Source organism: Acipenser ruthenus, chromosome 8 (genome assembly GCF_902713425.1).
Source record: "Acipenser ruthenus chromosome 8, fAciRut3.2 maternal haplotype, whole genome shotgun sequence".
In the NCBI taxonomy this organism is placed as follows: Eukaryota; Metazoa; Chordata; class Actinopteri; order Acipenseriformes; family Acipenseridae; genus Acipenser; species Acipenser ruthenus.
Window position 1 is genome coordinate 59,661,108 of NC_081196.1, and position 514,299 is coordinate 60,175,406.

At 39.2% G+C, this 514,299-nt stretch overlaps 18 protein-coding genes, 1 long non-coding RNA gene and 1 other non-coding gene across 35 annotated transcripts; 11 read left to right on the top strand and 9 right to left on the bottom strand.

Annotated features, from left to right (window-relative positions):
* Positions 1-11,483: 11,483 nt before the first annotated feature.
* Positions 11,484-16,031, bottom strand: LOC117406842 (olfactomedin-4-like). The gene is made up of 5 exons (XM_034011183.3): positions 15,922-16,031; positions 14,931-15,086; positions 13,796-14,008; positions 13,482-13,638; positions 11,484-12,616 (listed from the first exon to the last, which is right to left on the bottom strand). The coding sequence occupies exons 1-5, from the start codon at positions 15,985-15,987 to the stop codon at positions 11,802-11,804; spliced, it is 1,407 nt and encodes a 468-aa protein (XP_033867074.2). The 5' UTR covers positions 15,988-16,031; the 3' UTR covers positions 11,484-11,801.
* Positions 16,032-42,389: 26,358 nt separating this feature from the next.
* On the top strand, positions 42,390-46,587 carry LOC117407522 (protocadherin-8-like). Its single transcript, XM_034012647.3, has 3 exons — positions 42,390-44,987; positions 45,103-45,310; positions 45,585-46,587. Exons 1-3 carry the CDS (start codon positions 42,534-42,536, stop codon positions 45,932-45,934), a joined length of 3,012 nt encoding a protein of 1,003 aa, XP_033868538.3. The 5' UTR covers positions 42,390-42,533; the 3' UTR covers positions 45,935-46,587.
* Positions 46,588-49,448: 2,861 nt separating this feature from the next.
* LOC117406586 (leukocyte cell-derived chemotaxin 1-like) lies at positions 49,449-55,104 on the top strand. The gene is made up of 7 exons (XM_034010711.3): positions 49,449-49,604; positions 49,932-50,072; positions 51,346-51,486; positions 51,814-51,927; positions 53,050-53,203; positions 53,591-53,769; positions 54,456-55,104. Exons 1-7 carry the CDS (start codon positions 49,533-49,535, stop codon positions 54,678-54,680), a joined length of 1,026 nt encoding a protein of 341 aa, XP_033866602.3. The 5' UTR covers positions 49,449-49,532; the 3' UTR covers positions 54,681-55,104.
* Positions 55,105-55,394: 290 nt separating this feature from the next.
* Positions 55,395-66,622, bottom strand: LOC117406587 (protein SGT1 homolog). Its single transcript, XM_059029379.1, has 13 exons — positions 66,500-66,622; positions 66,321-66,369; positions 65,450-65,537; positions 64,998-65,067; positions 64,514-64,584; positions 64,348-64,401; positions 62,683-62,711; positions 61,697-61,728; positions 61,072-61,168; positions 59,829-59,936; positions 57,207-57,294; positions 56,799-56,971; positions 55,395-55,853 (listed from the first exon to the last, which is right to left on the bottom strand). The coding sequence occupies exons 1-13, from the start codon at positions 66,511-66,513 to the stop codon at positions 55,752-55,754; spliced, it is 975 nt and encodes a 324-aa protein (XP_058885362.1). The 5' UTR covers positions 66,514-66,622; the 3' UTR covers positions 55,395-55,751.
* Positions 66,623-68,191: 1,569 nt separating this feature from the next.
* LOC117972970 (ETS-related transcription factor Elf-1-like) lies at positions 68,192-87,750 on the bottom strand. Of its 7 annotated transcripts, none has more exons than XM_059029377.1 (9): positions 87,617-87,750; positions 80,293-80,664; positions 78,789-78,963; positions 74,649-74,756; positions 73,510-73,674; positions 72,505-72,585; positions 72,005-72,197; positions 70,494-71,009; positions 68,192-70,048 (listed from the first exon to the last, which is right to left on the bottom strand). In XM_059029377.1, the coding sequence occupies exons 2-9, from the start codon at positions 80,362-80,364 to the stop codon at positions 69,532-69,534; spliced, it is 1,827 nt and encodes a 608-aa protein (XP_058885360.1). In that variant the 5' UTR covers positions 80,365-80,664; positions 87,617-87,750; the 3' UTR covers positions 68,192-69,531. The 7 variants fall into 7 exon arrangements, with proteins under 7 accessions (XP_058885360.1, XP_058885359.1, XP_058885357.1 ...); XM_059029376.1 differs by having other exon boundaries at positions 68,192-70,051; XM_059029374.1 differs by having other exon boundaries at positions 70,440-71,009.
* A 5,746-nt stretch (positions 87,751-93,496) lies between these two features.
* Positions 93,497-93,568, bottom strand: trnae-uuc (transfer RNA glutamic acid (anticodon UUC)). Its single transcript has one exon. It is a non-coding gene; the product is annotated as a tRNA-Glu (tRNA).
* A 209-nt stretch (positions 93,569-93,777) lies between these two features.
* LOC117406794 (WW domain-binding protein 4-like) lies at positions 93,778-111,723 on the top strand. Of its 2 annotated transcripts, none has more exons than XM_059029380.1 (11): positions 93,778-93,799; positions 97,895-97,993; positions 98,824-98,896; positions 99,119-99,181; positions 105,182-105,305; positions 106,197-106,340; positions 106,734-106,792; positions 108,823-108,898; positions 109,415-109,731; positions 110,608-110,792; positions 110,971-111,723. In XM_059029380.1, coding segments are annotated over exons 2-11 (1,242 nt in total). In that variant the 5' UTR covers positions 93,778-93,799; positions 97,895-97,991; the 3' UTR covers positions 111,170-111,723. The 2 variants fall into 2 exon arrangements, with proteins under 2 accessions (XP_058885363.1, XP_033867003.1); XM_034011112.3 differs by having other exon boundaries at positions 93,778-93,795; positions 97,889-97,993.
* Positions 111,724-112,499: 776 nt separating this feature from the next.
* On the bottom strand, positions 112,500-113,925 carry LOC131737876 (uncharacterized). Its single transcript, XR_009329454.1, has 3 exons — positions 113,833-113,925; positions 113,281-113,396; positions 112,500-112,598 (listed from the first exon to the last, which is right to left on the bottom strand). It is a non-coding gene; the product is annotated as an uncharacterized LOC131737876 (long non-coding RNA).
* Positions 113,926-115,543: 1,618 nt separating this feature from the next.
* Positions 115,544-118,519, top strand: LOC117972692 (uncharacterized). Its single transcript, XM_059029382.1, has 4 exons — positions 115,544-115,642; positions 116,500-116,560; positions 116,860-117,023; positions 117,744-118,519. The coding sequence occupies exons 2-4, from the start codon at positions 116,540-116,542 to the stop codon at positions 117,976-117,978; spliced, it is 420 nt and encodes a 139-aa protein (XP_058885365.1). The 5' UTR covers positions 115,544-115,642; positions 116,500-116,539; the 3' UTR covers positions 117,979-118,519.
* A 2,197-nt stretch (positions 118,520-120,716) lies between these two features.
* Positions 120,717-123,891, bottom strand: LOC117406815 (kelch repeat and BTB domain-containing protein 7). Its single transcript, XM_034011138.3, has one exon. It carries the CDS (start codon positions 123,399-123,401, stop codon positions 121,515-121,517), a length of 1,887 nt encoding a protein of 628 aa, XP_033867029.3. The 5' UTR covers positions 123,402-123,891; the 3' UTR covers positions 120,717-121,514.
* A 4,150-nt stretch (positions 123,892-128,041) lies between these two features.
* LOC131737804 (peptide chain release factor 1, mitochondrial-like) lies at positions 128,042-130,505 on the bottom strand. The gene is made up of 4 exons (XM_059029383.1): positions 130,082-130,505; positions 129,509-129,600; positions 128,824-128,905; positions 128,042-128,389 (listed from the first exon to the last, which is right to left on the bottom strand). The coding sequence occupies exons 2-4, from the start codon at positions 129,572-129,574 to the stop codon at positions 128,262-128,264; spliced, it is 276 nt and encodes a 91-aa protein (XP_058885366.1). The 5' UTR covers positions 129,575-129,600; positions 130,082-130,505; the 3' UTR covers positions 128,042-128,261.
* A 1,679-nt stretch (positions 130,506-132,184) lies between these two features.
* Positions 132,185-142,416, top strand: LOC117407534 (N-alpha-acetyltransferase 16, NatA auxiliary subunit-like). Its single transcript, XM_034922350.2, has 11 exons — positions 132,185-132,237; positions 133,276-133,368; positions 133,837-133,940; positions 135,001-135,158; positions 137,271-137,405; positions 137,575-137,728; positions 138,870-138,989; positions 139,098-139,193; positions 140,261-140,404; positions 140,716-140,813; positions 141,643-142,416. Exons 1-11 carry the CDS (start codon positions 132,185-132,187, stop codon positions 141,841-141,843), a joined length of 1,356 nt encoding a protein of 451 aa, XP_034778241.2. The 3' UTR covers positions 141,844-142,416.
* Positions 142,417-143,174: 758 nt separating this feature from the next.
* Positions 143,175-146,238, top strand: LOC117406942 (ras-related protein Rab-33B-like). Its single transcript, XM_059029671.1, has 3 exons — positions 143,175-143,282; positions 144,250-144,603; positions 145,402-146,238. The coding sequence occupies exons 1-3, from the start codon at positions 143,175-143,177 to the stop codon at positions 145,846-145,848; spliced, it is 909 nt and encodes a 302-aa protein (XP_058885654.1). The 3' UTR covers positions 145,849-146,238.
* A 4,645-nt stretch (positions 146,239-150,883) lies between these two features.
* LOC117406725 (regulator of cell cycle RGCC-like) lies at positions 150,884-156,669 on the top strand. The gene is made up of 5 exons (XM_034011002.3): positions 150,884-151,082; positions 151,763-151,939; positions 154,432-154,545; positions 155,095-155,157; positions 156,229-156,669. The coding sequence occupies exons 1-5, from the start codon at positions 151,049-151,051 to the stop codon at positions 156,234-156,236; spliced, it is 396 nt and encodes a 131-aa protein (XP_033866893.1). The 5' UTR covers positions 150,884-151,048; the 3' UTR covers positions 156,237-156,669.
* Positions 156,670-181,463: 24,794 nt separating this feature from the next.
* LOC117407220 (von Willebrand factor A domain-containing protein 8-like) lies at positions 181,464-291,056 on the bottom strand. The gene is made up of 45 exons (XM_059029384.1): positions 290,763-291,056; positions 289,480-289,557; positions 286,899-287,029; positions 280,358-280,468; positions 272,416-272,583; positions 271,613-271,777; positions 271,201-271,250; positions 270,871-270,979; positions 270,192-270,296; positions 269,156-269,287; positions 268,257-268,391; positions 266,879-266,956; positions 261,713-261,873; positions 261,510-261,623; positions 255,781-255,949; positions 254,782-254,859; positions 254,447-254,562; positions 252,338-252,441; positions 250,732-250,838; positions 248,404-248,475; positions 247,602-247,678; positions 245,056-245,131; positions 234,593-234,728; positions 234,003-234,122; positions 233,436-233,641; positions 229,649-229,800; positions 225,361-225,469; positions 225,010-225,148; positions 224,379-224,566; positions 222,028-222,147; positions 221,664-221,728; positions 221,435-221,560; positions 220,704-220,813; positions 218,091-218,245; positions 216,233-216,425; positions 213,446-213,527; positions 212,443-212,647; positions 203,135-203,243; positions 200,652-200,808; positions 197,605-197,713; positions 190,786-190,911; positions 187,987-188,145; positions 183,895-183,993; positions 183,016-183,254; positions 181,464-182,056 (listed from the first exon to the last, which is right to left on the bottom strand). Exons 1-45 carry the CDS (start codon positions 290,899-290,901, stop codon positions 181,948-181,950), a joined length of 5,688 nt encoding a protein of 1,895 aa, XP_058885367.1. The 5' UTR covers positions 290,902-291,056; the 3' UTR covers positions 181,464-181,947.
* Positions 291,057-297,422: 6,366 nt separating this feature from the next.
* LOC117407216 (diacylglycerol kinase eta-like) lies at positions 297,423-381,604 on the top strand. Of its 8 annotated transcripts, none has more exons than XM_059029387.1 (31): positions 297,423-297,578; positions 302,549-302,728; positions 332,173-332,283; positions 334,852-334,932; positions 345,642-345,746; positions 346,866-346,998; positions 353,992-354,098; positions 354,518-354,643; positions 355,352-355,454; positions 358,339-358,501; positions 358,679-358,787; positions 359,283-359,422; positions 359,911-359,995; positions 360,177-360,268; positions 360,505-360,604; positions 360,874-361,192; positions 362,837-362,968; positions 363,334-363,474; positions 364,087-364,204; positions 364,646-364,756; positions 364,908-365,004; positions 365,307-365,414; positions 365,886-365,999; positions 366,640-366,774; positions 367,063-367,223; positions 367,407-367,512; positions 367,967-368,059; positions 368,659-368,778; positions 369,916-370,024; positions 372,355-372,485; positions 374,216-381,604. In XM_059029387.1, exons 1-31 carry the CDS (start codon positions 297,531-297,533, stop codon positions 374,300-374,302), a joined length of 3,765 nt encoding a protein of 1,254 aa, XP_058885370.1. In that variant the 5' UTR covers positions 297,423-297,530; the 3' UTR covers positions 374,303-381,604. The 8 variants fall into 8 exon arrangements, with proteins under 8 accessions (XP_058885370.1, XP_058885371.1, XP_058885372.1 ...); XM_059029388.1 differs by lacking the exon at positions 297,423-297,578 and adding an exon at positions 302,246-302,319; XM_059029385.1 differs by lacking the exon at positions 297,423-297,578 and having other exon boundaries at positions 302,396-302,728.
* An 8,109-nt stretch (positions 381,605-389,713) lies between these two features.
* On the top strand, positions 389,714-425,872 carry LOC117406625 (A-kinase anchor protein 11). 2 transcript variants are annotated; one of them, XM_034010788.3, is made up of 12 exons: positions 389,714-389,814; positions 395,737-395,836; positions 395,930-396,040; positions 398,693-398,746; positions 403,067-403,198; positions 403,733-403,997; positions 405,297-409,836; positions 410,497-410,652; positions 412,192-412,275; positions 413,151-413,197; positions 420,777-420,937; positions 422,510-425,872. In XM_034010788.3, the coding sequence occupies exons 2-12, from the start codon at positions 395,774-395,776 to the stop codon at positions 422,663-422,665; spliced, it is 5,769 nt and encodes a 1,922-aa protein (XP_033866679.3). In that variant the 5' UTR covers positions 389,714-389,814; positions 395,737-395,773; the 3' UTR covers positions 422,666-425,872. The 2 variants fall into 2 exon arrangements, with proteins under 2 accessions (XP_033866679.3, XP_033866681.3); XM_034010790.3 differs by lacking the exon at positions 412,192-412,275.
* Positions 425,873-436,251: 10,379 nt separating this feature from the next.
* LOC117406972 (tumor necrosis factor ligand superfamily member 11-like) lies at positions 436,252-445,576 on the top strand. The gene is made up of 4 exons (XM_034011465.3): positions 436,252-436,597; positions 437,963-438,058; positions 443,708-443,870; positions 444,056-445,576. Exons 1-4 carry the CDS (start codon positions 436,430-436,432, stop codon positions 444,487-444,489), a joined length of 861 nt encoding a protein of 286 aa, XP_033867356.3. The 5' UTR covers positions 436,252-436,429; the 3' UTR covers positions 444,490-445,576.
* Positions 445,577-478,011: 32,435 nt separating this feature from the next.
* On the bottom strand, positions 478,012-485,855 carry LOC117407482 (epithelial-stromal interaction protein 1-like). The gene is made up of 10 exons (XM_059029394.1): positions 485,398-485,855; positions 483,743-483,801; positions 482,672-482,755; positions 482,298-482,441; positions 481,342-481,415; positions 480,709-480,805; positions 480,412-480,495; positions 480,070-480,143; positions 479,262-479,422; positions 478,012-478,196 (listed from the first exon to the last, which is right to left on the bottom strand). The coding sequence occupies exons 4-10, from the start codon at positions 482,319-482,321 to the stop codon at positions 478,069-478,071; spliced, it is 642 nt and encodes a 213-aa protein (XP_058885377.1). The 5' UTR covers positions 482,322-482,441; positions 482,672-482,755; positions 483,743-483,801; positions 485,398-485,855; the 3' UTR covers positions 478,012-478,068.
* A 5,009-nt stretch (positions 485,856-490,864) lies between these two features.
* Positions 490,865-506,016, top strand: LOC131737805 (dnaJ homolog subfamily C member 15-like). The gene is made up of 6 exons (XM_059029396.1): positions 490,865-491,018; positions 492,503-492,554; positions 494,060-494,133; positions 497,145-497,221; positions 498,369-498,439; positions 501,651-506,016. Exons 1-6 carry the CDS (start codon positions 490,908-490,910, stop codon positions 501,719-501,721), a joined length of 456 nt encoding a protein of 151 aa, XP_058885379.1. The 5' UTR covers positions 490,865-490,907; the 3' UTR covers positions 501,722-506,016.
* The last annotated feature ends 8,283 nt before the right edge of the window (positions 506,017-514,299 follow it).

The following is a 514,299-nucleotide window of genomic DNA, read 5'->3' on the forward strand; positions in this document are numbered from 1 at the left end:
TGTGTATATATTGCAATAGAAAAACTACACCGGCACACACTAAAGAATCAAAGTTTACGCTCCATTCATATACACATTTTACAATTCGTATTCTTTACCCTGTAGGCCCTCATATTTATTCTATACTCTATACTCTGTTGCGTTGGGTTTGTGTTTATTTGCGTATGTGTTATGCTGTTATATAGACGGCTCTGTACAGTATTTTACATGGGGAGACCTGTGTTTTGCCTTAATCCGAGTGAAATAAGGTGAGAAGGTATTAGTAGTTAGACGCTCACAACTGTAATTACCAACCTAAATACATTAAAACCCTATGAAATACTTAACAGATACACAGGTTGTTAGTAGTTTAAGAACAACGGTTTGGCTCTAATTTCAATCCGATGGAAAGATTTTGAAGCTTGGTGTAGACTCACAGTAGATTAACACAGTCATTAAAAGATTTATAAATACAAACTGTGAAGCATCTCCTTCCCAACGTGGTTAATTAATGATCCAAAATATAGCAGTTTATAAATTAGTTTATAAAAAAAAAAACTATCCCTTGCTTGGTAAAAGAGGCGCATTATTAACTCAATTGGCTAGCTGTTAGTTATAGCTCTAGTCCATAGTAGCACCATTTTCTTCCCTAAAAATAATTCACATAAAGAATAGTGTACACACGCGATCCACTAAAAGTGCATTATTAGTTTGTGTTGTATTTAGTGTGTAGTCAATTGAGAAACATTTACAAATGCTGTACAGGTGTACAAGTGGGAATGTTACTGCACTTAACCAGGGTCCTATGTAATTGCGCCAGTACTGTGTTGCAGCAGTACGGAACTGTGCAGGTTTGGAATTGGAATGACTATTCTTTTAAATGAACACCATGGCAGCAGCAGGCATGTATGGATTACAGAGCCTGGGAGTTCTGTATAAGTATGGGGGCTGGAGGATTTAACCATCTGCCACAAGAGCAGCGTGATAGACCAAATCGCATGGTTTTAAAAGCCCTTAATGTGTTAAACAATTAGCTTAAATACTTAGATTAAATACTTAGTCACCAAGAAAGTGATATAGCAGTGGCTGAAAAATGTTCAATAGCCCGAGCGTTATATGACATAATGTAATGCACTTTATAAACCCTCATTCTCAAGACTTGACACAAGCACTGAGATTCTAGACAGTAAATACAGCCACCTATACAGTGTTTAATTCTGTTTGGTTTTACAGTGTAAATTTACTAGGCTGCAATTTATATTTCGGTCCAAAATCCCACAATATGTCGATTGCAAAATCATTCAGCACTACAGAGCCATTTTCAACGTTTAGAAAAATACTTTTATATAACCGTTGGTTTAAGGACCGCTTATTTGACATTTTCATGGGCGCTTTTTTGGAAAACAAATTTGATAAAAAAAAAAATAAAAAACAGTTTCGCTTCAGACACACATTCATAGTGTGGTATTAAAAATAAATAGTGTTTCAAATACTTTTTTTTTCCTTATATCGATTTATAGTTTTCAAAATCTAGTGTTTTCCACAAATATATTATTTAATTCTGGTTAATTCTGACATTGCGCGATATTGTCTCAACAGCATTAACCTCTACTCCAGCCATTTCTACCGTCACGTTCACATATGGAGCAGTGGGTGATCGCAGTAACATTTGGATCGTCCCCTAGGGGAGTTAGGTGTTACCTTTTTAGCAAGTTTGTGCTGACTCTAAATTAACCGCAGCTGAGGCACGCGAAGGAAGGGAGTGCACTTTGTTCTTGCTGGGCGATCTAATTTGTTTTTAAAAGGGGCTTAGGCAGTCTGGAAGAACAGTAATCTTGCAGACAACAACTGGAGACTCGTGAATAAAATAGATAATTCCTCTGTTCGCACTCTTACAAAGCGAATACATTCCAGAGTAGCTCGGAAAATGTCATGGGTAGTGAGAGAGGGAGGAAGAATAGCCACTTCTGTGGAGATAATTGAATGATAATTCCATTGTGATTTAAGAGGCCCTCGTTATTTCTGCCTATTCTTAAAAGTGGTATACAGTTTTTTCAAACCTAGGGTTCCTCTGCTTGAGAAATAAGATAGTTGATAGTGTTCGCATAAAAAAAGTGTCACAACATTCAACTACAGAAAGTTCACCAAAATTCACTAAAAGGCAATAAGATACAGCCTTCATCAAAATGTGAAAGAAAGAAAATACTTCTAATGTAAATGACAGCACCTGTAGAACTCCTCTTTTCCCGCTGGACACTTTATCACTCTTCCTTAATGCGCTTCCTTATCTGCTCCCTATTTTACAGAGTACTGTACTGCAATCTGCCAAAAGTGTTATTCAATCTGTAGTATTTTGCATTTAATCGTATCCTGATGTAACTGTCACTGACACTGTTATCTGCTCCGATATTGATTCGTATTTTGTAATATACTTATACTTACTAGAGCTGAAGTCATTGTATTTTATCTTGCTCTTAATTGTATTAATACTTGTACTGTGATTCTTGAAATGTATTTTTTGTTTAGCACTGTAAGTCGCCTTGGATAAGGGCGTCTGCTAAGAAATAATAATAATAATAATAATAATAATAATAATAATAATAATAATAATAATAATAATAATAATAATAAATGTATATCCAAGTTTATATAAACTAACACAAATATTAGACATTGCCTTTGATTAATTAAATCTACTGATTGTGTCTAACGTAATTTATAGATATTGCACAATAGTAATTCAAAGGCAAATCATTTTAAGAGGGATGCTTTAAATCATGATTGCAAAGTAATGAGAAATCGATCCTGAACAGACCACCACATTTCGTGACACAATAGGTTTGGTTACTCCTGTGTTGTGCACTGATGTGGAATGAATCCGGGTAACTTTGCCTGCAGCCATTGAACGTTCAAGCATGTGTAGAATTTTAAGTGATGTTGGTTTAAATGTTCGATCTACTTTTCTTAAATATTGAATTGTGCCTGGAGAAGGAGTTCTGTTTAGACTGGGTGTACACGTCTATAAAAAGAGCAGAGAAACTAATGGGACCTCATGTGGATTCCGTTCAATAAACATAATACAAACGAGAAAAACTGGTGCAAGTATAAAATGACTGGCCCCTCAAAGTTTTAATTAAGTCTTTACAACAATACATACCCCCAAAATGACTTTTCTAAATATAGGATTACCTTATGTTGGTTCTTGTGTGGATTTTAAACTTAAAATCCTGTTTATAAATGCTATCCAATTATAGGTTTGTTTGTTAGTTTCATGTTTGCGTTGAGCTATGTTTCAAATTGATATTTACTTCAATCATCAAAGTCAGTCATATGAGCAGTAATCAGTCCCGTCCTCCACATGATCTGCTACTAGTGCTTATAGGTTTATTTATAACAGACCTCTATCCCCTACTGAAGTCACCTACAGCTACAGACACAAGTTTTGTATTACCTAGAATTTTAGGATTAAGACATAATTTTTTTTAAAAAAACTATATGAACGTAATTTAGATATTTTATTTAAGATCATGTAATCAAAGAAACTACAAAATGATATCACAAAAGTCTACCGGAAGCCGTAATAGTAGTATAATTTTACATGTTATTTTTGAAATGTGCCATTTTTCAATTTTTGTCAGCAGGTTTCATTCAACTTTATGAGCAAAATTACTTAATTCTAAAGGGTGATGCAAAATGTTTGGCCATATATTGTTAACCTGCTGTCCCACACTGATGGTCTTACCAGTTTTCATTGACCACCAACCCTTTGCTAAACAGACTGTCCCATTTGCACATTTGCAATGATGCAATGATGTCATGCTCCCTTTACATTTGTCTGCATTTCGCCCCATTTGTCATCTACGTGTCCATTTGTATTGTTCTTGTTTTTGCTTTTGTTTGCTTTGTTTTATTGCTCTATTTCCATCTGGAAACTTTCAACATGACATCAGTAAATTAAAACAGTTGCTAAGCATAGTAATAACAAGGTGATTGTCTGTGTATGGAGAAGACTACAGGCTACTGTATAAAGCTGATAAAGAGACTTTATTCATATTACATGTTACTTCGCAATAGTAAACACTTTCCTGTATACACAAACTGAGCAATTTGTGTATAAATGCAGGTTGTGTTTAACTGGATCTGTCCCATTCCTTTTACATTGTACTATCTTCTGTCTGTTTGTAACATGTTTAATAATGCATTTAGAATGCATGGATACACTTTAAAAGACACTACAGTACTTTGCCATAGCAATACAACCCTGCAACAAGACAATTGCCTCTATGGCGAAGTATCCAAGTCTGCACTGGTAATCTGCATTTAATTACCTCGGCAGGCCTTCCAGACAGATAACGTTCTATTAAAGGCTTATACTTGGAAAAGGGTCTGATGATGTTAATGAGGCCGCTGACTGATTCCTGGCAGGTTTTTAACTGTATGTTATCTCTCATCAGTCCGGTATATACCATTTAAATAGCAAGGAATCTTCATTCCTATCATATAAAGTAAAGTGCCTGTCTATTTGAATTATTTCTGGGAATGTTTTGTGTGCTGGCAAGAACATTTGTGTCAGGTTCCTATTCATTAGACCATATTATATTACAATTACAGTTCACTAACAATATTACCCAGTTCGATGCTGCAATGTTTTATATAAGCTGTATTCAACTAAAACTATCATTTGCATTTCAGAAGTAAATTGATGGGACCAGTGCGTTTAATCTATACTGATGTCAGCACATTCTAGCTAGCAACTGAAACTATTTGTCCTCTTATGAAATCGTTGATGTTCATTCCTTAAAACACCCAACAGGGTTCTATTATCGGATCATTGATTTGGAATTCTAGAATCTTGTTCAATGAATCGTTTGAGTGTTCCTGGCTGCAACCTGTTACCTCTCTTAACATATGGTATTCAGCTGAAACCTACCAAATCCATCTCATGGATGCTGTTTCACGCCACGGATCGTCGGGCACAAAGAAATGCCACAGTCTCGTGAATATAGAGAAAGCATTCGCTGATCCGTAATGTGTGTGTTCCCAGGGTTTATTGTTAGACATTTGCCTGGTTTTCATAGAGAAGAGAACCGAATAAAATAGAATTACAAGGTAATAGAATTGGATAACAATGCATAAAAACAGGATCATTTCCATGACCTGAGCGAAAACGAAACATTGCTAAAGGTTAAATCATATCATATATTAAGATATTCCTACTGTTTCTAACACAGACCCTACTGTAGCTCTACGGTATATCCACAGCTAAATCCGAGTATTGCATCTCGGAACATGGGCGGCTTCTATAACTATACAATAGGCCTAATCTTCTAGAACTATTCATGTTTATAGAGCTCATTGTGGTGGTTATGGGAGCCATTAACCCTGGTTCCCAATAAAATTGTCATTTTAATTCACCCCTCGACTTTAATGCAGACTTAGAAGAAGGGTTCCTTGGTTCTTTAACACTTTTTTTTTTTTTTTTTCTGATGCATGTGTATTTTTTAAACCACAAGACAAATTCATTGTTGATGGTGCTTCCTGGTACCTACACTTCCTGTTTTGCAGGTCAGATTAGCTGCAATCAGATAATCTTAGGTACATTCTAGGAAATGATTACGTATTTGATAACTATACGCATCCTGACTAGATCAAATGAAGAAGTAGAATATTATAACGCTAATAAACGTTAAGAACATTTCTTTTAAAGCCTTCGTTATCACTCTATAAGTAATCAATAATGTACTGTATTACAGGGAATTAACATAATGGAACATGGTTCTTTATGGAGCCTAAACAATAAAACAAGACCTTATTTCAGAACAATGTGGGTCTGTAAGCACAGTAGATCAAATGGTCCCATGGGCTATATCTATAATATGGTGTATTATGTTGATGGTTGATTCTTACATTTTTTGTTTGCAGTGATTTTTTTTTTAATCATGTATCTGTGATTGTTGACTGTTTTGGCGTGAACTGGACAGAGAATATCCGGAAGTCCATCGTTCCTCCAGCCAAGAAAGTGTAAACCCACGTGTAAACACGGACTCAATGAAGGATTCGGTTTTATTATCTGTTGGCGGGATTGTTGATATAATTTGTGTATGTAATGCATTGTTTTTTAGTTATTTAGTGCATCCCATGGTGGAGACTAATGGCTGTAGTTACATTGCAGTTCGAGATTAGGCTACTAATAGGGGTTTATGAAACCATCCGGTATACACTGTGAATCAAGTGTTTAAGAATTTAACATGAATCTTGTGCTACAGGTTATAAGCACGTTGTAATATGCATAGGCTATACTTTACTCTGCAATGTTTATTTTGGTAACACGTGCGTTTTGTGTGTGCGGTTTTAACAATAATAACCTCTAAAGTATATATTTTAATATGTTTATAAAATCTGTTTATTTTTTAACATTTGGTTTTACAGGATAGTTATCATTTTTAAAAAATGTTGCTGATATTTCAGATCGACTTATTTAAGGCACACTTTGAAGCATGCAAACATGCGAACTAACTGCACACAACAACATCCCGAATATAAACATGAACTGATGTGATCACCTTATTTATATAAAATATTCCAATGATAATTCAATTAAAATACACACATTTTCGTGATAACAGTATTTTACTTTGATTTACGAAAAAAGTATTTATCTGTGTAAAAAAAAAAAAAAAAACGGGGGGAGGGGATAATTAACCAAAGCCTCGTATTGAATTGCAGTAGTGTGAATTTGTAGTCTTCATATCAGATACAGTGTACAACTAAGCACTCAATACAAGTTTTCAGCAATCGTGTATTCTGGGAGTATTTTTCAAATGAATTATGTTGACAGCCTACTTGTTTGGCACCTTAACAAGGTAATTAAGGGAGCTCTCGACATTGATAAGGCTTTGTGCAATGGCGATAAAAAATATTTAAGTCAGATTAAAGGATTGCCCATCTGTTCTGGTGTTACAGTAAAAACTGCAGGGGTCATATCAAGTCTTTGAACTTCTGTAAACATATTTTATAAGTCAGTGAGTTGAATACGTGTACTATAAAATAACATGCGTAGTTGTTCAGCAAATAAATATTATGCAATTCGGCAGCTCATTTGATACTGTATCTGCCGCATTCTGATGAGGCTTAAATGTGCTGTTGAATGGTTTGCATTGCGTATGAATTGAACAGGCTGAACAATTTACACGAAGACTATCTTTAATTTAAAAACATACCTGCTGTTTGCTGTTTTTGTGTTTTATTAGCTGAAATTAGAACTAAATTATGCCTTTTGAATGATATTGCATGCATCAACAATGCTGTCAACATTTGCTTACTGGAGATTTTAAAATAGCGACGTGGAGGACTGTAATGCATTGTCTTTTGCATTGAGTCGTCAATAAAATGTTCAAGCAACTACCGGGATGTTTCCTAAAATAGATATATAGGCTATAGATATTTATGGTTTGGATTTACACAAATGATGTAGTCGGCTATGCTGCACGCGGGCTACTACTCCCTTTAGGCGATGTAAACTGATTTAGAAATCATGGATATGTTTCAGTCACGACGCTATTCAAGGATAGTTGCTACATGTAGCGGTGACGTTTAATTCACACCATTTGTGGTGTCTGAAGGCGAGATTATCCTTAACTATCGCCTGAGTGTTTACTCCCAAACAAACGGATTAGTGTTTGGAACACATGCGAAGGTGGCAGAAGGGCAGACGCGTAACCCTATTGACACCTTGACTGTGCACAAATCTCTCTGCCTTATCTACAGTACCTCCGGCTGAGTTCAATTTGAAACGCTCACATTATTTCTGGTATATAGCTGATTGAGGAAAGATTGTGTTTAAAACTTCAACAGGTCAACAGGAGTCAACAATCCAGTGCAGTTCTTAATCCAAAAAAAAAAACAATGGTCCTAGCCTTCAAGAAATAAAATGATTATTATTCAAAGCTATTTAAAAAAAAAATTACATTCAACTGTGTATAGCTACTGAATCAGAACACAAACTCGATTACCCTTTTAAGAGGTGTTCTGTTTGTTAAGCCTGTACATATGCAGTCTTTGTGCACGAATATGTAACACAACCTAAACTTGTGGCCCTTTAGGTAAGGCATGCCTGGGAACCTTGTATTTGGAAAGCAGTAGAAGAAGGTCATGTCAAAAAAATGTAAAATATGTTTGTTTTTGTTTTTTTTAACAAATAATGAATGGAAAATACAAATGTGTCAAAATGCAAATGTAGTAAGAGAGCAGTTGATAGTTACCAAGGCCTGAATTAAGTTTATATCAGCTGCCATTTTACTTGATTGGACATCACGCTTTTTATGTGATGTCCAATCAAGTGAAATGGCAGCTGATATAAAAAGAGAATGCAGCACAGGCTTTAGCACTTGTTGGTACACATTCAAACCTGACACATCGCGTCTGATCTTATTCTTGTTGTAGTTTGTAATGTTAATGAGTTAAAAATCACTGGCTAGAATGGTTCCATCCATCATATAATGCCCAACAACATGGATTTCAAAGAAGGAAAATTAATATTAATTAGATACTATCTTTTTTTAACCTGGTTTATAAAGAAATTACAGAGAAAGGATTTGAGTTATGAGACTGTGATATGAGGACCCTAACATGGACCAGAATAATTCCTTTTGAAATAAAGTTTAAAGAAGATCAAAGGATATCATTAGCATACTAATAGAAGCTACAGTATGGGCCAGTGCACAATGCCCCCTCCCATCTTCACATGTGTTAACATGAACACCCTCTGGGGATCCTTCCTTTGAAAGGGCTTTTGGCTGAACTCTTTCAACACTGCAGACCCATTTAGTCCTTGCTAATTTATGATTTTTATAAAAGAAATGGCATCCAAACAAACAAAGAGTGATGGGAGGTCGAACTCCAGGCTGCAGCAGGAATGGGACTGGGAGAACCTGCTGTGAACCCCAGGCTGCAGCAGGAATGGGACTGGGAGAACCCGGAATGAACCCCAGGCTGCAGCAGGAAAGGGACTGGGAGAACCCGCTGTGAACTCCAGGCTGCAGGAGGAATGGGACTGGGAGACCCCGCTGTGAACCCCAGGCTGCAGCAGGAATGGGACTGGGAGACCCCGCTGTGAACCTCATGCTGCAGCAGGAATGGGACTGGGAGAACCCGCTGTGAACCCCAGGCTGCAGCAGGAATGGGACTGGGAGAACCCGCTGTGAACTCCAGGCTGCAGCAGGAATGGGACTGGGAGACCCCGCTGTGAATCCCAGGCTGCAGCAGGAATGGGACTGGGAGACCCCGGAATGAAACCCAGGCTGCAGCAGGAATGGGACTGGGAGAACCCGGAATGAACCCCAGGCTGCAGCAGGAAAGGGACTGGGAGAACCCACTGTGAACCCCAGGCTGCAGCAGGAATGGGACTGGGAGACCCCGCTGTGAACCTCATGCTGCAGCAGGAATGGGACTGGGAGAACCCAGAATGAACCCCAGGCTGCAGCAGGAAAGGGACTGGGAGAACCCGCTGTGAACCCCAGGCTGCAGCAGGAATGGGACTGGGAGAACCCGCTGTGAACTCCAGGCTGCAGCAGGAATGGGACTGGGAGACTCGGTGGCTCACTCGGTGCACCTCAAAGACCTTGTTGGACGCCTTGAAGTATGATGAGTACTGATGCCACCACTGCACATCAAATTGGGCCTTATGAAACAATTTGTCAGAGCTCTGGATAAGGAGTCGGCAGCCTTCAAGTACCTTCAAGACTTCTTCCCTAAGCTGGCTGAGGCAAAGGTCAAAGCCGGTGTCTTCGTCGGACCACAGATAAAGAAGATCCTGGAGTGCAATGAATTCCCCAAGAAGCTCACTAGTAAGGAGAAAGCGGCTTGGAACAGCTTTGTCGCAGTGGTTTGGGGCTTCCTGGGCAATCACAAGGCCGAAAACTATGTGGAGCTGGTTGAGACTCTGGTGAAGAACTACAGCACAATGGGCTGTAGGATGTCCCTCAAAGTCCATATCCTTGATGCTCATCTTGATAAATTCAAGGAGAACATGGGAGCGTACTCGGAGGAGCAAGGTGAGCGCTTCCACCAGGATATACTGGACTTTGAACGCCGCTACCAAGGACAGTATAACGAGAACATGATGGGAGACTACATTTGGGGGCTGATTCGTGAAAGTGATTTACAGTATAATCGTAAATCTCGAAAAACTACTCACTTCTAAATCTTTTGTAGTCATTTTTGTATTACTTTAGTATAAATACAAGTTAATTTGGATTCATATGTTGTTTTTTTCTGACTTTATGTGAACGAAAAGACACAAATTCGCCCGTTTTCTCATTGGAAATAGGTAAATTTCAAAATATCACTGTCCTGGTCACAAAAGCAAAGTTTGTGGGGAATAATAGCCATTTTCTATACTTTTGAGGCATAAGCAATTAGGAAATAACACTTACTACCCAGGAACCAAAAAAAAAAAAAAATTGTTACACGGTGTAATCAAATGCCACTAAACGCAGTGCTTAAGATTGTCAAATACATCCCACATATTCCTTATTACTGCTGAATAACATCACGTTCTGTTTTACTTTTCATCCCATTTGTGGTCTTGTTTATTACTTTTGTAGCTGGACTAACACTTTTTATCCATGTCCTCGGCAAATACCATTACGTTTTAATCACAAGGTGTTTAGAGACGTGACAACTAAAGAGTACTATTTACAGAAACAAAATCAATTCCAGCACTAAAAACTGGAGAATAAAGACGTGTCATAATTAACACCAGGAGGGATTGGTAGGAACCACCAGAGTATTAGGGAACACAAAAACACTAATATATGCATGGCTGCTTAGTTGTGTAGGATTGGTTTCTGGAGTTTATGGACTAATATCACCCAGGCCTTTGATTCCTTTTCTTTTTTTTTTTTTTGGTGTCAAAAGGAGATGATCCCAAGACTACATATTAATTGTGGGTAATTAAGGTCAAGGTAAGGGATAGGCTTAGGCTATTTTAATTATCCTCTTTGAACCCCAAGCTATAACTATATATTTTACTTGGGATCCTAACACAATATAATATGCATAATGGGTTATGGGTCCCACCACTGAATTTGTTTTGGGTTGATTCGTTTTGTAGCACACAGCAAAACTATAGCTTTGTTTTCACAGTTGTGTTTGCAGTTTTGTTTGTATTATTGTATACTATTTTTATGTAAGCCTGCTGAAGGAGCAACACCTACTGAGTGATATCATGCTGTGGTGTTACATGATATTGCACCTGCACTGTTGTGCTGTGAATTAATAAAACCTGGATGCCTGTCTATGTATTTGTAACCAAAATCCATGTCTCTCTCTCTCACTCTGTCACAGCAGACTCACACACCCCCAGTATCAGATCTGCATCTCCTATTGTATCATTTTATTTACACTACGAAACATACATTAGATGCACATGTTTTTTTCATTTTCCATATACTAGGTTGTGTTTCACGATTCAGAACTGTAAATGAAACATACTATTGACAATATCATTCAGGCATGCTTTATTTTATTACAACAGAACAGAAATGATTACATTTTGCATATATGTGTTTTTTCAAATCGGCAGCCGCTTTCAATTTTTAATGCAAGTGATTTAAAAAATGCAACCAATTAACATAAGAAAACAAATTATAATTGTCAACCATTACACCTGTTGATTTACCTAGGATTTGTAGCATGTGAAAAACGGAAAAGGGTTTTCATAAAGTATTGGTGATTCCTTTTTTAAAATTTTATTTAAGGATGCTAAGCATTTTTCTGCTGAGGGGATTGATTCAAAGTGATTATTTTAAACAGCTGCTCATTTATGAGTTGGTATTTTTTGGATAAAAGCTGAGATCATAAGTGATCAGATAGCCATCGTTATAAACATATAACTTATGGTCTGGTGGGTTGTAATTGATACCATGCAAGTATTCCATCACCTTTTTAAACGGAATGCTAATTTTGGTGTCTTGGTTTGTCTTGGTGTCATACATGTAAAATATCTCTTCCTGTCTAGTTGTTATAGTCTTGGTTGCATAGAGAACTCCACAAACAATGAAAGCGTTGCTGGCAGCAGGTTTATACTGTCCTGTCACCCAGGTTTTCTCAACACTAAGTGTTGTTTCATTAAGCTTACTGATCACAATGTTCCCTGTGCTTTCTTCAGTTGCATATATTGCCCACAGACCACTTTCATCCACAGCCAGATCAATATCCTGCCAGGGTGTTCCTGAATAGGAAAACCTGTTATTGAAGGCTGCACCTGGGAGCTCCTTTGTTAACACAATACCATTTGTGTCGATGTCAACTTTACGAATATTTCTTGAATCCCTTAAGTTGTAGTACAAATTATTTTTATACATCACCATGCCACTACCTTGAGCCAAATGACCACTGCCAAGTTGGTAGTCTTTTGGGTTTTTGTACAGCAGTAAATCATCAAAGGACCCATACTGTCTATAATAGTCCATGAATCTCCCATCCCCCAGAGGTGCTTGCCAGTAGAGGTCCTTCTTTGGGGGGACAGGGGCAGGATCTCTTCCCCAGGCACCAGCTTTGTATGGAAATCCTCTCCAGTTCAGCTGAACAACAAATGGCTCGCTAATGTTTGAAACAAGCCCATGGTTGCAGCTTCCTGTGTTGGACAAACATTCATCAAGTTTCTTAAAACTGACAATATATGTCTTTCTAAAAGGTTCACTACTGGCTGTAACTACACATTGAATCACTAATCAAGCTACAGTACACTTACACGTGCATTTTTAAATCAAATTTGGTACATTTTAATTGTATATTAAATATTAAGGCTGGACCTAAGTCTGGGCAGCACTAAAAAGATTTCTAAATTACAAGCATATAAAGTGAAGTGCATTATCCACCATCTCTGACACAGACCTTGAACAAGTTACTGAAATTCGAGACGTTGTTGAATTTATTTTTATTCCTCATGTCTGTTCTGCTCAAAAAATAACTCAGTGCCATCTCAACTCCACCCCCCTGGTGTATTTTTTCAATGGCAAGGTGTACAATATCAAAATTAAAGATGTACTTTCTGTTTCATGTTTTAATTAAATTAATTTAATTTAGGATATTTAATTAAAAAAAATAATAATAATAATAATTTTTGCCCTAAACATGATGTATGCTTTTTTTTTTTTCAAATCCACTGTTTTACCTGGATTATAAATGCCCTGAGGTGTTGCATACATATTATATGAATACTTATTCAATTAAAGTACACCCCCTGCCCTCCACCCCCATTTAGTCTTGTGTGAATGGGACACAGTGGGTGGGGGGGGGGGGGGCATCACCTGGAGATTCTCCATAACAACCTGCACCAGTAGGGCTAACTTCCCCCACCCCCTCTGTACTGCAACAATAGTTTGACATTTTAGTCCTAAAATCATTTTTCTTATGATCTTGAGCAACCTTAAAAGCAAATTCCGAAGCAGTTTTGTGAGTAATTATAATTTGTTGTAATTGAAGAATAAAGTACTAACCATAAACAATCGGGGGTTGAGTAGGATTGGTTTGATTTCTGATCTCCTGGCATCTCTCAAGTCGCTTCTTCAATGCAACAACTTCACGACGAATAGCAAGGACATTGTTTTTGTCAAACTTCTCCAGTTTAGTGATTGCAAGTGTCATATTCTTTAACTGTAAAAACATATTAATTCAATTTATTTTGATTAAAGAAAAATTATAATGGTAATGTATTTAAAATAACATACTTTTGGAAGATTCAATGGCAGAAGCCTGTAACATGACATTATGAGTAAATGCAGACATTAGATATTAACTTGTCAAAATATACCTCAGTAGACAGTTGTTCAATAATGCCATTGCTGTCAGCAACAGTAGCCTTCATCTTATTGGTGAGGGACTCCATCTGTCTAATTTCAAGTTTGAGCAATTCGAAATCTAACTCGGAGTAGGAAACAACATCATTTTCCATGGTCTCCACTCTAAAAGTGAGGTTTTGCATGCGATTTTCATGAATTGATAATTTACTTGCAAATTCCTGTATCTGTGGGGGAAAAAAAAAAACATTTCAGATATTATTAGATTATTATAAAGCATTGAAAATGCTTGATCATTATAGGAGTGAATTTATCCAAACACATATTCCTTATTATTGCTGAATAACATCACATTCTGTTTTACTTTTTATTTGTTTTTGTCAAACACTGCATTAAATGGATGCTTTATATCATTTCCATTTTCCCAAATTGAATGTCTGGCCAGTTTAATATCCTGTTCTGTGTGAGTCTCTGTTGTTGTCTAACTATTCCAGCAGAGCAGTCCTTTCACAGCACATTTACAGCTTGGTTCATGGCACCATCCTTACTTAAATATATATCATCAATAGAATTATTTTATTATGTACCTTTTTTATCTGCATATGTTGGGCAGATTAAAATCTAGTGTTGGGGAACTTACTTTTAAAAATAATTTGAACAAAATTGTAACTAGTTACAGTAATTTATTACTCTGAAAAAAAGTAATAGTTACCGTTACAGTTACAAATAGTTACTTCTCAGGGACAGTTTATATTTTACAGAGATATCATATGTTTTTTATGGGCTGATCAGGCTGCACTTCAAAATATTCTTTGAAGATTCCCTTCTCTGATGTCATTTTCTAGCAAAATTATTTGAAAACTGAAGCGATTTCTAATTTCCACATTATGTGTCAGCTGTAGTCCTTTTTATTTTTATTGTTTTTCACATAATATGTAATCGGTCACCAGCCACACTGTAAAGGATGTGTGTGTCTCAGGTACCCATTAGTTTCCTTTTTTGTAGCACATTTTGTTTCCTGTGTGAAAAAGGAACCATTACAGTTACAAGTTACTGAAAAATGTAATCAGATTACAGTAATGCATTACATGTAATGTGGTACTCCCCAACACTGTTAAAATCTGATACAGAAAGAATAGTTGGTATGACCTTTATGAGTTCCCTCTCCACAGTAGTCGACAGAGAGACTGACAACATTTCAAGTTGTTCAACCCTGTCTACAGGAAATGTAAGGTCCGGATAACTGACTGTGCAGTAGCAGAATCCATTGGGATCCACACTCCCACTGACGTTGCCAGCTACCATCTGAAAGAAAACCAAAAAACAGAGCATTTAGTGTTTTCCTCAAGGTAAATTACATATACATTGTTTATTTATGTTTCCTAAATATCCATGAATGGTAGCAAGCACTTTTATGTAAATGTCCCTCACAAAACTGATTACATTTTTGGTTCTGCAAGCGGCATCCCTGACTTTATAAAGAAAATGGATATGCTTAACAATCCAAAACTGCAAAAAAAAAAAAAAAAACTATAGAAGGAACTAGATAGTGTAATTATCGAGGACTGGTCTCATAAAACTGATGGTTGTCAGATCAAATCAGTGCCCATAGTGGTCTTACACCCTAATTACAGTATTATGGCAAATGTTTTCCATTTTAGGTCAAACCCCTGTATATACTGCATTTTATGTGGTAAAATTATGATTTGTAATGTAAAATATATTTGAGAGAATTGTATGGAACTGAACCAAATCAACCCATAAACAGCACTAAATGTGGAAGGGAGTCCATCCAGTTTTCTTTTCCTGGTCTTCCACACTGTTAATCTGGCAATCCACTGCCTCTCCAGGAGGCTCTTTAATCCCAGCACCCTAACCCAGCCAGTGCTGCCCCTTTTTCTGTTTGGATGTTCAGCCCGTCCAGTGGTCTACTAAACATGCTACAATGCATACTGTTGGAGGAATAGTGTGCTCATCTTCTACAGTAAAAGCTTTATCAGCATAAATGATTAGTGCATGTATAAGATGTCTTGAGTAGATCATAGGTCTCTTGATAGACTACAAAAGTGTGGTATTCTATTAACACAGAAACATATAATGAATAATACATCCTGGAAACAATCTACAAAAGCATACTTACAGCTGCAGTCTCTTGGGTTGTGAGGATGCTGCTCAGCAGCAGGATGTGTAAGCTTGCTGTGAACATCTTCTGTGTGTGTCATTGTGCCAGAGAAAGGAGTGGGCTTATATATCATCTTTCTGGAAACCACACATTCATCATCTTGACAGTGCTGGCAATGATTGATTAAGAAGCTAACCCTGAACTGTGAGGCATTGTTTTCTTACTGCCTAAATGCAGTTAAAAACAATGAAAACATTGTTGCGTAATATTCCCATACTCTTGGCAGATTTTCCCTTTGACTACAATCAGGTCTTAAAAGCAGAAGAGGGTATCATGTGACGCATACTTTGAAGGGAAGGGATCTACAATGCTTGACCTACATAACTTTTTATGGTAAAGGTGTTAAGTTCCCTACAGTTTTAGGTTCCCTCATTTAAAAAAAAAATAAAAAAAAAAAAAAAAAAAAAAAACTGCCATTTACTACAGTATTACACAATAAATACTACAATTTCCATTATTTTATTTTATTTTTTTTGTAAAATGTAGTTAATTGCAGTATACTAGTAAATACTGCAGTAAACCTCTGTAAAACAGAGCTCAACAGCTCATACCTTCTGTTCTGGGATTCCAATGTTATTGTAATATTCAGCAGGATTAGCTATAGTTAATATATGTTATACTGTAGGAAAAAAAGTGATAAAACAGAAAATGGATATGATGTACTTTCAAACAGTATAAAAACATTGCAGCAAACACTGCAGTATACCTCTGTCTACTGTGATATAGTGTTATAATACTGTGATATAGTGTTATAATACTGTAATTGAAGTAAGTCATATTAAGCATTCTAAAACTTTAGAATATCATAACATGCTTGTATTTACTAGATATGTTGTTTACAGTATGTAGAGTAGAATACTGCAGTAAATTATATTATTTACTTATGCAGAAAACAAGTAATTGTATTGGAGAGCACAAGTGATACAGATGATCACAATAATGAGTAATATACGTAACAATAATTACAGTACAGTACTTTACTTTTGTTTTTTTTAGAAAAAGTCACCCATTAACACTCTAATGAAAAGGAATCTCCTGGTAAAACACAGCAAATAAACCTTATAGAGTGAAGCCTCTGGGTATGAGGGGCCGTTCAATTAAAAAATGGCAAACTAAATATGTCATGTAGCAAAAAAGATATAACATATAGCAAAAAGGATATATCATGTAGCAAAATGGATATATCATATAGCTAGAAAAGATATAGCATATGGCATATGGCTATTAAGAATTGTGTAAAGACAAGAGCACAATTTTCTTCATTGAAAATAATTTCTTGTGATATTTGTATTAATCATGGACTTAATACACGTCTTATTTGTATTTGGTTTTTTAATTGTTTTCACCATCTATGAAGAGTCCATTGAAGACATTGAAGATTATTTATTTCCTTTGAAGTCCTGTTTGAGGAGCTTTACACAAATCGAATCTTCAGGAGACCCAAGTCTTATGGAAATATTGCTTCAGAAACTAGAAAGCTATCGTGAAATCGCTGCAGCATTTTTAAGTGCCTGTTTCTTTTCCTTTAATGAAAACAATGGACTGGTTTCCATTTTGGAAGAAATCCTAACCAGCCTCTCTACTGCAGTGGAATTATTAAGAAATAAGATAAACTCCATGTCTGTTAACTCTGATGGCAATGCCTACAGAACCCCAACAATAAGATCTGGATCCTCTGGAAGACCAATGTCAAAAGCATACTAGTGATAATATGAATAATACATCAAACTAAGACCACAGTTAGCAATAATTATAATAATAATTATTCTTATTATTTGAGAGTTATTTTATATTGTATTTGCTCTTAACTGTACTGTGATTCTTGAAACGTGTATATTTTGTAACATCTGTAAGTCGCCCTGGGTAAGGGTGTCTGCTAAGAAATAAATCATAATAATATTGATTATAGTGAGGATCAGGATTTATGAGCATGGTGTCATATAAAGTACTGAATTTTTATAAATTATGCATTATAACAGACATTTTCCTATTATTAGTACTGAATAATATTCACAGTGAAATTACTCGGATCACCTGAACTATTTTTCTCTGTTTAGATTCAAGGTTGCTAGACATCAGATACACCATCTTCGAACTGTTGGCATTTCTTGGACGGCAATTGGAAGATGCCTTGGGATCAGTGTTTCTACGCTGCATCGGAGAAGAAATGAATTTGAAATATGCACTTCACACAAAAGCAGATTTTCTGACATCAGTGACAACAGACTTGACCATGAGCTAACCAACATCTTGCAGCTCACACCAAATGCTGGAGGATGTTATATCCGAGGTAGTCTTGTACAAAGGGGATTAAGGGTTCTGAATGACTTTCTGGTTTGGATCCAGTTGGTCGAGCGATAAGAAGGCAAAGAGCAATCAGAAGAAAAGTCTACCATTGTTATTTTTTTCTGTGATTTTCTTTATTGTTTTTATTCACGCTTGCAATTCAACCGCTGAAATAATCACTCAAAATCCAGTGTCCAATCAACTGTCTCAGTAATTAGGTGATTAAGTGCATATGCTTCAGTCATAGTCACTCAAGCGTGTCATGGTCAAGGGTGAATGATCGAGTGATTAAAAAGAAACCAAAAAAAGTTTATTTTGATGCTCGGTATATATATGAAGTAATTTAAAAAGTCAGTAGGTGGATTTAAGAACATGTCACAAGTCATTTTCTTCAATCAGTGTTAAGTTTATTTTACATTATGCAGGAAGTCAGATTCCAGACACAGAACATGCAGATTCCAAGTTTGTACAGTTTACAGGACATTCAATATCCTGTTGTACAGAGTGTTTCCACTCCCCTGTTCCTGGCACTGAACCAATAGTACAGGGACAATGTTCTGTGGTTGCACCTCTGTCTTAGTACTGTGTGTGTAATGTTTTTGTGTTGTGTACAAAAGATGTGACTAGTGTCATGTGCTGAGGTAGCCTTGAAAATTGCTTGTCAGCATAACATTTTCTCTTCAGATGTTAGCTAGCTATTGTCATGTAATCTTGGATGTTTCTATTTCCTCAGCCACCATCTGTCGTTTGTAAGGGAAGTTGCTGTTAGCTTCCTGTTTTTCTCAAGAATATGCAGCTTGCAGTCAATTATTGCCTGCTTGCAATAAATGACAGGCAAGTAAGCTGCAGGCCCAGAGTCTGTGACTCTAGCCCTTACCAATTGTCAGCCGTGTGTGCAATTTTGGAACTAGCAGTAAGCAATCTCCAATGTTAGTCGCTTTCAGAAAATAACACGATTGTAGCTCTGCCAGTCTGCACGCTTAGCAATCTGCTATGCAATACTTATTTAATGGTTAATTCATGTTCTCCAATGATTATATATATATATATATATATATATATATATATATATATATATATATATATATATGTGTAATTTCCTTTATCGAAATAGAAATTTTAGTTTTATAGCTAAATATTGCATTGTTGCAAAACCGAACGACTGATGGTAGCTAACATTCCAAGCTTTTCACAACCGTAACAAAGCATCATATTGTACTGTATAGAGTAAGTAAATAAATAATAAATACTGGGTCAGTCAGTGATAGAAGGTGAACGAGTATTTAAAACCTACACGTACACTTAGGCTGAGAGACTGTGTGCCAGAGCAGCTATAAATAATCTGATGTGACAGATAGGCATAACAGGGGCGAGGTTGCGTGCTTTAACATCCCAATTCCCGACTTTTGTGATTTTGAATTGCAACCTAACAAAGTTTCTGTTACTGAATATTATATTTATATAACATCACACTTGCATTCTGAGGATTGATTCAATTCAAAGTCTGACACAGTAGAGTTGAGAACATTTTGGAAGTTTAAGAATGTTGCAGCATGTGTTTGCTTCTGGAAACTTTGATACATATCCCTCAATTTTGACCTCAATGTTGAAAACAATGCTTGGTGGTGGCTGAAAACCTAGTGGTGGTTTCTTGTCAGCTCCAGTAATGAAAGACAAAATTTGCTTGAATGACACAGTAGTTAGGTGACTCTTCTAAAATAGAAGAAAACAAGGTTAAAGTACCTGTAGCTGAGAATAGAAAAACTCCACCAATCCATCAGAATCTATCTAGGTTTAAAAATCCTACTAACTATGTGAACTCTAAGTGATTTTATTTTTAAATAAAACAATGCACTAATACACACAGTTTTTAGTAGCAGTTTTACTTCTTATAATGAAAAAAATTAAGTTGAACACCACTCAATTTCTGCGGGTATGCATTTGAGAATCATTCGTTAATTTTGTGAATCCCTCACTATATCATTATCAAATTGAAACTAGGATTTCAGTTAGCTAATGATATAGCCAGGGATTCACAAGTTTTCTTGGTTAGTATTTTCATAAGAAAAAATACAATTAAATTCCACATCCAGGAGGTAATCTCTCCAATAACCAACAGTTCTTTCTTCATCTTTTCTTGTATTGCTGCCTGATATACTCAATGACATCACAAACAGTTGTGATAAGGGTTCAGAAGTCAGGAGTTCTTCCTTCTAGCAGAAAGAATCTTCAAACAGTACAGTATGAGCAATAATGGCATTGATCACTCCAAGGGATTTTAGGCTTTCCTTAAATCTGAATTAACAGTTTGTTAAAAACTTATAACAAGAAAATCAAATAAACATCAGTACGATTAGAATTATTAATTCCATAATGATAATAATTTTGTTGTTGGTTTAGATACATCACTGCATTGTGAAGAGCTCTAATTTTAATTCCGAATAAATATTCAAAATTAAAATTAGTTCTCAATCAGCTATTTTTTTCTAAACCAAATCAGGAGATTCATTGAAGAGTTACATACCTTGCTAGTGAATTCCATGTACGTCCAAACACATACCAATCATAAAATCTTTGGCAATCATGTGTTTTGTCCTCTAAACTTTTAACAGGGTGCAAGTAGCCTGCAGATGTAGGATAGTGTTGCTGCATTCTCCATCTGATAATTCAAAAAAAAAAAAATGCTCATAAATATTTCCAGAACAAGACCTTTATTATATGTCCAACCATAGTACTTTGGAATATTTTTTTTTTTACACATACACAAGTCAAAAACAAACCTCTTATATCAGCAGTATTATTTTGGGATCACTGATGTCTTTAATAGATGGCTTGGTGTGAGGAAGACCATAGGCAAGACAGTCATACAAAGTCTTAGAAATGAAGTTAGGAGCTGGCCCACCATGGACAAAAGAAACAGCAATCACTCTTCCAGCAAGGAAGTATTCATCATTCCTCATTGCTAGCGAGAGCCACAATATCCCAACTGTTTTCCCAGAGATTCGGTTTTGCGCAAAAGAGCCAACTTCCTTTTTTTTTCTTTAAAAGTTGGTATGTTTCACATGTCTTTTGTCAAGGGAAAGTCTGTTTGAAAACAGTGGAGGTACTTATAAGCTTTTGATGCCATGGTAACTATACTCACTTACTGTGTTTGTGATGTCATTTACTACATAGTTGATGATGTAACGATCTGCTATTCCTTTCTATTGAACAATTTTTCTATTGTACAATTTTTGGATAAAGGTGTCTGCCAAATAAACTAATAATAATAAAAATAACAACAATACATTTTTTTGAAAATCCATTTTAAATCCAGTCTATGTTGTTTTAAGTAGCTACAGGATTGATTTGCTTCAAAATAAGACTCCAGTTAAAAGAATAATAGACTGATTCACATTACAACAAGGTAAGCCAATGTTGCAGTTTTCAGACTTGATGGCTCGCTTGAGGATGTGTACCAGTAATCTGAACTACAGGACAATGCCTTTCCAGTAAGTGTACATCTTAGAACAAAGAACAACTGAAAAACTAGGCCATCAGATATCAGGACCATTGTGAATAAGATCTGGCATATAATTTAAGCTATCCATGATTCTAGAGTCAATCTCAAATGAATAGATAACTACAATATACAGTATGCCACATTATCCTTTTAAAGGAATAGTTGTCTCTTGTCAAATTTGTTGAATTGTCGTATTTCAAAAGTGTTTCGTAAATATAGCCCATAGCTTTGTATGACATGCAATGCTAATAAAGACCATTGGATTTTGAGTTGAATTGAATTGAAAGATAATTGTGTTCTCTCCATTCCTTCCTTCCCATCATAAGCGTATTTCATCAAACAGCTGCTGGATAGTTTTATGTGTCCGGACACACCTTAAAAAATATTACTTCTTTCAAGAGTACAAAGTTGACTGAAATAGTAAGGTTTGTTAGTCTGTGTGAACAGCACTCTGTCCTGTAAGGGATATGTGTTATAGCATATGAAAGCTGAGAAATGTTAAGATTACTTGACTGCTTTTTGGAAATTATGAAAGAAAGGAATTGTATTGGCAGATACAGTACAATGCTTTTGTTGATAAAGAGGATTTCTTTGTTTTTTTTTGAGGGGGGGGGGTGGGGGTATATTTTTAAAGAGTGAAAATCTCAGCGATAAAAGCCCCACGTTAGGCTGTATATCTGTCCGTTCAACTGTAATTCAGGAAGTAATTGTAGAGTATATATCTAATGAACCACTTGTCCAATTGTGATACAATCTTGCTAAGGACCATCTTTGGCTCACATTATTGAGTGTATCACAATCTGGGGTATATGGAGTCCCCTTTTTGTCTGCTTGAGTGTCAAACTTGCATTTTTACCTGTAAGGCAGCGGATATTGAGCAAAGTGATCAAGTGATCAAAGTGAATTTGAATTTACGGCATGGAGGTGGACGAATGTCACATTTGTTACATTACCTATAACCCCTTGACAAGCAATGCATGAAATACAGAAATATATTCAAACTTTGTATACATGAAGACCAGTCCCCTATTCAGACACCAGCAATGGAAATCCCTAGCTGTGATAGAAGATCAAGGATACAAAGCATTTTACAGCACCCTCTTGTGTACATTCAGGCTGAATAGATCACTAGGGCCTCTCCTCTCCTCAAAGACAGTTTAATAACATAAGGTAGATACAGAGTCTCGCTGAAGAATGACCTGAGCACACTTCAAATGCATTAGTATTTTAATTCAACCCTGAGCAGGAATATTCATTCTAAGCAGCACAGATCAGGACTCAGGAGAACACCTCACAGTATCAGGTATAAAAGCAAATGCAACTTCTTTAATTGTATAAAACTAGAAATAAATGTAGTTGTTGGAAGGGACAGTTTAATTTTTGTACAGAGTAGTTTCTTTCATGTTTTATACCTTTTTTTATAAATGATTTTATTCCTTATTAACAAGGTGTCTTTTTAAAAAATGTGTCTTTTTGCACTTGCTTAAAAAAGGGCCCACTTTGTTAAAAACGTTGCTGTGTTAATGTGTTGTATACCTTTCCATTCATGTGCAATATTTAATTGTGTGTGCTTTTCTGGGCTATGAACTACACCACGATTGGAAAATAAAAGGAATAATGTTACCTACTGCAGCATGTGAAGATGCAGTATTCCAGAGTGAGTTTCCAGCCTGGAAGTGCAGAAATGAAATTAATAATAATGATACTTACCCAGTGGGCTTACAACCATGATCTTCATCCTCTTTTAGGACTTTCTGGTGCATGCTTTTAAATGTTTATAATTATGTAACAGGGCGGGGGCTGGGCGTGAACCAGCGACCCTGTGCACCTCAAGTGACGTCTCAATCACAATGCAAAAGAGCCAGGACAGGACAGAACCTGCCATGGCAGTGCATCACACAACTTCCAGGTACACTTACACATACTAGAGAAGTAAAAAAAAATGTACAGGAGACAAATGTGTTGGCTGGTGTGTTTCTGTAGTTATTGGAAAGACAAAAACATCGTATCACAAGAGGGCGCTGTGGAAGTGGCCAATGCTTCCATTCAGTTCAGTTATATTGTCAAACTGTCTCCATGTTAGATTAGAATAGATCAACCTGCTACTATCATACATGAAATGTTGATGTGTTATAATTATCCAGTGTATTTAACCCTTAAAGAGATATTGTGCACCACAGGAAACACCCTCCTTAGTACACACTTCCAACGCTTCACACACCTTTGTCAAGGGAAAGTATGTTTACAAACAAACAGTGGAGGTACTTAAATGATTTTGATGCCATGGTAACTGCATTTACTTATTTCTATTTAAATCTATTAATAAATGTGTGATGTCATTTACAACATTGTTAATGATGTAACAATCTACTATTCCTTTCTATTTAAACCTTCAGGCATCATGGTATTAAGTCTATTTATCCATTTATTTTCCTTTATTCTATTGTATTGTACATTATCTAATGTTATTCTTCTAAAACTACAAATTGTTGGTCATTCATGTTATGTTCATTTTTTGTAGTGTTGAAGTATTGGTTCATTTACTTTTCTATTTCTTACGCATTTGATAGGTGATTCTGTATTAATATATGCAATGTTGTATATACAGTATATACTGTATGTATACAGACCACATATATATTTTACTTGCCTGTTAGAACCCAATAGCTGAGTTTATGTTTCTTAGTTTTGAAAGACATCACAAGTCTGCAGTTTGAAACCAGTCAAGCATCATAGAATCCGACCAAAGAGAATCATGCAGGGAAAAGAATGGTTGAAGTGCACTGAGTAAAAGAGTGCCCTATTGTGACAGCAAGACTCTCGGGACACTTGTGATTATGTGAGGGGAGACGAGGTTAATCACGCCCAAATACACCATACAGAGGACTTATTTGTAAAGGTTCTTTGAAGGGAATAAGCCCCTAACTAGAAACAAATCACATCTCGATTCTTTAAGGAAATGTGGAAGGATAACGGGGTCTTTGTGTGAATGGCAGAGGTTCTTAAACCCCACACAAACTGGCTTATTACAAAACTCAGGAATTAATTGTCACATTTGGCAAATCCCCTGTAAAACGTTTCCTCTGTGTTGGTGTGAAAAGGAACTAGATTTTGTATTTCTTCTCAAATTCAAAACAGTCTCAAATTGTGGAGCAAATGATCATCAAGAAGACTTGAGACATCTTTGGGTTAGTCACTTTGAGGGCTACAGGAGCTGAGAAAGCATGGATTTACAGAGCAGACTTGCTTGGTTCCCATCACAAAGTAGGTGGAACAGTTCACCTGAGACTGATGAGCATACATTTGCCCACAGCAGTAGCCACAACACACAAAGTACACTAAACCATACTGAATATGCCTATCGGAGTACAATTGACAGGCTCGTCAAAAGTCACCCCCCTGGTTTTACCAGCGGAGAAGAAAAAATGTACTTGCAGTTTCACATAATGCTGACACTTGTTTTTCAGATCATCAAGTCAGAAAGCATAGAACAATTTTACATCTGAGATAGAGCATACCATCTGTATTTAGCATGGCTATCTGCAGGGAACAAGAATGCAACTTGTAATCATATCATGCATGATGGATCCACTAGGATTATGATCCCTATAAAAGTTTACTACAGTATTCCTTGGCAAAAACATTTCAATACAAATGTGATGTTAATTCAAAGGATATTAATAGGAGCAGGTTTAGTGGTTTCGAGCAGTTCTTGAGCACTAGAGCAATGTGCAGTGTCTGTAACTTTACTTTTCAGGACATAAAGCAAGATAGCTTAGTGTAGTGTTTCCTATTCCCAGTTTAACAGGGCTCTTCTCATTGGAGGAAATCCATTCTTTGCTACTGGAGGGCAGTATAACAGAGTGCAAATAAACCAGAGTGGACTGTACGTAGTTGCAGATAGTTATCCCTCATTAAGCATCATGAGCTTGGTATTCAAACTGAATTTTAAATGAAAACCCATATGGGGCACTACATTTTTAAGCATGTTTGTTTTGTCCAAACTGTAGGGAATGTTTTTTTTTTTGTTTTTTTTTTTATCAGCCTAGGGAGTTGTGTGCAGCCACCAGCTGGCGCACAAAATCACGAGGTACTCATCTGTCTGTACAGCTGATAACATCCTGGATCCCTTCCAGGCTCCCTTTGCTAGAGTCGTGACCTTGCTGACCTGTTCTTTAAAGTGCTGACACTACATTCCGTATACAAAGATCAAGTCAATGCTAGATTGTGGATCATCATAGCGCATTGGGACTGTGAATATCTATCCCTTAAGCCAGCTGGCTTCCTCTATCCACTAGGGTGTTTTTTTCCAGCAGGACTCCTACTTCAGTGAGAGCTATGGCTGTACCCTGTAAATGCACAAACTAAAATACAAGCTCAAGGCACAATGAAGATATTAGGAGGGGGACATCTGGACAGCAGCTTGTTGGTCAATGACATCAATGGGTTCCTCTCCATTCACCTCCAGGCATGCCAGCAAGCATTGGCCTGTGTTTGTATATAGATCTGCTATCAGTATAGCCTTGGTCATTGTTAATATATAGTAGATACAGATATTTAAAAATACTATCATACTATCATTCATTGCATTGTGGAGAGACAGTAAAAGGGAATAAAAGAAACTGCAAAGGTTCATGGCTGTAGCTTTGTTCTCTGGATCCATCTACAGTGGTAATCATTTTGTTCCAGTATGAAGCAAAGAGATGGAAGTTAATTTCACTACAACAAGGCTTGATGTTGATGCTGGTGTGACATTTTGTTTTTGAACTGGTAGCACAGATACTCTTATGTGTTCAAATGTATTGTAGAAGGTAAATATTACAGCTATTGTGGAAGTGTGATCGCAAGAGTACTTCGTTGCTGACTGACAACAACAACAACAACAATCTACAGGTCTTTTGGTTTTGTGAGAATGCTCGAACATGATTGATTGAACATGATTAAAATCAAAGGCGTGCTAATTAGATTCTATCCAGGTTTCTTTCAAAGATGGTGGATCCATACCATTTCCAGAGAGATTTCTGTATTGTTTCCACTGACTTCAATTGTATTGGCAGTCCCATGGAAACTGAGCAGTGTAAACTGAGGCACAGTATGTATTGTACTGGAGGTATAGGTTATTAAGGGTCTACAGCAAAGATAAGCAACCTGGAATCGTGCCGCTTTCTTCTCCATTGCTGGACTTTATTCCAACCAGTTCCTTAAATATGTAGTTGAAGATCCAAGGTTACCGGCCCATGTTCTGCTGAGAAAATAATATGATCCGATCATGGAGGTCTGGGACAGAGCATCAGAGAAGCCCTTCATTTTCCTGATACAGCACTGCTTCTTTACAACTAATGAAAGAACCCTTAAATAACAAAGGAGTTCTTTAAAGAGCACAAAGGAGCCCTTATTCCTCTGAAGCCCCCTATCTTTAAAATGTTAAGAATGTATTTACCCAAGGTAGCTCAGCAGAGATGCCATCCATTCAAACCACTCAACTCTCCAAGAGTTGGGGCAAAAGGGCACGTTTACTAACCTATCGCGCCACCTCTTTTTGGACAAAGGAAAATAAAGCTGTTGTAGCAAACAAATGAATGACTCAGAATGTTAATTACTGTGTGCACCAAAGCAATTCATTTTTCGTTGTGTAACACTCAAAGTCTGTTTCCCTATACAATGGAACATAAGGTTGCCTGACCCACTGACACAGTTAAAACAAAATAACCCAAATCAGGATATTTTTTATTTCACAATATTTTACTGTTGTTCCTGTTCCAATGCTTGAAATAGATTCCTTACCTCTTACTAGTATTAGCAATGTTTATTTCTTTTGGCTCTTTGTTGTGTTTTATTTCAAACACAAGGCTTTTTAAGCTGCTGCTGCTTTGGTACCAAAATACTTCCTTCAATCAGGCCATGTGACCTACTACACAGGAAGTGTTTGGACACCATACCAGGAAGAACCTGTACATTCAAAATGAAAGTAAAAATACATGTAAAGAATGTGTCTTCAACGCAAAAAGTAGAGCCTGTGATCCTGATGCCAATGTTAATAAGTAAGAACATAGATTTTATTGTTTGGATTCGATGGATAGATTAATATTGCCTAGCTTTGTATAGTAACTCTCATACAAATCTTTAAATAGCCAAAAAAGTTCAAGTTCGGTTGCTCAGTGGATAGCACCATGATCCAGTTTAGCAATACCCCATGTCTCCATTCATTCTAACTATGTCTGTTGATTTCTGTATATTCAATTTTTGTGATAATCAACCATTTAGACCATTTTGACCCCAGCTGTAGAGAATCAGTCATGGTATAACTCTAATAGAGATGTTCTTTGTCAGTCCATCAGCCCATATACAGCAATCTCTCTAAGAATATACTTTCAGTAAACTACTTGACACCACCTTGACAAAGTTCCATCTGTCTTTCTTAACCCTTTCTGTTTTCAACACCACCAGCCGAGATTAATACCCTTGGTCTGTTAGATGGCTTACATCAAGAGTTGCAGTATCAACAGCACAATTATTAGCACAGAAATGTAATTTCAAACGCGCTCCTTGCTTGAGAAAATATGCAGGAATCAGTATGAAATGGTTTAACTTGTATACGGTGAGGTTAGTGCCCTTGTATTTAATGCAAATGCCACATACTGTATACTAGTTCGACTACAGTAAACCGTTAATACGTTTTATTTAGTTGCAGTCAAGGGATGTGAAGGGGCGGGGTTACAAACATTGAGACAGGACAATTTATATATACCGAAATACGCACAGAAATGTGTGTCACACTGCTGGTAGGTGACATAGTGGATAAATGGTTCTGAAAAGCTCACCTCCTCCTCAGTCCTTTGCTTTGCTGTCTTAAAGCCTAAACCAAGGATACCAAAAGTCCTGCAAATGTTTCCTGGCGAACCGTTAAAGTTCAGTTTGAAACAATTTATCATAATAGTTAACATTTAAGGAATAAGATACTGTGTGGAAATCCACCCTTTGTCAGTCAAATATGTTTTGCAATTCTAGACAAACAGAATCACCAATAATTGAGTTATTGCATAATCAAGTACCAGAAGACAATACCTTCCTACAAGAGAAGTGGCAATATATGGACACTACAGGAATAATCTGGGGTACCCATTGCAAGATGATAGCTGTTGAGCAGCAGGAACATGCATTCTAGAAACATTAAGAACTGGAATATTGGGGCAGCATTAAACAATGACTGATGCTAACCTCATAGCAGGGAGTAACACAGAATCCATACATAGCAGTGTTCAGTGCAATGCGTGCAGATGTCTCCGTGCCACTATAGGAAAGCACTTGATGTGTCGACCTCCAGCATATGGCAGGGGATAGGGTCAGACAGATAAAATGTTTCAAAGCCCAAACAATGGTTAACAACACGTGAATACAATTCTAACACATTGTAACAGAGTTAGAAATAATGTTGGAAACAGCTTTCAGCTATGAAGAGGAAATCTGTTTTTCAGCTCCACCCCATCCCTTCCAGTTCATTACTGTCATTGTGCACAGAAAGTACTGTTTTTGTACTATCTCTTGGCAATCTGTGCTCCTCTCCTTGCCAGATTTCTAATGACTTTTCAATGATGAATTAGGAGAGTTTGTTGTCTGCTGTCTCTTAAGGATTTTTTTGGCATTTTATCTCTGTCTTCCTCTCAACTCTTCTCTTCTCTGAACACCTTTGTCCCATTCTCGCCTCATCGCTCCCATTGCTCTGGGACTGTGCTTCACCATTCTAACGAGGTCAAAAGATCAACCTGGCGTAAGAAGCGCTCGCAAAACTTAACCAGTTTACATCCCAATAAGATTCATGACAATTTGTAACTGCGATGGTGGTGGACCACCCCAAAGGCACCCTGGATAAATAATTATCTTCATGTTTCATACAAAAGCCTAAACTATAAAGACTGACGCTCTTACCTAGACATTGTATGATACATGCTTTTAAACAATGCATACTTTACAGCATACCCCTCTTCTGTTAACTTGACTTGTTGAGGTGCTATTTTGTAACCACTGTGTGTTGGGCTGTGGAAGGTCAATAAATAATGAATATGTAAAGTGTTGCCTATTGTAAAGTTGTCTGAAAAGTCACATTACAGGCTTCAAGCTGCTTTAAAATAATTATCAATAAAAAATTAAGATTTTTCTTTGGATAACAGGTTGCTACAGCACCTGAACAATCACAAATGTCTCTCAAAAGAAAAATAAAATAATCATCACATTGTCAAGACATATTTGCTTAGTAAGTGCTGCACTAACATTGAACAAGGTGCTTTAAAAATCTTAATGCTGGACCCCCTGTTAAACAGATACATTGAAGTAGTAGAATATGTCGTTCTTTCTACACATTGCTGTTTAAAACAAGCAATTGCAAACCCTAACCCTAACCCTAACCCTAACCCTAACCCTTGAACTGTATATCATTTGCAGTGTTTGCTTATCTCATTGGTCACTCTGCATCTTCTCATTTTCTAATAATATTAAAGAGAGAGGGATTTTTATTTGATTGTATTTATTTTCTTACTGTTAAACAGTCAATTTATTTGGTAAAACTAGATTTAATGTATTGTAAATTTATCATTACTGTGGTCGTTTGTATAATTTATTTAGTCAGATTAACTGCTCGTGTTTAAAACTTTGTTACGAAACTAAGAAACAAATTGAGAGTGCTTAAGAGAGCTTGAGTAGTATCACTTGCTGTTTGGTTCTAGTGTAGTAGGGTTTGTTTACCTTTCAAAAATGCATTCAATTCATTAAATCAAAACACGCTCCTACTGTATGTGTTTAATAGCGCAATCATTTTTTAGTTTTACTCAGTCAAAATTGTTTTTCCTGATCTTGAATCAAAATAGTGACTGATGCTTGACTTCCATAGTATTTTACTTTGTTTAAATAAAGTGCTGCATTTGTTCCAGTAAAGCTTACTAAAACCTAGATAACATACACTTTGACAAAATTGTCTAATTTGTTCTACTGTACCTGTGGAGATGCTAAGAGGCTTACATCATCTAGCCCTTATGGATGATTCCATTTGGAAGCACTAAAAATGACAAATGGGTAGTGATTTCCATAAGGGCTAACAGCATGTAGAAAGTGGTTGTCAGTCATAGGGTTAGGAAAACAAGGATAAGGGAGTTTGGTTTTAATTAGAGGATGTTATGTTAGAGCATATTCATTCACAGCATGCAAAGCATGGTCTATCAAGCAACACCAATACCATACCCAGCTTTCCATATCTGCAAGGCTAAGCAACTGCTAACAAAAATTATATTCACATCCAATTGTTTTTTTTTTTCAATGGGGTTTACAAATTATAGCAGGGAACATATTATGTTCAAACTGGTTCTAAATTCTGGTTCTCACAGCTGCCCTTTTGTGTTCATGGCATACGTAAGACATAAATAAAGAAAAATATCAGTATACAGCATATACCTGCTAATAATCAGCACCCACTGGACTCCACGTGGCAAATCATTGTCCCAGGATGTCAATCTCGCATGTCTGCCTCATAACATGAATGTGTCTGTCAGTGAAGGTAGAACACTGTGTGAAATCCCTGGCATGTCTGGATCTCCAACCCATTCAATACCCCCATGGGATGAGCTTCAGTGGTGGAAATGCCAGACTAAATATTGAAAAAGAAAGCATCTGCTTTTAATGTCTTACAATGAAACCGTATGAAAGACAGCTGAGGAACTGTCTGTGAGAAAAAATAAAGAATACTAAGCATACAGCGTGTTAATCCTCGTTCACTGTCCTAGTGTCACGTTTCGTGGAGAATGCCACATAAAATGGAACAGCTAAACAAAAAAGGTCCATCATCATTAATGCTTTGTGTGTCCTAGGAACCTAAATCTGTATTGTGGTGGTTACACAGATTATTTGTTGAAGGCTATACAATACCATTATTATTATTATTATTATTATTATTATTATTATTATTATTATAAAAGGAAAATGTTTTTGAAAATTATTATCACATCCACCTATGAGCGCCATGTGGAAACGCAATATGTCAGATTCTACATTTAGTGGCTTTTGAAGTTCAAAGGATAAAAAATAATGTATATTGATGTTTGCGCGCCAAAACGTGCTCTTGTTTGCAACACTCTAGCCCGCGACTCCCGGGCCTTGGGCTTTTCTCTTCCTATTCACTGCTGATGGATGGGCAGCGCATTGTATTTGATTCTATGCTTTCTTTTCACTGGAGACAGCCCATTCATTTCGGTCGAATGCGGTGGAAAAAAAGTGTTCTTTTTAAGCGTTTTAGGTACTGACGTGTCACTCAAGTGTTCTGCAGCGCTCTTCTGTCTTATCCATTAAATTGTCCTGTCTCAATGTTTGTAACCCCGCCCCTTCACGTGCCTTGACTGCAACTAAATAAAACGCATTAACGGTTTACTGTAGTCGAACTAGCATGCAGTATGTGGCATCTGCATTAAATATTAAACCGTTTCATACTGATTCCTGCATATTTTCTCAAGCAAGGAGCGCGTTTGAAATTACATTTCTGTGCGTATTTTGGTAGACAGTTTAGGTTAAGTAAAAGGCATGTACAGTGCCTGTTTATGCAATTCCTTTACTGTGAATACTTTAGTGTGGCTCTGGAGCAAAGGGGCATTAAAAAGATAAGAAAACAAAAAAGTAATCATATTATCAAAGTATGGTTACCCTCTGAACATGTTTTGAAAAGAGCAGAGCGGCAGGACAACACAGAAAACCGCAGCTCAATTATCATGACTTAGTTTTTATTATATATATATATATATATATATATATGATTTCTGCGATTTAACTGCATATTAACAGCAGCCTGCATACGCACAAATAAAGAAATACATTGTATCTAACAAATAAAGAAATACATTGTATCTAACAAATTAAGAAGTATATTGTATCTAACAAATAAATACAAACTCCCATTTGCAGAAGAGATTGCACGTTTGCAGTTCTGAACACGTAGGTGGTAAATGTACTCGACAGGAGGCTGCACAGGGATACCATTCATAGAGCATTTACATAATCTGTCTCTTTGTAAAAAAACAGACCATCCTTTAACAACCTACCATTCCTGCATTCGCGCGCTTTGGATGGCATGATTGCTTTTAGCAGAAAGATACAGAGTAATTAGAACATCTCTAACCCCTATAGCGAAGAACCGAAAACAACGAAAGAGTTTACTGGGCCCATCTGCTACATTTTAGCGAGGTTATGATAATTTACATTGTATTACATTGTGTTAGTGTCAATTGAAACGAATGCAGAATTTATAGTAGTCCATTACGTTAACAGGGCCAATGCTTTTCAGGTTCGCAATTGCCACTGCAGGTATATTAAGTAATTTCAATAAGACATTAGCCATGTACTGCAGACAAGCGAATAGGCTACGTATTACAGAATTAACGGCAGGCTGTACTTTGAGCAAAAACAACTCTCTCTACAATAAATAAATAAATAAATAAACACTGAAGTGGAAAACAATGACATAAACTATAAAACAGGCAGCTGCTGGCATTTTGAGTTATTTTCTTTAAATCTGTATATTTTGAAAGGTGATAGCGGAAGTTCAGATGTCAGAACCCACAACACAACACGAGCCTCCTTATACCTTATAACACACACACACACACACACACACACACACACACACACACACAAACACACACACACACACACACACACACACACACACAAACACACACACACACACACACACACACACACACACACACTTTAAATCAAGTGTTTAAGAATGAAGCATATATCTGCGTAACAGATTAGGAACATGTTAACACAAACACATATAAAAAAATAAACTATGTTTTCAATCTCTTATGTTTCAATGTTAAACATTTGGTTTTCAGTGTGTTATTAGATTATGTATAAATGTGTGGGCTAAACAAATGTAACACGCAATACTTATTTGGGGTCTATGTAATTATACAATCAACTTTTTGACAATGCATTACAATTCTTAAAATCATAACACCTAATGGAAATGTGTTTGTGTTTCTATTTGCTTTAAAGTTGTTACAGATTCAGTTCATTGAGTAGTAACATCTCATTAAACAAGATAAAGCAAGTATATGTTGCTGAGCTATTAAAACGTTGAGATCGGTGTGGGAAATAGAATAGATGTGTTTCAACACAGAGCCAAGGAAAGAAGGTAAAATAAGAGTTTGCTGAAGCTAGAGACAGAAGAATATTCTAGAACTGCAGCCTGTTCTGTATTACCACGCTTCTATTTAATTCACAATAGGTAATAATGTTCAGTACTTAAGAGACAATAACACTCTGATTAGAAGGAAAGGCAATCAATAACACCTCAAGGGGGTTCAGTTTGTTATATCTGACTGACTGTCAATCAAGCACAATGATGCGTTGGAAGAATGTTTATTTCTTAAAGTTGGAATTTTTTAAAGGCTTAAGAATAGCGAACGCATTAAGTAGAACTTAATCAAGAAATACAGTATTAGGTCTTGTTGTTATCTGACAATCATTTCTAAAACAGAAAAAAATGCATCATAGCAAATTACACCAGTGATAAATAAGAAATGCTGAAAAGAAATTGTATTTCGGCCCACCAGTCTGACTTGGAGTTTGACTTCAGAATGTGTTTTGCATGGTAATCCTCACATTTGTATGCCTGTCTGTACATATACTGTGAGACTGATTCTGTCAAATGGATCCAAAATATTAGGCAACACTCTGAGCGATTTTCACATATTCAACAACAGCCTGTATAGTTTTCATTTAAAAGAATAGGCCTTCGTCGCGTACTTTTAAAATTATATTTTCTTATTTGGGGCAGATGGTTTAAGATCGACAGGTTACTTTCTTTCTTGACCTCCTGCAGATGTTTATATCGAACGAAAGAGATTTGAACACAAGGGAGAAATTATGTAATACACCGTAACCAAATAATCCATGGGGGGGACCACTAACTGCTTTTTTATTGCCCCTGCTAACGCGTCCCGTCTTTCTTTAAGGCTAAAGAGTTATGTGAGTAATTGAGAGAAAGATGAAAGGCTCAGTGAATTCATGTGGTGGTTTGCTATTGTTATGAATACGGGAATGGAGAATGCGTGGAAGAACGGGGTTCCATTTAATATTGTAACACTGCAACAAACTGGACGTTGATCAATTGTCTCCTTTCAGATGTCCCATCAAGCTATTTTCTTTTCCCTAATGAGGTTGTCATGCACTTGTCTTTATTTAGCTATTAAAAGCCTGTCTGCATCTGCTGATGCGCCCCGGTTCGGGGAGTTTTGCACATCGCCTCTGTTAAGCAATCTGTCTCCTTTTCCTGGCCAAATGTTCATCTGATTTTATAATGTGAAAAATACATTATGAAATGTATAGACGCGTAATTCAGTACCTCCAGCATTGTTTCACACAAGAGGAATGCAAGTTCAGTTGGAACCCGCATGTATGCTTTATTATTTTTTTATTATTATTTTAAGAAAATGGTTACATAGGCCAACAACTGCACGATGAACTGAAGTGTCCATTTTTACGTGCCGATGTTGCATTATAAAAGCAATTCATTAATGCTGTTATTAATGCATGGATAATTGTATATGTGTGCTGCTAACTGCTGTAATAAACCCATTATCCTTGCTAACAATACACTTGAATGTGATCCTCGTACAATGTAGGCCTACTTTGATACATCTGTATCATGCAAAAAAAATGGAAATGTATAATGAGAAAGCAAAATGCATTTATATACAGCATTTATATACAGCTACGGATTTATCCATGGGGAAAGGGGACTTGGAAATGGAATGTGTAAATTGGTCGACTCCACAAGAGGTACGTATAAACTCCATTAGCTAATGAGCCAAAACGAGAGGGATAAAGACTTTGTTATATACGATGCGTCTACTTTGTTTCAGTAAAAGTGACCTCGCTTTTGTTCTCGCTAAATGCAATACAATAGGCGAGCACCACATGGATCTATTACGTGCTAAAGACTACTAAGAGCCTGGGGCTGGGGCTGTTTAACCACTAAATGACAAGAATTATACTCTTCTGCTATACTGAAAGAATACGGGTTATTCATTCATAGTTGAGGACGGGGGGCTGTTGTCTTTGATGTGCAGGCTTAAATGTTTCCAAAAGGGAACATTTGTGTGAAATAAAAATGTCTGGAGCCAGTCAGGATTTAAAGCGCCTTTCACTGCCGCCCAGAGTGAAGGATGGGTATACACCGTTTGTTTCTTCTTCTTTTAAAAGTAATGTATTAACTTTAGGCATTGGGCAATGTTTACAAAGCATTTTACTTCGTGCCAAGTTTGCACCATTTTTGTAAAAGTAAAAACAAACGTCTTATTTTACAGAACTAGCAAGAAATAGGTGCATATATTGTAAGAGCTGTATACCCCCTGAGGTAGATATCTACATCTTCTTAACATCGTTTTATTTTATTAAAACAAATAAAAAGAGGTGTAAGCTGCAATGGGTAGATGTTTGGTAAATGTTACCCATTAACGCATCCGATTTTCTAGAGGCAAAATCACAGTCATACTTTTAGCGGAAAAAAGTCACCAGATAATTACTCTAAGGAGCCGGGACTGTATACCACACGTAAGTTAAGAAATGTGGGTTTATTCTTAGCCCACGAGAGTCAGGCTGTGGTCAAATTATAAATATCACTATTCACTAAAAACACAAACGTTCTCTGACCAATACTTTCATTTGCACAGACCGGTAAATGTTACAAATGCAGGTGGGGTACACGTGCATAGTCGGTTTCATTAATATGAAATCTAGGGTTTCAAACTGAAGAACTTAATAAATACTTAATACTCGTCGTATTTCTAAACGGTTATATCTTTTTTTTTTCTAAAATACACAACTGAATACCTTTACCTAGTGGCCCCGTGTGCTATAATCGATTCCACGCACCATCAGTGCGGTTCAATATTATGTAGGTCCCAGCTTGCAGAGCGTTGGTGTTAAATAATACAGTTCAGTCGTTCAGAGCTTCGGTATTTAACTTCATGAATAATAATGTTTTTTCTTTACCTGCTTTAATCTCGTCTAACTTGCTTTATTAAGAATATGGATAAATGTGTGTTGGTATAATGAAACAGGGGTAGCAAGGTAATTAAATGATGGAGGGGCCCTTTAGCGTTGTGCAAACGTTTAAACATTAGGATGATCCCAGCAGGGGCAGGGGGAGATTTGCTGCACAGACGATGCGCTCAATGTGGTTTACGGAAGCGGGGACACGCGAAGACCTTGCAGATGTACAAGTCACTACCTGAATCCCTGGCGAGGGCACTTTTGTTAGCATTGTTTATTCAGTGTGTAAACCTTTTGTATCACAACAAACCTGTGGTCCGATACAAAGCAACCCAGCCTCGCATTTGCTTTGCAGTTTGCTGCAAGATTTATGTATAAGCAAGATTTGTGTATAATGTACAGCCAAAAGTTTTGTATCACCCTATAAAATTGGCAAATGTTGCTTCATAAAGTGGAATGAAACCTGCTGAATAATGTTACATTAACATACTGAATTACATACCGCTTTGTAGTTTTCCATATCCTACGTAAAATAACTGACAAAGAAAAGTGACATTACAAAATCTAACATGAAATACTGTACTATTTTTGTTTTGTTTACATTATGTTAAATAAAATATTGAAATTATGTTAGCATTTTTAAAACCAGTCAGACCTGTAGGGGCTTATAATGGAAAGAACATTGCAATCTTAACTATATATATATATATATATATATATATATATATATATATATATATATATATATATATATATATATATATATATATATATATATAGTTAGTCTTAATTATATTTAGTCTTAAATTCATTAGCTGGCAGTCTTGTTATTTATATTTTGTTATTTAAGTTCATTTAGGCCTAAGCATATGCACTTCATTTTAAAACAAGCTTAACCCATTCATCACACGAGACCCTTTAGGTTAATTTAAGTATGATATTCTGTAAAGGCGATTAACGTACCGGAGTGCTTTTAAACATTTCAGTAAACTAGTAAATGCAATATCTGCATTATGACCTATGGTATTTGTAAAAACGTTGGTTTTATTCCATTCATATTCTATATTGCACTCGGCTCCATGCGTTTGGGTTGCTTTGGAATGAAATTGATGGTGATACTTTTCACACACGTATTGTAATTCTGAAATGCTTTACTTTTAAAATGCAGTGTTTGATCTCCTGACCCCGCTCGAAGTTTGACTTAAAGGAGGCCAGCAATGAGATCGCTGAGGCGAGCATTAGACAAAAGTTGAAGATATTCAAAAGGGGCGCGGAGGAGTGAAAGAATCAGGCGGTACAAAGCCTCTTAAATCATCATTTGAAAATCATTAGAAATCTGGCGGGGTGGGCAGCACAGATTGCAGGAAAATAACACAAAACCCCCGTCTCTTTGAATAATGCTGGAAATGAACTGAAAGAAAGGGGGGTGCGGTTTGGGACAGATTTCTTGGGTTAAACCAAGCTCGTAAACTTTTTTACCCTTCAACATTGTTTAAAAGTTTTATTCATGATTTGTTAACCGTTTTGTTTTGTAATTAGCTGTATCCTAGTCACCTCGCCCTGCTTAATTTCAGGGTGCCAGATGGCCGTAGCAAGGCTTATTTAGATCCCAAAAGCAGTAGCCTACTTTCTTGGCTGACAACGAGTACACTGCGGAGATTTTATTTTAGAAAAGCATCCATGTGCTTTTATTTAATAATCTATAGTCTATGTTTCCATGACTGTAACGACTAACAATATGATCGATATGTCTGGGGATTGATATTATATGGGAGTAGCCTATATTCTGAGCATACCTAAGCGTGTTCATTTCTATCAGCTGAGAACGCTAAATACATAACTTTAGAATAAAGGCCTAAAAATGTGCAACCTATTTAAAAGTTCATTAAGTACCACGCCTACATTTGGACATTGTCTGTAGGCATTTCTATAACGTTTGATTAAACGTGTGTTATTACTTAAAGTGTTAAAAAAAAAAAACGAACAAAAAAAGGACTGAGGGGACCTACATGGTTTCTACTCGCATTCTTACAAGTCGGGTATTTTTGACGTTCAGTTCCTATTGCTTTTGGGTTAATTGGTTGTAATGGGTCATTCCACAGTAGCCGATATAATTGGCATACTATAGGCCTACTATTCTATACTTCCCATTCCCCAAAGCTGTTTGAAGTTATGAATCATTAACGTTACACTCCAACAACCATAGATTTGGTGAATAAATATACAGTACTGTGAATTTAGGGGAACGTTTTAAGGTCACAACAGATGGCGCTGTTTTCATTTACAATTGACGATACGCAAATGTTACACGGTGGGCCATTTGTTGTTGAGTTGAGTCTGTCTTTGTTCAGGATTCTGACACCTCCTCCTGGTTAGGCTGCATCACACCTTGGCCTGGGAAGTCTACTTTAACACTTAAATGGTCTCGATTTTCTGGTTGGTTAGAGTATAGGGTCGGGGTTCTTCAGGCAGGGTAATAAAAGAGTTATTTAGCTTACAACACTCATCTAAAACCGCACAATTAGTTCATTAGTGTCATAAAACCTTTACCAAATACTCACTTCACACCTGCGGCGTAATTAGCAGATGTATAGACGTGCAATTCAATACAGTAAGAAACTGTATTATAAAGTAGCCTATAACATAAATAAGTTGCTATATTTTTTATATACATAAGTACATCTGTCCGTTAGTGTTAATAAGGTCGTCCGTGTTTCATTTTAATGTTTGTTTTCCATTCTGTTTTAGACTACTGATCAAAGTTAGTGTTGTGGTGAAACTCAATATTGTGTTACCTTTTTCTTTATTGAGTAGGTAATAGGTCAAGATGCACACTTAGGAAACTTTGATTACCTACATATATTGTCCCCGGAATGCACCACCCTATTAAGAACATTCTGAATTATTGTAATTGTTTTCGATTATTTCCCAACATGCTATGTAGTCCTACTGAAACATCCAAAAGTAAACACCGTCAAACAGATTTAGTGAATAACATGTGAAGCTGGCGTTTGAAGCGGTCCAATAGCCCTGCATATAATAACAAACAGCTTCTAAACCGGTCAATTACTTCACCTTTTAAACACCGACATTGCAACGCCCCTTTCTTAGGATCGCATTCCTATTAGAAACACATTACACAATGTAGAATGTCTACTGGACAGATAATCCTGCTATTTGTGAGGTATATCTCGTGCGTTAAGATCTTTTTAAAATGCTAGACAGACTTTGCAACTGAGCTGCCTATTGTAGTGTCTTAAAAACTTCAACATCCACCCATTCTATCACGTGATTTGTGTGTCAATCTTGCCGTCTGCACGCGAGTTCTACAATGCTAGAATTAGACCCAGCCAGGAAAATCCATCTTTTATCCGTGCTGAGTATTTGCATATTGTTTAAATACAAAAAAGACTGCCATTGTGGTCACATTTGTTCTCAGGATAGCCAGGCGGTAGTCAACTAAATTGCTGGTGAGGCGCTCTTTTGAGTGAGCTAATCCCTTTTTTGGTATGATAACGAGGTGCTTTAGGCTTTTGTTAGGGAGATAAGCGATGGCAAAGATGAAAAACACATCGATTCGAGAACCGGTGTGCATTTTAAATCCCGTTTCCATAATCCCGCATGCAGGCTTGAGAACCTGGGACAGCCCCAGCAACTTTAGCGCGCTTAACTCGCGTGCCATCACACCATTCTAGTAATTACTTATTAACACAACATACAGCTAATTAGGAGCACTTCCCTATTTTCGGCACGCTTCTCTTAATCAGTCTAATATCTTACCCCTGGGTAAAATGCTTGAGTAAATATTTGAACTGAGATGCGCGCTTTGGAGCCAGTGACCTTAAGCAAAAAAATCAGGAGCTGCTTAGAGCCTCTATTCTACAAAATCCACAGCTCAAGATGGTTGGAATCATTTTAGGAAATTAAGATCTTTATGTTTACTAACATCGTAAGACAGACAGACAGTCAGACAGACAGACAGACAGACAGACAGACAGACAGACAGACAGTTCCAATACTGGAACATGAATAAGTATTAAGTAAAATGCTCATCCTATAAATACATAAAAAGGACAATGCGTTTATAAATCCTCACAGTTCAGTTGGGTATGGTATGCATTTATATTGTATGATGTAATCTATGGGAGCAGGTGTGCAGTACTATATCTGTTATAAAACAAACACATTGTCCACTAATCTTATTGCTCTACTAGGGTTATCTTTAAAGATCAATGTAATTTATATATATATATATATATATATATATATATATATATATATATATATATATATATATATATATATATAGAACATATGTTGTTCTCTCTCAGTCGCAGGTATTTAAACACCTCTCCAGCATCTCTACAGTTTTGAGGGCAGATGGTTTCATTCCCCGCTGGTTTCTGTCAGGCCTGAGCTTCATAGTGTTGCTTTGTCCTTCTGTTAAGAGGCAAGTGTTGCTTCCCAGAGAGGTCCCGAGGAAACAAAAAGAGAAAGTCCTCTAAATACCCGTGACGGTGCCATCAAGAGGGATCAGTGTGTAAATGTATTTTAATACGAGCTTGCTGTTCTGTACAATTCAGCACCCATCATCGTTTAGTCAAAGAGTTATGGCAATGACTGGGACTGAATGAAAACACACAATGGATACATGTGGCGCTCGCTCATTCCATTCAACTTAGCCACAGTCCTGTGGAAAGTGTTCAAGTCCCTTTCCTTTAGACTGCCACACTGGAATAATACAGACATTGATGCCTCCAGAGATACCCTACCATGCCATTATATCTCTACTGCCATCGAGGGTTTCATAAGCCTTTGCTGTAATGTGACTATTGAAATCCGTCTAAATCTCCTCACGTTTCAGACAAATCTGATTTGAAACGGGCTTTCTTCACCTGCTAGCGGGCAAGGTTAAAGAAAAGCCGTCTTAGCTGCGACATGCATGTTAAAGCTCTCGAACAACACTATCATTTCAATAGCAAATTGGAGCTCTGGTCACACGAGATCACGCGAGTAAAACACATTCGTGCGCACTTATTTAAATAAAAATCCATTTTAAAAATTGATCTAAAATGTTTCATTAAGTGAAACTACATGTATAACCGCTGTTGGATTACAAGACACACAGGGTAATGGGGGTGGTGTAGTGAATCTTAAGTAGGCCCTATAGGAATACCCCATCTAAGATAATAAAACAATGCTTAAAACACTGCAGGTCCTGTTTATTATTTATCCTCTTATGATTATTAACTGGGTACAAGCACAAATAAAACGATACTCTAATATAACTACAGATTTAAGAGCTTCGGAACTGTTAGGCCTATACTTTTGTTCCCTTATCCAAGGTATTTTTTTTTACATATAATACATGTAAAAAAGAAGATAAAAAAGAAGGAATGCTTTGTTTTACATTTTGGTGCCAAGTTCTTTACACATTTAAGGAAGTTCCTAATAGGCTCAGGGTCTCCACAGAAGCCGCACAAGCTCTATTCGAGAGTTTCAAAGAGATTGATTGGTCAGACTCAGTCTCATTTGCATGCGGCTCCCTGGTATAAACCTCGCCGTGCAGCAGCACAGTTGTCTAAAAGGTTTTCAAGAAGTGTACACATTGTAGTTGCGACTTTCATCCCGGCTTTGGAGATCTGGTCACTCCAGAGATACACTCAACTTGACAAGAGCTGTGCTTTAACTGAACAGATAAGAATAGAACAAGTGATTTTAAATAATTTGTTAACCAACCAAAATGGGTTCAAAGAAGCTTCGAGACTTGTTCCCTGTCTCGCGTAAATGGGCGCTCGGGTGCTATTTTTTTAACCTGTTGTTTTTCTTACCAACTATTTCCGAAGCCAAGACCGTGAAATACCAGACCTATGAAGAAGAGAAGCCTGAAACAGTTATCGGACACCTAGCTGAAGACCTGCAGTTAAGTGCAACACAGGGCGGCCTGACCAGTTTTCGAATGATGAAACAATTCAATACATCTTTCATTAAACTGAGAGAAAGTGATGGAGAGCTGACGATTGGAGAGCGGATTGACAGAGAACGCATCTGCAGGCAGTCTCTCAAGTGTCTCATTGCTTTCGACGTTGTAAGCTTTTCCAAGGAGCAGTTCAAACTAATCCATGTTGAGGTGGAAGTAAAAGACATCAACGACAACTCTCCTGAGTTCCCCCATCTGGAAACCTCGCTTGACATTTCGGAGAGTGCAGCGATAGGTACCCGAATTCCATTAGAGGTTGCTGTCGATGAAGACGTAGGCTCAAACTATATTCAGAGCTACCAGATTTTGGTAAACAGTCATTTCACTATCGAGGTCCTGAGCAGAGCAGATGGAGTTAAATATGCCGAGCTGGTTCTATTGAAAGAACTTGACCGGGAAACCCAGTCATCACATGTGCTGGAACTTGTAGCCACAGACGGAGGGAGCCCATCACGATCAGGTACCACCAACATAAATATTAAAGTAAAGGACTTCAATGACAATAGCCCTGTCTTTGATCAGAGCTCATTCTCTGTGGAGCTCAATGAAGACGCTCCAGTTGGGTTTCTCTTACTAGACTTAAACGCAGTGGATGCAGACGAAGGGTTAAATGGTGAAGTTGTTTATGGATTCGGCAATCAAGTAACATCAGAAATCTGCCAGCTGTTTAAAGTGGACCGCAAGTCCGGTCGTTTAACACTCGAACACCCAGTCGACTTCGAGACTAAGAAAACGTATGAACTTGACGTGCAAGCTTACGACTTGGGCCCCAACCCCACCCCTGCAATCTGTAAAATCATTATCCACATCCAAGACGTGAACGACAATGCTCCTGAAATTAGTATTACTCCCATGACATCGATAAGTGCGGGCATAGCCTACATCACAGAAGCTGCGGCGAAGGACAGCTTTGTGGCTCTGATCAGCACCTCGGACAGGGATTCTGGAGTTAACGGCAAGGTGCACTGTACTCTGTATGGACACGATCATTTTAAATTGCAGCAAGCCTATGAAGACAGCTACATGATCGTAACCACCACATCGCTGGACAGAGAAAAGATATCTGAATACAACCTAACTGTAGTTGCTGAAGATTTGGGTTCAGCCCCATTTAGAACCATCAAGCAATACACGATCAGAGTGAGTGACGAAAATGACAACGCGCCTCTTTTTAGTAAAACCGTTTATGAGGTTTCTGTTGTAGAAAACAATTCTCCAGGTGCCTATATCACCACCGTCATAGCAAGGGACCCTGATCTGGGACACAATGGCAAAGTAATGTACAGACTCGTAGACGCTGAGATTATGGGGTCCCCCGTTTCTACCTTTGTATCTGTTGACCCAGCAACAGGTTCTATTTACGCACTAAGAAATCTGAACTATGAAGTCGTGAAACAACTTCAGTTTCGAATCCAGGCAAGTGATGGGGGCTCCCCGCAGCTCCACAGCACTGCCGTCATCAACGTGAAAATCGTAGATCAGAATGATAACGCTCCTTCCATCATACACCCAGTTTTAATAAATGGATCGGCCGAGGTACTGGTACCGAGAGATGCACCGTCAGGTTACCTAATAACTAAGATTAAAGCTAGTGATGCAGACCAAGGTGTCAACTCCGAGCTTACCTACAGAATCGGGACAGAAGAACAGCATGTGGCATTTTCTATCAACAAAGTAACTGGTGAAATCTATTTAAACCGCGAAATAAGCCATGAATATCGGGAAGTAATAAAAATTACCATCACTGTGAGTGACAACGGCAGACCATCGCTCTCCTCGACTGCAACTCTTCACTTCATTATTACAACAACAGCTCCCCATAGTGGTCATGTTGTGGTGGCACAGAGCCCCGAAGACAACAAGCTCTTTCACATGGACATGTCAGTAATCGTCATTATAGTTTTGGCTGGTAGTTGTACTCTGCTTTTACTTGCCATCATCTTAATTGCAACAACATGCAATAGACGCAAGAACGAAAAGGAAACAACCGGCTTCCAATGTGATGTGGACGTGCAGATGGGAAATGGGAGAAACAACTGCGACACGCTCATCTCCAGCCACAGTGGAAGTGCATTCGACAGTCGCCCTTATTGTAGCAAATCATCGTTCTCAAATTCACACACTACTGAGAGTGACATGTGCTCCAGTTGTGAAGATGGGAGAGACACCGCCTGCATGTATGAAGCAGAGAACAGGCTGCCTGTTTCCAATACTGAGGTAAGACACTGCAGAACGGTATGGACAGACTCATCTGATGAAGCGTTAATGCCGGGTTGACAATGTAAACACTTATTTAAGTAGTTCATGTTTTAATATGTGGTTTTCTTAACAGTGTTACTCTGCTCTTCCTGGGTTCGACGAGGAGGTTGTCCGGCCGATTGCGATCTGGAAAGGCAATTCTTTCAGCACCATCTCAGCTCGGGACCCCGAGTTCAGCGGCAAGGACAGCGGGAAGGGAGACAGCGACTTCAATGATAGCGACTCGGACGTGAGCGGAGACGGGCAAAAGAAGGCTGTTGTGCCAGGAAACGTGCACAACGGTAAGGGATTTTTCACAAACCACTAGACACTACCACAAAGTACCTTACATTAAAGTTAAACCAGATGCTAACTGAACCCACTATACAACACATCACCGCAGTACTGCAATGCACTGCTACAGTATACAGCTATGGCCAAAAGATTTGCATCACCGATAGAATGTACTATTGTTGTATAGTTCAGCGCGATGTGTGATGAGCAATGTCATCGACAACATCTGAGAGATGCATTCTCTTTGTTGTATCTTAACATTTTCATTTTTCTCTTGTGAAGGTCTGTGGGTGTGTACAAGCGAATGCAAGATCCTTGGGCACTCAGATAGGTGCTGGAGCCCCTCCGCAATGAGAGCCAGTGCGAACAACTCCTCACATACGTCACAAAGTCTTTCTTCATTGGCCAAGACAGCTTCGCTTCCCCGGGAGACTCTGCAAAGAGAAAATTACTACCAAGCACACTTACCCAAAACAGTGGGATTGCAAAGCGTATACGAGAAAGTCCTACATATAGACTATGACTACGTACTGGTGTCTCCACCACGACCCGTGAGAATCCAAGAAATCAACGAAACCGCTGTGTCTGTATACGCACCAACCATGACAACAAGCCACACTAATAATGTTTAATAATGTTTTTTTGTTTAAAAAAAAAAAAGTTTAATTAATTTATTAATTATTAAAACGTGGAAGTTGCGATATATGCTTAGAGAAAATGCTAAGCACTTTATTTAATTATTAGTTCTGTTTAATGCCAGCGTAAGTCTGTATTGATTGTATTCAGTCACCTGTATGACTTTTGTTAAAACATACTGTGTATATTATACAATATATTGTACATATAGAGAATATATTTTTGTAAGAAAAGATTGAAACCATCAGCTGTCATATCTTCGGTTTTACTATTATGAGAACGTCAAGATATTTCGGGTGCTGATGGGCGGCAGGCTGTTGTAATAGTTGAAAGACTATGGAATCTCACAGGGGCGAACAAACACTGGGACCAGTACAGACGCGCTCAGCCTGACGCATACCGGCCGTGACGCTGATCCCCGAAGCACAGCGCATAACTTCAGCCTTCTTGGACCTCGAAATTGCTTTATCAAGTTGATAACAATGTACTGCTGTGAAAAGAATCCATTCGGTTATGTCATTGTGTGTCTAAATAAATGTTTCAAAGCTGTTTATTTTATGAAAAACTATGATCTGTCTGTTTGTTTACTTTGTGCATTTCTATCCTCTTCGGGTATCTATAGAATGTTTCAGTTTATGTTATTGCTCTCATATCAGTTGTAAAGTTGTGGGTATATTTGACACATTTTAAAATTTGTACACTACCTACCGGTTAACTTTTTTTTTCTTCTTTTTTTTACACGTGTTTTTGGTGAACAGTTCACGTACCTGAAAATCATGACAATAAATATGTGTAAATCTTATCAGATTTGCTGCAGGAAAATGGGCACTTGGGGGGGGGGGTAAAAAAAACTTCACAAGATGTCGCTGTTGATCTGACGTTGAAAATAACTCCGCATTAAGCAGCACCAAAAAGCCTTCTGTTGTTGCCCAGGATAAAAAAAAAACAATACTTGCAATACAGTTTCAATTATATTATAGTATACAGTAGCCTATGTTATGATTATCACAAAGGTTTGTTTATCATACACCTAGTGTAAATTGACCACACGTGTTAATGCAAAACTAAACTAAGTCAGTAAATAACAAACTCCATAAATAGTAAGCAGCTCATCTAACATACATCAGATATCTCAGTGCTGGTCTTTTGTGTATGTTTCATTTAAGACAAAGTAAGACTGAAATGTGCCTTGCTATTGGAATGGTACCACATGCTTTCGTCACAAGCTCTCCTCTCAAAACAGCACATTTAGGCCACATGCACACTCTGTAAGATGCTCTTTCGTCCCGAAAAGAACAGTGGGGACCATGTTTTATTACTGTTTTTAAATATTGTATACCCGCACTGTTCACCAATTGAATAAACCCCATGTGCCTTGTAATGTACTCTACACTTTTGGTTCACCATCCAAGTAGGTTGGATCAGTTCAAATGGGCTACACAGTGTACCACTGCACCACCGCGGCAAATCTAATACATGACAGAAAGCGTCTAAAAGGAAGGCCCCCTCAGAAATCAGGGAGGTTCTTCTGATGAAGGCATTTATTTAACCACTTTTTGTTGTCATTTAGTAAACTGTGAAGTACAAAGATAAGACCAAAGATAAGTGAAGTGGCCGTGGCTAGAACTCATAAAATAAATGAGATCATTATTTTTGTGTTCTGAAGGCCTTCACATTTCTGAATAATTGCATCACAACCATTACCAATGGGGCATACAGAGTCAAGCAGTAAAGGCAAAGTAGTTTTTTAACTACCATGTAAAACCACATGTTTAAGAATTAATCATAAACTTAATGCAGCGTTTATTTTAGTTGTTTGAGAATAATGGGATTCACATATGATGTTTCATTCATATTGATGAACAAAAGTTGTATTATCTAATGCCTGGTCTATCATTCTAACACCACACAGGCAGCTGGGGTACAAGTCCTTGAGACAAACCCACTGTGACGAGGCATTCTCACCCCAAATTCAGAAGCTGGGTTGCCAGAATGACAAAAGCCTTGCTCTGTGTATAAGAATTTCTTAAGTAAAAGGTGAATCCCGCAGTGTCTGACCCAGGGAGGATCTCTAAACAGTGTCTGTGTACTCAGCTGGAGTGAATGAATCGAGCCACATCTTGAGTTGAGTCTGCACTTATGTGTCACAAATCATGCAGTATCCCATGGTCAAATGAGGCGAAAGTGTTTATGTATTTATTTAGGTATTTATTTTTTAATAAAACAAACCTAAATAAATACATAAACACTTTTTTTTAAATAATAATAAAAAAATAAACATAAATTTAATTATAGGGGAAATTAATTGAATAACACATAGGACAACATTCTGATTCAGTATTATTAGTATTATTATTATTATTATTATTATTATTATTATTATTATTATTATTATTAATAATAATAATAATAATAATAATAATAATAATAATAATAATAATAATAATAATAATAATAATAATAATGTATGCAATGCATCCAATTAAGTAGTTATTAGCACAATTATCCAAATATTGTCAGAAATCCAATGTGATAATTTACAAAAATAAACAAATAAAGAAATACACCTCCAGTTAAATAACACGAGGAAGCGGCATCTATTAAATAATGGATTCCCTGCAATGGTATAAGCCACAGGGTTTATAGATTTGTCAGATGTACTTAAGTTAAGACCCAAATAGTTGGTCTACAAATAAATATATTTTGGACCTCTGTGCTTATGACTGCATTGTCCTTTTCAAGCCAGTTGTTTTAAGAGGTTACGAGGTCATTTAAAGCGCGCGTGTTATGTGTATACATTTTCTCTTAATGATTAGCATACGCATGAAATTCGTGCTGCTAGAATCCATAGGCCTGTGTGTTTTTGATAAGTAGGACAGGCTTTCGTTTGCAAAGCTAGTTTTCGCTTTGAACATGGGCAAACAAAGACAGTTTCAGCTTTTAAATATGATCATTCTTCCTCGGGAAAATCATAGCTCAATTGAAGTATGCAAATAGTTCATTGTTATTAAGCTAATATAGCAATGAATCTTCAGAGCAAATCTCATAAACCTAAACGGAGTCCGTTGTTTACCTAGAGCTTTCATACTCACTCTATAAATATCCATTCGTTACAAAAAAGATTAATTAAAAAAAATAGCACGGTTTTCTGTGAATCTTGCCCACTCCCTTAAGCTCACATCGAGTTAGTTTTCTATGATTATGACTGTACAGTACAAACTATGCTGATATAGTTGTAACACAAATACAATACAGAAAGCAAACAACATTGTCAATTGGAAAGTAGTTTTCAGTTGCTAATATAACCTAAGCATAATTTATCCTATTGGGTGAGGCGTCTTTTTTTTTTTTTTTTTGCATAGACATAAGCACTGTTGTCTGCTAATCCTCTTCCAATAAAATACACCAAAAATAAGGTATTTGTCAGGAAATGACGTTGTGGGTAAAATAATGTAAAATGTTTTTCTTTGGTGGGCTGCTACCGTTGACCAGAACACAGGGGTAATATAACACTCGCGTTGGAATTCTGGTCACGTTGCAGCAGCCTGTAGAGTGGAAGGTGCAGCAATCCCACTCACAAGAGCAAAGACAAGCATGGCAGAGAGCTCGGAGAAAGTGCCCATCGCTTTGGCGGGGCCAGAAGATGTGGAACAATGTTTTCCACCAGTAAGTATGGTCAAGATTGTCTTTTATCACACAGACCAGGACATTTAATACCTGGGAGGCAAACTATTGTGTTAAAGATAGTTTTGGAATACCAAAAAATATTGTATTGTACGTAGCTCACCTGTAGGTAAGTCTTGTGTAACGAAAAAGGTAAAGGCGTTATTTTCGTGAGACGTTCACTTAATATCAGTACTGGTTGTTTGATATTTTATAAGCTGTTACATACATCTCAACGTGAACCTTAAATTAAATATACCGGTACACTGGCTTATAAGAATGTATACTGTATGACGATCCACATTGTTATTATTCCCTGTCTTGATTTAGGCATACACTGCAGTGACGGTAAAACCTTCCAGCAACGGTCGGATGCTGAAAATTGGAGCTGTTGTGCTTATTGCTGGGGCGGCTCTGCTTGTGTTCGGAGCGATCGGGGCGTTTTACTTCTGGAAAGTCACCGACAAGCATGTACGAATTTTCACTTTCTATTCGCTCTGGGTTGTTGATAACGAATGACAAACGTTTGCCATTGGATTTTCTTTTAACATTCCTTCATCCAGCGCGATTGAGCGTTTAATAGTTATGGGTGGGTGTTGATAATGAAGTTTGGTGTCAGTGAAAACGTACTTGGCTTGAGAGGGTCTGTTGGCTACCCTGGGACCGAGAGGTGGATTCAGCTCTTTTCAGCTTTCCCAGGCAATTATGACGTTCAGGACTTCTTAAATATAGGAATGCATTAAAAAAAAACACACACACACAAAAACAAAAACTCAAATTAAAATGTTCATCTAGACTATAAAAAATGTATTTGCAAATGATGTGAATACGAGTGAGCCTTTCATAGTTTTATCTTACAAAACTCGAGCCTACCTCCCTTTTATTTAAAACGTAATTCAGTGGATTGAAAGCTGCTGCACTATTTTAAGTCTCTCGTCCAGGTGAGTTTAAAACACAATGAGAATGTGTTTTAAACTCACTTTTTTGTGTGTTCTCAACTCTTTTTTTTTGCAGTTGTTAAATAAAGGCTCGATTTTATTTATTTAACTTAACTGGTATGTACTGGTGTTTTTTTTTTCAAATAGCCTAACTATTATTTCAATTAGCAGTCGTAACTTTTACTTTGAGCTCTGCATTTGGCATTTTGCGATAAAAGGTTAACCACAAAAATAAATAAAAAATAAAAAGTTTGACCTGTACAATAAGCTTTATTGCATTGTACAATGTGTTACCCCTGCCACTACCCGGTGACATTTTTCAGGTTTCTAAAACTTTTTTTCTAATGGCAGCTGTTGATAGTTTTATTTATTTATTTATTTATTTATTTATTTATTTTAAATAAATGACATATCAAAAAGAAATTGAAAGCAAATTGTATTTCACGTGCCCTCCAATACGGTTTTTTAGTAATATGCAACAATTGTGTCAATCATCATTATTTGTATCATGGTGTATTGGAATTGGAGTCTTTACATACACTGCTTGTCAGAAACACATCTTGGATATCACAACTTGTAGTCCAGTGACTACTTGATTGTTATGCCCAACATAGCGCTTCCAAAACATAAACACATGTTGATACCTGTACTGTGTTATTCTTAATCAAGAGTTCTCTTTGATCAAACACACTCCAGTGAATTTAAACCTTTTTGGGGGGAGTGTACCCAACTCCTTAGGTACTTTACAAAACAGAAAGCAGGCTGCTTTGTGTTTGAAAGGAATTAAAGTGCGCCATTCTCCACAGGTGTACAATGTGCATTACAGCATGAGCATCAATGGAAAAGTGGAGGAGGGGTCCTTGGAAATTGATGCCGGAAATAACTTGGAAACGTTCAAAACTGGAAGTGGGAGTGAAGAGGCCGTTGAAGTCCACGACTTCCATATTGTAAGTGGGCACCGCCAGTAATGGCAACCAAAATACACTCAGGAACTTCCGATAAACCGTTTCAAAATCAACCAATTCAATAAAAAAAATAAAAATAAAAAAAATAGATGTGTTTCTTCTGTCACTTGATGAATTCAAATAGCATACACATAGTTGTTATTTTATGATTGTCCACTGGAATTCGTAACACGTTATATGTTATTATTTTAAGGTTGTCAGCATATTGTTAATTACATTTTTGAGCTGATAGTTTAATTGTAGCAGGAAGTGTAAATGCACATCATATTCATCAAACTGATGCTTTAACGTGGTGTGTATTTATTCCAGGGAATCACAGGGATTCGTTTTGCTGGAGGAGAGAAATGCTACATTAAAGCACAAGCTAAAGCTCACATTCCAGATGTTGAGAGTCTTAATAAGGAGTCCGTGTCTTTCGGTCTGGTATGTACTTTATATATCAGGGGTCTCCAGCCCTGCTCCTGGAGAGCCCCTATCCAGCAGGTTTTATGGATGTCATTACATCATCAGTGGCTAAAGATCCGGAACTCCTGTTAATCTTGACTAATTAAGCCAATAATTGGTTCAATTAAGTAACTGAGAGATTGGTTGAAATGAAAACCATAAGTCACAGTAGCTCTCCAGGACCACGGTTAAATTAATGAAAGTCTTCAAAAATACAATGTCTTGCAGGATTGTTGATAATTCATTTACACCATTAAAACACCCAATTGATAGATTCCAATATAAAAGTTAGATGGGACAAACTCAAGCAGGCGTTGTAACCAGTGCATCACCAGACTAAGGTACTTTTTCCTGTAACACTAAAGCTAAGAATACTGTACAGCCTATGTATTATAACAGATGCATTCACAGCAATGTTACTGTATAGTTCCATCATTTTTCAACCAATTTGTGTGGAGTACATCTTTGTTTTAGTAATTCAGTTTTATATCACCATGTTGTGAATCCCTCGTGTACAGCCTGCTACCAGGGGAGTTGATGAGGTGCAGCTGCAGGCTTCTGAGTCACAAAGCCTGCTCTTGTGCCTGGGGCTGTTCATACAGGCCAACCACTTCCCACACCACCCAGATGAAGGAATCTACTCCTATTGGGATAACTGCTAAACATGTGCCAAATATGTGAAGCAGTGCCATGCCCAGCCACCAGCTATTTCCTTTACAGAGGCTGTTAATGGACAAGTTACTAAATAAATGAAGACCAATTCATGCACTTCAGTAATAGTCCTTAAACAAGAGGCACTTTAGGCTTCTTCATTTACGTATTTAAATGATTATTTCATTTACATTACTTTTTACCACTGTGTATTTTTTTATATAAATGGAGTATACACTAAGGTGCTGCCACATTATATTGGTCTTTTGCAGCATGTTTAAATGGAAAAATAAATCCAAGTTTAATTTTCAGTTCTTTGTTTGAAATTGAAACCATCTCAACAATTTAATTAAATATGAGCAATTCTGTTCAGACTCTTTTAAGCAATAGAAAGTCTGATGCATAGAAATATTTTGTTAATCAAATTAATATATATTTTTTTTTTGGTAGGAGGATGAGATTATGCCAGTTAAGTTTGATGAGGAGTCCCTCATTTGGGTGGCTGCAGACCAACCAGTGAAAGACAGCAGCTTTTTGAGCACCAAAATCATGGATCTCTGCAGCGATCTTCCCATTTTCTGGCTCAGGCCAACATATCCCAAAGGTATGGAATAAACACCATGTTTTTTTTGTGGATTTTCAGATCCTACTATTATTCAATGAGTGTGCTGAATCCTATTCCAAAGGAAATTGTGTTTCTGTTGGGTCAGCCTTTTCTTGTGTGCCATCAACTTCCAGAAAATAATTAAAGCATATGTCTAAGGCAGCTGTCTACTCACATGGAAAGGGTTAATACATAACAAGTCCTGGTACTGTATTTATTATAATTAACCTGGGACTTTAGGGGTTGTACTTAACATAGAAAGAGTAGACAATGTCAATGGCCCTTTTCTCATACAAAATCCAGTTCTGAAAATGTGATGGTATGAAGCATATTAGTAAGATCCCAATCATATGTTGGAAACTCTGAAGCACCACTCTTCTCTTCTAGATGGTCAGAGAAAGAAACGAGAAGTACCACGCGCAAGACGGCAGTCAGACGATTATGATGAGAAGGAATTTGAAACCGATGCAGAAGAGGGCAAAGCTGAGAGTGAAACTGAAGGTGACAATGTTACTTCAAAACCAGCCGAGGAAAAACCCGACTTCAATCCAGAAAACCCCTACCATGTAAGTGCAGCCTACTGAACATTTGACAAAGCTACAGGGTTTTAGCTGTCCACTGCTGACCTCCCTTACTAGGCATATATATTTGCAAGGTTTACTTCAAGCACATGGAATATTGGAGATGACTTTTGTATTTGAAGGTAAAACTAATTAAGAAATAAAGTAGTCAAGCATTTCAGCATCATCAGCATACCCAATTTCTTAATGTCAATAGTTGTTTATGTAATATAGTTTAGTATAAGCAAATATCTGAGAAATTACATCTGGCCTCTCACACAAATGCCAAAGGACTGAATAAATGATAGCATTTCGGTCACGCTTACCTCATTTACTCCGTTTATCCCCAAACCCATAACAAGCCTCTTTCAAAGCCTGTCAAATAAGGACAGCAACTGACACGTCAGACTGGAGCAGCTGCAAGTTCATCCACAGCTGCTGAGGTCACTTGGTAAACAGAGGCCTTCCCTTTCTTCATGGAAACAAAACCCTCTAGCCAATGCCATCATGACATGGAAACCCACCAGGTTCTCATCATAACTATAGCCGTGACCACAAGCTCACGTCAGTATAGTGTAACTGAGCCAAGTCACTCAATCTTAGCAATGTAATGTTCTGAGCCACAGCTCCTTCATCCTGATATTATAGACTGACAATGTTGCCGTCTGAATTACTCTCAATTTATTTCATAGCAAATGCTGGAAGGAGAGGGGGGTACCATGACCTTCGATCCTATGCTGGACCACCAAGGAATCTGTTGTGCCGAGTGCAGACGCAGCTACACACACTGCCAGAGGATATGTGAACCCTTGGGTGGCTACTGGCCCTGGCCTTATGATCATCGGGGATGCCGTGTTGCCTGCAGAGTAATTATGCCATGCAGCTGGTGGGTCGGACGCATATTAGGTGTTCTGTAAACTAGAGGTCGACAGTTTTAAAATAAAGAAATTCAGCTAACACAAACCTAAGCAGCCTTTAAAATACTCTGCCAGGCCTGAATTGTATTTTAAACGCATTTTTGGATGTAAATAAATGTAATAAGATTGTAACTATGTATGTGTTAAGCTCATTGCAGATTGCATCACTTTTGCAGACCGTAGCAAGCATGTCTTTTAGTAAATTTGTATTATTTAATGCCCATACGCTAGAATATTAACTCACCTCACATTACTTTATGTTGCGATACATTGCACTGGTCTGATACTGGTTGAAATGTCACACTTAATGTTGCTTTATTTTTTAACAAGCTTTAGTTTGCGGATAAGCTCTCACAGTTGCTACGCTATTCCCTCCTCTCATCCTTTGTAATGTACTTGTTAATAAAACAATACTTTGCTCCTGGTTCTCATTTATATTTTTTTAGTAGTAGGGAAATATAATCTTTCTCTTATGAGCAACCCAGAATTTCTATTGCAGATTTATTCGAGACCCTAATGGGGGTCAGTTTTATTTTGATATAGGAGTCTGTTATATAACTAAACCAAGAGGAAAAACATTCTCCACTATACTGTGGATTACTATACACTAATGAATGTTAAACATGACCAACTGAAACAAAAACCCCACAGACAGCTGTGTCATGATACAACAAAAAAAAGTGGCTCAACTTTAACCAAATCAGACAGCAAAAATATATTTAAAATTAGTTTTATTTATGTCCGCAAAAGGTGATGAAATGAACCTGAATGGTTAAAATCAGAATATGCCAGAATCATACAAATGACAGAGGGGGGGGGGAAGCACTTCTGGAAAACAAAAAAATAATAAAGTTTAGAAATTGGTGTTAAAAACAAAAAACCATGCTCCTTTGCACATCTTTTTTTTTTTTTTTTTAGGAAAGTTGTAAACTACAGAACTTGTATCACATGCCAAAATGAGCAGCCGTGCATTGACAGTGCTTGAACCAAAGATTACATTCTATGAACAATATGAACAAAGAGGTACAGAGCTAAAGATTTGTGTCTGATTAGCAGACTGCTAGAATGGCACTAGAACTTTTTATACTCGGCATCATCTGGAGGGCACACATCTACTTTTCTTTTGCCAACGTCGGTCCAATTGGTGCTCAGAACGGTTCCTCCAGACTCCATCTGAAACAAACCAAACCTATTAAAGAGGGCAATGCTGTATATACGAAACAATATGGCACTGCAATATTACAAATTCTTACAAGAAAATAATTTATATACAAGTTAGCCCATGAAAACAGTGTTGAATGCTAAAATGGTGTACAAAAATACACAGTATACATGCTACAGATGAATCCTGCTCCATTGAAGTGCTTTCTCATTAGAGCTCATCAGAATTCAGTCCCTGCCTGCTTCCCGTTGCATGTTCACAGGGAAGCACGACAATGGTCCTTGATTTCTCCTGCTCCGACTTGTAGGGCACTTATGATGGTCCTTTCAAATGTACATAAATGTTTGCTTCTACCTAACTTAAGACTAACCAACTAGAAACTGAAATAGGACATATTCTACATAGTCACATGTGTGGGCCTTTGGACAACACTGCCAAGTTTGCTTCACAGCTTCAAATAGTCCACGTCTGTGCGTAACACACAACCCAATGTTACTCAGCTCATAAAAAGAATGAACTGAACCATCACTGGTAACATCCAAGATGCTGGTGAATTACATGCAAGAGACCACCCAACCGTTTTGAAACAAACAGAATAATTCAGCTCAGAGAATCCGCAATGATGGATGATTGCAATTACAGATGATTTAATGAACTGTTATGGGCGCTCAGGGCCCATGAAAGATAAATTTGGCAGGAGGCCTCGTCCCTGGGTGCGAGGCTGGCTGGAAAATCATGAACAGTTACATGCTTTCCAGTGCAGCAGATAGGAAGAGGCTATGGGCCACCCCTCAAAAAGACGAGGCCGCCAAAACATGAATGAAAAATAATAATAAATGATTAACGCACCACACATTGGCCACAGTTGCGGAAAAGCAACCAAGTTTACAATTTCAAACAACTTCCACCTCTTTTTTTGTATAATCGCTTTAATAAGTTCAATGCACTTTACTTACAAATGACTTGTTCATGGCACGTTTGACTTCATCAGTGCCGTCCGAGTATATCTGCTGAAACAGTTTGTTAAGAGCTGCATCTCCTTCTGGCTTCTCATTCTTCTCCTCCTCTTTAATATCTTCAACTAGTTTGTCCCAGTTTCTTGTGTGGAGTGAAGAGGAAGGATACTTGTCTATACAAAGAAACAGTAATAGTACACCATCCAAGGTGATCAATATTTAACTCTAGATTAAATCTAGTATTCCAAGTTATTAAGGCCGATACCATACCAATTTTCCAACATTTGAGTTTCTGGCCATATTGCATGAAGTCTGTTTTCATGAATAAGGTTTGATATTCATGCATCTGTTCTAGACTGCTGTGTTGTCTTTCAATGACTGATAATCTATATATAACACGGCACTGACCTGGAGTGAAGTGTTTCACATCTGCCACAGCTTCTCCCACAAGCTTCTCCCATCTGATAGCTTCAGCCTTCTTCATTTTAATCTCAATCTATTAACAAGGGCATTGAAACAGGGTTAGTTGACTTAAATATCCCAGGTTTAATTGAGCATTTTGGTAACATTAAATCTCCCATTAAGGACTATGTACATAAATGAATGATGAATATAAAAATCATATTTTGGGGCTTGTGTTAGTAAAACCCTTTCATCTGGTAACGAGTCTCCAGTCAACCGGCTATATGAACATCAGCATAATCGGGCTTTGAAGAGGAACCAAAAACAGCGGTTCAAGGATGTAGATAAAACTGGACAGCAAGCCAGGGTACTGAAGTGGTTAAACTCTTGCATATTAACACAGAAAAGGCTTAGGAGGTGCAAAATATTTCAGACTGTAACTCAGTCTTCTGGGATCAGAGACTCTAGCTTGGACTATAGCCAAAACACACATGCAAGTGGCTGGGGGGAGGGAGGTTCTAGAAATACGTATGTGCAATCTGCAAATGTTACTTTTAATGTAATAGAAAGGGTCTAGTTTGTGATGAAATAAAGTTAATACAATATATTGTAAGGGGGGAGGGGAGTGAGTGTTCATCTGCAACTTAAACATAACTTCAAAATCAAATAGAGAAATGCTCCAGATATGGTCTTCATCACTGTGCTCAGCCACAGATCCACAACACTTACTGTCAGCTCTATAACTCAAAACAGTCTATGCTTTTTATGCTTCAATACACCTTGTGATGATGTTTGTATTAAAATCATGAGGAGAACGTTCCGTTTGGAATTCCTAGCTTGAATAGTGAAATGTTTTAGTCTTGAAGCCAGTCTAACCTGGAGAACCCTTTGGCCCTCGGAACAAGCAGAGCTTTGTAAAGGCTGACCCTGTGCTCCCGACAGCCAACTGCTGAAGCGCGCTACTGTGCTGAGACGACACAGCTTACATACACTGCAATCTGCCTGGGCAGCTGCAGGGAAACCAAATCATGCATAAGAAATCAACCAATTACAGTTATGGATTTGTCAAAACTCCTCTACATCTCATCCTGCAAGTAGAACATACAGTACAATTCAGTAAGGAATAAGATCTTTGTCTTGTCATTTATCAAGTTAGATTGTTTGCTGCACACAGTCCTGAGTTTCAGAAGTCCCTTTGTTTTAAAATATGTTTTTAAATAACCAAGTTCCATGGTTATGAGCAATCAGGACCCTTGTACAGGAGAGCGATTTACTTAACAGGGACAACATTGTTCACACACTGAGCTCCTGACCATTTTAAGAATATACTTCATTGAGGGTTTTTTCTGGGTAGAATGATTTCAGGAATAATGTACTCTTTGCATCGAGTTGCTGTTCTTGTGCCCAACAAAGTTTGGGGGTCAGATGAGAGATAATGGTTTCAGAGTTGCCACATAGCAGCAGTGTTTTGGGGTTCAATTTAAAGTTCTACAGTGAACCACACTGATTCTGTTTCTGCTTACGAACTAAAACTAAATGCAACTGATGACATATAAAAGCACTGAGCATGTGCTTTCATGCTCAGTGCTTTTATAAAAGTAGGTAACAGACTTAACCTTTGGCTAATGCAGATTGCATGTAAATTTCATTAAAAAAAAGACTTGGAAAGTAGTTTTTGTATTCAGAAGTTTAACACCAAGCATTAACTTAACCCTTTGAGGTCCATTGTCGGACTGGGTCCGACATTGCAATTATTCCTCACAGGTCCTTTGTCGGACTGGATCCGACATCATTATAGCAACGCAATAAACGGGTGTTTAGTCGTTTTTTCTCCGGAAAAAGCCGAGAAAACCATTCAATTGCCGAGTGGGAGCGACAGGAGCCGAGACAAGTCGGGAAAAAAAAAAAAAAGGCATATCTCATGATTAGTCATACATGGTATCAGGTATCAGATAACGGGGCGTTCATAGTAAACAAGCTGGCTGAGTGCGTCAGAGCACAGAGACTATCATGGACATTTGCAGAGCTTTTTTCAGATGTTATAGTAATAAAATAATGACTTGGATCGCATTATTGAGGAGTTTGGTGATAAAACGAGTGATCCGGAGATGATCGATCGGTATGTACGACTATTATTATTATTATTATTTATTTCTTACATAGGTGAACGCTATAGCAAACGAAAGGGTGGGGCGGGGCTGGAGATGCCTAGTGAGTGCTTTGTTGATATGCAAGGCCATTTAAACCCGTTTGACTGTGAAAAAAAATACTTTTAAACAGCGCGTATAAAATTAACTGCGCGTGTGAAAATTAATTAGACCTGGCGTGCCTGACGCGCAGTTAATAAATGGACTGCAAAGGGTTAATGTGATGTGTATTGTATAGGCCAAGTTTTCTGCTTTTGTTTTGATAATAAAACGCATAGCTATGACAATTAGCAGCTTAGCAGAGCAGCCCCATACTTCATGCTGAGTTTCCACCAAAGACACAAATGAAAGGAATTACCTCTATACTGTGTCAAATTCAGCCAGGTCCCACTTATGTGCCACTCAAACTATAAATTGCTCCACAACAATGAGAAGAAAACAGTGTATGCATGTGCATACCGGTACATAAAATCCATCTTACCTTTGATGCAACAATTTTAAATGTGCACTGTGAGGGAACAATGGGGTGCAGAAGATTGATGTTCAGATTAAAGTCATCTTCAGATGCTAGTTTCACAGCTGCATTCAACTAAAGAAAAAAATTAACTGCTGTTATTTATTTACTGTAGTTTCCTTCAAGATCTCAACATTTCAATATTCTTTACCAGAACATGGTTGGATGTTCAGCAATATCAGACCTTTACATTTTTGATTTTCAGTTCATTTCGTGTCACTTTTAAAACAGCGCTTTCCTTCACTGCTGTGAATAAAATTCGGCCTATATGTTAATTTGCAACCAAACAGAAACATGTACGCTGGTGTTAAAACAAGTCATATGCACCAGTAGTAAGTTGTTTTAACCAAAAGTGTATCATCTAAATACAAAAATGTTTGAAATAAATCAAGTACAAACTCCAACTATAAAAAAAAAAAAAATAGATCAGGGGGTAGTAACAGCAACAGGACAGCCTCTGCTGTAGTTTCCATTGTCACACTGCAAGCTTTTTAGTAGGAAACTTTAAACAATCAAGAAAAATTCTGCCACACAATAACACTGGCAATATTTGTATGCTAGTGGCAGCTTGTAAAGTACCTTGATCCTTGTACAAGTCTAATGAGGCAGCTTTCAGCCAAGGATTAAGGCAGCCGCAGGGGTGTGCACTATCCTCACAAAAGCCTCATTATCTGCCTCAGCAAAGATCACACATCAGCTGTCACAGGGAGTCGGAACTAACCCAAAAGGAACCAAGCCAAAACATTCATATAAAGTCTATCACAGCCATATGGGCTACGTTTGAAGCCAGCCCGGACTGGGAAGCCCCAAAGACTTCCCAGTCTTGTTAATAAAATGAATATTTGATCTCATTACCACCTGATGTGCACCACTGGTTTTACTGACTGGAGTTTTAATTAGTTTATAGAACAGATCAAACGCTGGTTTAGCTTTGATTTTTGGGTATGAGCATCACCATAATCTGCTTGATATGTTTCTTTGACTAATCTGACTTCTGTCACAAACACTACTTAGCCGAGCTAAGATCTACGAAAAAAAAACTGGTTCAAATACATTTGCGAGGAAACACCTAACCAGCTGAGGAGTATTTTGTATTGCGCTTGATAAATTGTCTGTTTATCGAGATGCAAGACACTATTGGATATCAGCATTTAGACCACTTGATATGTGTCAGTATTGGAAACAAGTTTTTAAAAAACTAAAACCTTACCTTTTTATCTTCAAATTGTACTTTTACAGCATCCTTCTGTGCATTCCTGATCATAATTGTGACAATAACTTGAGACTCTGTCTGGTACCAATCGTATCTGATAATGAAAAACACAGGACTGTTTCTCAATAAAGATGAAGCATCTCTCCCTGCTGGTCCGTTTCAAGATGTGTTTCCTCCGTCAAGGTGCTCTGGTCTATTTCAGGTACAAGTAGCACTTTTTCAGCCTCAGGTTTGTCAGATGTTTGTCGGGACTGCTCCATACAGGTACACTAGTGGCAATGTAAATTCCTGTGCTCTTATGCAATATTAAGCTGTGTTAAGTACATAGGGTGCAATTATTATTATTTTTATATAATGTGGTATATTTACCCATTTATTTCATATCTCATTTATATATGCATTTTGAACATTCATTTTTATGTTCCAACACAATATTCTTTTTCCCATAATATTTCATCAACTATCTAGTCTAAACAGACAAAACACCTATTCAGCTCTTGGGAACGGATGCAGCTTGGCAAAACACATTGTGCTTTACTTGTGTTGATCAACAAGAACTGCTAGGTCTACATGTGTCAGCAAGCATGCTACAAAATGTACGCATTTATAAATCTAAACTTACTTTATTTTTTGCGATGCTGTCTTCTGTGTTGTCTAAATCCAATGTCCATTTGAGTTGGGTAATAATACAGAAAAATAGAAATGTGAATGTTAACATTGTCACATTGTATTTGCAAGGTACAGGTTACATTTTAGCATCTAATATAATTATGAATCCATTCATCTCCACTGAAGCACGTCAAGAATTTTCATACTTATGGTACAACAGCACCACCTTATGGAAGTAAGTGTGTGTGTCTGGCATGTTTGTATGTCCAGAGGAGATACTGTCAAAACATACTCCAAATGTAGAAATACAGCCAAATAAACATAAAGGTCAGTCATATAAAGATGTCATACCTACAAAAGGGGCCAAGTTATATACAAAAAAGGGTCACCCTGTCGAGACGTAATGTTAAACATGACAACGGGGGGGGGCGCTCCTATAGCCTGGAGTTTGCTGGTTCGATTCCAGGCTATTCCACTGCCGACCGTGAATGGGAGCTCCCAGGGGGCAGTGCACAATTGGCCGAGTGCCGGGGGGTGGGGGCTTAGGTCGACTAGGGTGTCCTCGGCTCACCGCGCACCAGCGACCCCTGTAGACTGGCCGAGCACCTGCAGGCTCGCCTGTTAGCTGCCCAGAGCTGCGTTGTCCTCAGACGCTGTAGCTCTGGGTTGGCTGCATGGCGGGCCTGCAGAGTGAAAAGAAGCGGTCAGCTGATGGCACATGCTTCGGGGGACAGCGTGTGTTCATCTTTGCCGCTCCCGAGTCAGCGCAGGGGTGGTAGCGGTGAGCTGAGCCTAAGAATATACTTCGTTGAGGGTTTTTTCTGGGTAGAATGATTTCAGGAATAATGTACTCTTTGCCTGAGCATTTCAAATTGGGAGAAAAAAATGGGGTAAAATCAATTGGCGATTACTAAATAAAAAAACATGACAATTGGGGCAAACTACTTTGACTCCTAGTGTATGTATAATCAGTCATCTCTGTATTTGCATTGTACTTACCATCTCAGATGTCACCTCATGCTTTCCCACTGTTGACAAATAAATAAATAAATAAATCAAACTCCTTTATAAAAATCAAGGGTAGACCAGCAGGTCAGGTTTACCTCCATGTTCTACAATTTCAGTCTGGCTTTAAAACCTTGTAAAATAATAAAGCCAGCAAGACACGAAGTACTGTGTATTCAAAGTAAAAATTATACCGTGTATTACAAGTAAAAATTAGTTTTGAAAAGGATATTCTTTAAACATATCATTAAAGGAGAAGCTAAGAGGATGAAGGCAAAGCAGTATTTACATAGGGGCGTTATGGAACGCCAGTACAACCACCAACACCAATGTCAGACAAGTAGTTTTTCTGGGCTTGCTGATAATTGTATGTCGAATATAGAAGCTATCAGTGTAGTAAGTAACAATATATATTGTTTGTTTGTTTTTAGCTCAAAGAGCCAACTTCCCAACATTTCGGTACGTTTAACACACCTTTGTCAAGGGAAAGTGTGTTCGAAAAAAACATTGGGGGTATTTATAGGCATATATATATATATATATATATATATATAATGTATTTATAGGCATATATATATATATATATATATATATATATATATATACACACACACATACAGCTCTGGAAAAAATTAAGAGACCACTGCAAAATTATCAGTTTCTCTGGCTTTACTATTTATAGGTATGTGTTTGGGTAAAATGAACATTTTTGTTTTATTCTATAAACTACTGACAACATTTCTCCCAAATTCCAAATAAAAATATTGTCATTTAGAGCATTTATTTGCAGAAAATGACAACTGGTCAAAATAACAAAAAAGATGCAGTGTTGTCAGACCTCGAATAATGCAAAGAAAATAAGTTCATATTCATTTTTCAACAACACAATACTAATGTTTTAACTTAGTAAGAGTTCAGAAATCAATATTTGGTGGAATAACCCTGATTTTCAAGCACAGCTTTCATGCGTCTTGGCATGCTCTCCACCAGTCTTTCACATTGATGTTGGGTGACTTTATGCCACTCCTGGCGCAAAAATTCAAGCAGCTCGGCTTTGTTTGATGGCTTGTGACCAACCATCTTCCTCTTGATCACATTCCAGAGGTTTTCAATGGGGTTCAGGTCTGGAGATTGGGCTGGCCATGACCAGGATCTGGTGGTCCTCCATCCACACCTTGATTGACCTGGCTGTGTGGCATGGAGCATTGTCCTGCTGGAAAAACCAATCCTCAGAGTTGGGGAACATTGTCAGAGCAGAAGGAAGCAAGTTTTCTTCCAGGACAACCTTGTACTTGTGTTTCTGGGAGTCCCATCTGTGCGAGTTATATATCAGTCATTCCATGACGAATCATCCAACACCAGGGCAGCAGTGTGGAGTAGTGGTTAGGGCTCTGGACTTTTGACCGGAGGGTCGTGGGTTCAATCCCCAGTGGGGGACACAGCTGCTGTACCCTTAAGCAAGGTTCTTTACCTAGATTGCTCCAGTAAAAACCCAACTGTATAAATGGGTAATTGTATGTAAAAATAATGTGATATCTTGTAACAATTGTAAGTCGCCCTGGATAAGGGCGTCTGCTAAGAAATAAATAAATAATAACATATATTGGATTTATAAACCTATCAATGTCTGAAAGAAACCACTGTTATGGAAACACTTACAATCCATGTTTTCTTCACATCTTTTGATCCAAACATTGAAGCTGCCCTCTGAACCTAGGAACAATAAACACAGGACAAGGTTAGCGTGGTGAAACCCATCTTACACTTCCCATAAGAGCTAAAGGGCATTCTCTCTGTTCCAATCTCGAATGTACCAGACACTTACCGTCCATCTTCTGTCCTTCCTCAAAGGCTTCTCGAGAAGACTGGTAATTTTTCAAATGGTACTCAGCAATTCTAAAACAAAAAGGTTACAGGTTTAACCACTGTCAACCTATCGAACCACACTTGACAAAAGAATAGCAGTCACCCAAGAATACCCGTCATCTTGGATTGAGTCCAGTACATTCACAGATTAAATACTAGCGATCTTTTACTCTGTGAAGAAATTGCTTACAATACAGCAGCAGCTAGAACACACAATACCAGAGTGACCATCATCATATTTTAAAATCCTGCTTCTAACCATTTGGGTCTTTGTTTTCTTTACTTAAGACAACATTCTTGTAGCACTAGCAGATATACAAGTCTGGTATATTTGGTGGTAGCAGTATTGTGTGAATAGATATCAAGAGCGATACCAGTTGACAAGCACTTCAACACAATGGTAAAGCAAAGGCACTTGAGTGCCAGCGCTGGGACATACATACCCTAATCTCAGAAACGCTGTGGCACAGTTTGGTTTAAACTCCAGGGCTTTCTTTGCATCTGTAACAGCATCTATAGAACAATGACGTGAGTCTGGGTGTAAGCACTTTGAAACAGAAGAGCTTATTCTGTTGGTCTGCTTCTACAAAGTTGTCATGGTTACGACGGGGGCATTTTTTTGTTTCTCCCCAAACTAAAAACTAGAAATGTTTTGGTTCGTCTTGTGAACAAAATCAAAGCATCGGAGGGACATTTCTTTAAGGGCAATGGCATCTTTAAGGGCAATAGTTTTCACACTAGAACTGAACTCAAAAGCCACAGAATGACTACAAACACCACACATACAGTATAATGGAAGGTAAAAACAAAATGCATCTGAAGCTATTTACTATTTACTAAGTATGCTCACACTGGTGTGTTCTGGGTGTATAATAAACATGCGGGCTATACTTACTGCTGTAGTTCTTTAGTAAAATATGAGCATAAGCTCTCTGACAGTACCACTCTGCACCAATTTTCTGCTCCAATGCCCTGCTAAGATCCTGAGGAAAGATCAGTAAAAGCATTCATTTCTCAGACTTTTTATAAAATCATATTGAAGTGTATTTGAGACAACAGAAGCTCTAGTAGCAGCAACAAGATTTCTTACAATACATTAAGTTTTGTAAATAGCATTGTCCCCCCCCCCCCCCCCCCCCAATAGCTAATGTTGTGCAAAAAGCTTAATTGTCAATTCGATTTTTTTTATTGAAAAATAACAGAACACGAGCGAGAAACGCTGCTTAAAATAAAGGTTGAAATAACGTTAACCCAGCCTGTGATTTTGAGGAACACGCCTTAGTTTTCAAGCACTTCAGTACTGGCCATTGACATTTGGAAGCAGTAATTTTCCCAGCTCCCCAGCCCCCCCCCGCCCCAAAAAAGAGATGCTATTGAAAATCACTCCTCGTTCACTACGATCCATTAAAAATGACTGTAGCACAGTAATTAAAAAGAAATTAAAAATATTAAATTTCATTAACACTGTACAGTAGTACTGTACAATATTCTAAATTATGCTAAAAATAGAAGACAAGATATTTAAGTGTATTTGTTAATACTTTCTAGTAATGTACCATCATCAAGCGATCTTGTTCCAGAAATTAAAGTGCAGTACCACGCCTCCTCCAACAAGCGATTTAACGAAGCTGTCATCTTATCAGATTCTAACTATACACGTCTACTATGTATATCAAGTAACCTCTGTAAAATCATCCAGTAGCTATTCAAACACAATAGTGAGAATACAAGAATAAATCAAATAGCATGACATGTTTATTTTGTACCTCTAAAGCTTTCTTAGGATCCTCGTCTATGACGCTGTCGGGGAAGCTTCTGAAAAGAAAATAATTTAATTATAAATTATACCGTGTACTCAATTTGCATGAAACGCATGAATTTACTTTTGTTCTTTATATATATATATATATATAAAATTTTATTTTATTTGATAGCGTCCACTTACGGTTCATTTGCCATGACTGTCTGTTTTCTATGTTTTCCTCTACCGTTTAGAAAGTTCTGGATGGGGATTCTGGGATTGAAACGAGAAACTGCGACGAAGAGTTTCACCCACCAAAGACGAAAACAGCAGAACCGGAAGGACTGAGAACACAGGTTTGTACTGACCTCTAGTGGCTTGGAGTTTTATTACACCACTTGCAGAAACTCAATACAGACTGTTGTTTTCATAAGAAAACATTTAGAGTAAATTTGACATAGTTTTTTTTTTTTTTTCTATTTTGTGTTTTTATATTTGTAACCCCCCAGACAACAGGAAGCCGCAGTTTAAACCTTCTTAGCTGCCTCCCCATTGTGCACTGTTCTGGTGAGCTTCCCCGATCTGCAATAATGTCTTTCGACACCAGAGGTCTCCTCACTCACATATTGACAAAATACACAGTCTGCTAAAGAGTGAGACCTGTCTCCTGTTTAATAACTCTGGGTTTCAAGTTTAAATGTACACGAGTTTCCATTTCATTCCCAGGCAGCGGCTGCTGCAGCACAGACCGCACTGGCAGATCTACTTGACTGCAGGTTGTAGAGGCAGTGCATAATAGTCCTTTTTAAATCAGTCTGAACTAAATCAGTGTCAGCCCATAAGCTAACACAATGAATCTGACAACTGCAGACTAGATGTCTCAGCAAATCAAAGGCTGATCTAAACTTCTAAACCTCTGTGCCGCTTACCTTGAGGTTACTGTTTCAAATAAATAACCCAGGTGATTCATTACGAGCACGCATTTCCTTCTTTCTAGGGGTTTATGCTTTATGAATATTACATGCCCACAATGTACACGTACAGTATGCAAGTCTTAGGCTGAGGGAACAAGAAGCCTCTTTGTGGCATGGCACTTGGTTTCAAGAGACTAGGTTTCAGGCAACTGCATGTCACACCATGGGAGACGAAGGGTTAGATACAGCAGTGTTGTTTAAACTAGGTCTCCTGGTCTACTGGGACCAGATTTCAAGCCACTGATCCTGAAAAAGTATGCGCTGTGGGTAGAGTCTTGCAGGGTGCTTCTGTGAGACTGACCCCCTGCCGGTAAACAGCCAGCCACAGTAGGCACAATGTCATGGCAAACCAAACATTAACTAAATACGTCATATAAAGGTAACAGCTTCCAGACTAAAAGTCCCTGTTTAAAGAAAGGGCAAAGGTAACTTTTCAAGAAGTAAAGCAAGTATGGCAGTAACATACACCCCCACCACGGCTGCCAATTCAAGGACAGAGCTATCATGTCAAGCCACTCATTTTTTAGGACCTTTTATAGCCTCAAATTTAGCAGTCCCCCACTACTAAAAGGCATGGACAATGCATTTTAATGGATTATTCCTAAATCTCACTTGGATATTCAGTCCTTGCCTCCCCATAACCCCACCTGTGCCCTTACCATTACATAGTTGACCTGTGTTCATCATTTTGCTACAATGTTCTTGGATTCTTTTCCTTCTCTTCATACAGCCTTTTGTAAGTATGGACAATTGTTATTACTGTACAGTACATCAACCAATAGGAGCTTTTGCTAACTGCTCTAACACTGTCAAAATGTACTCTCACTTACAAGAGCTTCACTCCATTTCTGGTCTTCATTCATACATAATACTGAGGATTCCCCCCTCCCCACCATGGACCCAAAACACACCAAAAGCAAAATGCACATCAAAATTTAAAATTTTATTTCCATAAATACAAAACCACTCGCATATAAAATGTTTAGAAACATTGTTATACATATTCGTAGTCTTACAGCACCTGTATAAAAACGCAGCTCACAAAATTAATTAGAAATTTGTATCCATTACCAGTCAAATTTAATGTACAATATTTACATTACTGGATATGTCAAAAAGAGTAGTTTTATAGGCTGTGCTTGTACACCACTGCATCCAAAAAACGTATCTTAAAAAAGGCCACAAAGAATCACATATTATAAATAAAGCTGGAAAGGTGCAGTAAAACTCAAATTCAGCTTTTTTTTGTATTGCAGCTAAATGAACGTACAGCACTTTGCAGATTCCTTCATTTTTTTCATTGAATTTCAAATTACATCTGGAAGGTTTTGTGAGATTAGGTTCAGGTTTCATTTAATAAAGTTGAGCCCTTCCCTCTCTGGAAAGCAAGACTCAAAAAAGGAGGCTGTATTCTATTAGTGTAGCTGGATTTTGTTAAAACCTCTCATGGGTAGGGAGGGCTCAGGTCGGCAGGGTAATCCTCGGTTCACTACTGGTCTGCTGTGGAGCCATTCAGATCTGTGTTGTCCTCCGGCACTATAGGTCTGATGGCTTCGCTGTGGACCTGCAGTGCAAAAAAAGCCAACTTGACAGGGCATGTTTCGGAGGACACGCGTGTCTGCCGCCGTTTCGCAAAGTCGGCGTGGGGGTTGCAGCGGTGGACCGAAATCAATCTATACAATTGGTGATTCCAAATTGGGAAACAAATGGGGTAAAAAATCCATTGGCGACAACTAAATAAAAAAGAAAAAGAAAAGCACCCCTCTCCTTCATGCTGTACCTTCAGGCACACAAAGAGTTGGACAAAGACACACAGCACCACAGATACCTTTACCAGTTTCAGTAAAGCAGGACAGTGTGAAATGTTAACTTGAGTTCTAACTAGAAAGGAACTCTTTCCAGAAGAAAACCACTGGAGGGGAGGACTGCTCTGACTGTGTTTTCTTTAATAAAAGTACACCACAGTAAACTGTACAATGCTTATACAATCCATGTATTGTTTGTGTATGGTTTTTTTCTGTTTAAGAAATGAAAAGTTCAGTTTAACAGTGATAGATAGAGCAATGGAAATGCTACAGAAGTGAATTAAGGGAAGAGAAACTGATTTGCACCTTTGTAGTTTTTTTCCATTGCAGGTTGGTTTACTTCAAGTCTCTCCGAAGCATGAAAGGGTTAAGCGTTTCCTTTTTTTGCTACTTGTTTGACCATTTCCATCTACCATACTGTATTTACAAACACGAAACCAGTGACAAAGCAGTCCTTTCAGATGTCTTCCGCCTGATCATTTGTAGCCTCGGATTCCATCCACATGTCATTGATCACCACTACACTGAAGTGCGGCTGTGATTTGATGTCAGTGCGCTGGCTGCTCTCCATATCCTCCCACTGTTGCATCTGAGGCAGGCTGTGTTTGGTTTCGGGTGCTTTGGTTACCGAGGCGATCACCGTGCCGGGCGGATGGGACACCAGCTGCTGGCCGCCCGTTGAGAATGTCACCACAGGGGCGGCGGCACCGACTGTCGGGGAAGAAGGCACAGAAGCAGTCCTGTTACTGCTCACAAGCACTCGCTGACCAGGGACTGTGCTCAGGGTGCCTGGAGATGTGGGAGCTGCCACCTGAGGGGAGGGAATGGTTTGCAGGAAGAAGGTGGGAGGCGAAGCCCCAGACGGGTCACTGCTGGCTAGGACTGTTGTGAGCGGGAGGGTCTGCAGTGTTACAGTGCCCACTGGCTGCACTCCTGCTGACACTACCACTGGAACCGGAGGCGGGCTGCTCACGCTGCTGCCAACAAAACAGAGACGGGGATGCATTATTTGAGGCACAGAAAGACAAAAGTTTGATTGTTCTCACCGATCAATAATGCCTGCATTTAATGATAAACCTCTAACCTACACAGCTTGTATAAAATAGCATTTCACAAGTAATGGCCACGCACAATTTCAAACGTTTCTCAAGATGTAGCCTTCAACAGCTTGCGTACTGTACCTAATAAACCTTGCGCCATGTCACTGAAACATTCGGCGTGTAGTGTTTCTATAACCCTGCATAGTGAATCAGTATAATGTCAATGAAATTCTGATAATATGGCGAAGACTGTAACATTGTGAAATGACTGCAACAAAAGGGTTGCATTTTGCCAGAGGACTGAAAATAAAAGTTCAAGCTCTACCTCTCTGTAGGTGCAGTGGTTGACACGGAAGACCACTCATCCATCGACACATACCTGACTGTCTGGCCACAATCTGCTGCGGTTAAAACAGTCGGCCCCTCCTGGGCACTCTGAAAATGCTCCATGAGTTGGACTGTCCTGAAAACAGACCCATGCTGTCCTGGTTTCAATGACTGGATGCTCTGCAAAGTTCTCAACATTTCTGCAGACACTACCGGCAAATGTTGCTGCTGTATGAGCTCCACCTGCCGGACTGGCCTGATTGCCTTTGTGTCCACTGCAGACTCCAGCACACCGGGGGCAGGCAGTGCAGCTGCTCCTCGCCTTGCTCTGTGTGCAGAGGCCCTCTGCTTTGTGGCTGGACTTCTGCTGCTGAGCGATTTCTTGGTGGAGAGGGGTAATGCCCGATCATTGCATGATGACATGTCTGCCTCTGGTATGTCTACGGATTCTGTGCTGGAGGACGGATCCACGTCATCAACGTACACAATGTTTTTTGGCATCTCCTTAAACTGGTAGACCAATCTCTGTCCTTCTACCTTAGATAGTATACCTCGCTGGTAATAGTACCTGCAGAAAATCAGACATGTTGTTAACATCATTGTTAAAATCTCTGGATCTCTCTTAATCACAGGTCAAGGAGGCGCCATAGAAATTCTACTCGCTGTGGACGTACCTGCTAAATGATGCATGAGAATGTACAGTTTAGAAGTAAAAAGAATACGTATTTTGTCTGTTTAACAATATACAGAACTTCCATTTCTATTTACATATTTATATTGTTTAGTACAGCATGTTATATTTAAATGTTCTCTTTATTAGTTATATCTTATGAAAATATGAAAATGTTTTGACTGTTGGCACAATAGATGTATGCGACTAATAATAACCTGTTGTTATAACAATATGAAAACATTTGCATGTGTTACTATTATTGACTCACAAAATCCAGGTAGTCTTAAATATAAAAAAACAACCCATTCAATTTGTTTTGATATTTGTTACCAAACCATTCCACTGCCACTCTCAAGTACTGTTTTCAGAGAAAATGCACAGCAACATGATGCTCAGACCCTCAACCACATAGTTTGATTTTCTTCTGCTTCCAAATTGTCATTTTCTATAAGAAGATTGCGTCAATAGGACCTGACAAAACAGAGTGCAGGGCAATCCCCAGCGGACAGTTTAAGAGTTCTGAAGAATCATGCAGAACAGAGGCTCATTCTCTCCACGTGGGAGGGTTGTTAGTGTCGATGGGGCGAATTTACCACTCCAAGGGAAACAAGTGAAGAAACAGCTGCTTGGACTTATGTGGATTGGTGTTCTCCACAGTCTTAGAAAAGCAGCAATCATCACAAATCCAAGCAGCTGCTTCTTCAGTTTGAGCTGTAAATTAGCCCAATCCGCACCAATGACCCTCACGTGACTGTCAGTACCCTGATTTCTGTGGAAAGCAAAATCTGAATATTCAGCTCAATCCAGCACGAATGCAGAAATACAGGGGCAGCAAGAGTAAGTAGTGCGAATATTATGGGATGCACTGTTCAGGTCATCATGCCTCTTACCTGAGAGCTCTGCCCATTGTCTCATAATTCATGTCTGGCTTATTTTTGTGTCTTCCCCACAAACGTGCTACAGCCTTGGAGTCGACCAGTTTAAAGATGCCCTTGTCCCTTTGTGTCCACTTTATATATCTTGGGCACGTGGATCTGTCCTGCAGTAAGGCTATTAGGAACTCCCAAAGATATAACGTATTGCCTAAAAAAAAAAATGTATCCACTTCAGATTCAGCCAGGTGGAGCTCAATAAGACTTATCTGTGGCACTGTCAATCTACATTCGAAAAGAGAAAGTTACCCTGGCTAACTCTTCAAACAAGCCTTCAGCTGCCCTAACTCTATTGCTGTGTCACACTAGATCAATTCTGTTCAGAAATCTTCAAATATCTTCATTATTTGAATTGCTACATTTTAAAACTCCAATTTACAACCTGCCACCCCACCCCCCCCCCCCCCACAGATGCTACTCATTTAATGTGCATTGCCATGGACTCATTTAGTACGTACCTTTGCCATCTTTCTCTTTCTTTCTTATTAAGATATTGGGTGTGATAGGCGAATCAGGTCGCGGCGGTTTGGGTTTTCTGCCTATAGTACACAAAACAGCATCATTAATACTTTCATTCTATTTTTTCTCAGTGTATTAATTCATATAAATGTTTGTGCATCAATACAGCCAAGTACATAACAATGCCTATCATTACAAAGATTGACTTGTGAGCAGGTAAATGTGTACAACACTGAGAACACTATTAACATTTATTGCATTTTTATAGCACTTTTTATACAAAAGTATTGCAAAGCACAATACATTTGTATAGCATGTCACACGTACAACTGCCACAATCAGACAATTTAAATAACAGATAATACACAAAATAAAAAAGCAGCAATTTTAAAGTTGCATTAAAACCCACTAAGATAAGAAAGCCATTTTATAAAACTGTACCGGTCCCAGCCTCCCTGACAAACGAAGGCAGAGCATTGTATAGTTCCGGAGCTCTACAGGAAAAAGCCCTGCCTTCCGTGCTGTGCAGTCACTACATGTGACATCCCTTAATAAAAGCAGCTTACTCTGCAAGGACTGTCCAAACCTTGTTGTGCAGTAGCAACGCAGGACCTTAAAGTCTTAATGTTTAGAGCCAAGACGTGCTACCATCACTGGCAGTAAAACAGGGAAGAAACAGGCTCTCACTTATGGGCAAGGTGCTGCATTCAACATGGGTTCTCTTGACTACACTAATAAGTAACCCTTTTTAAAACACGGTGTGTGAAGTAGCTAAATAAACCGGATTCCAGGTCCTGGACGTATGGATTTCAAAAGGCATCCCTGCACAGTCAGTGAAAACATACACATTTCAAACTAGCTCTGTTTGCAAAACAAAGCTGAGCCACAACTGTTGCTGCCTGCTCTGGCCCTCCCTCCAGTAATGTTGACTCAAACTTGGGGTGACGCGGGGGGGACAATGGCAGAGGAAGGCACAGCACACTGCTGGTTTAATGGACTCTTACCTTTCTTCTTCTTGGGCTCTTGTGGCGTTTGCCCAGCTGCTGATTCGCTCAGGGAGTGCCGACCCTGTTGAACTTCCACTACCTCAGGAATTCCATCAGCCGTTACCGATACACTTGTAACTGGAGTCGAGATTACCTCACCCATCGACGGCACCAACACATGAGCTGAGGAAAACAAACCACACAGCAGTAAGAACTTGCTCTTCTGACCTTCCCACCGGAAAAAACAACCAAAGGCTTTACACTGTGTTGGGATCTTTGCATCGGTACTTTAAAAGAATTAAAAAATGTCAGTGTACCTCACGTGTCAAAAATGAAACCCTTGGAGGTCAGACTGATGTCTTTCTCTAACATAACATCATGGTTTCCATGTGCAGTCTGTGACACTGTTTGAAATACCTGCAGTGTAACTGGTCCTAAGCTGTACAATCCTGTTGGAAGCGTGGGCAGGCCTGGACCTTCGCACTAACCTGTGCGACCACAAAGGAGAACTTTTTGTTTTTGTTATAAAGCCCAAAAGGGATGAATTTAGTTTAAGATTGTTAAACTCTGTGCCACAAAAACGTGCTAAAAGCACAAGTCGGAACTTTATATTTGTGTTTTCTTCCAATTTTGTTGCTCCCTTGGCTGGTCTTGTTAGCGAGATTTCTGAATTTCATAAACTACTCATGCGACCTAGACTCTATTTCTATTAATTGTCTAGTTTGAAGAAAGCTGAGTCTGGCTCTATCAAACAGATCCCTCTGTTCCCATCACAACAGCTTGTGTTAAGATGTGTAAAGCATTTGGTGAGATGCTATAAAAAAAAATAAACATTTAAAAATCTTAGGGGGTGCAGTTTGGCCAACATGGCTCAGAGGCATTTTTCAGCATATCTGAATAGAGGTTTCTCTTTTAAATATTATAGAAGAAAGAAAAAAAATAGGGGCAAACTACCAGTAAAAGTATTACATCCCACAAATACATCCTACTAGTTGTCCCTAATGCTTTGATCAGGTAAAACAAGATAACATTTATAAATGACTATGAAAATCAAACACACTGACAATTACAATGCCATTCTGCGCAGCGTATGAATCAGCTTCATGCGCTGAAAAGACCAGAAGCTTTAACCACTTTGTGTAATCTGAGGCACTCACTGATGCGCTTGTCATCCAGAAAGCAGCCCGGGGAGTCCATGTTGAGCAGGGCCTCAGCCGCCTCAATAGTTTCCATTGTTTCATCTTCATTCTGACAGGAAGCTTCAACTGCAGAGTGAAAAGAACACAGAGCAGGCCTTGTAAGAAATCCCCACGCATCAGTACAGCATGAAGAGCAGCCTGAGGTCAGGAAATGAAACTGCAGTTCAGAGAATGCAGAAAAACAGCTCTTGTGAATTCATGTAACAACGTGTCAAAATGTGACTGAAATTGTTTTGCATCAACCTGTTGTCCCCTGTTCAGTTTTAGTAGATGGCTGTCAATGATACTGCAGCGATAACGGTGGCTTACAGCCACCAACAACACAGGCCTTGCAAAACAGCAACAAGCTAGAATTACACAGTTTTGCAACCACAATACGTTCTAACTCTGGGGGCCTTGATGCAAGAAGGTTCAAAGGTAGTCGTGAGGAGATGTACTCAATTAAATTCTGCTTGACACACAAGTGTAAATATAACAGAAATAATCAAGACGTGTCTAAGTTTACTGCTTTTCTTATAATATTTTTCTTCATGAATATGCACAGCTATATTTGCACAAGCATAACTATTGCATGCATCTGGCTTTCTTGGTTTGACATCAGCACCTTGTACACATTGTTTAGAATGGTTTCCTGTATAAAACAAAATGATTAATACAGATCTACTCCCAAACCAAAAGGATAAACACCAAGCTTAATACTTCCAGTTTAAAAAAAAATAAATACATACATGACTTCCTGTGAACTGATCATTATTTTTAATTAAGAACAGCTGCAACTCCATATGTGTTTTTAAGCAATCTTCTCAACCTTCAAATGACAACATGAAGCAAAATAAAACAGTAGTATACTGTGCTCTAGAAAAATATGAGAGGATGTCTTCTTGACTGCTCCTTTACAGAACCAGAAATTCACCTGCTTGAAGTTCACGCTATAGCCTGCTGGTCATGTACACATTTAACACTTAAACATGAATACTACACACAATTGCGTGTAGAGCAGCCAGCCCCCTGCCTGCGCACACACACACAGATGAGTTATTTTGAATGCTAACACTACACTGTGTGCTAACTTTGGTAACGGTTCTGTTGACACCGGTGGAGTACATACACGGAGATGAGCTGCCAGTGACGCAGAGGAGGAATGCTGAACACGATCCTTCCTCTAGACTCAAGAGAAAAGCCAGTCATTTAATTTAGATTATATTCCCTGTTCAATCCTACACCATCCACGGGGTTCTGTTTACCTTAATTAAACCTGAATGCCTTTTTCCATGCTAGCCTTTTCAAAAACGTGTATTGGTTTAATGGTAAAACACAAATACAATATATTATCAAAAACTATACCTCCTGTCCAGTACCGTATGCTAAACTAACTGTACTGCAATACCACCGTGTTAATAATTAATACCAAATAACTAGGTCTAATCCGCACAGCTACAGCAGATGTTACAATAATAAAGTTTAAACGTGCGTAATAATAATAATAATAATAATAATAATAATAATAATAATAATAATAATAATAGCAATTATTATTATTATTATTATTATTATTATAAACAGCAGCGTTAAAAACATTTTAAACAAAATAATGTACTGACATTAGAAGAACGTCAACACCATATGGATGTAAGTGACTGCCTATTTTCAATTTAATCTATTTTGCAGTACTGTACATAACATAGGCCTACTATTTTTTAGTTGTGGTTTGCATATATAGTGAATCAAGTTCCAGATTTAAATTACTGCAATTCCAAATTGCGGCTCTACATTTTTTTCAAATATGTATAATAATATTTGTCTCCCGACCGTTTAACATATTCTTATTGACACAAACACAACTGAAAAAAGAAAAAGAAAAAACTGAAATCAATACTTTTTGTAGCTCTATTCCTAACAGTATTAGAATGCCCTTGTCAAGAAGATCACTATTCGGGTGATGTTTGTTACGATACTGCCTTTATTAAATCAGAAATTACACAGCGCTTCCTATTCGTTTCACCCACTGACCGACAGGGATACGACTTGTTTTTGTTCAAGTAAACCAAACTTCGGGGAACACAAAGAATAGACCCTACTGGTGTATTTTTATGTTTCCAGAAGCACTTTACTAAGTATCTATTTCGCTGGACTGCTTCAATTGAACTTCCTGGTTGCGGTGATTTAATTCTTCCTCCTACTCCCTCTCTCAGTATGCATATATAACGGTACATCAACAGTTTGGAAATGCATCTGGCATCCATAATACATGTTATTATGACACCTAACCACAATAAAATTACCTGCTTTTATTAACAGATCCAACTGGTTTCTTCCCTGGCACAGAGCAGTCGCCATTTTTTCGAACACTTAGATTACTGAAATAGCATTCCTCCAGTTATAAAAAGAAGAAATCCGGGACTCTATTTTTGTACTCCAGCTCAGGGGTGGCGGTGCTTCCCGCACGATTTCTAAATTTTGTACAAACACATTGTGCACTTTTTTTTTTTTGTTTTCATTAAACGCAATTGTATTCTTTTTAGAAATAAAGCTCGGCGTAATTAGACCACACATGAAAACAGTTGAAATGGACGATGTCAATGTTTTGCTACACTTCCTGGATAAAGGTCGGTCCATGTGCAAAAAGCCAAAGCAAACTTGCTTCCTGAAGAGGCGGGGTACGGAATTCTGAATTCTCCACGGGGAAGCGGGAACGCCTCTTCGGTGTGTTTGACCAATGACAGCAGCTTGTGCTTCACTTCCACACACAGAACATGCTTTGGTGTTGTGGGTGTGATACCGTGTGGTTCGTGTCCATGGTGTCACGGAAGTCTTGTCACAGTGCCAGTTTTTAATTTTGACATAAGTAGGTGTGTCATAACGTCAAAACTGAGCCTTATGCAGCTGGGTTTCCCAAGGACCACACATTTTTGTGGCGGTACTATATAGTGTCATATCGTTAAGCGTCCTTAGCACCCGAAGAAGAGGGCTTTACCGTCTGGTAGGCCTACCTCGTGTCATTAACATAACGAGAAGTGCTTCACCAGAGGTAAAGTGTTCTTACGGGCTATATTGCTATTACTAAATTGATACGTTTAAAAGAAAATAGTAACATTTTAAGTTTTTGTGTTTTTAGTGATTTTATGGAGCACTTGTTTTTGTTGCCAATGAACACACACGTTTTCCTAAGTATTCCAGATGTTTCTCATTCAGCATGTAAGGGTCAAAGTGTTTCTTTGAAATGTGATATTGCGTTAATATTGAGAATATACAAAATGTTTCCTTTCCTAGTGCAATTAATCCCATGTGACTGCAACAACCTAGGGTTTCAACAGTGAGCACATTTTATACTTGGTAAATAGCAACGTTCTACAATCATGGGTAGGGTTGGAAAGGTCTGTCAGATATATTCAAGAAAACATCCAGATGACTAAACAGTAGTAGGCCACATGTACACTTCAATTCTTAATCTGGCTAAATGCCAATATTTTTTAATGGATTAACATTAAACTTTACCAACTGTAGTCATGATTTTGCACAAAGATAAATAATTAACAAATCAATTTTCATGGTTGACTGTTGATCGCTACATTCAGTTTAGCAAACTTTCGTCTTATTTTCTTCTTTTTTTACACCACATTACAGGCCATTTTATTTCTCTTTCTGTTTCCGTATCTGTACTTTCTGTTTCAGGTTAATGAAAGAAATCATGAATTGGTTTGCATGGTATTTTGCACTTTGCTTGGCTTTACCCTTGCCTTTATTTTGTACTGATCCGACTGATGATGGTAGTGTGCTACGTCCTTGTCCTTTCCGTACATTAAATATTTTTTAGTCTTTGGTTTCCTGATCTCGGATTGTATAATTCAGACAGCATTCATGATTAAAGGTAAAGTTTAGTTTTATTTCACACTGGAAAACCTGGAAAGAAAAATAGGTTAGCCATCAAGCCTTCAACCTAGTGCTCGCTGTTAAGATATTATCATTCTTTAAGAACATGTGAAACGTTGATGGCTAGCCCTATTTTTGCTTAGCGATTCTCAGCCTGCAGTAACCCTAACTTCGTTGATACAGCTATGCTGTGTTTATTGTACAGAGCGGTAGCTCTACAGTGCAGACCTGTGTGTGTGCTGCTCTCTTGTTCTATTATCTGTTCCTCTGCTACATCCAGGGAGCTGTCCTGGATCATCTGATTGGAGTCCTCCACACAGGCAATGCTGGAGTAGTCCTGCAGATGGTCTGCGTTGGGGACCTGTTCCACGATCACAGCTGGAAAAACTGAGGGATCATCAATCTGGAATGAGAAAGAGGTTTTTACAAAAGAGTGGTAAGTACTGTAAACTAGACCCCCCCCACACACACACACACACACACTATCGGAAAGATCTGAGCTCTGTAACTACTCAGATAAAAGCTCTCACCCCATCATATTCTAGTGGCAGGTTATTTTTAATTTTAGCTTTTTAAGTTTTCTTTTTTTATGTACGTTAGTCCAAGAGCAGTGATAATGGTGGCTTCTTTTTTCACTAATTACAGTATTATTTATCAGTTGAAGTAGGAATACAATCATTTTCAAAGATTCATGAGTCTGGGAGGTGTCGAGTAATAAAGATAACTAGGCGAGATTCGTTGTTGTTACAGGCAAGTTAATTTACCAATATAAAATATGCTTTACCAATATGCCTAATACACGAGTTTGTAGCATTTCATTGCAATTTTTTTGTATTCCTTTGTATAAATGGCTCTTATATACGTATCTTTGAAAGTGCAGCTTTATTTGATGTTTTATTTATTCCCCAATTTGGGCTGCGTCTTAAATTTGAAGGAATACGGTATCATGCAGGTGTTTGAAATGTTTATACAGGGCTGTATGCATATAAAGGTAGCAAAGAAATTAAACTGTGCAAAGTTCATTGTTGTAATTACAAATGTTGTTGTGGAGAAGATCAACTGTAGGCCCCTCAAAAATACTAATGTTGCTAACAAAGCGTGTAGAAAATCAAAATTTAAAAATGCAAAAAAAAAAAAAGACTGCTCCAGCCAAGGTCTTTGTTCTAGCAGTGTGGAGTAGTGGTTAGGGCTCTGGACTCTTGACCAGAGGTTGTGGGTTCAATCCCCAGTGGGGGACACTGCTGTTGTACCCTTGAGCAAGGTACTTTACCTAGATTGCTCCAGTAATAACCAAACTGTATAAATGGGTAATTGTAATTGTATGTAAAAATAATGTGATATCTGTAAAAAAATGTGAAGTAATGTATAATGTGATATGTTGTAACAATTGTAAGTCACCCTGGATAAGGGCGTCTGCTAAGAAATAAATAATAATAATAATAATATTATACAATTTAACACATGAAATATTTTTCAAGGCTCTGTATTGCTTAATGTATGAATGACGCTGAATAAACCTGTAGAGAAATGCCCCTTGAGGACAAGAGACGGTCATTTCTTGGTAAAACTATAAGAGAGTCAAGTAGACAAACGGTTTGGTAATTGCCTTCTTCCGAGTACACAGTAATAGCAGCCACACACTTTTTTTTTGTTGTTGCTCTTATGCAGACAGTGTTAAGAAGATGACATCAGATTGAGCAACCCTCTCGTGAATCTCTTCTCCACCACCTACCTCTCGCACATCTTCCATGCAGTTGCTGGCATACTCGAACACAAGCTCACTCTGATGAACCACTGCAGCCATAGTGATGCATTCCCCTGGGTTCAAAACCACATAACAAGCTGCCTTGAAACGCCCGGCTTCAGCTCAAAGCTTGGATATGTTTTCCAATCGGACAACACGCTTGCAGGCAATCCTTTTGTGCAGCTGTAGTGAGTGCTGCAAAGGCTCAGCAAAATGTAGTTAGAAAAAAACCCCTAAGCAGACAGGACAACGTGGTGTGTAATCCGAAGCAACAAAAATTCGATAAGACAAGGAAAAGCCTTTCGAAGTACAGTATCTTCAGTTCAGACAGACCAGATCAAAACACTGTCGAGCTTAGTTCTGCAAAGAAAAGAAAAAAAAAACAAGAAAAGTTTTAGTTAATTATCCTTTGGATCTCAATTAAATAACTACACAATGTCAAGTTGCACACTAGCACTGCAGCAAAAGCAGTCATACATAGCAGTTACAGTCTGGGTTCAAAGTGCAAGTGATTTCCCCTACCATGTGAGCTGCTATTCATCTCAGCCAAAGCATTTGAATTGCATGTTTATTTTGCCAGTCAAATTAGGCCCCTTTGTCTGGGGAGTGTGTTCTAACAATACCATCAACTGCCCAAAAGCTTTGTTCTGGAAAACAGCGTGTGCTGATTTCTGGCCGTGGTTCCCAAGTCTGTTGAGGATTTCGCTGTACTTTATGGTTGTTCCCTTATCTGTACTTGAGGCTGAAAAGCTGCAGGAAGGAAGCTTGAATGACCACGTCACGGCAAACAAGAACATGCAAACAAGCAGCTGCACGCCCCCTCTGCAGCAACAGTGTGTTCATTTGAAGTGGATGATAAAACCAACATTCGCTGTGTTATCATTTTTGTGCTACTTTGATACTTTGAGTTGAGTCCTTGGTATGCCTTTGTATAGCAAACCTACCTTAAACCTTTTTGAACAAAAAGTGGTGCAAACTGTTTACTGGAGTTGATAAATCCAGTATGTTTAGAATTTGAAATATAGACAGTAGTGCTATATACACCCTTGTTTAACATCTGGCACATAATTATACTGTCAGACTTGTCACCTCAGCAGTTGATGTCGGCATAATAAATAATTATTACTGGATTAGTTTCAGCCTTTTGTAATATAAGATTATTTTGCAACTTAATTGCATTTATACAAAAATATACTTAAAGTAATTTATATAAAAAGCTATGACTGCTGCATACTGTATATGTGCAGTGTGAAATCGACTTCAAACCTTAAACACAGTCTTTTGTATATTCAGTCATCCCGCAGAAAACCGTCAGGTTATACGCAGATGTTTCCTCAGACTTGAGAACAACAATCACATGTTACAGTTACATAACCCAAAGTAAAGAGCTTGATATCTGAGAAGTATGTGAAGCGGTGTGTCTGAATACACCCCTTCTGTAGAGGCAGGTACATTACAAAACCTGCCGTGCCCGCTTGTGAACGCTTAACAAACAAAATGAACTCACGTCTGCAGTAATCATGTCAGTGACAGCACGCAGTGCTGGTACAGACTCAGCTGCCCTTACTGGTGTCCTGACACTACCCAATTCTCAGAGAGAGAGAGAGAGAGAGAGAGAGAGAAGGAGGTAAGTTGCACTTACTCCTCCAGACTGGAAAATCCAGTTCAGTCACATGGTTTCCTGCTCCACCATTCTTGCCTTGGTATCGAATTACACACAGCAAGCACAATGACAGCACCTTGTCATCTAGCCACACAGATCACATACCTGTAGCAGCCGCCACTCTCCGGCTCACAATCACTTTATTAACCCAGGGGAGACCACTTACTGTGTGTTCCTGGCTGAGGCAACGTTTGGTTTTGTAAAGCACAAGGCATTAAACTGAAACAAACATACAATTACAAAATATGAAGAACGAGGAAGGGATATTCCAATTGTTGTGAATTAGGGATTGTTTTAATTTATCAGCATTTGACTATTCTGTAAATATGATATACTAGCTGAAGTACCCGCCGTTGCCCAGGGAAATTCAATATTTCATGCATGACAAATTGTGGAATGGTATCCTTATGGTTTCCTATAAGTTACCGATCTTGGGTGTCACACAATGTGCTCGGACCCCTTTTTTTAACTTTATTTTTTTATGGTTTTTGCCATTTTTTTTTTTTTTTTAATTTTTGTTCTTTCTATTTTTATTTTTTTTGGATAAGTGGTTCTCCAGATAGGTGCAGGGTGCATGTGTACGACCTGTGCAGGGTGCATGTGTACGACCTGTGCAGGGTGCATGTGTACGACCTGTGCAGGGTGGATGTGTACGACCTGTGCAGGGTGCATGTGTACGACCTGTGCAGGGTGCATTTGTATGACCTGTGCAGGGTGCGTGTGTCCTCCACTATAACCCCTTCTCAGGGGACTTCATCCTGGGTGGGGATAATAATTGAACTTTGTGTTTGTCATAACAAATGTCACCTGGGTAAATCTTGTCCCTGCCCACTACTTTCTAACTCTTCTGGTAACTGTTACCAAGGTGACCTGGAGTGGATTTGACTTCTCAACCCAGATAAAATGAAAAGTACTTAGCAATAACAGCAACCTACTGAATGCGTACAATAGCGCTGCTGATGGACTCTGGATTTATATTTTAAATGTATCTTTCTACAAACACTCCTGTCACTAAATAAAAGCATCTCCCACTGCTAAATCTGCATTAAAACACAAATCTGATACTATGAAGTCATGCAAAGAGACAATTCCTGCGGCATCCCAAAATCGTACTTCCACATCCAAACTGTGAACTGCCCTGTATGCCAAAACCCATTAGGGCTGCAAACCTTTTCAAGTTTAAGATTTAACTCTCCCAATATGTGTATTGTCTCAAATAACAGATAATACAGAAATCTAAAGGCATCAAGTCAAGGAAAGAGATGATTCCTGCGGCATCCCAACTCTTACTGTAAATATATGTGAACGTTTGTACTAGCACTATGGTTTTATAGCAGTGAAATACGGTTTCCACACTGAGGCACTTGGCATGTATTTTAAAGACCCCTCTGCTGCTGCTGCGATTCTGTGCGTTGTGTTTTATCAAACAGGAAGCATGGTGTAGTTAAATAGAGAAACACTTCCTGCCTCACATCTGCAGGCCCATCTGTGAGAAGTTATTTTTACTTGTTTCCTTCTGCTCAGTCTAAATGAACTTGTTTTTTGTACTTGAGGGGTATTCAGGCTGACAGCTTCTTAACATTTTATGTTGCAGTATGACATAATCAAGAACACATTGAGCATGCTAGTAACATGAACAAGATAGTTACATCCCATATGAAAAAATACTTCATTTTTAACTATTTTACCAGTACAAGAGAATATGGCATGTTGTTATTTAGGTAGATTAATCACATCCTTTATTACTTAGGTGCACAGTATACATTTGACATCATTCCATGTGTGTATAGCTCATACACTGCCATATTAAATTTGCACCTCATGTTGCAATGATACCCAAACATGCATTTACTTTGCTTCACTGCGGTGAGCTGAGCTGTGTTTTCTCCAGTACTTACCTGTGCTTTCACTCTTTCCCCTACGGCTGCTCGTTGAGGCCATCGGGGAAAGATAAAACTATTCGTCGTTAAGTGGAGATCACGAGATCACTTCTCTCAGGATCTTGAGAAAACGGAAGTCATTCGTTCCGTTTTCCTGAGATAGATAAGTCATGTCAGGAAAACGGAAGTAATCCCTTTCGTTTTCTCGATCCTGTGATCACAAGATAGTTGTGTTCCCCCCCCCCGGTGGTCTCAACGAGCCACCGTCTTTCCCTATGCGTGCCACTGTAAACTTTTCTAATGGTTAGTACATGCTAAGGGTATAGTATAAGTACTGTGCACCATGTGTATTGTATATACACTATGCAGACACACGTTGTACTTCCAGTTTAGTTCCTTACATGCAGTCACATGTGTAACAGCCTCACTATACCACACACATTAGGAGCTTTAACAGACTTGCAAGTTTCTTTCTCCGACATACTGATAAACAGCATTTTGTGAGCAGTGGTACTTCATAAAATATTGTTTTTTTCTTGAGCAAACAGTACACGTTCATGCACAAGGTAAGACATTTTTACAAGTCAGTGTACAAACGCTCTGTCAGATTCAGCAGTGTTGTAAGTTCAGAATAAGATGTTCTGATGGCCCTTTTGACAGGACATTGTTTGCCATGTGCAGTTCCTGTAATTACAGTTTAGAAAGCTATCAGGCAGCACTAGTCACAGTACTATAAAAAATAAAGTATAATCTGTTTGTACTATAAAAGGTATGCAGTTAATCTATGCACATCACCACAGCATACCAGTGAAACCCACAAGACAGAAAGGGCGTCTCTTCATTTGTGAAACTGTCAAATTCAGAACACAATTTTGACCATGTATCAGTCAGCGTTCTGTTCTGTGATTCTTACCAGCGAGTGCTTACATTTCTATAGCTGTAGCTCCTAGCTGGCAGGACACTCGGCAGCAGTTGCACTTATTTATCTGCTTTATAGAAACAACTGACTTATTTTCCATAGGCATGCAAGACTAACAATATTCAGATTCTTACCGGTCGAGGAGTGCACTTTGTGCAGTGACAGCTGCTGTTAATTGGTGTGTGAGTGACAGTAACTGGAAGTGCAAAGGTTACCTGTTCAGAAATATCCTTTCTCAGTTGGAGGGAGTCACTGAAATGTGGTATGCTATTATAACTCAGAGCAATGTATTTTAAGCTCTAACGATGCGTCTTTTTGTAAATGTTTGAACTGTTCTGAAGAATATATTAGTTCTCATTTTGTGTGTCTTTTCACCCAGATGTAGGCAGATCTGTCGTGGGCAGTTTTGGGTGCAGATGCTGCAACACTTTGGGCCCATTATCAACCTTTTTTTCAAAATTCTATGCGGATCCTGTAGCTAGCACACTGCTCTGGTTTATTGTATATAGTGCACAGTGGATCCTGTAGCTAGCACACTGCTCTGGTTTACTGTATATAGTGCACAGTGGATCCTGTAGCTAGCACACTGCTCTGGTTTATTGTATATAGTGCACAGTGGATCCTGTAGCTACGGTATGCTGTTCTCTGTTGACTTTGCATGTGGCAGTGTGGTTTCTATCGCCTTCATCTCAGTGCTGTTGACATCACACATAAATTGTCAGAGTAGGCATACTGCTTTCAAACATACACCATGTGTGTCGCAATACTTGTTGAAGAGTAATGTACAAGGGTCAGACAAAAACATGTAGGGCCACCCAGACGGCAATGTAACAGGAGGTTTAAATTGTTCTGAGGGATACGTGATCATTCTTCAATAAATACCCTCTCTAATGACTTCATTAAACAGTGGTATTCATAAGAATGGCCCATCACTGTTATGCAAGTAGCATCAATAATTTGGGCAATTAATATATGCAAAGCATCTTCCAAACCAGCTCCAATTCTAAACAAGATTTGCAGCAGGGAGATGCAGCTTTTATATATAATGTGTGTCCCATGTGCAGAGAGAATTAAAGCTGTGTGATGGACAGGTCACGTACATACAAGCTCATAATAAGATGCTAGGTACACCTTTAGAAGAACCTTCTAGTCAGCTGTATTTAAAAAAAAACACTATAATATGGCAATACAGCATAATTGGAGCAGTAGGTTGAATCTTCATTTAAAATGGAGAATAGTCTGCATTCTCACAAAAACCATTTTAGCAACCTGCAGTATTTGCTTTGTCGCTGGCTAGAATAATTTCATGAGCTTCCTGCAGTTTTGTTTTTAAATAAACAGGTCACATGTTTGCACAAAGAATATATACATGTTTGTAAAGTTCCCCTGGTTAAAGGAGAACATCCAGGGGGTGTTCCCATTCATGGGAATATTTAAATATGCAAATTGTAAACTGACAAAGTACAGTATTTCAAAATATTCCTGCATCTGCTGTATGAGCTGTTTTTAAATCAATTCCACCTGAATACATTCAGCAGTTTCCTTTGCTTGAATTCCTGTGTTCATAAGCTAATACAGGTATATTGTAATACAGACACTCCCAGTGTGACAGCATCTTCAAATGCCCTTTTCCTGTTACATATCTAGTACTAGCACTTGTGTTTTCAAGTGGAGTAGCCCTGGTTTCAATTACAAGTGTAAATGTGCAATGTGTAAGTAATTACAACTACAATGGAACTGGAATTGTAGTTGAACTTTGAACCTTGGCACACCTGTGTAATTTGAATTATACTATGTAATTGATCGATTTCAGTTCAGTAGCACATTTATTTGTCAGACGATGATTATTCTTGTATTATCAAACACTTTTAGTGACCCCGTTTGTTTGAAAAAGTATGCTTCTGTATTTGTACCTGTAATTATTGCTTGGTTGTTTAAAATAAATAGAGTAACCATGTTAATGTTTGTAGTTGTTCATGTTACTTTTTAGTGTAATTGTAGTTATAATTGTAATTACTGCAGCATCATTTTAATTGTAATTGAACACAAATAGCATTGTAATTGTGATTGCAATTTCAGTAATCAATTCTGCTGTCATTGTAATTGTAACTGTAATTGTAATTGAACACAAATAGCATTGTAATTGTAATTGCAATTTCAGTAATCAATTCTGCTGTCATTTTAATTGTAACTGTAATTGTAATTGACCGCATGTGTGAAATGGAGTGTATAAAACGCTTTGGGGTCTGCACCAGTGGCCCTGAATCCAGTGGTAATTATCAGACCTCTTGTGTCCTGGAGGCTGAGAACATCAATAACAGAACCTTCCCTTCTTACTTATCTGCTTCAAGCACCACGCCGTGCATTTTTCTATTGTTAACTTCCATCTCGGTCCCCTCTGGGGTTTTCTCTTAACACTGGACAACAACCTTGACAGTGATATACAATTTCCTATGTAGTTTACACTTCATTTCCCTTCTCAGGTTACTCTGAGGTTATAGCTTCAAGCCTTCAAGTAGAGACTAGCATTTTCTCGCATTGCATGTTCTCTTCTTTTCTAATTAAATACTGTTATAAAAATGAAAACATGATAAGCCTGAAACTGAATCCAGATTTGCGGCCCCGTCATTCCATTTTCAACTTGTTTTGAATTAAGTTAATATTCCCCCAAGTCTACTCGTGTTCTGTTCCAGTAATGTGACGATAAAGTGCATTTTGGCATGTGATTATGCATAGCACACATCCACAAAAACTACGTGAACTACATGCAGCACTATGCAAGTAATGTACAAAGTGGGGGAGGATCAAATATTCTTACAGTAAACCAAAAAAAATGTAGAAAGCACTTACCTTGCCTTCTGTGTCTTATCTGGGTCCCAGAGCTACAGTTGTGATACAGTGTTGTTTTGTGTGTGCTGAATAAAATGGCTACTGTAGACTGGGGAAGTGGTTGTTTTATGTTATGACTCATACGTATGTGAACCAAGGACTGAGGCACACCCATGCTGCCTTAGATTCTGCACAGATTATGCAGGTGATCAGAAAGCGAGTAACAGAGAGAGCTGAGAGAACATTAGCTTTTGGCCCCACCTTGTATGGAGAGGAAAGGGGAGGCAATTCTACACCAAACAACATGGACTACAGGCACGGTATAGCCCAGGGGACAATAATGAAGTAAACAAGGAGCTAATCCTGTGCTGCAGAGGTTAACACACATTTACACTCTCCACCCCACACGCTGCCTGAGAGTCCAGGCTGCTGTAGGAGAGAGAAAACAAAGTAAAAATGCAAGCGTTTTCAAGAGAATGTAGTACAGTACATCTAAACCTATAGAGAACAATCCATTTAGTTTATAAAGTAACAGGAATCCTTGAACAACTGTGCCTGTGGGCCTACTGATAACAGAAGTGCATGGTTTCCATTCATTTATATCCCCCTTGGGGGACATAGTGGAGCATCTAGAGAACTGCTTGTCCAATTATGACTAAGTATACCAAGAACTATATACAGACGTGCTCAAATTTGTTGGTACCCCTCCACAAAAAACGAAGAATGCACAATTTTCTCTGAAATAACTTGAAACTGACAAAAGTAATTGGCATCCACCATTGTTTATTCCATATTTAACAGAAATCAGACTTTGCTTTTGATTTTTTATTCAACATAATATTGTAAATAATAAAACAAATGAAAATGCCATGGACAAAAATGATGGGACCCCTAACCTAATATTTTGTTGCACAACCTTTAGAGGCAATCACTGCAATCAAACGTTTTCTGTAGCTCTCAATGAGACTTCTGCACCTGTTAACAGGTAGTTTGGCCCACTCTTCCTGAGCAAACTGCTCCAGCTGTCTCAGGTTTGATGGGTGCCTTCTCCAGACTGCAAGTTTCAGCTCTTTCCATAGATGTTCGATAGGATTCAGATCAGGACTCATAGAAGGCCACTTCAGAATAGTCCAATGTTTTGTTCTTATCCATTCTTGGGTGCTTTTAGCTGTGTGTTTTGGCTCATTATTCTGTTGGAGGACCCATGACCTGCGACTGAGACAGAGCTTTCTGACACTGGGTAGTACGTTTCGCTCCAGAATGCCTTGATAGTCTTGAGATTTCATTGTGCCCTGCACAGATTCAAGGCACCCTGTGCCAGGCGCAGCAAAGCAGCCCCAAAACATAACCAAGCCTCCTCCATGTTTCACTGTAGGTATGGTGTTCTTTTCTTTGAAAGCTTCATTTTTTCGTCTGTGAACATAGAGCTGATGTGACTTGCCAAAAAGCTTCAGTTTTGACTCATCTGTCCAAAGGACATTCTCCCAGAAGGATTGTGGCTTGTCAATATGCATTTTAGCAAATTCAGGTCTGGCTTTTTTTATGTTTTTCTGTCAAAAGTGGAGTCCTCCTGGGTCTTCTTCCATGGAGCCCACTTTCGCTCAAAAAGCGACGGATGGTGCGATCAGAAATTGACGTACCTTCACCTTGGAGTTCAGCTTGTATCTCTTTGGCAGTTATCCTTGGTTCTTTTTCTACCATTCGCACTATCCTTCTGTTCAATCTGGGGTCGATTTTCCTCTTGCGGCCGCGCCCAGGGAGGTTGGCTACAGTTCCATGGACCTTAAACTTCTTAATAATATTTGCAACTGTTGTCACAGGAACATCAAGCTGCTTGGAGATGGTCTTGTAGCCTTTACCTTTACCATGCTTGTCTATTATTTTCTTTCTGATCTCCTCTCTCCTTTGCTTTCTCTGGTCCATGTTCAGTGTGGTGCACACAATGATACCAAACAGCACAGCGACTACTTTTCTCCATTTAAATAGGCTGAATGACTGATTACAAGATTGGAGACATGTGTGATACTAATTAAAGAAACTAATTAGTTTGAAATATCACTATAATCCAATTATTTATTTTCTTTTCTAAGGGGTACCAACAAATGTGTCCAGGCCATTTTAGAATATCTTTGTAGAATAAGCAATAATTCATCTCTTTTCACAGCTTCTTTGCTTTATTCTATGACATACCAAAGGCATGCAAGTATACATGATAAAATAGCTTTTAATTGCATCACTTTTCAGGAGGAATTAAGCATTATTTCAATGAGCTGTAAGGGTACCAACAAATTTGAGCACGTCTGTATATATACACTACCGGTCAAAAGTTTTAGAACACCCCCATTTTTCCAGTTTTTATTGAAATTTAAGCAGTTCAAGTCCAGTGAATAACCTGAAATGGTACCAAAAAAAAGTTTAGGTTACCAAAAACTGAAAAATAATGTACATTTCAGGGAACAAGTAATGGGTTAACAACTTACAGCTGTTCTGCAGCAATGGAAGTAAATTAAGCCTTGAAAGTTTATGCTAACAATTCCTACAGGTGTCCCAACTTTTGTTGATTACTTACAAACCCTCTGTCTGTATAAAAGCAGTGTTGGAACAGACTGTGTTACTACACCCTCTTAAGCATTATTTGGACAGTATTGTACTGCAGGAAGTAGTATATTGCTCTCATAATGGCGAGAAAAAGGCAATTAACAAAGGAAGACAGACAGACCATTATAACCCTTAAAAGTGTAGATCTTTCCTTTAGAGAAATTGCAAAGAAAGCCAAGGTGTCAGTGAGTACAGTTTCCTACACCATCAAAAGGCACTTGGAAACTGGAGGAAACTCTGACAGGAAAAGGTCTGGCAGACCCAAAGCCACAACAGAATCAGAAGACAAGTTTCTGAGAGTCAAAAGCTTGCGTGATAGGTGGCTCACAGGACAACAGCTTCAAGCACAGCTTAACACTTGTCGAAGTAAGCAAGTATCAGTTTCAACTGTGAAGAGAAGACTTCGAGCTGCAGGTTTGACAGGTCGAGTGGCAGTAAGAAAGCCATTGCTAAGATGGCAAAATAAGAAAAAGAGGCTTGCCTGGGCCATGAAGCACCGCCAGTGGACTACTGAAGACTGGAAGAAGGTCTTATGGACCGATGAATCAAAATTTGAAATCTTCGGTTCATCACGCAGGGTTTTTGTACGCCGTCGAGTAGGCGAAAGGATGGTTCCTCGGTGTGTGACACCAACTGTCAAACATGGAGGAGAAAGCATGATGGTCTGGGGCTCTTTTGCTGGATCCAGAGTCGGCGACTTGCACAGAGTGAGTGGCACCCTGAACCAAAACTGCTACCACAGCATTTTGCAGCGCCATGCAATACCCTCTGGTATACGCCTAGTTGGTCAGGGGTTCATCCTACAGCAAGATAATGACCCAAAACATACCTCCAGGCTACGTCAGAACTACCTTAGAAGAAAAGAACAAGACGGTAGGCTTCAAATCATGGAATGGCCAGCACAGTCTCCAGACTTAAACCCCATCGAGCTGGTTTGGGATGAACTGGACAGAAGGGTGAAAGCAAAGCAACCTACAAGTGCAACACATTTGTGGGAACTTCTGCAACAGTGTTGGGAAGAACTTTCCGAACAATATTTGATTTCCATTGTAGAAAGAATGCCACGAGTGTGTTCGGCTGTTATATCTGCAAAAGGTGGCTACTTTGATGAGTCAAAAATTTAGATTAAATTTTGTTAAACAAAACGATTCCATGATTTCTTTTTTATCTCCAATTGTTTATTTGTTCTATGCTTTAATTTCAGAGTACATTGAGACATTAAACTGCGTAAATTTCAATAAAAACTGGAAAAATGGAGGTGTTCTAAAACTTTTGACCGGTAGTGTATATATATATATATATATATATATATATATATATATATATATATATATATATATATATATATATATAATGTATGTCATTTTAGAGTTCTGCGTGTAATGTATCTTCTCGAGAACTGCTTGTACGACTTGCTAAGGATATTCTCCAGAACAAGTTCTTGACTATCATAATCTAGGGTTATATGGAGGCTGTCTATCTGTCAGCCTAAGTCTCCATGTCTGGCTCACGTTTGTAAAACGTGTGAATGGTGGATTGATCACGTCAATCAAACGGTGAAAGATTGATGCCTAAACTGGCCTGTAAGATTTCTCTGTGTTGTTCAGTCTGGAATCCAGTAAGTCAAATAAACAAACTGAAGAGTTTTATTTCAGATCATGGTTTGGTTTGCGCAAATCCTGATGGCTACAACATTTTGCAGACCCACAGGAGATATTTTTGTCAAAATTTATTTTATTTTGAACAGTTATTTTCAGAACTAATCATTAGTTATTGATTGCTGTATACTGTCCCAGGCTATGCTCCACGATCCACAGTAATAATAATATTATAAAATATGTAGGTGCCCTAAAGGGAGTGACAGTAATCGCTTAAAACATTTTAGCACATGTGTAGGATGATATAGTCATTCAAAATTATATTTTGAATTTAGTTTTTGTCTACATTTAAAAATATATATAGTTTACATATTGACCCTACGATGTTCTGTTTTAAATATTTATTATTATTATTTATTTATACAAATGTTGACGCAGCCATGACAGAAACATACTAACACCTATATTTTCTTTCTCCATAGATAGTTAACATATTAGCAATGCAAGACACATGCAACTTGTCTAATTACCATGTTAGGAAATTTTACTTTTTTAGGGCTGTAAAGTGGCACAGAAATTGTAATTTTTCATTTTTTTCCCCATTTAATCTGCAATATCTCAATCAGTTAAGTAGATATGCACAAACAAATTATATCATTGAAAAGTTCAGATTGTGCTGAAAAAAACAATATGTATTTTCTGTTCAGTTGATCTCTGTGAAATTTCAAATGTGCTTAAATGATAATGCACTGAGGGGGCGCAATTATTTTTTTTTTTTTAAGATAACTGGATAAGATGGTTAAGATAAGATAGCATTCAGAACTGGGCAGACACATGGCAAATTACATTTAATAGAGAAAAGTGTAAGGTACTGCACGCAGACAATAAAAATGTGCATTATAAATATCATGGGAGATACTGAAATTGAAGAAGGAATCTATGAAAAAGACCTAGGAGTTTATGTTGACTCAGAAATGTCTTCATCTAGACAATGTGGGGAAGCTATAAAAAAGGCCAACAAGATGCTCGGATGTATTGTGAAAAGTGTTGAATTTAAATCAAGGGAAGTAATGTTAAAACTTTACAATGCATTAGTAAGACCTCACCTAGAATATTGTGTTCAGTTCTGGTCACCTTGTTACAAAAAGGATATTGCTGCTCTAGAAAGAGTGCAGTGCAGAGCGACCAGAATTATCCCGGGTTTAAAAGGCATGTCGTATGCAGACAGGCTAAAATAATTGAATCTATTCAGTCTTTAACAAAGAAGACTACGCAGTGATCTGATTCAAGCATTCAAAATTCTAAAAGGTATTGGCAATGACCCAGGGGACTTTTTCGACCTGAAAAAAGAAACAAGGACCAGGGGTCACAAATGGAGATTAGATAAAGGGGCATTCAGAACAGAAAATAGGAGGCACTTTTTTACACAGAGAATTGTGAGGGTCTGGAATCAACTCTCCAGTAATGTTGTTGAAGCTGACACCCTGGGATCCTTCAAGAAGCTGCTTGATGAGATTCTGGGATCAATAAGCTACTAACAATCAAATGAGCAAGATGGGCTGAATGGCCTCCTCTCGTTTGTAAACTTTCTTATGTTCTTAAATGTACATTTATTATTATTATTATTATTATTATTATTATTATTATTCATAATAATAAATACACTTTAATTATTATGATACAAAGCAAACAAAAAGAAAGTCACTTCCCATACCGGGAGTCGAACCCGGGCCGCCTGGGTGAAAACCAGGAATCCTAACCGCTAGACCATATGGGAGTCTATGATCAAAAAACGTACAAATGTACGTGTATGCATGTTAGTCTCATTTTTAAGTTAACAATTGTAATTAATTTAAAGAAACTACATTAAATAGACTCAATATATAACGATAATTAACTACAACCCGCATAACAGGTTAATTGTAATTTGCTGGAGACGGGAAAGCCGTCTACTGTACTATTTTGTCCCTTGGTATGTTCCGTACTACGGATACAGCGTGATGGAGGAGTGTGAGGTATGACACAGGCCCGGTTTTTGGGATGGAACCGCATAACAGTCTCGCGTTTTGATTGGTCCATGTCTGTCACATGAATACGTCGTCACACGAGTGGAAAAGCGTGAGGGATTTTTAACATTGTGATCCGATAGAGAGAGTGATCTGCTTTCCACAACCTTACCATTAAAATATAATGTGGTATTACACTGTACTGATATAACAAACTATGAGGAATTACTTTATATGAATTATCATGTTATGCACGAATGTAAGAATTGGCTTTCTGTGGTGGTGTACTTTTTTCTTTCAAGTAGCATATATCTATAATCGTTTTTGCGATATATTTTAATATAAAACATATACGCTATTGCAGTTTTGTTACAGGATACATTAGTTTATCTCTAATGTAATCACAGTTTTACATATAGACTGCCCCTGTTTTCATTTACGTCCCAAATTCTGGGCCGCTTTGCTTTTCAGATAATGTCCCAAATTCTGGGCCGCTTTGGTTTTTAGATAACGTCCCAAATTCTGGGCCGCGTTGGTTTTTAGATAACGTCCCAAATTCTGGGCAGCCTTGGTTTTTAGATAACATCCCAAATTCTGGGCCGCTTTGCATTTCCGAATTCAGCCCAGTTTTGGGGAATCAGTGACAGCCGAGTTTCTAAGTCATGCATGCAGTTTACCATAAACTGGATCGTGAATTCATTTGAGAGTAACCCTTGGTACATTAATCAAAGTTCATGTATTTTTTACTCTCCCCAGAAATCTTTTTTTTTTTTTTTTTTTTAATGAAAAAAACAGAAATGTAAATGTTAAAAAACGTATTTCTTATTACATGAAGAAACTACATTGCACTGAAATATATACATGAAAATTAATTTAAGCAGTCGTTTACCTTTATTAAATGCTAATATTAAAACACATTTTTGGGAAGGAACATGGTATTCCGAAAAAAGGACATCTCGTTTTCTTATGTAACGTCCATCAATATATTGTAGTGTTTCAGGTTCTTTTTGGACAGAAATGAGACTGCAACTGTGAGTAGATGAAGGCCGTTTATTTTGACAATAATTAAATAATCACAAAATAAAATCATAAAGTGAGGGAAAGGAGACTGGGAGTCGAAAGTGAAAATAAATGATTGTAGTAATTTTTCTTTTACCCTACCCTTCCCAGTCTTTTCCCCGCCCCGCTTGTGCGCAAAACCTGAACTCCAATTCCCCTCCACACACGTGTACCACCATGCAACCGTGGCACGCACACACCACCATGCAACCCCTGCACGCATACACCCACCATGCAACCCCTGCACGCACACACCACCATGCAACCCCTGCACGCACACACCACCATAGCAATTCTTTGCAAAATATATTTTCGGGTATTCAGCCCCATTCATGTCTATGGCAGTGTTATAAAACACATTTTCAGGCATATCTCTCGAACCCGAGCACGTAGAACCACCATTCAAAGTGATATAGACTCAGGGGAGCACCCCAAACCACCCCCTAAAAAGGTGTGGTGGTTCACCCAAAAACTCATGTCATGACGAAAAAATTCACTTTGCCAAGCCGTCTTGGCATTTGAACCATGAAAATGGTGACTCCTTGTGCGGGGCCCCATGGGGCCCCAACGCAAAAAAAAAATCAAGTTCCTAACCCCCACAGAACCCGAGATACACCCTGTCAAAAATGTCCAAAAACTACCCTTTTCGGGGTCATATCTCCATGACCCCGGGGCCTAGAAACCGGGTTGAACTTCCTAGGGTCATGTCTGGGGGCCCTCTTTCACAGGGAGCCACCCGTTTTCAAATGCTACATTTTCAACAAATTTTCACATTTTCAGCATGATGGCATGTCAAGGTTGCATTTCCAATAGCTTTTGAGCTCTAGGTTGGCAAAAAAAGTCTAAACTGGTGTCCTTTCTAGCTGGGGACACGTCACTTGGAGGGATCGACAGGGGCCCCGAGGTGGACCTCCATACCGATTTTCAAGTCTTGGGGACCCCCGGAACCCGAGATACAGCACCCTGAAAAATGTCTATGGGAAATCCCATTATAAAACCCCTTTGGGGCAACGCCCACCATCTGGCGGTGGGGTGGCGTTTGAACCCGTGGCTGATGTCTTTCTTTAGCTAAGACTCTTGTGCACGCAAAGAATGTCCTTCTGAGTTTGTTGGCCCAGGGGTCGTGGAGATACGGGTACGATAAGAGACCACCCCCTTCCCTATGGCAAATCCCATTATAAAAACACCATCGGGGTAAGGCTCAGCTAATGGCGGTCGTGGGTCTTACGAACTCGAAGGAACCCATTTTCTTTAGCTAAGATTGTTGTGCATCTAAAAAGAGTACAGAAGCACCAATTTAAGTCCATTCCAAGTGTTTTGTGATCACAGTATCAGCCTGAGTGTATCAGAGCACAGTTTTGCACCAAAAGAGAGGGGAGGCGAGAAAAAGCACTATATACTCTATTCTTTAAGATATCACTTTGCAGTGCAAATTTGAGGAACGCAACCACTTAGCAACTTGCAAATTGGTACTGCAATTTAAAGGCCTGTAGTATCAGACTGGTAGTGCCTAACTGATTCAAGTGTTTTTGGAATGATTCTTGCAAAGACTGATTTATAAGAATAAAGAGAGATTGACAAACAGCATTTTGCTTTATATACAGAAACGGGCTACAAGAGGGTGTCAAACAAGCTGTGAATGTCCCAGGAGGCTACAGAGTACCTCTGAGTATGAATCCAGATGCTCGCAGTACCTGTTCTTAGATGTCCGAAACCACTGTATCGCTGTATAACTGTATACCCTATAAATATCACTTTTTATTGTGTATTTGAAGAACACAACCAATTACAAACTTCATTTGAATTGCTGTGCTATCAGAATATCAGTGTATAACTTTGCTGGGTATTGCAGTGTATGCTGGGTATCAAAAGGCCTTCAAACTTTTACAAAAGGCCGTCAAATTATTCTCCATTTTATTGTAACTGAGGTACCGTTCAGTTGAGCGAAAATTGTAAAGGGGTACTCGAGCTGAAACCTCCAGATAGAAGGGGTACAGTTTCAAAAAAAGGTTGAAAACCCCTGACCTACAGTATAAATGATCAGGAATAGATAAGGGAAATGCTGACTAATACAATACAATAGGATTTATTTGAAGTTGTTGAAGGGCACTGGTCTCTTAAACCCAGAAGTTCTGATAAACCCCTATGCCTCACTATATATTGATGGACATTACATAAGCAAATGAGATGACCTTTTTTTTTTGTATACCATGTTCCTAAATGTTTTCTGAGGAGAGTAAAAAATACATTAACTTTGATTCATGTACTCTTAAATGAATTAACGGTCCAGTTTATGGTAAACTGTGCATGCATGACTTAGTAACTCGGCTGTCAGCTAAGCAGAATATCTCAAAAACTGGCCTGAATTCGAAAATGCAGAATTCGGAACGTTATCTGAAAACCAGAGCAGCCCAGAAATTGGGATGTTATCAAAGCGGCCCAGAATTTGGGACGTTATCTAAAAACCAAAGCGGCCCAGAATTTGGGACGTTATCTAAAAACCAAAGCGGCCCAGAATTTGGGATGTTATCTGCAAATCAAATCGGCCCAGAATTTGGGACATTATCTGAAAAGTAAAGCGGCCCAGAATTTGGGACGTAAATGAAAACAGGGGCAGTCTATATGTAAAACTGTGATTACATTAGAGATAAACTAATGTATCCTGTAACAAAACTGCAATAGCGTATATGTTTTATATTAAAATATATCGCAAAAACGATTATAGATATATGCTACTTGAAAGAAAAAAGTACACCACCACAGAAAGCCAATTCTTACATTCGTGCATAACATGATAATTTATATAAAGTAATTCCTCATAGTTTGTAATATCAGTACAGTGTAATACCACATTATATTTTAATGGTAAGGTTGTGGAAAGCAAATCGCTCTCTCTATCTGATCACAATGTTAAAAATGCCTGCACGCTTTTCCACTCGTGTGACGACGTATTCATGTGACAGACATGGACCAATCAAAACGCGAGACTGTTATGCGGTTCCATCCCAAAAACCGGGCCTGTGTCATACCTCAGGAGTGTGGTTGAACTGTGAAAGAAATTTTACTAGTTAGTGTTTATAAACGGCTTGAAAACTTTGGAAATCCCGTGAATCTGCATAAACCTCCCTGGTGAAAATGTAAGTACATTGGACCGTTAGGGTCGCCTAATCTCTGGTTTTTCTAGTAAGCTTGGTTCGCTTTGGGTTGGTTAACTAAGTCAGTCTTATGAGCAGTAGTCTAGTAGTAATACTGTATGTTGTTATCTTGCATTTACAAATGCACATTTGACAATGTTTACTTATATGTAGTGTCATTGTTTCAACTGAATATCACCCAAACGTGAATACGCTAAATGTAACTACAGTTGCATCGCATACATTGTGATTGATCTGTTGACCATACGCAAAATCAATGGATTGAACATTTCGGACTGCGGTTTCATAACTAGTATCAATATGACCAGCTGGAGAATGTGATTCAAGGACATGTGGAAGCCCTTTCAGATAGGATAATGACTGAATTAAGTTTTATAAACTGTTTATAGCTGGATAGTTCTATCATCATTAAACCTCATGCTGTACTTTTCTGTCGTATTGCTCCTTGCGCAAATACTTTCTGAGCTAATTTACCTGTAGCACTACCCTAGAACGAAAATCACAGGAACCGGCATTGAAGAGAGAAATAGCATGCAGTGTATTGGAGAAGCGATTACTTGCACGTTCAGTCAAAATGTGTACTTTTTATTATTATTATTATTATTATTATTATTATTATTATTATTATTATTATTATTATTTTTTGTTGTTTTTAGTGTCAAAGTTAAATATGTCTCAATATTCATGTAACGTTTTATACGTAACCTGATGCCAACTTAATGAAAACAATACATTGTTGGGTAATGCTACAGTTGTCCTGGTTGTCTGTACTTTTATGATTAAACCGACACCTCATTACTGCTGTTTTACAGGACAGACTACTGGAAATCACAGCCAAAGAAATTCTGCCAATACTGCAAGTGCTGGATAGCAGACAACAAGCCTGTAAGAATGTCCATGGTATTAACTGACCCTTGTAGACAATGCAAAGTGAAGTATGCAGTGTCAGTGAAATCAGGATGTGGATTGTCTTCGTTTTTTTTTTTTCTTCTTAAGGGTACCATTACCAGACCAGTATGCAGAACATGTTATATGTGGCTCTTCACGTTGCTTTGTTTGTACAGTTTATAAATATATTCATGTTTTATATTGTTGTTGTTTTTAAAGAGTATTGAATTTCACGAACGAGGCAAGAACCACAAGGAGAATGTTCACGCCAAGATCAGTGAGGTATGTTTAATCTTTGTTCTTTCAAGTCCTTTCTTTTATTTCTGGTGTAAACGGGGACCAGGGTGATCTGTTTGTTCTGGTATTCTGTCTACGTTATGCAGTGAATTCGACTATAGTGAGAAGATCTGCAACTTGTTTTTTTGTACTAGTCAGCACTGGTAGAATCTGGGACACTTCCAATGTGTCTGCTAACCTAAGGAGCAGGTTCAATTGTACAGATAGTTGTCATAATTCAAATACATGGGTTAGCTTATCACTGAACCTCTCTTGCCCTACAAGATATTTCAAAGCTAGGGTGTAACCATGGTATTCAAGACTGACAAGTGCCAAATCTTAATGTGTAGAACTCATAACCCTATCGTTCAGTATGCCAAAGGGAATAACTACACCCAGACAATCTCATAACCCTATCGTTCAATATGCCAAAGGGAATAACTACACACAATCTCATAACCGCATCGTTCAATATGCCAAAGGGAATAACTACACACAATCTCATAACCCTATCGTTCAATATGCCAAAGGGAATAACTACACACACACAATCTCATAACCCTATCGTTCAATATGCCAAAGGGAATAACTACACACACACAATCTCATAACCCTATCGTTCAATATGCCAAAGGGAATAACTACACCCACACAATCTCATAACCCTATCGTTCAATATGCCAAAGGGAATAACTACACACAATCTCATAACCCTATCGTTCAATATGCCAAAGGGAATAACTACACACAATCTCATAACCCTATCGTTCAATATGCCAAAGGGAATAACTACACACAATCTCATAACCCTATCGTTCAATATGCCAAAGGGAATAACTACACACAATCTCATAACCCTATCGTTCAATATGCCAAAGGGAATAACTACACCCACACAATCTCATAACCCTATCGTTCAATATGCCAAAGGGAATAACTACACACACACAATCTCATAACCCTATCGTTCAATATGCCAAAGGGAATAACTACACACACACAATCTCATAACCCTATCGTTCAATATGCCAAAGGGAATAACTACACACAATCTCATAACCCTATCGTTCAATATGCCAAAGGGAATAACTACACACAATCTCATAACCCTATCGTTCAATATGCCAAAGGGAATAACTTCACACACACAATCTCATAACCCTATCGTTCTATATGCCAAAGGGAATAACTACACCCACACAATCTCATAACCCTATCGTTCAATATGCCAAAGGGAATAACTACACACAATCTCATAACCCTATCGTTCAATATGCCAAAGGGAATAACTACACCCACACAATCTCATAACCCTATCGTTCAGTATGCCAAAGGGAATAACTACACACAATCTCATAACCCTATCGTTCAATATGCCAAAGGGAATAACTACACACAATCTCATAACCCTATCGTTCAATATGCCAAAGGGAATAACTACACACAATCTCATAACCCTATCGTTCAATATGCCAAAGGGAATAACTACACACACACAATCTCATAACCGCATCGTTCAATATGCCAAAGGGAATAACTACACCCACACAATCTCATAACCCTATCGTTCAGTATGCCAAAGGGAATAACTACACACAATCTCATAACCCTATCGTTCAATATGCCAAAGGGAATAACTACACACAATCTCATAACCCTATCGTTCAATATGCCAAAGGGAATAACTACACACAATCTCATAACCCTATCGTTCAATATGCCAAAGGGAATAACTACACACAATCTCATAACCCTATCGTTCAATATGCCAAAGGGAATAACTACACCCACACAATCTCATAACCCTATCGTTCAATATGCCAAAGGGAATAACTACACACAATCTCATAACCCTATCGTTCAGTATGCCAAAGGGAATAACTACACCCACACAATCTCATAACCCTATCGTTCAATATGCCAAAGGGAATAACTACACACAATCTCATAACCCTATCGTTCAATATGCCAAAGGGAATAACTACACACAATCTCATAACCCTATCGTTCAATATGCCAAAGGGAATAACTACACCCACACAATCTCATAACCCTATCGTTCAATATGCCAAAGGGAATAACTACACACACACAATCTCATAACCCTATCATTCAATATGCCAAAGGGAATAACTACACACAATCTCATAACCCTATCGTTCAATATGCCAAAGGGAATAACTACACCCACACAATCTCATAACCCTATCGTTCTATATGCCAAAGGGAATAACTGCACACAATCTCATAACCCTATCGTTCAATATGCCAAAGGGAATAACTACACCCACACAATCTCATAACCCTATCGTTCTATATGCCAAAGGGAATAACTGCACACAATCTCATAACCCTATCGTTCAATATGCCAAAGGGAATAACTACACACAATCTCATCTCATAACCCTATCGTTCAATATGCCAAAGGGAATAACTTCACCCACACAATCTCATAACCCTATCGTTCTATATGCCAAAGGGAATAACTGCACACAATCTCATAACCCTATCGTTCAATATGCCAAAGGGAATAACTACACACAATCTCATCTCATAACCCTATCGTTCAATATGCCAAAGGGAATAACTTCACCCACACAATCTCATAACCCTATCGTTCAATATGCCAAAGGGAATAACTACACACAATCTCATAACCCTATCATTCAATATGCCAAAGGGAATAACTACACCCACACAATCTCATAACCCTATCGTTCAATATGCCAAAGGGAATAACTACACCCACACAATCTCATAACCCTATCGTTCAATATGCCAAAGGGAATAACTTCACACAATCTCATAACCCTATCGTTCAATATGCCAAAGGGAATAACTACACACAATCTCATAACCCTATCATTCAATATGCCAAAGGGAATAACTACACCCACACAATCTCATAACCCTATCGTTCAATATGCCAAAGGGAATAACTACACACAATCTCATAACCCTATCGTTCAATATGCCAAAGGGAATAACTACACACAATCTCATAACCCTATCATTCAATATGCCAAAGGGAATAACTACACCCACACAATCTCATAACCCTATCGTTCAATATGCCAAAGGGAATAACTACACACAATCTCATAACCCTATCGTTCAATATGCCAAAGGGAATAACTACACACAATCTCATAACCCTATCGTTCAGTATGCCAAAGGGAATAACTACACACAATCTCATAACCCTATCGTTCAATATGCCAAAGGGAATAACTACACACAATCTCATAACCGCATCGTTCAATATGCCAAAGGGAATAACTACACACAATCTCATAACCCTATCGTTCAATATGCCAAAGGGAATAACTACACACACACAATCTCATAACCCTATCGTTCAATATGCCAAAGGGAATAACTACACACACACAATCTCATAACCCTATCGTTCAATATGCCAAAGGGAATAACTACACACAATCTCATCTCATAACCCTATCGTTCAATATGCCAAAGGGAATAACTACACACAATCTCATAACCCTATCGTTCAATATGCCAAAGGGAATAACTACACACACACAATCTCATAACCCTATCGTTCAATATGCCAAAGGGAATAACTACACACAATCTCATAACCCTATCGTTCAATATGCCAAAGGGAATAACTACACACACACACAATCTCATAACCGCATCGTTCAATATGCCAAAGGGAATAACTACACACAATCTCATAACCCTATCGTTCAATATGCCAAAGGGAATAACTACACACAATCTCATAACCCTATCGTTCAATATGCCAAAGGGAATAACTACACCCACACAATCTCATAACCCTATCGTTCAATATGCCAAAGGGAATAACTACACACACACAATCTCATAACCCTATCGTTCAATATGCCAAAGGGAATAACTACACCCACACAATCTCATAACCCTATCGTTCAATATGCCAAAGGGAATAACTACACACACACAATCTCATAAACCTATCGTTCAATATGCCAAAGGGAATAACTACACCCACACAATCTCATAACCCTATCGTTCAATATGCCAAAGGGAATAACTACACACAATCTCATAACCGCATCGTTCAATATGCCAAAGGGAATAACTACACACAATCTCATAACCCTATTGTTCAATATGCCAAAGGGAATAACTACACACACACAATCTCATAACCCTATCGTTCAATATGCCAAAGGGAATAACTACACACAATCTCATCTCATAACCCTATCATTCAATATGCCAAAGGGAATAACTACACACACACAATCACATAACCCTATCGTTCAATATGCCAAAGGGAATAACTACACACACACAATCTCATAACCACATCGTTCAATATGCCAAAGGGAATAACTACACCCACACAATCTCATAACCCTATCGTTCAATATGCCAAAGGGAATAACTACACACAATCTCATAACCCTATCGTTCAATATGCCAAAGGGAATAACTACACACAATCTCATAACCACATCGTTCAATATGCCAAAGGGAATAACTACACACACACAATCTCATAACCCTATCGTTCAATATGCCAAAGGGAATAACTACACACAATCTCATAACCCTATCGTTCAATATGCCAAAGGGAATAACTACACACACACAATCTCATAACCCTATCGTTCAATATGCCAAAGGGAATAACTACACCCACACAATCTCATAACCCTATCGTTCAATATGCCAAAGGGAATAACTACACCCACACAATCTCATAACCCTATCGTTCAATATGCCAAAGGGAATAACTACACACAATCTCATAACCCTATCGTTCAATATGCCAAAGGGAATAACTTCACACAATCTCATAACCCTATCGTTCAATATGCCAAAGGGAATAACTACACACACACAATCTCATAACCCTATCGTTCAATATGCCAAAGGGAATAACTACACCCACACAATCTCATAACCCTATCGTTCAATATGCCAAAGGGAATAACTACACACAATCTCATCTCATAACCGCATCGTTCAAGATTCCAGTTTTAAACATACTTTGCATTAAACGTTTTGAAACTTTGCATAGAGAATATAAAATTCCAAACACTTATTAATGCAGGCCATGTCCTATTTATTCAGGGTGCTGGTACCTGTTGTTGGCTGAGCTTTCGATGGCACTGGGAAATAGATTTGATTTTAATGAAACAATACCCAGCCATTAAGTGCTGTTCTACATGCTGTCTCATAAAAGTTTACCACAGTTTTTGCAGTTTTCCCATGATTCTGCTATGCATTTACCATGGTTTGCTATGTTTTTTTAAAATATGATTTACCATACCTCTCTGTTCTTTACAATGCTTGCCTATGCTTTACCATGCTTTCACTGTGCTTTATTACACTTTGCTACACTTTCACTGTGGGAAACTTTTCTAAGGGGTGGATTCAGGTCATTGTGATCTACGTTTCATGGAACTGAGTGACACCTGTAATATAAATTCTGTTTATATAACTAAAACTTTACCTCATCCAGAACAACAAAGCCATCATCGATTGGAATGTAACGCATCCACAATTTCAACAAACAAAAATAATTTGGTCAAACATTTATGCTACTGCATCGATATTTATGAAAAACATCCATATATATAATTTAAATAACAAAAAAGCCAAATCTAAATGATGGAAAGGAAACATTGTAATTCAAACACATTAAACATGGCTCAGTGTGTAATTAATGTACAGAAGTATTGCTGTGGCAGTCAGTTTGGCTCAGTATGCCTGGTAACTCTCAGTTTATTATTATTATTTTTTTTTTACCTTATGTAAAAACTGGCCTTACTGTAGATGGCACTGTTGTACAAAAGGACCACTTTATTTACCCTATATCCAGAATTAAAAGTTATCACACTTGATTTTTGTTATGGGGTCTTGTACTTCAGAAGAGATAAGGTGACGAGTTTGTAAATACGCCCGTTTGTATAAATAAGCAGGCACTCGCTCTCACACACACACACACACACTTCATGCACATGACATTCTCACCTGTGTGTGCAGATTAAGAAGAAGAGCATTGACAAAGCTAAGCAGGAGGAGCGCATGTCAAAAGAGTTTGCAGCGATGGAGGAGGCAGCTCTGAAAGCTTATCAGGAAGATCTTAAGAGATTAGGCGTTGATTCAGGTAAATGCACTCGGATTACAATGTCTTATTATTAAATTAAAGGACACGGGTAGTTGTGAAAAACTTTACCTTGTATTGAAATTATATTGTGATGGGTTGATTTCACTTAAAAAAAAAAAAAAAAAAACTCTGATAATACAGATGGCTCAAATTGTGTATTTACAGCATGAAGAACACTTATTTAAAACATTTAGTATCATTGATCCTTTTTGTGAAGTTTCTTGTGTTGTTTTTTTTTAACCTTTTAAAATACGTTGGATGTTACTACCCTTGTAATTGTAAGTGATTTTGCAAACGTATGCAACTACCATGATACTGAAGTCTATTCAATAGATATTAACAGCAGGATACTGTCACATTTTAAAACATTATTTAATATCCAGCCCTGTCTGGTTATTTACATCAAAATAGAATACAAAAATATACTCAAGAAACTACTTTTGGTCCTTGTGGTAAACACACTTTAATGATCTGAATGTAGATGAACCACTGTTCAGATCTGTTGAATTTACCCCGTTATCTTTTACATCTACGTATAAAAACAGTTTATTCAACCAGTAAGTAATAGTACCTAAAGGTGTTACAGAACACCCCCCCCAGTGTTAACAAGAAACACATTCCTTTACCTGGTCCTGTTTTTCAAGACTTTTTAATTTTAATTTTTTAGTTTTAAATGTATTCTAAAGGCTGGCTGGTTGGTTTGCTCTTTCTTGCAGTCGTCACAATGTAACACAAAGAACTCAATGTATAAAAAACGGTTGTATCTTCAGAAACAGGACCATTCACCCAATTTATAAATATTTCCATGGGAATTTCAGCTGTTCGTCATCCACTTTACCCTAGCACTTTCTGTTGTGGATGAATTTCTTTTCATTGTAAATTCTATTTTAGCTTCATCCACGCCAGCATCCACAGCAATTCCAAGACAAAAGGCAAGAAAGAAAGTTTCAGCAGCAGTTAGTGAGGGAGCAGGCGTCTGGGTGGAGGGAGTCACTGATGATGGCCACACGTACTACTACAACACAGCAACTGGAGGTAGGCTGCCCTGTTTAACTAGATGTGGATTCAATATTGATTATGCCCAGTGGACTTACAATTCTATGACTGGATTTGCATTTACTTGATCCTATTTTTGAGAAAAAACACTGGTATGTTTCTACAACTCTAGAACCAAACAACAACTGTCATATAATTGAAGATCTTAAGCAGAATTTTTTTGTTTGTCATTTGGTGACATTAATATGGAATGTTCTCCATTTAGAAAACAGGATTTAAAATGAAGAGTGCAGAAATCACTTTGAAAAATATGCTTTATAGTGATTGCAAAGTCTTTTTACAAAGTAGAACGCGATCAAAACGCATTGCTGCTGCTGCATTAGCCGACGTGTCAAACTGTAATATAGAACTTATTGTTTCTCTCAATTGTAGAATCACGGTGGGACAAGCCTGATGGGTTTCAGGAAAGATCTTCTAGAGAAACTGAAGAGGTGACCCAATGATTCCCTGCTGTACAGCACCTTGCATGTGTATGAAGCAGAGAGGTGACCCAATGATTCCCTGCTGTACAGCACCTTGCATGTGTATGAAGCAGAGGGGTGACCCGATGATTCCCTGCTGTACAGCACCTTGCATGTGTATGAAGCAGAGAGGTGACCCAATGATTCCCTGCTGTACAGCACCTTGCATGCGTATGAAGCAGAGAGGTGACCCAATGATTCCCTGCTGTACAGCACCTTGCATGTGTATGAAGCAGAGAGGTGACCCAATGATTCCCTGCTGTACAGCACCTTGCATGCGTATGAAGCAGAGAGGTGACCCAATGATTCCCTGCTGTACAGCACCTTGCATGTGTATGAAGCAGAGAGGTGACCCAATGATTCCCTGCTGTACAGCACCTTGCATGTGTATGAAGCAGAGAGGTGACCCAATGATTCCCTGCTGTACAGCACCTTGCATGTGTATGAAGCAGAGAGGTGACCCAATGATTCCCTGCTGTACAGCACCTTGCATGTGTATGAAGCAGAGGGGTGACCCAATGATTCCCTGCTGTACAGCACCTTGCATGTGTATGAAGCAGAGAGGTGACCCAATGATTCCCTGCTGTACAGCACCTTGCATGTGTATGAAGCAGAGAGGTGACCCAATGATTCCCTGCTGTACAGCACCTTGCATGTGTATGAAGCAGAGAGGTGACCCAATGATTCCCTGCTGTACAGCACCTTGCATGTGTATGAAGCAGAGAGGTGACCCAATGATTCCCTGCTGTACAGCACCTTGCATGTGTATGAAGCAGAGAGGTAACCCAATGATTCCCTGCTGTACAGCACCTTGCATGTGTATGAAGCAGAGAGGTGACCCAATGATTCCCTGCTGTACAGCACCTTGCATGTGTATGAAGCAGAGAGGTAACCCAATGATTCCCTGCTGTACAGCACCTTGCATGTGTATGATGAAGCAGAGGGTTTTTTGCATTTTTTTTATCCAGGGTGAATGTTCATGTTTTTGTTGTTAGTGCAGGAGAACGGGAAATAGGAAACTGTACAAGCAAAAGGTACAGTTCAGAACCTCAGACAGCGAGTCAAAGGTACAGTTCAGAACCTCAGACAGTGAGTCAAAGGTACAGTTCAGAACCTCAGACAGTGAGTCAAAGGTACAGTTCAGAACCTCAGTCAGTGAGTCAAAGGTACAGTTCAGAACCTCAGACAGTGAGTCAAAGGTACAGTTCAGAACCTCAGACAGTGAGTCAAAGGTACAGTTCAGAACCTCAGTCAGTGAGTCAAAGGTACAGTTCAGAACCTCAGTCAGTGAGTCAAAGGTACAGTTCAGAACCTCAGTCAGTGAGTCAAAGGTACAGTTCAGAACCTCAGACAGCGAGTCAAAGGTACAGTTCAGAACCTTAGACAGTGAGTCAAAGGTACAGTTCAGAACCTCAGACAGTGAGTCAAAGGTACAGTTCAGAACCTCAGACAGTGAGTCAAAGGTACAGTTCAGAACCTCAGACAGTGAGTCAAAGGTACAGTTCAGAACCTCAGACAGTGAGTCATAACGCAGATAGCACCACTGTGTGATATACAGCTGTGGCCAAAAGTTTTGCATTACATAGAATTTTATGATTGAGACATAATTAAAAACATCATATAATCAAGGAAACTACAAAATGATATCACAAAAGTCTACCGGAAGCCATAATATTACAGTATTTCATGTTAGATTTCGAAATGTTATGGAGTATATGGAAAACTACAAAGCGGTTTGTAATTCAATATGTTAATATAACATTATTCAGCAGGTTTCATTTGACTTTAATGAAGCAAAATGAGTTCATTCTATAGGTTGATGCAAAACCTGTGGCCATAGCTGTAGATACAGTAGGTATGGCGTAGAAAGAGTGATTATTTGTAAATTCTTTAAAAAATAAGCAATGTGAAAAATATATTGCCCGGTTTTATTAATGATCTAAATCACTCTTTTGGTGGTTAATAAATATCCATTAATGAAGATGATATTCTCTCTTTAGAAATCAGCAAGCAGCCCCTGGGTTGAAGCTTTCACTGCAGAGGGTTACACCTACTATTACAACACAGTAACAGGAGGTAGGTACCAGACAGCTGAACCGGGTTCAGGAAGGAAATAATAAATCACTTTGGGAATTCGATGTATGAACCCAAAGCTCTTTGGTGTAATTACAACAGCAGGTTGTTGTTTATCTGTACATGGCTGTTAATATTTCATGTAGGAACTTTGCAGTCCTGCCACATTTGAACATTCTGTATTTCAAAACATCTGGAGTTCGATCTGATCGCTGGTAACAATCAAAATCCAAGAATGTTAGTTTTATTGCCAATTCCTTAATCAATGTAACCACACCTCCATCATGAAGTGAAGTGTTCAGGTACAAATATCAACTAATAAACAAAACACTAGCCAGGTAGTAATCGGTATGGAGGCTGGGATTAAATGAGACACTCTTACATAGCCTGTTTGTGTCCTATTAGTTTAACAGACTTAATCTAAACATTCCAGAAGTATTGTGATTCACAGTTTGACAAGTTATTAGATTCTCTCGTCATTTAAATGCAGAAGTATTCTAATCCCTTTGTTTTTCACAGTCTCGAAATGGGAGAATCCTGAGGACTCTGTCACTCCGCCTGGTGTAGCCCAGGATGAAGGCAGTGGGGACAGTGCAGAGAGTGTGGAGCCTCCCTCCCTGGAGCCAGACTCTGAATCAGCAGAGCACAGCACTGATGAGGGGGGCGGGGCAGAGCCTGCAGCTCAGAAGACTGAGGAGGGGGTTGGGGCAGAGCCTGCAGCTCAGAACACTGAGGAGGGGGGCGGGGCAGAGCCTGCAGCTCAGAACACTGAGGAGGGGGGCGGGGCAGAGCCTGCAGCGCTGGGAGAAGCGCAGAAGCACAAGATCAGCTTCAGAGTAAGCAGCTTCATGGTTCAGTGTCGAAGTAGAATTTCTGTTTGGAAATGCAGACACTGAAAGGCAGTATTGACCTGACAATACAAAAGTATTACATTGCTGACCTATTTTTGATGAATATGCCAAACCTGTATGTACAGCTATGGCAAAAAAAGTTTTGCATCACCTACAATTTTAGGATTGAGACATTTAAAAAACCAAAAAAAAACTATATGAACTTAATCTTATTTAACATCATGTAATCAAAGAAACTACAAAATGATATTGCAGAAGTCTACCAAAAGCCATAATAGTAGTACAGTATTTCACATTAGATTCTGAAATATGAAATTTTCAGAATCTAATGTGAAATACTGTACTACTATTTTTTCGTTAAGTCTATGGGAAACTACAAAGCGGTGTGCAATTCAATATGTTAACATAACATTCAGAAGTCTTCGTTCGACTTCATGAAGCACAGTGTTAATTCTGTAGGGTGCGGCAAAACGTTTGCCCATTGCTGTAGTTCCTGATGAGGATGTTATAGAAGTTATTCTTTACAATGAATATTCAGTTTTATTTTTCATTTTAAGGTTTTGTGTTCCTCATGCGAGAGCAGTTCTCTTCACGTGTTGCTCGTTGTGAACGTGGTGAGGAGGATTCATGTGGGTTGCCACAGATTCATGACACATTATACAATCAGCTGGGTAGTTTTCAGGCTAAAACAAATATTATTACCAAAGATGTCACTGCTGGCTGCGCTCTTAATACAATAATGCTAGGTCCGATTGTATTGCTTCTCATATAATGAATGTATTGCTTATCACATCATTTGTGACACAGTCCTGTGAGTGATTGTGTAATACGCAATCTGTGCATACCTTCTATTCATTTTAGTGGAAAAGTCCGGCTGAAGAGAAAAGCAATCTCTCTGAGGAGAACAGCAAATCGGAGGACGAGGAGGAACCCAAGGAAGAGACCTCCTCCCCTGACGCAGAGGAGGAGAGCAAGGCCAAGAGAAAGCAGAAGAGCAATCCATACGGAGTCTGGGAACAAATCCAGGAGGAGGAGGAAGACCCATAGTGAGTTAACTGACTGCGATGGCATATCCTGCAGTGTACCGACCAGCATGCCAGTGTGAGGTCTGCTAATGTGTGTGTAGCGGGGCTTGGTGACTGGTTACAGCGCAGTGATACAGTATCCTCTTTAGGCAGTACAGCAGTCATTTCCCTTAACAGCCTTTCTCTCTGTTCCCCACAGTAAGCAAGTGGACATGCAGCTGCCTCAAGTGGAATCCTATCCAACAGGGCCCGACATTCCTCAGGAGCCCAAAGTGAAGTTTAAAGAGAGAACCATCACCTCCCTGGGAGACGAGACCGGGGAAGCAGTGGTCTTCAAAAAGAGAAAGCTCGAAAACGGCAAATCTAGAAACCTCAGGCAGCGACGAACGGATGAGTAGTCTCCTTTCATCAAACCAGAGACTTGAGCAGGAAGGTCGCCAACAGTTTTAACTGCATTGAGAGAAGCTTTCTGTTTTAAGAAAAAAAAAAGGGGTGCATGTCAGCTTGAGCAGTAAACAGCTGGTCTGCTGTATGAGTTCCTTCCATTTCCATGGGATCTGTAAATATAAATGGGTATTTGCTTAATTAGATGGTTTTATGATGCGATGCTTGAAGGCTTCAACCGAAGAATCTTATTTTTATTTAGTTTTGAAAAGAAAATATCCACAGGTTTAGTCTTTTTTTTTTTTCTTGTTGATATGCTTCACTTGCTTACTTGACACAATCAAGTGAAACTACCCACTATATAAATGTTCACTGTCTGGAAGAAAAAAATAAATCTTTCTCTACTGGACATTCTCTTCAGTATTTTTCGATCGTTTTTTTCAGATTTTAGGATTGTGTGATGTTTATGGAGTCAAAATGTAAATGTTATATGCATCTGTGAAATAATTTGATACAGGCACCAAATGTATGAATTCACAGCTGCAAAATTATTAAAAAATCTGTTCTATGTTTTTGTTTAAGTGCATTTTTATATTAAGAGGATCTGTACACTGAAGATATGTTTGAACACAGCCTTCCATTCTTCTGTTCTGTCACAATACTGCACAAGTCCTGCAGTGTCCACCTTGACCTTCTCATGAGAAGTTAGTACAAGGTCATATTTTGACAAATTAATCTATAAAAGCATATACTGTAGGTTGCAAAATATGAGAAAATAATATTTGATTTATTAGGATTTCAAAAGCCCCAGCAAAACTCAAAAAAAAAATATTTAACTACCAAAAATAACCATAAAAATTACATTGAAACAACAAAAGGAAGGAAAGCCATCCCCATTTCTTTGATTTAACCCACTTGTATCTGCTTTGCTGTGTGGCCACAAAATACTAAAAGTGCTGATGTGTTATATCCTTTCCATTCTATGATGACGCCTCAACATTGCTATAATTAGCAAGATAATAAAGGTTTGGGCATTGTTCACTTTTAAATATGTTTTTAACCCTCCCCTCAGACTGAAGGTTTTCTAGAATGAAGTCGGCTCTCGGAACACAAGAGAACGACCGTACTGCTTTTGTATAGTGTAAATAATGTAGGTGGATGGATAAATAAATAAGAAACATGTTGAAAACAAGAATGATCCAGCATATATGCAGTCTGTTAAGACAGCTTCAGATTACTGTTTAGAAATTAGAAAAATAAGTAATTTATACACAAAACATAAAAAAGAGAAACAAGATGCCATCATTTGACAGTAAACTATTTTTTTATTGGAACTTCTTGGTATGACAATTAAAACATTACACAGAGCTCAGTGGTAGGAAGTTGTAGTTTCTTAAGTGTCCACAGCAGCTAAGGTGTTAGTTCATGCATCCCTCTTCTTGTCTGGAAAGTACCACGAAAAATGCAATGTCAAGGTATTATCTGGACCTGGACATTGTTGCACAGTGATTATATGTATATGTACTGTCCACAGATAACAGCCAGCTAAAATGGTTCATATGACTAGTCTGATTCTGCCTAAAGGATAGACACAATTCATTAACCAGCAGCACAGCTTGACACTAGGTTCTCCTGAGCCAGATCATTACATCAGATAAAATCTTAAAAGAGTGCTACAGAACACCACTTTAAAATATGACATTTAAAAGGATGTACTGTCTGAATCTCTGACTCACCTTGTCCATGTTTGGTCTTGGGTCTACTCTGGATCTCTGCTACTCTATCAGTATATCTGGCATGGTCGGAGTGAAGCAAATTAGTCACCTATTAATCAATAAAGCGGGGCGGGTGAAGTGAGGATTAGGAGAGAATTACTATCTTACTGTGAAAGAAATGCAACCTTTTTCAGGGAAGGACAATTTTATCAAATGGGGTTGTGCAGGTCTATCCAGCCTGTTAAGTCTTTTGAAATGACACATTTATAAGAGTTTTAACCACTACTGACCTTTACTGCATTTGAACCAGAAAAATAAGAGGCTTTATATGTCAAAGCCATCGAAGCCCTTGGAGCAAAACTAGGGTCTGTGATACAATAGCTGAGTATTCTCAATAGTCAGTTACTTACGTAAAATATACCTCCAGCAAAGGACAAACCAACGAATGAGATATAGAATAGATTGCTCCATGCAGGGCTGCTGGAGTCAGCTTTGGAGGAGAGAGTCCGGGGGTTTAAAAGCAAAGCTGAAAGGTAAAGATAAATGTCACATAGAGCTAGTTCAACACATTGTAGTTAACAGGAGCATGCGTTCCACAATATACGTATGGTGCTTTGTCCCCAGTAGTCTCAAACTCACTAACAAAATGTATTAGCAGGGGACCTATGCGTGTTTGTTTTCAGTCAATGCACACAAATACAGTTCATAATATATATATATATATATATATATATATATATATATATATATATATTAGTTAAATGATGTAATTGATATTAAATGACAAATATGACCTACATGCATAGAATTGTTAGCCTCTAGATAGACCATATCATTACAAATATTTACCCTATACAGCTATCCACACATTTACAATGATCTACTGAATATTTCCACGTTAAAGATATTTTAAAACACATTTTAAAGAAGACTCCACTGTCTATTCTAGTCTAGTCTCTTACAGGGTTTTTTTTACTTGCATCCTTCCAGAAGTTGAGTAAAATCTCAGCAAATGTCATTTTCCTTGAAGCTATCATATGCCTATATTAATTTTCAGCCAATCCAAAAAAAAAAGCCAGGCTTTAGTAAGGTGCAGCACTATATAGCTATGATCTTGTAATAGATAAATCAAACCTGTCAGTATCAGCAATTATTTCTATTCCTGGCAACAGTTGCTATGGAAACATTTCCCAGGAACTGTTGTAGTCAGGTTTCCACTTCAGCTTTAAGGAAACCAGTAGATTTTAAATTCTAAAAAAAGATTCTAAAAAGAAGTATTACAAAAAATACACAGAACTACTGAACAGCACAGGCTCATTTTTTCATTCAATAATCTTGTGAACTGTCCAGACAGCTGCTTGTTGTAAACAGCATTGATTGGCATTTTAATGAAGTTCCCAAGCGTGATACTCCTGGTACACAAGCAATGTGAAACTGGGGTTTATGTTCGTGTCATTTAGAGCTACAGACTTCTTCTGTTATGTGTTATGTGGTCTGTGTACTGCATTTAAATGTAAATGCAGCTGTTTGGCACTTTCTGGCTGTGGTGGTTACACTCAGATTATACAACTTATATAAAAAAGGTTTTTTCCTGGCATCTGCAGTATTGTGATGCTGACAGCGTAACCTCATTTGCATACTCTTTGTCTGGTTTGTTAAATACTACCGGCGCTTGTAAGCACCAAAGCCCATTGTTGGCTTGGTAAAAGAAAGCCTTAGCTGTAATGTGAAAGAGGTTACACCTAAACTGACTCGGGCCCATAGTCATACAGATAGAGAGGTGGAGTGCTCTTACACACAGCACACCAAAGACAAGATACCAAGCCAGAATCCCATGTGTTCTGTGGATATCGAAGATCCCGCAGCAGTTGTCATTGAAGAGGAAGAGATTAACTCCAGTGTCTCAGCTAAATGCCCTGCTTAACAAGCTTCATGTCCCCACAGGGCCTTGTCAGAAACCTTGTATCATTTTCTTTTGAGAGTTGGAAAATGGATAAATACGGCCTTGCATAAAACTGGGCCAACTTCTGCTGCAGCCTGGATCTTAATGCACCCCTCTGTGTGTTATATTGAAATGTACTGGGGTTATTATAAGCACAAGCATTTAAAACAAGAGTCAGTTTGACCGAGAGTGTCATTGGGTGCTCCGTGTTATTCAACAGAACACTCTTATTTCAAATAGTTCCACAGCAACCGCGTGTTATAAAAGCTTCAAGTACCTCTGACCTCACAGCCACACACTTCAATAGGAACACACTGCTGGTGCCACCTTGTTTAACAGCATGCTAGAACAAGGTCAGTTTGTGTCACACCTGCTCAGCTTTAAAGCCCAAGAAAAAAAGAGATTGTACGCAGGATACATTATGACTTTCAGACAGAGTACGTTTCCCTGCCCCAGAACCAGAGCAATTGTACACCCTCACAGCTTTTTAATGTGTAGTCTTCATATTTCGTTTGTTATGCACATCCCACAGCAAAATGAATGTGAGGACGGCTACAACAAGATACCTGATTCACTTGGAAGAGATCGGACAAGGCACTGTTTACTACATGAATTCAGTTTCTAGGGAGCTGTATGCCTCTAAATGCTACCCATGCATGACAGGGTATGTAAAAGTAGCTTGCAACTTTAATGAATGTTCTTAATTGTTAACAGAGCGTATATTTGTTGTAGTTACAGCATGGTGACAGTGAGTTTATATAACGGCAGCTTTCCTTTCGCATTTCTTCCAGTATTCTGCACAGCTGCGCTTGCCGAGTTGCTCCTCATCTGTGAGTATGCCAACATCTCAATATGCTTTTGCTAGTTGATTATAGCTGACTGCAGCTCCTGGTTTAGGGGTTGAAATTCGACCTAGCTGTGATCATTATATACAGCCCCAGGGAATCCCTTGCAGGGATCACAATGACCAACCCCTTAGAGCAGTGGTTTTCAACCTGTGGTACGCGTGCCAGTACTGGTGCGTGAGAGGCTTTCAACTGGTACTCGCTCGTAACAGCATCGTAATGTATCAATCTGTTTGTACCACTGAATCACAGAGAAATGTGATGAGAGGTATTTGTTGTGAACTTTCAAAGTTACTGATGTGGAACCAACACAGCCACTCTGTGTTGTTGATTGTGGTGAACTCCTCGTCAAATAATTAGATGATGCCGTCACATTTTCAGTGAGAAAACCGGTTATAACAGGGTAGGTCTCTGTTTTACAGCAGCTGTTTAAGATTGCACATGGTTACTGGTACACCTGGTGGTCTCTGCTGGAAACAGGTTGAAAACCACTGCCTTAGACTACAATCAGATTTAACAAAATTATCATCCATGATAATAAATCATTATTATCAAGCCTCTCTTCAAGTGCAATATTACATGGCTAAATCTGATGCATCGAGAACTATAAGATACATTGTGGGGGGGCATTTTTGAAATAAGCATTAGTGTATTGCAAACCCAGCTCAGGACTGACACTATATAATACACTCCCTGCACCAGAGATGAGGCCTGTATGAGATCATATTCCAGCATACACAGTATCTTTATACAGATGATCTATTGTTCTAGGATTTAAATAAGTGTAAATTAGTACCAGATTTGCAGTTCTACATTAACTTTTTTTTTTTTTTTTCCAACAGCAAATCCAGAAACAGGAATAATTTGGAGAATTGATTTGAAATGCCAAACAAAGCACAAGAGGTAGGTAAGCCATTATAAACAGTAAAACTATATTCTGGATACATTTACTCCACAAAATTTAAAAAACCAACAACAGCTGGGAGTTACATTTTATATTGTGGTTAGAGCTCTGAACAGGGGCTCAGCATTGCTTGGGTTCAAGACAGGAGGGATGCTGTTGTTAAGGTACTTCAGTATAATTAAATAAATAGAGCTTACTGACTAAACTCCTCAAAATATGGTTATTGCATATAGAAACCAACATTATGTTTATAAAAAAAAGATGTATTTCAAACACGTGTGTCATTTTTGTACCATAGGATGCTGTCATTAATCTCAAATCTATACAAGACATTGCGAAGCAGCTGGGGTTTGAATGGACCATCATTGCTTATGAGCTGGGTCTCACCAGGGCAGAAGTGAGACAGTTCCATGCTGCTGCACATGAGAAGAAAGCCCAGGCTCAGAAGATGCTGGAATGCTGGTAGCGTGCTGCTGAATCACTCATTCTTTACCACTGGACACAAACACTGACAGCTCCCATTGTGTGTTTCTTTACTTAACCTTTGACATCAATCTCTTAGTTTACCTGTAAAATGTTCCTGCAAAATGTAGGACCTTCTGGAAAAAGACTGTACACATATCATAATGAATAAGTGAAAGTATCTCAGTGAACATCATGACTGAAACAAAGATACAACAGAAGGGTTTGCAGTCGTACATAAAAACAAATTCTTGTTATATATATATATATATATTTTATATATATATATATATATATATATATATATATATATATATATATATATATATATATATATATATAACCTCACGTTATCTCAGTAAAGAGAACACAAGAGTACTTGTTTTGAATACTGAAATGTACTTTAAAATTGTTAAGCTGCCAAACTGGAAAAAAAAGAAATAGTGTGGTCCATTTTAAATGCAGATTTAGAAGGCTTTTAATATTTAACATATTGTACATGCTGTACTTCATTTTGTGTTGGGTGTATATTCAGTTATTTTAAACTACAGTATTCCCTTCACTTGCACCAGTATTAGTGAATGCTGTTTTTTGTTTTTTGTTGCTGATACAACGAGAACATGTGTGTAGCCTGCTGATAGCATGTGCCACGCCTTACTCCCTGGCAACCGCCTACTGGAAATAGTTTAGTTTCATTTTACTTTTCAACTCCCCACCCAGGTATGAGAGATCGTGGAACAAACTGAACAAAACCAAACTTCTGCAGGATGCTCTGGAGCGGGCCGGCCGGAAGGACCTGGCTGATAAACTGCGATGCCTGCACTGGGGCCACCAGAAACTCAGCAACAGAGTAGAGCTCCCCTCAGCATTCCCCTTCCTCATCACTGTGCACAAAACCATCAACAACAGGGACGGGCTCAAGAAGATCAATGAGCTGAGCCGCAGGTACACTTAGACCATCAGCACACCTACCCTGGCCATTTGTAGTGTCCCAGTGTGTCAGCTGTCACAACATGCTACCGCTTTGCCTCAGATCAATGGATTAGACCCCTTTGTCTTTAATAAGAAGCGCACAGTTTCTAACAGTTATTGATGTTAACAAGTAAAAAAAAAAAAAAAAAGTCAATGATTTACCACTGGAGAAAATGTTTGAAAGTAGCAAAGCTAATAGGGGCAATTTTTTTTTTTTTTTAATCTAATAGAACCGCTCACAAAAACACCACACAATTTACCGTAATTCTACAGGTTGTATTGGAGAGAAAAAAAACTATTATTTTACTTAAACTGCTAAGGTTGTCCTTTCAGAGCAATATAAAGAAGGGTCTATTGGCAATGCGAGAAAGCACACAGTTCTGTGCTTCACTGATAAGGAATGACTTACTTAATTAGCTAATAACATAATTCATATACACAACAGATGCTTTTGAAAATTCAAGAAATGTAAATAATGTGCTAATAACACTGCATTGTTGAAATAATAAATAACGTATTTAGTGTCCCTGTCCTTTTCTATGTAGGTTTGCACTTATAACAATACTGGTGCTGGTGGTGGCTAATTAGGGGGCACTCCTCGTGCCCCACCATGGTGTTGAAAGACGCTGTGCAGTCTGAGGTGCCTCCTTTCCTTTGGGATTGCAAGTTAACCCAAAGTTCTGTTTAAACTCGGAATGTTGAAAGAGTTATTTTGGCGCCACCTGGTGGTTAAATATATTATTATTATTTTATTATTATTATTTATTTCTTAGCAGACGCCCTTATCCAGCGCGACTTGCAATTGTTACAAGATATCACATTATTTTTAAACATTAAACATATAAACATTACAATTGCACAATTAATAATTATAAGGTGTTAATACTGTACTTCTCTTAACCCTTTGTCGTTTTTTTCTGATATTGTTATACTGTAGTGTCAACTTAATTGTTGGTTAGCCAATAGCCATTAAATTCATTAAAGGGCTAAAGGGAAAGTTAGATCCAAGAGCTTATTTTTGTTGGACTTCAGTGTGACAGCTAAGCCTGTGTTTTCTGTTTAATGGCATGTGCTTTACATACATTCGCAGCCCACAAAAGCAGGGCCCGGTCGACTCTGGATCAAAGCCAAACAAGCTGATTCCCATATCTGTAGAATTCACCAGGTTACCAAAGCAACGATAAAACATGTGAGGCCAGAAACCAGCATGAAAAACAAGCAAGACTCAGTGAACAACGGGCTAGCCACCGTACACACGTCTGACTTGCACGCCTTTGCTAATTTAATTACACACAAGTGCAGAGCTGTAATCAGGAACAGTGGCTGCAGGACTACCTACAAAATGTGATTAAACGTGAGCTCTTTCTCTGTTGTTTCCCATTTAAGTAAATCAAGAACAACACCCTACTAACATATTTTAAACAAGCATTAAATAAACTGCTTCAAATCGTTCTTTCACCCATCAAGAGTTGGCAGTGATGTCATTTCAATATTCCTATTTAATACAAAGTGTGGCTGTGTTTGAGAGGTACAAAGAGGTGTACATGAGGCAGCTACATAACTTTGTAGTGCTATAACCTGGGCATGTAAAGGGCCCTACTCAAAAAAATGAAAGCAGCAAAGATGAAATATGGCATAAGTAACACCATGAACACACAGTGAAACTAACGTGTTAATCCAGGGAGAGCTTTCCATCTTTTTCAGTCCCGGTCGTCCCACCCTCCCTGTGGGCGGCACTGCCTATGGGCACTTTGATTGGGTGTCCCTGATATTATGCACATAATAAAATGAATATACTGTATCTGTTCATTTCAGGGTGTAAAGTCCTCCCTTGAAATACTCACAGTGTTAATTATGTTTTGGACAAAATGCATTTGGAATGCTGCTCCTTTACTTTCTGGGTACATTTTCATACATTCTCCATACAATTTGACTTCACTGTGGAAAATGCAGGCCTGGGTGTTTGGTGGTTAATTGCACATAATTACATCTTTGAAGCCGGTTTCATGTTTTTTTTTTTTTTGGGGGGGGGGGGGGCGGTGGGGGGTCACAGGTCAAGGAATACTGTGTGGTCCAGTGGTTAAAGAAAAGGGCTTGTAACCAGGAGGTCCCCAGTTCAAATCCCACCTCAGCCACTGACTCACTGTGTGACCCTGAGCAAGTCACTTAACCTCCTTGTGCTCCCTCTTTCAGGTGAGACGTAATTGTAAGTGACTCTGCAGCTGATGCACAGTTCACACACCCTAGTCTCTGTAAGTCTCCTTGGATAAAGGCGTCTGCTAAATAAACAAATAATAATAATAATGTCTACTGCAGGATTACAGGATTACTATAATTCCCAGCTATGATCATTATTACACAAATCAGATCGTAAGATTGGGATAAGGACTGGGGGCTTGTCAACGACAGACATTAAAATCAAGATGATGACTACCATCAACCTCGTCAAAAGTAATGAAAAACAGAATGCAAGAAAATATCTACAGTACCTGAGAAATGACTCAACCGTTTTGATGACATTCAGTAAATCACTTGAATATCGTTCTAGTGGTTAGAGCAAGAAGAATTTCTTGTGTAAATCACACACAGGAGTGAACTATTTTCATACACTGTGTAAACGTGTACCAGTCGTATTTTGTAGTCTGATGCTCTTGTATAGAAAATATTTGGATCTACCTCCCTCTGGCCCACTAAAGAAATAACTGGGAGGAATCAGACATGTGTCATGAACAGTTTATTAACTGAGAGCACAAAATGGCTTGTACTTTTTAGTCACAAAATTCTTGTAAGCCATATCAAAATATTAGGGGCTTTTATCAAACTGCTGTGAGTTGTAGCAAAGTAACAATTTCAAAGCAAGTAGGCTATTCTGAAGCATTTCCTTCCATACAAAACTATAAAAAAATCTCCCGCCCCCCTCCCCCTCCCCCTCCTCCCTGATGTAGATGTTGTTAAATATTAAAGGCTGATACACATTCCCCTTGGTTTAAGTCCATTACCATCACACCTACTCCTTCTGAGTCACACAAAGAGCTGTGTGAACAAAGCACCTGACACCTCTTTTCCATTTGGTATCTAAATCCAGTTGAACCAGGTGGCACTTGTCCATGTGCTGTTGTCTGTCAGCTAGTTTCATTCTTCTTGTTAGCAGCTAGGACCTCATGCTAAGCCGCACGAGTGTTCTGTACTGAATCAGGACATTTTTTGTCCGTCCCCCCGTGCCAAAAATAAAATAAACAAAAAGCAGTTAAGATGCCTCTCAGAGTGCATGCTACCACATTGAGGTCTGGGTGCTAATCAAGTCACATCTTTAAGCTTTCTGCACTGGTAATGGCTGGTTTCAAGGTTTTAAAATCTCAAGGGCCAAGCAATAATAAAAATGAAACCCAATAAACAAATGTAAAAGTATGAAATACAAACCCCCCACTACATTACTTGTATTTGTAACTTACTGATGCACACCTGTCAAACAAATATTATATGAATCTAAATACAGTGTATATGGGGATGCTGAGAGTGCTACCAGTTTTCATCCTCTGAAAACGAGCTGGAGCTGCCCGACTCAGAGTCGGCGTCACTCAGTCCTTCAAAGTCCCAGTCCGCACTGGACCCGCTGCGATCATCATCCTCCTCTGTGACAAAGTTCTGCCCCGACTCCAGACGCGTGGGGTAAATACGTGCTGTAAAACAGATGAACCCGTAAGAAAAGGCATAGTGCAGTAATCCAAGCATGGTCCCCATGTTAATCCACTGGTCGCTGGTGGGATCATACTCATGAATGGTGACCCTGTTTTTATTCCGGTGAGGGAGGGTGGTTGTGATGAGCATCAGCTTGTTGCCATGCCTGACGATCTGGTAGTTGCTGGTGTTGCCATCGACTGGAATGTCCCCAATCCGTCTCCATTCTCCCCGGGCTGGGCTGTACACTTTCATGACAGGGATGTCACAGATACAGAAAATCTGCTCCTGGAACACACAGGCTTCCTGAAACTCCGGCCGCTTCAGGGAGGCACAGTTGAGCCACTGGTTCCTTTCGGGCTCCAAGCAAAGCATCCTTTTGTTGCTGACAACATACAGGTGATCGTTCACTGTTACAATTTCAATTTTACCCAAGGAATGAGGCAGGGGAGCCACAAGCCTCCACTGATTCCTCTGAATATTATAACACTCCACCTCTTTTAACCTGGCACTCGTCAATGGATCGCGACCACCCAGGATGTAGATGTTCCCGTTGAGGTACCCAATGTCCATATCCGTCCTGTCCAGCAGTCTTTGTTCCAGCTCTGTCCAGTTGTTTTGCACTGCATTATAAATCCAGAGACGCCTAGAATGCTGCGAGGCCAAATACAGGTCATTTTCAGGTGAAACACAAACAGCAAAGGTGTCAATGGCCAAGTTAGTCAAAGGGGAGACCATGGTAAAGATTTCTCCCGCATAGGGGTCGTAACATAGAAAAGGTTCCTTAGGCGGTCCAAAGAATATGATCATTTCTTTGGCACTCATCCCGATCCTCTTTGCAGGGTTTTCCGAACTTGCAGTGACCTCACTGCATGTGGCTCCAGTGACTCCCTCCAGGATTTCCAGGCACTGTTTCTTTATGAAGGGTTTAGACTTCAGCCCCTCTATGTACACCTTCTCTTTCTCAGTAAAGTGGTGCCATCGTATACACTTCAGCACCTCTAATGCGTTCCCCACCTTTTCTGTCAAGTTTGCCTCTATCCACTGGATGGCTACCGAGCACACTTTCCTCTCGCTGTCCACATCCAGTGTATCCAACGCGAGGATTTCCTTCACTTGGCTCAAGCTCAGCTCACAAAGCTCCCTGCCTTTCTTACAGAAGTGCTGGAAGTTCCGGGCAATGAACGCCCGAGCCTTCTCCTTCAGATCATGATTGTCAAACGCGTCTGCAAACTTCAAGATCCCTGCACAGTTTGAAAGGTCAAGCCTCCTGGCCATGAAGTTGGAGCACGCTTGCCTTACGTATTCCAGCTGGAGCATGTTAGCTGATGCATAGAGTCTCTGGACATTTCCCTCGCTGATCGTTACCTTGCCCGTGTAACAGTAATCAATGATGAGGGACATCGACTCTGCGTCCACGTCGTGAATAGTCACTTTCTTTTGCTTGCTTTCATACAGTCCGCCGGTAAACATGCTTTTGAAATAAGGGCTGGCTGCTGCCAGGACGTTCCGGTTGCAGGAAAACAGCTTCCCCGTCCCGTTAGCGCTGACGCTGCTGCTGTTCCCCGGTAAGGCGTGCTGATACAGCTCCGAGGACTCCACTTCAATCGTCACGTCCACGAGCAGTTTACAATCATAGAAAAGCTTCAGTTCCCGGAGTAAACTGCGAGCGTGATTCGTGTCCTCTAACTCCTCCGGGCCAGTGAAATAACTGGAAACAGAGGCCATCTTTTGTATGTGTAAAAAAACGCCGGTGTCTCGGCAGTGTTATTTAATCGCAATACGTATTACTGATGTGCAGAGGGTTACAATTCAAGAATCCCTCCGGTGAACTACTGGCAAGCGTTTTTGATCACAAATAAAAAAAATGATATCTGGATCTGACGGTGATTGCGCTAGTGTTTGACCGTCAGGCGCATACTGTATTCCGACTGTAATGTGTAGCTACAATCCACTTTTGCACTTTAGACACGGTCTAATTTCTATTAGTTATTTCCCAAACGTTTATAAACATTCTCCTGTGTATCGTTAAAGTAACACATGTCAGTCTCCAAATGTAATTCCTTTTTTTTTTTTTTTTTTAACTCATAATACACTGACGTTTTCAACATAGTCACCTGCCTCTCTCTGCAGTGCCAAAGCTCCACAATCACATTTATTACTTCGCAAAGCGAGCGCGCGCACCCTAGCTTGTTGTTCTCCGCTCTGTACGGGTGCCCGATCTGGTCATACTGTCAGATTGTGATTGGCTGTGCTGTTGAGTGACGCGCCATGGAGTTTGGTTGACAGAATTTGCCCCACGTGGTTTGTTGTGTCAAATACACCGAGGAAAACCATAAAATACCAAATTACACATAACTACACACACATATATATTGCCTTTTATTTATTTTTTTTGCCAACGTGGTTTTTTTTGTTTATAGATAACATTGTACATTACTTATTTAATAATAATAATAATAATAATAATAATAATAATAATAATAATAATAATAATAATAATAATAATAATAATAATAATAAAAACAAGTTTGCAATTTCCAGAGACAATACATTTACAGTCGGTAAAATCTTTCTTTATACCCGTATTTATGTAGCTCTTATATACTTTGCGTTCATGTCTGGAGTATCAAATTGTTGTTAAAAATGACAGGTAGCCTGGTACAATACTCTCATAAAACAGAAGGATTAGTCCGCCCCCAGGGGGCGTTTATTGTTCAGTTATCAGTTTACGTAAAGCCCACTAAAACACCTATCATGCCGTACTATGAAGTTAAGATCCAAGGAAAGAATTTAAAACATCAACGTACAGTCAGTTGACAAAACAAAGTGTTTTTCTTTGTTTTTTGTGTTAACGTTACACATCAGTGCACATGGCTCTGATAAACAGACAGAGCACCACTTGACTGACAGGCTCGCAACCAATCCGTGCGCTCTGCTTTGTGATGGCGTATTATCGGAGATGTAAACTCACACGCCCATATTCAAGGGTGCGGTTATAAAACGTTTAAGAAAAACAGGGTGTTGCTTTTTTTCTAAAATAAAATTATATAATGTACTTACTGAAATGATTGCCATTTTCAAGGCATTTATAAAAATGTATTTTTTAAAAACCTCCAAGAGCGTTCTATCATGTTATTACCACTGTTTTACACCTCCTGTAAAGCTTAACTCATTTAGTAACAGATCATTTTTCAAACCCCAATGATAATTGCAGCTTTTAATTTCACTTTAAAAAAAATTGTTTCTTGATATTGTTTTATTGCGTATCTAATGTGTCTGGCTAATATCGAACCCTCTCACAGTAAACAAAACACAATCTACAATCTGAAATCACCATCTTAATAAACTACCATATGTTTACTGAGATATTGTGCAATTCAGAAAGGAGACAGCCACAAAAGATTTGAATTGAACGATTCTTTGTCTCATTTGACATATGACCATGCCCATGATGAAACGTAATATACTTTGGCCCATGGTCTTGTCCACTGGAGCTCGATAGCCGCCCCTATACGTGGGCTGGACTACGATGTAATGACTATTGATTGATGACAGCTCATGCCAGGGGGCAGGACAAGTGGCACTCTGGGCCACCTTCCGCCAGGACAAGGCACGCTGCAGGGTGAGGAGGACCAAACAAAGAAACGACATGGCGGCGTAGACGAGAGGGCTATTTAAAGCAACAATTTGATTACTGGAGATTTGAGGGTGACTTCTCCTTTCAGAAACACAACACAGTTTCCAATAAAACAAAGTGTAATTGTCAACAGTTCTCTGTGAAACAAAAACCTGCAGCTGTGCTCCGACTGTGCTGCCTAAACCTGGGCATGCGCACACCATATTTACACAGGGGTAGCGTAAAACCAAATGGAAACAACTTCAACAAGCAAGGGGCTTTCTGTTGATTTCCACCGAGATATCACACAATACCTTGCTTGATCTGTCCAGGCTTCCCACGGTGACCCCCGCACCTCATTGACACTTTTATGGCAGATCTCTTGACCGGAGGGTTGTGGGTTTAATCCCAGGTGGAGGATGTAAAAATAATGTGATACCTTGTAACAATTGTAAGTCGCCCTGGATAAGGGTGTCTGCTAAGAAATAAATAATAATAATAATAATAATACAGCTATACCCTGGAATCATAGTTACAAGACCATGCTATTTGTGTTCCTTCTTATAACGAGTATGGAAGTGCTAGTGGAATGGCATTATAGGGCAAATGGGAGTCACTGCAATGCTGCATTACAACTGATCCCACATTATAAAGGGCTGCCTTCCAAAGGGGAACGTTGTATTTGCATTGTCTGGTTGTAGATACACTGGTACAGTAGTTGCCTGGTGGTGTCAATAGGCACCGACAGTTGGATGTCACATTCCGTGGTAACTTTCTCAGTTACTGCTGTTTTCTACCAGTTCAAGAAGAGCCTCCGTTTCTGCTGACTTCAGTAGCTCACTGATCAACCCCTCCAGCAGTTCTCCACCACTCAGAAACTCCTGCCAGAAACACAGACGCTGTTATTGTTATTAATATTATTATTTCCTTGCTGATTCTTATTCCCCATTTCCCAAACCCTCCTAATGTATTTTTTGCTGGAAGTTGAGACAAGATCCCAAACTCCAAATTCTCCTTCAGCTCCTGCAAGGTGTTTCTTGTGCACTTTTACATGTCTGCAATGCTGTTGCGTATGCTGGTGAACAAGCAGTTATTGAGATCTGACTCCAGTTGAAGCACCTGAAGTTTCCGGGCACTTTGCCTCTGCTCCGTCTCTTTTTCTATGAGCTGTTGGTAAATTCTCGCTCTCAGCATCCTCATTGCAGTTTCCCTGTTTTGCAGCTGTGAGCATTCCTGCTGACACTCAACTGTTATTCCTGTTAAATGAAAAGAAATACACAGCCACAACTAATAAAACATTGTATGTGTTAGACAAGGAGACAATGGACAGCTTCATCATTATGATCACATACCCTTGCTTTGAAATCAGTATAAAAAAACTATATATATATATATATTGTGATAAATATGCAAGAGTAAGTAGTAATGCAACATAGAAAGGTGAGGTTCTATAGTTGCATTACTACAGGGCAATTTATCACAAAGCATATTTTGATACGTCTTTAAATTACCCCACAGAGTAGCTGCCGTAGGGCTCCACTTCTGGGTTGGCTAAAGGGGTTAATTAATAGCAGCTGGAAGGGGGGGGGAAGCATTATATAAGGTGGCGAATAGCGAGGTATGGGACTGAACAGCAACAGGGCAGTCTGTGCAGGAGAGAGAGCGTTATTCTTTGTGTGTAGAAACAAGTGTTTAAAAAGTATGCAATGTGACCAGGAGCGTGGGTTTCGTTTGCAATAAAGCATCAGACCAGGAATAAACGGAATACTGTGGAGGATACCAGCGAAACAAACTATGGACACGGGAAGACAACTACGGTGCAGCAAGGTAGTTGAAACAAACTTTTAATATTCTAAACGGGAGTATGGTTGGGATTTTAGAAGGAGATCTGTGTCGTATATTTTTACGCTGGGAGCTGTGAGTGAAGACAGCAGCCAAAGATTGTTTTATTCCTGCGGTAACACGAGCGTGGAGTGTGTTGACATTGTTTTTAAAAGCGTGTTCACTGAACTTGGAGTGCATGGTTCAGGAGATAACCTGCTTGTAAAATAACGCTGGCACCGGAGAGAAGTAGCGCTTTGCGCAAATCGTGCTTGTTTTAAGGACTGTGTACTATTCAAAAGGATCATCAGGACACGCGGTGATGAGAAATCCCTGCAGTATATAACTGTGTTGGAACCACAAGTAATGGACTGTTTGATAGAGAGTCAACACAGTTAATTTCAAGACTTTTATTTTCAGTTGTTGGCTGGAACAAGTACGTGGTATTTTGAGTTGGCTCTGTTGGGGAAAACGAGCCTTGTTCTTTTCTTCACTTGTACTTTATAAACGCTGGGATTACTTCATCCTCCTTGCCCGGGACTTGCCTGCTGGGGGCACCCTTGTTCGTCGGTGAAACCTGGAAGCAGAAAGAAAGTTTGTGTACAGCCCTGAGCACGGATAATACAATTGCAAAGATTAGAAAGGAAAACTTACCTGGGAGTCCTCCTGGTGGCAAGTGGTGAAATTGCAGGCCAGGAGACTTGCAAGTGACTGAACTCTTAACACCCCAGAGTGTGTGAGGCGGTGTTTTGTGTTTGGGTTGGGTGGGGGCTAGCCTTGCCCAACTGTTAAGACTAGGGACCTGAAGCAGTTAAGACTAAGGCCCGGTGAGTGGGCTAGGTTTTTATTTTCTGGCAACCCTTTTGAAAGTTTTTTTTTTTTTTTTTTTTAACTGTAAATAAACTCTCACTTAGACTTCATTTCCTGCCTCTTGTCTGGTCTTTCGTCGGGTTACCACCCCAAAACAGAGCTCCAAGCTCACATAATATATATATCTGCTATAGACCTGCACTGTGTAGGTTTTATTACTCTGGTAGAGTATACCCACTGATGATTCAGTTTAAGCACAACTTAGGTACAACTTAGGAGTGGGTGCTCCTTTACTAAAATGTGACATATCAATTCTGTCTAGTAGAGAAAATGCACTTTCAAGAGAACTTGCCTGTGGGAATATGAACCAGTCGAACAGCGCTGTCTGTTGTGTTAGCACTTTGTCCACCAGCTCCCTTCGATCTGACTGTATCAATCCTCAAATCCTTGGGCTCTATAATAACATCTACCAGAGAGAGGGATGAACAGACTGTCACCGTGGTCTGCAGACTGAAAGTGATGCAAGTATATTGATTTTCTACAGGGAAGTAATGAAACATGCAGCTTCCTTGTGTACCTTGCTAAGAATAGAGCAAGTTGCTGAAACATTTCCACCAAAAGATGTGCAAATAGCAACTGGTGAAACAAACATTTTGACCCAACAGTACTGCACTAGTGTTTCTTACTGAGACTGTATTTAAAAATGCGAGGAGAGGAAGGGACATAAATTGGAGGACATTGATAAATCCACGCTACACTGCATGAACTGCAGCTGATTGTTTAGAATACAGTTTTATTTAAAGGATACATCCACATTTTATATATATATATATATATATATATATATATATATATATGTCGCCTGAAAGAAAAAAACGGACCTGCGTGGTTCACACTAACCTCCTGTTGTTCTCCCAGCAGCCACCTCCACAATAACATCGCTAGCATCATGCTTGTCACTAGGCACCAGACTCTGAAGCAGCTAAGCAGAAAAAAGCAGATTAAAAAAGCAGATTAATAAAAGTGCAGAGTTCAGTGCTGCTGGCTGTCACTTTGTCTTTCAAAACTCTGTATTGTACACTGCATTCATTTAAGAACCACATCCAGCTACAGGGTTACATTACAACAGTGCAAACACTGACAGGAGGAGTATCCAAATCTTACTGGTACGATAATGCACCTTCAATTTCACAAGATGCAAAAAAGTGGGACTAGGTTGTACAGCAGGTTAATGGATTAGTCCTTAACCTCTGGAGACTTCGATTTGAATCTGGCTAAGGCCCTGGTCCCAGAGAGCAGACTGTGGGTCAATGGAGGGAAACTCACAGTGCCTCAGCATGTGATATCCTGGGACATGACATCAGTTTCCAGTGCTGCTAATCCTGAGTTGTTCCTGTCCTAATTCTGCCTTGTCATTACTACTGTCTGCTATAGAGTTGCACTACTAAAAAACAATACATTTTTGAAAAAAATAAACACTAGAAAAATGTATGATGCACTGTTTCTCAGTCACACTGTGAATATATAGTATAAATAAAACAAAACCTTTTTTTTTTTTTGGACAGTGTTTTTTGCTGAGCCTTACTTTTATTTGCAGTGCTTCAATGAGTTTTCTGATGCCCTTCTGTTCTTCTTTAGCAAGCTCCAACATCTGTGTGTCTTCTCCTGCCTCTGCACCTGCATTTCAATCATTTTAACACACAAAACAAAAGCTAGATTAACGATATTAATGTTGTTTTACTCCTTGTGGTCTCACAGTACATTTTCAATACAAAACACAAATTCAACAGGTTTCACATTGTTGAAATTCTGTTGTGTAATGTCCAGCTTGACATAGGGACCTAACAGTACTCCAGAAACAGCATTTATGGCTGTATCTCAGAAGATTTGGGGGTTTAAGGGGTTTTATTTCTATATTTTTATTTTAGTAAATTAATTGACTTTGTTAAAACATTGTTGAACAGTTCCAGCACTCTACATTTGTGCAAGGCTGTCAGTACTTTACTCTTGGGACTGTAGTCAGTGGCTTACTGATAAAAGGGGCTACCTTAAGTTTGAGGGTGACTTTGCATTGCTGGCAATAGGAGCCACACTGAGACTATAAAACAAAACCGACCTAATAATGAGGTAACTGAAAAAAAACAACTGCAATACTTGCTTTCAATAATAGCCTGCACATCCTTCAGTCTTTCACCGCACGCTGAGGTTGCTGAAATACTGTTGCCATGGGTGACAGTTCGATCTGCCTTCTGCTCTTGGTCCTGCGTTCACTTTCAGTGTGTGCCCTGTTATTCAGTCTCTGGGTAACCTGTCGGTATTCTTCAATCATCTTCTCTAAATATCTTTGAACAGATTCTTGTTGTAACAGTTCCTTGGAGAAATGATGGTAGTGTCTTCTTGTCAGCTGTTGTGTGTATAAACCAGCAGGTCCACGTGGAGCCAGTTCCAGTGCTGATAATAACGATGCGTTAGTGCGCGCTGTCTGGACCCGTGTGCAGCACCTGCCATTGCCAGAAGAAAGCGCTGTTTGCTGAGTTGACTTCCGATGAAACAGATGCAGTTCTTCATCTTGGCCTGTTTATTCACCCACCTGAAAAATAAAACAATACTATATTGTAATACTTAGGATTCCATACATGGATTCAATAAAATACAACCAGAGAACAATATGTTTCAAATTACATTTTTTAACAAATTAATTTCAGAATTAATTTCTCTTATTTCTCTTATTACAAGTTTGTAATAAAAGGATATGTGTCATGTTATATTTTAGGCAAGCTGCAAAAAAAAGGGGCGTATTTGTAAAACACCTTAACTGGTGAGAAAAGCCGAACTGGTGCGGTATATGCTTTTCCATGTGAAATAGGAGTATCTATTGACTATTGACTTCAATAGTCAAAACAGTTGTCAAATCAGTTTCTGTTTATAGTTCTTCTGTTGATCACAATGGAGGTGTTGCAAAAAAAAAAAAAAAAAAAAAAAAACCACACAATTCTGAAGCGTTTAAAAGACGCTTACATCGAGTCCCTCGTTACTGAGCTGTTTATTAAGTCTAATGGAATACACACCTTATCCTCCTAACAGCAACACACACTCACCCCAAATAAATACAAATAACTTTTCAAACGCACTAACAATGGTCATGATCAGAGACCTGCTTGGGCCACTAATCTTAAATCGCAAATCAATGTAATTCAGATAAAGCTAAATTAACTAACATTATACTGTTTTAAACGTTCCCATATAACTCGGTTTAGTTTACTGTGCCTCCAGTAAACATGGTAAATGTTGTTTCTTGACCCGAAATAATGCAGTCATAGCAGCCGCTCATGAAATGCGTTATGGGATTTGTAAGGGGGGGGGGGGGGGGTTATAGATCAGTGGGTGACATACATTAACGCTTAGGGTACAAAAGTGTCCCACAAATAAAAATGGTCAGCTTCCTCGTGTTAAGTCTCTCTCAAATGTATTTTAAGATGAAACCGTTTGAACAGCCGCTCAGTTCCTTGTGTACCTAAAGGGGTAATACAAAAAAAAGGGCGCTCATAAAATGAATTGCTGTACGTTTCTGTTCTAACTTTAAATATACACGGTTTTACTCTAATATTTAATATATGTGTTAATTAGCAAGCTTTGTCACCAGATATACTTGAACATTTTAATTTTAACATTATATACTTGATATATTAATTTAAAGCTTAAAGAATACACCAAAATACATTTAATACTTAAATTTAATTAATCAAGTTAACTTGACACTTATTTAACAAGCTATTTGAAGTAAATTTGTACTTTAATTTTGGCGTAATTTTATAGTGTTAGTTATAGTACTTTTGGCATCAGAAAAAAATCATACAAATATGTAAATGAACACACATGTTTTTTTTTCTATTATAGCTTCGGTTTTAGTGTGTACTGGCCCAGCATTGGCTCAGCTATGGTGGCTGTATTCTGCTGTACCCGAATTGGGCCAGTGCGGGTTTTGCATGGGCTGAACATGCCCATGGTGCCCATGTTTTGCCCAATACGTACATGCTTGCTGGGTTAGTAAGAAAGTAAACTGATCAGGCAATGATCAGCAGCCTAACTTTATGTCAAACTGTGTCAGACGAAACTGCAAGTTAAAAAATGAAACACATCTTTACATAACCTCAAAAAAAAAGGTATGGAGGCAAATTAATTATATTAGTGTTATCGATAAGGACAGAAAGTTAACAGTGTACTCGTTTTTAGCATTTGCGAGGTGGTCATTTCTTGTACCATGCCGTCTGTCCCTCTGTCGCACAAAGAAAGTAACCTCTTTAAGAGAATTCTGCTAAGTTTATACAAAAGCAGAACTCGGAATAATTATGAGTAATAATCTACAGACTGACACAATAAAACGAGCTTGTGTACATGTTTCACGCATGTCTTGATGTACCGTACGATCTGGTTCAAGAAAAATTAGATAACATGGCAAAAAAAAAGTTACTTGGTGAAATGCATCCGGATTTATTTTTTCTGTCAAAGTTTTACTGAACAAAATCTTAAATGGCATAAAATAACATTTGGGGTGGCTGTCATCAAAATATTATCAATAGCCAAAATGACTACCTATATCAGAGGTGTCACAAGTAATTAGTTTTCTACTAAATAAAATCGAGCTTGAAACTAAAATATTACATTCTTTTATGAAACTTGAACTTGAAGCAGAAAAAAAAAAACACCTACCTGACAGGACATAAAGTGGGTTTCCTTCATGTCTATTATTATTATTCTTTAAAATACCATTTTGCAGCTAACGGGTTCGTACAAAGTTTTATTTAAACAACAAGTTTGTAGACCTAGAACAGTGTCCGCGATTTTGTATGCTATTGCTGCACAAAACCCTGTATGCCTGCGTGAATATGTTGCAATACAGTCTGTTAACCTGAAATGTAACATGGAAGGTACAGTGTGTCAAAACGCCACTGAAAATTGAACTGTCGTATCTTAAGTGTCATAAAGAACGTCTGGTGTGGTTATCTAAGTATCTAAACGTTATTATACTATGTCTGTGCACTGCAATATGTTTCTGAATTGTATTTGTGAGTCAGTGTTACTCTGAAGCTCGTGCTTCACTGCCTTAGTGGCTGCTAAAAATAAGTCTTGTGCACTTAGCGCAGAGGTGACGTTACTCTAGTGTGTCACAAGTGCTTGTGCAATACGCGTTATTAAGGGTTTTTTTTTTTTTTTTGAAAGAAAGAAATACGAGGATTTTAATTCTGGCTGGCAAGTTGAAGTCCCAGATAAAGTTGGTTTCATTCAAAAGTATGTTTAACACCACCTTCCCATTTCTGCTGGCTAAATAATTGTTTCTTTTTTTTCTTCCTAGAAATGTTATGAACAAAAGCAGTACAAAAATGGCCTCAAGTTTTGCAAGACGATCCTTTCCAATGCAATGTTTGCAGAGTATGGAGGTACATTGTTAGGGTGCAGATAAAAAAGCAACGATTGACTTCATTCATCATTTATACTGTTGTTACTTAACATCTGTTCAACCTGATCTACCTTGTTCTTTGAGAAACAATTCTTTTAAATCATCAAAAAAATGATTTTACATAGTCCTACAGACAGAAATGCGCCAGAGAGATGCGCCTGCACTGTTATATGTTTGATCGTTATAACACTGCCCAATGGACCTATTTTAATGGGTTAATAATCACAGATTTAAAGAATGCATTTTCTTACCTTTCACTTGGTGGTCTGTTCAGGTGTCACCCCACTGTAGAAGGATTCCTTTCACAGCAGGTGCTGTAGCCTTCTTCAACAGAAGAATGGCAGAGGAAGAAAGTGGTTCTGATAATGACAGTATGTTAACCCTTTAATGGAAAACCCCATCCCATTATTAGAAACAATACTGTGAAGGTATTTCTCTGTGTTTTATTTGCAGAGACCTTTGCATATGAAAGGGCTGGCACTAAATTGTTTAGGAAAGAAAGAGGAAGCGTTTGAATTTGTCAGGAAAGGACTGCGCAGTGACTTGAAAAGCCATGTCTGTATCCTTTGCTATGATGCTTTTTTTTTTAAGATTCTAAACTAAAACTTGTGTTGTTTAAATTCTTATCTCAAGTTTTTGTATTTGTACAGATTGATACAGTTTAAGATTGCGAGTGTGTTTAGTCTCCTGTTCAGTAGCTGTGTCCCTGGCTTAGACGCCACCTGCTGGGAGGGTTTCATCCACTTTAGTCACTTTGCTGTTCTTGTATGAAAAATGGCTTCAACTATATTAAATTATTATTATTTATTTCTTAGCAGACGCCATTATCCAGGGCGACTTACAATCGTAAGCAAATACATTTCAAGTGTTACAGTACAAGTAATAATACAATAAGAGCAAGATAAATACAATGACTTTGGTTCAAGCAAGTACAAGTGTGACAAAATACAATTCAATAATACAGCAGATAACAGTGACAGTGATAGTTACATCAGGATATGATTAACTACAAAATACTACAGATTAAACACTTGGCAGATTGCAGTACTCTGAAGTACAGGATTAAATGCAGTAAAATAAGGGGCAGATAAGAGCAAATAAAGCACATTTAAGGAAGGGTGATAGTGTCCCAGGGGAAAAACAGAGTTCTACAGGTGCTGTCTGAAGAGGTGAGTCTTAAGGAGGTGCCGGAATGTGGTCAGGGACTAGGCGGTCCTGACATCTGTAGGAAGGTCATTCCACCACTGCGGAGCGAGTGGAATGAAAAGAAGGTTTAGTGTTACAGTTTTGCTTGTGCATCAATGAAATCTAATAAAAACTCTCCATAAGCAAAAAAAACAAAACGTTTTTGCCTTATATTTTTATACACCATGAAATAAGGTTACATTTATATGATCTTCTTGTACCGCTGCTTTCTCCCCAATGTGAATGCTTCTGCAATCCATGTATCCATGACTCCCTGAAGGGTGAAGGAGCTGTTAAGTCTCCATGCTCATCTAATCCGAAGGTGACAGTTATGTAATGGTTGAGGTCGTGACCTCAGGCGGTTTTGAACCCACACTTCCCGATGACAATGGAAGTGCGTCATCCTTTTATTCCTTAACTATTCATGTGTTTAGGTTTGCACGTTTACGGACTTCTCCTGAGATCTGATAAAAAGTACGATGAGGCCATTAAATGTTATCGCAATGCTCTTAAACTGGATAAAGACAACCTGCAGATCTTGATGGATCTGTCACTGCTGCAGATACAAATGAGAGACCTGGAGGGATACAGAGTAAGCCATGACCTAGTAAAAAAAAAAAAAAAAAAAAAAGGTAGTCTAAAAGCTTGTTCCCCATCCTTCTTTGGAATATTATTATTATTATTATTATTATTATTTATTTCTTAGCTGACGCCCTTATCCAGGGCGACTTACAGTTGTTACAAGATATCACATTATTTGTACATACAATTACCCATTATACAGTTGGGTTTTTACTGGAGCAATCTAGGTAAAGTAACTTGCTCAAGGGTACAGCAGCAGTGTCCCCACCGGGGATTGAACCCATGACCCTCCGGTCAAGAGTCCAGAGCCCTAACCACTACTCCACACTACTGTCACAACTGTCAAGTCATTACACGGTTTTGCTATTGATTATTTATTTTATTGTTTTCAAAAATATTGAAAATAAAATCTGAAAAACAAAAAAATTCAACAGCAAAATAAAAAGTTGTGGGACTTGTGAGAATGTTGAGGTTTTTATTTTTATATAAGCCTTGTTTGTGTACCCTTTAAATTCCACATTTAACTTATGTATATTTGTTCTGTATTAATATTATTTATACATTTTAATATATTAAATGCATTTTTATGTGTCTATTCAAAATAAGTAATTTAGAGCAATATTTGTGATGAGTATAACTGCTGCTGAGGCCGTAGATCCAACTCAGAGGGTGAGGCACTAGGAGGTGAGCCAGTGGCTTAGCTGGGGTCTCCTGTCCCTGGCTTCGATTATTATTATTTATTTCTTCGCAGACACCCTTATCCAGGACGACTTACAATTGTTACAACATATCACATTATACATTATTTCACATTTTTACAGATATCACATTATTTTTACATACAATTACCCATTTATACAGTTGGGTTATTACTGGAGCAATCTAGGTAAAGTACCTTGCTCAAGGGTACAACAGCAGTGTCCCCCACTGGGGATTGAACCCACAACCCTCCGGTCAAGAGTCCAGAGCCCTAACCACTACTCCACACTGCTGCCCTTTACACTGATTACACTGTCTGTGTGCAAAGCATGGTGAAAGGAACCTTCACTATTTTACAATTTCTTCTTAGCTGCCTGGTATGTGCCCTGTGTGCAGTGAGGCAGGTAATCATTGCTAATTATTTAATCAGCTCTAGTGGGATCTAGGGGAAGAGAAGGGGGTTCTGTCTCTGAAGGCTACAGTGATCACTCCTCCTGATGTGGCAGGTTGTTTAACTTAAAGGTGTAGTCATTTCAAATAGATATTACCCTTCATTATCTCCACTTTCTTCTGGACTACCCTGCCCAACGTTTCATTTCTAGTAAGTTATTATTATTATTATTTGTTTATTTAGCAGACGCCTTTATCCAAGGTGACTTACAGAGACTCGGGTGTGTGAACTATGCATCATCTGCAGAGTCACTTACAGTTACGTCTCACCCGAAAGACGGAGCACAAGGAGGTTAAGTGACTTGCTCAGGGTCACACAATGAGGCAGTGGCTGAGGTGGGATTTGAATCGGGGACCTCCCGGTTACAAGCCCTTTTCTTTAACCACTGGACCACACAGCCTCCCTTAAGTTTAACTATAAAAAAAAAAAAGGTACAAACCCTGAAGGTACAAAACTGCAAATGCTTTTAAAGGAAAGCTGGGCTAAACAGAAATCCTCCAAGTAATACACGTTGCATAGGATATAATTCGCTCCTTCTGTAGTGAAAAAAATAAAGATCGGTTTGTCAAAATTCACGAAGAAACGCCATCAAAGCTGTTGTATTTTATTTATTTTTTATGAATTTTAGTGCTTGGTAAAGGTGAAGAATTATCAGCACTGGAGATTGAAGGTTTCTATTCACCGGCCAGGTACAGCACAGCAGCCAGGCACTGTCACTCCCCCACGTCCTCGGCTCCAGCTACTGTATGTGCCTCAACCCTGATCTGGAGGGAGCACCCTCTACTGGGGTGAGAGGGTAATTCAGTCTCCATGCTTATTCACTGAGGCCTCTGATTAGGAGCGACGTCAATTCTGCTAATCTACAGCCTAATTGCAGCGTTGCAGCACTATATATTGACCATTCCACACGTAGATCTGTTAGAATTGTCTGTCACTTTAGCATTAGGCAATCCTTGATCCCAGTTGTTGAAGGAAACGAGGTACCAGCTCCTGCAGTTACGACCCACACAACGTGCTTCCTGGATTGGATATGCGATCGCCTACCACTTACTGAAGGACTGTGACACAGCCTTGAGACTACTGGAAGAATTTAGGAAAACTCAACAGGTGAGCTGAGAGTTCAAATCTTTATTTAAAATGCTTGGTATTTGTGACATTGTAGTTTTTGTTGTGACTAAAACAATTGAATGGACTGTTCTGAGTCTTAACATTCTGTATAGCCACCTCTGTATTGGCATGGAAGAGAATCTATTGCCTTATTTCATTTTACTTGTAGGTTCCTCCCAATAAAATAGACTACGAGAGCAGTGAGTTGCTGCTCTACCAGAATGAAGTCATGCGAGAAGCCAGTTTGTTTCAAGAGGCTTTAGAGCACATAGAGACGTATGAGAAACAGATGTGTGACAAACTTAAGGTAGAAGAAATCAAAGGTAAAAAACAAACAAAACCACAGCATGATTTCAATGAGTAATTGAAGGTCATCATATTATGCCCTTGTAGTGTTGTTTTGATTTGCTCTTAATGAGCAACCTCAGAGCCGAGGATACCACAGCACTGCATGCATCAGTGTCCCCTCATCCATGTGCCTCCTGCACTTGTGTTTTGACCTGTGTCGAGACTGCATACATTGCTAAGTTCTGGTCTGTTTCATTGTAGTTGCCCGTGATGTGTGTGGATAAACAGAACCCAGTTCTATTCAGGTGGAGATGCTCGCACCAAGACTGGTGAGTGGTGTAGACACACCAATGCATTCCAGTCACTTCCAAATGATTCGCTCACTTCCAGTGTAGAACCGTCTTTATTGTTTGAACAGTACCAGTGGCGGGCCGACTAATCCGATGAACAGGAATGCCGACACTGCTGTTGTTAAGAGCGCTAGCTTGTTGCCGTTTTGCCACTTGGGGTGAAAAAATCTGGGATCCGATGGGATCCGGCACACATTAACCCCCTGTTTACAGGGAATTAAGCCAAAGTGTAGCATACCAGAGTTTGAATCACTTTAATCTAAAATGAGTTAAGCACGGCCTGTGTGAAATGAGTTTCAGTAGTCATGGCACAAAATCATCACACAACATAATCCCAAGTCTGTCAGAACTACCCTGAGTATACAGTATTATATAATTAATCAGGAGCCAGGGTTTGAGCAGTCAGGTCCATGTTAACTAAAACAGCTGCATGAACAACCCCTGAAATCAAACCTCCAAAGTCCAGCACCAGGTGAGACTTATTCATGCTGTGATGAGCAGCGCTTGATTGCATACATTCCTGTCTCTTAAACAATTAAGTAATGCATGTAAACATGGGAAGTTCTGACACCCAGGCATGGGCACAGGACTATTGGGTGTTTCTGTACTGAACAAAAGTACCTTGACAGATTAGAGCCACAAGTGTAACTATAAAAAAAATCAGGATGTTTTGAAACAGTTACGCTTGCATTATTCAACTGTCAGAGAGCAAGTAAACATGCTGTAAATTGTGCAGAATGGTTTGCCCTGCGCCATTGAAGTAAACAAACAGCAAGCTGTTTACAGTGTAAATTATGTAATCTTCCTCTGTTTTACTTTGTAACAGGGGACATGTTGTTAAAGCTGGGAAGGCTGGAAGACGCTGCCAGTGTGTATCAGGGGCTGATTGATCGTAATGCAGAAAACTGCTCATACTATGAAGGCTTGGAAAAGGCTCTCCAGCCCTGTAGGTGACACACATGTTTCAGTGGTTTGTTGCTTTTTGACATGGTCCCCAGGAGAGTGTTTCAGTTTCCTGTTTCTTTCTAACCCTTTAATTGCATTGTGTTATCAGGCACTGTGGAGAAGAGGCTTCAGATTTATGAAGATGTAGGAAAGAGGCATCCCAGAGCTGTCTTTCCAAAGAGGCTACCATTGAACTTTGTATCAGGTAAAGCCACAGGCTTAAGTCGGATTGTTGGGGGTTTATGTGCAAATGCAACTGATGTAAAGGAAACAGCCCTGAAGAGTTTTAAATGTATTTGTATCATTAAAACAGATTTGATGAACAGGATGTTTTGTCTTCAACTTTGGTACACATATGCCTTCTATGGTTCTCTCGTTGATTATTGGTACTGACCAAGGGAAATGTACTTGTTTATGGCCAGATTTGCGTTACCCATACGCAGTAATGTAGAGACTGTTAATGATGCAGTCTTCATTCATTAAAGTCATTGCATTCAGGTAGTAGCGCTTGCTATGAATTGACCTGTTAGTGAATAGAATCCCATACCTGTAGTAACACACAGAGACTTGGGGTTTTGGTGAAGCTGAGCGCGTGATCGCGCTCATTATTTAATAATTAACAGACAGAACAGAAAATAAAAAGGTTGTAACACAAAACAGGACATGGCACTTCACGCCAAAATAAGAGACAAACAAAACGATAAAGCAGTAAACGAACAGACAAACAAACACGGTGAGTGAAATAATACTACTTCTTCTTCTTATTATTATCTTGGTTTCTTTTCCTTTCTCCTCTCCACACCCGTTCTCCACTCACCGAACACACAACAACCGAGTGAGTGAAAACATGCTGCTTTTATGCAGTTGTACCGAGTCTCGATTGCTAGTCAATCATTCAATTGGAATCTCGGTACAACTGCACGTGAATTAATTAAAGTGCACTCCCGTGACCACACATTACATTTTAACCAGCACGTGAAGTGATTTGTGCCATCCTCGTGCCTAAATACAAATCTACATTTTTAAATACTCGTGCTGCACACACCCATTTATATCCCGTGTACCAACTACAATACACCAACATTAACACACAACACGTAACATATAAACATAAACTACACACAAGGGCGTGGCCACATTGCCACACCTTCACACTATGACACGCGTTGTGTAGGGGTAAATGGTTCCTTTATATCTGTTCAACATCGAGTTTGTTTCAATCGTCTGTGTTGTTTCTAAAGTCTCCAATATATTGCTGTTTGCAATTTGTAGTTTCCGATCACAGCAACCTCCCTGAAACTGTGAACAAAGTGCTGTCGCAAGAAATGAAGAAAATATTTGCCAACAAGAGTTTGGAGAGCTTCAATAATGAACTGTTGAAGAGCAGATGCAACTCAATCACACATCTGCTGTCAGGTGAGATTCAATCAATAGTTAAAACAATGCAAATCCTCCAGAATTTCCATAGAGCAAGCAGAATACTGACAAGCATGTGCATGGAGGAGGTAGGAGCCCATTGGAATGGAACTAACTAGTAAAGGGTAAGAAAGCTTACATGACCATTTCTTCAAGGGCATGCACATTCCATCTGCTAATTGTAGGTTTACAGCCTTCTTAAAGGTTATGAATTGGTTAATGAATGATATTTTTACACTACCTTTTCTTGTCTGGAGTTCTGCTGTGCAACAATGAATTAGTTCCTGGTCAAGAAAACATTTACATTTTAGGTGCAAAGATGATGTATTTCCTGGACAATTCAAAACAAGAGAAAGCAATCACGATAGCCACAAGACTGGACGGTGACTTGACAGACAGAAATGTAAAGGTAAAACTGGTCATACATGTTCATTATTCAACTGCTCATAATTGCGTTAGACATTGGAAATACACATTTTCTTTGTTATGGACATTTCTCAGGCAATTCCTAATACCAAGTAAGTATGTCAGTAGCATTGTGTGATGAAAAAAATAAAGACTATGAGATCAGTATGTACAGGACAGTATAGAATAATAGATGACAGTTTAATGACAAAATAGCCAGTGGAATTTAAGACCCTAAGGTAAGCAAATTAATAACTGAGAGAGTTGTTTTATTGATTAAGTTTGATGTTGGGGGAAGTTAACCCATTATGGCATTAATTCTACACAGCTGCTTCGACAGTTTTTCAAAAACTCCTCTCACAGAGACCACTTGAGGTTTTGGCTTCAGGATAATGCAAACACTGCCGGGAACTTGATATTGAAGTTATGTTGGCGTTTCTGCTGTCGAGAGAGAGAGAAACCACTTTACCATGTTGAGTTTTAACATGAGGTTGTTTAAAGAATGTTGTTTTTTCAAAGCCTGTTATTCAGAATAAAATATCGTTTGATATTCACTTCTCTAGACAGTTGCTTGTTCCTCATTTTACTTCATAAAACCCACTGTAATGGCACTAGAGCAATTACAATAAATCAATAAAAACATGTTTACACAAGCAGACTAACTAACCGAAAGGGCTCTGTATTCAGAAGCTTCATAAGTTACTTTTGTGACTCCACAATCCAATATTTTCATGCCTTTCTTTTTAAGGCTTAAGGGTCCTCTTCACAGAACTTGAAGGTCTGTTTCAGGGAATATGTTGTTCCAATGAGCCGGTGGGTGCTTTGTTTTGCAGACTTGTACTGAAGTCCTTGAAGCACTGCTTGCTGGGAGTTTTGGAAGCTGCAATGCTCAGACTGAGGAGTACAGGACAAAGTGCCATCACCTCTTTCCTCTCGCTTCCATCTTCATGTCATCTTCTAATGAGACTGACCAAAGCACTGCAGCAATGAACAATGCATACAGTACCCATGGTGTACTATCCAATGAAATATAACATACCCAGGAATAGCAGTGGAATGGGGATGTCCTTGATCTGCATCCTGCTGAATATAGTTCAGATTTAAAAGTAAAATAATGGGCTGATGTTATTTCATTATTTTTAAAGACTTTATCATTTTTTTTAATGATGAATTACAAGTTCAAGTATTAGTACTACTGTATTGGGTTTGTTTTGTTCTCCACATGAGGTTTAAACTGTTATAAAAAGGGTTATCCGTAACTCGCTCAATCACAAAATATATAGAAGTTCTGTACTAACAGAAACTCTTAAACATGTTCAGACATTTTTATCAATGTCTTCGTGTTATATTGAAGACTGTTTTTACTAAGTTTCTTTTTAAATCCTTCAGTGTGAAGATAGTTAGCTTACAAACCTCATGTTTATATTAGTACAATTCAAATAATTACCTTCAAATCCCATGAGTACATTTAGTGCATATGTAAGGACCGTAACGTGATATAAACATTGAATGAGTCCTTAGGGTGCAAAAAAGTGGTCATTACTTGGAATTTGAAATATATAGATTTTGTTATGAAATCTAAAGCTGTGCTGTTTGTGGTTTTTTTTTTCCAGCCGCAAACTTTTTTTTTAATCCAATACTCCTCTTGAAAAATAACCATTTTGATTGTGTGCACGAGATTGCTTGATGCCTCTTTGTATAATAAATGCAAGATGTAAAAAGACTGTTTGCTGTTAGAAATACATAAAGCTGTCGTGTGTGTGTGTGTTTTTACTTTAACAATGGAGTTGTGAATATCTTACAAGTTACAAACATCAAGCAAAAAAAAGATCAAAGCTAGCCTTAAACTTGAAGAGATGCTGCAGTTTTAAACTGACAGTCAGTAGAGTTTGCAGTGCACTGTTTTGGGTGTCTTCTAACTTGCCTTTTGCACTATTATAGAATGGCATTCCCTCTCTTAAGACAGACAGACAGACAAACAAAAACAAACTACTCGAGCATGATTTTATTTGAAACCTTTCTCAATGCTGCTACACACAAAAAAAAATACATTAATGTAACTGTTCAGTGGAAGGAAACCTATGTTTACATTTTTATGAATAAGCACAGATCTCTCAGCTGTTCCAAATGTTGGAATGCCATTATTCTTGTGTCTAGACAGATCAAGACAAACGTTGCATTGCAACTATAGTCTTACAATCTGTGACATCGAGGCAGCAAAACACAGTGAACTGAAACAAGCTAGGCACACTGGGGACAAGCAGTAATCCTGGGCCTGCCTTTAGGTAAGGCAGCAAGGGCTTTCAACCCCGACATATATACGCCACCTTGGCAATCACTTCCCTCTGCTTTTCATGGAACAGCAATGTGCTTCGACGAGTTGGCTGGCTTTAGTACAGTGAGTAGTGACTGGAGCAAAACCATCAGCAGCATCACTCCCAGACATAGTGAGCTGAAGACAGGCTGCTGCTGGGTTAGTCGGGTTACATGGTGTAAAGAGTCACCCCCGGGTGCAGTCATGCCATATGAAACGTCATGCTATATGAATCGTCATGCCCTATGAATCGTCATGCCATATGAAACGTCATACTATATGAAACGTCATGCTATATGAAACGTCATGCTATATGAATCGTCATGCCATATGAAACGTCATGCTATATGAAACGTCATGCTATATGAAACGTCATGCCATATGAAACGTCATGCCATATGAAACGTCATGCCATATGAAACGTCATGCTATATGAATCGTCATGCCATATGAAACGTCATGCTATATGAAACGTCATGCTATATGAAACGTCATGCTATATGAATCGTCATGCCATATGAAACGTCATGCTATATGAAACGTCATACTATATGAAACGTCATGCCATATGAAACGTCATGCTATATGAAACGTCATGCTATATGAATCGTCATGCCATATGAAACGTCATGCCATATGAAACGTCATGCTATATGAAACGTCATACTATATGAAACGTCATGCCATATGAATCGTCATACTATATGAAACGTCATGCCATATGAAACGTCATGCTATATGAAAGCTTTTGTTCTTGCTATTATTTCTTGCAGCAGTAGGTTGAACCCACCACTCTAAATGTCATACCATCTGTATATACCATGGACCTAGAAACACAGCAAACTTAGCATGTGGATTATTGAAATCAATTTTGAGAAAAGTGTGTTTAGATCATGCACCTTTTTATGATTATGAAATTGAATGATTGCATACGGTGTAAAATGTTTATTATTATTATCAATGTTCGTTATTATTATTTGTAGCTTTTTATTGTATTTTTTTTTTTAAAACATAAGCATCATGCAAAAGCATTATGTTAGCCTTGTAGTACTTGATGAAGTCTTTTCAATGTTCATGCTTAATCGTTTTGGTCTATTGATTTTTTTATGACTATCTGTAATTGCAGCAAACACGGAGCCTGGAAAATCACACTCTGCTTTCCAGGCTGCAAAATGTTTTTCATCTTTTTCTCGCGGTGTTTTCTGGGATTTGCTCTCTCGCTACAATGGCTCATAATGACAACAGAAATGTGTACGGCTCTCCAGCAAGATACCATACACGGGTCAGCACACAACTGCATCCCGAATATGACTGCTTGCAAACGCGAATATTTAAAATAATTGTTATTGGTGACTCAAACGTGGGAAAAACCTGCTTGAGTTATCGGTTTTGTGGTGGGAAATTCCTACAAAATCCAGAAGCCACTATCGGGGTGGATTTTCGGGAACGGACTGTGGAAATAGATGGAGAGAAGATCAAGGTAAATTGAATTGTAGACTAGTCCCGTTATTGATGAAAATGAAGTGTCCGTCTAATAGAAAATGTCAGAGGCACGTATTTTGTTTTTGACACAGAAGGCAAGAGAGAACATGACGCTATTTGCATTACATCAGAAACCTACTGGCCTGGTCCTCATCATACAGCACAACATAACGATGACCTGATGCAAGGATGCTGTAGTCATTCAAAATATGTAGCATAAATACAAATTAAATAATCTACAAAGCCATTCCCAAGTCTATACTGAAGTTAGACTTGCTACCTGGAATTTAAATACAGTAGTGTTGAGTTTTCGGTTAATATCAGATGTGTAACACAGTGTTTTTGTAGAGGAGTATACATCTGTGTAAAGAGAGTCATTACAGTCATGATTGCGTATAGATTGTATTGTATCTCGGTAATATTGATTGTATTGGATGTGTACTGTACGGTTTTACGTGTGTACGTTACTACATTAATGTGCACAAAACGTACTTTTTGTTTTGTTATGCGCCACAGTTACTAACTGTTACTGAAGCCCCGTTTATGTAAAACCAAACAGTGCAGTTACATTAAATATCAGTGCTCTGTTTTCTAACAGTGCATGTGGATGACTGTACAGGACTTATCCTTATTGAATCAATATAGCACTTGATATTGTACATCTCATGCCACATAACAAATAATGATTCTGTCTTGTTGAACAACAACAGTACTACTACGACTACTAATACTAATACAAAATATAAATGAGCACAAAGCAGTAGTGCTTTCTGATCCATTTCTGTTCTTCTCTCAGATACAGATATGGGACACTGCCGGGCAGGAAAGATTCCGCAAAAGCATGGTGGAACACTACTACAGGAATGTTCACGCCATCGTCTTCGTGTATGACATCACAAAGCTCTCTACCTTTGAGAGCTTGCCAGACTGGATTGAGGAATGTGCCAGACATTCCGTCTCTCCTTCCGTGCCACGGATCATGGTTGGCAACAAGTGTGACCTAACGGACACATGTCAGATCTCTACTTCCTGTGCCCAGAGGCTGGCAGATAACTACAACCTGCCCTTGTTTGAGACTTCTGCAAAGGACCCCTCTGAAAAAGAGCACGTTGATGCCATTTTTATGACCCTGGCTTACAAGCTGAAGAACCACAAACCCTTAAGACTGAAACAGCTACCTCGGGAGAGCAGTATGGTACATCTTTCTCAGGAAGAAGATGCCCAGAACCCTTGTCTGTGCTAAGGTTTTCATTTCCTGCACACTTGTGATAGCATTGTCATGCACTGTGTTTTGACTCGAGGGTCAATCCAGTCTCAGAATCCAGTGCCGACTCATGTTCTTGCCCTGCTATACAATGACATTCAATCCAGAGATTCACATTGTTTCTATTGCAGATGTGTGTAAAGGGCATAGTCTTAGACCTGGAGATTTGAAACCTCTGGCTTTCTCTTCTATTGGCAAGAGGAGGTTTGAGTTCTGTGCTGCTACAGAAAATTCAAGATAATCAGTCAGTCAGTCTTAAGATATCAGTACCTTACATCTTATGTTGTTACAATCATTTTAAAAGCATGTTATTATTTATTTAAATGATGTAGTATATTCTGTATGCTAAGTTAGTGGTATTGTTTTGAAGGGGGGGGGGGGGGGGGGGTGATCTAAGTTTTTACTAAGGATCATTTTCACATTAGGCAAATGTCCTGCAGGATTCAGGTACATGTATGTATTTGTTTAATAAATTGAACTGTACAGTATATGGATATGTGTATTGAAGGAAAGCATACAGAGATGTGTGGCATACATCAGAATCAAAAGGATTATATTGCAATATTTGGTTTAATAATGAACTGTTTTTGGACCAGGTACAAAACCATGACCTTTCAACAGTAATTCAGTACACCTGAAATGCAAGGATTGATATGATCAGGATGTTTCCATCCTCACATCTGGGTATCGGTTATTATAGAAAGCATGGTTCTAGTAAGAATATACATATTGAAAGCATGCCAGAGACTGTAGAGACCAGACATGAGATCTTTACAACATAGTATCAGAGTTAATACCATACAGAGACTGTAGAGACCAGACATGAGACCTTTAGAACATAGTGTCAGAGTTAATACCATACAGACTGTAGAGACCAGACATGAGACCTTTAGAACATAGTGTCAGAGTTAATACCACACAGAGACTGTAGAGACCAGACATGAGACCTTTAGAACATAGTGTCAGAGTTAATACCATACAGAGACTGCCCTGGTCTGTAGAGACCAGACATGAGACCTTTAGAACATAGTGTCAGAGTTAATACCACACAGAGACTGTAGAGACCAGACATGAGACCTTTAGAACATAGTGTCAGAGTTAATACCACACAGAGACTGTAGAGACCAGACATGAGACCTTTAGAACATAGTGTCAGAGTTAATACCACACAGAGACTGTAGAGACCAGACATGAGACCTTTAGAACATAGTGTCAGAGTTAATACCACACAGAGACTGTAGAGACCAGACATGAGACCTTTAGAACATAGTGTCAGAGTTAATACCACACAGAGACTGTAGAGACCAGACATGAGATCTTTAGAACATAGTGTCAGAGTTAATACCATACAGAGACTGTAGAGACCAGAAATGAGACCTTTAGAACATAGTATTAGATAATCTTGACAGACAAAGCAAAAGCAAATGAACACATAGTTGCAACGTGCTGGAATAGAAGGATGTTCTCCCGAATATGCAAACCATGGAGTGTCCTTTCACTAGTGTCTTCAAGTACTAAACCACAGTGACAGAGACCAGCCCAATACAAGCAATACCAAGCATGTTGTCCTTTCACTGTCCTGCACTGCTTACAGCTTTACTATAGATAGATAGATAGATAAATAGATAGATAGATAGATGAATGAATTAGCACTGCACGCACAATTATCTCACTATGGTATACTCAGTATTGTGTATACTGAGTACACTACATGTAAACCAATTAAGCAAATGATTTTAGATGTTTAGTTTCAACTATGAATAAAGTTTGTAGGGGAGAAACGTTTGGGTACTGCCATGAAAATGACATTTTTTTCACTTTATTCCTATTCTTATTCTTGTTAAGTAAGCAAAACAAACACACATGATGAGTTTATGATATTGACTGCTGTAGCTGACCCATTTATATACATTTGATATGCTCTTTTTATTGTTCAAGTTCTCCACCCCCACTAAAGGGCGGTTTATGTAATGCGATTTACAGAGAATTAAAGACCGGCAGGCAGTATAGTATAACCGATTAGCTGTCTGTTTACAAGAAAAAAACAGAGAAAAACGTGTGTCTATCCGAATGCTTCCCACTAGAATATCTTGCAATGTAAACACTGGCATGGCAAGAGTAAACTATCCATAACACACATGTTCAAATACAGCGGGCATGTGAACTGAGAGCAGGACTCAGTCTCTCCATTTCAAGGTGCTGCTTTTGGCACTCGCTAGAAACCCTGCGTGTGAAAATGTAACGCGGCAGTTACAAAAATAAACAGAAACGTGCAGCTGTAAACACATTTCTTGTTCTTTCCATCTGCTATGCTGATTGGTAAACATTCAAGGTATTAAACAAGGTGTTACTTTCGCCACTGTTGCAGATACAGCGTGCTTGTGCAGGTTTGTTTTGGGAGCAGTCTAGAGGGTACCGTAACTGTCCACCCCTGCCGTGGCAGCTCAAGGACTACTAGTGGCTTTTATCTCAAACATATATACAGTATATATATATATATATATATATATATATATATATATATATATATATATATATATATATATACTGTATATCACATTCTCTATTGGTGGAAAGATTCATTTTGTCAGGTAACGTTATTACTGTATTAGGTACAGTGGCTGGTGTTAAGCGTAACAGTTACAATCCACTCTGCGACACCCTGCACTTCCTTAAAGACCCGCTAGAGGGCTTTGCACACTGTGTGCTTTATGTGTGCACATAAATTCATGTTGCTTTGCGCAGCAAGATGTTCCAACGTGCCTACATTTAAGGCATTTTAAGAATGCATTTCGATGTCTTAAAAAACATGACCTATGTTATACTTGAAGTTGAATGTGTTAAGGATGTCTTCTGTTATATACTGTGATATGCTGAAGGTTGTCATCATCTCTTGAACGCTTCACGCAGTCGGTGTTTAATAAAATACTGTCTGGGCTGTCGCCGGGAGATGTAAAGTACAGCAGACCTGCCCAACATCTGAAATTGTGAACATGCAGCCTGGATCACGAGGCAGCTGACAGGACTGCTTGTAAACAAAGCTGGGTGCATTTCATTACACTCCTCGCCCTGGAAGACTTGAAGAGCAGCTATTTCAACCATTCAAGCTCAAATAAAGTGAGCGGTGTGACATGCACACCTGCTATTGGCTGTATGGAGCACTCAGATTAAAAAAAATACCGGCCGATATATTCAGCAATGTATTTACAAACAGATTTAACACATCGTAACCCTATGCATGATACATGTATGTTTACAATATGAAAAAAAAGCCGTCTTTGCCACCGGTGTGTAAGTCATCTTCATTTGTGTAATAAATGGTCTTGTAACATACTAAATCTGTAATAGATGTATTGATTTATACTATATATATATATATATATATATATATATATATATATATATATATATATATATATATATATATATATATATATATAATGGTCAGTATAAGAAGTCGGTAAATTACAGTTAACTATAAAATAGAAGTATACCTTAAGTTCACACTCATTGCTCGTATTGGTGACGCTTTAACTATTTATAACGAATGAAGTTTACGTCATAGTTATCCCACAGAACAAATATCTATATGTAAAATATATCGATTTGGAATATTGTTTCTGAATTGAAAAAAAAATGGCCAGCTATACTATATACATTTTCAAATAAACTATCGTCCCCTGAATAGAATGTTATAGGCCTACAGGTTATATGTGCAAAGAATATTAATTTATTTCAGAAAACCTGTATGATAAAATTAATTTAAAAAAAAGACACTCACTACATATACCGAACACTGGTACTGTGTACAGTGTCATCATTTCTCTATGGGGTTAGGGTTATTTAAACTCTGTACGTCAATGTTTGATAGATTGACACTAATTCCATTATGTGAGGGCTCTACTTCTTGTTTGTACATCGCACAGCAAATCCTAAAAAGGGATAAAGAACTTCGGTGCCTCTTTACTCATAAATCAGTCGTTACTTATACGGTAGGAAAGGGAAAGGGGATCAGTGAACAGCTTCACTCTGTATTGCTCAATAATTTTCCGCTAAACTATGACACTGGGACTTTATGACCTATACATTAATAGCAACGTGTAACGTCATGCATTTCATTCGGACTACGAATAGGGCACACAGCACCAATCTGTAATGCACGCCGCTGCTCAAAGAAGTCGTGTTCGGAGCTGTTGAGGATTCCAGCCTTGAGCTGGGAAAGAGTGGCCTAATTGAGCCCGCTTGAGGAAAGCAAACCACCTTCTTTAGCCTGGAAGCAGGCACACGCAGTGTATAAAGTGTCTTTGGCGTGTTGAGAAATATGAAGAAAATGTATAAACACATTTCATTGGCAGGACGAGATGTAAGCTTTCCAAGAGTTCAGTTTGGAGTAAGCATACAACCTTTGACCAATTAAGAACCTTTTTTTTTTTTTTTGAAAAAAATCAGAACACAAGCTGTATTTATGTAATTTGATACATTACGTTTAGACTTAACTTTTGTGGTTAACAAAATTATCGTAAGGTGTCATAACAATATAGTTAAAGAGGATATTTATCTGAAAATGACCAATATTAACTAACCACTAACTGATTCAAAGTATATAACCTCCTGCTCTTGATTTAGGGGACGAAGTAAACCTGATAAAGCAGTTAGGTTGCCTGGAAAGATCTTATCTAATGTTATGCTATCTAATGTTATATTATCTAATATCTAATGTTATATTTAGAAAGCAGGGTTCAATTATTGCGCTGAGGCTCTCGCTCGTATTAACAGGACATCTAGATAAAGAAATGTGTGTCAATTGTTTTAGTTTCCCAGCTATTTAAATGACATTACCAAGATGATTCGTAACTGGCTGATCAGTTATATGTTACTTTTTGCCCGTAAGTAACCCCCTGAACCTTAATCACTTTCCAACGCAATCTTGTTGCCCCAGCCCGCGCCCCCGCCCTTGACTGAGCGACGTCAACGCCCCCTTCAGCGATACAAAGAGGTCCGTATAAGAGCCCGGCGCGCACGATCACAGCAGTGTGGATTGTTCTGGATAACAGATAAGCGCAGAGGAAAGAACCTGCAGGCAGAGACCTTTGGAACTATTGTGTTCTGCATTCGGTGGAAACGCGTGTTTATTGAGTACTTGTTGGATACTGCATAAGAAGAGCGAAACAGGGTCGAAATGAAATCTCCCAAAGTGAACGCGCAGAAGAAATGTAAGTTACATTAGTTGTATGCATCGCTTGGAATTTGGTTGTGGATAGATGCACGGATGTTGACTACTTGTCTGATTTTGTCACTGGTTGGTGCTGGTCACAGTAGGAGTATTAAATCTTTCTTTCAGAATATAATATTTGTACATGTTGGCTGTGGGAGTGTGACTGGTCTTTTGTTTTGTGCAGCTTAGTATTATTAATATTATTATTATTATTATTATTATTATTATTATTATGGTATTAAAATAAATGAATGATTCGTGCTATGAAAATTGTGAAGACTTGGTTGTGTGCCAGTTGACAACAATACGGATGATGTGTATCCAGTTTAACCACGTTGCTGTATTGCTGTACTGTTAAATAGCAAATTACTACAGAAATATTTGACTTCATCACTTTAGTTTTCTAAGGCTGAAATGAAGCGATACCATTTGCAACATTTGTCAATATTTTTTTTCTGCAGTATTACTGTAACTTTAGTTAGGACAGAAGCTGCACTGCAAAATAACCAGTAACCAATATTTTACAGCTAGGTTAAAAGTACCGCATTACTGGTTTGTTGTGGTAAATTATCAATGAAATCTGCGCGCACTTGTGCATGAAGTAGTGTACTTATTCAACGTATTCGGTGAAAAGCACTAGCGTGTAACACGAATGAAATTGTATTGTGGTTGTTCCAGCACATTTTCCGGAGGATGACGACGACTTGAGCGCCGTTCTTTGCGAGTTCGATGCAGTTATTGAAGATTTCTCATCCCCTGTACACAAGAGGCACTTCAGATACGATGAACATTTAAAAACCATGAAGAGAAGGAGTAGCGCCAGCGTCAGTGACAGCGGCATCAGCGATTCAGAGAGTAAGTCACTGTGGTTATAGCAGGAGAAACACCACTGAAGAGATTGTTTCATTGAGTTATAAACAGTATTAACTACTCCAATCCAAGCACCCCCTCGCTTATACTTTCATAATGGGTGAGGGGCTGGATGTCAAAATGAGAGACCATCATGGTTAACCATTGCCAGGCCATGCTTGGTACTCAATGGCACAAGTGCCAGACCGTGTTCAACAACACACACTGGTGACACTGAGGAGTTTCATGGTCACAGTGGTAGCAACGTTTACCAGAAGTCTGGAAAGTGGTAATCTAAGGTCTTTTAACAGGAGTTACAGGTACAGTAAACAGGGGACACACAGACAAAGCACAGACCAAAGCATAAAGATGTAGGTTCAAGCTATTGTTTGACTGTTCAGTGGAAGTCAGTCAGAGTACGATGGCATTGCCTTCAGTACAGTTCCACGGGACACTATCCAGAGAGGAAACCGTTTCTATTTTCACATGAGATTAAGAAATACTCCAGTGGTTTGAAACTTTGGTGCTGGTTAGTGTAATAGAAAGCACATCATTGGGGTTGTTTACATCCACCAGTGGCAGCTTTAGGAGCAGAAAACTTCCCACTTTGAAATCTGCTTGCCACCGCCATGCAGAGTATCTCTGAGGCAATCAGGCATGCCCCAGTGTAGGCTTTGACAGCTTCAACGTGTAAGAAAACAAAAGCATTATACTGCTAACATTTTATATGAAACGCATGCATTTTTCAGGGTAGCAACCTCTCAAAATATTTCAAACACATGAGCACTACATGCTAAATACAGGTACAGTAGCTGTCCCGCATCTGTTTTTAAAACACCACGATAGGTACTGTATAGAAAAAAACAAGCTTAACCATAATTATTGTGAAAAATTGTATTTATTAAATGTACTTTTAAAGTAATAATATTTAGTTTCTTTCCAAATGTTTCAGCGTGCAAATAATGTGGTTGCGTTTAGCTGCCTTATAAAAATGAACTCAGTCTCTAATCCCGTGCAGCTTTGTATTCACTTGTGTTGAAGGTCTCAACCATCCATGAGAGGTCGTGTTTATGATGATTTGGGCAGTTGTTTCCCACCCTGAAATAGGAGACTGCAATGCAAACCACAGATTAGACTGTGTTTACCAAACCAAGACACACCCATCTCTAGTCTAAGCCCTTTAGTTTTCAGCCATCGTACTGCCCGCAGGAACGGGATAATCTCAGGGCGGTTTTTATTGTACTGTCAGCATGCACATAATATGCATACATTTTACTGGACTGCAGTTGAAGTTGTGAAAAACAAGAGCAACATACAGAGTCGGTACAAAGGGATGGAAGAGTACAACAAACAAGATTGTGTCCCCTTGCATGTTCCAATTATTCTTAACAAATGAGTCACATTTGCAGATGACACAGAGCTTGGGGAAGTAGCTATCACAGTTTTTGAAGGAAATCCAAAGGTATTTACACTGCATACAGAACTTTCATAAGAAAAGTTTGGGAACGAGAAAAGGTCAGTCTCCCCGACTGGGGGGGATCTAATTTAAAAACACAGAATCTAGTCATTTTTAATGTTCCCAGTGTTTTAGATCCCTACGTTTCTAATGACATTTTATGTTGATAAAAGTAAAGTGTTGAATGACGGTCGCAGACATGTAGGGATCAAACAGCAAGTCGTGGGCGGTCAGGGGTGCAAATCGTTTTGAAAATCGGTGCTGAACTGATGCTGATGATCAAACCCTGCCCTAATCAACCCCCTCTCAGAACATCCCGCAGAACCCAAACCTTCTCTCCTGTGTATGTGGATGAGTGTGGGTGGGTCATGTGTGTAGTCCAGACCCAAAGAGAAACTATCATAATCTACAGTTGCTAGGAATACAAACAAAAATAAATAAGTTAAACATGTCTACTGTGCCATAACTCCAAATGTGCCCCCCCTGCTGGAACTGAAACAGAACACAGCAGCAAAGAGAAAGATTCTGGGGCGTTGTAGAAAACACACTGCCTGCTGAGTGCACCCAGGCAGTGTGGGGGGTGCCGAGTGCACCCAGGCAGTGTGGGGGGTGCCGAGTGCACCCAGGCAGTGTGGGGGGTGCCGAGTGCACCCAGGCAGTGTGGGGTTATAATGGATGCTGCCATTTTAATAACCACACAGAAATGGTTCTGTAATTTGTGATACAATGTTGACAGCAAAAGGTTGTTGTATGCCGTGGTAAGGAAAGAACATGTCATTATTAGAGTATGCACTGATTACACAGCTGCAGCACTGGCATAGATTAAAAAGTATTCTGGAAAACACAGAACTTGTTTCCAAAGTGTGTGTGTGTGTGTTTGGCTTTTGGAATTCAAAGCTGCTTCTAGAAATCTTGTCCATCTCGCGTTTGGGAATCCCAGATTAATGCACAAAGCTTCTTACTTTCTCTAATCATTGTCTCTACATTGACACCTTTTAGATGTTAAGAACATGCTAGCTTTCTGTTGTGTGCTTTCCAACAGGTGCAGACTCCCTTTATAGAAACAGCTTCAGCTTCAGTGATGAAAAGCTGAACTCCTCGACTGTGTTTCCACCCACGCTGGCCTCCTCATCCTCCTCCTCCGCATCCCCCAGAGGTACATATTAAACTAGCATGATCAGCATTTACTGTACAAATGCAATCACAGTGTCTAATCTGTTGCTTATTACCTTTTGGTGGTTTGCCATGGTTGTCCGTGCTTGGCCAGGTCTTTACTATGCTCCGCTGGTCTTATAAAGATGCCATTAATTTTAAGAAACAAACATCCTCTTATATGGCTGCTTGTTGCACATCGATGATTATTATTGACACATTAATAGAATCGCACCCTGAGCGTTCGACTTTACTAAAGGGGATTAAAGAAGCATTTTTAGAACGGTTTTCAGATGGGACAAATTTTAATAACATAAATCATTTAAAATGAATGATTTTGTTTCCATGCAGCTTATAAAGATGTACAAGTTAATGTGGGGTGACAAAATGAATGCAACCTTTCTACAACATTTGCACATGCTGCTTTAATATGCCCCTGATGATCGCATGTCATTATGTTTCAGTGTTTGAACTGTGTGTGACAGTCGGTACTTGCAATAGGAAGGTCTGTTAGGAAATGGGAAGTAATAACTGCTTTCTAATGTGCTTTCAGCAAAGCTTGGAGACACAAAAGAACTAGAAGACTTTATTGCCGATCTTGACAGAACGTTAGCAGGTAAGTGACAGGCACTGTCCACAGACTCGTTCACTGCATTCTGCCACTGAAGTCACACTGTGGGACTGTTTCGCTTGTCTCTGGTGTCCGGGGAAGTATTATACACTCATTCTTAACTCTCCTGTTGGCCTTTGTTCTCTTTTACCTCATGTGTAAGACACACACACACACCCTTACCCCTGAGTTGTCAACATTTTTCTGATCCCTTCAGCAGAAGCTTTGCAGATTGATCGTTGTTCTTGGGTCTGGACAGTCTGCTATGTCAACAGAGGGTTATTTTTTATTTTCTCCCAATTTGGAATGGCCAATTTATTTTTTAGGCCCAGCTCACCGCTACCACTCCTGCGCTGACTCGGGAGGGCGAAGACGAACACACACTGTCCTCCGAAGCGTGTGCCGTCAGCCAACTGCTTTTTTTCACAGTGCGGACTCACCATGCAGCCACCCAAGAGCTACAGCGTCGGAGGACAACGCAGCTCTCAGGCAGCTTGCAGGCAAGCCCGCAGGTGCCCGGCCAGACTACAGGGGTCGCTGGTGCGCGGTGAGCCGAGGACACCCTGCCCAACCTAAACCTCCCTCCCCCAGGCGATGCTCGGCCAGTTGTGCACCGCCCCCTGGGAGCTCCCATCCACGGTCGGCTGTGGAATAGCCTGGACTCAAACTGGCGATGTCCAAGCTATAGGGCGCATCCTGCACGCGGAGTGCTTTTACAGGATATGCCACTCAGGAGCCCAGTGATTTTTATTTATTTATTTATTTATTTATTTATTTATTTATTTATTTATTTTTAAAAACGTTACAAATACTGTTAAATGTCCCTCTCATGATGACAGCGGTTCAGCGAGCTGGCCTGGGCCTAGTTGTTTTCATTCCTCTGACCCTTCAGTGCTCACCCCTGCATGAACTAAGGAATCTTTTTGGCGGCTGCCTTGTTGGTCACATGCTGGTGTATACTGTATATGGCCGGTCAATGAGATGTTAATAAAATGTAATACCCTCTAAGTATAGCATTGACACCTTGGGAACCGAACTGCATGCTGATCGTGTTGCATTTCTCACATTTGTTCACAGATATGTGAAGGGAAGATGGTCGGCACCAGTTCACGGAATGAAAAGGGGAGTGGGGAGGAGGAGGCACAGAATCCAAGAGGGACAAGGGTGGAAATACAGGCTGTTTGGACTTGAGGATATGCATGTGTTGCACGCATGCTTATCTAATGCTTTCGTTCTGTGAATATGAAAAGTAGTGCTGTGTGTGATATTAAAGACTCTGCAACATGTATTTTACAGCTGACGCGACCTACAAGTTCTAATGGGGCTGTGCTATAGTTTTACTGAAAACTTGGAGCTTAAATATAATTTAAATAGCTTTTTATAGAAATATATTTGTAATTTTTTAGAGTCGGTAATTTTATTAATTTAGTTTTCTTTTTTTTTTTTCATTGAAATATATTTTTGTATCTTGAATAAATCTTGATTCAGATTCTAATACCATGGTATCTAAAGCTTTAATTAGTATTGTTTTCATTTATTGTTGAACAGGCTTTTAAATACTGTAAACTGGATTCGATAAGCTTACATTTGTTATGACTGAGCAATCACAATAATATTAATCCTCTGTAAAATTCACGTTTAAATTAAGAATGCTAAGTAAACATATAATATTTATATTGTATTTTATATTTATACATATACTGTATAGAAAGTTTGGCACCTATCCTATAATAGCTCCTTAGTGGAGTTTCTTCATATCCACACCTGTTGGGCAGTAGCAGCTGAGACGTCCCTGCTCCTAGCTCAGCAGGATGGCGTGCGCTGGTCTCCAGTGCAGGGTGACGGCTCAGCTGAGACGTCCCTGCTCCTAGCTCAGCAGGACGGCGTGCGCTGGTCTCCAGTGCAGGGTGACGGCTCAGCTGAGACGTCCCTGCTCCTAGCTCAGCAGGACGGCGTGCGCTGGTCTCCAGTGCAGGGTGACGGCTCAGCTGAGACATCCCTGCTCCTAGCTCAGCAGGACAGTGTGTGCTAAAATGAGTGGTGTTATTATTATTATTATTATTTATTTTTTAGCAGACGCCCTTATCCAGGGCGACTTACAATTGTCACAAGATATCACATTATTTTTTACATACAATTACCCATTTATACAGTTGGGTTTTTACTGGAGCTATCTAGGTAAAGTACCTTGCTCAAGGGTACAGCAGCAGTGTACCCTACCAGGGATTGAACCCACAACCCTCCGGTCAAGAGTCCAGAGCCTAACCACTACTCCACACTGCTGCCCCGGTGTTAGAAGTGGGAGTTCCCTTCCACCCCCTCTCTACCCTTTATCATTATACCTCTCCTCTTTGTTGCTGGGATGCAACAATTATCAAATAAAAAGTTTGCCAAAAAAAACAATCTATTTTATACATGGTTTACAGCTTCTCAGTTTCTAGTGTGACATAATGGCTGGAATAGGCTTGTTAAACCCGAAGTGGTTTTCTCTTCTTTACTTCCCTAGTAGCCTGTGTCTTACACGTTATTGCTCCTTCAGTGTACTGCAGTTGGTTACTTTGAAGAGGGAAGTACAAGCAGTGTTTTGAAATCTGATCCCCTGAAGGGTTAAACTCAGATAGTTGGCTCTGGCTCCTGATGAAACAGGTGGGTGTGAAGGAGTGTTTTATTGAGGACACATTGATGCCTGTAAAGATGCCATTACTTCAAGTCTCTCCTGCTGACCTTTATGGGTCCTGTGGAATGCTCCTGTACATAGTGCAGCATTTACAGCAGCACATTACGCATGACCTGTCAATATAGAGGCTGCCCATCACATGAGACGGCTCTGAATGCTTCAACAGGAAAGCAAATAAACACTTTCTCGATACACTGGCAAGGTTATTTCTTTCTTAACTGAAATGTTCTTTCACTGAGAGTAACCTTTTGTACAGCGAAACCTTGTTTCGGGGAGTTCAGGGAACTTTGCTGCAGTGAATGCTGGGAGATGGAGATCAGAGCTGGTGCCTGTCTACCATCTAATCCAACCTAACTTGTTGGCTTTTTAGTATAGTTATGTATTGTTCCTATTGTTAATGGTATTTAAATAAGTTATTTTACTGCCTCTTTGAAAGTGTCTGTATTACATTTCATTAGTCTCCATCAACACCTCATTAACACTTTTTAACCTGTTTACCTGATCAATCTTGTCAACGACCGCCACTTTGGTAAACATTTGGGGACATTGACAGTAATGAGCCATTGAAACACCTGAAATGATGTTGGGTCAAAATGGGTTGGAGTTAATGCCATGGATGGCATGTTTTTGACTTATTTCACTTATTTGACTTGCATTCAGAGACATTCAATAAGATTTAAGACCACAGATATATTTACAATCCCCCGCCACCTTTGAACTGTGGCAGCTTGAGATTAGAAATACAGTAAACAAAAGCCAGAAACATTTAAAGCCTGAGGGTATTTTCTAAACATGCCTGGTGGGAACTCCTTGAAGCCGTATTGCTTCTAGTTGCACAGTTAAGTTTACAACTACTGTATGTTCCTACTCTTCATTAGGCTGGTGCCATTAATAGGATCATCCATTTTGGTGTGAAATGCTTGGAGAGGACTTGAAAGCTAGTTAAAATCAGGCAAGGTCATTTTCATAGTCACAACAAACACCATAGCTGGAACCTATAACCTTTGAAATAATTTGACTGCAGGGTAAAGCTTGAGGCAGACTGAATACCATGCACTGGTTTCTTTTTAGTTTAAGAACAATCCCACTTAAAATGCAACCTCATTTTCCAAGAAAGTCCAAACTGTAGTGGCACCCAGTTGTACATGTGGCTGGGATTAACACACAAGGAAGTGAATTGCCCAAGGTTACATAAACAATGCAGCAGCGCAGCTGGGATTTAAACCAAGGATCCTTTGGCTGCTTTGCTCTATCCGTTCGACCACACTGACTCTGTCATTGATAACAAGGGGTAATCGTTGACACGACTCCCACTTACTGCTGTTTTGTTTCACTTGTCATAACATTGAGGAAGTTCCCTTTTCCATGCATCCCGAGGGAACTTTTACACTGGTCAGAACAATCCCGCGCTACACCAGGACTCCAAAGCCCAATGAAGTTTGTTATTCATTAGTACAGCCATCAAAAGTGCTGGGAGTAACGTTCCCCAGTGCAACTCTGTTCAACATCTCTGAGATGTGTTGAAGGGTCTGATAAGGAGAATAACACTTTCCCCCCAGTGCAACCCTGTTCAACGTCTCTGAGACATGTTGAAGGGTCTGATGAAGAGAATAATGTATGTATTTGATAAGATACTGTAAGTTTAACATCACTCTATATCACCCTATAGAATTGACTCATTTTACTTCATAAATTCGAATGAAACCTGTTGAATAATGTTACATAATATATTGGATTACATACTGCTTTGTAGTTTTCCATATAACAAAAAACAGCCAATTGAAAAATGTGACATTTAAAATCTAACTAAAAATTGATATTTTGAAATACTGTAATACTATTATGGATTCCGGTAGACTTTTGCAATATCATTTGATAGTTTCTTTGATTGCATGATGTTAAATAAAAATATCTAAATGACGTTCATATATATATATATATATATATATATATATATATATATATATATATATATATATATATATATATATATTTATTATGTCTCAATCGTAAAATTCTAGGTGATGCAAAACATTTGGGCATAGATGTATGTAATTAGCAATACATTCCTCCTGAAGGCAATTGTTTACAGTTTGTATATAAAACTTTTCTTAATCACTTCTCTTAAGTTTAATGCTCAAGTTAAAGCACCTATACAGTTGGTGTCAGTCACTGGACAATTTCTGCTGCATGGTGATGGCGCTAATAATGTAATCCTGCAGCCCATCATTCCTCTGTGGTTAATGCCTTTTCCATTAGTGACTTTCAAGCACCCTGGCCTGTATTTTGGCAATTTTATCAGACCCATTCTTATTGATCACTGAAGGTGCGCAGCTCAGCTGTAGCTTCTGTGCATCGCTGACTGGCAGGAATCTACCCGAGATGCCCCAGGTGAACACAGGATCATTAAAGGCACTTTGTGTTCCACCTCGTCATTACTTGCACTGTACATCTACTAGTAAAGGTTAACCCCTCCCTGTGAGATCTGGGTGTAAAAGTCGACCATACTGTGATGATCAGACCTGCCTGGCTGGGGGGTTATCGAGTTCATCCTGGTGTGAAAGGGGGAGGGGTCACCAAAGAGGAGGGCGGAGTTATTAGTGCTAATTACAGAAATAAAAGTGTTAAAGGCGAGACTGGAGTACAGTAATCGCAATGATAGTTGTGCTGTGAAAATATCTGCTTCACTTTAATTTTGAATATAACCCTCGTCAGCAGGCGCTGTCTGTCTCTGCAGCCCCAGTTCTTTCTCATACAGAAGGCTCTTGACCCCAGGTCCTGACAGCAGCTTTTGTCACTGTGTCACTCCTGGCCTCAGTGGAACCCTAATGGCTCTCTTTCCATCCCTGGATTTCCTGTGCTGCCCTTTAAAGACCACTAGGAAAGAAGAACACTTACTGCAGGGCCCAATTCACTTTGAATGAACTCCAGTGCAAGGTTTCCAGCAGTTATGTAGCAAGAAATAACAAGAAATAATGCTGTACTGTCTATTGTATAGGAGCTTTTAATTTATTATGTTTTGTAACATTAATATTTTGCTCTGGAATAAATCCTTAGTAACTGCTGAAATGTGGACCAGTTTGTGTCAGGGCTTGGCTGTGTCATTAATCATTTGTGTTGTACTGAACCTGGCAAAAATACTTCAGCTGATAACAAATACAAACAATAAATACATGCTCTTTAGGCTGTAACGGGTTTGATTTCTTTTGTCATCGAATTCTGAAAACGGAAGATTAGTAAATCAGTATACTAATACTTTATCGTGGGTGGGATGGCCTGAACTGCAATGGCACGTCTCCTACTAATATGAAAGTCAATTAAAATGGGATTTGAATTTCACCACTGTTTTCTTTGGCTATGACCTTCAATCTTCAAATCTTGACTGTAATCAAATGTAATAAGGCAAAGTTAATTTAATGCAGTCCTATAGCTCTACTGGTGCACATTCTTGATTATTAATTATTAACCTATTATTCATTTGAAATCAATTGCTACTGTTTAGTGATGTCTCCCAGGGTGCTCTTGAAATTCTCCAGGTTTTTCCGGTGACATTTTTTTATTGGATTTTTTTAAATTGCGTGACATCAACAGCACACAGTGTCTACTCTGTGCTTAACAAGTTATTGGGCTAGTGACATAAACACAGCTATTCCTGGTAAACAGCAGTTCTCAAGCACAGTCACACAAATGGGTGCTTGTTAGCTGATTAATTATAACAGAAACCTCTGGTACACTCAGGGAATAATTAACATGTTCAGAGCCACGCACAGTCAGTACAGACAAAAAAAGAGCCTGTTTTGTTATTAACTGGGTATAAGAAGAAACTTGACATGATGATTCAATAAAGTTTCCACTAAATTAAATACATTTATGACTTGGATATGCTTTCACAAATAATAAAACCCAGCATTATATACTTGCACGCAGGTTATTACAGACTGCTAACCTTCCAGCGAGCTTGTGAATTTTCCAGTCATTGACCAATTAGGTATAAATCCTTTTCACACTCACCTGCAACAATACCCTTATAGATTGATCCAGATGGGGATTCAATTGGAAGCAGAATAGACTTGCAAATCCATGAGACTAGATCAATGCCAACAGCCCAGTGCATTCATGATCAATGTCACTTCCGTCTGACAGCCTGCTTAGAGCCCATGCACACAGAGGTTTGTTGGTACAAGATTCATTCCCAGTGGTTGGGGTCCATAGGTCTTCATTTTCAAGCAACCATCACAGCTGGCAACAAGTGGATGGGCTGAGTGAGAAACAGCAGCAGCTGCCAGGGCTGAGGAGGCGCGCTGGGCTGGAAGTGTGGGAAAGAGGCTTGTGCCATAATGTGTACCTTCTCTGTGGAGAGCTAATGAATCCAAAAACGACATCTGTTACAATGGAAGTCTTTACTGTGCCCACACTGGACTTCTCACATCTCAAAATGTAAGCAGAGATAGGAAGTTCATCCAGAACTATTAGAAACTTGCTGAAATGTTTCTCATGGAACTTATTAGGGTTAGCGCTCGTTAGCTACAGTAGGTAAGGAGGTGCTATACAAGGGCTAATTCTTTACATATTTAAAGGTAGACCTTTGAAAACAAGCAGGTGTAGGCAGGTTTATTCAGCTGTTATAGTTGAATACTCATTTCCTGTCATTAACCAACCAGCTGCTTCCCCTGTTGACTGACATGCTTTCAGCCAGTAACATGCTTTGACCCAGAAGACACTGCTGAGGTGAGATGACATAGAACGTACAAGTGTAAATTAAAGTCCATGCTTGCTATAACATGCGTTTCTTTAAACAGACATCTTAGACCTATGCAGCTAATAGAAGTTCAAAACTGGTAACTTTTGTTAGCTAAAATCACTTTAAGTGTGTGTATTTAGTGGAATGACAAAGCACAGGCTCACTTACTTGAAGTGCAATTTGACTGCAGTCGACCAATTCATTGCACTCCCAGCAGAAAGAAAAGAAGTAGATTGAAGTTTTGAAATCTTCCAGGAAATCAGCCAATGCTACCACTCTCACTCTCACTCACTCTTTCTATTCAAACATACTTTAGAAGTTCAAAGAGCCCTATGCTTGCACAATACAGTATTTACCAAGATAAAACTGCCTTCTTTAAGAATGACTTCTTAACACAGTAACAACCAAGAGCTTAACAGTGCCGTGCGTGGGTGTGGCCAAATGATGTCTTTGAAGAAACCGAAGCCCTTGTAAAACTCAAGGTTATGTTGTATTATGATTCTACGTGGTTTTCACTTTGAAGTATGCTGTATAGCGTGAGGGTCTGAAACAGTAGGTGTGGGCCTGGCTGGGATAGTCCCTTAAGTTGTAGAGAAAATATGTATGTCCCATACTTTTATTAACAATAAATATTAATATTAATGCACATTTCAGACTTCAGTGTTTACAGCTGTATACCATGCTAAAAGCACAGCCAAGTGTAGTAAAGCAAAGTGAAGTACGTACAGAGATATATGGTAAAGCCTGTTGCATGCATCGTATAACATGCTGAATACAGAAGCATGTCTTTAATGTAAAGGTCTGCAATCATCTTCCCCTGTACATATTGGTGACCTGTTTTTGTTCACTATTTTGTACACTGTAGATGATACCCGTCCCTGAATCACTTTTATCATTGAAATGCATTCATGCAGGATCGCTTTGACAGTACAGTACTCTCCTAGGATCAACAAATGGGACTTGAAATGGGACTGGAAACCCACGTTTCTGCTCTGATTTAACTGCAGAACAATTTTGCTTATATAACAGTTTATGCAACTAATCCATTCTGCTCAAAAATACAATGAAGCGTTTCCTGGGTTGATTTGTGCTGGATTTTGCAGTTGCTCCAGCACGCTGTACATAAAGGCATGTTTTGTTTGGATTTGAAGCAAATGGTGACGAGGTACTAGAAGATGAAATACTGGATGTTTGTTACGATTTACAGCGGCGATGGCTCATAGACTTTATTACATCTTGTTCCATTACACTCCGCTGTTACGTCTCTGTGTATCTTTAGTACATTCTTTTATATTGGATCCATCTGTGCAGTCATAGGAAAGCCAATCTTGTTTTTGCAATTCTTCAAAAACAGTTTTAACCTCCTGGCCACTACATCCCTCTGTGAGCCAAACAGACATGTCCCAGTTCCCACTTGCAGCAGTAGAAGGTTATATGATCTGATAACTATGAAATAGCTCAGTATGCAATTAAAAGGGGGGGGGGGCTCTTTTTCAGAACATTCATTTAGATAAACAAAGGTCATTCATTTTTAAAAAGCTTCATTGCACTTTATTTTAAATACCATCGTCAATAACCTGATACAAATAACTCAGAGCGATTACAGTGCGATAGATAAAACGTAAAGCAACACTTACCAATTCACAAATAACTCACCTACTTTACATACTGCTGTCTTCAGAAGGTCGTAATCTCAACACTCTAATCTATTCGACAGTGAAAATAATATAACCTACATACCACATGCTGAGAGCGGCTAGTGCAGAAAGACTGCTCTGCGTAATTAGGATTTATTTTATCATCGGGGGTGTCTCATAGAGGTGAATGACTCTTCAACTCCCCCACGTTTACATGCTAGTCAAGTGGATTTGCTTTGACAATGTTCCCAGTCATTGGTAAAGGTGCTTGTCAACACTGTATCATTATTGCAAACCAGCCATAAACTGTAATAACAGCAGCGAACAAGACTGTACAAGTCATAGTGATTTCTCTGCCCTGATGCTGTCCACACCAGCCAGGGATTATAAAAGATTTAGGATACATCAGCCAGGCTTGTTTGAGAGTTGCTTAAGATAATCGCTGCTTTGCAGCGTGTTTAATCAAATGTTGTGCTGTTGCTTCATGAGATCTGCCAACAATCTCAGTATGTACATGTTTACAAAAAAACACTATTTCTTAAAGGGAACGTACACAGTGTACCGCACTGGGGATTGAACACACGACCGTAGGGTTGTGGGTTCAATCCCCAGTGGGGGACACTGCTGCTGCTGTACCCTTGAGCAAGGTACTTTACCTAGATTGCTCCAGTAAAAACCCAACTGTATAAATGGGTAATTGTATGTAAAAATAATGTGATATCTTGTAACAATTGTAAGTCGCCCTGGATAAAGGCGTCTGCTAAGAAATAAATAATAATACAAGCAGCCGGTACTCTGAGAGCAGAGCCCCACCTATATCCAACATGGGTTTAGGATGTGCTGTGGAACGGGAGGTGTGATGTAATTCAATAAGATGCTAGGGTTGGAACCTGTGCAATTTGGAGATATGGTCACAGTTTATGGATTGAATTCAATAATTGGTATACAGCACCACTCTCTGGGATGTGTTCACTGTATACAGCACCACTCTATGGGATGTGTTCACTGTATAAGATTCAATGAACTTGCAACAAATCGGAGGACATAGACCACCAAACACCTGCATGAGGAGTGATGAGGAGCAGCAGGTGCTGTTCCATGTCACCATATGCCTGTATATAGATACTGATAGTCCAGAACAAGCAGCAACGTTGCTCACCAAGTCACAAATCAGGGCTCAGAAGAATGTGATTAACATAAGGTGTCACAAAACACACTCACACAACACTGTCGAATGTGTTTTGTTGCCCAAAGGCACAGGATGGGCAGGCTTACAATGAAAAGTGATGTCATGATCATGTATTTGTATTGCCTATTTAAGGTTTTTATTACTGTAGCGTATGGCATAGAGTTAAAAAAAAGAACCCATTTACCCTTCAATTTAGTTTCCTGTCTTTGCTCAGTGGGGTAAAATCTAAACCCAACTGCCCTATAACAGTATATTAAATTCCAGTAGTTATTTTTAATAACTACCCCCTTTATTATGACTAAATAATGTACAAATAAAGTAAACATATGCTGATAATAAAATGGCAGCAGTAGGTAAATAAATAAATCATTAAAATAGACTCCAAAGTGTAATTCAGTTGTTGATAATCCATTCAAATTTCCAGCAGCAGTGGTTTCTAAGTAAGCCTACATTTACAGCAACAGCATTAAATGTGCTCCATTGTAATGCTCTTCAGGGGGTTATAAATCCAGAGAGGTGTCGAGGTGAGAGCATAAACAGGAATTGAGTTACAGAGGATCGTGAGGGAGGGACTCAACTGCCTTCAATTGAGTCAAATTGATCCCCACGTGGGTCTGGACAGATGACACATCAGCTCTCCATTACCTCCTCCGAGAGACTGGCAGAGAAGGGCCAGTCTTACACGAGGCTACAATAGAGCTGTTACTGTTATAAAACAAGTAACAAACGAAAGACTCAAAAGGGTTTCTACCTCTGTTTGTTACGAGTTATAAACTGTACCATTACCACTTCCATATTTCTTTCACTGGGTATAATCTGCGATCCAGCTGTGCTGTGTGGTTATTTAGCCCAACGGAAGACTCTTAAGGTCATATTTATCAAGATCTTTACACCAAGAAATAGAGCAAATTACCTTACATTGGTACAAATAACCACACAGTACAACTGGATTGCATATTATACCCACTGTAACACAGAGATCACAGTTTAGCATGCAGTTCTAATAATGGTATCTTGGGGTTACAGTCATTTAGCAGTTACAGCATAGTTATAATGCAGTTAGAAAGACGTAACTACACTAGACACTCTTGTCGAACTGATGATAGTGTTAGAAATCTATTTACTGCAGGCTATCACAAATCTCCACACTGATGGAAAACATATGAGTTATATATTTGTGTGAGTGTGTATCTGGCAGTAAAGGGTTAATGTGGTCAGTCTGAATAAGTGAATAACTGATTGCAAATTTGGTCTGACCTCGTGAGTATATACACCTTGCCAGATTCACACTGAAATGCTCAGTGCTTGGCAGAACTCTGGAGCAGAAGGGTGTATGAACAGAATCTCCCTGCAGTGTCACTGGGAAGGTACTTTGGGATTAGCATTCAGTAAATTTGTATAGGAAACAGAGTTCATGTTCCTCTTGTGGGACCCACATTAGGTGGATAGCACATTGTTTTGTGCTATTTTTGCTTTTTGTTTATATAATATGCACTTCAGAGTATGAAGCTCACTTGTTTTCTGTAATCTTGTGTTCCAGCCCACGCTTGATCTGTTACAGTTCCCAACACAGTTGATAAATAATTAAAAAGTCATGTACATCAAATCTACAAAGGAGGCTTAACAATGCAGCCATGTATAAATAGTTTCTGCAATAAAAGATTTGCCTATGCATGGCAAAAAATACTCTTTTTAAATAAGCATTGCTAAAAATAAACTAGATTTTAAAAGCCTTTTATATCGCTTAAGCGTAAAAAAATGTGTTTAGGTAAATGCTGTTTACTTTGCTATCAACATTGCTACTGCTTGCCAAGAAAAAAGTTTTTTTGAACTCTTCCTTTTCTTAGCAATTTGATCTGATAGGATGCCTTTTGTTTGACACTTCAGTATCATCTGAGGCTGTGTCTGGAGCATGTTGCTATGGTGACTGTAGTTGCTACAGTGTGTGACATTAAGCCAATCAAAGTCAGAACAGGGCAGTGAAGAAGTATTTTTTTGTCTCCCAAACAAACTTTATCAACAGTGCAGACAAGAGCATTTAAAAGATAAACATTGATGATCGTACCCTATATTTTAATCAGCACCTTTAAACTCTTTGAAAGCAGGATTTCAACAGTAATGCAAAAGGGTTTTTTTTTCTATTGAAGATAAACAATTTATAAGGGAGATCATCTTTAAAATGACTGTTGACAAATGTCTTTAGCAAATGCTCTCTCTCTTTTTTTAATCAGTCACATTTAGGTGACTCCTTTACCAAGTTTTCTCTCTGGTTAATCTAATTAAAGTCTGCTCCCCCTCCAGAAGCACTGAATGAATGAATGCTTCAGTATTGGGAGCAATTTTCCATTCTGTTAGGCCTGTACAAGAAGCATACGAAGAAGACTATTTAGTTAATCTTGTCTGGGGGAATATTAGTTCATTCAGATGCTTCAAGCAATCAATCTTTACTGTACGTAACACGGACGAATAAACCTAGAAGGTTTAAATAGAACAGGGAAAAACTATTAAAAACTAAGTAGATACATGTTTAGGCTAGTGCCTTCTCCATTGTTTTACTTCACCACTTCTAGATTAATCTTACAATTCTCATTGAGTGTTTTGAACGCTATCCTGCTGTTTTCTAGTCAGTTGAGTTTGCTTCTGAGTGAGATACACTTCAACACAAGGACATAGGAGGCCACAAACTAGGAAAACTGCATCGGTGGAAGATCTGCAACTTGTGTGAGTGTGAATCAAGCTTGCAGTGGGGACGCACATATCAAAGGTTTTGGTAATTACACCAGATCTACAAATAGACCCACAAAATGTTGACCAAAAATATTCTAGTGACTTGCTACCAAAGCCCACAATGCATTGCTCTTGCACAGGTGCTCCAGTCGAGTGCTGAAGGTTTCTGTGATCTGGGCAACTGCAGCAAGTCTGTTGCTTGTCACAATACATTGCAAAGTGTGAAGACTTGAACCCCATGACCCGCTTGCACCCGCTTGAGTGTGCTGGTTTTGTGAACGCACCAGTCCAGGAACGGCCAGGAGTCTTGGTAAAGACGCTGATCAATGGTGCTGGTTTTGTGAACGCACCAGTCCAGGAACGGCCAGGAGTCTTGGCTGAGATGCTGATCAATGGTGCTGGTTTTGTGAACGCACCAGTCCAGGAGCGGCCAGGAGTCTTGGTAGAGATGCTGATCAATGCAGCCACTGAGTTAACAGACGAGTAGGCTGGATTGCCCGCCACTCACGTCCCTAACAGTGATACTTGTGATGCTGTTGAATATTTGCAGAGATCTCTCATCACCTATATTCTCTTCGGTCACAACATTTTTGTGTGAACCCTATGGAGTTCGAGAAGTTGCCCTACCAAAACTTAAAAAAATAAAACATTATGAATAATAAAATAGATAGTTAGGAAACTCAACTTGGTACAATTTTAAAATAGACCTGGACTGGAATGGACCACGAGGGCCAGATTTCAGTACCAATGCACTACATACTTGCAAACATGCTTTTACATTCTCATTCTCAAACAAACAGAGTTGGCATAACCATAACAAAACCAGCTATTTGTCAGGATAAATAATGTATTATTTTAGCAGTGCAGTGAGCAGATAAACAGCTTTCTTCTTGTTTATAATTGGGTTGTCTCAGTTTCAAGGAGATTTTCTGAAGGAAATGACATCAGTCCTAGTCATGGGAGGGTGAGAACATTGCATCCTATTAAAAGTGTGTCTGTGGTGAGGTTTAAGGCAATTCAAGTAGAACGGAATAGCAGCTGTGGATTAACTTGCTCTCGTATTCTTCATTCCAAATGGGCCTGAGATTTGTTCTGGGGTCGGCACGAACACCCCCCTTAACATGATGCCTCCTACTTCAGGATAAGGAGCATTACATGTCGTCTGTATCGAGGATTTTACTAGAGTAATAATGAATGCACAATGTTTTATCCAAGCTGATGCAGAGCTGGAATCAATCTATAAAAATATTGGGTAACACTTTACATCAAGTGTCTCTAATTACTGTGTTTACATAGTAGTTACTTTGTAAATAAATACTTACACATCATTACAATGTTATTATGTATAGTTACAATGTACTCTTAATGTGTCAATCTTTTTTTTTTTTTTTTTTACAGATTTAAACTTTGTTTACTGAACTTTGCTGATGTTGGCAAAGAACGCCATTGTACCTCAAATAAAAAAGTCTGTACCTGGATGCTACAGATTGTTGTTTGCTAACTGGAATATACAGAGTATAATTATCCACTTGAACACAATAAAACCAGCTCCCCTTGTGTGGCTATGGTATTTGAAGACCCCAATGAGAGCGAGACCTGAGGGTTTACAATGCTCTTGTAAGGGACACAAGCTGTGTTTCTTGCCTTGTGCTGCGATATGCTTTATGTAAAGTTACACTTATCTGGTTGTTACTGAGCACTGCTTGCCTATAAAGAAGAAAATGAAAGAATTTCAATGTCAAGACATTCACAAAAAAGCCCAGAATAGATCATACACACAGGGGCATGTGTTGGACCTGCTCAATCTAGCAATATATCCAGTGTGTATAACAAACAGTACAGTGGCGCCCACAGAGTATTCAAATGATATATGGCAATCAGTGTGGGAGCAAACTAATATCCTGGTGAAATTCTGCATATTTAGGGTTCAAATTGTGAAGTTTAGTTAACAATGTTTATTAATGCTTAATTGCATATTAACACAGAAATATGCAGATATTGTTTATTTATTATTCAATGTACATTGATAATTTAATAATGATTTTATTTCTACCTTGTGATTTGACATGTTGATTAAATTAATTCAAGAAAACCATATAAGAGAAAGTTACATGTTATTCCCATCCCACTCATACTATTCAACTCATTTGACAAGTTCAGGTGGCTAAGTGGACTGGCACAGAATATGAACTTGTTTATCACTAGGCCCCAGTTCACTTCCAGACCAGGGGCTTTATTTCATATTAAAAAAGCCTGTTCTTAGTAGACAGGTGACCACACGGGGAGAAAGGTTTTAATTAAACATGAACACATTTTTATTTAGAGCGTTTAGACCTAATTCCCTTTCCCTTTTTCCCACCTGCAGCCTTGAGGCAGGAAATTAAAATTCAGTAACACTGCCCATCCAGGTACTGAACAAAACATTTGCCTCATTTTATAAGAACCCCTACTGTGATAACCCCCTTATCTTGTGTTTGAGTGTTTCAAGTTATGGATGAAGCTCTTAAAATGAGCACCCCTGGGCATGTTTACATCAATGGAGCTACTGAATCCAATACTCAGAGGAGCTGATTTTCGGGTGCCCATTGGTCCATTAATAACAGCTAAATGAGCTGCCCATGGTCTTAATCCCTGTCTAGGACATATAGGTCTATATGTCAGGCACATGTCAGATACAGTTCAGAGTTCAAAACCCTTTCTTCTGACCCCAGGGGTAGTCCTGCCTTGTGGTGGAGAACTCTAATTATGAGCTGTCTATACTGATAGATTCGGTTTGTCAAGCAGGTGGTCTATTAGTCATTCCATGGTCTGTATCTTCCACTGCTTCTAGATGCAGGTGAGGGGATAAACAATGAAAGGAAAAGAACATAAAAAAAAAACAATTCAAAGATGGTACAGTTTCCTTTTTAAAAGTTGCGTATAGTAAAAGCTTAGCAAAGTACAATGAAGCATAGTGAAAACATGGTAAAGCGTAGGAAAGCATCGTAAAGCACAGAGGGGCATGGTTTACAAAAAAAAAAAAAAAAACATGGCAAACACGGTAAACTGGTAAAGGCATATTATACCATGGGAAAAGCTTGGGAAAACTACAAATGACTTTGCAAATGTACTGTGGGAATACATAAGAGATACTGCACGGTTTATGCAGTGTAAATATTGCACCACTATACATCGTTCCAGTAAACGCTGGTGTCCATCATCCGCAGTACAAATATTTCTAGTAAATCTATACATCTCAGAAAGTAACACTGGAGTGAGAGATGGGGGAGCTCCCCATTTCCTCCAGCCTTGCCACTCAAACCCTCGAAGCCAAGTAGCTGATTGTCAGGCATGCAGCTGAGCCCAGCTGCTGAGAAGCTGAGAGTTGAACTGCAATGTGATTGGAACTATTTCACCCCCGGACTGCCAGTTCAATTACAGCCCAGGGCAGCATAGTCAATGGAAGCCAGTTCCATCTGTTCCATTTTTAGGGAGGGGAGGGGAGGGGAGGGGAGGGGAAGGGGGGGGGGGGGGTCAGCATGAAATTGTTCCTTCTAAAATCTGCTCAGTTTCAAGTAGTGAAATATGTGAGGCTGGTTTACAAAATATTGTACTGATTCATGACACTTTTCAAGTACTTTTTGATTGGTAGCACTGATGCTCTCCGAGGGAGTGAGGTGACAGTTCAGCCTCCATGCCCATCAAGTTCTTGGCCCATTAGGGCCAACATTGTCATGTCAACTTTTGTGATGAGACGCATGTCTACAAATGCTTTATTAAGCTAAGAGGTTCACTAAAACAGGAATTACATTTCTACTATAACCCTGTGCTTTGCAGTTTTATAATTGGGTAAAACTCATGAGTCCAGCCCAATCACAATACAGTTTCCAGGTGCATATGTAAGGATGCATCTTTCTCATGCTTCCATTTACTGCCAATCATAATAGTGTCTACATCACCGCAAGCAGACAGGAATCAAAGCTGGAAGTGGTGGCCATGGAACCTGCCACATGATCAATTTGAACTGCTTTTAAAATTAATAAAATAAACGCAGGTCACATCAACTTGAAGTGCTGGAATGTTGAACAGAAGGTTGAGACATACTTTACGTTTGACTGACTCTAAAACTCAGATTCCCCACTACACTGTGCCACACTTGCCCTTGCTGGATTCAATAAGCGTTATTGTCTGTAGATTCTTTACTTCAGAGCAGCAGGCTAGTCTGTTTGTAACCGGACTAAAACCCCTACAACTCGTTTGTCTTTAGGGCCCCAACGAACACCAGATAAATATGGTAAGAGTGACCTAGTAGTGGAAGATTGCCAATCCAGTGAGCCACTTCGCTCCTGACAACAGCTTCTTATTCATTCATTAGTTTATTTATTCATTCACAGATACCGTGAGGTGTGATTACTGCTATGGAATTTACTCTTCAATTTCTCATGAGAGTCTATTCTCTTCTGTGGTTACTCAGCTCTCTTATTGGCTGTGAGTTCATGAGCCTGGTAATTCAGTGGCGACCTGCATGCAGTAATGTTTTCCAAAATTATATATAGTATTTTATGATTACTGATGTGTGTAATTCAAAACTACAAAAACAGCTGAAGAAGCAAATGTTTAACTACCATTGGTGTTTGGCACCCATGTCTCTACATAGACACGAGTATGATTAGAATGACTGTTTATACAGTATCTAACCATTCCGGATCGGAAATGATGACAAACCTTATGAAAATCACAAGAATATATCACCTCCAGTCACTCCGTGTTTAATTGTACCACGTTAAGTTTTTTTTTCAAAGTTTTAACAGGGCAACTTCTCGAACTCCATAGAGTTCACAGAAACTGTTGTAAAATTCTCTGTCTGGAATGGTGGCACGTGACCTTCCTCCCTTATTTCTTTTAATCACTAATTTCTCTTCTTTTATTTCTGTTAGTTTATTAGGTTCCCCTTTTTTAAATTTAAGAAAAAGATATATTTAAAAAATAGAGAAGTTGTGTATGGTACCGTCACTGTAGTTCTACATCTTTTGTACCATCCTACTTACTGACAAAACAATAATTAGTCCTGCACTCAGAACACAGAGGAAAAGCATCAACATGACCATTGAGTGAACATTCGAAATGGCACGAATTCTTTTTTCAAGTCTGGTTTGGGTGCTATATATATTCAAATAGCATAGGCACACACTGCATTTTAGTGTGTATTTTTAACTTTAGTAGCAGGCTGGGACAGTTTTATTAGTCCATTTGGTGCCTGTGAAGTGAAATTGAATCAGCCTACTTTATAATTGGCACTGAGACATTTCCCAATAAATCCAGTGGAGATGTTAAAACAACAGTTACTAGCTGACATACTGAGTCGCCATGGAAACAGAACACTTGAAGCATCCAGCTCTGGATATGAATCCAGTTAAAAGGCTTGGTATTAAAGTGAATTATTATAATGAGGGTATTACTGGTTCTACCATTGTACCCCCGTCAATGAAGTAATGCATTCTAGGCGTGGGTGTTGTTCCTAACTATGAAACCAAACCATGAAAGTGCCATTGTTTCTTTTTATTACTTTCACATATAATCAGTTGTATTTAAGATGGATTACAGTGTTTAATACTTGACAGTGGTATTAAAGTTAATTTCCACAAAACTGCTTTTTCAATCAGCAAGGCACGCTTGTCCCCAAGACATTTCTGAGTTGTTGTTAGCGGTAACTTTTTATTAATATTCTATAGTTCAATATTTAACAATTGTTTACGGTCTCAATGCTAAAATCTAAAGTGTAGTAGAATTTGAACAGCTGTACTGAAAGGTAAAGTCCTTGTGACGCAGTGGCACGAGGTCTTATTCAAGCCAGCTAACATTTGTGTTTTTAAACACATCCAAAACTGGTAATTCATATGAAACAGTGGCTGGGATTCTAGAAAGTTTCCAATGGGAGTTTGTCTTTCTTTTTTGTAATCAAAATCATGGAACCAAGAAAGCTTTTGGATTAGGAAGAAAATATTCTAGACAGTACATTTCATTTTGAATTGTTTAATTAGAAATTAAAAGGGGCTTGACTTACAATAAATACTCAATGGATTGTCAATTGAAATATGAATACACTAGCTAGGGGTGCACTCTTATTTTTGATTCAGGAATGTGCCCATATATTTATTTCCATTTACCAGCAGTATTATGTAATCAGTGCTTGACACATGCACCTGTGTTTAAACACTGTTGTCACTTTTCCCACGGCTGATCATGAGTTAGTAACCACCCACATCACAGCTGAGACATACAGTGTGTGTAGGAGCCACAGTACTCTGTGGAACCCTCACAGCCCAGGGGGGCAGCAGGGAGTCCAGCAGAAAACAGTCAACCGTGAACAGCTGGGTGTTTGCAAAGTAGGCACAAGATGGGTCCCGAAGAATACATTCACATTCCTGTGTCACTGTGTGTGCCAAGAGCTGCCTGACTTCAACCAGACTGAAGAAGATGAGGCCCATTCATTGTGACAGAGGATGAAACCCCTGAGAACAAACTCCAACATGCAGTCACAGATAATGTGCCTGTATAGTACCTGGACAGCGCACAATGAGGGGGAAATCAGAGCTAATTAACACGTGCATCTCTGGGACAGACAGGCTGTGGGAAGATACTCTTTACAGAAATGAGAGTGCTTTATTATTAAACCCCTAGATTGAAGCGTGCAACCCAATTGGCTAATGCAGGGTCACATGACCAGCCATCGCATCACTGATTTCTCTGGGTGAATAATTTTAATAAATAAGATAATAAATTAGTACATTTTCCTCTTTAAGCCTGAATTCCATTCAATATGTATATACTGTGTTACCATTTAGAAAAAAACGGCATTTGTATGTCATACAGTTTTTGTCAGACGAATAGAAAGAAATATTATTCAAAATGATCTCTCTGTAATCCAGTCAATCCCAGTTTTTCTCTAGTGAGGAGTTTTCAGTGAAAGGGACAAGGCACAAGTTTCAACTGGCTCTAATAAAGTCGCAAAGTGAGCAAATTACTCCAGCGAATATTTTACACATGTGTAGTTTAAGTAGCTGGATATTGTCTTGGCAGCAAAATGTACTTCGCTAAAGGATTAAAGCACCCTACCATTATTAAAACCACATAATTGCTAAGCAGGGTTTTAGTGGAAATATTTGCATGGAAATGTTTTCATTACACAAGGGCTTTCCTGCAATACAAAAATCTATTATTATTCTCAGGCAAATCACCAAATGCATATACTAATCGGAGCTGTAGATTTCTTACCTAGTCAACACCTTCTTTTCTTTTTATCTGTGCTTCAATAAAGTTTGTACACAGGTACTCATCACAAGACGTTTGACCTCGGTTATCTAGTTTGTGAATGGGGTTACCCAGGCAATGTCTGTGGCCGTCCTCCATGATACCTCCCTGTGTGCAGAAACAAGCTCCTGTAACACTGCATCCTGCCCTGTGGCTGTGTGATTGAACAAAAGCCTGCAACAGTGATTTATGACTACATGCTTCAAGCTAGGAATAATGCAAACACTGTCTTGATTCTTCACAGCCTAAGTGGTGGTCCGTTTAGGGAGACATATCTGAGAGATTGTGCTGCTCACCCATACATACCACAGGTATGATGTAACCAAGAGGCACGGCTATGAGCAAGAGAGCCTGGGGCATGTCAGCGTGTGGGAATGCATGCTAGCGTCTAGCGTCCAGAGTCATTGCACTTTCTACATACTGTCTGTATTGTTGTGTTTAACACTTTAAACCGTCCAGTTTAGAAAGGACTGCTCCCAAAGGTACTCATTCACTGTGTGACCTTGGGTACGTGTAAGGAGCTGCTCAGAAGTCTCTCAGATTTCCCCTTCACCTGGGTCAGTGACAATTACACCTCTAAATTGGAATTTGAGAATTGGGAAAATCATGTGTTTTAATTTGAACCCCTCCGAGGCAATGGAAAACACACTATAATCCTTGCTCAATTATTAGCCCAAGAACTTTTCTGTCAAGAACTAAATGGGCCAATAATCACATCAGCCCAGGGGGGAAAATCAAACGTTTAAGAAGCTTTAAAACTGAGGCTGGTATCACAGAAAAGTTAAAGGATAAAACTACAGTAACTTCTCAGAAACTTCAATTCAGAACAAGGCATCGCTGTATTCTGTGTGCAATAAATTCCATTTTGATTGTAAACTCTCTTATTCTCTGTCTGACTGGCAGACCTTTCTGTGACCAACTGACCTGGTGCAATGGTAATTATCACATCTCCAAGCAGCTCAGCTGCTGGTGATGTCAGTCTCCTACTGTTACAGCCACGCAGTCCATGAGTCAGGGAATACTTGCAGCCCTAGCCTTGTAAGTTATGTCTCTCTTGAAAATGATGCACTGTATCTCTGTGAGTTGAACCTGGTTCGTAACATTTTGACTTCTAGAAGTCTACTTCCTAAGCTTTTTGGGGTTCTAGAAAAGGGGTAGCAATTCCAGATCAATTGGCTTTAAAACTGGGAGACTTGCTGTGATTCTAGAGGCGGGACTACAGTGCTTCCCAATCATCTAATTCATCAGAGTTTTTAAATTCAGTGCTTACTTTTTCCAAAATGTCTGGAGTTTCTTTCTCCTTCTTCTTCGCAGCTGTATCTCCCTGTAGGGGGTTGATGGGTCCTGTACCACCCACCCTTGGATGCCCTCTGACTGCTCAAAAGTGGACGGCTCTCGCTGGCCATCAGACGAGATCCTGGGCCACAGTGTTGTAATAATATTTATCTGAGTTGTTGCCTCGTTCATTGAATAACATACACTGCTAAACCAGCCATGTAGACTCTGTGCTCAGTCTTCATGGCAGGTTCCTGAAGATGGCCTTGTGTTCTTCATGCAGAACATGAAACAGAAAGGCTATTGGTAAGAAAACAACAACTCCCAGTTTGCTTTATTCACGTGGGTGAACGGCTCTGATGGTCTGTGCATGTCTGTGATGTTCATCATTATTCAGCGGTGTACAGCTCTGATGGTCTGTGCGTGTCTGTGATGTTCTTCATTACTCAGTGGTGTACGGCTCTGATGGTCTGTGTGTGTCTGTGATGTTCTTCATTACTCAGTGGTGTACGGCTCTGATGGTCTGTGCGTGTCTGTGATGTTCTTCATTACTCAGTGGTGTACAGCTCTGATGGTCTGTGTGTGTCTGTGATGTTCTTCATTACTCAGTGGTGTACGGCTCTGATGGTCTGTGCGTGTCTGTGATGTTCTTCATTACTCAGTGGTGTACAGCTCTGATGGTCTGTGCGTGTCTGTGATGTTCTTCATTACTCAGTGGTGTACGGCTCTGATGGTCTGTGTGTGTCTGTGATGTTCTTCATTACTCAGTGGTGTACGGCTCTGATGGTCTGTGTGTGTCCGTGATGTTCTTCATTACTCAGTGGTGTACAGCTCTGATGGTCTGTGCGTGTCTGTGATGTTCTTCATTACTCAGTGGTGTACAGCTCTGATGGTCTGTGTGTGTCTGTGATGTTCTTCATTACTCAGTGGTGTACGGCTCTGATGGTCTGTGTGTGTCTGTGATGTTCTTCATTACTCAGTGGTGTACAGCCCTGATGGTCTGTGTGTGTCCGTGATGTTCTTCATTACTCAGTGGTGTACAGCTCTGATGGTCTGTGATGTTCTTTATTACTCAGTGGTGTACAGCCCTGATGGTCTGTGTGTGTCTGTGATGTTCTTCATTACTCAGTGGTGTACAGCTCTGATGGTCTGTGATGTTCTTCATTACTCAGTGGTGTATGGCTCTGATGGTCTGTGTGTGTCTGTGATGTTCTTCATTACTCAGTGGTGTACAGCTCTGATGGTCTGTGATGTTCTTCATTACTCAGTGGTATACGGCTCTGATGGTCTGTGTGTGTCTGTGATGTTCTTCATTACTCAGTGGTGTACGGCTGTGATGGTCTGTGATGTTCTTCATTACTCAGTGGTGTACAGCTCTGATGGTCTGTGTGTGTCTGTGATGTTCTTCATTACTCAGTGGTGTACGGCTCTGATGGTCTGTGCGTGTCTGTGATGTTCTTCATTACTCAGTGGTGTACAGCTCTGATGGTCTGTGTGTGTCTGTGATGTTCTTCATTACTCAGTGGTGTACGGCTCTGATGGTCTGTGTGTGTCTGTGATGTTCTTCATTACTCAGTGGTGTATGGCTCTGATGGTCTGTGTGTGTCTGTGATGTTCTTCATTACTCAGTGGTGTACGGCTCTGATGGTCTGTGATGTTCTCCATTACTCAGTGGTGTGTCTGTGATGTTCTTCATTACTCAGTGATGCACATGCACAAACTCATTTGTCATGCAGAATCACAAAGGGCTCACACTGGCCAATGTTTGCCCCACAGGTTATAGTTGTATGATTAGTGAGACATTTCACGCTAACTCACTGTTTATGTCACTTTAGCTGCTGTTGTTAAATATTAGTTTTACTTTTTACTGTGCAGGAAGGGTTGTAACTGCTGTCACAATGCATAAATGTCTGTTTAAATGATGTATTTTATACTCCTGTTTATTCAATGCTAGGAATGGATCCAACTCACAACCTTCTAATGAAAAGGTTATTGAGCTAACCATGCACGCTGATTGGTGAACATGGTATTTTATTCTATGCCATACTCTATCATAATAAGATGTACTGGTATGTAAAGGCTATGGAGACAGCAACGAGAGGTGTTATTGAAGCAGTGAAGGATGTCACGTCAGTCCAGTCCAGAAAAAGAAGCAGTCCTTGAATGAGAGGAAAACACAAAGCTGAAGAGCCGAACAAACACACACTGAACAGCAGTTACTCCCGACCAGAAAGGTTCATTGTCAGCATGGGGCACCTCATTTTAGATCCTCATCTTACTCAAGTTCTGAAAAAAAGCTCTTTTTAGCAAGTGCTGTTTCTGCGCTCCACATCCTTTAGGCTTTAACATGATTTCCTTGGATGGGCTTCATGGCAAATCTTGTGTTGCTTCACCATACAATTCAGCATTTACAGAATGAAACAGTGAATTAAGTGGTAGGACAGTGCCTAAACTGTGTAATTCAATACATATGTGAAAATAATTACCCACAGCTGTGACCCCTACTGTAAATACATGTAAAAAAAAAACTGAGCCCTACAAAATCTCCTTTAACCAGCTGTGTATCTGTTCTGGTGTTTCTGTTCCCTATTATTGCACCCCATGTGCTGCCTGTGTATTGAGCACATCACTGAGCAGTTTCACGTAACAATCGATTCAGCATGCACTGTACAAAGTGTAATAAACTGAGTAGTATTCACGTGGCTGTGACGTATGATACACCCTCAATTACACGCTGCACATCCTGTGTATAGCACGCAGCAATGCTTCCAAATGGTATAAAAGGGTGGGTGTTATTTTTATAAAATGATGTTATTGCATGTCAAATGCTCGTTCCCCTTGAGGTGGTTAAAGTATTTTGGTAATAACCTAAACCCACATTCTGTCATGTGCTACAAACACTTATTTCATACCATTTAATGCACAAAAAAAAATTAAAACTGGGTAAAATTCTTAATACAAAAAATAAAAGATAAGCCATTCTCTGTTTCCAGTATATCAAATTCCAAAAAATGTTGTCTTACTGTACAAAAAGTCTTGTTGCAACCCCCCTTTAGGGAGTTTTGGACTCTGGCACAACAGCCATTTCAAATTAAAATGTCCATTATTTTCCTCGGCTCATATTCTGTGAATGTTACCATGCAAACTCATATGCATCAACTACATTCTGCTTGCCAGGATTCAGGGGGTATGAGCCTCAACTGGGACAAATGGTATGTCAAATAATATGAATAATAATAAAAATGAAACCTGATGCAAGCAAGATGTTCATTTAAGCCAGCTTGCCAGCAGCAAGCCTTTCCAAGTATGAGACATTCACATTTTGTCTCATACAGGTAAGACCATATTTTGCCACACTTTGTCACATTGAGAGCCATGGAATACTGCAGTAAGGTGTCAAATGTAATTTCTTTGTTGCTATAATGAGGAACTTTAAGTGTGGTCCCGGGATTTCTCTTTCCAATAGGAATGACTGGCACCTATCAATAATGATTTTAAAAAGCTACAACTTTAAATCAAAAGATTTAAAAAAGTCTTTGATTCACTGCAAACGACACCACACAAGGACACTGCTGGTTCTCCAACAGAAAACACATTTCATTATCATGAGATCACACTCTTCTTCTAAAATCATGATCTCTGTGTGCTTAATACCCCTAAATCATGATCTCTGTGCGCTTAATACCCCAAAATCATGATCTCTGTGTGCTTAATACCCCTAAATCATGATCTCTGTGTGCTTAATACCCCTAAATCATGATCTCTGTGTGCTTAATACCCCTAAATCATGATCTGTGTGCGCTTAATACCCCAAAATCATGATCTCTGTGCGCTTAATACCCCTAAATCATGATCTGTGTACGCTTAATACCCCTAAATCATGATCTGTGTGCGCTTAATACCCCTAAATCATGATCTGTGTGTGCTTAATACCCCTAAATCATGATATGTGTGCGCTTAATACTCCTAAATCATGATCTCTATGTGCTTAATACCCCTAAATCAGAGAGGCTTGTCATTGACCCAGCTGCTCTACACTGGAATTGGACTGAGATTTATTGAGGCAGATGCTGACATCTAATTATAGGTCTGCTCCATTATTTTCACGAGAAAGACTGCATTTCGGGGGCTGGTTTCATTAGGGTAATGCCAGCCCTACCGCTGTTCAAAGGAATGGGAAGTTCAATGATTTTTTAATAACGGCCAACACTTGTTTACCAAACACACTACAAACAATTTACTGTGCTATTCAAGTACTGTACCGAAATACATTACAACCACAAACCAATAACAATGCATGCATGTGCTTCGTGTTTGTTAACTAATGCAACCTGTATACAGTTTGGATTGGATTCCTCCCTTGCTTCAGGCACACCATTTGAGGCCAACTCTTTAAAGCACTTTCTGATGTGTTATCTGATGCAGGTTTCTAAACTGAGCGCCGGATTCCTAAAGGGGTCAAATGGAAACTGTCCTATTATCTGTCCGGAACCACCACCAATTTGAAAAGGAAGAGCACTGTTATGTTATTTATATAGATGGGCCATGGAAAACATCCAGAGAGTGCTGTGGTCTTTAGCAAGCATGTGCAATCCGGTAGGGAATGTCGGGATCACTGTCCCAGGATTCCTATCTACCCCCCCTCCCCCCGCCCGTGCCTACTATACAGGGTCAAAGGGTACAGCAGGAGGAAGTTCACAAAAAGAGCAGCCTATTGAGAATGAGGATTCTTGGAAGACGTTAAAAAAAACACAAAAAAACACAAACAAACAGGGATTAGTTTCAAGCAGACAATGTATTTGCGTCCGTTGCTCAGTTTTGAAACACAGACGACATTGATCATCTACTTTAGATCTAACTGAACATCTAAGCGTTGATAGTGGTTTACTGCTCACTGTCTGAATCTCTGCATTCTTCATTCAAGCATTCCCTTAGTTTACTCTAAACTAAGCTAATACGTATTTGCATTATTTATTTCCTTTTTTTTTTAACTTATTTACTTGTTTTAAATCTGGGTTTATTTAACAAGGTATCTTGCAAGCAGGAAATGAAACTAAAATACATATGTGATAACAGCGTGGATATTAATACCAGCAGCCTTAGTCCATTGAAGAAGTCCCTTATTTTAAATGAGTAGGGAAGTATTCATTTCTGGTACAATCACATGGATAAGGGCTCCCTCACAGTACTCAGGCTCTTGACTGTTCACTCCTGCCCTTGGTTGGATGGCAGCTGGGCCCCTTTGGAAAAGCAGCAGCCCTTAGGCACTTGACAACATGGTGGACGTGAAGATTTGCTGCAGGATTTGTGGGATCTGTTTGGTATCCATTGCGACAAAAGATCGCCCCGCCGGTAGTGTCCTCTGAAGCCTGGGGGTGGAAAAGGACATTAACATTGCAAATGATGTAGCCAGCGGCTGGTTGAAAAAAAAAAAAACCCCTTTAAGCTCTTTTAAGAAGGGAAGTTTTTACTTTTGAACAGCCTGTACAATGCATGTCATTCATGGGGCCGTGATTGTGTGACGGTGGCCCTTGGGAAAACAGCAGGGCCTGAAAGCAGTTTGTCACTGAGACCCTTTCAGACACACAATGGCTTTGTCTCTATAGGACTGAATTCATTATTGTCAATGGCTCCACTACGTGAAAGAACCATGGTGTCCATGACAAAGCAGGAGTGGATAGAACATCAGACTGCTCAACATACAACCTGTGAAACAACACGGATCATTTCATTTCTTTTACTTTAATCATTTTCATGCATATTTAGCAGTGTCAACAGGCACTTGTACTGATAACGGGGTTATATTCCAGATCTTTCCTGTATCCAGAATAGAAGGAGTCAATATGCAAGACAATGAAACAATTCAAATACAAATTCCACAGATAACTCTTCAAATTCCACAGATCAATCTACAAATTCAACAGATACATATTCAAATTCTGCAGATAAATATTCAAATTCCATAGATAAATCTACAAATTCCACAGATAAATATTCAAATTCCACAGATCAATATTCAAATTCCACAGATAAATTTGCACTGCGCTGAATACATTTGTAAGCGTAAAGGTAACGTTATTACCTTTACATTCATAGTGTTAAACTGATTATCTTCTCCGCAGATACTCCACGATGACCACTATAGTCCCTATGTGGGTGCTTCATCATATTTACCATCTAGTCTGAGGACTCTGTGAATGGCTTGAAAATACAACCAATGCTTTATTTGTGCAATACAACATTGTGAACATGTCCCATTGTGTTTGAGCTTGTGTAATATTTCTACAGTGAGTAGAAAGCACAACTCCAACAAAGATGAATTGCTTACCTGACAGCCTGATCTCCCAGGGAGCCGATGAATACAGCAAAGGCATTCACTTGTGGGTTGCAGGTCAGCGCCTGTGCGAAGCGGTCAGGGCTGATGCCGTACCTCTCCAGGTTGGCATCACTCAGAACTATAACAAAGTACTCATCCGCCTCCTCTCTGGCAATCTCCTTCACTGCATGCTCGGTGCTTTCCAGGGTGTAGTCCCCACTCATGCAGAACTGAGAGTGGGCATGCATCGTCTAAAGACAAACGGAAACAGACAATCAAACCATCCATCCATCTGGTATTCGGACATATTCAGTGCTCATTATAAATCAAGATATTGTTAAGCCCAGTTGACAGTGTATGTTGTTTTGGCGAATCCATCCCCAAGAGCCATGGATAACTTGTCAGACAGACCTGTCAACCATCAGTTATCTTGCTCTTGTGACCAAGACGTAACATCTTCAGTATCCCAAATGAGAATATGATCATTTCCAAACCCATCTGCAGTTTTTCCATGCTCTCCCCATGTATACTATACATTTACCACAGACATGTTTTTTTAATGCACTAAGTTGTACCATACCCCTCTGGGCTGTACAGTGCTTATCTATGCTTTACCATGCTTGCGCCATGCTTTATTACACTTTGCTACGCTTATATTATGGGAAACTTTTATAAGGGTGATTCCAAAATAAAACTATTGTAAAAGAAGAGCTGTTTAACCCAAACAAAGTGTGGATGGAACTCTGTTTGTTTGGTGGAGCATTTGTTGTGGCTGACTAAACAACCACTTGCTTACATTCCCTGTGCTGTGTGTCAGATCAGTCCAGCCTCCGCCCCAGGCTCTGAACCCCACAGCTGACTAATCCAGAGCTATTTAGCTACGGGATATACCTTGAGAACCTTTAATCTCTCTTTGTTGTTCTTCGGAATCTTGTCACATCTGACCAGCTCAATGTCGAAGCCATCGCCCGAGTGTCCCACAATATCGTACTGTAAAAAAAAAAAAGAGCCGAGAGCTGTCACAGAATGATCACGCATTTCTCTCTCACTCAGATTCAACGATTCCAGTTCCAGTGTTGCGGTACCTGCACCTGACAGAACGCTGCACCCAAGCAAGCTTGATTGAGATGCTGAATCACAGCACAGTAATATACCCTCTCCAAGGGAGCTGCAACAACAGGCTATATTCAAAGGTACAAAAACTGTTACTAAAAATCTCCTTTAATTGATTAAATAAAGCTTTGTTCCAATAAGTAAGAAACTGTTCTAGACTGTTGTCAAAGAAGCTGACAGCAGTTAAACGAATATCCAACTTTATTTAAGACTTAAAAACTTTGAATAACTCAAGAACCAAGGTTTTGTGATATGGCCCAATATACTATCATGAGACTTTGTTCACAAGCTATGTTAAAAGCTTTTAAACTTTACTAGGGTCTAGGTTTGACCTATCAAACAGGTCCAGTGTACTCAGATCTAAGTAGGAAGGGAATGTAAGAACCTGATAAAAATGTGCGCGCACTTTCGACACTCTACTAGTAACAAGTTAACTTGAGCTTGTCGGCAACAGCAAGCAGATTGGATCGACATGCTCAGATACGCATGGCTGGGGGCATATTCAAAAATCTTAAAGGAGAAAAACAAATGAAAAATAAACACTGACAAGAGAGAGAAAAAAAATTGATGAGGCCAATAATGTTTTTCAGGAATTAGCCAGGGTTATCTGTGACAGATTGCTTTATACACTGATCATACACCATGTCCAGTGATGCCTTTTACTCTTAAGTGTCATAAGCTCAGTTTTTTGCAAAGCACCACAACTAGAAAGCACTCCTTGAACTAAATTCCTGTATCGTTCTGTCATTTCAGTGTTTCTTTTACCTGCAGGCACTTTGGAGTAAACAGTTTTGTGTATTTAAACCAGTGTTTCAAACAACAACATAATTCCTGCCATGACTTATGAAAATATGTATTTCTTGTTCAGAAATCATTTGAACAGTTTCATGCACAGCAGTGGATTTGGCTGCCTGAAGCAGTGCTTGTACTCTGGCAGCTGGTTACCACAGACTCAGCATGGCAAGCTGCACAGTAGCAGTACATCCACAGGTGGAGCAATGGCATGGGGTCAGTGAGGTTTGCAAACAGATAATGTGCATTGCCATAACACAAAAAGGAGCAGGAAGACGAAAGAAACTGTTTGAGACAACGCAAGAAGAGGGTTGTACTCTTCCTGTTCACGCAGCGATCCTACAGTACCTGTGACCAATTGGGAAAGTGGCTGGAGATCACACAGTCACGTACAGTATGTCAGAAAGCCTGGTGCTAGTAAACTTGAACGCTTCATGCTGATACATTTTAATTCGATTCGTGCTGCTATTACATTTTGAACCAAAACTGTACACAAACCATAACCCTAGCATGATGTCTTTATTTAAGAAGATACCTGTTTTATTTCAATGCTCTGTACATCACCATCCAGCTCACTGCGTGGTCTACTGATCACACTGATACAGTACGGAATTGGCCTTGTTAGAGAATGTCAGTGATACTATGTGTTGAAAAACAGCATGACTCACATCTGGGTATGACTTAGTGCCACAGGTGGAACACTGTGCTCTGAATTCCTTCAGGATCTAAAGATAAACCAGAACGAACCCAGACAGTGTCTGATAAGACTCAAGAGCACTGATAGCCACTGTCTACTGCAGCCGGCTTCCAGACTGTGAGGCCTGCATTATCACTAACAGCCAGACATTTACAGCTACTGGATACATAGCTGTATTATTATTACTGATTCAGCTACATAGCAAATACCTTGTCAGTCATTAAAAACCTGCAATACGAAGTGAGCTCAAAGAAGTCATTGGCTGAGCTAGGCTCCAATCCTTGCTCACTGTGTCCTTTACTGTAACCACCATGCCAAGCTGCTGTTTACAGAAGCATTATGGGAACCTGTACAGTGACAAACTCTGTCTGGATTGGTGTGAGCTGCTACTTGAAGGTTGTTGTTTTTTTATGTAAGTTTGGCCATCATGCATGTAGCAGAGAGATCCATGTAAAGGTATGTTTTCTGAGTGTTTGGTGGCTACCTCATACGTCGGTGTTGAGGGCTTGACAGTAGCATCACTAATTTTAAATTTGTTGATGAAGCCAATATCTCATAGCATTTGCATTATAGTCTGGAAACCAGAAAGTTACATGCTAACAATATGACAGCCGTAACAGGTAAAGTGAAGGGTATTGTTAAATGTTGCTCCAGAAATTTTTATAACAGTTGCCATCTGAAATGGTTTATGATATGTGAGCAGAAGAAACAGCAGCAGATTTAATAAACATATAAGGGGATCTTGTAAGTTCTGTTAAACTAAGAAGGTCAACTGGCTTCCTAATGATCTCCCCCGTTCAATTCTTCCACCATGCTGTCAAACACACAGCTGTCTGAAAGGAGGATCATTGCTTGGATGAAAAGCCTTTGCAAGGCTCCGAGGAGTTGAAGCTCGTGTTCTGCTCCATGTAGATGAATGAATCTGACTCAGTCTCTTAGTCACCACAAGCAGTACTCATGACAACACTCCAAAACACACTGCCATCACTCCCATAGCTTCCTTAGAGAACATGACCACAGGCTTTAGTTCCTCCAAACTGTTTGGGTGGAAGCTTTAGTAGCAAAGTGTTGTTGCAGTATTTAGTTACCACAAGAAGGAAGGATTGATGTAATAAATATACTGTATAACACTGCAGCTGATATTGTCCAAAAACCCAACCATTCAGCAGAATGTCTTCAGTAATACTTAGCAGCAGGTGCTACTGTTGCATTTTCAGTTCCCTTAAAGAAGCATTTACAATTATTCATGGGAACGATTGTTAGTTCCCTGTTTTCTTTGCGGTTGAAAAGAAAATCAATCGAATAAATAAAAGAGTAAAAAGGGGTCTGCACAACGAAGTAGACGAGGTGCAAGCTGACAAGGCTGAAGCCATAAATCAATATAGAGAAAGAGAGAACCGCACACTCAACAAAATACCTTTCATTCATAAAAAACTTGTCACCAGAATTTCGACACAGAAGGGCCTGCATCATATTATTGTCAGAATGATTAAACTAATCTAATTGAATAGCAACAATTATAGCAATCTCTACCTAGTTTATTTTCCCCTAGACCAAAATAAATGTTGTGAAAACTTAGTGGTATTACTTAACTCAACATTTAAAAAGTTACTTGAATGTCTTGAAACAGTAGACAAATTGGGATAAAAATGTTTTACAAATGTAAGGAGTGGGAGTACGTTTTATTTAGCTTCTTACTGTATCAACACAGCACAACAGTGGTTGGAGACTGTGAGTAACTCCGTAGTTTACAAAAAATAATAAAATAAACAAAATGTACAAGCTCCACCAGTGTCCAATGTTCCAATGCATGAGATAAAACCTTGGCGAAACTAAGTCTAGTAGACAAACGTTTCAGCTAGTGCCTTTATCAGTGAATTATACTAATGCATGAGATAAAACCTTTGAGAAACTAAGACAAGTAGACAAGCATTTCAGCTAGTGCCTTTATCAGTGAATTATACTAATGCATGAGATAAAACCTTTGAGAAACTAAGTCAAGTAGACAAGCATTTCAGCTAGTGCCTTTATCAGTGAATTAATCTAATATATGCTAACTTGTATACTGGAAACAATCCATCAACCATTTCTGTAAATTTATATACTTAGAATTGTCACGGATTTCAAGGAAAAAACACTTAGTGCCAAGAATTAAGAAAATGTTTCCTTTGTGGCATTTCTCCTCAGACAGCTCTATTATTTACTAGTTGCTAACAACAAGGCCCAGTAAATGATACTTCCCCAGGCTGGTGAGTAACAGACCCTGCCTAAATCTTCTGAATAAATGAGACTTATTTTCCGTTGCTATAGAGGGGGGAGGGGGAGGGCTGTGGCTGGTGTAAGGCATGATTATCCAGACAGTACAGTACAGAGGTGGTCACCTTGAACTTGTGCTCATAGCTCTCCAGAGCCTCCATCACCATGCAGACTGCTTCCATGGAGCGCTCCAGTCTGCTGTCCAGCCCATTAAAGCGGTACATGCTGCCCGAGACATCTGCCAACAACCGCAAGCGCTTCGGCTTCTGCTGCGGAGTTCCCAGCTGAAAGAGCAAAAACACACCAAGAGCTTGATGCAAACACCAGCCATTCCAGCCATATTTATCACATCATTTCATATTAAGAGCTTGATGCAAACACCCGGTCATTCCAGCCATATTTATCACATCATTTCATATTAAGAGCTTGATGCAAACACCAGGTCATTCCAGCCATATTTATCACATCATTTCATATTAAGAGCTTGATGCAAACACCAGGTCATTCCAGCCATATTTATCACATCATTTCATATTAAGAGCTTGATGCAAACACCAGCCATTCCAGCCATATTTATCACATCATTTCATATTAAGAGCTTGATGCAAACACCCGGTCATTCCAGCCATATTTATCACATCATTTCATATTAAGAGCTTGATGCAAACACCAGGTCATTCCAGCCATATTTATCACATCATTTCATATTAAGAGCTTGATGTAAACACCAGGTAATTCTAGCCATATTTATCACATCATTTCATATTAAGAGCTTGATGCAAACACCAGCCATTCCAGCCACATTTATCACATCATTTCATATTAAGAGCTTGATGCAAACACCCGGTCATTCCAGCCATATTTATCACATCATTTCATATTAAGAGCTTGATGCAAACACCAGGTAATTCTAGCCATATTTATCACATCATTTCATATTAAGAGCTTGATGCAAACACCAGGTCATTCCAGCCATATTTATCACATCATTTCATATTAAGAGCTTGATGCAAACACCAGCCATTCCAGCCATATTTATCACATCATTTAATATTAAATGGTGCTTGTGTGAGGAGGCAGTGTCCTGGTATGTTTTGCACTGGAGTGTTTGACTGGTAAAGCACTCAGGGTGAGCTATAGCAGCTCTAATCACACTGCACAGTGTTTCAGGAAACCCACACTGGGCAAGGAGGACCAAGGGGGGGGGGGGGGGGTGGGGGGGGTGGGGGGGTGACGCCACACATTTTAAAAAGTAAATTACATAATCCATCAAAACCTGTTTTCTGCAAAAAAATGTGGTTGTAATAAATCAAATGCAAGCTGCATGAGGGCTTTTGTGGAAATTTGTGGAATTTCCTAGAAAAGAGATCCAGCCCGAATTTTACTTTTGTTCATCAACTTCTGTGCAGATTTGGCACCCCCAAACTATAAAACCATATCTGAAAGAACAATAACAATGCAACAACCTTTCCTGTGCCAAAGCCTTTCTTTTGAATATACGGAGGATTCCGAACACAAGGCAAACATTCCGGGCCCTCCCTTCTACTGTCTGCACTATTAATCAAAGCACAGCTAATGGAAAAAGCAGGGCATTAAGAGAATGGGTTGAGCTGCTGTGATTCAGCTAATAACACAGCAAGCTCTAAAACAGCTGGCCCCCTTTTCTGATAGAACGGGGTGAGCTTGTTCAACTCAAGGTTACAACAACAATCCCTCCTTAAATAACCCTTTCCTCATCCTCGCTGACCTACCCACATCACTAATTAACAAGTGACAGTGCTTGACAGCCTGGCAATTAACTCTCAAGTGATACTTCTCTATGAAAGCAGACCCGTTCTGAGAGCTTCGCTGCTGTTCTGCAGTGGTTATTATTGTTGTTGTAGATATGGGGTGGAAATGGTTACCCAAAGTTATAAAAGCTACACCATGCAAGCTCACTTTTACTTCTAGCGCTTCAAGATATACTGCCAAAATGCTGCATGCTAACCTATAGTGTATCCCTAAAGACTCCTGCCTGGAGCCTGTATGTTATAGTAATACATTATCTATAGAGAACTGGCCACATGCTGCATTGGCCTTAAAGTTAATCTTCACAGTTTGTAGTTGAAAATCAACATTAATCCCACTGCCATCTGTTTAGTTTATGGACAGACGATTCATTTTTCTGCAGATCTGTATTTCTGAGTTCATTAATGACAAAAACTGTCTTGTTAGTTTAATGGAAGCCACAGCCTCTGACTTGTAAAATGTTACTGTTTCTCTCTGATATACATATTTAGGAATGGTAGTTCATTTAAACACGATTTCCCATTCAAATTTGATCTGCTCCATGCCCGCTGCCAATAACGCAATGCTGCTCAGAGTTTACCACTGAGCACATTGTCTGCTTTCTGTCAAAACCTACCAGTCAATTGATTTTGGCACAGGAGATACAGGATATCAAGCTGTATACTTAACATTGTGAACAGAAGCTGTCAAAGTATTGTACTTCTACTCTATTTGGAGAATTAAAAGCACCCTATAAAATTAAATATTAATTAAAAAATCAATATTTGATCAATGTGTCTGTTTTCTGTCAAACCTTCATGATGAATGCCAAGCCTAACTATATATACTGAAATTCTATCAGCTCATTATCAAGCCAAATAAATCATTAGGCAGAGACACACTCAGAGCTCTTTAACTCTCTCAGTAGATATACATATGAACCATTGAGGCCTTACAAATCTATTTCTTGGCATGCAGAAATCTGAGCTATTTTACATGCACAGTTATGGGTCCTGCCATGTTTAAGTAAATGTAATTCTAGCTTATAAATGTAAATGAATCAGGCAGGTTTACTTAACTCTTATTATAAGCAGAACCAGCATGTTCCCTAATCCTACCATTGCCGGGGAGCATCAAGTGCACGCTTGTGAACTCACCTCTGGCTCCAGTTCTCCTCTGCGTTTGTAGATGGCTTTTTCTCCTGTCAGTCCATCAATGATTTTGGCGTCGTCCAATTCCCCAAGGGCCTGGTTCTTCAGCCACTGCCTCTCTTTGCCTTTAGCCTGGAATCACAAACATAAACAATGCATGTCTTCATCCCTCCACTGTTACCTCCATGTAACAACAGGCTGCTACACACCTCAGGGGAAATATTGGGGAATTATATTGGCTGTACCTTTCACTGCCTTCTCTTCAACGAGATTTATGATCATACAAGTTGGCTGCAGCCCAATCACAGTTGAAAGAACATTGGGTATGTATGTTGGAATCCCTATGCCAGCACCTGACAGGCAATGTACCTCCTGCTCCAAGACTCTCACTACAGTGCTGTGTCTGTGCTCTCAGCCTCTTCGTCTGGGTTTCACCTGACAGGCAATGTACCAGTGAAGAGGGACTGCTCCTGCTCCAACACTCTCACTACAGTGCTGTGTCTGTGCTCTCAGCCTCTTCGGCTGGGTTTCACCTGACAGGCAATGTACCAGTGAAGAGGGACTGCTCCTGCTCCAACACTCTCACTACAGTGCTGAGTCTGTGCTCTCAGCCTCTTCGGCTGGGTTTCACCTGACAGGCAATGTACCAGTGAAGAGGGACTGCTCTTGCTCCAACACTCTCACTACAGTGCTGTGTCTGTGCTCTCAGCCTCTTCGGCTGGGTTTGATGTGTAAATATAAATTACAGCACATGCATGGCATATCTTTATAGACATGTGACATTTTCATTTGAGTAGGTTTTCAACAGGGAAAGAACTTCCAGAACCCATCAGATAAACATTTCCACCACACAATCACACAAAACAAAATGCAGAGAAATAATACAGTAACAATTGTCCTTCGGAGGAACGCTAATGACTGTTAATATCGAAACCCCAGAACAATATGGATAGCAGGCTGAAACACTGTAGGGTTTAGCTTTAAAATTGCTCTAGACCGCATATGTTTTTCGTACGTATTAATATAAATAAATAGAGTATACACTCTGAATGTTCATAGAGTACTGTAGTTATTTCGTGGACGACGACAGCCAAGTGAATGAAATAACCACAGAACTCTATTCTGTTTATATAATGAGTATAATTATGGAAAATAAAGTGTTTGACCTATATTAACAGCTGAATCTGCATCCAGCAACACAGTGTAATTTGGAACAGTGCGATTCACCCGGTCATTCTGTTGTTGGATTTGAATGAATAAAAAATGAGATTTGGTTATATATATATATACATATATATATATATATATATATATATATATATATATGAAAAAGCCAGAACTTTCAATACTTGTTGTAGAAATGTTTTTATACTGTAAGTGATGCAAGTGGGGTTGGCCGGTTCCTTCATTATTGCGATTGATGTTTATAATTAGCAACCAATAATGATGTCTTTAACAACCTACAAGCCCTTCCACAATGGGCTCTGACAGCTTGCTATATCACGAGGGGAGGCTTGGTTCAGCTAGTTTCAGAGAGAGAGCGACAAGATGAGCAATACAAACAGCTCCTTCGGGTAGTAAATGTGATGCTGCATTCCTGCTGGCACAGTTACATGATTTATCTGAACCAAAGTAATGAAAAGAGCAGTCAGTCCCCATTGGACATACATGATTTACCTGAACCAAAGTAAAGAAAAGTGCAGTCAGTCCCCATTAGACATACATGATTTACCTGAACCAAAGTAATGAAAAGTGCAGTCAGTCCCCATTGGACATACATGATTTCCCTGAACCAAAGTAATGAAAAGTGCAGTCAGTCCCCATTGGACATACATGATTTACCTGAACCAAAGTAATGAAAAGTGCAGTCAGTCCCCATTGGACATACATGATTTACCTGAACCAAAGTAATGAAAAGTGCAGTCAGTCCCCATTGGACATACATGATTTACCTGAACCAAAGTAATGAAAAGTGCAGTCAGTCCCCATTGGACATACATGATTTACCTGAACCAAAGTAATGAAAAGTGCAGTCAGTCCCCATTGGACATTTCAATGAAAGCAAGTTAATAACCAGAGATTTACATCTTTTTTTTTTTTTGCCATGCATTTTGTAAAAACCAGGGATCAAACGTTGACGGTTTTAAAAACAGTCCATTACTCCAGTCCGGGCAACAACAACGCATAGAGCTACTCTTTGATATGCCGTCACATGTGGGCAAAGCTAAGGCTTGGAAACACTGACAGCAAACGAAATCTGTGCAACACTTTACAAACCACAATGACCCACAGAGGAATTTTGTTTGTCTGTGTTTACGTTTTTACAGTCACAATAAAAAAAGTTTTTATTTTTTTTCTGTAACATGTATTTTGTCTGTACTGCCATATACCAGCATATAATGTTCAGAGGGTATATGTTTAAAAAAAAAAAAAAAAATGATCACATTCAATCTGATTCAACATCACATACTGGTAGCATTTTGAAATGGACTCAGCCGTGTCAAAGAAAAGAAAAAAAAATAGATATTGTATAAGTAATGAGATGCGATATTTTGGATTCTTATCTTTGTAATTTCCACATGTGAAGCTGTTTGGTTTTTTAACTAAAGAAACTGAAATTCCTTTCAAAAGAATGTCTCTAATATGACATCACACCAGTCCTGCGTGGCATTCAATCAAGCCGACAATGCTGTACTGCAGGCATCGCCGTTAAGAAATTCATGGTGTTTCAGTGCCACATATGCAACAAGGGACAGCACTTTATTTCATTACAGTAATATATTTAAACAGTACAAAATAAATGTTTTAAATGGGAGGATCACTGTCACAGGTTCAGTGATTTGAAATGCTTCTTTCATACTATTTGCTAAGCTTCTGAGGGGATCTTCTCTTTATTTCTTTCCAAATCCAAATAATCCTTTTAATGACAAGGTGTCCTTGGTTCATGAATGGATTGGAAAAATAAATATGTACAGAGTGAGAGAGAGAGAGTGAGAGCATAAGACAGACAGGCGGAAAACATTATGATAGCCAGGGGGCATTTGTGTACATTTAAAACACACTCTGTAATCTGAAAGTTATATGTTTATACTTCAAAACTGGCATTCACAGTTACTTTTTCCTTTATTACAGGTTGTAAATATGTTTTATGGTCTTATTTACAACAAAGCTGTGCTTAACAGACATGCAGTATCTTGTCATTTCACCAATTTGACATTTTCTGTTGCCTGACTCGCACAAAGCCCAAACATATTTTGTTATTTGCTTTTATTTATTTTTAATTAACACCTTCTTACTTGTTCTGAGTTTAATGCTAGTGTCTCTTTTTTACTAGGCAGATTTCTAGTTGCTTTCAAAATGCAAGACAGGGACTAGAAGCCCACTGTATAAAAATACCAAAAAGGCCCCTTCAGAACAGCGCTTCTACAGCAGGTGAAAGCGCAGGAATGATTATCCAGAAAAGTGACACTCCAACTACAGATAATAATGATATTCAATATTTCAGCAGCAACACAAAAGTAATGTATTTTTTCTTACAAACCTCAGCCCATGATAAGAATATCAGCCTGCAGTGTACATTCTCCATGTCAATGTTAAAAGCTGAATCTCCACTTTGCTTCCTGAGCTCAAATACAGCTTGATAGCAGCACTTATAACCCCTGGTTTTATTTCCATTTCATCTGTTGTATCCAGACTAGAACAGCATGTTCCTGGCTGGTGTGGCAGAGGTGGCTGGGCCATGAGTGAACCACCAACTTCTCAAACAAATGGCAGACTGGTGTTGTGGTAACTACTGGTGCTGGTGCTGCATAAGCACTCTGCTGGTGTTGTGGTAACTACTGGTGCTGGTGCTGGGCAAGCACTGTGCTGGTGTTGGTGTTGTGGTAACCACAGTATTAATTGTACATGCATACAAAAACACCTACACACCTGTGTTCCCTCCATCAAAATAATGTCAAACTAAAACCAACATTTCAATACAGTAATGTTGGCATTTTGAACAGTTCCAGAAAAGTTCTTCAATTAATTAAAACTTATCTTTCACATCCTAACATGAGTGACAGTTTTATCAACAGTAGCAGCTATAGCAACCTGGTTTTCCATTCAGGGGGCCAGCTGCATGCATGTGGACTTCAATACATGCTGGTGGTCCCACACGCACACACACACACCTCAGGGCAATTGCTACACAAAACATCTCTCAACAGCTCTCTGTGGAACAAGAACACAAGGTGTCCTGCAGCTGGGCTATCCAGCTCTCAAACACCTGCTGAACCAGCCATTACTGCTGTGTGGTCTCTCCGTATCCACAGGCCTGCCATCTGAAGAGCTCTTAACACAACAGCTTCTTCAATTTAAAGAGCATGCTGTGCGAATAATAGAAACTGGCCTTTAGCACAAAGACGCGGGAAAAAAAGTGTTACTTGATTTGTCAGACAAAGCAGAGGAGACACACCTTGCTGTATCGAGCATTGGACCTGTAAAAGTCTACAAGACCCTGTGCAACATGGCCAGCAGCTTGTTTTTTTTCACAAAAGGAACTTTACAATGACAGTTTCAAACAAATTAAATGTTTGTTTAAAAAAAAAAAAAAAAAGAACCTTGACATTGGTTTAACTTAAACTTTTATAAAATGAAAATCCCTCACAATCTACTAATTGTAACAGAAACAAAAAAAACATATTCTGCAAACTTAAAACGTCAACATTTACAGGTCTGTTACTGTATCTCTTGTTGTTGTTACTTTGGTAAATCAGCAAAAGTACAGAAACAACCTTTTTTTTGGACCCTTAGGTGTGCAAAACAGCAACACCCAACAGCAACAAGGCGAACCCTGCCTAGTCTCTGAGCAGACATCTGGACTCTACCTAACAACTAAACTGAACAGTTATGGCATCTACAATATTATGTCAAGTACAACACATGCAAAAGAAAAGACAATGCTTCCATATTACATATCAACTTATTAAAGTAGATAAAGTAAAATCTAAAATCTATTTTAAGAAAGTAAAACTAGCGTCCCCAGGGGCTAACCCTATTAAGATTTAGCTGAGGTTTCCTGTTTTTTGGTAACTGATGAATTCTAATCCTTCTGTCTTCAATTAAACCCCAGACATCTCTTAGACTTGAATCCCTTTGGAAAGCCTTGCCTGTGGGATGCTGTATCAGGTAATCTCCTTTCAATCTGTTCCAAAGTAAACCGTGAAGCACCGGGGGAGGACCTGATCTCTTTCTCTTCTCACAGCTCCCCTCAGGACCCCGCACTCCGATCGGATTTATCTTGACAATATATGAAGGCCTTACCACTTTTCAGTTCACCTGTAACATCCTTTATAGAAAGCTTTTTCCAAGACAGGCTTTGATGTACCTACAAGGTCTAAACATTCTGATTAGTTGCTTGTGTTGCTACATATGTTATCCCAATGAGATCAAGTCTGCTATCTGATTTAATGACAAGTCCATTCTAGTGTGTTTAACATCTAGCATCATACACCTCATGGACCGTAGACACGAATCACATTCCCACAGTGGTATCTTCCAACATACTTTATCTGCTAGACAGCACCTTGTTTTTCATTTAGCACTTTCAGCTTTGGATGCTTTACTGTCTCTGCAATCAGACCCGCATGTTGTCATTTATCTAGCAGGTTATCTGTATCAGTTCACAGCAACAGGGGACGTTATCAGTCTAAAGCAAGGTGTAGTATTGCTTTCTATGACCTGTTATAAAGGGGAAGGACATGGGAAGACCAGGATCATTCATGTCTCCTACCAGTTTGGAAGCCACTTCTTTGACTTGCATGGAAGAGTTAAAGCATTGGAGTCAGATAACTCCTGGGTAAGAGGCTGAAGAAGATGACCTCTTACAAACCCTGGATATATGATAATAAAGGGAGGGGAATGTGAAACTCCTTCTTGTTGGAGCTGCTCTATCATGTCCCCTGGAGGAGTTCAGCTTTGAAGCCAGAGGATCATGAGTTCAATCCCTGGATCCCCTGGGTAGATCACAGCTGCGCTGTGGTATTGTTAATCTTCATCACTGCTATCAGGAAAAAGGATGCAACAGCTCATGTGTTTCCTACTCTCTCCATCTTCTATTTCATTTTTATTAAATCCAGTCCTTTTCTTATGTTGAAGCTGCTGTAGAGTATAATCATCAAAGTGAAGTCAAGCACTTCATTTCATGATCCTGCATTCGACCCATCTCTATATTTTGAAGGTCTTTAATTATATACACTGTTATGTCTAATGGGGGAATATCATTACTTTCTTCTTGAGCTTGACATTCTCATTTTCATTTCTGAATACCTGTACACTAAGAGGTCCAGTTGGAGTCTCTCAGAGAGAAGCACAATTCCCCTTTAGCTCAAGGCAGTTAAAGGTGTAATGCCCCATACAGCTTAAATTGCTTTTTTATAGACCCATGTTGAAAATATCCGCTCCACAGGGGTTTCCTATATACATTCTCAGTATAACAAAAAATTATGAAAAACCAAGAGGGCAGGTAGCTTCTCTACCCTACATCTTAAACTACCAGTGAAAAAGTAGGATACAAAGACTGCCTAAGACTTAAGAAACAGACACCAATGAATTACATTTTAATGTAACCGCTGAACCCATGATTGTGGTCCCTGCTGATTACGGACTTAATTTCAATTAAACAATTGTAATTACACATTTATCTTTAGCTGTTTCTGGAGGCACTGGAGCACAAGCCAACAGCAAGATGCTTCAAGCTCTTTGATTGGTTGACGCACTGGGGTAATCCTGGAAGTACGTATATAATGCTAGCAGGTAAGGCAGCAGGTCAGAGATGGACATTACCTGTAGACTGTCCAAGATGACTCGCAGAGACTGCACCTGCCGTTTCACAGCTCCAGAGAACTTCTCATACATGGACGCATCGTACTCACTCATGTGAATTTCCTTCAATCTGAAATAAGAACAAAACAAGATGAATTAATAAGCCTGGGATGAGGGAATACCTTTTCAAGAGGCCTATTCTTTTTTTAAGCCAAAAGAAAACTCCAAGCCAAGTACCAGTGGAGCTGAAAGCAACACAAAGCTGCAGGTGTTCTGTCACATACTTACAAATGTAGATAAGTCACTGTTTGCACAAGAGATGAATGATTCTTTGCTGAAACAGAGCCAGATAACTAATCAGTCTACGGTTCCAGCCCTTTGTCCATACAGCTGTTTTCCTTTCTCGTTCCTCTTCATTAAATGAATGCATTACTCTGTTATGACTGTCTTTGTAATACGCCAAGCAAAATAATGGAAGGTGATACTGAACTAATCCCCCCTCTCGTCCACCTATTTAAAAGAAATAATGCCACTGATGATTATAGTATACAGCCTCTTAAGACAACAAAGGTAAAGGCAGGAATTCAAACTGAGAATTTTGCTCTTTATAATTCTTCTAACCTCTAATGCAAGTGCAGTAATCTGATATGTTGCAACCAACTGAAAACAAAAAGGGGCAATTAACTGATATACTGACACAGGATTTCTGCAGGAACACAGAATTTACGTTGGATTATTTTTGTTAAATGGTTGGCATTTTGACAGTTTTCTTGCATTGTTTTCTGTTTTGGCGTCTCTTACAGGTCACGGGAAATGGGACAATGTGGTCTCAGGAACAAATATTCCCAAATTTCAACATGTATTGGTTAAAACATGGTTTATACCTAATAGGAAATATAGTTTAAAGGGTTTAGCACAAAAACCAGGGCGTGGAGATTATCCAAGACCACACATGAACTATATATAGCCTATGCAGTGTTTAAAAACATGTGTGGTCTGTATCACTGATATATCCAGAGGATAAAAAACAAAAACATGGTACTGAACTGTTATCGACCACAAAGCAAAAAGGCACATGCAATATGGCAGCCATTTCAGGTCACAGGTCAAAGTGAATGGTACCGGTAGACTTCGCACGAAAAGTATCCATAACTGAAATGATGAAGGAAGCTTCTGAAATAGTGTGTGACATAGCAGTAGTTGAAGCACTGGTGGAGCTGGTTGCAGTGGGTTTAAAACTAAACTAACAACTTACCAGATATATCAAATACAATACAAATGTTTAACCTCTAAGGTAAAGTATGCTGTAGGAAGGTGAGCCCTTGAAGGTTAAAAAAACAAGAAATCTTAGCTGGAGACTGACTTATCTAGCTGCTTGCATTGACATGTTGGAAAAGTAATCAGATATTTAGGCTACCTTTATCAGCCACTTAATAGATATTTACAGATGCAGCAACGACAGTACTTCAAACTGCGGATCACTAAGTGATATCTGTCGGAAACACACACAGTAGTGGCACACTGATTTTGCTAAAAACCCTTTGTTTTTAAATCATTCAATTCAATGTGAATGGGTACAGAACAGCTATACTTAAGATAAGATAACTTTTGTTTGTCCTCTTCAAATCCAATGGCTCCCATCAGGGATTACACTCAGGGATGATCTAAAGATGCTCACACTGCATGACTACAAACAGGACCATTCTTATTTACTGTAGTTAAAACCAAACTAATGTGGCTCAGATTCCAAACTGAATAATGAAAATGCCTCTGACACACACCTAGGGTAAAGAGTAATGCTGGGAGAATACTCCCTGGGGCTGTGCTGCAGCTGGGTGTTTAACATTCTTATTGAGGTGAATAGTTATGATGACCACCCCTTTGCTAAGACCCCAAAGAAAAACCTCAGCCAAGCTGATATTACCAAGAGCATGAAATGGCAGTATCACCTTCTGTGACGTGGAATCCCTGACTACATCTGAGTGTGGTGGTGGGGCACTCTGGGAATATATGTGAAGGGAGAAACACACAGGAAACTAAAGAAACGTTCCACAGTTTATAAACCTGTACTGCTGTCACTTCAAGCACCTTGACTCCATGCTCGTAACTTTCATCTTGGTCTTTTTAACATGACATTTTATTAATTTAATGACATTTTTTTAATACCTTCATTGCAATTCGGTACTTTTGCTGTGTCACAGAGAAGTTTTACTTTAGAAATAAATAATTTTAATATTTTTTTTATTAAGTGAAAACTTAATTATATATATATATATACACACACACAGTATATAAAAGGGTTATAAAAAAAAAATAGGACCAACATTTTTTAATTAAAAAAATAAGTTCACTTTAATTACCTTTACGGTGATTAATACCGGTTTCTTTATTTAATTTAGAAAGGCTTCTATTTAATGTGAAAAATTACTTGTAAAAGTAATTTAACGAGCAAACGTCTGTCAAGTGATATTCCATTTTTTTTTAATTATTAAAATTCTTCTCTTTTAATAACGCTTCAATGTGTACTGTTGTTAATAAAGTCAGTGTTTGTTTATGTGAAATGCCAGCACCGCGTATCAGACTCAAGATAACCGTGAAGATCTTACTAAACAGCAGTGGTGGAGAGGCTGTGCAGAGCTGGCCGGTGCTCAGACAGTTCTGATGCAGGAGACAGTCTGTGCTCTGTGTTCAGACAGGCTGTGGAGAACAGAGGCAGCCTTCATCCCAGTGAATGAAGGCAACTGTAAAGCCCTTTCAGAACCTCCGAGAGACATTCAGTATGAATCGCATCATTCAGCACCCATGTGCCACGCATGCTTGGGATTACAACAATTAAAACTGCCAGCAATTCAGACACGTTAACATGCTGTACTATTAATGCTCGCTGACCACTTTGATGAGGATTTATGAAAAATCTTCCATGGAAAGCTTTCCAATATGTTTTCGGAATTATACTGTACGCATGTATTATGCCAGTTTTCTGTCCACTGTGTTTGAAAAGACATTATCTTCTCTGTAGCTGACCATGGCAGCCCTGCTTTAAGACTGTGTTCTCTCATCTCGTATACCTGTCTTTAAAGGCTTTCTCAGCCATCTCCCTGGCAGCTCTCTTCACCTCCTCTGGCACAGCGTCCTTCTCTGCCTGAGACACCTGGTGCACCTTGTGTCCTGCGTCCAGGCGATACGGGCCTCCCTTCCCACCAAGTCCCGCTGTGTCGCGACCCCCTGCAGGGAAACAAACACAGACACACTTCCGGTCTGAGCTAGCCTGGGTGAGGTCAAGCACAGGGTTCCCCCAAGCCACGAGCACACTTCTGGTCTGAGCTAGCCTGGGTGTGGTCAAGCACAGCGGTCCCCCAAGCCACAAGCACACTTCCGGTCTGAGCTAGCCTGGGTGTGGTCAAGCACAGGGGTCCCCCAAGCCATAAGCACACTTCCAGTCTGAGTGAAGTCTGGGTGTGGTCAAGCACAGGGGTCCCCCAAGCCTTTTTTGGCTCATGAGTTTAAGTGAAGTTTTGGAAAAGTAAGAAATATGTACACCAAACTGTTACTATGATCTCAGTCTATAGGAACCCTGTTCACATTTCAGTGTAGTAGCTTCTCCTTGGATTCAGGTATCAGTGGCTATTCTAGGACCCCTGGTGTCCACAGCATATTGTCTTTGTGTTCAACTATCAGGTCTTAACACAATCATAATGGGATGGCAAGCTTACACCCTGCTCCTGTGATACAAGCACCCTCCTAAACCCTGTTTTAAACATTATGAAAACACTGAGTTGCACATTATCCTCAGAGAATTTTACCTTACTATTTAACAGTGTTATCAGTCTTATGGAAAAAAAAAAACAAATAGCCCTGAATCTGAGACACACAAGTACATTTATTTTAAGCACAGGGGTATTTAACTCCCCAACAACTATACAAAGATTAAAAAAAAAAAATGCTGCTAAATCTAAAAGAATATTATTATTATGAACACTTGCATAAATGATGTCTTCAAAGAAAACCTGTAGTTGTAAACAAGATATCTATGAACGCGCTGTAGTTAAGACTAAATAAACCTGGCTGTGAAATTGAGTTTTCCTGAATAGGAACACAAAGCCACACTGGGTTCTTGTTTGGAGCTCTGTGCACACAAGCATCCTGTTGATAACTTTGCAGCTAATCCTTCCCACTCAGAGAGACTTGGTGTGTTTGCAGGGACTGTGTGTGCAATCCGGGTCTGTCAGGGGAGGCTAGAAGTTACATCAAGGAGGTGCGTGGGACAAATCACAACTGGTTTCTTGGAAAGAGATGAATATCCCTAAGTGTTCTAAAGTAAAGCTGTGTACGAAGCTTGACGAAGCTACAGTAGTGATTACCTAACAATGCATTTTAAACGCAAACACCTTTATAGTACCAACATTGAGGGGCTCAAACTATGGGGTCGAACTTTTCATTTGCATGTTCTATTGTATGATGTGAGAACTTTTCTTCAATGAAATCTTATTGCTCTGGATGTTGTGAGGTCCTTTGAAGTCTCAGATGGCTAACCATAGGAAAGCTACACAGATTTCCTAATTTGAGCTTTCATGTTCCAAAACTATCCCAAGGGTATAAAGTTAAAGCAACCAAGAATAGACTAGGAATACAGAAATAACCATAACCATTTGGCATGATACTTTAGATGGATTCTAACTCTACTTGTCTCCCTAGGAAGATGAATGCATTGCTGTATTTTGTATTATTGAGCTCTACACTTCAAGGCTGAATTGATTTCATAAATAATACTTCCCCATTTAAGAATCCCAGCACAAAACAATACCACCTGTCTATAGTGACCCCATGACAGCTCTGGCTTTACAAATGTACTGCAGCAATTCTATTGTTTTTTATTGAAAGATTCCAATAGTGAACTACTTCAAATCTTAATTTCCTTTCTCAAGAAACTATTATCACTTGACTTCTTTGCCTTTCACATACCACTCCCACTTACCAAAGTTATCTTCTCAACAATACAAACTATTGTATTTCTTTACTCACTGTATAAAGGTCATGTCTTACAAAACAATAACGTACCGTTATTTATACAGTGTATTATTATTATTATTATTTGTTTATTTAGCAGACGCCTTTATCCAAGGCGACTTACAGAGACTAGGATGTGTGAACTATGCATCAGCTGCAGAGTCACTTACAATTATGTCTCACCCGAAAGACGGAACACAAGGAGGTTAAGTGACTTGCTCAGTGTCACACAATGAGTCAGTGGCTGAGGTGGGATTTGAACTGGGGATCTCCTGGTTACAAGCCCTTTTCTTTAACCACTGGGCCACACAGCCTCCTTCCTACAGCCTAAAGTTACAAAGTGTATGCTTTGTAACTTTAGGCTGTAACATTACCTACTCATATAAACACATGCACACATCTAAGTCGAATTTTTCAGTATAATATTTTCTAATAATTAAAAAGAATAAAATAGGTCACTTGAACTGTCCTGTGAATAACAAGACAGCCTTATTAATGTGCCTGCAAGTGCAGGCCAGATGTGAGTGTATATCTAAGCTAATACCTGTTCCACCGGCCCACATATTGCCACCAACATGTGGCGTGTTGTCATGGTCAATCTTTCCATGTTTAGGAGAGCTCACATCCAAGCCGCTGTCTCTCTCAACTGTAATCTGAAACACAAGTCAAAGCACAGAAACTTAACAAACAGGGCAACGGGTGGCTTTGCGGGGTGTCTAGGGGGAACGCGTTGAACTGCTTGAGAGTCAAAGCATGCATGTAAAGAGTTTTCATTTTGCTAAAAGGTTTGCACCTGGATTTATCATCATCACATGGAGGCTTCATTACCTTGTGACACAGGCAAAGTATACTTACCATTGGTGCTAAAGAGGGTTAAATGAAAACAACAGGATATGAAGTCATTGTTATCAGCTGACACAAGCTAATAAGCATTTTTAAAAACACTTGTGGGTGGCTGAAAGATCATCAATCTGCTTAATTTGTACGTTAATAATTCAAAACAAAACAAAACAAAAAGTTCACTATCAAACCACTAACTTCCTAGCCTTTTTGATCCCAGTTGATGTGTGCATATCACTGCCAGGGGACACAGTGGAGGGTAGAGTATTTTCACAAAACTTGCTGAGGACCAATTTTATATTGTATCAAATTGTATATATTGTTTATCTTTCTATTTTGACTGCTTTCTGTATGTAATGTTAGTTTTGCATACAGATTTCCTTGCATCTCCAAGAGACATGAAGAAATAATAAAACAGCAGTGCAGTACTGTATCAAGACTTTTATTTAAGGGTCCAATTGACCAAATTATTTCACTCACATTTCAAGTAGCCAGACCAGGCATCCTGAACTATATCTCTTTTTTTAATGTTAATCAGTCAGTGTTTTTCTTTTTTTTCAGTATGCGTTTGGCTCTCGTGGTGTCGATTTTGTATAGAAAATGTACTGTTGGCTAGTGGTAGGATTTTCTGACAGCTGCCTACACACACATTTTTTATAATCAGTTTGCCTTTGAAGAAGATGGTTTTCTAAAAATAGACTAAAAACAACAGGGGCACAACAGTTCCATAATCATGGTACGGCCTGCGAGGATGCAAGTGAGAAAACATTCGACAACATCAATGTGTTTGTATTTTTAGAGTGGTGCTGCAATGTGATTGACTATGTGTGCTTACTTTACACATTACATGACAGGTGAAAAAAAAAAAACAAGTTCCACAGATATCATTTGAAATATTTATCCTGAGGCCAAATATACCTTTTAATGTAGAAAGAACACATGCTGTCTAGCACATTACAATTGTTGCCCATAAGCCTTTATGAATATCTATAGGGTACAGGCTCTTTAATCTAACTGGCACATACCAGCATGTTGAATTGAGAACCCAATATTACAAACGATCCTTTCAAATACATTCGTCATGAGGAGGATCTCCAAGTCACACAAAACAGCTCAAGTATACCTAGATATTATTATTATTATTATTATTATTATTATTATTATTATTATTATTATTATTATTATTATTATTATTATTATTATTTCTTAGCAGATGCCCTTATCCAGGTCGACTTGCAGTCATAAACAAAAATACATTGCTTACATGTTTAATTCCCAGTAAAGGGGAACACTGTCCTATTAAAATTACCTGAAACAAAAGCTTATCTTTCATCTGCAAGTCTGGGTTACAAGTTTAAGACAAACACACACTCTGATAACATGCTGTCTCCGCCTGGGTTGGGCAACTCTGGCAGTGGAGGTCTATTCTACAGTATAATTAAATAATGACATGCTTTTTTAGGGGTTTAATTGGTCTCCTGTACTGTCAACCCAACACTTTCAACACACGCACACTATAACAGTTCAGCCTGACAGAAGCGATTCACTGGTAAGACAGGGATGGTAGATGATCAAGCTGGCTCTCTATTCAACATCAGCTTTAACCAGCCTTGAAGAGACTTCTCATCTCTCATCTGTCTGCTGCAAAATAACTGAACTGTAGCAAAGCTTTACTTCAGTGTGCTCCAGCGGATCATTCCTTCTTGCCTTTTCACAATGGCCACCCAGCAAGCTTCCTGATATAGAATGTCAACTAGACCTACTCCAAATCTACTATTCTTTTGTACTAGAAAAAAAACTCTCACCTGGGAACGCTTAGTACAATATAGCTATGTATATACTAGGATATTATCATTTTTTTTATTATCCCCTAAATTAACAGAATGTCTCAAAACAGAATTGACGAGAGATTGGTCATGTGTAATATGAGCTGCATTGAAAAATGCTCAGTATTTATATGGGTTACAGCAGATTAAATAAATTACCTGTCATGCATTTCCATTCACTATGTGGTCATTCTAGCTCAAGTGGATCTGATTCTGGGGAGGTGTTGCCTCCATTTGTGGTTGGTGATACAGAAACCACATGTGATGGAGAAGAGCAGAGTAACTCATGCTCTGCATGATGAGTGTTGTAAAATGGATAACTCTGGGGTCAAGTTACCAGGAGAGAGTCATGTCACGTGACCTCCATATATAGCGTGCACTGCAGTCAGATTTCCGAGGGTATGCTAGTGATGATGGAATCTCCATAACAAATGTAAACATATCAGAAAGGTGCGGTTTTGCAAACATGCATGAGAGACAAGTGATTGCAAACGAAAAATTGCAATTAGTTTCTTTATCTCTAAAAGACCCAGCTCCTTCATAGGGAACTGTTGACACGGCTATGTTGAAACACACTTAACAAACTGGAGAATATGTTTTTTGACAGCTCTCCAAACTTGGCTTCTGTCTGCTCTGTGCTGTTATGTAACTCATTGCAGCTGTGAATTCTAATGGGGGAACCTTTTTTATTTTTAGCTGCATCAGTTTCATATTTGCAAGCACTCCTCGTCTTTCACCGTCTTCCACCAACTCAAACACAACTTATCATTCAACTTTGTTTTAATGCTGCAAAGGAAATCTGCTTTAAAAGCCCATTCATCACATTTTTTCCCAGGAAAAAGCTTTATTCCTTCAGCTTCTTGTTGCTATGTACATGCCTTGCATTTCAAATGGATTCAGCAAAACAATAACTGAACTGAAACCAGCCTGCATCGCTGCTCCTGGCTAGAGGCTAGAGGTCAGGCCACCACAGAAGGCAAAAAGCCTGTGAGATTAGGCAAGCAAGACCTTTCACAAACAGGAATGATCTTTGACTTCTACCAGGATCTGCTACTGCAGGGGGTAGATTTCAGAATAGGAATTTACATGTGAAAGTGGAGCAGTATGGTGTAATGGTTAAAACGAGGGATTAAGGCTGACTGACTTTGTGAACTTGTTGCACTCATTAGAACCCCATGTGCTTCACTCATTCCCAGCTATAGAGTTAATATATGACTTGCGTTGTAATCAGAAAAGCAGCATGAAAGTTTCCAATGCTATACAACAGTATATGTCTAATTGGCATTCTGTACATTAAAGCAGACCACCTGAATCATAGAATCTGTAGGTTTTGCATTTGCGTAAAACTTCATACTGTTGTCTTGTACAACATCTTTCACACTAAAATAAAGTACCACTGTACTTTCAAACTTTTGAAACAATTCACAACAAAAATATCACTGAATCGATGTTTTACATATTTGTCCAACAGGTATCATCACTGTGTAAAACAAGCTAAGCGACTTACAATGCGTAATGCTATGAGAACATTGTGCTTTTCATCATATACATTCCTTTGTTACTTAAATTGATAATCAGTTACCAGCGCTGGCATCTCACTATTTATGAGAATATCAGGTTTAATCTATAGATAAGCCTATAAGAGATTCAAAGGGAATAATTGACATTTCTGCACAGCGTCACAACTGTCACAAGATCTGCATCATTTACTAACAATCACACCTGCAAACACGGAGAAGAAGAGAGTAAATTCAGTGAATGATAAAACACGGTGTGATGAATCAGCAAAGCAATCCTGTTCTGATTGCAGTTGAGTTCATGAATGCATTTCATGTTTTTCAGTATTAAATGGTTCAGCAAGTAAAAAAATCAGCCAGGATTCAGTCTCCAAGTGTCTCAGAATTGTATAGAGTAACTGGAGGTAGTCTGTGCGTTCAGAGTCGTCAAAAAGGTGCTCAAGGAAGTAAACGCCCATTTTTTGTCTGTATATGTTAGTGTGCTTTTCTTTGTGAAGCTTGGAGTCCAGTGTATCCTGAATCCTTTGCTGGTACAGGACTGAAATTTAAAAGTTTTAGTTTGAAATTGAACTGTGTTCTAAGCAGCCACTGATGATAGACTATCAAGTCAACCTGCCACTATGAGGGGAAACAAACAAACAAACAAAGGGTTTGACCATTTGTAATCCGTGCATTGGTACGGCATTCCATCAGCTTCATTAAATGTCTCAGCCAGATTTATAACCCTGTGGCTGTTGCACCCTCTCATATATATTCCTGGATGTAACATTCCAGTCACTGGGTTGCCTCCAGCACAGGTTACTGCTCGGGGGGAGGGGGGATGGGGGGAGGGATGGGGGGAAGGATGGGGGGAGGGAGGGAGGGTTATACTTGGTGGCTTTGGTTTCACACCCCATTATACAGCTCATTAAATTTAACAAGACCCAGAAAAGAATACTCCAAAGTTTAACTGTGCTGCACTGAGGTTTCACTTGTCCAATATAATAGCCCATGTATACTTTGCAATAATGTATTTGAAATGTATTTGCTTACGATTGTAAGTCGCCGTGGATAAGGGCGTCTGCTAAGAAATAAATAATAATAATAATAATAATAATAATAATAATAATAATAATAAGATCTGTCCGGAGGCTGGTCTTAAAACTGTTTTGATTGTAATTTCTCAACGACTAGAAGATACTGAAAAAGCCATCTAGTGTACATGTTTGAATGTTTCAACACTATTGAATGTTTAATAGTTATGGATGACTTTAATAAAAAATGAAAAAGGCTGAGAAGAAAATCTTTCATTTACTTCTGTCATTCAGACCTGTTCTGCTGACACAGTATATGTAATGAAGCTGTTTGCTTCCAATGTAGATTAACTCCCTTGTTATAATCCAGCACAGCGTCAAGGGCAGTGTTACTGTAACTAATCTACAATAACTAATCTGAAGTGTGAATGAAAAACCACTGGATATGCAATAAGCATGTACAGGTATATCTGCTGGTACTATGTTATGTTATAAAAGAGACTGAGCATTTATAAATGACAAATAGGCTTTACACTTCTAATTCTAAAATGCACAGTATGTAACGTAATTCCAGAGAGACAAAGGGCAAATTCCACAACTTTGATGCAATAAGGAAAAAAACATTCACACAAAGCTGTCTTCTAATTAAAAGGACACCTACCAATTTCTAAAGACAGCTTCAAAGGTTAAGTGTCTAGATTCCAAAACGGAAACTTTTTTTAGAGCAGACAATAGGGACAGCTTTACGAAGATGAACTAAGGTTGAATAATGAAGTCATATCTGCAAAAAATGTGCAGAGGAAAAAATGTGATTTTCACTTCAATTACAACATTCAACCAGCAGGGGACTTTGTGCTGTGCAAAAAGTCTGCAAACGGACAACTATCAAAATGACCCACATGTTAATGAACCTCCCTTCACTGTGGTACACCTCACAATCAATTAAAAAATGTTATTTACCTCAAATGACACAGAAACTGCGGCACAGGTGTTTTCTTTGGAGCCTGTACTATACTCTACTTGCTTTGTGGTTTTATCCACAATCACCTGGAAGCAGTGTATAGTAACCTTGGAACATTGAAAACCATGTAATCATGTTAATTCCAGACGGGTAAGTAAATCTAAAGTGACCTCCTGGTAATCTCACTGGAATGACTCAATTACATTCCTAGTTACTTATTCTCCTCCCAATACACTACAGAGGTGCTTATCGTTTTTAGTTGAGACGTGTGTATAAAATACTGTGTGGAATGTGCTGCAGTGATTCATTTTCATACAATAGAAGGTTAGATCAAATAATTGAGCATGAAAGGAAATCATTCACAGATAGAATATTTGGTTAATTATTTCAGTCACACACACACACACACACACACACACACACACACACACACGCACGCTGATTCTATTTTTCTCTTGTTTAATTTTTTTCCAGAAGGAAATCCCAAGACTCCCTGAAAGTCACTATGTATTGCGCCGGGGCATATTCTGAAGCAGATGACTTTTCAGAGAGGAATAAAATCATTTTAATGATACAACTGATACTCTTGCAACTGCAGTTTTTTTTTAGTTTTATATCGTTAAAGTTGTTTTATTTCTCTATGCAACTGTCCCAGAGCCTTTGAATGTACCTCAAAAGCACAGCCCCTAGGCTCGCAGCAGTAAGGGAAGGTGACAGATAACAGACAGCAATGAGGCATCGCAGCTTCTCATTGCTTTCTGATCTTTTGTGAGGGCTGTATCTCTGAAAGACAGCTGCACCCACAAACAAACCTGCGATCCTGTATCAGGTATTCCAGCAAGGAGTCTTCATTCTTTTATATATGATTACCTTCAATAAGTGATTAAAGAGAATTCTGTTGAAACTAGTTTCTCTCTGGATATTTTAGTGTTTTTTAAATAACTTTTTTTTCTGGAAAACAGTTTTCACCCTCTACTCCCTCAACTACGTATTGAGCCAACCGCAAGAGGCCGGAGTCCTTGGTTGAAGTGGAGCCCCACCGGAAATGGAGATGCTATGCAGGGGTATCAGTTTCCAAAATAACAACTCCACCAGGTTACTGAACAAAAGAATCAAAAGATGCCTTTCCTGTCAGGTGCTCTGTAGCGATGTCACAAGCACACTTGGATGACTGGCCATAAAATGTGTAAACACCGGTTTGCCACGACAAAACACACAAGGCTGTCAATAAGAACGCATGTAGCCTTGTTAGAAACCTGTCTGTTAACATACAAAGAATCCAGGGAGCATGACATTCCTTTCAACAGTCTTACCTGTGGTTACTAGGAAGAGCTGTTTCATCTGAGCTGGTTGCTGATGAGCACACAGCGTGTCCAGGAATGTGAGGGTCACAGGTACATTGGGTGGAGAGGCACTTAACGGCATTAATTACACCTCTGAAGGTGAACTCTGACAAAAGACTCTTTAAACAGCTTAGTCATTTTCTCAGGTAACTATGAATTAAATAAACCCTGCCCTGCAGCCTGAATTCTAAAGCTTACAAAATCAGCATTTTTACTAAAAGACTGCATTATTCATTATTGTTAATCACTTCGTATAAGCAGAAGACATGTCATATCTCTTATATTGAGTTGGTGGGTATGCGGCCCAGGTGACTTGACATGGATTGACCCAAGGCTATATTTTCAAAGTTTCTTAACTCAGATGAACTTCACACTTCATGTTAAAACTACCACAAGAAAAAAAAAGAATTCCGTAACGAAAAAGCAAGCATTACTGTAGTACAATTAATGAAATTGAAAGACTACAATAAATGAACATATATATCTTAATATACTGTAAACAGACTCCAATGAAATGAACAGTCTATTGTATATATCATGTTTAAAGTAAATGTTTGGGAGTTTCATTAATCATGTCTCTCAGGTGCCACCATGTGGCAACTTTTAAGTAATGCATGGAATTGAAGAAAATTATTTGAGAAAAAAAAATGGTACAGTTTAAAATTTCCAATCACAAACAAGACACGAACGACACCCAAAGCAGAATTGTGTCCGGGATTGAAAAGAAAAACATTTTTGATGAAGGGGTGCACACTGCAGGCCATAAAAGGTCTACATTTACACTTTGTTTACCTCAGTACATTTCCCCCATGCTTTCCCCACAGTTACACTATGCATTTACCACAGTGTGCCATGTTTATTATTATGCTTCAACACACCTCTCTCTATGCTTTACAATGCTTACCTATACTTTAGCAATCTTTCACAATGCATATCAGACTTTGTCGGCTTTTACTATGGTATTTCTTTTTATAAGGGGAATATAAGGAATAATAATACGATTACAAACAAAAATGACTGATAAATTCCCAGCGTCTGAACTTCATGTTTTCCAGTATCCAGGAGTCCTGTTTCCAGTTTCAAATGGTATGTTTGGTCTGACTATTTTTCTGCAATGCAACCTGGGCGTGCGTTTTGGTGTGTTCCCTGCAATATCTCTGTTTAGTCAGCAGGTGGAGATGTAAGATTTAGAATGGAGAAAACTACAGCAACTAAATGATAAGCACCACAGATGACTTGTATAATGGTTACAGTAGTAGCAATACGGTGTTTGTTTAGATTATCCAGTAACATAAATATATCACTGTTCAAGTCAGTTGTTAAAATGTGAAACAGCTTGTATAACTGCAGTTTTTTTTTAAATTTAGTGTACTGTCTGTGCCAAAAAAGTGATTCCACTATTCAAACCATAATTCATCTTCGCTACTGTTTTCATTCACACCGACACCTTTCAGTAAAGGGTTGAGAATTTAAAATGCTTTTGAGACAAACCCAAATTAGGCTGAAAAATAAAGATGCTGGAAATAAAAGGTTTTATTGAATTGGCATAACAACAGAACAGGATCCATTTGTAGTTTCAAAGAATAACAGGTGATTTGCAAGGGGTGTTCTCTATGTAGATTGCGTTCCTAAAATGCAAGCGCCAGACTGTTAGCCCTAATTTAAGGGGTCACTATTAAAAGCTAATCATAGTGTATGAAAGCTCACTGTCCATGCTGAGAGGCAAACAAGTGAGCTCTCCTCTGCTTCCACCTACAGTTCATTTTATATAGGCTTGTCGTAGTTCTAGGAGCTCAGCGAGGCTCACTATGCTAATCCTATTGGTTCCTCAGCCTATATAGTCCAGGCTCACCTTGTTCTGCAAACCTTTCTCCTCCACCTCCCCACCCCCTCCTTTGTAACTGTATCTCCCTTCTGGGGGTCGGTGGTCCATCACCCAACCTTGGTGACCTCTGAGCGACGTCGGAGGTCGCACCTCAAATGAGGGCGGCTCCTATCGGTCCAGAAGACGAGATCCTGGGCTAAACAGTCACTCATCCCACACTACACTTACATCTTACACTGCTGAGCTTCGATCTTTGAACAGAATGACACCAGTAGCAGGAATGAAAGTCACTTAACTCACAACATAGCCTTTACTGGAAGAGCTAAAGAAGAAATCAAGGCTTCCGAAATTAAGAAGTCTCAATTTAACCTCCCAGCTGATTAAATTGACGCTCACAGTAATATTGCAGAAGAAAACTTAGATATTCAGTGACATGGATTGCATTGCAACAAAAAGAGCACCTGAAGCTGGAACAGTAAGCAGTATGAACCATCTCAAAAATATGGTTACAAAAAATAAGCAGCTACCTGCACAGGCCTCCCATCCTCTTGTCCAATCATACTTTGCCACTCCAGCAGGGAGCGCTGGAGAGTATCCAATCCCGTCTCCCAAAGCCTCACGTACCCGCCCATGTCAACTGTGACCACACCCCCGCCGCCCATGGAGGCCAGCAACACGTCTGTGTGGGAGATCTTGGAGAGCCAGGAGGAGTAGGGAGATAGCGTCCTGGACCTGTGAGCAGGACCATTGCACAGCATGCAGTCAGTGAGGCAAGGCCAGCATACTTCTGATTCACTGGGTTAGAAAGGCCAGTCTAGGTCACACCTGTTTCTTTCAACAGATAATCATGCTGATTGTGCACAGATAACATGACATAACAATCTGGAAATGTGCTTGCTGACAGTAATTGAGACTTCATCCATTATATTTCAAATTCAACTAAGTTATTTATGTCACATTGAAAAAAAACCTCCCATCCTGCTTCATTAAAGACACGTCCACCCTTTGTCTTATAAAACCCACCCACGCAGCAAGGAAACACTGCTGGTGTTGCCATGGAAACTGGAATCTGAAGTTCAGTATATGCATAATAAAACAAACCTACAGGGCTTATGCTAAACTTATGCTAAATTATATTTATATCATCTACATTTACCCTTATAAAAGTTGACCTCATTTTCCCCCATGCTTTCCCCACAGTTACACTATGCATTTACCACAGTGTGCCATATTTATTATTATGCTTCAACACACCTCTCTCTATGCTTTACAATGCTTACCTATGCTTTAGCAATCTTTCACAATGCATATCAGACTTTGCTAAGCTTTTACTTTGGTACATTTTATAAGGGGAATATGCGGATAATTTAACATGACATATAGTTTGTATGTAACATACACACACGCATATATATATGTATATATACACACACACATACACACACACACATAAAGAGAGAGAGAGAGAGAGAGAGAGAGAGAGAGAGAGAGAGAGAGAGAGAGAGAGAGAGAGAGAGAGAGAGATTTTACCTTGGAATAGGAATATATTTGATCTTCTTTGAATTCAGATCGGTTACTTCCAAGTAGCCAGCAGTCTGTATAGGCTTTGTTTCTGTTTTGAAGTAAAACACAATTAACACATCATTTTAAACACACATAGTGCTAACGAGTGCTTCTTGGTGTTATACTATATACTATACAGGTTGTGCATATTTGATAGGGTAACATACGACTGGTACTGCTATACAAGATGTTTGCGTTATACAAGGCAATTCAATCATGTGATCAATTTTACACACATTTTATTTAGAAAATGATGGCACAAGTTCAGTTATTGCCACTGAAAGTTCTTAATATAACCAAACTTTAATGTGTATATGGACATCTTGCACAAAAGCTTATTTTTTATGTACACTAAATATGCAAAATAAACTCGATTATTTCTAGCTCAAGTGGACAAAGTCTGGGGAGGTGTTTCTTCCATCTTGGTTGATGATACTTAACCTTGTGTGATTGAGAAAATGACTTACACACAGAGCTGCTGTGTAGACAGACTATCAAGAAAGCAAGACCTTGGCTTTTAGGACTTTCACCGCTCTAAGTTCAGAAGGTCTACTATCTGGAACGGTAATGTCCACGACTACACATCTGTCTGGGTAATAATCTTCCCTGCCTGGAGGGCAGCACAAAAACAGCATCTGCTGAGGGGAACGGATGTCAGCAGTCTGTTAATGGTGCTTGATGTACATCAGCTTACGTTTTCTGAACATAGAAAACAATGCGTCCAACCCAAGCAGCCTTGACTGTTACGAGCACATTTCTAATAAATTGCCAGGGCAGTACATACATACACTGGTGTGTGAACAAAGTCATACGTTTTATTTAGAACAGCACAAGATCTGCTGCACGAATTCGGCCACAAATATGCAGAAAGGTCTGTCAGCAACATCTGTCACAGATTTCTGATTGTGCCGTGAGCTTAATGAAGCAATGCCTTCATGACTAAAACTGCACAACACATGCTTTGAGTTATATGAGCCAATATCAACAACCTGCAAGCAGTCAAAGACACAATGCATTCCAGAACACAGCGTATGTATTTTTTTGTTATGCTCAATGGCTTGTCAAAGTACAACCTGGACCATATAAACAATATGTTTGCCCTGGCTTGGCCTTGAGTAACACATGGTGGTCTATTATTATCATTTCACTGTAGATCTTGCACTGCAAAGTTAGTGACTAAACTTTTCAGTTTTAATTAGATAATTACGTACAGTAATTAAATGTACAAAACACACTTACTAATAAGCCCTGCTTAGGAATTCCAAATCAGAATTGTAAAAAAAAATGTGGCTCAATTTTAGATCAATACGTTTGTTGCTAGACAACTTCCATGCTATCCTGCTGCTGCCATTAACAAAGCCTCCCTCCTGACTGGAGGAAGCTCCTTGTCATGTGACTCAGCCGGCCCCTCAGGCAGGTTAATGAGCTGCTTCTCTTCCAATACAAGAAACCAAGACGAGGATCAGCCACTGCCATTCTGAATGGGGAGGTCACAAACAAATGCATTTTCAATAATCAATTACTGCCTCCTTCCTCATCAGGGCAAAGTAAAGGAACGACATTTACCCTAAACTGCCTTTCCTCTCTGGGTGTTACTAACGAGTACGAAGGTTATGAATGTAGACACAATACAGAATGACACGTCAAAGGGCCCAGATGGACAAACATTGTTAGTGTGTTTATAGCAGCCGTGCTTGGTTGTATTTCAGCAAACGTCATCAAAATGAACACAGTCTTTTGTGTGCACACACCACCTACATGGAAACCTTTTTTTCCATGTCATGTGGTCCATGTGACATCAACAACACAAAGGAAACACCTCCTCAGAAGTTTGGTGACTGTCCAATACAATGTTCCACCAGCAGACTATAACCTTCCAATGATGTAGCTCATAGCAGCAAGTCGTGCTGGACAGTTTACAGTCAAAGCCTCTTAATTTGTCACAAGAGTAAACACAGCAATCCTGCACTGCTTCCAGCAGAGAATTGTGCTATGATTGGATTTGTCTTTTGATAGAAAAGTGCCAGGGAACAGTGAAATAACAACACAGACGTACATGGTACACCTCATCATAAAGGGTCAAACAACTCAATTTTTTATTTTTCAGCTTTATCACCAACACATAATTAACAGGGCTCTGTACTTCCCCTGAAAATGTAATGAAGCGACAGGGCCAACATGAAGGGTAATAAACGTTGGTTTGCTATGGAAATTAAAATTGAAATTATATTTGATTGCTTGTCCTCATGTTCCCTACTTATCAAGATAATGACTGTTTACAAAGCCTGACTCAGAGCTCTGACACTGTGTTTTTATTGTATTTAGCGATGTTAATAAAGAGGGTCAATAAATTACCCCTAGTGGAAAACACAAGCCAGTAATACAGAGTTAAAGGGCTCTCTGATGTAAATCATTAAAAAAAGATCAACAAACATGCAGGGCTGCCATTATTAATTGCTACTACTAATGTATTTACAGCAAAAGCTCCAAGATCCAAAGGGCTAGCAGGCATTAACTTGTTGAAATATACCATCTGTATGTATATAGGTCAGTACGTTGAGATCTCACACTGGCCTATTAGGAGTCAGCTTACACACTGTTGTAAGAGATTCATTGCACATTATATTAGTGTAGGCTATACATATAAGCTAACCTGAAATTTGCATCGTTTCCATCAGTTTTGTGATTGCATCCTTTGGAGGCCCGTCCCTGACATACCTTGTTACTGAGTGTTATTGCTGCATGGGGACTGACCTTTGGGGTAGAGTTCTTTCAGAGGCACATCTCCAGCGGGTACAGCACGGATGAGTTGGTTGGCTCCGAGCAGACTGACACAGTTGGTCTGTTTCACAGCCCCACTCTGGCGGCCCTCGGTGAAGATGGTCTTGGCGGAGCTGCTCCCAGCAAGGGGAGACGTCCTCTTCCAGCTGTACACCTCGTTTGGAGACTGCAGGGCACCAGGGCACAAGATGTGAGAGCAGCAACAAATCCACTGACATTCCATTTTAATGGAACACAATGAAAAACACTCATTGTGTTGAAGATACCGGGAGGAATACTGCAATATGTTTATAATCAGCAAGACATACACAGTCCAGATAGTTTTCTTTAGTTCCTATAACCTGTGTGGGCACCTGATATGTGACCAAACTGACTACTGTAGTTTAATATAATTAGACTCCTTCTCATCCATTCTAGATTCAATATGTTTGCTTTCCAGTGGTACATTTTACACTGTGGCTTGCCTCATTGTTCTCACAAATAACAGTTTATATTAATGCTCTTTGAAAACACATATCACTCATATGTTCAAAGTTGAATTTCTGGTCCAAGCAACATGACCTCATATTCAATAAATAATGGATAACCTGCAATTCACTGTGCTTTGTTTTATCTGAGTCTGAGATGGTGAGTCAAAAATTGAAAAACATTTAGCTGATTTCACACGAAATTACCCCAGAGAAATGTATGGAGACAAAAGACATAATGATGTTTATTTTACAGTCACAATCAGCTTCTTCATCAAGCTAATGATCATCCAAAGGGTTACTCATGCTAGAGTCAGTCTAAAATACTATTAAAACCTGTTGCTCGGTTTCTATTGTTTAAATTCCACTTTGTTAACACGAGATAGGAAAGCAATATTTTACTCAGGCAAGTGTAATATAAGTACTGCTGTGAGACACAGATCACCATGGAGACTGGAATAAGGACCCGATAGCCCAAGTCTGCTGGTATTGAGGACAGAGATGATTCTACCCACACAGCCCACTGAAACACCAGAAGGAACAGTTAGAAAGAAAACAAACCCCATTCAATCTTCTTTAGCCTTCTAGAATAGTAGAGGCATTGGAAGCTTCTGACTAAATGCCAAATAAATCAAACTGGATGTCAGTTACAGCAAAAGCGGGTTTTTTTCCCACATATGTAGGGAAGTCACACTAACTCACTGCAGCTTATGTCCCAGTAAATACCATTTTATCTGGCAAAGCAGGGTATTATAATTCCTTCTAATCTCACTGGTGGCTGTCATAAAAGATAAACGTTGCGTGGCACACAAGATGCTCTCCTAGTTCATTTTAAGAGGCGTGCGGTGGCACATATTTTTCTTTTACATTTCAAAGTCAGAGAGGACTTTGATCTTGTAGCATTTCTGTTTGCGTCTTGGCAGCTGGGACTGCATGTCTTAAATATTGCATGCAAGAATCATGCCCTGATTCCTCCATGGGTTTAGGCTTTGGAGCACACAAGCAGCTTTGTAAACATGTTCTGTGAAGAGCTGGAGTAAGCAATCTATTTATATACAGCCGTGCTCAGAGGTTTTCACACCCTGTGGTTTCAGATGCCCAGATGTAATGTTTTTGCAATGAAATACAAACAGGTTATAGTTAACCTACACTGGCTGGCCACTTTATTAGGACATGCATTTCATGTTGCATTGAAATACATCACAGCCCTGGCACGGTGTGGCATTGACTCCACAAGATGTTAATCTAGTCAGTCATAAATATTTCAGACTTGACAAGCCCCTCTAACAGTCTTTAACTTTTGTCTGTCAATAAAACTAAATTGACTGACTTACCACATACATGTGTCTGTGTGTTCTACTTACCATTAGATCTGGAAAGCCTATTACAATGGCTGCATAGTTGTTTTCGTCAGCAAGAACCCTGTTAGGAGACACAATCTTCTGCCCAAGCGCTGCCCCCAGGTTTTCTGCAGGTAACTGATCTCTGGACACTTCATATGGGACTGTGAGCTCCACACCTGGGCAAGGTCACAACAGCAATGTATTCCCCTTATCATTGGGACTATGATTTAGACACACAGTGTTAACATTTAGACTGCTGCTGTTGTATACAACATTCAGGGGTTGGACGAACATTGTGAAACACCTGTGTTATGTCCTGGCTGCCGACAATGACCCTTCTGTCATGCTGACAGTGTTTTGGCAGGTGTTATTTTGTCCAAACACTGGATTTATTAGTATACATAAAACAGCATGTGTACAACATGCCTCTATTTGTTTTAGCATAAAGCAGTTCATTAAACTCCAGTAACACACATACCAGCATGTGCTTTATAAAACCTCACTTTGCTTGCCCTAGATACGTAGGATATTTTTGGGTTGGATATTTTTCCTTGTCTGGAATAATACTGAAGACATCCAGTTCATTCTATTGAAGTTGATGTTTTTCTGGGTCAGGTAGCTCTATTTTCCAACTAGTAAATGCAAGTATTACGCAGGTCTTATTGAGATTCTGTTATATGTGGTATGTGGTCTTATGGTATACAGCAGATATTTTTATATAGTTATTCCATCAAAAAATGAAATACTGTATATATAAAGTTTGGCAAGCTATAGCATAACATGAGTTGAGCCTAAATTTCTTACTTTGCTTATTCAACTATTACATCATTGCAAGCTTTCTGTAAACAGCATCACCAGTGACTGTAAACATTTAAAGGAGCTTTCAATTTTATCTGAAGTAACAAAATAAAAGGTGAGCCGAAAGAAGACATGAAATGCATTAGCGGCACACGCTTACACCGCTTATGAAGCGAACTCACTGGAAAAACAAACTGCGGGCATTTAACACAACAAGATGCTCATGCTTCTCTTCGGTTTCACTGTGTGACGACAGTTTTTCACAAGAGGAGTCTTATAATGGAGTAAAACTATACCATTAATATAGGAGCAAAGTGCATGGGTGAAATGGTCTGCTTCTTTTTGACTGTACTGTAAACATAGACTTATTATGATGTCCATAACAGACCGGTATTTTCATTCTCATTCAGGCAAAGTAAGAATCACACTTCTTTATTTTACAAAAAACAGGCTTGTCTCATAACAAAAACACATATTTCAACATCATTAAATGTACTAGGCGGCAGCCCCATTTATTTCAAAATCAATTATTATATATACATATTCTTTGCACGGTGTATATTTTTTTGCTAGCTTTCTGGAGAATTAATTTGAGGAGACTTTACTCCAACATATTTAATAAATAAAAAAGCAAGTAAATACTACTACTACTACTAATAACAGCACCTCCATCTTGCAATCCAGAATGCACTTGGCGTCATTCCACTCCTCTCCTCTGAAAACTCCCTGTACTCATTCCTGGAATGAGCTCAAAACATGGTTTTGTGATGCCTGAGGGGCAGCTGTTATATATAGAAATATTTCTGTAGTTTTTTGGTTTAGCCTTTTGGCTTATGTTACAGTTTTCCAAGTAGTTCATACTTTAAAGTGACAATGTCCCAGACTGAAGCACTAGAATATATATAGTGAGGACATGTGCTTGTGTATTTGTACATTGTAAAGGAAGCACAAACTGTATAGGGTTGGCATTTTCAATATGGGGGTAATGGGTCTTTTAAATATGCAATAAAGAATGTGGAACAACACAATTAAACCACATGAGGAACAACACAATTATGTACACAGCAGCTGCTAAACACCCTCTATTGCCTAAAATTGCCTGACAAGACTCAATAGACACAGTCTGGTTTAAAAAGTATGAAATAATAATTCCCCCAGTCAAAGATGATTAAGCATTAAAAGCTCTGCCTTTTTATTTTATTTTATTTCCCCTTGGCTCATGCAAAGCTGTGCTGCCGCTGGCTCCAGTTTGGATAATACTGCTTTGCTTGCACCAGGTGGCTGTACACCACAGAGAAATAACATGATGCCAAAAATACAAAGCTAAAAAACTCATGCAGGGTGTTTGTCAGCTATTGTCAAGCCTACTGGAGAAACCTTTTCACATAGTACTCAAGCAGCCATTACAATGCAACCCTAATGGATACAACAGTAGCTGCAGCATTTAAAAAGCTTTCTTGGCTCACTCACGTACAGTACAGTATCTGCTTTAAGTAAGCCAAATGGGGAAAACATGGCTGTTATGTCTTTTGTATGTGTGGCATTGGATTGATTGCGGTATTACTGTTTCTAGTTAAATCTGGTATAATCTGGCTAAAATGCTCCCCAATGAGCGATGGTACAGTTGAGATGAGCCTGGCATATACTTCAGGTGGCTCCACTCTGTGGCTTCGCTCTGCAATCTCCACCTCAGAGGGGATGATAACGCTACTTAGTCAGCCCCAACATCCTCAGAACAGACAGATCAATTGAGTGCTTCCATTTGAAAACCCTGGTTACTGCCAAGCGGAACAGTGGAAAGCACTCAGGTCTATGATTTTGTGAGATCTTTCATACCTGATGTTGTTCCGAAACCAGTGCTGATGGGATCCTCTGTGATTGTATGAAGTTGGCAGATCCCGGTGTCCTCTGCTCCCATGTGCATCGGCTTAGTGAGCAGGAACTTTCTAGTAAGGAAAGGAGGGGTGGAGGGGAGGGGGAGGGGGGGGTTACTTTTTATTTCACAAACGAGAGCATCCCTATCTGACTGTATTCTCTTTTCATGCTATACAATCAGAAATAAAGTATTACCAGGGTCAGTACCATGCAAAAACAGGCTTAAGTCCACAAAATACAAAAAAGAAACTCATAAAAAATAACCACGCTCTACAGTATGTGGACTCACTTTTTGTAGCAATGTTTAATGCCATTCTTTATTACTTGTATATGCTAACCTAACAATGTTACAGTAGTCCAAGACAACCCAGGTCTTCTTAACCTCTGCAAAAGATGGTGTGTCAAATTTATCACACCATAGATCTTGTGAGGCTGAAACCGCTATATAAAAAAAATAATAACACTGTTTTTTTTTAATCCTTTTACACAGACTTTATATAGCAGGGTTTTATTTACAGTTGTGTTCTTCAAACAGCTTTTTAACATATTCCTGTCTTTTCAAAACTGAGTGCTGAGAATCAGAATGGGAAATGTTGTCAAAGCCCCGAGATCACCAATCAACATGGGAGGAAAGACAGACAGAAAATACCCTCCCAGGATATTTCGCCTCCTGCACGATAATGTCAACCTACTGGTTGGTTTTGCTTTCCACGAGCAGCCAGCGGTCTTCAGCCACCAGGAAGACGGACTTGAGGTTGATTGGCAGGGAGATAGTGTGCGCTCTGCCTTCTAACACATCCAGCACATCGAGGTGGTTCCTGACAAACACAACAAGACCCATTCTTATACAGTGAGCCTGCTTAGTGCCTCTGCAAGAGGAAGTGAGGAGCATTCAAAGTTGTAGCAATACTGTACTCTTACTGATTCTCTTTGTAGAAGACAAGCCAGTTCTTCTGTGAAAACTCTCGGCACATTTTGAAAGCACCCTGTTTGAAAGAAAGAAACCAGAGCTGTTCAGTCACAGAGCCAGCATCATACAGTAGCTTTGCACACTAGAGTACATATGGATGAGCACAAGAAGCACCCGCCAGCTTTCACATTTTATTATCAATGTTTAACCACGACTTTGAGGCTGTCAGATTTACCCATTATTGTGCAATGAGAGTTATGCAAGAGGGTTATATTGTAAGAGAGACCCTTCCATACAAGTGGATAAGATAAACTGGAACAGGTCCAGCGAATTCAAAATGAGACGGCAGCTATCCAGCCCTCTCTACTCTCTCACCTGGTCTTGCTTGTTGCTCCACCAGGACGATGGGTTCTTAGGGGTCTCCTGACCCTCCGGAGACAGGATGATTCGGCGCACAGCTCCGCTCATCACATCCAAGTGCAAGACAGCATTGCTCTGGAACAGCAAACAAAAACACAAACTTTCATTAGGAACTTTCCTAAGAGAAGTAAACTGCTGAGAAACAATGGAAACAAAAGAAGGGAAGAGAGATTTAAAACATGACATACGTTGCATTTGTCTTATTTTGTAAAAAATAAATTAAGTTAATAAATGAAATATATCTAAAACACATTTGCTGATCACTAAAATTCATTTTTCAAAACAAACTATGGATATGAAAATATTCCAGAATACATAAAATACAACAGAACATATTACATGTTTTCCTCAACTGTAAAGTGAACAGCTTCGTGGTCTGGCGACTGCGTAATATGGCTTGAAGTTAGATGAACCCATCTGTCCGCACCATGGAGGGTTAGATCCATATCTTACCCTAAAATGTGATTATGAACAGCTGTCTTTAACATAGATAAATACAGTCAGTCCTGCACGTTAAACCCTTCCTACATATAGACCACCTGTTTCCACAGACCATGGTTTAATGTAAAATGAAAGGCAGAGATAAGCAGTGACCTTTAAGACCCTTCATATAATTACAGTAACATGTTTGTTGTGTATAGGGTTCATGAATGGTGAGCGACAATAGCAATTGTGGTGCCACAAGAGATTTCCCTCACAGCACAAGTCAATCCTGGTCTAAGCACCACCTGCTGCTCAATCAGAGACTGAATCATTTTGGCTATTGTCCACTTGGGACTGGGGTGAGAGCACTGAAATGTTTTCTCTGAGGACCAGAGGTGGATCCAGGCATCTAGACGTGAATGGTACTAGAAGCTCAAAAATGAATTCCCTGTGCCATGTATTGCCTTAATGGTAGGTGAAGTAATGCCAGGCTATGAACACATTGGCCCCTGAAGAAGACTATGCCTTTCTACTGCCACACAGACACATAGCAAGTTGAAAATTGTGTTAAAACGGACGGCAAAAGCCTTCCGTGGAAATGACATTGGTCTGGGCAAATAATTCCTGCTGCATCTGGAATAGAAACTGTCCTAAAAGAGAAAGAGGGCTGATCACCACAGTTATTCTTGTTCTAAGCCAACGCTATAATCTTCAACTACCACAGATGAAATTTGAGGCCTGCCTGTTTTTGGCTTAAAGATATAGTGAAACCTGCATTAAGCTACTCTTCAAGTTATTATTTATCTACCAAATGTTAAGTTTACTTTTACAAGAAATGTGAAACAGCCCACCCCTTTTGCTGGTAATGGCTTCCTTATGCCCTGAATGATAGATGGTGCACGCTGTCTGTGTTTATTAATAGAAAGTTTGCGTCACTCTTGAATAAACCCTGGGTAGTTTTGACAAGTCTTTCGGGATGAGAGCCTCTGCATTCCGGTTCTGTTTGTTTGTACTTGACTGGGAGAAGGGCAACCCTTGGATGACCTCGTCCTGATGTCTGGAATTCCATGCCTTGGACAGATGTAATAAGTCAATTTACTTTTTTTTTCTTTTCTTTTCTTAAAGTGGTATTTTTAGAAACTGTAAAGTTTCATTTTCCTAAACACTGCGGTCTTATCTAATTTGTAGCAGCTGGTATTCCGACAGCTCTTTCAACTTTATTTTATTTTTCAGTGCCTTATTAGGCAAAGTGCAAAGTGATATGAAACAGATACTGTAAATGTCTTCTTTTCTTCATATTAGCGTTTGTAAGCTAAATATTGCCAATGTCAACTTTGCTTCAAAGTGGAGGATAATGCCACTGCTTTGTTACTCAAGCAGTGAAACAACTGTGCTAAAGGAAAAGAGAGAATCTGCCAAGTGGAATAAAAGTGTAAAAACTATTGTCTTTAATATTACACAAATGTAAGAAGCCATTGACCCACTTCTATTGACCCACTGATCTGTCACCATCTCCCTCTTTATCAATCAATCAATCAATAAATCATAGTGGACCACCATCACAAAGCTCTTCTATTTCCCAATTTAACATCTGGAGTTTGCTAAACCCAAGACACTTTACACAGCTTACACAGCAGTAATCCTAACTTTAACCTTAACAGATATTACATGAATACATGGAGAATTTCAGGTCAGCTGAGATCAGAATGGAAGGCAGAAAGCAGTTTACTGTATACAGGATACTGGCAAGCTGTGATAACATAGGACAGGTCATGATGAGAAGGAAAGAACTAAAGTAGCTATTTCCCATATTAATTCTGTTCACAAAGGTTTGTTATTAGCTTGGCTGTTATAAATTCAAAACACCCATTTAGTTTTCATACCTGCTCCTCATGCAACACAACTTGGCCCTGAAGGGGGCTCCCAAGAGCCGCCACTGTTACGAACGGTTGCCAGACACCACTGATAGTCCTGGGGAAGACATCATATAGGTCCATACACTGCACAGTGTCTCCGCTCACATGCATAGCGTACAAGGAGACTGGGTTGCAGGTAGCCACATAAATAGTGTCTGTTCAAAGAAAATACAATGGGTTGGTTGATCTACTGAAAATTAATTTATACACATCACAATTGCCATTTTAGTTGTTTTTTATTTGTCATTTCACTGTTTCCCTTACTATCAATGGAGACTGTTATCATTCTGAGTCGTCCTGGGTTCTGTTGCTCTAATGCTGAGGTATTATAAGCTCAAAGCCAGGTTACAGCAGATTTACATGTAAATAAAATTATAATTACTCACTGTTAGAGCAGCATATCAGAATGATAGAAAGCACCACCCAAAGTGATGGAAATGGAAAAAAGCAACTCAATGACAATGGAAGCTACTTACATAGGGAACAAAATGGAATGACGCAGAATGAACGCCTGGTTTCACATAAGATCAAGCCAGTAAAGAACTGCCGCAGTGTAATCGTGAGGGACCCTGGCGCTGGTTCTCGAGGGCCGGTTTACCTGTGGCTGTGGTTACGTCACAGACAATATTCACTTCGTTCATGGGGATCTGCCAGTGTGCCTGCTCTTCAGTGAAGCTCAGGGCTCGTGCCTCGTGTCGTTCCAATGGGTATCCCTGGACTCTTAAAAACATGGGACCCTGTTGGAGAAACAAAGAAATAGGAGAAAAACAAGTTCACTAAAACATAACACACCAGCGGCAATGTCAAATAATTAAATGTTTTCACATTTTACACATAAGATGTAATACGTGACATGTTTATGTTCATTAACAGGAACATTAAAAACACAGAAGTCAGGATAGAGCAGTTAGCAGAACTTGTAAATAAAGTGCAGGCAATGCAGTACAACCTTGACATCTGTCTGGCGAGTCTCAGTGGGGCACAGCAGTTTGCGGCGTGGGTTTCCCGACTGGTTTGTCGTCCAATAGCCAGTGAGTCTGCACTCGGGCAACGGCAACCTGCCAAACAGTCACATCTTCACAAATTCACCAAATCACATCTGTCTGTCCAGAATTTAAATCAGCTTATATGTTGCTGAAGTTATGTACTGCAGCTAATTGCTTGGCTTCCTCTTCCAGTAATCACTGAGTCTTACAGTACAGTACACATGAAGCGTTGTAGTAATTGAGTTGTACTACCTTATCGAGTGTGACACTTGAAGCATTAACCCCTTTTACCCTGGATCCTCCAGTGGTTGTGGAGGGAGTTATATCCAGGATATAGCTCTATATGAAGTTCTAACACAATCTTTATTAAAGGGGACCAATCAGATTGGTTTTGTATTGCAAGGCTGCTACACTGTTGTAAAATTCCCCTAAATTAACACAGCATTACACGCTTTACAGTAAACTCAGTTAGTTATAGGTGGATGCATCACTTTATGACAGCTCTCTATAAATGCTTACATAAACTCTGCTTGACGTATCTTAATAGCACTGTGTGATGGGGTGCTAGCTCGCCCCTATAAATTTGTGTTTGTTATTGTTGTTATTTTTACTGTTTTCATTATGTTTTTTGTGATTCTTGTTTTGGTTTGGATCAGCAGGAAGGGGGTTAAGTTCCTCCCTGTGAAAATACATGTGAGAATGTGGCTGGAGCCTTAAGTGCTTAATTGTTAATTATTAGTTAATTGGGCTCCAGCCACAGAGTATAAAGGGCAGGTGAAACCCTTTGTGTAGAGGTGTTTTTTTCTGTTTGGGAGTGCTGGGTTTTGGGGAGTTTTGTGTTTGGAAGGAGGGAGTGTTTTGTTTGAAAAGCCTTGGAACCTGACCATTTATTTTGTAAGTTGTCACGTGTATTATTTGTATTTGAACCTTTTTGTTGGCCCTTGTGCCTATTTATTTGATTATTTTTTGTTTAATAAAGATCATTATTTTGCCCCTTTCACTGTCTCTGAGCCTCAAACCTCTATCATCCTGCCACACACTGCTTCAAATGTTTAGCAGATATTGCTGTTTGTCAGAAAGACAGTAACTAAAACTGGCTCTGATCCTGTTCAAACTTGGAGGTGGAGTGAGTTACTCGATCGGATGTACTCCTGGTGAAATACCTTAGGTCAACATCCAACATTCTATCATTTAAAAGTAAACTGCAGGAGTACTACAATGATTGGTATAAACGTGCTTGATAAAACTGATGGGTAACAGTTTAACAGTTTATGAGACAGGGTCTGTTTTCTTTGTTGTGCTGGATGTTATTTGTAATTGTAGCTGGATGGAAGCTGGGCATGAACCTGTAACGCTGCGCACCGCCAGTGAGCGTCTTAACCACAGTGCAAAAGAGCCGGGCTCATCTGCATTCGTGGTTTTAGAGTTTTTAACCTCATCTCATCACGCAGACAGAATCCGTAGCAGCAGGGTATCACACAACACTGCCTGTTAGCGATACGTAATCGTATTATAATGTGAACTCTGTTGCCCTGGGAACTCAGTGATACTTTGGTCTTAATCTATTATACTAGTATCTTATGTCATTTTCAGTCTGACACACTGCAGCTATATAATTCGTTTTCCGTTACTAGATTTTCTGTAACTTGGTGCTCAGAGTTAAGTGCATCACTAAAACATGATAAAAACAGCTAAAACAGTCTGAGGGCAGCTATTTTAAGATCTAACACAATCTACTGCAAGATCTAACAAAATCTACTGGGTTCATCAGTAAAACAGGTCCTCAAGACTGACCAAGCCCTCTCTTTTAAGCTGCTCTCCAGAGATGCACAGCAAAGTGGAGAGTTGTTTCATCCTCTGTTTATTCATGGTCAGCACACAGCTCCTTGGAATAAATGTGAATCTGTTTTCAAAAAGCAATTCAAACTGTTTGTCCCTAGCGCTTTACACCCAAAAGGGGACTCGTTTTCGGAGCTAAGCTTGTTACCTGTGCTTTAAAGAAAGCAATGTTGCATATACTGGATTTCTATGTACTGTAAATAATGACTCAAATCAAATCCTTTCAATTACAAAAAAAAAAAAGAAGAGATGTCAAAAGACCAAAAGACTGTCGTCAGTATGGATAAGCCATTAGAAGCATTTTCTCAAAACAAAAGGGGAAATTTGTTAGATTTAACTTCCAATATTTGCTCCAGGCATCAACACTTCCCATGGATTCACTCTATCCTCCTAATAGCAGGATTTTAGGGCTTTCTGTACAGAGCTGCCAGTCTACCACACAGACCCTCTGCATTGTACTGGCCAGCAGCAGGGAGCTTACTTTCCTCAGCAAGTGCCTGCTGCCTTCCATGATCTATAACAGTATTTGTATATTAAATTAGTTTCACTCTCCATATGCTATTTATAAACAAGCATTCTGTATATTCAACCCCTCTCTGGCACAGCATTTCTGATTTCTCAGCAGTCTGCCAGCTCTGCTGTGATTTGCTTTGTGCCTCTTTCAGGACAGAAGTAAGTCTACAGTATCTTTGCCCAACTACTGTGTAACTGGACTTGCTATAAATAGAAAATCAAATTGTGTGTTTTGTTAAGTGTAAAATGCTTATACTGTGAGATTTTAAATGTGTGGTTTGTGTGAAATAAACCCCTTTTGTTTAGCTAGGAAAATACTTGTTTCTTCCCCTGCTATTAAGATAAAGTGAATGTGCCAACATTCCTGCATATCCCAAAATGGCCATATTTCAATTGAATGGCCTGCCAAATTTCATGGTCATAAAGAAAAACACAAGACTAAAGAAACAAATATTTTCCTTTATTTAAAAAATTTACAGTATATGCAAAGTTAATACACCTCTAAACATGAAAGGGGCTCCATCCTTTCCATTAAAAATACAATACAGGTGAAAACAAATTGAACTGCTCATCTGGGGTTTGTATGTCACAGCTGTAGAAGTACAGTTAAAAGGTGAACTAGCTAAACTACATTGTTTCAGTTGGTTATTACTGTGCAATTTGTTCAATTTGTGGACAGTGTCTCATGGTAGTATTGTGATTTTTTTATCGAGTGCATCAGAAGGCAAATGCATTAAATGAAATATATATATTCAATAGAGCAAAAATGAAAACTGTACACCTGTGTACTGGTAATAAAATCATTTAAGAATATCTAAAGAAAACAGGGCTGCAAAGTAATCAAGAAACATAAGTGATGGCAAACTAAAACCTTTCATTTAAAAAAAACGATACAAAAAAACACCTTTCAAGACTTTAAGATCTTGGTTCATTTTGTTTACAGGTCTTGGCCCACTTGACTAGCCTCTCCCTCCCCATGTGTTGCTATCCTGGTGACGCCAGAGAGACCAGTATGAGGAAGGGTTTCATTTAGCTAAAATACCGAATTAATCTCAGTCAAACAGCAGAGGCCCCCAGGACAGAGCAGTGTGGGTTTACAAAAAGGAAGTGCATGCATAGGTACTTGCCCTGTATACCAGCTACTGCTACACACCCCCTAGACTGATGAAGTAACAATGACAAATGTTAATCAAGCTTCAATCTTTAACGTAACCGCCAAGGATACTGTCCATTTCAAGTTCAAATTAAAACGTGTAAATTCTGATAAATATTATTTACTTGCCCCAATTTAAACAGAATCAGTCAAGAACCACCTTTCCCAGTTTATGGCATATTGTGTGTTTAAAGATATGCATTGTACCACACCATTATTTCAAAAGGCTTGGATTAAAAAAAAAGCAATTGGTCCCCCATTTCTAACCAATTTGAATCCCTAATTTGAAAATTGCTTTACTGCTGCAACCCACTTAGAAGGTCCTCCATTCCCACTATCAAACCAATCATGGCTCTCCCTTCCCACTATCAAGCCAATCACCTCTTTTCACCTGCGTTAAGCTAACTATCCCAAAGCCATTTTGCTCCCTAACTCATGGAAGCGCATGCGGGTCCCGAGCCAAGATCAACTCGGCACAAACCAATGAGCTCCTGCCTGCATGACTCACCCTGCAATCCACGCGGTTGAGCTTTTACTAGGTGAGCCCCCCCCGCGCCCCCCGCTATCAATCCTTTTGAAACAATAGCACTGTATCTGACATGATGTTTAAACACATACAATACACCAGAGATGGCGAAGGAATAAGCCCCATGTGAAGTGTGTAAGGTAACTTGTAATGGAATTAGCAGCAGTGTGTACAGTATGTAAATGATAACTGTTAGTGTCAAAGTGTCCAATAGCCTTACTCCTTGGCCAGATGCACACTGGTTGGCTTGGCCCCGATAGGGATTCCGTGTTTGTGCAGGGCGCTGGTGAGAATCTCACGCATTTCCTTGTTGTAGGAATCAAAGTCAAACACATTCCGCACCACGTTTGCAAGCCCTTCGTCTGGAAATGTCTATAAAAAAAAGAAGATACAGGCCTATTAGTTTGTGGGTGTGTAGTTTGTACCTGATGCAGCAAGCAACCCTGACAACATTTTTTTTATTATTTCTTTGAAACGAAAGCCCCAGTGTCCAGTTTCAGTTTCTTTACTTTGTATTGAGGATTCATACATAAAGATATGACCTGCCGATTTTCTAGCCCAGCACTGGAGAGGATTTGTCCTGCAATTGCACGAATTGCATGATTTGTAAAGTCCCACTTCCACACTTATTTTGCCCATCATCTAAGCAAGGATGTTTGGGAGTTCAAACATCAATCAAGTCTGTGTGCAAGGATGGGTTTTAAATAAAAACAGATGGGTGCTTTAAGCAATCAGAAAAAAAAGTTCTAGGTCTATAAAAGTGCAGTATTTCTTACAATGTTTTACATAGTACACAATTCACCCATATTTAGTTGTGTTGTTTTAAAATATATATTTTTTGTTTTTTCATGAAACAAAATGGTGAGACATTTCATTCAGTTTCTTGATATTTTCGTCTCTGATATATTCCCATTCGGAGGACTTGTTGCCCACACCTTTAAAATGACTGTTGTTACCAGTGGCCTAATAGTAAGACATAGTGGTGATTTGTGTAATGTAGTTCCAGGTACTGCTGGAGTAGAACAGATTATATATTTTACGTTGTTAACGTTAACGTTAAACTGAATCTTTAACAACAGGAGCTCCGAAATGTGAGGTGGAGACCTGCGCAACCCTGGTAAAATTAGGATAACTATGAAGTGTTAAACTGTGGAGATGCAGGGTGTGAAATTCAGGGAGGTGAAGAGGAGACCAGCGTTCATTTCTAGGATGTCACTGTATTTACAACGGAGCTGCAGTCACTGTCAACACACCAAACACTCCGCTATAGCTTTCTGTTTACTTTTTTAATTAAAGCACATTGATACTGCTTGTTTAAAACACACAAATTAGGCTTTTTCTTTATACTAGCGGGAGGTCTGGTAAATAATGACCTGAAATGCTTCATCTTGATTTGCTGATGCTGTGTCCAATGTTTGATTAGATTTATAATACCTTATTTCTTAGATTAAAACATGACCTACTTTAAAAATTGAGACCATATGACTAATTTTGTTAAAGGAGGTCGCTTATATTAATTGACAAGTTCTATGATATTCTTAGATGACCTATAAAATCTGCCTGTATATGTTTTACCATCTCCAATTCCATAACGCTGCTCATCTTCCCTTCTCTTCATGCTAGAACAGTGGATAACGCTTAATGTTTCATTCGAGCCATTTCTCTTTAATGTTAAAAATCAACTGCTGTGTTTCCCCCAGGCAGCCCTATAAGATGGTAGACAAACAGAACCCATAACGACACGGCCCTTGTTTGTTACAATCAGCTGGAGCATCCACTGCATTCTAGTGGTTGCCAAGGTAACTTCTTATCCCCCTCACAGGTATGTAATCCTGTTCGAAGGTGATAAGAGTGGAGGCAGGTGTACGTAGGACATACATTACATCTGGAAACCCACTTCTCCAACTGTGAGGACCCTTGCTAGAAATACTATTAGGCATACACAGGCACTGTTAAGAGCATCTGATTCTGGGGATGTATGGGAGTGTCTGTCTGTCTGTACATTTGTCCATCTGTTTTACACATAACTGGAAAACTACTTAGTAAATTCATACTAACAATGAATTTGATTACCTAATGGCACATACCACTTATCCAGTGTTCATTAAGCTATTCACTGGTATTTCTTAATCTACACATTTCTGTACAAACTGTTAATTTATGCCATGATCATCCCCTTTTTCATCATGGTGATTACTCTGATTTTTAATTTATAGATGTGTCAGGAAATGCATGCTGAGGAAATAATAAGAATAAAAAATAACAATAAAAGGTCGTCCAAAGCCTAAATTGGACCTTCTTCAACAGGGAGGACCAAAATAAAAATTGCCTTTTTAATTGCTTGTAGAACGAAAAAACAAAATGGTTGCCTGCGAGTATTCGCGGTTTGGTTTTTCAACTTCATCTTCCCAGTGGATTTCTGTGGGCTACAGTGATATAAAAAATATTTTTCATTCTACAAATGACATCACTCAATGTTCATCAATCAAGTAAGTCCACAATGTTTTAATTATAGTCTGTTGCTTGCCTTATGTATGACATTTCTTATTAAATTACGAAGTATCTTTTGAAACGTGCAATGTTTTACTGCCGATAATAAATAAATAATAATATATACACCATTTTGTCAAGACTGACATCCACTGTCCTTGGAAATAAACCCTAGAAATCAATTATCTCTCATTGACCGCTAAAACAGATGAATACAGAGCTAGACAAGCTATATTAGTACATTAGGTTCTTGTCTATTGATCTGTTGCTGGGCTGGTTCTTCCCCTGTCTAATTGCTGTTTAATGTTTTGACTCCAGGATACTGCTGTGCACAATCAATAATGAAGTTTGGTTTCAGCAGCTCAGTGCCTGTGACCTTTTATGTCTGTCTTGATTTCACGCTACCAAGCTATGCGCTAAAACAGCTTATCCTTTTAACCAAATACAATGTATTAACCTAGATTACTAAATCTAGGGCCACAGTAATGATCATTTTAACATCATGTAATCAAAGAAACTACAAAATGATATCACACAAGTATACCCAAAGCCAAAACAGTAGTACAGCATTTCATGTTAGATTTTGAAATGTCACTTTTTTTTTTGTCAGTTTTTCGTTAAGTATATGGAAAACTACAAAACGGTATGCAATTCAATATGTTAACATAACATTATTCAACAGGTTTCATTCGATTTGGCCATAGTTGTACATAAACATATACTTATTAAACCGCTTACCAAAGACTCTGTTACTCTTGGCCCTGAACAGCCAGGCACAGAAAGAACATGACATCTTAGAATTGGCACTGAGATCTGAAGTCCTGTCTTGTATTTCACGAAACCCAAGTTCAATTTCAGCTTTAATGAGTTCTCTAATGAATTCAACACTATCACACCGCTCCATCTCTGAGCATCTACTGCTGTCTGGCTATGAAGCAGCTCAATAGAACCGCAGCAATGAGCTTTCACTGGGATTACACCAGGGGCAACATCAATGCTCTCGGCACACCGCAAAAAGAAAACTATTTTTATTACAGTATTAAAATAGACACCTATACTTTTACCATGCAATGCCAGGGGTATATTTTAAAGATAGAATGATAAAGATAGGTTGCATTTCTGGAGTGTTAGAACATGGTTAGATTATTGTCTAATTGTAATTTAAAAAATAGATAAAAATAAAAAAAAATAACAAATGTGCCAGAAATACCATTTTACTCCCACTGTGCAGTCAGACCAGAGGCAAGCTGCATAAAGTGCAGTATTCAAGATCTTCAGCTGCCTGGACTCCCTGCCTGACCGCGCAAATGCTTAGGACAGAGGACCCCCAATAATTTAGGGGGGGGGGGGGGGGGGGGTTACTGAAGTAATTAAATAGGGAGTGATGAAAACTGACCTGATTTTATTATTAACAATCTATATCAAAGTGCACAGCTTCATATTCAGAAAGACTGCAGCGGTATAATGCTTGGGATTTTACTGCTTTTGTTTATGGATTCAGAAAAAGCCCTTCCTACCTGCAGGTGTCTGACGATATTCACAACCTCTCTGGTTGAGTATGGGTATGTAATGGTGCCCTGATCTGCCATCGCCCTCAGCTCTCCAAACGCTGCTACTAGTTTTTGAAGCACTGGCTCTGGGACATCTGGGCCATACTGCTTTAGCATGGCAAGTTCTGACTGTGGCTTGGGATTGTCAACTGCATGGCAGCTGAATATGTCACCTAGAGGAGGTAAAGACACAACATTTCAATGTAAAACGTATACATGGTTTTCTAGTTTTTATCTACTTCTCAGTAGCAGATACAGTCAAAAAGAAAAAGCTTTTATGATCCTATTCAAAAATACACAATTGTAAGAATATGTTTTTCAGCTGACACAGAAAGGGATTTTAGGAGGAAATATGGTAAGCCATGGAGGTTGCAGGTACAAAATAAGAAATCCAATTTTCAGCAACTAGTCAGTCAGCAGTGATACCTGCTATGGTTTCGTGTTCAGCAGCTGCCTGGCAGTCTAGTCTCAATCCCTGAAAGGTCATACCTCTAAAAAAAATATATATATATATAAAAATTCAACATACTGTACCTAATGCTCCAAAGAAATCATTCCCCAGGAAAGGAAAGCCAGGTCTGTTTGCCAGCACAAGCATTCGGAAGTCAGGGTGGATCACAATAGCATTCGGCCTGCCTCTGGCAAAGGCTGGATCTGCAACAACAACCCTTCCATTCTCAAAAGGCAGATTTTAAAACAAGGACTGCTGCATGTTAGGAGAGAGGCTTCCATGGAAGAACAGCTGGACAACATGGGTCTCAAACATACAAATAATATCAAATACAAAAAACATCAATCATGTGGCCTAATCTATTCTTCTAGACTGTATACTTTAAATATGTATTGTATTAAACATTTAAACATTCATATTTCAGAAGACATTTATATATTTTATTCTATCCACTGGAAACTTAATTGAGAATGGACAGATTATTCTTAACATATTTCATAAACCTTTTTTTTTATTTCTGTATTGCGTTCTACGGTGTATATTTTGTGGATTTTGCAAAACTACCTCTAGAACTCGCTCCAGTCTAAGTGAGTAAATTGGGTAATAATCAAACAGAATGATTAAATCGTATAGCGCTGAAGGAAGGCGAGACTGATTACTGCAGTTTTCTTACCTGCAACAATTCTCCTTCCGTCGGCAAGAATCATTTCTCCGCTCTCTACCAAAGTCTTTAAAATGCAGGTGACGTTGGTTGGGGCTTTGTCAGCTTCATCTATAACCAGGATGTGTCCCATCTTCACTGCTTTCACCTGGGACAAGAGGGTTAAGAAACTGCTATTCTATACCAAGATGACCTTTCCAAAAATCGAATCTCAAGCACATTACTGACCGTCTTCTAACAAATGGCTGTAATTAAAAGTGCAGTGCCCCCCAATGATATGGAAATAGATCAACAAGCTAACACACCCCCCTTGAAATGTGCACAAGCTGCTCCTGCGTTTGAAGCCTTCATCCCACTCTGTCACTTTGCAAATTAAAAACGTACGTTCCTGCAGCATCACAAGGTTGCAAGGGTCACATCATATGTAAGTAAGAAAAAAAAAAAATCAACTTACACAAGTTGGGTCTCATTTATGATACTGCAAAACTGTTTGTCACGGACCATGCACCTTTAAGTGGTATGTGACTTTAATACTGTATCTAATTATACTGCTCTCTCCCCTCCTAATCACAGACTGACATAAAAGAGGGTTTTTTTTAGATGTTATCATAAAAACTTTATAATTCTCTTTCCCAAAGTAACTGAGGACCTCAGCAAATCACAAGTTTTCAGAAATTAAATAAAAACCTGCCTTAAAAGGGAAATTAATCAATGGTTTGTACCTCATTTTGTAATATAGGGCACCTATAATTGAACGAGCCCATTATAATCATCAGGTGACCTATAAATCAATTAACCATTAACTAAGTATATGTACTAGGAAGTTATAGATTATTATACATTTTAAATCATTTACATACATTTCTGTGTTTTTTTTAAAATTATATATATATTATATATATATATATATACATACAGTACTGTGCAAAAGTTTTAGGCAGGTGTGAAAAAATGCTGTAAAGTAAGAATGCTTTCAAAAATAGACATGTTAATAGATTATATTTATCAATTAACTAAATGCAAAGTGAGTGAACAGAAGAAAAATCTAAATCAAATCCATATTTGGTGTGACCACCCTTTGCCTTCAAAACAGCATCAATTCTTCTAGGTACACTTGCACAAAGTCAGGGATTTTGTAGGCATATAGTCAGGTGTATGATTAAACAATTATACCAAACAGGTGCTAATGATCATCAATTCAATATGTAGGTTGAAACACAATCATTAACTGAAACAGAAACAGCTGTGTAGGAGGAATAAAACTGAGTGAGGAACAGCCAAACTCAACTAACAAGGTGAGGTTGCAGAAGACAGTTTACTGTCAAAAGTCATACACCATGGCAAGACTGAGCACAGCAACAAGACACAAGGTATTTATACAGCATTAGCAAGGTCTCTCCCAGGCAGAAATTTCAAGGCAGACAGGGGTTTCCAGATGTGCTGTCCAAGCTCTTTTGAAGAAGCACAAAGAAACGGGCAACGTTGAGGACCGTAGACGCAGTGGTCGGCCAAGGAAACTTACTGCAGCAGATGAAAGACACATCATGCTTACTTCCCTTCGCAATCGGAAGATGTCCAGCAGTGCCATCAGCTCAGAATTGGCAGAAAACAGTGGGACCCTGGTACACCCATCTACTGTCTGGAGAAGTCTGGTCAGAAGTGGCCTTCATGGAAGACTTGCGGCCAAAAAGCCATACCTCCGACAAGGCCAAGCGACTCAACTATGCACGAAAACACAGGAACTGGGGTGCAGAAAAATGGCAGCAGGTGCTCTGGACTGATGAGTCAAAATTTGAAATATTTGGCTGTAGCAGAAGGCAGTTTGTTCACCGAAGGGCTGGAGAGCGGTACACGAATGAGTGTCTGCAGGCAACAGTGAAGCATGGTGGAGGTTCCTTGCAAGTTTGGGGCTGCATTTCTGCAAATGGAGTTGAGGATTTGGTCAGAATTAATGGTCTCCTCAATGCTGAGAAGTACAGGCAGATACTTATCCATCATGCAATACCATCAGGGAGGCATCTGATTGGCCCCAAATTTATTCTGCAGCATGACAACGACCCCAAACATACAGTGAAAGTCATTAAGAACTATCTTCAGCGTAAAGAAGAACAAGGAGTCCTGGAAGTGATGGTATGGCCCCCACAGAGCCCTGATCTCAACATCATCGAGTCTGTCTGGGATTACATGAAGAGAGAGAAGCAACTGAGGCTGCCTAAATCCACAGAAGAACTGTGGTTAGTTCTCCAAGATGTTTGGGCCAACCTACCTGCCGAGTTCCTTCAAAAACTGTGTGCAAGTGTACCTAGAAGAATTGATGCTGTTTTGAAGGCAAAGGGTGGTCACACCAAATATTGATTTGATGTAGATTTTTCTTCTGTTCACTCACTTTGCATTTTGTTAATTGATAAATATAAACTATTAACATGTCTATTTTTGAAAGCATTCTTACTTTACAGCATTTTTTCACACCTGCCTAAAACTTTTGCACAGTACTGTATATATAGAAATCACTAGTCACTCATTTATTGAGGGACACCTGCCTGGTATTTTGACAGGTACAGACGTGCTCAAATTTGTTGGTACCCTTACAGCTCATTGAAATAATGCTTCATTCCTCCTGAAAAGTGATGAAATTAAAAGCTATTTTATCATGTATACTTGCATGCCTTTGGTATGTCATAGAATAAAGCAAAGAAGCTGTGAAAAGAGATGAATTATTTCTTATTCTACAAAGATATTCTAAAATGGCCTGGACACATTTGTTGGTACCCCTTAGAAAAGATAATAAATAATTGGATTATAGTGATATTTCAAACTAATTAGTTTCTTTAATTAGTATCACACATGTCTCCAATCTTGTAATCAGTCATTCAGCCTATTTAAATGGAGAAAAGTAGTCACTGCGCTGTTTGGTATCATTGTGTGCACCACACTGAACATGGACCAGAGAAAGCAAAGGAGAGAGTTGTCTGAGGAGATCAGAAAGAAAATAATAGACAAGCATGATAAAGGTAAAGGCTACAAGACCATCTCCAAGCAGCTTGATGTTCCTGTGACAACAGTTGCATGATTTCCATTACACGAGAGTAGATGTTAAAACTTCATGCTGATTTGAACTCGGCTCTCGCCAAGATAAGCACCAACTAAGACGTAGCTTTACAGTAAACTAATGTGATCCATATGCGTCTCCATCCATTTACGTTTCCTTCCATATGATGATGTAGATATCCTTCTGTCTGGTGTTAATGGCTGAAGTGTAATGCTGGCTCCAGGGATCAGCTTATTTTGCCTCCCTGGCGCATCAGCACACACAACGGCTGCGATGCTGGCTCCAGGGATCAACCAAAGTGCGGCCTCCCCAGCGCATCAGCATGACAACCGTCTGGATTGAGCTAAGTAGGGTACATCTCTGGGGTTTTCAAGTGGGCACCTTCCATCCTCAGTGTTTCGTCGACTAGCCCACGACACCTCAAGAGGGCTCGACGGTGATTCTGGCGTCCCAGCATCACCCCCCTCCGTCCCCCACTCAACTCAGCCCAGCTTACTTACCTGTCCCCAGCCAGAATCTTTCCGTCTCAACCACAGCCAGTTGCTGCTCCTCTCTGCTGCTTCAGATAAGTTCTTCACTGTGCGACGCAACTCTTGGCCACTGAATCCGACGTCTCTGAGAAACCGGGTTGTAGAATGTGCCACAAATCCTCGACAACCCACTTCCACTGGGTAAACCCGAACTCTCCATCCTCGCTGTTCCGCTTCAGTGGCTAGTTGAGCATACCGCAGTTTCTTCCTCTCATACGCCTCATCTACAGCGTCCTCCCATGGCACTGTTAACTCTACCAGGTGAACAAGGCGTGCTGATCCAGACCACAAGACAATATCTGGTCGAAGGTTAGTGGTGGCAATCTCAGGTGGAAAAATAAGCCGTTGACCAACATCTGCCAGCATATTCCAGTCTCTAGCAGCTTCCAGTTGTCCTGGGCGAGGATTGGTTTTAACACCTTTTCTTGGTGGTTGCTCTCCTGGGCGGAGGAATGTTGTCTTTTGTGTGTAATGTTTTGATGGAACAGGTGGCAACTTATTGGTCATGTTACGCTTGTCTTCCAATGCTAAGGCCAAACATCGCAGCACCTGGTCATGGCGCCAAGTAAACCGTCCTTGGCTAAGAGCCACCTTACATCCTGTCAAAATGTGCCTTAATGTTGCAGGTGATGAACACAAAGGACATGAGGGATCCTCTCCTACCCAGAGGTTTAGGTTCTGTGGTGATGGGAGAACATCATATGTTGACCTGATGAGGAAACTGATCCTGCTCTGTTCCATTGACCATAGGTCTTGCCAGCCAATCTTGCGTTGTTCCACACTCTCCCATCTCATCCATTCTCCCTGTTTGGCCTGGGAAATGGCCTTTATACACCTCATCCTCTCCTCCTGCTTTTGCACCTCGTTGACTACCAGCTTCCTTCTTTGAGCTGGGGCCGCCTTGTGCCATGTAGGAGGAGTTGAACTGAAACCAAGACCCCCTCTTCCATGCTGAACTTGCCCCATGATATCACCAATTCGAAGGGCAGCCTTTGCATCTTCCACAGCTTTCTTTGCCGCCCACTTTCTTCCAGTTTTCAACACAGGTGCTGCCTCCCTTACGCATTTATCGCGTGACTCTACTAATGTCATTTCCAGTCTGACCTTGGCGCACTTAAACTCCTCGGTTAGAGCAGAGACTGGTAGCTGCAGTATTCCTTTACCATAAAGTCCCACTCTGCTGAGGCAGCGTGGAACTCCCAACCATTTCCTGATGTATGAACTGATTAAAGCTTCCAGCTTCTCTACTGTTGTCAAAGAAACCTCGTACACAGTCAGTGGCCACAGCAACCTCGGCAGTAGACCAAACTGAAAGCACCAGAGTTTTAGTTTACCTGGTAGAGCGCAGCTGTCTATGCTCTTCAACCCTTCCACTGCTTGTTGTCTAACTTCTCCCACACGAACTGTGTCCTTTAGATCCCCGTCGTACCATCTCCCAAGACTCTTCACTGGCTTCTCAGACACTGTTGGTATTGCCTCACCATTAATGAAGAATGTTTTATCTACTACTTTGCCTTTAATTATAGAGATGCTCCTTGATTTAGTGGGCTTGAATTGCATTCGTGCCCATTCAATGTTATTGGTTAACTTGCCCAATAATCGATTAGTGCAGGCTACTGTTGTAGTCATGGTTGTCATGTCATCCATGTATGCTCGAATTGGTGGTAGTCGCATTCCAGAAGCCAAGCGCTCTCCTCCTACTACCCATTTTGATGCCCTAATGATTACTTCCATTGCCATGGTAAAAGCCAGTGGAGAAATGGTGCATCCTGCCATTATTCCAACCTCTAGGCATTGCCATGTAGTGCTGAATTCTGAAGTTGAAAAACTGAATTGCAAATCTCCAAAATAGGCTTTCACTAAATTTGTTATTGTCATCGGTACACTGAAAAAATCAAATGCTGCCCAAAGTAGTTCATGTGGCACTGAACCATATGCATTAGCCAAATCCAGGAATGTCACATGGAGCTCCTTCCTCTCCTTTTTAGCTGATTGAATTTGTTGCCAGATCACATTGATGTGTTCTAAGCAACCTGGGAAACCTGGAATGCCCGCTTTTTGTATTGAAGTGTCAATGAAGCAGTTCTTTAATAGGTAAGCTGACAATCTCTGAGCAATAATGCTGAAGAAAATCTTGCCTTCTACGTTTAATAGGGAAATGGGACGAAACTGACTGATGCTTGTAGAATCTTTTTCTTTAGGTATAAAGACTCCACCTGCTCGGCGCCATGCTCTTGGTACAACCTGTTTTTCCCATGCCACTTTCATCAATTTCCACAGAATTCGTAGAACTCCTGAAGCACTCTTGTACACTCTGTACGGAACTCCATTAGGCCCTGGAGATGATGAAGCCCTTGCTTTTTTCACAGCTTGCTCTATTTCTTTCCACTTAGGTGCACAGTCCTCCATTTGGTATTCTGGTGGATTGATAGGTGGGATGTCTGACGGAATTGACATAGGCTCCTGCCTTTTTGAATCTGTATGTGTTTCCTCCAAATATCTCTCCAGCTCAACCTTAGATGCTTTTAGTGTGCCATTCTTCTCACTGGTGAATAACTTCTTTACAAATTTGAATGGGTCTTTATAAAAGTTAGTTCTCGCACGCTCCTTCTTTTTGTAGCGTTTCCGTAGGCGCTCAGCTCTGCGCAATGTTGCAAGCTTATCTTTTATGACCCTTTGTAAGAGATTGAGTCCCTCCTTCTGACTTTGTTCTGCTCTTCTCCATTGGTTCCTCAGCTGTCTCCTTTCTCTAACTAAGCGTTCAATCTCCTGCTGCCGTCTAGACTTTCCAGGAATAGTTTGTACTTTTTCCTTCCTTTTTTCAACTCCAAACCTCTCACTTCCATATGCGTAGATGATGTCCCCAAATTTATCCAGCTTCTTTTCAACTGTTCCACTTAATCTTTCCAATGCAACGCAGAGATCTGTGTTTACTGTGTCCCATGCAGTTTTCTCACAAGCTCTTGGCCATTTAACTCCAGGCTTGTGCCCGTTGAGGTTCTTTTCTCTCTTATGCTGGTTTGTCTGACCGGGTTCACAAGGATCATTAGGTTCATCACTAACTGTGTCCATGCAAGTCCTCCTCACATCTATGACAGGGGTGCTGATATCCTGCGAACTGTGGTTTGCTTCCTGTCGCTGGATTTCATTCGACTGACTTGACTGACTTCGTAAGAAGTACTGATCAATGCGAGGCCCTTGTCCCTTCTCCCTCAAGCATTTCATTCTCCCTTGATGAATCTTCAAACCCCTGACCGTTGTCGCCTTGCTCCAGCCGCAGACACAAACCTGGAGTTCCATGTCTTTGTTAACTGCAGATCTTGAACTAGTCTTTTGTGAAGTACTCTCCATACTCATATCCGTTTCCGTTCCCAAGTCGTTAACCGTGTTGTCCAACGTTGAGTCATCTTCCGCCCCCGCTCTCGCAGACTCTAGGGGTATTTTTCTCTTTAATTTCTTAGAAGCCTTGGGCGGGTGTCTCCAGCATCCTGTAAACACAGAGCTGGATACTGCCGACAAGGGTAGCTAACCCTTACCAGCCCCAATGGGGTCTCTTTCCTCCTGTCAGCTGTCTCTCCAGGCTGTCACAAGGTCTTTCCCTTGTTGCCAGCTGCACTATTCACAGCAGTCACTGGACGTATCCAGATCTTCATGATTTCCATTACACGAGAGTAGATGTTAAAACTTCATGCTGATTTGAACTCGGCTCTCGCCAAGATAAGCACCAACTAAGACGTAGCTTTACAGTAAACTAATGTGATCCATATGCGTCTCCATCCATTTACGTTTCCTTCCATATGATGATGTAGATATCCTTCTGTCTGGTGTTAATGGCTGAAGTGTAATGCTGGCTCCAGGGATCAGCTTATTTTGCCTCCCTGGCGCATCAGCACACACAACGGCTGCGATGCTGGCTCCAGGGATCAACCAAAGTGCGGCCTCCCCAGCGCATCAGCATGACAACCGTCTGGATTGAGCTAAGTAGGGTACATCTCTGGGGTTTTCAAGTGGGCACCTTCCATCCTCAGTGTTTCGTCGACTAGCCCACGACACCTCAAGAGGGCTCGACGGTGATTCTGGCGTCCCAGCATCACCCCCCTCCGTCCCCCACTCAACTCAGCCCAGCTTACTTACCTGTCCCCAGCCAGAATCTTTCCGTCTCAACCACAGCCAGTTGCTGCTCCTCTCTGCTGCTTCAGATAAGTTCTTCACTGTGCGACGCAACTCTTGGCCACTGAATCCGACGTCTCTGAGAAACCGGGTTGTAGAATGTGCCACAAATCCTCGACAACCCACTTCCACTGGGTAAACCCGAACTCTCCATCCTCGCTGTTCCGCTTCAGTGGCTAGTTGAGCATACCGCAGTTTCTTCCTCTCATACGCCTCATCTACAGCGTCCTCCCATGGCACTGTTAACTCTACCAGGTGAACAAGGCGTGCTGATCCAGACCACAAGACAATATCTGGTCGAAGGTTAGTGGTGGCAATCTCAGGTGGAAAAATAAGCCGTTGACCAACATCTGCCAGCATATTCCAGTCTCTAGCAGCTTCCAGTTGTCCTGGGCGAGGATTGGTTTTAACACCTTTTCTTGGTGGTTGCTCTCCTGGGCGGAGGAATGTTGTCTTTTGTGTGTAATGTTTTGATGGAACAGGTGGCAACTTATTGGTCATGTTACGCTTGTCTTCCAATGCTAAGGCCAAACATCGCAGCACCTGGTCATGGCGCCAAGTAAACCGTCCTTGGCTAAGAGCCACCTTACATCCTGTCAAAATGTGCCTTAATGTTGCAGGTGATGAACACAAAGGACATGAGGGATCCTCTCCTACCCAGAGGTTTAGGTTCTGTGGTGATGGGAGAACATCATATGTTGACCTGATGAGGAAACTGATCCTGCTCTGTTCCATTGACCATAGGTCTTGCCAGCCAATCTTGCGTTGTTCCACACTCTCCCATCTCATCCATTCTCCCTGTTTGGCCTGGGAAATGGCCTTTATACACCTCATCCTCTCCTCCTGCTTTTGCACCTCGTTGACTACCAGCTTCCTTCTTTGAGCTGGGGCCGCCTTGTGCCATGTAGGAGGAGTTGAACTGAAACCAAGACCCCCTCTTCCATGCTGAACTTGCCCCATGATATCACCAATTCGAAGGGCAGCCTTTGCATCTTCCACAGCTTTCTTTGCCGCCCACTTTCTTCCAGTTTTCAACACAGGTGCTGCCTCCCTTACGCATTTATCGCGTGACTCTACTAATGTCATTTCCAGTCTGACCTTGGCGCACTTAAACTCCTCGGTTAGAGCAGAGACTGGTAGCTGCAGTATTCCTTTACCATAAAGTATATTATTAAGAAGTTTAAGGTCCATGGAACTGTAGCCAACCTCCCTGGGCGCGGCCGCAAGAGGAAAATCGACCCCAGAGTGAACAGAAGGATAGTGCGAATGGTAGAAAATGAACCAAGGATAACTGCCAAAGAGATACAAGCTGAACTCCAAGGTGAAGGTACGTCAGTTTCTGATCGCACCATCCGTCGCTTTTTGCACGAAAGTGGGCTCCATGGAAGAAGACCCAGGAGGACTCCACTTTTGAAAGAAAAACATAAAAAAGCAAGACTGGAATTTGCTAAAATGCATACTGACAAGCCACAATCCTTCTGGGAGAATGTCCTTTGGACAGATGAGTCAAAACTGGAGCTTTTTGGCAAGTCACATCAGCTCTATGTTCACAGACGAAAAAATGAAGCTTTCAAAGAAAAGAACACCATACCTACAGTGAAACATGGAGGAGGCTCGGTTATGTTTTGGGGCTGCTTTGCTGCGCCTGGCACAGGGTGCCTTGAATCTGTGCAGGGCACAATGAAATCTCAAGACTATCAAGGCATTCTGGAGCGAAACGTACTGCCCAGTGTCAGAAAGCTCTGTCTCAGTCGCAGGTCATGGGTCCTCCAACAGGATAATGACCCAAAACACACAGCTAAAAGCACCCAAGAATGGATAAGAACAAAACATTGGACTATTCTGAAGTGCCCTTCTATGAGTCCTGATCTGAATCCTATCGAACATCTATGGAAAGAGCTGAAACTTGCAGTCTGGAGAAGGCACCCATCAAACCTGAGACAGCTGGAGCAGTTTGCTCAGGAAGAGTGGGCCAAACTACCTGTTAACAGGTGCAGAAGTCTCATTGAGAGCTACAGAAAACGTTTGATTGCAGTGATTGCCTCTAAAGGTTGTGCAACAAAATATTAGGTTAGCGGTCCCATCATTTTTGTCCATGCCATTTTCATTTGTTTTCTTATTTACAATATTATGTTGAATAAAAAATCAAAAGCAAAGTCTGATTTCTATTAAATATGGAATAAACAATGGTGGATGCCAATTACTTTTGTCAGTTTCAAGTTATTTCAGAGAAAATTGTGCATTCTTCGTTTTTTGTGGAGGGGTACCAACAAATTTGAGCACGTCTGTAGGTATATAAACCAGGTGAAATGTTTGTTAGGCTGTCTGCATTAAGGCTAAGGCCTGGAGAAGAGACTTGTGTGGTCAGACCTGGAAAGGTACTGTGTTGTACACTGATGCGTTTGAGTGACTGGTAAACGGCTTAGCCATCCAGTTTATTTGTTTAAGAACTTGGGAAAAGTTTAGTTAGTACTCGTGTTTTTAAAGATAACTTAAACACATCTTAAAGATTTCCTTGTGTAGCTTTCAAGCACATCAATATCAGAAGAAGTTTCAAAACCACATCCCCTAATAACGTAACAATCTGGCTACTTAGTCAAGAGTCAAGCAGGGAGCCAGCATTTCAAATGACTAGGCTGTGAGAAAAAGACCAAAGAAAAAATAATAATAAAAGCTTCCAGTATCCAGGCTCACTGAACATGCATCGTGACTAAATTCAAACTGACCAGTGGTGAATCTTCATAGATGATAATACCATCCCGAACGGAGGGCTGCAGAGTGAGGGTCTGCACTGTGGTGTCTCTGCAAGTCAAAGAAATGTTTTATACTTACTAATTCACAATGATAGTTGTGATGTGGAATAGGGAATCCACCCACACTGTGCACCTGCAGATTATTTTCAGCTTTCTATAATATAAGGTCAGTATGCAACTACATATCTAATACCCCATGGTATACTGGTATAAGCTGCAATGATGTCACTGACAGAGCCATTTGATAAATCCTATACTAAATCATTTCTTTCTATACCATTTTCAGGAAAGCGTTTTTTTATTGGACATGTTATGTATAAATATTTTTTCAGGGATTCGGTGCGATCCGTCACAAATGAACCCCTGCTTATAGTTTTACAAACCTTTAGGAAGACAGAGTGAAGTAGTGGCCATCAGGTTTCAATGGAGGAAACATGTTTTAGCTTGTGCCCCTACAGCTAAAACTAACATACTGTATTAGACTGGAATGTAGTAAAGAGACACCAAGGGATGGTATTATTATGTACAACTAAGAAGTCTGTGGGACACTGCAGCTTTAATCTGCCCCATAGGAACACAGCTGCATTCATTTCAAATCCATCTGTATACTGCAGAGCTGTGATATCTGACTGTGTATCGTTCTGTTCACAGCCAGTTGAAATTGTAGCTCACTCGTGTGCCTGTCCCCAGTGTAAATGTAAAATTGCCAGTTACAGTTTGTGATTCCTTGGTGATACTGTACCACACAGCAAACAAGGAGGCAATAATAAATCAACAATTAAAAAAAAAAAAAAAGTTTTTACAAAACTGGAGTAAACTAGGCGAATCCACAACAAGAAGATTAACCGGCAAATTAAGTCAGCCCTATCATATTTCTCAAAGACACCTTGGAGACGCAATACTGACATTCCAACTTTTACAAATGTGGCAAGATACGGATCTATGGGAAATGAAACAGAAGCTGGATTGCATATCGGGTGGAGCAAAGCAGCGGAGAGCAGCAATGCAGTCCTGTGCTGACCACAGAGAATGGGTTTGAGGAGTAAAACATGTTCCCTTAAACATCTCTTGGAAGTCTGAACCCTGTTTTACCCACGGTGGAATACATAACACTGCTGTGTGTACGGACAACCATGTTACACACAATCTACTGTACACTTTACTTCTTCAGAGCCTGACAAAATACTTTCTAGATTTAAATAGTGTTTCAAACCGTGACTGGGAAAATACCAAGAATAAGTGAATACAAATGTACTTTCACAGAATGCAAAGTTCATAGTCAATAACATTTTAATCTGAAATATTACAAGTTTTTCAGTACAAAAAAAAGAGCCCTAGCCCTTTTAGGCGCATGTCCTCATAAAAACATATGTGTATGTAAATTGTTTCCTGGAGTGTCTTTATGCAGCCATTCCTTATATTTTGAAGTAGTCCATTGAAGGGCAATTAGGACATTTCCATTCCTCTCAGTCTCCTGCTGCCGCTTCTATTACTTTCGTTGATTTTCTGTCGCGGCTGAAGCGAGAGCCATGGCTGCATAGGCCTTGATTGTCATCTGCCCTTTAATGAATTAATCAAAAGACTTTCTGCATTAGACAAGATTTTTTTGCATTAGCGTGGGATGAACGTTTCCCAGTGATTTCTGTGCTGGATCAAGGAATATACTTAATGCCTCCCTAGTGATATACAGTGTATTGCAATCTGTTCAACCCTCTGATTTGTTGTGAATGTAAAAATGTCTTCCAGTCAGCAATGTAAGAATCCACTACCGTTTAGATCAACTGAATAGAACCTGTTTTTTTTTATGCAATAACAAGACTTCATTTTGAAGCACAGGTATGTGTTGACATTTTTTTTTACTAGATTTTGTACATGTTTAGTATCCAAGTACAATGTAATATTTATTTGTGTAGTTTAGATTTGTGCTTGTGAAATTTTAAAGACATAAATTCAATTCAATAAAGAATTGTTGAAATAATAATAATAAACACATTTCTTTTCGCCCTTTCCGCCTTCTGTTAAAGCAGCAATGATGAGGCTAACAAAGGGTTCATTCATTCATTCACTATGGTTGACTGACATCAATGGAGATCAACATCCACATCCTTTTTAAACACGAATCTGGGTACCGATTTTAATACTAATATTATTGGTGTAAATTACCTGTCCTGTTTCACAAAGACATTTAATGCAAAGTGACCCATTAAAAATACACAAGGAACAGTGTTCCAATAAGGAATACGTGTTTGAAACCTTCCACGATCACTTTGGCCTATATAACATTGAGATGCTATTAATAACCCCCCTTGGATGTTTAGAGTAGCTTTTACGAAATATGACCCCCATCTCCACCTCCCATGAGGGGTGTCCCAATTTGCCATGAACAAAAATAATTTTGCTTAACCTTGGAAAGGGAAGATCATTTCAAATGAATGCAGCTTCAAGTCACACAAACCAGTTCTGAATACAAAGCAGTGGGACACGTGATAGCCAGGCAGGCTTGTCACACCTAAACATACCTGTGAAGTTGCAGGTACTCCCTCGGCCTGTTCATGAGCTGTAGAAATCTGTCAACTATCTTGTTCTTCCCAACGCCCTGCAGGGGGAATGAATCAACAGCTTTTAAAAAAAGATTAAAGGCAAATATAAATGAAATTCCTGGAAGTTGAGCTTTAATGTATGAATCATGAACAGCAGTTTTGGTGCTCGGACCAAAATCAAAAAAAAAAAAAAAAAAGACAACATCCAATTCTCTTGATACATGGAATGAGGAGGTTCTGCTGATCCTGCAGACAAGGAATGACTTTCACCCTGCCAGGCAACCCTCAGTAATGGGTTTTCATAATCCAGCAAATCAAATCATAGCAGAACCTTGCCCCCTGGATTCAATGTAAAATGAGATTATTATGTAAATCCGACTCAAACTGCAATCGTTATTTGTGCTTTAAAAAGAAACTTCTTAGAAGAAACAGTAACAAACACAAGCTATGCTAATGCAACTCATATTTCACATTTTTTAAGGTGTCATTTTGGGGATGTTATATCCAGTAAGTTATTACAGGGAGCATGACATTTTGTGTTTTCCGTAACCACTTGCCAAAGCATAGAAATTATTATACAGCTGCTGTTGTTTCCAAAAGTGAATCTAGGTTTGTTTAAAATTTCAGAAACCTCAGGTTTCTGTGGTGCATGTATATGGCCATCAAAGGGAAATATTAACAGCACATCGTGGCTGTTATGTAGGTCAGATGACTATCCTGGTCTATCTCATGCACAAAATGTATCTATAATGTGTCCATAACACAGGACTCAGAACCTCACCTGGTTTCCAACCAGCAGCAGGTGCTCCCCCAGCAGGAAGTCCTTTAGCATGTCCTCCATCACCATCATGTGCTACAGGAAACAGAAATTACTGGAGTAAAAGTACAGTAAAAACAGTATTTCCTAAAGTCACTGATGAGTGCAACTTATGTACAGGTACTGATTACATAAAGTAAAGCTGCATGAACCAGTTACTCGATTAAGTCAGATCAAGCTCTCCACAGGTGACGGTCATTGGTGCTGATCGTGCTAATTCACCATGCCAAGTGAAACAAGTAAAGAAACAGACGTTTGGGTTTGTGTGGATTGCTGTTCTCCATAGAGTAATAAAATAATCATAAATTTAAAATAATCATCAATGTGTTTAATGCAATCTCAGAAATATAACCAGTAGAATCAATATAGAGTTTTACTACATTTCACAGAGAGCTTAAAAAGATTAACTGAAGCAGGTATTTTATTGTAATCTTTCTCCTGTAAAAGCTCATATGGTTATGAACATTTGGGTGGGGGGATTTATTACAGAAGCAATCACATCTATTGTATGGAGCCAAGCTTGTCTTCTCATTAAAATGTCTCAAAATGTAATCCTGATTTTACACTTGGACAGTAATTTCATTCCACTTCATCAGATCTATTAAAAGAAGTCGCATGTTTGCCTCTGTTGAAGATACAAAAGGGGTTGCAGTTTACGATATGTGGCATAAACCCAATTCAGTCAAAGCCTGGAGCCCTTTACACATTTGCACTCAATCAGTCTGCTTCTCCCTATTTACTGTACCTAGAGAAAACAGGCCACCTGAAAGTAGGGCAAGCAAAGACTTCTTGCAGGTCCACAGGGACACAAAAGTCTAATGGTTGATTTATTGCAATCTTCCTTGACGCAGAGATAACTTATTAGGTAAGCATTGAGTCATACAGCCTGCCACTTTATTTCCTTTTATTTCTTGAGAACTGGCAGAAATACAATTTTAATACATGTATTTATCTTTCGTTTAGTGATGCTTGAGCAATTCTCCACATGTCTACCACCGCTTGTAGTGTGTAAGATGCACCCATAATGCATACTCAAGTGTGTTTGGTGTGTGTGTGTGTGTCTGTGCATCTGTGCGTGCGTATGCATGCGTGCGTGTGTGTGTGTGTGTGCGCGTGTGTGAGTGCATGCGTGCCTGTGTCTATGCGTGCGTGCGTGTCTGTCTGTGTGTGCATATGCATGCGTGTGCGTGTGTCTGTGCGTGCGTGTGTGCATGCGTGCATGTTTCTATGCGTGCATGTGTGTCTGTGCGTGCGTGTATCTGTGCATGTGTGTCTGTGTGTGTGTGTGTGTGTGTGTGTGTGTGTATGTGTGTGTGTGTGTGTGTGTGTGTGTGTGTGTGTGAGGGGTTGTAAATGTGGCAGGTATTCTGGTTACCTGAAGATATCTGCTCACTGCTGGGTTTTAAGAACTTGGTTTGAATATTTTAAAAAACAAATTATACACAGCAACTAAAACAGAAATGGGTGTCTGGAGAAATGCTGGATTCCTGACACCCATTTCCTGACACACTTTTTGTGCAAGAAGTGATTTCAGGAAGTCCTCAGCTCTAGATTGTTTAAGTAATGCCCAGCAGAAAAGCTTATATTTTTCTTCGAACAGCGTATTTGCTGTTCACCAGTTCAAGGCTCTTAAATAGCAAGCAGCACAATGGCTTCAATGCCCTTATCGTGTTGTGATGTTGCAGATGGAGGGGATAAAGAAAGGTTAAAAAAAAGCAAAATGAATGCTAGTTTTTAAATGACAAGCCATAGAATACAAAGGATATTATTAATAGCAGCCATGGCAGCGGCAACAAAGGAGACCTTTACATGGAGCCCACCTGCATTTTATTCAGCATGATACAAATCACAAATGCTAATGTGCCATCAGAACTCATTTATTCAGGCGGCACTTGGGTGGTATAACCCATTTATGATTCAATTTTGATTAGGAGCTTGCAGTTAAGATGCTTATCGTTTCAATTGAAATATTTCAATCAGAGGGGGAATCCAAATCCCTAAATGACTTTGAATACCTGTATACAAAACCACACTGCACTGCTTTGGACGACTGACCCAAAGGATTTGTTCAATCTCTGTTCTGAAAGAAAGCCTAAGCAGCTTGATGTCAAACCAATTGCACTCAGCAACGAAACTCTGCAACAAGATGAAAATGATTCTATGGCTGTGATTTCATTTCCACACCTTACTAACGACTTCAAAAGCATTCCTGGCTATCCAGATCAGAACTGAAGGAGCATAAGAAACAGGTAATGCCTCCACTATGAAATAGAAAGATGATCATAGAATTACCTGAGCATTTTCATAAAATAGGATGTCAGGAACTTTCATCTTCTCATCTGGATTATAGACAGGAACAGAGACCTTTCCAATCTTCAGTGTTCCATCTTTTATTTCACCTAGAAAATACATTTTTACAACGTCACCAGTGTTGACAAAGAAAAGGCTAGCCATAATACAGGACAACAGCTCTAACTTTCTTATCTTGACTTTATATTGCTCTACAAAAGGAACAATAACCTGCAAATAAAATGCATGGACTCTGAGCCACAAATAAAAGTAAAATAGCACAAAAGGCATTATGACCTTGTGCAGAGTTGAAATATAAGTAATTAAATGGGCAAATGCTTGTGGTTGGACCAAAGTTTGCTAGCGAGGAAATGGCTGTTAACAACACAATTTGTTGACTTGAAACTCAAAAGTTGCTACATTTGCCTCTCTGCCCTGTTGCTATTTGTCAGTAGGCACATTAGGCACAAAATAACCACGTGTAAATGCTTTTTGAATTTGGAGATGCTTTGCAAGTAAAGTCAGACAAAAGTTAAATAAGTTAAAAAGCTGGTCGATATAGTTTATTATTGTATCAAATGAACTGTAGTTCGGGAGCAGATATCCAGTTCAGACAGATGTACAGTACAGTATGCAGATCAGACTGGCAAAGCAATAAAATAGTGGGACATAATAACTGAGACACAAGAGACTAGTGTGCCCTTTTGAGGTGTGGGATAGCAAGGGTTAGTAGGCAGGTATGCTTGGAGGAAGGTCTTGGGACAGGCTTCTGATATGGGCATGGTAAGTGTGATCTCAGTAAGGATCAAGTAATTTCTTTTCGGCATCCATTGACAAGCTTCATCTGTGGCTTCCAGTGAAATCTGTAATACAGCACTGAGGTTGCCAATAACCACCTGTCAACTGACAGATATCTACAAGGCTATTTTCTTCATATCACATTACAATTATCAGAACAGCTGTTTTGGAGACAACAAATTCATAAGGCTACTTCATTTGGAAACCAGAATGCAAAACAAATATTAATAATCTGCCAAGAAACAACATTCTAGGGGCTCCCGAGTGGCGCATCCAGTAAAAGCACTCGCTAGAGTGCAGGATGCGCTCTATAGCCTGGACGTCGCCGGTTCGAGTCCAGGCTATTCCACAGCCAACCGTGGATGGGAGCTCCCAGGGGGCGGCGCTCAATTGGTCGAGTGTCGTCCGGGGAGGGAGGGTTAGGTCGGCCAGGGTGTCCTCGGCTCACCGCGCACCAGCGACCCCTGTAGTCTGGCCGGGCGCCTGCGGCCTTGCCTGTACGCTGCCCAGAGCTGCGTTGTCCTCCGACGCTGTAGCTCTGAGGCGGCTGCAAAGTGAGTCTGCAGAGTGTAAAGAAGCGGGCGGCTGACGGCACACGCTTCGGAGGACAGCGTGTGTTCATCTTCGCCCCTCCCGAGTCAGCGCAGGGGTGGTAGCGGTGAGCTGAGCCTAAAAATAATTGGGCATTTCAAATTGGGGAGAAAATAATAAAAACTAATTGGCAACGACTAAAATTTAAAAAACAAAACAAAAAAAAAAAACATTCTAGCCTACTATGAGGTTTCAAATAAACACAACAGAAGAGACTCACAACTTGTATCCTTTTCTTCCTGATTTGACACAACAGAGCTGTCCTCAATTCCAGAATCCAGTAAGTTCTTTTGCAAAGCAGATCTCGCTAGGTTAGGCAAAAACCTGCAAACAGATAAAGAAAAAGGTGCTGTTAGTTAGCTATCAAAACAAGTATGTCCAGTGGCGCTGGAACGATTTCTATAGTGAGAGTGCTGAAAGCCATTGAACAAAACTGTAACCCCTGTATATGATGGAAGCCATGCAAAGCCAGGGGTGCTGCCAAACCCCCAGCACCCCTCATTCCAGCATCCCTTTAAATGGTTGTAAATGAAAAAACTACAGCTTTCAGCATGATGAGAAAGCTGATGACCATAATTAGCAGTGTGGAGTAGTGGTTAGGGCTCTGGACTCTTGACCGGAGGGTTGTGGGTTCAATCCCCAGTGGGGGACACTGCTGTTGTACCCTTGAGCAAGGTACTTTACCTAGATTGCTCCAATAAAAACCCAACTGTATAAATGGGTAATTGTATGTAAAAATAATGTGATATCTGTATAATGTGAAATAATGTGATATCTTGTAACAATTGTAAGTCGCCCTGGATAAGGGCGTCTGCTAAGAAATTAATAATAATAATAATAATAATAATAATAATAATAATGATTAATATCACCAGTATGTACATAGTTCAGAAAAGGGTTCTCTCGTCTGACAAACCTCACAAAAAGAGCCAGACATTATATACCTGGACTTCCAAAAAGCCTGTGACAGTGCTGCATGAAAGACTAATCCTAAAGCTGCAATCCGCGGGAGTACAATGAAGTACATGCAAGTGGACACGTAACTGGTTAAACAGAAGAAGCAGTACTTGTAAGAGAGGAAACCTCTAGCTGGGGTCATGTATTCAGTGGGGTGCTGCTGGGCTCCTTGCTTGGACCCCTGCGGTTTCTTATCAACAACTTAATAAATGAACAAGCTTGTCAAATTTGCAACCAACACAAAGCTTAGTGGAGTAGCCGACATGTTTTCTAACTTCTTCAGTGCAAAAATGTGACATATAGATGGACGGATGTACAGACAGAAAGACAAATACTCCCCACGATCTGATAGTCCTTTATAGTGAATAGAAGTGTGTGACAAGTAGGACAATGGAATTATGTTGTTAACAACAACCAATTTAATACCAGAACTAACATGCTTATGGCCACTACAAACAACAGTGCACAAGTCCTAAACAGAGTCAATGAGACTGCACACTACAAACAACAGTGCACAAGTCCTAGAGTCAATGAGACTGCACACTACAAACAACACTGCATAAGTCCTAAACAGAGTCAATGAGACTGCACACTACAAACACTGCATAAGTCCTAAACAGAGTCAATGAGACTGCACACTACAAACAACACTGCACAAGTCCTAGAGTCAATGAGACTGCACACTACAAACAACACTGCACAAGTCCTAGAGTCAATGAGCGCAGGTTCAACCACAGGTGCATTGTGCATTGATCAGTTTCATTATTTTGTCAGCCTCCCTACTGAACTACAGTTTAATCATCAGTTTGCTTTTTTTTTTTACCTCCAAAAGGCTAGCACTACCATACTGTATCTCCAAGAGGCATTAGCAGAGCCAAAACAAAAGCAAAAGCACTTCCTATATAGAAAGAAAAACTTCTGTGGACACATTTCTACCTCAGTGTTTAAAAATACATTCCTCCAATTCTGTCAGTGCAAATGCATTTATTACACATACAGCTATTGCCAAAAGTTTTGCATCACCTAGAATTTTACGATTGAGACATAATTAAAACATAAAAAATATATTTAGATATTTTATTCAACATCATGTAATCCAAAAAACTACAAAATGTATTGCAAGTCTCTTACTTATCTATCCAGTATGCACTTCATCAGAGAAAGCTTGGAACTGTATCCTTCAGTATACTGCCATACTCTTTTTCAGATTGTTTTTGATTATGAGCAAGCATCCTGTTTGATTACACCTCTTCCACTGGCTCTTGAAAAGCAGTTTTTAATCAGGGCTGTAATTGGATATGACTTTTAAGGCAGTGCTTACAGCCAGTACTGATACAGCAGCTAACACATTAAATGGTGTGATTGGAAATACCTGGAGAGGCAGGCTTTGTTTACAGAGTGAGAAATGCTTTCCTCTGGGTACTGTGAAAGACGCCGACAGATCCTCAATAACTGTCTTGTGGACAAAGAAGATGCCAATGACTGGGCCTGTCAAAAATAAAATAAAATTAACACGTTACCTCCACTTTAAAACAGCACATATATTTACAACTGAGGCCTTACAATGTTTCACTAATATAAGACAAAATGAAGATAACCTCCTCATACATGATGTGTAAGTGGCTTCTAACGGCAAAGAACCAACATGTCAAATAAAAAGAGTGGGTTCAGCAAAATCTCATTAAAAAGCTACAGAATGGCACTCACTGTTGGGTCATTTGTCTTCCGAAGTTTGTGGGTTAAATGCAGTAACTGTTCAACGGCATCCTTTGGAACATTTGGAGTCTGTAAAGAAGCAAGCATACTTTTACATGAATATATACGTTCATCAGGTTTCAGAAATGTATGAACAGAACTGGTCATATCCAAACACACTCTCCTGTCAGTGTTGTCAATACCAAGCAGTGTGACAGATTGCACAGCAGTCTAAGCCATTTTGGGATCCACATTAGTCACCCTTGAGCTTGATGAGAAATCTCCTAAAAGCTCAGGTGTATTTCACTCATAGTAAATCCTGAAATGCTGAAAGAAAATGCAGTCACCTGGCCAGGGATTAAGCTTATGGTCTTAGCATAGAGATGAGTCAACGCTCTAAAAACACTGATAAAGTAAAAGGTATAAGCATCAGGCAGACCACTGAAAATAAGCTCCAGGTGACCAAATAACAAAAATAAACAGGGTGAGGTCAGTTTGCTAATTTGTGCTACTGCCAGTAACCTGTTCTGTGCTTAATGATGGAATAAACAGAATATTATATTTTCTATTGAACAACAATTATCTTGGAATTTTTTCCCCCTCATTTGTGAGTAGAACATATATAACACATTTTAGGGCACACTGTACATCTATTTGCAGATTTTTACACTGGAACCCGACTGAAAATATTTCCTTCACACGAGCACGGAGTTATTAATATATATATTTATATCCTCTCTCTCTCTTTTCCCCCCTCTCTCTCTCTTGCTCTCTCTCTCCCCCTCTCTCTCTCGCTCTCTCTCTCTTTCTCTTGCTCTCTCTCTCGCTCTTTCTCTTTCGCTCTTTCCCTCTCGCTTTCTCTCGCTCTCTCTCTCTCTCTCTCTCTCTCTCGCTCTCTCTCACTCTCGCTCTCTCTCATAACATATTGTACAGGATATATTTGAGGTATTTTCTAATTTCTGATAAACCAGGAACAGTGTGAGTTGGTTCTGATGTATAGACAGTGCTCACCATTGCTCTGATGACCTGGGTTTCTTCAGTCACTGTGAGTGGCTTGACGTTATGGAACAGGAACATGGTGAGTAGCTCTGGTCCAAGCCACTGCTGAGTGCTGCTGCCTGCAACCGGGGGCTCCGCCAAGGCGATGATTCGAAAAGAAGGGTGGACTGGGAAAATCGATCTGAAAAAGAGGCCCACTCATATCTCAAAACCACAGAATGAATGACCATTCCAACCGAGACCCACTGATATCTCAAAACCACAGAATGAATGACCATTCCAACCAAGGCCCACTGATATCTCTAAACCACATTATGAATGACCATTCCAACTGAGGCCCACTGGTATCTCAAAACCACAGAATGAATGACCATTCCAACCGAGACCCACTGATATCTCAAAACCACAGAATAAATGACCATTCCAACCGAGACCCACTGATGACTTTTATATCAGGGATCAAGTGTTCACACCGATGTGTCTTTTCTTATCTTGCCAAGTGAAATCTGACCACACAATTACTTATTATTTTGCATCCCATTAAAACTAAATCATGTGAAAATCTTTGCTTCTGTTGTGTGAATTATATGGATAATAGCATTAATAAATTATTGTTACAAAAGTACACTTCAGAAATAATGCATGCTGCTAAGCCATGTAAGACCTGCACCACTGTAAGACACAATTCCTGTTGACGTTACCATGTTTACTGCACAGTAAAACCTTGATTATCTTGGTAACCTGTATTCCTGTGCTCTTCTCCCCCATTGTGACAGAACATATGCTAACCAGCCCTCTCACTGGTATTTACAGTGCAGTCATGCACTGCATGTTGTGTATTTTAAGGTAGAGGGTTTGCTTTATATCTTATTTAGGAGCTTTCTTGAGTAGGAAAGTCTTATGAATAATGATCTTACAAACAACCCCTAGTCCTAATGAATTTGGATAATAAAGGTTTTACTGCATGCAGTTATTTACAGTACAGGGTCATCAAAACTGCTGACACATTTGGATGGGTAACTGCTATTTAATGGGAGGCTAGCTAACCACTAAACTAAAACTGTTTGAGCACGATAAATATTTGCAGTACGTATATAAACGGACTGCTAATAATACACCACCCTTATTTTGATTGGCAGGCGTACTAAGCCATGGTTAAACCTCAACAAGGCAACCGTTTTGTTTAAGAGAGTTTATATTTGAAGTTTCACAGTCCCATGTTTCAAACAAGAACCTCACAGCATATATCTCTGAAATAAACACTGCCAAATCCCACTTGCTTCACTGCACTTACAACAAAGAACAAGACCCCTGCTGCCAATTACATCTTGCAATAACCAATTTAATGAAGTGAGGCTGGAAAAGGTGTTATGAGACTGGGAAACTCAGAGGCATCAAAATCATCAGCTCCAGTTACAACAATCACTCCAGACTGGGCTATTTCTATGATTGTATTGGGTGTTATGATAGATTTAAATCTAGAATCACTCTGCCTTATCCATCTGTTAAAATATAATTGGCACGTCACATTCATTTAAAATCCAATTTCTAACCTGATAGAAGGCAGCACAGTCATGCTCATTTTACTTAGGGTGCATGTTATATTCTAAGAATTAGGTACAGCTACGGCCAACAGTTTTGCATCATCTAGAATTGTAGGATAAAAAAAGTAAAACTATATGAACATAAATGTAGATCTTTTATTTAACAAAATGTTGCAAAAGTCTACCGGAAGCCATAACAGTAGTACAGTATTTCATGTCAGATTTTAAGATGTCAAATTGATCAATTTATGTCCGTTTTTCATTAAGTATATGGAAAGACTACAAAGCACTATGTAATTCAATATATTAACGTAACATTATGCAGCAGGTTTCATTCGACTTTCTGAAGTAAAATGAGTTAATTCCATAGGGGGATGCAAAACTTTTGGCCATAGCTGTAGTCACTTAATTCTTAATAGACACAAACAGCATGATTTTCAAAAGAGGCAAAATAAGAACGAGGTCACAAAATGATTTTTAATGCCTGACTAATGTAACCACATCACTTGATTTATATTGTTAAAGTGTCAACAAGTGAATTCACGACTCATTTAATCTAAACCCTTTGAAAGCCACATACTTAGTGACCCAAGTCAGTTTTAGAAATCACTTTGCGACTCAGTTCTTATTTTGCCCCTTTTGAAAATCATGCTGAAAATGATTCTCAATTTTATAAAGCTGTCAAAGGGAGTTTCCATTCTGATATCATTTATTCGCTGTCTTCTGACCTTTGTGATTTGCTCTGGTCTGCTGAAAATGACATGCCCACTAGCTCCATTTTCTGATAAATGTTTCTAGACAGCTGCTTCTATTTTTATTAAGACAGAGCCCTGCATGTGTTCTATGCAAGTTTCCCCTGACAGTATCCATGACGCTCCACTGTCTCAGTCAGGATCTGTCAGGCTCTATTCCAAGGGTGTTCACCCTGGGAGTCATGAAGGACCAGGATCAACTCTGTCTGCTAGCAAACCTGCCCCACTATCATTTAATATGAGCAATTCTCAAAACAACTTTATTTACATTGATCTGGAAAAAAGCAGGCAGCACAGAAGGACGGCTATTATGCAAAGTGCTGCAGGGACATTAAAAAAAAAAAAAAAAATTATGTTACACCCAAACGAGTTATATCCCATGGAAGCAATAACAAGATCTCCCTCAGTTCCACTATACACTTGTAGAAGAGTATTATCGTTCTGGTTTGTTGAATCACAAGACCATGATTTATATCGTACTGTTTTTTACTCTTCTGCTGCTACAGTACATGACTCGGCAGGTAGCACATTCAACTCCATTTGAATTGGATCCAGAGATGCCCTGGCCACGCTCCCATCTCTCAACATGTACAGCATGGGGCACTGGGGCTATCCTTCAGACAGCAATTGTTGACAGCAAGCGTAGAGGTGTTAGCAACCCAGGGATGTGGTAAAGCACACCCACGAAGCATCAATGTCCCAGCAATGCAACCAGGGCTCTCTTGGTAAAAACAAGATTTATAGAGATGCGTTGAATAGTAAGAAATAGAAAAGATGTGCCAGCCCTAAACAGGTCAAACCTGTTCCTGGCAGCAATCACATAAAATGATTAACATTAAAGAATAACTTCTTATTGATCTATTCTGTGTCTTTTTCTGCCTGTGGTGTGTTTTACATTTTTTGAGCCTTAATTTGTTTTCGTAAAAAACAAATTCTAGATAATCTGTGCAGTTATGTTACAAAATAAAGATGCCATGAGCACAGAACTTGTGCAAATGCTTGCTTTTGCATAACCGCTTAGAAACATGTCATTTCCATCACTGGATTTATTTATTTATTTTATTTAATTTGTCTGAACTGTGTTAAAATAAATTTCCTGGAATCTGAATATTACAATTAATTAAATACAGAAAACATAATCAGCAATTATAACATTTGACAGCAAAGAACAATGTGTTGTCTGCAGTATGCAACTGTAAACTGTACATATATGTAAGGAGCAGCTTTTTAATTATAGTTTCACCTCAAGACCAGTCCAAAAAACATGAGAGAACTGGAAATGTAACTATGTGTGAAATAATAAACCACATTAAGCTTGTCTGAGTAATACATTCCTAATTACTAGTGTCTGACAGTCATTATAGTACTGAACTTGTGACTGAATGCAGTCATCTTAAGCTGAAAGCTTTCTTGTGTGCCTTGCAAAAGTGAAACCATTGCTAAGGGGATCAGTGGATGATAAAAGCCAAATACTTGAGAGTGGAAAATGCTCCAATTCCAATTGCAAACTGTACAACACTCTGTATGGAAGAGCAACATTGACTGTACAGTAAATACAGTCCCTGCAGTGTCTGTTTTATTTTGCTATCGCGCTAATTAAAATAATAAATGTTGGCTTAATTGCATAAAAAATGTAAATAAAAAAAAGCTTGTGACCCGAGTAACAGAGACTCATGATAGTGGGAAAAAAATCATTTGAAAGAGTTTCTACTGTATGCGTATGTATGTGCGTCAATCTCCTTTTTAAGAATCTGAAGTAAAAGTCTAACACTGGGGTGCAAGGTTGTTTTTGTCTGAACATTTATGTAAGAGGGGATTCTTACATCTGACAATGAAAGGAAGTGTTTACACAGTAAACTATAGGCAAAATCCTGTACTGACCCGTGCAGCTTGTTGGCAACTGTAAGAACAAAAATACTCTGGAAGAAGACATCATATTGAAAGTTGTCCTCTATTCATTGTCTTTGAGAAGCCAAGAGCCTCCATTAATGTGATCTGAGATGTCACAGATATTGTTAGTGTACTAGATGAATGAAAATCTTGTTCTTTTTCCCTAATCATCCTCTCTGAGCTACCTGCCTATTCTCTTAGGTCAGGATCAGCACTGCTGTTCCACCTGCGCATTCAGGCTCTTTTCTGTCACTAATGAGTCCCACATCTTCAGACACCACATTCCCAGAGATCAAGAGAATCCAACTGGAGATTTCATAAAGGACGGATGACATCCCGCTGTTCACGAAAAACTAATTCATCTATTTTTGTATTTTATCCAACCCTGTAGGCATCTGTATTTTGCCTCCCAAGAGGGTTTCTGCATGAATAAAAATAAACTGGTAATGAGATGCAGGGGAAACTAGGCAAACAACACTTCTGAGATGTGTGAGCTGCAGACTAACACTGATTAAGACAGGGACGTTTCTCAGCACTTGTGACCTCTTAGGATCTTCTAGAACGTGTCTTTCAATGTAAAATTTAAGAATGCAGAAACATCTTTAAGGACTGTATCCGGAGGTTCTTATATGACCTATTTATATATATATATATATATATATATATATATATATATATATATATATATATATATATATATATATATATATATATATATATAAACAACTGTTTCTGAATAAATGAACTGTGTACAGGAGGATTGCACGTTACCAATATGACTCATGAGTATGTCTCACATCCTCTCCACATTCATGTAACTAATCATATCACGCAGTGCCACAACACAGATTAGCCTGAATTCTTGTAACATACAGCATACTGAAAGGACTACTGTCAAACCAAGGAGAGGAAAAGTGGTCTTCAATAAAAAAGACCAATAACTTGACACACAATCTGAAAACAGAAGATTGTTCACGGCACATTCAAGGTTCATTACTTGACATTGGTCTATGATTGCAAGAAAAAAGAAAAAACTCCATGACCATTTATCGATTTTTAAACTTCCTGTTTAAGGATAGACAAATAAGCATCAAGTGAATTAACCATGGAACTCTGAAGTAAATGGAGAAAAGATGAGAATGAATAAAAATGATGTCATTTTACTGTCAGGGCTGTGAAAACAGAGTTCAATGCTGAGTAACACAATGAGCTGGTAATTATTATGAAAGAGAAAGGGTTTTCTTAGATGGCGTGAGGAAATTTGGCCTGGGATGAAGTTTTCTCAACGTAGCAGACAGAATTTCAGCAGTTGTTACACAAACCATCTGGAAGTTTAGATGATTGTCTGATGTTGATTGTACTCTAAATCGGTGCACTTGGCCAAGTCTGTCACACTCTGACAGTAAAAAATATACAAATACAAAAATGCTGGTATGAATTAAAAAGTAACAGCAGTCAACAGACATATAAGAACATTGGCCTGCCCTGCAGATCTTTCAAAATTCAGACCCATAAAACACTTATTGGAATAATTGTTATAAACTGAAAATGGTACCTCTTCTGCAGCTCCTCGTCGGACAGCTGAAGCTCCTCTTTCAAAGACTCATACCTGTCTACACGAAGCAAACGAGTGCCATCATACAGAGTCAGCTCTCGGTCGTGGATTAGTCTGCAGGGGGAAAAGTATCAAGTTAAAGAGCCACAAAGACTTTCAAGTGAATCCAGGTGCATTCAGGTATCCAAGTTACAGAAGCTGACCTCGAGAGAACTGATAGTGTGCCCAGGTTGACTCGATGGATGCCATCTAGAAGGACCAGCTTGCCCTCCTGGGCTGCAGTGACCAGGGGAGAAGGTCTCCAGGCTGTGTCTCCATTGGGAAGGGTGTACCTCTGCTGGAGCACATCCCTGGCAGTCATATCCTGTCAATAACAACCTGGTTAGCCATGAACCAAACCGGAGTTTCAAATTTTATGTTTAAATGCATAACCCATTATGCTTACATTTATTTTTAAAATGAAGAAACCAAGATGTTCCTGATGCTTGAATCATGTTGACATCAGTGACTTTAAGTTATACACTAGCAATACAATATACAGGTAGTGGAAAAAAAAATGTAAACACCAATGTAAAGTCACTTAAAAGGGCGATGGGCCACTATGGTATCCCGCTCTGTTGAGTTCTCGGCGGACCGTTTTTGATGAAATTGGCTGCTTGCGCCCCCAGGTTGAAATCTGCAGTTGCTCGCTGTTTTGCCTTGCACTTCGAATTAATGCATGGATATCACGATCCTGGAGTATGCACTTCCGCCCACTGTTGCCCTTTGCTGATGTCTTTCCCTCGGAGTTCCATGCCGACATCACCTTAGACAGCATTACTCGTGAAACATCAGCAAGTTAAGCTGTCTTGGTCACTGAAGCTACTGCCAAACGCGCCCCAACAATCACCCCTCTTTCAAAGTCACTGAGGTCTCCTCTTGCAGCCATGATAGCCATAATTATAGGCATCCAGGCCTGTCCAGCATTTTTATACATGACCCTAAGCATGCTGGAATGTGAGATGCTTAATTAACACATGAGCCACACCTGTGTGGAAGCCCTTGCTTTCAATATATTACGTGTCCATCATTTACCCAGGTGTTTCCATTTTTTTGTCCACTACCTGTATATTGCGTGGCATGAGAAAAGGTGGGGTTTAGTAATTGTAAGAAAAATCTGCAATCAACATCATTTAGAAGATGCTGAGAATGAAGAACTCCTGATGGAATGACCATGTGGTAAATCCTGAGGAGGCAGGGAGCTTGTATTCCTCTGACAATTCTTCCATTACACAGCCAATGGTATTTCCACTTAAGTACTGTGTCATCCCTATTATTAACAGCATGCATTTTCTGTAACTTTGTATTCGCTACAAATGAGCCACTAGTTTTGCATACTGGCCTGTCAAATTGCGTCTCTTTCAATAAACAGACACATCAATGTCAACAGGAGACAGTGTGGTTTTGTGATTGAGAGGTTTTGAGCCTGGAGATCTGGACCCTAACCTGCCAGTACTGGGCCTGACTGTCAAAGTTAGTTTTCATTTTCACACAGCTTTATGAGACTCAAGTTTATTGAGTGAGGTACAACGCACCCCAGGTTATGAATCACTGGTATTAGTGAATCAGAAAACAGCACTGAGTAAAGACTGGCCTCCCAAATTAAATGAATGACCTACAGAATCCTACACACTAGGAGAGGGACAAAAGCTGGTAAACTGTACCTTCACCATCTATTCCTGCTTCCCTTCTGTGTTAATTGACCAGTTATATTTTAGTTTTAGGGCAAAAGGCACAGCCAGTCGAATTTCTCCATTGTAACACTATGTTCTGTAGCTGCAAGCTGGTTTTAAAGTAAATTCCAAAGACTTGTTGTGGAGAACAATAACAGTCACTCGGAAATGAATAGCATGGGGGGATGTTTGCAGTTGGAGACTGGCTTTGGGTGACAGAGGAGCGCTGGTAGTAAGGTGCTTAGTGCTGTGAACTGACAGAGAAGAGTTTTCATCTGAAATAGACTGACTATTCTATAAACCCAGCATTTTGATTGGATATACAGAATCTGTATCCAGCACATTTTCATTTAGTTCAGCCTGTGCAAATGTCATATTTCTCATTTTCAGTTTATTGACGTGTTTCGCCTGAGAATGAATGTAACCTTTGTTTTCTGTTTGTTGGGAGTTTTTCATCATACTACTAGTCAAAGACGTCTTCACAATTTAACAGAAGTTGTCAACCATGGCTTCTGGAGCATTTCTTTCAAAACTACACATTTGAGACCAATAGTGAATATATAAGTGAACGACAGGTAAGACTTATGGAACTCCGTTACCATCAACCTCTTTGTGAGAGCAAGCAAGTAAAACATGTTCTTGTAACGGCAGTGACTTCGCCAGCAATCACATTTTCTGAATGTCATTTTAATATACATTTGTCATTTTATAAAGTTAAAGATGTTGTATTGGTATACCATTTTTTTTTTGTTTGCTGAACACATTGACATGACACAATAGCCAGACTGTTGATTATTTAAACAGCTTCAACTGATTTGGTAATTGGGCTATTTACTGTCTGATAAAGATGACATCATTGCCACAGTGTTTAACGGGCCAATATGCATTAGGACTGCTTATTCTAACTCTAAATCCAGAATGCAGGAAAAAAATAAAATAAAGAAACCTGCCAAACACCAATCATTATCATTAATATTTTACAATCCAATCCATTACTAGTAATGTCTTTTGAGTCAAAACATGTTACAAGACTAATGCGAACTATAGACCGGAATCCGGGTCTTAAGTTTACATTTAAAACCACTGAGGGAATCTTCATCTCTAAGAGACTGAGGAATAGAATTCCAGGGGTCAGGGGCATTACACCTGAGAGCCCTGACTCCAACCCACTTAAGCCAGTCATGGAACATTTGGTCCAGTGGTAAATTTAGTGCCGGATGACTCACGCAAGGAATTTCTTCCAGTAGCAAATGTCATTAGGGAACGGCAAAATGGTTAGTCCAAACAATCAAGTGATCTCGATGTATTGCAGATCTTGTGTGCCTTCTGCCAGTTCTGTTGTCAATTCAATGTTTGTCTTCTTTCTATTCCTTAAGGATATTATCTTCAAGTATTTCTCATCCTTGTTAGACAGCTTTTTGGGTCTTTTAGTCCTGGGTTTGTCAATTACAGATTATGTTTCTCTGTACTTGTTGATTATGCTTCGGATACCACACCTTGAAAATCGAGTGATACAAGCTATTTCACTCCATGTTTTTCCTTCTTTATACAAGTCAAGGTTTTTATAATAGTAGAAAACACTAGTGGAGGCTTTGAGTAAATTGTTGATGCTCATAATGCATCAGAGTAGAAAAATGCAACATCTCAAAGAAGGAGCAGGGACATACTGTAGGGGGTACTATCAGACCCCTCTCTGCTTGTTTCCAAGACGTGCACTTTACACACTACAGTGCTGCATTCCTCCAGACTGCATATGTAAATCTAATGGCCTGCATACAAAACTAAAAACTGCATACCAGGACTCGCTTCTTACTTGTTGTGTTGAATGCCCCATCAAGAGTTTATAGTATTATCAGATTAAAGCAACATGTTTTACTCTACTGTGTGTGTTTTCTATGCCTAAAACAGGCTAGGCAAAGGTCTCCAGCTGCTAAGAGACTTGTGAAGACATGTAAAGACTACATAACAATTAAAAAAGACTCTGCTGCATGTGACCGTCTCAGTGCCACTTCAAAATCATCAGCGCTATATCCTATCGTATCCTAAACAATCTACCATGCCATAAATACACTTTAATGATTTTACCTTGTGCAGTACAAAGCACATTTGTACACCAAAACTACTAAGACACAGAAAAGCCTTTTTTATTTGGGAATGAATCACGTTTGTGTGTATACATCATGTAATGTACTCTGAGCTGTACTGTATGTACTGTACTAGATAACTACATTGTTTCAAACATTCTTTTATTCCCAGAACACAATAACCCTTGAACTGCAGCAGCCACAAATAGTTACAACAGTTTCCTTTTCCTGCCGTCTCCTGAAAGAGCCTAACGGTAAAACAACAGGACACAGAAACTGCAGATTTTATAGCCGTGGATTTGCAAGCTGAAATACAATCATGTCATTTCCTTTTTCCTAGTTTCCCTCGTCTATATTCTAGTCGTATTTGCCTAACAGCTTGAGACAGACAGACATTAATCATCACCTGCTCCAGTTGTTTGATTTTTTCTAATTCTCCCAAACACTAGCAGGTTTTAAACAGGATAAGAAATGCAGAAGAACCCCTGACTGCAAAATACTTTCAATAAGACTTAAACAATCCCATATTGTATTTTTCATACCACTGATCTTTCCCCAATGCATCACTACCCCCTGTGCGCTGCTTGGGGGGCACATACAATATCCTGAGGGGTGGACTCCTACTTCAGAGAAGTATTGGAATTATAGGTTTTGATTGAATGGAATAGATGTACATTACTGCAACATTTGTCTGCTTGATTCCAGTAACGAACGGTGAGGTTCTACAGAAAAAATGTCTTCCATTAACAGGACAGCAGTGCTACAGTCCTCAAAAAGGTCTCTTCCTCCTCTTCACAAAATAATACCACAACCGCAACACATTTCAACACTGAATTTGACACGTCCACCTAACATTTGAACAGCTTTAATCCTGGCGTTTTGTTCACAGCATTTTGCCAATCAAGGATTAAATTCCTAAACCATAAAGTTAATTTAAAACTGAGCCTTTACGAAAAAGAAAAAAAAGAGAGAAAGAATTGAGAGGCTGGATTAAATCTGTTTTTGATGCTCCAAGTTCCATTTCAATTTTTGAATGGCTTTGCTTGAACAGCCACTACCACAGATATGCTCAGTATAATTGGATATGAAACAGCTTCTGGGAGGCGATTCCAGCGAGGCATCTTCAGGATTATTTAGCAGAAATCCTTTCAGACGCAAGGTTTAGATTGCAATATACATTTCTCTTTAAGCAGATTGGTTTCTTAACCTAATGCAAACATTGCCTCTAAACCTAACTCCATTTTTTTATGTGCATGGGTGGCAAAATAAAGAGAAATGGCTACACTTCAGTTGCAACATCCATTAATCAACTGCATACCTAAACCAGGGTTAACAGTTTATTACAATATGATCTTTGCACACTACTGGTGGAAAGCTCTGTATCATATTTTTATAATTAGAAGTGTTATTTACAGTTACATGTTTTTAAAACAATATATTGCAATAGCCTGTTATTGTTATTATATTAAATGAACTGTTTAATATTATTTGTATCACTTTCTTTAACACATCAGTACAGGAATCATTAAACGGAGGCGTTACTGAAATGTAGGAGCGGCTGACATGTTTTTACCTGATACAGCATTATGGGTTCGATGTTGTAGCCCAGCATCTCAGAAAACTCCTTCGCAATCACAGATTTCCCGCATCCCTGAAAGAGAGCCAGGCTGTCAGGTTGGAAGAACAAACCCCTATCCTGGCAGTATCCTGGGTTCATGATAGGAGTGGTTAAAAGTTTTAGGATTTGTACTATTTTTATTTATTGCTATGTACAGTAGAACTTGTCATATCCGATCCTGTAAGATACGATCCCCTCTATTACCCGATGGACTTCTGGCACATGTCATTGACACATGCTGGTACCAACAGAATGGTACTGATGGAAACTGATCAATGCATATTTTATTATGGGTCTAAAACAGAAAATTCAGCTCTCAAAAGGTCAGAATGGATTCAGTTGCAGTTAAAATAAATACATAAATAAAAGAAAACGAGGGATTTATATCATTACTGTACCGTAAAAAAGCTGAAACAAGATTTTTATGCCGACCGGCAAAACCAGTTTGTGTTTGTGTGCACGCTTTTTTCTTCTTGTTTCTCTCTCGGGTTAACACGCAAGGTGAGAAAAAAAAAAAAAATACCTGTTGGATTACTTTGGCATAGACTGAGAAAGCATGGCAAGTACGTTTTTTGCTATTTTGTAAATTGCCAAATAGTGTATTGCAGTGCTTTGTTTTGTTATAATTTTCACAGATTTTCTTTGTGTAGTATATGTGCAGTACCGTATTTTGGCGTTTTAGACACACTGCTGTACCTGGCATTGTTCATTTATAATGCCCCTTCATTAATAAATCAACTCCAATATAGTATAACGACTCGCTCCGAGATACGATATACTGACATACCCGAAGGACTCCTGGAACCATTCAAATCGGATATGACAGGCTCTACTGTATTGGGTTTTCCTTTCACCTGATAGAGGGGCCCATGTGGATCAAATGAAAGCCATGATTTTGTTCTTTACAACATCTCTGGATGAATATTGCACACACATAATGTTCAACAACAAGTCCAAGTACAAAGGCATATTTGCTGAAACAATAAAGCATACTGTATACAACAAACGGGACTGCTCAGAGTTGTTTTATGCTAGTTCTATACCATAAAGTGTTGCTCAATAGAACCCCATATGCTTGCTTCTTAAAAGGAATATGATTAAGTGTGTCTGAGACTGCCAACAAGCAATTATGATGGTCATTGACCAAACATTTTGCACATACCCACAAGATAGAAAACGCTAAACAGAAATTACTTTTGATGGCCATGAGATACACAGCTCCATGTCCCATGGGTGAACCAGTGGCTCACAAATGAAAGCGGCTCATCTACTTATCATAAGGTTTTGTGATGGTACAGTGCAGTAGATTGAACACGTCAGTGACACGCCTTACCTTTCCACCAATCAGACACATGTCTTTGACCATGTGTGACTGCATCATTTCTGCCAGCAGTCGGTCATGACTGGGTGTCCTAATGAAGTTCAGGCCTCCCAGGTGGGATCTTAAAGGTCTTGTTCCAGCTGGGACCTGTGTAGCATGATATCAAGCAAACACAGCCTAACAGTGAAGAGGGTGCTGTCTTGAAAATGATTTCCGTAGTTTTTTCTTATGAACTTTATTAGACTTACCTGAGTTAGCTATATGATTAACCCATATTAACTATGTGTCCCTGTCAATGTTACTGTAAGCACCGTAAAGTGCATAACTGTGCCTTTTACCACTTCATATTCTGATGTTTATTACTCATTAAAAGGTCAAAATGTTGCTTTTATGTAACAGTTTTTAAAGCGTTCTCTAAATGTGCATACAATTAAACAATGCCACTGATATGTAGCATTTCCCCTAAAATACTGAACCACAGTGAAATGTTGTTTCAATTTTGTATTTCCTTGGAGTATATTGCACAAATACATGATTGCATGAATCAAATAAAAGGAACAGCAGTCAGGATATAATTTAATGGATCAGAACAATAGGACTGCTTAGAAAACCATGTTGTATATGATTATTAATTATCGTGTTCAGAAAACTTGTGAAGTTTTAAAATCCCAGGTCTTGAGGTCTTTTGATGTCAGGTGAGAGACAGAGCAATCTTTTATCAGACAGTCTCATCTCATGATGAATCAATGCCACCCTCTTTGTCTTTTGGCACAAATTCTACTTGTGTGAAATCTATCACCGCACCTCCGCAGAACTGAACAGTGCATTCCCTCCTAATGCAATTCTCATAACCTGAACCACTTTGTACATATCACATGCTCTTCTGCTTGAGCAGCCCTACACATTGTTACCTGAAATGCGACTTCTTTGCTTGCGATCTGCACAGTAACCGCTGCTTGTGGGGTCTGGCTGCCGTCTTTCTCTTCCACTTTAATGATCCCTCTGGGGAAATGGTGCTTGCCTGAATCAAGCAGCTCAAATCTCTGAAACAGGAAAGAGCTGGAGTTGAAACATTTATTGGAGATGCTCCATCAGTCAAACGGGCAAGCACTTGGGAGCGATTACTGAATTTTACTGTTCATTGAAAAATTGACTGACTTAACAGCAACGACCAATAACTACTTCTTTATTATTCTGATATAACCTTTTCAGAATAAAAATGCAGCTTAACGGATACATTTATGACATACAGTGCACATACTGTGCAATCAATAAACAGATTTATATCAAAGACAATGCAGCATTGTTAATAAAGTTATGGCTATCCAGGATTTATTATATACAGCACAGCTTCTATATTTACAAATCATATAAAAGACATAATACAGCAGTTACATAAGATGTAAGTCCACAGTGCAAACAATGTCTGATGTACAAGTTCCTTTTTAGAAAATGAAGTGTTACGAGAAGCTGGACGTAAGCAATAGTTTGCTAAAAGTGTTATTTATTGATATTCTCTGTGTGACTTGTCAATGGGAGCCAGACACATTATAAAACAGGAATGCCAGGCTTGGAAGGCTTCCTGATTCACTTCTAAATTGTCACAGTGAATGCAAAGCTTGAAATTCAAACAGAGAATGCCAATAAATGTCACTATGAGCTTCATAGCTTTAGAGATTCCTGTTAGATAGGGCTCCTGTGCAAGCTGAAGGTGATTTTCTAACAGTAAGGCATTCCAATACATTCTAATATATATATATATATATATATATATATATATATATATATATATATATATATATATATATATATATATATATATATATACACTAAAATAATATGCAGGTGGACTTGCTTTTTATAGGATGGTAACTCAGTCAAGAATGCTTCCTAGTAATAAGATTTACACAACTGTAGATTGTATTATGTACAGTATGATGAACTCACACTCAGAGCATCTTCCACTGCAGTCCTGCCTTCCTTTGCCAGCAACATGTCATACGGGTAGAGTCTTTGGAGGATCTGTTGTGAAGACAGCATGGGAAAGGCTTCCTGAAAGTAAAGAGAACACAACTGACTTCCACCTTATCTAATATTTGGTACGCACTGATATTGATGCGACAGCATCTGATGTGTCTCTGAATTAGACAGGCTGCAGCAGATGGAAATGACATCACGTTAATTGAATATTATGAGAATGATAGTAGTGTGCTGTGTAAGGCAGAAGCTGATTTTCACCTACTCTACTGGCTCGTGGAGTGGATATGAGCTTGCATTGTACAGCAACCTATATGATATTCTATACAGAAGCTTCACGAGTGACAAGACAATCATCTTTATCACACTCGATAGACTCAGGAACATAACTGTTCTATGAGGCTGAATTTTTCATATCTGATATTGCTGATATTGATGTAACCTAATCATTATTCACACTTCAAATATCAGACTCTGTTTGGATGTACTGTACACTGATCCATTCTTGACTACACACTACAGTATAGCTAGTCGTGTTCTGTGTTGATCAGTCACTGAACCCAAGGCTGTCTTATATAGTTCAGCTATCCCCTTTGGGACTGGCTGCAATACACACCAGCCACAGTCTCTCTCCTCTGCAATGACCTACCAGAATGTGAACAGCAGCGGGCAGGCTGTCCACTGGGAAGTCTGGAAGGCCAAGGTTAGAAGACTCTTGGGAGCACAGGGTCGTACCAAAGGACAGGAGCTGAGAGACTCTGAGGAACAAAGAGAATGTAAACCTGAACACTAGTTTTACAAATGGAAAGATAGGAGGAGGAAACAGACTGCCATGAGCTGACAGATCTAGCAGGAAGTCTGTCCAGATAATGGTGCACCAATCTTTACAATAATCAAACCCACGTGAAGTGAAAGAAACTGAGACTCTTACGCTACACTTTAATGTAAGAACTACCCAATAACTTTGAAGACCCTTTACCTCTCAGCGGGAACATTCGGTCCAGCAGCATAAAGAAGCGTTAGTTGGTCCTAAGGGGAGGAAAAGAAAGAACATGAAAGAACAAAATGGGGTTTATTTTACTTTTGTTTTTGTTTAAGGAAAACAATCATTTCCCATCCCTCTGTCTGAAAATACTGAACTGCTCAACCTCAAGGATCTGACCACATTGACTTAGAGACAATAAACATTAGTTGTGCTAAAGTTTGCCATATTTTGTTACTAAATTTATAAACAGTGTTCAGTGTTTGTTTTAACTTTTAAGTCTCCTTCATTTTCTCTGGCTGGTTGACTAAACCAGTTTTCTTGTTTTTCTCCTGATTTCTGCTAGTTTGCAATGCATCCCTGCAGGCACTGTACCGCTGCAGTAACAGCTGTACTACAGCTTGCTTACCTTGAAAGGCAAGTAATAAATGTCTCTGGCTTGGAACCTTGAGCGGAGGGGAGGGTCCAGTGGGTTCCCAGTGTACCTGGGGACAGGCAAGCCCAGTGCAATCACTCGGAAATCCTCACTCACACGCACAATCTTCCAGACATCCATCTCTTCCTTAGTGTGATCCTACACCAACACATCATCATTTATTAGAACTGTGGGAGTGAGACGAGGCCACTGGCCCATCAAGGCTTAAATAGTAATACAAGCATCACCAGATACGTGAAATGTCTCCTTCTTGTACTGGACAGGCTGATCTTTAGCAGAAATACTTCTGATCTTTGATGGAACTGGTTTCATTTTCGTGGAAGACATTTTAAAGAACCTGTGCAGCTCTATGCAATGTTTTTAATCATTTACCGGAAACTAAACCTTCTGCCAGGTTCCTAAATGTGTCAGAAAAACAAATGTTTGCTTTATTTTAGTTTTTTAAACTATGTATATTTATACAATTCTTTCAGAACAGGGGATTTCACATATTACACAGCACTGGTTAAATTGTGAAATCCGTGATAACCATTAAAAAAACACAGCTTTACATAAAGCAACTAAGAACAGCTTTGTTGCAGTCTTCTCCATGCTCATGTCCTGATGAATCAAAATTTGCTAATTCATTGAAAGTTTCTTGTATTCCAAACAACCCATTTTGTTAGTTATTAGCTGTATTTTTTTAACCCTACAATATATTGTGCTGAATGGCTCTCTAACAACATCAACATCGGGATTTGTTCAAAAATACTGTCAATCAGTAGCTCATCGTTAACCTGCAGCAGTTTGTCGTAGCGCTGGGCAGACATGAGGAAGCGCCCATCCTCCAGCTGCATCTCCCTGTTTTCCAGCAGGTTGTTGAGAACGGGCAGGACGTTTCGCTCGGCTTTCTCCAGTCCCTCTAGCACCAGGATCCTCCCGTGCGTCGCTGCACGGACGGCACACTGCAGAGAGGAAACAGGCATTAGAGCAGCACTTACACTTTACATAGCATCATCTGCTGAAATACTGTAACACGCTACTTACCTTATCACACATAACAACAATAATCAAAGAGGAGAAATACTCCACTGATCTTACTCTCAGAGATCAAATTCCCAAATGCACATTTTATGTTTAATATGTTATAAACCATAGAGGGATACAGATTAGCAGTACAGCATGCCTGGATTTCTCCTCCGCGAGTTCGTCCTAATTGGGATCAGCTGCTTTAACCGTGTTGTCTTGCCACCAAAAGATGTCAAAGATCAAACAGCATAATAAATGATGAAAAGAACAAGGACAAAAGAAGGCACTGGCAAAAAAGAATGAAACAAAATATAAATAGAAAAAGGGAGAGAAAAATGAAGGCGCTCAAACACCATCAAAATGGCATGTTGGCATTACAGTACTTGAGCTTTACAGGGTTAACCACCTGCTCCCTGCCCTCTTGAATCAGCTCCACAACTTGCACTGCCTTTTTGTACTGCCCTCTGTCCTATTTAGGGTCGCAGCAAAATGCCAAATCAAGATAAATTCAATTACTTCAGCTGGAAAGCGCAGGTAAAGAACCATGCGGCATCAGAAGCCAAGGACACCGCTCATTAAAGCTTCCCGATAAGGTGATTGTAAGGAGAGATTCAACAGAAGGCTTACAGGATTATTTTGGTATTATTAGACAATAAAAGCATTTTCGGTTTTTATTTGTGAATTAAGCAGAAACATTCTGCGCTAGAAGAAATGGTAAAATAGGCACAGAGCCATTCGTGTTTCTGATTAACAGAGGAAAAAAACGAATGGGCTCTGATGTTACAAATGATTGGAGTGCCATGGTAATCAATGAAAATAACTGCATTTAGAGATGAGAGGCTGTAAAAGAAATAGGATAATCAGCCATGGAAGTAATTTGAAAGATGAACTGCACTGTGGAGACCTGGAGCAACAATATGAAAGAAGTGCCTTTTCTGAAAAGAAAATGCTGCAATGTTTAAATTATACAGGTGAACCCACTGAAGGCTCAAATAGACCTTCACTTATACTATGCTGCATAAAATGCTTTGCTATTTATATTATGTTTATGGGCTTAAAGTAGAACAGGCTGTAAGGTTACAACAAAACCCATTACTTCTGATTGCTGCCTGCAGTGTGGTACCTATTCATGGAATCTTTTTCAATATGTACTCAATTGTTGGTACATTTTGAAGACTTGTTTTCATTTTGTACGGGCGCTACCATTAAAATGTCTTTATGCACCATTGCTGCCATTGCTGGGCATGTTGCTTCTTCATTACAGGAAATTACACTTGAATTGAATAACTATGTGAAAGCAAAGAAAGAAAGAGTTACCATGTTACTATAACTGTTAGGGGGGGAAAAACATAAAAACCTATGGGAAAAAAACACACTTTATAAATCTAGCTTTCTGACGTAAATCTGAGGAAATAAAAATAAAACCCCAAACCACCAACCATGGAATTTGAATTTAGATTAAAATGTAGGTTTGATCCTGTGGGTAGAAAACACACTAACTGCCACTCAAAACTTTACTTATAATTAATGATCCCTACAGCTATAATCACATCAATACTTTTAAAGGCACCGACGCAAAAGAAGCAGAAACCACACAAGAGCCAAACTGCCTTCATCAACGAGGAGGACAATGAATGAAGTCCTGTCAAAAACACGATCTGAAAGAACCAACATTGCTTTTGTATTCTTAATTGGAAATTGTGCATGCAAAGCCAAGGTTTCTGTCATCCACAACAAACAGACCATTAGCCTGACAACATATCCGCTACCATTAAACTAATGCTGAATGCCATGTATGTTTACAATGTAGTTAGTGTGTGTTTGTTTCACTGGGTATTGCTCCATTACAGGTTTCATTAGAAAGACTATAGATGGCTAAACACAGACATTAAGATCCACACACACACATACACACAAAGACAATAAAATGTGTCTCCTCATACGGTACACAAATCCTTTGCAAAAATAGCAAGTTGTGGACTGTATGTGCATGGAATAAAACATTTAACAAATTTATTGGATAGAAAACCCTAAATCTTAAAATAAATACGCTCAGTAAACTATTCTATAAAAGAAGGCTTTTCATGCTCACAAAGGCTTCTGCAGCCAGACAATTGACACAAAAAGCTTGAAAACACTTGGAATAGAAAGGGCTGAAGGGTCATGGAGGCGTGTTTCTTCCCTCTGTGAGCTCTGCAATATACACCTGCTATTGTGAATGGCAAAGCAGACACCTCTCCTTGCATGCCTTCCACAGCCAGATACAAGAGCTGAACTATTTCAATGAAAAAAGGTTGAAAGAAAGCTAGTATTTTTGCAGACAGAACAAGTTGCTTTGAAAACTAAAGATGCATATTTATACACCTTGATTACATGTGCAGGATATGAAAGGAGTAAGGCAAGCACATTACCGGTATGTGAATTGTTATTGTAACATATGCATACTAATTATTAGGACTTTACAAAGAAGCCTTGGAGAGCAGCTTCAGAGAACTCATTTGCTGTGTTGTACAGTAACTAGGCAGGAACCAGGTCTGGTGGGAAGTCTTTGAAACTGAACTTGAGTACAGTGCAATACAGCTAGCTCTCCCACTTGAAATTCTGAAAGCGTGTTTCATAAATGATTTCCCACTGGAATGATCACATCAATGTTACAACAGCAGTTTGACAGATCCCCGTCTCCCAGGAATAACCTTGAGGAGGAACATTGCACTTTCACAATATGCATGCACAACGCCAGGGGGCTAGATTGTAGTGAAAGCGTTTACTTTGACTAAGGCAGGGGTGGCCAACCCTGGTCCAGGAGAGCCGCAGGGTCTTCTGGTTTTCGTTCCACCCCAGTTCTTAATTAATTAAATCAACAGAAAAAAATGTAAGTCTTTAGCCATGATGATTTAAAGATACCCAGAAAACCTACAGGATTGTGGCTCTCCAGGACCAGGGTTGGCCACCCCTGGCTACAGACTGAAGTCTTGAAACAGAAACAAACGGACAAAGGGGGGGGGGGGGGGTGAACATAACTTACATATGAAGGGGTAACGCAGGCTGGGCCAAGGTGAGAGATCTGGATTGACTCCTCTCCAAGTGTCTTCAGGGACTAAAGGACAGTGTGAGCTTGGTACTATGACAGACTGCAATGTTTGTCCTTTTCACTTCCTACACTGGTTAAGCAGCACTGTTCTAATTATTCTGGAAGGGATCTGGCGGGGTTGGATTCACACAAGGGTTTGATGCTTATTGCTTATATGCTTAATGTTTATTTATATCTGCCTTAATGGATTAAATACAGTTGTGAAAACATTACAGTTATCTAGATGGTTATTAAAGAACCCAACAACGACCAGAACAGATTCACATATCAAACTGTTAATCCAGACATTTAATCAGTTTCAGTCTATACTGCACGTCACAAGGTAGCGTATCAACCTTGACAATGACTGGATTGCAAAACCTGACAACGACACTGGCAAAATGATCCTTTGTTAAGTGGGTAGTGCAATGTATATTTACTGCCACGAAATGCATTTGTTCATGGTGTTTTGTGTTGATTTCTCCAACTGGTAGAACAAGCTATCATAAACCTGTCAAGCACATCAAGTCTTAGCTAAGAACCTGAAGAGGATTAGAGATACATCTCTTGAGACCAAGGTCTGGATAAGCCAAGTATTGCATCGCATATATCAGTTTATGGGGGGATTTAACGTCAACCTAGTTTGGTTTACTTCAGTGAAGACACAGGAAAATAATATCTTAAAAATGCAGACTTAAAACAATGTGGTAAAATGCTTTGCTTGTGCAAACTACGAAGGCCCATGTAAAATGATAAAAGCTTAGATTTGTATTCAGGTTATGGCGATTTATTTATGCACACTTTTGAACTGTAAAGTAGTTACATGTTCCAACCTGTAACTAAGAGGTTGCTAACTATTTTTGTAAATCTTTTTAAAAACGAAATGGGCTCAGTGATTTTACCTTTAAAATGCTTAACTAACTGAATGACAAACAATACACACATTTTGGATTATTATATTGATTGTGCATACATTTATTGAGATTTTATTAATTTTAACTATGCACTGTATAGACTCTGTACTTGGTCTGTCAGAAAGCTGCCTTTGACAGATGGAAGAACGCCTGGATAATAATGTTGCTACTTTCTTCCTCCTCCTTCTGTTCAATTGGCAGTGTGAATCGTAAAGGAAGATACACACACAATGAGCCCACAGTGTAATCTCAAATAAGCACTGGCAAAGACCATGGCAGCAATTACTGCCAGATCTCTACATGTACTGTGTTGTGCTTCATTAAAATGTTCAATAAAATGCCATTCTAAAATCTTAGCACCATCATGCAACCTTCTCAATCTTCCATGCAATGATATTGGTGATTTTTATAAAAACATATATTTAAATGAAATACAGTTAATCATCTTATTTGTTTTAGTTCTAATTAATGCCAAAGTGAAGCCTGTCATTTCAAATCATATTCTGCTCTACTTCCATACCTCCTCCACCACATGTCCACTTCAGCATCCAATTTATTATCAGGCTGAACTTCATAAGCCTGAGAAACCAATCATTAGAGAGCTCAGAGTCGAACAAGAAATCAAATCAGTTCAGCCATGTTTTTCAATTCAAGCGGCTGGCAGACTTCAGGATTGCAAATAAATCCTCAACTAAAGAGCCAAAACAAACCACAACAGATACCTTTTTAAACAGGTGCTTTTGAAAGGTTTTTAAGGGTTTCTTTTTAAAACACTGAATAGGGAATCGCTCCCCTTGGTAACCCTCCAGAGCTAATAAAGACTTGAGCAGCTTAGGTGCATTAATTTACGCTCTTATTAAAAACACCGACAATGCTGCAGATCACCTCAGTCACCTCACAAAGCATTCTTTATGTGCCACACTCCCTTATCAGCTTCCCTGCACTGTGCTGTATAAAACAGCCTGGAAGGAGGGATTCATCAGCTTCCCTCACTGTGCTGTATAAAACAGCCTGGAAGGAGGGATTCATCAGACATTTCGAAATCTAACATGAAATACTGTACTACTATTATGGCTTCCAGTAGTCTTTTGCAATCATTTTGTAGTTTCTTTTTATTACATGATGTTAAATAATAGATCCAAATTATGTTAATATAGTTTTTAAAATGTCTCAATCCTAAAATTTTAGGTGATGCAAAGCTTTTGGCCACAGCTCTAGGTCGAAGGGACAAGTTACACACAAACGTTACATTAACAAATCATTACAGACCACAACATCATCCATGTCAATACAACCGTTTAGTTCAACAAGTAGTTCTGCAGCCCTAAAACAGCTGATGCTGCAAAGCTTCTGAAGCCTGGAGGCCAGGCTGGTGATTGACATGTCTCTTTGTGCTGAAGAGAAACATCAATACCCAGACCAGCTCCAGTGTTCTTCTATTAACCTTTCAACTCACAGCCCTCTGACCAATGGAATGAGCTGCCAGAAGCCATCAATGAAAACCACCTCCTGCTTGTCTTCTTTGAAGTTTTAAGTTGGCTGAACGTCAAAAATAAGATGCATGTTTTGGGTTTTTTTTTAAAACCTGATTGACAATGGTTACATTACAGTCCTCTTGAAGCCAGTCATTTGAAGTAATTTTATATATATATATATATATATATATATATATATATATATATATATATATATATATATAACATAAAAACACCAGCAGAAACCCGCGACCCTCATTTCCACATCATTGCACAATTGTTTCCACAGTAAACCACAACTCTTTCAGAAAATATTTATGTGGGTCTTTAAAGCCAAAGAAATGCAGGCGTTCATAAGTTATTCATTATATTATTGCACATGCAAAAACAATTACTTTTATTTATCAGTTATGCTTTTTTCTGTCAGCATATGTTTTTTGTTAACATTGAAAGATGATCTTCTTTATAAATAGGTTATGTTTTGTTCCTGCTGACATTCTGCATTGTCTGTAATGTGAAAAGTTTGTTCTGATCTGACTGCCTGCCTTAGCACCACCTCTGCTCTGACTGCCTGGCTTAGCATCACACACATTTACTGTAGCACCCTGTGAGAGAGACAGATTGATTCTTGGTGATCAATCTCTTTCCTGACCTGTGAGGGCGCTGTGTGAAGGGAACAGAGTGCCCTGGAGTGGAGGGTCAGACAATTCATTCCCAGGGTTAGAAGGAAGTTGGTCATCTAGAAAGGGGGCAGAGCTACAATACACTAAATCATCGACCCGGAGCTGTCGCCAGAGACCAGCACAAACCCGGACGACACTGCACTTTGTTTCTTGAATAACTGTATTTGCACCACGAGCACTTTAGCACTCACTGTGGACTTGTGATTGTGTTCCGGGACCAAACCGTGGATTAAAACCATGCAATACACGCTGCTGAATTGCCTGTTTCTCATTGTTATTGTTTACTGTCGTTTTGTCATCAGACTTTGGATTATAAAAAATAAATAACATTGCGCCTTGATTACCGTTGTCTGTCTGGTCATTGATCACTCCTGCACCTGCACACTGTTAACCACTTTGCCACACACCCATAGCAACTTGCTCTTAATTCAATGCACACTGAAATCATGAAAACACTGACGTAAGGATGCAACACTGCGTAAGGTAGTATAGCTTCAACTTCGACATGACACTGCCACCTGCTAAGCACAACTATTATGTTCAAATACAGTGTAGCAACTTGAAAGTGAATGCTTGTTTAATTTTGACCTCATTTCATTGTATTGTTGTGCAGTTACAGTAAAGTAATTAATGGCTTTTTTTTGTCCAGGACATTGGTACAGTAACCATGGTCTCAAAGCACAACCAGGGTATTTTGTATGTATCTACTGTATAAAAGAGGATTTTATTTAGTGTCCACACTACTTACTACACTCAGATAACTGTGAAATGGTTAACATTGTCGTCTTCTTTACATTTGACTGCTTTCTCCACACCCAGAGGTGTACGTTTCAAATCAGAAACAACATCAATACAGAAACATGAGAAGCACAAACTCTTTAAGAAACTATTACCTTGAAGGAATATCTTTCCAATTAAGCAGCCACTTAAAACTGAATGGGAAGTGTGTGTAAAGTGTTTCAGATGTGACTCTCACTTTCCTGGTGGATGTGAAAGGCTGTGCTGGCCGAAGGGCAGTGTGTGTAAAGTGTTTTTTAGATGTGACTCTCACTTTCCTGGTGGATGTGAAAGGCTGTGCTGGCTGAAGGGCAGTGTGTGTAAAGTGTTTCAGATGTGACTCTCACTTTCCTGGTGGATGTGAAAGGCTGTGCTGGCTGAAGGGCAGTGTGTGTAAAGTGTTTCAGATGTGACTCTCACTTTCCTGGTGGATGTGAAAGGCTGTGCTGGCCGAAGGGCAGTGTGTGTAAAGTGTTTCAGATGTGACTCTTACTTTCCTGGTGGATGTGAAAGGCTGTGCTGGCTGAAGGGCAGTGTGTGGAAAGTGTTTCAGATGTGACTCTCACTTTCCTGGTGGATGTGAAAGGCTGTGCTGGCCGAAGGGCAGTGTGTGTTAAGTGTTTCAGATGTGACTCTCACTTTCCTGGTGGATGTGAAAGGCTGTGCTGGCTGAAGGACAGTGTGTGTAAAGTGTTTCAGATGTGACTCTCACTTTCCTGGTGGATGTGAAAGGCTGTGCTGGCCGAAGGGCAGTGTGTGTAAAGTGTTTTTTAGATATGACTATCACTTGCCTGGTCGATGTAAAATGCTGTGCCAGCTCGGATCTCTCGCCGCTGCTTCAGATCTGTCTCCGTCGTGTCTCTGGACAAGGCCACATACTCCACCTCTCGCTTCGTCAGCTCCTGAAGGATTGAGAAGCACAGTCACTGTCAGAATGGGGCCTTTCACACCTGTTTTTGTACCTCTTCCAACCCCCGCAGCATCTGACCTAGCTCCAAGTCACTCTCTACTGCAACTGGCAGTGATTCATCGACTATTGCCACCTCGTGCTGGACAAACCATCTGACTCATCTGTAGAATGTTCTCTGGTCGTCTTCCATCACACGTGCTGTGACAATCCCACTCTCTCTGCAGTTTCAAAACCCTAATCCATTCACATTTTACAGTAAGATACAATCAGGTAAAGTGTCCTACTTCACTATATGGACCCAAATATGTTTTCCAATTTATATTTTTTGGTAAGTTTTTGGAGTTTATGAGTAGGGAATGATTCCATTAGCTTTCCCTGCACAACTTAAAAAACATTATTCATTTATTTTTAGAATTCTTTAAAGCCGTCATGTTTCAAAGGACAATAACAACATACATTAATGAATGCTGGTACACATTCAATGAAGCTTTAATGAAAAGTATTTTTTTAAATTGCATTTATATAGGTGCTTTTTATACAAAAGTATCGCAAAGCACTGTACAGTACATAGCAGAAAGATACCATTTCATCCATACTGTCTTCCCTACAACACCTTATTTTTGCAACATGCTTCTACATAATAAAAGTCATCCACCGCGATAAGAGAAAACAGCTACATAAAAACTAGACGATAACTTCAGATGGGCACGTATGCAGTTCAAGCCCCCCCAAGTCAAGAAGCTTCATCACCAGAGGCAGAGTAGTGGGTAAGGTGTTCTATGTTGATGGAGAGGCCATTTCAACAGTGTCAGAAAATCCTGTAAAGAGTCCTGGGAGGTGGTACAATTGGGATTTAAAGGACACAGTCTGTGGTTGAGGCGAGACAGCAGGCAGTACAAGGGCTGAAACAGATTGAAAGTAGTGCACTGCAGGGCAAGCTTAAAGTCTGGTGCTTTCAGTTTGGTCTTCTTCCAAGGTTGCTATGGACACATATACCTCGTTTCCATGGACAGCCAACTTGAGCCGACTCCAGTGCGCTCCAGTTGGTCTGAATTCTCCCAGAACTCAAGTTGATGGACCACTCGAGTTGATGAAAACGGTAGCGTTTCCATGTTTTTCTGATTTCCATTACACGATAGTAGATGTTAAAACTTCATGCTGATTTGAACTCGGCTCTCGCCAAGATAAGCACCAACTAAGACGTAGCTTTACAGTAAACTAATGTGATCCATATGTGTCTCCATCCATTTACGTTTCCTTCCATATGATGATGTAGATATCCTTCTGTCTGGTGTTAATGGCTGAAGTGTAATGCTGGCTCCAGGGATCAGCTTATTTTGCCTCCCTGGCGCATCAGCACACACAACGGCTGCGATGCTGGCTCCGGGGATCAACCACAGTGCGGTCTCCCCAGCGCATCAGCATGACAACCGTCTGGATTGAGCTAAGTAGGGTACATCTCTGGGGTTTTCAAGTGGGCACCTTCCATCCTCAGTGTTTCGTCGACTAGCCCACGACACCTCAAGAGGGCTCGACGGTGATTCTGGCGTCCCAGCATCACCCCCCTCCGTCCCCCACTCAACTCAGCCCAGCTTACTTACCTGTACATCAGCGTTTCTTTCTTTCTATTGTGCTTGAGATCCCCAGCCAGAATCTTTCCGTCTCAACCACAGCCAGTTGCTGCTCCTCTCTGCTGCTTCAGATAAGTTCTTCACTGTGCGACGCAACTCTTGGCCACTGAATCCGATGTCTCTGAGAAACCGGGTTGTAGAGTGTGCCACAAATCCTCGACAACCCACTTCCACTGGGTAAACCCGAACTCTCCATCCTCGCTGTTCCGCTTCAGTGGCTAGATGAGCATACCGCAGTTTCTTCCTCTCATACGCCTCATCTACAGCATCCTCCCATGGCACTGTTAACTCTACCAGGTGAACAAGGCATGCTGATCCAGACCACAAGACAATATCTGGTCGAAGGTTAGTGGTGGCAATCTCAGGTGGAAAAATAAGCCGTTGACCAACATCTGCCAGCATTTTCCAGTCTCTAGCAGCTTCCAGTTGTCCTGGGCGAGGACTGGTTTTAACACCTTTTCTTGGTGGTTGCTCTCCTAGGCGGAGGAATGTTGTCTTTTGTGTGTAATGTTTTGATGGAACAGGTGACAACTTATTGGTCATGTTACGCTTGTCTTCCAATGCTAAGGCCAAACATCGCAGCACCTGGTCATGGCACCAAGTAAACCGTCCTTGGCTAAGAGCCACCTTACATCCTGTCAAAATGTGCCTTAATGTTGCAGGTGATGAACACAAAGGACATGAGGGATCCTCTCCTACCCAGAGGTTTAGGTTCTGTGGTGATGGGAGAACATCATATGTTGACCTGATGAGGAAACTGATCCTGCTCTGTTCCATTGACCATAGGTCTTGCCAGCCAATCTTGCGTTGTTCCACACTCTCCCATCTCATCCATTCTCCCTGCTTGGCCTGGGAAATGGCCTTTATACACCTCATCCTCTCCTCCTGCTTTTGCACCTCGTTGACTACCAGCTTCCTCCTTTGAGCTGGGGCTGCCTTGTGCCATGTAGGAGGAGCTGAACTGAAACCAAGACCCCCTCTTCCATGCTGAACTTGCCCCATGATATCACCAATTCGAAGGGCAGCCTTTGCATCTTCCACAGCTTTCTTTGCCGCCCACTTTCTTCCAGTTTTCAACACAGGTGCTGCCTCCCTTACGCAGTTACTCTGAGTTACCCGAGTTATCACTTGAGTTGGGCAGGAAATACTACCGATTTTCCCAAGAAATGCTTGCGAGTTAAAGTCAAGCTGTAAATTTGTTGCAGGCAGTATTATAGTCAAATTGTCAACAATTTAAAAGATAGATCCTTGTACATATTTTTGTGCATTTCTTTCACGCAGTACATATACATACATTGCTCTATATCACTACAGAATCACACACACACACATATATATATATATATATATATATATATATATATATATATATACAGTACTGTGCAAAAATTTTAGGCAGGTATGAAAAAATGCTGTAAAGTAAGAATGCTTTCAAAAATAGACATGTTAATAGTTTATATTTATCAATTAACAAAATGCAAAGTGAGTGAACAGAAGAAAAATCTACATCAAATCAATATTTGGTGTGACCAGCCTTTGCTTTCAAAACAGCATCAATTCTTCTAGGTACACTTGCACACAGTTTTTGAAGGAACTCGGCAGGTAGGTTGGCCCAAACATCTTGGAGAACTAATCACAGTTCTTCTGTGGATTTAGGCAGCCTCAGTTGCTTCTCTCTCTTCATGTAATCCCAGACAGACTCGATGATGTTGAGATCAGGGCTCTGTGGGGGCCATACCATCACTTCCAGGACTCCTTGTTCTTCTTTACGCTGAAGATAGTTCTTAATGACTTTCGCTGTATGTTTGGGGTTGTTGTCATGCTGCAGAATAAATTTGGGGCCAATCAGATGCCTCCCTGATGGTATTGCATGATGGATAAGTATCTGTCTGTACTTCTCAGCATTGAGGAGACCATTAATTCTGACCAAATCCCCAACTCCATTTGCAGAAATGCAGCCCCAAACTTGCAAGGAACCTCCACCATGCTTCACTGTTGCCTGCAGACACTCATTCGTGTACCGCTCTCCAGCCCTTCGGCGAACAAACTGCCTTCTGCTACAGCCAAATATTTCAAATTTTGACTCATCAGTCCAGAGCACCTGCTGCCATTTTTCTGCACCCCAGTTCCTGTGTTTTCATGCATAGTTGAGTCCCTTGGCCTTATTTCCATGTCGGAGATATGGCTTTTTGGCCACAAGTCTTCCATGAAGGCCACTTCTGACCAGACTTCTCCGGACAGTAGATGGGTGTACCAGGGTCCCACTGTTTTCTGCCAATTCTGAGCTGATGGCACTGCTGGACATCTTCCGATTGCGAAGGGAAGTAAGCATGATGTGTCTTTCATCTGCTGCAGTAAGTTTCCTTGGCCGACCACTGCGTCTATGGTCCTCAACGTTGCCCGTTTCTTTGTGCTTCTTCAAAAGAGCTTGGACAGCACATCTGGAAACCCCTGTCTGCCTTGAAATTTCTGCCTGGGAGAGACCTTGCTGATGCAGTATAAATACCTTGTGTCTTGTTGCTGTGCTCAGTCTTGCCATGGTGTATGACTTTTGACAGTAAACTGTCTTCAGCAACCTCACCTTGTTAGCTGAATTTGGCTGTTCCTCACCCAGTTTTATTCCTCCTACACAGCTGTGTCTGTTTCAGTTAATGATTGTGTTTCAACCTACATATTGAATTGATGATCATTAGCACCTGTTTGGTATAATTGTTTAATCATACACCTGACTATATGCCTACAAAATCCCTGACTTTGTGCAAGTGTACCTAGAAGAATTGATGCTGTTTTGAAGGCAAAGGGTGGTCACACCAAATATTGATTTGATTTAGATTTTTCTTCTGTTCACTCACTTTGCATTTAGTTAATTGATAAATATAATCTATTAACATGTCTATTTTTGAAAGCATTCTTACTTTACAGCATTTTTTCACACCTGCCTAAAACTTTTGCACAGTACTGTATATATATATATATATATATATTATTGCATCTGACAAAGAAAAGCCTTATGCTTGTATTCATGTTTTCAAATATTTGTATTCAGTAAAAATGGCTCTTTCACCTTACTTGTTTTTCACGAACCCGGATGTATAATTATGTTTCCTCACCCTACAACATTTTTGATTGACATTTAGCGATGTAATTTTCTCCCACAGAATCCGGGCTCCTGCCCAAATTGGGAGCCAACTGGAGTAATTTAAAATCATGGAAACAGCAGGTGGGGGGAGCAACTCGAGCACGTACCCGAGCTCTGTGGTCCATAGAAACGTGGTATTACTGTGTATGAGGTTTCCTTGTCAACAGTAGAGTCTGGAAGCCTTGATTAGTTCATACATAAGGAAATGACTGGGAGTTCAACAAACTTGAATATCAATGGATATCCAGATTATGTGATCCAAAAGCTCTAAATTGACATTTTAAAATCACAGTGCTGCCTTAAAAAAGGTACAAATCATTTTTTCTATTCATCTGTGTATTGTTGGAAGAACTAATCGCATCACGCCCAGCAATAATATACAACCAGCATAATCCAAAAAACATTCTCTGTCTGCTAATTAATACTGCTACAGCACCACTAACTGCCCTGTTATTACATACAGAAACAAATCTATAATCTGATTCACTTCTAACAAGCCTCAATAACCATCACTGTTAGTAAATTGATCCTAGCACTGTTGAACTGCCCAGCACAGAAAATACCATATGTACAACATTCTGCAAATTATAGATTACTCAAACTGTTAATTGGAATCTCACAAAACACACTTCACATGTACAGAAGGAGTGAACTTAGAAGAAAAAACCTGCTTATAAATATGTGGCAAAGACAATGATGTTCCTTTTAAGTTTGCAATCAATAATTCAGTATCGTTTTCTACTGTTGGATCCAATGTATTTAAAAACTCTGAAAAATCAATCAGTAGATTCAATCACCATAATATATTATCAACACGAAGCAGGGGTCGCCATTGGCTCACTTTATGTAATAAAAGCACGAGCATTGTGGAGTGCAAGGGGAGTCATGTGATCGAGAGCTCACTGGTTCGAATCTCGGTCATGCTGTTTTGCCGATCTTTGCTGGGGGCCCAAAGGAAGGGATGCAGTGGAGTTTGTCTTCCTGTGTTAGGGATCAAATCATACTTCAGGTACCCCTACTGGTCAGGTGCATGACAGGATTCCGTACCTTGGCAACATTTGTTAATTAGGTATGATGGGCTGATCTTCAGTCTTTCTAATCAACACTGTAAGTAGGTTGCAGAGGCTTTGTTTACAACGACTTCTACCACCCAGACTGGAATGTTCTTTTTCTACAATTTTGTTATCACACCTGTTTTCTAGATTTTGGAAATGCACGTTCTAAGCATGAAGCGTCTTGAGGGAGTATTCCAGTGTCAGTTTGGTATCACTAAAATCGTTCAATGGGTCAAAATGCATCAAATTCAAGGGACAATAATCATCTTACTGAGACTGAAATACACTTCCTTATCTCCTGTACTGCCATTGTAAATGCTGTGTTATGAAATGCATACCGCACTACATCAAAACAAAGAATGCAAGGGCCAACGAAACTTGGTATCCAAGGGACAGGGCACAGAGCTACATCAGTGCTTACCCAGTGCCTGTCAAAAGAACATTCTCAGGAGCTTCACAACATGCTTCTCTGAATAAAGTCAAAAGAGGTAAAAGTTTATACTGCAGTTGCTTTTACATATACAAAATTATATACATTAAAAATGCAATATTCCATTGTATCCTTTTTATGTGGCTTACACAGAGACCTTAACTTACCAGATACTGCATAGCGATGGAGCGGCGAAGAGGACCAGGGGGACCAATCAGAAAAACATCCTGTCCCAACAGGTCTTTCTGCATAATCCATCTGAGATGCTGGGCCACTGTCTGGGGCAAAGCTTCAGACACTGAAGAACACAAAATCATACGTCACACAACACCCAAGGCAGTTGTCTTATTGCAGCTGAGATTCAGTTTGGAAAGCTTGTTCCTTCATGGAATTCAGAGCATTATAGAACATTATGGGGTTAGGGTAACATGTGGAAAATGTCCATGCTGAATATATCCGGACGGCCGTGATTAGGTAAGTAAAATTGGAACATTTCTGTAATATCATTCTAAAATAACAGAAAGTCATTGTGAAAACCCTTTTTAATGCAAAGTGTGTTGCAATGTCACTTAGAATTTTGTTGTAAATAATAAAAAGGCCAGGGTGAAAATACATATATATTTTTTTTTTAGCAGTGAGACAGTCATTGCGCTTTACCTTTATTTTCACTGTAAATGTAGCCATTCTAATTACCCATTTGAAAATGGATATTTTTTATAAAATGATTATTTATTTTAAATAAACACCTGAAAACTAAAGATTTCTTATTTTTTCCTTGCATGCACAAACTCTTAAAGTGGTTACAGCTGACAGCAATTCCATGAATCTGACTGCTCAAGCGCTCCCATTCACAGCCTGTGTCTCACATGTTCAGTTAAAGAAAGTTCTCAGTCTTCTTCACTTACTTCCATTTAGCCTGTTACTGTTTCACTTTGTATGTCATTAGCAATGTCTTCAGGGTCATATGGCTGGCTGCACATTTTAGCATGAGGCATATTACATGAAAGCGGCCTGTTGTTTTATTAGGCCTATATCCTTTTTTTTTGTTGTTGTACTTATCTACATTAAAATGGAGCTTCAGAAATGTCTAAATTATACTGATGTAGCAGTGATGAAGTAAGTGAAGCACACCAAGGCCTTACATGAATTATTTAAACTGTAAACCATCTTGAATTTGAGTGACATTCATTTGACCTAATTTCTGCACTCTTGTTCACCAAGGTGGACACAGCATCTTATATAAGTTACACAATACAATAGTTCCACCGCTAGTCATTCATAGATAACAGTTATGAGGTCTAATTTTAAAACTTGACATTATATATAAAAAAGAGGCTGTTCAGCCAAATGGTATTTACTGTTTAACGGAATAGAGAAATAACAATTATTAGGACTACAACAAGGAATACAGAAATAGCTTCCTCTCCTGTTGTTTGCTTTCCTAGTGTACTGTACTGGACTATGGAGGGACCTTTGGAGTGCAATGGAAATGCAAGAGAACCCACTGCCCTTCATGCTGAGCCACAGTACAGCTATGGCCAAAAGACTGGCTCACCCCATAGAATTAACTCATTTTGCTTTCTAAAGTGGAATGAAACCTGCGGAATAATGCTATACCTTAACATACAGAATTACATACCGCTTTGTAGTTTTGCATATACAGCATGCTGATCCCAAGATGAATTGGGTTTCTTCACATGCTTTTGTTGTTTTGCTTAGTTTTAATTAACTGGACTGACCTCATCACAGGGTCATGGTCTAATTTTCTTCCACCACTTCTAATTATTACCACTGTAACTTACATTAACACGCTGTCATGTAAATGTCAATCCATAGAATTAAAACCTGATTTTTTATGGCAGGTGTGACTTCAGGTCAAACACTTTAATTTAAACCACAGTACCTTGCCCGATGTATTTTAGGGTGTTAAACATTAACACCAATGTGCATATGAAATAGACTAAATATTAAATAAATAACCTTGCACTGCATAGTTACTATTGTAAGGCCAACATCCATATTTTACATGCATACTTCTGATCATGTTTAAGGCAAAATTCAAAAGGTTTTTTTTTTTTTTTTTTTCTCCCCAATTTGAAATGCCCAATTGTTTTTTAGGCTCAGCTCACCGCTACCACCTCTGCGCTGACTCGGGAGGGGCGAAGATGAACACACGCTGTCCTCCGAAGCGTGTGCCGTCAGCCGCCCGCTTCTTTACACTCTGAAGACTCACCGTGCAGCTGCCTCAGAGCAGCTCTGGGCAGCTTACAGGCAAGCCTGCAGGCGCCCAGCCAGACTACAGGGGTCGCTGGTGAGCCAAGGACACCCTGGCCGACCTAACCCTCCCCCCCCCCCGGACGACGCTCGGCCAATTGAATGCCGCCCCCTGGAGCTCCCGTCCACGGTCGGCTGTGGAATAGCCTGGACTCGAACCGGCGCCGTCCAGGCTATAGAGCGCATCCTGCACTCTAGCGAGTGCTTTTATTGGATGCGCCACTCGGGGGGCCCTAAAATTCGAAAGGTTTAACGGCTGGGTAAATGCGTATTCTCAGCAACGGGGATACTGTACAATTCAGAGTTTTGCACATATCTAGAGAGCCAGGGATGAAATGCACAACAGTTAATACCTTCTTTAACACAGGTTACTGGATGCATCATAATCAGAGGCTAAGAGGCTGTCTGTCTGTCAATTTGCATTTCTACACATACAGTATGAAGGGTGAAAGCTTATATATAGTCATTACTTACAGTAATTAAAAGGCACAAGTTCAGGATTCGTAGGTGACTTCAACTTGAATGAAATGTCACCAATTTTAACAGTATCCCCTGAAACAAAAGACAAATTTTCCATTTACCCAGTCCTTACAAAAAGAAAGATACAAAATTATGCAATTTGTGTGTCATAATATTTACCACGAAATGTGTCAAGTATCTTGACAATTCTGACATTTGTGTATAAATCTGCCCACCTGTAAATATATGTTGAGGTTGAGAATAAGCACACCAAATAAGAACAAGTTTAATATCTTCATATTAACATATAGCACAATTGTCTAAATCAAATGCATAAAGTAGAGACACTTAGGTGAAAACATGGTGCGTTGCATGGCTTTGTCTTGCTAAGAACGATGCCTTTTTAAGAACAACATTGTTTACAAATAATGAGATTATGCTACAATGGGGGTAGTGTGCCTAATAAACATGCCACAATCAAAGAAGCTCAGATAAGGACCATTAGTAGATCTGGAATGCAATCAGTCTGAGGGGTTGAGCTACAGTCAATTGCTAGAAGAGCCCTATTATAAAACACCATGACTAGAACCTATGAATACACCTTTTTTCCAGGTTTACAGGCCCTACCTAACAACACAGTCAGGTTGCAAATGTGGAATGTTAACTGGTCAATTTAAAAACTATCGAGGATGTTCCTGAAAAGTACAGTGTAACAAACTATGATAATGATGTTTATATTGTCACTATTCTGATTCAATGCAAGTCTTTAACTTGGGAGGGAGTTGAATGTATTGGCATTGCCTTTTCTAAAGAAATAAAACTGAATGTTATGGCACTCCCATAAGCCCCATTGAATAGCAGTCTGTCTGAGTCACTCCATGTTTTACTGTGAGTTTAGTTAGGCAAATCTGAGACTCTCTCCAGTTACTGAGTCACACTAAAACATGGGATGACTTAAACTGCTAAGCAATGGGAATGTTGTTGCTGCTTGCATAACATCATTACAGTAACAAATAACAGTTATGACTTGAAATGCTGATTCCAAGCCGAGACACTTCGTGGTAATCTAAATACTAATGCATCAAAAGCAAAGCATTCAAAATGAAGGGCGAACTGTTTCAAGTACTCCGTGCTACCGCTGGTAAGTGCAGTCTGAACAGACTAAACACAGTACCGGTGTAGCAATGTTTTAGTTTATGCTTACAGATCTATCAACCGGTACAAGTGATTATGTGGGATTGTTAATCCAATCCAATACTTTCAAAGGAGCTATCTCGTGTAACATGACATTTGTTTACCTGCTGTCGTGTTTATAAGTTTGACCTCATGTTGTTTCCTTGACCAGCCCCCTCTTCCAAGTACGGGACCTAAAATATTCCTGATTCTTCGTGCAGCTACTGCAGCAGCCGTGCCACCGCACAAAACCCGTGACTGCATCACAATGCAATGATGCGACAGTTAACACAATATTTAAAATCGCCAATGTTATAGCTGACGTTTCGTCATATTGACTCCACAAGAGCCGGCTGCTTGCTTGTCAAACGTAATGGGGGACATAATAAACACCGTACCAGGAGTGTCCCATAAGAAACTATTCCGACGGGAAAATAAACCTGTCAAATATTAATTTCCGTACACGCACGCGGGCAGAGCAAAGTTCAAAAGGTTTATGAGTGCTGCGGCACTTTGAAAGTGAATTTACGTTACATGTCTGTTTTCATGTTTGGTTAATAAACGAGAATAACAAGAAACAAGACTTCACACAGGCTGTTCTTTAAAACCGTTGAAGAGGTGTATATAAAATAACGGCCACTGAAAAAAAATCACTTTCATTTTGCTGTGGTCGACATTGTTTATACCTTTTAGGATTTTGAATGCTTGAATCAGATCACCGCGTAGTCTTCTTTTTTCAAGACTGAATAGATTCAATTCTCTGAGTACGACATGCCTTTTAAACCCAGGATAATTCTGGTTGCTCTTCTTTGTACTCTTTCTAGAGCAGCAATATCCATTTTGTAACAAGGTGGCCAGAACTGAACACAATATTCTAGGTGTGGTAACAACGTGAACTGTAATACGGGTATTGTCAGTGACCTGTATTATTCTGCTATCATTTTCCTAGCTTTCCAGAGAAAGTAGCTTTCTGCTTCCTAAATCCAATGACACAATAAAAGGGTTTGGGGGTTGAGACTTCACATTGTGGTGTCTTGTGTGGTGGTCTTGTGATGTAAAATACTGCTCACGCTTTACTGAGGGCTTAATGCAATTGTGTGCATGTGAAACTAAACACAATACCAGCGCAAAGGTTCAAAATACTAATTAAGCATGGTGTATGATGGTAAAGGTGGACATTGTTGAGGAAGTAATCCATACAGCTACAGGCTACTTGAACACAATTGTAAACAGTTACAGTAACTTATTGCTTTTAAAAACTGTAGGTACAGTTAAAAATCGTTACTTCTCAGGGGTGACCAATTACTGTCCTGACAGACTCAGGTCAGGACTCGACTGCGCCATGTCCGTGCCCCGCCCTCTATTCCAGCCGCAGGAACCCGCCCCAAGGCTCTGCTTAGCCTGTGAAATGGATTCACTCATCACTACAGGTAAGGTTTCACCTGTGTTGTTGAAGTGCTTCATGATTTTCATGTTATGCAATAGCCATAGTTTCTTTTTATTTGTTACCTGTGTGAAAAATGAACCATTACAGTTACTGAAAAATGTAATCAGATTACAGTAATGCGGTACATGTTATGTGTTACTTCCCAATGCTGAAGGTGACATTTGGTGTGGTGGCAGCACTGACAGTAAGCTACTGGGCTATTTATGATAGACACCTTATTAACTGTCTATTCTCTTTACAGTTGAATTTCTGACCAAGCGATACTCCTGGCACTCAAATGAGTGGTCTAGTAATTTTAACCACTGGAACAGGGCTTAAAATGATTATAAGCAGCCTAATAAACCAGTTATCTCTTGTAGAATGGCTAATTAGATGAAAGCCAGTTTAAAGGTCTCTAGATGACATACACAGTGACTAACCCTCCTTGTCTGCCTGGGTCAGACACAGTTCGTTCTTGCACAATAAAGAGACAGCAAACCCTGAAGGGCTCTGGCAAAGCCACTGCTATGTTCTTAAGTTGTTTATGAGACTCACAAGGCCCCCTGAAGCAGCAGCATGTTGAACACTAGTCTCCCCGAAACACAGCAGATGCAAAGAAAGACTTCTACATGTTTGAGGAAACAATGAACTATGTCATTTGGTTCCAAAAGTTATGGTGAATCAGATTTCGAATTAATTTAGAATTAGATTAAATACAGATGGTTGACCTTACTGTTATCTAAAGCAAAACAGAAGTGGGAAAATACTGCTAATTCAGAACCATAAACTATAAAGTTTAAAATATTACAGTGTCTGCTTAAGCAAGTATAAAGAAGCACACACACACACACACACACACACACACACACACGCACACACACACACACACACACACACACACACACACACACACACAACACCTCTATACAGGTGCATTTCTTCAGTTACACAACCTTATATTCAACGATTGACACAGAGGCATACTTTTGTAATCACGATCACAGAAACCCAACAAAGTTTAAGCACTGGTAAGTCTCCCTGTGGCAATCAATGCAGCTAGGATGCCCAATTGCATGAAACATGGTCCAGTCCACCCATTGTTGCATCAAATAAGTAAAAGTGGCAGGAGATAGTGACAAATACTGATGAAATTATTGTGCATGAGGGCTTCCAGTGTCACAGTTAACTGAACTCGAGGACTTACTCAAGAGAATTTATAATCAATAGCTCAGGGGTTATACATCCAAAACCAGTTGCTTTTACTGGCAAGCTCCAGGGGTGTGACTGTCTTCTCAAAGAACTGATGGTGTTTCCTGAAGGTTTGTGCATCAGGACTGGCATGTAATGATGACAGACTGTTAGAAATTAGTCTCTATACTGGAACATTGGCAGTTTAATGGTGAACAACCAAAAACCGCTGGAGAAATCTTAAGCAAGCCAGACGGTCGGCCTGACGAGCTCCATACACCCACAGATGATGAATCTGTCATTTTAGCAAGTTTATCACCATTGGGCAAGTGGGTCTCCAGATATAACATGGGATACGCAGTGCAGACTAATAGCCAGTAGACAGACAAACACAAAATAGCTGCATTTCCTAACACAGCTGTAGATTCCTAAATAAGGCTTTTATTTAGGTGCAGCTTGTACATCATATAACAAGGCTTAAAGCGAACTAGCGAACATACAGTAGGTCTGAAATGTGCAGTTTTAAAATGAGCACCTGTTAAAGCACACATGTATTTTACTTGTAAAATATGATTTCTGCCGCTAATTTAGGTTAAAGGAAGCTCTCAGTTTCTATGCTGTTTGCACTTGAACATCCTGGGTCATTTCACCTCAGCAGTGTCGTCTGGGTCAAAGCATGTTACAGGCTAAGCATGTCACTCAGTAGTGGAAGCAGTTGATTGGTTGTTGACAGGGAAGGAGCCAGTGAAGGGGGAGGACAATTTCACTCTCCAGTGAAATCACCCGACAGTGTAGTGGCATGGCTTGTGATCGGAGTTTTCTTTAAGCTAGTGTAGTAGCAGATATGAAGTTTTGAAATGAAAGCACATGTTTGCTATAAGATGTTGAGGTCTATAAAATTGATATTTTGTTCTTAGCTACCATTACTTTAAGCCTACGATGCTACTCTATAACCCAGTCTTTTTATTTGTCACTGGTGCAATGGACTCTATTGACTGGTTTTGACAGACACTTGTGTTTAGTGTGCCAATATGGCTTGGTTTTCAATCAATGTAGTCTAATCAATATAGAAACAACTGCACTCATTTATACACTTTGTATAAGATAATTCACAAGGGACCCTGTTAATCCAAATGGTGGTGCATTTAAATAAGGTCAAATGTCCCATGCTTTTATCAACAAAAATCATAAAGAAACTTACATTGTTAGAAAGATTTGTTTTCATAAAACAAAGGGGCACGTTTTAAACAGCAACAATATACAGAGACCAAGGTTATATTACTAATATATATCACTGAAGTCGTTTATTCCAAAACCAGACATGTATTTCTGATGAAGATATGTAAAGTCTTTAACACAATTGCACAGCCAGTGGCTAATCGGCAGTATGATCCTTCAATCATGAAACATGAAACATAAATAATGAATTGAGTTGCTCTCTACCAGAGGCCCATCTTTGTTATTTCATTCAATCAAAGTGTTTGAAGTTATCCCAGGGCTTTCTCTTTTAAGAAGGGGTCAGTCTGCTCTGTACATAATCCAGATGCTTTGGGTTCTTTGAAAAATAGGGCCTGGATCTTTTCATATTCATATCAGCAAACAAACAATTAATTCACTGTGTTATTATTGACAGGTTAGGACTGCAACACGAATAATAGATTATGCAACTGGTAGACTCAAGTCGAGATATTTCCCCAGCAGGATTAATATAGACTAAATGGGTGGTAGTGTTTAGATTTCCTGCTGTTTAGATCACTGAAATTGACCCTTTACTCTTTACTGTCACTTATTTTGGTCCTGCACATAAAGCAAGAACAAAACATTTCCAGTGACTTAAAGGTATTCTTTACATCATCCTCGTGTTCAAAATATTTAATTCCTTAGCTGTTTAGTAGCCTATTATGTGTGTTCTCTGTCGTTGTCTTATGTTGTTCCTGCTTAAATCATCCTTTGCCATGCTTCTGAAAAGAAGTATAGGTGCTTCTGAAAAGACTCCTAAAAGCAGGATTTCAGCCTTTAGAGACCCATCAGAAGCAACATTCGCTAGTATGCCTTGCAATACCATCCAATTGCATATGCCATTGTTCTCACTTTGAATTGTATACATGATCACAATTATGATATATCGTACAATTAGTTAACTGTAAAATACATTATTGTCAGAATTTAAATAACAGTACATATTATGACTTTATTATAAAGCCTTGTTTTGTTTTAAGCCAATGTGGTTTAAAGTCAAGGGCCCATGTGTGATTGTTTAGAGTTTTAGCAATGGATTGTTCTGTGGCTTTGATTTCACTGTCTTCATCTAAACAAGGTTCTTTCTTCTGAAACTGGCCTGCCTCATGTTGTTCTGGGTCACTGCTCCAGGTGATTCATGCTGTTTACCTCTTCCATCTTCAAATGGGGATCTTCAAGTGTACTACCAGGATTAACCCTAACCCTAACCCTAACCCTAACAGCATCAACAGCAATGACAAGATAATGGATCACCAGGATGTATCATTGGTATCATTGGTATGTCAAAATATGTTACTGTGGAACCATTTCACCAATGGCTCATACAGCTGCTACCCTGGCCTCTAATATCATCACAAGCACAGCAATGACATTCAACATAATTTGGTAAGGGAAGAAGAAGGCTACATATTAATGAAGGTAGCACCTTTACTACTGTATGTACAACCCCTTTATTTGTTCACATCATTATGCATCCTCGCCCAGGACAACTGGAAGCTGCTAGAGACTGGAAAATGCTGGCAGATGTTGGTCAACGGCTTATTTTTCCACCTGAGATTGCCATCACTAACCTTCGACCAGATATTGCCTTGTAGTCTGGATCAGCACGCCTTGTTCACCTGGTAGAGTTAACAGTGCCATGGGAGGATGCTGTAGATGAGGCGTATGAGAGGAAGAAACTGCGGTATGCTCAACTAGCCACTGAAGCAGAACAGCAAGGATGGAGAGCCCGGGTTTACCCAGTGGAGGTGGGTTGTCGAGGATTTGTGGCACACTCTACAACCCGGTTTCTCAGAGACGTTGGATTCAGTGGCCAAGAGTTGCGTCGCACAGTGAAGAACTTATCTGAAGCAGCAGAGAGGAGCAGCAACTGGCTGTGGTTGAGACGGAAAGATTCTGGCTGGAGATCTCAAGCACAATAGAAAGAAAGAAACGCTGATGTACAAGTAAGCAAGCTGGGCTGAGATGAGTGGGGGAAGGAGGGGGGTGATTCTGGGACGCCAGAATCACCGTCGAGCCCTGTTGAGGTGTCGTGGGCTAGTCGACGAAACACCAGGGATGGAAGGTGCCCACTTGAAGACCCCAGAGATGTACCCTACTTAGCTCAATCCAGACGGTTGTCATGCTGATGCGCTGGGGAGACCGCACTGTGGTTGATCCCCGGAGCCAGCATCGCAGCCGTTGTGTGTGCTGATGCGCTAGGGAGGCAAAATAAGCTGATCCCTGGAGCCAGCATTACACTTCAGCCATCAACACCTGACAGAAGGATATCTACATCATCATATGGAAGGAAGCGCAAATGGATGGAGACACCTATGGATCACATTAGTTTACTGTAAAGCTACGTCTTAGTTGGTGCATATCTTGGCGAGAGCCGAGGTCAAATCAGCATGAAGTTTTAACATCTACTCTCGTGTAATGGAAATCGTGTGTGTGTGTGTGTGTGTGTGAGAGAGAGAGAGAGAGAGAGAGAGAGAGAGAGAGAGAGAGAGAGAGAGAGAGAGTAGTCTTAATTATTAAGCAAATGCTTTATGAAGTTTCTGTGTTTGATTACAGCCTTATAACGCTTTAAACCCAATGCATAAAGTTAAATCATTTAATGGTCACATTTTCTCAAATGGTTCTCCTGACCCATTCTAGAATAAGATATGCAACAAAAAGAGAATTGATACCTTGAATTGAGCAATAATTAAAACCTTGGCACAATAATTTGATGTGATTATTATATGTTATTATAAGGAGATTTTGAGAAAAGTTTGTACTGTATTTCTTTTTGTGATGACGTCACCAACATCCTCTAGCGCGTCTGCTCCTTATATGGGTTGACAGCGGAGTCACGTGGCTTAGCAGCAGCGTCCTTGGAACAGAGCAGAAGGGAAAAGAGGTAAAGGAGGAGTGTAAACGCGAGATAAATAAACGACTGGGACAGAGTGATCGTGTGCAAACCTTGGGTAGCTAGACAGCAACACTTCGAAACTATCTCGTGCAGGTTTTTTTTTTTCCAGAGAACTGATCAAATCGGATAAGAGTGGTTGTTATTATGGAGGATGTGTTCCATTTCATTCGCAGTCCTGTGTGGGAAGAGCTGGTGGGTATTTCACTTTAGTTTGGTAGCTATTCAACTTGGCGACTTTACATTTGTTGTTCGTGTTGTTTAATGGAGATTAGCACTTTTAGAACGCCATTATTATTATTATTATTATTATTATTATTATTATTAATAATAATAATAATAATAATAATAATAATAATAATAATAATGTATTATTTATTTTACAAATTATAAATGTATTTGTTAAAAGATATAACAAACACAATGCACACGTGATTATTTGTAGCAGGTATGTTTCATTTGGTTTTAGCTAACACCAAGTTAACGTTTCTTTATTGTTCCTTTTTTGTTTTTCTTTCCTAAATTCTTCATGTGTTTGTTTTTGGATGACATGGACTCGGTTACAACTGCTCACGACAGTTACGGATTTACTGTATGTAGTATACATACAGTAATACTACATACAGTATTTGCAATGGTAACTCAAAGTACTTTGACGATCAGCTGTTTTAGAAGAACAAAAACTTGACTACACGACTATCTAAACAGATATCCAATGACAGAAACGAATTGTAGGCAAACTAGTTGTTACAGATTGCCATGCAAATTCATTTCGTTTATTCGCTCTGTGGATTTAGAGTTTTGAACGCCGCTGTCTTGCGGGACATTCCAAACAGGACCTGGCGCTTTTGAGCTGTCCGAGTGTCTTGTCTGACAACTTCGTACATAATCTATATGGGCTGCCATTGCGTTATAATACAGCTGCCTACACAGAAGCTAATGGCCAAGGACACAATCACAGATACCGCCTTCCCCTCTGGGTTTGTGTAAAATCTGGTTTGTGTGTGTGTATTACATTGAGGAAATGATGTGGCATGTGTCTATCTACTGATTATGAGATATGCAAGTTTAAATGTATGTATCTGTCCTGTTACTGGTAGTAGAAATACATTAGGCGTCCCAACCCATGTCGGTCTGTTCCTATATGCTCCGGGATGAACTCTAAAGACGTCGGGAGTACAATACACTATAGAGGTTCTATAGCGTTGCTCACACTACTTGATCGTATTACCTGTCGTATTTCACAGACACCAATTTACTTTGCGTATAAATACGACGCGATGACCACAGTCATCTCCTTCATTGACCTTTGAGAAACAGGACTGCTCTGATTTATCATGTGTATTTAAACCATAGGCTGAGACAATTGCAGCGACAGGGGGCATCCGAAGATGTGTGCGCAGTATCTTTGACATGGTTTATTATTATTATTATTATTATTATTATTATTATTATTATTATTATTATTATTATTATTATTATTATTATTTAGCCTATTGTTATTTTGTAATGTTTACTATGTCTTGATACTGTAGGCTTCTTTCTGTTTTAACCATGGGAGCATCGCTTTGAAATACTGTGAAACGTCCTATATAAATAAATACAATTGAAAATGTAAATCGAACAAGAAATTATAGTGATCCTCTCTTGTTCTGAGTGTGTAGGATGAGGCAGCCTCCGCCTGTTTGTTCTCTGGCCCGCTAGCAGCGTTATTTGTAATTTGCAGTCCTTTTAATTCTCTTTGATGAAAACGTTACACGACTGTTATATTAAATGTTCTTATTAATCTTCTAGCATTACGCCTATCTGTAAGTTAGCTCTGCTAATAATGTTTTATTTTTGTTGCTATTTGGCAGATGTCTTCACTGATTTTCCTGTCCAGTTTGTCTCCTAACACAACCCACAATTCCATTTAATAATTAAGCGCATTCTATTTAGTTTTATTTATTTATTTATTTATTTATTTATTTATTTATTTTAATGTGCCACATGTGTTCTAGCATATGTATTATGTATTTAGTTAAATATTAAATTAGACTTGTTAAATAACTATTTATTAGTAACTGTGTTTATGGTGCTGTTCCAAACGTGTACAGTAGGGGATACAGTAGCATACAATTCTATATACAGTATAAATTAGATAGAAAATGGGGTGTTAGGTAACTAAACCCACATGAGTAATGATTACGCAAATGTGATTTCAAAGACTTCAAAATACATTCCTTGTGTTGCGTGGTTCGTGTATATTTTCAGACATACCTGTCGTATTGAAACACTACACCACACGATTCGACTCGACTATAGAAACAAATGATAAGTTATTGAGATTGCAGGTGATCACGGTCGAAAGACCTGTCGTATTTTTACGATCTCGCAATACAGAACCTAACCCCAGGTTTCTATCTCGTGTTTATGGCTCTGGGAGTGAAACTCAATACTTGTGTCTGAGCAGGATGAAACGTGCCTGTCAATCTATTCAGAACTGTCTATAGAAGTGACCGGTTACTGTGCATTTCGTTAGTATTATGACGTGGTAAAAGCAAACCGTTTAACAGCTTTAGTTTAAATTATGTATATGTATTATTATTCCAAAAAATAAGTGACAGCTGTGTTTCCAGTTTCACTGTCTTTATCAATGATACACGTACCTATATTTTATTCTGTTCGGGATTGTTTCCCGAATTTAAACAATCCTGTGAAATACCAGCAGGTGTTAAAGCTGCGGGGCGCTGGTGCCACTTCCCTCGCCATCTGTTATAATAAATATAACGTCTTACAGGAGAACAATTTAAAAAGAAATGTTTCTGGCGAGGAAGACAAACAGTAAAGGAGCGATATTACTAAGCAACCTTACTTAAGCATGTCTTTGTTATTATGAGATTTTCAAGGGATGCTATCTGTAGTCTCTCCAATAGGCTAAATAAGTATTCCGTTTTCAGTAACACTAAATCAATTATGAGCATTATAGACAGACGCATTTGCATTTGTATACCCGCTGAATCAAAGGGAAAAAAAGATCAATAAATTGTGCACTTTGCTGTACAAAGCATGAACTAAAGCCTCTGTAAATAGTGAAAGTTATCATTTTAATCTTGTTAACATTTTGGATTTGGGACCTGTTTTGAGAATACCAGAATCTGAGCATTATGAGCTACCTGTGCAAGATCGGTGCTAATGAAAGCGCAGTATAGGACCAATAACCTAACCTGCATTACACTTTGCATAGCCGTTTGTTGCAAGAAGATATTCGACATTCTGAGAAGCCAGGGCATGGTGATCTGCTTTTTCATGGTACTCAGGGATAAAGTTAAGATTTCATGTATCACGTGGTCGATTGGGTATCAGAAACAGCACGAGCTGATCCCATTATTCCAGCAACTTATAAAAAAGCCATGTGTTTTTCCCTCCTGACTTAATTTAGAATTAAACAAAACATTGAATCATTCTTACATACATAAAATCCACTTATTTTCTTAATAGATATTTCAAAACAGAGAAGAATTATACCACAACCTGCTAGGGTAGTGTACTGCTAATTGCATGAACCGACAGAGAACCTTCCTCTCTCCATCTCACAGCAATCCTATTATTTTTGTGTGACCTCGTTCGCAGCCGCCTCATATTCGCTACCCAGGTGTATAAGCAGCGTTCATACTGAAAGAAGCACAATAGTTGTCTGATGCCACCCTGTTGCAGCAGTACCGTTAAGTGACCACACGGTGAAAAACATTTGAGCTACTGACCGTGTGGCCACATAAATATAGGCCGAATGTATAATAATAATAATAATAATAATAATAATAATAATAATAATAATAATAATCACAATAACGTCTTCTCCCTGTACCTACAAAACAAGATAGGTGTATAAACTTTAGTGGTAAAAAGACGTGGGTGTATATACAGAACAGTATCAGTATACCCTATATAATGAAATCATAATAAAAAAAAAATAGACCACATACATTGAGGAGCTTTTACAACAAAATAATTGGCTGTATAAAATGCTTTTGTTTGTACCATAAAACACACGCACAAATAAAAACAAGTATTTAACCAATTAAAAGCGCGTGTGTGTCCAGTGTTCGGCAAGTGAAAAGCGGAGTAGGGTAGATGCTCGTTGAGCCAGTGCAGAGCCCTAGCGGGGACATCGTTATTCTCGCTCGTGTGGTCACTTGCACGTCTTCTAAGGTTACATTAAAATCGCTCTAAAAAACTCTGTGAATATTAGGCTACTGTAGCTAGATAATGTAGGCTGCTTAAAAAAGTAACGATGTGAACAATGTATCACACCGTACTTAAAAAAAAGTATTGCATCCTACTACAATGCTCTACAAACGAATGGCCACAGTAACCTACATACAGTAGGCTATAGAATTCAACCTTACAGTTATAAAAATACATGGAGAACATTTGAGTATGCAATAAGTTAGAAAACAACCTATGACGTCTCCCACTTGTTATGATTAAAAAGTCACATACTGCCTGTTTAATTGATGGGTGCTAAGACCTATATGAATGAACGTTCGTGTTGCTATTATCATTATTATTATTATTATTATTATTATTATTATTATTATTATTATTATTATTATTATTATTATTATTGTTATTATTATTATTATTATTATTATTATTATTATTGCATTTTAAGTTGATAATCATTGATTTATTACTGTGTCCACTTGATTCCACTATACGAGATCAGAAACCTATGACTGGAGTTCAATGTGTTCTTTTTCCGTTTTGAAAATAAAAACTACAGTAGTAGTGTACCTATAGAATGTATAAATCCAAATTTCGATTCTGTCTCTAATTTACCACTAGGGTTTGCTACAGAGATTTCCTGCAGTCTTCAATTTAGCAGAGAGACAGCGGCGACAGTTAACACACAGTCTGTAGTAGACAGAAAATAACATTGAAAACACGCTCCAGGGTAAATGCATACCACAGCAATATGGCAGTTTCCCCTCAGTTTGTTATTTGTTTGTTTAGTAGTTTCAAATAGGTAAACTGGAATATTTATATTCAGAGACAGGAGGTAGTGGAAGATGGCGGCGAGGAGAGCCGCTTCCCAGCCGCTGTCCAGCTCTCGAGTCCCGGAGAGGAAGGGAGCGGCTGGATGCACTAAGGTTAATCCAGAGTGGTGTGTTTCTACCCGGCAGGAGTCGGAAAAGGGAGCGGTTACCGTGGCAGGGATTGTCGGTACTGGGATGCGGCACCATCCAATCGGGGCCGCGGGAGGACATGTAACGGGAGACGAGTCTTCAGACAGCGAAGGAGAGCATGAAGGGCCCCAGAAACTCATTAGGAAAGTGTCCACCTCCGGACAGATTAGGAGTAAGGTAAGTACCGTGTAAACACAACATGCATTGCATTTCTTTGTGAATGATGAAGAATCTAAATCGTATTAGCAATGTTCCAAATCGCCTGTTATGCTAACTGTTCTTGAGTTTCAGTAGGCTACAGTGGGCTACTTTAGGCTACAGTTTCACAAGATGCACTGTTGAATGCGAAGACGGTGCCAGTATTAAGGATGTCTTTCGTACAAGGATTCTGAGTGCTGTTTTCAGATAATCTGGTTTACGCTACAGCAGTAATCAAAATATGTTCTCTTTACTTTAAAAATCCAGTTTATATACTGCGTATGTATGTATGTATGTATGTATGTATGTATGTATGTATGTATGTATGTATGTATGTATGTATGTATGTATTCCCATTTGATGGATTTAAAAGGATACATTTCTTAATACAAAGCCAGGCAATGATATACATTTACGTTTAGTTTAGGTTTGCTAACCTGAATTAGATTTTTCTAGCAAACGGTCTGTTAAACAAAAGTAGTGAAAAATGGTTTACTGTACATCTGTTTGTGTGTTTGTTTATATATTTCTTGGTGGCTGCCCCAAGGGTTTGTCTCATAGGGCAGTAATGTTGTTTCTGGTTAAACAACACAATGAACACCAAGTAATTTGTATTGTTAAATATATGTGTACAGAGAATGCATACATTCTAGTGTTTGAGGAGTGCTGTAAAGATGCATCTCAGAAAACTGCCTAGGCAATTTCATCCCTAGAGTACAGTACTTTATTATTACTGAGAGTTGGTGGCTTGGTTGACAACATTCAAAAACGACTGTACTAACTTTTTATATGTAGACGATGTAGACTTAAAATAGTGTTCAGTTTGGAAACCGTGTCAGCCCTCTGAAGACTTGTTTATTAACATGTTTAATTAAACTGAAGGTTGTAATAAAGTGTGTCATGTTTGAGCTTGAAACCCAAATCTGGAGGGAATGGTGTGTAATAAAGAGTTGATTGAAGGAATGCTAAAGGTTTTAAAAGCCATTTCTTTACCTCGTGAAGCATCACCAGTATTATCACTGGTCACCCCAGTCTCCTGCTGAAGAGCTTGTGGTTCTTTGCTTGGGTTTGATACTTGGGTTTGGAACGTACATCTATTTTAAAGACAATGCTATGGAAGGAAATGTTGCTGCTGCTTCCTGGTATCACATCACTTCCTAGGTGCAATGAGGCCATGTGACCTAGCCCACAGGAAGTCATTTAGATAGGGTACCCGTTTCATCTACAGTGCTGTACTATGGAGATGGAGATGATTGTTTTAGGTCTGGTAGGAGAAGTATGTGCTTTTTGTTCTGTAAGGGTGAAAATATTCGACTGTTAACGTCCATGAGAAATCCACCAAATGTACCCTGCGCCCCCTTAATTTTATGACGGGTTCTTTTTGGAATTAAAGAAAATCTCCATTTTAAAAAGCAGCTTCCCTACATCCTGTTGGAGAACAAAACCAGTCCTTGAAATGCCTATGATGTATCCTTGTTGCAATGTTTACATTTTCCCCCCAGTCTTGACGACCTTTGACCCAGATTTTTCTTGTAATCCGAGATGTGACTGTGTAACCAAGTGTTACGCGGGCAGCCTTTATCTTGTTCATTTCAGGTTTGCAATATGTTTTTTTTTGTTAGACTTCACTTTTTAAATGAAAGTATTTTTGAGCCACTGTGTATTTTCATAAAAACTGAACTGAACTTTGAGAATCTGCATGTGGTCATTTATTTGTAAGATTTGCAATTGGTTTGCTACTGTATCTATTATTACACATTAACAAATCACTGTTTAGTCTTCTGAAAATATTTTTTCAGTTGTTGTGTTAAAATGTTGTGAGGTACTACTTCCAGATTTTGGGCTCTGGTATACAATTATCCAATAGTTAACGTATTTGAAATGATATTTGTAACCGTATTTAGAAATGCACCTGCTTACACTTATGAATTAATGAGAATAGATAATAGTCCCAATGGTCTTGATGCCTTTCTCCTCAGGAATATGATAGCAATGTGTTTAACTGAATTCTACATCAGGTAATCGTTTGGTGAGAATGTGTTTAATATATGCAGCTTTAATGCGATGCTTGAGGACAATGGAGCCCTAATGAGTTTGAAACATGAAAAAACACCTCATCTTGCCCAAGAGTGCCTAAATGTGGTTGGCCTTGTTTTGTTTCAGAAAGAGATTAAAACACACTCTTTGAAGCAAAGTTTCAATTGATTTTAACATAAGAACATTTGATTTTTCTTCATGTTTGTTTTGCAAGCTGCTTTGTGATTCTTGTTTAGGGAAGATATTTCATATTTTATAATGAAGTAACATATGAACACTTGAAGGGCTCAGTATTCATACTACCATTGATGTAGAAATGAAATGTGCACATAATTGCAGGGCATTACATAAATGCTTTACTAATCCTTTCATCCAAATTGACTCTTATTTTGTAATCTCAGATTTGAAATGACCTTTGGCTAAAGAATCTGCATATGTTTTAAGTAAAGCTTTTATTACAGTAAGTCTTAGGAAGCCTGGACTCTGTAAACAGTTCACTATTAACTGCCCATCTAAAACTGTGTTATGCTGGCCAGTAAAATCAGCAACTTTTAGAAATTGATAGCAAAAACTATATGAGGATACTTGGAAGAATATTGCTGTCCAATGGTTAAAGAAAAGGGCTTGTAACCAGGAGGTCCCCGGTTCAAATCTCACCTCAGCCACCGACTCATTGTGTGACCCTGAGCAAGTCACTTAACCTCCTTGTGCTCCATCTTTCGGGTGAGACGTAATTGTAAGTGACTCTGCAGCTGATGCATAGTTCACACACCCTAGTCTCTGTAAGTCGCCTTGGGTAAAGGCGTCTGCTAAATAAACAAATAATAATAAATAATAATTGGCTGAATTAGCTGAAGACACTGAAGGCGAATGAATGTGTGCTGCTGGGTGGATGGGTGGTGCTCTCTTTTAAATACAACCCTTATCACATGACCTATGTAATGCAAGATCAACACATTTCTTTAGCTAGTGTGGATAGGGGAGTTTTTGGAAAATGTGTTTATCTGGAGACTACAACTGATTTTTTTTAAGTGTATTTTTTAGAAAACTAATATTCTGATTTAGGTTTCCTAAAACATACCTTTTAAGAAAATGTATGTAAGTGCACTGATTCACAGCAAAGCTGTCCCCTAATAAAACTCCACAACCTAGGACTGCAAGCAGCCCCTTATAAACAATGTAGGGTGTCCTTATTTTAATTAAACAATATTGACTTTAAACATCTCTCCTTTAAATCTCGAAGGCACAGTTTTACGTTGCCTATTGACTACTGTATCAGCTGCCTCTGTTTGTTTTTTGTGTTCACAAATGGACCTGGTTGTTTATGGCCATCCTCCTGAGTGAAATAACCACAGCACTCAAGGAACATGTATTCTGTTTATATAACAAGAACTATGTGTGAGAAAGTATGTTTAAACGAATGAAACAGCTGCCTTCAGAGAGATACTTTCCTGAGATCAAGCTCTGCACCTGCTTAGCAGCACGGTGTAATTTGGAGCGATGGGAGTCGGCCAGTCATTCTGTCATTGGATTTGAATGAGTGCTAGGTAGATTCACTCAGCATCATCGAGTATGAAAAAGTCATTCCATGCCAGGTCTCTCAACACTTTCTACTGCACAGAATTGTACTACTGTGGTTCTTTACACAATACTCCAGTGCTTTTGCGCTCACAACAGTCTAATTGTTGGAACATTGTTCACACATTTGGAGCCTGTACCACACTCTTTAAACTGGAAATTCTGTTGAATAATTCTATGCTTGCCTTGATATAGCATACAACAGAGTAATCAGGGGAGGCTGGCATTTCTAGGGTTAAAATCTGCTAATTCGTAAGCAGCTTACTCCAGAGGTGACTCGTGCCTTAGCCATACTACAAGCAGTCACATGACTTGATCACAGCTGCAATGTCCCTGTTTTCATCAACCATATTGATCTTTGTCAAGATGGCAAACGCTGTGTGTACAGCTATTACTATTGTGATTAAAAACAGGAACAAGGATATTGTGCTTTTTAGAAATAGACCTGAATGTTTTTCTGAACACTGTGATGTACCATGTTAGGTCAGTTCAGCTCAATGCCACTTCTGATGTGGCGTAGTGTTTTGTTTATAGCGGGCACATTTGTACAATACCGGCTCCATTTCAGTTCTATTTTATTGATGGCTGTTTTTACCTGTGTCCTTCTGCATCACCTTCCTTAGTAATAGCGTTTGAACAATTCACACCTGCTTATGACGAGCACAAAGACAATAAATAATCACCAGGTACACACAGACCACAAATCAGTTTCTGTGTGTTAAGTGAGAATCTAGTTCAAATGATATCAACCACAACTGGAGATGTTGCAGAGTACATTCCACTTTAGCTACAGGGCTATAAATAAACCCCCATTATCTAACAAGAAAAGGTGTGTTTAATTATTCACTTGTGCTTTACACTCCCACTGCATTATTTAACTTGACTATATTTAGAGAGGCAGAGCTCTTGTTCTGTCACAGAAGGGGGGTTTGTTTGCTTTTGTCATTCTGATCAGTGGTTAACCGAACCCACAGGAGTAAATACCATCAGGGAAATGCAGTGCCTGTAGCTACTTTATTCTTGATAGCAGACCTGCCCGACCTTTTGGCTGAGAGCCCTATCTATTACCAGTTCTTAAAGGCAAAAAAACCCTGTTGAACTCGACTGTTATTATTATTATTTGTTTATTTAGCAGAAGCCTTTATCCAAGACTAGGGTGTGTGAACTATGCATCAGCTGCAGAGTCACTTACAACTACGTCTCACCCGAAAGACGGAGCACAAGGAGGTTAAGTGACTTGCTTAGGGTCACACAATGAGTCAGTGGCTGAGGTGGGATTTGAACCGGGGACCCCCTGGTTACAAGACCTTTTCTTTAACCACTGGACCACACAGCCTCCTACACAATGCCTTAGTGTTAGGCACTACACAATGCCTCCTACACAATGCCTTAGTGTTAGACACTACACAATGCCTTAGGCACTACACAGTGCCTTAGTGTTTTTGTGCTCATTAAATGGTCTTGTTTCTGTCAAAAACTACCGAATGTTCAGACTTCACCTCCAAATCAAGAGAGTCATATTGTGGAGCATGAGGAGCCATATATGGCTCAAGAGTCACCAGATTTAGCTGGCTGATGTTTTTAAATCTTTAAGTAGTCAACCAGCAGCCTACTGAGCGGAGTGATGAATGAGGTTTTTAAATCCGCATAGTAACTCTTGCAATGGTCCTCTTCTGCTTCTATAGATGAAGCAATGCTTCTGCTTCCTGGAACGTAATCACTTCTTGTGTTGGAGTTCAAACTGGTCCTTCCGCAGATAAACCATGTGACCTTCAGCAAAGGAACCAGCATGCAGCACTTTACCAGTATTGTTGTATTTGACATACTTGCATATCCTGAATTAACCAGCACAATGCAGCAGGGAACAGAAATAATACAAGCGCTTCCTTTGCCTATCGAAGAAGCAAGTCCCAACCCAGTGTATTTATAATGAAACAGTTTCAAGGGCAGCCCCATCACGACAGACACAGGTGAGCCCATTGTTTTTAACAGATCAACATAAATGTTGCCAATTCAAAATGAAAAGTTGTATAACCCAATAAAAAAACTAGAACAGCAGAATGTTATTGCGTTAGACTTGATCTCGTTTTGATGAAGGGATTCCTATTTATATGTCAGATCGTAAAAGCAGTTTGAGTATTTGATTTTCTGAATACACTGTACATATGTAATGCCCAGTACTGCTAAGTGGCTTTGGTTGAAACATAATGTCGGCTCCAGTATAAGCAAGACACAGTGCACTAAATGTAAAACTTTCATATTGAGGTGTACAAACGTGAAGCCATTGCTTACTCCTTTAATAATAATACATTAAAAAGTCATTGTTGATGCTGTTTTCTGTGCTCTGCAAAACACATTCATTGTTGTGTTGTTTTTTGTTTATATGCAGTTATTAATAATGGATGTAGAGTAAATAGCAAGTGCATATACAGTATTGGAAACAATCAAGAGTATAGAGGATTAAATAGATAGGTGATTCCTTGTAGCCCAGAACGGGATGGAAGTACTTAATGCTTGCTGTACTGAGAAGTGTTTGCATGGCTCTTCGGAAGGTATTAAAAGGTTAGAAAACCTTACTGAAGTATAGAAACGGTTAAGTGACAAGCAAATTCGGGCATTGCAAAACGCTGAACCCTTTTTTGTTCACCCTGCTGATCTTGCCGACTCTCTCGTCTCGGGTATGTGTGAATACACCTGCTGTTCACAGCACCAAACACAATAGTGAGGTCGTTGTGAAGATGCTGATGTGTGAACACCTTGCCGGCTCTCTCGTCTCGGGTATGTGTGAATACACCTGCTGTTCACAGCACCAAACACAACGCTGAGGTCGTTGTGAAGATGCTGATGTGTGAACACCTTGCCGGCTCTCTCGTCTCGGGTATGTGTGAATACACCTGCTGTTCACGGCACCAAACACAACGCTGAGGTCGTTGTGAAGATGCTGATGTGTGAACACCTTGCCGGCTCTCTCGTCTCGGGTATGTGTGAATACACCTGCTGTTCACGGCACCAAACACAACGCTGAGGTTGTTGTGAAGACGCTGATGTGTGAACACCTTGCCGGCTCTCTCGTCTCGGGTATGTGTGAATACACCTGCTGTTCACGGCACCAAACACAACGCTGAGGTCGTTGTGAAGATGCTGATGTGTGAACACCTTGCCGGCTCTCTCGTCTCGGGTATGTGTGAATACACCTGCTGTTCACGGCACCAAACACAACGCTGAGGTCGTTGTGAAGACGCTGATGTGTGAACACCTTCTCGGCTCTCTCGTCTCGGGTATGTGTGAATACACCTGCTGTTCACAGCACCAAACACAACGCTGAGGTCGTTGTGAAGATGCTGATGTGTGAACACCTTGCCGGCTCTCCCATCTCGGGTATGTGTGAATACACCTGCTGTTCACAGCACCAAACACAACGCTGAGGTCGTTGTGAAGATGCTGATGTGTGAACACCTTGCCGGCTCTCCCGTCTCGGGTATGTATGAATACACCTGCTGTTCACAGCACCAAACACAACGCGGAGGTTGTTGTGAAGACGCTGATGTGTGAACACCTTGCTGGCTCTCTCTTCTCGGGTATGTGTGAATACACCTGCTGTTCACGGCACCAAACACAACGCTGAGGTCGTTGTGAAGACCTTGCTGGCTCTTATCGTTTCACCTCACTTGCCTTGCCTGAATTTCGCTCCAGTTGTGTATGTGTAATCCTGCCTTAAGAATGTTCAGTCCAGCTGCCATTTGTGTTTGACTACAGGGGTGCAGTGGCATTTCCTAGAGCAGCTGACTCCATGGCAACAACCAGCAATATACCCAGAGTGCTCAGCTAAACCTAAACAGGTCCTGAACAGCGGCTCTTGTGCTGTACGTTTTGGGGGAAAATGTACACCAGAAACCTGATTTATGTTCTAGCGTACAGATAAATTGAATCCAAATCTGTAAAACAGATACAAATATCTATGAGTCTCATTAGGGTTGAAAGTATTGAAAAATACATTTGTGGTATTACTGTCCCCCTGCAACATTGTGACCAAGGGAATTCAAGAAGTACCACATTGTATCTAAGTAGTATTTCATACTGATGTGTACCAGGAGGACAAAGATGATCCTGAGAGCTGCAGTTCTCCCCCTTTGTAAAGCTGGTCTGTATACCATGGAGCCAGTTATAAGGCAGCATGGTTGTAGCTTTCTTTGCCACATAATGTCATTCCACCAGTGCTTGCATTCTTGCTGTAAGGGGAAGCACAAATCACACAGCATTGTAAGTATATGGCTCCCGACTATAGCGTTATTAAAAACTAGCAATAGATTCCAAAGTAAACTTTTATCCAGACTGCTTTCAGAATTAAACAAAGAAGTAAGCAAAGTATGTTTGAATGATGTCACATATACTTCAGATAAATGGCACTCTTAAAAACGGATTCATGACTGCATGACGAAAATAACCTAATTGTCCTATAATTATGTTCTCTGGATCAAAAGGACTAAGTAAAGGCCATCTAATGGATACATAGGGTCGTTTAAATGTAATTTCATATTAGGTTTCTCAGAATTACTGTAATGCATTTGTGCTCAACAGCAGGCACAACCTGGCTCAGTTTTCTAATAAATGGCCCCAATGAAAAGATAAAAGATATGAAAAGATAATTAGGGAAAAGCTACATCAAAGACATGACTGCTTTCTGCTCATGCTCAGTTTTTTTCTCATACCTAGTATTACATTTCTTGAAACTTAGCCACATTTGTGCTTTTAAGAAAACACACACACACACAAACACAAACACACACACAAACACAAGTCAGTTATCGAAATTAAAAATGTAATTTACATACACTCATGGGAGCAAAGTTACAGAGCACTGACAAGAACAGAACCATGGATTAGGCGTTGAGGTAATAATCTTATTATGATGTGCTGCTGTTTGGTTTGAGTGCTCCCTCATGACCTACTGACTGGACAGATTTATGAGACTCTTGTAAAAGGACAGTCGTGCTGCTTTTACAACCAAATTAAGAAAGTAAGTGCATAGTTTATTAATCTGAGAAAGTCACATGGCATTGGCAATGTGGATAATTATGGTGTTTATAACACTCAAGGAATATCAGTGTATTTTTCTGTTGAATATTTTTGAGTTCCCTAAATGATAAATTGTGAATTTCAAATTCTGAATCATAAATTACATGGTAGGAGGGGAGAGAGGATAATACATACAAAACATTTTAGATTGAAATTCTGAATCATAAATTACATGGTAGGAGGGGAGAGAGGATAATACATACAAAACATTTTAGATTGAAATTCTGAATCATAAATTACATGGTAGGAGGGGAGAGAGGATAATACATACAAAACATTTTAGATTCAATAGCAACCACTGCCTTCCTTGGCTTTTATTATACTTTTCTTTAAAAAAAACTATTAAAGTGCAGGCTGGGTTCTCAGAACAAAAAAACATATATTGAAATGTTGTGATGAATCCATCTCGTTGCCATGAAAACAACTCAGATGGCCTCTGTTTCTTGTGTTGCTTTGTGTCTCCACTCCCAGCTTACTGTCTTTCTGTATTTCTCTGGGGGGGAGTGGGTTTGATGACTTGTGGAGTGAGTTTTATCTATGCCCAAAGCTGCTGATTAGAAGATTTTGAGGGCTTCCCCAGTGTATTACCCAGCAGTTAGTTCTGATTGCACTGTTTTCTGACTCATTACTGCACAAGGCCTCAAGCACAAGCCATTGTGACGAATTTTCTGTATTTATCCACAGAACAGGTAAAACCAAATAGCTACATTACAACCTCAATGACTACAAACACGCCTCTCATTAAAAGACGTGCTTTACAATAAGCAAAGTCAAACCACGGCTAAAACGAACACCTAACAAAATAATAATTCAAAAGTGAGCGAATTTAAAGTGACATGGAATTCCATAAACGAGGTCCATAGCTGGCAAATGAAATGCCCTGTCACAAGAAGATACAAATCGAATCCTCTGCGTCACCCTCTGTCTGCAGAGACCGACTGAGAATTAGCTTGACTGTGTGCGAGAGTAAACATTCCACAGGGTGCTACTGGACATCGGATATAACTTGCAGTGTCTTAGTGACTGGGGTGGGGAAGTGACAGTTCTGTTGTGTGATTAACAGTTAAACAGAATGACTACTGAAAACTGAAGGTTGCAACAGCCACAATACTTTACTTCATTGACACAGCAGCTCGTCGACAAATTGCACCTACCTTTCCTTCAGGTTAGACCTTCATTCACATCCTCCTCTAGTGGATTTAGCTATATAATATTTAAGTAAAGTAACATTGTGATCACAGTTTACAGAACATCCGGGTTTTGACATTAACCTGGCAAGACTACTTGGCATCTGTGTGGTGGGAGCAGGTTAGCTCATGTCAGTGGCTGTCAGAGCTGAGTTTGCAAAAATAGGATAGCTACCATCTTGTTGGAATAGTGTTGTACGCACGTCGAATCCACGAGTTTCATGGACCAGGTGCCAAATGTGGTAAGAAAAGCACGTTTTAATTCCTATTCCTCTGATGGTATTCAGATTCACCCCTGTGTGCATCATTTCAGGTCCCCTGTTAATTAAACCCCAACCCTGTTATTGATTCCCTGTACCTGTATTGCACTTTAACCATAACTGTAAACACTCATAGTGCTACATTTAGAAGTACTAAAAGAAACTCAATGACAAATGTTTTGACCAGAAGCCTTTCTCAATGTCTTCAATGCTGTACCTCAATAACAAACTGTTCCGCACATCCTTCTGCTGGGTTTATTTTGTGCCTTCCGAATTCCACAGTCATTTCTGTGTTCCATGTTCCATGGTCTAGAAAGGAGCATAAGCTGGCACACTGTTGAATTTTGTTCAGTGTAAAAACTACCTGCAAGGACAACATGCAGTAGACATTAGAGAGAAACTAACTACCTGGCCTGAGCTGCCCTAGAAAAAGAATCGATGCTTGACAGCTGTCAGTTTGAGTTCAATAAACACAGCACAGCAGAGCAGTCCAGGTGCCCAGATAAGGCAGGAAAAGTGATAAAATCAAGGAAGGTCTGGAAAACGCTTGCATCCGATAGCAGCTGTTATTGAATTAACGAGCTGCTTTGCTGCTGAATAACTGGATATCCTGCATTAGGCTTCCTAATATATCAGTTTGATACTCTTAATAGAGTAGAGATTAGATTGTGCCCGACATGCTTCAGGCACAGCTAGGTCTTGTCCTCCTCATATGGGTATTACAGCCCACCTGTCTGTCTGTTTGAAGTATTGCTGGGTATCACAAAGGGTTTGCTGGATTGGTGGTTAGCATGGTTACCTCTTGACCACTGGTTGAGATGCAGTACCCTGTGAATGAAGGTCAGGACTGAGCCTCTTCGGAAACACATCGTCAAATAAACTTGACTTGACTTGCATTTCATTTCAGAAACATCTTGAACCATTTCAAAGATGCACCCGATTCACACTTGGAGATTGTATTGACATACTTCTTGAATAGAGATTAAAATATATTTCAGGTTTCAAGCATATATGCCATATTTCTGGATACTTATGCACTGATAATTATTAAACCATATAAAATACAGAGAAGACCTTTTTATGAAATGAACAAATAGTCCATTTCATGTTTTTATTTTATTTTTCTAATGTACCTTAAAAAACGCTGTATAAGTTTACTTTGAGTTGTTGTGATCACAAGTTTTTTGAAGATTCTGATCAATGTGAATTAAAGATTGCTAAATGACAAGCTTGGCTTCTTCTCACCTAAACTAAGCTGTATTAATAATAGTCAAAGTTGTTATAATAGTGGAAAACACTAGTGGAGGCTTTGAGTAAGCTGTTGATGCTCGTAACATCGATATATATATATATATATATATATATATATATATATATATATATATATATATATATAGTAACTGAATGTGTCTAAGAATTTTGTACATCATTGTATGTCACACTTTCCATTAGTTCTTTGGAGTACAAGAATCTAGGCTTTCTTTTTGATGAGGACTAAGCTACTCAACATGTTGTGCGTGTTGATCATGGTATATCAACCTATGGCTACACAGACAGGCGCTGAGAGAAAGCCTCTGTGTCTGCTCCAGAGGAGAGCACTACAACACAAAACCCTTCCACTCCAAGACGGTGCTCGTGAAGGCATTGCCCAGCCGAGGCTGGAGTCGCCGGGAGAGCACCGGGACTTGGCTAGGTTAGTTTAGGGCAGGGGTGCCCAATCCTGGTCCTGGAGGGCCGGTGTCCTCCTGGCTTTTGTTCCAACTGCCCTCTAAATTACTTAATTGGACCAATCAAGCACATATTAGAAGCTTAATTGGTCCAATTAAGCAATTTAGTGTACAGTTGGAACAAAAACCAGGAGGGACACCGGCCCTCCAGGACCAGGATTGGGCACCCCTGGTTTAGGGGATTTGATCCCAACAGTATAGCAAAGGTTTCGTAGGGTAGGTCCCTGAAGTGGGACCCTAGTGACAGCGCCTGTGTGGCGTATCAGCACCCACTGCTATGTGTCTGACTCCTTTTTTATCAGTGACGACCCACATAGGTAACATCACCCTGTTACAGTGCTATTCAGCTTTAAGGAATCATTTGTATTCATTTGGTCAGCAGAAATGATTTTATGGCCTTTAGATGTACTGTACTATGCGAAAGGTGCTACACCAATGCATACCACACCTTGCATGTTTCCATTAAAACCAACAGGTAAATAAGGAGGTTCTGTAAATTGCCCATGAAGAGGGGCTGCACCCCACTCCTTTAGAATGTTTTGCTTCACGGCATCCTTTGCTTTAGGCTGTCCAAATTTTTTGTTTTGTCTCTTGGCCGTGCACTTTCATAAACTGGTCTGCATTTTTCATTTTTTCATAGCGTTTGATGATTTAGTGAAAAACAAACACTATGAAAAAATGGAAAATGGTAGACCAGTTTCTGTATCATACACAGTATACAGTAAATTAAAAATAATACTCAAAAGAAAGTTGCTCAGTGCATTAATCTGTTGCAGCTACTTGCTGTCCGTTATGCAAAATGAAGATACACAGTATGTTACTGTTTAAATAAAGACATCTTTTCTCCCAGCTGTTGTTTACTTTGAGGAAAGGATTGACGCAATTACAGGGCCACATAGATGCTGATTTATTTGAAGCGGAGCAGCTGCAGCCACTCCTGTGTTTGTCATAAATGCATTGTCTGCGAGAGGCCTGTGTTAAATGATGGGATGCCCTGCAGCTTGCCTTCATTTTGTATAAAACGGTAAACTACGTTTTTAAAACATGCGGGATGTGAAACCACTTCCCTGAAATGGCTTATCTTGGTCTGAGGTTAGGATTGCGTGATGTACTGCACTGCTTTTCTCTTGCTCTCATGACAGATCTCATTGATAGATCTTGGAGTGTTCTGCTTCAAACTCCTCAAGTTGTTGTCGGGCCAAGTCACGCAGGAGATGATAACGGTCTGATGGTGACCACTCGGGAGTTAAAGCAGGTGCACGCAGGCGTAGGGGCATTGCTGGCTTCACTGGTGCATCTTGTGAATGAGATTTTAAATCAAAATAGATTTAAAAGAAACAAAATGCCTTGTCTAGATCTAGATCTTCATATGGACCTGGGACAGTCAGCTCAGAGGAGCTTCACCACACGCTCTTCAGATGCAACACAAGCTGCCCCTGCCTGGTTTACCTGTGCATTGAGAAACAAATCAGACATCCCCAGCATGGTGCCCAATGAAAATATATGAAACTGGTGTTTGACACAATGATGACGCGGCCTACTGACGTGCAAGTGGGACCTAATTAACTAAGCTGGGTACATTCTGTTGACAATTGATGATGGTTTATAACTCCTCATTACGACTTCTTGGAGACAAGAGAAAAGGCAGAGCTCGGCTTGCTTAGCTTGATTATGAAGGCTTGCTTCTCCATACCTGGCTAAAGACCTAGCATATGAAAACAGAAGGGTCTAGAAAAGTCTTTAAATAGCTTCCTTTTATTAAATGAAAAGGTTCCAGAATAATGTGAATTTTATTACTTGGCTTTTTGCTTAATTTTGAAAAATAATGATTTTATTCTATTTCTAAATGTGACAGAAAAAGTGTGGTGAAAATAAAAATGTGTTCTTAATAGTAAAGAGCTCTCTTTAGACTGCTTCTAAACACACTAAGTACAAATAAACCACTGAATGCAGTTTGCCTGTGTGCAGATTTTTGCCAAACAGCAATAAATCCTGACTTATTAAATGTTTGTTTCATTTGGTCGTTCAGTGGGGAAATGCGCAGCGGTGCTGTGCTCAGTTACGGTACAAAGTCCTAAATCACCTAGTTTGTTTGCAGAGAAGTTTAAATGTGAATCTGTTGTCAGCAGCGTGGCACTAATTCTTATTTAATGACCTGCTGTAATGGCACTGCTGTAGACAATCCGGCACACGGGGGTTACATGGACTAGTCCATTAGCCACTGTTATGAATATGAAGAGTACAGAAGCTAACTCTTTTAATGATGTTTAAGTCACCCGTGGGGTCACAGCAGCACAGCATCCATCTGCCAGAATTCCTGTCAAACTGAAGACCCCCTTCCACACAGCCTCCAATCTCCATGCCCACTCCCGCCCCACGCTCCCCCCCCCTACCGACCGCAGTAATTAATGCCTTTCCCTTCACTGCTGAGTGAAACAATAGCATCATGTCATTGGAGAGGTTAAGATTATCTGGTTAGGGTTGACACGATGTAATTGCTCAGGCAATTTTAGTGATACACGGAGGGCTGCATTTACCAGCAGCTATTTCAATACAAGTCTTGTCTGTTTGGCAAAGAAATCCAGATGAAGTGATATTTTAAAGTTTGTCCAGAATAGCTGCTGAACTTGTACAGTAATTTTCCTGTCACTTGCTTTGTTCTGATCCACAGTTCAGTGCTGGATGTTGGGGATAATTAAAGCTTTTGGTGCCTCCAGGAGACTCATTTATTGTACTCCGATTTCCTAGATTTTTAACATTAGTATCATGAACTGCCCTTTTCCAAAGGTGCACGCAGACCTGTGTGCAGCTATTCTGCAGCCCTGATGGTGAGGCTGAAGTACAAGGTCTCCAAAGAGACACACGTGTAGGGAGTTAACCAGTGCCAGTTGTCTGTCTGTGCCTGCCTCTGGTTTAGTGACAAGGGCATGATAGTTACCTTTGGGAGGAGATGGCTATTACCCTTACAATAAAATACAGTAATGGATTATGTTGTGGGTAATAGCACTGACAAGCATTAAACACCAGATATACCACACCTGCGGTATTGATGGCTGGCTATAGACCTTCTAGCTGAAATGGTGCACTCATTCTTATAAGAGTTCACTGTGGTATACCGTGGTCAAAAACATCTAATCTACATTCCGGGAGACATTGATTAATTACTGCATGATCAAGTGTCAATTTAGGTAATGAACTGGTGAAGGACATCACTCTTCAGGATAGCCTGTTTCAATGACATGTTTCAACTGGAAGTATTATCCCATTTCTACCACTTAGTGTCTGCCCAGGAGCTGAAGTCATGGACATCCAGTTTAAGATAACGATATGGTCTGCAGAAATGAATGAATGGGGAATGGTGGGCTGGCTCAGCAAATGGCCATTTTGCTATTTTGCTATCTTGCTATCTTTTATAGTACGCTCTTTTGTAAGTGTTCACAGACTGCTGAATGAAACTGTAACCTGGACTTTACAATCAATCTCACCAGCCTCCAGGTAGGATGTAATGCTTTTTTAAAAACTCAAAAGCAACTCTTGAGGCTGTGCTGCATTCAGGTTTCTAATGCTTTAGCTTTTACACAGTAACACTGCAGGCGTTGTCTAGAATTCATCCACCTTGGCTTTTTAACTTGCCACAATGAGATCACAGAACTATTATTTATAGGCTAAATGGGCTTGCAATGATTCCATTCTCCATGACAACATATTAATAGCAAGTAAGTGGAGACTATAGTGCTGTTGGCAGTGGAGGGAGAGGAGAGAATATTGCCTCATTTATGCTGCCTGGCGCTACAGGCTTCGGCTGCCCATGGCTAGCCGTTGAAATCAAAAGGGCGTTTTAGTGTTTTATTTTAAAGAAACCAGCGGTAACAAATATGTTTAACCAGGGCTAGAAGTTAAGGCAGTAGTCAGGGTTTGCTACCTGCCTGGAAAGTTGGTCTACTAAGAAGTAATAACACAACAAGGGATATCAACCAAGATTTAAAAAAAACACACCCACACACTGGGTTCATTTTAACAGTGACATTAGTTAGCTATGTGGGTAAGTTATAGTTTGATGGTGCAATGTATATATACTGTATGTGTGTATATATATATATATATATATATATATATATATATATATATTTTAGCTCAAAGAGCCAGCTGTATATATATATATATATATATATATATATATATATATATATATATATATATATATATATATATATATATATATAGACGTACTCAAATTTGTTGGTACCCTTACAGCTTATTGGAATAATGCTTCATTCCTCCTGAAAAGTGATGAAATTAAAAGCTATTTTATCATGTATACTTGCATGCCTTTGGTATGTCATAGAATAAAGCAAAGAAGCTGTGAAAAGAGATGAATTATTGCTTATTCTACAAAGATATTCTAAAATGGCCTGGACACATTTGTTGGTACCCCTTAGAAAAGATAATAAATAATTGGATTATAGTGATATTTCAAACTAATTAGTTTCTTTAATTAGTATCACACATGTCTCCAATCTTGTAATCAGTCATTCAGCCTATTTAAATGGAGGAAAGTAGTCACTATGTTGTTTGGTATCATTGTGTGCACCACACTGAACATAGACCAGAGAAAGCAAAGGAGAGAGTTGTCTGAGGAGATCAGAAAGAAAATAATAGACAAGCATGGTAAAGGTAAAGGTTACACGACCATCTCCAAGCAGCTTGATGTTCCTGTGACAACAGTTGCAAATATTATTAAGAAGTTTAAGGTCCATGGAACTGTAGCCAACCTCCCTGGGCGCGGCCGCAAGAGGAAAATCGACCCCAGATTGAACAGAAGGATAGTGTGAATGGTCGAAAAAGAACCAAGGATAACTGCCAAAGAGATACAAGCTGAACTCCAAGGTGAAGGTACGTCAGTTTCTGATCGCACCATCCATCGCTTTTTGAGCAAAAGTGGGCTCCATGGAAGAAGACCCAGGAGGACTCCACTTTTGAAAGAAAAAGATTAAAAAGCCAGACTGGAATTTGCTAAAATGCATATTGACAAGCCATAATCCTTCTGGGAGAATGTCCTTTGGACAGATGAGTCAAAACTGGAGCTTTTTGGCAAGTCACATCAGCTCTATGTTCACAGACGAAAAAATGAAGCTTTCAAAGAAAAGAACATCATACCTACAATGAAACATGGAGGAGGCTCGGTTATGTTTTGGGGCTGCTTTGCTGCGCCTGGCACAGGGTGCCTTGAATCTGTGCAGGGCACAATGAAATCTCAAGACTATCAAGGCATTCTGGAGCGAAACGTACTGCCCAGGAAGAGTGGGCCAAACTACCTGTTAACAGGTGCAGAAGTCTCATTGAGAGCTACAGAAAACGTTTGATTGCAGTGATTACCTCTAATGGTTGTGCAACAAAATATTAGGTTAGCGGTCCCATCATTTTTGTCCATGCCATTTTCATTTGTTTTATTATTTACAATATTATGTTGAATAAAAAATCAAAAGCAAAGTCTGATTTCTATTAAATATGGAATAAACAATGGTGGATGCCAATTACTTTTGTCAGTTTCAAGTTATTTCAGAGAAAATTGTGCATTCTTCGTTTTTTGTGGAGGGGTACCAACAAATTTGAGCACGTCTGTATATATATATATATATATATATATATAAATAAGTTAAAGCAGATGTTTCACTAGTTAGACAGGAGAAGTACGCAAGGTAGTAATAATCTATTATAAAAAGAAAACTCATAATGAATGCACCTCAAGATTGTATTTTGTCTATTATTCGTACTGATACTGACAAGGAAGCTGTTACTTGGATCATTATAGCTATAGCTATTTGCGCCTGTTTTGTTTATTTATTTATTTATTTATTTATTTATTTATTTATTGTAGACAGAATTTTGATAAAGTAATAATTATCTACCTATTATGTGCTCATTTTTAGCGTGGGTGAAACCAGGGTTAACATTATAACAAAACTGCAGCCGACATTCTCCATGGCCGATCAAATTAGCATTTTATAGAGACTGAATACACTTAATATCCTATTAGGTCATTGCCTGTTATCTTAAAAAATCACAGGAGCCGGGTCATGAAGTTCGGCTGTATAAAGTGGATCTGGCTCGGATTCCACTCACCCGTCATTGTCATCCAACAGAAGTGCTGTACGCGTCTTAACAAGGTGAATTAACCAATGAAAATAAGCTACGTCATTCAATTGCTGTGTATCACTCAAACGGTTATTCTTGTGTTATCACCTAAAGTGCGCATACTAACTGAGTGAAAAAAGAAAATGAAGAGAGGACACCAAAAGTGGGTAACATCTTTTTTTAAACAGCCTGCAGAGTTACCCACTGAATCATCACCTGCAGAGCAGAGCGTCAAAAAGGCAAAGTGTGACGATGGCAGCGGCAGAAATCAAAGTGACGATGCCGGTATGTCCCCCGCGTGTACCGACACTACACCGGAGAGCTCAGGGGCCTCGGAAGAGCAGGCAATATTTATTGGCTGCTGTGTAGGGCAGACTCGCTTTGAAAAATTGATGGATAATCGCTCTTGGCTAAAGGCTAATCCCAGCGGCTCAGTTTGCTTGTTTTGTTCCAGAATTTGTGATCTGCGACCCCATGTAAAAGAACGGCTTAGAATTGATCAGGCCTTTATCAATGGCATAACTGCAACATCAGCCAAAAAACTATCGACAAAATAAGCGAACATGGGAAATGCAAATCTCATATAAATTGTGTATGTTTTGTGTTTGTCTATTTTTATCCTCCCCACTGGAAATTTGACAAATCGCACCCTGCAAATATTCGTTAACTTCGAGCCTTGGTTAACCATAGGCTCATTACAAATAAAAAGGAATCAGGTTTTGTCGTTGTGTTTATTATGACTATAAAGCAAAAGCAAGGCGTGCTCAGACTTTTGTCTTGTGTGCCGAAGCAGGATGAACATTGTTCAGTTTAACAAAGTGCTCTGCTTTCAGTGAATACAATAAAGTTTTAAAGAAAAACAATGAAGAGCATGTCGTATGTGTGCTTTATCTGTATGTAAGAAAGTCAGCCACAATGAAGAGCATGTCGTATGCATGCTTTATCTGTATGGAAGAAAGTCAGCCACAATGAAGAGCATGTCGTATGCATGCTTTATCTGTATGAAAGAAAGTCAGCCACAATGAAGAGCATGTCGTATGCGTGCTTTATCTGTATGAAAGAAAGTCAGCCACAATGAAGAGCATGTCGTATGCGTGCTTTATCTGTATGTAAGAAAGTCAGCCACAATGAAGAGCATGTCGTATGCGTGCTTTATCTGTATGAAAGAAAGTCAGCCACAATGAAGAGCATGTCGTATGCATGCTTTATCTGTATGAAAGAAAGTCAGCCACAATGAAGAGCATGTCGTATGCATGCTTTATCTGTATGTAAGAAAGTCAGCCACAATGAAGAGCATGTCGTATGCATGCTTTATCTGTATGAAAGAAAGTCAGCCCCAATGACAGCGATTTCCCTGTCGGCTTGTACGCGCACCTCCTGGCTGCATGATGACGCTCTTCCTTTGTAGACAGTTTGGCTACATGGAGTATGAGATACAAAATGGTTTAATTGGGAAAACAAGACACTGCTGAAAGAGATTTACTGTGAAAAGAAAAACAAGCAAAATAATACAGTGCAGCCCAATATGTGTTAGCTATTTAGTACTGGTGTATCAATAAAGAATAACAATGTTTTATGAGATCCCCATCCATACAGTACATACAAACGCAGAACAAAGGAGACAGCACAGTGGGAGCAAGACAAGCAAAACACAGACTTTTGGGAAGAGAGTTTTATTGACCATAAAACCATTCATTGCAGTGCATACACCTACTGGTGGAAAGAAAGTCTGCAGCATCCACAATACAGTAGTACATCATTACACTTTAAGGGTAGTAGTGTGGAGTAGTGGTTAGGGCTCTGGACTCTTGACTGGAGGGTCATGGGTTCAATCCCAGGTGGGGGACATTGCTACTGTACCCTTGAGCAAGGTACTTTACCTAGATTGCTCCAGTAAAAACCCAACTGTATAAATGGGTAATTGTATGTAAAAAAAATAATGTGATATCTTGTAACAATTGTAAGTCTCCCTGGATAAGGGCGTCTGCTAAGAAATTAATAATAATAATAAAAAGAGGGACATATTTGTTTGAGCCACCTTGGGTTCTTTATTGAAGCATCGTGAAAGCTGTTAATCACTCAACACGTTTTTCAGAGCTTTGGCACTTAATGTATTGCTTGTTTCTGAGCAGCTGCATTAAACACTCTGACAGAGTGGCTGGAGGTAAGAAGGGATCTGGTCAGATGAGATTTCCCCAGCTAGATCCCAATAGGCAGTAAGACAGTTTGCAATACATAACCCCACTTTATTATTGCTCCTGGTCAGAAGTTAACAGTACATTGGACAGCCTGTAAAACTTGCTTCTCAATAGTTACCTGAATATTCTCTGTGGACCAGCTTCCCTGGTAATGTCAGCGCCACAGCAAAGTATCTTATCTGCAGTCACCAGCTGGTAATCTCACTCACACCTTCACTCAACGGGATAGCACTGAAGATGCTAATAAAATATTCTGTACGAAGAACAACTCTCTCTGTCTTTAACACCTTGCCTGTCACACAGTGTTTCTTATACATTGTTGTGTTGTTCCTGGTAGCTGCCTCTGAGCTATTTTTAGGCACTGGGTTAGATGTCTCAGCGGGGTTGTGTTCGTAGGGGCAGTTGTTAAATGAAAACCCTGCTGAGTTGTTAAGAAAGTAGAAATTGGGCATGTGTTATTACCATGCGCAGTGGGATTTAAAGGAAATAGTTGTCACGATGAATCCCCTTAGTCTATAGTATGTATTCCGATTTAGAAAGTTATTAGAGTTATGCTATTTCTAGATAAATACCATGGTCCTGTAGTTCTGTTTCTAGATTCATGTCCTGGTCCTGTAGTTAATCACGCCTGTTTTCCTTGGGTATCTCTTTTTCTGAGCAATTCAGTATTAAAGATTAAACCAAAGTGAAATCTGTGCATGTGAATCTGTCTGTCACTGTGAGGATGATGTCTATCAGAAAAGACCAAGAGTCTAATCTACTTGCTGGAATTGAGCCTGATTTTTTTTTTCTTCTGTACAGGTACTTAACTTCCTGTATGAGTCACTAAGCACTTTTGAAAAAAACAAGGTCTTGTGGTATAAGAATCACTGGAGAGAAAATGTGGAGAATCAGAAAATAGAAGCTCCAATATGTGCCCTTTAAATGAGGGCATTCCTGAATGATATTAATACGTGCCACAGAGGCATAGGCAGACTTCAAGGAAGAAACCAGAGGGTGGTAACAAATACAGGTTTTAACTAACGAAAAGATTGGTCATATGTAAACTTGTTTGAGTTGATGTTAAAAGCAGGTGTAATGGAGCGGGGGAGCGCTGCCCTGCCCTGCCCTGCCCATGTAAAGTGTGTGTGGGAATGTAAGGTTGGCAGATGGGGTTGAATCTGTCCTGCCAGCAGTCACAGGTGTGGCCATTCCCCAGGTAGATGCTAACTGGGGAGTGGCGACATGTATAAAAGGAACCAGAAATCCTTAGTTTGTGCTGTGAGTGGGTGTTTGTTCTGTGATTTTTGTATTGTTCTGAAACTTTATAGCGAAGGCGAATGTCCAGCCTGTATTGTTTGGTTTGGTTTGGTTTGGTTTGGTTTTAACATTTGTTTATACCCTTGTGCCGTGTTTATTTGTTCCTGTGTTTTGTTAGTTTTTTGTTTAATAAAGTGTGCAAAAGCGCTTCACTGCAGCTTCTGTTTTTGAGTCTCTAATTCCTGCCGGTAACATCTTGGGCCGTGACGCTATCCTGTCACAGGGGGGGTGGCATTTTTATCATTCACATGGGATTTCAAAAGGCCTAGACATGCACGTGTAAACAGTTCTGGGGGGCCTGCAGAAGTTAAACTTTTTAAGACTTCCTAATTTCCAATCTGATCATCAGACATCCAGACAAACCAACACTGTACCAGACCTGGGATCAATTAGAATTATAATTACATTTATAATTACAGCAGAATTGTTTGCTGAAATGGCAATTACAATGCTAATGTGTTCAATTTCAATTATATTAACAATTATACTGCAGTAATTACAATTATAATTAAAATTACACTAAAAAGTAACATAAACAACTACACACATGAACATGTATTCTCTGTTTATTCTAAATAACCAAGCAATAATCATGGGTACAAATACAGAGTCATACTACGTAACTTTTTTTCAAACATATGGGGTCACCAAAAGTTTAGCTGACTGCCTAGGGCAAGATATCATAAGCCAGTGGTATACGCACTTGTAGAAGACTGTATTATCATAGTTAATAAAATGGTGTTGTATTGTTCAGAAGGATGGGTTAAGTGTTGCTCTCCTTGGCCCTTTTCCAAACAGACACTTCAAGTACAGCACATGAGAAGGGGTTCCTATTGTCATTCCCAGCATATCTGCTTCATGTGACACAATGAAGTCAGATTGAAGTGCAGCATGCTGGCGCTGAGATTTAATACTCAATTATGATGATGCGACTCTGGTGGAATCCTATTCAAAAAGGATACTGCTCACTTCAATGGAAGCGGTCTCGGCAGTATGATCTGCTGTATATTGTGTTACCATCTCATGTAAAGCCAGTTCTTGGTGTCTCTGAGGACGCCACTGTAACTGGAAGTGCGGAACATGTTCTTTTAAAGTGCTATGTGATTTCTTAACTTTTGCATGTTGGGGTGTTGTGATAGTGGTTGGGTGGTTCATGATCCAGGTTTGCAAAATGTAAATCAGCAGGAACACAGCAGTACCCGCGGAGCTATTATTGACATGCTGAGATTTTTGAAGCTCCTATCTGAGCTCAGAGCTAACACGTACATACGGCCCTGAAGTTCACTGGCGAGACCTTGAATGCCCCTTGGACCAGGATGAGTGCAGGCTTTTTCATTCACTTTCTCAGGGAATTCTTCATCTGAGCTCTAATCCCAGCTGTTCAACTCAACCTTTGCCTCTATTCCTGTTGAGCACATTAGGCTGAAAGTGGGGTTGCTGTATTTCATCTTCCTGTCAAGGAGCAGTCTTCCATCTTGCACGTTTTCTAAAAATAAGCACACAGTGTGTTTCAGTTAGCGACTCTGTGACTGCTACAGAGCTAAGGCATAAGGAAGAATACGGTAAAGCAGGCCAGGAAAGTGGAGCACTGATCTGAGTTGTGTGATATAAAAGGCACCTTGATGTCTGTGGCAGAACAAATGCAACTTTTGTTTTCTCTGGAGTACAAATCTCTGATATTGCTGGTGCTTGATGGGTCACTGTTGAGGTCAGCTGGCTAAGCACAGGTCTGCACCTTTCTGTTTGTCTGTCTGTAAGTGTCTATATTCCAGTACTGAACCCCTTTTTTGAAATACTGTGAGATAATATGAGATAATAGATTAGATTTGCTTTTGAGGTAGTTTTTGGTTGCTGAAAGGCATGTTATAATTTGGGTTGTCATAGATGTTGCAGCAAATGTTACCGCGCTTCTGTCATATCCTCCTAACCTCTTCTAGACATTTTGGGTTGCATTTGGATATAATCATGATGACCTCCTGATTTTCTACAAATGTTTGTAACCTTTCAGATACAGTGCAGTAACTACGAGACGAGGAGGACCCTCTGCATGTGCTTGCACTGTTTTTTCTAGGTGATCAATGTATAGTTTGCAAATAAAACAAGTAGGATGAGAACCGAATCTTTCAATCTGTTCTGAATGCAGTCACACTGTGCATAACCAGGTGCTTTGCTCAAACTTAGCTGACATAAACAAAGGCTCTCAGTTGGGATGTTTATTATGGACCATTTTCATTATTGAGAATATGGAATTACTTTGACTGGTCACTCCAGCTGTATTGGAGTCCCAAAGAATTGTCCTAATGGCTTCCCAGACACTGAGCACAGAAAACAGGTTGTTTTCAAAGATCAACACGATCAATACTTGAACTTGGCAATGGGGTGTAATTAGTGTTTCAGAGTGCCTATGGCTACAGTATTGGGGCTCGGGTAGTTTGTATTCTCTGCCTGAGGATCCTACATGTTTATAGGGTTAATCAGGAAACTTTCTTTCTTGTCGGAATGTGTTCATATTGCCAAATTCCAGCAGCTTATCATCAAACTTCATTTTTCTCTTAACCAGGAATTTTAAGTAGATGATGATGTAAACACAGCTGATTTCAAATGATCTATTGCTGTTAGAAGTTCTCCATAGCCATGAGTAAGCAGAGTGTTGTAACCAGCCTAGCTGACCAAAAGGGTCTCGTGCAGTGCTGTGCAAGTGAACAGATCGCCTTCACTATGAGCTTTTAAGTTAAGAGATATGCATTTTGTCTGAACCTCTACGTTCGCCTTTAAAATTGAGCCACCTTGGGTTCTTTATTGAAGCATCGTGAAAGCTGTTAATCACTCAACACGTTTTTCAGAGCTTTGGCACTTAATGTATTGCTTGTTTCTGAGCAGCTGCATTAAACACTCTGACAGAGTGGCTGGAGGTAAGAAGGGATCTGGTCAGATGAGATTTCCCCAGCTAGATCCCAATAGGCAGTAAGACAGTTTGCAATACATAACCCCACTTTATTATTGCTCCAGGTCAGAAGTTAACAGTACATTGGCTTGCTCTTTTACTGCTATTTTTAACACAGTAGCTGCTTTCTTGATGAAACCTAAACATAGCTTTGCAGCAGAAAAGCAAGGCTTGAGACGAGATTTCGTACATATTCCAAATGCACTCGGAATGCACTTACAATCAAGCATTGAATGTGGTTACTTGTGATAGCATTGTTCATGAATTTAATTACATTTCTTTTAAAGGAAATAGCCCCTGTTACTTGTGTACAGTTAGCATCAGATGTTGTTAGTTTGAAAGAGTCACAATAAAACAGCAATCAATACCTGCTTTCTTTAGCTTGACTTTGTTCCTGTAATGTGACCTGTGGTTTGTTGCATTGCTCCTGTATCAGAAAGGATTGTGCAGGCTTGTCAAAATGCTTCCATAACAATTTCCAATCCAAGAATGTCTTTTTATTGGAGCCATCAGTTCAATTGTCTCTTTTTTATATTGACCAGTAGATTGGTAATAAGGCCTAGAAGTTTAGTCAAAGCTACATTTCCATCTGTAGCAGATCACTTTCTATGACCCTGTTGCATATTTGACATTGCATCTTTCCCCATAAATGAGGCAGGGGACAAGCTGAGCTGCCATGGTTGAATTTGCTGTCTTTCATCATTATGAAAAAACTATAGGTGAAGCAGCAATTCAGCTGACGCATTCCTGATAGATTTCTGATATGGAGTAAAATTGCCCGATGACTGCAATTTAAAACTTCCTACCCATGAAAATGTAGCGAGTGTTCTTCAGTACAGATTCAGTATATTCACCCCGCTGATGGAGAACACATACACTGATACAGCACTGCGATCATTACCCCGGGCTATTTCAAACCCAAGATGGTCCCCTGGAATGAGGGCCCTTTCACCTGATGAAAAGGTGCGCTCGGTTTGATTTCAAGTTTTTTACAATGACAAACCATACACACTTTAGTTTGACTGCAAATGAAATGCACTTTAAAATCACATGCTACACAGAGCTGAAGAGTATTGACATTTAAATGCAACCTGTATTAATGTATATGTGGCAACTGGTACATTAACAAAACACGGGACATACTTTTCTTTAAGTACTGTAAGTACATTTATTTCCCCATATAAAAAATGCAGCACATTTAAAAAGACATCACAACTTTTCACCACAGCTCTCTCAAAGCTCTGTCAATCGATTCTGTTTATCCTTCTGTTTATTTATTTATTTTTTGTAATTCATTCTGTGAACTTTTTACGCCAATATAATATGCATGTCCTATAATAAAAGATCTGCGGTACAATATACAGTGTGTTACTCTATACTATTCTAGATCTGTGTTCTGGTTTTGCTACTATGGGTCCTAAAGGCTACTATCATTTACCAGGACCCTACAAAAACACCCATTTCTGGTGTACTCAATAGAACACTGATGTCAACATCTGCACATCTCCGTCATCACAGAAACCAAACCGCACTTACAAAACCACAATGTGACGCCAGCTGCACTCGGTGGAAATGATCCAGCTAAACGTGAAGCTTCACTTCACTTGCAAACGATCCATAGTTCATTTGCTAAGGCATATGTGACAAGAACCCAAACCTTGCTTTTCTGTATGCATACTTATTGTGTATTATTACACTGAGTGTGAGCAGGGTCCACTTCTGCTGTTGTTTAGCTCATTAGAATAGACCAGGATCTTTTTCTTCTGTTCTTCCTACACATTATTGTTCTCATGACACTTTCCCTATCTTTTTTACTTTGCGAAGTCTCCTGCTTCTGAAGCATAACATAACAGCTTGTTATGTGAGCACAGTTAGGCTTGGCAGAGGCGCTCGTAACATAAACACAGAGGAGTGGCTGGCTGTAATCAATCAGGCTAGCATTGATAGCACTGATCTTGTTGAGTATGTTTGTGTGTCGGCGGGCTGAAGTAAATCTGGCAACAACAAAGTAAGAAGACGAATGGCTTAATTAACTTTCCATAATTAGATTGATGTGAATTTAAATGTGTCAAAAGAACCAGACATTGCACCTGGCACCGTGCAGTGCTAGCCTGCCCTGTTTCTGCTCTTGGAAGGAGCAGTGGGGTCTGGTTTTCAGGACGTCCTGTCACTTTATAAGGGTACGGGAAGTGATTTAGCTTGCCTGAAGTGAGCGATATGTAGAGGTGTACCTGCTCATCCATGTCTTCTTGATAAAGTGGAGTTATGAGTGAGGACCAGCGTGAGCATAAGAACATTGCAGTAGCGTTTTACTGAAACTGCAGTAGATTGTACACAGATAAGCCCCAAATTATTTAAGGGCTGTAAAAGTTTAGCAGTCTGGATGAGCAAACAAAATGCTGTACAGTTTAAGGATCTTGCTTTTTTTTTATTTTGTCAACATTTATTGTACATTGATGCATTGTAAACCACTGTACAGAATTTGAAATAAATATAAAACCTAAATAATTTTTTTTATTGAAAATATGTATGGTATGTATGTAAGTTTAAGTGGATGTTTGCAGCCTGGATAAATGTCCTGTATGAAATTGAGATCCCCATCTGTATCTTAGTGCTAGGGAACCACGATGAAGTCATTTTACCAGTCAGGATTGTTTGTATCCTGAAAGAAACCCATTAGTGTCCCAGATCCATAATCACTATAATCTTGTAAGAAACCCGTCCATGTGCTAACAAAGCAGGCAATCTGCACCTTGTAATGCAGAGAGTAAAGAACAAGCTACTGTACATAATCAGATTGTAAAAAGCAACCAAGGAGTTCCGTGACATCACAAAGGACGAGGCCGCAGTCATGGAACTCAACTTTTATTAACTAAAAATCACAAATCAAACAAAAAACTACTTTTTTTTATAATAATTAGTCGCTGTCAGAATCAACTTTTGGCTAACATCAGAGCATTCATAAAATGTCACGCTGACTATAGCTTTAATAAGCTTTCACTGCATTGCCTACTTGAAACCGTCAAAGCACTTTGAAACCGGCAGATATTAAAAATTCTCATTCCATTGACGTCAGATCGCGTCTGTAATCAGAAATATTAGGCGCGATCTGTCTTCATAATAGTGATTGCAGGCGAGTACTGACGTCAGTAGTAGCCTGTAATCAGAGAATTAAGCACAGGATTTTATAGGGAAATATCAGTTACACTGGTATTACAACACACTTAAGGGGTGATGTAAGTATACATGCTAATCGATTTGTGGGTGCAAAACCCCCATAATGCTGCCGTAAATCGTGTTTAGCAGCCCGTAAAGTCTGATTTTAGCCGCCGTAAAGAATGGTGTTCACGTGGCGTTCTGCACCCGCTATACAATTTGCAACTTTGCCATCAATAATCCATTAAAATGATATTGAAATGCATTCAAATGAAGAAAAGACCATGGAACTGGGCGAGATCGGTATACTAAGCGGGCGCAAACATTATAATGTGATGTAAGGATTTTGCACCTTGGACTTAGGCAATTGCTGACCCTCCAAAAACTTTGCACCTCTTTACTAGGTGCAAACCATTGTAGAAGCAAGTAACTAAGAGCTGTATAAAAGCACACTCCTGTAGAGACCTGTCATTGGCTTCAGGATGGCTGCTGTGGTATATTTCTTGATGCGGCTACACTTGGCTCTTGTAGAGGAGAGACAGGAATATGTTTGGAGGAGAAGGGCAAGACGTAGAGACCCTGCGTATTCAATCTCAGGGTCACTTTGTTTGGGATGCCGGAGGATGCGATGCTAAAGCATTATCATCTCACTCCGCAGGTCACCCTTGACCTCATAGCTGAATTGAGGGAGGAGCTAGACCCCAGCATCAATCTAGGGACCACTATCCGTGCACATGTGACAGTGCTGTGTTCTCTGCACTACTTAGCCTCTTGTTCCTTTCAGACCACAGTTGGAATGTCTGGAGGGATAGCCCAATCCACCTTTTCCAGTGCTAGGCACATTTCTGGATGTCATGCTGAAAAGGGCAGGCCAATACATGTCATTTCCTAAGGATATTAGCATAACTGATGTTGGCAGAGGCTTTTCCAAACAACTTTGTTTCACGCTGAGTGACCTCAGCCGTAAGGCAGCTCCTTCTCAGAAAACTTTTCTTTTCTGTGCGCCAAGAGGACTTTGCTACCATTCCTCATTTTTTTTGGTTTGTATTTTCGTGCTCCGCAAATGTCATACAGTGAGTCTACTGCTCTCTGTACTCCTAACTCTGCAAGTGCAGCCGCTAAATAGACCGATGCACTCATTGAGACCCTCATTATCATAACTGCGGATCATTATTTGTGTATGTTGAGTAATCTGCATTGCTCTTAAGCTTACATAGGGCGCAGTACAAAATAATTGCCTGGCCGCAGTGAAATCTGAATTTTGCATCCGCAATTATTTGCACCGCGCCTATAATTACATCACCCCCATAATGTCATTTATGGTAGAATACAATGTAAATAGATGGTCTGTTGAAATGAACTGCAGTTGTTTTCTAATAGGGCCCATATTCATTTAAGGTAAAGGATAACTATTCCTATGTTTCTTACTTTTATTTAAGCACTCCCAATGCTGCAGACCTTAGGTCTTGGAAAGATAACTGTCCAGTAAACTGGTCTAGTTACCAATATACTGTATTTCAATTGAAATCATGACACAAAAGTTACATGTGCAGTTATTGGTTGTCTTTTTGTAAAACGTAAAAAGTTGGTGTTAAAAGGGTATAGTGAAACCGATGTTTGATAACACAATGGAGGAATTTCACCATGAAAAAGAATGTTAATAAATCTCGATATCCTGGTTAAAAAAAAAAAAAAAAAAGTTAAAAAAAAAAATGTACATGCAGGGATTTTCAGTAGCCACCTATTCCATAGCAATCCAAATGTACATACAGTTGCAAGCTGCTTTACACACACATTGGTAAAATGCAGGTGTTTTTCTTTTGCAGACCAGCATCAAGGAGGGATTACTACTGAAACAGACCAGTTCATTCCAGCGCTGGAAGAAAAGATATTTCAAGCTGCGGGGAAGGACACTATATTATGCCAAGGATGCAAAGGTAAAAATGTCTTTTTTTTCTTTCTTTTTCAATGTTGTTATCCTGCATGGGCTAACTCAGACCCCACGGCTTATTCACATTTATCTGATGAGCTCCTCGTTCTCTTGACGTCTAGTTGACTCGTGTTTGGGTACCACTCTCTGTTCTGTGATCATGTTCTTGTTATGTGCCATGCTTTTGGGTGTTGTGTATTATCACAGCTTTAGGTTAGCCAGAGATCACTTTCAAACTAATTAGCAGCTTGGACAACATCATCACACACACACAGCTGGGAAAGAAAATGCAGCAGAGATGGTGTGTCTGTCTTAGAAATTATTTAACTTGGGCAGTGATCTTGAAGCTTTTCAACTCTTTGAATGTCATCTTTCTTAGGTCTGAAATAGTGTTACCTTCCTATTTCAGACCTTAAAGAGCTAATATAAAACGCTTTTCTTACAGGCTTCAGTGGTCTGACAGGCCAGTCCTGAAGCTCACAAATTGTTAAACTTGTCTGACTGTGTATTGTAAGCCCAAAATAACAACCTTAGACCTTGCTTGTCAAAATTCCTCAGTCCCTCAGCTGCCACATGCCTAGTCATACAGCAGGAGAACTGAGAGAACAAAATGTAATTAAAATTTAAGGCAGGCCACGGTGTAGACTGAGAAAAATATTGCTATGCAGATAAATACTGTTTCTGCTGGAATTATTCTGCCCAAACACAGCAGCGCATGAATTATACATGTTACAGCATAAACATATATTTTGATAAATGGCCATCTCGTTGTTATAACGAGTGTAAAATATTGATATCGAATGAGACTAGGCCTTTAGAGAGCAAACTTTGCATGAAAGCTAACGTTTTTTTGTTGGGTACGGCACAATGTTTCCTTTTGATGTTTACCACTTTAAACATGCACAGTAAAGTAGCAGTTTACTGTGTTACCGTGCCTGTCTAAATGTCATCATGTTCTCACTGTGTTTTACGACACTGCTTCAAATGTCCCCCCGAATGTCTGTGTAAAATGTCTATCAATGGAGAGCAAACCAGGGTCACAGCATCCTTCCACCATACAGACGTAGAAATCCTAGTCGGAGAAATTGCACTAAACTCATGTTTCGTTAGCATCAACGATCTGTTAAATTGTCAGTGATCTGATATTTTTTGCTAACCCACACGATAATATTTGCGGGTCTGAATGTTGGAGACGTAGAAATCGATTTGATGAACCTGTTACTCCCCCGTGATAAACCACAGCTGGATTTCAGAGCCTTCACATCCCTGGGGAATCACTCTGGGTTGCATGATTGCAGCTATTTGTGGTAATCACGCAGGGGCAAGCAAAGTGGTTGATGCAATCCGTTTGATTGGCTTTGTTATGACATGGCTCACCACACAAGTCATTGAGATTCTGAGCTGGTTATGTGGACTTTCATTTCTAAATGTGCGTGGATGTTCCTCCTGATGGCCTACTTTTCCATGATACTTATACTGGATTTACAGCTGAACGTTGTATGTTACGAACATCAGAAAATGTGAACTACTTGTTTATGCATTTTACATCCAAATGAAAATATTGATATTATATTAGAAAATACTTTAATACAGTAAAAAAAAAAGCAAAAGGGCTTTTAATCGTGTCTTTTACCTGCGTTCCGTCTGAAAGTGGTGAAATCCCAATTGCTCATCAGTATATATTAGGGGTGTTAATAGTTTATAGCTTAAGGGCCATACTTTCAAAGCATTTCCTCCATTCTTTAATTAACTCACAGAGAGTGCTCAAGAGCACCTGAAGTATTTCACTTATTTGTTTGGTTCTAGTTTTGTAAAATTAGCAAGTGCTTTACCTCTGTTAAAAAAAACAAAATAGGAGTTCATTCACCACTGGAGTAAACGCTTGAAAATCTGGCCCTAATTATTTAAGTGTTAATGACTAATTGTGCAGGGCAAATATAGGTGTTAGCTAGAGTGTTTACATAGTAATACGGGTACAGTCAGTTTATGTCATATTCAGTGTTTCTTCATATACAATTAAACACTGTACACATATATTCTGTTACACAAATACAAATAGCAGTCATTTATAAAAAGTAACTTCTTATGATTACATTCTTCGGAACGTGTTCAACTTTTGATGTTTAATAATCCTGTAATTTAAACATTTATCAAATGTAATAGAAACAAACAGCCCTAATATACAGCCCTGTATGTGTATATATGTATATATATAGTTTATATTGTCATGTACTGTATATGTCACCTCTTGCCAGTCAAGTTTCCCACTTCTTTAACTGGTTTCAGAATGGGGGGACCAGATTGCTGCTTGGGGATGCCACCCTGTTATTACATATCAGGTTCACCAAGGTCCGAGTTACTCTCCCCCCAGCTGCTTCAGTGTTTTATTGAATCCTGTTACCCAGAAAATGATTGTGTGGTGAGCAGCTTTTCCTCTTTAACCTCTCCCTAATCCCCTGATCAGCAGTATGGAGGCAGTAGTCGACTGTAAATACTTTGCTGTGGTCATTTCTTCCTGTGTTTGTTTATCATGCTTGGTTGTGCTTTTTTTCATTTTAATTTTTTTCATTTGCAGTCTCTCATTTTTGATGAAGTTGATCTGTCAGATGCCAGCGTCGCTGAGTCAAGCACAAAAAATGTCAACAACAGCTTCACGGTAGGGTGCTGTTAAGATAAATTACTTTAACACTCAGGATGAAATGATTCGGGGCCACAAAGGCTTGAAAAGAATGTTTTAGCCCGCTGTCACGTCTCTAAATATAATCTGTATGCAGTATAAACAGACTGTATGTTGGTACAAGCTGTACATACTGTAATATCAAATGTCATTGTAATTATTCCCTTGAAAATTTGACTGCTGGCTTGTTAATCCTTTTGAAATATATACACTAAAAATGCATTAACTTGCCGTATTTTGAACTTTAAGACAGTAGTGTTGCATTTCAAAATATCAGGTGAGTCTTTTTCAACACATAGTATGGAGTGGGAGTCTTATTTCTATACCTGTCTTTGGTAAGTCAGTAGAAATAACCCTGCAGGCCTCCCTGTCATTCACTGTGGTGTACAGTAAGTATTGAGGGCTCTCCCTGTCATTCACTGTGGTGTACAGTAAGTATTGAGGGCTCTCCCTGTCATTCACTGTGGTGTACAGTAAGTATTGAGAGCTCTCCCTGTCATTCACTATGGTGTACAGTAAGTATTGAGGGCTCTCCCTGTCATTCACTGTGGTGTACAGTAAGTATTGAGGGATCTCCCTGTCATTCACTGTGGTGTACAGTAAGTATTGAGGGATCTCCCTGTCATTCACTGTGGTGTACAGTAAGTATTGAGAGATCTCCCTGTCATTCACTGTGGTGTACAGTAAGTATTGAGAGCTCTCCCTGTCATTCACTGTGGTGTACAGTAAGTATTGAGAGCTCTCCCTGTCATTCACTATGGTGTACAGTAAGTATTGAGGGCTCTCCCTGTCATTCACTGTGGTGTACAGTAAGTATTGAGGGCTCTCCCTGTCATTCACTGTGGTGTACAGTAATTATTGAGGGAAGGTGGAATAGGTTGCCCTCCACAATCTGCAAGCTATTACACGTTTGAAAGGGAATGAAGTGCAGAGTGTCCTATTGTGTCTTCATTGTCCATCCATGCTTTTCAGTTGTGATTCTGATATTGACAGTGTGTGTGTGTCCCACCCCCCAAGCTAATTGTAATTCACTCAGCATTGTGGCTGTTGGGAGAGCCATAGGATGTGCTTCCTTCAGCCAGTTCTGTGCATGTTGTAATTTGTCATGCAATGTGTTGACAGTGTGGAAGCATTTTACATAAGATATATTCAGCTATTATTCCTGTGGTACTTAGCCCGTATTGATTTTGTAGCCTTGATTTTGTTACCACTTTGGGTAATTAATTATCACATTTCTGTTTATTTGGTAGTTAGGTGAAATGGCTCCCTGCTTTCCCTCTGCTGTGAAGGTGTACAGTATCTAGCCTGAGATTGCTCTCACTACTGTATAAAGCCTGATGTGAAAACAGTCTGAGTATATATAGGAGAGTTAGGCAAGCCATGGATCATAACAATACTGGGTCATTCTCCAGGCCTTGCTAAATTAAGATGCTGTCGTGGAGTAATACAGCTCACAGAGGACTGGGAGTCTATATATAGCAGCTGTCTTTTTCATTTGACTGAACAGGGTTTGATAAGTATAGCAGCGAGGAAAATCTTTCTTCAGCCAGAGTAGTAATCTTGACTTGTGTCCGCTGTGAGGGGCCCAGGGTAGCGTGCAAACAAATGCTTCTGACCAATGCACTAGTCTGGATTTATGGTTCTCCTCATCAAGGTGATTGTTTCTTTCAAAAAGCAAGTAATGCTGCCTACAGAGATGTAAAGGTGAGCCCAAAGTACATTTGTTGAAATGTAGTGCTTTTTTTTAATAGAGAACGGAACAAAATGCATATTTCTAGAAAAATATGACGACTCTCGAACAGACAATTAGTAAATAGTAAAATGCATTGGAAAGTGGATGAAAGCCTTAGAATCGTGCAAACAATGACAGGGACTACAATGCTCTGCTTTGTTTTTTGTCATCATAGTTTTCATTGAATCGCCAACTTCAGTGATGCTTCAGGATCCTGCCTGAAGCATTGCAGATCCACCAGGCATCGGTGTAGCTGTGGTGGTGCCCATGTCTGTCATACAGCTGCTCTGCCCATCTTCAAATAACCTGCTAAATGAATAGCCCCTGTCTGGTAACTTCATTTCTGCAGACCATTGTCTTCAGCTTGGATTGCCTACCTACAATAAGAATTGGGTTGTCAGAGTCTCTCTGGGATTACAATGTAGGTATGTCACACGGCTGGCTGAGTGGTGACGTCAGAACCAGAACACAGACAGGACAGATGAGATGAGATGAAATGATGAAGGCGCTTGCTTGTGCCAGTTTATTGTAAAATAAAAGGTTTGAACAAAACAAAACACAGGACACGGCACTTGCGGCCAAAATAAACAGACAAACAAAACGAACAGACACTAACAAACAGGGACGAACACTAAATAAACACGTACTGTGCTGGTCCTCCAGCACCACGTAGCAATTGCTTACTTTCTCTTTAATTATCTCCTCACTCTCTCCCGTTCTTTTGCCCTGAACACACAACCCCGAGTAAATGAAATGTGCATCTATATATACTGTTGTGCCGGGATTCAATTACTAATTGATTATTCACTTGAATCCCAGTACGTGAATTATGTGCAACCTCGTGCTCACATATTAATTACTTTAAATGCACGTGAAGTGATGTGCAATCCTTGTGCCTAAATACAATTATACATTTTAAATAACTCGTGCTGCACACACCCATTTATATCCCATGCAGCCATCTCTATACACCAACATCAACACACCACATGCAACATATAACACAGAAATGCACACAGGGGTGGGACACATTGCCACAAGGTACCTGACTTTCTCATAGCCCAAAGTCCACCACCAACCTTTTACTGGGCTGCAATCCATCATATTGTTATTGATTGATAACATAAATGTCTATCTGTTTCACATGTGTTGTAAGCATCTGTTGTGCATGGCTATTGAGCCAGGTGGGAATACACAATGCACGTAGCTTGGAATGAGGGTCTTTCCTGTGCTTTACTACTGCAAAATACATGCCAACAGGGGAAGAATACATCATATTTTTGTTTTTTGTTATAAAACAACCAAAATGTAATTCTAAAAAAATGAATTCTAAGAAAGAAGTGTCTGGAAGTATTTCCAATAATTTTGAAATTCTTACTATTAGTTTTGCTATTATTTGTGGTCCCCACAGAATGCTTCAAAATTGATTCAACATATTTATATTTGTACTTGCAGTCAAGGGTACTATTTATTCAGGCAAACAATCCCTTGATTTAGTAACACAACTGTGCGCACCAAGAATGTTGGCTAATAAAAGACATGGGCAGTCTGCCTATCTCCAGAATTGCAAATTAAATCAGACTGACCTGTCCCCAAGCGACCGTGCCCAGCATCTCAATGAATACTGTTGTGTGCTGGCAGCCTTCAGTAAAGAAAACCACAGCTGTCATCTGTTGCAGATATAAATAAAGGATTTGCGTTTATTATACCGTGTGGGTGTCCACCAAGGTTTCACAATGCATTTCCATAAGCATGACACAGGAAATTCTGCTTTCTGTAGTGGAAGAAGACAAGCGACCCTTATTGACCGTTCTGCATTAAAGCAGTGCTACATAGTAAGCCATGGTTTTGCAAGTAGCACATCAAATGCATATCAACATTTTTATATTAAGATTAACGATGAAGGAAATGGGCTAAATAAACCACTGTTTGTGATGAATTAATATGTGTTAACCTTTTAACCGCATTTCTGAAATAGTTTTGTATCCAGAACCAAGCAACAATAATCTTGTCTATCACATATTCATAACAGTAAGCATTAGTTGCACTAGTGTACACTATTGAACAGGGTTAGATTCAGGGACGCAAACGAGGTATCTGGGGTTCCCTCTGCAGTGTTTACAAGAAACCCTTTACTTTACCTTTGCTGTATCACATGTTGTCCATATCGCAGCGAGTTTGTTCAATGTATTCCCAATTCACACATCATAGGTGAATCAACTATGGGATTACTTTTACTCTAGAACGTTCACCAGGAGAAAGAGGAATGTTCTTCTGAATATTGCTGTGTGCTCGGTTCATTCACGCTCCTGCAGCAATGCTGGTACTGTGATTCAAAGTAGTGGCTTGTTGTGTGATCCGGATACTCTGACATCCTTACAAGAGATTCTTGTTTATCTCCTGGCGAGCGAGTAAATGTTGAGAAATTTGTTGCGCAGTTGATATGTGATTAAACATTTCTAAAGAGTCAGCAGTATATTAAAAATATAACGCTGTGATACAGATAACACAGGTTTGTTTCCTGTAAACTTTGCAGCGCATTCTGTAACGCTTTACTGGTTTAATTCTCATATCCTAATTCTCAAGTTTAATATTATAAGTTTAGGTAATTCCAGTGGTGTATTGCAGCTGATGATTCACACACTGCAAACAAGTGGCCCTGCAGAGATGGCTGCGCACGAATGCAATTTTTCATCATAAAATGGATCAATGCACTGTCTGTGGATCTTTATAACAAGGCCATGCAATCACCTAGTGTCATCAGTGTCATAGCACAGTAGGTGCTTATTTCAGATCGACTTCAGCAGCTGAGAAGTGTCGGCACATTCATCACATCACAGCTGAAATCTCCTCGCAGGATTCAGACTTCAGTGGTTCACTGCCACTTGGGAATAGTGAAATCCCTTCAGCCGCCACTGGGACAGTCATTGATAATTAATAATATCATTTGTTTCATTAGTGGTCTTAGTTTCAGTCTAGTCCAGGAGCAAGAGAGGATGGGCAACTTGCATCTCAAACCTCCAACTTTGTCACTCAAACATGAGTGAATTAGTACAAAAAGTAATACATTTATTTTATTAGCTGTATCAATCCACACAGAAAGCATTGCCTGATGTCAGTTCTTTTTAATAAAATGGATTACATTATAATGAGAGCTCATTGTATTTGAGCTCAGTAGAATTAAAGCCAGGAATAATAAGCCAGTGGCAGCTTCAGGACACTGCACGCCCCCATAACTATCAGCCCACTTCTGATCAAAAGTGACACCCTGTGCCACACACTGATCGTGTGTGTTCTGACAGGTCTGGGCAGCTGAGCAACCGCAATGTGTGCTGACAGCTCCTATAGCCTCTGTTGCATTTCTTATTTGTAAGGACTTGTTTCACGTGGGCAAGGATTACATTAAAAGAAGGAGCATGCAGGAAGATATCGGAGCAGTGTTTCCCCCATTTTAAAGCTCTGTATTGTAGCTGCCACTGACTGTGCTGAAGGAGCAGAAGGGAATCCTCACAGTGAGGTCACACCAGGAAATAAAAATGGGGGGGGGGGTTGCTTTGCAGACATCACCTCGTCAGCTTGAAGCCTGAAGTTTCCCAGAGCTGCCTGCCTGCTTATTAGCAGAGCGGGAGAGAGCCAGGGAGAGAGAGAGGGAGAAAGCAAGCCGGCGACGCATTATTTTCTAATGACTTCTCTCTGCTTCATTTGATCAGTCGTCCTGGGAAAACATTTAGAGGTAATCAAGCATCCATTTGGCTCCACACTAATGACGAGAGAATTGCTCTTGTATAAACTGTTTAATCAGAGAGAGGGGAAAATGTGCAGCTGCTAATGACTGCTTTTATCTGGGGTTTGAGGGGGGTGGGAGCCCAGGGTTGCTACAAGATCCTCCGCAGTGAGGTGGAAGAGAATCGAAGGCTGCAGGTGAGTGGCAGAATAGGCTGTGGTGGTTTGTCTTCTGAAATCTGCAGTGAAATTAACAGAGGGAGAGAGAGCCTTTTTGTGTAGTCGGAGGAAGGGATTAGAGATGAGAGGAGTCCAGTACGTACTCCAGTGGGGATTGCTGACCACCAGGCATAATGTGCTGCAGCTGGGCAGAGATCTTTAAATCCTACTGCATGCGGGAAGTGACATCTCATTCAATGTGGTGCTGATGCTTTTTTTAAATGTATTTTTATTAATATGTTTTTAGTCTGGATTTCAAGATGTTTTGTTCATTTTTCCCTTGATTTATTCTCTTGCCTCGCTCCTCAAGCAATTGCTGCCTAATGGTGAAGCCTGAGGGGGAGAGAGGTGGGACATAACAGCTGGGCTGACCCCCCAGCTACTTCTGCTTGGCAATGCCTGTTTAGAATGCCAGCAAAGTTTTTCTTATTTGTTGTTCTCACTAGCTAAACACTTTCACTCCTAACACCACTGTCCCAGTGGTCAGTGTTTTTTTATTGTTATTATTGCTGATTTTAAATTGAAATGAATGTACCGATTTAAAAAGCAACATTAGGGAATGTAGGGTTATAAAGCAGCAGGCACTAAATTCTAATCACTATGAATGAACATTTGGTAGCGTGGGGGAGATGAAAGGGTTATTAAGTGCTGCTGGATAGCTCTGGTTTTGGGTGGGGGGTGGGGGTTGGGGCAACTGCCCTCCCCAGCAGTATGAAACCAGCCGACCGCTGGAGCAAGTGAAGCCAGGTCAAGTCATAGGATTCTAATGGCAATGACAGTAGTTGAAAACTGCTATCGGGATTTGAACTTCAGTGCTTCAATGCACAGAGGAATGCCTGAACACATGACGCCACTGTGAAAACCTTGATAATGGTTGACAATGAGACATTGCAGGGAAGATTACATTTGGAGCTCTGTGTGTGTGTGTGTGTGCGTGCGCGTGCGCCTGTGCGTGCGTGTGGGAGTTGCAGTTCTCAGCTTCTCGTCTGTCACGTAGCTCAGGGACGTGGGCAGCAGCAGGCAGAGAAGCAGAAGATACCTCGGCGGGAGTTTCTGGCTCAGGCAGGCTGTCGCATGCCCTGCTCCTGAGATGGACCGGTAAAGTACTGCCACTTAAGTCAGTATAATAGACCATTTCTTCTTTTTTTTTTTTTTTTTTTTTTTAACCTGTTCTTTTTTTGTTGATTTTCATTACTAATTTAGAAAGCCAGTTTTTGTGTTTCTTCCAGTGACTGCAGATCACGTAATGTAGTGCAGAAAGCAACGGGTATTATCATTTTCAATTTCCGAAAGAGTGCCCTCCAGAATAAAGTATTGATGTTCATTGTTTGGTAATATGCGGTGTGTAGTAAGTAAATAATTTTCACTTTTTTTGTAGCCAACTCAAAGTGTGGCAGTAGCTGCAGCCTTTTCTAGTGAACTAGTGAATTTGCAAACACACACAACCCACATGGGTGCCTCTCTCATTCTTACTGTTGCTGCACTAACATAGAGGCAGGGTGGGGTTTGTCAGTATGAAATGCCTGACTGATGGGTTGGTGCGTGTTTGGCTTCTTGATTAATGTTATAACTGTCATTTATAACTGCACCTCCAGCTGCCATGAGCTTTTCATTGGGTGTTTCCTGCTCATTACGGTATCTAAATGCATTTCACTACTTGTATATTAATATATAGCCCACATAGGCAAAGCTTATCACATTGCACTCCCAGAACCAGTCTACCATATATTAATATATCTAGGTGTGTGGCTGCAGTGTGGTTACAATACACATTAGTAAAGCACTGCTTAAAGGAAAGGCATATTAGTTGGCTAACAGGGTGGAGGTATGTTGCAACTGGTTGCTGATTTGCTGAAGGTACTCTATAAACTGTAAGTGATCTCAGAGTTGAAAGAGGTACAGCATACAGAACTGTCTTTTCTTGCCAGAGACCCAAGCTCTTTAAGCATAAAGAGCCATTAAAATGCAGCAGTGTTGGCTGGTTCAACATTACAGCACTAGACATATTGACCAGCATTTTGAAATCAATTTCCTGGAGACCTCATCTGCTCAGCTGTGAGGCTAATGCAGGGACTGGGTGGGGGTCAGAGAATGAAAAACAATTAATAAATAAACGGATGAACACTTTACTGAAGTGCCCTTAACCCTAACAAATTCACTCATTCTTTGTTCATAAAAGAAGCACGCAGGTACAGTATCTAGGAAATGAAGTGGTGCAGCAATTCAGAGCTGTTAAAAAGGATTGCCATTAATCCACAATTCTAATATTGGAAAAAGAGAGGGATATGCAGCAGGCTTTGTCATCAATTCCACCACCTGCTTTATTCCCCTTGAAAATGTGTGCCGGCCAACTGATCAATTACTCTAATTTACACGTTAGGATTAGGGCATATCTCGACTCCCCAGATACAATACCCCTTTTAGGTATTTATAGCACAGCCACGAAGTGAAATCATAAGAGCAGGGGAGGGGCTATTTAAGGAAACAGTCTGACAGCAAGCACATGGCTTTAACTCATTAAAGATGTGCAAGTGAGTGCTCTGAGGGTCAGATAGAGCAGTGCTGGCTGTGGAGATATGAGACGGAGCGGAGCACCACTGCCCCATCCTCAATCCTCCTTCTAATTGCACACAAGCCTTGGCAAGGCTAGTTACCACCCTTAGACAGCATGGAATTACAGCTTTGGATTTAGATGAGATGGCAGTTACAGGATTTTTTAATTTGGGATTTTACTGAGCAAAAAACAAAAAACAAAAAAACAAACAACGTACCTGCGACCTTCTATTTGTGTTGGCTTGAGACTTATAGAAAGCTGGATTTCTTTTGGGATTGGTAGCTGGGCGGTTAATGCTCGGATGGAAATAAGACTCCTATTGCATTGCAGTTTCACCCATTCCAGGTTTTCATACAAGCTTGATTTAGCCACAGTGTATAGTAGCAAGCTCAGATGTAGTTGACAGTGTACGTGTGGGTCCAAGTAAAACACATAGCCTACCTGCTACTTTTGTTTTCTGTTGGTATGAGTCAGACTTCCTTTGTAAAAGCAATTGAAGACTTAAAATTCAGAATCTGAATGACTGCAGTCCACACCTTGCGTTTTGGAGTCGGTCAGTATTTCTGAAAAGCTTCTTGCCCTTTTCCAACAGTAGGAGTTTTTTGCCCTCTTTTATTTATGTACTTAATTGTAGTGATTTAGTAGACTCCTTGTATCTCTGTTTATTTTCGTCCTGTCTCTGGTGTCAGTACGACAGCTGTTTTTTTTTTTGTCAGTGACCGAGCATCACACTTAATTGGATTTCATTGGGTGACAGGCATTGTGTCCGGCATATCTGAATGTATTAGCGAGGGACTACTGTATCCTTAAGCAGTTAAAGAGCTGTGTCAGTACAGCAGAGATTCAATACTACTGTATGGTACAGATGTTAATTATACAGCATGTCACATTACGTGCAGTTTGTCATGTACTGTACCTCGTGTAATGAGTGGGAGACACACAGAACATAATCCCCTCTGCACATTCTCTCTGGGGAGCTTCAGCCATTCGTTTCAAACAACAGGGGAATATTTAATGAGTCGATAGGAGCGTTAACCACAGAGGGTTAACAATCGTATCAGTGCGACAATCAAACTAATGGTAACAGCCAAGGCAATTATTTTATAAGGACAAGAGGAAGGCAAAAACAAGCTGTGAGGACTATGAAAACTGACATGCGTGAACACATACGCCCACGCATGCACATGCGGCAGTCTCATCCCTCTTTTTTTCTGCCTAATCTCTTTTTCACTTTCATCTTTTTTCATATATACAATTCCCCCACTGTATTACATTGAATTTGATTGTAAATGGTGTGAGATGGAGCTACATGTGCTAAAATGAGCTAAATTTCACTGCTGTTTAATAGAAGCAGTTAGATTGAAAACGAGTTCCAAAGAAAAAAAGATACCTACTGTATTAACAATTAAAAACAACAACAAAAAAATTGAAAGAACATAACAATTACATTTTAGCCTAAGCACCTCATAATTTATAACATTCCATTTCCACATGTCAGCTGTTGTTTACATTGCCTTTGCCAACAACTGTAAAATATTAAAGTCCCTATTCTCCCTATTCCACGATACTGCCAGCATAGCCAGACTTACTGATGCAATAACAAAACAATAAAAAACAAACCAAAAAAAAAAGTACAGCCCTTGGAAACATGGGGACTGTTATTTCTGTCTGGAGAGGTAGTAGCAAACATAATCATTAAAGTAAAATTCATATGATGCAGTATGCTTTGCATTGTGCAGTTTCTCCTCATTAGGTATTTTGCTTAGTTAAACCAGCAGCTGAGTTACTAGAAAAGGAATGACCCTCTTTCTTAGATGAAGACACAATGGCTGCGTGGGTGGTGCTTGTAAAAAAGTGATATGTGCAAGTGTGGGTAGAGGAAATTCAACACACAAGGCTGGACCGTAGGGAATGCACTGTGCAAGTGCAAAGAGACAGAAAAGGGAACATAAACGTAAAGCGCTCCAGTTCTTTCTCAGAATTGTATTTGATTTTTATGGAGCCTGCGTGTGGTGGGTCTGGGGCCATCTCACTAGCACTGTGTTTGTCCTTCGGGGATTGTTCTTACCAGGCAGGTCTTGAGTGTAAAGGTATGCCCTGTCTCTATTCTGTGTAGCACGTATTTGGTGTATAAGCAAGGACGAGCAGAGATTTAGGAGGTAGCCAGACATTCTTTGAGTCAAAGTGAGAAAACAAAAGTTGCAGGCAGCGGAATCAATAAGTAACAGGATTAAAGGCGGCCCGAATCTGTTGGGAGGTTCTGTAAATGCAGCACTTGTTACGAAACAGGCTTTTAGCATCTTTTTTTTCCAAGACATTCTCGACGTCAGAGTGCATTTCTCAAGCTGCAGCACCAAAGACGTGGGCTGCCCCCACTGCCTTTTAAAGAGCGGGTACATCCCTGCAAGCGCCACTGCCAGTGTCAGTTCGGAAACACTCACCACCCGCAATCTTTTCCAGATAATTACACCGTTCAGGAGACTCATTCTTTGTGCAGAGAACAGAAAGGAAATGGAAGACTGGATCACCTCATTAAAATCTGTACAGTCCAGAGAGCATTACGAGGTAAGCTTTTATTTTGTTAGCTTTCCCTCAATGTGCTGCACACCGTCTTCCCAGAGTGTGTGTTTTTTCTGATTTGCACAGACAGCAGCAATGCAGTTACCTGCATATCATTTCTCAGTCTACATGCTCTGTAATTGGAACGTTTTGTTCCTCTGATAATATGTAGGGTATTTGAGTGATGTGTGTTCAGCATGGTATAGTAGAACTGTAAAACATTTTATTGGAGGTTTAAAAAAAAAAAAAAAGATTCTGTTTCTAAACTAAATTGTTTTAGCATAGACTGTACACACTTTTATTTCCATATTAGTTTATTAGTTTACATTCATTTTTGTTTTTGAGCTTGGACTTACACTGCATTTAAATAGGCATCACACATTTGACCGGTTTTAGCACCAATCTCGGACTAGGCAGCATTAGGTGATTTTATATATGAAAACCCTTACATCTGTTCTGTATGTGATAGACTGTGTACTATATATGAGAATATGAATCCTTATACTGAATAGGACAGAAAAGAAAATTCCATTATTGCTGCTTGGTTTCTGGTACATGTTTTTGAGTGTTATATATATATATATATATATATATATATATATATATATATATATATATATATATATATATATAATGTTTTTGAAAAATCTCTACTGCAAATTTCTAAATCATGTAAACACAGCTACTGTTGACTACGAAGGATAATTTAGAACCAGTTTTAGGGTAACATTTATTCCCTGTAATTGGGTCATAGAAAAATAAATATAAAGGAAAATGTCTAAATGTGAATAAAATAACTGATTGTTTTGTGATCGAAGGGTTTCCAATTTAAACAATCTCTATACATTTGTCATGATTTTAAGTAACTAACAATAACAAATATTGTATTCATGCACAGCTATTTGATGTAATATGAAACCAAATCAAAAGCCTTTTTTGTAACACTGTGTGCTGGTTAAGCCTACAATAGCCAGTCATGGGGACTCTGCACAGGGAACTACAAAAGAGGCTTGTGACAGCTCTGCACATCGATGCACTTGAGAAATGCATAAAAACATGAGCTAGAAGTGCTTAGACCTAGTTATGTCTCGGTGCTGCCAATTTGTCTAACTTCTCCTTTGCTAGACGGCACAGTTTAATGTGGAACATTTCTCAGGGATGCACAACTGGTATGCCTGCTCCCACGCCCGCCCCACCTTCTGCAACGTGTGCCGGGACAGCCTCTCAGGGGTCACCTCCCACGGCCTCTCATGTGAAGGTAAGGACTGCCAGGCACTCTGCACAGCACCTTCCTTTGTTGTGTACCCAGGTTTCCCTTCAGATTTTGGAATTCCCTCTGGTGTATTCCCCTGTGCTTCATTCATTGCCCCATGTCTTATTAACATGCCTAAAAACATGAACAATGCAGTGGGTTATTGTTTTTTGGGTTGTTGGTTTATTGTGGTTAGATTTGTATGTCATTGGTATTTGTCTGTATATTTAAAATAAAATATAAAATTGATGAAAAAACTAAAGATACATTGGTAAGAGGTTGATGATACAAGTTTTAGGCTGGCTGCAGATCCAGAACTCTATAGAGCATTAACATAAACCCTTGTATTCCATTATAAACACAGTTAAACGCAATTAAGAAAAGAAAAGGTAGATTCTTGTTTAGGAGTATGTTTTTCTTACTTATCATATATATATATATATATATATATATATATATATATATATATATATATATATATATATATATATATATATATTTTTTTTTTTTTTTTTTTTTTTTTTTTACAGTATTTAACTATAAGTTCAGCTTTATTTTCATTATTGGTCAATAAAGACATTTGTCAAAAATGTACAGTTGTTCTTCTAAATGTGAGTATTTCAGACCGTGGCAATTGTGTTTTAAGCTGCAGTGGGGTTGGGTTATCACAAATGCCAATAAAACAGGAATAAGACTTCAGTAACACATCACATCCAGAAATATAACCCCCAACGCCTCTAACATGGAGAATCACGACTTGAATTGTTGAGAATGCAGTGTCGGCACATTATTATTTATGTTTTTAGTACAGGATGTCAGCTCAACAATATTGTGAAAACAACAAATGACTTTTCTGGTAAACCATCTCATTGTCTTGAGCAGTTAGGGAGCATTATGCATATTTCTCCTTGGCTGGCAGGTGCTTTTTGAGTTAGACTGGTAAATATTGTATTACTTGGATGGATATTGAAGTTGATATACATGGAGTTTAGCATCTTTTACTTACCATAAATCTATTGCTTCTGATCCAAATACTGTACAGAGTGATACGGTGATTAGCGCACTGCAGAAGATAATGGTTTACTGCCAGACAGATGCTGCTTTTTAGTGTCTGCTGAAAGCATTTATATTTTTCCTGTGCATTTATTATTTAAATGTGGTTGGTTTAAAAAATACTGGTACAACAAAAGCATCACATTTCTTATTGTACTTTATTACAGAAACAAAACAATGGGTTTGTGTCTTCTGTTTGTCATTGGTTAATTATTAAGATATACAGTAAGCTGTTTTACAATAATGTTCCATACAGTTTACACAAAGCACCCAGAGGGATATGAAAACGCAGTGGAAATTTGCCATATTTGGTTGCATCTAGTACGGTGTACACCATGAGACTGTGTCGGGCACTCCTGGGGGAATTCATGCTCATGGCTTTATTCAACCAGGATCCTTACATTGTAGATACAACAGCACTCCCAGCTGCTGAAACATGGCATTATTGATGCAAGTTATTATGTGTGCATCATTAATCTAAATCCAAATTATTATTTGTTTATTTAGCAGATGCCTTTATCCAAGGCGACTTACAGAGACTAGGGTGTGTGAACTATGCATCAGCTGCAGAGTCACTTACAACTACGTCTCACCCGAAAGACAGAGCACAAGGAGGTTAAGTGACTTGCTCAGGGTCACACAGTGAGTCAGTGGCTGAGGTGTGATTTGAACCGGGGACCTCCTGGTTACAAGCCCTTTTCTTTAACCACTGGACCACACAGCCTCCTACCAAAAAGTCCAATGGTCGAATTAATTCAACTTCTTGCCCATCACACGTCACACCTAATTTTCATTTGAATGTTTGGTAAATACAGGGCTGCACATTGTTACAGACGAAAGCCATTAGTTTTAGTTGTCAGATAGGAATGGCAACACTGACCACTGTAAAACTATATTTACACACAAGGCAGGTTTGGGAACTACAGGATTAAGTCACATTTTTTTGGAAAATAAAAATAAATTCTGTTTGATTTATTTGGCGGTTGGAATTGATGTTTTGATTCGGCTTTAATAAATAAATAAATATTCCTAATAATGTTGGTGATCAGTTTACGATTCCATCAATGTCATTTCTTTTTTTTTTTTTTTTATAAATTTAGTCGTTGCCAATTAGTTTTTATTATTTTCTCCCCAATTTGAAATGCCCAATTATTTTTAGGCTCAGCTCACCGCTACCACCCCTGCGCTGACTCGGGAGGGGCGAAGATGAACACACGCTGTCCTCCGAAGCGTGTGCCGTCAGCCGCCTGCTTCTTTACACTCTGCAGACTCACCGTGCAGCTGCCTCAGAGCTACAGCGTCGGAGGACAACGCATCTCTGGGCAGCTTACAGGCAAGCCTACAGGCGCCCGGCCAGACTACAAGGGTCGCTGGTGCATGGTGAGCCGAGGACACCCTGGCCGACCTAACCCTCCCTCCCCCCGGGCGACGCTCGGCCAATTGAGCGCCACCCCCTGGGAGCTCCCATCCTCGGTTGGCTGTTTAATAGCCTGGATTCGAACTCGCGACATCCAGGCTATCTAGCGAGTGCTTTTACTGGATGCGCCACTCGGGAGCCCTATCAATGTCATTTCTGCTGCAGATTCAAAAGATTGCTTACAAAATGTCACAAGTCCTGACCCGAGAGAAGTACAAAAGATTTTCATTTAGAGATCTAGTAAGGAGCTTGCTTTAATCCTGTAAGGGAAGCTGATTACTGTAAATCTGTTTGCATATTAGGGGTCTAACATGTGGACAAGGTGTCATGAGTTTTCTCACTCAGTTTGGATTAAAAAGTTGTCTCAAGCCTTTGTCTCTCCGTGCTTCCTGGCCACAGCTGCTGCCAGTATTTCCAGCACTGCCAATGGCTGACAGTGATGAAATCACAGAGGAGGGGAGGTACAATCACCCAGGCAGCTATGATGAAATGAAGACAAATTACCTTTTAAATAGTTGTATGTGTGTATTGTTTAGACATAAATCATTTATCTGCATCAATATTCTTTTTGTTTAATTAGTTTATCCTCGTGAAGGATTCATTTAGAGATGGAAGCCCTGGGATATGATTTTATGTTATCAAAAAATATATTTTTTAATTTAATATCTGTACATCCACACCAGGATGGCCCCCAAATTAGGCAATATCATGAGTCCCAAGCAGCCGAGTTGAATAAAATAACTGCACAACAGCCTTGCCGACATCACATATCAGCGTTAACATGTTCCCAGCTGGGATTTAGTCAACACCACAACAACAAACACAGAACAATGCCATCTGTCTCGGAGCACTTTAAAGAGATCATCCTGTATGCAAACCCTAGAAGCATATCCTAACCTCACACAAGGGTTTGTTCAGGGGATTCTGTTCTTTAAAAAAAAATGAGTTAAATTAAAGTTTGCGTTCAGTGTTCTGGGTGAGAAGCGAGGATGGCTGTTACTGTGCAGTAGGTTTGAGGTTACAGTATGCTGATTGTACAGGAAAGAAGATTTGGGATATAAGACTGTGTTGGACATATTGTATGCCCAGATAGGGAGGAGACTAAAGGGTCATTTATACTCAATATAAATTAATACAGAAATATAAACATCAGTTTCAGTTGAATGTGTGGAAATATGTTCAATAAATAAAACTGCTACTACTACAACTATAATGCTGCTGCTTATAATAATAATAATAATAATAATAATAATAATAATAATAATAATAATAATAATAATAATAATAATAATAATAATTTGTTTTTGTTAATTAGAACATTTTGACTATATTTCTAACAGATTTAAAATGACCGGAACCTGCAGTAAGAAAGTACAGAATGAATCTGTTAAAATGAATGCCCTTTGAAATTGCTGAGATTGAGATTGCTGAGATTTAGGTAATAAAGAATCAAATAGACAAGGTCACTAGACCTGTTAGAGACAGTACTCCTGTCATGTGAACTCATGCTGTCTTCCACAGGCAGACTCGCACCGCACTGCTTTATCCCCCATTATACCCTGGAAATATTTCTGAACAAAGGAACATTTATATTCTGGTATTGCTTACACTCCTACAGTCCATTAAACCAGTCTAACAAATTAAGCATAGAAACACTGGACAGCGGTGGCCATGTCTTCAAAGGCTTTTCTCCAGTCTTGAATTAAGGTAAAACACCTTTTCATTTTACAAAACTGGAAGCAAACAACTGACTTCTGTATTTCAAGTTCTCTTAAGCACTCTCAAGGGCTTGGTGTCGCGTTTTGTAACATTAACGTTTGTGTCTAGAAACTATGAACAGTTGTAAAAGCAGGGTTTGTTGGAGTTAAGTCAGACAGCCTCATCTAACACATGCAGAGTTATATGTTTATATTACTATAAAGAACAGGTACCAGTCCCTCGAGTGAAGATAATAATCAAATGCTTGTGCTCTTCAAGCAGCAGACATTTTCTGTTTGTGTAAAAACAAGAATGTGTATGTGTAAAATATCTGTATAACTGTGCAGAACAAACCCAATCATGTGTGTTAATATTGTGATAGTACTTTATTTATTTCTGTATTTATTTATTACATTCCAACTCCCTCACAGATGCCATTCTTGCCATTCCTCAGCAACAAAATAGTTCAAGTCAAAAAACATCATTATTCAGATACTTCACTGGCATTTAGTCATTTTGCTTTTCCAGTTCAAAAGATGCATTTAGGAAAGTGCTTGAAGCAGATAGATAACCCCTAACTCTGGCCTTAACATTGCTAATGAAGGGGCAATGTATGTGTTGGTACACATTCCCAAATATTTGGAAGATGAAGGTACTTTAACACTGACTTGTCAAACTAATTTTGTTTCTAAACATGATTACTACTAAAAGGGTCTTTGCCTGTGTGTTCGCAAATATATAGTTCTCTTGATAGCCAGTGAGTGGGTGTTTTGGGTTGAAAGCTTTGTTGCAACAGTCTGCAATTGTGCATGTTTCGTTCCCCCACGCACACATTTTCAAATTATAGCCAGATTGTAAGAGTAAAAAGCTTACCTGGAAACAAACCAACGTCCATCCATCTATGCTGTAAAATGGCCAATGATTATAAACATTTTTTAAATGTACGAATGAAAATATTTCACCTAGGATGAAATGTGATTTTACTGATTTAAATGAACTATCAAAATGCCTTTAACACATGAGTGGCTCTGTGGAAATCTTGACTGTGCTGGAATCTGAAAAGCATTTGAACTTTTCACTTTAACCCTTTCCGTGTTAATGGGCACCAATGGGCACGGCAGGAGGATTAAGACAGAGGTTTCCGGAGCTCAGTTGATATTCTGAACTGTTTGTGTCTGCGATGGAGTCTCTTCAGGAAAGAGTTAAAGAGATGTCATTCACACTCGATCAAGTTTACTGCTCTGCAAATGGCAAATAATTAGAGATTCCAAACAATGCAGTGGAGGCTTATTATTGCAGAGGCCGGGCATCAGATCAATCAAACGCTTAATTCTTATTCTAGCTTGAGTCGGAGGAACATTCTTAATTTGATTAAAGGAGCAATTGAATTTACTCAAGGAAATCAACAGACTAACTGGCAGAGTTTAATTTATTAAAATCACTAAGAGGAGGGGAAGGGGCTAGAATTGCATGCCCTTGCTGAGAAACGGCACAGAAAACTACGTCAGCTGTAAACCATGAAATGTTTGGGATTGAGATAGAGCATTTCATTGGTAATTGGACCATTGTGTTTCCATGGAGGCGCCTGAGCTATTAGGTTTTTTTCTTCCCTTCATCACCTTCTTCAGAAAGTATCAGTTAATGCACCATTCTGTGTTGATGAATGCATTTGAGGCAAAACATGAAACAGACTGGAACTAAAACAGAGCAACTTGGCATTTAATGTCCCTTTACAATTTCAGGAATTTAGCAGGCATTCAGAATGAATCTTTTTGCAATTAAGAAATTATTATTTAATTTATTTTATTTTATTGTGTAAGGTGCTTTCACCTGGATTCAGGAGCTGTTCTTCAGTTCTTGTTTGGATCAAGTTTCCTTTTGTTTTGCTGGCAATACACTTGCTGTGGACTAGGTGGTGCTGGCACTCACTAATATAAAGACACTTCAGGCTGATTTAGCCTACATTCCATATATGCAGGCAACTTCCTGAACTCACTCAAAACTCCCTAAAACAAACTGATCAAAAAAACTAAAGAAAAAAGAAAGTATGAGTAAAAACAACAAGAAACACCCAAAATGACTGCAAATGCCATAAAAGTGTCCGGGGACAAACCAACTAAGTAATAGTTCCACTCTGTGCCAGCTGAGAGAAGCTTTGATTCCCAGACCACAGGTGTGCTTTAATCTGCATAGTTTATAAAAGTCACCAGGATGTGATGAGAGAAACAGAAATGCATGAATCCAAAAAGCTTGGGGAGTTGATTCTGTACGCTTTGAATAGCAGCAGGATAAAGAATTTAAACATTTAAATTAGATTTTTTGCTGGAATGTAAATGAGTGTTAATGAGTATTATCAACGTGTTATATTTCCCCGAGCGAGAGGAACCGTGTAGGGAAATGCAATGCCTTCTCACACAGGCAAATGTGTCAGTGTGAGCGATAGCTGGATCTTTCGTAGTCCTTCAGAATATCTAGCTTCCTTGACAAGTGAACTTTGCTTTTCGCATTTATTTAAAAAACTTAACGCACCAGAAATGTTTCTATTGCAATGAATCATCTGTTCCATTAAGTTCCCCCTGCCTTGGTGCTGCATAAGCTGACCAGGATAATGATTTGGAATACTGGGTTCACAACAGCAGGGATGAAAAAAAAAATAAGGTCAGGTTTGGGGGTGGGGGTGGGGGGCACATTGTTAAAAGCTATCTTGTTTTAAGATCAAGAAGTGACAATCAAACCTGCATCAAAGATCACTTGAGTGGTTGTCAGGAGCAGGTTTGACTTGGACTGGATTGGACTGGATTCAAAGTGTCCTCTCCGATTCTGTCTTCCAGTGTGCAAGTTCAAGGCACATAAGAGATGTGCAGTCAGGGCCACCAACAACTGCAAGTGGACAACGCTGGCCTCCATAGGAAAAGACATTATTGAGGATGAGGATGGGGTAAGGCACTTTGTAACACTTCACCCGCTTTGAATATTCATGTGATTTAATAAGGAATTGGGGCAGAAAACGCTTGTGTTTTTATTGCGTAATGCCCTGAAATGGGATAATGTAGCAATAAGACTGCAAGTGATTATGAGTGGCGTGACATTGGAAATGGAAATAAGAGGTTCCGGAATGTGATCATATTGCATGTGCTTTGCATCTTTGTTTACTGGTTTTGTTTTAGTTATTTATTTTATTTTTAGGTCACAAAGCTGTCTCTCTAAGCAGGTGTCACCCTTAAACTGAGATTATTATGGAGCCCAAGAATATGGAAGATGATAAAATGGAGGGAAAAGGGCCCTAGAAATGACTAAAATAGAAAAAACAGTAAAAAGAAAAAAGATGACTGTCGACCTTTTTTTTTTTCTTTGCAGATTGCAATGCCACATCAGTGGCTGGAAGGTAACCTCCCCGTTAGTGCCAAGTGTGCTGTGTGTGACAAGACATGTGGCAGTGTTCTCAGGCTGCAGGACAGGCGCTGCCTGTGGTGTAAAGCCATGGTAAGGATGACGAGACTTGTGCCACACATTGCAGGGTATCTGGCAACTTGCCTTCCCTTGTTACATGCTGCTTCAACAGTCATGCTGCAACTCAGAGGATTTCTTCTGTGGGTTATTCACTAGAGAGGTGAATAGTAAATGCAATACATACTGAAGTAGAGTGTTTCTAGTTAATTGTACATTGTACATGCTGTACTGTCACTAAGTCACTATTTTCAGTATTTCACTGTTTTATGTCTAAGACAGATAACAGGATATCAAGATAGCACTATAGTTTGATTTCACTATAGTTTGAGGTGGAGATACAGTAATGCCCCAGGCAGTGATCAAGTACCAGCATTTTTTTTTTTGTCACTGTGAGTTTTAGGTCACAGCATGGCCATGCTTAGTTTTAAGACTCTAATTGCTGAATTCTTTGCTGAGAGATATTTAGGAATGTATTTCCATGGTTCCAATTAGCTAAGCTTTTACCCCAGAGACTAATTAGCACTAGTCTGATTTTAGCTGGCTCATCTCTGGCCTCTCAAGTGCAGAGACTCATTCTAGCAGTTGTTTCAGGACTGGGATTGAGTTGGCTGCTGCTCAGGTTAACTTGAGTTACATTCTTGACAGTCATTGATTTGTTTCAGGTTTATTTGGATGTTGTTGTTCTTGTAATTCTTTTATTTTTTCACAGTTCTGTTTTGTTCTCAATATTTTTTTTGTCAGGTGCACACTGCCTGTAAAGACCTGTACCCCCGAAAGTGCCCGCTTGGGCAGTGCAAAGTGTCCATCATTCCACCGACTGCCCTCAACAGCATTGACTCGGACGGTAGGTAGCTTGTGTGGACTGTCACTTGTACTGTGCTGTTGCTCACAGTATTGAACAGCGGCTGCTTTAATGCACAATTCACCATGCAATGAAAAGTCATCCAGTGCTATATAAATATCTGTTGCCACAAAAGGCATTGCTAATGTTTGCTGGACAAGAAACCGTTGAGAAAACAGTTGGATGTTGCCATGGAAACCCCCCCCCCCCCCCACAAAAAAAAAAAAAACAACACTATTCTGTTTTCTAAATTGGTAATTATGGGCGCTCTGCATATTTCCTTTAAAACCTTTACTTTGCTGTTATATAAATACCACTTCAGGCCCGACGTTACTTTTATTTAATTACCATAAAGCAAGACTAGCAGTCAGAGCTGCCCAAACATTCTCACTGAGCTGAACACTGAGGCAGCATTTATACACTTTACCATAGCTGTTTGCTCAGTCAACTGGCAGCTTATTACGGCTGGAGAATAAAAACGAAAACTACTGTGACTGATATGGGTTTTAAATTCATAGCCTCTGCCTATGAGTTAGCAATTAAATACTACCCGTTCTGTGTCGTGGAAAGAAGATAGCTACCTAAAAATGTTTCAAGAAGATAAACAGAAATCTTGTTTGCAGTCACCATTTGCAGGACCTTTGTCCTTTTCAGGTGTAATTAGTAAGTAAAAGGCTGTGGGTTTGTAGCGGAATGGTATGTAAATGGATGTTGACAGTCTCCTTTTGAAAATGCATCGTTTAAGCCTCCAGCCATGGTTGCAGTGCTATTTGCACTAACATTAATAAATTACATAAATAAACCCAAACCATCAGTTTAGGTACAGGAGCCCCGATACACTCCTATTATGTTTTGAAATTCAGAACAGGTATTTCAATAGAAAACCTCTCACACAGCAGGGTTTGAAATTCAGAACAGGTATTTCAATAGAAAACCTCACACACGGCAGGGTTTGAAATTCAGAACAGGTATTTCAATAGAAAACCTCTCACACAGCAGGGTTTGAAATTCAGAACAGGTATTTCAATAGAAAACCTCTCACACGGCAGGGTTTGAAATTCAGAACAGGTATTTCAATAGAAAACCTCACACACAGCAGGGTTTGAAATTCAGAACAGGTATTTCAATAGAAAACCTCTCACACAGCAGGGTTTGAAATTCAGAACAGGTATTTCAATAGAAAACCTCTCACACAGCAGGGTTTGAAATTCAGAACAGGTATTTCAATAGAAAACCTCTCACACGGCAGGGTTTGAAATTCAGAACAGGTATTTCAATAGAAAACCTCTCACACAGCAGGGTTTGAAATTCAGAACAGGTATTTCAATAGAAAACCTCACACACGGCAGGGTTTGAAATTCAGAACAGGTATTTCAATAGAAAACCTCTCACACAGCAGGGTTTGAAATTCAGAACAGGTATTTCAATAGAAAACCTCACACACGGCAGGGTTTGAAATTCAGAACAGGTATTTCAATAGAAAACCTCTCACACAGCAGGGTTTGAAATTCAGAACAGGTATTTCAATAGAAAACCTCTCACACAGCAGGGTTTGAAATTCAGAACAGGTATTTCAATAGAAAACCTCACACACGGCAGGGTTTGAAATTCAGAACAGGTATTTCAATAGAAAACCTCACACACGGCAGGGTTTGAAATTCAGAACAGGTATTTCAATAGAAAACCTCTCACACGGCAGGGTTTGAAATTCAGAACAGGTATTTCAATAGAAAACCTCTCACACGGCAGGTTGACAGCTGAAGAAGTCCTCATGTGTTGCAGGGGGTCTAATATAATGCTCCCAGCAGTGGCTAATCTCAATACAGCCGCTTCTCATTTCACAAGCTCATGTGTGTTTCATTTTCATTTGTTTTTAATGTTAGTGTTTTTTTAGAAACCATTCCACTTAAAACCACCAGGAGGCAGTCCCAGTCAGGGAAGGCACTGGTATTAGTGCAGGGGTGCTGGGATAGCAGGACACAACTCAATATTTATTCACAGCCGAGTTTGGTTTGTTTTTTTTGTAATGCTAATGAAATCTGTAACATTTTGTAAATATCATCATTCTAGCTTTGCAGTTTAACATATGCCTCATTAGCATGTATCAATGAACTGCATCAATAATGGCTTTTTCCAGGAGAACATTTTTATGATGCTAACATTTCATTTTCAGATAGCTTATTGCCACCAGCTGCTTAAGGCTTGTTTCAGTAAAAGGTCACCATGAAAACCCATCTGGAGGACCAGACCCATTATTAAAAAAACAAACAATGAAAGACATATACTAAGTACTTGTCACAACTTGTTTAAAAAGCAGCAACACTTTTAGTTGTCACAAGATAAAAGTGTGCTGATATAATCACAATGGTTGTGTCTTAACCCACTGTTTAACCCATTAAGTACCAAATTCGTTTCTTTGAAAAAATCAGACCACAAGCTGTATTGGTGGAATTTGATACATTACATTTAGACTTCACTTTTGCCTGTAATACAATTAAAGTAAGTTATCATAACAATATAGTTAAAGAAAACATTTAAATTACAGGTAGATGCCAGTTAAAAATGCTCCAAAAGATTACAAAGTAGCCTGTCCTCAAATCATTTGACACAGGCTAGGAATAGAACTTATTACAACATGCCCACCACAGCTCTGCTCCATATAAACATATTACTAACAATGTGACTAACCACCCCATACGACTATCTCTGTAATCTAAAGTAATATAAATATCATAATCGTCCCAACACTATTTTTAACCTGTGCTGCTATTGTGTTATGATGTTTTAAAATGTGCATTTGCAGCCGTGGCATGGCAGGGGTTATGTATGTCTCTGACAGAAATACATTTCCTCTTGTTTTGATTTGTTTTCTCTTTCTTTGCAACAGGCTTCTGGAAAGCAACCTGCCCTCCATCTTGTGCCAGTCCTCTGCTAGTCTTTGTTAACTCCAAGAGCGGAGACAATCAGGGTGTGAAGTTCCTGCGCAGGTTCAAACAGTTACTCAACCCTGCTCAGGTGTTTGATTTAGTGAACGGAGGCCCTCATTTAGGGTAAGTCTTTTCATTCCTTCTTTCAATGTGTATATATATATATATATATATATACTGTTTTTATTTATTCATATGATTTAGTTTTCATTTTCACTGCAAACATTCTAATATGCTTGTTTCATTTTAAGCAGTCCATGTCTGCAGTTCCCATTCTAATAGCATTACTCTTTTCTGCAGTTTACGCTTGTTTCAGAAATTTGACAATTTCCGAATCCTAGTGTGTGGAGGTGATGGAAGTGTTGGCTGGGTTCTGTCTGAAATTGACAAGCTAAACCTTCACAAACAGGTTGGTAATTTGTTTGCTGCTTCAGGTCCATGTTTGATCGTGTGGAACTGTATCTAATTATCTGAATAAAACTGTCAGGACCTCCTGGAAATAAGATATATAATAGGTTAAACACTTTTACAAATATTCTGTCTTCTTTGTCACCTAAGAAATTGAGTATTCTTGACATTGACTCATAGATTTGTGTGATTGGTTTATTGTACAATTTGTTTCCATGAAATCCACTCTCTTACACACAGTAAACTGCTGGTCATCAATATCCAGATCTGTGATACTGAATGAAGTGTGCCTGTTGTGCATTACACCAGTTTTTAGAAATGTTTCTTACAGAATTGTAAAATTAGGATTTTGGGTATATAACAAAATCAATCTTATTAAGCACTGGTGTGTTTCCCATAAGTAACTTCATTTGTATTGAAATATAACTTGTAACCCAATAAGTCTTGAACATTTTGTCAAATCTATGAAACATGAATTTTCCCTGTGGTGTTCCAGTGCCAGCTGGGAGTGTTGCCCTTGGGTACTGGGAACGACCTCGCCCGCGTCCTTGGCTGGGGAGCATCATGTGACGACGACACACAGCTTCCTCAAATCCTGGAGAAGCTAGAGCGAGCCAGCACAAAGATGCTCGACAGGTACGCAGAAGATATCCCAATCCCACACAGTTATCTTACAGCAGCTCTTTCATTCTAAACTGTTCAAGCTGCCTATAATAGAAGAGCTGATCCAAATCACTGAAGCTAAAGGGTCATGCAAAAATCTTGGGGCACTCTTGCCTGTTATAGACGGGCCAGTTGAGATCTTCTGGAGAACTTCTGTGTTTAACAAGTCCACCAAGCCTTCTTGCATGGATATGTTTTTAGAACATAAGAAGAGTGTATAGCTAGTGGAGGCCATCAAAGCTTGTCTGGTTCCTTGTAGCTGATTGATCCCAGAACTCAGTCAAGTTGATTCTTATCACATTTTGTTTGTTTGTTTCTTTTTTAAACTAGACAAGAGCATTGATTGTCTACTAGGTAACCATTCTAAGTTCACATAGAAGGCAGATTATTGAGCCCACCATTCTATAAAACATCCTGTTGAAATATTTCTTGAGGGATGTTTTTTATATATACATTTACAGATGGAGTATAATGACATATGAAATAAAAATACCTCCAAAGCAGAGCTATCCGCTTACTCCAGAGGAAGAATCTGAGGAATGTGAAGTAAGTGTACAAGTGGAAAAATATGCAAAAAAAAAAAATTGAAATGTTAAAAATACATATAAAGCGTGGTTGGTGTTGTTGTGTTTATTGTTATTTATTTATCATTTTTATTTTAAAAATAGGCCAAGTCAGTGTGCTTCTATTAAACCAATACAATCAGCAAGTAACTTTGTTCACACAGCTTCAGATTTCGTCTTATGAAGATTCGGTCGCTGCCCATCTCACAAAGATCCTTAACTCTGACCAGCACTCCGTCGTCATATCATCTGCAAAGTGAGTCTTGCAATTCCGGAGGACGGGCTCTCCGTTTGTTACACAATAAGATGCCGTCATGAAAACAGTCCTTTCAATTAGCATGTATGTAAAGCAACTTTCACATGCTGCAGAGCGTGGGGTAGAGTCAACTGGGAGGCCATGTACCAACGAGTGATAGCAGGGTTTCAATCCACATGGGGCTGAATGGAGAGATTATTTACAGTCCGGAATTAACCCTTTTCTCTTTCCTTCAGGGTTTTATGTGAAACTGTCAAGGACTTTGTTGCCAAAGTAGGCAAATCCTATGAGAAAACAACAGAGAACACCAATGAGGCTGAAGCCATGTCCATGAAAGTAAGCTTTCAGCAATAAATCAAAATGCCTATGTTTTTTCACGGATGAGTATAAATGCTTATTGAATTAAGCTTTTTAAATAGAGCTTCTTTGTGAATCACCTTTTCAGCTTCTCAACTGATCCAGAGCAAAACGCTTTAGAGCTGAAATAACCAATTGACTTTGACCTAGAATCAAACCCTTAGGGATCTGTTTCAGATGGAGGAGCAGCTCGACATTCCTGAGACGTAATACCATTAAGTTTGAAAAAAGCTTCTTTTATTTTCCAGTGTGAAGTATTGAATGAGAAGCTGGACTCCCTGCTTCGGACTCTAAACACCGAGGTCAAGGCCACGGCCCGCCCACCCCATAGCACCCCACCAATCGTAGAGGAGGAAGGCGAGGAGGAGGAGGAGCTAGAGGAGGAGGAGGAGGAGGCAGAGGAGGAGGAGCTGAGTGAGGAGTCGCTGACCGAGTTGAAGAAGCTGGAAGAAAATCTCACCGAAAAGCCGTCCCCGCATACATTCTTCAAACCGAGAGAGCAGCTCATGCTGCGAGCCAACAGCCTGAAAAAAGCAGTGAGGCAAATCATAGAGCAGACGGAAAAAGGTGCGCTATTGAAAACAAAAAACTTGTGCTGTAAAAACATTCTCTTCCTGTCTACTGCCACTTGTTTAAGCAATACAGCTTATTGTTCACACATTGTATTGATTTATTTAATTATTTTGGGGTGGGGGGGTGCTTTTGTGGATAAATAACAGTAATAAATGTGGTAATAAAGGCTCAAACTGGTTTTGCGTGCAGCTGTTGTTAAGTCGATGAACATAATATTGAGGATAATTCCTTCCAGTGCAGTGTGTGGTTCAGAAGATCCTGTACTGTGATCCAAGACGTGGGATGCTGGCAGTGAAGGTCACCAGTATAATAGCTGAGAAAGTAAAGAACTTTTCCTATGCACAGTCAAGGCCTGCAGATGAGCTCTAAGTTAAGCAGACTGTGGGGACTTCTTTGGGAGTAAAGAACTGAAGTAATGGGAAGTTTGGATTTGTCAGAAGCTGGCTAACGCTTGCTGGTTTTCCTGTGGGGCTGAATGGTCTCCTGGGTTGAATGATGTTAGGTTTGTGCACAGGAACCTGTAGGAAGGACAGACAAGGACAATGTGAGAGCAAGCTTGTGGGCAGAGGTCTGTTGATCCAGCATGACAACATCGAACCAAAAATCTGCTCACGTTGCCCACTTTGTGACTCCAAAAAAGAAGATCAGTGATGGATTGACCCCTCCACCTTGATTCTCAGCCCTGCTAATCAGACAGGAGCTGATGCATATAAGTTCTTAAAGTGTTTGCTGAGGAATTGTACTGGTTTGACTAGTGGTTTTGTTGCACAAATTGATTTTTTGGCAGTGAACTATTGCAACGATTAATGTTGTTAAGTAGGATTATTGTGAATGCACTGCATTCTGGAGATGCTCACAGAGGTATCATTAAACCTGTATTTAAGAAGTGCAGCAGGTGTTTAGAGTATAAGACTAAAAGCCACAATCCATTGGATTTAAATTCCAGGTCAGCCAAAGTGAAAGCTTGTGTCTCAGAATCAGAATCTTCCAGTTGGAATTTAAGGTTGAACTGGGTAATTTATTGTATTATTATTATTATTATTATTATTATTATTATTATTATTATTATTATTTATTTCTTAGCAAACACCCTTATCCAGGGCAACTTACAATTGTTACAAGATATCACATTATTTTTACATAGAATTACGTTATTTTTGTGTTGTAGCATCTTAGTTGGGCTGGGTAATATTGTACAACACAGTTACCCCAAATGCTGAAATATGTTATTACCAGGATTGCTGAACAGAACTGGGAAACATTATAACTCCTACTATCCTACGCAGCACTCTGAGAATGAGGCTTCTTGACTGCAAAACAGATTCAGTTTTACTAAACTGAAATGTAACATAGGCAGACAGGAAAGGACCATGCTGTTCTGTGGGTGGAATGCAACGCACATTCTGCAGTAGAGAAGGTGATTGAATTCGAGTATATGTTAGAGGTGAAAATGGAAATATCTAAGATTTGAATTGGCCTTTTGAGTAAATACACCTTCAAGTTTCCTTGTTCATACAGTGGACGCAAGTCACGGTGCTGTGCTTCTTCAAGACTCTTGATACCTCTGATTTGTATTTGCAGCCTTGGCAGGGAGTGCATGCTAATAACAAACTTGTTTTCTGATATTCTCCATGGCAGTTGTGGATGAGCAGAACGCCCACACCCAGGAACAAGCGATCCAGTCCCCGACAGAGTTCAAGAAAGGAAACGAGGAGGAGAACAAAGACGATGAGAAGGACGAAGACACCAAGGAGTTAGAGGCACAATCAAGTCAGTTAACTTTGTTCTCGTATTAACCTGTATACCCCACTCTTAGACCCTGCTTGAACAAACAGGCAGCAAATAGCCAGCCGGGCATGACTGACCGGATCTAAATATTGCCACCTTTTAACTCCTGTGACAGTGAGGCCCATCCCTTTCTATTCCAGGGCAGCTTTTGTTGATACCAGACGTGGTCCTTTGTATTTACATAACATATTTTATAACTGATCAAAAAGTGATTACTAATTTTTGGTTTATTTTGACCTCTTTTGCATTACTTTCAACACCCATGACATTGAGTTAGTCAAAGTCAGTCACTTCAGAATTGAAAAAAACAAGAGGCTTATAGAAACTTGACTTTGTCTTTCTTATAGCAGCCAAAACAACTCCGAAATCCCCTCTAGAGAGCCGGATCAGTCGCAGCACGCAGTCCTACAGTGGCTCCTTCTCCATTCCTCACTTCACTACCAGCAAAGAAAATCTGCCAGTATTGAACACCAGGATCATCTGCCCAGGTAACCGGGAACTATCCCACTGCAATAATCCATCATCCCGTAATGAATCTACTCGTTACAGTAACTGAAAAATACTGACGGTAGGATAGGCTTTCGAGATGCACCATTTCCTTTTCTAAAGTTTTACAGCAAGCAGCAAAAGACGATGGGAGTCCTATTGATTAATTGATCTAAACTGGAGCGCATTGAGATACTGCTGCTGTTTGGATTAGGATAAGCTCCCCCTCCTTTTATATACTTTTAAAGACAGAAATCAGTTAGGAGACTCGCATGCATTGTTCAAGGTGTTGGTTTTCCTAACCTCTTGTTACACAAGGGGCCTGCTTTAATGATCTACACCACTCTGCCATATTTAGATAAATCTGTGAAGGAGTCACTTGACCTCCGTGCACGTCAGTGCTGTAAATCAGTGCTGTAACAAACTGGGCAGAAGCAAGCTGGGAAATAACTTCCATATAAGCAATACGGTCACCTTTTAAACATTTATTAAAAGCCACTTTACTTTAATGATTTCACACACACAAGCAAATCCTATGTCGTACCAGCTAAAAACTACCCAGGAAATGCATTGTAAAATGTAAATGGACCTTTGTGTTTTTACTTTTCCAACAGGTTTAAGAGCTGGACTGGCTGCATCCATTGCAGGAAGTTCTATCATCAGTAAAATGCTGCTGGCCAACATCGATCTCTTTGGAGCAACGCCATTCATTGATGCAGACCCGGATTCACTGTAAGGAATTCATTTCGCTGTGGGTTTGTTAGTTGATTGTTGCCTGCAGAGAGCTCCTGTACTGCTGCTTAATTGCCGCACCGCCAGTGCATGCCAGGGGCGTGAAGACCATGAGGGTGCATGACAACACTCTCTCATTAGAAATGTATTCTTAATGGCCAGTTCCCACTGTTTCAGGACTTTTACATTGATTGGATGAACCCTGAACCCTGTTGTATAATTGGTATGCCAATGAGTGCAAAGTACTCAAGACCCAGGAAATTCTAGGTTTGAATCCTCAAAAAAAGAGGAATTCTTACCACTTCGTTTTCTTTCTCTGCTATCATGCTTTTTACTAGAATTTGCTCTCACGTGATTTCCTGATATTCCTGCGTGACATATTTTGTGAAAGGTTCAATAAGGTTGCGGTTTCAAGTTTCTCTCCTTGTTTGTCTCACACAGAGAAGGCTACTTAGAGAGATGCGTCATGAACAACTATTTTGGGATCGGATTGGATGCAAAGATCTCACTGGAGTTTAACAATAAACGGGAGGAGCACCCAGAAAAATGCAGGTGAGTCTTCTCTCAGGATGAGTGATGCTGGCTGAATGGCGTATATATTCTCATTTTTGGAAGTGGATTTTCCTTTCATCCAGGGCACTGACATTTTTACTGCTGTACTGCAGTTCTGAGGCTGTAAACAGACTTTTCATCTGCATTCCAGGAGCCGCACAAAGAACATGATGTGGTACGGTGTCCTTGGCACTAAAGAGCTACTGCAGAGGACTTACAAAAATCTGGAGCAAAAAGTCCAATTGGAGGTAGTGTACTATATCTCTATAAATGTCCATGTCTACCTGTACATTTAGACATTAGTGCTAGTCTTGTTTCTTCACAGTGGGGCGACAGCTGGTCTACACACATCCCTGACACAACAAGCGCATTTCACAAAGTATGTCACACAGGAATATTATAAAATCATATTAAGGCAAACTCCGAAGTGACAGTGTTGTAACGTTGCCGATAAACAGCTTTCCAGTACATTAAAACCAGACATTAGACTAGGCTAAGATGACTCCTACAGCTCTCTGGTTGCCCTAAACTTTCCAAGTCTCTCTTGCAGTGTGACGGACAGTACATACCCCTCCCCAGTCTCCAAGGCATCGCTGTGTTGAACATTCCAAGCTATGCTGGTGGAACCAACTTTTGGGGCGGAACCAAGGAGGATGATGTAAGCGCTAAGAGTCCCAATATTTAACCCCATTTACTTTTTTACATACAATACAAATATATTTTTATATAGTGCCCTTCACATCGTGGCATCCCAGATCGCTGCACAAATAGAATCAAGTGTGTGAGCTCTTGGTAAGTTGAAAATGGGAGTGCTTTTAATATTTCAATGTATTTTATGTACAGCACAGAAACTGGAAGCTAGTGATTTTATTCCACTATAATATCACTGTAATATTTATGATGGTATTTGCTGCCACAATGATTTACAAATTCCTTTTGTAAGCTGATGTTTCTGAAAGTGGAGGAGGTTGATGCAGTAAGCTAATTATATTTCACTGCATGGAAACACAAGTTCTATTATTACAGTATCCTGTAGGTTTTATTTCAGTGAGAATACAAATAAAACTGTTGCATTCTGCAGCGTGCATGCATTTTGTATGACGAGTGATGATTTGTTTTTATTTTGTAGATCTTTTGTGCTCCATCGTTCGATGATAAGATCTTGGAGGTTGTTGCCGTGTTTGGAAGCATGCAGATGGCAGTTTCACGAGTTATAAAACTGCAACATCACAGGATAGCGCAGGTGAGGTTTCAGATCAGAGTCTTCAATTCAAAATCGAATGTTCATTCCCAGAGGTATTCAAAGCAGCAGGTCTGATGAACATTAGTACCCTTTCTAAAATTTGAATGACTTCAAAAGTAAAGTGTGAAAAGCTGATACTGTCCATGAAAATTGAATTCTTGCGTGATGGAGGATTTATATCACTGCTTATTTCCTTCACAAATGTCACTGACAGCTTTGCAATGTTATCCAGTTCTTATGGAGCGATAGTGCTGAATTTGTCATTTTTATGTTTATTTTTAAGTGATAAAAATATGTATATTTACACAATTCTTTCAGAAATGTGGATTTTCACATGGAACTACATATTACACAGCAATGGGTAATTTTCACAGAAATAGTGAAATCCTTGATAACCGTGAAAAAAAAAGAAAACTGATTATACCTGCTGAATGCATTACATCTGCCCTGCACAAATGTTTAAGAGAGCATATTAAAAGGACATAACCCAAACTCCTATTTGAACACATTGCTTTTCTTTTGCATATCCCTTTGATGAGTCAAACCCATCCAGGAGCTGTATGCATGCTATTGAGTAGCACTGTACTGTATGTGCTGTGTAGGGTTTCATTCCTCTCTGGTTTGAATTGCTCTTGTGTAGTGCCGCTCTGTGAAGATCACAATCCTGGGAGATGAAGGGGTTCCCATACAAGTAGATGGAGAGGCCTGGATTCAGCCCCCCGGGGTCATCAAAATTATTCATAAAAACAGAGCCCAGATGCTGACGAGAGACAGGGTGAGTAGGACAGGTTTACAATCACAGGATCCCTTTTCATTACTTCACTGAAGGTGTGAATTACATTTAATAAATGAGAGCAGTTCTGTGGACATAGCAACACGGCTGTGGGAGGGCACAACATGCACAATAGCTAAAGTGCTTGAAAAGTGATTAAATCCAGGCCTAAGAATGAATGATCACTTGGGTTGGACCTCTTATTCCACGGCTGTGAAAGCAGGCCCGCTGTGAGAGGGAAGGCTAACTAGTCCTATTTATTATAATAACTCCTGAACGGCATGTGGACAGGCTTTCGAGAACACGCTGAAGTCATGGGAGGACAAGCTGAAGTACGACAAATCGGCACTGCGGCCCCACCTGTACTCCCAGCAATCAGTGGACCTGGCCACAGAAGAGGAGGTTGTCCAGATCCAGATGTGCTCGAGGGCAGCGGAGGAGCTCATTACCAGGTGAGAGGGAGGGGAGGAGCATCAACTGGTTCATTATACTGTTATGTGGTCTTGCATCAGTTGCACCTGCTGTATCTTTTCGCTTGTCCAGTATATCTAATATTCAGCATGGACCTACTAACTGTGCTATGCAGTATAGGATGCCGTTGTGGTTTGTTAATCCGGTTTTGCGGGTGTTCTCAGGATCTGTGAAGCAGCGCAATCCCACAGCCTGCTGGAGCAGGAGTTGGCTCACGCAGTCAACGCGTCCTCACACGCACTCAACAAAACCCACCCCAAGTTCCGAGAGGTAAGCAACAGAGCATTCTTCTCCTTTGGTAGTTATTATATCCAACAGCGGTTGAGTAACAGTACAAGAGCAGGTGTTTTTAAAATGTGTGGGTTTCAGTCAGTGGCACTGGTGTTGCAGCCATTAGAGCTTTGTTTGTTAAACATGCCCCCTAGTGGTTTATGTAGTTATACAACAGGTGGTAGTGATAGACTGCTCCCACAAGATTTATTCATGCAATTACATTTAGTTGCACTTTCATCTAGTCTGAGACACCCCATTTTTAACAAGTTTGCAGAAACCACTTGACCCTGCACACTAAAGAACATGATTATGTTCTATGAGCACAATGCATAGTCTAGATTACAGAAGAGCTTGCATTGACACAATGTATACAAAGCCTTGCAGTTCAGTGTTTGCACCCCATCGTTGCTTCTCATTATCTATAGCTCAGTGGTTTATTTGTCTTCTACAGAGCCTAACGAGAAACACAGCCATTGAAATTGCAAGCAACGTGAAAGCTCTACACAATGAAACAGAATCTTTACTTGTTGGAAGAGTACCACTGGTGAGTTGTCTGATTTAGAGTGAGGTTTCACTAAAACACAGCACTCTACCCTGTAGTCTAGCACTGCTGACAGCTGGGTCTAACAGGACCCCACTGGATACAAGAGTGAGAGTAAATGTCTAACAGTATTAGCAGCACCTCAGAGCAGCACCTTCAGTTTTCTCATTATTATTATTATTATTTATTTCTTAGCAGACGCCCTTATCCAGGGTGACTTACAATTGTTACAAGATATCACATTATTTTTTACATAGAATTACCCATTTATACAGTTGGGTTTTTACTGGAGCAATCTAGGTAAAGTACCTTGCTCAAGGGTACAGCAGCAGTGTCCACCACCGGGGACTGAACCCACGTCCCTCCAGTCAAGAGTCCAGAGCCCTAACCACTACTCCACACTGCTGCCCCTCATCCCAAATAAATGCGCCAAAGACAGCAAAATGATCCAGTGTGCTACTGTAGACTCTGTCTAGTCGTGGGACTATCTCAAGACATGTTGTAACAATTGAAGTCGTTTTCCCTCAAATGATATCTGTGCTTGTTACGGCGGTGCTGAAGCAATGTGTCCTCTACTCAGCTACGTGTCTTTTCTTTGTAAGCAATTGGAGCTGCCCCATGAGGAGCTGCTGTCCAGCGCCCTGCAGAGTGTGGAGATGGAGCTGAGGAAACTCGCTGAAATCCCCTGGCTTTATCACGTCCTGCAACCCAATGACGAAGAGGTAGGGAGCTGTACTCAAGTCAAGCTGTACACATGATAAGGGCTCTACTATATAATCAAGCTGCACTGTAAAATCAAGCTGCACACATGATAAGGGCTGCACTGTAAAATCAAGCTGCACACATGATAAGGGCTGCACTGTAAAATCAAGCTGCACTGTAAAATCAAGCTGCACACATGATAAGGGCTGTACTATAAAATCAAGCTGCACTATAAAATCAAGCTGCACACATGATAAGGGCTGTACTATAAAATCAAGCTGCACACAGGATAAGGGCTGTACTATAAAATCAAGCTGCACTATAAAATCAAGCTGCACACATGATAAGGGCTGTACTATAAAATCAAGCTGCACACAGGATAAGGGCTGTACTATAAAATCAAGCTGCACTATAAAATCAAGCTGCACTATAAAATCAAGCTGCACACATGATAAGCGCTGTACTATAAAATCAAGCTGCACAGGATAAGGGGTATTTGGAAACTGACCTTTCAGCTAGCAAAGTGGTAACCAAGCCACTCAGATCACACCTCAGAAGCCTGGTACCTGGAGCTCCCACAGGAGTCATACATAGGGCATGTACAGCTATGGCCAAAAGCTTTGCATCACCCTATAGAATTAATACATTTTGCTTCATAACGTCAAATGAAATCTGCTGAATAATTTTACGTTAACATTGAATTACATACTGCTTTGTAGTTTTCCATATATTTAATGAAAAAATGACAGACATTGAAAAATGTGACATTTCAAAATCTAATATGAAATACCAAACTACTATTATGGCTTCCGGTAGACTTTTGCGATATCATTTTGTGTTTTTTTTTATTTTTATTATTACATTATGTTAAATAAAATAATGTCCCTTTCCTAAAATTCTAGGTGATGCAAAACTTTTGTCCATAGCTGTAGAGTGTAATTTGTCATGTTAACAAAGATTTCAGACAGAGTGAAAATCTTAATAAAAACGGGGGGCAATAACACATTTTAAAAGCTATTTTTAGACGCTGTTGAGCAAAACGCAGATTTTGTTCATCCAGCTCCAACTTTAACTCTAGAAACAAAATCTCTACAGTGAATCAATGTTAACATATTTTAATATATATATTTTCTATTTTGAAATATTCCATGTAACAGGAGCACTCAATGGAGTATGGTAAAAGGAACAGTAGAAGCACCATGTTTCGTATTGTGCCAAAGTTCAAGAAAGAGAAGATCCAAAGGCATAAGGCAAACCCTCAGTCAGGTAAGCGTACTGTGCCTCCTAGGAAATACAGCTTTCCTTTATTTGTAACAGACGAGTAATATGAGTTCAGAATATTGTGTTTTTTACAGCAGCTAGTTAACTTACTGTGTCTGACTCCTATATTTTAATGCTGGAGAGCATTACCTACGTCCATAACTTGTTTCAGTGGATTCTTCAAACTTTTTGTTCACATGGAAAACAAGAAGAGTGTTCTTTTAATCGTTTAAGAAAATAAAGCTGACCAATCGGAGTCAATACCATACCATAAAAACATTTTCCATCTGTCTTTTATCCTTTACAAAAACCATCAGCAGGGCTCTGAAGTATTGTAGTCACAGGGGCTCTTGAAGGATATTAGTCACAGGGGCTCTTGAAGTGTAGCCACAGGGGATCCTGAAGGATTGTAGTCACAGGGGCTCTTGAAGGATTGTAGTCACAGGGGCTCTTGAAGGATTGTAGTCACAGGGGCTGTTGAAGGATTGTAGTCACAGGGGCTCTTGAAGGATTGTAGTCACGGGCTCTTGAAGGATTGTAGTCACAGGGGCTCTTGAAGGATTGTAGTCACAGGGGCTCTTGAAGGATTGTAGTCACAGGGGGCTCTTGAAGGATTGTAGTCACAGGGGCTCTTGAAGGATTGTAGTCACAGGGGCTCTTGAAGGATTGTAGTCACGGGCTCTTGAAGGATTGTAGTCACAGGGGCTCTTGAAGGATTGTAGTCACAGGAGCTCTTGAAGGATTGTAGTCACAGGGGCTCTTGAAGGATTGTAGTCACAGGGGCTCTTGAAGGATTGTAGTCACAGGAGCTCTTGAAGGATTGTAGTCATGGGGGCTCTTGAAGGATTGTAGTCACGGGGGATCTTGAAGGATTGTAGTCACAGGGGCTCTTGAAGGATTGTAGTCACGGGCTCTTGAAGGATTGTAGTCACAGGAGCTCTTGAAGGATTGTAGTCATGGGGGCTCTTGAAGGATTGTAGTCACGGGGGATCTTGAAGGATTGTAGTCACGGGGGCTCTTGAAGGATTGTAGTCACGGGGGCTCTTGAAGTGTAGCCACAGGGGCTCTTGAAGGATTGTAGTCACGGGGGCTCTTGAAGGATTGTAGTCACAGGGGCTGTTGAAGGATTGTAGTCACGGGGGCTCTTGCAGGATTGTAGTCACAGGGGCTCTTGAAGTATAGTCACAGGGGCTCTTGTCAGTTATTGGTTTGGTATAGAGACTGAAGTACCCTCATACCTGGGTCACCCCTGTGTATGGTTAAGGATTTCGACAATACAGTCGCCCCCTCCTTCCATACATTGTCTGCTGATTTCAGAGGTGGAATAATCCACTGTAGGTTTATGTGGTTTCATTACAAGTCGACTTGTTCACAGGTATTAAACCAACTTGTTTTTGTTTACTGATTGCTTTCATATCGATGACGTGTTCTAGCTATAACAAAAGTTGAATAATAAAATATAACACTTCTTATTATGACGCTGATACTGTACACTCAATTTAAAATAATACAGAGAGAGGAAAGCAGTGGTGTCTAATTTGTATTGCCATGGCTCATTTATTCATTTATTTATCACTTATTGTAAAACAAAAATGCTATTTGCATTGCTTTTCAGTCCAGGAATGATTTTAGTTGTGTGTGGTGTGCAGTTGGCTTTCTCAGTTTCACATGTGTTGGCTTGGTTGTAAACATACAGAAGCACACTGTTTAAAAAAGAAACATACACAAGGCATGTGCATTGCATTCCAGTTACACTTCACTGTGTTGTAAGTGATTCATATTGACCACAGCTACTCTACAAGTGGAGAAATATTTGAGAACTCTGATACAAACTGCATCAGGCACCCTTATACATGAGAGGGATGAAAACTAAGCAAACTATAACACATGCAGTAGCTGTGTATGTGCACATGCAAGTCAGTATAGTCTGCTCTTAAAAATGTTTCATTCTTATTCGTTGTAAAGATCACATGAGTGAGTGGTTCGTCTGTCAGTGCAAGAGAAGCTGGGTTACTGTTAGCACAAACCTCTGAGTTTATTTTTATAATTATTAACTCCTAAATGAAACAGGAGATTGCAAAGAACGAGGAGCACAGCTATCCCTTTTCTCCCATGTCTTTGTGCTCTCAATGGTGGAAGTGCTAATAAATAACTTGCATGTGAAACCTCTGAGAGATGTTGTTACTTGACCAGACTGTAACCCTCCCTCTTGCTGGCCGCTGCACAGCTCCTTTGCCCTGTTCTTCTGTTTCCCTTTCTTCGGCCTGACCCTGTTTGCTTTGTGATGCGTTTGAGCTGGTAGAATGTTAAGGGGCTTTTGCTCTTAACTTTGGTAGTTCAAAGGTGGGGCACAGACGAAGTGGCTGCTTGGCTGGATCTGCTCAGCTTGGGAGAGTACAAAGAAATCTTCATCCGCCACGACATCAGAGGCTCCGAGCTGCTGCACCTGGAGAGGCGAGACCTGAAGGTATTCCCTTTGTGCCTAATTCTCTCCTTGCTTCGAAAAAAACAACTTTCTCACTTGGATCGTCACATCTCTCTCTCTCTCTCTCTCTCTATTTCTGCACCCCCTCCTTTCCGCTGTAGTGTGCTGCACTGCTTGGCTTTTTACTGTGCAAATGTTTGTTTTTTTTTGATAACCAAAACTAATTTACTAACATTGTGTGCTCATATTTAAATGCTTTATGTGTTCTCTAGGAGTCAGTACAACGTGCCTCAATGTGTAAAAATAGGATTTATTGATCAGGTTTCAAATCTGCACATACATAGAGGAACGAAAGTATAACAAGTTTAAAGTTTATTCATATTTATTTATCTGCTTTTTTATTGATTACACTTTTTCTTTTAATACCTCATTAATACCTTTCAGTAGTGCAACACATGAAGATGTCCACAATTCAAAATAATCAATACAATCCAGCATTAATAGTGTTAATGTTATTAGGTTGTAAGAAGCATTTTTAAGCTTACATTTGATTGTGCCACTTGTCAAACAGTACTTGCAAAGTCAAAAGATGAATACAAGCTCATTTTGGCTTAGTGAATGGTTGTGTCTATTCACTTCAGTGCTGGGATGCAGTGTGTATGGATCGGGACCCCTGCTCCCCACCTCACCCCATCCCACCTCACCCAAACCCAGTGTTATTTTCCTTCAGTCGACATGCCACTCATGGTGTATTCATTGTGTGCTGAAAAGAGAGTGCTACACTTTCACTGAGTGGAACCTTTCACTGGGAAACATTCTTTCTAACAGTTAGTGACAGATATGGTAATGTCCATCGCTGTTGCGTTATTGTTCCGGTATTTGGAAACATGGTCCACAATATAAGCTCTCTCCCTGGGGTAGGGTTGTCTCTGATACGAGTTGAAACATGACCTAGCTCTTCTTTAAGGGTTGGTGCCTTATTAAACGGAGATACAAATGGAGAGAAGCCAAAGCAATGCAGGCTTTAGCTTGTTTTTGAGTTTGCTTGTGTGGTAGGCCGATGCCTAGCAAGATGGAATGCTATCCCTTCAAGCCTTCCGTTTACAGGAAAAGCCTGAAGCAAAATAAATGTTGGGGCACATCGTTTGCATTCATCTTTACATTAACATTCTACAGTAAAGGGCCACACAAGAGCTTTTATCCGCAAAAAAAAGAAAACTGGTATTGAGTCATGACAAACTATGCAGCCTGACTGTAAAGTATCTGCCTTTTGAAGCAAAGTGTGTATTGAGATTGAATTATTGACATGGACACTGCGATTTTAAGTGGCCCTTGTACTGCAGACAAAATCACTTGTGTGTTTAGCTGTATGGTTTGAAACAGTTTTTGTGTGTGATCACTTCAGCCAACTGCCCATAAAATGCCTTTCACTGCATATTCACCCTGTGATGCCCATTCCTCTATCACATAGGATACAATGCTTAGCCACACCTCTATATTATTAAAACTTTTCATATGCAGAACATTATGTGTTGCCGGACAGGAAATAAAATAAAAATTGTGTTTTTTCTACAAGACACGGGAATCTAGTTACATAAATAAAGTAGCTTTTTGTCATTTCACAAAGGCTTGGGCATTACAGGACTGAAAATGCTTTTCTCAAGTCAATGCTAGCATGCTAGCTGGAAACACAGCAAGCCAATTTAAAAGCACAAGCCTAACGAGACAATGTTTTTTGTTTTTGTTTTTGTGTTTTTTTTTTTTTTTTTTAGGACCTGGGGATATCGAAGGTGGGCCATATGAAGCGAATTCTCCAGGGAATTAAAGAACTCGCCAAGAACACCCTGTCAGACCTGTAAGCTTCCACAGTCTGCCTGAGTGAGGGAGGATCATTTCTCAGCCTTCAAGACCCCCAGTGCTTTAAATATAAACAAGGAGAGAGGGGGGCGAGAGCTTGGGACAGACTGAAAGAAACTTGCATGGAAGGAGAGAGGGGGCTTGTTTATGTTTCAGGGAGAGGAATGTTGGATCTGTTATGATTTTTAAAAGGTTTGTGCCAAAAGAAAGAAAGATATAAGAAGTTGTAAATCTTTTTAAAAGCCATTTAATGTTGTGCACGCATGGCACAGCCACATATGCACCTGTTGGTTTATAAAAAAATTTAAAAAGCAGGAGTGTTTACACAAACCTGCCTTACCACAGAAATACAGAAGTAGCAAAATGTAGGACTTCCAAAACGAGCGTGCCATCGATCTGAGTGGGGCTTCAATTAGCATATCACTTTAAGACAGACCATCGGCTTTGGCAACGTGAGAAAACACTTCAGAAATGACTAGCATACTGTAGAACAGATGGGAGCTGGCCAGTTGTTGCTTTTTTATTATTAAACACTGGCCAAGCCCTTGGACATATCAATCAGTGACCAAGTATGAGAATGTTTGAAAGGCTAAGAAACCTGTGTACTGCAGTGACATTATAATGCATGGTGTGCCTGCCTGGCTTGGAATTATCTTCTACTGCATGGTATTGCATTTATTGTACTTTTGTTTTTTACAAGCGAAAAAACACTTGAACAACTTTTATATCTATTTAATATCATGTCATTTGTTACTACTGAAGTATCTCCTTGCTCTAAAGTAGCCTTTTTTCTATTCTTTGCATGAAACTATTGTGACAAGGACTTGTAGGTGTGAACCGTAGCATCTGTGCCATATTGGTTGTGCATTATATGACTAAGTTATTTATTATGTAGTGTGATTTATCCATAGGAGATTACGATAGGATTGAGTTTTAAACTAGGATTTTATTACAAGGCTATCTCCCAGAATTATCCCCAAAGGTTAAAAAACGAAAAAGGAAATACAATTTTGTTTTTAATTTAAACTAAAAAGGAAACCCCACTATAATATTCAAACTATTGAATAGCTCTGTGACAACCAGTACCAAATGAATGTGTTCAAATGAATTTTTATCGAGCTATTTCCCTTTAACATTCAGCTTGGATGAAATCATTTGGATTTCAACAACGTGAGACACTCAGTCATCATGACAGTTTTCTGATACGCTGTTGCTGAGGGTGTGTTTTAGTCTTTAAAAAGCATCAGTTATCGTTTTAAATAACAACAAAATCCTGGATCCAGTACATACAATACAATACAATCGGCTTAGTTCTGTGAGGTAGTCTGTTGCTGAATCTATTGTGATAGATAGCCAATGCACTACTTTTATCTCTGTGTTTCTATGGTTATATATGGGTTAAAATCCAGACTAATGCAGCTGACTTGCATCACTTGCAAAAGAGTAACACAAAGAAAATGCACATCATTAATATCATTATTTATAATCCTTTTATTACCTATAGTAATATAGACAGATCAATCCATGTATTGTGTGTATATATTGCACCTGAGCGCTGTGCATTTAGAATAGACGTGATTTATTCCACACAAGCAAGATACATCTTGCAATATATCCTGATTGTGGTGCAATATTTTATTTATTTGATGATGATGATGATTTTTATTTAATGTTTTACTTCAAATGTCTTTTTAATGCAGAACAACAAAACAATCTTTGCCAGTTTCTCACCAATCAAAACCTTTGAATGTCAATTTAAAAGATCATGGGGCCGGTAAAAAATAAATAAAAAAATGGGCTGACGTACTTAAAAATGCTTCCAAAAGATCAGCAATCAACATATTCAACTATGCTTCCTAGTGAGAGCATTTGCCAAAAAGGAAGAGTGACCATATTATTGATGAACTACCAAATGAAAATAATTATAAACAGTATGTTTGGTTTAGTCGTAAGCAGTTATTCCACCGTCAGCTTCTTAGATGTTTGCAATCATGGTACAGACACTGCAAGCACACAATAGGTAATCATAGGGAACCCCTTTGCATGCAATACCTAATCATAGGAAACCCCCTTGCACTCAATATGTAATCCTAGGGAACTCCCTTGCACACAATACATAATTGATCCAGCAGGGGGCACAGTTAGCACATAAGACCACCATTCCATAACTGAAGCGTCTTGTTGGGTTAATGTCTGTAAGAAGCAGAATGTAGCTCCATTTACTGACTCGTGTGCTGCATAAAGTATCATTGTCACTAAAAGTGCACCTGTGCTAAAAGAATTGTGCTGTCAAACCTGCTTATATTGACCATTCAAGTGGTCAATATTGACAGGTGTTCTTATTAAAAGGAATCTCTGATTACCTCTGATTTGTAAGTCAGTCTCAGTTTGGATGACACAGTCTGCACTGTAGCTGTGCCATGTCTTCCTAACCTTGGAACCCCTGGAATGGAAGATGGCTCTCATTTACTTGTGTACTTTATTAAATCAACATGTGATTTTGTACATAATCCTTGTGTTTCTGTACATGATTGAATTATTATGAAAGAGAGCCTACATGACATAGGCAGTCAGAAAAGTTTGAAGTGAAATAGGCAGAAAAGTCAAATACTGAGCCCTGCGATTTCCGTTTTTTATGCAGAAGTGTGTGTACTCTATTTCACTACTTAAATCACCCCTTGTAAGATATTCAGTCTGTATTATTTAAATTCAAGCCCAGGAAGTTGAGCGTTGATTTTAAAAATTGCAGTGGCCAGGTTTGAGAAAAAGCCCAGCTCTGTTTCTCTATAAACAGAATTTGGCACATTTCACATCTTGAAACTAGTCTTGTGATGCAGATGTCCTTCAGACTTGCATGCAGGCAAAGAGCTGTTTTGCTTCTGATCTTCAATGACATTTGGTGCACTAATAATGTTTACCACAATTCTGACTATTCATATCTGTACCTCTTTGAAGTATTCTCTAACCTTTATATACTACAGTTCTGATAACTGGTTATCAGTCGTCTAGGATATTTTAATATCTGTCTGGGTGGCTCCAGTGTTGGTATATATTATATATTAGTGGTGTGAAAAATTGTGTAATTTGATATTTTATACAAGAATGCATTTTTAGTTCATTTTTTACTGCTGTTGCTTATTTAGGTTGAAATGCTCTGTTAAAAGATTGCTTATTTACTTGATATTACAACAGTAATAATTTCTGCTGTTTACAAACCCAGGCCAATAACCTTTTCTATATGAAATTATGTTTAATTTTTTTGCAATGCAGAATCTGCAGTGACCCGTTCAAGCATTTAAATCTAGCTTGTATACAAAACTGTTTTTACCCTTTTTTTTTTTTTTTTTAAATCAAACACTGCCCAAACTTAAGCAACTTACAGTATTATTTTCAGTCTGCAGAATCACAATGCAGTGGCCAGGGATTTTGCAGATTTAGTGGCTGGGGTGTCTTTTTTAAATAATAAACTTGTAAGTCCTGTTTCTGTAGCAGCCAGGGAAGAAATCGATTTTCTTGGGCTTGATTGTTTACTAGACGTCAGCAAGTTTGCTTTTCTGAAGCCTGCTGGCGTGGAAGCACAGCGTAAGAAAGAGTTATCGTTCACCTGATCCACGGTAGTGCTTTGACTTGAGCATGTTGACGTCATGAAGGTGTGCTCTGGGTGTCTCAATGCAACCTGAAGAAATCCAGCAAAAATTAGTATCTCCCTTCGGTATTGCTGCAGAACTGTAACATAAAATATCAATCAAAATCAGCTTTCATTTTTATTTTTTATAACAAGAGGCGACACGGGAGTAACAGGGGAAGGTGTTTTATAAAAAGAAAGAACAGTATTGTGTATGGATTCAAATCCCAGATCAGCACATAGTGTGGCATGCCAGTATACCTCCTTGTGCCTCAGTCCTTCCCCCAGACTGCAAGCCAGGATTCCAGTGGAAACAAATACTGCAGCTTAGTTCATTTCACTGGGGGTAAGAACATTTGATTTCAATATCAGTTGTTGAGTTCAATCAGGGAACAAGACATTTTTGTCACTTCCCTTTATGCTGAATGTTGTAATAAATGAAAATCAACTACTTTTTTTTTTTTTTTAGATATTTAATCATGAATTAATTCCATACTAAACTAATTTCATCAAACTTTTACTCTGCAAGAGCCCTTTATTGTCCAGAGAGACTGTTAAGTCATCTTTCACATTTCTTTTAACTATTTGGGAGGGTTTGCCCGTTTCTTTCAGCTTTAATGCTAGACTGATAACCAAAGATTAAGGAATAACGTGGTACCAGTGTTCTAGTAAAAACTGTACAGACATGTGCAATATGCCCACTTATTGGAATATGTATTTGTTGGGTGTAGGGATTCCTTAGTGGCACCAGCTGCACATGAAGTATGTTCTAAGCACCAACCAGTAGCTAAAACGGTATTTTGGTGTCCAGTCTCTATTTGAAGAATGAGATCAGTGGTACATTAGTGTATGGCTGCAGTTGTATGGCTTGAATAGGATTTCAGACACCTTGCTCAGTGTTAATGCATGACACTTAAACATACAGGAGCTCCTCTTCCATTCACCTCCCAGATCATTGGAAAGAATAGCTGAAATACAGTAACTGAACCCTAATAATAATAATAATAATAATAATAATAAAGAAACAAAAATGGGTTTGATGTAACATGTTTAATTTAAATAACAATGCTACAATCTCTTCCTGCTTCTAATTATTATTATTATTATTATTATTATTATTATTATTATTATTATTATTATTATTATTATTATTATTATTATTATTTATTTAGTTATTAGCTTACCCAGGGCGACTTACAGTTGTATACAAAAAATTCATATCAAGAATTACAGTACAGTTAAGAGCAAGATACGAAATACAATGACTTCAGTCCTAATAAGAGCAAATACAAAACACAGTACGATTTGATATCGAGGCAGTTCAAGAGCAGATAACAGTGTTGATAGTTACATCAGGGTTAGATACTAGTGCAAGTGAAATACAAATTACTACAGATTGGGTTAAGTGCAGGATTAAATACAGTAAAATAGGGAGCAGATAATAATAATAATAATAATAATAATAATAATAATAATAATAATAATAATACATCTTTATTACGGACATTAGTCTTTGCCACAACTTGTTCTGTAACCCTGTTTACCCTATATATCCGTGCTTCTGTAACCCTGTTTACCCTATATATCCATGCTTCTGTAACCCTGTTTACCCTATATATCCGTGCTTCTGTAACCCTGTTTACCCTATATATCCATGCTTCTGTAACCCTGTTTACCCTATATATCCATGCTTCTGTAACCCTGTTTACCCTATATGTCCGTGCTTCTGTAACCCTGTTTACCCTATATATCCGTGCTTCTGTAACCCTGTTTACCCTATATATCCGTGCTTCTGTAACCCTGTTTACCCTATATATCCGTGCTTCTGTAACCCTGTTTACCCTATATATCCGTGCTTCTGTAACCCTGTTTACCCTATATATCCGTGCTTCTGTAACCCTGTTTACCCTATATATCCGTGCTTCTGTAACCCTGTTTACCCTATATATCCATGCTTCTGTAACCCTTTTTACCCTATATATCCGTGCTTCTGTAACCCTGTTTACCCTATATATCCGTGCTTCTGTAACCCTGTTTACCCTATATATCCATGCTTCTGTAACCCTTTTTACCCTATATATCCGTGCTTCTGTAACCCTGTTTACCCTATATATCCGTGCTTCTGTAACCCTGTTACCCTATATATTCGTGCTTCTGTAACCCTGTTTACCCTATACATCCGTGCTTCTGTAACCCTGTTTACCCTATACATCCATGCTTCTGTAACCCTGTTTACCCTATATATCCGTGCTTCTGTAACCCTGTTTACCCTATATATCCGTGCTTCTGTAACCCTGTTTACCCTATACATCCGTGCTTCTGTAACCCTGTTTACCCTATATATCCGTGCTTCTGTAACCCTGTTTACCCTATATATCCGTGCTTCTGTAACCCTGTTTACCCTATATATCTGTGCTTCCTAACAATGCTCCAGTTGATTACATGATTGTGAAGGATGTTTTTTTAAGCCTTGTTCCTCCGTTGGAATACGTGTGGCTATCAATTTAATGAAAAGATGACTGTAGTTACTGTTACTTTTTACACATGTCAATGGTTGGTGTAACTTACTGTGTTGCTTGATGTGCAGTTGCTGCTTAAACATGACAAGGTGGAAGTCTTGTACTTCCTGTAATAGCTAACCATGGTATCTCATTGACACTGGCACTGTAGGAAAGGAGTAAACATTCGAAATGACACTCTCCGCACTATTAAGAATTGTATTTTTCCCCCTCTGAAAGGATGGCTTTGCTTCACACAGTGGCATCACCAAGTAAACCAGGCCACTCAAAATCTACACTCCAAAAATGCATTTCTGAACTTCATTTACGAAGCCTTAAGGAACCGAAAGTCTATTTCTTTTGAACTTTTTTTTTTTTGTATTATCATTTCTCAACATGTGCTGTTTGCCGCCTCAAATATACTGCAGTGCTCAGGCACAGAGGGGTCTGCTTTAATGATCTAAACAGTTTCTCATATTTTTACAGAAGTAAATAAAGAGACTAGCATGCCCAGCTGGGTGTTTGATTTTCAAAACCTTTGTCGTTTGGATCAATTCAATGTACCCCACTGCATCCAAAGTGCTGCCTTTCACCCTGGCTTATTTTAGTAACATGGCATATATTTTGCAGTAAGTTTTTCAAAGGGTGTTGATGTCACTGGATTTTCCAGATGCATTGATATGTGAAGCTTTAAACTGCCAGGTTTCACACCAATTGATCTGACTGAACTATTTACAGAGCAGAATAATGTATCGTTGACGTTGTGTTAATAACGCTAAGGAGAAGTGTTTTATTTGTTTACATACTGTTTACAAGGGCACAGTTTTATTTTTAATATTATATATACAATATTTGAGTATTTATTGCATACAATTTAAGAAAATGTTTAATGTGTTTTCACCTTTGGAATATAATGTTACATTTACTTGTATAGATATTTGGGTGACTTTGTTAATGTAGTAATTTTTATGACTACTAAGTGACTGTTTTTCTGTGCCTTTGTATGGTAGAATGCATGATTATTTCCTATTTATTACTGTATGGAATTCACTGAGATGTGTATTTTTGTATTCTGCTGGAATCAGTGGTTCAATTTTGTTGTACATTTTGAGGTGCCTATAGACAAAAGGCAGCCAGTTTAAAATCTTCCTACTCAAATAAAACTGAATGCATTCACAGTTCATGTGAGCCGTCTTTCTTTCTGTCTTGATGTCTGTGTTGCATACAGATTTTTACATCTTCATGAAAGATGTGACATTATAAGTCCATGTACAATTGATCAGGTCCCTAGAAATTAGGAAAATGTATGCATTAAACAGAGAATACAGAGATATTTTTGTATTGCTATTTTGAATAAGTTAAATATTTCTCCACATTTTAGTGTGTTTTCAGAATTCTCACACATACTCTTTATTTATATATATACTCTGAGCACACTCTTAAACTCAGGGGAGACGTTCAGGAGGACGTTAAGATGTTTCGGACTCCTGTAAGTGGATCGTTCATGCACTGGGCTTGCAACGTATCCAGATGACTTTTTAATAATCAAGAAAATCACACAGACTCATTTAATTTGAAGTTTTAATGAATAAGAGCAGTAGTAGTGCTCTTTTCTGTTTATTAAATGCTTTAAAAATTGGATTGGTTGGTTGCGCAGACCACTGTAAATCCCAAGTAAAAAGCAGTTTGGGTGATCCAGTACCTTTATAGGTTTAACAGCATTAGTACTTCAATACAATAATACGAATATGGTTATTATATATTTAGCTCTTGGGCTATAAAATGCAAAAAGCTAAAAAACGCCCACCACTAAATTCTAGAACATTCTATATATATATATATATATATATATATATATATATATATATATATATATATATATATATATATATATATATATATATATATCACTCTCTTAAGACTAAAACAGAATTTATATACCTTATAGCAATGCATCAACATAAAAGAGATATTAAATTCAAATATATGCTTACATTCCAATATATGGAAGTGTAGTGTAGGATATATTGAAAAATAAGAACTGTCTTCAGAAGGCAGAGACTTGTGAATACGACCAAACAGCAATCAGTTTTTCAGAGATCCTCAGAGCATGGATCACATCAGCTTGTAGTTAGCAAGTCGCGTGATACTTGACTGGGGTTTTACCTTGGTTTTTATAGGCTTTTCCCTCCATTGAATATATCAGAAGTCCCAAGTAAATCTAATCATCACTCGGCCTTGACATTTCTTATCTTTAAGTTAATGATTCATTCTAGAGGGATCTGGTTAACTCCTTTTTCAAAACTGATTGAATATAACTTCTTGCCAAAAAATATTGGCATGATTTCATAGCTCTCTTTTTCCTACTCCTTTTTCTAAAAAGTCAGGTGGACCAAAGTTCACAGAATCCTTGCTATAATACAAGTATATGTGTATATATGAGAGATGTTTTTAATATGTAAAACTAGCTCTATTTGATTACATTTAGCTGAGTCAAAAATATATGTCCCTCCTAGCCGCATATTATGTTGCCTTTTCAGTGTGTTGTCAATGGGCCAGTTTAACATCATATACAAATGTGTGTATTTGACAAAGAGTGTAGGGGTTTATCATAAGCCTTTGAATAAGACCACTAAGCATACAGTGGCAAGTCAGTTATTTTCATTTAAATTCAAGCTATAATAAATATGTTAAGTATAATAGCCTTATATTAACTTGTACCATGGTTGGACCAAGCCTGACCTCTCTCTCTCTCTCTGTTTCTAAAAGTTGCCTGCACAAGCAGGATTCAGACACCCTTGCCAAGACTATTGTTTTGATTAATATGAAACACCATTGTAAGCACTTCTCCAAATTCACAGCATGAAATCAGTTTTCTCCCAAGAAAGTCGCTGCTTATTTGATAAGGACTGTGACTGGACACAACTCCCCTAATTCGTGGAATGCTCCCTTCTGCTACGAGGTTTTCTTATTACAGAAAGACCTTGGATTCAAAACTGTGGACTACAAGTAAATCTCACTTTGACTGCCAAAAAGAACCTTCCATATCTAACACTGCTCTGCTTGCAAGCAGATAAGGGCAAGGCTATTTTTCTGTAGATTTATTGTGTACTAAAATTATTGAATAGTTTACACTTTATTTGTCTAATATTCCAACATAACAGTTCCTGTTTTTTTATTGCAGGAAAACCTTTATATAAACATTTATATTCTTTAATTTAATGGATATTGTGATGTCTAAAAGATTTTTTATTTAGTTGGAGAAAGAAAATGAAGTAATTCTTAAATTGATTAAATGAAATGCTCGCTCCTGTGTAGGCCAGGGGTGGTCAAACCCAGTCCTAGGGGCCAAAGACGGTCCTACAAAACTTCAGACCTGGTTTGAAATTCCCAGCTAGGCCACAGCCACTGACAGGTTGTGTTGAACTACTGAAATACATTATACTGTAGATATACAATGTGATTCATTAACAGTGCACCATAGGAAAAGACTACATTATTACAGAACATGGGATTTTCACACCTACCTAAATAACACAGCTGAGAGGACTAGGCTCCCCTAACTTGATGCCCTTGGATTAATGCTTGTTGAGCCGCCTGAAGTCAAAAACATACACTGAAAACCCCAGAAACACTACAGAACACTGCAGGGCTAAATTGGGACAGAATGTGCACAAATCACACACAACATTCCTAGCAAAAACAAAATATCCTAACCTACTGAAATCCAGTGACGAATCTCAAACTGCTTATGTTCAATTACAGTTTATAAGAAGAACATTGAATTAGTTTGTTCATGAGGTTGTAATTGAAAGGCAGACATTTGAAGGTATCTAAATAAAAATAAAAAACCCATCAGCTCCAGGACTCAAAAGTTTCAAAAGAAGACATTGTACTGAATTTGCTGAAAAGGTAAGTTCTGGAGATGGGTGATTAGGACCACATCATTCAAAGACACTGAGGGAACACTGAAAGTGAAGTGAACACATGTTCTGGTGAATGGCTTTGTCTGTGTTCTTTTAGTTTGATCTCAGGATTGCATCATTACCTCATTAAGAAGTGAATCATACTGAAGGTATTCCCCTGTTTCACTTACACCACCCCTAACACCCCCAAAAAAACTTAAATAATTCTCAGGATGAAAATGTATTTCATTTAATGTATGTACAGTACATATATATATGTGTGTGTGTGTGTGTGTGTGTGTGTGTGTGTAATATATTGTAACGGTGAGTGGAAATAAGGAGCCAGACGACCACAGCAAGATCTTGTTCACCAGATTATTCAGCAAGGGTCAGCACACAACACAGCCCACTTCCCCTTTATACACAAAACCCAGCGAAAACATGTAACATGTAGACATAACAAGACACATTCTTGGACCCCACAAATAGAACGAGGCACAAACACAACACAATTGGAGAACATTCACAAGCACACTGGTGCCATGACTCGATCACGCTCCCCCTCACCATACAGGTGCACTCGCTCACATGCACAGGCACTCAGGACATAGACAAAACATGGAACAGCAACACAAAACGATACAACACACAACACATAGTACACATAGCAATATATACATGTAAAAACACACACCATGCAGAAAAAACTATAAATGGATGACATTTTTGTTTTTCAGAGCGCTTTAAGATACCAAAAACAGCTGCTTCAGGTTAGTGAGATATTCTACAGACCAGGGGTGGGCAATTCCAGTCCTGGAGGGCCGGTGTCCCTCCTGGTTTTTGTTCCAACTGTGCTCTAAATTACTTAATTAGACCAATTGGTAAGAATTGAAATGACATACCTTGAGGGGGATGGGTTAATCACATGGTTATGCTACTACAACTGTTGTCAAGGAAGCTCACAACAGTGTATATTTATTGCGAGGAGAGAGAGAGAGAGAGAGAGAGAGAGAGAGAGAGAGAGAGAGAGAGAGAGAGAGAGAGAGAGAGAGAGAGAAATGGAAACACCAATGTAAAGCCACTTAATAGGGCGTTGGGCCACTATGGTATCCTGCTCTGTGGAGTTCTCTATGAGGCGCCGTTAGGGACATAATTTAAACTGACACCTCATACACTACACACTGAAATTGCATGCGGTACACACTGAAATCTCATACACTACATAGTGAAATCGCATACACTACATGGTGAAATCGCATACACTACATGGTGAAATCGCATACACTACATGGTGAAATCTCATACACTACATGGTGAAATCGCATACACTATATGGTGAAATCGTATACACTACATGGTGAAATCGTATACACTACATGGTGAAATCGCATACACTACATGGTGAAATCGTATACACTACATGGTGAAATCGCATACACTACATGGTGAAATCGCATACACTACATGGTGAAATCGCATACACTACATGGTGAAATCTCATACACTACATGGTGAAATCGCATACACTACATGGTGAAATCGTATACACTACATGGTGAAATCGTATACACTACATGGTGAAATCGCATACACTACATGGTGAAATCTCATACACTACATGGTGAAATCTCATACACTACATGGTGAAATCGTATACACTACATGGTGAAATCGCATACACTACATGGTGAAATCGTATACACTACATGGTGAAATCGTATACACTACATGGTGAAATCTCATACACTACATGGTGAAATCGCATACACTACATGGTGAAATCTCATACACTACATGGTGAAATCGTATACACTACATGGTGAAATCGCATACACTACATGGTGAAATCTCATACACTACATGGTGAAATCGCATACACTACATGGTGAAATCGTATACACTACATGGTGAAATCGTATACACTACATGGTGAAATCGCATACACTACATGGTGAAATCTCATACACTACATGGTGAAATCTCATACACTACATGGTGAAATCGTATACACTACATGGTGAAATCGCATACACTACATGGTGAAATCGTATACACTACATGGTGAAATCGTATACACTACATGGTGAAATCTCATACACTACATGGTGAAATCGTATACACTACATGGTGAAATCTCATACACTACATGGTGAAATCGCATACACTACATGGTGAAATCGCATACACTACATGGTGAAATCGCATACACTACATGGTGAAATCGCATACACTACATGGTGAAATCGTATACACTACATGGTGAAATCTCATACACTACATGGTGAAATCGCATACACTACATGGTGAAATCGCATACACTACATGGTGAAATCGCATACACTACATGGTGAAATCGCATACACTACATGGTGAAATCTCATACACTACATGGTGAAATCGCATACACTACATGGTGAAATCGTATACACTACATGGTGAAATCGTATACACTACATGGTGAAATCGCATACACTACATGGTGAAATCTCATACACTACATGGTGAAATCTCATACACTACATGGTGAAATCTCATACACTACATGGTGAAATCGTATACACTACATGGTGAAATCGTATACACTACATGGTGAAATCGCATACACTACATGGTGAAATCTCATACACTACATGGTGAAATCGTATACACTACATGGTGAAATCGTATACACTACATAGTGAAATCGTATACACTACATGGTGAAATCTCATACACTACATGGTGAAATTTCATACACTACATGGTGAAATCGTATACACTACATGGTGAAATCGTATACACTACATGGTGAAATCTCATACACTACATGGTGAAATCTCATACACTACATGGTGAAATCGTATACACTACATGGTGAAATCTCATACACTACATGGTGAAATCTCATACACTACATGGTGAAATCTCATACACTACATGGTGAAATCGCATACACTACATGGTGAAATCTCATACACTACATGGTGAAATCTCATACACTACATGGTGAAATCTCATACACTACATGGTGAAATCACATACACTACATGGTGAAATCGTATACACTACATGGTGAAATCTCATACACTACATGGTGAAATCGTATACACTACATGGTGAAATCGCATACACTACATACTGAAAATTCAAACAAGGTCAGTGACGTCACATCATAAAATACTCTCGCGTCAGGCAACGGAGTTCATTTCAGTTTCACAGGTTGTCAGAATGGAGGGATTGAGGTGAACAGCGGCAGAGCTAATAGAACACATTTTAACTAGACCTGGAATCATAAATACTCTTTCAAATTATTAATAATCACAGTGTATCTTCTTCCAATTATTTAACATTAAGAAACAAAAATGACACAAATACAGTGCAAAACAGACATTTACTATTAGACAATGCTGACATATTTTATTTACACGTCTTTATATATATATATATATATATATATATATATATATATATATATATATTGTAACGTGCACGGGGATAGGCAGCAGTAGGGCTGGTAGGTGACGTAATCGCACACAAAAGACATTGTGTTTGTGTCGTTTTTGTTTCTTAACGTTAAATAATTGGAAGAAGATACACTGTGATTATTAATTTTGTAAACTCGCAACGCTTTAAACATGTTATTCTTATTTCAATCAATATTTTTGGTTAATAACCATTATACAATCCTTTCAATTTGCAAACTTTTTTCTCATGTAACATTGTTCTACGCACCTAGGTGTAGAAACAGAAACACTTCCTATTGAGATCAGAGATTATGAGTTGATGTCTGTTTTTGAATCTCGCCTAAAAAGCCACTTATTTAATTTGCTTTTTTTCCTGCTGTTATTATATTCTTTATTTCTAATTGTGTTAGTATTTTGTAGATCACTTTGTATAAGTCATGGTTGTTTTAGTGTTATTGTATCTGTTTTTCCCTTATTTGTGAAGCGCGTTTAGATATTTGGTTATGAAAGGCGCTATATTATTATTATTATTTATTTATTTATTTATTTATTTATTTATTTATTTCTTAGCAGATGCCCTTATCCAGGGCGACTTACAGTGCTAGTACATTTCAAGAATCACAGTAAAAGTAATAATACAATTAAGAGCAAGATAAAATACAATGACTTCGGTTCTAGCAAGTACAAGTATGACAAAACAGGAGATAAAATCAAGATTATTATTAGTAGTAGTATATATTATTATTGTTTATTTCCACAGACAAGTGCATCATTACCTGTTATTGTGCTGAAATGAAAAGTTATTCAAAAGTAAACAGAAGCCACTGGCATTGTCAAAAGTGCAGAAGTACTATTCAACGTCAACATAACTTTAAACAACACATAGAAAAACATGGTAAGACATTTAAAAACAATATATCTACAACAACTAAATCTCTATGAACCTGCTACACCATGTTTGTTTTATTATTGTCATTGTGAATTTTGTACTTAAGGCTATCATAATGCATATGTAGGCTATATATTATATCGGCAAGTTTTAAAACAAGAAAATATTTACCTTATATAAAGGATAACGTTTCTGGAAGTGTAAAATCAATTTTCTAAATACACATGATAATGGTAACGTGTCCAAACACATTATTATAAACTTAAACACTGGCATGTATTACTGAAAGATACGTATTTGGAAAATAACATAACTGCCAATAAAGAAAATGAAAAGGAAACTGTGCAATTATAACATAACAGGGACAGCTGGAGTGGTCCGGACCATTGTGACTGAGTGTTCCGGACCACGGACCACAGAATGCTACAACCCCTTCTCCCTATGAAACAAACTGTTAATTTCTGAATTGACAGTGGTATGTACAGGGTGTGCTTCAGCCGATGCCCTTTAATCAAGTGCATTTGAAAGAGTATTTATGATTCCAGGTCTAGTTAAAATGTGTTCTATTAGCTCTGCCGCTGTACACCTCAATCCCTCCATTCTGACAACCTGTGAAACTGAAATGAACTCCGTTGCCTGCATGAATGAAAATCGAAAAAATGACCTAATGATGGAACACATGGGGGGAAATAAGAATGTGACACTCTATGAGGATCTTACTGAATTTCCACTAAAGGGGAAGCATCTTCCATAGTACATATTTCATTTATTATGTATCTGATGTATTTGTTTTGCACAGGCAGAAACATACAGTCTATAATTCACGCGAAACCTACTATTTTGTATTTAAACACATATTTGTAAAATACGTTGGCATAGACTATTACTTAATTAGTTACCAATGCAGTTATTAAAAGTCGTTTCAGAAACTATTCTGCCAGACCACATTTTTATTCTTGACATTTGTGTGATTTCACAAACATTAATCCTAGTGACGTCACTGTGCGCCCCCTCCATCGTTGTATCTGTGCTCGACAAGTAGCCTGGCCGCGTTTCAGATTCATTTTTCAGTATCGGTTGTTCCTGTCTGAAGGACTCCCTTGTTTTGTGTATTACGATGAACTGACAGCGGGCTCGGGTCCGACGGCGACACGGTGAGAGTGACAGGCAGCAGTTGAATTGCACAGGGGATACATATGCACGCAGCCTATAGCATGTTGCTCGTTGGTGATTTGAGCTTGTCAATAATCGCATTTGGGGGAAATACTGTCATGTTTTTTTTTTTTCTTCAGGGCCGCGGCCTGAAATGAGATGGGAATATAATATTCTTGAAAACAAGTGTTTTCTTTACAATGTATAAAGAGAAAGCGAATTGGAGGTTTTGTTTAACATGGTCACTACCCAGCTGTATGGTTTGTGTTCATGTACATCTAAAAGATGCATAGTTCAAAGATATAATTTTGTCGCCATTTTCCAATCTGCTTTTGCTGCGACAGACAGTGAGAGTGAGTGTTGTGATGTGTCATCGACATCACACAAGAAGGGTAATGAGGGAGTGGGTTTAGTGATTCGGGAAAGACGAGAAAACACTTTCTCGTTCGCTCGGCCAGGGCTGTTGCAGCGGTGCGCTCGTGTTTTTGTCAGGGAGTTGGCTTTTTAAAATGTTAATATGATCGTTTATTTTTTGTAACTGCAAAACTGATTGTAAACATCGATGAGTTTTGTTTCGTGGAGATGTCGGTGGCCTGTGTTATTGAATCAGTTTTCTGGCAGCGCAGTGACGTTACAGGAAATATATAGATCCTCTAACTGATACTGTATCAATATTACAAGAGGAAACCATGCAAACGCCCACGAGTTTAGAGATGAAGCTGTTGCACAATTTGCACAAAAACAAAAAACTGATATCTACGAATTAACATACCTCTCCTCAATAATTTTTTTTTTTATAATCGGGGATTTGTTTTGATATAAGAATTAAACCAAACATCCTGTTAACAATAGTCCAGACTACAAAGAAGTGATAATATAAATATTTAATATGATAACGTGTACTTATAAACTCACCTAATCTGCATTGAGCATTGTTTATATAGGCATAAGAGCCATATTCAATGCCAATGAAGAATTCTCATCTCATTTGCTGTTTTTCGACCTGGGCTAGTAATAGCCATGAATAATCTCTAAAGAAAACCACAAATTGGTATAGACCTATTTTCTGTTTGGATTTTCTCTTTTATACTTGTTCATATGGGTGACTAGTAATGTTTACTCTGTTATGACAAATTTAATACAAGCTCAGATCTGAGCAAAACAAAAGCAGGTTTTACAAACTGTGAAGCTCAATTGATGTTGAGTTAGGGGGTCCTGAAACGAGTAGAGATTCCTGGTCCTGGGGAATCCTAATTTGACTTTGTTGTGATGTTGGGTTGGGGGGTCCTGAAACGAGTAGAGATTCCTGGTCCTGGGGAATCCTAATTTGACTTTGTTGTGATGTTGGGTTGGGGGGTCCTGAAACGAGTAGAGATTCCTGGTCCTGGGGAATCCTAATTTGACTTTGTTGTGATGTTGGGTTAGGGGGTCCTGAAACGAGTAGAGATTCCTGGTCCTGGGGAATCCTAATTTGACTTTGTTGTGCCCAGTTTGACTTGAGTGTTGTCTTGTCATGATTGGGCTTGTTATTTCTCAGAAAATAGTTATTAGAAAATACTGTTAGCAAATTCTTTGTAATGACCTCAGCTTCTGTTTCTCACATGCACACATCAATTACCTTAACGTGTGACCTATTTTGAGAACTGCTCAATGACTTTGTGTTCGCATGTGTGAAATGCATATGGTTTATCAGGCAGCACACGTAAGCAGTTTATGGAAAACATTGAAAGGTTAAACCCACCCTAGACTGTGGCCACCGGACAAGGTCTGGAATCTTGATGCTTATTTCAAGAGTATTGTATTTCCCCTTCAGCCTAGCCAAAGGCAAGCTTGCTGGTGTTTTTTTTTTACCCCTATTTTGTTGCCAAAAATTAGTAATCTGTGGTGCAGTGCCGAGAATATCAGATGTCTGTGTTGGAAAACATGGATCGAGAATTGATTAGCAGTTTGCTACACATGTGGACTGGCAGAGCTATACTGGTGTTCTTTTCTGAAAAGAGACTAATATTGCAGATAGCAGACTGTTTGGTTCAAATTGCATGTACTGCTTACAATTGATAAGAGACCTTGCGTCTACAAGCTTCTTGTCCAACATTGACTGCAAGCTAACAAGATAACAATGCTGTGGACCAGAAGGGGCCAGGCTCTAAGACTTTTGGGAATACAAAGCATAAAAGGAGCTAAAAGGCTCCCAGGGACTGCCGTTGGACCCAAAGGTTCACAGGGAGAATAAGAGAATGCCACTGGACTCAAAGGGTCTCAGGCAAAACGGAGAGATGGGAACAAGGAAGATGACAAAAACCAGATGTATGGACCTTTTTGGTGCACCACCAGGGGTCTGACGAATGCACTGAGTTCAGAGGTCGTCACACTAGATTATACACACAGACACACACAAAATTAAATATATGGTGACAGAATAATGTGTTGTACCTTTTCTATTGGTTAAGTGTCAGAGAAAGAGGAGGAGAGAGACACCTATGCAGAAGGGTATTTAATGTCGTAAAAGATGTAACATCTGGTAATCGGTTCTATACTTGGACTGGTTTCCCTGCATGTATGAAATAAACTTAACACTGATTAAGAAATGGCATCTGTGCAGTTTCTTAAGAAACATCGATACTCACGTTTTAAGTTACATCAGTCTGTCTTGGGATGCTGCTTCAGAATCGAGCATTTGCATTCTGTCTTGACTCCACTAAACAGACGACAACGTTCAGAAACAAGGTTGGGCAGGTATGTTAGCTAGAGTGGTATCGAAAAGGAGACAGAAAAACATTGTGCTTCCAAAGCCTGGCAGGTCATTCATTTATACTGAAACTTGGAAGGGGATTATTTGGTATTTGTTTCTTTAGGCTTGTATGCTATAGTATGCCTATATCATAGGAATAGTTTCTTAAAACTGTACAAGAAGTTATTAAACATACTGTGTTATTTGACTTTATACAACACAGCCTTCTGCAGTAAAACCTGTAGAATCTGGTGTCGCCTGTGACCAGATCATTGTGCTGTTATTAGACAGTGTGCTGGATTACAGTTACTGTAAAAAACATTAAACACAACAGTGCCTCAACAAAGTGCTTACCTGTTATTAGCATGAGCCTGTTTAAACTGTTCCCGTAGAATGGCATTCACTTGTTCATACTGTACCTGCATGCAGGATTCAGGCGAAAAGTAAAATCACTTGACCCGGATTGATTTACATTGATTTTCGGCAGAAGAGACTTCAGTATCGTGCCGAATTCCAGAATAGATGTTCCGGATTGTAGAGGGTATCACACCATTTATTTCAATATGGATTTTGTCAGGACCCAAAAATCATGCCGAATTATACATTCATGTGGGTTTGTAGAGGGGCTGGATTGGATAGGTTTTACTGTTCTATATTTCCTCGCTAAAATACAGAATAACCAAATCTGTGACGACATTTGGCTAAACATTCTATGCAACAAATTATTGAGGTTCTCAGATTAGTTTATTTACTCATTGGGACCTACAGTACTTCTGTATCAGTGTGCACAGCAGTGCTAATCCATGTGAATCATTCCAGGTTCAAAAGCCAGTACAATATTATGGTTAGGTCTGACTTTAATAGCTTGCTGTGTTGTTTTAAAAAACAAAAAAACAAAACCTGCTGAACCACCAAAATGATGACAGCTAGCAATTATACACGAAACAAAACAAAGCTTTTTTTTCTCCATGCATTTTTGTGAAAGATCAACATATCAGGTCTGTCTAGACTGCACGTGATCTGTAACATTACTTTGAACACAACTACAAAAATGTTCTCTCAAACCACATCAGAAATGTTTGCCTTTATGTTATAAATGCAAAAAAATACTGTGCAGCCTTCAGAAGAATGGAATGGAAATAGTAAAGTCATTTGTTTTTAGTTGAACTTGTCGAGGAAAGATCCAGTAATTGAACATCAAGGGTAAAAACAAAAGCAGAATTTTTTGATGGGAAAATGTAGTCGGCCCTCCCCCACGTAGGGAAAATGACATTACACTACAAACAGAGGACGTTAAAAACAGTATGTACAAAACGATTAAGATAAAGTGAGCTGTGTTGAAATCTCATTGTCTGCTCACACCATGAGAGCTGCCATTAAAAACTGAAAGCATATTTAATGGACTGTTTCCATGCAAACTGTAGGTCACTTCATTCATGCTTGATTATAGTGTAATGCAAGATGGGATTTTAATTGTTGAGTGCTAAAAATAAATAGCAGTACTGCCTAACATAAGTATTGTGCCTCATGATGTGTGATAAAAACATAATCGTGGAATACTGTCAAAGGGATTATAATAAAGTGGTTTAGTCTGTAAGTATTCAGTATGAATGCATGCAAAGTGAAACATTGTTAATGTATTGCATGCCTATCTGAAGTACAAACAATACAATAAAGAAAAACAGGCAGCTCTTGATTGGGCTACAAAACCTTGGGCTATGAATAGGTATGCACCATAACTCCCTAAACATTTGTCTTTGTTGGTTGACTGTTTCCAGTCATATACTGCATCCTATTCATAGCTAAGCCAAGGATGTCCGACTGATGAATTTAGGCTTTACATTACCTCTTTTATTATAAGGCCAAAGCCAATTGGTATTATTTGTTAGATTCAACATTAATCTTAATTATTTAGTGTTTAACTGGTTTCAAAAGCATGCAGTATGCAGTCAACGATTTAGTTCATACAAACTGAGGGTTTTATAAAAATGTTTAGATACCTTTCATAATGTAAGTTTTTAATTCCCTGGCTCTTTAAAAGCCTCCTGTTTGTAGTACAGTTACAGTATACAGTATGGCTCTTAAATTTCTATCACAATGTGGCATATCAATATGCTGCCATCCTTTAACACGGTATTAATCCCATTGATGTTTTGCCTCTAAAACATTGAAAGACACAGTATTAAAATGCTCGTCTAACTTACATTATTTTATTTTAACCAATTGAATATTTAGAGTTACAGTATGAAGAAATGCAGAACAGTTTTGCAATATGCTGAAAATGTGAATGCCCAGTACTGTAGATCTGCATTATAGAATATCACAATGCTCACCTCTAGGTGGCAGGTTTGCTTGCTGATTCTTTATAGAAGTACATTAATGTGACCATATCCACTCTCTGTCTGTATCTGATGTTGACCTTACTTTAATCCATCACTGTAACTTCAGCAATTTCCTTTCACAATACTGTACTGTACAGATGCCTACCATTGTTAAAATTTTTACATTAACATGTTAACATTCGTCTCTCAAACCTTGAGAGGGACCAGTTAAACTATTTGCCCTTCAAAAATATACTGCAATAAAATGCAGTATTTAGACACAGTTTTGTTGCAATTAGTAATAAAAAGAGCATTACGTTACTTGGGCATTTCAGGAATTTAGCAAATCTGTTGCAACTACACACCAAAAAGCTACTTGCTGTAGACATGTTGCGGTGGCAAAACTTCCTTAAGGCCCAGGGGCAGTTTTACCTGGCCTGCCAAAGGCTGTGACTGCCACATGGGTAATGGGATTTGAAGTTCTAAGTTGTCTTATTATTATTATTATTATTATTATTATTATTATTATTATTATGATGATGATGATTTTTCTTAATGTGATGTATGGGTGCAGTCCACACAAAGCTATCGTTTTGTCTGTTCTGTAACACACTGAGGTCTTCAAATCCCCATTAAACTTTTGGAAGTGAGTGCAGCCTGTTACTTCATAAATTGACAGCAATAGTAAAGGCATCATGCTTGTTTTTCAGGCCTAGACAGGAGCTAAACGCAGTATGGGACATCTCATGGGGTTTATGCACGGGTTCCATTTGAAAAGCAAAGGTTTCCTGTGTCTGAGCTCTTTTTAATTCAGTTGGCATTTACTGTATTCTGTGACTCAATTTCTTACTGGCTTTTGAAATTGCCTCTAGGTTATTCGCCCTTGTCAGACCCTACTATTGCCAAATCATGGATGCCTGTTCCAGGATTAGAGGTGTTCCTTTAAAGACCAGAGCATCAGTCAGAAAAGAGGTGAGTGAAACAGGATACTTATTTTACTGTACAAATATTGTAATATATGCACTGTATAGTCTTTATTGTAAGAAATGTCATTCTGTTTTTTAGATCATCTCTGAAAACGTGGTCCAGTCTGTGAAGTCTTTGCTCAAGAGCAGTAAAGAACTGTGCAGGGTGGTGTTTGAGGATTACCAGAAGGAACCAATATGCCTGACTGAGGTGTGTGTTGCTATTTTTTGCATAAAAAACAGGACCTAATATCATCCAGAAAGACATCTCACTCACAGGGCTGTATCATTAGTTCGAATGACCCTTAGACTTAATGTAAGATAGCTGTTTCCCAAAGTGCTCATTAAGTTACTGGTACCTTGTATAGGAGTACTTTCTTCAATGGCTAAAGAATGCTTAGGAAAATGTATAATTCACATTTGCGCTAAATTCTCTAAGCTTTTTACTCCAAATTAGCAATTTTCTTTTGTTTTTTTTTTGCTAGAAAGGAAAAACTCACCCAATTAAGAGAAACACATGACAATAATCTGAAATGGTCTCTTATTTCTCTCTGAAAAATATGCTAATAACAATTTTGTGAAAAAAAAAGCTTATTTTATACCCATAGTACATGGCATTATCGTGATACTAAGTACAGCAAACATCTTGTGGGGACATTTTCTAAGGGTTATTTAATAAATAGCTTACATATCACACAGCTGGATGGTTAGTATTAAAATAAAAACTCCTGTAACCTAGATCAAAAGCAAGCAATGCGTGGTGCAATTATAGGACGCACTTTGTAGAACACATTGTGGTATAGTTTGTGGTTTATGTGAACACAACACTAAGTTAGTTTTACACTTCTTGAATTCCATGCAGCAATAGATATATGCTGGGGATTTTTTTTAGTAAATGCACAGCTGTTCTTGCATTGCAAGTATTAATGTTTGATGGCTGTACACCTCATTCTGAAAGTATGTTTAAGCCAGGCAAACAGGTCCAGCGGTGGCATTGGTTAATGTATGGCATCCACACAGTGCAAGATATGAACGATAAGTGATTTATATGTCTTACTGTACCGTAACCACATGTTACAGATAGCTGAAGTAACAAAAGCACACCAGCATGTTGCACAAAAAGGTTCACCATAAAGTTTCTCATGGCAATGGGCTACCTTGGTTGAGGGTATGTTTCAGTTATTTGGGTCGGACTTGTGCTGTTTCTACACAGATATATAGCTATCTGTTCTCTGATTAGCTGAAACACCCTAGATTATTGTCTAGGAATGCTGAAATCATTTTTTTTCTCTAGGTGTTTTGAAAGAAATGTGTATTATAGGGGGGAAAAAAAGTGAACTATCTGGTTCCATACTAAATGAATGGAAGTTTTCAGTTTCCATGACGTTTTCAGATTATTTTATATTTCTACTCCCTAGTCCATTTCTAGGGATTTTTGTGAGGGGTCAGAATCCTGCTATTTGAGTGATACAGGACTGTGAAAGGGCTTGCTGAAAAGCACCTTTAGTCACTCGCACCTGATTGGCTGGGATATTGTCAGATTTTGATCAACGTTCTGTAGATTTGTTTAGAGACTTTCCACATGCTGTGGATGTATGTGATGCTGTATGTTCTTGCAGTTTAGATCAGATTAAAAATACAGAAGATCAAAAAGTTTTTTCAGTAAGATTTCCACTAATGATTATTTTTTTAATTCAGTTTTGTTTATTTCTGTGTATTTATTATGTCATCTGCATTTATTCAGTGAAATGTAGGTTGTGCCAGCAAGGTACTTTACCTAGATTGCTCCAGTAAAAACCCAACTGTATAAATGGGTAATTGTATATAAAAATAATGTGATATCTTGTAACAATTGTAAGTCACCCTGGATAAGGGCGTCTGCTAAGAAATAAAATAATAATAATAATAATAATAATAATAATAATAATAATAATAATAGTAATAATAAAAAGACCCAAGGATTCATTTCTTTGGGAAAGGCATTCCACAACCTAGGAGCATTGGTACAGAAGGCACAATCACCCACAGTTCGTAGTCTGGTCGTGGGGACACATAAGAGTCCAACATCCATGGACCGCAAATTGTGTCTAGGGGTATAAATAGACAAAAGGTGAGTTATGTAAGGGGGAGACACACAAGATATTTCAGTTTTTTATTTTTCTTAAAAATATTTCCCAACATAAAACCAATATGTCACCTTACAATAATTGATTTTGAGTTTCAGTGTTTTAAAATAAAATATCAAACAGAACGAAATTTCAATGTACCATTTGTAATTCAGTAATATGAGAGAATTGGTCAGGGGTTTGAATACTTTTGCAAGGCACTGTGTATATATATATATATATATATATATATATATGTATATGTATATATATACTCTAAATAAGAGGCTCCAATACAGAGCCCTGGGAAACCCCTGAGGAAACCGTCCCAGTTATGGACCTAAACCTACCCAAAGAGATAAACTAACTAAGGACAGTGCCAGAAATGCCACTGCCACAATGGTATCAAAAGCGTCAGTGAGGTCCAGTAAAACTAATATAGAAAGAGCACCTGAGTCAGAAGCCATTAAAAGATCATTTACAACCTTGACAAAGGCTGTTTCAGTGCTCTGTAGCAGTCTAAAGCCTGACTGAAGAGGTTCATAGAGTTTATTTATTGAAAGATGATTATGCATTTGTAGCGCCACAACACGTTCCAAAATTTTAGACAAAAAAAGCAAATTTGATATAGGCCTATAATTACCCAAATTATCAGTGATGGTTTGTTTTTTTTCGTCACTGGTATGACTACAGTGATTTTTAAATGCTATTCTATGTTCAATAAATGGACCTTTGTTGTTTTTTTTTTTCTCAAACAGGTTCATTTTGTGGGCTTGCCCAGTTTGGCTGAAGGAGTAGATATTCAAACACAAGTAAGAGCTTCATAATAATAATACTATAGGTGTCGGTCTTTTTGGAAACAGCTTCTGTTCATTTTTGTATGTAGCCACAAGCACACACTGCACATGTTATATTGCTGGTAAAACTATTATACTATTAGCTTGCCTTAGACACTTTGCTGGTGGTCTTAACTCTGACCAATGATTGTGCTGCAAGCCATATGTTCTCCTGTACTCTCAGTGAATGCACTTTGTTATGATGCAGAAGGCTTTGTATTTGTTCACAGAAGCCCTAATTTCTAGTGTTTCTTTTTTAATTCCTACAATATTGTGCCATCTTACAAGCTAACTCCAAGTTGTAGGTTATGGTGAGATACCTGTTTGGTTTTTGGTGTGCTGGTATCTCACTTTTGGGTCTCAATAGTGGCAAATGTAAAATTATATATATATATATATATATATATATATATATATATATATATATATATATAGGGGTGTGCAACGATATGAAAATTGTATATCAATGTCGATAATATCGAAGTCTTCCAAAACAGAAATATAATAACACAATTGCAATATCAAACATATATACACATATATAGACATTAACAAATATTTACATATTAAAAGCAATAACTTACTTTAACTTAGTGGTGCTTTGCTTCAAATATCCATGTAGAAAAACAAGGTCTTGTTATATTGTTTTACTATTTCATCATCAGCCACCTCAAAACCGAAATATTTCTATACTTCACTGCCAATCCGGAAGTAATTGAATCTTCAGCTGCTGCATGTAAATGCTGACTCACGATACCGCTAAAATATTAAGTACAGTGTCATGCCGAATTTTGCATTACTTTGAGATGTTTTGATGTTTTAAAAGTACATCTCATTTATAATACCAAAAGTTCACATTTTAAAAACACATTAATAATAGCGTAAGTAATCACACTCACAAAATGCAAAGAACCGCTGACACATGTGCACATCTCAAGATAATACCAACAATGCTTAATGCAGCATGCAAATAGCGTTTGGCACCTAACCACCAATCAATGGAATACAATGGTCAAACAATACCTTAGTGTGTGGTGTTTGCCTACAGGACTGACAGTGATTGGTGTGTATAGGGTTTGTTGTATCTTAATATAAAATAAACTTGATTATACTGCGTTTGTATTTTTAGCAGTATTAGCAATAAAAAAAGTATGTGTCTGCGAGCGTACGTGAGGTGTGTTTTTTTTTTTTTTAATTCCACTATATCTCGATATGGAAATTATCGATATTGAACGATATTATTATTATTATTATTATTTATTTCTTAGCAGACGCCCTTATCCAGGACTTACAATTGTTACAACTTATCACATTATACATTATTTCACATTATACAGATATCACATTATTTTTACATACAATTACCCATTTATACAGTTGGGTTTTTACTGGAGCAATCTAGGTAAAGTACCTTGCTCAAGGGTACAACAGCAGTGTCCCCCACTGGGGATTGAACCCACAACCCTCCGGTCAAGAGTCCAGAGCCCTAACCACTACTCCACACATATGGATCTCATGTCAAAATATCGATATTGGTGCCCACCCCTAATACAGTAATCTGTCATGTATCCGCCATGATCAACCTCTTCAGCAATGTTAGTGTGTTATTGAACAGAGAAGATTAGTTCAGAGATTGTAGATCCCACCAAAGAATCTCAAAACAAGAATTGTGTAAATATAGTAATTGTTACAGCTGTGTATAATGGTATTTAAAACAGGATTCATTTATCCAACTTTTTACATATCCACCGTAGTCGGATATGCGACCGATTACTGTGTGTGTATATTATTGTTAACAATACTATGCGTAACACTCCCTTCGTGTCTATTGAATGGTTTGGTCCAGAATCAGCTCGACTTTTGAAACAGAAGTGCATCCGTTTGCAAAAAAAAAGATGTGTACAGCCACAGGTACCCTTTATTTGTTTGTTGCGATTGAGTTTTATCTTTTAAATAAATGTTTATTTTTTTTATCTATGGGTCTAAAAAGAACTGCTCAAATTATTCCATGTAATTGTAAAACGCTGAAACCTTAGCACAGCGTTAATATGGGTTCCCTTCACCCCTCTACATTATTCACACCTGTTGTTCCAGGCCAGCACTACACCCGTGTGTGTGTATATATATATAAGTTACTGAGGGCAAATGAAGGACACCAGGATTATTTTGAGAAATTGCTGTTTTTATTGTACACACTTGGTGTGAAAGTAAATTTAGCAAAAATATGGGAAAACCCACAGCTCCAAATAATAAAACAAACCTTGCCATCTAAACAAAAGACTCCCTAACTATCAGAGGAGGGCTACTCCCGTTACCTCTCTAAAATAACACAATAAATGGATTACTTACTCAGTACAAATAATAAATAGTTTGTCGAGCGCTTCCTTCTTTAAGAACATGCAGGTTGCTAGAAGGTAACATAGCAAAGCACACAGCTCACCACCTCCTGGCTTTTTATACCATTGCCACAGCTGGGCCCCTAATTGGTAACTAAAATGTAAGATCTCCCAGCTGTGGCTAATCACTGTGTTACCTACTCCATCAGCATACAAGTTTTATAAAACTAGTGGCCATTGTGGGTTTTACAACCAAAAATATAGCCTTTTCCATATACATATATATATATATATATATATATATATATATATATATATATACAGATTCAAAGATAGAAGTAAAAATGATGTCACAATATATAGAACACCATTACATCATGTAAGAATAAATCATGAATTTGAATGTAAACAATAACAAGTAGTTGTCATGCCGTCAAAAACCTATAAATACCTCCAATGTTTGGATTCAAACACAGGCTCCCTTGAGAAAGATATGTACAACATATCGAAACGTTGGGCAGCTGGCTCTTTGAGCTAAAATATATATATATATATATATATATATATATATATATATATATATATATATATATATATGTATATATTTATATATACACACACATTTTAAATAGTAAGCAGACAGGTTTGTTGATTGTTTGAGTAGTAGTGTTCCTTGGGATAACAAAATACTGAGCTCAAGTCATGTGATTTCATAAAAACGCCAGGTGCTCAGTGTTTGGTATTTGAGTTAAAATTGCCAAAATAAGTTGATTTAGAATCTGTATAAATAGCCATTCGAAAAGACATGATTTTAATTAACGCAAGAACAGCGAAAGATACGACCATGCCCCGCTTGAATTAAGAAGATCGCCTGGTTGCTATCGGCATGATTGAAGGCGGCTTGTCTGTGAGAGAAGTTACCTGGAGAATGAGATGCTCTGCTTCAACAATCAGCAGACTAGTCCAGAGAAACCAGGAAACCGGCTCTGTGAGGGACAGGCCACGTCCTGTAAGGCAGAGGGTCACCATACCGACCCACCACATCCTGGAGAGCGTTATGCTGACTGTTGCTTTGTTCAAGCCAACCTGTGGGGCAGTGGAAGTGTGATGATGTGGGGAGGAATCTCCTTTAACACAAGAATGCCTTTGGTGCAGATTGAGGGTAACCTTACTGCTCAGCGATACATTGATGAAGTCCTTGAGGCAACAGTTTTTCCGTTCCTGCAAGCCAATCCAGAAGTGTTGATTTTCCAGCAGGACAATGCAAGACCACACAGTGCTAGGATTACAATTGCACGACTTCAAGAAAACAATGTCAAGGTCTTGCCGTGGCCAGCTTTTTCTCCTGACCTGTCCAATATAACATCTGTGGGACCAAATCACCAGTGCCATTCACAGGAGACAACTGTGACCAGCCAACCATTGCCAGCTGGCTGCAGCTGCACAGGAAGAGTGGCAGAACATCCCACAACAGTCTATCCAGAGGCTGATCAGGTCTATGCGTCAACACTTCCAGGATTGTGTTAATGCTTAGGGAGATCATACCTGTTACTATCTTTGTAATGTTTTCATTTTGACAGTGTGTCACATTTCATACTGAAAACATATCATAATTCTTTGATCTGTATTTTTGTTCACATTTTCTGTGATTTTGTTTGACGTCTATGTTTAAAATATTTTATTAAATCCATTAGACCTGAGTGTTGGGTTTTCAGTGTATGTGTGTGTGTGTGTGTGTATATATATATATATATATATATATATATATATATATATATATATATATATATATGTGTGTGTGTGTGTGTGTGTGTGTGTGTAGGTTCTGTGACTTTGTAGCTGTGTAGATTTAATCTAATTTTAATTTAATTTTACTTACCGACATTGTGCTATTTATAGTAAGTAGCTATGCTGGTTTAATCAGGTTCACCATCATCAGTAATTGACTCTGTGCATTCAGCCCCATGCAGCTGTTTCGATTGACCTGCTAGAGCTCCTGAAATCACTACATGTACACAGTCTTAAAGATGAAGAAGTGGTGCTGCTGAAAGATACGAAGAAACACTTTGAAACAAAAGACAGCGCTTCCCAGGTAGTGTATTTGTGTCGCAGTGTCTGTCAAGGTTCCCTTTCTTTGTTACCAGATCAGTGCTTTTAAATCCAGCCATTGGCAAAATATGTTTTTGAGTTGTACTAAACCCATCTGTGTCCTGCAATGGGGATTTTCAATGGAGTCACAAATTTGTATTAGTTTTAAGTTTATTGAGGATAGATACCGCAGTGAAATACTTTTACTTGGGTTCAAGTTGGGACAAGGGCGTCTCAATGTTCAGTCTCTCTGCTGAGTTTAACTAAATATTGCAAGAACATTTATTTCAAAAAGTTAGTACACATATTGGGGATGTAGTTAATTACTCTGAATAATGGTTATGGTATGCATAAGGTACAGTATAAGAGTCCATTATCCACATTATATATAATACGCTATTTAAATTGTTTCCGGGGTATCTATGTTACTTACATACTTTTGTTCTGGTAAGTAATAAATATTGTCTTATAGTTGTCTAACTATTTTACATATTTAACGCTAAGCATTAAATACATATTCTTTTTTTCCCTCCCCCAGACTCCCTGGTCCAAGGCTGTCTGCGTAATTAGGTACTCACCTGCACTTCAAAGAAGTATTGGAAACACAGTGTTTGCTCTTCTGAGCAAATATACTACTGGAATGAGATATGCGTTAGAGCTACATTCCTTACAGAAAAATCTGCCAGACACCTGCCACACAGAGGAAGATGACACTAACCAATCAGTATCATCCATTGAAGATGACTTTGTAACTGCTTTGGAGCACCTGGATGAAGAAGAAACAGCAGCATCAGAAAGCACTGGTAAGTCTATGATCAGAACATGCTGGCCCATCCTGCTACATACAGTACTATCATTTTAGACAGGGGGGGGTTTAGAAGTTGCAGCATCGTGTTGTAGAATCAGGAAGTACTAAAAAGAAGCTGGCAACTAAGAAAAAAGCTTTAAACATATTACAGTTCAGTTTTGGAGCAATTAAACTACGTAGAATGTTTTTAATCATTGTTACCAAGGTAAGGAAAAGGGGGAAAAATAAATACAATTACATTTGATTCTACTTGCCCTTTTTATGTAGAGAATATTTTTAGCAGTTAATCACTGTGGCATGCAAGTTTGCCTCTTCTACCTCAGCTTGGAAATAGAAATATTGCTAACAGTGGGAGGTTTGAACAAGATTCAATGAGTTGCTTTGAACATACTCTGTTTCTGAGTTCTGATTTCTGTCTGTTTCCCATCTGCTCTTTGGCAATACTACATCACAAGTATGTGTTGCTAGCCTAGACTAAGTGTTACGGTTAATGCAGTGCCAGTGGCATGTGTGCAGAAGCATAGTGCTGGAGTTTGTGCTTCATGTCAGCCTTCAGTTGATTGAAATCCATGTGATTGGGTGCTGTAAGTAGAAATCTTAACCATTGATGGTATTTTTGTTCAAGTTTAGCTGATGTAGAGAAAGTAAAGTATTTTGTTAAATGAATTTATTCATATTTTTAGGATAAAAAACAATAAAATAAGTTAAAAAAAATTAAACCTATTTATGTTTGACATTGTAACATACTGTATATTACAAGTAGTTGACTACTACTGCCCTTTAAGATTCAAATTGTTGACAACTGTACTTTGCGTGTAGTTTCCTATTTTTTAAACTGGGAACCATTTATTTGAAGTGGTGAAGGTTTGAGAAGCACTGCTCTAGATGAAGGGTGTACAGACTTGACACATTGGCTGCTATCTAGAGTTAGATCACTGTTACAGTAGTTCCTTTTCCCACCCCCTCTGAAGTTCTTAAGGGGAGAGGCTTATATTCTATCATATGGGTACTACTTTTTGTTTGTCCAAAATGTAAACCCATTTAAAGCATGAACTTTGAAATGCCTTTCCTGGAAGACAGTGGTATTCAGAAGCTGGGGGGAATTTTATGACTTGAGTCCTGTAATATTAGGTTGCCCTTAAAGACTAGGGAATTGAGGTTTCTGCTTAGCTGTAGAGAAAGTGATCATGAAAAGGAAAAAAAGGTTTACGCTCTTTTTTAGTAACAAGACCATGGTACATTTTAGTAATTGCTTCCTGTGTTTTTTGTATTTATTTTTTTCTCTCATGTTTAGCACTGAGTTACTACAATCAAAGAAACCAGTGTGATGTTGCCTCCCAGACTGTTCCATCTCGCTGTGCTGATACCTCGGGGTCCAAGATCGTCATCAGCTCAGTCTGTAGGAAGTCCTCTTACAAGCCAGCCTCTTTAATCCCAGATGTATCATTGTCAATGAAAAGTTCAGTTACAATATCAGTCTCAGATCCGGGGAGGCAAAGTAGCTTCTACCGACCATGCAGTCCCCAGGAAGAACACATGGACTCAGAAGAGTCAGAATGTTCTAGCCCAAGTCCAATCATCTTCTTGGATGAAGATGGATATCAGAGAAGTCTGAAAGCAAAACTCGACATCCCGGAACTTCCAGTCCTCAAAGACGGCGTGGAGGATTCAGACTCTGAAGTCAGTGAGTTCTTTGACAGCTTTGATCAGTTTGATGAACTTGACCAAACTCTTGAGGATGCCACTTCTGCCAGCCAAACCCAGAAAAGAAAGTACACCCATGATCAGTCCACCAAGTTTGTGTCTATAGGCTGCTCCACAACTGCTGCTATGAACCCCCATAAATTTGATCACCCCATCCTTCCGGCCAATGTCAGAAAGCCCACCCCTCTTAAACCAGAGTCTCCCTACAGCGTCCTCTCGGAGGTTCCAGATTCTCCACGGCCAGTGAGGACTTGTGGAGAAGAAAGTGGAGCATTATTTAGTCCAATTTGTTCCTCAGCATTTAGTCCACTGGGCAGCTGTAGTGCCTCAGAGTATTTCTGGAAAACAGATGAAGAAAAGACTGAACTGGGCAAACCTCAGGATCTTGCTGCACTTTATAAAACTTACTCTGATTATGCGAGTAACATTTCAAATGAAATTCTTGGTTCAGTTTGTGGGTATACATCCCCTGTGGACATGAAACTTAATAAAAACCTAAGTTGTGTATGCCACATGAAGTTTAAAAACAGGCATGGTCACCTTTTAAAACTAACTGATTTCCAGCAGATGGTTACAGTTGCTAAGCCCCAACACAAATCGCAACAGTTAAAAGATGGTATACAGAGGCTTGCCACAGATCTGGTTGAAAGGAGCCTTGGCAGTGCATTCAGAGATTTACAAAAAGGCGTTTCTTCTTGCACCACTACACTTTGCCATCTAGCTGCAAGGCTGACTTCCTCAGTTTTTCAAATGGCCTTTCATGAGATTGGCATGAGGCATGCCTACGTTTTGAAGGAACGTGCTGTTAATGGTTTGGCAAGCTTTCTGGTCGGGGAAGCAGTATCTGGGGCTCTAAAAGAGTTCCAGTTTGTTAAAAAGCAGATGTTCAACAACACAGTAGCACGTTTTGCTGCAGATCTTGCAGAGGAGTTGGTTTTTGAAGGAATCATGGAGGTGTGTCAGTTTTCACATCCTCCCACACCTTCAGCTCCAAGCAGCTGGTCTTTTGAGCAGGAGGAAAAAGTGGTCCAGTCATACGCTACTGATCTGTCAGAGTCTGTACTTCAAGAAGCATTTATTGAGCTATCTCAAGCAGATGTCACTTTCACAACACAAGCAGCAATCAGTGTGTCTTTGGATAACATCAGATATGTTAGAGCTGAGAGTATTACACAAGCCACAGAGACCGGCAATGTATCAAGAAATTATTTTGGATTGCAAAATACAGTTGACCCACTCCCTTTAGCTAAAGACATCTGCACTGTAGAGAAGGCTTTGCTCTGTGCATCTGGTGTTGCAAGTTGTATTTCTGTCCCTGTTGCTGGGAAGGTTATCTCTCTAAACCAGACTTGTCAGAATAGTACACGTCTCTACTGTACATCTGAAATGAGTCCTAAAAGAACCATAGACTCTGGACAAAAGTCAAACGTGGTGTCCAGTGAGGAAGTGTCGGCAACAAGACGTGTTCAATTATTGCAGGTTCCTGGTCAGTTTGACCCAAGCTGCAGTCATGCTTCTAATGGCACTAATTCTGAGACTGAACAAGGAGTCGGTGATGAATCTGAAGACTATGCCACTTCAGAACTAACACCTGGGACAGCAAACTTCCAGAACTTCTCTGGAACAATGGTAGATCTGATTGTGAATGAGGCTTATGAATTAATGAGTTCTTCAAAAGTGAAAAAAACAGTAGAAGAATGTGCTGATTATATGAGCAAGAAAATTGTGGACAGAATGCCTTCTGTAGGTCAGTTAACACCTAGGAACCTGTATGCTGAACATTTGGCAGAATCAATTATGAAACATACTGTCGATAAAGTCAAGACAAAAGCTTCATACACAAATGAATCAGGCCAAATTCAAACTTCAACGACAATGGATCCAGTGATTGTAGTAGAATACACTAAACAAAACCCTGCAACATATGATGAAGACTCAAACCAGCTCAAAGGAAACATCCCTGAAGAGATACCTACCTTTGCCATGTTACCAAGCTTGAATGTTATTGACAATGTAGGTCCCAGCATTACTGGGCTTACAAGCACTTTAACAAAAACATTCATTGAGCAACGTGAAAGCGATGATGCGCATCATATCCACCATGCACTGTTCAGAGATTCTTTGGAGGTTCCAGGTCATGAAGTAGAATTCTCATCTGCATGCAGAGACCAGAACAGAGAGGTTCTGTGTGTTGAGCAGGGGAACGCCAGTGGTTCCCCTGGTACTCCACCTCCTACCCCACAGCAGCCTCAGCATGTTTGCCAGGAGAAAAGGAATAAGCAGTTTTCTAAAAAACTCAAAGGCAAGCTGGCTAATGAGTTCTCCCCTGCAACACCTCCTTCAACACCTCGTAACCAGTCAGATACTAGCCTCGCTGAAGTGGGCAGTGAAACGGAGAAGGCTGATTTTATGCTGAAGCTGATGAGGTCCCTCTCTGATGAAGCAGAAGGCAGCGAGGAGGAGGACGAGGAGGAGCAAGAGGCACAATCTGTTATACAGATGGGCACCTCCCAAACAGAACAAAGGACCTCTGTCGAAATGGGCATATCGAACATCGAAAGGGGCACAGTACGTTATGCAGACCGGCTGGCTTGCCATATACTTTCCATGGCGACTGAAATGGCTACTCTGTGCTTGGAAGATGGAAGAAGGCCTGAGTGCAGTGAAAGCAAAACCCTTCCTTTTTGTACTGCATTGGTAGGACAGTTCTCTGAACAGTCTTTGAACTCTTTAAGGAGCTATGCTGGCGAAGTGGCTGGGGAAGTCATCAGTGATGTAAAGAAAATGATCAGTTTAAATCAGCATGGGCACAAAGCCTTTAAAAGAGGCCTCGATTGTTTCTCTGAGTGCCAACACCTAGGCGACCATGAGCAGGACTGTAGGAATGAAAGATTAAACAACATGGCAGAACAGTGGTCTGGGGATCTCTTGGCCTCTGTTCTGAATTTTCCTTCATGTAATGGTCTAAGTGGGCTTTCATCGAAGTACCCCAGCTGTGAGAGCGTGACTGATGAGTATACTGGGCATATTATTAGGGTATTAAAAAGAGAAGGTGGCAACAGTGAGCTCATTTTAGATCAGTATGCCAGTCGGCTAGCTTATAGATCCATTAAATTGGGCTTGGCACAAGCAGCTAGGAAAATTAAGCATAAGTGTAACATGAGGCTTTATTCTACCAGAAGATCACCTCATGATAGTACAAATGAGTTGTTCCGCTTTGTTAATGCAGAGCAAAACCATGAGATGGATTACAGAAGGAAAGTAAAAGGCAGTAGTGCTGGTGATGTTCATCAGTGTGTGCCTCAGTTGAATGAAGAGATGAACAGCAGTGAATACATGGAACTGCTGGGTTTTGCAGAGTCTCTGGCGTACAACATAACATGTGACGTCACAAGAAAATTAAGGTCCTGTACAGTCAGGCTGCCCAAGTCTCTCACAGATTCCTGCCTCTACAAAAAGTCCAAACTCGAAGACATGGCTGAGAACCTTATTAAAACAACCTTTTCTTCCTCTCTCCTGCCTTGCACACAAAGGAACAAACAGTACCACAGCACTGGCAGTTTAAACGATTGTAATTGCAGTGACAATGTTATGCAAGTAATTGAACACTACGCTAGAAAAATAGTTGACGATACCTTAGAAATGACCTTGGCTTCTGGTAACCCCCAGTCTGTTGGAGATAGAGGAAAAATGGACAGACAGACATATGCAGAAACACTATCTGAAGCAACATTGAAGTCTGCTCTAGCTGACAAGGCCTGCAGATTCAGTTCTATCAAGGATCATCCTTATTATGTTGGTGCTCACTGCAGCTATGCTGCCAGACAGCAATTGCAGGAGATTCCCAGAAGAAGGAAACAAGAATGTGAATCAAAAACAGACAATTGTTGCAATAGGATCAGGGGATGTGGTCGTGGCATTCCTAGAATCCACATTGACCTTGAACAGAAGGTGGTTTTTGCTGAAGAGATGGTCTCATGGGCTATTGAAAAAGCAAAAAAAGATCTCAGTAACACCAGCCTCACTGCGGACAGTGGTATTGGGCACGATGGCGCAAGCTTCTCTGAAAACTTCACCACAGAGATAATGACCTCTGTGATGTCAAATGTCTGCCAAACCATTAATATTAGGTAAGACCACATAATAATGTGTTTTGCGGACATTAAGCATGATACATTCCATTAAAATTAAGCATTTGATGTCTAAGTTCAACCAACCATAATCCTCTTGACCATGTCTGTATTTGTACAGCCTTTAAGAAAGAAGAAAAAAAAAGTGAAAATGTTTTAAAGCCATTTTGTTCCCTTTTGTTAGCTTTAGTATCCTGCATAGATTTAGTCAAGGTTTCTTTTTTGTAGTTTTAAAAGTCTCTAAACAGGACTGTGTTCATTTTTACTGTTTGCATACTTTTACGTTTGAGTGTAAGAATCTTCCACTGTTTCCTGTGCAGAGAATATTTATTATTTTCTTTGTTGGAGCACAGGAAGGGTCTTGCAGTATACAGTTTTTAAACTACTGGGTAATGACTGTTTTAAAGCTAACAGGAGGTGGGAAACGGCTTAAAAATACTAGCAAGTTTGTAAAAAGAAAATGTTATAAGATATGTATATTGCAAGCCATGTTAATATTGTTGCTTCTTACAAAGTACTAAAAACATGAAATCGAGGCACAAGCCTTGCTACTGTTACATAGGCCAACAGAAACTGATTTGAGACAGAATTACCCTACTCTGACATGCCAGTCTTTTCCACCATTTAACCAATGGTACTGTTTTCCTGCCCTGTTTGCAGTGCTCCTGGTAAGGAAGGGCTTCACACCTCTGAGTCCACAGTCAGTCAGCAGCTTAGCCTGAGTGTTGGGGATGACAGCACTGGCAGCTGGTCCAACCTGAGCTTTGAAGATGAGCATCCCGATGAAAGCAGCAGCTTCCTTCACCTCAGCGACAGGTACAAATAACTTTGGAAACACTGTTTTCATGATCTAATTGAAGAGCCAGGCATTGGGAGTGTTGTATATCTCATTATCATGCTGTACGTCTGTTACGTCACCCTCTGATCTCGTAATTGATACATTGTCCAACTCAACTGAAAACTGTGGATTTGTAAAGAGAACACAAAAAATTGCATTTGACAGAAAACTATGGAATCCTCAAATAAACAGTTTATTCACAAGAAAAACTGGATTTGTCACCGAATAAAGAGTAGCAATTGCTTGTTTTCCTGTCGGTCAGCTTCTAATTATTTTTATTTTGCTGTACACAGCCTTTTAATTAATGATAAGCAGCTGTAGAAAATTATTTTTTTTCAATATGTAAGCATGTTCAATGATGAAAATCAGACAGGAGGAGGGGGTACTTGACTAAAATGTTTGACTCATAAGACACACATAGAAGCGTGTTCATTTCCTGTTTAGCCATCCTTTGAGCACAATTGTTTCGCTGTAAATCTGCATTTTCTGCGATTTTGTTTTGTACTCTTTTCCACAAGTCCTATGTTAATTGCGTTGAAAATTCATTAGGGCTTTTCTAAATCTTTTATGGCATGGGGTAAATGGTGTACCAACTAACTCACTCACTCACTAACAATCTCACTCATTAACTTTCATGCTAACATGAAATGTTTGTGAAGTTTTCTTGCATACCATTAAAATAATCAAGTGCTGTTACTATTAATGTTAGGAGGAGCTTTGAGTGTGAAGTGATTTGAGGAAACAATTGAGAGAAGACACATATTGATATAATTTGAATAATATTTTCTAACATTTTTAATCCTGCTAAAATAAGACGAGAGAAAAGTGTGATTAAAAAAAACAAACAAAAAAACATGGTTATTTAGTTACTCACTGTATATCCAGGACTGTGGCAGCAGTTAAACTGTACAGTACATTGAATACAATCTTCATCCAAAACTAGAAGTTGCTTTTTTAATCAGTTTTGGGATAAATTATATAATCTAAATGTATTTATCAATAGAGTCCTTACTTCTGCAAGGAAACAAGGTTGGGAACCACACTGAATTATTTTCACAGTTGGTGTCTGGTGCCATTTTGGCACAGTGCCCTGCTATATAATGTACAGTTTCTACAGAAATAATATATTTAAACCATTAACAAATTTATAGTGCCATCAACTAATGTTTTAAACATAATTAACCCTTTCATAATCCTGGAACACTTTTAAGGGTAACAATATACAACAATGACTTTTTCCACATAAGTAAGTTTGTCCTTTATGACAGAAAGACCTTCCCACAAAAGCCCACTCCTCACAGATTTTCAGAGAAGTTTTTTTCTGAGTGTTTCTGTGTTAACCCTCCTCTTTGTTGTAATATCCCTGTGCTTTCAGTCTTCATTCCCATGTTTTAAACTTAATAATATTCAGTGACTTAATAAAATTACATTGGGTGATTTTGCAGTTTATTAACCACATCAATTCCAGAAACCTCATCTAGATCTTGTTGCGTTCCCTTCTTTTCTTCCCTCGGCAGTAATGGTAACAGCAGTAGCTGGAGCAGTCTTGGGTTAGAAGGAGATATTTATGAGGAGAATTTATCCTTTTCACCATCAGACAGGTTGGTCCAGTCCAGGATGCTGAAATACAAAGCGTGGGCTTTTCTTGGACTTTTCATAATTACTGCATGATGTCATAGTTTTGATGATCTAGTGCTGAGAAATATGTCTGCAAATGTGGGGCCTTTACCTTTTAAAACAGAAGAAACACAGCAGAGCCTTGTTTTGCTAAGCTTGTGGTTTGACATAAGTACACAAATGGAAGTGTGTGGGGAGGGGTTCATTGTGTAAAGGCTTCGTCTTGGCAGACACAAATGTCCTGTTTAAATCGCATGCGCCTTTGGAAGCAAAGCTGATCTGTGCAGTTGTTCTGCTTCTCACATGATTTTGTCATCCCAAAGGACAAATGCATATGGCATCAAAGAAAAACAGCTGGCTTGACCAGTATTTGAATATGTGGGTGATGGTGGTGGTGGTGGTATGTTGTTAATGACATACCATTCACTTTTTAATACGCTTCTTCTCTCATGTTCCTGGCAGTGATATGTAATTGTGGATACTGATGATGGTAAAGTGCAATTAGACCGTGTCACACCCACTGAACTGCACCCGAGCCCAGGGCTGAATGTTTAAGCTCAGTAAAAACATTGATCTTTTGTCTCTTTCTACGGTAATATCTCAGGTTTCACTGCTGCTGCTAGTGAAGGAGCATACATACTGTTTTGGCCAGTAAATTTAGCATTTAGCACCACAAAAACACCCTGAACAAGTCACAACCAAGAGTGAAGATTGTGTGAGAAGAAGTACTTCCTGCTAACACTGCGGTTCTTGTTTTGCAACCCTATTGCATGTGCTGTATTTCCTCTTTATCTACACGCTTTCCATGATCTTGAGTCCCTGGTCTCAGCACTCACTTTTCTCACTTTTTGACCTTCAGTGATGGAACTGAAGACAAGGAGGGTGAGCCCAAGGATGATACTGAAGGTAATGCATTTGATCTATTCTCATTTGGACTCATTTATACCTTGAGGGGTAAAGCAAGTGAACCAGACAGTGATGACATTCATATGGAGATTTACAGTCATGTCTGTTTTGTAATGCAGAAGTGTAATGAGATGCAAAAAATCTGAAATATCCAATAACAATTTATTGTGTTGCTTTGTAGCAATTCCCATGCTACATAATGTGGGTGTAAGTCTCACCCACCTGTCCCTTTAATTAGGGTCAGTAGCCTGGCCAGGTCAAAACTTCATTTCCCATAGTTCCTTGCAACCACCCTCTGTTCATCCTCTCTCCCCATTGGCTCATTCAGATTTCCACCCCTCCAATCTCAGAGCTCCTTAGTAGCCAGCAGTTGTATTAAAGCTGGCTAATCAGGCCTGAGGGGGACTCCCTTTTTCAGAGGAATCCATTTAACTACAGCATTTTCTCTACTTAAATTTCAGTGAATCCATTAACATCCTTAGATAATTCCAGTGCATCCGTTTATTTTCTTTTGTTGCTGCACTTTGTCTAAACTCCTCTTTTTGTTTTCACTGTTACTTGTTTAAGTTTAGCTGTTTTTTCTAGGTCTGTTTAGTGTTTGTTGTTTTATGTGTGACAGCCTCCATTTTTTCCTGATCCTCCTGATTTTTTCCAAACAACTGTTCACCATTCAACTCAACACTACTGGACAGTCTCAACAATTTCAACGTACTCAATGTTTTCAATCTTCTACAATCACCATCATTTCGGGACACTTTGCTGGACTGCCTTATTTGTGGGTGAGATCATTTCTTTTTCGTTTGGATTTTTTCTACTTTAATTTGATACTTTTGTGTCCTGTATTTTTTGTTATTTTGTTACTTTGTATGGATTTCAATTACCCTGCTTTACTGGACTTGTTGGGCCTACCTGTCATTTTCCCACCATTGCCATAGAGTTTTTCGTCTGTATCTATTTATTTATCCTTGGTCTTTATCTGTGTGTGTTGTGTTTGTGAGTGTGGGTTTATTGGAGACCCTCCGGACACTACATTCATTTCTACTTTGTGAATCTGTTTAGCCTTCTGTTTGTCCCTACATATTTATCTGTACCATCTTATGTCTTACCTGTTACCTGCAATTATTTGAATTACTTTCTTATCATTATTCATTTCATTCATTTGTTCATTTTTTCATTTGTTGACATTATTGTTCACAATAATAAACTGATTGTTCGTGAAATTGGCACCTCTGACGTCCCTGCTTTTGCTGTCTGTCACTCTTGCTGACTTATTTAGCTATAGGAATAGGGCCAGTAGTTTCTCCTTAGGGAGGACAGTGCAACTGCTTCTCAGTTGTGCAGAGTGATCGTTACAGAATTGGTGGCCCGTACGGGGACCCTTTGTGTCATTAAATTCAAATCTAAATTCATCAGTTTAAATTGTTGGGAACTTAATGTCAGAAATGGAAAATCAGACCTTGACTTCGCTAAACTTCTCTGAGATTGGAGATAGACCCCATGTGACTATCAGAGAGCCTATCACAGAGAGAACCACCCGCATTAGTGACCTGTACATTACACAGGAAGGGGCAGATCTTTCTGGAGGCGATGATGATGAAGGGAACCTTACTGACAGTGTTGCGATAGGGCAATTGACTGAGCACTGTTCCCATCTCACTGACCGTGTTGAGCAACTGGAAACACAGCTGTCTGAGTTACAGGAGAGCAGCATTAATCGTGAACAGGTCCTGCGAGGTTACATTGAAGGACGCTTTGCAGATATGGAGAATCGAAGGCAAGAGGCCCTTGATGAAATGGATCTGGAAGTGGTGAAGTGCCTGAAACGCCGCGATGTGCTGTGGGGAGAAGAGCTGAAGAAACTCTTCAAAAAGACCAGCACCCCTCGTCTGCCACTTTCTTTGCCGTCTTTCTCCTCTAGAAAGCAGTCTGCGCCACAACAATTCTCCTTTGACGGTGGGTCTGCTGATTACCATGGCTCCAGAACTGAAGGAAGTCTTTCCCAAGCAAAGCTGCCCATTAAAATCAACCTCCCAGAGTTTGGCGGGGAGGCCAGCAGCGATGCCATTGACTTCCTGGACAAATGTGATGAATTCCTAGCGCTACGACCCATGACACCAAATCAGATCCTGGCAACCATGTCCAGTGTGCTGAAAGGCTCAGCAAAGAGCTGGTGGGTTGCAGAGCGCAAGGGAATCCACTCCTGGGAACAGTTCAAGGCTGTCTTCCGTCAAGCCTTTCTGCCGTCTGACTTCCAGACCGAAGTGGAAGACCGACTCTGCTCCAGAGTCCAGCTGCCTGACGAGCGAATCCTTGACTTCGCCTATGACTATCGTGCCCTATGTCTGCGCTGGAAGCCAGACTTGGAGGAGACTGAGTTGGTTTGTCGCATTCTAAACAGCTGTAATCCCAAACTGGCAAGCTGCCTTAGGGGAACAGTGAAGACAGTGGCAGAACTGGTGTGCATCGGGACCCAGGTGGAGAGAGACAACGCTGCTCAGCGGGAATACTGGGTCAAGGCAAAATCCAGCAAAGCCGTTCAGGACAATAGGAGCCATAAAGGAGCTATGAAGAAGCCGGCAGAGGTCAGCATGGTGAGAAGCCAGAAGAAGAAAAATATAGTTCCTGCTGCAAGCCTGACTCTGCTGATCGTGGATGTAGGCGTTCGAGGGCTCCAAGGGCCTGCAGTCCTGGACACTGGGAGCACCTTCACTCTGATGAGAGAGAGTCTCTGGAGGAAGATCGCTCATCCAGGGGAAGAGCTGGAGTCTGCACAGGACCAGTATTTCATGTTGGCGGATGGACAGTCACACCAGGCCAAAGGTCAAGTTCGCCTCACTTACCTTCTCCACGGAGAGATCTGGTTTCTAGGCACATATATCCTACAGGATCATCACCTGACGTTTCCCCTGGTTCTAGGCTTGGATTTCCTGGAGAAAACTCATACCCAGATTGACATTGTCAATAGGCAGTATGGTGTCAAACACCAGAAGGATTTCTCCTACCATCCTTTTTTGCCACGGTATGAGGGGGAAGCTTCCTGGGACAGGTCCTTATCGAGTGTCAGCCTCTACTTCCATACATCTTGCCAGCCACCTACCACCTCTCATCCAAAGCCATGCCAACCGGCGAAGGTGACCATGACCATCACTTCAGCTGAACCATCTCCTGTCGAGCAACAACTCCAGAACCTCCAGCAAAAGTGGTCTTCAGTGTGCACTGATAAGTTGGGAATGACAACAGTCACCCGTCACTCCATCTCCACTGAGGACGAAGTCCCTGTTCGGGGTCGACTGTATAGAGCGTCTCCACTGAAGAAGGCTTTAATCAAGGAACACGTCCAAGACATGCTGCTGGACGGAGTTATAGAACCATCTAACTCCCCATGGTCCTCTCCAGTGGTGCTCACAGAGAAGAAAGATGGTGGTTACAGGTTCTGTGTGGACTACAGAAAGCTGAATGCAAAGACTGTCTTTGATGCATATCCCATGCCCCTCATTCATGACATCCTGGAGTCCCTGAGTGGTGCTGCGGTATTCAGTTCCCTTGATCTACGCTCGGGTTACTGGCAAGTGGCGATGGACTCAGGAAGTAGAGCGAAGACTGCGTTTACCACACCCTTTGGTTTTTATCAATTTAATGTAATGCCATTTGGGTTAAAAAATGCTGCAGCCACTTTTCAACGGCTGATGGAGAGAGTGTTAGGAGACCTCCGAGGGAAGATCTGTTTCGTCTACATAGATGACATCATTGTCTATTCGCCAAACTCCGCACAGCATCTTCAAGACCTCGAAGCTGTCTTCCACAAACTTCATCTGGCCCGTCTTACTCTCAATCTCAAAAAATGCCACTTCTTCAAACACACTCTCCATTTCCTTGGTCATGTGGTTTCAGGTGAGGGTGTAGCTGCTGATCCCCACAAGCTCCAAGCCATCCAGGAATATCCCATTCCTACCAACTTGAAGGAGGTTCAACGGTTCCTAGGTTTGGCAGGGTGGTACCACAAGTACATCCCCAGGTTTGCGGATATTGCTGCCCCACTTAACAACTTGAAAAAGAAAGATGTCCCCTGGAAATGGACAGGAGAGTGCCAGAAGAGTTTCAAACTCCTCCAGGAAGCTTTGATCAGTCCTCCAGTCCTCGCTCACCCGGACATCAACAAGACGTTCCGAGTCTTTACTGATGCCAGCGATGTAGGACTTGGAGCGGTTCTGACTCAGCTAGAAGGAGATGATGAGAAGGTAATAGCCTACGCCTCCAAATTACTGAACTCTGCCGAAAAAAACTACTCCACATCTGAAAAGGAGTGTCTCGCTGTTGTGTGGGCAGTAGAAAAATGGCGGCATTATCTGGAGGGGATGGAGTTTGAGGTTGTCACTGACCACGCTGCACTCTCCTGGGCATTCAATAACCCAAAAACCTCTTCCAGACTGACCCGCTGGACTCTTCGCCTACAACAATTCACTTTTACCGTTATTTACAGGAAAGGTAGTCTGAATCTTGTACCTGATGCACTCTCCAGAGCTCCACTTGTACCACCTTCAACTCCTTCTGCATCAGTGTGTGCTAGCAATGCCCCTGCGAGTAGCATGGATCTTCCCACCACCATGGACCAGATTGCGGCCGCTCAGTCCAAAGACCCAGCTATCTCTGACATCATCAATGACATTGCTTCCAATACTGCCAATGATAACCGCATCTCCTTCATCCAACAGCAGGGACTTGTGTATCGCCGGGTGCCCATTCCTAAACAAGGATTCCGATACCAGCTGGTAATTCCGGAACAGCTGACGGATTCCTTCCTCCACCACTACCATGACAACCCTTTGGGAGGTCACCTGGGCAGGATGAAGACCCTGTTGCGCATGCTGGAGGTTGCATGGTGGCCCTCCATCCGTAAAGATACATGGCACCACATAAAGGAGTGTCAAACCTGCCAGAAGTACAAACCATCCAACACCAAACCTGCAGGTCAACTCCAGTCCACTACTGTGAAGGAGCCCGGAGAGATGCTGGGTCTGGACCTAATGGGACCTTTCCCAAGAAGTAAAAAAGGTAACACTTACATCCTGGTCATTGTTGACTACTTCACAAAGTGGGTTGAGCTGTTTCCATTGCGGGACAGTAAGACCACCAAAATTGTGAACATTTTGACGCCGGAAATATTCACTCGATGGGGAACACCGCAACACATTCTTTCAGACCGTGGACCTCAGTTCACGAGCCAGCTACTCGCAGAGGTGTGCAAGACCTGGGGAGTAGTACAAAAACTCACCACCAGCTACCACCCACAGACCAACCTGACAGAACGCGTGAACCGCACCTTAAAGACCATGGTTGCATCTTTCGTCGGGAAAAACCATCAGCTGTGGGATCAGTGGCTACCCGAGTTTCGTTTCGCCCTCAACACCGCCAAACATGAAACCACTGGCTTCTCTCCTGCAGTATTAGCGCTCGGAAGGACCATCAGAGGCCCATTGGACCGATTAATCGCTGTTGCTCCTGCTCCATCCACCGATCCCTACCAACTGCTAGATCGCCAGCAGCAGATTGCCGAAGAGGTGAGGGATCACGTTGCCAAAGCTCAGAAACGGCAAGCTCGGAATTACAATGCCCGGAGAGCACACTGTCAGTATGAAGAAGGTGAGTTAGTCTGGATAAGATCTCACCCCTTATCTGATGCCTCCGGAAAGTTTTCCGCAAAACTTGCCCCTAAATGGTTTGGGCCAGCTCTTGTAACCAAGAAACTTGGACCCAACAACTACAAAGTCAAGTGGGGGGAGCCAGATTATTTCAAAGAGGATACCGTCAATATTGTTAATTTAAAACGCTACTATGGCGTTCGTCCCTTGCACCTCCAGTGTGGGGGGGGGGGGAATATGTAGCAATTCCCATGCTACATAATGTGGGTGTAAGTCTCACCCACCTGTCCCTTTAATTAGGGTCAGTAGCCTGGCCAGGTCAAAACTTCATTTCCCATAGTTCCTTGCAACCACCCTCTGTTCATCCTCTCTCCCCATTGGCTCATTCAGATTTCCACCCCTCCAATCTCAGAGCTCCTTAGTAGCCAGCAGTTGTATTAAAGCTGGCTAATCAGGCCTGAGGGGGACTCCCTTTTTCAGAGGAATCCATTTAACTACAGCATTTTCTCTACTTAAATTTCAGTGAATCCATTAACATCCTTAGATAATTCCAGTGCATCCGTTTATTTTCTTTTGTTGCTGCACTTTGTCTAAACTCCTCTTTTTGTTTTCACTGTTACTTGTTTAAGTTTAGCTGTTTTTTCTAGGTCTGTTTAGTGTTTGTTGTTTTATGTGTGACAGCCTCCATTTTTTCCTGATCCTCCTGATTTTTTCCAAACAACTGTTCACCATTCAACTCAACACTACTGGACAGTCTCAACAATTTCAACGTACTCAATGTTTTCAATCTTCTACAATCACCATCATTTCGGGACACTTTGCTGGACTGCCTTATTTGTGGGTGAGATCATTTCTTTTTCGTTTGGATTTTTTCTACTTTAATTTGATACTTTTGTGTCCTGTATTTTTTGTTATTTTGTTACTTTGTATGGATTTCAATTACCCTGCTTTACTGGACTTGTTGGGCCTACCTGTCATTTTCCCACCATTGCCATAGAGTTTTTCGTCTGTATCTATTTATTTATCCTTGGTCTTTATCTGTGTGTGTTGTGTTTGTGAGTGTGGGTTTATTGGAGACCCTCCGGACACTACATTCATTTCTACTTTGTGAATCTGTTTAGCCTTCTGTTTGTCCCTACATATTTATCTGTACCATCTTATGTCTTACCTGTTACCTGCAATTATTTGAATTACTTTCTTATCATTATTCATTTCATTCATTTGTTCATTTTTTCATTTGTTGACATTATTGTTCACAATAATAAACTGATTGTTCGTGAAATTGGCACCTCTGACGTCCCTGCTTTTGCTGTCTGTCACTCTTGCTGACTTATTTAGCTATAGGAATAGGGCCAGTAGTTTCTCCTTAGGGAGGACAGTGCAACTGCTTCTCAGTTGTGCAGAGTGATCGTTACAGCTTGTTCCAGACAAGAATGACACATCAGTGTTGATAAGTACAGTGCCCTGAAGCACTGAGGTTTTTTTCTGTATTAAATCATATATTTGATCCTGACTACAGCTCAGGTTTAAAAGTGCCTTATTAGGGTTTTTGTCTGTGAAGAAATACCTAATTTCTCGTATTCCAACTGAAGTTTACCATCCTCATTTCTCATCGAAGTTTCTTCTTTGCGGTCCTTTATTTTTTGTCCTTTTATCGCCTTCAAATGGAGAGGGCTGCCGATAAACTTTGTGAAAATCAGATTTGTGAAAAGAGATTTTATTTTAAAAGAATAACTGCTGCAACTCCTAGTGAACTGAAATAGAACATTGATCATTAATTTATCACGGGGTGCAACTACTGTGTAGAATAGGAACTCTGTGTGAGCAATGGAGTGGAAAAAGTTGGGAGGTACTGTATACAATGACAGCAGGGCACGGTCATTAATGTAGAATCGGTGTTTGCTATTAATATGTTAACACTGTTGTGGTTGTGTTGTCAGGGTTATTGCATGTGGGCAGAGCGCTGTTGGTGGTTAACAGTGATGTGAAAGCGCACAGTGTAGACCTCCAGTTACGGATCACATTGCAGTGGATTGCTGCTTCCCATGCTGAGCTGCCAGTACTACAGTTCTGCCAGCCACCTGAAAAGGAGCTTGGACTTGTAAGTATAAACATAAGAATATGTCAATTGTGCATCAGAATGACATGACCAGCTGTTATTGTTTTTAATATTCTGAATGAAATAAAAGGAGGTAGGAATATTCTACTGAGTTATGGTTGACCAGTAAAAATACTGTTCCTGTATTTTGCATTTTTGAAGTACCTGTACATACAAGGGCGACCTTGAAGTTCACCTCCTATCTAATATAGCTCCCCTCAAATTTTAGTGAGTGATCACTGTTGATATAAAGGCGGGCCAGTTTGATTTTATTAATCAATGGTGGCATTTTACATGTCAGATTGGTTCAGAATGTATTTACCCTGCTGTAGTGTTTTTTTGTTTGTTTTTACAGTTAAATAAACCAGTAAATCAAGTGTATGATTTGATATGAAAAAAAATATATATAATTTAAATATACCTTTTCTATAAGCAAATGTACAGCCATGTCATCTAGTACGAGTAATTACTTAGTTTTGCACTTAAACTTCAAAAGTTGTTCTAACGTCACTCGGATGTATAGGGTATTTTATTTAAAAGTTTACCCAACAATATATTAGAGTAATGAATTTTGAATATTAGATTTCCTTTTTCTTTTCAAGATGTATATGAACAGAGGGGAATCTAACACTAGTCATGTGACAGATCTGACCTTGACTGTCATGTGGATCAGTGGAGGGGGAGCTGTAACAGAGTGACTGTGATTTATTCAAGGAACGGTTTTTGTTGAGTGTGGTGTTAAACATCAAGCAACGTGTTTTTTTTATTTATTTATTTTTTTGGTTGAAACATATACTGAAACATAATGTGCAGAGAATTATTTAATGAAAAATATCCTGTTGAGGAATATGGCCATTCATAAGTTAGTTGGAGAGAGACTGATTCTGTGAAAAACCTCAGCAGCAACGAGCTGTGTTTTTGAACTCTTTCTTTTTTTTTTTCTAGTAGTAAGTATTTGATTTTACCCTGTTTTTTCTCCCAATTTGAAATGGCCAATTGTATTTAGTCTCACTTCACCGCTACCACCCACGCGCTGACTCAGCATGCAGCCAACCCAGAGCTACAGCGTCAGAGGACAACGCAGCTCTGGGCAGCTTTCAGGCAAGCCCACAGGCGCCCGGCCAGTTTAAAGGGGTCGCTGGTGCGCTGTGAGCCGAGGACACCCTGGTCGACCTAAGCCCCCCACCCCGGGTGGCACTCTGCCAGTTGTGCACTGCCCCTTGGGAACTCCCATCCAGGATCGGCAGTGGAATAGCCTGGACTTGAACTGGTGCCCGCCAGGCTATAGGGCACATCCTGCACTCCACACAGAGTGCCTTTACCGGATGCGCCACTCGGGAGCCCCCGGGGTGAACATTTTCAACACCTGCTGTAGATGTGTTTACATATTTGCATGAAGGTGTATTTTTCTGAATTTCTTATACTTATTTATTAATTATAAATTAATTATACTTCAGCTTCTAAGTTTCTAATTTCATTTTTCTAATTTATTATTGGATACATTTTTAAATAAAACAGCCTCAGTATTTCTTCAGCCCTATGAAGCTTATTTCCCTCCCTTTGTTTCCCATATAGCTCCCGTTAGTGTTAAAAAGAGCGAGGGAGAGGGAATGGAAGGTGGGAGACCTTTTGCAGGCGGTCCTGAGACATTGTGAAGAGCTGGAGCAAGAGGAAGCCAGAGAGAATCGTTCACACAAACCTTTTTTCGAGTGGCTGTTAGAGTGTGCATAAATACAAACTCCAGAGCCAGCGAGTGTTGTGCTTACTGACAATAAAAAGGGGGGTCCTGCACTGGAGAATTGAAACACAAGTATGTGTCCTTCAGAAATTATTATTATTTGTTTATTTAGCAGATGCCTTTATCCAAGGCGACTTACAGAGACTCGGGTGTGTGCACTATGAGTCACTTACAACTACATCTCACCTGAAAGACAGAGCGACTTGCGTGACTTGCGTGAGTGACTTGCTCAGGGTCACACATTGAGTCAGTGGCTGAGTTGGGATTTGAACCAGGGACCTCCTGGTTACATGCCCTTTTCTTTAACCACTGGACCACACAGCCTCCTTAAAAATAATCTGACAGTGCAGTCAGTATGCAGTGATTTGCATTTTGCCAAAAGCAGAGCCCACAGTTACATAGTTTATGGATTGTTACTGTTCTAATGTACATTGCATTTACACATCTGCAGCTGGGAGCAGTTATCCCAGACACTACTGCTTTGCTTCAAGTGCATTGTGTGTCGGAGTGACAGATATTGCTTTTATAATATTATTGCTGTACATATCTTCATCAGTATCTTGACATTTGTGGCCATTTGTGCATTATAGTTATATCCAGTGTTTAATGAGTGCAGTAAGCGTGGAGGAACAGCACCATAAAAATAAATCGTCTAAATCTGGGAATTCCCATGACCTAATCTCCCACAGTGTCATCGAACAAGCACGGACACTCCCCTGGCAGAAAACAATACCAGGCTTGTGATCCTGCCTTTTGGTATTTTCTTGTTTGTTTTTAATACAGCAATTGTTTTTTTTTAGCTGTGTATTTAATGGTGTTTTACAAAATATTTATCAGAAACATTTCCCCATTTTAGTAATACAGCTGGCACCTGTTTATCAGTTCAACTGTAAAGATTGCACTTTGCATTCTGATAATAATAATAATAATAATAATAATAATAATAATAATAATAATAATAAAAAGCTGGAAAAATGTACATGAAGTTGTTTTTAAACGGATCCAGGGATGGAAATAAGACTACCATTGCGTAGCAGTTTGATCCATTCCTGGTTTTACTATGAGTTTAATAAGACACACCTGAGCTTGAGCTACACACAGTGACTACTCAAGCACCCTATAAAACCTGGACGGGTGAAACTGCTATGCAATAGGAGTTTTATTTCCATCCCTGGGATCTCAATTATATATATATATATATATATATATATATATATATACACAATCTACTCTGATCAAATATATTTTATGGTTTGTAAAGCCTTCACTATTCAGTATGCAGTATGTAGTATTGTGCAAGAGAGGGTATTCCCATGTTTCCTCTCACATCAGAAGTGGTCTCCACTGACGCACATAAAGTAATTACTCTGTTACACACTGAGCTCCAGTCTGCAATGTGCTTAACCATAGGGAAGTGATGCTTGCATGACATAACTTCAGTGTTAAGTCATTGTGCATTCTCAGGTAAAGTATTTTTCAAATGCTGGTTTAGTATACGGATACATTTCTAATTCAACTTACTGTTTTGATTTACTTTCTAATATTAGTACCTGTGCAGATACTGGTTTGGACATGTATAGAAACTGACTATATCTTTATAATCCACAGAGAATCTGTTTGAAATCCTGCAATCCAAAAAAACACATCTTAAACTGGATATCTGTGTTTTTATTCTCTAAACAGGAAATCTCACAGAGAACTTAAGTGAAGCTTCTATTAGACAAAAATGGATCATTCATTTAGACACATTATTGCTCCCTGTTTTATGTTTTATTAATATTTACAACATATTTAGCACCCATACTCGTAACAACATATATTGTTGGTTCCTTTTGTTAACTGCTGTAAAATGATTAAACAAACATGCTTCACTTCCATTCTCCTAAATTGCACCAGTAAGCCCTATAGGCTGATGTGTGTACCAGTAAATACTGTTGAAAACTAGGTCCGTACTATTGGTGTGTCTACTTCCATACTGCTAATCTCAATTGGTCCCCATTCCCAATTAGTTAACACAGTAGAATATTCGGACCCCCAAAAATGAAAAGTAAATATAACTCCAAGAAGTTACATTTATATTGCACCTTTCAGGTAATAGAATGTCTAAGCAGATACACAAACCTGTAGGTTATAAGTAGTCAAGGAAAAGCAATAATCAATAAACTGAAAATGCAATTTTCATAATTTCCTTTAGGAGTACATCTTTTAAGACAGGTTAAGCAACTCAGCAAGGTATTTTGAAGCCAGGTAGAAAGTTTGGGCTAAAAAGGACAAGGCTCGGTCAGTTCCAGTTGTAGGGGAAACCCTCAACCCCAAACCCAGGCGCATCGAAATACCACCAGCCTTTAACTGTATATTCATTTTGCTGAGATTTATTGACACCCATATTACATCAATATACACAATAAAAAGACCTTGGACAGAGGTCCTCACTACAGCAGATTTCCAGTGTTAAAGTAACATGATCAGACCTACTCTACAGGAGTAACAAGACCTTGTTACATTTCATGGTATGGGAATCCCTTTATTCTATTCTTAAATACTTCTGAGACACACGTAGTCGGTTTGAGAAATGGTTTGTGCAATTTAGCAAAAATTAGTTTTGCACTATTATGTGTGATTGCTTTTAATAAAGAAATTATACATAATACCTTGTGGGAGTACAAGCTTTAAATAAATGTAGTATGTGGACAAATGAATAATAATGAATTCTGTTCCCCATGATGAAGCTGATGAAAGAAAACCAGGATGTATTTGTACTGTGTATGTAAACAGGAAGCAGACATGCTGAGTCCTGAAGTCACTTTATTTTGTCTACCATTGATGTACATTCCTATCTCAGTAATCGCATAATTATTTTGTGTTGTTTAAAAGACTAACACCAAAACTAACTTGTTTGTTTATTAAAGAATAGTACTTACTGTGTTACTTGTTCAGTGTTATTCTCATACTGTCGCACATTCTAGCTGACAAAAGATGTGTACTGAATTTATATATATTTTTGTCCTGCATATTTATATTATCATGCCAAAAAAAATATTGTAATGAATTGATGTAAGTATAATAGTGAATAAACTCGTCATCTAGTATATTAGCTGTGTAATAGTTTCCAGATTATAAGCTTCAAGTTGCACTATGTTGGTTATTCTCGTTTTGTCTGTGGCTAAAGAATAAAGCTTTTCCCCCCCATCTGTATTAAATGTCATGTCATTTGTTTTATAGTATGCCATTTCGTTCATACAGAGGTTTGTTTTCTAATCCAGGAAATGTCATTGGTGACAGGGCTGGGCTTCCCTATGGAAAATGTGTTATCTGGTGTCAATCTGTTACATCATTCTCCTGCAGTATCACCACTGGGTATAAAGGTGATACATGTATACTGTACATACTGGCAACGGTTTTTAGTGTTGTGAAAATTCCTTGGGCAAAATCTAACAACACCCTTCACTCTGAATTGTGAGCTAAAATGGCTGACACGTTAGGGTGGCAGCACTTTGTGGATTCCAGATGATAAATCCCTTGCTCTTTGACATCTTCGTTTCATGCTCGGTAAACAGATTTTCATTGATTTGGTCTTGTGTTTCGTAGGTCATGTTATTTGAAGTTCTAGCTGTATAGAGACAGTTGATTTTTTTTTTTTTTTTTAATGAAGATTTTCTTACTTGTGTTCCATTCCCAGTATTGTACTGATCATTGTCGCCTTGTTTAAATCTCTGGCTTTATCAACGATATAGATCACATGCTTTGTCATAGGGTCCTTATACTGCAGCTGGTATCCAGTTGTATTCTGTGATTCTCTTTATATAGTTCCAGATGGTGTCCAGTGAACATTAACTGTTTCAGTGCTAGATTTATTTTTATTTATTTATTTTTACCTATGGACATGCATGGATGGAAAAGACTCCCATTGCATAGCAACTCAATCCATTCCTAGTTTCACTGTGAGTTTTATTAAGACACACCTGAGCTTTTTACCTATACATTGTGGCTAATCATGCATGTATTATAACCTAGAATGGGTGAAACTCTATGAGTCGTATATTCATCCCTGACAAATCCCATATCAAACTTCATGTTATTGTTATTTGAGGTTATTGCAATATCTTGCAACTTCTGGAGTTTTTTCCGAGAAAGTGCATGGATTTTCTCTGGGTATGATTCCTAGAGGTTTAACCAACCAGGAAGATATTGCTAGACATTTTATGATTACAAACAAATTAGTCAGACCATGTTTACCAAGACTTTTATGAGTGGACAAAACTACTAATCAATAAGTACACTTGTGGCAAAGTGATTAACAGTGTGCTGGTGCAGGAGTGATGCGGTGATCAATGAAAAGCAGACAAGAAGAATCCAAAGTGTAAGGAGGGTTATTTTTATAATCCTGGTCTGGTGACCATAAATAATAATCCCAGGCAATGCACAGCAATGTGTACTGCACTGTTCTAAATAAAGGGTTTGCAGTCCCAAATAATAAACAAATACACACTCAACATGCAAACACGGTCACCAGTCCTGGGTGCGTGCAGCAGTGCTTGTGGTGCAAATACAATTTATATCGTGATACAGGTGAAGTGATGTCCAGGTTAGTGCTGGCCTCAGGTGACAGCTCCGGAATGTGTTAGCCGTCTACTAATGAATAACAAGTAATAAATTAGAAACAAACAAAACACTACCGGTACGATATCTAAACACTGGTCCTTCCGGGTCTTTCCTCAACCATAAAAGAAGGAACAGATCACGTCGCTCCGTCCCCTATTTGTACCGTCACTCATGACCCCTTGGTAAACGATTGCAGCCTCTCCTCCAATCCGCGGTTGCCACATCATTTCCCTTCCGGGTCGATGAGTTAGTGCACCGAAGCTCCGCCCCCTTTCTAGATGACCGACTTCCTTTTAACCCTGGGAATGAATTGTCAGGCCATCCAGTCCAGGGTACTCTGTTCCCTTTATTTAGCGCCCTCACAGGTCGGGAGGGAGATTTACCACCACGAATCATTCTATTTCTGTCACAACACTACAGAAACATTTTTGTGACAAAATTGTTTCTGTTTTCATTTCGTGGATAAAGAAGTTGACCACACACAAAAAAAGTCCTAGAAAGTATTTATTATCTGCATCAGAACAATAAACAATAACGTTTTTCATTTCACAACCAATACTTGCATCTTCCCAGACTTTATGCTCTCCAGGAGATTTGTATTGAATATAAAATGTTTCTTTAACTTTACCCTTGCACAGTGTTGGCAGGTTACCAGCCTCCTTTGCAGGAAAGCATTTTGGTACAGTGCTATCAAAAGTCCAGCATGTAAATTGCACTCACGTAAATCAGGTGATCTCATTTTTATTTTATTCACCCATTAAAAAGTAGCATTTCCAGACAGAACTAGACATAAGTAACTAAACACTCTTGCTAGGTGCACCTTATTTGTTTCTGATTAACTTTAAGGCTTATTTCTCTTTCAGAAAAATTGTGCTGTGCAGCACAAGCAAATCAGAAGTGACCCTGTTAATTTAAATACAGATTTAACTAGAGACATGCAGTTAGCAGGAATTGAACTGAAAGTACTGTTATTGTTTGCATAGTTAATTATGTAAGACTTAGAAGAAATGCGAGTTTGTAAGGCAACATATAGAAGCTTCTAAATTCTTAATATTTTATGTTGCTACTTATGTGATTATGGAAAATGTATGCAGGCAGCATTTTCTTATTTTAAGTATTACCCAGTGACCAGTGGAAACTCAACCCATTTAAAGTGCTCTTTATTCAAATCTAGGGGTTTGAACCCGTTCCTGCGATGCAGTTCACTTCAAAGCGCATTCATAATCCACAAGTTCTTTTTACAAATTAATTCAACTGAGGGGAAATATCGCTGCTCACTTGAAAAAACAGCCTGAAGTAGTTGCTCTGTGCATTAATGATTCAGACAATTGCTTACATCATCAGTGATGAAGGTTCAGATGACGAGGAGAACGTGAGAGAAATATATACAGCTATTTCACTTCATTATTTCCTTCTAATTGCTTTTAAAAAGGAAACATATGAAACAGAAAATCACCTGTGCCATGCTTCACAACCACACTCTCTCTTGGCCACTGCGGTTCTTATTGTACTGTAGGTGTAGGTGGCTGATTTGGCAGGTCCAGCTGGCATTTTTACTTTCATCACACAGCACACCTAGAGGATGAGTTTGGTACTGCACATTGACCTAAATTATCAATACATCTGAATTTCTAAAGCAATGTTGATGCTGAAATTGTAATAGACACGCTTATCTTTCACTCTGTGTTACTTGAGTGAGTCTGGGAACAGCTCTACTACAGATTTGCTGAACTAGTTACAACATGTAACGGGCCCTGCATATGTAACTGTCTTGATCTCTGTTTCCTTTGGCAATGAAAGATGTTATTGAGGCACTAATTTTCTCCGCGTCATTGGCGTTTTTGGTGTTTTTGGTGTTTTTGTGATTCTTGTGCTTACCACACACATCATTCTTGCTGCCATGTCACACTGTTAAAATCAGGCCTGCACAGTTTACTGACTGGGTTTTTTTACAACGTCGTTTAAGATTATGTGAGAATATGTTGTGGTCCAAGAACGTTGAGATTTTAATCTATATATATATATATATATATATATATATATATATATATATATAATTTTACTGGTATAGTGTTATTATTATTATTATTATTTATTTCTTAGCAGATGCCCTTATCCAGGGCGACTTACAATTGCTACAAGATATCACATTATACATTATTTCACATTATACAGATATCACATTATTTTACATACAATTACCCATTTATACAGTTGGGTTTTTACTGGAGCAATCTAGGTAAAGTACCTTGCTTAAGGGTACAACAGCAGTGTCCCCCACTGGGGATTGAACCCACAACCCTCCGGTCAAGAGTCCAGAGCCCTAACCACTACTCCACACTGCTGTGTTATAAAGTGGTATACACTGGTATAGTGTTATAAAGTGGTATACACTGGTATAGTGTTATAAAGTGGTATACACTGGTGTAGTGTTATAAAGTGGTATACACTGGTATAGTGTTATAAAGTGTTACTGGTATAGTGTTATAAAGTGGTATACACTGGTATAGTGTTATAAAGTGGTATACACTGGTATAGTGTTATAAAGTGTTACTGGTATAGTGTTATAAAGTGTTACTGGTATAGTGTTATAAAGTGGTATACACTGGTATAGTGTTATAAAGTGTTACTGGTATAGTGTTATAAAGTGTTACTGGTATAGTGTTATAAAGTGTTACTGGTATAGTGTTATAAAGTGGTATACACTGGTATAGTGTTATAAAGTGTTACTGGTATAGTGTTATAAAGTGTTACTGGTATAGTGTTATAAAGTGGTATACACTGGTATAGTGTTATAAAGTGGTATACACTGGTATAGTGTTATAAAGTGGTATACACTGGTATAGTGTTATAAAGTGGTATACACTGGTATAGTGTTATAAAGTGTTACTGGTATTGTGTTATAAAGTGTTACTGGTATAGTGTTATAAAGTGGATTGTCACAATGTGGTATACCAAAACTTGACCTGTGCAATGTCAGAAAGTGGTACGTTGTGAGATTTTGGTACAGGTGGCAATCAATAACATAGTGGTGTGTTTTCCTATTGTCAAACATAGGTACATTTACCATTAATTATACATTATTGTTTTTGCAAACCATTAATTATAAACATTATTTTTTTGCAAATTTAAACTGGAAACAGACAATCAATTTCTCTAAAAAGAAAAACAATTCACAATGAACAAGACAAAAGCTGCAGAAGTAAAAAAAAAAAAAAATGTACAAGACCCAATGTATTGCACATGAGAAATATTCACATACTATTTTCTTAATGGTGGAAAAATATGATAAATTAAATTAAAAAGAAAAAGACCCAAAACAGCATAACGCACCAGATCTGAATGGGTACTCATACTTTATACTGTATCTAAATATTACAAGTATATTTAACATATACATTTGATTGTATTTTGTTCTTTGCTTCTTTCAATTAGACATAAAGCTGAGGTCCTATTGTAAGTGACTCTGCAGCAGCAGTTGTTGTTGCATAGCTCACCACCTTTCTCTTATATATGAGGTGCTCCATTCTTGAGTAAGTGTAAAGTACAGTGTATGAATGATGTTGTCAAACTCAGTTGGCAGCTTTTACAAAGTCTGATGCAGCGTGCCGATCTCGTTGCAGATCAAGATTATGTGTTTATGAAGAAAAGACATCTCAGAAAGTTGATTATCATATTGATATCATAAGACTCCCTTTTTCTTTTCTGTTAGTGATTGAATAACAAACACTTTAAAAGCTGGCAATCGTGTTTTGAACAAACAGTGGCAGCAAGTCAAACAGTTTCCTCAGCTGCTCACTCTTTATTTCTTTTAGGTTTTCAATGGGAAGGCATTTTTGTACTATTAAGTGCTCTTCTATTTTATACCCAACAAGGTGAAAGCAGTATCTGCCATATCTGCTGTCCGCTACACTTCTTGTTCTGTGTTCCATGCATTAAGTGTTAGGCTACACTCACCCACAGAGTTCTGTGGTAGGATATGATTCACAGCCAAGTATCATTAAACACTGCCACAATCATACAGTGTAACTACAACTTGGGTATAAAAAAGCACAGAGCATTGTTAAAATGTGTTCTCGTATAGTAATAGTTTCCTTTAAACAAACCCAGCTTGGGTGGAGCCGTTGTTTTGTTCTGAGTTAGCTTCCCGAGAGAGTGCAGCCGTGGGTTTGAATACCTAGAAAGAAAAGACTGTTCAAGCTATGCAATGATTTTTTCTTTTTTTCTTAAAAAAAAAAAAGCTAAATACTCCAAAACTAGTATAGCACCCAGTGTGCCTGTGAAACCACCTCGTTAGTTGTGTCTCTGACCCGCAGTGTGAAAGTGACAGACTTTTAATGTCTGTAATTTTGGGATGACAGTTGACTGGTTTTCTGTTTCATCAAGAGGACAAGAGGAATTGAACACTCTCATTCTGCACAGCTCCACCTGCTGGTGGAATGACTGCAACACAGTTTCATTTCACACCTGCAGTTTCCCAAGCTTCCAGGATTATGAGAGATGGTCTGTTTGGGACATTGCAATAGTTGTACTGGTAATGAACTGTGATTTCCTATTAGACACTTTAAAAAGGTTAACTGAATTCGCTGAGTAAAATCACATCAAACGACAGCATTCACCAGTACAACACTCAGATGGTTTGATGGATAAGTAATAGTATGGCTTATTATTGGCTAGTGGCATTCTAGAAGACTACCAGCTGTCTAATTACACACTTTTTACAGCATTGTCTAAAACATTTCTAAATTCTAAATGAAACAATGAGGTCTATAGATACTTGTTAAACATGAAGTATAGTGAACACATGGGAAAGAGTAAATTAAAAGTGCTGTTTATGTACTGGTAAGTAATGAAGGTGTCTTGAATTGCTGTTCTTTTTATTTGCTTGTCTCCACATGCTGCCTGCACTTTGCACTACAGTACTTACGCAGTGCTAAATCACAAAAATAGGAATTTAGCTTCAAATAAAAACAGCCCTCATCTTAATCTCCTGTTTATTTGAACTACAATGCTTATCACCAGACCTTGAGAAAGTTCCCTTTTTTTCCCAAGCAATATTAAGAAAAAACAAAATGCAATGTAGCCAATGTAGCCATTTCTGGAAATAATGTTATCTTCCTTTAAATTTAATCTATCTCTACCAACTTTTCATTTGATATATATATATATATATATATATATATATATATATATATATATATATATATATATATATATATAATCTCTACAGGTAGTGGACAAAAAAATGGAAACACCTGGGTAAATGAGGGATACCAAGTATATTGAAAGCAAGAGCTTCCACACAAGTGTGGCTCATGCGTTAATTAAGCAAATGAAATCCCAGCATGCTTAGGGTGATGTATAAAAATGCCGGACAGGCCTGGTTGCCTATAATTATGTCTAGCATGGGTGCAAGAGGAGACCTCAGGAGCTTCAGTGACCAGGACAGCTCAACTTGCTGATGTTTCACAAGCACCGGTGTCTAAGATGATGTCGACATGGAACTCTGAGGGAAAGACATCATCAGCAAAGGGCAACAGTGGGCGGAAGCGCATACTCCAGGATCATGATATCCGTGCATTAATTCGAAGTGCAAGGCAAAACAGGCGAGCAACTGCAGATCAATTGACTGCAAATTTCAACCTGGGGCGCGAGCAGCCAGTTTCATCAAAAACGGTCCTCCGAGAACTCCACAGAGCGGGATACCATAGTGGCCCAATGCCCTATTAAGTGACTTTATATTGGTGTTTCCATTTTTTGTCCACTTCCTGTATATACAGTCGCCTCCAAAATTATTGGCACCCTTGATAAAGATGAGCAAAAAAGACTGTATAAAATAAATACCAGTACTGAGCTATATTGTAATTTTCCAACATGTGGAATATATTATTCTTATTTATTTCTTAGCCGACGCCCTTATCCAGGGCGACTTACAATTGTTACAAGATATCACATTATTTTTACATACAATTACATTATTTGTACATGCAATTACCCATTTATACAGTTGGGTTTTTACTGGAGCAATCTAGGTAATGTATCCTGCTCAAGGGTACAGCAGCAGTGTCCCCCACCTGGGATTGAACCTACGACCCTCCGGTCAAGAGTCCAGAGCCCTAACCAGTACTCCACTGATTACACACTTCTCAAAAAAAAAAATGAAGAGTCACAATTCTTGGCACCCTTGTTTTCAGTACTTTGTACACCCTCCCCTTGCAAGGATAAAGTCTTTTTCTATAATGTATAATGAGATTGGAGAACACATTGGGAGGGATCTTAGACCATTCCTCCATACAGAATCTTTCTAGATCCTTGATATCCTTCGGTCTGCGCTTATGGACTGCCCTCTTCAATTGAAACCACAGGTTTTCAATGGGGTTGAAGTCCGGAGACTGAGATGGCCATTGCAAAATGTTGATTTTGTGGTCAATTAACCATTTCTTTGTAGATTTTGATGTGTGCTTGGGGTCATTGTCTTGCTGGAAGATCTACTTGCGGCCAAGTTTCAGCCTCCTGGCAGAGGCAACCAGGTTTTTGGGTAAAATGTCTTGGTACTGGGTAGAGTTCATGATGCCGTTGACCTTAACAAGGGCCCCAGGACCAGTGGAAGCAAAACAGCCCCATAATATCAAAGATCCACCACCATATTTTACAGTAGGTATGAGTTTCTTTTCTGCACACGCATCCATCTATCTATGCCAAACCCACCGCTGGTGTGCCTGGCCAAAGAGCTCTATTTTCATCTCATATATATATATATACAATATATATATATATATATATATATATATATATATATATATATATATATATACTGTATATATATATATATATATATATATATATATATATGTAAAGTTTGAGAAAAAGGAAAACTGCTGTGTACCAAAATGATCAATAAGAAAAAAGAAAAGGATATTTCAGGTACTTAAAAGGGTAGAATTATTGATTACAAATCAATTATCAGATTTGTAATCAATTATTCTACCTTTTTAAGTACCTGAAATATCCTTTTCTTTTTTCTTTTTTCTTATATATATATATATATATATATATATATATATATATATATATATATATATATATATATACTGTATATAAATGTAGTTTCAGTAATGCCCCCTAGTGGACACAGGACGCAGTAACATTTCTGTACTGGTGTTGTTGGGATACTGAATATGCTCCTAGTGGTATTGAAATGGTCTGGGGGCTTTCCTCCTGTGTATCATACACTGGGTGACGTGCAGTTTATGTCCTGCTTGATGGTAAGAAGTGTTTGTGGTTAACTTCAGCATGGAGGTGGTGGTTTCCACTCAAACCATTCCTCTGCCACCTGTCTTCTTGCGCAGAGAAATAAGGCTTCCAAGTAACTGACACCTTGGGGAAACTTTATATTCTTTTTTTCATTTAGGTATAAATGTTTTAAGAAATACAGTAACACAATAAAAAATGTAATTGTAAAAAACAATATTTCAAAGCTAAAATGTCCAAAATTCCCCCAAAATAACAGTTATCTTTATCAGTAGTTTTGTTTCTTTTGTTATTGGGGCTTTCTAGAGTTTTCGTGAATGATGTACTTATTAGGGTTGGAGATTAGGTAGCTCGTTTATGGCTAATTTAAAATGAAGCTAATGAATTAGCGAAATATGATCTGTTTCCATTTGAATCTTAACTGTGTGTGGTATATTGAAGGAAATATTCATATTAATGACATTCATATTAAGATATTAAATCTGGAGTGAAATTCTTGTGTTGTGTAAGAAACTTATTGGTAACAGTTCTGCCAATCATTATTAATATGATTTGTTCCACCTGTAATAACCTCTGATTGGGTAAATGTATGTAAATGAAGGAGAGAGAGAAAACACGATGTAGAGAGAGAGTAGGGGAGAGACTGAAGTAAGTATATGAAAGATAAATAAACAGAAGATTCCCACTTCAACAGAACTGTGTACGACTGGCTATTTCAACGCACGGACACTGCACTGTGCACTTTCTAAATGGAAACTTTAGAGGTAATTATTGTTATAACATTAAATTAAATGAAAATGAAAAAAAGCTCAGGCATTTGTTTAAACTGTCATGTTGATTTTAACCAAGATTCAAATGGAAACACGTATACATATTTAATGTGCTTTACACACACACACACACACACACACACACACACACACACACACACACACACACACACAAACGATTGATTGAAAGACTGGAGCAGTTTTATTCCTTATGTGTACCGTCTTGAATTGGACAGCTCATCCATACTGTGCTAATGAATTCGTTATCTTTTTATGCCCTTACTATATTACTCGTGTGTTTAATGTTCATACGTGCAATACAGCTCCTTCACGAGCTCCCCAACAAGTGTGATGATATATGGACATTGCAGATTTTCATTTTCTCAGAGATCTCCTCACATGAATGACCGTATCATGCAGCAGTGTGTGATTCGTGTTTAGAGGACTCGTGTCTAGCTATTGAATGTGTATACCTACAAATATTACTGTTCATGCTACACAATTTTGTTTTTTTCTCCCAAATGTAAAAATAGACAAATATTATAAATGCTCAATGTGCACTTTCTGTAAAAAGTTCAGAAAATAAGTTTCTGTGCACTTCCTACTATCCAGTGTTGTGCATTTCTGCACTAGGTGTTCATGGTGTAGTTTAATGATTCCTTATTGTTCACATTCGTGTGTTTATAGAATTCATTTTGAGCAGATAAAGCTGTTGCGTTTTGGAGTGGTAGCTTTCCTGCTATCCAAAACCGTACGCTTGCATCCATGGGCTAGCTGTACATGGTTTGTCCAAATGATTTTGAAATAACTAGATAGAGGAGTGACAGAATCATGTACGGTACCTGGTATTTGGAGGCAGGTAAAACAGCGTCACGTGCTGCTTCTTTTTTTGGGCTGGAAGTAGTGCTTTCTATATATTTTTTTTGTGTGAACCAGCTAGCTTAACCTTCATGGGTATCAAGCAGTGTACGTTGTGTAAGTGATCTGATTGGTTGCACGGATAGAGAGAAAAAATACTTAACCCAGTTACCCACCCACTTCTTATATTAAGCCAGGGTCACGACTGAATTCTTCCCGCATATGCCAAGAACTTCTAGTGATTGTCTATAGCAGGTAGAGTGAGTGCCGAAGTTAATGGGAAGCACTGCCAGAATGGAGAAAATCCAGCCGCGCTTTGATTCAGTCCCGATTACGGAGTCGACATCCAGGTGTTTCATTGTCCGTGTTGTGCTCATTATGGGTCTGCTTCAGATCGCATCGAGCGTTGCGCTTCTCATGTACTTCTCACACCAGATTGCACAGGTACGTATGGGTTTATATTTTAGGCAGGGGGGGACGCGTATTCGTTGAATTGTTGTCAGTTTCGGTTCTCTCTTCTTTTTGTGCAACGGCACAGCTCATTCCTTTTTGGTAAGAACAGCGTGACTCGATGCACAATCCACGCCACATTTGTGAAGTTCAGGTGCGACATGTACTAACTTCATGCACATTTAATAGGGACACAGTAAAAGTTTATGAGGATTTACGACTGCAGTGGAACTACAATGAAAGGCATAGATCAAGAACAACAATAAAGGCAGAGTGAGGAATTGTGCTTGTGGGCATATACCTGTGATCTGCAAACAATGCGTTAGTGACTTTTAATGTGTACCCTGGGCATACGGTGAGGACTGTTTAGCACAAGGATATACTATGTATGGTGTTTGATTTTGATAAATGCTTTAAAGAAAACAAAACATACGCCGCACATAACGCTTGTCCTTTTGTGTTTGTTTATTGTGTGCCTCCTCTGAAGTAGCATTGATACCACGTTGATTGTACTTGGAGGTTTCGCTATTGCTACGAGAATCTGTGCAATGTAGTGGGGTATTCTATAGCAACCATTGTTATGCTGGTTCAGCTCAGAACCCCTTATTTCTCCCTGTTGTTCAGTCGTGGTGTTTAAAAACATGGGAACAACAACCGTGTGCTGACAGCAGTGGAACACTTTTGTCATCTCCCATGACTTTTTTTTATTGAGGTTTTTTTTTTTTTTCTCATTCAAGCAATGGGAGCTGTGTTTATTTATACAAATTACAACTATCTGCTGACAGAATACAAATTAAAACACAGATTGGAAATACAAGAAATAGTGAAATATCTGTCTTTTAAAAAAACGTACTTTTCTTACGTTTTTAAAGTTCAAACTGTAGACTTTCTAAATTTTAACTTTGTTGGACTATTTAAGAATATTTAATTTTCGGGTCAAAGTTTATTGATTAAATTAAATATAAGAATGGTTAATTTCTGGCTCACAGAAATACACTGAAAACAGAGTTGTTTATGAGTGTTTGGTTAACAGGGAGTAATAATAATTTTTATGACATTGCTCAGAGATGCTTGATTGTAGAGTCTGAAACAGTGTGTCTGCACTATTGTCTGTCAGTCTAAGCTTCCACACACTCTGTACCCTGAGTGTGCCTCAGATTGCTCTGTGCTCTAGGCATTATTCGATAGGGGCTCCTTTCACAGCCATACCATTGCTTCTCAGAGAGTAATAATAATAATAATAATAATAATAATAATAATAATAATAATAATAATAGAGAATAAGTAGGGGTTCTGGAGAAAGTGTTTAAGTGTAGTACCTACATCTGCAGAGAAACAAACTCAATGTGTTTATTACAGGTATCATCGAAAGGTTCCTTGCAGAATAATACACAATGCTTGAATGAATCTCAATGGAAAGCAATACAAGATTTGCTGGCAAAGAACAAACAAGAGGTAAGTGCTTCTCTTCTCTTAATTTTGACTCAGGTGTGTATACAGCCTGAAGTGAACTGCTTCCAGGAAACCAGGAATGCATAATCAAACATGCATACTACTGTTTAATAACCTGTATTGCTTCCTCTGTCACATTATTAAAGCCCCATATGGTTATAAAAGTATTTTGCACATGTTTAAGAAGATTGTGCTGATGGGCATGTCATCTCTTCACAGTGAGCGCGTACCCCTGATGAGACACCTCTGTAATGTTTTTAAAGCCCTGCATTATTAGACGAGCCCACCAGGGTGGCCGCTTGCCCTGCCTGCTGGAACCAACTCTATCTGTTTTATTTTCTCCTGTTTTAATTGGACAAAAAACTGCCCATCTTTTCCTGCTTCTTGAGCAATCTACAACCTCCTGCTTTTGCAACTGATGGGACATTCCTTTTTGGCTCACAGAGTGACAAAGTGGGAAACAAGTTTCAAGCAAAAGAAAGCATGTGAACCTTGTATCTAAGACTAGAACAAACTAGTGTAGGTGTGCTTTGTGATAAAGGGAGTGCACAGAATGCTCTGTTGTTGAAAATGCAGTAACCAGATATGGTATATTTCAATTACACAACAAGGCCCAAGAGGGCGTGGTTGTGCTGGATTGTGTCACTGCTTGGAATGCTGTTTGACCAATCAGCATACAGCATTCTAACACTCTAAACGTTTTGGGTCACTGCAGCTTTAACGCAGTAGTTTAAGAGTTGGCTTGTACTGTAGTCTACAAGTTAAGCATTCCTAATCATTTTCTAGTCTTGTAATTATTTATTATAATCGGCAGCCCTGTTGTCGTGGTCCACAGCACCATGTTCTTCAACCACTGCAGTGGCACGTGTGGGTGTGAGCATTCTTACAGAACAGTCAGACAGGCGAAAGCACAGGCGGTAAAGGAGGGACACATGTGCCTTTAATTATGGGCTGTGCTGTTCAGATTGGTTGAAACAAAGCATTGTGTTAATCGTGCTTCTTAGCTGGTTCGACAGCATAAACACCTGGATGCTGAGAAAAAAAAAAGCATCATGCATTTATTAACCGCTTCATCATTACTTACAAGGGATTTGTGACAGCCTTTCTCTGTTGCTAATTTCTGTGGTTAGTGGGGATTGTACAGTAGGCAATTGTTAGACCCTCCCTTGTCTGTGGCTTTGGACTGGTATTTTCAGAACAATACTAGGATTCTTTTTCCCCTATATTGCATCAGTGAGCTGAAGAAGTTATTGAATATAGAATGTGTCAAGTTCTGTATTGAAATGTTTTGTATTATTTTCAGGGAGAACGTGGTCATCATTGTTATAGGGTCATTTGGAGGTCAGTATTGTAGTGATGTGTTTATGGAGGATCACGTGTGCTTTTGAAAGCTCCACTAGTTGCAGTGCTGCAAAGCAGAACATAACAGTGGCAACTGACCCAGATCTGAATAGGTGCATTTTATGGTGGCCATACACCACCTGAACTGGTCACCAAAGGGCTTCTGTCATGCGTTTGAATTGGCATACACAAATCTGAGGGCTATGGTAACAGCAGGTGATTCCACTATAGGGCATATTTTATTGAAAAGCAAGAAATATAGCAGTGAAAATGATAACGTGATATAACAGTCCATAACAGCGCTGGCCACATGCTAGACAGCAGTGGCTGAATGGTCACTTGTATAATGCTGCCACTAGAATAAGCTTCAGGATTACAGCTATCTCTTCATGAGGTGCCTGCAGCATGGTAGCAAACTGTGTTATTTCAGTGTGGTTCTCCTTTTACTGCATTTTAACAAACTGGGACAGGTTGTAACAGGGTATTAGCAATATAGAAGAAACCGGAGCTTGGGATACAAACCCTAATGTTCTTTGCAGGATTGTGTTTTTGAAAGCATTGTATAATGTGTGTAAGCTCCTGTATAGCGTGTTCAATCCATATCACTGCTTACAGTGTGGCTTTACTGATAACAATCTATGAGGTATCTTTCTTTCACTTTCTGGCATTTCATGCCAATCAGATGTGTAGTAATGTGTTAAACGCATACCACGCTATACACTCAAGTTACTGTAATTACTTGTTTGGAAATGGAAAGGCTATTATAATGTCATCATAAATATGAAGTGTATTTTTTCTTTTGCAATCCACACTTATGAAAAGGAGTGCAGAGAGACTTGGTACTATACATATTTTCTACAGATTACTGATATTTTGTTGTAGAAATACTAACAGAAACAAACAGATTATTTGACACACGCTTTATTACTTTAGTCAAAACTTTTGTCCCAGAATTGTATTAGTTTCTTATAACATTTCTATGATAATGTTTTTTTTCTTTATATTTCTTTGGTGACAATGACTTATGTATGTTTATAACCACCTTTTGATGTTGCTTATTATTTTACATTATACTTTTTTGTGATGTCTACTCTCAAGTTTCCATATTGAATTTTTTTACACTACTCTATGCTATGGAAAATGTAAAACAATTACTGAGCACATATGAACAGCAAGAGAGGGCTGCTAACAGATCTAGTGAATGAAAGTGCTGTCAGTCCCAAAAGCGCAAGTCTCTTCTGTTAAGTGGCATTATAGTTTCTTAACTGTCCATACACCACATAGGCTAATTACACATGTCAGCACTGAACACTCCATAAATTCTGTTTAGATAAGAGACATACATCCCCTCAAAATGTGAATGCATACACAGAGGTTAAAATAGACTGTATTGCTTGTAAATGACTATACTGCCCACACGTTAACTACATCTTAAAGTTCATGTAGAGTTAACCTTCTAAAAAATCATTTAAAACCTATATGGGGCACTGCAGCTTTAAAACTACTAGAAAGGAGGGAACATAGTCCATGAAAATAGAGCTGTCAGGATAAGCTGTATTGGTTGGCAAAACTCTGCTGGGGAAATGACGGACGATTTGACTAAGTGTGTGACTCAGGAAGACCTAAAAGCGAGTGACTAGCAAAGTGAGTAAATGAACGGGATGATGAAAGCACTGGGTCGCCTCAAGTATGCACGGTCAGCATGATTTTCAATGGGATTTGTTAGTTGTTTGTGGGGGTCCTTTTTTAATAACAGACGAGAAAAGTAACAAACACTTTTAAACCACGTGGTTAATAATCTTACTCATTATGAAAATACATCTTGTTTATTTTAATTGAATCAACACATCACTCATCTGTCTCAGTGCAGTGAAAGTCTGCTGCATGTGTCTTTATGGCACCATAGATTCTTCTCTGACATCAGTCAGGTTTACACGCTGGAGTATGAATTGAGTCAGAGGGGTTTTTGGAGAACACAAAAAGGCAACACCAAAGGGACTGATGGGAGGCATGTGACCAAATAAATGTGCAATTAACCTGTCAGCAGTGGCTTATATTGCCTAGTGGCTTGTTCTGCTATGAATCTTACTTTGGTTAACCCATTTAGAGGGATGGAGAAAATGATGTGCTTGCTTGTATATGTAAAATAGGCAGATTAGATGATGAATGTATCTCAGAAATCTTTTCTATGAAATGATGTACATCCAGCTGGGCACTTAAAGAGAATGGGCTTTAGTTTAGTTTTGAAAATTGGAAAGGGTGCAGTGTCCCTAATATATCTGCGCAGAGTTTCACATAGGAAGTGCAATATGACTGAAGAGTGGCCAGAATGGCTAGTCCTCAAAAGCCAGCAGAATTGAAACCTGTAGTATAGCGTGACTGTGAGACACAGCAGCTTTCACTACCCCCTCAGACTGTAGGATTAGAGGCTTGTCATTACAGCAGTACACACCATACTGCCAGTACCAAAGGAAGCCTTCAGGACAAAACAGAAAAGAAATGGCTCGTTTGTTAAAAAAAACTGGAATAATGTGGGAGGTGAGTCTTAAGATGAAGGACTTGCAGGCTGTCAGAAATTAAAAACAGAAATGCAATTGCCCAATTACAATATTATGTAAATGCTTTAATGTGGCACCGCTAAGTATTGCTTTTATAAAATCTATTATTAATTGCTACTGTGCCAGCAGTACTTGAGACAAAGCGGAGGTTTGCAAAAGTGTATAACTACCCACACTGCATTCCTCTTTTCTAACAGCCCTTAGCAAGGTTCTCAACTGAGAATTTTTTTTTGCACGAGTCATACTGTAGGCGTGAAGCTCAGTATTTGAATCTGTGTCAGTTTTCATCAGCTCAGAGAGGTTGCGTTTGTCGTCTGAGGTTAATCCTTAGACGCCCTCTATGCAGTGTTAAGGACTCTGATGTAAAGATTCCACCCTCTTATACATGAAGCAGGTATTTGACCCATGCCTGCTATCTTGGGAGACGGCTGTTCCATTCTAAAGCCGCTCCACCCTCTGTTGAAGCTCCCTGGGCCTGGGTTGTGAGGAAACAAGGAATTAACAGAACAATGTTTTAAATCGAGTTCATGATATCTATTGTACATCCTAAATGAAAGTAAAAAGCAATACAAGCAACAAACTACAGTAACAGTGGATCATTGATAAAGGTGCACACTCTAAGCAAAAACACTGATTTTAAACCCTTGCTTAGCTCCGTGGTAAATTTGCTTTATACTGTATATCACTGTAGTTTACAATGCTTTAGCAAGCGTTATTCTGTATATCACTGTAGTTTACAGTGCTTTAGCAAGTGTTATTCTGTATATCACTGTATTTTACAATGCTTTAGCAAGCATTATTCTGTATATCACTGTATTTTACAGTGCTTTAGCAAGTGTTATACTGTATATCACTGTATTTTACAGTGCTTTAGCAAGTGTTATACTGTATATCACTGTATTTAACAATGCTTTAGCAAGCATTATTCTGTATGTCACTGTATTTAACAATGCTTTAGCAAGCTTTTTACCTTTGCTGCATAGCATACCATTCACCTCATTCCTGTGAGAGCTGTATGCTTGGCTGTGCTTTGTTTACACCATACCACACTTAACGATGGTAAACCGTGGTATACCACATCACTATATTGTAAGGGGTGTAGTAGACCAATACTTTTTAATGTCTTTTCAGACAGTTCTATTACTTAACCCTTCTTTGGTGTTGCAGGTTGCCAATGCCACAAGAAAGCTTTTGTCAACCAGCCAATCAAGCCTTGAAAACAACCACAGATGTTTTCTGGTGGCTATTTTCCATCACTCAAAACAAAGATGAGGGGGAAATTCTCTCTAAAAAATAAAAATAACTAATAGATTTCAAACTGTTTCTGTGTCTCAAACAATGATCTCGGGCTTTGTGAAGTTTGCTGTGTAATTCCACTGCTCCTCAGTGAACTCCTCTCTATCTACACGGGTAAGGGCTCTTTGGAGAGTCTGAACCCGTGCCAGGGACCTTTCTGCAAAGCAGCTCATTCAGCTCATTGCTTGGGTATGCTCTTGCTTCTCGTATGCAGTCTTCATAAAAAGCCACAAATATGATGCTATAAACCTCTGCATCTCGTGCTCACAGACAGTTATTTAGAAGTAGGTTCTGTATTCATTGTTTACCAGATAATATTTCACCTTGACACAGCTAAGAACCTGAAAGATTTGTTGACATAAAATTAAATATTCTTATCAGGATGTGAAGATTAAAAAAATAAAACTGGAAGTACAATGAAGAAAACTGATTCATCCTTTCTGGTTTTTTTTGACAGAGTTTGCCTCCTGTTGCAGATGCTCTTATAGATCCCCGAAAAAAATTCAGAGTAGCTGAACGTCCAAACTGTAAAACAAAGAAGGATCGAAAGCATTCTGTGCTTCCTCCTGAGAAACCTTCAGCACACCTACCTATACGAGCTGACAAAAACTTCATTCAAAGTAAGTGAGATTGTCTCCTTGGATGTACTTGATAATTGATTGTTCAGTTTCAATAGGAAATGGCCTAAGAGCACCAGAATTTAATCCACAACGTTATCTATCAATTCACTGCAATTGAGCTACAGTTGAACCTAAATCCTGGCAATAGTATGCTTAACCTTTCTTTGTTTCTTTGTATTTTAAAGACACCACTGTACCAACCATGATATACTGGGACTCAAGCAACGGCTTGGCACATATACATAATATGAGCTATTCGGATGGAAAGATCAAAGTCAACCAAGAAGGACTCTACTACGTGTATGCCAAGACATGTTTCAGACATAATCTGGAAGTATCCGAGGAGCTCCGAGCTGTGGAGAACGGGATTCAGTTACTGCAGTACGTTTACCATACAAAACATACGCGGCAACACGAAAATCTGCTTCTCATGAAGAGTGGGAGTGTCAAGCACTGGAACAAACATGTCAAATTCAGATTCTATTGCATACACCAAGGAGGGCTCTTCCCATTAAAGTCTGGGGACGACCTGTTTGTTAAAGTGTCCTATGCATCATTACTGGATCCAACACAAGAGGCTAGCTATTTAGGAGCTTTTAAACTGAGCAATTTGGAATAAGTTATTTTATACAGAACATTGCAGTGTAAAAAATCCTGCCTTATGAACATTCTTTTGAGAATAACGAAGAACCAAGAATAATGACTGTGTTTTATTTGTTACAATTTTGACTTTTTGCCTTAAGTATTTACTTTCACAAAAAAAAAGTGTGTGTGCTTTTTTATATGATTACAATCTAATTTTATATTTGATAATAATGATTTTAGGGTTACAGTTAATTATGTATTACAGTGTCTGTTGGCACATGAGATTTAAGATATTGGCTTGCCATTTGATGTTTTATTATTGAGCGGGTGCACTTCTGGAATTCCTGATGGGGTCAATGCAGCTCAAAGTCGGTTTCGGTTAAAGCGAATACCTTGTTTCCATCTTCATGTGAAGCCCACGTTTTGCAGTTGATGGTGGTTGATTGTCTATCCACACTGCACTTGGTCAGCTGTACTGTCCATGTTCAATCTCAGGAGCTAGGCATGGTTGAACCACTTTTATGGAAGACCTCCATAAACTTCACCATGATGCTAGGGGGTAAGGTGCTATTACTGCAACCCTTTGTGGGGGCTGGATCCTGTCCACTTTGTGGTGTAAACAACACCACAGGTGCTAATCTTGTTATGCTCTCTTAATTCCAAAATACGCCAAAAAGAAAACAAAACCGTCAAAAGTGATTTGTCATTTCTTTGGATGATGTATTCTTTGGCGGGGGCCCTCCGTAAACAAGATGCTGATAGTATAGGTCCCCATCATTTTTCTTGAACTAGAGTCTAGCCTCTGGCATGGACAGTCATGGAGGTATCTATACTACATACATAACTCCTTGAGCACAATGCACTGTAAATCATAATATTTCTGTTTGCTAATGGAACTAAAAGTGTATGCCGGTTACACGTATTTATTTGAGTGTAGGACAGGTGGAAACAAGATAAAAAGTGTGAAGGTCTGTGTATTTATAAATTGTCAGTGTTTTGAAAGAGCGGCAGACTGATCTTACAGCTGAACTGATTGTTTCCCATTTAGAGTTTTTTAAGATTTTTTTTTCTATGTTATTTATATCACTTAAAGTAATAAAATAAAACATACTTTTTTTTAAACGGTCTGTAATGTTTTGTATGAATCTGTTTGGCTTGTAACCTGTTTTCTATACTCATTCAGCACTAAGTAACTTTACAGTGCGGAGTTCCTGGGTACTCACTGAAAACAAGACCTTGGTCTTCATGAGGAATTATTTTAAAAAAGGGTTCTTTGCATTGAAATATTTTTCAGATCCAGTACTATATATTACTGGGATATTCACTTCCTGAGCTAAGGCTTTCATTGCTGTTACCGCAGGAGTAAACCCACCTACAACACAGGAAGTAGGTAACAGCAAGTTTTAATCTAATGTGTTGTACAGTGCTCTTTCACAGATTTGGTTCATTCACGCTAGGCCATATTGATTAGTATGTTGTACATGTGTATTACTGTCTAAAGCTGAGGGAACACAAAAACACGTTTTCAGGAACAGTGGCCTGAAACCTGGTTCCAGGAGACTTGGAGATCTAGTCTGAGGTAATTTTGCTGTATCAAACCCTAAGTCTCCCCTGGTGTGCCATGCACTGTCCTGAAACCTAGTCTCCTGAAACCAAGTTCCAAGCCACAAAGTGGCTTCGTGTTGCCTAATTCACGTCCCTCAATATTCCACAACAGTTTAAAGCCAGCTAGACAAGGGAGCAGTGTATGTAACTCTTCCAGCACTGAGTACCTGTTGTCCAGATCAGTGTGTTTACATTACCGAGCAGCAGTTCCAGCGGCTGGTGGCTGTGTTTACACTTGGGGCTGACGTCTCAGATGTGGCAACATCGTTCTTTTCCGCTGGGGTAGGAGAAGGTTCACCTATCATTTCCCATGTGACTGACACAGCCACATCTTCTTCTAAACCCTGGTGGTGTTCTCATTCCTCACGCTGCTCTAGCTGTGTTGGCTGCTTTCAGCTGCAGTCTTCCTAAAACTTGCTACACCTTTTGTTCCAGTGTAAAAGTCAATGGAGTTGTTCCATTTTGCACTTATAGAGATCATTGCCATTAACATCTTCACTAGGTTCAGTATTTATGAGGAGTGTTTTTACTTGTATTTACCAATAGTTTGTAAACTACGGGAGCCAACTTAGTTGCGAAATGTGCTGACATGCAAGCTTCTTCCCTCCTTGACAGATTCAAATCCACTTTCAACATGGTCTCAGTGGTAGATGGAAACATGGCATTTTTAAATTTTTTAATTTTTTTATTTAGTCTGTCCAAGTTTTATTTCCCCCCCAATTTGGAATGCCCAATCACTTTCCCCCTCACTGCAGCAGTTCCCCACATGAATCAGGACAGCTGAAGGTTCAGTGGGCATCCTCCGATACCACGACCAAGCCAGCTTTCTATTTCACTCAGGAACTTGAGTGTGGAAGTCAGCGAGCTGATGACCTTGGAGGTCAGCCCTGCAGGTGTCTGCTCTGAGCTCACTGGGTGCCTGGCCAGCAGGGTTAACTGTAGGGCGATGAGGAGAAACAGTCCCTGACGGGAGCACCTGAGCCAATGCAATGCTCCCTTCGGAGTCCCCAGTGAAGACCGTTCTACTTCTCTTAGCCCGGATGCACACCACCCGGCTGCGCTTCTAACTGCTGTTTTTGCTTATACACAAATATTGCTCTGGCTTCAGGTTTTATAGCTGGCTATTGTCAGCAGAAAAGTACTAGCAAGAGTAAATAACAATCTGTTCCCTGCATTATTTTGATGAAGTCGATAGATTTTCAAATTCCTTGGCACCTGAAAAGCTCAATAAACATTATAATAGAAACGCCAGGATGCAGTTGTGTCACACCCACAGCTAAACATACAGTATTTAAAAGTGTAAATTGGCAGTGCTAGAGATTTCCTATGGTACACTTTATTATTTACATCTGTACAAGAGCTTGCTGCTCCAAAACTGTATAGTTGTCTTCAGCCGGCATTAGATAAAGTAGAGTAAGTGATCTGGAAGCATTCCAAGAGAATGTGGCAGTGCTGAAGCAAAGGCGTGCCAGCCCTGTGCTCCCCTACATTGAACTTATTATCACTACTGCTTACAATGCAGCAAACCCTTGCTCGTAATGAGAGGTTTTCAAACAGTCTGGCACCAAGGACAACCGTGCTTGATTGAACTGATGTTCTGAAGAGTCAGCTTAAAATGAAACGGAAAGCATTGTGCCTGAAACGGGAGCGTGTCCCATAATTCATTGCAATACATACCCTTCTCATGTAACAATGTACTTCGAACACCGACTGCAATTTACAGGTTTCTGTGCTTTTTAATTATTACCAGCTGGCTAGCAACTGCTTAATGGGTGAAGAAGCACATCTGAATAATTAGTGGATTGTATAAATGAGAGTTTAAATATATCTGTCCCTTTTCACAGGTCTGGATTAAAGAGCAAGCTGGTATGAGTGTGAAACATGAGTTTCCCTCTTGTATTCTTTTCGTCATTTCCATCAATTTGTATGAGGTTCAGTTTCTGTCTTCCCATCCTGGTGACTATTTAATGCAAACCTGTGGCTTCAACATCTCTTTCAGAATCATGTCTAACTCCTCTGAAGCTTGATGGCTGTGTTTACATTGAGGGCTACCATCCTGTCAATTCTCACTGACAGCCATAGAACTTCTATTAAACCGCCCCCTAGAACTACATGACTGACGTTAGGGGTGACCAGTCATGCTAGCCCCCATAGGCACTCGATTCCAGGCCTGGTCTGCACATGCATCCCCTGCCAGTTTGAGAGGTTTGCTAAATGAATCCCTGTATCCTGTTTGTTTTACTGGGTTTGTTGTGGGCTACAGTCCTTCGCTTGCAGCACACGTGCAAGGAGGAGTCTATTATGAAATGCCATTGTGAATGGCTCTCCTCTGCTACTGAACTGAACGGACAAGGCTGGGGCTTCTTTTTTTTGTCCTACAGCAACAGTTATGATGACATGAAAAATAATAATGACAACCAAATGACTCATTCAAGATAACAACTAAATCTAATGTTGTTTAGTTTCTATTGATGTTTCAATAATAAATAAACAAAATGACGTGTGAGAGCTTAAAAAAGATCTGTAGGAGCAATACTTTGTCATGCTATTAATTATACACGCATTGCACTAAATAGTAAGATTTTTGAATGGTATTACTGCAGAAACGTTCCTGCTTACCGAATCGTGGTCGTCCGGGTTTACAGCTGATATGACAGGAACGTTGTACTTGTCAAATGTAATTATTTGTTAAATGTTTCTATTAAGATTCCTCATAGCACAAAAAGAGACTTGTTAATGTGCAGTATTAAAGTTTGTTTTTAACCGCTCACTATTAAATGTGCTTTGTTTTACGGTCACCTCTTGTTACCCCATCAGAATAGCAGAACTTCATTCAAGGTAAAACACATTTGCAATTTATGTTTATAATGAAAATGTACATTACAAACAGATGACCTTGTTCTGAGATCATTCATAGATTTCCATTACACGAGAGTAGATGTTAAAACTTCATGCTGATTTGAACTCTGCTCTCGCCAAGATAAGCACCAACTAAGACGTAGCTTTACAGTAAACTAATGTGATCCATATGTGTCTCCATCCATTTGCGCTTCCTTCCATATGATGATGTAGATATCCTTCTGTCAGGTGTTGATGGCTGAAGTGTAATGCTGGCTCCAGGGATTAGCTTATTTTGCCTCCCTGGCGCATCAGCACACACAACGGCTGCGATGCTAGCTCTGGGTATCAACCACAGTGCGGCCTCCCCAGCACATCAGCATGACAACCATCTGGATTGAGCTAAGTAGGGTACATCTCTGGGGTCTTCAAGTGGGCACCTTCCATCCTTGGTGTTTCGTCGACTAGCCCACAACACCTCAAGAGGGCTCAACGGTGATTCTGGCGTCCCAGAATCACCCCCCTCCGTCCCCCACTCATCTCAGCCCAGCTTACTTACTTGTACATCAGCGTTTCTTTCTTTCTATTGTGCTTGAGATCTCCAACCAGAATCTTTCCGTCTCAACCACAGCCAGTTGCTGCTCCTCTCTGCTGCTTCAGATAAGTTCTTCACTGTGCGACGCAACTCTTGGCCACTGAATCCGACGTCTCTGAGAAACCGGGTTGTAGAGTGTGCCACAAATCCTCGACAACCCACTTCCACTGGGTAAACCCAGACTCTCCATCCTCGCTGTTCCGCTTCAGTGGCTAGTTGAGCATACCGCAGTTTCTTCCTCTCATACTCCTCATCTACAGCATCCTCCCATGGCACTGTTAACTCTACCAGGTGAACAAGGCATGCTGATCCAGACCACAAGACAATATCTGGTTGAAGGTTAGTGGTGGCAATCTCAGGTGGAAAAATAAGCCGCTGACCAACATCTGCCAGCATTTTCCAGTCTCTAGCAGCTTCCAGTTGTCCTGGGCGAGGATTGGTTTTAACACCTTTTCTTGGTGGTTGCTCTCCTGGGCGGAGGAATGTTGTCTTTTGTGTATAATGTTTTGATGGAACAGGTGGCAACTTATTGGTCATGTTACGCTTGTCTTCCAATGCTAAGGCCAAACATTGCAGCACCTGGTCATGGCGCCAAGTAAACCGTCCTTGGCTAAGAGAAGTCTGCTGTGTAATTCTACAGAATGTGCTTTTGATAATCATGGGGATGCACTGACATAGCCTTGCCATAGGTACAGGAGATGAGGAAGTATTTCTGTCTCAGTACGATGACGATTCTTCAATTTGTCCCTTGAATTTGACACATTATGACCCATGGAACAATGTTAATCATAACAAACTGGCACTGGCCGACCCCCTCCAATTGTCCCACGTGCTGAACATTCATTTCAGAAATCTAGAAAAGTACAGACGATATGATGACATCACAAATCTAGAAAATGAATGTTCCACACTGAGAGCCAACAGTCGTTCATTTGATCCACTTTTTTTTTTTTTCAGAATCCTTATATCCAAACATGCTGTATTGGATATCAACAGAGTGGTATAATGCATGTGATATTCAGCCTTTGTATTATAGCTAGTGCATCAAATCTGAGGAAACTTCAGGTAATACATCATTTCTCCCCTCAGCACCCACAGGGTCCATGTTTTCATGTGAGTGTGAGTTAGGAGGGAAGGCTGGTCATACTGTTTATAGACCAGCAGCTGTGTGCTTTGCTATTCACATTCATGTTGCTGACCAGTGCAAATGCTCACATGTTCTTCCTTTGATGAGTAAGCTTGGGCTTTTTTTTTTTTTTTTAAAGGCTAACACAGTTAGCTGTGTGTGTGTTTTTGTTGTTGTTGTTATTAATTTACCCTTGATGTCAAATTTTTACCCTAAGATTGAATACCTTGTAAAAAGCATCATATGTTTCCTTTTATCTGCAAAGGCTAGTCTTGTACAAATCTGAATTTAATTTAATGCTTTCTGCATTTCCATTGCCAAGCTCTAAGCAACAGGGTTACGAAAAATATAGCGTTATAGGTCCCCACCTGTTGCTATAACTGTTTAAATAATGTACCTGTCACTTATATTTTCTTAACTTTTTACACTTTTAACTTTTGTTTCAAAGCTCTTTTCAAAATGTCCGCTCCAGTGCACTGGCGTTTGAGATCTGTCCTCTTAATCACTGTAGGAAGAGCAAACATTTTTAAAAAAAAAAAACAAGTGCTCTGGCTTTTCTGTTCTGTACCACATCATGGATTGTTATTGCTGTGTTTCCTGTTTGACAATGTGGGCAATAATTCTTACACTCAGTGCACTAGAACGGACATTTTGAAAAGAGCTTTGAAACAGACTTTAAAGTTCTAAGTGTAAAAAGTTGTCAAGATGTTAACAATGAAAAGAAAAATGACAGGTACGTTATTTAAACAGTTGTATCAGCACGTGGGTACGTGTCACGGAATATTACAGGTACATTATTTAAACAGTTGTAGCAGCACGTGGGGACGGGCAACTCTATATTACAGGTACATTATTTAAACAGTTGTAGCAGCACGTGGGGACGTGTCACGCAATATTACAGGTACATTATTTAAACAGTTGTAGCAGCAGGGGGGCCAGGTAACTCTATATTACAGGTACGTTATTTAAACAGTTGTAGCAGCACGTGGGGACGGGTAATTCTATATTTTACAGAACCCCGCTACTTACTCTATAAGCTGCAACTTTGCTCATTGGAAAAACAGTTTCTAATACTATGTCAGTTATCATGTAATGTTCTCTCTGTAGAATTTTGGATTTTGAAATGGTATTTGTGTTCTCTTGACCTGGGGTTTGCTTCAATAGACAGTGCAGTCCACCCAGTATACTGCTTACCGTGCAATGATAGCAAAGCAAACCGTTTTTTCACTGTTGTAACTAAGATGGCTGCAATAGAAAGGTCATGTGATTTTTTGGTTTCTGGATACTAGCTTCATATTTGGTATGGTACGAGATATGATTTCAGCGCTGTCCCGGCTTAGCGGGGGTAAGGGAAACTCAGACTTGTTCACTGTGTGGTGTGTTGTGGCTTGTGTTTTCTATTTATTGTATTGTAAAAATATACTTTAATAAATAACACCTTATGAATTGATCTTCACAAAAAGCAACACAAACCTTGAAGCAGAGAAGTATTATGTGAGTCTGATGATTCCCGTAAAATTCCATAGCTGGATATGACATGTTTATATTGTCTCATCAGCAGGTTTTGGCAACACATGTTGTAGAACCAGTTTAATTTCTAGTTGATAAACACAGTTGTTGCCAGGGCTCATTGAAACACTGAATGCGCGTCTCTTTGCCTTTATCATACTGAATTCAAACTTGAAGCTAGTCCTGAGTGCACTCTCCATTCGTGTGATTTATAGTAAGTTAATCAACGACGTGTGTAGGGTCTCTTATTGCAGCGTTTCCCAAACTTTTTGCCACTGCTACGAATTCTCTCACACGACAGCTAGCCCAGATTTTTGAGTTAAGGGTCCCCTTCGCGCGGACAACGGGACTGCAGCCGATCGCAAACTTGAATTTGCAGGAGAGCTCCCGTGGGGTTTAATGGACTATGTGGGTGCATTGAGATAACGGGGTGGTGGGACAGGAATGCGTGCCTGTGATTGGAGGAGCGCGCACGACGGAGTGAAATGTAATCCTGTCATAGGGAGGGGCTGGGTGAAGTGTGAGCTTTGGAGCTGTGGCGCAGGACCTGCTGTTTTTTTTAATGACCGAGTCAGACACACAGAGACTGTGTGTGTTATCTGTTTATTAAACCCTTTCATTTGTCCTGTGTTCGTTATTGTTTATTGCATTTCAGTGGCGACTCGTGACTTTTCTGACAGGTGAGGCACAAATCACAAAATAGTTATTACCCCCCCCCCCCCCCAATGGCTAACGCAGTAAAAGTAAATGCACTTTGTTCAGCTGATTGCATATATGCCTCTGCTGAGAGCGTTTTAATGCATTCAAGTAATAGACTGCAGTCGCTATGTAAAATATACCCCCATCAAATAAAAAACATTAGCACTGTAAACAACACACACCTTACAGAATTGCGGATACAGGTTTGTATAATCAATTGGCAAATTAGAACCTTAAATCCACATAGCATTTAGTTCTACAACTTGTCAGTATGTGATACCGTGTAGAATATTCGCTATAAAGACACAAGTACAATATCACAAAATCATTAATTCAAAACAAACAAGGCAGCTTGTCATGTAGTGGCATGAAATTGACAGTTTTACTCCATTCAAAGAGATGTAACCTTGTCTTATTTAGCTGAAAGAAGGAAACATGGCCACAATAGTTTGTTCACAGCACTGCACACTCACTCATGCCGATAACGACTCTGCATCAACATGCTGTGAAGTGTTTCTGTCAGAGTGCTGCATTTCTGTTTTTTCCTGAGTTTCGCGTTTTCAAAATGAATAAACACAGCGCGCTGCCATCGAGACAGAACAGCAACTACAGTGCAATGTCCTGTTTTTGCATTTTGAAAAGGTGGTCACCCTAGTCGTGACCCATATTTGGTTCGCTAGCCCCACTTTGGGAAACATTGTCTTATTGCATAACAGACATAATTTCACACAGTCTGAGCAACTCAGCTTTGCCTCATGATCCTCTCGCCCAAACTGTATGAGATGATTTGTCTTATACAATAAGAGACACCCTACACACGTCATATTAACTTACTGTAACACCGAGATGGGGTGTGTTTGAAGTGAACCTGTTACCTCTTTAGCAGTATAAGCACATGGCTGAGGGTTTATGAAATGGTTTGTGCTGTTACTGTGCAACACATGAATGGCTGTCTGTGCGCTGATTGGCTGATTTGACCTTGAGTGTTGTATAAATTGTAACCATGGTCTAACTGCACTGCAGTTCAAACACACTTCCTTATTGAGCCTCGCTGCTTTAAACCTGCTGTTCTGTTTCGCATGCATGGATAGCGTTGGCACAAACACTGCTTTGTTTCCCTTGAAGAGCTGTCATCAGACCTGTAAAAGCAATCATTTACCCCTTGGAGCTGAGTTGTGACTGAGACTCTCCCCAGGGGGTGGTGTAGTTCATATCGAGACAGCCACAGTATTTTGTTCTCAGAATGTTGGCAAGTGCTGCAGGGGACAGAGGAGATATAAACTTTCCTGACCCAAGGCTCATCTGACCTGTATGTAAATATGAAATGAAATGTAAATGTTACAGGGCGGGGGCTGGGTGTGAACCAGCGACCCTGTGAGCACCTCAAGTGAGCGTCTCAACCACAACGCAAAAGAGCCAGGCTCATCTGCATTCGTGGTTTCAGTGCTTTTAAACTCATCTAATCTCATCGACTGGGAACAGGACAGAATCCATAACAACAGTGCATCACATAACACTGCCCACCACATAAACAAGACTTTTAACAAAACAAAGAAACAAAACGACATAAAAACGTTCTGAGCAAAACACACAGGATGAGCAACTATGACCCCATAGAGAAGTAGCTCCCGGTGTCCCCCCAGTGTAGCTCCCGCTGTCCCCAGTGTAGCTCCCGGTGTGTCCCCCCCAGTGTAGCTCCTGGTGTCCCCCCAGTGTAGCTCCTGGTGTCCCCCCAGTGTAGCTCCCGGTGTCTCCCCATTGTAGCTCCTGGTGTCCCCCCAGTGTAGCTCCTGGTGTCTCCCCAGTGTAGCTCCTTGTTGAAACAGATTGGACTTTTAGGGTTGCGCATTGGTGTGAAGAACCACTGACTGAACTACTTCCAGTATCATCCTTAAAGAAGCATTTCTTTATCTAATAATGACAATATGCTCTAGATATTGGTTTGATATTTGAAAACATATCAGAATGTCTCATCATTTGTTGACCTACTTAATGTTTTGTTAATAACAGGTGGTTTCCCTTCGGCTTGGAAGGAAACCAAAATTGAATCACTCTGTATATGTGGATGAACTGTTACAATTTCATGCATTGACTAATAACAGCAATACAACACTACAATAAAGTCATCTGATTTCATAAATCAAGTATTAAATAAAAAAGTGTATTCTTGTTGAAATGTCCAAAGAGTTGTTTAGATGAGTTGTTCAGAACTTCTTGTGCAGAGAGTGAGTGTACAATATCACACATTTGAGTTTTGCATACAGTGGCTCTTGAGAAGCATCTGTCCGATTGTGCTGAAGCTTGCAAAGAGCCTTCTTTATCAGGGATATCATCATTATTAGGGTTATGGAGGCTATCTGTATTTCACACTTATGGTTTTACAAATATCAAAATACTAATTGAACTGTGATGAAACGTGGTTTCGACATTCTTTAGCACACGTTATTCAGAATATGAGAATACAACTTTTCATAGTACTGATGTGGCTTATTGAAAGCAAGGGACTAATTAACATGGCAGGGCCCTATTCTAACTTCCCTAAGGCTCTGGGATTGATGCCTAGACTGACTGGCTCATTGCATTTTAGAAATGATTGCAAAACCTTGGTCCAATTCCAAAACTCAGTAACATGAAATATGTGGGTAAATCTTTAAGCTGTCGGTTTTTAGCAGTGTATAATATACTACATACTATCCAAGAATTCAGTATCTTTAATTTTAGACAATCTCATTATTACAGCTATTTCATGTATTATTCATTTTGTAATAAATGCATGAGCACACTTAATCAGGGCTTCTGTTCAAAGGAATGTGACGTTAGCAGAAGCAAGGTAAGAAGAAGAAACCCTTCTGAAATATGATATAGTCATGGTCTGTTAACTAACTAAATGAGACTTGGGGTGAGGGTGTTTCCTATGGTATATAGCAGGGGAGGGGGTAACGGGGTGGAAGGATTAGGCAGTGTTTCCGCTTGGAAATGTTTTACTGGTAACAGAGCAAAACGTCATCGGCATTCGTCTGACACCTGTCCACTCTTAAGACAACACACATACAAAAAGTACAAAAATAATAATAATAATTTCAGATATAAGAGTTTGTTTTCAAAAGTTGTTGAAACATTTTTTCATCAGTTCATTCATTTTCATTGATCATGTTCAATTTGAAGCCATCTATTCCTTGCAAAGACTCTCCGCCCTCCTTTTCCTCAGCTCACCCACATATTGATCATGCGATAGTCTTTCATGACTCCAATGGACTGTTTGCACAGAAGACAGAGAGGTTTGCCCTGCTTCTCAATTATTCTTCTCAAATATTTTTTCTGTCCATTGGTCTCTTCTTGCACATGGCTTGTGTAGCTGAGTTCACTATCTCACAAACTGCCATGCACTTAGAAACTGTTGTGTCAGTCTCTAATCAGTGTTCATGACTAGTACGGGTACCTATGTAACACATGTATTTACTAAGTAACTACTATGTAAATACACAGTAAACAGAGACACAATGTAAAGTGTTACATTGTTTTTGTTGTTTTTTTCCCATGCCTGTGATATACATATCAGTGCATTGCCATGATTTTACGACACTTTGCCAAGCTTTTCTCATGGCAAACCACCATTACTGTAGCTGCTAGAAAGGCTGAGCTAGACATTCCTGGCTATGTGTGGAGAATAAGACTGACTCTGGGATGAAATATGCATATGTTGGTAGTGTGGAAATGGCTCGGTTTGGGATAAGGGTGAGGTTAGTATATGTGTGGTCTTCCTTTGTTGTCTCCTTTTTCTGGTGAGTGAGATACAGAACTATGCTGGTGTTTTCCAAGCCTAAAGCACATCCATGATTCATGATATGAATACAATTCTAAACAATGTCACAGAGATAAAAATGAGCTCAATGCTTTTTAAAAGTTTGCACTTAGAATGACCTAATTGCCAAAAAGGTATCCTGAAAGCACTCATTAAATGTATAAAACTAGAATGTAACAGAAGCCCTCCTATTTAGCATTAAGTTGTATCTCACTTATCAGGTTACATCATAACAGAAAAAAAAAAACACGGTGGCAAAAAACCCCACTGAAGTAAAGAACAATACAAATTGTAATGTGACACGTATAGGATAGCTGTAATAGGATGACATTGCTGTAATGTGACACGTATAGGATAGCTGTAATAGGATGACATTGCTGTAATGTGACACGTATAGGATAGCTGTAATAGGATGACATTGCTGTAATGTGACACGTATAGGATAGCTGTAATAGGATGACATTGCTGTAATGTGACACGTATAGGATAGCTGTAATAGGATGACATTGCTGTAATGTGACACGTATAGGATAGCTGTAATAGGATGACATTGCTGTAATGTGACACGTATAGGATAGCTGTAATAGGATGACATTGTTGTAATGTGACACGTATAGGATAGCTGTAATAGGATGACATTGCTGTAATGTGGCAGGGATGGGTTTAATTTCCTATCCCTGCCAAAATACATGTGAGAATGTGGCTGGAGCTAATTGAATAATTGATGATAATTAGGCTCCAGCCACGTGGTATAAAAAGAGAGAAAATCGTTTGTTTGGTGGTGGGAGTTGGTGAGTGATCAGTGATCAGTGATCGTGATGGCTATGCCCAGCCTGAACAATTTTGTTTTTGTTTTGGCCCTTGAGCCGGTTATTTTGTTCTTGTTTGTGTGCAAGATTTGTTTTGGTTTGACCTTTTATTTTTGCTCTGTGAGCAGTAGTGTTTTGTTTTGTATTTTTATTTTTTTGTTTGTTTATTAAACTGTGCAGCCGCGCTTCAACCGCAGTTTCCTTGTCTCTGAGTCTCTTTGCCTGCTGATACCATCTGGGCCCGCAACGCTACCCTGTCACAGACATGTATAGGATAGCTGTAATAGGATCACATTATTGTAATGTTCTACTGAGCAGTAAATAACCTGAGGTGTATACTGGTAATACAGCTCTTGTTTGTAAAATTCCTGAGATGTTTCGACTGACTCTCATAGTAATACACAAATTAGAATAATGCGTATAGCAAAGTCAGAGACTTGAAACCCTGAGATTATATTACATTTTACAACAAGCTATGTGGGTTCATAATAATTAGTTGTTTACAAGTCAGAATAGAGACATTATATACAGCCTTATAATAAATCATTTTAGAGGTGGCAAGTGGTGTGGTTTGGATTAAACCTTTAATACCGGAGGCCTACTCAAGAACAAATAGACACAGAGGCCACATATTCTCTGGTGGCCTTCTATACAGTCCATGTATGGGCATGGCATACCAAAGGAAACATTAGGTAGTTATTTATGTTACATTTGTCGATCACACACAATGTAAAAAAACTGTTTTTTGTTTTTTTTTTAATTACAAGTAATTACAAAAAGAACCACATTAGGAAATAATTACAAGCACCACAAAAACAGAATACAAATCTGAAAATCTAATTTAAAGTTACTTACTGTACTGCTTTTGCTATAAGTGTTGCATTTTACCACAGGTGGCATTTCATATGACTAAGCACTGGAATAAGTGGACGAATCATCAAAATGTATTAGGAAGTAATACGTGAGCTTGTTTGTAATTACATTTCAATTCCTGTCATTCGCTGTAAAGTGTCAACCACTGTGCATTGAGAATTAGGTCACCAGGTAACTCATTTCATGGGCAGTGCAGAAAGGGGACATTGCTTTCTGAGTGTGGTAAAGGTTTCCTGTTGAAACCCCTTTGAATCTCTGTGTGTTTGTGTTGATTTCACAGGGAAACAGCCCGTTCTTGCCACAACATCTGCAAACACATTTTTTGTAGTCGTTACCAAACTATTACTTTAGTATCTAGGGTACTTCAGTGTGACCTGCGTAGTTTCCATGAAATGTGTGAACTGAAACCCACCTGTAGAAAAGAAATGTAACTACGAACGCAGGTAATGTACATGGCAAGACATTCCTAAATACTTCATTAACCCAGAACAAAAATTACTATGGTACAATGCAGTTATTTGTTAATGTTGTCATGGCAACCCCAGTTTTACTATATAAGAAAAACTGTGCAAATACTTGGCAGGATAAGATGATATTCTGGTAGTACATTACTATACAATGTGCTGCATTGGATTTGTCCTCAGGCTTAATCACACACCCAAAGTCTCCAATGATTTCACCAAAACAAACAACATCTTGTAATTTCTTATTACTTGATACCTCCACAGGTTCAAGACAACGCCTATGTGGGGGATAGTGTTGCAATTTGCAGACGACACAAAACTAGGAGGAAATCCAAGTGGATTTCGACTGCATACAGTGCTGGGCTGAACCATTGCAAACAGAATGTAAAATGTTATAGTCAGTCACAACGTGATAGAACCAGTGGGTGGTACAGAACTCCAGTAGTAGATTTGTCTCAGTTCATGGCATGCTCTTATATTTGAAACACTCTGGATTTGTATGTTTAGTGATATTCCAGTCATGCATTTTTTGACCTGCCCTCTGTATTTCATAGCAGGGTGTGCTTTTTCTTGTTTTTTTGTGTTTTTTTTATTTTAAATGTATCATGATCCTGCCTGTCGAGTGCTGTATGCAAAAAACAAAAACAAACATAAAAACCTGCTTTTTGTTTAACCATTTGACTGCCACTGAATGATCGCATACTGTACGTCCTTCATCACCTTCATCAAGTAATGCAAAAAGTGCACATTTTCTACTCTCCTTTAATATGTAATTATTTCCCTTGAATTAACCCTGATTGTTTTTAACATGGCACTGTGCAACATTTTGAAGAAGAAAAACTAAATTAGTCATTGTTTTTTTTTTATCCTTAACTAAAACAAAAGAATGCATTAGCTCCTTAAAACAATATTTTTCCACTGATTTTGCTCAAAGTGTGGTTTTTTAAAAATGTTATCTTTCTCTGTAAAGGAAGTTCATGATCTGCATCACTGCCGTGGTTTTCTAAAGCAATTTCTATATTATGGTATTATCATGTGTGTAGCAATGAAGTCAAAAAAAGCCATCTGAATGTTATTATAGCAACCCAGGGTAGTGAACTCATGAGAGGATGCCTGTTGGTTAATCCCTACAATGTGTTGTTTAAAGCCTTCACTGCAAAGAGATTCACAAATACAAGAGTCTGATTTGCGAGGGTTGACATGCAAGGCTGGACGGACTGCATACAGAGATATTCACAGGGGCTGCCTGTGAATGCAAAGGTTTTTAAAGACTACGTTGATAACTGGGTAGGAAGAAGATCTCAGACGGGTTTGGGTGCTGTTACAACAAACAGGTGCTAAAACCTTCCTTTTTCAGTACAGCAAGTGCACAAGATTACAGAAAAAAAGGTACAACAACATGTTCCTGCTTGGACATGAAGAAGATATAAAAAAGGATTAGGTGCTTTTCAGCAGCCAATCACAGGTCACTGTAATGTCAACCCCGCCTCCCCCACTGGATAGTGGTGCCACTTTTCAATGCTAGGTGCTGTTGAGATAGCATACAGGTTTACAGTACTGGCAGCTGAAATCTCACTTTTTTTGCTTCAAAATATGACATCTCACTCACAGAGTTTGCAAGATTTTGGAGTTCAGATTCGTAACTCTTTTACGAAATCCTCTTTTTTTTTTTTTTTTTTAAGTTGCATGGTAAGGGCTCTGCTACTGGCTGATGGGTTGCGTGACCTGACTGGTATAAAAAAGGTCTCTTATTCCGTGCTTGTCAGATTAATCTTGACCTGACAGGAACATTTTGCCCAGCTACAAAAATGAAAATCCAGTATTGTTTTTTTTTAATTGAAAAGATGTTCCACTCAGAGTAAGGACAGTAGGTCCCTTTATGTCATGACGTTCACAAGGCATTTAAGTAATTACTCAAAACTCTGCCGCTATCAGATTTTCACTCCCCCATTGAGGGGAAGTCCCAATCATGGTTACTGTCAGCATCTAGATATGATTCATATCTCACCACATAAAAACATTATAGCTTTGTGAACTAATAACTATAAAGTTATAGGTGCCCTGTTTCAATTTCATAGGCAGGGTGCTGTAGTGGGAATGTAAATGACAGTGCCCAGGTTGGATAACACAAACTGTCTCTGTCCTTTGCTACTCTACTTATTAGAAAGTCAGTGAAATGTTGCTTGAATTAAAGAATTCATGAATATTCTCATATACTTTCTTTTCAACTGGAGCAGTATTGTCAAAAACATATCAAAGCCCAGTTAGTAGAGTTGATATTTGCTACCTTTTGAAACTTTTGCACTTACATTTCAAGCTGTACTGCTATTACGAATGATTGTCACGATTCTTAGATGCAGATTAAAAAGAGTGGTGAATGTGTGAGCCAATACCTTCATCAGTGTTATAGGCTTGCCTGTTTTCTAGTAGAGTGTTTAAAAGTGCTGTCAAAGGCTCTTGAATATATTTATAAAATGATGTTACTGCCAGATCGCTGAACTCTTTTGAAGTAATCGCAAGATGTTGATCGTAGTCTAAAAGGCCATACTATTGGTCAAATGTAATGGCAAATTCTTTGCCCTGGAAGTATATTGTGCTTTGGGTTTATTTTACAAAGTTGATATAGTTGTGTCTTAGCAGGTGGTGCAGTTACTTCTGTTTTTATGGAGTCAGAGGAAAACCTCTGAAGTGTTTGAATTTCGTGCACCTTCTGTGTAGTTTCATTTGTTTCAGATAAATACGACCCTGCAACACTGGCATCTCAACCACACAATGAAGTGGTAGCAGCAGGGTTAGGAAACCACAGGAATGGGGAGATATACAGCATGCTGGCACCTGGAGCTCATTAGTCATGTCAGGGTTTTTCCCAAATTCAGTTTATTCCAATAAAACAAGAAATTACCGTTTCCAAGAAGAATCACTTTTAAGTATTTAAGTACAAATTTGCCGATGCAGAATTATTATTTTCTGCAGAATTCTTATAAAGTGAGAAGCTAATTAAATATTCCAGAAATCTAAAATATAGTGCACTGCCATTCACTGTGTACTCTGCTCAGCCACTACAACATTGCCCTGAATTAGTGATGCAAAATAGGTTGATCATGTGATGTAACACGTGCTCCCTGTAGCACTATGACGCTGCGGGAGCTGTACAATTACAACCAGTCTACCAGAAGCAATGGGGAAAGGCAAAGAGCCAACAGCATTGAAAGAGATAGTGGGTGCATTGAACAGGTTCCTAACTAGCAAAGACACTCATGCTCGTAAGCTGCTTCAAGACGTCGCTCATCAGAGTGTACAATCAATGGCAAACAAAGAGATAAGAACTCAGCGTTGGTCTAGACAGACAGTGATGGACAGAGGGAAAAGGTGGTCATCTTGAATGGTCGCTCAAATGACATGAACATTTAAGAAATGGCAGCCCATCTCTATCTCTACCATGCAAAGAACTACTGCAGTCGGAGACCATTGCAAAAAGCATCCCTCTCAGATACGGAGAGAAAGTGCGCTGCAGTGATGTAAGTAGTGGAGAGATTGGACGGGGGGAAGGCACAATTTAAACTTTTTTGCACACAGCTCAAATATGGAAAAGACCACTCAAATTACTCAACCCTACTTGTATGATTCCAGCTGTCCAGGCTTCAGGTTCTGGGGCATGTTTGCTGGTATATCCTGGATCTCTTGATTACTTTGGAAGGCCATATGAATGCCATAGTTTACCTAAGCATTGTTGTGGATCAGGTCTACCCAACAATACTACACTTGTACCCTGGTGGTTATAGCTACTTTCAAGACAATAAGGCGCCATTTCACTGGGACAGAATTGTGCAATTAACATCTCTTAGTCACTTCTAAGCACATTGGTAACACTTTAAAATAATGGCCACAAATTCACATGAATTAACAGGGCTGAATTCAGAATGAATAACTTCGGAACTCAGAGGAAGTACATAAGGTGTTCAGGTGTTATTCATTATGAATTTGAGGCCATGATTTTAAAGTGTTACCACAACATTCACTGTAAGAAACACATATCATTGCAAAATATGAGCAAATATGGCCTGAGGTTGACAATGTGTGCACCTTTCAGGTAACTGCATGAGCACTGGAAATGGGCGTGGTCACATCAGAAGTGCTTGAGGCCAAAACACAATGCTGAATGAATACATTTAAATGAATCCAAACATGAATGAATCAGAGCTTCGACTACATGTACTGTGACCTTTGCAAAGTCAGTGCTGTTTCTGTAAACGGCATTGACCTTCCAATAAGTGAGCATATAAAGATGCCCAGTTAATAGGTCAGCCGAGGCTTTAGTTTCCAGAAGGGACGCTCCCAGAAATATATGATGATGTGCCATAGCCTAGCCTTGCTGGCTTTCTACACAGGTTCATAATAATATAATAAAAGTGGCTGGTATTATATACAATGTCATAAAAGGTACTGGTATGACTACTTGACTCCTTCTTGGGCTCCCATGTCAAAGGGTATGCAATTCTGCAGGTAAAGCAATCAATCAATCAATTTTATTTTCTATAGCGCCTTTCATGGTAAGGCATCCCAAAGTGCTTCACAGGAAAAACAAGTATACAATATAAAAATAAAAACATCAATGCTAAAACATTCAAAATAAGTACTTAAAAAAAAAATAACGTGTCATATTAAAAACAATCGAAAAACTATTTAATACACAAACATATTAATGTCCCTTAAATCTTCACAAAACACCCCAAGGCAGTCAGGGTGATCCAGTGTTAAAGACTGAGGACACATTTATTTAGTTTTTGCTATTTTCAATTTGGCCTCTATTAAGTAAAAATATAAGGTATTTCAACACTCCCTGCGTGTGTCAGTGGTTGAGTGAGTGCAATATGCCTGCATCATGTGTAAAGCAAAAGTTACTTTCAAAGAGATCGGAGATCAGCTGACCAAGGCAGACTGAACCAATGCTATTGTAGTTGTGTATTCAAAGGGGAGCTCGTCCATCGCAGGCATGTGTATGGTATGTATTTTAAACTATGATTTTTATATTCATCGCATTAACAGCAGAGCTAAATGCTAAATGCACGGACACACACACATATATGTATTTAGCCTAGCAGTGTTTTTCAACACCTTACTGTTTGGCTATCAAGCATACTGTATGGGACTAGTTTGAACTTTGCATTTTTTTTTCTCCAAATTCTGTGAATGTAGGTCATGGTGACCTTTTAGTCTTCTTGGTACTAACATGTATACTGCTTTGTTTAAGGCCTTGTTACTGACATCACCCCCCATGTAATTGTATTATGTTACCACATCTTTTGGCTCCTGCCAGAAACAGTACTTTACAGGATTTGGTAGTGATCACCATGCTCTGTTGTATATTAGCTGATGATTATGAGTTCATGTTTATACAGAGTGTTTACCAGGAACTTTCTGGTGTTTAATGAAAAGCTAAAGTAAGGAAAAGGAGGCGCTGTAAGCATCTGATGTAATATATCATATACGCATCAATGTTAATTCTAAGTATTTTGGTGACCTTTTCCATGTTCTTGTTTTGAGTCTCGGGTGGGAGTGCATAGTATTGCGGAAGTTACACAACCCAATGGTGTGGAAATCGTTACAGGATTACTGGGGTCCAATGCAGTGGGTGGATGACAGGTCTTTTTTCTTTTCTTTTTTTTTTTTTTTACACAAAGTAGTTACATTTTTCCGTTTTGGATTTTAGAAAGTTAACCTTTTTTCAACGCCTACTTAAAGGCTGTCCAATCAAATAAAAACGAGTTTGACCTTTTTCACTTTTTTTAACACATTTAAACAAATTCCTCCCACATTGTATTGTTTAAATATGTATTTAAAAAAGAAACTCTAAGTTCCTGTGAGTTTGTATTTCCTCTTAATTTCACTGATGCAAAGATTGAAACAAAAGGTCACATAAAGGTGAGCATGCACGGTCACTTTGTTCAATCTTTGTATGTTGTTGCCACTACATCAAAATAAACAACGCTTCTTTCTTCCACTTAGGGAGTGGTCATGAATTAGGGGGTTGAATGTGTCTTTCCAATCCAGTGGTGTACTGCTGAAAGTCAGGACGGAGCTACACTGCGGAGCTATATAACTGCTTGTGAAAACAAGCTTGGCTCTTTTGTAAAATGGTTAAGACTTGCTTGGGTAGTGTGGGGTTTGCACCCAGCCTGCCTGTGTATTCCATGGTCTAGCCTCTAGCTGAAACATCAGATCCCTAGAGAAAGGGCATTGGTAAAGCTTTAAAGAGAGCATCTAAACATGTTATGAAAATAATATATGACACATTTAACTGCCTGCAATGAATTGCCCTCATTAATAGTATTTCTGTTTCTGTCAAGAACAGCTTGAAAGGTCACAGAATTGGAAACATGCAGCAAAGCAGAGGGGGTTTCCTGTGACATCAGAGGCAGTGCAATGTTAGAAGACCATTAGAAAGTCAACAACAAAAATAAAGTGCCATAGCACTGAACATCTCATTGTATTGTGTAGCTACAGGACTGGGCAAAACACAATATACTGCATATTTAAACTGCATCATATCAGCTTAACCCGTCTCACATTTTGCCAGATGGCTTGTTCTGCATTTTCACTTGTCAGGGTGATGTCACAGGCGGTTCTGGCACGTCCCTTTTATCTTACAATAATCATTTTCTATATATAACAGAAATGAATGAGAACCTGGCAGGAAGAGATGGGAATGGAAAGCGTAGGACGTGTTAATACGTTAAGTTAGATATTGGTTTGAAATAATGAGTATTGGAAAATGCTTACGATAGTGTTTCATATTAATCAACCCTAAAATTGGCAAAAAGCAAAGGTTGTCTTAAAACCTGCTTTGACTAGATTTTGTATGAAGTGAAGAAGGTCAGACTTAGTTCAGTCACTGTAGCACTATGGCATTCTGGTATATGGGCAGCAGTGTGGAGTAGTGGTTAGGGGCTCTGGACTCTTGACCGGAGGGTCGTGGGTTCAATCCCAGGTGGGGGGACACTGCTGCTGTACCCTTGAGCAAGGTACTTTACCTAGATTGCTCCAGTAAAAACCCAACTGTATAAATGGGTAATTGTATGCAAAAATAATGTGATATCTTGTAACAATTATAAGTCGCCCTGGATAAGGATGTCTGCTAAGAAATAAATAATAATAATAATAATAATAATAATATTAATGCTAGCCTGTATTTAGATATAAATAACTGGACCTTCCATTAGTATCTTGAAAGATTTATCAATGGAGTAAAATAATATTACAATTTCTAGGAGCAACTGTTATACTGAAGTAACTTAATTAGAAATACATCTATAATGCCATTTAAAGATAAACTGTTCAAAGAACATAGTAAAAGCTTATTATAACAGAAGCATGGCATTGACATTATTGCAAAGATATTGTTGACTCAGATTGATGATCAGTTTTAATTGGGACTCCTGATGTATTCAATGGAGGGAAAATCCTATAAAAACCCAGGTAAAACCCCAGTCAAGTATCGCTCAACTTGCTAACTACAAGTTGATGTGATCCATGCTCTGAGGATCTCTGAAAAACTGATTGGTGGTTGGTCGTATTCACAAGTCTCTGCCTTTTTCAATATATCCTCGTGGCGGAGTGTCCCGCCCCTATGTATTATTATTTGTAGTTTTGTTTGCGGCGCAGTTAAAAGTGCCCCGTCTTTTATTATTTATAATTTAAAACCCCGTGAGGATGCATGACTGATCAGCTACTGATTATTTAACTAGCTTATTTTACTAGCATCCTTACCAAACGCGTGCAGACTCTGGCCGAGGGGTAATAAGATAATTAACAACTAGTTAACCCCTCGGCCAGAGTAAAAGAACCGGCAGCTGCCCGTGCTGCGGGGGGGGAGTGTACAGAGGAGAGTACGGGGAGCGGAGAGAGCGAGAGAGAAATAACGACACTTAAAAACAATTGCTAAAACGTGCTGGATTAGCCAGCACGACACTTACTTGTTTGTCTGTTTATTCGTTTGGCCCTCATGCCCTTTGTTTTGTTGTTGGTTTAAATCTTTTGTTTTTGTTTATTTGATTAATTAAATACGCTGAATGCAGTAGCATTCAGCTTCACCCGCCCATCCATTGTTTTGGTTTCAGTTACTTCCTGGTCCGTGACGTCACCACACCTCACCACTGCGAGCCATCCTGCCACAATCCTACACTACACTTCCATATACTGGAAGGTAAGCATATATTTGAATTTAATATCTCTTTTATATTGATGCATTGCTATAAGTACGTTGTGAGAAATTCTGACCGTGAAGTCTCTTGCGACTGAGCAGATGTACAGTAGGGTATTCAGTAGGGTTCATTTCCGCTTTACTGTATGCCTGAAATGCACTGGTCTTTCTGACAGCATGGCAGGTGGCACCATCCTTCTGCAGGAAATGCAGCCCAAAATCAAAGAACATCCTTGATGAAGCAAATGTAGCAGAACAATCCTGGGCTGTCTGTGGTGATGTATCCAATGGAACTCAACCTTCTGATGATGACTACAGCTGCCACCTTCTATAGGGTGCTAACCACAAAAATCGCAATTTGTACCAAATGTTACTTCTGTTTGAACAGGCAGTAATACTGCCAATAAGAGGCTTCCTTTGGGGCTAGGACTGGGCACATTGGTCGGGTATTGTGAGAAAGCTAACACTGCTGCAGCTGTGCTATACCTACACAGGGAATCCGTACAGAATCCAGCCACAAGATAGCATCCATTTCGACTTATGAGCACTCAGTTCATCACAGAAAAATCTGAGGAATAAAAAATGATTAATTTTTTTGTTTTTCAAAAGGAAGAGCAGCGAGGGGTGAATGCCAGTGCAGTGGTGGCCAGTTACCTCCCAGGCTGCCGAACAAATGAACCAGTGGTAAACTAAAGGGTAAGCTGTGTTTACGTTTAGGTGCCTGCCTCACCACATTGTATGTGAAACAGCACAGTGTGGAGATGGAACATATTAGAATCCTGCTTCTAGTTTTGGATTGGAGGTGAAACTCTGTGGGAACGGTTTTCTGTTTGGAAAACAGGCTTCATTGATGAAGATCACCCATTTTCTGCAAACACTAATTCCGCTTGGCACCATTAAACAGACAATGGTACACCACAGGGGGAGAAGCAAGTTTACAGAACATATCCCACAGAGAGGCAGCGACTGCTGAATTCACCAGGGCCTTCGGGGCCAGGGGACACGCGTGCCTGCCCTCTGATGGTTTTCTTGCTGATTGGTATTAAGCTTATCCTTGTAATTTGTTAAAAAACAAATGGATGCCACGCAGTAGTTTGTGAATCAGTGCATTCTCCCATTGCTGTTTGTGCGTGAAAACAAGGAGCACAGGAAGCCACATTTCAACAGATTATTATTAAATTAATCCAATGCTTTATATAATTGCCACAAGGAGACAGACATGACTACATTTTCCAGTATATGCTGTCTCAATAATGCCCTTGTTGTTAAGGTGGGGTTTGCTAGTGTAAACCAGATGGTTGAGGAAAGCGCATGCAAACTTTCCAAGTTTTATCTTGTTTTATTTTGATTAGTCAAAGACAAAAGTCACTGATTTCATTCCAATAAGAGCTTCCACTCCCTTCATGAACACCCACTCTATACATCCAGTTTAGGCTCTGTTGGGAAAAACCTTTTAATATTCAGCTTCCATGGTGTTTTCTCCTGAGAACAGCCTTATAGTCTGGGGCTTTTACTGAACGGTAATAAATTGGATTGTGATCCGGGATCTAATGAGACAGAGGGTAAGTATTTCTGTGATCTCACACTCAGACACTTTCACACCCATGTGGAAATACATTGATACAAACCAACAGGAGGTGATGCACTGCACCCTGTTCCTGTGGCGCATGCTGTCTAATGTGGTTCAGGTGGTGAGGTTTGCCCCAGAGCTGTAGTAACCAAGCAAGCTCTGGGGGGTTCTTTGTAAAAGGATCACTCGAAATAAAGTGACTCAGGCGCAAAGTGTCGGTTTGTCTGGTGAAAAAAGCTTTTCAATGAGTTTCCACTGTGCAAAGCTTGTACAAGCTGAAATGTTCCTGTGCACATCCGTTCAATAAGACGTGCTATTGTGTGGATGCTCATGGAGCCACGTTAGAACACAGTGCTAACTCATACCCAGCACTATGCAATTAAGGACAACACTTTAAAATAAGTGTCTGTTCATGATTATTTCATGTGAGTTAAGGGACATGTTATGAAGACATGAAAAGTATGTCATGAGCTCATTAATTTCATTTGAAATCAGTAGGAAATCATGTGTTAGTTACATTGGAATTACAGACACTTATATTAAAGTGTTACCCAATTAAGTATACATTTTAATATGCCGTGTTACAGTCTAGACCAAAACACTTGAATATAATTATATATTTTTAAGGGAATTCATGAAAAATGTATTGTTCATATTATGAAAATGAGACAATTGTGTTGTATTTTAGATACTTGTAATATACATGGGGCTTACAAAATACACATATGGACCATATACAAAAATGTATAATCTAATATTCATTTATTTAAAATACATCAATATGGACAATTCTGAAAGCTGGTAAATGTACCTTGTTTTTGTATAAATAAAGTTCTGTAATTGATTTGATGGATTTCTCTTGGATTATTAGAAGATGGATCGTTTTTTGCAAGTCTTGAATTGTACAATACATGTATTATTAACAGAAGACTATTTAATTACTCAAATACATAGGAGAAATACATCACCCAGCATGACCTTGTAGGCTGTGTTTCAATTGGGAGGCTTCCATTACATTGAGGCAGCAGTGTGGAGTAGTGCTTAGGGCTATGGACATTTGACCGGAGGGTTGTGGGTTCAATCCCAGGTGAGGGACACTGCTGCTGTACCCTTGAGCAAAGTACCTAGATTGCTCCAGTAAAAACCCAACCCAATGGGTTGTAAAAATAATGTGATATCTGCTAAGAAATAAATAATAATTGAAAGAGATCAGAATTCTTACAACTCATATAGAGTTTCCCATAATCTATCAATTATTAATTTGCAGTCTATGAGGAAGTTGGGGTAATGCCAAATACTGAAGGAACAAGCTTTGCTTTAGGCAGAATTAAAAAATACAAAAACAATTAAAAAAGTAATTGTGTGACAAATTTCAAGTCTTGTGGTCCTGTGGAGAAAGTGGAAAGCTGAAGAGCTCATTGGGTTATATTAAAAGAAGGAAGTCTTTTGGAATGCAATACTCAAAGATGACCACAAGAAGGGCATGGGAAAGGCGATGCTAAACTAAAAGCATGTTTCACATCTCATGGGATCAATATGCATTTAGGGTGTAAAGCTCTCCAGGAGAAGATTGTTTCCAAGGTGGTCTGACTGGGGTTTGCTGAGAGATTTATGTTGGAACAGCGTTGTCTTTATCTCCTTGACAAAAATAACATATACCACAAAACATTGCTATGGTTCCATAATTTGATCTTTTTGTGAATTCCAACTCAAAACTGTGGATTTGTTAAAGATACAAATGAACAGATCTACAGCAGCCAGTTCACATTAAATTACTGTCTGATTGACTGAAAGTCAATCAATTAAAAGGTGTCATGCTGTAACTTTTGATTGCGTTGCAGTTACAATGATGCTCTGTTCACAAATGTATCTAAATTACGTGCGATCATCACGTTTTAAAAAATATAATTGTGAATAAAGTGATGGCAATCCGGTTGTTTCAACATGTGTTGATCTTGCATTTTTTAGGAAGTATTATATATTTATGTTGCAGAATGCAAAGCAAAGTTTGATTGTGAAATTGGTATGTGGTTATTAAATCACTTTTTTTCTACAGTATATGATAAGGCAGGCAAGGCCTCACAATGGTTCATAAACCTATAGTATTCTGGATAAACTGTGAAACTGCTGTTGTGAATGTGGACATATCACTGAGGATATTATTCAGACAGGCAACCACAGATTGGGCATGGGTTTGTCATATGCAAATGCTAAAATTAGGTGAGTGAGTTTTTCTTTTTCTTTCTGGTATTTTTTTCTTCTTTTAAACCACGTTGACCTTTATGTTGGGTTCATACTAGCTTTTTGTTTTTGTATTCCTTGTGTGTTTTTAAAATATGTTCTGCATCCTCATGGAGGACAATCTAAGCATTGTGCTAAAGTGTTGTCGTGAGATATTGTAAAAGGGCTGAATGAAGAGAAGCTTGCAAACTTGCTGCACTAAAGAGCTATGTTTGTGTATGCTGGTCCCAGACTGTTTTGAACTGTAATGAGAATGAGACGCACGTTGTTGGTGACAAGTGTGAGAGGCACAAATACACAAATTATGCATCCAATGTATTTGTTCTGGAACTTGAATTTTAGACAATTGCTTGGGGTGCTGAATTCAGCACTAGGGGTCCAGAGGTATAACGTTAGTCACACACATAGTTACAGAACTCAGTTCTCATTTAAGGTCTGGCTCTCTTTTTTATTAACCCATTTCTTCATCCATAACTATAAAACACTCAAGTAGATTCTTTGTCAAACGTTTCAAACAGAAGTCTTTCTCAGTCTCGCTCCCTTATATGGATCTATTCAGAGCTAACAATCAGTAAATAGGGTCTGGATAAAAAAAGGAATCAAGTCAAAAGCACTGTAGGAGTCATGAGTCATATTTGTTTACCAGTCTTTGCTCAAGACATTACCTGGAAATGGTGCTTTGCGTGCAAGTGGGCTACGTTTTGCAGAGCAATGCAAAGCTTGTGATTTCTCAGGAACGCCTTCAGAAATATGCTAACTATAAATGAATCCCTTCTTTAAGAATTTTCCTGGTTCTTGAAATATTTCCGGTAAAATCTGAAAAATGACATGCTTGCATTTGTGAAACTTTTCCTTGTATTAAAACAACAACATTATATTTAACTTATTTTTCCTCTTGTCCATGTAGCTTTTGCAAAAGTATTAAAATCTATGAGCAAAGCTAATTAACACTTTGTTACATAAATGTCCTACTATATATCACATTAGTAAGCAATTTAGCAAACAATTGATCAATAGAAATTACTTTCCAACATTCAATTCATAACGTTTCCTTTGTATTGTAATACATAGAAGTTGAGATATTAATTAACAGTCTAATTATTTTGTGAGTGGAACTGTGATAGTTTTCACACAACACATTTAGCGATGCACCAAATGGTTTTAAAATAAATCATTCATACATTTATTTTTGCTCCAGTTGTTTATCACCTCTGATACAAGAAGTAAAACCACTGCTGTGCCACAGTGTGGTACCACAATGTTGCTGTCAGGGAATATAGCAGTGGTAATCCACTGTTAGTCACACATTGGTAAAGGGGGTTAGCAAGGTTCTGTTGTACATAGACTGCCCCCCCCCCCCTTATTGTGTCAGTGTTCCAGCTCAAATCAAGGGGAAAGCAAGGCACTTTTTAAATATGCACCAGACCCTCGCATCAGGAGTTCGGTGCAACTGGGTTCAGCAGAGATGAGTACACTGTCACTGCCCATGCACTGATACTTCATCTTTGGTTTGAATTGCATCCAGACCAGAGAAACCAAATATTATGAAAGTTTTGCAGCTGTGCAGGTCCCATGAAAAATGACTTTAGACTGGCTCCTGTCCAGCCCCAAGTGGAGAGCACTCCATATAAAATAAATAAAAAAATACATTAGTTGCCATAGCGGTCATAACTCAAGGGAGGCAGTGGAAGGAATTAGCGCTGAGACTGAATGATGGAGGATGGAGACCCGCTTACAATAATCAGGCTCAAAACTTATGACAAAAATACATGGATTTCAAGTGATGTTTTATTGTTACTGTAGCATACAGTGGAGGGGCATGAGGAGCAGGACAGGCAATGGAATGCCTCTCTCTCTCTCTCTCAAGCAGCACTGTTATTATGAAAGCTAGAACAAAGCTAGCTGTCCCTTTTTATATTTTATTTAGCCTATGTATCCTTTTATTACCTGGATTCTTTAACTTTAGTCAACCAGTCCTTTTTATTGTTGTGTAATGCAAGATTTGTGGTTTTTTTTCTGGGGTTTTATTTCTTGAAATAGCAAGTAAGGTAAAATTGTTCTTAATTTAAAAAGGATGCCTGTGTAACACTATGGTTAAACTATGATACTGGTTCTTTCATAGGTATGTATTTTTCAACAAAGGGAGACAATGCCAAGCCTCTTCCCTGAAAATATTATCCCATTCACTCATACTCAACGACAAAAGTTGCAGCAACCGCTGACCGTGTGTGAAAGCTCTTATCGGAAAATGAGTGATGAAATTAAACATAATATAACAGTCCAGGAAGAAGTTTAAATATACGTGCACCGTAAAAACAATTTTGAACTTAACAGAACAGAAAGCACACCCACTTCAATACCGTGCTTACTGTAAACGAAAAGCGCATTCAAACTCATCTCTTAGCAGTGGGTTTTTTTATATGGTATCTCTGCTGCCTCCTTCAATTAGGTTTACATTGTTTGCGTCTCTGTTTTCAATTCTGCAGCACACATCCTCTCTCAGAGAGACGTGGTGAGCTCAATAACCCACAACAGTACTCAGTATTTTAAAACCATGTCAACGACCACATTGTGTAATGTGCTGGGCATTTTGGAAGGGGTTTTAATGCACTGTAGATCTTATGCATCTCAAAAGTCTTGCATGTAACTTACTAGACTAAATGTACAGTTGACCCTATCTCCTATGAGGTGGGCAAGGGGACTGTGAGGCATTAGGCAGAAGACAGTATTCTGTCAAAGGAGACTGGATCAAGTGTATGTATTAAGATGATGCTTTATATCATAAGCATTTTGCTGCTTTATGATTCCTACCTGTTTGATTTCATATTACATATGTTCAGAAGCCCATAGGGGAAGCATTGTGCACTGAGCAAGTACAACACTTATATGCAACCCCATCTTATTTAAGAAAATCTGCCTTGGCTTTTCAGAAGCAATGCTGGCTGTAACAGTAAGCATGGAAAAAACTATCTAAGCAGAAACATACAGCAATAAGATATTAAACAGAAACTACATTTACTATTAGGGAAACACAGATGATATCTAGTACACATTTTAAAGGATAAGTAAAAAAAAAGACTTCACTTTTCAATTGTGGTAGAATTGTTGTCAGAGGTTGTTGAGCTTACACAAAGTAATGTGTACTAGAGTCTTCTGGAATCAGCTAATGTTACTGCAGTGTCTTCATGATTTACACTATAATGGATCTAATAATGCATATCCAGTACATCTAACACAAGAAGAAAGGAAAATGCAAGCACATTAAAAACCTGCTGCAGAGGCACAACCCCATCACTTCTTTCATTTCATCTTTCTGTGTTTGAAAAGCCTCGTGACTCAGTTGTGGTTTTCTAAACAAACCGTTTGGTATAAGAGCCTTGTGTATGACATTCTTTTGGAGTTCAGCTTAAGGTCCCATGTTGTCCTCAGAAGTCCTGAGGCTTTACTTAAAATAATCTAAACAGAAACGTAATTCATTAAAACACTGAAAAAATATTGGCAAAATAATAATACTAATAATAATACTAATCATAATCATTATAATCATCATAATCATCATAATAATCATTGTAATCATCATACTCATCATACTCATAATAATCATCATAATCATAATAATAATCATAATCAGAATAATAAGAATACAATTGTGCTCGCAACGTTTAACTTCTTTTTCTTCAAAGGAGAACATTTCACTTGAATGTTTCAAACTGAGAAACAACCCACTTGAGATCTTGTTAACGATCTAAACAGTGGTGCACCTTCATACCACTGCACTCACATTTATAACTGTGCCGTTATTTATACAGATGTATTATTGTGTCCAATTATTAGCAGCAATTCCCCACAACAGCTCAAGTCAGATGTGCCTTTACCAGGTGGGCCACTTGGCAACCCAAGTTCAGTTTTTTTTTTTCTTAAAGAAAGAAACTGATAAATAACCTGTCAAAATCAAAATGGCTATATTGTGTTGATATACACTTTGCAACAAGAGTATGCAATGAAGTGAAATAGTAAAAATTACTGAGGCATCCCTGATGCAGGCAACACTGTAATAAACTGTTACTTATGCCCATTTCTATCTGTGTTTGGATGGAATGGACATAACCTTTCAATTTCCTAGTGGATCAGTCTGACAGTTCTCTTGTAAAATCATAACAATTTTCCAGCTGATTACAATATTTCCATTGAGACACTAATTGCTTTATTTCCTTCATCTTGCATACCAAAAGCAGTCGACTGTAGCCATTTCTGTGGACCTCAAAATTGCAAAATAAAATATTGTCTGCCCTGAATGAAGAAACGTCCAGCAGCCTTTTGTAGTTGTTTTTGAATTTATTTGAACATGCTTTTGGGTAATGGATTAAAGGCACTCCCACGCCCTGCATGCATATCCAATTTCCACATATGGAAAATGCAGTAGACCCAAATCAATTCAAAATAAAGAGTTTCCATTGTGCTACATGCCCTACATACAGCATGTCATTCCAATGCACCCATTCTGTCATTTCAAAATTACATTTACAGAACACTGGGAACATTTCAAAGAAGACGAGATTCTGTGCTTTTATGATATCCCCCCAGTCTGGGAGAAAGGTGTGCTAACAAGGGGCGAGGCTTGATGGGCCGAATGGCCTTTTCTCGTTCCCAGACTTTTCTTATATTTTTATACATCATTATTTTGATGCTTTATCTAAACATAACCATATTTCTCCTTGTGTCTCTTGCAATAATAAACCCCTGTATAATCACAAATGAAAACACAAATAACAATTTTTACTATAACATAACCCAAATTTATTTAACTACAAAGGTGTAGATTTTAAAATTCACAAAAGCTTGAACTGTATATGATTAATTATACAGAAAAAATAACATTGCTTATACTGGTTCCTATATCTGGAATGAGAGAATATTTCAAAATAAACACACTGAAATGTACTTGCAACTACCTACTGTATAGCGAATGACATCATATTTCCCATATCTGAGAGGAAGTTATTCCCTCCTGTATCGCTCTTCTTTGACTTGACTATGATGTCAATCATGCTATAATATAATGATGTTGTTGTATTGTTCTAGCAGTTCCAGATCTAGAAGAAATCCTGTGACCTGAACAGACGTCTCACCCTGGCCCGTTGGTTTTGAAACAGGGCCAAACTCCAGCATGCATGTTACATAAACTCTGAAGCTGTGGGAAACTTTGAGACTGAATTCATTTGATTTGCAGTAGGAATTTCTATACCATGCCCACCTGCTATATCCTACCACAAAAATGACAAGTTCTTTCCTTTTGAATTTCCTTATTGCTGTATAACTACCCTGTGATTCACAGGGAAGAATACCAATTGTTTTTCAGCAGACTGCAGTTTTTAAAAGATATCTAAAAACAAATCTGCCGATGTATTTTTAAAACAATGGCCCTTGTACATGAAACGCAATATCACATGACAAGCAATTTCGTTTTTATTATGAATATTACTCATATCATCAGCAACAACCTGTGAGAAATTGATTGTTTTTGTAAGTATTTTCCTGTTTGCTATAACAGGGCAATTTACACAAGCATATATAAGGATCGCAAATCGTAGACTTGTAATCTTTCTTAAAAAATCTTCTTTCTTTTCAATGCCCATTAGAGAGATCATCATTCAATATATCCCAGTGTGCCCAAGAGGTCCTGTCATGAAAATATTGCGAAAGCTAAAGGTGGTAAAATCAATATCAAAATAGGTCTGGGCTCATTGTATTCTTGTTGGGAAGTTCTAATCTTGTTAGATGTAACAGCACATTGAGTTAAACACATGCAAGTGTAACACAGGCACATCCGTCTAATCGTACCTAGCAGAAAAGACAACACGTTTGTAGTTTAGTTATACTAATGTCATACTCTTTGTTATTTAGACAGTGTACAGATTATATTATCAGGTCAGACAGGGTACATTGTAAAGGTCAAATAGACATTCCTAAACTTGTCCGGGGTTTTTAAATAGCACTGTGGTTTTGCACGATGTATTTTGATATTTAAATGTGCAACCAGTAAACTCCCTCAAACCAAAGTATTGTTTCGATTGACGGCAAGAGGCAATAAAAATACACTTTATCTCAGCAGGACACCAAACGAGACCAGTCTTTTAATGCAGGTCTTGAAATAAAATACTGTCTAGTTGAATACCACACTATACAAACGAGACTTCCCCTTTAAAGTCCATACAGGCACAGGTGCATATAAAATAAAATCCATCTGAAATGCAGCTGTTTCCACTTCAACCCTTTAACCTACTTTAACAATCTTTACCGTGGACCTTATTTCTTCTTCACAACAGAAAGACACACACTGAATTTCAAAGTGAAACTTTTATTACCAGAGAACAAAAGTAGTTATGTAGCACAATACAAAAAAATTAAGTATTTTATATATTTAGATCATTTTGGAAACAATATTACATTAAACGTATACAATTTTGCTATGAATGATCATTTAGCAATTCGTACTTTACCTTGCATGCCAATTCCATAATATCATGCAAGAGTGACACATTGGTTTAGGAATCTGTGCTGAATGAAGTACCCTGCATCCAGTGTGCAATCACATACTCATATACACACATAGCAAGAAAAAGACTAAGAAGTCGTTTAACAAAGAAACAACTCTGTTATTGAGAAACCCCATTGATTTGTTCATATATACCACAGTGCCATGGAGTTAATCATTCCCCAACTTAAACATCCGAAATCCGATTTATACCAGCCTGTTTCAATTGTCTAAAAAAACAGTGTTCGTGGCAAAGGTTTCTATCCAAGTTTCATTTCTTAAAATATTGAAGATAAATACAGTATTTCTAGAAGAAAAAAAAACAGTTATACAAATTACACATGTTTTGGAGAAAATGAACTCATCTGAACTAAAAAAGTATTCCTACAGTATAAATGGCTTAACTAAACCAGTATGAGCTGTTTAGTGATTTATTAAAACACTGACAACCTAGTGTGTAACATTTAGGAGAAATTGGATCTCACTGGCTGATGATTCAGTGACTTTGCAATAATTTCTATATAAACATGGTAATCATGTGCAATTATCTCTGACCGTTACCAGGCCACTACCTTCCATGCTTTCCCATTTCACATGGACTTGGTGCATACACAGGGTGTGTGTGTGTGTGTGTGTATATATATATATATATATATATGTATATATATATATATATATATATATATACATTTATAAAAATATCTATGCAGAGTCTGAAACTGGCCCAAAGCAGCTAGTTTCACTCTGCTACTGAAGCAGTTGGTAGGCTTGCCTGTAATCTCCATTGCACTGAGTCACTATTTCCTCTAAGAAAGATTGTTCACAGAAAGGAAAAGCATTGTGAAGTTTCATCAGTGTCCATTCATGGTTGTCTTCTGGAAAAAAAAGGAAGAAAAAAAACAAGCAAGCTCAATGAATGATAAACACTGCCTTTTTATTCTGATGATAACAGGGTAGATTCATGAGGCAGGAGTTTTAAAAGCTAAAGCTGTTCCCACTGCCCCATGATACTGTGCACAGGTGTCAGCTGACACACACGTTACTGAGCATCATTCTTGCAGATGAAAAGTAATAGTATCTATCTCCATGACAGTAAATACCTCCTTCCAAGGATGAAGTTGTGCTCCTGCAGAAGGGAGGTTGCAATAGGTGCTCTGCAGGTGTGGGTGATAGGTAGAGATCATGCATTATGACTTGTTTTTGAGCACTCTGTGCTGGTTCGGACTGCATTGGGGAAGACTTACTTAAAGACAAGCTTCAAATGCCATTTTATTTGGTTCTGGATTTTGTATACTTATTGAGACACAATAAAAAATGAATCTGACAGACAAAGGGCCTCATGAGAACAGTGTGCTCACTGAGAATGGTGTCTGGAATCTGGGGCGATGGAAACCCAACTTCAGTGAATTTGTCTTAGCCTATCTCTTAGTGAGGTCAGGTGTCAACATTACATCCCTCAGACTAATTTGGCTATCCTTGGCTTGCCTGTCTGACAGCTAAGCCAAGACACGAATTGTAACATTGTCTTTCCAGAGTGCTGTCTCCAGCACAGGGATGAGGCATATCCCCTGAAGAAGGGCTTGTGTGGCACCATGGGTTGTGCCTCCTCTGCTGTTACAGAAACCACTGCAGTTCTGCCAATCTGGCCCTCATTGTACAAGCACCAACACAAAGAGACCCGATTCCTGGACTGCTGGAGCTCTGAGGGTGGGGCTGTCCACAGCTGTAACCCTGAAAGCGTTCTCAGAGGGAAGCACAATCATTCCACATGTAAAACAAATTCCTCACGAAGCCCAAGCACTTCAATATAAACATGCTCGCAATTATGAAAACTGCTCTGTGAACAATAGGATTGTGGAAACAATTAGAGTGGGCTTAGACTAAACAAGTGTAATTACCAAAGGAAAGACGTGTGCTTTCAGCTTTTAAAAAGGGCTTACCGTCCTCTTCCTCCCCGTCTGCTTCACTCTCTGGCCTGTGTGCTTCTGGAGCTGCATCTGCACACAGGCCTCTTTCTGCTTCCACACCAACAGGAAAGAGCGCCTCCTTCCTACCTGACTGTACGTCTCTTTGAAGTCGGTCCAGAAACGCTTCATTAACCCTGAAATGAAGAATGCAGTGGTGAGCTTACCCAGTACCAACTAATATATCTGCATTACAGTGAAACTGGGGACAGCCACATGGTAAACACGTATGTTCAAAACACAAACCCCTGACTGACATTGTGCTAAATACAAAATCAGAGCTATCGGTGTCAAAGTAGATCAGCATGACTCAAATCCAACCACACACGTACATGTAGACATGCTAGTGTGACGGACTGACAGACATTCCTCAAATATAGCCCAAGATTCTAAAACGTGAATGTCCTAACCAAGTGTCCATCACAATTACGGTTCTCTTCATATGTGTAAAACACACAACGGGTGGATAATACAAAATATATACAGCTCTGGCCAAAGGTTTTGCATCATCACCCTATAGAATTAACACATTTTGCTTCATAAAGTCGAATTAAACCTGCTGAATAATGCTACGTTAACATATTGAATTACACACCGCTTTGTAGTTTTCTATATACTTTACTGAAATTATGTCTCAATCCCACAATTCTAGCTGATGCTAAACTTTTGGCCATAGCTGTAAGTGGTACATGCATGGTTTGGCACAGTTACACGCTTTATGCTATAGAACCACAATAAATGTTGTGATTGGCAGCTGGCCCGTGTAAAACGGGGACATATTTACCTCCTGCGCTCATTTTGTAGTTCACGCTCTGTTTCCTTCATTTTCTGTTTTTGTATTTCCTCAAGTATCTCACTCTGTGAAAATTTAAAAACAAAAAAAACAATTACTGTAGGTCTCAAATGTGCTGTTTTGAAAGAAGGTTAAAGAAATCTCTGTTGTAAGCCTTGCTTTCAGCTAGTGTTGCACTTCCTGGGTCATTTCACCTGGAGACTGCAATTGTTCCTACCCTTTCCAGATCTTCCTTCATGTCACCAACCAGCCAGCTGCTTCTCCTATTGGCTGGGATGGTTAGCAGCTACTAGTGCATTATTATAAAGCTGTGTTTGCTTTGGCCTCCCATACCTTTCTTCTTTGCTCTTCTTTACATTGCCACAGGGCCTGGTTCTCCTCCTCTCTTTGCGTCTCTCTATAGTTATGCACTTTAGCCTGCAGATCGGAGACAGAGGGAGAAACAGTGTTCAGCTGAGCAGCAACAGCACAGGCACTGCCTGTCAAAACTCTTAATACCACACAGCCCATACCATTCTTAACAGCTTATATAACAGCATTTAAAATGGATTGTGAACAACACAGAACTACCGCCTGCTTAACTGGATACAAATTGCTACAACATCACATATGTGTCTGCAGTGTCCTTACCCAAGATGATGTTGGCAGAGAGCTGCTCATTGATATCGGAGCTGAATTCGCTAAAGGCTGGGATGATTCAATCTTCTGCAGAAAAGCATGGGTTTTGCTACAAATAACAGACATTGTGGAGCATTAAACATTTAAAATGTGTTTTTTACTTTATAGTACATACGAATACCAGGACTCACTACTGTTAAAGTGCTGAAAAGAAGGGCAGAAGCTGAAAGCCCATTGAAGCCACTAGGAGAGGATGCAGAGACCTCAGCTGGTGATAGAGGGTCCTGCAAGCATCCAAAACTTATTTTACAACACCAGTTTGAAACAGTTTCATGAATGCCAAAGTTTATTTTATTCACAACAGCAGGCTGTTGAAATAACTCGTGGGTTTAAGCTTTGTGAATATGGCCCCCTGTCAGTAGGTTGCAATGCATCACTGATAGAGTTCACAAATCCATATGAGTGTCCACAAGTACTCAAGTTGAAAGATGCCGATATTACTACGGTAACTACATCACACAAGTGAGACCAAGCAAAGCGATACTGTCCGTGCACTACAATGCTTCATTTGAACTGAGTAAAATGTCTAAGAAAGCACACAGTTTACTGTATATCTTTTTTCATATGAACACCCTTCCTTCTTACGCTTGCTGGTCCTTTTTGTATTGTTCCCTTCTTTGTCTCTCCTGTTGCAGCCTCTTTTCTTCAAGCCTGTTTGCCTACAGATTAGAGCAATAGTTTTTAAACTCATAAAACTTTACATTGTCACAAAACATTAGCAAGCATAGTACCACATCATTTTAAAATGGTTGGATAGCAGTAATTCACTATTCAATAGTACATTGCATGTGTTTGTGTTGACCATCACCAGTCATTTAACCCAGAACCTGTATGTGAAATGCATGCAGATAATGCTAATACAGTACAGTTAAACAAAGTGACAATAAGAGAAGCAGACTTTATCAGGAGTTCCCCAATAACCTGGCTAAGTAAGTCTGAAAACACAAATATTCCTAATCCAATGTGCAGAACCCTAACCCTAGCCCTAAAGCTAACCCGTACTCTAACCCTAATGCACAGAGCCCTAATTGTTACTCTAATGTTTTGTTTCCACAGCACATCCGAGCCGCACTGGGGCCAAGCAGGGCTGGCCTGGTGTAGCACCGGATGAACTTGGTATAGTTCCCACCGTGGAGCCCTTAAAAACCTGGGCCTCACAGCCTGCTTGTGACCGTGGAAACGAGGCCTGTGAGGCCTGCTTGGGTCCTAATACTGCACAGGATATGAATACAATCACATTGTGTGTCAGAGTAAACTGGCTTCACCCCAGTCTGACAAAAGGACTTGAGAATGGCATTTTACAACTGGAGGTAATATAATATTTCATAAAGCCCTGTTTACAACACAGTGAACCTGGGTTTAAATAACACCACACTATGTTGTCATAGGCACCAGGTCAAAGTCCCTTGGTTTGGTACATTGTTACACATCAAGTGGAAGTAAGATTTGAACCCGTGTTTTGCTAACTTGGCAAAAGAAGCTCCTCCGTTAGCAAAGGCATCAGATATAATCTGATAGTAAATGGAACATAAGCAGCACACCTTTTCCCTCTGTGCCTCTTTCATTCTCTGGATTTCTGCTGCTCCAACATGCAAATGCAGTCATCCTTACCTTTTTTTGGTACTTCGATTGCTGGTGGTTCAACATTTGCATTTGCCTGGCCTCAGCCATTAATATACCTCCACCTGAGGACAAAAGTTATAACGAGAAGCCTTCTTAACAGCAGTTTACAAAAATTGGGAAGAGACCTGTCTTGTTAAAAATAATAACTGAATGATATTTACTGTACTTTTCCTTTTTCCATCTCTCATTTTTAAATGAACTTCATTCTGTTTTTTGATCAAATATTGGTGTTTTCTGGTGTGATTCTGTTTTCATGATCCCTGTGTCACATGCCCTGTTTACAGTGTATTACCCAGCTGTGCAGGATCCAGGTTAATTGGACCAGGCTTGTGTGCTTCCCTCCATTGCTGCAGATCTGCTTCTTCTTTTTGTGCCACTGCAATCAGAAACACAGTAACACAGAACATGTATTCAGCACCAAGGAATAGTACAGGTGTTAGTACCACATAACATAACATAACAAACACGTCAAATACACCTCAAACAGCTCAGTCTTGTATCTCATAATCAATGGTGCCGGACTGTGCTGTGCGGAAAGGCTGTGTCATTTGAAAGGTGTGTGTTAAACAACCAAACTGTTTGGAACAATGCCTGTTTTCCACTGCTTTTCTCTTATTGCGTGACAAAACCTCATTAATAAGACCACTGATAGCTGTGTACAGACCAGAAATAAAAACAGCCACAAATGTTTGCTTGTTTGCATATATTTAATCAATCCCACAATCCAGCGTGACCTTTTACTACCGCAATATAACCTTTACTGCTGCACTACTACTTCCTGGGTCAGCTATATCTGACAAAATGACACTGGAACGCAGACAGCCATCTTTAAATACACCTTGCCCAGCTTAGCTATACCTGGGAAAAGGCACTGGAAAAACTGAACACAATATTCTAATAGAACTGTGACCTCTCTTGAGATGTACCTACCACCAGTCGTACAGCATTTATGTATCCCAATACATAAGAACTTTATTATTTAGCAGACGCCTTTATCCAAGGCGACTTACAGAGACTAGGGTGTGTGAACTATGCATCAGCTGCAGAGTCACTTACAATTACATCTCACCCGAAAGACAGAGCACAAAGAGGTTAAGTGACTTGCTGAGGGTCACACAATGAGTCAGTGGCTGAGGTGGGATTTGAACCGGAGACCTCCTGATTCCAAGCCCTTTTCTTTAACCACTGGACCACACAGCCTCCTACATGCGGGTCTGGCCCTGAAGAGCACTGCCACATACCATATCTCAGGGTCATTCAATGCTAGTTGTTTTCTTGTTGATGGGTCTGGTAGTACTAATTACCACCAGAGGCTGAATACAGTATCATTAAAAAGGGAATAGTTATGCCTTGAATTACTTACTGCTCTGCAATTTACTTCTCCTTGATTCATTAGGGCGGATCATGGAATATCCACCCATGCTGAAAGACAAAAAAAAAAACACTTATCTGAAAGGGGTATTTCCATTAGGGCTTCCCATTTAAAACAATCACTGATGTTTATAGTGTAGGGCCCTACCTCTTAATGGATTGGGATAGTATTACATAATATTATGTAAGCAACCAATTAACTCCCTAATGATCTAATCAAGTGCAATGAGAAGCAATGCATTGTGCTGTGGTGGGCATGGACACATGAGAAATTCAAATACAGGACAGGTGTGGAATGTTTCATATAGGGAGATGGTTGATTTTAACACTGAATGCTGAAGGAGGGGGAAATGAGTCATTTCTTTATTTTACATTTCACTCCAGAAATCATATTGTTATGTTGTATTTTGCTTCTTATAAAAGTCCTAATGATTATGAAATGCCTAATAATAATAATAATAATAATAATAATAATAATAATAATAATAATAATAATAATAATAATAATAATAATAATAGAAAGTTATGCTTTCATAAAATAAATGCTTTTTAAGTCTCAAAACAACACTTCAGTGAGACCTGGCATTATATATGTTGTTTCCCGGTCTGCTGAGGGGTATTGATGCAGAACGCTGACTCTCGCACAATGTAGCTCTCACAGGCAGCTCACATAGAGTAGTACTGCATGCATGCCCGATCACATGATAAGGGTGATGAATTTAGGTACAAAAACTAAGTTTATTTCACAACAATAACCTAACCCTAAACCTAAGCTCCGTGGGGTATTGGCCGTGGATCACCAATTAATTCTCACAGGGTAATCACTATCAGGGCTGCCAGATTTCTGACAGAAAAAATAGCGACCTCGTTCTTCAAAAGAAGACCAAACAAGACCAAAAACAAGCGTAATCCATGTTAGAGTATGGGCGTTTATGCAAATTCCAACCTGCGACTCAAATTCAAACCGCGACTCTCAAAAAGCACAAGCCCAATCCCGCTTATTATAAGCGGACTTGACAACTGATCGCGGTGTTCAGTTCTCCCCCTCCCACACCCTGTTTATGATCACGTGGTAGGGGTGTTGATGATGAATTACGAGTTGCGCACGCAGCACTACCCTATGTGAGCTGCCAGCAAGAGCTGCGATGTGCGAGCCTTCGTTGTGCCGTGATTGGAGGTGTGGTTATCAGCAGAAACTGAACTTATATTTATTATTTACTAATTTCTTAGCAGACGCCCTTGTTACAATTATATCATATTATTTTTATTTTTTTTACATACAAGTACCCAAAATACAGTTGGGTTTTTACTGGAGTAATCTAAGTACCTTGCTCAAGGGTACAGCAGCAGTGTCCCCCACCTGGGATTGAACCCACGACCCTCCGGTCAAGAGTCCAGAGCCCTAACCACTACCCCACACTGCCGCTAGCCTACATATATTATTTATAATACCAGTATACAAAACCAAAATACAGTACTGTATATTTATCTGAAAAAATATGTATATTTTGTAAATAGGAACATATACCTGTTAACGTTTACTTCCTAAATTGCAGAAAAGATACTCCAATAAAATACACACGCAATGCACGTATTTATTACATAAACGATACCTACTTGAAATAGTTACATACTGTTTAAACTTACTACTGTGCCTGTCCTTCGTTTTGTGGGGACGGTGTAGTTTGTGCTCCAGAAGCGTTATCCCCGTTCTCGTGATTCGCAATGTCATCCTTGCTATTTCCTGCCAGACTCATATTGTTTAGATCAGGGTTCAGTCTGTTGTTACCATTGTAGTTTCTGTGCTTTGGATTAAACCCACCAGGTCCACTTCTGTTAGGGTACATGTTGAATTGTAAAGCTGCACTGAACGTCGTCAGCTGAAAATCCCAGCAAGCAAGAGGTTTCTCAGGGAATCTACCTCTCTGTGAGAAGGCTGTCTGATGTCGTCGTGAGTAGTCATTATAAATTGGGCAGGTTCCAAAAAATGATTGACAACCAATCAGGCCTCTCGAAGAAAACAAACAAACAAACAAACAAACAAACAAACATTCAGATAATTAGATGAAATATACCTGGCAACCCGCCACATAACAGATCCGCACACCGAGGAAATAAAACCACCTGGAAGTTGGTTACTTATTCCCGGTTCCTTATTTGCGACGTAGTTGACAAAGCAGCGCGTCCTTTTTCTATGTGTTTTAAATCACTTACACATCTTGCTCAATTAATATATTGCCACTATTTAAAAAAATAATCGCTCCTTCTTTAAAAAAAAAAAAGAAAAAGAAAATATTATTAACAAATCTGTATCAGCAGCATAGCGGTCCACTATATTACCCGCTTGTTTCGCCCCATTTAACCCACCTTAGACGCCTTGCTCACTAAATATCCAGGTATCCCTAGATAGGTTATAACCCCCTCTGCAAAAACACTAAAGATTTAAGTGAGCAAGCCGTACCCCATGATCAGCAGCACCCCAAAGTGTAGCCCATTATAACCTATGCAGAACGCATGGGGGCACGTCTTTGGATGACCCATTTACCCCCCTTAGACGGCTTGTTCACTAAATATCGAGGTATCCCTAGATAGGTTATGAACCCCTCTTTGTAAAAACACTAATGATTTTAGTGAGCAAGCCGTACCCCACGATCAGCAGCACCCCAAAATGTAGCCGATTATAACCTATACAGAACGCATGGGGGCACATCTTTTGATGCCCCATTTACCCCCCTTAGACGGCTTGCTCACTAAATATCGAGGTATCCCTAGATAGGTTATCGTCTCCTCTTTGCAAAAACACTAACAATTGTAGTGATCAAGCCGTACCCCACGATCAGCAGCACCCCAAAGTGTAGCCCATAATAACCTATGCAGAACGCATGGGGGCACGTTTTGGATGACCCATTTACCCCCCCTTAGACGGCTTGCTCACTAAATATCGAGGTATCCCTAGATAGGACATAACCCCCTCTTTGTAAAAACACTAAATATTTTAGTGAGCAAGCCGTACCCCACGATCAGCAGCACCCCAAACTGTAGCCCATTATAACCTATGCAGAACGCATGGGGGCACATCTTTTGATGACCCTAAAACTGTTAGTGTTTTTGCAAAGAGGGGGTTAAAACCTATCTAGGGATACCTCGATATTTAGTGAGTCTGTCCCACGCCTCTTTCAAGATCTCTACGTGGTATGATGTCACAGGCTGTGGGGGTGGAATGATTTCAAGGACATCATCAAACAGGTACCAGAGGATGTCATCACATCACGAACAGGCCAGAAGAATCTGTTTGATCCAACGCGATGCATGCACTTTACTTGGACATGCATTTCAACTGTGTTAAGGATGATGCCTGGATATAGGTCTTCAGCGTATCTGAGCATACACCACTGCCCAAGCAGCCCTGGACTTCCCCACTGGATTTCCTTCACTGGTTGTGGCTTTCCTTCACTGGCTGGCTGTGGTGCAGCAGTTGGAACCTTCCTGCTGAAACTGAAATGCTGTGTGTTGAAGCACTTGCAGTCGAGTTGCTTCTGTGTTGACCACATGCAGCTGACATCACGATATACCAGCTCTCTTGGAGCAAGAGTAATCACCTGGTGGATGCTCATTGTTGATGGCACTGCTGGTATCTGGGTTGGCATCTTCTCCAATGCGTTCTCTACGTTCTCACTCTTCACAAAGAACAATTTCACTGTTGTGTTTGTCTCAGTCAGGGCCTTGAAGAGCTCATGTGCATCAGGGATATCACGGCCCTTAGCCACCAACATGTCAGCTGTTCTTTTTAAGGTTCCCCCAACACCATCAGGAGCCCCTTTTTGCCATGACTTGACTTGAAAAAATTCCAATGCCAGCCTTGAAGCCTCTTCTGTCCAATTCCGTGCTGAAAAGGAAGAAGTTGCCTCTTTGCTTGTATTGTGTACAGGGGCCATCACTAAAAAAGTGCAGCACAGTCACTTGCGGATGTGTGGCCTGAAGGTAATCCAGCACTGGATCGAGGTGTTGCCATATTGCTGGAGGGCCTTTGTGCCTGGAGGGGGAGATGGTGCTGAAGCATATGGGCTCTGGTTTTTCACCTATGTACAACACCACCGTATGCAGAGTGGCCTGCTGGTGTGAGGCCCAAAGTGGACAGCTTGTATCTCAGAGCTGAATTTACAGGTGTAGTTTTCTGAAAAGTGTACATGGATCAAGGCCTCATTCATTGACATGCATTCCTTCAGCTCTCTGCAGTAAGCATACTGCTGTTTAATATTGAACAAGTGTCTTTTAAACCTGTGCAAGTAGGTGTTGAGTAACAGGGTTGAGGGTGACGGGGTTGAGTTTTTTGGCTCAAAATGGCCACTGCTCCTCATGTGGTGAAGAACAGGAGACCACATGGCATGCATGAAATTAATAAATTGCATATATTTTTGCAATAAAAAAGATTGTTTTGATAAGTAATAGTTTTCTATCTCTATTTCATGTAACAGAGTTGAGTTGTTGAGCTCGACGGCCCCAATCTAACAATAAAAATCTATGAAATATAGATATAAAATAATGTGATAACTTGCCTGTCTTTGCACCATGTTGTTCAGAAGACTTGTATGATGTAGCTTCCAGTTGAAGATGTCACATAAGGATAAGTTCACTGTTTTTATGGGGGGGAGATTGGTTGGCGTAACAGGGTTGAGGGTAGACTGAGGTACGCAACTAAATATTGTGATTTTAATCAATAATCATGCATTTATTTGGAAAAAATACATTCTCAGCAAAAGAGCACAAATAGATGTATAGATCAATGGCAAAATGTATGCATTATTTGGCATTTTTATTAGTCATATTCTAAGTACAAATTCAATGAAGGCCACGGAGGACATGACAAAAAGCTTGGTGTCAGTTGAAAACAAGATATTTTCTGGTATTAAAGATGAAAGTAATGTAATATTTCTTACACTTCATTGCAGGGGACAGTGCAATTTATATAAAAAAAGCTTTTAAAATTAGATTTTGGTGACCCAATACTTAAAATATACTTAAAAAGGTCAGAGGGACTCAAATCGTACCGGTTTCATGGAATGACCCGGCTACACTTTGGGGTGCTGCTGCTCGTGGGGTACGGCTTGCTCACTAAAAGTGTTAGTGTTTTTGCAAAGAGTAGACGATAAACCACCTGGAAGTTGGTTACTTATTCCCGGTTCCTTATTTGCGATGCAATATATTAATTGAGCAAGATGTGTAAGTGAGTTAAAACACACAGAAAAAGAACACGCTGCTTTGTCAACTACATCGCAAATAAGGAACCGGGAATAAGTAACCAACTTCCAGGTGGTGAAAACAAAAGCGTACCAACGCAAAATTCAATGAAAAACAACAAGCTGTATTTATAATGCCAGGCTAGAACACGATGTGCACACTGCAAAAAATACAAAGTGCAGATGTTTCGGTCAGACATTGACCTTCATCAGTGCGACATGTATTGAGCATTCCACAACAAGAAGATTACCAGCCCACGCCAACAAGATTCCTGTTGCAAACTTGTTCTGCATTTTGTATTCCGCAACACGCATATTATTAACCTTGCAGACTGTAGTCAGTGCTTTATAGTAAATACATTATGATTTGTTGTTAACTCCTCATCAGTTTGCCTGTCTGTGTGCTCAACTTGATCAGTAGCCATGACCCTGTTGGCATTTTAAAATGTATTAAATATAGTTTCAACAGCACGGCTCTCAAGTTACATTCTTCTCTGAAGCCTTCTTAACCAGAGAAGTCAAGATAAATAATCTAATAAATAATTTAAATAAAGGTGTTTGTTCTACTAATATAACCATACTACAGTCTTGTATTGACGTAAATATTTTAAACATGTCATTGAAACGTGATTAAAAGTTATGTTCAGCCAAGTTAATTATAAGTTGTAAAGTAAACCTATTCGCTAAAAAGCCTGAGAAGATTACTGTACCCTTATAATAATACACTGTAAAGTTATACACCAAAAAAGCATGCCAAAGTGTAAAGCATAGTAAAAACACAGTGAAAAGATGCCAATAAAGAGAGTCATGGCAAATGACAGATATGTATAATAACGCATAGTCAAAACCATGGTTAGTCGTGTGATACAGTACAGTAAGTGCAAGTCAATCTGCAAAATTACACTGCAGCGTCCTAAAAGAAGCAACTGGCACATCAGTAGAAGCATCGCATGTTTTCTATTGGTCTCTGAAAATTGAGAATGGGAGCATGGAGGGCAAACACCTCTCCCCCAGAGTTATAATAATGCAAAACGGGTATCAGATCAGCTATTTCAGTTGGGAGGGGGGACGGTGGGAAGGTGGGAGGGTCGGTCCCAACTGTCTACCCCATATCTGTCTACACCATATCTTCCCCTTTGTCACCCTTCCAAACACGTCAATAAGGTACACGACCACCACAGACTTTACACTGCTCTGGGGCTGACTGGCTGCGCTTGTATAATCGAGTTTAATAAACACATCTCTAGAATGAAAAATAAGATGGGGCACGCGCTTTTAAAAACGGGTAAATAAAAAGCTTTCAATGCAAAACATGTGCTTCTTTTATTTGTTTTCCTTTCTCAGTTATAAAGAATGTTTGCAATTGTACTGTTGAATGAAAAGCCAAGAAGCCATTCCTTAACCGTTTCCACATTGCAGACTATAGGACAGATAATTACTCAAAGCTAAATTTACAGTGCAAAACTACTGCTGCCCTTATTTTTTTAAACGTGTTTCTATCTTCTAAAAATAACTGTAGCCCTAAGCCTATGAGTATTACTCCTGTTAGCACCTGTAATTGCATGGACAATATAAAACGTTACCTTAAATTGACAGGAAATTATAGCACTCATTTGTTCAGATGCTTTAATTCAATGAAAAGTTGCATAAGCAAGGAAGATAATTGTCAAATAAGCATGGATAGCTATTCTATTGTTAACCATGTTTATGTTAAGGTTTATACGATTTTTTTTTTCAATTTTACTTTGTGTTGCCTGAAAGCAAAATTCTGTTGGCAACAATCATATCTGCTGAGTCAGTAAAGTCTTGGTAAAGGAAAACGAAAAACGCGTTTGTGCATTTAGCTTTCCACAAGTTTGTCCGAGTAGATGTACTGTAGTTGTTAAAACTGTCCTTCGCAGACACTGCGAGTTTACAGTCATGGTGAGCGGTAGAAACGCTGGTGTAATGACAGAGACGGACTCGCTCAGATATGCTGAATATGCAACGAAAACAACGAGCAGAAGTGACACGGATGTTGACAAGAGACTAGTAAGTAAAACATGACATTGAGAAGAAGAAAAATGTCATGTAGTTTACAACGTGGATATTTCTTGAGAAACGGTTATTGCTTTTTTTGTTATTATACATGTCATGAGTACAATAACACATACAAAGTATTATTATACTGTATCTATAACATAGTGTATACTTTATTCCAACGTTACCACAGTGTGGTTTCAGCGTACTGTGAAATCACTCGTTGATGTGTGGGGCTGTGGAAATCAAATGAACAACGATGTACACTTTGGCTCCCTCCCCCAAAAATAAAGCAACAAACAGTCCTCGTCTTCATCCACAAATGTGCACTACTGGTTTTTGGTTAGGTGCTGTGATGATGTAACTCATTGCAAATCCGTGCTCGGCTTTTGCCGGTTACCAAGGGAACACAGTAATTAAGGTCGGATGATGAAACATCCTGTCTTGACATAACTTTGGTCCCAAGGTCACGCAGGTAAAGATGGGAATTGAACCCAGGATCATGAGCATGCCGGTTTGAGTTTCTGCTCCCTGCCCCTGTAGTCATTACCTTTCATTCCAGGATCCGACACTGGTATGAGTATGTGCTGAACAGTACAAGTTTTGACGATCCGGTATAAACAGATGAGTCAGGCAGCACCTGCTAGCGTTAGAAATTATGTTAGAGAAGGTCGCTATTTAGTGCTTTAGTTTAAAACAGGCACAACACATTTAACACAGTTAAGTGCTGACATATATCTGGAACACTTGTTCTAGAATAATACAGTGTCATTTGTCACTATCAACACTCAATAGTGTGAACTCTAGAACATTCTGGTACCTATCTAAGTAGATACAAATAAATCAAAGTGAGCATCATTCTGTAACAAATCATCCAGAAATGTTGGATTTAACACCCCCTCCTCCATTTTTGACCCCCCTCCACCTGTAATCAAAGCTCCATTGACAGATGTGACTTTTGTTCCATCTATATACAGAATGTGACACCTGACTATTCCGATTTATTTGACATGGGAGGCTTATTTGCTTTCACAGCACAGAAAAAGTATTACCTTCCTGTAACTTCGTATATGAAAAGCGATTGGGATTACACCCCAAGGTCAAAGGTCAAAAAGACTTTGTTAAGGGGTAACTAGTTTGTTTTGCAAATGTTAGAATATTTATATAATATTTTTGGAATCCTCATGCAGTTTTCAATAAAATGACACATATCACAAGACTCTAATAGACGCAAATAGTTTCTGAGTGACACGTTGATAAAGGTTGAACTCTCTCAAACCTTTCATGCCTTCCCCCAAACAGGATGAAAGTGTGCATTTTTGGTGTTACTCGGAGGGGGGTGGTGTTGGGGGATTTGTCATGGAATGACCCTTGAAAGAAATTTGGTGTGTCCACCTTTGTACCAGCTGAAAACGAGCTCTGATGAAAAGCTGTCCGAAATGTTTTCTTCATGTACTGTGAGTTTTAGCTGACTGATGTGTTCTGTTCTTTTACAGGGTGGAACGTTAATGGCTGTTGGACTTGGTGTTGCAGCCGCGGCATTCGCAGGTACATTATGTTTCACGCTGCTATTGTGTGGTGTGGGCAAAAAACAATTGCAACGCATACAACCTGGCCACTAATGTGATGCGTATAATTCATTTTCATTTTGTATTTGCTCGAGTAGAAGAAGAAATTTAACTCAAAACACAATCCTGAAGTTGGGGGGGTCGACTAATACACAAGCAAAACCCCCCTTATGTCAGCAAATCTTTGTCTGCAAAAGCCCTGGCCAGTGTGTGGTTACTGCAATCCCAGTCTGTACCTAGCAGGGCTTAGAGCCCTGTGGCAGGCATGCATTCAGTGCTTGAGGCAAGTGCACGTACAGTACTTAGCCACGCACCAGCCTCCCCCCCTCCCCCCGCCGCTGCCACTGCTCTACAGTCCCGATTTTGTATTTTCAAAGGTTAACAGGTATGTAATAATAATAATAACGTTAAGTCACTGTGTTCGCTGATCGTGCCTTATCATTGGGGCGGCCAAAAAAGTGTTGGATTTGCCATAGAATGCCTTGTGTGTCTGTTGAGAGAACTAGAGGAAGTGGGTATAAAAAGGCAGTCGTTCAAATATTTAAACTAGGGCCCTCTTGACTGGTTTACATACCTTCATTTACAAGATACTTGCACTTCAGTTCTGACCTGAAAATCCCCTGTCATTTAGACTTGGCCTTCATGCTACCAATTGTGCCAGGTTTTACAATATGGTTTGGTTATTCTCATCACTGTTGACCTGAGACTACCAGAGGTGAAAGGCACGGGGACTGGTGAATTAAGTGTATGGACAGTTACTATACACGTTTAGTAAAAATGTGTGACTTTTGTGTGTACAGTCATACAAGAATCTCTGTCTACATACAAATGTCATTGTGTAAGTGGTTCTTGGGATGTAAAGCTCTAGAGTGGTGAAGGTGCAGGTGCTTCAACTAAAAATCCCCAGAGGGGGGTAATAAGAACAGATGTTGCATGATAACCGATCATTAGGACAATGCAAACACAGTACAGATGAAAGCCCATCACTGACAGATCACCACCTTGGGGTGTACAGGCAGCAGCAGCACACTTAGGTCAGCTCACTGCCCCCACCCACCCCCCACAGATATTATTAGTGATGTACACATTATTTTTGTTTGCATTGGATTGGTATTTTGATATAGAGTTCTACCAGCAGAGCCACACACATTACCTGGTGTTCATTGGAAACCTCGAATCCAACTACTGGAGAGGCTCAACAACAGTAAGATCTCACAAGTAAACAATAATAAACTCTTACCTAAACAGGCGTTAAAAACACCAACAAATACCTGTGTTGCGTTCTTGGGCTGAGTGTTTCGAGTAGCTGAAGTGTAAGGTTTTTAGAAGAGGGCAGCTGCGTCTGTTTGAACTGATCATTAAAGCTGCCAGCACCACAATGCATTCTAGGAAGGTTTGCTTTTGTCTTTGATTTTAAACACCAAACTGCAACTCTACCAAAATTTTTTTAAATGATTTATTTTTTTATATGTTTTATTTTTTTAGGCAGATACGCGTTCCAGTTGTGGAAACCTTTAGGGCAAGTAATTGCAGAAACAGCCAAGAAAATGCCAACGTCAGTAAGTGTCTTCCTCTTTCATGTGTATGAATTACAGGGTATGAAAGCGGAAGTGACAGCTGCATGTTATCCCTTCAGGCTTTTTAAGCAAGATTCTTGTCCTCTCAGGGCTACCTGGAGACATCTGTTTTCCAGGTGTTACAATGCCTTCTGGGAAATTTGTGGTGGAAATATTCAACAAGGTGTGTGTTCTGTAATGGCCCTTACTTACTCGTAATCACTTTTGAAACCTCTGTAATTTCTACACTCTTAGATAAAGAAGCGCCTGCTCTCAGCCCTCTCTGAGTTGTATGTCACATTTGCACTCGAATGTCACAATAGCAGTTTACCTAGTTTTTATGACATTGAACTTTAGTTTAGGATAGCTTCATAAATATACAATAGACACACCCTTTTGAATTCCATACCTAGCATCTCAATGATGAGATCTGGATCGCAACAGATGCATTTTTTCTCTTAGAAACACAAACACAGTAAGAATAATTCACTGAAGACTAATAATGCCAGGAAGCCTGTTTCTTACCCTACTGTTGTGCTGACCAGATGTGTTTTGTTTTTTTTGGTTTCTATAACCTTCTACTGCTGACACCTGCTGGTGTATTTGTATAGTTGTTAAAATAAATAGGTCCCCTCTAAACTGGTCCAGATTTTGTTAATTTAAAACTGAATGTAGACTGTGTCATGGATTGAGCTCACAACCTTCCAGCCTAGGTGCCCGTGCTTCACGTCTGTGGTTTTTCTCCAAGCTACTGTTCGTGTGCAGCTTGTTTTTATGCCGTTGCAACGTTTCCCAATTACATGTTTTCTTCTAATTTCCTATAGAAAAACTGTCTCTGGCTCGCCAATTAGCATGCTCTGTGAGGCATCTTCTCCTCCCCATATCCAGAGGGCTCATGAGAGAGCACTGGATTAGTGATTCATTCCTTTGGGTGGCAGTATTCTCCAGCACGCTACATGCAATCTTACAAGAGTGGCGTGTCGTTTTCTCTATTAAAAACAGCAGACAGTAATAACATTACTCACATGAATGCGTGATTCCTAGAATGAGCTGCTGTACTTGTAACAAGAACACAGATGCTGCTGAAAGGTTTTAAAAGGAATGTTGATTTGCCATGGAAACTTCAGAAATTAAACTTAAACCTCTAAATGTGTTCTTCAGCAATCTCTGTGGTTGTTCTTGTGTTTAAGTTTAGGGGAGAAGAAGCCTGGGATAGTGTTCTGGGCATAGATACTGTATACATATTGGTGTATTATGTTGATCTGTCTGTGGCCTGCATTACCATACCCGTGTGCTGGTCTGATTAGTGCGCAGTAGGGATTCAAGGAAATACATGGATGAGGGAGTGGTTAACATGTAGACAACAGAAAGTACTGATTAGAGGAGAAACTTCGAAATGGAGCGAGGTAACCAGTGGAGTACCACAGGGATCAATATCAGGTCCTCTGCTATTCCTAATCTACATTAATGACTTAGGTTCTGGTATAGTAAGCAAACTTGTTAAATTTGCAGACAACACAAAAATAGGAGGAGTGGCAAACACCGTTGCAGCAGCAAAGGTCATTCAAAATGATCTAGACAGCATTCAGAACTAGGCAGACACATGGCAAATGACATTTAATAGAGAAAAAGTACATGCACGCAGGCAATAAAAATGTGCATTATGAATATCATATGGGAGATACTGAAATTGAAGAAGGAATCTGTGAAAAAGACCTAGGAATTTTTTGTTGACTCAGAAATGTCTTCATCTAGACAATGTGGGGAAACTATAAAAAAAGGCCAACAAGGTGCTCGGATATATAGTGAAAAGTGTTGAATTTAAATCAAGGGAAGTAATGTTAAAACTTTATAATGCATTAGTAAGACCTCACCTAGAATATTATGTTCAGTTCTGGTCACCTTGTTACAAAAAGGATATTGCTGCTTTAGAAAGAGTGCAAAGAAGAGCGGCTAGAATTATTCCGGTTTTAAAAGGCATGTCATATGCAGAGAGGCTCAAACAATTGAATCTAGGACTTTTTCAACCTGAAAAAAGAAACAAGTACCAGTGGTCACAAATGGAGATTAGATAAAGGGGCAGCAGTGTGGAGTAGTGGTTAGGACTCTGGACTCTTAACCAAAGGGTTGTGGGTTCAGTCCCAGGTGGAGGACACTCTGGATTGGATTGCTCCAGTAAAAACCCAACTGTATAAATGGGTAATTGGATGTAAAAAATAATCTGTAAAAAATAATGTAATTGTATGTAAAAATAATGTGATATCTTGTAACAATTGTAAGTCTGGATAAGGGCGACTGCTAAGAAATAAATAATAATAATTCAGAACAGAAAATAGGAGGCACTTTTCTACACAGAGAATTGTGAGGGTCTGGAACCAACTCCCCAGTAATGTTGTTGACGCTGACACCCTGGGATCCTTCAAGAAGCTGTTTGATGAGATTCTGGGATCAAACGTTTGTAAACTTTCTTATGTTCTTATGCAGAGTTGAAAGAGTTAACCACTGAGTATAAAATAGTTATTAATACCTGTGCATTCCTTTTTTAAACATGCACTACAAAAACAGCGAATAGTAATACGTTGAGTTTTTATAAAAAACAGGATTTGTAGTATTATGCCAAAGCACTGGGACAATGTTGTGCGGCCTTGGAGGGAGGGAGGGAGACGTGTCACCACCTTCGAGGTAAAGCAACACCCCATACGAGCTGTTTGTCTTTCATACACTTTGGGGGTTCTGATATTGGGAGTTGAGAAAAAGTAGGCTTGGTCAGTACATGGATGTGCAACCTCCATGTAACCCAGCTGAAGAAAGAAGAATGAGATCATGACCTTGAGCCTGCCTGCACGAAGTATGCATGGTGTGTCTAAATAACCTCTCTGGTGTGTCCACTTACGTACCAAAAATAAACTTCTGATTTCCTATTTTACTCTAAGAATAAAATAAAAAGGTATGTGTACCTTTCAGGTAAATTCACAAATGTATTCTGTGTTTTTTTTTTTTGTTTTTTTTTACAGGGTTTTTCAGTTTACTACAAAGGAGGATTTGAAACGAAAATGACCAAACGAGAAGCCAGCCTTATTCTAGGTGTAAGGTAAGAAAGAGAGCACACATATGCTGGGTTGTTGGATATAGCCAGGTTTCATCTATTTATCTGTGCAATTCTGTTAGCATTGATTCATAGTTTCCGTTGTGTCCATTAAGAAACTTGAAATGCGGGGTGTCTGGTGTGGTCATGTGAATTCATATCATGCAGGTCCTTGCAAACAAGAAGAAGCCATTACAGAAAAATGTGTGTCTGGTGGTGTCCTCGTTAATCTTGCAGTCCTATCTAATCAGACGTCGTACTTCTCTCTGTATCCTTTGGTCCGTGTCCTGATTTACAAACCACGAAGTGACTGATAAAACACAAAACCTCAAACATCCTTGAAATGGCCTTGATCTGGAGCAATGACCATTTGATTTTTCAAATAAATAATCTGGAATTTACTAGTTTAGTCTCAGAAGGCTGTGACACATTTGCGAGTTTTTCCCGTACCAATTGCAAATTGTAAGTGTGTTTTGTTTTTTTTGTTAAATATTTAATTACACATTATGCATTATCAAACCCCAATTCTCCCCTGGTGTGCCATGCAGTGGCCTGAAACCCTAGTCTCCTTAAACCAAGTTCCAAGCAACAAAGTGTCTTTGTGTTCCCTCAGCTTAAGACTTGACCAGTGAGTGGTCTTTACACTACGTTTCTGGCAACACATACCTCTAGGCTGAGACTGTTCAGCTTAATGACAAAAGGGGCTTCAGCCAGTTTCATGTCTGTTAAAAAACTCTCCCAAGAGAATGTAATCACATTGAACTGCAGAAAATATTAAACCTTGAAAATTGGAACATTTTCAGTTAAATTACAAAAATGAAAAATAATAAAATAATCTTACCAGCATAATTATCTTGTCCCGTTGGCAGCCACTATTGCTTTATTTGAGTTTTGTTGTTGGTAGGAAGACCATGGAAAATATTCTCAAAATACAGAACAGTGTTTTAAAAAAATAAATAAATCTACATTATAATTACTAGGCAAGAGAAACTTTAAGGAAACAAAGCTGGACCATAATTTTGATTGAATGCAGGCCTGCACACCATCCTCCTTTACATTTAATTTCTCAGTTGAAGCTTTAGCAGAGTGTCGCCACTAGATGGAGACTTTTCCCTCCAAAACCTCAGTCTGTCTTTTTAATTTTTCATTGCAGCCCAACATCTAACAAGGTAAAGATAAGAGAGGCCCACAGAAGGATCATGATTTTAAACCATCCTGATAAAGGTGAGTATGATGCTGCCGTGTTCAGAATGACAAACCAAGCCTGAGTCCCTTTAGTTTAGGGGATTATAATTCTCTACTTTGTTTACCAGTTTCTTGTACTGGTCTGCTTTAACCATTAAACTACCCACCACTTTAAACGTACAGTAGAGAAATAGGAAATGTGTGGTGAAGTGGGCACAGCTCTACATGTGTGTATTACTGTATGTTAAGGGTTCATGAAGGCTTTGGAGTAACAGGACTGAATCCCTCTATGTATCCACAGAGAAGTAATGACATGGAGTTCCTCTGAGCTTTTTAAAAAAAAAATGTATATATAAACAGGATGGCATGCACTTAAAACTACATTGTATTTCTAGTAAAAAGGAAGCAATTCAAACATATACAATTTGTTTGTAATGAAGCAGGTCTCTCGGTGCAAAGTATTTAAATGTGTCCTTGACAATATCTTCTAGGTAGAGAGTGTTATACCCTCATCTCCCTGGGGTAGCCTGCTTGCCTGCAGTCGCTTTGCTTTCATCCCACTGCGGTACACACATTCACTCCTTACCTGTCGCTCACAGGTGGAACATTAATAAAGGCTACCTCTACCCCAGGAGCTGCTGTTTATTCTCCTGTCTGTATGTTATCTAGTTCTCCTGTGTGACCCACCCTAGAGGAAACTCTGCTTGCAGAGAATGTGAAACGCACTGTCAAATTCCACTTTCTCTTCAGCAGCTATACAACTGTTTTCAATACCATTTTTTTAAATTTATCAGGGTTAATGTTTTCTTTTTTTTAATGAATATTCTTTTTTAATGTCTTAAAGATATACATTTAAAACAACATTTGATTCCCCATTAGTACTGTGCTTTCTTTAATCTTGGTGGGTTTTATTCTGTTTTTTCAATGATACCAGAGTGTTTGAGAAATGACTGCCTTCAGATTTGTATCAGCCAGTACTGTACAACACAACTGCATTCTCCTAGTACTGTAACCTCCCTCATTAAATAGCACTCTGTATATAAACACAGAGCTGCAAAGGAGTCCTGGGAAGCATAACATGAAAGCAATCACACAAAAGCAGCACACCCTTCTTTTGGGGTGTCCGTGTGTTTCTGTCCAGAATCGGTTTGAACACTCCCTGGAGGGTCCAGACAACAATTGGGTCAGTTTTGGCCACCATGCAGCATTGCGTGATGCTTTACTTTGACAAGCTGCTGTCAGGAGGCATGCCATTAATTAACACAAACTAGTGCAAAGGGTGCTGCTAGCTGCTTACAATAACATATAATCAGCCTGGTAAAATATTTCCACTTGCTTCTCCTGCTGCACTGTGGAAACAAAGCAGTTGATACCATTGTTTGCTCAACACTTGTTGATGTGTTTTTTTGTTTTTTTTTCAATTCTAATTAGTCATGCAAGGACATTTATTTATTTATTCACAGTCTGGCTGATGCGTATACACTTTGATACATATTTGCCTTCCTGTCGTGTATGTATGTTATGATTGCATGGTTCCCAACAACCTCAGTTGTCGGCTTCTTCCCAGAAGAAGGCTGATGAAGCTGTGTAAATATCTATGTACTCGCCCGGGTGGACATGGGGAGGGAAATGTCTCCATGAGCGTGTGAGCCTCACATGCTGTTGCTACTGCGCCTGATGGCAGGCAGATGGTTATTACTCAAGGGGAGTCTTCCACAAACTAATCGACTGGAACTAAATTATGAGCCACACCAGATGACCGCATAACGCAGCAAATCACTCTTTCCTAGATTCCCTGCAACAGTTTTTTTCCACTCAACTGAGTATGCCATAGAGTGTAGCGTAACGTCTTTTATAATCGTCTGGAGCATTCCATACGTGAAATGGGAACAAGGGGGATGCTTGCAGTCAGAAAAGCATAGCGTTCCTGTTGCTGTGCTTGGCTTGGCTGTCATTGGCAGTATTTCTCCTTGCCTGTGTGCCAGTCAGCGGGTGGGGAATCAGTAATGTGTTTTGTAATGCGTCAAAGCTGTTTGCGCAGGTAGCTCATACGAAGCTAGCAGATGTTGTTTTCCAAACTGTCAGCTCTGATTCCAAAGGTGACAAACAAATGCATCCCTCACTGAAAGGGACCCTTCTATTCATGCAACATGTCTTCCCTGCATGTGTAATAAGTGTTCTTGCGCGCACTATTATGCCTGATGCTTCTAAATATTTCTTTAAGTTCTTGGTTGTTAATCTTGGATTTTTTTTTTAGCTGCTCGAATGATGCTCCTACCTGCTGTACCTGTAATTTTCTCTGGAGATCCAATTCTTTCAAGCGTTTCAGTTGAATTTGTCCTGTGAATTTTGGTATTCCATATTCGTTTAATGCTGTTCTGTTGTCATTTTCTTTGTTTGCTACGAGTGCTTTTCTCAAATGTGAATCCAACTCCTTTGATCATCATCTGTTGTGTTTCCAGAACGTTCGTCTTCCACAGATGTTGGAATTAATTACCTAATTTTCTGTCTGACTTTATAATGCAACTTAGTAACTGTGTAATGGTTTTCAATCAATGAATGTATTTTAAAATTAGTTCTATTATATTTTTACAGACTTTTAATGTAAATGTTATAAATAAGGAGGCTGTGTGGTCCAGTGGTTAAAGAAAAGGGCTTATAACCAGGAGGTCCCCGGTTCAAATCCCACCTCAGCCACTGACTCATTGTGTGGCCCTGAGCAAGTCACTTGACCTCCTTGTGCTCCGTCTTTCGGCTGAGACGTAATTGTAAGTGACTCTGCAGCTGATGCATAGTTCACACACCCTAGTCTCTGTAAGTCACCTTGGATAAAGGCGCCTGCTAAAAAAAATGTGCTAGTACTTTTGTCATGAACAAATAGGCCTATTTGAAATTGCTTTTTTTTTTTTTTTTTAATGAAGTGTTTGTTAAACTACCAGAAATGTGGTCTTTGTCATATTAATAAGTGGCTAATGTTCACTAAATGCTTGTATTGAAGTTGTTTTCTTGAATTGTCTTTTATTAAGTGTAGGGTGCCAATACCGTCTGTCACGGTATATGTAAACGTGTGTGTGTATATATAATCTTGGATTTTATATATGTAATATAATTTATTTCTAGAAATGCTAAAGTAATGTGTTAATTAGATGTACAGTGTATTTCATTATTGTAGTTGCCACCTTGACCTGTAAAAGCTCCTAGGTTTATTAAAACCCAGTTTGGTAAATATTATTTCTCTTATGCTTTTTAGGCGGATCTCCCTACTTGGCAGCAAAAATAAATGAAGCAAAAGACTTTCTGGATGCCAGCAGTCGAAAGTGACCTCATTATCATCTGATTCATGCTGTTCCGCACAACAGCTTTTTATTCCATCTCATCCAGTACATCCCTTTGTGAGGAATGTGGGTGGAGCTGCACACACACTTTGGACAGGATATACTTCTGGATTGTTTAGGCTTTATTATAGTGTATCTTCACAGCTGCGAGGCTTGTGTCAGAAAATTGTTTTTTTCTGCTGTCTCTTTTATTGAATTGTACAGTGCTTCGTGATGTTTGTACATGAAAGGCGCTATATAAAATGAAGATTATTATATTACTGTAAATGAAGATGTCGACCAGGAAGCGTCATGGCGAAGGAACGTTATAGGAATATCATTTTTTGCACGTACCCGAGTATGTTCATGAGGATTACAAGGATAGATTTTTTTTAATACAACGTTCTCATTGTTGGTAACGTAGTATATAACATGGAACGTGTTTTAATGTATGCCAGCTACTTTCCATTCTTGCACTCCTTTAAATTCAAATCTACAACAATGCTCTATTAATAACATTGAAAGAGTACCCTTGTATTTTATTCATTGTATAACCTTGTCATGATGGTGTTTTTGTTATCGGGATGTGTTTTGTGTTTTCTGCTAACTTCCTCAATGTGAAATTGATCAAATACCAGTTACAATAATTACAGTAATTTATTGATATATATATATATATATATATATATATATATATATATATATATATATATATAGTCTGCCAAATAAATTAAATAACATAGTAAATATAAATCTAGTTTATTGAGTAGTAAAGATAGACAGCTGTTGGTAGAATTAAATAAGTGCATAGCTTCTGTGCATGGTTCTGATGGAAAAAGGTGTGTCATGGCCTGTTTGCAACTACATTTTTAAGTTAATTAAACTGCAAGGGAGTTAATTAAAAGAAAATACAAATAGCCTATGTGCCAGTAGCTAATATCGGGTCTTTTTGAGCCATGTGACATGTCATTTGATGGCATTAACTATTATTATTATTTTTTTATTTTTTAGAATTTTGTTTACATTTTCTAAATTTTGCCCAGTCAACCAAGCATTTTGCAGTTGACCTGTGGCCATAGTCAAACAGTCACCAATGGTGTCAGTAGACAGTTGTGTTAATGTAATGGGTGATCTTAGTGACTTTTTCCATCAGCTGAGGATTTCTACATGAATTCGAGTCTCTGATCGATACACTTGTAGACTTCAGTCCTGAAGTTTGTATTTTAAAAATATTTTGGTTTTGTTTACCCTGAGGCTGCAATCTTATAAGGGCGAAGAGTGATATCAAATGGTTAAATAAAGCTAAAAATCAGGATAGTAACTGTATCCTTTTGATGTGAACTTACAAATAATAATAAATCTGATTTCAACACAGGCTTGAATCACGAACACTAAATGTTAACGTTCATGTATTTGCCGCAAGATGCCCACAGGCTAGTATCAGTTGACTTCATCACAGTAGTTTTGACATTGTGTCAAAACAGGACACTTAAGTGCTCTGCATTGTGAGGGAGTTTGAGCTCATTGGGTTGCGTTCCTGTTTCTTGAAGTGGGAGTCTGTGTCTCCTCAGCTGTGAATTCTGTTCTTGTCTTCTATTTTTGAAGGATTGAGGATCAGTAATAAATAATCCCACTGCTGCCAATAGCCCAATAGATTTCTACAAGTTAACTTAGCTGTCTCCATTTCCTTTCAAAGGAAACAATGCTCTTTTATCTTTGAGGAGCTGTAGGATTTGAAACAGTAAGCAGCCTTGTGGACCCAACTGGCTGTTGAGATAACAGCCAGTACATTTGGGCTTTTTAAAATGCTTGCTTTTTTAAATGGCTTTTTTTTTCGAGTTGGCCTTGTCATTTTTATTTCAGGATTGTATTGGCTGTGGAAAGTGCTATGTAAGTCCAAGATTGTCATCGTTGTCGTCATAGTTGTTGATGGCACTGTGTTGCCTGCGATGCTTCGGTTGTATGATTAATATTGAATTAGGTTAATGATTGTGATCTTGAGTGGACTTGTTAATAGGCGAGACAGCAAATGAGTGAACCATGGTGATCATTGGATAAGCCGGGGTGCTAAATCAAGATGCAAGCTACAAAAGAAACGCTGGCCAGCACAAATCTTGGACTACCTTACTTCCGTAAAACCCCGGACTGCCTTACCTTGGATAAGTTCAGGATATTTTCAAATTGGGGTGTGTGAAACCAGTTGATAGTGCATTGTGAGTTGCTGTATTACTTGGCTTCAGTGCATTAATCTGTTCACATAATTCAAGATGACATAAAGCTTATAGCGTGATTTTGTTTCTTAGTCATTTACAATAGCTGAAAAAGATCTCCATTACATAATATGGTCATTCATATCAACATGATGTGACAACGAATATGTGCTGCAGTGCGACACACAGTGTGTGTGTGTGCCTATGGGGTGCCAGTTTATCCTGACTATGTATATAAAAATGTACCTGGCATCAGCCTCCCTTTACTCCCAAAGGACTGTTCTTCTGTTTTTAGAAACGTGGAGTTTAAGGGTGGGCAGATGGATGAGGTTGCGAGACTGCTGTTTGCATGGCAACAAGCAAGGAGAAGGACTGCTGAGTTCATGAGTGACCCCTTCAGCGTTTTGACCTCTGACAACTGAATCTCTTCAGTTGTGTTCATGTTTTCTTTTTTTTTTTTTTTTGGTACATTAGGCAAAGACCCAACTGTGCCCACAGTCAAGCTAAAATGCATTTCTTTGAGTTTAAACTGCTGTTTATCTCTTTGCACGTTGAAGTAGTCTTACTTAAGTTATTCTTCAGGTGTAGCCAGATGGAAAAGTCCCATTCATTTCCCAATACGAGCCCAGTATCCAAGCAAACCGTACCCATGAACTGCAGCATGACAGCCAAGGATCCATTAGAAGTTCTATACATGGCAAATGTTTTTGATCTAATGAAACAACACGGTACACCTCTGATATTGGGGCCAGGATAGTATTTGAAGAATGCAGTGAAACCTGTTTCTAAGCTAAGGTCATGAAACACCAGGTTCATTCAGGTCAGGGAGTGAGCACACAGGGCTCCAGGTTCACAGTTACAAGACTTGGCATTTCCCTTTTTTGAGCACAGTTTTGCTCCTTCAAGGTGGAAATTCTTGCGTGCTTAACAAGAACAAAAAGCGGTGGTAAGAGCAGCTTTAGTCGCAGCTATAACAGCAGGTTGTTTTAGAGTGTTGTATTTTGTGTTTCGTTCTGTCCCATCCTTTTATTGTACACTTCCTGAAGGACTGCCTTTAGAGAGGTTTAAGAAAGCATTTATTTTTTATAGCCCCAGGCTGTCTCAGTAGTTATTTTTTTCATTTTTCACATAGACTTGAGTTTATGGAATGCTGATGGTGCAAGAATGCATAGTGTAAGTTCACATGTATTTACTAAGTAACAACAATTAGAGACAGCTTTTGGACTATGCTTCTATTTCAGGTATTTTATATACATTTACCAACCAGCTCTTACTTTAAAAAGCCTGGATCATGACAACTTGGCTGTGAAACAGGAGAAGGACAACACCATCCTCCTTAAAGAGAGAGAGAGAGAGAGAGCGAGAGAGAGAGGGTCTCATATATCTAAGACATAAAATCCAATTGGAACAGAAACAGAACATTATATCATAAACACACGAGGCAGGCCCAGGAGTGGTGTGAAAGTAATTCACTCTGGAGTTTGCTGACAGGCACAGTATATCTGGAGTTAAAATTGAGTTTCACTTTCATTTCCTGATAAATAAATCATTTCTCCTGTCATAACACTATGGGCATTATTCTGAAGTGTGAACGCATTTATTCCGAAAGGAATGTTATTATAAAACCAGCAGTATACAATTTAATCCGGTCTGACTTTAATTAAAGGTGGCTGACAGGATCAATATTATTAATTATTTAGGCTATATTTGCATCCTGAGCCATTTGAAAAAAAAATGCATAATACCACAGTAGTGACGTCAAAAAGTGATAATTCCTCTAGAGAAAAATATACTTGAACCTTGACCCAGCTGGTACATTCGTATCTCAGAAAAACTGGAGAGGAATGGGAAATTAAAACAAGGTAAAGGGCAATCATCCAAATAAAGGTGAAGCACTAATGGATGATGACACAGAACGTCTGTACAGCACTGAAACACTACGTTTAAAAAAACCCAACTGTACTGCTGAACCGTGTCTTCTTTAATATTAGCATCACAAGGGTATCCATGTATTATACAAAATAATAGATGGGCCTCTTCAGTGAGTTACAGGAAAACAATTCCATCTCGGGTTTCTGTGACAGTTTATAGATTACTTGACCTTCGGTCTCATAATTTATGACGTCACAGAAACCCGTGATGGAATTATTTTCCTGTAACTCACTGAAGCCCATCTGTTAGAGAGAGAGAGAGAGAGAGAGAGAGAGAGAGAGAGAGAGAGAGAGAGAGAGAGAGAGAGAGAGAGAGAGAGAGAGAGAGAGAGAGAGAGAGAGAGAGAGAGAGAGAGAGAGAGAGAGAGAGAGAGAGAGAGAGAGAGAGAGAGAGAGAGAGAGAGAGAGAGAGAGAGAGGCGCTGTACACGTACTCAGTATTGGTACTGAGAGATTTTTCGTTTTACAACAGCAAAAACAGCTTTCTTTGGGTAAATATATTCTCAAATATTTGACAAGATGATTACTATTGATTGTGTTGTAACTTCTCAAGCACTGAGATGATAAAAATAAAGCATACACTGCAGTAGCTTTTTCAGAGATCCTCAGAGCATGGACCACACAACTTGTAGTTAGCAAGTTGAGCGATACTTGACTGGGGTTTTACCTTGGCTTTTATAGAACTTTTGCTCTGCTTCCTACGTTAGAAGTCTTAATTAAATCCACACATTAATCTGCCTTGACAGCTCTTCCTTTTAAGTGAACAATATATTCAAAAAAGTACCAGTAATCCCTTTTCTAAAATGAATTGGTTTAGATCTCATGTTCTACCCCTATTCTATTTCCAAAACGTGAGGTGAACTTTTGAACTGATGTTATGTTATGTTATATATATATATATATAACACCTACTCTGTTTAATTATTCCAACCTGGGTTTAAAATCTATTTCCCTCTTAACATCAATAGACATTCTTTTCAATAGGCTGGCTTTATTTCATGTATAGATGTGTTTTAACAAAACAATACTGGCTAAGGACTGTTTAGAGAGTTCATGACAAACTTCTAAGTCTGTAGTTGCAGGTCCAGTTATTTTCACTTAAATCCAGGCTATTAGAAAACATGGTTAAATGTAACAGTCTCATGTTTGCTTTTCAATTCTTGAACCAAGCATGACCTCGCTCTCTGGTTCTAAAAACCACCTGTGCAAGCAGGTTTCAGACATCCTGTTTACCTGCCAAGGTTAGTTTGAATTAATATGAAATTCTACTGTAAGCACTTTCCTCAATGTATTACATTAAAGTCAGATTCTGGCTGGATCCAATAAGCTGCCCCACACTATTATGCATGCTTCCTTCTTTCTGCCAAGTTCTCATTCATTTCTATAATATAATGAGGTAATGGACATCACACCATTGACTCCTTTCTTCAGTAACAAAAGGTACTTTTCGTTGCCAAGACTCATTTTTCCCCATCTTAGCCACGCCTGGCACCGCTTTGCTGTCAGCAGACAAAAGCGAGGTTACCAATTCATTATATTACTTCAGTAAATCTACTGTATATTAAATAGAGTCTGGACTATATTGTCTTATTTTTAAACTTAACAAATCATCTGTTATAATAAAACATGTACACTTATATTCTGTTTGAATTATTGTACCTGTGTTTAGCTTAAAGACTACTTTCACATCAAGCTTACTTCTCTTCTAAATCAGAAACGTGACTGTGGACACATTCTTGAGCCAATTAAACTAGATGTTCGTTTTCTGCCTTTTCAGTCTTCCTGTAACAAGACTTTTATTTTTTATTTCAGTAAAACCTTATACAAATAAAACACTTATTTTTATTTTAACTTTACTCACACACATTGGCTCTTTTCATAGAGTTTGTTATTATAGAGGCTCTGTGTTTAATTTAAAACCTGTTTCTAAACTAGAGTTATTTTGTTTCTGTTAGTGTCCAGTTGCCTCGCTCATGCAGTACTTTTAGTACTGTATAACAGTTTATACACAGGCAAGGGTCTTGAAAGGAGACGCAACTGACCAGCAAACCAGCTTTGAATGTCTAATACTGTTTAACTCAGGCAAGCAGGGCAGAGCAGTACATTGCAGTAAATCTACTTACAAAAAACTTGTAGCTTTATGCATGTGCCCAAGTTAATAAACTAGGTTACAGCTTTGTATTAAATTATCTCACTTTTAAACTTAAAAGTTTCCCTGTAATAAATACTTCTGTTTTCTACACAGCAAAACTTTCAATAGTTTCAAATATAATCCTGTCAAAAGGGTTGCTTTTTGTTTTGCAATACCTAAATACCTCTGTATTTTTATCATCCCAATTAAAGTCGCAATCTTTCCTGATAAGAACTTACACTGTAGACAGCTTTTCTAACTTAATTAATGAAATGCTCGCTTCTGCTTTTTCTCTCAAGGCTATAAGCCTTTAGGCACTGGTAGCTCTCAGTTAATTAGAGTTTAGCTAATTTCACAGGTATTTCTGGTCAGCGCGACCCAGTGGGTGCCGTAACAAAATGGACTGGGGTAGCAGAGTCGTCGCAATCATTTTGTATTTCTGCTGGTTTTATTTCTGCTTCCAGTGGCGGTGACAGTCTTGGGTCAGTTTCTCAGTGAGTCTGGCAAATCCACCACAGGTGTGGGTGACAGTCTTTAAAAGCCTGATACCTGCAAAAAACTTAAATCTTGTTAGCTGTGCTCCCACCTATACCTACATTCCTATTCCCATCATCAGTGCGCAAACTTCAAAGAAATTAAGCTGTTTCTATCAAAGAGCCATCCATCTCTGCCACATACACCTTTCACTCAAAAAAGGTGCTCACACTTTGTACAAGGGAAGACAGGTATTAGGGTCACTTGTGACAGTACAGTGCAGTAAACTTAAAAGAGATCAATGATTTGATTATTGGAAAGTAGGTCCATTTTCTAGTCAGTGTACTTACTGACATCAAAGAATCAACTTAAAAAAGAAACCATGAAATCAATATGCAAAACAAAGACTTTTTTCATGAAATATTTTGAGGATTTGGAATGTGAAAAAAAAAGTGACTTTGCAAATCCACGTGAATCACAGGATCTATATAAACTGCAGCCCCATATTTTCAGCATTCTGGAAACACTGCAGGCTGTCACACCCTCATATCTCAGAAACTATTTGAAGTTGTACCTTTTCTGGTCAATATAAACCCTGCATGCTTCGTGTGTTGGTGACATAGATACTGACCAGACCTAAAATGAATGCCATATTGAGGTCATGTGATCTTTGAAGGTACAGCTGTATATAGGCAGTGCAATTTGAGCTACTGTTAATGTTTTGTACACGGTTGTATTCATTGATTTTATTGTTGTCCAATAAAGAATTAACCCTTTTACTGAGCAAGTAGGCCGAAGAAGTTATCCAGCAACAAACTCCCCCCCAGTTGTACTTCCTTCCTAGAAAAAGGAGAACATTTTGGGGGACCATTGCACTTGTGAGATGTCTTGCTCATTAAAATATGTCGCATATTTTTAAAGACGATTATCTTTTCTGGGGATACCACTATATCTAGTAAGTAAGGGGGTCTAATGAGGAAAATAGGCAATACAATCCCACCCCTATTCTTGCTGTAAATCATTTGTTGTTTCCAAACACCTGAACTGTACTGTTTGTACTGTCTATATAACTGCACCAAATAAGATACAAGGTGGTGTTTTATTGGGACACCCCTAGAGTGGATAACTATTGCACGATTCAGCTGGAGAGGAGAAGGAGGAAGATCAGTGGATTGCAATCACTATGTCGGAATGCAAAGCGTTCGGGTGCAAAAATAACAAAAGGAAAAACATTAAACAAAAAGTATTTTTGTGTGCTTAAGCCTTTAAACCAACAAAGAGCGGCCATAACAAAACAATGACTACATAACATAGGAGCGGGACATCTGCTCAATAGAATACTATGTGTGACTATAGAGCGAGTCAACGACAGGACGACACACAAAGCAAGACGGAAGAGAGCTCCAATACATGCAATGTTAATTTGTTTTAATGGTTTTTATATGATATACTGCTCAAGGAGGCTGAAAATGTGTCAAAAGCTTTAGTTAACATGTTTTCTATTGAAATGGTTATATGTTCATTTGAATTACAGTTCCCCTTTAAAGAATTGAAAAGGTGCCTGTCTTGTTACTAAGCAACCACAGAATGAAGCCCTCCACTGACTCGGCAGTTGAGGCAGGAATGAGAGATAGGGCCCTATCCTCCCAGTTGTGAGATCACAAACCTAGTAGGAAAGTGAATTACCAAGGTATGGTAAAGCTTCAAGAGTAATTCCAATCAGAAGCACTTAAGCACTGATAATCCAAACATTAACTAAGGAGAAAGAAGTATGTTGTCTCAGATATCCCTGGCCTTCTGTTCTCCCTATCCCTACAGATTGTTTTCTATATTCTTAGCTGTTGAGATACTTTTATAATCCTCTTTTTCCACAAATCACCTTCATGGAAATATAATTAGAAGGCAGGTGTCGAAATCCTCTACCTGTTTTCATTAATATGGTTTATTTATTAATATTATGGTTTATTATTATAGTATTATTAACATTATTTTGAACAATTCTGCAATAATAGTAACAATGATTACAATTCATGTTTATAAAGTTTTTAAAATGCAGAATGCAGTAAGCCAAAAAGAAAGCTTTTTACAAACAATTTCAACGATTGCAACACTTGCTTCCTTCAGCACACTGAAGTACATACTGTTGGTGATTATCACAATACACAAATTAAATAAAAACATATATTGTTAGTAATCATTTACAGGTATTATAATAGCTTATAAAAATGTTAAATCAAGTAAGCAATCATATCAAACAATGGGTTAAGTACATCTAATTTTATATATGTCAGTAAAATCCTTAGAAACTGTCAAACAAACAAGAGATTTCTTATTGGGCCACATTTTCAGAGCCTCAACTCCAATCGTCAACTAACTTTTACTTTTTGATGGAGACAAAACATCTGTTGATTTCACAAAACTAGAACGGAACGTGTACATTAAGTTATATATTCCAGGTCACTTTAGCAGTCTGTTTGTGACAATTTGATGATGTAGCTGCAGAATATGGCAAATCTGTGGAAGACTGCGAATTCCAGGATTTCCGAGGAATTCCACTATCTGCCTCTAGTCATCTATCTGCTTACACATGTCCTTTCACATGGTTAAGACACTGACCGGTGTTGTTTATGTGTAATTGTAACAGATAGCATTAGATGCTGGGTAAAAATGAATTAGATTGTATGCAGAGTCCCATGGTTTTAGAATAGGCTTTCACAGCTTGAAGTACATTAACTCTGCAATTAAAGAAAGTTAATTCAGGTAAATAGCATCTGCTTTGGTAGAGGAAAAAATGCAGGTCTTATGGACCTTTAATACTTGGGTGAGATTAAGTGTCTCTCACTAAACTGTCATTAGCAGTTTTCAGACAGGAATAACACATCCAATAAAGTTACCAAACCATGAAAAAAATGTTTTCATGCATTTTGTTTTTGATCTTGTAATTAGTCTTAAGTTGTTTCTTATTAGTTATAAAATAGTTATCGCTGCCGTTTCATTTCAGGAACAAAATGGTGCTAATAATGATTTGAGAATCTACAGTAGCTGAGACTCCCCAGACTGAAAGGCCTCAGCACTGACCACATATATAAAGATGAGCTGAGACTCCCCAGACTGCAAGGCCTTGGCACTGACCACATATATAAAGATGAGCTGAGACTCCCCAGACTGCAAGGCCTCGGCACTGACCACATATATAAAGATGAGCTGAGACTCCCCAGACTGCAAGGCCTCGGCACTGACCACATATATAAAGATGAGCTGAGACTCCCCAGACTGCAAGGCCTTGGCACTGACCACATATATAAAGACAACCCAGAATGCATTCTGCTGCACAGGTAAGTAATGGTGTCTTTACCCTTGCTGGCTCGAGACGTGTTTGTGTGCTGTTGTACATCTTGTCTGGGGTCACACAGGTAGAGCGGTGTTGGCTTTTGTACTCCCAGCTGAGGCTGGTTTGCTTCACCATGCCAAAGTGACACCTAGTGGTCAGGCAAGGGTTCAGCAGCTTGATCTGCTGCTGAGTTTCGGCGTGACATTTTTTACGCTCATCCTGGGCTGTTACTGTGGCAGGGTGATATTAAAATTTGGGATTATAAAATTGGGGGAGGGGGAACGACCTGGGTAAACACCTAATTGGGTACTATTTTCAGTGTTATAGGGTTGGTCCCTCTAGTTTTAGAAGAAAATACAAAGCCTGAGAGATTTATTAATTTTCGAATAAAGTTAAACCAACCTTTTATCAGTTGGATGATTTACCACCTCTTTACTGTATTTCATTTTAGCCTAACGCGTGCAGTAAGATACAATTTCATACACATGCACCATAAAGCAAGGTTTTATTTTTCATGTCTTTGCCTATCCCTTCTCCCTGCAATTGCTTGTTTAAATGTAATTGCTTAGTGGGCTATGTGAACCACAAGGCTATCATTTGAAGATTGCCTTCTGATACAATACCACCATTCTGGGTTTCATTGCCAAGTCCGCTGAGCAATCCCACAGCAATCTTCTGCGCCGTGCACATGAAATTACCAGCCACTGAAACGGCCCACCACTCGTTCCATGCAAATTACATTTTTGTCTATTTCACATTAAAAAGGGAAAAGGAAAAGCAATGATGGAAAGCAGGATCTTATTGCTATTACCCTCTGCCAGCCAGCTCCACTCAAGATGGATAGAGTACATTACTCTTTCATTAAAATTGCATTGCATAAAAATGCACCTCTGAAATGGCTTGATCTGCCCTAAACATTGCTTCTAATGTGTAGCACATTACTCTTTCTACAGTTATAAAAGGCGTTATAAGGACAGTTTTATGAATGAAATAATAATAATAATAATCATCCTAAGTTTAATTGCATTGACGCAGCCTAGAGGGATACAGCAATCCAGTCAGTAGTAATCAGACTGGATCCGACCCCCTCCTCTCTGGGGTGCAGTGCCATTGTTTTAAATACAGAACAGATATTTCAATAGAAAATCCTGGAAACACCAAAAGGATTTTGGCAGCTGATCAAATTCTCTGGTATTTACATGACCACTGGGTTGTTATTATTATTTTAATGGTCTAAACAGGAAATTAATACAGTGTCATATTTTTTTGTATTCTATGTATTAAAGGGGGTTCTCCCCCTGCTGAATTAATATAGTTAGACAGCATGAATATTTAGATCTTTAAAAACAACCCCATGAAAGTGTTTCCAGAAAAAAATGAAAGAATCATGTTACCTTGTGTGCTGTGATTTAATGGCTGGGCTCTTTTTGTTGCAGCAGTAGGGATCTTGGCATGGAGCGTACAGTACATGATGTTAATGTGCTGTATTCAATTAATTTATTCCACGGGACTCACAATCAAAAGTGAACTTTGTAATTTGTCTCTTTTTTTTCTTCCTTAATTAGTTCCAAGCCGCCGATCTGAAATCTGTTTGACAGAATTCCTCTCCGTTCAGGAGGCTGTCAACTGAAGGCAGGCTACTCCAGTGGTGGCTGTTTTTGAGTTCAGCATTTGACCCAGAAAGAGATTAGTGTTAATTGCTATATCTGGTCTCTAATTACTTTAATTATTTTTGTCAGGTGGCATAATGCAGTTTGCCAATAATAACAGTTCTCTCTGTGTCTGAAAAGGGCAATTTTCTGTGAAAACAGGGCATTAATTTGAAGGAACGAGGAAGTCTATTGTGTAATAGTGTGTTTCTGGCTGATTAAACTTTTCTTTTTATAACATAATAATATATATACTAGAAACTTTCCTTTACGCAGAACAACAACCAACACCAGAAGAGTCCAAATCAAATTCTTTATGAAAGAGGAGTCCATTTATAACAACCGTTCTCAGGATCCAGTAGCCAAACCCTGCAGTTTAACAACAAATTGATCATTGTCACTTTAACTGGCCTTTGACTGATTGCTGTTTATTTATAAAACAGATTTGCTTGTTTGTACCCTATTCCAAGTCAGGCACCACCTTGGTGTGGGTCACACAGACCACGATCAACATGGGACCAGAAGCCCTTCATTTTCACTTGTATTTATTTTGTACTAAAAACGTGTTGTCCAGTAACCAACTTACGGATCAGGAGGTCAGAATATCAACAGACACCCTGAGTTCCCACTGTCACCCCAATGTATCAACATCTTTAACTGCCCTCCTGATCAGGAGATCAGAATATCAACAGACACCCTGAGTTTCCACTGTCACCTCAATGTATCAATGTCTTTAACTGCTCTCCTGATCAGGAGGTCAGAATATCAACAGACACCCTGAGTTCCCACTGGAACCCCATTGTATCAACGTATTTAACTGCCCTCATGATCAGGAGGTCAGAATATCAACAGACACCCTG

What these genes read in the sequence shown, in the direction of transcription:
- LOC117406972 (XM_034011465.3), top strand. Translation starts at nt 436,430, where the DNA reads ATGGGAAGCACTGCCAGAATGGAGAAAATCCAGCCGCGCTTTGATTCA. An exon ending in TGGCAAAGAACAAACAAGAG is followed by an intron (nt 438,059 to 443,707) that starts GTAAGTGCTTCT and finishes TTTTTTTGACAG; the next exon opens with AGTTTGCCTCCTGTTGCAGA. An exon ending in TGACAAAAACTTCATTCAAA is followed by an intron (nt 443,871 to 444,055) that starts GTAAGTGAGATT and finishes TGTATTTTAAAG; the next exon opens with ACACCACTGTACCAACCATG.
- LOC117407522 (XM_034012647.3), top strand. Translation starts at nt 42,534, where the DNA reads ATGGGTTCAAAGAAGCTTCGAGACTTGTTCCCTGTCTCGCGTAAATGG. An exon ending in TGCCTGTTTCCAATACTGAG is followed by an intron (nt 44,988 to 45,102) that starts GTAAGACACTGC and finishes TTTTCTTAACAG; the next exon opens with TGTTACTCTGCTCTTCCTGG. An exon ending in GCCAGGAAACGTGCACAACG is followed by an intron (nt 45,311 to 45,584) that starts GTAAGGGATTTT and finishes TCTCTTGTGAAG; the next exon opens with GTCTGTGGGTGTGTACAAGC.
- LOC117972970 (XM_059029371.1), bottom strand. Translation starts at nt 80,364, where the DNA reads ATGGCTGCAGTGGTTCATCAGAGTGAGCTTGTGTTCGAGTATGCCAGC. An exon ending in TCTGGATGACAAGCGCATCA is followed by an intron (nt 73,675 to 74,648) that starts GTGAGTGCCTCA and finishes TGTTTTCCTCAG; the next exon opens with CTCATGTGTTGGTGCCGTCG. An exon ending in GAAAGAGAAAGATGGCAAAG is followed by an intron (nt 72,198 to 72,504) that starts GTACGTACTAAA and finishes TTTTTTTTTTAG; the next exon opens with GCAATACGTTATATCTTTGG.
- LOC117406842 (XM_034011183.3), bottom strand. Translation starts at nt 15,987, where the DNA reads ATGTTCACAGCAAGCTTACACATCCTGCTGCTGAGCAGCATCCTCACA. An exon ending in TGGAGAGGGAACTCATAAAG is followed by an intron (nt 14,009 to 14,930) that starts GTCATACCAACT and finishes TTTCCCCCACAG; the next exon opens with ATACAGGAATTTGCAAGTAA. An exon ending in TCAACCCCCGATTGTTTATG is followed by an intron (nt 12,617 to 13,481) that starts GTTAGTACTTTA and finishes TGTCCAACACAG; the next exon opens with GAAGCTGCAACCATGGGCTT.
- LOC117406794 (XM_059029380.1), top strand. An exon ending in TTACAACACAGTAACAGGAG is followed by an intron (nt 108,899 to 109,414) that starts GTAGGTACCAGA and finishes TGTTTTTCACAG; the next exon opens with TCTCGAAATGGGAGAATCCT. An exon ending in GAGGAGGAGGAAGACCCATA is followed by an intron (nt 110,793 to 110,970) that starts GTGAGTTAACTG and finishes TGTTCCCCACAG; the next exon opens with TAAGCAAGTGGACATGCAGC.
- LOC117972692 (XM_059029382.1), top strand. Translation starts at nt 116,540, where the DNA reads ATGCCAAACAAAGCACAAGAG. An exon ending in TGCCAAACAAAGCACAAGAG is followed by an intron (nt 116,561 to 116,859) that starts GTAGGTAAGCCA and finishes TTTGTACCATAG; the next exon opens with GATGCTGTCATTAATCTCAA. An exon ending in CAGAAGATGCTGGAATGCTG is followed by an intron (nt 117,024 to 117,743) that starts GTAGCGTGCTGC and finishes CTCCCCACCCAG; the next exon opens with GTATGAGAGATCGTGGAACA.
- LOC117406942 (XM_059029671.1), top strand. Translation starts at nt 143,175, where the DNA reads ATGTGCTTCGACGAGTTGGCTGGCTTTAGTACAGTGAGTAGTGACTGG. An exon ending in TGAAGACAGGCTGCTGCTGG is followed by an intron (nt 143,283 to 144,249) that starts GTTAGTCGGGTT and finishes CTGTAATTGCAG; the next exon opens with CAAACACGGAGCCTGGAAAA. An exon ending in TAGATGGAGAGAAGATCAAG is followed by an intron (nt 144,604 to 145,401) that starts GTAAATTGAATT and finishes TTCTTCTCTCAG; the next exon opens with ATACAGATATGGGACACTGC.
- LOC117406586 (XM_034010711.3), top strand. Translation starts at nt 49,533, where the DNA reads ATGGCAGAGAGCTCGGAGAAAGTGCCCATCGCTTTGGCGGGGCCAGAA. An exon ending in AAGTCCACGACTTCCATATT is followed by an intron (nt 51,487 to 51,813) that starts GTAAGTGGGCAC and finishes TATTTATTCCAG; the next exon opens with GGAATCACAGGGATTCGTTT. An exon ending in ATCCAGAAAACCCCTACCAT is followed by an intron (nt 53,770 to 54,455) that starts GTAAGTGCAGCC and finishes TTTATTTCATAG; the next exon opens with CAAATGCTGGAAGGAGAGGG.
- LOC117406815 (XM_034011138.3), bottom strand. Translation starts at nt 123,401, where the DNA reads ATGGCCTCTGTTTCCAGTTATTTCACTGGCCCGGAGGAGTTAGAGGAC.
- LOC117407216 (XM_059029385.1), top strand. Translation starts at nt 302,435, where the DNA reads ATGGCGGCGAGGAGAGCCGCTTCCCAGCCGCTGTCCAGCTCTCGAGTC. An exon ending in GGAGTTAGAGGCACAATCAA is followed by an intron (nt 362,969 to 363,333) that starts GTCAGTTAACTT and finishes TCTTTCTTATAG; the next exon opens with CAGCCAAAACAACTCCGAAA. An exon ending in TAAGGCAAACCCTCAGTCAG is followed by an intron (nt 370,025 to 372,354) that starts GTAAGCGTACTG and finishes TAACTTTGGTAG; the next exon opens with TTCAAAGGTGGGGCACAGAC.
- LOC117407220 (XM_059029384.1), bottom strand. Translation starts at nt 290,901, where the DNA reads ATGCAGTCACGGGTTTTGTGCGGTGGCACGGCTGCTGCAGTAGCTGCA. An exon ending in CCATCGCTATGCAGTATCTG is followed by an intron (nt 280,469 to 286,898) that starts GTAAGTTAAGGT and finishes TCAATCCTTCAG; the next exon opens with GAGCTGACGAAGCGAGAGGT. An exon ending in GAGGAGAACTGGAGCCAGAG is followed by an intron (nt 188,146 to 190,785) that starts GTGAGTTCACAA and finishes TTGCTCTTTCAG; the next exon opens with CTGGGAACTCCGCAGCAGAA.
- LOC117406587 (XM_059029379.1), bottom strand. An exon ending in ATGTGAAGAAAACATGGATT is followed by an intron (nt 62,712 to 64,347) that starts GTAAGTGTTTCC and finishes ATTTGTCAACAG; the next exon opens with TGGGAAAGCATGAGGTGACA. An exon ending in ACAGCATCGCAAAAAATAAA is followed by an intron (nt 61,169 to 61,696) that starts GTAAGTTTAGAT and finishes TTTCATTATCAG; the next exon opens with ATACGATTGGTACCAGACAG.
- LOC131737805 (XM_059029396.1), top strand. Translation starts at nt 490,908, where the DNA reads ATGGTGAGCGGTAGAAACGCTGGTGTAATGACAGAGACGGACTCGCTC. An exon ending in CGGATGTTGACAAGAGACTA is followed by an intron (nt 491,019 to 492,502) that starts GTAAGTAAAACA and finishes GTTCTTTTACAG; the next exon opens with GGTGGAACGTTAATGGCTGT. An exon ending in TTTAAACCATCCTGATAAAG is followed by an intron (nt 498,440 to 501,650) that starts GTGAGTATGATG and finishes TATGCTTTTTAG; the next exon opens with GCGGATCTCCCTACTTGGCA.
- LOC131737804 (XM_059029383.1), bottom strand. Translation starts at nt 129,574, where the DNA reads ATGTTGGAGCTTGCTAAAGAAGAACAGAAGGGCATCAGAAAACTCATT. An exon ending in TTGAAGCACTGCAAATAAAA is followed by an intron (nt 128,906 to 129,508) that starts GTAAGGCTCAGC and finishes TTTTCTGCTTAG; the next exon opens with CTGCTTCAGAGTCTGGTGCC. An exon ending in TGCTGGGAGAACAACAGGAG is followed by an intron (nt 128,390 to 128,823) that starts GTTAGTGTGAAC and finishes TCTCTCTGGTAG; the next exon opens with ATGTTATTATAGAGCCCAAG.
- LOC117407482 (XM_059029394.1), bottom strand. Translation starts at nt 482,321, where the DNA reads ATGAAAGAGGCACAGAGGGAAAAG. An exon ending in AAGAAGAGCAAAGAAGAAAG is followed by an intron (nt 480,144 to 480,411) that starts GTATGGGAGGCC and finishes AAATTTTCACAG; the next exon opens with AGTGAGATACTTGAGGAAAT. An exon ending in AGACGGGGAGGAAGAGGACG is followed by an intron (nt 478,197 to 479,261) that starts GTAAGCCCTTTT and finishes TTTTTTTTCCAG; the next exon opens with AAGACAACCATGAATGGACA.
- LOC117406725 (XM_034011002.3), top strand. Translation starts at nt 151,049, where the DNA reads ATGAAATCTCCCAAAGTGAACGCGCAGAAGAAAT. An exon ending in CGGCATCAGCGATTCAGAGA is followed by an intron (nt 151,940 to 154,431) that starts GTAAGTCACTGT and finishes GCTTTCCAACAG; the next exon opens with GTGCAGACTCCCTTTATAGA. An exon ending in CTCCTCCGCATCCCCCAGAG is followed by an intron (nt 154,546 to 155,094) that starts GTACATATTAAA and finishes ATGTGCTTTCAG; the next exon opens with CAAAGCTTGGAGACACAAAA.
- LOC117406625 (XM_034010788.3), top strand. Translation starts at nt 395,774, where the DNA reads ATGGATGCCTGTTCCAGGATTAGAGGTGTTCCTTTAAAGACCAGAGCA. An exon ending in GAGTAGATATTCAAACACAA is followed by an intron (nt 398,747 to 403,066) that starts GTAAGAGCTTCA and finishes CTGTGCATTCAG; the next exon opens with CCCCATGCAGCTGTTTCGAT. An exon ending in AGCAGCATCAGAAAGCACTG is followed by an intron (nt 403,998 to 405,296) that starts GTAAGTCTATGA and finishes TCTCATGTTTAG; the next exon opens with CACTGAGTTACTACAATCAA.
- LOC117407534 (XM_034922350.2), top strand. Translation starts at nt 132,185, where the DNA reads ATGCCGTCTGTCCCTCTGTCGCACAAAGAAAGTAACCTCTTTAAGAGA. An exon ending in TGACTTGAAAAGCCATGTCT is followed by an intron (nt 133,941 to 135,000) that starts GTATCCTTTGCT and finishes TCATGTGTTTAG; the next exon opens with GTTTGCACGTTTACGGACTT. An exon ending in TGACAGACAGAAATGTAAAG is followed by an intron (nt 140,814 to 141,642) that starts GTAAAACTGGTC and finishes TTTGTTTTGCAG; the next exon opens with ACTTGTACTGAAGTCCTTGA.